General features: G+C 46.1%; 3 protein-coding genes and 1 non-coding gene across 7 annotated transcripts; 2 read left to right on the forward strand and 2 right to left on the reverse strand.

Annotated features, from left to right (window-relative positions):
* Nucleotides 1-15,020: 15,020 nt before the first annotated feature.
* stx16 (syntaxin 16) lies at nt 15,021-37,045 on the forward strand. 4 transcript variants are annotated; one of them, XM_041204792.1, is made up of 9 exons: nt 15,021-15,255; nt 23,936-23,947; nt 26,733-26,840; nt 28,682-28,822; nt 30,511-30,673; nt 33,286-33,377; nt 34,820-34,963; nt 35,557-35,637; nt 36,780-37,045. In XM_041204792.1, exons 1-9 carry the CDS (start codon nt 15,133-15,135, stop codon nt 36,882-36,884), a joined length of 969 nt encoding a protein of 322 aa, XP_041060726.1. In that variant the 5' UTR covers nt 15,021-15,132; the 3' UTR covers nt 36,885-37,045. The 4 variants fall into 4 exon arrangements, with proteins under 4 accessions (XP_041060726.1, XP_041060729.1, XP_041060727.1 ...); XM_041204795.1 differs by having other exon boundaries at nt 15,021-15,213; XM_041204793.1 differs by lacking the exon at nt 23,936-23,947.
* Nucleotides 37,046-51,700: 14,655 nt separating this feature from the next.
* npepl1 (aminopeptidase like 1) lies at nt 51,701-78,548 on the forward strand. The gene is made up of 12 exons (XM_041205289.1): nt 51,701-51,883; nt 54,504-54,689; nt 57,827-57,997; nt 58,955-59,044; nt 60,453-60,534; nt 60,699-60,841; nt 66,926-67,003; nt 71,596-71,696; nt 73,407-73,530; nt 74,620-74,796; nt 76,180-76,290; nt 77,842-78,548. The coding sequence occupies exons 1-12, from the start codon at nt 51,734-51,736 to the stop codon at nt 78,007-78,009; spliced, it is 1,581 nt and encodes a 526-aa protein (XP_041061223.1). The 5' UTR covers nt 51,701-51,733; the 3' UTR covers nt 78,010-78,548.
* A 402-nt stretch (nt 78,549-78,950) lies between these two features.
* On the reverse strand, nt 78,951-406,027 carry si:dkey-11f4.7 (piezo-type mechanosensitive ion channel component 2). The gene is made up of 53 exons (XM_041205475.1): nt 406,010-406,027; nt 405,676-405,886; nt 402,784-402,997; nt 398,158-398,326; nt 396,925-397,023; nt 395,138-395,273; nt 392,784-392,902; nt 387,946-388,209; nt 381,992-382,103; nt 380,227-380,262; nt 373,147-373,328; nt 371,051-371,199; nt 369,210-369,383; nt 365,169-365,231; nt 364,998-365,030; nt 355,822-355,937; nt 345,225-345,385; nt 339,493-339,702; nt 338,004-338,117; nt 335,535-335,735; nt 213,510-213,714; nt 212,312-212,410; nt 209,493-209,658; nt 207,132-207,375; nt 204,393-204,489; nt 201,890-202,058; nt 197,907-197,996; nt 189,486-189,604; nt 182,679-182,744; nt 182,029-182,135; nt 176,842-176,959; nt 169,909-169,983; nt 168,140-168,306; nt 162,341-162,528; nt 156,074-156,244; nt 145,731-146,000; nt 144,227-144,485; nt 128,669-128,857; nt 126,956-127,142; nt 125,875-126,007; nt 118,967-119,114; nt 115,098-115,312; nt 113,638-113,796; nt 107,607-107,754; nt 105,291-105,479; nt 100,119-100,211; nt 92,958-93,127; nt 91,950-92,096; nt 91,184-91,198; nt 90,480-90,509; nt 88,179-88,276; nt 86,684-86,906; nt 78,951-80,389 (listed from the first exon to the last, which is right to left on the reverse strand). The coding sequence occupies exons 1-53, from the start codon at nt 406,025-406,027 to the stop codon at nt 80,137-80,139; spliced, it is 7,788 nt and encodes a 2,595-aa protein (XP_041061409.1). The 3' UTR covers nt 78,951-80,136.
* Nucleotides 406,028-524,675: 118,648 nt separating this feature from the next.
* Nucleotides 524,676-524,815, reverse strand: LOC121287685. Its single transcript, XR_005945219.1, has one exon. It is a non-coding gene; the product is annotated as a U4 spliceosomal RNA (small nuclear RNA).
* Nucleotides 524,816-576,716: the final 51,901 nt, after the last annotated feature.

Raw genomic sequence — 576,716 nt, forward strand, 5'->3', positions numbered from 1 at the left:
GTTACCACTTCATCAGAGAACAGACGGACACACTCCTCTGACTTGCGTGCCACTCTGCTGACGGCTTCCAACAGCTCTGTATGATGTTTCCCCACCTTCTGTTGACTCTCCAGGATGAGTTGGAAGGCTGGATCCAAAGGCTCATCATCTGACTCGGACCTCACAGATGCCTTTTCCCCAGCAGTCCTCTGAGTGCCATGGAGCTCGGCTGAAAATGTCTCTGCTGTGAAGATGTGTCCAAGCGATGACCACCAGATTGTGAACCCGAGCAAGCTCTAGATCTAGGTCCCACTCATGTGTGTGTCTCTCCACTGGTGGAGGGTGTGGTTAAGCACTGTGACGGGTCTTCCAGGCTGCTTATTTCCAGCTCTTCAATGGAGGACGTGTTCTCTTGGATGGAGGTGAGGACATGGATGGAGCTGAGGGACTGACTGGCTGAGGGTGTTGGTCGCTTGGCAGAGCTCCCTGTGAACCAAAGTAGAGACAATTACTGCATGGCAGCAGAGTCAAAAGCAGGAGAGAGAGCAATCACAGTTGTGTTGAGAGAGGGATGATGTGGTGCAGGATCCTCACATGGATGTTCGTTGCCAACCTCACAATCACTGCAGGCACAGCCCATGTCCTCACCAGTCGGTGCGATGGCACACTCCTTAGAGTGTGAGGTGCCTAATGTGGGCCACTCCATCCCTGGTCTGGGACTTCTCCCTGTTGATGTGAGCCAGTTTCTCCTGCATGAAACAGATGGAGAGAGTGTGAGCAGGACACATGGCACTGTGTGGAATGTTTGTGTGGTGAGCAGAGCCATGGACAGGATGAGGACACGAACTCCAGAGGATATGAGCCTGATGGAGATGTAAAGGTGTGTGTGAGAGTTAGTGGTGTTGTCCCTTGAGGTGTGAGATCCCTGTGGATATGTAATGAGTTGTTGAGTGTGTGAGTTGAGAGAGATGAGGTGGTTGACTTACCCTGGTGGAACAGATGGGAGCCTTCATCCTCTTCCTGCACTGGATGGCTGACCTCCTCTGTGCTCCAGTGGCACTGGCCACTGCTGCCACCGCCTCCCAGGCCAGATTGATGACTCTGGTTGACCTCCTGTGGCCAGTGCAGGCTTAGAGGACATCGTGGTGGCCTTCCACTGTGTCCAGCAAGTGCCCCAGAGAGACGTCACTAAATTTGGGCCCATCCGTCACCTGGGGCAGTCCTAATCTGTAGTCATGAAGTAGGCAAGTGCACTATTGCACTTTAAATATGGCACCCAGAGCGAGGAAGCACTGAGATCATGGTGGGGCGGGCAAATCTGAGCCCACCTGCCCGCATTCCAGCTTGTTTCCCATGAATGCATTATTAATGACACAGGACGCGCTGGGAATGGGATAATACAGTGTGAAAACCCGCCATTGCAGGTAAAACGTTCTTTTTGTCATCCGTTACTGCACTTTGTGCAAATCTGGGACAATTCTGCCCTTTGTCTCTTTTTATAAGTGGGGAGGGAGTATATTGTAGTATGTTGCAAAATCTAATCATATTGCAATACTGTCTCCTCTGTTGGGATGGGTGAATAAAGTGTGAGACCATATGGCTGTTTGAAGTAGTCTCCATGTGAGTTATTTCCATCCAAAACACCAGAGCAGTTAATTTGCACACAGCAAGCTCCCAGAAACAGCAATGTGATATGACCTAGATAATCTGTTTTTGTGATGTTGACTGAGGGAAAAATATTGGCTGGGTGATCAGGAGTAACACCCCCGCTCTTCTTCAAAATAGTGTCATCGGATCTTTTATGTCCACCTGAGGGGGCAGATGGGGTCTTGGTTTAACATCTCCTCTGCAAGACAGCACCTCCAATGGTGGCGCATTCCCTCAGTACTGCACTTTAGCGTCAACCTTGATTTTTGTGCTCAAGTCCTGAAGCAGCAAAGAGAGAGACAGCGAGGTTTAGAGAGCGAAGTGGCTGTAAGAAGAAGAGAAGTTTTTCTGTCCCAAACGATTGTCATGTCCATTGCTGGCTCTAGTTCCAAGGTTTCAAAAACATCTAAAGATTTGACACCTTTGACACCATTCTCCCAGGGTTTCCTGTGACTCTTCCACAGAACAAGTGGAGGAAACCTCTTTGGAGATTCACGCTCCACCTCCCTGGGGTAGGTTTCTTTCTTTCACCACCAGGAGGTAAACTGGCAGCAATGGATTGGCTGATCCCTTAATCACCATACAAAAGATGTCAGCCAAGAGGCTCTGGTGCACAAGATGGAGCTGAGAGAGTTTCTGTCGAAGGGTCATGAGGACTCGAAACGTCAACTCTTTTCTTCTCCGCCGATGCTGCCAGACCTGCTGAGTTTTTCCAGGTAATTCTGTTTTTGTTTTAGAGTTTCTCCTTAGTTATATAACCAAATGGAGGAATCTATATTTCATTGTTCATAGGAAATTAGGAACAGGAGTAAGTCATTCAGTCCCCTGTGCCTTTTAATAAGATCATAGCTGATCTCTATTTTACCAACTGCCTTGGTTCTGTTCCTCTCACTATCCCTGCCTAGCAAAGCTCTATCAATCTCAGTTTTGACATTTTCCATTGATCCCCAACCAGAACAGCTTTTTGAGGTAGAAAGTTCCATATTTCCACCGTGCGATCCCTGAGACCAATCCTGAATGTCCCACCTCTAATATTAAGCTTATAGCCTCCCCGTCATCCCAGTTCTGGACACCCCCAACAGAGGAAATACTTTCTCTCTATCTACCCTAACAGCACCTTTAATCATTTCTGGTGGTGTAATGGTAATGTTGCTGGACTAGTAATCCAGAGACCCAGGCTAATGCTCTGGGGATATGGGTTCAAATCCCACCATGGAAGCAGGAATTTGAATTCAGTTAATAAATCTAGAATATAAAGCTAGTCTCAGTAATGATGCCCTTGAAACTATCTCAATTGTTGTAAAAACCCATCAGGTTCACTAATGTCCTTTAGGGAAGGAAATCTGCCATCCTTACCTGATATTGCCTACATGTGACTCTAGACCTGGTTGACTCTTAACTGCCCTCTGAAATGGCCTAGCAAGCCTCTCAATTCATAGGAAATTAGGGATAGGCAACAAATGCTGGCCTTGCCCGTGACACCCACATCCCATGAAGGAATAAAAAACAATCTCAATTAGATCACCCCTTAATCTTCTATATTTAAGGGAATACAAGTCTAGTCTCTGAAATCTGTCCACATAACTTAATCCTTTAGCCCTGGTATAGTTAACTGTTGTGTGAACTGCTTGTCTGTCACACCCCTAACATTATGCTTTGTTAGTGACTAATAAAATATACAATGTAAGGGAAAGTATTCAGTTAATGACCTGGGGCAGAATTTTCAGCCTGTCAGGCGGGCCGTGTGGGAGCGGGCACGGACAGGCACTGGGATCGGCTCCGCGCTGCCATTTTACACGAGCAGGCCAATTAAGGTCTGCCCAGTGTGAAACGTGGTTCCCGAGGACAGTGGGAGTGGGCGGGGGGCGGTGGGACTGCTATGACAGCTGGGTCCAATGGCAGCCCGGCAGCCTGTTTGAAAGTGCTCCTGCAGCCTTGCAAAGGCTGTGAAACATGGCCAGTGGAAGGGTGGTAAGCAGGCCAGGCAGGAGGGTACGTCAGAGGGTGCACTGTGCCCCTCATTTCTCAGATGATTGCCTCGCTGCCCTCCTTGAGGAGGTGGCAGCACGGCGGGAGGTCCTTGTCCCCCAGGATGGGAGGAGGAGGCCCCCCGACATGACCAAACGTGCCTGGGAGGAGGTGGCGGAGGTGGTGAACTCCCAGGATGTGGTGCGGCACACCTGGATCCAGTGCCACAAGCGCTTCAATGACCTGTTGCTCTTGGGAAGGGTGAGTACCATGTTGGCATTGGTCAGTGAACTCAGCAGGTAGGCTTTCCTCCCTGGCCGCACCCCACTGAACTCTGAGTGCAGCTACTGCATAGAATCATTGATGGTATGTGTCCTTCGCTGGGTGGGCCAGCAGATATTGCCCATGCCTAGGTCACCCTGAGAGGGTGGTGAAGAGATGGGTTCTGCACCTACAGCATGTGGTACCCTGAGACCCACATTACTGTTTTGGGGGTAACGTGGAGGTCTACACCTAGGCTCAGTGCTGCAACTGCAAAATGTGTTAAAGTCAGTGTGCTAACATGCTGGGAGGGGAGCTTCCAGGTGGTGTGGCACTGATCGATCTGCTGCCCTCTGTGCTCCACGTGCTCACGCCTCCTTGCTTTGCCGTGTGGTGCCAAATGTGATGTAGGCTGCATTTGGCCAGGGTGGGGGAAGGACAGGCCTTGGCATCTTTGTGTGAATGTGTGGCAGCAGCGGGGTGAGAAGGCTCTGGAGCCCTGCAATGCCCCACTCTGGTTGGGGTGGGACTGCAGCGAAGAGATTCCAGGTACAAGTTGCACCAATCAATGCTCTTCTCTCCTTTTCAGGAGCAGAATGCGCATAATGCTGCTGAGTGGTTGAGGACTGGCAGAGAGCTGGCCCAGTTGGCCATAATTTCCAGGATCGAGCAGTAGGCCCTCGATCTGAAGAGGCGTCATGCACCCAGGTCCACCGGTGTTGGTGAGGCTGGAGTGCCACGGGCAGGTATTTATGCCCAGCGGTGAGGCGACCATTGTTCTCCCAGCAGCCATGGCAGTGCTGAATGTTCAGTGATTGAAGATTGCAACATGGCTTGACCATTGTTTTTGGAAGGATGAGCGCATAATGATCCAGGGGACAGGGATGCACATTGACATTGTCTCCACGTTAACTAATCAAAAGTCCTTGTTCTTCCTTTCAGCATCAGTGGATCAGGGCCGGGAGGAAGAGGCACAGGGGTCCCCTCTCATTCCTGAGGGTCTTGAAATCTCTGATCCACCATCTCTGCCAGGCAGATACTGGCACCTTGGTGGGAATTAGAGCATCGGCTAGTGTCCCATAGCACAGCAGTGAGGGCACTTCACACTCACTGAAGGAGCTGGCAGAGACAGAGTGTGCCCACGGTGCCAGCAGTTAGAGGACTGCAGGGGACCAGGCACATGCTCAGTCAGTGCCTGATGATGTGCCTCTGGGGTCGTCCGTGACGCAGCAAACGCAGGAACTGCGGCTGGGTGTGCGGCAGCATCTGGGAGAGATAAATGAGGCTTTGCTTGGCTTGGTGTCCATGCTGGAGGAGTCCACATGGACCCTCACCAATGCAATGAGCCTCATGGCTAAGCGCCATGTGTCCTCCATGGAGACAGTGGTGATTCTCGTGGAGATGCTCCTCCAGGAGACCAATCAGGGCTTCCTGGGGATGCGCCCGGACCAGCAAGCCCTCACAGCGGCATTGACCTCAGCTGGTCAGTGCCAGTGTGGGAGGTGGTCTGGGCATCAAGTTTCCCAGCTTGGTGCCCATCCATCTACGGTGAACAGGGAGGTCCGAAGCGACCTCATGTCAGCACAGCAGCTGCCTGTCATCTCTGCGGGCTCCTCTCAGGGCGCTCCGGATGAGGGCAGCAGCTCCTCTGCCCCTCTGCCAGTCACTGTTACATCTTATGAGGCTGTGACAACTGGGGAGATGCCAGCTGTGAAACTGGCCGCTCCCACTCAGGCGGGGCCAGCATAGGCTCCACTGGCCAGAGGACATCCACCAAGGTCATCGAGGCCAACAGGACAGCACAGTGAGCAGGCTGTCTCAGATGCCAGTGCCAGCGAGGGGACAGCACCTAGACCTAGACTGGCACCAGAAAGCGTGAACTTAAGGCACCTTAGGCACACCACGGGTTTATCCCTGTTGCTTTAGTGTTGCCCACAATGAGGTCATGATTAGTTGGTGTGGTGTTTAACACCTTTGTCATTTTGTTTCCTTAAGATCATTTTGTTATATCATTAAATTTAGGCATGTGACCATGGCTGAGAGTGACTCTTATCCTCTGCAGGTGGATGGTTACCCAAGATTTTATGAGTGGGTTGTGTCACATTGAGCTTTATTGACTTGGCCCTTAGTTAATGTTCCTATCCAGGCAGATGTAGCACTCAGGCATCACGTATGTAGCCTGCAGCACAGGCTTTTGTTGGAAGTCTGTCTGTGGTGTTCTAGCTGAAGGTTCGTTGGATCAAAGCCTCCCAGGTGTCTCTGCCTCCCTGGAGTATGCCTGGGTCAGCATCTACCTCCACAGCATTTCCCTGTGTGTGCTCATCCTCGGACTCACTGCTGGACTCATTATGTGCAGCCGCTGCAACTGCGTCTACATCTTCTTCATCCACAGCGTCCCCCTTTCCAGCGCCAGATTGTGGAGAGTGCAGCATGCAACTACTATCAATGACACATGATCTGGGGGGTACTGGAGGCACCCTCTGAACAGTCCAGTCATCGGAAGCACATCTTGAGAAGACCGATGGTTCTCTCCACCACAGCCCTTGTGGTGCCATGGCTCCTACTGTACTGCTGCTCGGCCTCTGTTCTTGGATGGTGGAGAGCCATCATGAGCCATTTCCTGAGGGGATAGTCCTTGTCACCCAGCAGCCATTCATCCAACCGGGCTGGAGCACTGAAGAGCCCCGGTACCTGGGAGTGTCTGAGGATGTAAGTGTCCTAGGAGCTGCCTGGGTACCTTGCACAGACTTGTAGAATCAGCATCCTGTGATCACACATTATCTGCACGTTCATGGAGTGGAAGCCCTTCCTGTTGACGAAGGCACCGGGCTCACTTGCTGGCACCTCGATGGCCACATGTGTGCAGTCTATTGCACCCTGGACACGGGGGAAGCCAGCAATTGCTGCAAAGCCTCTGATTCGCTCTGTCTGGCTGGCCTGGTCCCAGCGGTAGTGGATGAAGGTCAATGCACACCTGAACAGCGCGTCTGTCACCTGCTCAACACAACTGTGGACAGCTGATTGGGAGACCCCTCAAAGATCACCCACTGAGCCCTGGAAGGAGCGAGAAGTATAGAAGTTGAGGGCAACTGTGACCTTCAGCGCCACTGGAATGGGGTGTCCTCCCACACAGTTAGGCGAGATCTCAGGGCCTATCATCTGACAGATAGAGTTGACTGTCTCCCTTGACAGTCGGAGCCTCCTTTGGCACTGCACCTCAGTCATATTGAGGTAGCTGCTTCACCGCCTGTAAACCCTGGCAGCATGATTGTGGTGTCTTCTGCGGCCCCTTCCGCCTTGGATTTCCTCTTAGCCCTGCGCCCCTTGTGCCTGCGCCTGTCCTCCCAAAGGTGGCTCCCCTGGAGGCTGAATGTGCACTCCTGGCCTCCTTCCCCTCTAGCCTTCCCTTCCTCCTCAGAAGAGGTGTCTCCAGTGGAGAGTTCAACTCCCATACCCAGGCTAAGGGAAGGCTTCCTGAAACCTGCAGGCCCCAAAAAGGATCTTCACTGCAGAATGCTGACCTGAAGGTTGTGAGTCCTGTCCAAGCAGCTGGTATGAGTTTTGAAGTATTCCTGCTCACAGAGGCAAATATCAGTAACTTTTAAAAATAAATATCTGACTGAGCACATTCGCGACCTCACTCACCCCTCTTATCCTGCCCGTGGATGAGGTTTATACAGATGTGTCCTACCCGCTTGCCCGTTGCGCCCATGCGACGACCTGAAGTTCGCGCGGGCCCCGAAAAATCATCGTCGATTGGTGCCTCGAGGGCCTTAAGTGACAGGTTAATTAATGGTGGGCGCGCATCGGATATCATTGCGCGCCCTCCCACCGAAATATCGCGATGGCGCGCAGTGATGTCGAGATGCTCGTCCGACATCATCGAGCATCATTTTACGCGTCGGTGTGCAGGGCCTGCCCCAGGACGCCAACAGGAAAGTTCTGCCCCTGGAAACTGAAATTTGCAAGCGCCTTTCAATTCAGAAACATTGATCCAATTTAGGTTGGCCTGAGTCCATGTTTACCTAACAGCAATTAAGACACATGCCCTGAAAGAAAGACAGCTCCATCTTAGTAGCAGAATTATACATGGAATCATAACAACACAGGAGGCCTTTCATGTCTGTGCTGGCCCCCCGAAGGAACAATTCACTGAGTGCCACACCCCTGCCTTTTCCCCGTAGCCCTGCAAAGTTTTCCTTTTCAGATAACGATCCAATCGTGAATTTTCCCTCATCTTGCCATTGATTCTTTTGCCAATTACTTTAAATCTGTGCCCTCTTGTTCTCGATCCTTCCACCAGTGGAAGTTTCTCCCTATCTGCTCTGTCCAGACTCTTCATGATTTTGAATACCTCTCTCAAATATCCTTCCAAACTTCTCCTAGGAAAATAGTCCCAAATTCTCCAATCTTTCCATGTAACTAAAGTTCCTCATGCCTGGAACCATTCTCGTGAATCTTTAACTCTCTAATGCCTTCACATCCTTCCTAAAGTGCAGTGCCCAGAACTGAACACAATACTCCAGTTGAGACCAAACCAGTGTTTTATACAGGTTAGCATAACTTGCTTTTGTATTCTATGCCCCTTGTGATACAGCCTAGGATACTGAATGCTTTGTTATCTGCTCTCTCAACCGGTTCTGCCACCTTCAATGACTTTTGCACGTATACACCCAAGTCCCTGTGCTCCTGAATCCCCTTTAGAATTATACCCTTTATTTTATATTGTCTCTCTGCGTTCTTCCTACCAAAATGGATCACTTTGCACTTCTGTGTTTTTATCTGTTATATAACATGATTGTCCTTATCAGATAGCATATCATCCAATTCCTATGTGCAATAAAGAAGAAGGAAAGAATTTGCATTTAAATAATGCCTTCGGACATCTTAAAATGTTTTACAGCTGATTAAGTACTTTTGAAGTGTGATTAGAGTTACAATGTAAGAAATGCAGCAGTAAATTGTATGCATAGCAAGCTCCAAGAAACAGCAATATGATAATAACTAGTTAATCTGTTTTTAGTGATGTTGATTGATTGGGTTGAGAGATAAATGTTGCTCAGGTCACTGAGGAAAACTCCCCTTCTCTTCTTCAAAATAGTGCCATGGAAACTTTTACATTCCACTGAGAGGCCTCGGTTTAACATCTTATCCAAATGATAGCACCAGTAACTGAGTAGTACTTCCTCAGTACTGCACTGGGAATGGCATGCTCGGTGATGAACTTGAAGTCCATGGTATATCTGGTAGCACCTCTATACTTATTTTTGTAATATATCCCAAATGCCTTTTCATTTTCCATATAAGCAACCTCTTGAAGAATGATATCATTCTACAAATTTGCAGGGCACTTCTGAACGAAAGTCTGTAATTTTCTAATGTTTTAGCTAACATTGCATAAATATTTTTGCAGAAATATTTAGTAAAGAATGAAAGATGTGAATAAGGCGAGAAATTATAGTAAAGCGTCTCTCAATAATAGGCAAAAGCTAAATAGATGGAGAGTAAAGAGCTACACTCCCATATCGCATGAAGAGACTTATTTCTTTGCACAACTGTTGTATTTATTTATGTCTATGAATTTTTAAAAATTCTTTCCTGGGATGTGACTGCTGTTGGCAAGGCCAGCATTTGTTGCCTATCCCCAATTGCGCTTGAGAAGATGGGTGGTGAGCTGCCTTCTTGAACTGCTGGTGTATGTTCACCAAGGAAGCAAGTTTCAGGATTTCAGGATTCCAGGACCCAGTGACAGTGAAGGAAATGGCGAGAAAGTTTCAAGTCAGTAATTGATAAAAAAGAAATTACTTTCCAGAAATCAACAAATTCTTTGCTGTTTTTGGGGAGATCTGTCACACACCTGCTTACAAATTCAGTCAGTGTTGAAGGGTGTTTCTCCCACTGCCACATCTCAGTAACTTACAGTATTGTAGCCTCTGACTCACTGAGTAGTGCCATCTGTTGAAGGATCATGAGGACTCGAAACGTCAACTCTTTTCTTCTCCGCCGATGCTGCCAGACCTGCTGAGTTTTTCCAGGTAATTCTGTTTTTGTTTTGGGTTTCCAGCATCCCCAGTTTTTTGTTTTAACCAATAAACACTGGTCTATAGGTAAAAGCCTTGAGTTTATTGCCATGCCCCAGTTGTCACAATGTAGATGCCATACTGAGTTGCAGATCCAAAACAAATAAACTTAACGAAAAGACAAAGAAAGCCCAATCACTGATCTCTCCAATCCTTTCCAAATTAGGCATTTTGATCCTGCCTTTTCACGCAATGCAATAAATCCGCTTGAAATTTAAAGTCATTTTATTTAAATAAGAGCGAGTTAGTCGTCAGCAGTCTTCCTGAGGACATTGTTTTTAAATGGAAAAGGGCAATATTCTCAGCTCAGTTTTGGATTCAATGAGGAAATGGCAGTTTAACATAAGTTGTGGAACCCACAGGTTCTGCTGTCCTCTACTGGACTGCAAGTGCAAACAGTGGACATACTGAAATGTAAACCAGCTTGATTCATTAAGCCAACAAACTTATTTCATGTATCAAGAGGCCTGCATATCACAAGTACCATTTCTGAGAAGAGATTCTATTCCCAGACTCCAAATATATTTGGGCAAAAATCTCCAGGATAACAACCCTACATTCAATTCCACATTATAATTGAAACTCGCTGTCTTGCATGTCACTCTACTTCAATTATTCTCCACTATATTAAATGTATGAAACATTTTAATATGCAGTGGGTTTAATACAAAGGAATATAATGCAATTATATAAGGGATTTCATGATCTTTGAATGCTTTACAACCAATGTAGGGGGTGGTGGTGTGTGTCAGCTTCACCTCTGACTTCTGAGCGGTCTGAATCGCTCCCACTCCCTTGGTTCTAGACCTTGGACTTATTTGGGGGTTGTGACAAAGTGCAGCAGACAACTGGTTTTGGTGCAAGAAAAAAGACTGTGTTTATTGAAGTCACAAATGAATTTATAACATTAGGATTACACTGAGATTATACAGACTTACAAAGTACACTTAGTTAAGAATGGGGAATACATGGCATAACGAGGGAAAATCACGCTACTAATCCCCTTATCCTTGTCCCACCTCCAAAACCTATCTAAATTGAACTAGGAGGTCAGGGATCATGTTCACCAACCAGGGTTCCTTGACAGTTCGAAATCCAGCCAGGTAAGCTGGTTGCAGTTTTGGAGTACGCTCTTTGTGTCCTCTGGGGCCTGCCATCCCCACGTGGTCCTGGTCTGTGGAATCTGCGAAGGTTCTTCAGTTGGGTGAAGGGCTCGGTTGTGGGTGGTCAATCTTCGTGGAGGGCTGCGGTTGCAGCCTGGTTGTCTTCGGTTGAACCTGTCACCCCGTGCCCCTCGCCATGATGTTGCCTGAGGGCCGGCAAACCTCCAGATCTCCTCCCTCCACTTGGTACAGCTAAACTCTGCTTAAACTCTGCTTCAATGGCTCCCAACTACTCACTGCCCAAAAACTGCTCACTTCAGATCTACTGGCCCAGTTATACTGTTTTTTCCGAATTTCTTATCTCAATCCAAATCAAGGTTAGTTCTTTGTTTGATTTTGGTGGGCTTCCCCAGGTGTTTGTTGTCTTGTTGTTTTTAATGGGCTCGCAAGATGTTTATCATTGTCTTCCTGCCCCCGTAACTAGTCTTGAACTGAAAGCCATTGTATATGTGGAGTATTGATGGGTTCGCATAATTGCATTGATTGTTGTCTTCCTGCCTTAGTAGTTAGTAGCGATTATTTATGCAAGATTTTGATGGGCTTTAGTTTCGTGTCTTTCTCTGGGTTGATTGTTTTAAAGAGAAGAATGCGTATTCGGTCTCCTCTCATTATCTGGTTTCAGGTAATAGTCCAAAAGTCATATCCTTGCTGATGATATGAAAAATGTGGGAATTTTGAGAACCCTTCACCAATTAAGTATTTTTGAAGGGTCATCACTGTTTAAATGTCAGAAACACGGCAGCCAATTGACACACTGCATACTTTCGGGTGCAAGACCAAATGATCTATTTTAGTTTAAAAACAAAATGCTGCAGATGCTGGAGATCTGAAATGAAAGCAAAAAGTGCTGGAAAAATTCAGCAGGTCTGGCAACATCTGTGGAGGCAGAAACTGAATTAACGCTTCAAATCCAATCTGACTCATTTTCAGAGCTGAGGAGGGGTAGAAATGTGATGGGTTTTATGCTGTTGATAAAAGGGTCAGGTGGAGCAAAAGGGAAGGTTGGGGTAGGTTAGAATATGAGGGAAATTAAATTACAAAGATGTCATGGAACAAAAGGCAAAAAGCATGGGAATGGTAGTAGTAAAGGAACAAAGCACTGCTCCAGAGTAGGTGTTAATAGTAAAATAAAGGACAGTTCTTTGTATCTAATCTCAAACAGGTCAGAGTTCTTTACAAAAAACTTTTTAAAAGTAATACCTGTTGTGCCTGCATGTGTTAAAGAAGGATTCACCATCCTACCATGCTCATTCTTGGCTGAATTAGCTGCCTCCATGTAGGATGATAGCTAACACATGCATTCCTTCCTAATGCATTGATATATGAAAAATAGATTTACCCGGAGTGAAGTAACAATTATCGTCTCAAAATTTGAGTTATTCAAAATATTGGAGTGGCAGTTATGTTAATTTTTTTTTGTTTATTCATGGGATGTGGGCATCACTGGCTAGACCAGCATTTACTGCCTATCCCTAAACGTTCTTGAGAAGGTGATGGTGAGCTGCCTTCTTGAACCGCTGTAGTCCATGTGGTGTAGGTGCTCCCACAGTGCTGTTAGGGAGGGAGTTCCAGGATTTTGATCCAGCGACAGTGAAGGAACGGCGATATATTTCCAAGTCAGGATGGTGAGTGGCTTGGAGGGGAACTTCCAGGTGGTGGTGTTCTCATTTGTTTGCTGTCCTTGTCCTTCTAGATGGTCGTGGTCATGAGTTTGGAAGATACTGTCGAAGGAGCCTTGGTGAATTCCTGCGGTGCATCTTGTAAATGGTGCACACTGCTGTTACTGCGTCAGTGATGGAGGGAGTGAATGTTTGTGGATGGGGTGCCAATCAAGTATGCTGCTTTGTCCTGGATGGTGTCAAGCTTCTTGAGTGTTGTGGGAGCTGCACTCATCCAGCAGGTGGAGAGTATTCCATCACACTCCTGACCTGTGCCTTGCAGCTGGTGGACAGGCTTTGGGGAGTCAGGAGGTGAGTTACTCACCACAGGTTTCCTAATCTCTGACCTGCTCTTGTAGCCACAGTATTTATATGGCTAGTCCAGTTCAGTTTCTGGTCAATGATAACCTCCAGGATGTTGATACTGGGGGAGTCAGTGATGGTAATGCCATTAAATGTCAAGGAGCTTTGGCTAGATTCTTTTTTTGTTGGAGATGCTCATTGCCTAGCACTTGTGTGCGCGAATGTTACTTGCCACTTGTCAGCCCAATAAAAAGGAGGCTAGGACTGCAGTGGCTAAATGAGGGGCCATCAATAGTGGATTGTCAAGTTAAAACAGTGAGAAGATTGGTGTTAGAGGTGTGGATGGATCTTGCAGGAATTTGAAAGTTAGGCCAAAATATTTCTGTCAGCTCCCTAGGGCACAGCTTAGACAGGATGTAAGCGGTGGGAGTCCAATTGAGGGCATGAGTTGCAGACTTTAAATTAGCTGAAGCTTATGAGCTGGTATAGAAAGGAGACAGAGATCTTTAACCTTGAGGACGTGATGGCATGAGTTAGAGTTTTAAATGGAGGCAGGAACCAGAAAGGATGTTTTCTGTTTTGATAGTGACAGCGATACACAAGAGAGAATTTTGACTCATGGTTTTGATGTCTGGCAGACATGTTGAATATCACCAATGCTATTTGGGTAGATGGTAGTGGTGGAGTCAAGCGTATCCGCATAAACATCTGAAAGCAAGCCCATACCCTGGAGGATAATTCCTACTCCCGGTGCCACCATGAGCTGCACTTGCACCTTTGCACATCACCGAGTGATGACTTCATATTTAAAGACTGGCAGTTTGAACCCCACCATTGCTTCACACGCGATGACTGACATCTCAAAGTATTCCGCTCCTCTCCTATCAGTCAGTGCTTGGACTGCCCACCTCATGGATACCTCGTGGAATCCATAGCCAGCTTTTATCATAGGAAGGTTGGTCAACAAGACTGGACAACTTTGCTACGTGTTTCAGGTGATGTCATCCCGTTCAGAGATTCTGTGTCATTGGAGAGATACTATGGCGGGGTGGGGGAGATGTGAAAAACATATCAAAGCCTGATTCTTGTAGCATCCCCGTTGCATTGAGGCTTTTGCAGATGGGGAAAGGAATGAGCAGAGGCCCCTACGTCTGCTTTAAAATAAGGTAAATGGACTAAAGATCCAATTATCAGATGTGAAGCTGTTCGGTACCAGACAGTGGGCAGACTGGCTAAGAACCTAAACATCAGACTACCTTCAGAGTCACAGAATTCTTACAGCACAGGAGGCCATCCCACCCATCGTGTCTGCACCATCTCACCAAATGAGCAACTTACTTAGTGCCATTCTCCTGCCTTCTCCCCATAACCTTGCACATTGCCCCTTTTCAAATAACAGTCTAATTCCTTTTTGAATGCTTTAATTGAATCTGCCTGCACCACACTTTCAGGCAGTGTATTCCAGACTTTAATCACTCGCTGCATGAAAGCTTTTTCTCATATTGGTTTTGCTTCTCTTGCAAATTATTTAAATCAGTGCCCTCTCATTCTTGATCCTTTCATGAGTGGGAATCACGATCTTGATCACACTAATCATACGTCCATATGGTCTGGGGAAGGAACAGGTCACTGCGGCCTACGAAAGGTGGAGTTCAAACCTGCCTCTGAAAAATGCTGATATTTTAGAGTTTTCTGGCAAATAGAGCTAACTTGACTTAAGAATTGCTTCTCCGGCAATAAGCTGGAGAGAGTTGGGCAAGTCTGCTCAGTTTTACAATAGGGTGTGAGGCTGGATTTTGTTTTAAGTTTGTGGAGTGGGACTAAATCTCTGATTTGAGATGCCACTGAAGCTCTGCTCATGCGCATGCGCACTGGTGACGCTCGGAACCTTTCGCTCGGGCCGGAGTTGCAGTCGGTATCTTGAAGAGGACGGACGCTGCTTTCCGGAAGTGACTCCCCTTTCCTGGGGCCAGTTTCTAGTTGTTGCATTCTTTCTCTTCCCCAGGAAACGGGTGTTGGTGGGAGGGGGACGCTGGCGATTGTGGCTTAGGGGACCGGAGGCTTGTGGCCACCATGGCGACCCGAAGCCTAACGGACGCCTATGTGCTGATGCGGAACCGAGCGGCCCAGAGCCGGCAGCTGCTGGCCGAGCAAGTGAGTAAAAAGCCGGGACAGGCCCTGGGCCGCGGCGCTGCGGTGAGTCCCAGTCCCAGTGTTAGTCTCTCAACGGGGCCGCGGGGAGAGGGAGAGCAAGCCGGGCCGGCACCGGGCCTCGGGAATATCAAATTAAATATATCCTCAGGATCAGGCCACTTAATTATTATATAGAATGCATATATATTGTATATCTCAGAGAGACATTTATTATATAGTATGTTGATTATATAGAATATTTTCTATATATGTATATAGAGAACTTCATATACTATTAGTATATTTAATAGAATATATATTACACATTTGGATTTATTACATAGTATATTTATGCTTATGTAGTGTATTTCTTACAGTATGTATGTTTATGTATTACTATATCGAAGGACATAAATAGGAGCAGGAATAGGTCATTCAGCCCCTCGAATCATTGGTTACAGCACAGAAGAAGGCCATTCAACCCATCATGCCTGTGCCAGATCTCTGCAAGAGCAATTCACTCAATCCCACTCCCCCAACGTTTTCTCTGTAGCCCTGTAATTTCTTTCTCCTCAAATAACGATCCAATTCTCATTTGAATGCCCTGATTGAATCTGCCTTCACTGCACTCTCAGGCAGTCTTTAGTTCTTTCTGAAATTACTGCCCTCTGGTTCTTGACCCTTCCACCAATGGGTAAGTTTCTCCCTATCCACTTTGTCCAGATGCCTCATGATCTTGAATACCTCTATCAAATATCCTCTCAACCTTCCCTTTTCCAAGAAGAATAGTGCCAGCTTCTATAATCTATCCATGTAACTGAGGACCATCATCCCTCAAACCATTCTCCTAAATATTTCCTATAATCCTCCCTGTAATGTCATGCCCAGAATTGAACGCACTGCTCCAGTTGAGGTGGAACCTGTGTTTTTATCAAGGTTTTATTCATGAAGGTGTTTTGCACTCTATGCTTTTACTTACAAAGCCCAAGATCCCATAGTCTTATTTAAGCACTTCCTCAAGCAGCCCTGCCACCTTCAATGATTTGCGCACAAATATCCCCAGATCTGTCTGCTCCTGCACCGCTTTTAGAATTGTATTCTTTTTTATATTGCTTCTTTTGTTCTTCCTGCCAGAATGTATCACCTCACTCTGCAGTAAATATCATCTGCCATGTGTCTTCACATTCCTCCAGCCTGTCAGTCCATCTCTGTTCTGCTCACAGTTCACAATACTTACAAGTTTTGTGTCATCTGCAAATTTTGAAATAGTCTAGGTCATTCATATAGATGAAAAGTAGTACCTAGTCCTACACTTTTGAGCTAGGTCTCTGTTATTGGCACAACTTCATATTACCCTGGTGTCTAACTGCCCCTGCATCTCACCAACTTTATTTATCACACTCTGATGTTCACATACATGTACTGTAAACTTAATTTGGACCTTATAACATTCCCTCTTCCTCTGACTCTATCTAACACCTTACAATTTCTTACTCTAGTGGTATCAGTCTCTCCTAGTCCTTTGTCTACCTTTTTCTTACCTTTGCTCAAGCCTGTCTTAATAGAAATATAAATATCCTTACAGTTAGGGTAGTGGGATTATTCTTTGGTAATATAATTCCTGCAGGGTAAAGGCACTGGAGGTATATAAATATATACATGGTATTATGCTTGGTGTTGGAGCCACTAGCATCCAGAGTGGGGGTAGAGAAACAATATAGGTAATATAGACCCATCAGCACTCAATGCCTTGAAGCTCCAGGGTAACAATCCATTTAGGAATATTTAACTGCCTTTGTACAGATGGATGTTTGCACGGCCTCCTTCAACACACAGGCTTATAGGCCTTATGCTGGCTTTAACAGTGCCAGATATCTTACAAGGTATTTACAGCATACAGGCCATTCTGGCCAACCAGTTCATGCAGGTGTTTATACCCTCCCACCAACACAAGCCTCTGCCCACCCCTCTTCGTCTAACCCCATAAATATATCCTTCTGTTACTTTCTCTTGTATCTTTATGTAGCTTCCCCGAGAATGCACCTATACTATTTATATCCCCACACAGCTCCTCTCTGTGGTAATAAGTTCCACATTCAAACCACTCTCTACATTAAAAAGTTTCTCCTGAATTGACTTCAATTCACAATTGGATTTATTAATGATTCTTATATTTATGGCCCTTAGTTCTGACCTCGTCTGCCAGTGGAAGCAACTTCTCTCTGTTTGTCATGTCAAACCCTTTCATCACTTCCCTGCCTGTTCAACCTTTCATGATAGGTATGATCTCTCAGTTCTGGTATTAGTCTAGTAAATATTTTTTGTAGCTTCTCCAGGGCCCATTTCTGTTTCATAATATATTTTTTGGGATTATTCATAATATTTTTTACTGGGAAATCCCAGCAGCTGGCTTTAAAGAAAGAAAGATTTAGATTAAAAAGCTCCTTTCATGACCTCAGGACATCCCAAAGTGTTTTCCAACCAATGAAGTACTTTTTGGAGTGTAGTCACTGTTGTAATATAGGAAATGCAGCAGCCAATTTGTGCGCAGCAAGCTCCCACAAACAGCACTGTGATACGGACTGGATAATTTGTTTGTGATGTTGGTTGAGGGATAAATATTGGCATGTGGATTGCCATTAGGGTTCCAGAAGGAGTGGCAATCCTGACTGACTTTTTTTTTGTTCTCATCTCTAAGCCTGATCGCTGATAATTGCAACATCTCAACAGAACAGCAGCCCAACTGATTTTAAGGATGTGGGGAAGGATCAAACTGGGACTACTGCAGCCTCATGCTTCAAAACCGTATCAGATTTAGACATTACATCTTTGGGAGAAACCAGGGGACATATCTTTTTATTTCAAAAGAGAGGAGTCAATATTTCCTTTGCAGACTAGGAATTAGTTACTAAGAGAAAAGTTGTAATGTAACTCAAAACATGGGCCAGCAGCAAGGTAATAAAAGGATTCTGACATTGTGTTACTTCTCATCAAAGTTGCAAAGGAGATCTCTCTAAGCTACTTGTTGAGTGAAATATTTACATGTCAATATTGTTCAGTCTTCTCTGAGAACAGGTGTCAGGGCCATATTGAGCTCAGGGTTAGAACCTGGCCCCTGCCCAGAGCATGTGCCCATGACCTGCGCACCTTGCCTAGAACCGATGCCTATGGCCTGTGAATTGTCACTACTGTGTGGACCCTGTCCCATAAACCTATTGTAAAATTAATACCCGATCAGTAAAAATTAGCCAATGCTAACTTGGCAAATAATTGTAAAAGTGAGGATTTGTTGTGTATTGAAGCATAACAGAGCAATAGAACTGGGAAATCTAAATTGGCCAAGATATTTGGGTTAGGAAGAGAAGTTAAGCAAAATTCTTTTCTTCTAGATGATTATTCAATAACCTCTCCTGATCTGATCAGCCGATATAAAGTCATGGTGCCATCCCAGGTTGCTGTTAACCTCTCCAAAAATTATTCAGGAAAGCAGAATGTAATGGAAATGCTCCAAGGAGGCAATATGTTATTGATGCTTTTTTCTTGTTAACGCCTGCAATATTAATATTTTTTAATCCCAGCCTGCATGCCACAGAACCATGTCAGATTTCATGCTCTAAAAGACGTTCTTATGGTTTAAAGTTAGTGGAGAGAGATTTCAAAGGAGTAGTCACTGACACTGGACTTTAATAACTGGACATTGTGGAACCTGCTGCATAGGTTAATTATGGGGTTGAATCACTGTATAATGTAGTGTACCCTGCATATTTGAGAGTGGGTTCTGGGTCTATTCACTACATTGTGGATTACAGAATTAGAAAATGATAAAGCACAGAAGGACACCTACGATGGCTTTCTGAAAGAGCTATTCAATCACTCCCACACCCCTGTTCTTTCCCCATTGCCTTGCTAATTTTTCCATTTCAAGTACTTAACCAATTCCCTTTTGAAAGCTACGATTGAACCTGCTTCCAGCACTCATTCAGGCAGTGCATTCCAGATCAGAACAACTCGCTGTGTAACTGCTTTTTCTTTTGTCATCTCTGGTTCGTTTCCCAGTTAACCTTAAATCTGTGTCCTCTGGTTCCTGACCCTACTGCCACTGGAAACAATTTCTGCTTATTTACTCTATCAAAACTCTGTGATTTTGAATGCCTGTCAATCTCCCCTTGCTTTTCTTTGAGCAGAGAAGATTAAACTGAATGTCTGAGGATATATTTTACAGATGGCCAGTGCTGCCTGCTTCTTACACACCAAAGGTTTAATGCACGGGGATCTTAAGCCTTCAGCATCTTTAATCTTTTCATGTAATGGAAGTCTTTATTCCCTGTTGCTATTCTAGTGAATCTTGACACCTTTCCTAAAGTGTGAAATCTGGAAGTGAACACAACATTTTAGCTGGGGCTTCAACCAATGTCTTATAAAGGGTTAGCATAAAATTGCTTTTGTACTCTCTGTCATTCTTAATAATGTCCATGATCCCATAAACATTTTAACGCCTTCTCAACTTGTCTTTCCACCTTCAGAGGAACGTGTAAGTACACCCTGCTCTGTTCCTGCACCTCTTTCAAATTGCACCATTTAATTAACACCACCCCTTATTCTTCCTACTAAAATGAATCACTCCACTGTTGTATTTAATTTAATCTGTAACATATCTAAGCATTTAACCAGTCTGTTTACCTTTCTGAATTCTGTTACTACCCTCCTCATTTTTTGCCACATTTCTGGATTCTGTGTCATCTACAAACTTTGAAATTATTTCTCCTATATACCCAGGTCCAGGTAATTAAAATATATATCGGAAAGAGTTGTGAACCCTAATGCAAACCTTTGGAGCACTATGTACACTCCCTAACATTCTGAAAAATAGTTGTTCACCACTAGTGTGTTTGGTGTGTGTGTTGTGTGTGTGACTATCTGTGTCTGTAGGCATTTAATCTTTACATTGTGGAATATGTATGTCTTTGCTGGGTTCAGTCATAATATATTCTGGAATATGTGTATGTTGAGGTTTACTCAGTGCATATTGTGGAGTATGTGTGCATGCATGCTTACGTACATGCTGAACAAACCCCAGCATCTTGTAGAATGTCTTTAGGTGCTGCAGTTTAATCTATACATTTTGGAGTATGAAGTGTGTGTGTCGGTGCTGGAGTTATACAGACTTGGAAGTCTCCTCTGGTGAATGGCCAGGCCCAACAAGATAGGGTGTTTGGGACAGTCTCTCCATCTACTTTCTAATGGACATGACTCCATAGCACAAACTGACCCTGAATTTGCCACTTCATTTAGAAAGGCCATAGGTTGGCTAATGTAAATAGAAGGGTTGGTGGGAGCGGGGGGGTGGAATTTGAAAGTGAGGGCTTCTAGAGTTGGGATAGGGCACATTAGGGGCAGTGTAGAGAGAGTTATACTTTGCACTTAACCTTTGCTTTGATTAACTGGTTATTATGAGCTGATGCTGCACACCAGTTTTTATTTCCTTTCCCCAGCATCTAGTTCTGATGGTCACTGAGGTTGGGGGAGGGGGGCATATAAAAGTCTGAGACAATCCTTAAAGGATCTGCTTGTGTTAGCCAATTAAAATGTAATAGCCTATTGATCACAGAATCTCACTCTAATGATTGGAAGACAGGATGTATCCTCCAGTTTGCTTTCAGATTTGACCCTTATTTTGCCCTTTCACTATTTAATTAAGAGGACTGTGACTATGTGTTGTGCATGCTGCTGTTTGCATGGCTACCAAGACTGTTTCATGTGAGTGTGTATTGTACAGAGTTCTGTGCAATTTGATGCCCTCTGTTTCCATTATATGTTTTGCTACTTTATGTTCTCAAGCATCTAAAAAAACCAAAGGAGCTTCAAGGGAAGATTTGTATTCGTATAGCATCTTTCACAACCACAATACAGCCACAGTGCTTCACAAACGGTGAAGTACTTCAAAGTGTCATCACTTGTTGCATATAGGAAATGTGGCAGCCTGTTTGTATGCAGGGAGTTTCTTTACACTCCTATGTGATAATTAACCTGTTTTCAGTGATGCTGGTTGAGGGATAAATGTTGGCCAGGGCACTGGGAAAGCTCTGCAGATCATCTTCATATAGTGCCTTGGGAGCTTTTCCATGTCCACCTGAGAGGGTTAGATGGGGCCTTCGATTAATGTCTCATCAGAAAGACTGCACCTCCGACTGTACAAGGTCTCATTATTGCACTAGACTGTCAGCCTAGAATTTGAGCTCAAATTTTCAGAAGTGGGGGATGTGAACAATTGACACCTATTCAGGGGCAAGAGTTTTACCACTGAGGCAAGGCTGCTATTGTGTGTTGCAGAGCTGGTTCTAATCAGCTGAAATATTCTAGATATGCAACTATAGATCTTGGGTCAATCAGTTTTGTTATGGTGATAGCTTTTTTCTTTTAAAGGCAAAATTATGGGTTTACTTCCAAAATAATGATCCGTTTGAGTTTTGCGGAGGGTTTCTGAACATTGTTGAGCGATGTATCTGGGGAATATGATTATACATTTTAAATATTGAAGCAACAAGATGCACTTGGATAGTGTCTTTAACATTGAAAGATGTCACAATGCACTTCACTGGCATGTAATGAATGTAATGAGCAATATTTCTACTTAGCCAAAGACGGAGATATGTAAGGGCAGGTTTTATGGAGATTTTTGGGAGGAAAGGTGGCGGAGGGACGTGTGTGGAGCAGAAAGTAAGGCTGTCAGTTGTGAGAGTACTTAGTGGGGTGTGGGGGGATTCTTGAACAAGAGATCAAGATTGGAGAAACGTAGAGTTTGCGTCAGGGATTGTAGGGATTCAGGACTTTAGAGCTATTGAAGGTCAAGGCCATGAAGGTATTTAAACACAAGGATTGGAATTTGAGGAGTTGGGACCTGGAGAAGATGTAGGTTCAACAAGGACAGCGGTGATGGGGCTTTGTTTGGTGTAGGTTATGAACAGCATAGAATTACCATTAAATTTACGGCACAGAAAGAGGCCATTCAGCTTTAGCCCATTTGGGCTGTGTCTGTGTTTATGCATCACGTGAGTCTTTGCCCACCATACTTCAAACTCTATCATTATTGCTTTCTATTCCTTTCATATTCCCAATACAATTCTGTATTCTAACCATTCTCTGATGAGAAAAGTTTCCCCTGAATGCCTTATTGGATTTATTAATGACTATCTTATATTTACAATCTCTAGTCTTGAATCCTCACAAGCAGGATCATCAGTAGAGCTTTGTATGTGTTGAGTTTTACAGAGAGTGGAGGTTGAGAGGCCAGATTGGAGAGCATTAGAATGTCAGGTTTGCAGGTACTAGAAGCATTGATGAGGATTTCAATTCCAAATTGGACTGAGATAGAGGTGGAGTTGGGCAGTGTTTGAGGTAGAAGTAGGTGGTCTTTGTGATGGAGCAGATGTGGAGCCAGAAACTCAGTTGGAGGCCAAATAGAATGGGGTGGTTGCCAGCAGCTTGGTTTAGCTTGGCCAATGACTCGGGCAGTAGATGGAATTGGTGACCAGAGATCTTGAGTTTTTGTTGGGGGCAGTTGAAGACGATGGCTTCAGTCATCCTGATAGTTAGCTGGAACAAATTGTTTAGCAAGCAATCTACTATACCGAAGAAGCCGAGTTATCGAGAGAGCTGGTGGAGAGGTCAAGCCTAGTATCATTGGTTCATCTGAGAAAGTTGTCATCCAACTGAAAATGTTCCAGTAACCAAACCTGTGAAATCTAATCTACAGCTGCCAAACCCTCCATCCACAGAGTGGAAAGGAGCAGCTTGCTAAACGTGAACTGTACCAAGTGGTGCAGGTACATTGAGACTGACATCAGTAAACTTCTCCAGATCATTGAGAGTCCCGTTTGAAAATTATAAGTTGACGTTCTGGCAAAGGTGGTCTGGCTCTTTGTGCAATGTTAGACAATCTTAACCAGAAAACCTCTCCATTTGTAAAACAAAACAAAACTCTTGAACATTGTGTCCTCAGCCCGACACATAATCCAGATGGTACTGCAGTGGTGAGGGAGTGCTGCACTGTCAAAGCTGTGCTTTTCAGATAAGCTGCCAGACTCTACAGTGGGAGAGGAATGTGGGATGTTTTGGCCAACATGTCTCCCTGAACCAGCAATATCAAAGAATAGATTCAATTATTCAATTATCTTGTGCTGTATGTGAAATCTTGCTGTTTGGAGGTTGGCTGCTACATTTGCCCATATGATAGCAGCTGCATTTCAGAAGTACATTGGGATGTTTATGAGAGTTGTAATGAGGCACTGTATAAATGGAAGTCTTTTCAAGCACCCGATGTTAAGTTACTGGTGAGTCTCTCTGTGAGGAGCTACTGAGGTTAGTTAATGTGCAGTGATTAATTATTAAGATGTTATCCCAGCTTTCATGCTGCAGATTAATTCAGCTAGTTTACACCAGGTTGTGCTCCTTACACCCTTCTCTGCATTATAAATAAGACTGGAATAATGAAAGTCCCAGGATTAAACTCATTATTGCAGTTTGGTTTTGTTTCCTCCAGTTAACTCAGCTGGCTGCTCTTTGCCAATGAACCTGGTGTGACTACACTGACAGATGGTTACAGTCCTTACTGGGGATGCTGGTTTCTGTTAACTTACTGTCTGTGTTTTTTTACTCGCTGTCTGATCTGACCACCTGTGTCTGTTTCCTCTGTTCTGGTCTCCCTGGTTGGCTGGGGTTTGATGGATGCTGCCAATCGCTGCAGGAGTTGGATGAGGTACTGTCCAATTTATCATTCATGAACTACAAAGAGCAAGGCTTTTGGTGCTAGAGCCCAGTGTAATCTTGTGTTTAAAAATTCACATTTAACAGAAATTCCTAAATGCCTTGCAGGTATTTACACTGCATTTCAAGATCTTAAGGCTTCCACTTCTGACAGTAATGACCTTTGATATGAAACATTGCCCATCCAACATACAAACACCACATCATAGATCTCTGAAGGATTGATGGTCAATAGGAGTTTACCCTGTGCACAGAAGCTGCCCAGTATTGTCTCATACTTTACAACATGGTTTAATACAGTGTACTCAAATGCTTGGTATGCACCCACTGTGTTTTGTTTGCTCCTGAGCTGCCAATATTAGTATTTCACATCTAGTGAGTTACGAACACTTATCCACTTCTGAACATTGCCCACTTTTGCCCTGTTCTGTTGAAACCCAAGCGCAAAGGCTCACCGTTGCACCTCCTAATTCCTTGAGTGCTGCCCCAGAGAGCAGCCCCACTCCATTCACTGCAGAGTTCTGCAGCCTAAGTCCAGCCCTACACGAAGTCCCACACATCCATTACCCTGCTCTTGCTGAATTCCACAGGTACCCCCTTCCCCAGAATGTCAGCTTTCACAACATTGCCTTTGCTTTTAAGTCATTTTGTGATCTTGCTATCTTTTCCTGGTGATCCTCTCCAATGCAATCTGTATCCTCCCTCCTTGACTTTGGAAGCTCCTCTGCTTCAGCTCTCTCCACTCATCAGAGGTCAATCAGTGCCAGTATCCCTGTCTTTCAAACTTTCTCCTCACATCATCATTTTCCTCTCACCCTTCAGAAACATAACGGATCTCCTTCCAGATAATGTCCCTTAATATCACTGACCCAAGTTTGTTGATGTGAGAGATAGTGCTTGAATGCTGCAACCAACAGAGGTTGCAAATCTTTCCCACACATACCTTTATCCTGAAATTCTAGCAGCCTTTTATTGTATGTTTTCTAGGTTTAAATTTGAGTGTTGCAGGGCCTCTGATATGACATGTATGCTGCTGGCTCTTTCGTTAAAGAAACCTCATTGTGTAGTGGCTGTCTTCTGTACTACATTGCGCATTGGACTGAATATTTTAACGTATCTTTACTTTGCCCCTTGTGGACAGAGTGTTGCTTGAGCTGAATAGTCAGCGAATGGGATTAAATTGATAGAGGGAGTCCTTTGAATGAAACCTATGATATGCTGTTGAACCCTTAACTCTGCAGCTAGGAATGCAGAGATATTTCACTGGACTGGTTGACTGGAGACAGAGTCTCCAGAGGTGACACTGTAGCTATATAGTCTATAGTGTGTCCACACTTGGAATATTGGGTTCAGCTCTGCTTACCATGCTCAATAAAAACAAATGCAGACATTGGGAAGGATGCAGGGAAGGATTAAAGTTCAATGTAAAGGGAGTCAAGTAATGAGGAAAGACTAGAGAGTTATCTCTCCAGTCTAGAGAGAAGCTGGTTGTTTAGGGTATGTCTAAATTGTATTAAATGGCAGAAAGGGTAAGTCTAGAATATTGCCTTAACTTAAGTCAGGAAGGTGGCACCAAAAATTAATTAGTAAAAACTAAAATTCATATATTGAGAATTTCTTCCCCCCCAAAAAAATGGTTTGGTATAATCATTAAGGATGTTTGCAGTATAGCTGGATTCTAAAATGGAGGAGATAGCATAGCAGAGGAGTGGGTTTCAAAATTTATTGTTTGACAGACCCCTTTTCAAATGGATTAGTAATCAAGGATTCCCTCATCTAAATGATAATACGATATAATGCTCATAAGATGAAAATGCTGCATATAGTGTTTTAATAATGCTTTTAAGTAAGCAGGTATTTACTGACAGGTGAGATGGGTGTGCCTGCTTCTCACTGCAGAGCCTGCTTATCCTTGGTGTGAAGTGTACTGCACTGCGCTCCTGCCTCTTGGCTCACATCAAGCCTACCTCTGGCTGACTCTCATTTGCTTTCTCTTGACCGCAGTACCCAGGGTGATCAACCACCCTGCTTGGTGAGCACTTCCATAATATTTTGTGGACCCTCTGGAAAGTGTCTATGGACCCCAGTTTGAGAAACTCTCTAGGTGAGGAACAAATTTAATAGACTGAATTGGCATGTGACTGGGATTGTGGCTGTACCAGTGCAACAGATATCACCTTCCATCTCCAGTGGATTGGGGATTGGATGGGTGGAGGATGGTGGGTGCAGTGGCCACAGCCTTGGGGGTTTCTGGAGGTGGGGGCAGGCAACATCATTTTGAGCTATAACCAGGCCATGATCTAACCCTGACAAATTTGACAGGTTTGCAGGACATGGGTTTTGGGAGCTGTAGCAAACCATTTCCTTTGTAATTAAGCTCCGTTGAAATATTGTAGCAGAAAGGGCCTGACCAGTGAAGCCTGAACCATTTCCCTGGCCCCACACACCATGATTTACTTGTCTCCAATATTTTCTGTTTCCCTTTCCTATTCGTTGACCTTGGAAGTAGAGACTGTATCAGCTGGCATAAGCTGGTATTAACAAGAAAAGGTTTGACAGGAGAGATTCTGTACTTAGGAAAACTTCATTGCAAAATGTAGCACCTTCCCTATACAGTTATCAGCAGAAGCATTGACACAGATTATAGGACCTGATTAATAATTCCACATGGGCTGGTACCCCTGAGTATCAAAAGATGTGCAGCCAGAAGGTGGTGTTGGTGTTTACCTGCTGTGTGGGGGGGGAGTACACTGACTGTGTGTTTGTCTTGTTGACAGATTGCTGATGATCGCATGGCGTTGGTGTCCGGGATCAGTCTGGATCCAGAAGCTGCCATTGGTGTCACCAAGAAACTGCCTCCGAAATGGGTGGATGGAGTGGAGCAGGTAAGTGATTAGTATGTCTGGGTGATGCAGATTATGCTGGTTTGGAATTTTACTGGGAAAATGAGTTAAGTGTTCAGGGTATTGTGCATATAATAGGTAGGGAGTGTTCAGGGTCCCTTTAACAAGTGAGTGTTTGTTGGTGAGCTGGGTGGTGGGGGGCAGGGGTTGGTGATAAAAAGAGGAAGCTTCCCTGTAAACACGTTTGGGTCTTGGAGAAGGGCCACTCTGTTGAGTGGGAGGCTCCCTAAAATCAAATTCTTTCGGGAGGGTGAACGAAAGTGAGGCTTCTTAAGCTTCGTCAGTGTGTGGGCCAGGATGGGTGGTGGTTTGCAGGTCTTCTCCAAGGAATGGGGAGACTCCCTCTAACCAGTCCATGCTAGAGTTTGTGTTCCGTGCGGGAGTGTTGAGACTCCCTGCGATCAATAACAACAACTTACATTTATAAACAACCTTTAACGTGTAAAGTTTCCCAAGGTGCAGCACAGGAGTGTTATCAGCAAAAACTGACACCAAGTCACATAATGTGATATTAAGACAGCTGACCAAAAACTTGGTCAAAGAGGTAGGCTTTAAGGAACAACTTAGAGGGCGGCAAAGAAATAGGAAAGTGAAAAATTTAGGGAGGGAACTCCAGAGCTTAGGCCCTAGGCAGATGAAGGCACGGCTGCCAGTGGTGCAGCGATGAAAACCGAGGATGCAGAATTAGAGGCCAGGATTGGAGGACCGCAGAGTTCTTGAAAAATGTAGGGTTTGTGGAAGTTACGGAAACAGGGAGGGGTGAGACCCTGGAGAATCTCGTGCACTAGCATGAGAATTTTAAACAGAAGACCTATTGGAACCGATGTTGGCCAATGAGCACAGGGGTTTTGGGGAAATGGGACATGGTTTGAGTCAGGATACAGGCGGCGGAGTGTTGTACGAGTTGAAGTTTACAGAGAGTGGACGATGGGGAGGCCAGCCAGGAGATCATTCAAATAGTCACTTCTGGAAGTAACAAAAACTCGGATGAGGGTCTCAGCAGCTGATGGGCAGAGAAGGAGATGGGCAACATCATTGTGATTAAAGTAGGTGGTCATGGTGATGGAGAGGATATGGGGTCAAAAGCTGAGCTCAGGATCAAACAGGGCATCAAGGTTGTAATCAGTCTGGTTCAACTTAAAATAGTGGCCAGTGACACGGATGGAATGAGTGGCTAGGAAGCAAAGCTGGTGGTAGGATCCAAAAGTCAATGGCTTTGGCTTTCCCACAATACTTAATTGGCAAACGTTTCTGCTCATTGGATGTCAGACAAGCAGTTTGACAATTCAGAGATAGTGGAGGAATCAAGAGAGGTGATGGTGAGTTGGAGCTAGGTGTTGTCAGGGTACATCTGGAACCTGACATGTCTTCAGATGATGTCGCCGAGGGATAGCATATAGGTGAGAAATAGGACGTGACACCAAAGGTAATGGTGTGGGTGCGGGAAGAGAAGCCAGGTGATTTGTTGGCTGTGAATGGTTATGTAAGAATTGAACCAGGTGAGGACAGTCCCACTCAACTGGACAGCAGAGGAGAGGCATTGGAGGAGGATGGTATGGTCGATGTGTCAAAGGCTGCAGACAGGTCGAGAAAGGTGAGGAAGAATAGGTTACTTTTGTCACGTCCACGTAGGATATCATATGGGACTTTGATAAGGGCCATTTCAGAACTAGGGCACGGATGGAAACGGGTTTGGAGAGTTTCAAATCAGTGCTTGTGTTGAGGCAGCAATCTGTCAGGGAATGTGGAGACATCATGCGTCAATGAGGTGGGTTGCAGATTGAAATGTTGATATGTTTTTTATTCTCTCTTTCTCCTGTAAGATTCAGTTTGACATCACCAGAATCAAACAGAAGATGAAGGAGCTGGCTGGTTTACATGACAAGTATCTGAACCGGCCAACACTGGATGACAGCAGTGAGGAGGAGCATGCGATAGAAATTACCACACAGGAAATAACACAGGTCTGGAATACTTCTGCAGTAGGGCAACATTAATAGAGTGGAGAGACCTGGGAGTCAGAAGCAGGAGTATGATACAGCCTCTGTTTTAAACAGAAACCTACTGTAGAATGTTATAGCCCACACAATCTATAAAATCTGCCCTAATTCTTCTCCACTTGAGCCACCTATTCTAATCACCCCCTTCTGCTCCCTCCCCATACCTTTTAACATGTTTATTTGTCTGGCAGAATGCATTTTAACAGAATGTATGAACACTTATTAGACATTGCTGGCTGGCTTTAGTATTCCAAATGTTTCTCCTGAATTCCCTGTTTTCTTTCTTTGTGACTATCTTATTCTGATGGCCTCCGGTTTTGCTCTTCCCCATAAGTGGAATCACACAATTTTAAAGCCTCTTGTAGATTACTCCGCAGCCTTCTCTTTTCAAGAGAAAAGAGACCAAGCCTGTTCTTCCTTTCCTGATGAGCATGACATTGCATTTGTTATCGTACTTGTAAATCAATTTTTAACATCTTTTCCCGTGTTCACATCCTTTATGTAATCTGGCGACCAGACCCCAGAGAGGGGTGGAGGCAGGGTCAATGAATGTTTTTAAGGCAGCGGTAGATAATCTTTGACTCCCTTGTTAGTTAAGAATCTACCAAGGGTAGATGGAATGTGGAGCTGAGGCTACATTCAGATCAGCCATGATCTTATTGAATGGCGGAGCAGGCTCGACAGGTCAAATGACTTTCTTATGCTTCTGTTTTCTATGTTCCGATGCTTCCGATATTCCAGTACTGTGTGTGGCCTTACCATAGTTCAGTATAAGTTTATCATAACTTCTCTACTTTGCAATTCTATCCCTGTGGAAATAAAAAGAGCAAGCAAAAACTAGATTTTATGGCCTCTCAACTTGCATTGTCACTTTGTGTTTATCTATTTGCACCCCTCTCACTCATTTAGATTCTTATTTTCCAAGTAAATAGGCCTCCTTTTTCTTAAAATGTAATCTTATCTGTGGTGAAATTAATTTGCCAATGATATGCCCATGCTGCAAGCTTAATAATGCTTCTTATAGTTTGTTGAGGTCCTGCTCAGTATCGGCTATCCCCCATGCCACACCACCATAAATTTGCTGATACCCCCAAATTTAGAAATTGTGCTTTTGATTTCAAAGTCTGAGACATTAATATAAACTGTGAACAACAATAGTTCCAGCATTGATCATTGTAGACCCCACTTTCCACCTTTGGTCACTGTGAATAGCTGCCCTTTACCCTGAGTCTTTCTGTCTTGCAGCCAGCTAGCTATTCATTCAAAGGGAGTACTAAAAGTTAACTAAAGAGTTAACGTGGGAGGGATGAATTTCCACTGGGGTTTATCTGCCATAATTTTGGCTGCCGAATCACTGGGAAAAACAGTGTGCCATTTTTCGAAGGATTTTGCAGCTCTCCTGGTGTTAGGGCAGACAACCCCTCTGGTCCTTGATACCAAGAAAGGCACACTAATGTATATCAGACATGCATTGTCAAAATTTTAACCTTTAGCTACTGAGTCATTCTTCAGTAAGGGAACCAAGAATTAGTTAAAGCAGGTCTATTCTACATTTGCACAGGTACATTTCCATACAATTACACATTTAAAGGAGTGCTGAGAGATGGATTGAATGTGCTAACTTTTCTGATCCTGCTTTGCTTTCCCTTCAGATGTTCCACCGGTGTCAGCGATCAGTGCAGAGCCTGCAGGGAAAATGGCGCAGCTGCACAGAGCAGGAAGAACGGGTCCTACGAAATGTCGTCTCCTCTCTAGCACAAGCTCTTCAAGACCTGTCGACTAATTTTCGACATGCCCAGTCCAATTATCTCAAACGTAAGCAACCAAGGACAGGGAAACACTTTAATCCGAGTCATTATTTGAGTTTCACTGGTCTGTATAGGTATGAACAGTGCTTTCTAGGACATGAAAGAGTTTGTATTGATTGGTAATGGCTCATGGACGCAGGGCCAAATGTCTCCACCAAACTAAAAACCGACTTAAGTTAATTACATTAGTTAACAAGCAGGAAAAATGTTACTGTAAGCACTCAGTCTACTTTGGGGTTTCAGTTACTCATGCATTGAATCAGAATCTTACAGTACAAAAGGCCATTCAGCCTGTTGTGCCTGTGTCAGCTCTTCGGAACAGTTATAAGACCGTAAGATATAGGAGCAGAAATTAGGCCATTCGGCCCATCAAGTCTGCCCCGCCATTCAATCATGGCTGATAAGTTCCTCAACCCCATTCTCCCGCCTTCTTCCCGTAACCTTTGATCCCCTTACCAATCAAGAACCTATCTATATAAGTCTTAAATACACTCAATGACCTGGCCTCCACAGCCTTCTGTGGCAATGAATTCCATAGATTCACCACTTTCTAGCTAAAGAAGTTTCTCCTCATCTCTGTTCTAAAAGGTCTTCCCTTTACTCTGAGGCTGTGCTCTCGGGTCCTAGTCTCTCCTACTGATGGAAACATCTTCCCCAAGTCCACTCTATCCAGGCCTTTCAGTATTCTGAAAGTTTCAATCAGATCCCCCCTCATCCTTCTAAACTCCATCGAGTATAGACCCAGAGTCCTCAAACATTCCTCATATGTTAAGCCTTTCATTCCTGGGATCATTCTGGTGAACCTCCTCTGGACCCTCTCCAGAGCCAGAACATCCTTCCTGAGATACGGGGCCCAAAATTGCTCACAATATTCTAAATGTGGTCTGACCAGAGCCTTTTAAAGCCTCAGCAGCACATCGCTGCTTTTATATTCTAATCCTCTCGAAATAAATGTCAACATTGCATTTGCCTTCCTAACTACCGACTCAACCTGCAAGTTAACCTTAAGAGAATCCTGGATTAGGACTCCCAAGTCCCTTTGCATTCCAGATTTCTGAATTCTCTCCCCATTTAGAAAATAGTCTAAGCCTCTATTCTTCCTACCAAAGTGCATGACCTCACACTTCCCCACGTTGTATTCCATCTGCCACTTTTTTGCCCATTCTCCTAACCTGTCCAAATCCTTCTGCAACCTCCCCGCCTCCTCAATACTACCTGTCCCTCCACCTATCTTTGTGTCATCTGCAAACTTAGCCAGGATGCCCTGAGTTCCTTCATCTAGATCATTAGTGTATAAAGTGAAAAGTTGTGGTCCCAACACTGACCCCTGTGGAACTCCACTAGTCACCGGCCACCATCCTGAGAATGACCCCCTTATCCCCACTCTCTGCCTCCTGCCAGACGGTCAATCTTCCATCCATGCTAGTATCTTTCCTCTAACACCATGGGCTCTTATCTTACTGAGCAGCCTCCTGTGTGGCACCTTGTCAAAGGCCTTCTGGAAGTCCAAGTAGATAACATCCATTGGCTCTATGTAATTATTATCTATGCGTTATGCAATTATTCATACCACTGTTGCCCCATGTCCCTGAAAATTTTTCCTTGTCCAGTATACATCCTATTGAAGTTTATTAAATTTGCTTCCATCCCCCTTTCAGGCAATGAATTCCGGATCAAAACTCTGCATTTAAAAAAAAACTCTTATCTCAGCCTCTCTTGCCAATTATCTTAAAAATGGTTACTGACCCTCCTGTAGCGGAATCAGCTTCTCCCTATTTGCCCAAACAAAATCCCTCATGATTTTGAACACCTATTAAATATCCCTTAAAAATTCTATGCCACAAGGAGAAGAATACAAACTTCTTCCTCCTATTTCTTGTGTTCTTGAATCCCTCCACAACAATCTGGTATATCTGCTATTTACCCTCTCTAAAGCCTTGTCATCTTTCCTAAAGTTTGGTGTCCAGAGTTGCGCACAATACTCTAACTGAGGTCTAACCATGATTTATAAATTTATAAAAGCCTAGCTTCCTTGCTTTGGAAGATTTTGAAATAAATTTTTCAGGACAACTTATGTAATGTTTTCTCAGCCTTCTAACAGTTGCTGTATTTGGCAAATGTGCACTTGCAAATCTGATATCCCTGAGAGAAGTCCTCATCACCTGGTGTAAAATGACAGTGTGCCTTTAGATTTCCCTTCATGATCAAATCCCCTAATTGCCCAGCGCCCTGGGACCAAAGAGGTGGGAAAGTCAACCAGGACTTGCTCTCCTCACCACTATCCAGCAACCCTTGTGTAAAGTGTACATGACATGACAGGCTTTGGCTTGACTGTGATTCACTCTTGCCTGCTGACATTTGCTATCCAACCACGCACATGGAGATTTGATGAGGAATTGAGTGCTGCCGGCACCCAATTCCCAGCAAGATTCAGAAGCTGTAAGGGAGAGAGGGGATCTTTTGGAGGGGGCTCTGAAAGTGGAGTGCTTTTTGTTTTATTTTAACCCTTCTAAATATAACCCTGTTCTAAATAAATAAAGGGACTTAAAGAATTCCATGTTTTATTTGTTTTGCAGGTTTACTCCCTTCCATTTACAGGATTTTTATTTTTTCTGATAGGTTTGAAGAATCGAGAGGAAAGATCCAAACACTTTTTTGACACGTCGGTGCCACTAATGGATGATGGTGAAGACAACAATCTTTATGACAAGGTGGGTACACTAATCATTGGCGCCATGCTGCAGAGTTATGATCAAATATAATTGTGTTATCTGGCCCCACTTGGTTTAGTGGCACAGTCTCCACTGCTTGTAGTGAGATGTGTTGGTGTGAGCGCAATTAGCCTGCTATAATTGATGGCCTCTATAACAGGGCAGTGCTATTTCACTAATCAATAAGATTGTTGTAGGTCATCACTAAATGATCTAAACAAGACTGCATGCAATGTGACTTACTGTGTTTGAACTGCAGCCTAACTTGAACATCAGACTACTTGGAGACTAATTGGAACTGTTTAAATACACAAGATAATTCATTAGCAAGATATTATTTACTGATTCACCTCCTTAAGTTTGTTCTTGCATCCAGTGCACCTTAATGAGGTTGAAAGCTTGGCCTAAATAGCCAAGTGGTTATGGTACTGGGTTTGTAACCCCCAGATCAAGAGTTCAAATCTCACAATCAAGAGTTCAAATCTCACAATGGCAAACTATGAAACAATGTAACTTCATCTGAAACAGATGGAAACAGGTTTAATGAGGTTGAACCAATGTGTAAGCACTACTGTTTCTTCCCAACATAAATAGAGCATTTAAGGTGCTATATCTGCCAATTATAAAATTGAGGTTAATACAAATTTTGTTAATGATTATTATTTTGTGACTGAATTAAGTGACTGTCCATCTTAAACATGGACAATTTGAATTGGCGGGGACTGTGGTAATTTTGTACAAGGATGGTATGCATTTTGAGAGTTATGATGAATTTGCCACAGGAACCCAAGTATGAAAATCAGGACAAAAACAAAAACAGAATTACCTGGAAAAACTCAGCAGGTCTGGCAGCATCTGCATGAAAGGGAGAGTTGTGACTGGCAGCCACATAATGAGCGCTCCACAATCTGACTGTTTGTTTATTGCTATGTTGGTGCCCTTTGGGCCTCGTCCCTTCATTTGTATTGTGGTGGTGTAGTGCTAATGTTACTGGGCTAGTAATCCAGAGTTGTTGACTAATGACCCAAAGAACTATTTCACATCCCATTATAAAGAGAGTGCAAATTTGAATTCAGTTTGTGGAAAAATCTGAAAATGTAAAGCTGGTATCCAGAAAAGCTGTTGGTTTCTTGTAAGAGCTGAACTTGATCACTAATAGTTTTGAAGGCCTGCTGTCCTTCCCCACTTTGGCCTATAAGTTACTCCAGAGCCACACCAACATGTTGACTATAACTCCCTCTGAAGTGGCTGAGCAAGTCATTCAATTCAGGGCTACTAGGCAATGCACACCAGTTCTTAGTGACACCTGTCTTACAAGAAAGTAACAAAGGTATTGGTGCACTTTAGTAAAGTGTCCTATTGTACCCTGTGGGTAACTAATTTAATTAACTGGCTTTGTCTGTTGAGGGTATGTGAACAGGTCTTCCCTGTTACTTCCTCAGGGTTTTACAAACGATCAGTTGCTACTGGTGGAAGAGAACACTCTGATGGTGGAAGAACGGGAGAAGGAGATCCGACAAATTGTACAGTCAATCTCGGACTTGAATGAAATCTTCAGGGAGCTGGCCACCATGATAGTGGAACAGGTGGAGTATCTTTGGAGAAGCCTTAACACGTAAATGTGAGATCCTTTTCCAGATTTGCCACCAGAAGGAAGGAGCCATATGCATGTGCACCTGTTCAGCCTCTGTGTTTCATTTTCAGCTCAATCCAGCCCCGCCGATCCCACTGCCTCCATTTCAAAGTATGTTCCTTACTATATGCACCAACGAATCTCATTGCGGGAGAGGCAGTGAGCAGAGATCAGACTTCAACTTTGAAGAAGATGGGTCATAATTGGTCCAACCTGAAGTTGGGAAACCCAGTTAAACAGTCCCTCACAGAGCAAAGCTGCAGTAACAAATACTGCTGCCAAAATCAGCAATTCTGCAGAGAAACATTCTCCCACTCCCAAGGTGCCCATCCTTTTTCTGCCCCATTTCACTTTTTCAACACATTGCAGCTTGAGTGCTGGTATTCAGCTAGCTTGGTGCACAAGCTCCTGCACCATTGAAGCAGTTCAGCCATGCATCCTGCTGGCCAGGATACTGTACTTGGTGCAAGAAGGTCTGAAAGAGCAGGGATCTGATGAACCTTTCATTAACTGTGCAGCTGCCTCATTCTTTATATTCATTTTCAGGGGACTATTTTGGACCGGATTGATTACAACGTTGAACAATCCTGTATTAAAACAGAAGAGGGCTTGCAGCAGTTGCAGAAGGTACGGCTCTCTCGGATGACTGTTTATACAGCATGCGTTTGTCATTACAGAAAATACATCACACCAATCTGCTTGTATAGTTTTTTCAAGTTGATATGGCTGGGTCACTAATTTAAGGTAACTGAATACCACCTGGGATTCCAGGATTCATCAGAACTGACAACAGGTTATCAACCTGAACTGTTAACACTGTTTTCATCTCCAACGTTATTCAGATCCTACTGTTAAATTCACCAGGACCTGAGGAAAACCCATTCTCCTAGATCTCCCGACCTCTTGGCAGCAATGCCCACTCTCGATCCCTTCCCAATTCTGAGATAATATTCAGTTCATAGGCACAGGAGGAGGCAATTCAGCTGCTCGAGTATGCTCAGCCATTCATTTAGATCATAGCTGATCTGTTTTTTAACTCCATTTACGTGCCTTTGAACCATATCTCTGAAATTTGTTGGGTAAGGATCAATTTCTGTCCAGAAATCAATTATTGTCCCAGAATCCACAGCCAAATTTCTTCTATGCTTTCTGAAAAAGTGTTTCCTGATTTCACCCCCCACCCCTAAACTATCTTAGTTCTAATTTTAGGATTTTGTCCTCATTAATTGTCTCACTGGGGGCATTGTTTATCAGCACCTCGCCTATTGAATCATTTTGAATTCCTTCTTCTGATCACCCTTTAATCTCCTAAACTCAAGAAAATATAAAACAAGTTGATGCAGCCTGTCTTCATAATTTAACCCTATAAACCCTGGTATAATTTTAATAAAGTGGTAAATAATGCAAGGGCTTTACAGAGTAAATAATAAAAGATCATTTAAACTGATCAGTTAATCGGGTCTAAAAGGATGGGAGTTATGATGGCCATTAAAGGGAAAGTTAGCACAAATTGTTTCACGCATAACGTTTTTAAAACAAAATCACAGCTGCTAGTGAAACAGCCAATCAACATTTGAAGGACATTTGAAAAATTCTTCAAGAAGAACAACATCAAAAAGCCCAGAGGAAGGGATAGGGAATAGACTAGTTGGCTCCACTGTTGAACTGTCACAGGCCCAATGAACTGAATGATGGATCTTAGGATGTATAAATACGAGTGTTCATATAAGCTGAACATTCTCTAATAGTTTCTATTTTTAATTTTGCAGGCTGAGCAATACCAGAAGAAGAATCGAAAGATGTTGGTCATTCTGATTTTGTTTGTGATAGTAGTGGTTCTCATTATTGTGTTAATAGGAGTCAAATCAAGGTGATCGGCAGGAACTCCCCTACAGTGGGAACGCATGAGGAAAATGCACTAGGGTTGGTGATAAAAATGTCTGAGAGGGGGAACTATGGAACAGGATCAGATCCTCTGAATTACTTCACTCCAGAAAATCAGGAACATATTGTGATTGCTGTGTTGTAAATTGAGTTGGGGGGGGGGGGGGTGGTTGTGGGGATGGGGGGGGGAAGGTGTGCTCTCTCTCTTGTGTTGCTCGTGAGCAGTACTTGGATTTGCTTCTTTCCGCATTCCTCCTTCAGCTGGTGATGTGCTAGTGGTCTGTATCCAACTGATCTCCCATTGAGGAACAGGTTCAACTTTACAAGGAGCATTGTCAGCATCTCAGTGGAGTGGAGTGGGTTCTGGCATTTCTCTAGTTTGCCTTGAGCACACCGGGTTCCTCTGCATTCCTTTCCTTTGTGTACCGATGTATATGTTGCAGCAATTCTGGTTTTGCATATTGAACTTTTTTTCCAAGAAAAAATGACTTATAACCAAGCTTTGTATTTATGGTTATATCCAATAGCAACCATCAAAAGCTAAACTGAGCAAATGTTTCATGGAGGTCCAAGTGTTGTCCAGCTTTATTGTACTTCGTTTTGCTTGACATACTGTGTGCACGTTTGAATACACAGCAGCCTGTGATTTCCTTTTGGGTGGGGAGGGTGTGTTGTTCTGCAAAACATGGCAGTGTAACAGTGCAGTGGGAGTCTGTGCCCATGGTTTGTTATTGTCTGCTGCCAACCCTGCCAGATGGTGCCAAGCTGAGAGGGGAAAGGGAAGGTGGCAGGACGAATTGTAAAGTTGGCACTGTCGTGCTGCTGGAGACTAGCTCAAGAACTGTACCGGGGACTGGGACTACCTGCACGCTTGGTTGCAATTGGTAGTTGAAAGATAAGAATGGGATTGAACGGATAAAAAAAAATCACGACTAGGATGGAAAATATTTTCAACATTATGAACACTGGGACACTATGTTTAAAATAAAGATCAGGTGGTGGTGGAAATCGAGCTAGCTGGGATAAACCCTGGATAGCACAGCAAAATGGGAGATCTTTATTTTAAGAATCTAGACACTTTCGCTCAAGATACCCAGAATCTGTGTAATAGTCAACATCCCTGGGCCTCTTTCAGTGAGAGTGAAGGTTAGTCAGTGTGCTGCTCAGCTGGCTAAAACTAAACACCAAAATTTTATTATGTGATCTGTAGAATGGCTCTGAATGAGCATTAAGCACTTTGTTTATGAGTGCATACGCATGTAACTGATAATCCCGTTATGAATCAAATCAGGTGAATATTAAAACTTGGTGAGTTTTTCTTTAATCTGAAACTTAATACCAATGTGTAGGAGCATAAACTAAACATTAAGAGTTGGTGCAGAACACCTCAGATGTTCTGCATTCTGCAGTAAGAATTCTTTTTGTTGTTGTATCTCTGTGATGTTATTCTTTAACTGTTTAGACACACCAGAATAAGTTATGATTTTCTTTTTAATTTTTATCTATTATAAATGGAATAAGCAGTGTAGAACATTTTAGTTTTTATTCTCTTCATCTTTAGGAGAGCTCTTTGTCGATTGCTTGTGAACGATTGTATGTGACCCCTTCTGTTGTGATTCCTTTACCCAGTTGCTTCATATACAACAGTTTCAACTGTGTTTGTAATAACCTGGAACTCTTCATGCACATGAGTCCTCTTTCCACATAATGGGAGTGAGCTGAATGTATTGCCTAAAGTGTACTTAACAGTATTGTGAAACTGCTTTATAACCAACTGTTTTCTGAAGGGATGTATGTTTACGAGGTGTCAATTAATTCAGGCTGTTCTCCTGGGTACAATAGTATGCATTTATACCCTCATAATGGGAAAGTGAATTAAAAATAAATGGGTTGTGGTAATGCTTTGTAAATGTTGGGTTTATGTTTTACATTGTTGGGTAACAGCATTCAGAAGTAGAATGGGATTGTAGTGAATGCAAAGTAATGGAGAAACTTGGAGATGACGAAGGGATGCAAAGTAGAAACAGACTCTTTACATTGGATTGACGAATCTGGAACTAGAAATGAAGATATGCGGTTAAACGTTGGCGATTTGACAGAGAACAGAGGCCTTTTAGGCTATGGAGTGCTCTGTGTTAATTATTATAGTAGAGACCATGTCAACGCTTAATAATAAATTAGACAAGTTGTTGAAAGGAAGGAGAATAAAGGAATAATGGAAAAGTGTGGACAGAGGGAACAGTATGAGGAAAAGGAAAGTGCTCATGTGTAGGATAAACATTAACATGTACTGGTTGGGCTGAAAGGAAATGACTGAATTTGGATGCAGTAGAAAGGGGTACTGAATTGAGAGAGGCAGAAACTGCAGCAAAAACAAAATACTGTAGATGCTGGAGCTTTGCAATATTTAAAAATAAAGTGCCAGAAACACATAGGCCAGGTAGCATACGTGAAGATTAAAAAAAATTAGTTAACATTTCAGATCAATGTCTGGTTAAATTGATCTGAAACATTAACTGTTTCTCTCTCCACAGACACTGACTGACCTGCTGAGTGTTTCCAGCATTTTCTGTTTTTCTTCCAGAATCTGAAAATCCTGTTTAGAGTAGATGTCAGTAGTTTGAGCAATGACCTAGATTTTAGTAAATCTTCATTGCTGTGATACTCTGCCCCCCTGTCCCGCTGTTAAAGGAATAAAGGATTCCTTATATGGAATAAGCACAGCTGAATGGGAAACTGGTTACCTCAGTACCCTGTGGAAATTGTCGCATCTTATAATAGCTTTAATGCTCTGAAATGCTGTATTGCAATGTGATTTTTCTCTTGTCAATAGTTTAGGACAATAATTGTGCATGTAAAATGCTCCTTTAACAGAGCATCCCATTCTGTGACTGCCCAGATTCACAGAGCAACGTTAAGCACCCACAGGGAGTTTGAGGTGGATTGCCCTGGACCGTTATTGTTGCAGTTGGCCAGAAACTCGACTGGACCAGCCACTAGAGAAGGTCAGAGGCTGTGAATTCTGTGGCGAGCAGTTCACCTGACTCGCCAAACCCCAAGGCACAAGTCAGAAGTGTGATGGAATGCTCTCCTGAAATACTCTTGCCTGGATGGGTGCAGCTCCAGCAACATTCGAGAAGCTCGACAGCATCCAGGACAAAGCAACCCACTTGATTGGCACCCCATCCACCACCTTCAACATTCAGTCCATCATTGGTGTGCAGTGGCAGCAGTGTGTACCATCTACAAGTGCACTGTAGTAACCTACCAAGGCTCTTTAGACAACATCTTTCAAACCCACGATCTCCACCACCTAGAAGGATAAGGGCAGCAGATGCACGGGAACACCTCAACCTGGAAGTTCTCCTCCAAGCCACTCACCATCCTGACCACTGTCATTGGGTCAAAATTCTGGAACTCCCTCCCTAACAGCAGTGTGGGTGTACCTATATCATGGACTGCAGCAGTTCAAGAAAGCAGCTTTCTACTACCTTCTCAAGGGCAATGAGGGATGGGCAATAAATGCTGCCCCAGCCAGCGATGCCCCCAGTGCATGGGCAGTATCTGATGGGACTGTGCACTCAGTCTTCGCACCTTATTTAAATTCTGAAGTTGGACTGCCTGAAGAGTGTGTCCAACAGTATATTGAAAATATTGGATTCAATATAATCTCCCAAATATTCGGGGTGGGAGAAAGTAATTATTTATGGATTTCTACATGGAATGGGCCCAATGCTATCTCTTACTCTGGAATTTAGTGTCTGATGTGGCAAAAAGGAAGAGGGAGCACCCACAAAAGTGAAAAAATTAAAGCTAAGTATATCTGGGTGCCACTCCTTGTAGTTCTCTGACTAGGGATACAGTATTGAACACCTAAATGTGTTTAGACAGTAGATGAATCTGACATTTGTCCCCATAAACTGAACAGCTTGCAAACATTACTTGTGTTTTGACATATGGTGTCCAAGGACTTCATAGAATTACATAGAATAAACAGCACCAAAACAGGCTATTTGGCCCAAACACTCCATCCTGGCTTTAATACTCCAACCTCCTCCCGCCTTTCTTCATCTAATTCTATCAGTGTAGCCCTCTATTCCCTTTTCCTTCGTTTATGTTTATCTAGTCTACCCTTCAAATCATTTATATTAGTTGCCTCAACCACTCTCTGTGGCAGCGAGTTCCACATTCTCATCACCCTCTGGGTAAAGGAGTTTCTTTTGAACTTCCTGTTGGATTTCTTGGTGACTATGTTATATCGATGGCTTCTGGTTGGACTCTTCCCCATGTTATGACTAGTCCCTGGGCGAAGTTCCCCTAATTTGTTATGACCCCAGATGAGGTACCCCAAATTGTTATGCTCCCGAGTGAGGAACGACAAACGAGCTCCCTTTCTTTATTTAACCCTCTCAGTTGGCTGGAACAAGGTTAATTTTAAAAGGATCCCTTTTCTCATGGATACCTTTTCCCCAAATGTCCAAATTTATTAATTTAACCAGACTGTCTTAAGCCAAAGAGTGAGTTTATTAGTTACTAAACGCGAGAAAAAAATGAATAAAAACCCAACACATGCGCACAGATTAGAAATGAGAAATTGAGTCTAAAAATGAAGGTTAAAGATATACGAATCAATCCTTAGGCTTGTCCGTGAGAAGTAGACGGTGAAACATTGCTGCCGTTAAGTTGGGTGATTCTGGAGGTGTTGACTTTGGCAGTTGAGCAGTTGGTTTGGAGATTCTTGGTTCTGCAGGTTAGTTGAAAGGAGCTGTCCTGTTTCCTTTTCGACTGTGGCTTTTCTGACTTGTGGCCTGCTTCCAGCTCATCAAAACATGTGTCAGGATTATTGTTGCTTTAAGCGAACATTGTAAGTTGCTTGAACTAATTTAATACAGGTTGGCTATGGATAAGGAGATGCCTCAATAATGAAGGATGATCAGGAAAGGATGAACAGCCTTGGTTCTCCTTTCTCTTGAATATATGCGAATCAGTCCTTTGGCTTGTCCATGAGAAGTAGACGTGAAACGTTGTGGCCGTTAAGTTGGGTGATTCTGGAGGCGCTGACTTTGGCAGTTGAGCAGTTGGTTTGGAGATTCTTGGTTCTGCAGAAAGAGAGAGCTTCTTACCTTGCAAGCATGGGGATGCCCAGTTGGTGTTCTTCAGCTGTGACCTTCACAGCACACAAACACCAGAACAGAACACCAGACTAGCACACAGAACTAGGGTTGCAGTTGGCTTTTTTAAACCCCTTTCCTTGTATATTCCTGGAAGGGAAAAAACAAACGTCTTTCATCCAGATGTTTTCTTTTCAACTCAACAGGAGGTGGTTTCAGCTGAGATGGTAATCATTTTTCCATTATCTCCACAAACACAGGAGATTATAGTTCAGTTTGCATTGTACCTTTCCCTTTGAAGTAGGCCATGTCATGCCTTTTAGGTGCAATATTCCATTGTCTCTGAACTAGTTGGTCAAGTAACCCACATAGGAATTTTCCAGCAAGTAGTTACCTTACAGAATCAGCCATCTTTTGCTTGTATGTCTTTTTTTAAAAGACACGTGTCTTTCTTAAAAAGTTCAATATGTCCATAAGTAATTCGGGGATAGGATCTGTGGTCATAACACCCATGTGGAAACACTCAAGTGTCAATCAAAACTTTAGATAATTTTAAAAGACTTCTTTGACCATCTTTCAGCTTTTTCAAGAGAAAGGAGAACCCAGGCTGTTCACCCTTTCCTGATCATCCTTCATTAATGAGGCATCTCCTTATCCATAGCCAACCTGTCTTAAATTAGTTTTAGCAACTTACAATGTTCGCTTAAAGCAACAATTATCTTGACACATGTTTTGATGAGCACAGTGTTCAGATGCCCTTTACGACTGTGTGCATCTTGTGGTAGGCATTGTCTCTTGCACATTGCAATCCATGGACACTATATTAACACTGGCCACAGCATTATACCTGCAGCCTAATTTGGGTCCCATGCTCAGAGCTAGAAGGCCGATCTAATTTAATGAGCTGCAAAAATTCCATAAAGAATGAATTACATAATTTCAGTTTGGAATGAATACCCAGCGAAAGTGATTAGTAGTGCCTAACTTAGCTCCTTCAAAAAGTGGTTACCTGATTAGAAATCCGACTGAGGGTTACAGGGATAAATATAGACTCAAATGAAAAGACACCCTTAAAAGAAAGACAGATATTTTCTGCAATGTTGCAGACCATGGAATTGTGCTGGAAAGGAAGTGTCCCATTGCAGATGTATAATAGAACATATGGTTAGATTGATGATCTGGAGTTTTGCTTTATGGCCCATTGAGAGGCAGGGAGATGTTGAAACATTCCTCAAGATTATATGGTAAAACTCATGAAAGAAGGAATTGTGGGTGCGGTGTGGGAGAATTTGACAAGTGAACTGACCATTACATGTTCCATGTTTTTTCTATGTGCTTGTGTTTGTGTGTGATCTCTGCCCTGTAGAGGTAACTCTTATTTCAGTAGATAAATTTCCCAATCCTGGGAGCATGGTTCAGGAACTGGGCTGCATTCCTGAATAGGTGAAGTTACATGATATAAATGACTTGATGCAACTGAGTGGATCTGCACATGTCTATATCTAGACCGTAGAATGTCTCTACTGATCTTCCACAGATGTGTACAGACTATTGTGTACAAGTAAGCAGGAAGGAAATGAAGTAATTTGACTGTTTAGATGGGCATAGCTTTGAGTTATTGTGAAACCACATAAACAATGCAGATTTTCATCTGTCTTCACTACATTGCGTCACAGTTGCTTATGTGAAGCTAAGAATTGCATGCAAACTTAAAGATATCTGATAAAGGGGAAAAAACATGTGACAGGATCTTAGCATGCCATCACTTACTAATAAAGTTGGCTGTCCCTCTAAGATGACCTTTGAACTGTCAGTGCCTAGTGCCAATAGCGCTTTCAGCATACATCACTTCTCCAAGTCTGTTCTCCAGCAGTTAGCTGGTATACACCAGTGAGAACTTTGGCTCTTCCATATTGCACCTGTACAGCACTGCTCACTGGTTGAGTATCTGCAGCTCCTGATCCAGCCTGAAGTAACAAGAAGTGAGTTCAGGTTGGAGATTTTATTGAGAGGTGGGAACTCTGCTCTTTTCTTCTTAAAAATGCGACTTGACTGAACAGGTTGTATTTAAATATATTGTAAAATAATATGAATTTATTCCTGTGTGGGTCAGGATTCTGATTGTCAGCCTGTTTCAGGATAGCATCCGTGTGATTAACCCACTCAGCATTGCTGCTGTTTCAAACAGATTGTAAAAATGTCTTAACCTTCCTTATGCACAACTGTGCAATAGAAAAATGAGTGATTGTGCACTCAGCCTCTGTGCTGTAATTGTTTTTTTTTGTGTGGAAGGTGGGTTAAAATGCTTCTGACGTCTAGGAATCTAAATGGTTTAGATGACACTTGAGTACAGGCAAGATCAGTTACCAGACAGTGTACACTGTGCACCAGCTAACCTTGTATGGCTTGTGCATAGTTCACTGTCTATTCCTGTACACTTGCAGTACACACTGGGTAAGAAGGGAACCTTGCACCTGTAGCTGGTGCTGTACCCTCAGCACAGAGTCCTGGAAAACCAAGTTGTATTTTCCATAATGAGTGAACCTTTATGTAGCCTCTCTATAGAAGGGAGTTGTATTAATGGTTTTATCTCTTAGATAGATGGGGTACACTGCCTGGTGCCTATGTTACACAGTGTAGACTGCACAAAATCTCTATATTTATATTTGTACAGTCTGGGGACCTGGCTTCAAACTACATGTATTTCAGTTTGTGTGTACTTCTCGTTTTTATGTGTAAGCTACAAATAACAATAAAAAAGGAATTTTAAAAGTGTCAGCTACTGTAATTTTTTAAGCAACAAATGCAGCACACTGAGTGTACACCTTGATGATCTGTACTGGTTTCCATCACCTGAGAAGTCAGAGAGGAATTTTCCAGAATTTTCCCTTATGCCCCTGTTTTTTTCCTAATCTTTTCCCCATGAAATTCCAATGTTGCTGAGGATCACAAAGGCTGTAATCATGATGCTGTGGTTATCATGAATGACAGGAGCTGGCCTTTTCCTGGCTGTTATTTTCGTGTGTTTGTATGTACAGCAGACATATAGTTTTGAGGTGAGGAGGAAAGAGAGAGGAAATCTGAATGGGCTGCATTTCGAATCCTGCCACAGCAGATGGTGGACTTTGAATTCAATTTAAAAAAATCTGGAATTAAAAGTCTATTGGTGACCATGAAACCATTGCCGATTTTAGTAAAAACCCATCTGGTTCACTAATGTCCTTTAGGAAAGAAAATTTGCTGTCCTTATCTGGTTTGGCCTACATGTAACTCCAGACCCACAGCAATGTGGATGACTCTTAACTGCTTTCTGAACAAGGGAAATTAGGGATGGGCAATAAATGCTGGCCTAGCCAATGATGTCCACACCCCATGAATGAATAAAAAAAACTGGCCCTTTCAGAAATCTCCAGTTGGATAAATGCACAGATCTTTGTTCCTGTGGTACTTACTTCTTCCAATGTTCAAGGAAGTGGTTGACATGGAAAAAAAAGTATTAGTATGTCTATAGATGTCGAGCTTGAGAGGCAAACCACAGTGTTAAGTCTTCTTGCTGTGGTGCCTTAACAGCTTCTCGACCTTTAAGAAAGAGCCATGGTTGTCAAATGTTTACTTTTAAAATTGGGTTTGGGGGCCTCAAGTTATATTTGTTCCTGTGCCCCAAGTTTGAATCCAGCCAACACAGTATAGGCTCTAAGGGTAGGTGTCAGACTGCCTGTAACTTGACACAGATTGTCAATCTCACTCCTGGGTTTGCCAGGCTCCATGGTGTTAGAGATAGCAGTGCCATCTGTGGCTGAAGTGGATGTGTTCTGGAGGTAATGTAGGAAAGTTTTAAGTAGTGTCCAAAAATGCTGCAGTTTAGGATGTCCAAGTTTTAGTCCTTGTTTTCTGCAGACGATGGAACCTTGGGCACACAAAGAAAGAACTCGCAATTAAAAAACACCTTTCACATCTTCAGGGTGTCCCAAAGTGCTGCACAGCTGATTAAGTACTTCTCCCCTGCAATAATTGCTGTGCTAGGCAATCGGACACTGAAATCGGACACAGCGTGGTTCCATGAACAGCAATGGAAGTGGTTGACGTGGAAACAAAGTATGAATGACCAAATAATCATTTTTTAATGTTAGTTGAGAGATAAATGTTTCCCAGGTCTTCAAATGAAGTCAAGATATCTTACACATCCACCTCAGTGGGCAAATGAGGCTTCAGTTTAACATCGCATCCACCATCTTAAACGTTCACTCCCTCCACGACTGATGCACAATATACAAGATGCATTTGCAGCAACTCACGAAGGCTCCTTTGATAGCACCTTCCATCCTGCAACCTCTATCGCCTAGAAAGACAAGAGCAGTAAATGCATGGGAACACCACCACCTCCAAGTTCCCCTTCAAACCACACACCATCTTGACTTGGAACTATATCGCAGTTCCTTCACTATCGCTGAATCAAAATCCTGGAACTTCTTTCCTAATAGCACTGTGGGTGTACTTACACCACATGGACTGTAGCTGTTCAAGAAGATGGCTCAAATGAAATTAAGGATGAACAAGAACAAATGCCTTACCATTAATGCTCACATCCCACGAAAGGTAAAAAGGTACCTTCTAACAATGCAGAACTCCCTCAGTACTGCACTGATCCATCAGCTGAGTTTAGGGGCTTAAATCTTTGGTGTGGACTCGAAACTAATAACTTCCGACTTGGGTGGGAGTACTAACATGACCAATCCGATCAATTTAATGCATGTTCACAATTATTGCACATCTCAAGTTGCTGATGGTGATATTGATATTCCAATTTAGGATTTAGCCACTAATTAGGCAATATCACGAAGAGCAGCCCTTTCCTCTTTCCAAATGTCCAGCCCATGAAATAGTAATAGGAAAACTTGGTGAGTGAGAAATAAATGGTGGTGTTGCCTGGGCTTTGAAGGCCAGTTTACTGGAGCTCTGAACCACAGATTGAACACTTGCTTTAATAGAGTTGCATGTGCTGTGACAGTGAAGGTTCAGTTTTTAGATCATGGTAAAAATGAGGTTGAGCAGGTCAATGTATAGGCTAAACATCAGCTACTGGCCTGGTCGATTTTCTAACAGGACTCACTTCCTCTAATTTGAATAGGCTACAGACTCAGAAAAAGCTTGGCTTGTAGCATGTTGTCTGGCGATCAAAAAATCCAGTGAGAAAGCAGCTCTTAAAGGGCTGCAGCTAATTTTTTTTAAAAAAAGGAGAGTTATGATGGAGACAAAAGTAGACTAGTTGATTGCAATAGCATGTGAACAATGCTACTCCCCATCCTGCAGGAGAGTTAGAGGTCCTGCTGCAGGATGTGTATCGAAGCAGGTTGGCTTTTTTTATGGCTGTCAGCTAGGGTCCAGTGAAAGCACTAATATTGAAGGAGGTCACTGACCACCTCCATCTTGCCACATAGATTCTCACACTAGCTTTAAATTAAGAAAATATCTGTAAGCATTAGAAGGAATATAAAAGAATCTGTACCAGAATGGAACTGCTGCATTCTGGATAATGGTCATTGTGTGGCCAAATAATTCTCTGGCCAAATATCTGGATTTTATTTTATAAATCCCCTCTGCGTATAGACCACAGAGATGATATAGCTACCAGCTGTGATACTGTGGGCTTGAGTGGAACCTCAATGCCTGTTTTCCCTAGTGAAAGTGATGGCATTGCCCCTTGTAAATACTGTGTCTGCTGTTGCTTGATACAGATTCAGACTGCCTGGGGTGACTTGGAAGAATACAGCATCACTCAAGCCACAGTTTACCTTGTATAACTGGACCATAACTTGTCTTGTGAGACAGGATCGGTAAACACAGGTTTCCTTTGACATTGCCAAGTATATGTGGAAGGGGTCCAAGTTTAGTGCACAATTACAGATAGCAGGCCTGATTAGAGTTGCCAACCCTCCAGGATTTGAAGATTAATTTCCAGGACACTTCTTTGACTACCTTGGGAAATGGTGGTTGGTGGTAATGTCATTAGACTAGTAATCTAGAGGCCCTGGCTGATACTCTGGTGATAAGGGTTTAAATCCTACCACTGCAGCTGGTGGAATTTAATTTCAATTAATAAAACCTGGAATTGAAAGCTAGCATCAGAATTGTAAAAGCCCAACTAATGCCCATTAGGGAAGAAAATCTGCCATCCTCACTTGGTCTGGCCTACACATGACTTCAGACCCATAGCAATGCAGTTGACTTTTAACTGCCCCTCTGAAATGGCCTAACAAGTCACTCTGTGCAAGGGCAATTAGGAATGGGCAACAAATGCTGGATTTGTCAGTGACACCAACATTTCATGGAAGAATAAAATAGTCATAGGAACATTTAATGATTTTTTTTCATTTTCTTCAAACACTTTTGTTTATTAAAAACAAAAAATTGCGGATGTTGGAAATCCAAAACAAAATGTATTACAAAATTTATTTATTTAAAAAAAAATGTATTAATTTTGCTTCCTATCTCCACCCCTCCATCATTTTCACATGGTCCATCTCTGACACTTCCCTTCCCTTCCTTGACCTCTCTGTCTCAATTTCTGGTGATAGACTGTCCACCAATATCCATTACAAGCCTACCAACTCCCACAGCTACCTCGATTACAGCTCCTCACACCCCGCTTCCTGTAAGGACTCCATCCCATTCTCTCAGTTCCTTCGCCTCCATCGCATCTGTTCTGATGATGCTAACTTTAGAAACAGTTCCTCTGACATGTCCTCCTTCTTCCTTAACCGAGGTTTTCCATGCACGGTCGTTGAAAGGGCCCTCAACCATGTCCGGCCCATCTCCCGTGCATCCGCCCTCACGCCTTCTCCGCCCTCCCAGAAACATGATAGGGTCCCCCTTGTCCTCACTTATCACCCCACCAGCCTCCGCATTCAAAGGATCATCCTCTGCCATTTCTGCCAACTCCAGCATGATGCCACCACCAAACACATCTTCCCTTCACCCCCCACCGCGGCATTCCGTAGGGATTGTTCCCTCCAGGACACCCTGGTCCACTCCTCCATCACCCCCTACTCCTCAACCTCTACCTATGGCACCTACCCATGCCCACACAAAAGATGTAACACCTGCCCCTTCATTTCCTCTCTCCTCACCGTCCAAGGGCCCAAACACTCCTTTCAAATGAAGCAGCATTTCACTTGCATTTCCCCCAACTTAGTCTACTGCATTCGTTGCTCCCAATGTGGTCTCCTCTACATTGGAGACACCAAACATAAACTTGACGACCGCTTTGCAGAACACCTGCGGTCTGTCCGCAAGAAAGACCCAAACCTCCCTGTCGCTTGCCATTTTAACACTCCACCCTGCTCTCTTACCCACATGTCTGTCCTTGGCTTGCTGCATTGTTCCAGTGAAGCCCAATGCAAACTGGAGGAACAGCACCTCATCTTCTGACTAGGCACTTTACAGCCTTCCGGATTGAATATTGAATTCAACAACTTTAGATCTTGAACTCCCTCCTCCATCCCCACCCCCTTTCCGTTTCTTCCCCCTTCCTTTTGTTTTTTCCAATAATTTATATAGCTTTTTCTTTTCCCACCTATTTCCATTAATTTTAAATCTTTTATGCCCTGCTAGTCTTTCCACCCCACCCCCACTAGAGCTGTACCTTGAATGCCCTGCCATTCATTCTTAATTAGCACATTCGTTTAGATAATATCACCACCTTCAACACTTCTTTGTTCCTTTGTCTGTGACATCTTTTGATTATATGCTCCTATCACTGCTTGCTTGTCCCTACAACCACACCACCAACCCCCCCAACCTTGAACCAGCTTATATTTCACCCCTCTTCTAATATTCAATCAGTTCTGTTGAAGGGTCATGAGGACTCGAAACGTCAACTCTTTTCTTCTCCGCCGATGCCGCCAGACCTGATGAGTTTTTCCAGGTAATTGTGTTTTTACTTATCTTTATTATTCAGTTAAGTATTGCAGATAGGGATGGGGAGAATGAATGATTCGTGACTGTCAGTCAGTTAAGTAATTAAGACTCCATTCATTATCCAATTAGCATAAAAGATTGGGCACTATGAGAATGGGCATGTTGGGTGATCAATGGTGGGAGCATGGGGACAAAATGGCTGGAGATCATTTGATGAAATCTTCCAGAATATGTTCTTATACCTGAGGTATCATTGCACCTGCATTTGATGGGCCCTTATGAACCCTTCTACTCCAACATTAGGCTTTCTTAGAAACTGCCCAGAAATGGCAAGATTCATTCTTCTACAGTACAATTTTTTTATTCTTTCATGGGATGTGGGCGTCACTGGCTAGGCTAGTATTTTTATTTCACATCCCTAATTACCCTTGAGAAGGTGGTGGTGAGCTGCCTTCTTGAACTGCTGCAGTCCATGTGGTGTAGGTACACCCTGTTAGAGAGGGAGTTCCAGGATTTTGACCCAGTGACAGTGAAGGAACTGCAATATAGTTCCAAGTCAGGATGGTGTGTGGCTTGAAGGGGAACTTGCAGTTGTGTTGTTGCATCTGCTGCCCTTGTCCCTCTAGGTGTTAGAGGTCTTGGGTTTGGAAGGTACTGTCAAAGGAGCATTGGTGAGTTGTTGCAGTGCATCTTATTGATGTCACTGCTGCAACGGCGCGTCAGTGGTATAGGGAGTTGATACTGGAGATGGTGGGTAGGGTGCCAATTTGTCTTGGATGGTATCAAGCTTCTGTGTGTTGTTGGAGCTGCACTGATCCAGACAAATGGCAAGTATTCCATCACACTCGTGACTTGTGCATTGTAGATGGTGGACAGACTTTGGGGAGTCATGAGGTGAGTTACTCGTCACAGGATTCCCAGCCTCTGACCTGCTCTTGTAGCCACAGTACTTATATGTCTGGTCCAGTTCAGTTTCTGGTCAGCCTGCAGGATGTTGGTAGTGGGGGATTCAGTAATGATAATGCCATTGAATGTCGAGGGGAGATGGTCGGATTCTCTCGTCAGAGATTGTCATTGACTGGCACTTGTGTGGTGCAAATGTCGCTTGCCACTTATCAGCCTTAGCCTGGATGTTGTCCAGGTCCTGCTGCTTATGGGCACAGACTGCTTCAGTGTAACTAAGATTACAACCAACAAAAAAAAAAGAAAATTGAGAGAAACAACAACAAAAACAGCTAAATATAGGGGGAATTGCAGCAATGTTTAATAGAAAATGTAAAGTTTTTTTTGTATAACCATGAAAAGGCTGTTTGAACATACACACTTATTCATTCAGTGAATAAGCAACAGGCTGTGCCTAAGGTCAGAAATCCAGCTGAGTGTCTGTATTTAAGTAAGTATATTCATATAGATTTTCTATCCCCGGATGTAAAACATTCCCATGTGCTTCATCCTCCACACGTACATTTCAACTTTGAATAAATCCACCTGCTATGAAATTGGTGGTTTGTGTCTATCTTGCTGAGATATAACCCCAGAAACACAGACAAACTTTAAGATTCATTACAATTCTGTAGTTTTGATAGAAAATCATCGGTGCTAAAACTGTGCATCTTTCTAAATCGAATTAGCTCCAAGGAGTTTGATGTTTCACGTTCTGGTGGTCTGTCTGTCTGTCACCCACAGAGCCTGGCTGCAACAAGGCAGCCGGTGCTTCTGGAAGCGGAACCTTTGTGCGCGGCCGGCAGGAGCCGGGGGGTAGCGGGGGGAAGGTGAAGAGGGGGCGGACTCCCGGCGGGAGGTTGGCGAAGATGGCGGGTGTGGAGCTGCGCTTTGGAGCTGGTTCCGGGCAATCGGAGCCCCCCAGTCGGCCGCTGCTGATCGTGGGGCAGCTGGGCAACCTGCAGAAGCTGCGCTGGGAGGAGATCAGCGGGAAGCTGCTGCCCCAAGTGACGGAGGAGGTGAGAGTCCTCGGGGACAGGGAGAGGGAGCTGGAGCTGGAGCTGCTGCTGCTTTTGGACTTTGTCCCTCAGTGAGGGTACGGTTCAGTCCCTGAGGAATAGTCAGCGTCTTATACCCGAACCCAGCAAACCCTGACCCTCCCAGGGACGCCCTGTCTATACTGGCACTTGCCTGTGGGACAGTTTGTGTTCTAGACTATGAGGGAAATGTTCTCCCAACCACTTGAACACGTAAATAGAAGCAAAATACTGTGGATGGATGTTGGAAATCTGAAATAAAAACAGAAAATGCTGGAAAAACTTAGCAGGTCTGGCAATGTCTGTGCAGAGATGAACAGAGTTAACGTTTCGAGTCCAGTATGACTTCTTTAGAACCCTTTGAGACATTTGAACATCTCTCCGGTGTCTCTGCTTCCTTCAATCCAAAGTTCCTGCCTTCACACTGTTGGCCCATGACCAGGTGCTGTTTCCACATCTGCAGACCAGTGTTGACATGGTCTTTGCTGCTGCCTGTGACTTATTGTTGAACTAGCTGTATAGAAGTTGGTATAGATACATTGGCTGTCTCTAATTTCACCCCCTCCCCTCAAAAATCCTGGCTTCTGAGACTGCTCCATTACCATTTTGATCATACCCCTCTGGTAAAATATCAGCAGTCAAAAGTCTGATCAAAGTGAAGGTTAGAGGCAAGCTGAAAGTTTGCAAAGGGCCTAGGTATGACCTTCCAGGGTGTTGTTCACAGCTGAAGTGGGCAAAATACACTTGACACACCTATTATTAAATTTATTAAATCCTAATGACTTAGGAATTGTTAGACACAAAAAGATCAATTTGTCTTTATCTTCCTGATAGTCACATGATATTATGTTGTAATCTTGTTCATAAAGAAATAAGAACTAATTATTATGGGAATGTATATTTTACTGCTGCACTGGAGTCATGAGCTGAACAGCAAGCCTTATTAGTCCAACATAGACAGCTGTAAGAAATACATTCTGATGATCCAGCATTTGGAGTCTAAGGCATGATTATTTTTAATTTATGGGAATCAAAGACGTAACAAGGTAGCCGTGGGTACCTGTGAGTTAAAAACTCAACATTTAAAATGAATTTAATGCTGCAGTGGATTGAAAATGTTAGCAACGTCAAGGGTGACTCCTACAACACCAGTAGCAACACACACAATGTCATCAGTAAAATGTACTTAACGATGAATGCCAAATCCGCAAGATGGAGGCACAACATCGTACCACCTAAGCAATACCATGAATAATGTTTTTCTGAGAAAAGAAAACAAGCTTTAACTGGCTCTAAAAGTGTTCAGTTTATGTATAAAAAGCTTAGAAAAAGAAAATTAATACTTGGAATAATTTTTTTGATGTAGAGGCCTTTTTTTGAGAAAGGGGGCTGTTATATTGTTTGTAATGGAATAGGAACTAATTGTTATAAAAATGTACATTCAGGGTGTCACATTTTACTGCTGCACTGGAGTCATGTGCTGAGCAACAATGTATCAGCCTACCGGTCCACCAGCCCCATGGAGAACTGAAAGAAATACACTTGATGAAGCTCCAGCATATTGAGTTTAAAGTGTGATTATTTCTAACCTATGAAAACCAGAAGACATAACAACAATCGTAGATTTGGTTTCTATCGCATTCAATCTGTGCCAATTTAATGACAACAGACCCGGACATGTTGTGTGAGAAACCCCAGTGCTGGAGAACTTTGCATAGGTCCAAAGTCACTTGTTCCTCCTAAGCATGCTACACTCACCACACTTACATACTGTATCACAAAATATTACTTTCTGAAGGAATTCTACCTAATAATATTTGGGTGAATCAATGGTATCTGCTCAGATTGTCTTCCAAAAGAGTCACAGATAGATCAATTACTCGTTGAAATAATGATTCTGCAGATTAGATTTCAATTTACCTGCCTTGAAGTCCAGGCTGTGTCTTGTGATTTTACTGCTCTGGACAAGGTGAGACAGCTTATTGTGGTCTGCATTATCTTATCCCTTTAGAATCCTAAAGACAACAATCATATCACCTCTCCACTTCCTCTTTTTTCCTGTGAAAACATGCACAATTTATTCAAATGCTATGCAAAATCCAATCCCCCCTCCCCAAGTCACCCTGGTTGTCCATACAGAGGCTGGAACAAGTGACACTTCAAGCTCTGCACGCTCATAGCCTTGGACTGAACAACTCCCTGTACTTCTGTGATGATGATCTCCTGGAGGTTGAATCCATCAGGTTTGACTCATTCCAACCATTGTGCAACCCAACAACCTGTAATACTGGTTCAGCAGCAGCCCTCTACACTCTCATGTGGACATAAGAGATTCCATGATACTATTTGTGAAAGAGCAGGAGAATTCATCCTGGGGTCCAGGCCAATATTTATCCCTAAACCAATGTCAGTGAAACCGATTACTTGGTCATTATTTTATTGCCGTTTGTGGGATCCTGCTGTGTGCAAATTGACTACCATGTTTCTAACGCAACAATAGTGTCTACACTTCTAAAGTACTTAATTGGCTGTGAATTTCTTTGGTCTTCCTGAGGCCATGATAGGCACTAAATTAATGCAAGTTTTCCTTTCCCTTCCACAGGCTTGGCAGACAGCACTGGGCACTCTGAATCCCAACCCCACAGACAACTGCCCCCTGTACCTGACTTATGCCACAGTTGCTGCCCTCCCCTCTCGAGTCAGTCGCCATAACAGCCCATCAGCAGCGACATTCCTCACCCGCCTGGTGCGAAGCTGTCTGCCTGGAGGAGTCAATCGCTGCATTTTGGTAAGTACGATTCCCTGATCATGCTGCACAGGAATGGTGAAAGGGGACATCTGAACAGGAATACTCAAGGAGAAAAAGTATCCCTTGAGGTATTTATTCATACATGTAAATATTCCTGTATTTTGCTTGTTACAGCTTAAAGTTAGAGAACTATTTTTAAACAAGCCCACTCATTTCCTGTTTTTTTTTTCTGCCCTTTACAACCCGGTCTGCTCTTTTGAGGCCATTGCTTTCAATAGTTAAAGCAGGATAATTGGAGCTGATTGTGAACTGCTGAGATCACTTCCAGGAATTTGTAACTCATTGCAAATTCCATGTCACTGACTGAATTTTCTCTTAAAACAAATCATTTTTCATCAGTGACATAGTATAATGTCTGGAGTATGGTAAATGCATGCTGTACACAAGATATTTCCTGGTTATAAATGAGTGAGCCCTCTGAGACCCTATCTTTTGTGTGCATCTCTTTTTGACTCTGTCTGTCTCTCTCTGCTGTAATATCTGTGTGTTTTACTCCCCTGGGTTTCTCTGTTCCCACCATGACAGCGGATCAATCTTTTGGATTTGTGTGTGCATCCATCTGATTTTTCTCCATCGGGCCTCTTTATTTTGGCTGAATTGAACATTTAGCTTGGAACCACTGGTGCCTGTGTCCTCTACGCTTAATGTTTCTTCACTAATTCCTTCTGTGTCCTGATATTTCCCTCCACATAATTCTTTTATTTGTTGCCAATATCTTTTTCTTGCTCTTACACTCTCCTTTGCTCTTACACAGAGCATGTCCCTTTGTTTCTCACTCTCTTGCTCTTTCTCTCCCACTTTCTCTTTTGCTTTCCGTCTCTTGCTCTTTCTGTATTATGTGACCTCTCTCACTGTCGTGTGCACTCGTTCTCTCTCTCTGAGGCTATCCTGTTCATTATCCCGTTCCTTTTCTTGCCCATTCACTCGCGCTCTCTTACTGGCTCACTTGCTATCTCATGTGCTTCTCTTTTTCTTACCCAACTCTCCAGTACCTTGCCTAGTGTATGAGCCTTGTCAGTGAGTGTTGATGTTGCAGGGGCGGCATCATACCTACACCAGATCCTGTTCTCACTTTAGTTTAATTTAGCTGAACAAATGAGCTATGGTTAGTGCTGCTAATCATTATTGAATAATTCATAGGAAAGGGTTTGTCTGTGATGCTATACCCAATTGAATATACAAGGTTACACATGACAAATGGACAGAGTAAGACACCAGAAGGCGACTAGTGCTGTTGGAACCCCAGCAAGAGTTGGGGTTTTCAGGCACATTAGAAGGTTGGAAAAGGATTGGTTTCAAATCTCAAACTAACCAAACAGCCTTGATGATAAATGACTATCCTGGAGAGGAACACAAGAATTTACCTTCATCCCTGGTTCATTATTGGAAATGAGAAGCTAAGGGTTTGCTTCCCGCTGAAGGTTTGTCTAATAGTCCTTTGATAAAAAGGCTGCTGCTTCAATTTTATGGGCATTATTGGAAGAAAAGTAGTGGGATCTCCTGGTGTCTTCAACATTCCTTCCTCACCCAATACCATTAAAAGCAGATTACTTCAAAACAATTGACTTTGGTGTGTTTGTGATATATGTGACGGGTGAAATTTAGATCTGAGTCTTTGTGAAAATCGTGCAATTGCAGCTCAAAGGTGCCAAGCATGTTTTCTTGCTGAATATTATGCTTGTCAAGATGTGAGTTTCTTTACTGGGTCAGGTTGGCATTGCTTCTTAGCACAAGCACTCTAAGTGGAGGTACCACATGGAGTAAGCGTAGTGTTCCTCTAATTTGTTTCTTATCCTCCCCAGATATAAGAACCTTGTTGCACCAGCACTGCATTTCCACATCCTGCACAAACAATCTGTATATATTTTCCAGGTTAGCCCGGTCATTTGTGTTTTCTTTCTAGGCTGGCTTGCATTGTGTCTCCTTTCCCACAGCACCCTGGCATCACCTCACTGTGGGTTAGATTTTCACCTAGACCCACAGTGTTGAGTAGACAAAAGGGGTGATTCACCCGTATTCCCAACGAGGAGCATGGGTTGGAGAATCAGTTTGGCTGTCTTACAGCCCAATCTCCCCTAGGGTTTCAGAATCAGTGAATCAACCTTTGTGTATTAATCCACTTATACCACCCCATTCCCTCAATAACATTGTTCAAGTTGCTAAGAATTGTAGAACCTTGAAGGAAGCTAACAAATGGTAAGTACCATTACAGGTCAGTGCTGATCCACAGACATCATCCAGAACTCCTTTGTTCAAAAAACCTGTTTTTAGCCTCCTGGAAATATTCACCCTGTGCAGCCTGGTCGAGTGGATACTAGACAGGGACTGCTATCTCCAGGCTCTATTGCAGAGAATTCCTTTGCTACACATATTATCTGGCCATATCCCAGTGCAGAACTGGGGGAGTGCTGCATTGTTGAAGATGCCACCTTTTGGATGAGATATTAAATTGAGACTCAGTCTGCCCTCTTGGTGGAAGTGAAATATCACTTGGTGCTATTTTGAAGAAGAGCAGAGGTGTTTCTCCCTGGTATCCTGGCCAATATTTATCCCTCAACCTTCACTACCAAAAATGGCCATTCAAATTCAAGTCTTTTCTTTCCAGCGGTCGTACGTTTCAGTTCTGCCAGACATTTCCTTTTATTTTTCACTCGTTCCTTTTGTGCTGGATGGGAGCTCTTCAGTTAGGACCCATGAGACCTTGCTAATATTTCCAAAGTTTGTTTGAAGTCTCTAAGGCATAGACAAGTTTTGTATCAATATTTGAGACGGTTCCATTTAGCCAGCAGCTGTTCACTCTTGACCCGCTGTATCTGTATTAACATTGTGCAGGGGAAGAGGAATTAAGCTGAAAATTCTTTATTTCACAGTTTCTGGGTGAATGGCCCTATCATATACCAAGATTTCCCAACAGAGGAAGATGAGGAGTCAGTGAATATTAACTTGAATGATGTTTGTTGCTGTAGTTCGAATCTGCAGCTGAGAATGAAATAGTCTGGGCAGGGTTTGGTTGCTTGCACTTGCAGTTTTGAATGATATTTACTGTGGAGAGAACAACTGTGGCAATAAAATTAAGTGTCAAGACTTTGTGTTGATGCGATTTCCTCCTCTTTTAGATGGTATGTGAGCGCTCTGACGTTTTTGCTTCTGGTTGTGCGATTGCAAGGGCGTTCCCGCTCTTTTCCCGCCGATCCAGTGCCTCGAGGCGCACAGACAAACGCGTGGTCACAGTGGAATTCCTGCTGGTTGGACAGAATAACGGCCCAGTTGAAGAAACAACACTCGAGGTAATTGATCAGAAAGCCTCCCTGCTAAAGTCAATGCTGTGAATGTGAAACTTTTCGGATAGTATTTCCAGTGTGCCAGTTAATTATATAGAAATCATAGCAACAAAATAATCTAAAAGGCAAAATGCTGCAGTTGCTGGAAATCTGAAATACAAACAGAAAATGCTGGAAATATTTAACAGGTCAGGCAGCATCTGTGAAGAAATGAACAAAGAAACCAAAGCAAACCATTTAGCCCAACCAGTCTTCGTTGGTGTTCACCCTCAGCCAGAGCAGCATTCCTAACCCTGCATGCTCATATACCTTTATTTCCCTTTCCTAATCTATACTTAAATATTGATGAGTTAACTGCTTCAGTCACGAATTCTGTATTGACGTGTCTCAGCGATAGCATTCTCGTCTTCTGTTATCACATAACCTAGAAACTGCTGGTTATATTATTCCATGTAGTAGTGTGTCTCATGGTTTAGATCCTAGAGATTTCCTTCTCGCTTCAGTTTTATCAAATGCCACAATATTTATTGACAGTTTTCATTGATGTTACCTGTGAATATTCCTCCTTTTTGTAAGGATATGGATAAGGCAGAAGTAGCTCATACTCCCATTACTGTTTGTAGTAACTTTAGTATTCCCAGCTACATAAAATTTATAACATAGGAAGCAGGCCATTCAGCCCAACCAGTCTGTGCTGGTGTTTATCCTGCACTTGAGCAGTAGTTGTGATCCCGAGGTTTAAGACAAACTCCTGGTAGCCTTGAGGACCATCTCAGGCATACCCACAGACAATGTTAGTATGTACCTTGCTGGGGTAAAAGGAGATCTGAAGTAGTACATCTCCACAGTGCTGAAATAATGTTGGCTCTTTCCCAAGGGCAAGAGTATGTACACTAAGTACACCGGATGCTATTTTGGGAATGTCAGGATTTCTGCTTTACTCACGTTCTGTCTTGTTTACAGTGTCTAGCGAGTGCTGCTGATGGAATCCGCCTGGCAGCTCGAATAGTGGACACGCCCTGCAATGAAATGAACACCGACACTTTTCTTGAGGTGAGTGGCCATGGTTTAATTCTGGTGTACAATTGGTTTTCCAAGTTGCAGTTGAGGAACCACGGCGGACCTCAGACAATAAGGTGCTAAGGGTCGTGGGACCAAGTGGATAGTTCATAAGATGCGGTTCTAAATGAATCTGGAATTAAATGCTGATCTCAGTGATGGTGGCCATGAAACTATCATTGATTGTTGTAAAAACCCATCTCGTTCACTAAGGTCCTTTAGAGAAGGAAGTCTGCCATCCTTCCCTGGTCTGGCCTATATGTGACACCAGATCCATAGCAATGTGGTTGCCTCTTAACTGCCCTCTGAAATGGCCGAGCAAGCCACTCAGTTCAAGGGCAGTTTGGGATGGGCAATAAATGCTGGCCTTGCAATGACATCAATACCCCATGAAAGAATGAAGAAAAGGTTATCTGGATGATGAGCTTTGTTTTCATGAAGTGTTGACCCATTGGTCATTGTTACCTGATATTCCAGCTGTACATGGTGTAGTCTTTGGCATCTACTCGACATTTACAACTGGTGAAATTTTATGTAAAGCCACTGATCTGAGTTTTCATCTGGTGGGAAATGCTCAGATCATGAATCTAAATACAAATGGCTAGGGGAACAGGGTAGTGCTGTGGTGAGCACAGCTGGGACACTGTGCGAGCACAATTAGGAATCTGGGTGGTATAAAAGGCAAGCACTATATCCTCACTATTCCAGCTGTACTCACTCATTACACCACCCAGTATCCCAGCTGTACTTATCCATTGTACCACCCAGTGACCCAGCTGTACTCGTCCATTGTACCACCCAGTCTCCTAGCTATACTCACTCACTGTACTCACCCACTCTTCCTGCTGTACTCACCCATTCTCCCTGCTGTTCTCACCCACTTTACTGACCCACTCTGCCAGCTGTACTCATCCATTGTACCAACCAGCCTCCTAGCTATATTCATCCAATGTACCACACAATCTCTCAGCTATGCTTCCCACTATACTCCTCCTGTTTACACACATCCTCTCCTGTTGGATTGCATTTCCATCGATCAGTTGGCCATTCTTTGTGTGAGCCCAGGCAGTTTGTTTTGGCAAGCTATTTGACAATGAGCGAAATCACAGCAGAGCTCAACTCTGTTTTCACTTGACATCCATGTGCACACAAAACCCCTGCCTTTTGAGAAAGGACTGAATACTGATCAGGAATAGGAACACTGGCTAATTTTTCTCAAGTCAGGGTATCAAGGCTCTAATACTACCCTTTCTGAGATCAGCTAACTCATCATAGACCAGGGGTTGATTCTGGAACTCTGTGATCTGCATGACTTGATGCCATGTCAAGCAATGCATTTACCTACTAAAACATCAATAAAGCCTGAGACTTTATTCACTCCAATGGATATTTCATTTTACAGGAAATAAAGATGGTTGGGAATGCACTGGGAATTGTTCCAACCATTATCCGGGGTGAGGAGCTGAAGGAACAAGGATTTGGAGGTAGGTTTCTATTTCCTCACCTCTGCCTTAAATGAGCTGTGAACAGGATGTAGCGTTTCACAACGTGTGCAGCCGATACTTGACAGGAGCAGTATAGCCCCGAAGATGGGAGTAGTGTTTAATTTTCAGTGAACATTTAATCGCTTCTGTTTGATCATTTCTAGGTATATATGGCGTTGGGAAGGCAGCAGTATATCCGCCTGCACTTGCAGTTCTCAGTTATTCACCGGAGGGTGCTACACAGACCATCGCCTGGGTCGGCAAAGGCATTGTATATGATACAGGAGGCTTGAGCATTAAAGGGAAGGTAGGAATCTCAGTGTGACAGGTACTAGGATAGTTAAACACTAGCAATTACTGTGAGATCCAGTCACATTCCTAACCCCATTTTCTAGTAGCATATCTGCCAAAATAGAGAACAGGGAAACTGGAGCTCACTTGTAAAGTGTTATGATAGAATATTGTTCACATCTGGGGCCAGGTGCAATTGCAGTCCTGTGAAGGGGGATGTTATTGTCTTCTCTTTGTTAGCTGTAAACGGAATTTGGATAGTTTCCACCAGCCTCTACAAACAGAATGTCTCAATTCAGCATTATGTGACAGCCTCAGTCTAGGAGGAATGAGGGAGCCAGTTTTAGAAATTGAAACATTTTAATTATCAGCTTCTGAAAAGTCTTAATTTATTTATTTTCCAAGAACTAATCTAAAATAATTTACTTCAGGGTCTGGGGAGACCTGTTAATGACGTTTCCCCATATTCTTTTCCTCTTATCCCAATATTACCAGACCTTGCATTCTCTCCCTGTTCAATCAATCCCTTAGTTCCCTCTCCACAATGCTACCAAACTGTAGGAACACCCCCCTTCCTGTCCAGACATTGGACTCTACTTCCACAAGCTCTAAATTCCAAGACCATTTCCTCAATGCTAGCCCAAGAATCCTCTGCCCACGCTGCTAAAACTCACTGGTGTGTTCAGAGTCACCATCTGAAAATCTACCTCAGATAGTTTCTTGATTCAATTTCCAGCTTATTTTCAAAACATTCAGAAAAACAAATTGAATTAGTTATTACGATCCCAGCAGAGACCAATAACCCTTCAAAGAAGGATGAATTTCCGAAACAACCAACGGAAATAAGTGAAGCACAAGATTTCACATTTTAAGACCTTTACTGTGACAAACAAACTAAAATCAACACAAATCAAGCAGTACTTAAAAGACAACTAATATATAGAACTAAAGGAAAGGCACCTTCACATTAACTAACTAACGTAATGAGGATACATTTTGTAATTCTTTTTGCTGTGCACCACACTGCTGGCAGATATGTAGCACCAGTCCCAAGTTGCTCTCTGCCATGTGTGGTTGAATCTTCCAGATTCCTTCAGAAATTGTTCCACTCAGTCTGAGTATTCCAGAAACGACCTCTCACCAGCATGCTGCTTGGCTATTAACACAAAGTCAGTTTGTCTCTTGCTCTCTCCCTCTTGGTGTCACTTTGTCCAAAAAGCAACTGCCCCTTTTCTGTGTCAAGGTATGAAAACTGTCACTTGATTTTCAGTAGCTTTTGGTTTGGGTTTCTTTTCCATGACAACCAGATCACATGGGCCTGTTCTCCAGGCAGAGATATGGTATGGCCACCATACACCCTTCCAGAACATTCTTTTTCACCTGAAATCTTAAAGTCTCACATTTATAATATTGTATTGTAGCCCAAGCAAATATTTAATTCAACTTCTGTATTGAGAATGTTTATTGAAAAATCCTTATTTCTGAATTCTCGGTGTAAAGAATATGAAACACAGATGCTGTAATCCCCTCAGCACTGTCACTTGAGTGAAAATCAAACAATTGATAATCTAAATCTTCATCTGAAAACAGCTTATAAAATTAATTCTCTGATTCCTTTTCAAATCATTCATTAATACCTTCCTTTATTAACAAAGCTACTCTACCTCCTTTTCCTTTTTGCCTATTTTTCCGAACGTCGAATACCCCTGGATATTGAGTCCCCAGTCTTGGTTACCCTACAACCACGTCTCTGTAATAGCTATCAAGTCATATTCATTTATTTCTATTTGTGCCGTCAACTCATCTATCTTGTTACAAATGCTGCATGCATTCAAATAAGGAGCCTTAAGCTTTGACTTTTTACCATTATTAATCATTCTGGTTCTGATTTCTGCTGTACTCTTCTGCTTATATTTTCTGCCCTTCCTGACGCACTTTGGTTATTGTTCATCTCTTCACTATCCTTCACCACTGCTCTCTCGTTTATTTTTGATTTTCTAAACTTCCCTTCAATTGAACCCTCCTCCTGCACTAATTAGTTTAAAATCCTATCTACAGCCCTAATTATATGATTCACCAGGACACTGGTCCCAGCATGGTTCAAATGAAACACTTTGAATATCGTTCGCCTCTTCACTACCCTGCACCTATGCTCTCTCGTTTATTTTTGATTTTCTAAACTTCCCTTTAATTGAACTCTCCCCCCCACTAATTAGTTTAAAATCCTATCTACAACCCTAGTTATACAGTTCACCAGGACACTGTTCCTAACATGGTTCAAATGAAGCCCGTCCCAATGGAACAACTTTCTCCTTCCCCAATACAGGTGCCAGTGCCCCATGAATCAGAACCCATTTCTCCCACACCAATCTTTGAGCCACACATTTACCTCTAATCTTACTTACCCTATGCCAATTTGCATGTGGCTCAAGTAGTAATTAGGAGATTATTACCTTGTGGTTCTGCTTTTTAATTTAGCCCCAAGCTGCTCGTAATGCCTCAGTAAAACCTCTTTCCTAGTCCTACCTATGTCATTGGCACCTACGTGGACCACGACAACTAGGTCCTTCCCCTCCTGCTCCAAGTTTCTCTCCAGCCCAGAAGAGATGTCCTTAACCTTGGCACCAGGTAGCCAACACAGCCTTTGGGACTCTCTGACTTTGCTGCAGAGCACAGTATCTATTCCCCTGACTATGCTATCCCCTATTACTACTACATTTCTCTTTTCTCCCCCCACTTGAATGGCGCTGTGTACCACGGTGCTGTGGTCAGTCCGCTCATCCTCCCTGCAGTCTGTGCCCTCGTCCACTGTGGGAGCAAGACCCTCATACCTATTGGATAAGGGCACTGGCTGAGGCTCCTCCAAAGCTAAATGCTGGATCCCCATACCTGCCTTACTCACAGTCACACACTCCTGTCCCTGATCACAGACCAGATTTGCTGTAATTAATCTAAGGGATGTGATTGCCTCCTGAAGCACAGTGTCCAGGTAACTCTCCCCCTCCCTGATGTGTCCGCAGCTTGGACTCCAGCTAATCAACTCTGAGCCGAAGTTCCACGAGCAGCCAACGCTTGTTGCAGCTGTGGTCACCGTGGTGGCACCAGTGCCCACCAGCTCCCACACACTACAGCAGCAACACATTGCCTGCCCAGCCATCTCTATTCCATTTAATTAATTGATTTGGATGTTAAATATTTTAAAAGTTAATTTCTTAACTGTACTGTACAGCTGTAATAACGTCTCCTGATTTAAAACTTGTCCAATAAAAAGAGACAGGGAAGAGATCCCCACCAATCAGCTACCTGTTTTCCTGTGACTTCACACTTTGGCCCTGACAGTTGAAGTAGGTTGAAGGGATTCTCTGCCGCCGGTTTTATCTCCTGCCACTGCTGCCCTTCTCTCACAGGTCCGCTCTCCATGTGCTCCCGGCTCTCCTCTCACTTTTTTAAACCGTAAAAATCCCAGCTCCCCTCTCACTGTTTCAAACTGTAAAAATCCCAGCTCCCCTCTCACTGTTTCAAACTGTAAAAATCCCAGCTCCCCTCTCACTGTTTCAAACTGTAAAAATCCCAGCTCCCCTCTCACTGTTTCAAACTGTAAAAATCCCAGCTCCCCTCTCACTGTTTCAAACTGTAAAAATCCCAGCTCCCCTCTCACTGTTTCAAACTGTAAAAATCCCAGCTCCCCTCTCACTGTTTCAAACTGTAAAAATCCCAGCTCCCCTCTCACTGTTTCAAACTGTAAAAATCCCAGCTCCCCTCTCACTGTTTCAAACTGTAAAAATCCCAGCTCCCCCCTCACTGTTTTAAACCGTAAAAATCCCAGCTCCCCTCTCACTGTTTTAAACCGTAAAAATCCCAGCTCCCCTCTCACTGTTTTAAACCGTAAAAATCCCAGCTCCCCTCTCACTGTTTTAAACCGTAAAAATCCCGGCTCCCCTCTCACTGTTTTAAACCGTAAAAATCCCGGCTCCCCTCTCACTGTTTTAAACTGTGGAAATCCCAGCTCTCCTCTCACTGTTTTAAACTATCTTTACTCCTTATACTCAAATCTTCTTACAATAAAGGCCAGTGTACCAGTTGCCTTCTTCATTGCCTGCTGTACCTGCATATTAACTTTCAGTGACTCATGGACAACTCAGCCTTAAAAATATTCAATGACCCAGCCTCCACTGCTCTCTGGGGGAGAGAATTCAAATAATCCTCTGAGAGAAAAAATTACTTCACATCTCCATCTTAAAGAGGAAACATCCTTTCAGCATCCACCCTGTCAAGTCTCCTCAGGATCTTATCTGTTTCAATAAGGTTAATAAGATTAGATTAAAAAGGAAACGTGCCTAACGAGATCTGGGAATAGGGTAGTTAAATGTAATAGGATCATATTTCCTCATGGTGTGTGAGTGCTGATGTGGACTGATTGGGTTGGATGGTCTGTTTCTGTATTGTAACTTTTTTCTAACTGTTTTCTGCAATCACGCCCATCTGCCAGTGGTGGTACTGCCACACGTTCATTGAGTGGGGAGGGGCCAATTACAGCATGACAAGTTCCCATTTTAAATGTGGACAGGAAAGCAGGAGGTGTGCACAAACAGAAGATTTGTATTTAATGTATTTTGTAATGACTGACAAAAAGACATTTTTTTTTAGCTTTTTGTCTTGCACTCATCAGGACATTTCACAAGGATACAAATCCAAGGGAGACAGCAAATTTATACTGTATCATAAGAGAGTGCTGATTGGTTGGCTCTCTATTAGAGGCATTGCCATTGAGAATGTGCCAGTTGATGGTGACTGACAGTTACCTGGCAAGCATTGTTTGAAATTTAAACCAGGCAGCTTGACTCCAATTGGTTAAGGCATTGCCCTGAAGAGTGAACCAGCAAATGGCTGTCACTTATTTTGTTTAGCTGAAACAGGCACAATGTATGTACATGTTCTTTCTGTCTGCAAAGAACAGAGCCCTGTGTACTAATATATGTAGCTTCCAGTACATGCAAATGAGCTACACTGCCAGCCACACCTGACAATCTTAAATTAGTTGTCAGCGTACTTCTTAGCATAATGAGGATTATTTAGCAAATGTTGTCCAATCACAGAATCACATCTATTGTTGGACTGTGTGCTTTGAGTTTTACAATCACGGGCTGCTTGGGTACAGTCTGTAGTTTGCCCGTTGTGAACAGCAGAAGGGACATACTATTTGATACCATCTGCCAGTCTTTGGGATGTACGGCCTACATACCTAGCCTGACACTCGCTGAAATTCATTTACCACATTACTCATTTGTGTGATAGGCAGAACGCCTTTTTGGCTTGACAGCAGCATCCTGTTAATGGCAAATATCATTTGTGTTGCTACAGCATAGTAACTGCATGAAACAGCTAGCTTCACCTATTGCTCAAATTTTTGGGATATCTTGCCCTTCCAGGGTAATCTGAGGTAGACTGATCTTTTCAGTGTCGAAGGTCACAGCCTTAGGCCCGTTCATGAGTTTGCATGATATACAGCTTGAAATGATCTGATCGGGGGTAGCCATTATCCCACAGGATGCCTTTGATGCGTCCTATCTCAGCATCAAGCTTGCATGGTGAGCAAATGGCTTGGACCCTATTTACGAGGTTGTCGACAAGGCCAATCTTACAACTTGTGGAACTGTAAGAAACCCAATGCGTATGTTGACCAGTGAAGGTAGGCTTGCGGTTGACCGTAGTAGAGAACCACCTGGGGTTCACAGATGGCACCTGTTTCAGCTAAACAAAAATAAGTGACAGCTATTTGCTGGTTCATTCTGCAGGGCAATGCTTTCACCAATCAGACTTAAGCTGCCTGGTTTAAATTCCAAATAATGTTTTGCAGTTAACTGTCAGCCACCATCAACTGATGCATTCTCGATAGCAACACCTCCACCAATCAGACTCCACTTGCCAACCAATCAGCACACTCTTCTCATACAGTGTAAATTTGTTGTCTCCTTTGGATTTGTATTCTTGCGAAATGTCCTAATGAGTGCAGGACAAAAAGCTTTGACAAAAAAAGTCTCTTTCTTTCAGCAACTCTCAAGTTCTGTACTACCAAGCAACTGTTTGTATTCTTTCATAGACCACCATGCCAGGAATGAAGAGAGATTGTGGAGGAGCTGCTGCTATTCTTGGGGCTTTCAAGGCTGCTGTGAAACAAGTGAGTGCTGCAGAGCTCACTATTTTTGCTGTGTCTTGTGTTCTGCTAAAGGAAAGATTGGTTCAGAAGCGGTTTATTTTCCTGATATCTGTTTCTGTTGAAGTTCCTGCTGAATTTTACAGGTGGTTGTCTGCCACACTGTGCTAATGTGAAGGAATCAAAGTCTATCTTCCACAGAAAGGAGAACTGATCTTACGACACAGTTCCCTCATCACAGAACACTGTCTGGCAGTTGGCCTGTATTCTGTAGCAGAGCAACAGAGCCCCATTTACACTACAACTGCAGTGTCAGGGCAAAGCGGTTTTATTTTACAGCCTGAAACCAGAGTCGAGCCTTGCTCTGACACTGAAGGAAAGTAGAATGAGACTCTGAAGGGGGAGCCTCGATTTCCTGCACTCCAGAGTCAGTTTGGGCCTTCACACCCATTTTAGCTTCATACAAACAGCAACGGACATGAAAAGACCCTTTGGGCCATTTAGCCTGGCCCACACAATACCTTGTATATCACAGTAATGTACACTCTCCCCCTGCAATTGAAAACCACATGAGCTTCTGACAAGCCTGATTAAAGAAATTCCAGGCCAATTTGGGGGAAAACATCAGGTAAATTCCTCCTTAACGCCAAGGAAAGATCAGTTATAGCAAGTAACGAACGTGCAAGTTTCAAAAGACATTTGGTACTTAAACTGGTTAACCTGCTTGGTTTCATTTTAGTGATGTGTGCCAGTGGCAAAACACTCTGCTTTGGCTGTTTTTTTTTATTGCAGTTCACTGTTTATCTGACTCGCTGATCTAAGATTATAATAGTCCAAGAGATCACGCTTGCCTGGTTAATGTTACACTCAGAACCTAACTTTTGTATGCTGTTTCACCTTCACCCCATGCTAATGTTTTGCGGAGTATGACTGCATTGAGTACGATTACCTCCTCCCTCCCAACACCCCTAATTGTTGTTCTCCTATTTCCCTTGAGAAACCCTGCAAGTGTTTCCACCATTGCAGCAACTGGTTCACAGGTGGTACTGAACCCGAAATTGGGAAAGATCTAAATGAATTTATGCTGTTGAAATGACAAGCCAACTAACTCCGTTAATCATATCCTTAAGGAGATTTCTGCTCACTCACAATGTCAGGATGTGTTGGTTAAACAAGAGATCCTGATACTCATTCCAACAGCAAGCTGGGACAAGTTCTAGTCTTTTTTTCCACCAATTTGGACCTTTTGCACAAACTGAACAAAACCTGCCTATCTCCCTGTCGAGCCCAATGACTCAAATGGAATCCAGAATCCTCTAGCAAAGGTATTTGTCTAAATTGTACCTGCCCAAGGTGAGAGAAAACATTGCAGTGCAGGTAACAACAAGACCTGCATATACTTACAAAAAATGGCCTTGTGGCCAAGTGCATCGTTCAGTGTGTTACTGAGACACACAGGCCAGGATGGCCTCAGGCTTCATCCCTGATCTGAAACTTCCTGTATGGGGAAAATGGCCAGCCTGTCACTGTACAATCAAAAGGTAGTTACAGATAAGGGCAGCCATTCAGCTTGCCTGAGTTCATCCATCCAGAATGCAGCTGGTTCCTAAATTATTCCAGGGTTTGTTCCTCCTTTACTCTATCCTGTAGTCCATCCCAAACTGAAGACTCTGTGTGAAGAGAAACTTCCTGATATCAGTCGAATTCTCCTTTTACTAGTTTGAACTTGTGGCCCCTAGTTCAATTCTTACAAGCTAATGAAAAGTAATTTTTCTGATTTGTCATCTATTTCATTTGCAATCTTATATATCTCTGTAAGGTCATCTCTTGGTCAAGGTTGGAATCTCCAAGTTTCTCCAATCTTTCTTCCTAAGTCAGACCCATCACTAGACATCAGCCTTGTGGCTCTTCTCTGCACAGTCTGCATCACTTGCATGTCTCAGTGTAAAACTGAATATTTTACTCAGCCTGATCAGGACACTACAGTTTCATTATGACTTTTTTAGACTTTTATTCTGCTGTTTTGATGACTGCATTGGTTGGACAGCTTGAGCATCAGGTTCTCTAAGACTCCTAACCCTTTGTTAACTTTCGTCTTGTCTATTTCTGCAGCATTTGCGGTGAATGTGAGCTGCTTGTTATCCCTCTCTACATGTAATACTTTAGATTTGCCTGTACTGAATTTCATCTGCCATTGTAATGACCACTTAAATATTTCCTCTAACTCAAAATACCTGAACTCCCTCCTCTGATTGCACTACCTGGCACAGTTTAATATTATAGGCAAATTTGGTTGCTTTGTTGGTCTCTGAGTTCTTATCAAATGGCGGAGCAGGCTTGAGGGGCTGAATGGCTTACTTCTCCTAATTTGCATGTACATATGTTCATATGAGTGCAAGTCATTGAGAAACAGTAATAGTCTGAACACCAAGCCCTGGGTCACCCCATTCAATACTATCCTCACACTTAAGTAACTCCTGTAATAAATATGCATTGGTTTACAATCTAAAACTAATTTCTTACCCATACATAATCTTTACTCTGAATCTCCACAGCCTTGAATGTAACTAATAACCTTTCATATGGAACTTTCTCAAATATCCTCTGTTTTCTTGGTATTCTGAGATAAATATTATCTACTTTTAGGATTAATTGCTTTTGAACCTTTTGGCCTGTTGAAGACTTCGAACACATTTATATCAGCTACATATTGTGCTACATCAACTCTGTTCAGGGAGGGCATGTTGCTCATATCTTCCCTTGTGAAAACTTTCAGGAAGTAGTCAGGCAGAGCATTTGTGGTCATCTTCTAATTTGAATGCAAGCACCTTCTCTGCAGATTACCTCTTTGACCAACCTTCTACTATTGTGTTGGATGAGTGTGACCATGCTTTTCCTTATGTTCTTGTTGCTTCTGATTACCCTTTTAACATACTTCTGCACTTTCTTCTACTCATCCCAGTGAACCCCATCTCCTTTCTTTCTGTAGAATTTGCCTCGATTCTTTTAATAATCCATTTTAATGGTTACACCTGCTTGGAGTGAACTTGTTGGTTTTAGGCCTGCATTTATCTTACATAACATTATGTCTTTAAGAGTGTTCCACTTGTTTCTTTAGAAGTGTTGATGAGCAACCTCCCTTAGTCATTCTCTCATTTCTTTGAAATTAACTTTTTATAGCTTATATTCCTGGCTTCTAGTTTTTGGTGTTTCAGAATTTCAGACTTCATTGAACTTAATCATTATGTGTTTCTGTCCCCAATACTTCCACAATTGCCATTTGCTACATGTTACCTGAGTAACATGAAGATTAACTAACACAAAATGGGCACTCACTACTTTTGTGGCTTCCCTAACGCACTGGATCGTGATGCAATTATGCCTTACGTATACCAGCTCTGACTCTAAATCATTTATGTTTCTCAATTGGCATTAGGTTGACTCAAGTTGCCCATTAAAATAACCTTTCCTTTTGTTGAATATGCTTCTCTTCTCCTTGTAGAGTGAACTGTCGTCGTTCTCAAGATGGCTTGGATGTCTCGTATTAGCATATCTATAAGCATATTCCTAGTGATAGCTCAGATAGTCTTATGTATAATCAGAGCAGTTTGTTTGTACAGCTTTTTGCCCACCAATGGAACGACTTGATTACATCCCACTTTCCTCTGACATATATACCTACAACATCTCACTTTTCTGCCTGCTTTCTGGGATGTTTTATGCCCAGAATGTTGAACTCATTTCAAATCCTTTGGTGCTGACTAGAGTTTTGATAGTTCAATGACATCATATTTCCCTGTTGCCACAATAATCTCATTTTGGGCAGGACCTTTGTTTTGAGGTCTGGACCCAGTTGGCAGTTTCTAATCTGGGCCCTAACCCTGCATCATGTACAAAATAGTCACCCAACATGATTTTAAAAGGAATGGCCAACTACTGGCCAGAGGGCATGCTTACCATCCAATTGAGAACTGCAGGCAGGCTCCTGATGCTAAGAGGAGGCTGTCCAACACAGAAAACAGCAGCCTACCAACTCAGTCTCTCAGCACTTTTCAATCTTTAAAAAAAAGCTTCCAGACTGCCAATGCAGAGGGAGAATGCTTCAAAGAGTAGTCTGTGACTGTGGCCATCTTTCGACATTGACACCAGGGTTTTTGTTTTAATTATTCTGGAACACTGAGTTGTTGGTCTGCCATTGGGTGGCCACCTTCTTTCACTGGCACCACAGAGGGCCCTCTGCAGCATGGGAGAAAGGCCCCTTAATTGCCATTATTGGCTATCTGCCATTTGTGGGCAGGTAGCTGTTTTAATCCCTGATCTGTTTGAAAATGGCTTGGAGGCAGGACCACGCTAGCGGTGGGAAATCCTACCCGATTCTGGCCCTGCACCCACTGAAAATTCAACCCATTATTTCTAATGCTTCTAGAGTTCTTATAAACCTTAACCCTGTTACAGGTTTTCTCCTTTTGTGGACCCCAGCGTCAGCTCTTTTGTAATCTCTTGTGGTCATGATGTGTTGCTTTCAGTGGGTTAATGTGCTGTACTGCCAACACAAGTATCAGAAATGCATTTGCAGTGTGCGGTGCAGTTACAGCCATGTCCTGTTTGTCTTTCAGGGGTTTAAGGACAATCTGCATGCTGTATTCTGCCTGGCTGAAAATGCTGTTGGACCCAGAGCAACCAGACCTGACGATATTCATCAAATGTACTCTGGAAAGTAAGGCTATGCAGTGTGAACCCTCAGCAGTGCAGACGGGTTCACTTGCAGCGGTAAAAATGTGCACTTGGTTGATTGCGGGTAAAGTTTTTTTTAATGTGATTTTTTTATTTCAGGCAATTTTCAAGGGAAATATATTTCCTAAAAGGAATATAGGAAGTTACTAGAAAAAGAAACACTCATTTTAGATAGTAACTTATTGCACTTCCCAAACTGCTTATCATATGATAAAACAATTTTTTGCAATGCAATGTCTTATATATAAAGGAACAGTCACAGAATTATTCCAGCACTGAAGGAGGCCATTCAGCCTGTTGTGTTTGTGCCAGCTCTCCAAATGAGCAATTCACCAAGTTCTACTTCCCTGCTTTCTCCCCATGACCGTGCACATTCTTCCTTTTCAGGTAAAAATCTAATTTCCCCTTGATTGAACCTGCCTCCAACAGACAATCAGGCAGTGCATTCCAGATCCTAACCACTCGCTGTGTAAAAAAGTTTCTCCTTGTGTCACCATTGCTTCTTTTGCCAATTATCTTACGTTTGTGACCTCTGGTTCCTGATCCTTTCACGAGTGGGAAGTTTTTCCCTATCTGTTTAGACCCCTCATGATTTTTAGTACCTCTATCAAATCTCTTCTCAGCCTTTTCTTCCCAAGGAAAACAGTCCCAACTTCTCCAGTTCATCCACGTAACTGAAGTTCCTCATCCCTGGAACTGTTGTGAATCTTTTCTGCACTCTTGCTACTGCCTTCACATATTTCCTGAAGTGTGGTGCCCAGACCTGGATGTAATACAAGTTGAGGCCAAACCAGTGTTTTGTACAAGTTTAACATAAGTTCCTTTCTCTTGTACTCCATGTGCCTATTAATAAAGTCTAGCATATAGAGATTGAGGAGACTGAACCTGTATTCTCTAGAGTTTTGAAGAATGAGAGGTGATCTCATTGAAATGTACAAAATTTTTAAGGACCTAACCAGGGTAGATGCAATAAGGATGTTTCCCTTGGCTGGGGTGTCTAGAACCAGGGGACACAGTCTGAGAATAAGGGGCAGACCATTTAGGACTGAGATGAGGAGGAATTTCTTCACTCAGAGGGTAGTGAATCTTTGGAATTCTCTACCCCAGCGGGCTGTGAATGCTCAGTCATTGAGTATGTTCAAGACAGAAATCGATAGATTTCTAGATACAAATGACATAAAGAGATATGGGTTTAGCATGGGAAAATGACGTTGAGGTAGACGATCAGCCATGATCTGGTTGAATGGTGGAGCAAGGTTGAAGGGCTGAATGGCATACTCCTGCTTCTATGTTCCTACTGGATGCTTTATTAACCACATTGTCATCCTGTCCTGCCACCTTTAATGACTTATGCACATATAAACCCAGGTCCCTCTGCTCCTGCACCCTTTTTAGAATTGAACAATTAAAAAAATAGTGTTAATTTGTTATAGAGATATTGGTTGAGGGAAGAATGTTGACCAAGTAGTTAGAAGAGCTCCTTGCTGATCCAGTAGTACCATGGGATCTTTAACATCTTTAAATATCTGAATTTGATTAAACGTGCTTCATAAATTGCTGATTAATGGTAGTTACATACATTTTAGAATTTCTTTTAACTTCGATCCCCTGTCACCTGTACCATTTTAATACAAAGCTTAATGAACCCCTTCCTACTATATTTTGCTAAGTGATTGTGTTTTCTTGTGTTCAGGACGGTTGAGATTAATAATACTGATGCTGAGGGCCGCTTGGTGCTGGCGGATGGAGTAGCTTATGCATCTAAAGATCTGGGGGCAGACATCATCCTTGATATGGCTACACTTACTGGAGCGCAGGTATACACAAACTGGAGGGCTGGCAAGGGGGAAAAGAGGAGGCTAGGGCAGATGTGTGCATGAGGTCTGTTTGCTTCATGACCCTGATTTCTCCATTGAATCCCACAGCCCTTTGTCCATTGTGGTTCCTAGCCATTATCTGCCAGTGACAATAGATGTAAGTTGTAGGGACTGAAAAAGCTTTCATTTTCCTTCCCCACCCCTTCACCTGCCCCATTCCCCATCGTAGTTTATCCTGCATATTCTTTCTGTTCCCATTCCTCATGAAAATTGGAGATCTTTGCTAGAGTGCAGTGTAACAGTTGTTAGCTTCCAGCTCTTGTACAACTGCTACTCATTCTGTATCAACAGTGGAGTGTGATTTGGCTGTTTCAATGTGTGGCTGTCAGTGCTGAACCTGGCCACACCTGGCCATTTTCAGCATAGTATGGGGGAGGGATGAGGAATGGAAAGCTAAGTGATTTTCCACCCCCCACTCTCACCACCCCTGCCCCAAGCCCAAAGGTGCTGTATGCATTGAGGGAGCCTCACCACTGTCACCTGGAATTTATTAACAGTGCAGACCAGGGACCAAATTAAGGACCTTCTGGTCTGCTTGACCCATTAGTGTTCCTCACTGTCTCACTCACATAGGACGAGCCCAGTGTGACCCAGTAATGTTCCTCAATGTCACTCACAGTTGCACATTGAGCCCTATGTGACCCAGTTCTGTACCTCACACACATACTGAGACCCGAATGAATCAATATACCCCACAAAAACACAGGCATGTTAGTATCTAATGGAGAGAAAAACAGATGTAACGTTTCAAGTCTGTATGACTCTTCTTCAGAGTTAAAGAGTAGAAATGTGATGTATTTTTACTGTTTAAGATTTTAAAAAATTTATTTATTCATTAAAAGCTTTTTTATCCTTCCCCCCCACCCCCCCTTTAAACTCAAAGTCATTTTCTTTGTGCTGTCTTTTCAGTTTAATTGAAGTTAATCAAAAAGCTTCTCCCATTGAGATGGTATGTGTACTGTATCAGAATGCTGTGTCCAGGAAACAATGTCTGTTGTGATGTAATTCAAATCCCTTCTTTCTGTGCAGGGTATATGTACAGGGAAATACCATGCTGCAGTCTTGAGCAACACTGAAGAGTGGGAGATGGCCTGTGTTAAGGCTGGTCGGAGTAGCGGGGACCTTGCCCATCCTCTTGTCTACTGTCCTGAACTGCACTTCAGTGAGTTCACCTCTGCTGTGGCTGATATGAAGAATTCTGTTGCTGTAAGTGTGTAATGGGCCGTTTGGAGAGACTGCTCGCTGAGTGGGAGGCAGTGGGATTGTGCTCCCTATTTGTCTCAGTTTTACTTCTGATATCAGATAGCGGAGGGAGGGGGCCAAAGGCATTATTTTGCTTCATGCTGGACCATTTGAAAAAAAACTTGCATTTATGAAGCACTTTTCTCAACCTCAGGATATTCCAAAGCACTTCACAGCCAGTGAAGTAATTTTGAAGTGTAATCACTGTTGTAATGTGCGAAATGCAGAGTCAGTTTGTATTTTAGCAAGCTTCCACAAACAACAATGATATTATGATCCGAAAACCTGATTTAGTGACGTTGATTGAGGGATAAATATTGGCCAGGACACTAGGAAGATCTCTCCTGCAAATAGTGCTGTGGGATCTTTTATGTCCACCTAGGAGGTCAGACGGGCCCTTAATTTAATGACCCATCTGAAATCTGTGACCATGCAGCACTCCCTCAGTACTGACCTCGAGTGTCAGCCTGGATTATGATCTCAAGCCTCTGGAATGAGACTCGAACCAAAGTTTTTCGACACTGTGGCGAGAGTGCTACCACTGAGCCATGGCTGACTTTTAAGAGAAGGACATGTTGATGGGATATTTGTTCACGTGAAAAATACATAATCACCACTGTAAAATTGAACCAACTCACAAGTTGCTGACTAAGAGCTGCTGTTCCAAGTCTATTGCAGTGCAGAACCACCAGTGATGAAGTCAGTAGAGTGGCTGTTTGCTTCCTGTGCAACTCCCTTCATTGGATTGGGCTTAGAGCCTGAGAGCTGATCTAGGACTGCTTTGCCCTTCCACATTCATTTACTGACTGAACTATTCTGAGTATTACAATGCTTCATTCCATGTACATAATTTTAAGTTGAGCTTCTCATGTGGCCCATGTCTTCTACTCTTGAGTTCAATGCTCCCATACCATCAGTAGTGCTCCCTGTAACTGCTTATTAAGGAGTGCTAGGAACAACACAGGAATAACTGTTCTTTGTCTTTTCTGTGTCTTCCCCAATACTGCTCCTCTGCACCACAGCAGAACTTCTTCACCTCTTCACTTAGTGCTCTGGCCAAAACGGGTATGTGGAGTGTAGGTAGGTTTGTCTACAGTCTGGCATGGTCCCACCTCTCTCACCTGCCCCGTTGCTTGGATAAGACCCTCTCTGAGGAGAGGCAGCATCGATGCGAACGCACCATTGACTTAAGTTTATATTGTGTGCTTGTGGAAAAATTTGTAGGAGGTGGATCATGCTGCTGCCCTGTCCTAGCTAGAGGGAGAGCAGTGCTGGCAGCAGTAGAGAAAAGGAGCAGAGATAGACTCTATCCTTGGGTTTCCAGTTCATTTTCTCTCTCTATTTCAGGATCGTGACAATGCTCAAAGTTCCTGTGCAGGTCTCTTTATTGGTGCCCACATTGGATTCGACTGGCCTGGAGTGTGGGTCCATGTTGACATTGCTTCCCCTGTGCACACAGTGAGTACAGGAGACAACTTTGAAAACACTTGGTGGCTGAGAGTGGGGGAGTTTGTATGTGTGTAGAGGAAAGATTTCTGGGTAGGAGAGTTTATACAGGAGTGGGGAGGTGGGGAAACAGACTGAGTTTGGATAGAAGGGAAGAATTTGAGGCTTGGGTGAAGAGCTTGAGAGAAAGTTTAGGAGTGTGCACTGTCAACTGTTCTTTGTAATGAGCAAATAATGTAACATGTGAACTAACAGCATCATCTGATCAGTAAAACTAGCTTGAGGATGGCGATTAAGCAGGTAATGATTTACTGGGATATGAACACACAAAGCAACTTGATGGTGAATGGGTGAGTGCTGTGTTATTCTGCAACCCATCACCTCTCCCAAGTATTAAAGATCTTTGTTTGTAGACAAGTGGGAGAGTAATTGAACTAAAACAACTTGGGGTTTTTAATTTCTTTAACTAATGAACTAATAACTTAGCTGCTGGGATATGTTGGGTTCCTCTGGCCCGTTAATTTCTTGTACATGCTTCTGTTATCAACATCGTTGTCCTCACACTACGATTTGCAAAATTAAGCAGTTCCTCCTATTTTAAATCATGCCTCTGCAGCAATTTTATCTTAATTTATAGAACCGTATTTTTCTTTTCCTTGTCACATTACATTTTCTTGCCCTCTTTATCTCCTAGATGATCTCTCCCTCGTTCACTGCCTTGCTTTCTGTGTGTGTGTATCTCTTTCCCTCTGACTCATGACACACTTGACTTCAGAAATCAAGCTTCTGTGAGAAACGGTGTTTATTCATTCCTGTAAAAAATGTTGTGCCTGCCATAAGAACATAAGAATTAGGAGGTGTGGGCCATTCAGTTCCTCGAGTCTGTTGTGACTTGGAAATAAATTGTAATTCTTTCACGGTCGCTGTGTTAAAATCCTGGAACTCCTTCCCTAACTACACCATATGGACTGCAGCGGTTCAAGAAGGCAGCTCACCACCACCTTCTCAAGGGCAACTAGGGATGGCCAATAAATGCTGGCCCAGCCAGCGAAGCCCACATCCCGTGAATGAATAAAAAATAACCAGATACTCGCAGGAACAGCACTGATTAGATACAGAGTAAAGTTTTCTATGCACTATCCCATCAAACACTCCCAGTTTAATATTGGATGCAGAGTGAAGTTCCTGCTACACTGTCCCAACAAGGTGTCTCAATTTAAAGCTCAGGATTTGCAACCATTTTGCACACTGTCTGAACGCGATTCGTCAGTTTAATGCTGAATTAGAATGCTGTCAGCCCTTGCCCACTAATATCTATATTGGGACTGGCCAAACTCTAAGATAGAAGAAAGGACCAATCTCCAACCACTGTACCACCCATCCCACCTTTGAACCCTTCAACATTTCAGAGTTCATAATTTCCAATACTCAGAAAAGCTTTTAGCTAATTCTGATTAAAGAAAACATGAAGCTAAAAGCATTAAATTCATGAGACTTGTCACTGGCCAATTATTGAACAGTCGATTGTGTAAAGCATTTAATGCCTGTTTGTTTTGCGTGCAGGGCGAGCGAGCAACTGGCTTTGGTGTGGCTTTCCTGCTGGCTCTGTTCGGCCGTGCTTCCAAAGACACCATGCTGAACCTGGTGTCTCCGCTTGGCGCTGGCACAGACCAACAGGATGCGATGAACGAGGGTGATGGCAGCTTGTCCAAGCGTAGAAGGCTGGTGTAAGGAAGGAGGAAGCTGTGCACACTGTCACATCACTGATGTAATGAATCAATCAATCAGCAGTCCAACCATCCAGGTATAATTGGTCTCGTACGTAAGTGGGTGCCCTGCTCTTCTTAAGGACATGGTTGGCTTGTCACTGTGAGAGAGCTCACAAGTGGCAATAGCCAGAGGCTCAAACCTCATGCCAGAGCATCACTGATGTCCACCATTACTTCAGATACCAACTTTAAGACATCCCTTGAGTCCAAGTCTGTTCAAAATGTATCGATTTGCATAAACTCTCACTCTATTTCCCCTCTCTGGCAGCATTGTCAAAAATAGCAAAATTAAATCCAAAGAGGATCATTGCCATCAAACGACCAGGAGAGTGGGCACACACATTGCCCCTGCTGTACTGAGACCACCACACCCTCCCCCCAAAATGAAGCAATGAAAATTGCTATACCAAATGTTTGATTCTTTTATAATACACTCTCTGTTTGATTGAATGTATTGAACGGATTGAAATGACTGATCTTATTAAATCCTTTTGCACAAGTTACTGTTGTCATCCTGTCCTTTTTAATTTGTGTTTGTATCAGTTTTAGTAATAGTGATAGCTTTGATTTTAGACTATCCTCATTATCCCTGACTCTCAGTTTCTGGAATGTGAAATCAGTTTTCAGTAAACGAATTTAACTCAATATTACCCATGCCTAAAGTAGCAAGATCAGTCAAACTTGCATGGCAGGTACAGCATAAAGTAAAGTTCCCTGTGCTTCTGTTACCGTTTTCCCCTCCTCACATCATCAAGACTGGCACAAAATGGGTGTGATAAAAAGTTTAGAATTGGACCTGTATTACACCTGCCATGCACTTTTAAGCTGGCTATAGAAGGTCAAAAATCCTACTGCAAGCACAATACAGAAACTGGCAGAACTCAGTTTAAAAGGAGTCATAACATTTGCCAGATTTATTCAGTTCACAGAAATACAAGATGTGTTGACAGTGCTTCTAATTCGATTTGCTCCTCTTCTGTAAAGCAAAAAAAGCACACCCTCCATTTTCCCTTTGTAGTGAAATCCCAATTTGCACTGTGCAAGGTGAGTGTTTTATAAAAGCTGCACATGATTGAACTTCACCTGCTGTTCTGTCTTGAAAGACTGGGTACCACTCCAGGATAAAGTACTGGTGTTGAGAACACTCTGAAAAGCTGAGTAAAGGTGGGGAATTGTAATGTCTGTTGCTGCCAAGTGTGAGAGGATAGCTATTGCAGTTCTCCATGATCCACTGACTGTTCCTTTAAGCGCACTCAATTGGGGCAGGGAATTTTTGTGTTAATGTTGGGTTTTGTGTTTCCATGAACATATTGAAGTTATGATGAACAATTGGTAGAAGTCGTGCAGTGTTATCTATCAAATATAGTATGAGCAAAACGCAAGTTTCTCCCAAAGTGTTAGTGTTTGAATGAACGACGTGTCAGTGGGGAGAGAATGTTAAGCTCCTTTACCAAAGAACACCCACCTTTCCTTCACTGGCACTTTGTGTTCCTATAATTTTACAATTACATTCAACGCACTATAAATCAATGTCAGTGGTTGGAAGTAATGCAACTCAAGTGATCAATAGCAAGTACCCCAACTGTAATTATTAAGAAAAAGAAAAGATTCTCAGAGGGGGGGAAAATGAAATGCTGGTGGTACCAGGTCTGCCGCTGAACCAGTGATTTCCTTCAGACGCTGATGGGCTTATGCAGTTACTTTTCGTGTACTTATTTCTGAACAGCATTTGGTACTCGAAGTGGAAGTTACTGAGCTGTGAAACTGCACATTTAGCAGGGGTAAGCAGTTGAGTTATTGTCTTTTTAGCAATGCGTCAGTTGACCAATAATTCTGTGGTAGTTCTTGCCCACGCAGTACAAGCTGTTTTCCTGTTGAGATATATACTTGAGTTAAAAAGTTCAAATTCAATGCATTCCAGAATGAATAAACATGCAGATTTTCTCTCTCATTAAGGAAGCTGTAAAAAGAGTTTTTAGGAATCTAAGGCTCCCATGAGGCTTCCTGAGGTTAATGTTGAGTGAATACACCCTTTACAACATGTAAAGAATGTTCAATTTCTCAGTGATAGTGCTCCTGCCTGCATCATTCACTCCTGCTTCTCGCGGGTCCACTTGATTATAGTCTCAGGAGAGCGGTAAAGAAAGATGAGTTTGGCAAAGAGCTGCTCTTCCAGTTCCAACTCCCCCAGCTCACGCACCAGGAAGATATCAGTGCACAGCTTCAAGATTCGATCAGCGTTGGGCAGTTCCTCAAACATGATGGAGCGAGAGATGCCTTTGAAGAATTCGCGAACAAATTTCCCAATTACCAGCACCACCGACAGGTACAGGCCGACGATACTGAGAAGGGAAAAATTACAATATGAAGCTTCAGTAAAAGAGCATGTGTGTGATGATATAAATCTACAGATAAGAGTTAGAGTGGGTAATGTCATTATCAAATGAATCTCTAGATACTAATCCAGCTTTTATCAGCCCCATAAATGTAACACTTGGGAACGTTGTTCACAACTTCTAAACAATCATTGATCAGCTGGAATACAATTAATGATCCAGAGTTCCCACTTGTAGTGCAGTCAGCAAATCAGCTAAAAGTTGTGCGCCAAATTGAGCTAGTTTTGAGAAGTGACCCTTTTCCCTTGTTTCTGCTCAAACTCACTTACATTTTGCTAAATAATCTGCTGTGAGCCACTGCAATTGGGCAGCATTTTAGAAAGTGAAAAAATAGTTTACAAAATATTCCTTGATCCAGTTGTGTGGTAACCTGATGAAGCATTATTAATCCACCTGAAAATGGGTTTAATCACAAAATAAGCACCAGAGTATCCAGTCTACCACCCGTGAATAACCTGATTTTAACTATAACTCAAAAGGATTTTTAAAAATTCTATACAGAACAATTTGCTAGTAACATTGGTGTATGCTAGGCAGTTGCTCAGTAAATTAATAGAAATATTTAAAAGCTTTTAAGATGTGCTTATTCATCACCTTGCACCTAAAAAAGGTTAATTTTATAAACCTGCTTGAAGGCCCTCAGGCAGATGTAATTAGTGGAATCAACAATGGTGATTATTTTGATCTTGGGGTATGGCCAATTTGTGATGGGGCCAGAGTCCAGTGCAATATTTTTAAACCAGCATAATAGTTCACAGAAAATATGAGTGCTGGATGTAATTTGAGCTTTAAAGCTCCTTGATCTTTCACTCTGGTTTGGTTGATTTCAGACAAATTGCTCTGAAAGAAACCAGCACAACCAAGTGGAAACTTCTGCCTCTGTATCAGCCTGGACTTCCTGTTGAGGCTTCCATTCTAAATTCTGACATCCATGTTTAGATGTCACACTATAATCACACGCTCCTGCTGGTGTTGCCCAGGCCTTCCAAGGCTGTACTGGGGCAAGGACAAGGGCTGTAGATACATGAAAACACCACCACCTAGACGTTCCTCTCCAAGCTACTTACCATCCTAACTTGGAAATATATCAGCAGTTCCCTCACTGTCACTGGGTCAAAATCCTGGAACTCCCTCCCTAACAGCACTGTGGGTATACCTACACCACATGGACTGCAGCGGTTCAAGAAGGGAGCTCACCACCACCTTCTCAAGTGCAGTTAGGGATGGACATTAAATGCTGGCCTAGCCAACGATGCCCACATTCCATAAAAATTAAGATCAAAAAGAATTTCCACTGTGGCCTGGGGACACCCCAGCTGCTCCTGCCTTCTTGTAGGGGCTGGGGATGATGCAGAGTGTGTTCCACTACAGGAAAGTGTCTAAGCTGAAGAAATGGGGCAGATTCCCATTGGAACTGGGTTCCCCCTGACTACAGAAGCCCACATTCCACTATTCCACTTCTACCAAATTTTAGGTCTCATCCAAAATGAAGCCAGATCACTAAATTTTCTTCCTCTAATACTGCCAAACCTAATTGAGAAGTGGCAGTCAATTAAACACTAAGATAAAAGCAAAAAACTGCAGATGCTGGAAATCCAAAACAAAAACAAAAATACCTGGAAAAGCTCAGCAAGTCTGGCAGCATCTGCGGAGAGGAACGCAGTTAACATTTCGAGTCCGAATGACCCTTCAACAGAACCAAGTAAAAATAGAAGAGAGGTGAAATATAAGTTGGATTAAGGGGGGGGGGGGGTGGGACAAGTAGAGCCAGGGATAGGTGGAGATAACCAAAAGATGTCACAGACAAAAGGACAAAGAGGTGTTGAAGGTGGTGATATTATCTGAGGAATGTGCTAATTAAGGGTAGAAAGCAGGACAAGCAAGGTACAGATTGCCCTAGTGGGGGTGGGGTGGGGTGAAGGAATCGAAAAAGGCTAAAAGGTAGAGATAAAACAATGGATGGAAATACATTTAAAAATAATGGAAATAGGTGGGAAAGGAAAAATCTATATAAATTATTGGAAAAAAAGAGGGGATTGGAAAGGGGGTGGGGAAGGAGGAGAGAGTTCATGATCTAAAATTGTGGAACTCAATATTCAGTCCGGAAGGCTGTAAAGTGCCTAGTCAGAAGATGAGGTGCTGTTCCCCCAGTTTGCGTTGACCTTCACTGGAATAATGCAGCAGGCCAAGAATGGACGTGTGGGTATGACAGCAGGGTGGAGTGTTGAAATGGCACGCGACAGGGAGGTCTGGGTCATGCTTGCGATCTGCCAAACCTAACGATGCCTAACACTACAAAACCGAAGTTCTGCCAAATCCTATCAAATGCTGGGGGAATAAAATTAAATGGCCCGCACTGGACAATGGGAAATTTGCTGGTAACATCATGCACTTTCTGTGCCACACCTGTATCACATCTTTAGATGCATTTGCACCACGGTATAACAGGAAGTGAGACCTAGGAGATGCATTCAATAATGTCCTTCAGTGTGCATCGCCAGAGGGAATTTACTAGTTTTTTAAAAAAAGGTCTAGCACATACAATGCAGCTGTCACGCACAAAATAGTCTTTAAAAGAAAAAAGCCCATTATTGACCTGGAGGATAAAATTTGCAAGTCATTTTCCGAGCCCTAATTAACCTAGATTCCTGTGAGAGTTTACCTTTCAAGGGACAGGCCAGGTTAGTACCTAAACGTAATAATGTTCCTGACTATCTATGAACAAGACCAAAGGAGATCCACCACTGTTTGAAAAGCACTTGGTCTCCATTCATGATGGTAATGTATATTTTTATTATTAATTCATGGGATGTGGGCGTCGCTGGCTAGGCCAGCATTATTGCCATTCCTAATTCCCCTTGAGAAAGTGGTGGTGAGTTGCCGTCTTGAACCGCTGCTGTCCCTGTGCTGTATGTACACCCACAGTGCTGTTAGGAATGGGGTTCCAGGATTTTGACCCATCGACAGTGAAGGAACGGGGATATATTTCCAAGTCAGGATGGTGAGTGACTTGGAGGAGAATTTGCAGGTGGTCGTGTTCCCATCTATCTGCTGCCTTTGTCCTTCTAGATGGTAGTGGTCATGGGTTTGGATGGTGCTGCCTAAGGAGACTTGGTGAGTTTCTGCCGTGGAGGGAGTGAATGTTTGTGGATGGGGTGCCAGTCAAGTGGGCTGTTTTGTTCTGGGTAGTGTCAAGCTTCTTGAGTATTGTGGAGCTGCAGTCATCCAAGCAAGTGGTGAGTACTCCATCAAACTCCCGACTTGTGCCTGGTGGATGGAGGACAGGCTTTGGGGACTCAGGAGGTGAGTTACTCGCTGCAGGATTCCTAGCCTCTGACCAGCTCTTGTGGCGAGTCCAGTTCAGTTTCTGGTCAATGGTAACTCCCAGGATGTTGATAGTGGGGGATTCAGTGATGGTAATGCCATTGAATGTCAAGGGGCGATGGTTAGATTCTCTCTTGTTGGAGATGGTTGCAAGGCACTTGTGTGGCACAAATGTAACTTGCCACTTGTCAGCCCAAGCCTGGATATTGTCCAGGTCTTGCTGCATTTGGACATGGACTGCTTCAGTATCTGAGGAATTGCAAATGGTGCTGAACATTGTGCAATCATCAGCAAACATCCCCACTTCTGACCTTATGATGGAAGGAAGGTCATTGATGAAGCAGCTGATGGTGGTTGGGCCTAAGACACTACGCTGAAGAACTCATGTAGTGATGTTCTGGGACTGAGATCATTCACCCCCAACAACCACAACCATCTTCCTTTGTGATAAGTATGACTCCAACCAGTGGAGAGTTTTCCCCCTGAATTCCATTGACTCCATTTTGCTAGGGCTCCTTGATGCCATAACTGATCAATTGCTGTTGTTAAGGGCAGTCACTCTCACCTCACCTTTTTGTTCAGCTTTTTTGTCCATGTTTGAACCAAGGCTGTAATGAGGTCAGAAACTGAGTGACCCTGGCGGATCTCAAACTGAGTGTCACTGAGCAGGTTATTGCTAAGCAAGTGCCGCTTGATAACACTGTTGATGACCTCTACCATCACTTTACTGGTGATTGAGAGTAGACTGATAATTGGCCAGGTTGGATTTGTCCTGCTTTTTTTGTACAGGACACACCTGGGCAATTTTCCACATAGCCAGCTAGGTGCCAGTGTTGTAGAAATACTGGAACAGCTTGGTGAGGGGTGCGGCAAGTTCTGGAGCACAAGTCTTCAGTACTATTGCCGGGATATTGTCAGGGCCCATAGCCTTTGCATTATCCAGCGCCTTCAGCCGTTTCTTGATATCATGTGGAGTGAATTGAATTGTCTGGAGACTGGCATCTGTGATGCTGGAGACCTCCGGAGGAGGAGATGGGTCATCCACTCGGCACCTCTGGCTGAAGATTATTGCAAGTGTTTCAGCCTTATCTTTTGCACTGATGTGCTGGGCTCCTCTATCATTGAGGATGGGATATTTGTGGAGCCTCCTCCTCCAGTAAGTTGTTTAATTGTCCACCACCTTTCACGACCTGATGTGAGAGGACTGCAGAGCTTAGATCTGATCCATTGGTTGTGGAGTCACTTAGCTTTGTCCATCACTTGCTACTTCTGCTGTTTAGCATGCAAAAAGTCCCGTGTTGTAGCTTCACCAGGTTGACATCTCATTTTTAGGTATGCCTGTTGCTACTTCTGGCATGCCCTCCTGCACTTTTCATTGAAGCAGGGTTGATCCCCTAGCTTAGTGGTAATGGTAGAGTGGGAGATATGCTGGACCATGAGGTTACAGATTGTGGTTGAGTACAATGCTGCTGATGCTGATGGCCCACAGCGCCTTTTGGTTGCCCAGTCTTGAGCTGCAAGACCTGTTTGAAATCGATCTCATTTCGCACAGTGGGTTATCAGCAGGAAGTTTCTTTGCCTATGTTTGACATGATGCCATGAGACTTCAGGGGTCCAGAGTTGACGTTGAGGACTCCCAGGGCAACTCGCTCCTGATTGTATACCACTTTGCCACCATATATGCTGGGTCTGTCCTGCCCAGGGATGATGATGGTGGTATCTGGGACATGACCTGTAAGGTATGATTCCGTGACTATGATTATGTCAGGCTGTTGCTTGACTAGTCTGTGAGGCACCTCTCCCAATTTTGGCACAAGCCCCCCGATGTTAGTAAGGACGACTTTGCAGGGTCAACAGGGCTGGGTTTGTTGTTTCTGGTGCCTAGGTCGATGCCAGGTGGTCCATCTGGTTTCATTCCTTTTAGGACTGAGTAGCTTGCCAGGCCATTTCAGAGGACATTTAAGAGTCAACCACATTCTGTCACATGCAGGCCAGACCAGATAAGGACCGATTTCCTTCCCTAAAGGACATTAGTGAACCAGATGGGTTTTTACGATAATCGACAATCGTCATTAGACTTTTAATTCTAGCTTTTTATTGAATCCAAATTCCACCATCTGCCATGGTGGGATTCAAACCTGGGTCCCCAGGACCTGGGTCTCCAGAATACTAGTTCAATGATACCACCCCAAAACCTCCCCCTAATATACAATCAGTATTTGGGCTGCAACTGAATGAAATTCTAACAATGCATTGCAGTTAGCTAATCTCTGTAATGCTCCAATAGCCTTGGATAGCATTAGCATAGAGGCAGAGTACAATGTTACTGTCTGATCATCCTAGAAAGACTAGAAATAACAAGTTGTCCTATTGAGACTCAGACTCCTCCCTTTTCCTACCTGTGTTTTTCAGGCCATGAAGTCATTCCTTAGTTTTAAGCAGACTTCCGCACGACTACATTCCCCTGTTGTGTCCAAGGCACAGATATCTTACATCATCTAACTAGGTTCCAGTAGTCCTATGGGGCCAGTGGGTTGCAGCAAAGTGTTTTCTATCAGGTAGATTCCCCAGACAGCCTGACTGAGATAGGGCACTCACTGCTTGTCAAAGAGTGGAAGGGAGGGTGAATTTCCCATCCAGCACCCGCCTGTGCCCCCCCCCCCCCACCCCACCAACCCATCCATGGTGCAATCACTGCCAAGTCTGACCATTCAAATCAAATTGCCCTATTTCAGATTTCAATGCTGGTGTCAGGAGTCAATTGCCTATTTTGTATTGGCTTGTCCATCAATGAGGGGGTGATTCTGTACTTAATTACCTCATTCCCCAACCTATCTCTGAGCTACAGTTCCAGAGGTGAGGGCTCACCTCCCTCGAGTGTAGAATAAGAGGTCTATAAACGGAAGATATCTTTACCCATATCCAGCAAGGAAACCCAGACTTGAAGGGCTGACTTTGTCATTGAAGATGATAAGCTCCATGTCACTGCAATGGTGGCTGGCACACTGGGGGTTCCATTCCTTGATATTCCACCACTTCATCTTTCCATGCGATGTGTTGCCTGGCCCAGGTTCCTCCTCCATCTGCAGCGAGACATTCCTGTAGAAGGCCAGACTGCCTTCATCACCCCTGGGAAAAGCTGTAGCCATTTAGGAAGCAAAATGCAAACAAGATGTCACTCAGTATTTCCTGGGCTTAGACCCTCATGTGGAATGGTTATAGCACAGAAGGAGGCCATTCAGCCCATCTGGCTCTGCAAGAGTAATTCTGCTAGCGCCTCTCCCTTGCTCGTTCCCCATAACCTTGCAAATTTGTTATCTTTAAGTTCCTATCCAATTACTTTTTGAAAGTCACAATCGAACATGCCTCTATCACCCTCTCAGGTAATGCAATCACTCAGTGCTTAAAAAAGGATTTTTCTCATGTCACTTTTGGTTCATTTGCCAATCACCTACCTGTGTCCTCTGGTTCTTTGCCTCTTAGCCAAAGGGAACAGTTTCCTTCATCTCTGGAATCATTCTCGTGAATCTTTTCTGCATGCTCTTTAAAGTATTCCCATCTTTCCTAAAGTGTGGTGCCCAGAGTTGGACACAATACTCCAGTTGAGGCTGACATCAGTGTTTTATACAGGTTTTGCCCATGTTTATAAAGACCATGTGTCTTTTTAACTGCTTTCTCAACTTGCCTTGTCGCCTTTAACAATTTGTGCACATACACCCCAGGACTCTCTATCTCAGTTACTATGCCAAGTCCATGTACCCTGTGAACCTTCTGGGTCCTTGGAGGGGGGGCATGTGGTGTCCACCGATACGCTTGAGGCCTTCTGTGACTGGTGGGAGCTGCAGGGGCTGGAGTGCATCATCACCCCCTTAATTCTTTAATTTTCCTTTAAAGTTTTGTTTTTTGTGACAGCCACCTCTTTAAGGGGCAGTTCATCAGTTTACTTATTTAACTCTTGTACTCAAAAGAGTATAAACCCTGCGAATAGGGAGGTCTTGTGGTGCAGTGGGTAGCATTCCCTACCTCTGAGCCAGAAGCTGCAGGTTCAAGTCCCACTCCAGGACTTGGTGGCCACAGAATGTGCATTTGTTACATGGCCGAGCAGGTTGATTGTCAACCTATAAATACTTCCGATATGCCTATGGCAGGTGGGAGGAGTGGGAGAATTTTCTGGTCAGCCAGAACCATGTGGTAGCTGTGGCGCAACAGCCTCCCCACATTTAAGGAAAACTCTATGCACAAGCTCTTGGGGTCTATGGCAGGCTTCCTCCTCAAAGTGAGGGACTGCTAAAGAGAGAGAGAGAGAAATAAACCCCATTCAGTTGGGACTTCTCAATAACCCCCCTATATACAGGTATCCTCAAGGGGTCACTGGAGAAGATCCTGAGTTAATTATCCCGTCTTCACTCACCTACTCGAAGTCGAAAAGCCGGCTTAGCTTCAGGCTGCGCAGTCGCTCGAATGTATTTTGGTAACAGACCCCCAATCAGCCTAAAATGAGAGAGAATGGTTATCATTCCGAATCATCGATGATCGTGAGAAAGAAAAAGAGATCATGGCAAAACAAATCCATGCAGGCCGCAATAGGGTCGGTGCCTCTGGTGGTCAGCATTCCTGCAGGTTTGAGTCTGACCACATAACATCTGACCCAGTGATGCTCATGGTTTTGTGCCAGCTGCTGTGCCAAGAAGCAGGAGGTCACCCGAGCAGGTGAGGGAGAGCCAAGGGTATGGGAGGAGGGGGAAGTGAAGGTTAGGGGGGTGTCGGAAGAGATGTTAGAGAAGGGGCAGGTGCGTGGGGGGCGTGGGTAAAGCAAGAGTGGGGGAGGGGGAGGCTGCAGGACGGGGGGAGAAGAATACAAGGCCGGGGGATGGGGAAATGGGGGAAGGGATGGACGGAAGGGGTCAAACGAGGGCAGGAGGGGGGATGGGGAAGTGAGGGTGAGGGAAAGCGAGGTCAAGGGAGGAGGGAAGCTAGGTTGGGGAATGGGGAAGTGGAGGGGGAAGCTGGGGATGGGAAGTGGGGAAGGGGAAAGTGAAGGCGGGGAGGGGATGTAAGGGAAGGGGAGGGGAAGCGAGGGGGTGGGGAAAGCGAAGGTGGGAGTGGAAGTGGGGGAGGGGGAAGGATAAATGAGGTTGGGAAGGCTGTTTTCTGACCCCCACCTTACTGAATCATGAGTCCATGGACTCCATGAATGAAGACCCGTGATTGGCGATCCTATCGATTTCCAACTGTTGAGCTCTCCAGACTGCTGCTTACCACTCTGCACATAGTCATGGCTCTCCGTGGCAAATGGCTGGTGACCTTATCAAGCCTGTAGCTTCAACAGCTGCAGTTTCAGAGAGGGGAGGGGAAAACACTGTGGCGGGAAATTTAAATAAGCTGATTGACCAGCTGGAGGCAGAGCTGGGGAGGGGTACATTTGATTCTAGGAAACACCTGATCATATTGGGACTGCTGAAAATCTTAGGCCTTAGGCTCAGACGAGCCTCAGGGACCCAGTTCAAAAGCACTCTTAAAATTAACTGACGACACTAGTTCACTTTTTGAGCTCAGGTCTGCCTGGTGATTTGTACAATGCTTCTTTTGCTCATTTCTGTCTTCACTGACAGAGGGTAAATAGAAATGTTTGTGAATTTTCAACATCAGCAAAACCAAATACTGAACTCGAATCCTGATCCCACCCAATGTTCTGCCCTGTGGGGTTGTCAGTGAGGTGCAGCCCAGCAGAAATCTAAACCAAGCCAGGCTGGTGACTGATGTAATGAGCAAAGATTCTACTCGGTAATTAGCACTTGAAGTTGAGGGAGAAGATCGGCCATGATTGTACTGAACGGCAGAGCACTCCTGAATTACCGAATGACTCCACCTATTTCTCATGTTCTTGAGAGCACTGTAAAGTCCCAAGGAGAGGCCTGCATGCATCAAAACGTCTGGGGGAGAAAGTCCGAATGTCATGGGCAGGGGCTGGGGGTGGTGGTGGGGCACAGCAGTGAGAGCCAGAGAAAGAAAAGGAGGGAAGAAGAATGTGAAAGAAAGAAAAGGGGAGAAAGCGATGGTAGAAATGGGGAAAGACAGAATGGTACATACAGTGGCAGACAGGGAGACAGTCATTTGACAATCTCTTTAAAGAGATACAGAGGGAGGGGAGAATGAGAAACAGAGAACATAATGGGTAGGATTTTCAGCTGAGAGTCCCTGGTGAACCCCAGGGTGTGTAACAAGATGGAAACCCACTGGCATCTGTAGCAGGGTTTGCAGTGCCTCTTTAACTGGGCCATGCAATAAGCAGCCTACCTCCGAGTTCACTGGCCAGTCAGGGGAAGAGTGATTGGATCGTATGCTGGATCTGTCAGATCCACCGGACTGATTCCTGGGATGGCAGGACTGACATATGAGGAGAGATTGAGTCGGTTAGGATTATATTCGCTGGAGTCAGAAGAATGAGGGGGGATCTCATAGAAACCTATAAAATTCTAACAGGACTAGACAGGGTAGATGCAGGAAGGATGTTCCTGATGGTGGGGGAGTCCAGAACCAGGGGTCACAGTCTGAGGATACGGGGTAGACCATTTAGGACTGAGATGAGGAGAAATGTCTTCACCCAGACAGTGGTGAGCCTGTGGAATTCGCTACCACAGAAAGTAGTTGAGGCCAAAACATTGTATGTTTTCAAGGAGGAGTTAGATATAGCTCTTGGGGCAAAAGGGATCAAAGGATATGGGGAGAAAATGGGAGCAGCCTATTGAGTTGGATGATCAGCCATGATCACAATGAATGGCAGAGCAGGCTCGAAGGGCCGAATGGCCTACTCCTGTTCCTATTTTCTATGTTTCTATGTCAAAGGAAGCATTTCTCATTAAAGAGACCATGACATGGATTACAATGACTTACCAGCATTTGGATTTTTGAGGCTGCAGCAACCAGAGGAATGGAGAGGAAACCTGGGAAGGGCTGACGCCCCCACCACACCACACCCACCACCCTGCACCCCAGTTCTCTCACTCTTACCTGGGGGGTCCTGCTGCAGAGTCTGAGGGGCTGCAGTGAGGTGAGCTTTCCCAAGGATGGGGGAAAGAAGACTAACTTTCTAACCAAACAGGCATGGGTGGAAGTGACCGAGGAAGTCAGCAGTAGCTGTGGGGTCCCTCTGATGTGGAGCCAGTTCACTGAGAGTATCCAGGGCCTCAGGAGGGCAGGAGAGATGAGTGGAGTAACACCTTCAGCTGCCAAACCCTACTCTCTGGTTTCCCAGCATTCACCTGCACAGCACTCCTCAGGACAACACATCTTACAGTTCCACTCCTTCCTCTTGCTCAGGGATCACCCTCCGGTGACAGGCATCCTTGTGACCAATGGCAATAATTGCTCACCTCTTCCACTGGGAAGGAGGGTTATTCCAGAGGTTGAAAGTGCCACCTCCCGTGAGAGCTTGAGATTCCTGAGGCATTGGTGCTCATACATGCTGAGAGAGCTGAACTTGTAGGTCCAGCGTCCCATCTCCTTCCAGCTAGATCCTGGTGTCCATCCCCTCAGCTCTGTGGAGGGACATGTGACTGAGGAGAGGGCAGCTGCAGATGTTGCTTTTCCACTCGTTCCTCATCAGAGCTGCAAGGTGGAGTTGCATAAGTTGCTCCCATGTCCTAGTGGAGGCTGAGAGCAGGAAAGTGTATCTGAAGGTGAGTGAAGTGCAAGACAGGTGAAGTGACTTCAAAGAAGTTGGCAATCATGCTCTATGAGAGGGATTGCTGTGAAGCAGCCTCTCAGCTGGCCATGGCTGGAGCTCTTTATTTTCACTGGTCAAAGGCTCCCCAGCCTGCAGGTTTCACTAAAGAAGCACTACCCACTGTGTACCCACCTAAGTGATCTTGGTGAGTTCCACACAGCTTGAGGAATAGGTTTGCTGCCTGTTAAAGCCAAAATGCAGGGTTAAAGAGACACTTCATTGGCTATTTGCATCATATGACCTTACTGACAGCTTCAAGGGTGCTCTCCACTCGCCTTCAAGCCCACCTGGGTAAAAGTCGGAAGAGGGCGGGAATATGTTGGGATCCCGACCCAATGTCACTTCTAGCAGATTTAACACCCCACAACCACCAAAGCCGCCTCCCTTTGCCCAGAAAGACCCCCTCAGTGAATCTGAAGCAAACAGTTTGAGGTGGGATTGCCATGAAAACATTACAGTGACAGAGGCAACAAGTATGTAACATACACTGGCTTCTCGCGGGTTCCTTCCAGCAGCTGAACCAGCTCCCTTTTCACTTCCCTGTCCGTGCAAAGCACTGTGTGTTTACCAAAAGCTTCAGGATTCATCAACAGGGAAACATTCCTGAAGGAACATGAGAAACACCAATCAGGATCCTATGGATTTACAAGGGCAACACCAACTGAGGCAGACTGATCAGAAGTAACTCTGCTACAAGGGGTCACCCAGCTGTGGGGTTCCACATCCCGAGCAAACTATCAATGTCACCCTGTTCCTATGTATTTCAGTTCTCTGTTTAATATCACAACCTTATATATACAAGGAAATGCAGGAAGCAAAATATATATTTAGGATATATACAGCATATATTTAATGTGTATAAATGAGATATCTTTAAACAGGAACAGCATGGTTTAATTGCAAAGTAAAGCTCCATCTACACTGTCCCCATCAAACACTCCCAGGGCAGGCACAGCACGGGGTTAGATACAGAGTAAAGCTCCCGCTACACTGTCTCCATCAAACACTCCCAGGGCAGGTACAGCACGAGGTTAGATACAGAGTAAAGCTCCCGCTACACTGTCTCCATCAAACACTCCCAGGACAGGTTAGACAGAGGGTAAACTATCCCTTACATTGGTCAAAAATTGTACCTCAGCTGCAACCTTAAAATAGCTTCCCCCTACCCAACAGTTTTCAGTTTTGGAAACCAGTTGTTCTGTTCCTCAGGGAGATTTAATGCCAACTTGTGCAGGCTTTTATGACCCTGCTGTCTGCAAAAGTTGCTCTGTAACTGGCCTCTAAGTAGCTATGGCCCAGCGTGATTACCTTCTATAGGAATACACTGAAAACCACAAACAAGGGGCCTGAGGTTTCAGTGTGTTTTCGTCACCTCAAAAATTCATTTTGATGATCGATTCTGTTTTACTGAAGTCACAGGCCGTGACTTCCCGTGTGTTGTTTGTTCCGTGCTACACGCTGTACCTCAGAATGGTCCAGTGGAAATGTATATAAATCCTTGAAGAATTGGCAATTTCTTCTTTCATCGCCTTGAGACTGGCAGGACTGATACTCCACAGCAGATTGGCATCGCTCTTTATATGAGCCACCGTTATGTCTTCTGGCATGTAGTTAACCAAAAATTGCATAGCAGACTGTGGAAATGAAAAAAAAATTGAATGCTTTTATGATAGCTTTAAAAATTAATCTTTACCTCCATTTTGTCCATCTGCCATTAATTCCAACTCTCCCCCCACCCCCTGTCCAACTCTGGCACAGCCTCCCAGCTCCTCTCCCAGACTATGTGTAAAGCTTCCTCTACACAGTCCCATCAAAGGTTCTTGGGCTTTGCTTCTCTCTGTCTCCTTCAGAATCTCTCCCTCATTCATTGCCCCACTTCCTCTGTGTGTGTATGTGTGTGTGTGTGTGTGTGTGTGTGTGTGTGTGTGTATCTTTACCATATGCTTGATTTCTAAAATCAAACTTCGGTTAAAAAGGGTGTATATTTATCTTGTAAATTTTTGCCCCAGTCAGGGTGAGGTGTTTTGTTCAAAGTATCATTTTGGGAACTTAGTGATGCCATTAAAAACTCTCAGTTCAGGTTTCATTTTTTCATTCCCCCTTCAGATGTTCATTTTGATGAGTTAAATGTGGAAATGGGTTAGACACAGAGGAAATCTCCCTCCACACTATCCTATTAAACAGACCAGTAACGTTCAGAGAAACACTCAACATTTTCTCTTTCTGAAATCGGCTTTCCTAAATATGGCCTTTCAGAAACAAATTAGCCAAAGTACACGTTACTACGTGGCAGATGATGTGTGCCTGGTGGACCAAATCCACGAGGGAAATGTGGTCGTACTATCACATGTATAATCTGTAAATTAAATGGATGCAGTAATAAACTCCATCTGAACAGCCTTGCCCTTTGGTCACAAAATTTTTCCATAAATTTTAAAAGATTGTAGTCTATATAAATAATTGTTTCTGACGAATTGTTTGCAACATAAGCCCTGCAGACCTAGAGTCTCCTTTTCGATCTTTGAATATTTTCTCCATTGTACATTCAACTTTGTTGAAAAAAATGCTATTGGTTTCTCACTTCCAGTTTTATTTTCTTGCAACAGTACAGCTGCCTACATCACTTGCATCAACAGCCAACTTAAATTGCTTGGCGTAATTAGATGCTGCCAAAACTGGTGTCGCAGTCAATACCGCTTTTAAACTGTCACATGCCTTCTGACACTCCTGTGTCCATTGAAACTTCTTGTTCCTTTTTAATAGTTCAGTCAATGGAGCAACCACACTGCTAAAATTTGGTAAAAATTTCCGGTAAAACCCACTCAGGCCCAGAAATCTCAAAACTTCCTGTTTTGTTCTAGGCATGGGGAAATCCATGACAGCTTTGACTTTACATCACTTGGAACCACCTTACCATGTTCAATGGTATGGCCGAGATATGTAACTTCTGCTTTTGCAAATTAACTTTTAGCCAAGTTCATTACCAAATTAGTTTCTTGCCCCCAATTTGTTATGATGTGGCAGATGATGTATGCCAGGTGGACCAAATCCATGAGGGAAACTTGGTTGCGCTATCACAATGGTTTTGCAATTTGTATTTATTACAAGATGTGTGCACTGAATTCAGAAGTAATAAGTTCACCAAGACCTTTAGAGATTTAAAAAATTAAATTAAAATATTTATTAACAAAATAAAAGATGTCAAGCACATATATAAGCCTACAATTGCTACTATAATAACTCCTAAAACTCTTAATTAGCCTGACTCCCTCTTTAAGGCAATGGTCCAAAAATAGATTTTAGATATTAAACAGATCCAGCAAGTTAACATAATACCCTGGACAGTGGAATTCTAAATGGCTTTTCTCCAACTTCAGGTTCATTAGATAGCAGACGTATGCATAAATGCTGCAGGATTTATTAAGGCTATTCCACACACTCCTGTTAGGTCTTACATGGCCTTCTGGCACATAACCTTTCATTCTCCTCTATATATGTTTCTCTTTTTAATATGTAAATTCTATTGTTCCAATATCTTCCTCACAATATAAAAACTTTGATGTTGCTTCTATTGCCAGTAACCTTTGTGAAACCTAAACACATTCCTTAGCCTTGCTTATCTGGCTAGTTGTAAACAGACTAAGATCCCTTTGAAATCCAAATATCCCTTCATTTATCTAAAAATGCAAATTTCCTTCACACTTTACATGATAAGCCCACATCCATGTTTACTTATTAGCATGTTAAGCACCTAGCTTCTTTTCATGATTTAAAGCTTGCAGTCTTCTTGACTACAAATGTAATTAAATCACAGACAGACAGACCCAGCTATCCTTAGCCCCATAAACCTACTTCATAATAAACCAGAAAATTATTATACTTTCATGACATACACTAATTTTGTATGGGATTTTTAAGGGGATCATGAAGCTGAAGAAGTTTCAAAGCCATGCCCCGAGTGTTCAATTCCAGAAAGCCAGGTGGTGAAGGGTAGAACTGGAGCCAATCTTTGCACACTTTTATCAGCTTTTATTTACAGAGATGCAACTTCTAACCCAACAGTCACAGTTTTAGGTTTCTCCTTTTTATTGGAGCACAAGTGAATCCCCAGTTAATGCCCACTACCAGCATATGATTAAATACAATTAATATACACTAAACACAGCCATGAATTATCTATTGATACACAGCACTACTCAGACACCTCAGTATTTTTAATCACCACTACTGTTAAACTGGACTCCATTTTAACCTTGCTTTCCATAAGTTACTGTCTAACTGTACAACAATGCCATCATTTACATGTTACTTTCTGCAATTTCACATTGATCAGCAAGCTATATTGTCAGCTTCTGTGTAATCATTGACAAAATTCAATGATACTGTCTTTTCTATCTTTTGACATCTTTCTCGTTTTGGTTGACATTTAATTCCCCCATTGGCAGGGTCACTAAACAGTTTCAGATACATTATATAAGACAGTCAGTGTGATCCTGTGAGAGATGATGGCTGCAATATACTGGAGCTGGGTTCTGGTGAAGTCATCGCCTATAGTTTATTAGCACGAGCTGAACCTCAAAACTGTGTGAACTGTGGCTCAGTAGATAGCACTCCCTAGGAAACAATAACCTTAATATGGTAGAATTTAGCATTCAGTTTGAGAGTGAGAAACTTGGGTCAGAAACAACTGTGCTAAGCTTAAATAAGGGTAATTACAATGGAATGAGGGCAGAGTTGGCTGGGGTGGACTAGGAAAGCAGTTTAGTAGAAAAGACAATTGATGAACAATGGCAGATGTTTAAGAAAATAGTTCATGACTCTCAACAAAGATATATCCCGGTGAGGAAGAAGAATTCAAGGAAGGGGATAAACCAACCATGGTTAACCAAGGAAGTTAAGGATAGTATCAAATTGAAAGAAAAAACATACAATGTGGCAAAGATTAATGGTAAGCCAGAGGATTGGGAAAGTTTTAAAAACCAACAAAAGATGACCAAAAAAATAATAAAGAGGGAGAAAATAAACTTTGACGGTAAACTAGCAATTAATATAAAAACAGACAGTAAGAGCTTCCTTAAATATATAAAAAGGAAGAGAGAGGCCAAAGTGAACATAGGCCCCTTAGACAATGAGGCTGGGGGAATAATAAACGGGAACTAGGAAATGGCAGAGAAGTTGAATAAATACTTTGCTTCAATCTTCGAGGTAGAAGATACTATATTCCAAAAATACTATATTATCAAGGGGCAAAAGGAAGTGAGGAAATAAATGCAATAACTATCACTAAAGAAAAAATACTAGGGAAACTAATGGGGCTAAAGGCTGATAAGTCCCCTGGACCTGACAGGTTGTATCCTAGGATATTAAAGGAAGTAGCTACAGAGATAGTGTATGTACTGGTAGTAATCTTCCAAGAATCCTTAAATTCTGGAAAAGTCCCAGAGGATTGGAGAATGGCCAATGTAACACCCTCATTCAAAAAGGGACGAATGTCGGTCCCCTTAACTAAGGAAAGGTATATTGGTGTTGGAGGCAGTCCAGAGAAGGTTCACAAAAAACAGGTAACTATAGGCCAGTTAGCTTAACATCTCTCACTGGGAAAATGTTGGAGTCTATTATAAAGGATGTACTAGCAGAGCATTCAGAAATACATAATTTAATCAAGCAGAGTCAACATAGCTTCATGAAAGGGCAATCATGCCCAACAAATGTATTAGAATTCTTAAAGGAGGTAACAAGCAGGATAGATAAAGGGGAACTAGTAGATGTAATATATTCAGATTTCCAAAAGGCATTCGATAAGATACCGCACATAAGGCGACTTAATAAATTGAGAGCCCATGGTGTTGGGGTAGTATATTAGAATGGATAGAGGATTGGCTAACTTATAGAAGACAGAGAGTTGGGATAAGGGGGGCATTTTTGGGATGGCAACCTGTAACCAGCAGATTGCCACAGGGATCAGTGGGGCTTCAATTATTTACAATATATATTAATGACTTAGATGAGGGAAATGAATGTATTATTGCCAAGTTTGCGGATGACACAAAATTAGGTAGGAATGCAAGTGGTGAGGATGACACAAGGAGTCTATAGAGTGATATAGACAGATTAAGTGAGTGGGCAAAAACTTGGCAGATGGGATACAATGTGGGAAAATGTGAGGTTATGCACTTTGGCAGGAAGAATAGAGGAGCTGAATATTATTTAAATGGAGAAAGACTGCAGAAAGCTGCAGCACAGAGTGATTTGGGAGTCCTTGTGCATGAATCCCTAAAAGCTAACATACATGTTCAACAGGTAATAGGAAAGGCAAATGAAATGTTGGCCTTTATTTCAAAGGCAATGGGGTATAAAAATAGGGAAGTCTTGCTAAAACTATGCAAGGCACTAGTTAGACCACACCTAGAATACTGTGAACAATTTTGGTCCCCTTATCTAAGGAAAGATATACTGGCATTGGAGGCAGTTCAGAGGTTCACTAGGTTGATCCTGGGTATGGAGGGTGAGGAGAGTTTGAGTAGGTTGGGCCTGCACTCATTGGAGTTTAGAAGAATGAGAGGTGACCTTATTTAAACATATAATATTCTTAGGGGGCTCGACAGGGTAGATGCTGAGAGGTTGTTTCCCTTGGTGGGAGATTCTAGGACCCCAGAGGGCATAATCTCAGAGTAAGGGGGCACCCATTTAAAACAGATGAGGAGGAATTTCTAATCTCAGAGAGTAGTCAATCTGAGGAATTCTTTACCACAGAGGGCTATAGAGGCTGGGTCATTAAGTATATTCAAGGCTGAGATAGACAGATTTTTAATCAGTAAGGGAAGCAAGGGTTATAGGGAAAAGGCAGGAAAGTGGGGTTGAGAATTATCAGATCAGCCATGATCTTACTGAATGGTAGAGCAGACTCGATGGGCTGAATGGCCTACTTCTAATCCTATGTCTTATGGTCTTATGGTCTGACAGCCCCAGTTCAGTACTGAGGGACTGCTGCACTGTCAGAGGTGCCTTCTTTCACATGAGACATTAAACTGAGGCCTTGGTTTGATGTCTCAGCTGGATGGAAAAGATCCCACAGCCTCTATCTGAAGAGGAGCCGAGGAGTTATTCCTGGTGCCCTGTACCACATTTATTCCTCAATCTACATCACAAAAACAGATGACCCAGCCATTTATCATATTGCTGTTTGTGGGAGCTTGCTATGCCCAAATTGTCTGCTGCTTATCCTTACATTAGAATAGTGTCTACACTTCTAAAGTACTTCATTGATTCTGAAGTAGTTTGGACAGTGAATGGTGACATAGTAATGTAAATACTTTCTGTTTTCCTTTAAGTGTATTGGAACTTTGTAACTCTCCCCATCACAAGCAATCAATATTCTACACAGGGTTGATAAAAGAAGTCGACGGTCAGCCAATATAATGGAGAGTCTAAAGGGTAACATTTCTTACTATCACTTGTTGGGACAATAATCTTTCTTGTGCGATGTTAGAAAGCAGCAGGTTATACTTTTTAAATTTAGTCCCATCTCTTATTGTCTTAAAAGTCAACAACATAGACTAGATAGGAGTGGCAAGTTTGTTCCCCTGCACCAGTCAGGTATTTAAAACAGCCTGACAACTTTCATGGTCATTTCCAATATACCGGTATTTATACCTCAACCAATTTCACTGGAAACAGATTGTCCGATCATTTAGCTCATTGCTGCTTGTGGGAGCTTGCTGTGCACTAATTAGCTGCCATGTTTCCTACAATACTACATTCACTATATTTCAGAAGGACTTCACTGGTTGTAGAGCACTTTGGGATAGCCTTTGGGATGGGTTGTAAAAGGCGCTATATAAATTTATTGCCATTTATCTTGAGCACCACTCCCATAATTGATTAAAATTATTGAACTTAATTTCACAACTTTCCAGGTTGGGATTTGAACTCTCAAGCACTGGATTGTTGATCCAGTAACGTTATCAACCTGGCGTCAGATCCATAATCATTAGTCTTGATTATGATAGTGCCCAGCAACTAATGAAGCTGCTTAAAACATCCATTCCATTCCCCAATCTCTGACTCCCTACCCCCACTCCCCGCCTCATACTCATAGACTCAGAGACATTTACAGTACAGAAGAAGGCCATTCAGCCCATTGTGTCCGTGCCAGTCAATGAAGACCTGTCTACACTAATCCTATTTTCCAGCGTATGGTCCATAGCCCTGGAGGCTATGGCAACACAAGTGAATATCTAAATACTTCTTAAATGTTACGAGAGTTTATGACTCAACCACCCTTTCAGGCAGTGAATTCCAGACTCTCACCACCCTCTGGGTGAAAACATTTCTCCTCAACTCCCCTCTTAGCCTTCTACCTCTTACCTTAAATATATGCTGCCTGATTATTGACCCCTCTACTAACAGAAAAAGTGCCTTCCTATCTTATTCACTTCTATCAGATGCCCTCTCAACCTTCGCTGCCCCAAGGAAAACAACCTCAGCCTATCCAATCTTTCTTCTAAGCTCAGACCCTCCAGCCCAGGCAGCATCCTGCCCCTCCACCCCCCTTTCTCTGAGCGGGATTCTTGCTCATTCCATTTTCACATGGAGCCGGTTGCCTGGTGACCCTATGGGACTTACCGGATAGAGGGTGTACTGATTAGTGAGATCGTTATATGCTGCGGTGGAGAGTGGCCTGAGGTTCTGCTGCTGTGCGCTCATCATAAACAGAGGCTGCACAAATAAAGAAAAGATTTTAGAAAGTACACATTATAACAATAATTGCATTTATATAGTGCATTTAGTGTACTAAAAATGTTCTGAGGTGCTTCACAGGAATGATATCAGATAGAACTTGACACTGAGCCATATGAAGATATATGGCTAAGGAGGGGTATCAACCTGGAAGATATTGATTAATCTTTATCCACACATTAGTCAGCTCCTCCGAGCTCAACTTCTCTAACACTGCCTTCACTGCACTGTAAGCTATTAATCAGAACAGCACTGCCTGTCCCTTATCCTGCACCAAGTCCTGCTCATCCTTTTGCTTCTTGTTGTTGCCATCCACTCCCTCTTATCCCTATGTAAATGATTGGAATTCTCATCCTTGCTTACAGATCTTCTGAGGCCTCCACTCCACCCAAGGTCCTTGCTCACACTCACTGTTCTTCTCTTGCCTATCTGCACCTGTATTAAAAGAGTATCTGGCATAGCAAGGGTTAATGTGGGACTGAAAACAGTACCACCCACAGTGTGATGTAGAGAGACACATGACCTGAGACTAGAGTCAGTTGTAGACTGGACAGAGACCTGTGTAGAAGCAAGCATGGAGTTAGCTCATAGCTTGGGCTTATGTATATATGTACACAGTTATGTGTTATCAATAAAAAATGCTAACCATACAAGACTCAGAACCTCTTCTTGAGATTTACTGAATAGAACATACAATATATAACATGGTGGCAGTGCTTGGAAAAGCCCAGAACCTCAGAGAAGCTGGAGCAAAAATTCAAAAGCTGAAGAACTAAAGGAGCAGCATTCTGACCTGACTGAAAGCACCTGAAGTGAAGACGCAGAGGGAGATCACGTGAGAGAAGCTCCATAGCAGAACTGGAAGCAGAAAGGCAGAAGATAAAACTCCACTGTGCAGCTGAGGACTCCACAAGATCTCGTGGAAGTCCACTGCGAATGCCCACAGAGTGCAGTCAAAGGGCCTAACAGGGGTGAGCAAAAAAAGTCAGTTCTGAGCTAGAACTAGTTTTAAAATGTTGTCAGTGCTTTTAAAACATCAGAGCAGCTCATTTCTGAAAGCACTGCAGCCAGCGTGGGTTCAGAGTCTGCGCTATGCCACTTGGCGGCTGGCCTCGTTGTAAGAAAAAATAAATCAGAATGTTTAAAAACCTCAGCCAAAGCTGGGAATCCACTGTAAAACGTCCGAAAATCATCCAATGTCGCAGAAAAGTCCCTAAAGCATTGTTTTAAGTAAATTGCTGCAAAAAAACTAAAGACAAAGAGCTTGGGACTGCCATTGCAGCAGGACCCCACCACAACCCAATAAATGCAGGAAGATTCTTTGAAGAAAACGGTTACTGCAGTGCCATCTTTAAAACCCATGCAGCATTCAAAACTGTACTCACCTGAGCTTTTATACAACCATGAACAAAAAAAATCAACATTACCAAACCAATTTAACTGATCCAAGGGCCAGATCAAACACAAAATTGAAGACTTTGGCAGAAATGATTCCTTAGATATGTGACAGCTTCAGGATAAGATAAAAAGATGGAAGCTGAATGAGTGAATACATAACTTTATTCAGCAGGTCCAATAGCCAATGATATTATTATGAGGTAAGGAATAAATGAATCCTCAGGCAAATTTCATGATGTTCTAAAATCCTTCAATACACATTTCAATGTAAGAAGCAACAACATTTTAGAGAGAGCGAAATTCAACAAACATGTCCAGCAGCAAGGAGAACCAGTTGACTCTTTCATTAATGAACTATGCAGATTTGTTAAAAGCTGTGACTACGATGAACTTAAGTCAAAGTCATAAGGACAGAATTTTTACTGGAGTGGCTGACGGTGCCCTTTCAGACATACTATAGACCAAGGAAGACCTGATCCTATAAAAGGCCATCTAAATAGTCAGGCTGTCCAAAATCCACCAACAGCACTGATCCATCTTACATGGCAAAAGCAAGTCATAGTACAAAGCAAGCTCAACTGTTCAGCTAGTAAAGCAGCAAAGGGGCAAACAGACTCCAGGCCAAGGAAAGCAATACTCAAACCAACCACAAGAGGGTGGACGACCATGTCAGTGCTGTGGAGCGAAGCAACCCCACAGGCAGGGCCAATGTCCGACAGCCTCAGCACAGTGATTTAATTGCAACCGCCCGGGACACTTTGGGAAACCATGCAAAACAATAACACCTAGACGGGTGGAGGAACCCAAGGCAATCCATGAGGTTGAGGTACCAGACCAGGGAGGGACCCAGCCGCACTTCTTGGGTGAGGTCAAGGATCCTGGTTTCTTTTTTTGGACTGCGGACACCACAGTAAATGGTCACCTCACAAACTTTAAATTGGACATAGGAGCCAGTGTTATGGTCCTCTTGGACAAGGAACTATGGCTGTGAGACCTCTGGCTATGAACAACAGACACACCACTCTACAGGCCCAGAGGAATCCGAGTTCCGGTCATAGGCATGATCCTCGAACCATTAAGGTATGGTGACAAGCAGGTGTTTGAAGTCATGTATATCATCAAAAGTCCATCCTTTTCTCTTCTGAGCAGAGATGCCTGTGTTGCCCTTAACATTCTTAAAATGGCAGTAGATGTCAAAACAACCTCCGTCGTGAGCTACACGGAACTATATGTTCCCAAGAGGCCCACCAGCAAAAAGACTCTCGACTAGGACCTCAGCTCTGAATTGCCTTCAATCTTCGCAGAGCCGGTTTGTCCAATTTCTTTGCAAACAGCAGAAGCTCCTCTCTGGTCAGACCAATCAAACCTTCAGATAATTACCACTGTACCTCGATTGGAAGGCACACCAGCAACAGAAGAATGAGCGCCCAATCCCAGGCTCCAACAGCTGCTGTCACACTGCCTGTGAACACCATGGCAAAGACACCACTACCTCCAGACAACACACACAACTGCAAGGCAGTGCTGGAGCAAAGGGACAGCCATCAGCTTGCCAGGGTACACCTCAGTGAGGCACAGAAGCACAAGGAAAAACACAGTGTTGCGAAAACAGCCAAACTGCCAGGCGAATCCATTGATAAGAAACATCTAAATGACAGGGAGAGACACCTTCAACACCCCACAAAGATCACGGTGGATCACATGGAAAAAGCAACACTGGGCTCATTACCATGAAAGAACGGAATGAACATTCTCTCTGGAAAGAACAGGATAAGCTGGTGGTCCCCGAGCAGACCAGATGGGGAGTTGACAAAGAGAAGTCCAACTGCAAGGAGCAGAAAAAGTGAGTTACAAGAAGAGAACCAAGTGCCAGAATGACAGACTATGACCCAGAAATGGCTACAAACCCAGAACCGACAAAGTTTGCCCAAATCAACAGAGCTTACCACTCCTCCGAATGTGGCCAGAATGAGGTCTGGCAGAATGGTCAAGCCTCCAGGCCGCCTGAATCTGTAAAGTCAGAGGCTTGGCAGGGGGAGAAGGGATAGCATGATTGTCATGTAAATATGCTGGGTAAAGACTTGGGGAGAGGAGTAATATAAGGGTATCTGGCATAGCAAGGTTAATGTGGGACTGAGAATAGTCCACAGTGTGATGTAAAGAGACTCATGACCTGAGACTAGAGAGACTTGTGGACTGGACAGAGGCCAGTGTAGAAGCAAGCATGGAGTTAGCTCTTAGCTTGGGTTGTATATTGTTACATGTTACCAATAAATAATGTTCAACCATACAAAACTCAGAACATCTTTGTGAGATCTAGTGAACAGAACATACAACACACAACAGCACCTTTGGTGATATGACCTTAAGCCATCACATACATAACTGTCTTTCTTGGCCACATTCCTCCCACCATTAAAAGTCTTCAGGGAATCTAAAACTTTGGTCAAAACAGGCCTCCCCTTTAAGTCTTCCCCCACTCTGTGCCCAGCTCTCACACTGAGGTCTGAATTTAATGGCCGTGGCAGTTGCTCCGTCCACTGGCCATAAACTGTGGCAACCCTGCTGCAGTCATTTCCAGGAGTCTCGACAGGATTAAATGCCAATCAGGCAGTTAAATACAAGAGCTGCTGGCCAATCAGAGAGCTGGCAGCTCTGCAGTCCCAGCAGTGCTACCAGGTGTGATGGCCATTGCTGGTACTGCAGCAGTCCCCGGACCAACGACAATGGAAGCCCCAGAAGACGGGTGAGTATGGTCGCGTTCACCATGGCCACTAAGGCAGGTCCCAGCAGAGGGACAATGGTGGTGGGGAGTGGGGTCGTGATGGCATGAGAGTCTCTTTCAGCGGGAGTGGCCTTTGCTGCTGTGGGGGGGCCCTCATTGGGACACAGGGTTCCAATCAGGAGGGTCACTCCCTTTGCTCCTAGCCCACAGGGAGGTTGCCAGGGTATACCTAGCTGCGTCCCCACATGGTAGGTTACTAGTAGTGGTGGTATAAGGCCCTTGAATGGTCATTAATTGGCCTCTTAAGGGCCTCATTGGCCTCTGTGCAGTGGGCTGTCTGCCAGCCTCCCTTATCAGAGGGATTCTGGGTAGAACTAGGATCTCCAACCTGTGCCTTCTCACACAATTCTACTGGCTCCCCCCACTGACTCCCAGCCCACTCCTGAGGAAGGCATTAAATTCCATCCATTTTGAGTCATACTGGGCATCCATTCAGACTTAAGAACATAATCCAGGCTGATGCTCCAGTGTAGTATTGAGGGAATTCTGCACTGCTGGAGAAATAATCTTTTGGATGAGACTTTAAGCTAATGCCATATTTGCCCCCTCAAGTGGACATGAAAAATCACATGGTGCTTTTTTGAAAAAGAGCAGTGGCGGGGATGAGATCCTCCCTGGTGTCCTGGCCAATATTGATCCCTATCAACATCACAAAAAAAGGTCATTATCACATTGTTGTTTATGGGAGCTTGCTATGTACAAAATTGGCTGCTGTGTTTCTGACATTGCAATAATGACTACACTTCAATAAGCATTTCATTGGATGGAGATATTTTGGGAATCCTGAGTTTGTGAAAGATGCTAGATAAATGCAAGTCTCTCTTTTATTACTTCAAAGGTTCTAAGCAAGTCCAAATTGTTGAGTAATCTGTTACCTCATATCCACCGATGCTTATCTTGACGGAGACATCCAATGGTTGATTGGTCACTCCGGCGACAGATTTGACCAATGACATGAAGAGCAGTGGGAACCATACGATGAAGATCAAAGAGGTGATGATGAGGCCACCCATCCCATACTTCACCAACATGTTCTTCTTCTGACCGGCTGCCTGAGGGTATCTCTGAAGGGAAGCAACATTGGCACCTTTAGGAGGGAGTTTGTATGCCAACAGCATTGCTCATGGTATGTGTAAGACAGGCAGCTGGGTTGCCCAAATCTAATGCTGGTGGGGGGTGTGAAGGTGTGAGATCTGAAACCTGCTGTTTTATTTAAGGTTGTCTTCAAACTCAGACCACAGAATTAAACAATAATTGCAGAGTTTATTCTCCTCCCACACACAGAACTTTGCACAATGTGAACACAAATCAAGAATTCAGGCTGAAGGTCAGCCTGTTAATTAAGTAACGCTAATTAGTTAATTAAGCATCAACTGTGGCTCAGTTGGCAGCACACACGTCTTAGAATCACAAGCTTCCAGGTTCAAGTAACGCTCCAGGGCTTGAGCACAAAAAGGAATTAAGGCTAACACTCCAGTGCAGCACTGAGGGAGCACTGCACCCTCAGAGATGCCCTCTTTCAGATGAGACGTTAGACTCAGGTCCATCCACCTGCTTAGGTGGTTGTAAAGGATACCATGGCAATAGTTCAGAGAGCAGGGGAGTTACCCTGGTGTCTTGACCAATATTTATCCCTCAATCAACAACACAACACTAATAGCAGATTATCTGTACATTATTGCATTGTTTGCCACATTCATAAATGTTGGTGGAATATGGATCTTAGTCTATGCTACTCCTGCAGAAGAAAACTAAGAGCACTCATCCTCATGCACCCTCTCTCTGTGCCCTATCTGTGTCCTCCATGCCCTCTCTCCATACCCTTTCTCTACACCCTCTCTCTGTGTCCTCTCTCTGTGTCTTCTCTCCATTCCCTGTTGCCATACCCTCTCTCTGTGCCCTGTCTCCATGCCCTCTCTCTGTGCTCCATCTCCATGTGAAGCTTAGCTGGAGGGGGAAGCACTAACTAGTAAGCCTTATCCCAGTACCTCATCGCAGAGCCCCAACCTCTCATTATCAGACTGATGCATGCAAGTCCACATCCACATTCACACTGCTGAAGCCCAGTGAGCAAATCAGGGACCCGAGAGAAATGAAGAGGGCTAGTTTTAAGCTAACCCAGTGATGGAACTGGGTTGACTGTCCATTTTACACCCAGCCTCTGGGCACGGAGCTGAGTGCTCTCAGTTCTCTGCTCTAGGAACTTCATCGCTTAATTAAGAGGAGGTAATTAACCTTGCAGATCTCCATGTCTCCTGAAGCACTCCCATTGCACAATGTTCTGCAAGTAACAAGTCTCATCTGGTGAAATCTACCCCAGAGAATAAAGTCTGAATTATCGATAAATTCCATGGTCCAGGTTTGAAGACAACCTTCAAAAATTGTTGAGATTAGTGGTTAGTAAACTGGGTGCTGTGGAACATGTTTGTCTGGCACTACCCCACCATTAGGTTAAAATCAGGCTTTAGGACTCTGGCATTGGGGTAAAAGATTGGGATTTAGTAGGGTAAACACAGATTACCAGTGCGGACACTGATCTCCCAGGATCTGAATTATAAATGCAGCACTGTTAAACATGTCTGGATGGATTGATCCACCATCACTGTATTCAAAAAGAAATTATCACCTTGAATCTTCATGCTCTGATTGTATTGTTTGTACAACAAAAGGCTTTATCAAAAATGAAACAAATAGGAGACTTAGCTTTAGGGTCAGCAATCCAAGCAGGAGACACAGTGAGGTAGACACTAAGTTTAGACCTGGATACCTAAACACAGGAGAGACAACAATACACAGTACAGTGAACAGAGACGAGGAACTCCCCTTGTCTTACTGTCCACCAATTGTTTCCAGCCTAATACTATTCTAATGAAAAGTCAACGTGACCTGAAACGTTAACTCTGTTTCTCTCTCCACAGATGCTGCCTGACCTGCTGAGCATTTCTAGCATTTTCTGTTTTAATTTCAGATTTGCAGCATCTGCAGTATTTTATTTTTCCATTACTGACGGATTGGTCTGTAAGCCCTCACTGCCTGCAATTATCACTGTCCCGCTATATTTAAGGAGGAATGGATAAGTGTTTGTTTAGTCACTGAGGAGAGGCTGCACTGCATTTTAAACCATTTAAATATGATTTAAGTGGGGGAATCTGAGGCCTAGGTTGGCTTTTACCAACATGAGTGTTGCTCACCTTCTCCGACTCATTCCAGCATTTCAGGATGAAGATGTTAGCGTAGATGTCCTCCACACAAATCCAGCTGGAGATGCTGAGTGTGGTGTCAGTCCAAACCCAGTCCATCACTGCTCTCAACTCCGTCAGAAAGGGCACCAACCGGAAACTGCAAGCATCCAAGAAAGCTAGTTAATGCCTGAACATTGGAGAATGTCCAGATAAGGTTCAGAGATGCCCATATTTAACTGTGCCAGTTGTCTAGATGCTAATATAGCTTGTATATCTGGTGTAACATGTAACAATTAGACTGAAATAATCATTACTAATGCAAAACATTCATTTTAAGCAACGTGTGCATCTCAAAATCTCACATTTAAGCTGAACCTCTTGATTTTAGGCTGCACTCATCTGTAGAACTGTAGTAGCTGTTGCAAACATTGTCTCACTCTTCTACATGAAGTACTACACATTGCAACTAACGACATTTACAAGACACCTATGTATGACAATAGGTATATCATATTAGTTTTGCTATTAATGGTATTTATTAATAATTCAGTATAGTACTGAGACATACAGACCAGGAAAGACCAAACCTTGCTGTGTTAACTGGTGTTGACTAAGGTGATGTTAGGGATTCCACTACAATTGGCCTTGGTGCTTGTGTGTGAGGAAATGACAGCATTAGGCAGGGCTCCTGTCCCCATCGCTATCAGTGACCACACCATCCCCTGCTGTTGGTGGGTTTGAAGCTATGGATTTCCAAGTCTTTGCCCGGCAAATAGTGAGGGTGCTTGCTGAGGGCTGACAAATTAGTAGGCACAACACAGGTGGAAGATGTCAGGTAGGTAATACAAATGAGAACCAGGGTGAATGAACAAAATTCAGAGGGGAAGTGAAAAAGAAAATAGGAGAGTCAAAGGGAGTGTATGAGAAGAGACTGGCGGCAAACATAAAAGGAATCCAAAAATCTCCAATTGGCATATAAATGGTAAAATGTCAGTAAGAAGGGAATTGGGGCCAAAAAAGGGGATTTGCGCATGGAGGAAGAGGGCATGGCTGAGGTATTAAATGAGTACTTTGCATCTGTCTTTACTAAAGAAGATACTGCCAAGGTAATAGTGAAAAAAGAGGTAGTTCAGTCACTGGATGAACTAAAAATTGAAAGAGAGAAGCTGTTAGAAAGGCTGGCTGTATTTAAAGTTGATAAGTAACCAGCGTCATATGGGATGCATTGGAGGATGCTGAGGGAAGTAAAAGTGGAAATTATTGAGGTGCTGACCATAGTCTTCCAATCCTCCTTAGATACAGGAGAATTGCAAATGCTAAAACCTTGTTTAAAAAAGGATGAACCCAGCAACCACAGGACAATCAATTTAATCAATGGTGGCAAAGCTTTTAGAAATGATAAGTCAGCTCAAAATTAGCAATCACTTGGATAAATGTAGATTAATTAAGGCAAGCCAGCTCAAATTTCGTATTTAACTAACTTGATTGAGTTTTGTGATGAGGTAACAGAGATAGTTGATGAGTTAATGCAGTTGATGAGGAGCACATGGACTTCCAAAAGGCGTTTGATAAAATGACAGATGACAGACTTGCCACCAAAGTTAAAGCCCATGGAATAAATGGGGCAGTGGCAGCATGTATACAAAGTTGGCTGAGTGACAATAAACAGAGGGTAGTGGTGAATGGTTCTTTTTCAGACAAGAGGAGGATATACAGTGGGTTCCCCAGGGACCAGTACTAGGATCATGGATTTTCTTAATTTATATTAATGATTTAGACTTGGGTGTGTAGGGCACAATTTCAAAATTTTCAGATGTCACAAAACTTGGAAATATTGTGAACTGTTAGGAGGATAGCGATAGATTTCAAGAGGACATAGATGGGCTGGTGGACTGGGTGGACACTTGGCAGATAAAATTTAATGTGGAGAAATGTGAAGTGCTACACTTTGGTTGGAAGAACGAGGAGAGGCAATATGAAATAAATGGTACCATTCTAAAAAGGGGTTCAAGAGCAGAGGGAGCTGGGGGTATTTGTGCACAAATTTTGAAGGTGACAGGGGAAGTTGAGAAAGTGTAAAAAAGCATATGGGTTCCAGGCTTTATAAATGGAAGCATAGAGTAGAAAAGCAAAGGAAGTTATGATAAATCTGTATAAAACATTGGTTCAGCTTCAACTGGAGTGTTGTATCTGGGCAATGTACTTCAGGAAGGATGTGAAGACCTTAGAGAAGGTACAAAAAAGATTAAAGAGAACTGTCCCAGGAATGAGGTACTTCAGTTACGAGGAAGAGAAGGTTAAAGGGAGATTTAATAGAGGTGTTCAAAATCATGAGGAGACTGGACAGAATAGATAGAGAGAAACTGTTCCTGTTGGCAGAAGGGTCGAGAACTGGTGGACACCAATTTAAGGTGAATGGCAAAAGATGGGGGGAGGCAGTAGCGTAGTGGTATTGTCACTGGACTAGTAATCCAGAGACCCAGGGTCTGGGTTTGAATCCCACCACGGCAGATGGTGGAATTTGAATTCAATAAAAATCTAGAATTAAAAAGTCTAATGATGACCATGAAACCATTGTCGTAAAAACCCATCTGGTTCACTAATGTCCTTTAGAGAAGGAAATCTGCCATCCCTACCTGGTCTGGCCTACATGTGATACCAGACCCACAGCAATGTGGTTGACTTTAAACACCCTCTGAAATGACCTAGCAAGCCATTCAGTTGTATCAAACCGCTAAAAAGCCTCAAAGGAATGAAACTGGACAAACCACCAGTATCAACCTAGGCACTGGAAACGACAACGGCAAACCCAGCCCTGTTGGGAGAGCTGTCTCACAGACTAGTCAAGCAATAGCCTGACATAGTCATTCTCACAGAATCATATCTGATAGACAACATTCCAGACACCACCATTCACCATCCCTGGGTATGTCCTATTCCACCTGTAGGACAGACCCAGCAGAGGTAGTGACACAGTGATATACAGTCGGGAGGAAGTTGCCCTGGGAGTCCTCAACGTCAACTCGGTATCCCATGAAGTCTCATGGCATCAGGTCAAACACGGAAAAGGAAACTTCCTGCTGATTACTATGTATGGCTCCCACCCTGAGCTGATGAATCAGTGCTCCCACATGTTGAACACTATTTGGAGGAAGCACTGAGGGTGGCTTAGAGTACCACTACTGACTGAGCTGGTTGATTCCAAAAGGACATAGCTGCTAGACTGGGTATGCTGCAGGCGGTGAGCAAACCCACACGAGGAAAAAAAAACACTTGACCTCATCCTCACCAAGCTACCTGCCGCGGATGCATCTATCCATGGCAGCATTGGTAGGAATGACCACTGCACAGTCCTTTGGAGACGAAGTCCCGTCTTCACATTGAGGATACCCTCCATTGTGTTGTGTGGCACTACCACCGTGCTAAATGGGATAGATTTTGAACAGATCTAGCAATTCAAGACTGGGAAATCATGAAGCACTGTGGGCCATCAGCAGCAGTAGAATTGTATTGAACCACAATCTGTAATCTCATGGCCCAGCATATCTCCCACGCTACCATTACCAGCAAGCCAGGGGATCAACTCTGGTTCAATGAAGAGTGCAGGAGGGCATGCCAGGAGCAGCACCAGGCATACCTAAAACTGAGGTGCCAACCTGGTGAAGCTATAACACAGGACTACTTGCGTGCCAAGCAGCATAAGCAGCAAGTGATGGACAGAGCTAAGCGATTCCACAACCAATGGATCAGGTCTAAGCTCTGCAGTCCTGCCACATCCAGTCATGAATAATGGTGGCCAATTAAACAACTCACTGGAGAAGGAGCTGGCTCCACAAGCATCAATGATGGGGGGTCCCGGCACATCAGTGCAAAGGTTAAGGCTGAAGTGTTTGCTACAATCTTCAGCCAGAAGTGCCGAGTAGATGATCCACCTCAGCCTCCTCCAGAGGTCCCCAGCATCACAGGTGCCAGTCTCCAGCCAATTTGTTTCACTCCACGTGATATCAAGAAACAGCTGAAGGCACTGGATACTGCAAAGGCTATGGACCCTGACAACATTCCGACAATAGTACTGAAGACTGGTGTTCCAGATCCTGCTGTGCCCCTAGCCAAGCTGTTCCAGTACAGCTACAACACCAGCATCTACCTGGCTATGTGAAAAATTGCCCAGGTATGTTCTGTACACAAAAAGCAGGACAAATCCAACCCAGCCAATTACTGCCCCCTCAGTATACTCTCCATCATCAGTAAAGTGTTGAAAGGGGGCATCAACAGTGCCATCAAGTGGCACTTGCTTAGCATTAGCCTGCTCACTGACGCTCAGTTTGGGTTCCTTCAAGGCCACTCAGCTCCTGACCTCATTACAGTCTTGGTTCAAACATTGACAAAAGAGCTGAACTCCCGAGGTGAGGTGAGAGTGACTGCCCTTGACATCAAGGCAGCATTTGACCGAGTGTGACATCAAGGAGCCCTAGCAAAACTGGAGTCAATGGGAATCGGGGGAAAACTCTCCACTGGTTGGAGTCATACCTAGCACAAAGGAATATGGTTGTGGTTGTTGGAAGTCAGTCATCTCAGCTCCAGGACATCACTGCAGGTGTTCCTCAGGGTAATGGCTTAGGCCCAACCATTTTCAGCTGCTTCATCAATGACCTTCCTTACAGCATAAGGTCAGAAGTGGGGATATTTGCTGATGATTGCACAACGTTCAGCACCATTCGCGCCTCCATGGAGCAATAGAAAAGTTACAGCACAGAAGGAGGCCATTTGGCCCATCTTGTCCATGCCAGCCCAAGGACACCCAGGTGCCCTTTCTAATCCCACCTTCCTGCACCTGGCCCATAGCCCTGCAGCTTACAGCACTTTAGGTGCAGATCCAGATACTTTTTAAGAGTTTAGAGTTTCTGCCTTTACCACCAACTTGGGCAGCAAATTCCACCTACTACCCTCTGCGTAAAAACGTTCTTCCTCATGTTCCCCCTACACCTTCTGCTACTTATCTTGAATCTATGTCCCCTGGTTCTAGAATTCTCCATCAAGGGAAACAATTTTATCCTGTCCACTCAATCTATTCCCCTCATAATTTTGGTCACCTCAATCAAATCACTTTCCAGCCTTCTTTGTTATAAGGAAAATAATCCCAACCTATCCAATCTCTCTTCGTAGCTACACTTTTCTAACCCTGGCAACGTTCTTGTAAACCTCCTTTGCACTCTCTCTTACGTCCTTCCTGTAATGTGGTGACCAGAACTGCACACAATACTCCAGTTGTGGCCTCACCAGTGTTTTATACAATTCCAGCATTATATCCTTACTTTTATATTCTATACCTCTGCCAATGAAGGAGAGCATTCCATTCATTGGATACTGAAGCAGTCCATGTCCAAATACAGCAAGATCTGGATAATATCCAGCTTGGGCTGACAAGTGGCAAGTAACACTCATGCCACACAAGTGCCAGGCAATGACCATCAGAAACAAGAGAGAATCTAATCATCGCTCCTTGACATTCAATGGCATTACTATCTCTGAATCCTCTTTGTGTGCAGTAACCATTCTATGATGCTATGAGTTTCACACTCTTAACTGTCCTCTGAAGTGGCTTAATGAGCCCCAAAGTTGTACCCAACCAGGGATGAACACTAAATGTTGGCTTGCCAGGAATGGCTACATCCTACTGAGAATGGTTTTGTTGTAATTCATTGAGTTGTGCAGGAAGGTATGGTCATATTGAGTATAGCCTAGGTTATACATTGTACAGTTGAAGTGTGAGTCAGGCATCAAGGGAATGTCCCTCTATTTGTAAGTAACGGAGAGTGCGGGTGCCAGCCTATTAACAACCATGCTTACAGAATACAATTCCCCAACATCTCAGATTCACTGGTCCAGGACAATAACTGATACATAACAAACGCATCAATACTTCAATGCTCTCAGGTTTGCTTTGGCTTGTATTAAAATGATCTCACATTAGTTAAAATAAATTCATTCTGGCTCTGTGTCTGCCCCATTGGTACCGCCAGTCTGCTCCTTTACTTACGCTTGGAAGAAGAGGAGGTTGACGTAGTTGTAGCTCTTGGTTAAGAAGTTGCCAAGCACTCTGTTTGGATAGCCACATTTGATCTGATAGGCTGATAAACCGAAGTAAATACATTTAACAAAGTACCAAAGCTGGGCAACTGGATTTTGGTTAAACCTCCTGTGGTTAGAAATTAGAGGTTTTTAGAAAGTGTAAAACAGAAGGAAGTTATTTCATATTCAATACACACACTAAACATTCCTTCACATCTTACATACTCGCCTCAAATGTCCTGGTACAGGGACCACACCGTGATGAACAAATACTTATACAGTATTTATAGTGGATTACCGCTGGACCTCAACTAGAGAGGTGGTTACAGTCAGTCAGAGAGGGGTCACTACTGGACCTCAGCCAGGGATGGATCACTGCCAGACCTTGGCCGGAGAGGAGTCACTGCTGGGCCTCAATCAGGGTTGGGGTCACTCCTGGGCCTTGATCAGGGGAGGAGTCAAAGTCGGGCCTCAGTCAGAGAGGGCTCATCAGTGGACCCCAGTCAGAGAGGAGCCACCACTAGACCTCAAGCAGGGTCGGGTCACTGCCAGACCTCAGCCAGGGAAGGGTTTACCACCGGACCTTGGCCTGGGAGGGGAGTCACCTGTGGATCTTGGTCAGAGATGGGGTCATCACCGACCTCAACCAGGGAGAGGTGATCGCCGGACCTTTGCCAGGGCTGGGATCACCACTGGGCCTTGGTCAGGGAGGATTCACCACTGGACCTCAGCCAGGGAGAGGTCACTGCTGGACCTTGGCCGGGGAGGGGTCGCCACTAGACCTCAGCCAGGATGGGGTCATTACTGTTCCATGCTGGTACCCACTTGTGAATAATCTGGAAACAGACTGCCTGCCCTCTGACCCACAAGAGGAGTGTTCCAGGGTAATGAGAGAGAGAATTAAAAAAAAACTCAATCCGAGGCTAACATAGCGAGGAAAGAAAATAAAGAAAGAAAACTAAACAACACCTCTCAATTACCAAATTAGCATCCACATTTATAATGTGGGGCAGGGAAAAGGTATCTGCTCCTGCTGCTGTTTTCTGAAAAGACTATAAGAGTAAACACCACCACAAGAAGCCCTTCTTTGAGTCCTCCTACATCACAACACTTCTAGGCTATCAGAAACTGGGTGGCCAGCTCCTAGACTTTGGGCCTTCTACAGGAGGACAGCCTCCAGTGACTTTCCCTTCCAGCTCATGATCTCTGCTCAGGCCTCACTTAGGCTCCACATCCTATCACTGCATCTCACACTGCTCTCTGTTGCTTGGGCTGACCATGTAATGACAAACCCTTTTGCTATTCCACGCTTGGTAGGACAGTCTTCCCTAAATCTTTGTGCAAACATATACAAGAGAAAATAACACCTCTCTTTAACCAGATGCAACAGGTCAGGTAATTATGGTGGTTTGTAATGGTCTACGTCACCTTTCAGTCACTCCAGGGAGGACAAAGAACATCCAGAAATGGATCCCAAGTACCATGACAACCTGGAAGACGACCTTCCCCATGACGGTCTTCCTGAGGTAGAGAGCACGGTCAATCACCAAGGTGGCAAACTGAACCAGCATCATCACAAGGAACACTTGGGGCACCTGATCCTCAGAGATGGATTCTGTGATGTCAGCCACAGCTGTGTGTTTCTGTAGAAGCAAAAATTGGCACAGTTAGAGAATTTTTTCATTCTTTTCACAGGATGTGGGCATCACTGGCTATTGCCCATCCCTAATTGCCCTTGAGAAGGTGGTGGTGAGTTGCCTTCTTGAACTTCTGCAGTCCCTTTGGTGTAGGTACAACCACAGTGCTCTTAGAGAGGAAGTTCCAGAATTTTGACCCAACGACGAATGGCGATATATTTCCAAGTCAGGATGGTGAGTGACTTGGAAGGGAACTTGCAGGTAGTGGTGTTCCTATGCATCTACAGCTCTTGCGCTTCTACATGGTAGAGGTCGTGAGTTTGGAAAGTGCTGTCAAAAGACCTTTGGTGAGTTCCTGCAGTGCATCTTGTAGATGGTACACACTGCTGCAACTGAGCATCAATGGTGGAGGGAGTGAATGTTTAAGGTGGTGGATGGGGTGCCAATTAAATGAGCTGCTTTCTCCTGGATGGTGGCATGCTTCTTGAGTGCGGTTGGAGCTGCACTCATCCAGGTTAGTGGAGAGTATTCCATCATACTCCTGACTTGTGCCTTTTAGATGGTGCACAGGCTTTGGGGAATCAGGAGGTGGGTTACCCTTTGCAGGACCAGCCATATAAATACTGATGGCTACAATAGCAGGTAAATGATAACGCCCAAGATGTTGATAGTGGGGGATTCAGTGATAGTAATGCCATTGAATGTCAAGAGGCGATGGTTAGATTCTCTCTTGTTGAAGATCCTCATTCCCTGGCATTTGTGTGGTGCGAATGTTACTTGGCAGTCATCATCCCAGGCCTGAATGTTGTCCAGGTCTTGCTGCATATGGACATGGACTGCTTCAGTATCTGAGACATTGTGAATAGTGCTGAACATGACCGTGATGTTATCACTCACACAGGCAGCATCCACCAGCAAAAGATTAGATGTACAAGATGGAGTAGCCACGAGTTATAATGGTTAATAAGAAGGACACTGGTCTCTGAGTGCTGAGGGTTCAGTATTGGACTGGGGGAGGATATGAGAAAGGGACATTAATGAGCAGGAATGGTGCACAGCCTGAGTACAGAAGGGAATTGTAGAAGATGGATAGTTCTCTCTACAATTAATATCGAAGGGAGCTCGGTGAGTGAAGGTCATGTCTGACTGCTGTAGAGGTGACAATGAATAGAAGATAATGGCTGTACACATATGCACCTGGCGGATAGGAGCAATAACATTACTTGGCAGAGTGATGTATCAAGCAAACATACACATAGATAACACTTATGTAGTGACATCACATTAGGAAGATGTAATTAACCCTCCAAAGATAGTGTCCCGTAGCCCCATAGGGGCATTTATCTAGCCTGCTTTGGCAAAAGCGAGCAGTCAAAATCAAATACTTATGCGACTCTGAGTCCATGGCTGATGAGTAATAATCAACCTCAAGGGCAGTGTATGGTAAGGATTCATCAACACTTTGACCAATAAAGGATGTCAGTCAGACCTTTTGATTTTTCCTGATCTTCAAACTTATATTAGGGAAGGAATAAATTACTATCCTTTAAAGTCAACAACTAGAACAGGGTTATTTTCATCCTACACATGATTGAGTGAGCCTAATTACCTGACAAAAGTGGAAACGGTTTTTATGAATGACATGGTGCCTATATTCAACCAGAACACAGCAGAAAGCACATTGTGGTCACAGTCTGGACCAGTGTTCATTCCATTGCCTGTCAGTGTGATTGTAATGTTTATGTCTTTCTGCATTTTAGATACTCTGTACTTTAAGTTACTTTCTTAAATTATTATTAGTTCCCCACAGTCTCAAGAGTATCTTCAGTGGTCCTGAAGTCTATATAAATTTCTGATAGTGAGTCCAGGACAACAAACAGAAAACTGCTCTGTAAATTAGATTGATTCCAAGTCAGAGTATTGGAGTCCAGATCTAAGTTAAATAATTAGTAAATTTATCCAGCAAATAAACTGTGCTTTTGTTATGTAAGGGTGTCAAGGGATATGAATGAAAGGGGGTAAATGGAGTTGAGGTACAGATCAACCATGATATCGATTGGCAGGACAGACTCGAGTGCCTGCTCCTCATTAATAGATTGGAGTCTGATGGTCAATTAGAGGACGAGATAACTCAGTGATCAGCACTATGGATGGAATCCCTCGGTAATCGGATATTTTAAAAATATATAATTTCCACAAGTCCTCAGTGGAAAATCACTTCATCAGAGAACTGCCAAACCCAGCTATGTTTGGTCTATTTCACATTAGCAAAGAGGTATTGTCATTATGTGACACAAACATATGAAGGAATTTTATGGCCCAACCTCGCCTCCCGCCAGCTTATTTGAAGGTGGCGGGGGGGGGGGAATGTAAAATAAAGTGGTGGCTATCCCACTGTCTTCCTGCCTAGCCCCAAGCTGTTCCCCATATTATAGTGGGGGGAAGCAGGTAAGGCATCAGGCAGCCTTAATGGTTAATAAGGAGGACACTAGTCTCTGAGTGCTGAGGGTTCAGTATTGGACTGGGGGAGGATATGAGAAAGATGAGGTCCTTAAGTGGCTTTTAAGTTGCCAATTAAAGGCCACTTAAGGACTTCATTATGTCTCTGTTGTCATAATACGTTGGGCAGGCGAAGGCAAAAGGAAGGTGGCCAGCTAACTTTAACATCTTGGGCTAAAAGACAGGAAGGAAGGGGGCAGGGGTACCTCCTTTGGTGAGGAATGTCCCCTATGCCCATCATGGGCAACCTGCCCAAGATGGTAACCCCTATTTGTGCCTCCCCTCTGGCCTCTCAAGCCCGACTCCCAACCCCTCTGCCACTGGCTAGGATCCCCAATCCCTCCCTGATCAAAATCCCCGGACTTAACTTGAAGTCTGGTATCCACCTCCCTTCTTCTCGGAACTCCTTGTCATCCCAACAGCCGACACTACTGTGGTCTGGCACTGCTGGGACTACCCAAACTGATTGACCGGCAGTTCTCATATTGGCCGGTGGCTCTCAAGGGCAGGACCTCCTGTGCCTGAGGTGCAGAAGTCCCACTCTTACCTTCACAAGGCTGCCCACAGTGTATAATCACTGTGGGGCAGCTGTTTTAAAGTCAGCAAAGTGCCAACTCACTTTTTCACCTGGAGGTGGAGGTGGGGTAGGCATAGGAGAATATGCCCTCCCAGCCCCCATAAAATTCACCCCATGGTGTTACCTGTCCCTCCTCCCCACCGTCATCCAGTCCACACAGATTATTTGTGAAGGAGATCTCTAAGGGCTTTGCTGGTACTGGTGAAGATTAAATAAATAACAGCAACTAGAGACAAGTTTATACTGGCCATGCTAAATACTTTGCTTTCTTAGAAAAAATGTTTAGGACTGATCCTTTCGAGGTTCAGTTCCTGTCTCTTGTTTCACCATTACCTTCAAAGTGAGCCCAAAGGAGCAGTGTCTATTCGGTGAAGAAACTGAAATTTCTTTGAATTGAAGGTCGCCGTGGGCCAAGGCTGGTTTAGATGTAATGGTCTTTGTAATTCCAGTCCTTGGAACGTGCGCTAATGTGGCCCAAAAACATCAACGCTGCTCCCTTTGAGAGTGCAGTTCACAGCGCATCAGCAAAGAAGCACAAATTTGAGTCAACAAGTTCAGCTGCAAGTGCAAAGTCCTATACTTACTCCAAAAGCCCAATATCCAAAGATGGTGATGATGAAGTTAATGACATCGATCAGAAACATGAGTGCGTAGACGTCACATACTGCATTATACTCAGGATGGATGATGTTGTAGAAGAATTGTCTAACAGGCAAGTAGATTTGAAGAGCTCTGTAGGACACAAGGAAACAAGGCAATGCAAGAAATGGTTCACATAAATATCAATCCTTTTAAAGAGATTGTACCATACCCATTTTATTAATACCACTAAGATGAGCAATCCCCCACTCATTCTAAGCTGCAAGTACAAGTGCAGGTTTCTACCAGTGTCCATTTCCCAAGTCCTGTGGTGATGGAGAATTGCAGACGGGGAGAGGGGCTGTGAACCTGGGAGTCCTTGGTCAAGAATCTGCACACAGGTGACAGATGCATCAAGGTCGTTGGACACCTGTTTTTGGGACAGAGGTGTCTTTGATCAGCATCTGTGAATGAGTACACCTCTTCAGGATACCCTCTGCTCATCCCAAATTGGACAGGGGTTAGAAAAGGTGCCCTAAAAATAGAAAAAACTGAACCTGTTCTGAAGAAGAGTCAAATTGGACTCGAAATTTTATCTGTTTCTCTCTCCACAGATGTTGCCAGACCTGCTGAGCTTTTCCAGCACTTTCTGTTTAGATTTCAGATCTCCAGCATCTGCAATTGCTTTTATTCCAATAGTTCAAGGCTGATGCCCAAAGACAAATTCAGAAGAAAAAAGGAATAGAAAGCTTAGGAGATCCAACAATATGCTGAGCAGCATGACATGCAGACCTTTTTTTGAAACCAGCAGGGCCATCCATAGACCGAGGTCAAATGGACAAAATCCCCATCCCTCATATAATTATATTTCTCTATTTCTCTTCTTAAAGATGATAATGCCATCTGTCAATGGTCAATGCTGGCAAGAACTTATTCAACAACTCCTCAATTGTGAATCCATAATGGCAACTGATACTCTCCAGGCTATCCCCCAGTACCCTGTGGTAGGAACCATAGGTGAACCACCATTGATGGAAGAGCTGCAACAAGCAATCAAATGGATGAAAACAAAACAAAGCCTGTGGCACAGATGGTATTCCTGCTGAGGGCTTCAAAGCTGGTGGGCTTTTGCTGCCATCAAGCCTCCATGCAGTTAGCTTATGGATTTTGGAGGAAAAAGATCTCCCCAAACAACACCCACCCCAACTGCCCCCAACACTGGCTTCAGGAACACGATAATTCTAACTATCTTCAGGAAGGGAGATAAATAATGCCGTGGAAATGATTAAGTTATTTCCCTTTTGTCCCTGGCAGGGAAAATCCTGATACACATTCTCCTGAATCACCTACTTCCTATGGCTGAGGAACTCCTCCCAGAGACACAGTGTGACTTTATACCTTCCACAGAAACCACTGTTTCCTTTGTTGCCAGACAAGTCCAAGAGAAATGTTGTGAACAACACTAGAAACTCTTCAACAAAAACAGAATTACCTGGAAAAACTCAGCAGGTCTGGCAGCATCGGCGGAGAAGAAAAGAGTTGACGTTTCGAGTCCTCATGACCCTGTTTTTATCACTAGAAACTCTTCATTGCATTCATCGACCTGACTGAAGCATTTGACTTGGTAAATTGAGTGATATCTGTGGATGTGCCCCAAAGATTTGGATGTTCAATCCTGCAATTGCAATTGATGATATGACTGCAACTGTTTTGTGGGAGATCTTAAATAGAGATGGCCCCATACTACATACAATCTACCCCTCAGTGGCTATTCACCTCGTCAAAGATCAACTGCCCTCTGGTGTCAGTACTAAATACTGCCTAGATGGGAAACTCTTTAACCTCAGTCACCTCCTTGCCAAAACTAAACTGATTACCATTGACATACATGATCTATAGTTTGTGGGTGACTGCAGTGTCATTGCCCACTCTGCACCAGATTTGGAAGCCACTCTCGATCTCTTCAATTCTGCATACAAGAAATTCAATCAGTACTTGAATGTTGCCAAAACAAAACTCATATCAACCCACGCCTAGACAGCCAAATATTCCACATCTCATATATGGTGAAGGAGAGACTCTGGAACGTGTTGAACACTTCCCATATCTTGGCAGCCACTTCTCTCAAAAGGCCACCATTGACAAGGAGATCCAATACTGGATCAGCTGCGCCAGCTCAGCCTTCTACAAACTATAGCAGAAAGCGTTTAGCAACAAAGACATTCGCAAGTCAATAATGGTCCTAGTGTACAGTGCCACTGTTGTTACCACAATCCTGTGTTGCAGTGAGACGTGGACTGTATCAGTGACACATTAGAGCGCTAGGGAATTTCCATCAGCAATGACTCTGCCGTATCTTCCAGATTCAATGGGAAGACCATCAAACAAATGCTAGTGTCCTTTTTGAAGCCAGATCCACAAAAATTCAGACAAAACTCCTGCAAAATCGACTCTGATGGACTGGACACTGTGTCTGGATGGCCAAAGAGCATCTTCCTACCAGGTCCTGTTGTCTCAACTGGCCAACATCCCCCGGCAGCCAAAGAAAATATTCCAAAGACACTCTGAAGCATTGAAGCACAGCAGCATTGACATTAATGACTGGGAGCTGCTTGCTACCTATTGTTCAAAATGGCAACAACTTGTCCATCAAGCTGCATCAGGCTTTGAGTCACGTCTTAATGATGAGGCAGAACGACAGCGGAGATGGAAGTAAATCCTGCATTCCAGATCCCACGACCTTGTGGGACATCCTGCCCACATATATGTCAGTTGAGAGTCAGTCTCTTCAGTCACATGAAGACCAAGAAACTTGTGACCCTGTGTAAATGTCATCCTCGAATCAACAGACAGCCAAACACACTGTCAGGTACACACCTGCTCCTCTCTGAACCGCACAGCCCAATATCTTGTCTTTCTTTTGTACACAATAATATCAGCTCCTTTTGAACATTTACAGTGAATCTGCAACTTCTTGAAAAATTAAGACTCAACGTTCATCTTCTAACCTTCCTCATTCCTTTCCAGGGCCTCGGAACCGTAGAACTTCTCAACTCTCGCATGCTTCTCCTAATCTTACAAACAATACTGCCTGATTGTCTGGAGGAGGTGGGTTCAACTGAGGGAATTCAAAAGGGAATTAGACTGTTATCTGAAAAGGAAAAATGTACAGGATTACGGGGAGAAGGTTGGGGAATGGAACTAGGTGAATTGCTCATTTGAAGAGCTGCTGCAGATACGATGGGCCGAATGGCCTGCTTCAGTTCTGTAACAATTCTGTGATTCTGTGAACAAGCTTCCAAAACCCAGGCCCACTCATATCTATTAAAACTTCTCCTATTGAGCTCATCTTGTTCTTTTATTCACCAAGGATTCTCAATTTTAATATATTTTTTATTGAGCTATAACATTTTGCGCATCATTCAGAATACAATTTAATTCAGTCATGTCAATGATTGCTTTAGAATCCAGGTTCAAAAACGCCCATTTTTTTAACCTTGTGGCAACTTTCCCACCCTCCTGTCTTCTTAGTATAATAATTCTTCACTACAACAATCACTGCAACTCACTGTTAATATTTTTATATTTTTTCTTTATTCATTTATGGGATGTAGGCGTCACTGGCTGGGCCAGCATTTATTGCCCATCCCGAACTGCCTTTCAGGAGGTGGTATTGAGCTGCTTTCTCGAACCGTTGCAGACCCTGTGGTGTAGGTACATCCACAGTGCTGTTAGGGAGGAAGTTCCAGGATTTTGACCCAGCGACAGTGAAGGAACGGCAATATATTTCCAAGTCAGGGGGGCATGTGACTTGGAGGGGAAATTGCAGGTGGTGATGTTCCCATGCATCTGCTGCCCTTGTCTTTCTCGATGGCAGAGGTCGCAGGTTTGGAAGGTGCTGTTTAAGGAGCTTTGGTGAGTTGCTGCAGTGCATTTTGTAGATGGTACACACTGCTGCCACTATGCATCAGTGATAGAGGGTGTGAATGTTTGTGGATGGGAGCTGCTTCATCCTGGATGGTGTCAAGCTTCTTGAGTGTTGTGGGAGCTGCACTCATCCAGGCAAGTGGAGAGCATTCGATCACACTCCTGACTTGTGCTTTGTAGATTGTGAACAGGATTTGGGGAGTCAGGAGGTGAGTTACTTACTGCAGGATTCCTAGCCTCTGTCCTACTCTTGTAGCCACAGTATTTACATTGCCAGTCCAGTTCAGTTTCTGGTCAATGGTAAATCCCAAGATATTGATAGTGAGGGATGTGGCGATGGTAATGCGATTGAATGTCAAAAGGCAATGGTTCTCTTGTTGGAGGTGGTCATTGCCTGACATTTTTGTGGCGCAAATGTTACTTGCCACTTGTCAGCCCAAGCCTGGATATTATTTTTGCATTTGGACATGGACTGCTTCAGTATCTGAGGAATCATGAATGGTGCTGAACATTGTGCAATCGTCAGCAAACATCCCCAGTTCTGACTTTATGATGGAAGGAAGGTCATTGATGAAGCAGCTGAAGAATGTTGGGCCGAGGACACTACCCTGAGGAACTCATGCAGTGATGGCCTGGAACTGAGGTGATTGACCTCCAACAACCACAACCATCTTCTTTTGTGCTAGGTATGATTTCAACCAGCCGAGAGTTTTCCCCTAATTCCCACTGTTTTGCTAGGGCTCCTTGATGGCACACATGGTCAAATGCTGCCTTGATGTCAAGGGTGGTCACTCTCACCTCACCTCTGGAGTTCAGCTCTTTTGACCATATTTGAACCAAGGCTGTAATGAAGCTGAGTGGCCCTGGCAGAACCCAAACTGAGCGTCAGTGAGTGAGCAGGTTATTGCTAAGCAAGTGCCGCTTGATAGCACTGTTGGTGGCCCCTTTCATCACTATACTAATGATCGAGAGTAGACTGATGAGTCTGCAATTGGCCAGGTTGGAGTTGTCCTGCTTTTTCTGTATAGTACATACCTAGCCAATTTTCCACTTTTCTGGCTAGATGCCAGCGTTGTAGCTGTACTGGAACAGTTTGGCTAGGGATGCAGCAAGCTCTGAAGCACAAGGCTTCAGTTCTATTGCCAGAATGTTGTAAGGACCCAAAGCCTTTGCAATATCCAGTGCCTTCAGCTGTTTCTTGATATCAAGTGGAGTGAATCGAATTGGCTGAAGGCTAGCATCTGTAATGCTGGCGACCTCTGGAGGAGACTGAAATGGATCATCCACTCGGCACTTCTGGCTGAAGATTGTTCCAAACACTTCAGCCTTTTCTTTTGCACTGATGTGCTCGGTTCCCTCATCATTGAGGACTGGGATATTTGTGCAGCCTCCTCTTCTAGTGAGTTGTTTAATTGTCCACCACCATTCACGACTGGAAATGGCAGGATTGCAGAGCTTAGATCTGATCCTTTGATTGTGGAATTGCTTAGCTCTGTCTATCACTTGCTGCTTATACTGTTTGGCATGCAAATAGTACCATTTTGTAGCTTCACAAGGTTGATGTCTCTTTGTTAGGCATGCCGCTCCTGGCATGCCGCTTCTGGCATGCCCTCCTGCACTCTTCATTGAAACAGGGTTGATCCCCTGGCTTGATGGTAATGGTAGAGTGGGGGACATGCCGGGCCATGAGGTTACAGATTGCAGTTGAGTACAATTCTGCTGCTGATGATGGCCCACAGCGCCTCATGGATGTCCAGTCTTGAGTTGCTAGATCTTTTCGAAATCTATCCCATTTAGCATGGTGGTAGTGCCAAACAACATGATTGAGGGAATCCTCAATGTGAAGGTGGGACTTCATCTCCACAAGGACTGTGCAGCGGTCACTCCTACCGACACTGTCATGGACAGATGCATTTGTGGCAAAGAGGTTGGTGAGGATGAGGTCAAACATGTTTTTCCCTCTTGTTGGTTCTCTCATCACTTGCCGCAGGCCCAGTCTAGCAGCTAAGTCCTTTAAGACTCGGCCAGCTCAGGCTGCCGTGGTGCTACTGAGCCACTATTAGTGATGGGCATTGAAGTCCCCCAACCAGAATACATTCTGTGCCTTCCTCCCCTCAGTGCTTCCTCCAAGTGGTGTTCAACATGGAGGATCACTGTTTCATCAGCTGACGAGATGGTACATGGCAATCAGCAGGAGATTTCCTTGCCCATGTTTGACCTGATGCTATGACACTTCTGGGATCTGCATCTGTTCTTGATGTTTTAGAGGTGATCTAAAGCAAGGACTGTAGATACAGGCTGAATAATATCTTTAAACATCGTTATTTGCTTCTTTAGCATTATCCCTGCACCCTTGTCACTGCTGCAATACTCCCCCAGTTGCTGTCACATCACTACTGCCGTCACAGTGTTACTTTGCTGTTATTGCCTTATTACTCCCCTCATCTCCGGCCACCTTCCCCATGTCTCCCATCAAGAATCATACGGACTCAAAACGTTAACTATATTCCCCTCCGCAGATGCTGTCAGACCTGCTGAGTTTTTCCAGGTATTTTTGTTTTTGTTTCAGGTTTCCAGCATCCGCAGTATTTTGCTTTTATCTCCCATCATCATGTTGCTCCATCACCACATTGGCCCCATTTCCTATGTTACTTTTAAAGGGAGGTCAGCTAGTTCATAAATATACCATAAATATGTGGTTGTCCAGAGATTCAAGGATTCAATTTATTCTGCGCACTATTTTTATTTTAAACGGTGCTTAAGCTGGACTTTGTGCAAATGCGTATGCTGAGCAGGGCAGAACACCACGTACCAAATACATTTAAACACCATTAAAACCCAGTTGCACATTTCTCTTTTGTTGACATTAGGTTCTTTCTTGCATTGAAAAGCCCACCCACTCACTAGCCACAGGTGAAAGTAGATTTGAAACGACGAGTAGATCTTTGGTTACACTTCACATTGGAGAAAAGTAGAACCTCCTTACATGACGGTGATGCATCTTTTTGCCGTCCGTGCCTTTTCCCTTATCTGCTCCATGATGGTTTCTCTTAATCGTTTATTGGCCTTTGGTGATTCTCTTTTCTTCTTTTTGGATTTCTTTGAAGCTTTTACTCTGTCTGAAGAGAAAGACAGTCAGAGTGACTCCATAAGGCATGAATTAATACGCTGACAATTCTCTCACTAAGAACATAAGAAATGGAAGCAAGAATAGAGCGCATGGCCCATCTAGCCTGCTCCACCATTCATGGGCTTCAACTCCAATTTCCTGCACACTCCCCATGTCCCTTGATTCCTTGAGACCCCAAAAATCTGTCTATCTCAGCCTTAAATATACTTAACAATGGAGTATCCACAACCCTATGGGATAGAGAATTCCAAGATTCACAACTCTCTGAGTGAAAAAAATTCTTCCCCATCTCAGTCCTTTTCCTGAGATTGTGCCTACATGTTCTAGATTTCCCAGCTAGGGAAATAACCTCTCAGTGTCTAACCTGTTAATCCTCTTCAGAATCTTGTAGGTTTCATGAGATCATCTCTCATTCTTCTAAACTGCAGTAAGTATAGGCACAATTTACTCAGCCTCTCATCACTGGACAACCATTACAACCCTCTCCCATTCCACCTAGGAACACAAGGAGGCTATTCAGCCCCTCATGCCTGCTCTGACATTCTATCAGATCAAAACTGATCTGTACCTCAATTCCATTTGCCCACCTTTGTTCCATATCCCTCAATCCAGTTACCAAACAAAAATCTATCAATCTCAGTCTTAAAGCTCCAATTGTCACAAATCATTCCAAATAAATACACAGCTCATGAATTATTTTTGAAGTCTAGTTATGGTGTCACAAAAACACAACAGCTAATTGCACACAACAAAGGTCCCAGAAACAGCTTTTGAACTAAGTGGTCATTGAATCGGTTTTTATGGTGTTGGTTGAGGGATGAATGTTGGCCGGGACATTGAGCATATGCGTGTGCATGTGTGTTTATCTGGGTGAGTTGTCAGTGTGTGCTGAATATTAAATTAAATTTTCTGAATTTACCCACACTCACTGTCTTACCTTCTTTGACTGGCCTTCTGGAAACATTTTTTCCTCCAGGAGATCTTGCCATGTCCTGTAAGCTGACATTTTGCATGTTCTCATTGTCCTCCTTCACCTCTCCCAGCTTCTGAATGTTGTTTTGTTTCTGCTCTTTCTCAAAATGCTGCCCCTTCACCACATCGTGAGAATCCCACAGACCATGGCACTGTCACAGGTTGGGGGAGATTTGGAAGAAATGTTAATCAAAGATTAAAAAATTTATGTCTTTTCAGATTAAGTCTTCCCCCGTATGATCTGGATTCTCCTGCTGACTGGGAATTTTTCTTGTATACTGTGTTCCCACCCTTGCCACGCCCGTCAGCTGAAGTGCCCTATCGAAATGGCAATTCTTCATGCGCAAGCCTTGATATTGTGTGTTATCCAGCTATTTATCCATAGGGGGGTTTAACATAAACAAATGTCAAGCTAGTGTGCAAACACATGCACTTCCCAGAAAAGCATGGAAAAACAGAAACATCCCAACACAAAACTATGGGAGATTGCAGGACAATGCGGAAATAGCCCTGAGAATTGAATTAATTGGGTAGCTTTTTCAAAGAGCCACCAGAAGCTCAAAGATTCTATGGAGACCAGAAAACCAGTGGTGAACACAAAATAGAGATGAACTAAAATTACTAACAATTTCCACAAATTGTATGTTACATGTTTAGCTGTTTCCCTACAGCTGTGTTATGTAGATTCCTTTCCATTAGCAGATGGAATTCCTTTAATACTGGAACTTACACTGCATTCTGTGATGGGTAGGGATTTTGACAATTACCCTTCCCAAATCATGATAAACCAAAATTGCTGCTTCTGTGATAAATACATTTTCACTTGAGAGCTAGTGGGGTGCTCACCATGTCCTGTAGTGAAGCCAATAAAAGCTAATTCTAATTGGCTAGATTTATTTGGGGATGAAATAATACACTGAAGAAAAAAAGACTTGGCAAGTTAATATTACTGTTCAATAAGAAAATGTTCGAACCTTAATTGAGATGTTTGAAAGGCAGTAAAACAATTCAAGGGGTTGATATCCTAAAGTGGATTTAGCTTATGGTTTGAGCAGTAAGCACCACGTTAGAGCAAAGCAGAGGGGCAGATTGGCCAGAGAGTATCTTCAACCTGTTACAAAAGTCACCTGGACTTTGTTCCTTTAATTGAATTTAAAGGTGTTCAGACAAATTCTGTTATCAGTGTCCATGCTGCATTTTCAGCATTCCACTTACACACACAACGGCCAAACTCTCCAACTGTATTAACAGGCAGAAATCCCACAAAATAATTGCTGCTTGTGGGTGGCATCGTATGACTGGAGCAATAAATGAGGGTCTAATGAGTAAATCACAGCTCCACTGCGACCTGGCCTGCTCTCCAGGTTTGGTGAAGGATGGGTAAATCAGCATTTGGATTTACAGAGAGTTACAAAATCCATGTGCTTGAAAAGCTGTTTCCCATCAACTCCCAAAGCCTCAGTCCATATCACTCAATATCAGGACAAATATCCTCTTTCATCAAAGCACTGTACCTTGCAATCTGGGACCCCATGCTAAATTCAGGGGGATTTGCTTAGTATGTATAGCAGAGTGTGACACTTTGAACATGGCAGATATATGCTAGATACAAGATTTTTAGGTCATAGGTAAATCAATGCTCCAATAAATGAATAGATTTGATGGATTGCACAATTACCTTCAGGACTGACCTATGCAGGAACAGGGCAAGCAACTGGATAAGGTCATAATGCACATAGCCATCCTTTTTCTCAATGCCAATGATGTTGGGAAGATAGAAAGGTTGATTGAAGTAAAGCACTCGATAGGTGGTGCTGGTCCAAGGGAAGAATCCAAATTGAAAGCAGTACTTTACAACAACAGTGATCTGTTGAGAAGAGAACAGAAGTAAGGGATAGTGAAATACTTGATACACAAGAGAGGGTCAGGGATATGTCCCTTAGTAGGGAAATGGCCAGTGACCAACTATGGTAAAAAGTGAAGGACAGTCGCACTGACTACACAGTTCTGAAGAAAATAAATAAATTCTTTACAAGTTTACGAGACAATAACACACTCAACATAATAATAAACAATTGTAATCTACACTCTTTGTAGATATAACAAGCAGCCAGTTAAGAATGGCAGCAGGGGCAAAATAAGCAGTGTCCATGTGAAACAATCTTAATGCTGCATCACACACCTGGCACACACCTTGTTGCTGTACTGGTACTCTCAGCACACTGCTGCAGAGGTTAGTAAGTTGATGTGGATGGATGATTACACAGGCAGGAATACCCCCTGTTGTTTATTTTCATAAAATACATCAATGTGCAATGAATGGCTGGGCTCTTCACAGTAGATGCCATTAATATGTTGACCCATTGGATCAAGTATAGCATGGTTACATATACTGTTCAGCTGGCACTAATTTGTCCCAACTTCAGAAGAGTGCCTCCCACTGCTCTGGCGTCACATCTCTGTTTCCTTAACTAACTGCTCCTATTTCCTGCCTGTGAAATTGTTCATTTGTGCAAATGCTACAAACACTTTGACACAACCATTCTTACAGCATTTAGGGGATGGAGGCCAAGATACAGGATGAACAATCCAAAGGCCCAGGCTAATACTGCAGAAACATGAGTGCAAATCCCACCATGTCATCTGGGGAAATTTAAAAACAATTAATTAATAAATCCGGGACAAGATGTTGACATCATGAATAACGGTCTTAAAGTATCTGATTGCCATAAAAATCCATCTGGTTCACTAATGCCCTTCAGGGTAGGGTAGGAAATCTGCAATCCTTAATTAGTCTGGACGACATGCGACTCCAGACCTACAAGCAGTGTGGTTGACTCTTAACTGCCCTCTGAAATCGTCGAGCAAGAGGCTCGGTTGTTTAAAACTGCTAGAAAAGAACACTGTAGGTGTACCTACACCCCATGGCCTGCAGCAGTTCAAGAAGGCAGCTCACTACTCATCTTCTCAAAGGCAATTAGGGATGGGCAATAAAGCTGGCCTAGCCAGCAACGCCCACACCCCGTTAAAGAATTTTTAAAAAGTCAAGGAGAGCAGGCTGGACTCTTATTGGTTGAGCTGCATTCCAACCCAGATCTAGCCCACCATGTCTGCTTATAGGAACAGGAAGAAATCATTCGGACCTTTGAACTTATTCTCCCATTCAATTAGATCATGGCTAATCTGTACCTTAACTCCATTAACTCACATTTGCTCCAAAATCTTTATGATTAACCTAGGTAAAGAGGTCAGAAATTGGAGCAAGCAAAACCTATTGAGTATTTAGTTTGAAAACGGAGTGCAGTTGGCTAACTAAGTGAAGGCTTGGAGTTTGGTGAGAGGAGAGTTTTAAGTGTTAATTTTGTTCTTAAATTTTTCTGTTAATCTAGTCTGTAATTAGCAGTGACTGGAAAGTATTGTGTAAGCAAGCTAAGTTCTTTCTTTCTTGCAGTTCAGACAGGGTAAACTCACTCTTAGCTGTAGGAGCTGAGTAGTTAATTAGCTAACTGGTTGAATCTGGTTACCGTAGCCCCAGTTCAGTTTACTATAAATTCAGGGTTCTTTAGTGCAGCCTTAGCAAAAAGAGTGCAACTGATTAACTGAGGGAAGATTTGAAGTTTGGTGAGAGGGGGACTTGGGAGAAGGAGTTATTCATTTCCCGTTTCTATCTTTCTCACCCCATAGGAATTGGTTCGTGCTATACTACAGGGAAAGGAGCTAGCTGTTTGGTGCGTATCTGGTAAGTTGGTAAGTTCTATTCTATCCCTAAGGTTTAAAATAGTACACAAATTGGTGGTAAATAAATATATAAATAAATAAAATATATAAGAAAGCAACATAAATAAGTGATCGATATAATTAAGTAATTATTTAGAACACATTAAGGGTGGCAGGACATGTGATGCATCAAGGCTGCAGCATGTGGAAGCTCCTGGATAACACTGTGATCCAGGGCAAACACATCTGCAGTAAGTGTTTGTGGCTTGAGGAACTCCAGCTCAGAATCAAAAACAGAAAATGCTGGAAAAACTCAGCAGGACTAATGGCATCTGTGGAGAGAAAAACAGAGTTAACGTTTCAAGTCCGTATGACTCTTCACAGCTAAAGAGAAGTAAAATGTGATGAAATTTATACTGTTTAAGGGGGATGGGGCAGGTGAAGCTGGATAGAAGGCCAACGACAGGTGGGGGCGAAGGAGAGATTGACAAAGATGTCATGAACAAAAGGACAAAGGGATGTTAATGGTAGTGATACTGACTAAAGAAGGTGCTGATGTTGGCATTAAGGATAGAAAGGTGATAATGGCCAGACAAGGGTATGCACTCCGGAAAGCACAACATGAACAAGTGACAGATGGCCCTTGTTGGGGTGAGATGGGGGATGGGACGCTGATGGGAAAAAAGATCAAAATAGGGTAGAAGGTGGGGATAAAACAATGAATAAAAATGAAAATAAATAAAAATAAGTGGATAAAAAATAAGAATGACTATTGAAAAAAAGGGGTGAGGATGGAGGAGAGAGTTCATGGTCTGAAGCTGTTGAACTCAATATTAAGTCCGGAAGGCTGTAAAATGCCTAATTAGAAGATGAAGTGCTGTTCTCCAGTTTGCGTTGGACTTCACTGGAACACTGCAGCAGGCCATGGATGGACATGTGGGCATGACAGCAGGATGGTGCATTGAAATGGCAAGCAACAGGGAGGTCTGGGTCATGCTTGTGGACGGACCGAAGATGTTCCACAAAGCGGTCATCCAGTCTGCGTTTGGTCTCTCCAATGTAGAAGAGACCGCATTAGGAGCAGCGAATGGAGTAGACCAAATTGAAGGAGATGCAAGTGAAGCACTGCTTCATCTGAAAGGAGTGTTTGGGCCCTTGGACGGTGAGGAGGGAGGAAGTAAAGGGACAGGTGTTGCACCTTCTGTGATTGCACGGAAAAGTGCCTTGGGAGGGGGATGAAGTTTGGGGGTGATGGAGGAGTGGACCAGGTTGTCCCAGCGGGATTGGTCCCTATGGAATTCTGATAGGGGGGGTGAAGGGAAGATGTGTTTGGTGGTAGCATCATGCTGGAGTTGGCAGAAATGGCAGAGGATGATCCTTTGAAAAGTGAGACAAAGGGGACCCTATCCACGGTTTTGGGAAGGAGAGGAAGGTGTGAGAGCAGAGGTGCAGGAGATGGGTCGGACATTTTATTAATTCACACAGGTTAAAATATATATACGCATGGCTTCAAATTACTATCATAACTTTGAACAAATTCCCAAACTAATCTCCATTAAGGAAACAGCAACCCATAAACCATTTCATGAGCCACTGTGGTGGCCTGGGCAACTGCAGGGAGCCCATTTGGTGCTGGAAGGGTTAATGGGAAGTTGATTGTACGCCTCGGCTTAAGAGAAAAATACTGCAGCCTTGAGGTGAATGCAATCTTGCCTGACCACAGTTGCAGGATGAGCCTTGAGACATTCCATTTTGTTTTTTCCCAGGCCGAATGTAACCAGGGTTGTGATAAGCAACTGCGTAACCAAACATCTGTTGTGAGGGAAATGGAAATTTACTGGAACATGGATTGGTCAGTTAACTTATGCAAATAAGCAGATAGGTTTTTGCAAAACATACTGATTGGCTGTAAAAATGCTTTTAACAAGTCTGCGTGTATTCTGCTACAAGACTGTACAGTAATTCTTTTGTGTGCTGTCTCCCTTGTGCACAAGTAATAAGTGGGGTTTCTACGTACGAAATGATGCCTCGGTGTGATTAATCTCCGACAGTTCCTTGGAGGTCCCACTGACATGACTAACCCCTAGGGTTGGATCATGGAGCGCCAGCGTTAGGACCTCACGGTTCAAGGACTCCTCAGTATGCGGCAGCCCGATTTGGGCTTCTGGGTTTGTTGACCTGCGATCTGTCTTCGGCTGCCTGTGGCTGACTCTTAGGGTAAGTCATCCATTTAAGTATTTAGGAGATTAGTTGCGGTCCGGGACCGCTCTGGCCAGGATATACTCGGGGTCGGTAGTCCCTGGAGTTGGTACTGAGTGTGTGTGTGTGCGTGATTGTGGCTCGAGGTCCGGGACCCCTTGAGCGTGTGAGTGGACTGATTAGTGAAAGTACCTTAGTAGTAGATTGGGAGTCGAGTACCCGCCAAGGACTGGCCTTTCTTAGTTATTAGATAGAAAATGGATAATATGGCATCAAAGAAACCCCAGGTTCCCCCTCCAAAGGGAACCCCAAATGCTTATATGTCTGTCCATTATGGACCCGAAAGGTCCGCTACTGAACTTTCTGTAACTTAAAAAAAATGAATTGATCTAAGTTACAAGAGTTGTTTGTGCTGAAGAGAGAGAGAGAGAGAGGGTACCCCTAGGGGGTTAATGAGCAATTGACAAGCAGCAGCAGAGAAAATATGAGCTTTCGTCAATTTGATTGTCCCCATAGGTAGCGCCTTTAAGATCCCTTTATTCCCCCCACTGCTACTTGAAGCTTCATTTAGAGTTAAGTTCAACATTATAGGAATATAAATACATACCTTTATGTATGTGTTTGTTTGTCTGCAAGGAAGCATTTGTATGTGAGCCTTAATGTGCTTTCTTCCTTGAATTGTCTTTTGCGTGTGTAGTTGAGCACTTTAGAGTCAAAAGCCCCATATTAGATTAAAGGAAAAGTATACTCAGACATTTCAAAGTTTTGAGTATAAGGTTTGAGTTGAGATTTCTGGCAAAAATCGTAATTTGAAGATAGTGTAAAACAGGGCTTGCCTTTGTTTAAGATGAACCAACCCTTGTACCACCCCCTTGCAGACTAGTAGGGAATAACCCTCATCACCAGCTTCCAAGCTGATTGGGATTGATACATACGAGTTGGTATTCTAAAATTCTGAAGGGAAAAAAAGATTACATGAAATTCAAAAGGATTCTAGGAAAACCAAAAGACATAAACACACGGTCCAGGTGGTTCCAATGAATAAAAAGGGGTTTCTTATGAAGAGATGAATTAAATATTAAAGGAAATCTGCTTTCCAAAAGCACTGGAATTTGAATTTGGGACAATCTTGAGATGTAAAGTGCAGTGTAATTTAACAGGTTACTTTGAATAACGAAGATGCTATCTAAGATAAAGAATATGTCGATAAACATACGGAAATTATAACTTGGATACAATCAATACACATAAGAAAGTTTTAATTTAATTTTAGTTTTAATTTTGCTCGTGCAAATTACAGTTCTTACAAAGTTTAAAAATTTGAGGTTTGGTTCTTGATAAAGTTCTCAAAAGGGAATTTTCATTTTAAAAGGTTCGATAACAATTGGCACTAATTCAAACGCTGCAAGCTTTTGTATTTTTAAAGTTTGTTCCAAAAATATGAAGCTAAGCTCCAGACCTTGACAAAGTTTGGCAGAAATCCAATTTTTGGCCAAGTTACTGAATCTGGGATAATTCTAAATGAAAAGGGTCAGACACAATTTAGTGGGTTACTTTTGAGACAATAAAATGTTTGAGAAGATAAGCAAGCAAAACATGTCAATACCTGTTTTCAGTTTTTAAAACTGTTATGAGAATATTTTATTTATTTTAAAGTCTCTCCAGGCAACCTGAACAAGATAAGACGGTAGCTGTTGCATGTGTAAAATGGTATGAGGCAAGTAGGAGAATGAGTTAGGGAAAGAGGACATATTGTACAAACTGTTTGAAGGGAAATGAATTTGATAATCTGGCCATCAACTGAGGCATTGGAACTGCACAGGGGGAGATAAGCAAAGATCTAGAGACAGAGATCCCTGTTGAAATGGAATAGTTAATATGGCTTAAATAGTAAGGGAACATTTTAAACAATCAAGACAATAGAGAAACTGACTTCAAGAGAATCAAGATGATCGTGGTCAGAAAAGAAAAACCTTAGAGATAAAATTATTCAGTGCCTGTAGTTGAGGCAATTGAAGGGTAAGGAGAAATAATACTTAACCACAAGATAGATACAGGTAAGGAAAAGCTGGGAAAAGGCTAAATAGATGTATTACTGACTATATTAATGTGCCTGTGAGCTACAAAAAGTAAGACCACAGGATTAACACCTTGATGACAAGCAGAGTTAAGCGGTTCCCAGAGAGAACTATCACTGGAAGTGAAGATACTGAGCCATTGAAAGATAGGATAAGAAGTTGTATTGTACAGTTGTGTTGGCAGTATAAAGAATTGAGGTCTGAAGTGGGACAGCAGCAGGAGACAGTAAACTGGAAGGAGTGGGAGTGCCTACCCAGATGTATTCAGATCAGGGAACTCATTTCACAGTGAGTGTCATTAAAGAAGTGTGTAAGCTTATGGAGATTAAACAGAAATTCCATATTCCTTACCACCCCCAGAGTCCTGGGATGGTGGAAAGGATGAACTGAACTTAAAAAAAAAATCAATCACAAAAGCAATTCAAGAGACAGGGAACAGCCCAATATTCTAATGCGCCTTAGGACTACCCCAAGCAGGACTGCTGGGTTCACTCCATTTGAAATAATGACAAGGAGAGCAATGCAGTTACCCGAGGGAATCATAGTAGGAGTGGGAGATGTAGGACCACTAAAAAGAAGGAAGTCAGAGACCGACAGGTGATAAAGGGTATGGAAATAGGCAAATCCAAAGAGCAACAATGGACCAAGTGGGGAATAAGGTGATGGTCAAGGTGAGCCCAGAGCGAACAGGCATGGACCATACGAGGTAATTATGACAGGTGATACATGTGCACTTGTAGATATGAGAACGGGAAGTAAATGGAGGCATTACACACAGATAAAGATACATGACAATTGACCAAGCGGTAACCCGGAGAACGGGAGCCGATGTTAATGTCTCCACAGATCTACGATCCTGGTCGTGGGGGTATCAGTACAGGCAACAAGGTTGGGGATCATCACTGCTCATCCCGCACACAGGAGGAACTTTGGTACAGCACGGACAGTGCCGAATGCGACACGTAACGGGGAATGATAAATGTAACAGTAGGATAACAAGTGCTTTCGAATTGTAGTAAGGGTTTGCTTCAGATTGGGCGTGGGAGGTCCACCACTATCCAGCCACCTTCCACATCTACTTCCACAGTCTGAGTAGAGATAATTGAAGGCCCTCAAACCATGCTAACAGGCCCACCTTGTCCAGCCATGTATCCAGGGCCAACAAATGGTCTTGTATAGATCAATCAAAATAAAGTTTTATACGATACCATGAGCTGGTACCCGTAGTCTTGAATGTATCCGGTGTTGTCCTGCCCCAGTGGTACACAAACCATACCCAAGCACTCTATATGGCTCTGACGCGCTAATTGATGACTGAAGCAGTTCGGTTCAATGGCGAGATGCAATCAGGCTTGGGAGGGAACCATGTTAAGCACAGCCTGATAAATGATGCCGCTATGATATTCAATATAGGGACATCAGTGGTTAATTCAGAACCTGGCAACTGTTGACCAGAAGGTCTGTACCCTGAGCTTTAAGCTTAAGGAGATTCTAGAGCGGGGACAGGGGATCCAGGATACACAATTAGATATGGACCAGGACGTGACACGGTTAATCCAAAGCCTGGCTACCGTGCTCGAAAGTCATGCGGGGACTATCAATAAATTAATTGAAATAGGGAAAAATATTTCAGAAGAAGCAAGCAGAAATGATGTATGCAGCACCTATGGATCTTGGGCACTGGAACAAGCCCAAGAAAATCTAAGACAGATTAATGAAGGGGTAGTCTCTTTATGGGTAACTAATGAGCATTTATTGCATCTCTCACGGCACAAGAATCATGACTTGACCAGTTGCCAGCTCAGAGGTTTTGACACACGTATATAGAATGAATGTTGAATGAATAGTGAATAGTAATATGCTAATAGGCATTGCATTAGTAATACCTGTCATACCTATGTCAACACCCGGCAGGACATTATATAGAGTAGAAAATATTGGGGCAAAAGGGGGATGAACAGAATGGCACAACAGATGTGGTTGCGCCTTGGTTTTTCGCCATGGCAGCTAAAATAGCTTCACAATGTCTGCTTTGTAAACGACATAAACCAGGCAAGACATCCTCAGTGACTGCTGGTATGGGACCCCAGCCATGGGGCCCGTTTGTACACCTACAAATGGACTTTATACAAATGCCTAAATGTATGGGCTATAATTATGTTTTAGTTATAGCATGTTTGTTCTCGCGATGGGTGGAGGCGTATCCCACCTGACAAAATGATGCTGTTATTGTTGCAAAATTGTTGTTGGGCGAATACAAACCCAGATTAGGATACCAGAGATTTTATCGAGTGATAATGGGCCTCATTTTACTGTTAAAGTGATAAAGGAACTGCTGAAGGCCTTACAACGCAACCATCATCTTTCCTGCCCATACCACCCCCAGTCTACTGAGGTGGTGGAAAGACAAAAAGCTCAGAAAAAGCCCACCATTGAAGACTGCCATCAATACCAGCCCGGAGACCTAGTCCTGGTTAAGACTTTCAGGAGAAAGAACTGTTTGGAACCTCGATGGGAGGGACCTTTCCAAGTCCTGCTCACCACCCATATGGCCATGAAGGTCGAAGGACGACCTTTGTGGATCCACGCCTCACACGTCAAGCGGGACGCTGACCTCGGACGAAAGTGTTTGAGCAGGAACCTTGCCTGAGCCGTCAGAATGTGGACTCTGATCTGGATCCTGTCCCGTGCGGCCCTTGAGGGGGCATGGACTACCAATTCCGCGGTTCAACGGATGCAGGCCGTCACCTCGCAAGGCAATCAAACTAAATGTTGGATTTGTACTCCTTTGCCCAGCCTTTGACTGTTGGGGTGGCTCCCTAACATTGGCGGGTGGTTTTGGGGCCTTTTTAAAACCCTCCTCATATACCTTGTCATAGGTCTTGCCCTACTATTGTTCTGTACGTTGTTATCCAGCTCGTCCTCTGTTGCATCCGCTCTGCCAACTACAGAACATCCAGAGTCCTGGTGGCAAGCTGGCTATCCATTCCCTCCCTCTTCTCAGGAATCAGGACCCCACTGAGGATGAAGCCCGGCGACTAGGATACATAGAACTTGACTAAGGCTGGTGGATTGTCCTTGTAGGACAAAAGGGGGAAGTGTGGTGGCCTGGGCAACTGCAGGGAGCCCATTTGGTGCTGGAAGGGTTAATGAGAAGTTGATTGTACACCTCGGCTTAAGAGAAAAGTACTGCAGCCTTGAGGTGAATACAACCTTGCCTGACCACAGTTGTAGGATGAGCCTTGAGACATTCCATTTTGTTTTTTCCCAGGCCAAATGTAACCAGGGTTGTGATAAGCAACTGCGTAACCAAACTTCTGTTGTGAGGAAAATGGAAATTTACTGGAACATGGATTGGTTAGTTAAATTATGCAAGTAAGCGGATAGGTTTTTGCAAAACTTACTGATTGGCTGTAAAAATGCTTTTAACAAGTCTGCGTGTATTTTGCTATGAGACTGTACAGTAGTTCTTTTGTGTGCTGTCTCCCTTGTGCACAAGTAATAAATGGGGTTTCTACGTACGAAATGATGCCTCGGTGTGATTAATCTCCGACACCACCTAACTAGGGAAGTAAAGAGGGTTTTAAACTGAATAGCGGGGGCAAGGGATCAAATTTGGGAAGATGTGGTAAACCAAAGAATAGAGACAAGGTAAGAGACAGGTATTAATATGGGAAATGATAAACAGTGTGTGACAGGGGGAAGAAATCTACAGTAAATCAGCAGATAAGGCTAGATGCTACAAAAATAGTAAAAGGACAAAACTAAAGGCTCTGTATTTAAATGCACCTAGCATTTGAAACAACACAGATGAACTGATAGTGCAAATAGAAATAAATAAGTAGGATCTGATAGCCATTACAGAGACATGGATACAGGATGACATAGATTGGGACCTGAATATTGAAGGGTATATGGCATGTAGGAAGGACAGGAAGTTAGGAAAACATGGAGTGGTGGTTAATTAATGATTGTATTAGCATAATAGAGAGGGATGGCCTAAGTTCAGGAAACCAGGATGTAGAAGCGGGTTGGGTTGAGATGAGGAATGATAAAGGCAAAAAGTCACTTGTGGGAGTGGTGTACAGGCCCCCTAATTGTAACAACACAGCAGGACAGAGTATAAAAGAAGAGATAATGGCGGCTTGCGAGAAAGGTACATCAATAATCATGGGGGATTTTAATCTACATATAGACTAGAAAAATCAGATGGGCAAAGGTAGCGTAGAGGAGTTCATACATTGTTTTCGGGAGTTTCTTAGAACAGCACGTTCTGGGGCCAACCAGAGAGCAGGCTATACTAGGCCTGGTATTGTGCAACGAGATAGGACTAATTGATGACCCCCTAGTGAAGGCACCCCTAGGTAGCAGTGAGCATAATATGATTGTATTTTACATTCATTTTGAGGGAGAAACGAGTGTGTCCAAGACTAATATTTTAAACTTATATAAGGGCAATTATGAGGGCATGAAAGCAGAGCTGGCTAAAGTGAACTGGCAAATGAGGTCAAGGGATATGTCAATAGAAATTTAGTGGCAAACATTTAAAGGGATATTTCAGAATACACGGAATATAGGCACTTCAATGAGGAAGAATAATTCCAAGGGGAGGGCCCACCATCTGATTAACTAAAAAAGTTAAAGACAGTATTAAACTTAAAGAAAAAGCATATAGTTACGCAAAGACGGGTGGCAGATCAGAAAATTGGAAAGAATATAAAGAATAGCTAAGAATGACAAAAAGACTAAAAAGGATGGAAAAATTAAAGTATGAGAGAAAGCTAGATAGTAACATCAAAACGGATAGTAAAAGTTTCTATAGATATTTAAATAAGAAAAGAGTAAACAAAGTGAGCGTTGGTCCTTTAGAAAGTGCATCGGAGGAATTGATAATGGAAAGTAGGGAGAAGGCACATGAATTATACAGGTATTTTGCTTCAGTCTTCACTATAGAGGACACAAGTAACATCCCAGAAATAGCTGTAAATCAGGAAATGGAAGGGAAGGAGGAACTTGGGAAAATTACAATCACCAGGGAAGTGGTATTGAGCAAATTGTTAACCCCTACACCATGAGCTTTTATTTTCTGCAATAAACTTTGATGTGGCACTTTATCAAATGCCTTCTGGAAATCTATGTACAGTACATTCACCGGTTCCCCTTTATCCACAGCACATGAGACTCCTTCAAAGAACTCAAATAAATTGGTTAAACATGATTTCCCTTTTACAAAACCACAGATTCACTACCCCATAAGAGATGAAATTCCTCCTCATCTCTGTCTTAAGTGGGCGCCCCCTTACTCTGAAATTATGCCCTCTAGACTCTCCCACAAGGGGAAACAACCTCTCAGCATTTAGCCTGTCAAGCCTCCTAAGAATCTAATATACTTTAATAAGGCTGTCTCTCATTCTTCTGTATTCCAATGAGTACAGGCCCAACCTCCTCAACCTCTCCTCATAAGAAAATCCCTCCATATCCAGGATCAACCTAGTGAACCTTCTCTGGACTGCCTCCAATGTCAGTATATCTCTTCTTAGTTAAGGGGACCAAAACTGTTCACAGTATTCTATGCGTGGTCTAACTCGTGCCTTATATAGTTTTAGCAAGACTTCCCTATTTTTATACTCCATTGTCTTTGAAATAAAGGCCAACATCCCTTTTGCCTTCCCTATTACCTGCTGAGCTAGCTTTTTGTGATTCATGCACAAATCACTCTGTGCTGCAGCTTTCTGCAGTCTTTCTCCATTTAAATCATATTCAGCTCCTCTATTCTTCCTGCCAAAGTGCAAAACTTCACATTTTCCCACATTATATTCCCTCTGCCTTGTTTTTGCCCACTCACTTAACCTGTCTATATGCCTCTAGGCTCTGTCTGTCATCCTCACCACTTGCCTTCTCACCTATTTTTGTGTCATCCACAAACTTGGCGATAGTACATTCACTTCCCTCATCCAAGTCATTAATATATATCATAAATAATTGTGGCCCAAGCACTGATCCCTATGGCACTCCACTAGTCACAGGCTGCCATCCTGAAAATGCCCCCTTATCCTAACTCTCGGTCTCCTCTAAGTAAGCCAATTCGCTATCCATGCTAATACACTACCCCCAAAGCCATGGCCTCTTATCTTATTAAGTAGCCTTATGTGTGGTATCTTATCCAACACCTTTTGGAAATTAAGCTAACTGGCCTATAGTTACCTGTTTTTTTGTCTCCCTCCCTTTTTGAATAAGACCACCAAAGTCCTTTTTTGAAAAATGGTTTTTAATGGTGTTACATTGGCCTTTCTCCAATCCTCTGGGACTTTTCCAGAATCTAAGGATTCTTGGAAGGTTACTACCAGTGCATCCACTGTAGCTACTTCCCATAATATCTTAGGAAGCAACCCATCAGATCTAGGGGACTTATCGGCCTTTGTCCACATTAGTTTCCCTAGTACTTTTTCTCTAGTGATAATTATAGTATTTATTTCCTCCCCCTCTTTTGCCCCTTGATTATTTAGTATTTTTGGAATGCTATTAGTATTTTCTACCATGAAGACTGATGCAACTTATTTATTCAACTCCTCTGCCATTTCCTGGTTCCCCATTATTATTTCGCCAGCTTCATTCTCTGAGGGGCCTATGTTCACTTTGGTCTCTCTCTTCCTTTTTATATATTTAAAGAAGCTCTTACTGTCCATTTTTATATTAACTGCTAGTTTACCCTCAAAATTTATTTTTTCTCTCACTATTTTTTGGTCATCTTTTGTTGGTTTTTAAAACTTTCCCAATCCTCTGGCTTACCACTAATTTTTGCCCATTGTATATTTTTTCTTTCAATTTGATACTGTGCTTAACTTACTCCAGTCAACCTTGCCCTCATTGCATCGTAATTACCCTTGTTTAAGTTTGGCACAGACCCAAATTTCTCACTCTCAAACTGAATGCTAAATTCTACCATGTTATGGTTGCTGTTTTCTGCTTACCAGACTAATACCAGCAATGGGTGGGTTGTCCTATGAGGAAAGGCTGGACAGGATAGGCTTGTATCCACTGGAGTTTAGAAGAGTAAGAGGCAACTTAATTGAAACCTTTAAGATTCTGAGAGGTCTTGACAGGGTGGATGTGGAGAGGATGTTTCTTCTTGTGGGAGAATCTAGAACTAGGGATCACAGTTTAAAAATAAGGGATCGCTCATTTAAGACAGAAATAAGGAGAATTTTTTTCTCTCAGAGGGTTGAGAGTCTTTGGAACTCTCTTCTTCAAAAAGTGGTGGAAGCAAAGTCGTTGAATATTTTTAAGGCAGAGCTATATATAGATTCGTGATTAACAAGGGGTGAAAGGTTATCATGTTAGACAGGAATGTTGGGTCGAGGATACATACAGAACAGCTATGATCTTATTGAATGGCAGTAGAGGGACCTAGTGGCCTACTTCTGCTCCTAATTTGTATGTTCGTATGTTTGAACAGTTAACATTAAGCCAGGGAAAGTTAACAATTCAAGAAGAGATTGTTACAGATTGGCAGAATGCAGAGTTACAGAATGGAAAGGGTTGCGGGCATAGTGCCCATGAGTGGGTGATCAAATAGCAGTCATAGCAAATCCTCAATGGGCAAATCCATTATGCTTCCACTGGTAATTTTAAATGCTATGATGTGGAATACTAACCAGATTGTGGAGGACCATGGAACCACGGAATTGGCAGTATAGAATAGAGACTGGGGGACTATGCCATGTCCTGCTTTTGCACAGGATCCAGGGAACAGAATCTTCACACTTCAATAACATTGAACACAAGTCGCCAAATGGAAAATTACTGACAAATTAGGCTCCTCCAAATGACTCATGAAGAGCATCTGAGACAGAATGTCCAAACAGGATGCTAAGGGATTGGGCCAATGCTCTGTGGTGAAAAAAAGTCCCATGGGTGGTGAAGAGATCGCAGTGCTTTGATTCCAGTTAGAGAAGAAGGGATATGTCGCAAAACAGATGCAACCAGCCAATCCACATAGATTAAGAAAAAGCCATTGCAGCCCTCCAGTTCACTTCAGTTGGGCTGTCCCAGAAAAGCTACTCCAATCTACATGCTAGGTTGCCCTGTTTTCTTCAAGAAGCATTAGCTTGATAGTGGATGGGTTATTTTTGCCTGTGAAACCTTGAGAATCCACAAATAGCTGTAGGATACAGTGGAAAGGACCATTGGAAAGGGGGATCTATGTTTTGAGAGTGATCAACACAGGGCACATAGGAATAAGAGGACTCAGCTATTCAGTTCCCCAGGTTGTTGAACCTGTTCTACTGTCATCCAGCTCGATCATCCAATTCAACTTCATTTCCCCACCTTGGCTGGCATACCCTTACCCAACAAAAATATTAATGGTTTAAGTATTACTTCTATTCTCACCCTCATTGTTCTCTGGTTAAAGGCCTTGTGTATTGAAAGAATAGTGTGTGTTAACTGCAGTGCCTGACTGGCCATTAAAACTTGCTATTCTACAATGTAAATGGAGACTGTTGTGGAGCAAATGCTGATTGAAAAAGTTGCAAGAAGGCAGATGCCAGTGTCCCAAGAACCTCACTTGGCACTAGGGGCAGTCCAGTTAGGATATACCTGCATACACGAGTTAGCATAGTGATGAGCACATGGTACAAGGGTAAAGTAATCTGTAGAGCTACTTACATGAAGGGATAGGATCTTCAGTATTAAACTGAATTTACAGTTCCTAAAGGCCATTCATCCCAAACGGCCTATTCTGGTGTTTATGCTTCCACAAGCCTCCTATTTCAACTAACCCTGTCAATGTATCCTTTCTCTCTCATGTGTGTATGTGGCTTTGCTATTTGTTTCAACACTCTATGCGGTAGCCATTTCCACATTTTAACCACCCTGTGTATTGAAATTTCTCCTGAATTCCCGGTTGGATTTATTAGTGGCCAACTTATGTCTGGCCCCCAAGGTTTGGGCTCTCTCACATGTGGAAGCATCTTCTCGCAATCCACCCCATCAAACCTTTCATCATGTCAAAGACCTCAATCAGATCATCTCCAGTCTTCTCTTTTTAAGAGAAAAGAGTGGCTGCCTGCTCAATCTTTCCTGATAATTACATCCTCCCAGTTCTGGTATCTTCATGTACATCAGCAATCAATGTGGCTCTCTCCACTGGTGAATACCTGCACTTCATATGAGTTAAGGAACTGCCCAATGCTTCAAAGATTTTCTTTCCCTTTCCCGTAAGTCAGTTTTTCTGTTCATACCTCTGTGTACAGGATAGCCAACATCCAGAACCGCTTTTTGGGCCTTGGCACTGAAAGCATTGCCCAAAGGAAGACAAGGATGGGTAGAACCATGGTGAGGATTGAGGCGGAGACCATATGGTTGAGGATCATCACAAAGTAGCACAACATGTCTGACTGGGACACCATGGTGTTATACAAGGCAAACAGCAGCTTCAGGACATGAGGCAAACTACTGTAAAATTGGTCTGACTCCTCCAGTTCGATGTCATGAAACACCCTGAAACAATTTAGGAAGTTAATTTAGCAATGAAAATTTGTGGCCTTACCAACTTAGAAATGAGTGAAATACAGAACATCTATTTTTCTGTAATAAATCTTTACTTGGATGTCCATTAATGTAGTTATCTATATTATACTAATGTCGCAGGCTGAGAATAGTCTTCAACTGAAGTAGAGCTGAAGAACTGGATGTACAGCATCCAGAGAAAATAGATATAACTCTGAAACATCCATTTTGTCCTTATTTTTATATTTACATTTTAAATTCCTATGTCAACATTTAAAATGCAAGGTGCCCATGCAAAGTTGTCATATTGTAAATGCACCCTCATGCTCATGATGGCACTGTAGCAGGAGGGTGTAATTATGACAAATTTATAGAAACAGTTTCTGTTAGAAACAAGTATATAGAAATTTATATTGGAAAAGTTGACCAGAAGCAGGAACTGAAGCATGATGTTTAATTATATTAATGTACATTATCTGTTTCTAGATGGGGAGTGAGGACATGGAGTCGAATTAGGCTGGCTGAGAGATGCAGTCATCAAAATGCTTTAGAACATGTGGTACACAGTCCTCTTTACTTAGGAACATTGGAATTAATGATTCATGTCCTAGGCTGATAGAGCCTTTTGTCAACGGGGAAGATGAAGTTAATGATTTAATGGTAGATCAGATATGAGGAGTTGAGTGGTTATGCATATTCATAAGTCCCACCAAAAAAAGCAAATCTGCAAAGCAGGACTTACATTTATAAAGCCCCTTTCACATCCCCAGGAAGTGCCAAAGCATTTTACATCCAACGAATTACTTGCAATGCAATTGCTATTTAAAATACGTCACAAACATACTAAAATGTCAACAAATGGCATTCTAAAACTCCATCACCTTACCCATGCCTTTCACCTACCCCATCTTCTTACTCTTCCCTAACCCCCAACCTCATTCTCTTCATCTTCCCAATTCTCTACCTGTATCTTCCTCCTCTTTACCTACCTCCTCTTCCCAATCCACTGAACACCATTTCCCCCTCTTTCCCATCCTCCACCCTCTTCCTTTTCCCCTCTTTTTCTCCATCCACCTACACCTCCATCTCTTCCCTCACATTTGCCTCCCACCCCCTCTCTATAACCCTTAACATGCATGGGCCCGATTGTCCCTCCTTCCCACTTGCTGAGGCTCCCCATGTGAAATGCCATGCAAAGCTAGCTAGTATTGGTCATAACAAAGAGATGATACTCACTTGCTGAGGAGTAGATCACTTGCTGTTAGGAGATGACTCTCACAGGTGAGAGGAGTTAATTGGTCCATCTTTGACATCCTCTCATCAGATTCTGTGTACATGTTCTCCTCTGAGATGCTTTGACCATCAGAGCTATTTGCTGCTGCATTGTAGGATGGTGGGTGGTAAGATTGTGGAGTTATGCTGCCTTCAGCGATCTCATCTTCCTCTTCCTCTATGGTTTCTGTTGTTCCCTGCCAGGAAGTTGAGCTGGCAGACTGGATTAATGTACTAAAAAAAGGAACAGGTTTAATCAAAGTCAGAGAATATTCCATTAAAGCAACAAATTAGCCCTACAAAGAGGAGAAAGGGACAGTACCTAAAAAGCTAAACAGGATTAGAAGCAGACAGAAAGCCCTGGATTTTAAGAATGGCTCATTGGCAGCCCATCTGCCTTACAATCAGAAAGCTGTGGGTTCAGATCCCACTCCTGAGACTTACGAGAATAACCCAGGCTGACTCGTGCAGTGTAGTACTGGCTGTAGAGTAAAGGGTTAACTCTAATGTTAGGCACTGAGCATGTGCATCACTTACTGAGAGGAGATGAGTGTGCAGCATCTCAGAGAGTAGCTCCAGATATGTCTTGGTCTTTTTTAACCTTTGTAAAATGTTAGCATGTAAATAAATGTTTTTGAACCAAAGAGCATTGCCTCCAGCAACATCCCCTTTGAGAGGAAGAAACCAATGAACTTAGAGATAAACCCAGTATAACAGATGGATAACAAATTTTAAAAAAGGCTAAAAGGCAGCAAAAGATTCACTGTGCAGATGAAAAGCCAGACCTGATTGGATGTAGAGGCGGTCAAAGGATCTAGCCAAATCACAAGAAGACTGAGCAAAATTCAAAGGCTGAGGAAAAGGAATAATCCACTGTGCAGGTGAAAAGCCAGACCTGAGTGAAAGCAGAGTCAACCTACCTAGCCAAATCACAAGAAAGGTAAGCAAAAAGTACAGCAAAAAAGCTGAGCTTTCCTCTTAAAATAGGCAGCCATCAGGATTAGCACATCCAGAGCAGAGCGAGGGTCCCAGCTGGCACCATAACATGAGATGGCCCAGCTGAATTGAAAAAAAGAGTTCAAAAATGGTGCTCGGAGAGTTCAAAAATTGCCTTTAAGTTCAGTCCAGGATTAAAAATACAGTAGCTGGCCCAAATGACATTTTTTTTTTAAGATCTCCTATGCAGTTGATAAGTTAGAAAAAAAGGCCCACGATTGCAACGGGAGCCCGCCGAAACTGACAAAAGGTGGGAAGAACAGAGAGAGAGAGAAAACTAATGGTAGCTGCAGAGCCATGCTCAGGGAAGGGAAATGAAATTTAAAGAGGTACTCACCTGTACAAAAAAATGACCATGGATAGAAAATTAAAACTACCAGACCAGTTTAGGCTAAGACAAGGACCAAACCAAACCCAAAATTGGGAGTCTTGGAGAAGAAAATTCTTAGATTACAGCAGTACATCAGGATTAAGTAAGAAATCAGAAGAAGGGCAAATTGATACATTTTATACTTGTTTAGAGTATTTATGGATTAACTAATCCTAAACCAAGGTAAAGGTGAATCCTCAACTATATTTGATGAGATATTAAAAGCCTTTGACAAATATTTTAAACTTCGAGTTGTGGACAGTGCAGACCTTAAAAGAAGATCTGGAACACCCCCAATAAAGCTGAGAGACAAAAGACCCCCCAGAGTGAGGGAGATGGGAGGCTCCAAAGCAAGGGAGATGGGAGATCCCAGAATGAGGGAGGCGGGAGACTCCAGAGTGAGGGTGACAGGAGACCCCAGAGCAAGGGAGATAGGAGACCCCAGACCAAGGGAGACAGGAGGCCTCAGGCCAAGGGAGACAATACTCAAGCAAATCATGTCTGTGCAATGACATGCAAAAGCCGAAGAGTTTAGTGCAGAAGAAAGAAGGGGCTGAGAAGCAGCCAAAAGGCTTAAAAATAGAGCATTTTGAAAATACTGACGCATTACCCAAATGCAACATCAGGTGGCAGTACAGCTGTAAATGAAGGAAAGCTACCTGAGATAACCCAAAAGAAACAAAACCTGCAAAAGAAAATGAAACTATTCCACATGAAAATGTTTGTATCAAAGTTGAGTTGAAGGAACTCAACCAGATGTACAACCAAGCACAATAGCTGGCAGAAAAGGTACTCAAAGGAGATGCTGCCCTGAAAGACTCTTTGAAGAATCAATGTGTAGGCATGGGTAAATATGTTGAATTCTACTTCAGCAAAAGCAGTGTTGGGGCTATCAGTAGCAACAAAGCAATGCACTGAAGTGCAGCGGGAATTGGCAAGAGGTGAACAAGAAAATAAAAGTTGAAAGAACAGCTGATTATCCTTCAAGATCAAATGTAATAAGAAGCACGTAACTCTTCAGCAGCATGAAGAAATGAAGACTATCTTGAACAGCAGAATGGAAGAACAGTAGAAGAAACTTGAGGAGGCGCTGCTGAACTACAACTAAACTCAAGATGAAGCAGTTAAGCTTCGCCAAAAAAAAACCTGATGAAGGACCTTCACACGTTATTAGGATCCCTCAGGTAAAAGTTTGTTCCTCTGGAAAATTATAAAGAGAAGCAAACTGAACTTAATGTCACTCTGAGCAAACTGAAGAACCAATTGGCAGAGAAAACTCAGCAATGTTTAATATTCCAGGAGGAAGCCAAGAGAGAGAGTGAAGAACTGAAGGAGCAGTTGAATGGAAAAGAGGAGGCATTGAGAGGAAAAGCCGTAGAACTTTCCAAGCTGCAAGAGGATAATGAAGCTACGAATAGCACAATTACAGAATTGAAACAAGTTAAGACTTCATTGTAGACAGACCTGGCCAACCGTAAAACCAAAATGAAGGACAAGGACAAAGCTCTGCTACAGACAGAGAAAGAAATGACAGAAGTAAGATGGGAAAATGTAAATCCAATGGTGAAGTTCAAGGATGTAGAAGAAAAAACACTGAATGCCTCAAACTTATTAAAAACCTTTGAGTCACTGGAAAGTGAAATGGTTGAAATTGCGAAACAAGTGGAAATGAAGGTTCCATTTTTGAAATGTCAGTGTCTAGCAAGAACATGGCGGACTGCACAGAAAAAGAAAATCTGAGTCCACTCTAGGAATGACTGAGTGCACATTCCCTTTGGAAGGACCGGGACAAACTCATGGTGTCCAAAAAAGCAGAGGGGTTGTCAATAAAGAGAAACTTAAACTGAAGGAGTGCAAAAGGTATATCAAATGGAGACAACCAAGTGTCAGGCATACAGAATACTACAATTTCAATGCCAAACCAACAAAGTCAACCCAAAGCAACTGAGATTACCATTCCTCCAAATGTGGCAGAACGAGATCTGGAAGAATTGTCAAGCCTCCAGACCATCTGAATGTATAAAGTCAGACACTTGAAAAGGGGTAGCAAGTAAAGATTGTATTGTGAATATATTTGAGTAAGGATTTGGGGGGAGGTGTGGTATAAGGGTGTTCAGCAGAGCAAGGGTTAATGTGGGACTGGAGAACAGCACCACCCATGGTATGATGTAGAAGTCACATGATAATAGACTGTGTATACAATAGTTATAATTACCCAGATATAGACTGGGACAGTATTAGTGTAGAGGGCAGACAGAGGAAAGAGTTCCTAGGGTGTGTGCAGGAGAATTTTCTACAGCAGTCCATCAAAAAAAGAGGCACTGGTAGACCTGGTTCTTGGAAATGAGATGGGCCAACCAGATCAAGTGTCAGTGGGGGAACATTTAGGAGAGTGATCATTGTATCATTAGGTTTAGGATGACAGTAGAAAAGGACAATGGGCAGTCCAGAGCAGGAATAATTAACTGGGGGAGAGCTGACTTCAGTGGGGTAAGAGCGGAGCTAGACTGGAACCAAAGGTTGGTGGGGAAAACTGTAGCTGGGCTACCTTCAAAGAAGAAATGGTTCGGCCATAGTCAAGGTACATTCCCTTGAAAGGGAAAGGTAGGGCGAACAAACCCAGAGCTCCCTGGATGAAAAAGGAGATAGAAATTAAGACAAAGAAGAAAAAGTGTGCTTATGACAGGTGTCAGGTAGAAAAGACAATTGAGAACCAAGCTGAATACAGAAGTTTCAGAGGAGAGGTGAAGAAGCAAATAAGAGAAGCAAAGAGGGATTATGAGAAAAGACTGGCAGCCAACATAAAGGGGAATCCCAAAGTGTTCTATAGGCACATAAATAGTAAAAAGGTGGTAAAAGGAGGAGTAGGGCTGATTAGGGACCAAAAGGGGGATTTACACATGGAGGCAGGGGGCATGGCTGGGCTGTTAAATGAATACATTGCATCCGTCTTTACCAAGGAAGCAGATGGTCCTGAGGCCATGGTGACAGAAGAGGAAAATTGAGAAGGAGGAGGTATTAGACAAACTGTTGGTACTTAAAGTTGACTAGGCACCAGGACCGGATGAGATGCATCCAAGAATATTGGAGGCAGTGAGAGTGGAAGTTGCAGGGTTACTGGCCATAATCTTTCAGGGAGAGTGCTAGAGGACTGGAGAGTTGCAAACATTACGTCCTTGTTCAAAAAAGGTTGTAAGGATAAGTCCAGCAATTACAGACCAGTCAGTTTAACTTTGGTGGTGGGGAAGCTTCTAGAAACAGTTATTCAGGATAGAATGAATAGTCACATGGAAAAATGTGAGTTAATTAGGAAGAGCCAGCATGGATTTCTTAAGGGAAAATCGTGTTTGCCTAATTTGCTGGAGTTTTTTGAAGAGATAAAAGAGAGGGTTGATGAGGGTAATGCTACTGATGTGGTGTACATGGACATTAAAAAGGCATTCGATACAGTGCCACACAACAGACTTGTGAGAAAAGTTAAAGCTTGTGGAATAAAAGGGACAGTAGCAACGTGGATACAAAATTGGCTGAATAATAGGAAACAGCGAGTAATGGTTAATGGATATTTTCTGGCTGGAGGAATGTTTGTAGTGGAGTTCCCCAGGGGTCAGTATTGGGACCCTTGCTTTTCCTGATAACATTAATGATCTAGATCTTGGTGTGCAGGGGACAATTTCAACATTTGCAGGCGATACAGAACTTGGAAGCATTGTAAACTTTAAGGAGGACAGAATAGAACTTCAAAAGAACATAGACAAATTGGTGGAGTGGGCGGATAAGTGACAGATGAGTTCAATGCAGAGGAGTGTGAGGTGATTCATTTTGCATTTTGATAGAAAGAACATGGAGAGACAGTGTAAAATAAATAGTACAGCTCTAAAAGGGTGCAGGAGCAGAGGGACGTGGGCATATATGTGCATAAGTCATTAAAGGTGGCACGACAGGTGGAGAGAGCAGTTAATAAAGCATACAGTATCCAAGCTTTGTTAATATGGTCATAGAGTACAAGAACAAGGAGGTTATGCTGAATTTGTATAGGACACCAGTTAGACCTCAGCTGCAGTACTGTGAACAGTTCTGGGTGCCACACTTTAGGAAGGATGTGAATGGATTGAAGAGAGTGCAGAAGACGTTTAAAAAAATGGTTCCAGGGGTGAGAAACTTCAGTTATGAAGGTAAATTGGAGGATTTGGGACTGTTCTCCTTGGAGAGGAGAAGACTAATAGGAGATTTGATAGAGGTGTTCAAAATCATGAGGGGGGCAGGATAGAGTAGATAGGGAGAAACTGTTCCTGCTTGTAAATGGATCGAGAACCAGAAGGCACAGATTTAGAGTGATTTTCAAAAGAAGCAAATGCAATGTGAGAAAAAACTTTTTCATACAGTGAGTAGTTTGGGTCTGGAATGCACTGTTTGGAAGTATGGTGGAGACAAGTTCAATGGAGGCATTCAAGAGGAAATTAGACGATTATTTAAATAGAAACAATGTGCAGGGTTACGGGGAAAAGGCAGGCAAATGGCATTGAGTCATAAAGCTCATTCGGAGAGCTGGTGCAGACACTGAATGGTCGCCTTCTGTACTCTAATAACTCTGTGAGATTCTATGTATGTGTAGAGTCTGAAAGGAGCTGATAGAAACAGCACCCGTGCATGGCAATACTTTATATATGTATACAGTTATGGGTTAGCAATAAAAGATTTATGTTTAACCATTCAAACCTCCAGACCTCTCTGTGAAACACCAAACAACCTTAAAAACACCACCCACAGTCAGATGTAGAGAGAGACACCTGACAGTAGACAGGAGACAGAGATGAAAAAAAACAAAAAATTGCGGATGCTGGAAATCCAAAACAAAAACAGAATTACCTGGAAAAACTCAGCAGGTTTGGCAGCATCGGCGGAGAAGAAAAGAGTTGACGTTTCGAGTCCTCATGACCCTTCAACAGAACCAATTTTTGCCTTGTTCACCTTCATTGCTTTCCATTTCTCTCCTGGTGTTTGACAAGGTGTTTACTAAAACCCGCTTTCACAGCCAGATCTCCTTTCTCAGTGACTGTCTCCGTCTCCGACTTACCCCACGTGGATTTCAACTGAAATTCCACCCCTCATGTTTCGAACCCACCCAGGATTACAGGTATCTCCGGGACATAAAACGTTTCTCGGACTGCTGTTCCCGTCACATTCTGAGATCCACACTCAGTGCCATGCGTCGCCATATGAACACACTCGAACTCTCCCTCCAGCAGCACCGCCATACCCTTTTTCAAAGCTGCGTGTGCCCCCAGTTTCATTTTATTCTTCGTCTCATCCGATGCCTCAACAAAAAACTTTTTCTCTTTCTCTCAAGTGCTAAGGAGCGAAAGCTCCAGCAACTCATCGACACCAACACCCATCTAGGACCCTCCACCCCTGCCTGTCCCTCCGTCCCCACCCCATCTTCCAATCCCAGCCCCAGCCGTGTATTCACTATACCCCCTGACCTTCCCCTCTCCGACGCTGAACGTTCAGTGCTTAGCAAAGGACTTAGTTGCATACCCTTACGCCCTCATCTCAATGAAATTCAGGCTCGGCACGATGCTGAACTCTTCTTCCGCAGTCTTCATCTCCAGGCTCACTTCTTTGGGCAGGAGTCCTCTCCCCATTCAACGGATCCTTTTACCCACCTCCAATATTCTCCCTTCACCTGGACCCCTCCCTCTGGATTCTTACCTTCTCTTGATCTTTTCATTGAGAACTGTCGGCGCGACATTAGTGGTCTCAATTTCTCTGCTCCTCTCACCCATTCTAATCTCTCTCTCTCTGAACTTACTGCACTCTGTTCTCTCAGGTCCAACCCTGACATTGTCATCAAACCCGCTGTCAAGGGTGGTGCTGTTGTTGTCTGGCGCACTGACCGCTACCTCGCGGAGGCTGAGCGTCAACTCGCAGACACTTCCTCCTACCTCTCCCTGGACCATGACCCCACCACTGAACATCAAGCCATTGTTTCCAGGACTGTCACTGACCTCATCTCCTCTGGGGATCTTCCTTCCACAGCTTCCAACCTGATAGTCACCCAACCTCGGACGGCCCACTTCTACCTCCTACCCAAAATTGGTTCTGTTGAAGGGTCATGAGGACTCGAAACGTCAACTCTTTTCTTCACCGTCGATGCTGCCAGACCTGCTGAGTTTTTCCAGGTAATTCTGTTTTTGTTTAGGAGACAGAGATGTATGGAGAGACCAAAGTGGAAGTCAGCATGAAGTTAAACCCCAGTTGGGGCTATACTTTGTACATATGTATATAGTTATGTGTTACCATAAAGCACTACTGTTCAACTTTTCAAAACTCTTTGTGAGACATACTGAATAAACTACAACACAAATAACAAGGGCAGCCCAGTGACTGACAAAACAAGCAATGTGGGAAAAAGACAACCTCGAACCAGGGTGAAAAATGGTTACTACGCTACCCCTACCAGAATCCTTTCAAAATATAGAGGACATCAGACAGGCTGAGCAATGACAAAGTTGACAGAGACATTTTACCCCAAACCACAAGGCCTCAGGCCTTGCAACTAAAGAGAACAAAGATCAAGTTAGTACTTTGTTAAATGCTTTTGGGAGCGTAGCAAATGAGTGTGAGCAGACAGGTGATGAACGAAGGGACAGTCTCATACGAGGATGTCATCGAAGCTTTTGACTAATACTCAGTATTCATAAAAATATTATCAATAAGAGGATGAAATTTAATCAGCGCAGTCAAAAACAGAGTGAAGGGATTTAGTAATTCATCAATGAATAATATCACCTAGCTGAAAATTGTGAGTATGGAAGATGAAAAGACATGATCAAAAATAGAATAGTCGTTGATGTTTTACCTGAGAATCTCTCTAGCTTCTTATAAACTCGGGAAGGTTTAAATTTAAGCAAAACTGTACAAATGGCAGACAAGCCAAGGAGTGGAGGCAGTATAATACTTTTGTCTGAGATGAGGGGGAAATTGCCCAAGGACAGCCTGATGAAGTTGTTCAATTTCTTGGTCATAAAACTGAAAGTATACAAGGCAGCAACCAGGGAAACTCCCTGAAAGGGCACCAATTGCCATGGCGGGATTGAGGGTCCACAGGCAGGAAGAATGCCCCACCCAAATTGCGCAGTGCCATGGCTGTGCCAAGTTAGGCCATTTTAAAGCAGTCTACCATTCCAGGAAATCTGTATTTACCAGAGAAGGAGAAATCTGTTAAAGCAAACTCCATCCAAGAAACTCAAGTTGACTCAGAATGTTGTGAATCAATCTTTGTAAACAAAACTCTATTTGTACAGTCACAGGAGGACATCAGAGGTCTTTCATTTCTCTTCCAGGAGAGGCTAGATAAATCAGGAGACAGCAAGGATGCTGCAGCAAGGGTGAAGGTGACCAGCTGTAAGATGACATCCCAGATCTTAATTAGCTTTTGCAGGAAAGAGTGGAAGAGGATGAAAACCAATATGCCATTGAGCTTGATGATTTGTTGCAGGAGGAGATCCTGAACTTTGCTTTACTTTTTGAAGACAACATACATTCTGATGAAGTTCCAGAGATGTTCAGTCCTGTTGAGGAGCAAACTCACAATGAAGAGAGTGTGCAAGCTGAACCACTGTCTACAGAAAAGTACAATATTAGCAGGGCAATCATCACATTTCTTCAGAATATTTTTTGCCCTTCTCTTTATCTGTCTGATTTGTTCATGGATGAGACATTGTATAATACTTTGTTCTTTGCAGTCAAAGTTTGTAGACCCTCTGGAGCTGTACAAATCTTCACAGGAGCTGAATGGGATTCATTTTTTCAGTAACAGCAGCCTGCACTCCAACCTTTCTCCAAGGGAGAAAGAAGGGAAAGAAAAAAAGAGAAAAGGAAAATCTCTGTTCATTGCCTTTATACTGCAGACTGAAAGCAGAAATCTCTGATTGTGGAGGTCGGTGCCTTCCAAAGAGAAGATTCTGGAGAGAATACATCCCATATATACTCAAAGAGAGCCGAGAATACAGTCAGACATTGACGCCACTAGCACAAGAGACTTTGGGAGAGCTGTAGGAGAATGTGTGTATTAATAACATAGGGATATAGACTTGGGGTGGGGCGGGGGGGAGATGTAGAGTAAAGGTTAACCCTAATGATAGCCACTGAGCATGTGTATAAAGAGCTATTCACAGTGATGATAGATGATGCAAAATATTTGTTTAACCTCTCTGTCATTTTCTTATTCTATTATCTTTTCTCTTGCCCAAACCTGAACTAAGATTTTAAAAATAAGGTAAACATCTCCCCTCATGTGACTCTGTCACGTGAGCAGGGACATGTTAGAAATGAGATTTAAACATTTTTATTTTATTTTTTAATTAACATCAGAAACTTCATCCTGCCCGCGGATGAGGTTTCCTCAAAAATCCAAAGGCCGTTTGGCCTTTTTGCCCACCCACCAACTGTAAGATTGGACAGGCAGGAAAAAATTCAATTTTTCACCAGCCAAAATATCATCGCACGTTATTTCACGCTCAGGTGGTGTTGGGTGTGCGCCCGCATGCCGAGGTGAAATTCAGTCCCGTGTTATTCTTAACTTTCCTAGTCAGTCGTGGATGGATCATTTTGCCACTTGAGTAATAATATTTTAATGCCCTATTACTTTTTAAAATGTAGAGATCTAGAATGCGTACCATCTCTCTTACATGTCATCCTTCCTGTAGGATGGCCAACAGTGTATTGATGTACTTCAGTGTTATTTTAGAATAGCACCAATGAATTGGTATGAACAGCAACTTTCCACCAGCTTTATAATATATTGTACTAGAAAGCAACAGGAACACAGAGAATAACAACGGGTGCGCCGGTAACTGGCCAGCTACTATCTCCAGCCCGAACATTGCCAAGCTAAGACAGCCCAGTCAGTTTTGACAAGAGTGCTGTATATTTTAACCTTGAGGGCACACTGCCCAATGATGAGGTCATGTCAATGTTGGGCATCTTCTGCAGCCTCCACCTAATGCGATTGCTAGACTTTGGGATCACAGAGGCCGGCTCCTCAATGTCATCTATATCATCGATGGTTGCCGGTCTGGAGTACACGATGGTGACTTCAGTGTTACAACTGAGGAAACACAAAGTGAAAAGTTAGTGATCAAAATCAAAAAAAAAACAGCAACGTCTTCCTGTAGGTAATTAATAAGAACATCTATTATGCAGGACATGCACACAGGGTGCTCAGTAAAGCTAAAGCCATGGAACAAATTCTGAGATGGTGGCATAGTGGCAATGCCGCTGGACTAATAATCCAGATGCCCAAGCTAATGTTCTGGGGACATGGGTTCAAGTCCCACCACGGCAGCTGGTGGAATTTAAATTCAGTTAATAAATCTGGAATATAAAGTGAGTCTCAGTAATGGTGACCATGAAACCATCATTGATTCTTGTGAAAACCCATATGGTTCACTAACGTCCTTTTAGGGAAGGACTGGCCTATATGTGACTCCAGACCTAGAGCAATGTAGTTGGCTCTTAACTGCCCTCTGGAATGGTGCGGCAAGCCACTCAATTGAAAGAGAATTAGAGATGGGCAGCAACGCCCACATCCTATGAAAGAATAATTTTAAAAAAACAATTGATGTGGGTATTCAGAGTTGCAACAACCTAAGGGTAATTATGAAAGCTTATGCTTTATGAAATCTCATTTGTACCTTTCAGATACAGAGGAGGCCATTTAGCCCCTTGAGCCTGTTCTGCCATCATTCAATGAGATGCTGGCTGATTCCATTACAAAAATCTATCAATCTCAGATTTAAAATGATCAGTTTACATAATATCTATTGCTTTTTGTAGAAGAGAGCACCAATCCTGTACTGATGTGCACAGAGAAATGTTTTCTAATTGTAGCAGAAATTGTTTCTCTCTTTCTGCTCTATTTCCCTTAATATTTTGAAAACCTTGATCAAATCACACCATAACCTTTTACTTCCAGAGAATACATCCCTATTTCGTTTAAACTGTCTTTGCAATTTATCCCTTGGTGTCCAGATATCATTCTGATGAATCTAGGCTGCACTCACTCAAAGGCCAATTTTCCTTCCTAAGATGTGGTGGCCCAGTACTCCAGATGTGGTCTACAAGGCCTTGTGTAGCTTTGGATAAACTTATGTATTCTTGTATTCTAGTCCCCTGTATTCAGGCCAACATTCCACTGCTTTTTTTGATGGTGGAATTTGAATTCGAGAAATAAATTTGATGACCATGAAACCATTGTTGATTGTCGTAAAAACTCATCTGGTTCACTAATGTCCTTTAGGGAAGGAAATCTGCTGTTCCTCACCTGGTCTGGCCTACATGTGACTCCAGATCTGCAGCAGTGTGATTGACTCTTAAATGCCCTCTGAAATGGTCTAGCAAGCCACTGAGTTGTATCAAACCATTACAAAGTCTCAAAAAGGAATGAAACTGGATGGACCACCCAGCATCGACCTAGGCACCGGAAACAACAGTGGCAAACCTAGTCCTGCCGACCCTGCAAAGTCCTCCATGCTAACATGTGGGGGCTTGTACCAAAATTGCGAGAGCTGTCTCACAGGCTACTCAAGCAGCAGCCTGACATAGTCATACTCACTGAATCATACCTTACAGACAATGTCCCAGGCACCGCCATCACCATCCCTGAGTATGTCCTGTCCCACAGGCAGGACAGACCCAGCAGAGGTGGCAGCACAGTGGTATACAGTCGGGAGGGAGTTGCCCTGGCAGTCCTCAACATCGACTCCGGCCCCCATTAAGTATCATGGCATCAAACATGGGCAAGGAAACCTCCTACTGATTACCACATACCGACTCCCCTCAGCTGATGAATCAGTGCTGCTCCATGTTGAACATCACTTGGAGGAAGCAATGAGAGTGGCAAGGGCGCTGAATGTATTCTGGGCAGGGGATTTCAATGTCCATCAGCTAGAATGGCTCGGTAGCACCATTACTGGCCGAGCTGGCTAAGTCCTAAATGACATAGCTGCTAGACTGGGTCTACGGCAGATGGTGAGGGAGCCAACAAGAGGGAAAAACATACTTGACCTCATCCTCACCAACCCGCCTGCTGCAGATGCCTCTGTCCATGACAGTATCAGTAGGAGTGACCACTGCACAGTCCTTGTGGAGACGAAGTTCTGTTTCACATTGAGGATACCCTCCATCATGTTGTGCGGCGCTATCACTGTGCTAAATGGGATAGATTTCGAACAGATCTAGCAAGTCAAGACTGGGCAACCAGGAGGCGCTGTGGGCCATCAGCAGCAGCAGAATTGTACTCAGTTACAATCTGTAATCTCATGACCCGGCATATCCCCCACTACCGTTACCATCAAGCCAGGGAATCAACCCTGGTTCAATGAAGAGTGAAGGGAGGCATGCAAGGAGCAGCACCAGGCATACCTAAAAATAAGGTGTCAACCTGGTGAAGCTATAAAACAGGACTACTAGCATGCCAAACAGCATAAGCAGCAAGTAATAGGCAGAGCTAAGCAATTCCACAACAAACGGATCAGATCTAAGTTCTGAAGACCTGCCACATCCAGTCAAGAATGGTGGTGGACAATTAAACAACTCACTCCACAAATATCCCCATCCTCAATGATGGAGGAGCCCAGCACATCACTGCAAAAAATAAGGCTGAAGCATTCGCAACAATCTTCAGCCAGAAGTGCTGAGTGGATGACCCATCTCGGCATTCTCCAGAGGTCCCTAGCATCACAAATGCCTGTCTTCAGCCAATTTGATTGACTCCATGTGATACTAAGAAACAGTTGAAGACATTGGATACTACAAAGGCTGTGGGCCCTGACAATATTCCGGCAATAGTACTGAAGACTTGTGCTCCAGAACTTGCCGTGCCCCTAGCCAAGCTGTTCCAGTACAGCTACAACACTGGCATCTACCCGGCCATGTGGAAAATTGCCCAGGTATGTCCTATACACAAAAAGCAGGACAAATCCAACCTGGCCAATTACCGCCCAATCAATCTAGTCTCCATCATTAATAAGTAAAGTGATGAAAGGAGTCATCAACAGTGCTGTCAAGTGGCACTTGCTTACCAATAACCTGCTCACTGATGGGTTCTGCCAGGCCCACTGAGCTTCTGACCTCAGTACAGCCTTGGTTCAAACATGGACAAAATTGCTGAACTCTAGAAGTGAGGTGAGAGTGACTGTCCTTGACATCAAGGCAACATCTGACCAAGTGCGGCATCAAGGAGCCTGAGCAAAACTGGAGTCAATGGGAAACAGGGGGAAAACTTTCCACTGGTTGGAGCCATACCTAGCACAAAGGAAGATGGTTGTGGTTGCTGGAGGTCAATCACCTCAGTTCCAGGGCATCACAGCAGGAGTTTCTCAGGGTAGGGTCCTAGGCCCAACCACCTTCAGCTGCTTCATCAATAACCTTCCTTCCGTCGTAAGGTCAGAAGTGGGGATTTTCGCTGATGATGGCACAATGTTCGGCACCATTTGCGACTCCTCAGATACTGAAGGAGTCCATGTCCAAATGCAGCAAGACCTGGACAATATCCAGGCTTGTGCTGAGAAGTGGCAAGCAACATTCACGCCATACAAGTGCCAGGCAATGACCATCTCCAACAAAACTGAGTCTAACCATCTTGCCTTGACATTCAATGGCATTACCATTGCTGAATCCCCCACTATCAACATCCTGGCGGTTGCCCTTGGCCAGAAACTGAGCTGGTCTAGCCACATAAATACTGTGGCTACAATGGCAAGTCAGAGGCTAGGAATCTTGTGCCAAGTAACTCACCTCCCCAAAGCCTGCCCACCATCTACAATGCATAAGTCAGGAATGTGAAGGAATACTCTCCTTTTGCCTCCTCTCAGAGTTAGGGGTTGCCCATTTAAGACAGGGATGAGGAGGAATTATTTCTCTCAGATGGTAGTGAATCTGTGGAATTCTTTACCGCAGGGGGCTGTAGAGGCTGGGTTGTTGCGTATACTCAGGGCTGATTTTTAATCAGTAAAGGGGTCAAGGGTTATGGGGAAAAGGCAGGAAAGTGGAGTTGCGGATTATCATGATCTTGTTGAACAGCGGAGCAGACTCGTTGGGCTGAATGACCTACTTCGGCTCCTACGTCTTATAGTCTTATGGTCTTATGGATAAGTGCAGCCCCAAAAACACTCTAGAAGCTTAACACCATTCAGGACAAAGCAGCCTGTTTGATTGGCACCCCATCCACAAACATTCACTCCCGCCACCGACGCACAGTGGCAGCATAGTGTACTATCTACAAGATGCGCTGCAGAAACTCACCAAGGCTCCTTAGACAGCACCTTCCAAACCCATGACCACTACCATCTAGAAGGACAAGGGCAGCAGATACATGGGAACACCACCACCTGGATGTTCCGCTCCAAGACACTCACCATCCTGACTTAGAAATATATTGCCGTTCCTTCACTGTTGCTGGGTCAAAATCCTGGAACTCCCTCCCTAACAGCACCATGGGTGTACCTACACCACATGGAATGCAGTGGTTTAAGAAGGCAGCTCACCACCACCTTCTCAAGGGCAATTAGGGATGGACAATAAATGCTGGCCTTGCCAGTGATGTCCACATCTCATAATTGAATAAAAAAATTAGAGTATCTGCCCATTATCCCTATTGCCTGTCTCCTGCCCCTGAGCCAATTGCCTAACCAGGTCAATAATTTGCCTTCAGTTCCACAAGCTTCAATTTTAATTAGCAGTCTCACATTAGGGAATTAATCAACTGCCGTCTGCAAATCCTTGTAAGTAACATCCAAAGATACTATCCTGTCCGCACTTTAGTCACCTCTTTATAAAATTCAATCAGCTTCTTGAGGAATGACCTGCCCATTACAACCCCATGCTGGCTCTCTCGATTTTCAAGGTGTTCAGTCACTCTACCCTTAATTATAGACTGTAGAAATATCCCAACAACCGATGCTAATTCCTTAACTAGTGGATTGACATGAGCAGTTTTCCATTTTAAACACTTCCCAAATCAAGAGAATTTTGGAAGAACTTGCACCAACAGCTGAAAGCAAATGCATTCAGGTTAGATATTTACATCAAATGAATTGACGAGGACTAGTTGCAAGTCGCCAGACATATGTATGGCCATTCACAGACTGCCTTTGCCAGGAGAAAATCTCACACAGGCATTTTAGGGATGAAACAAATGCTATTTTCTAACATTGGATTTACCCTCATTATCTAAATCCATATAAGATAGACAGAAATGTACCACATTTAACCACACTCCTATACAAAATGCTATGTACTTATGTTCAAGAGACTGAACAGATCAGATTGCAATCGGGTTCACAGTTGAACAGCTGTCAATACTAACGGCAATAGAGCATGCTCCAATGTTGCACCACTGCTTTGTTCAGTAAATGCTGCAATTATATTTAACATAGCGATCGAGGACGAATCAGCATTTCTACAGCAATACACGGTTGCCTGGAATTCTAACACTGGACTACCTGTATTGTGGCCACATTGGGGAGAACTTTCTCTCCGTCGGGTGGGCTGGTCAGGTGCGGGTGTGGGTGGGCACAGAGCTGATCGTTGCCCACGATTGGCTGTGCACTGCCATTTTGCATAGGCGGGCCAATTAGGGCCCGCCCAGTGTGAAGCGCGCCCGGAAGCACTCAGCACTACCTGTGTGGGTGGGGGTTTGGGGGGGGGGGGGAGGGTGGGGGGGTAGAGCGGGGGGAAGAGGGAGAGTCAGGGCCTGTGCTCTTTCGCACAGAAATCTCCTGAGACACAGAGCTGCCACAGGGAGATTAATTTCATAATATGAACTTTAAATAAGAACCTAAAAAAAAATTTACACATGCCCTCTCATGTGACAGTGTCACATGAGCTGGGACATGTTTTACAAATCTTCCAGAAATATTTATTAATGTTATAAATCCTTCATGAAACCTCATCACGCCAGTGGCTGAGGTTTCCTGAAAATCCTTAAGGTTGGATGGGCAGCTTTCTCAATTGTCTTAATTGTTTGATTAGTGGCCTTAACAGGCCTTTGACAGTTCGGCGGGTGCACAGCCAACTCTGGTGCGTGCCTGCTGAACGGAAGATCAGAATTACACGTGGTGATATCGGAACGCACGCCTGATATCACCGCGCATCATTTTATGTGTCAGCATGTGGAGCCCATTCTGCCCATTAAGTACATTACCTGGACACACTGCTGTCTCTGGACAGCATAGAATCAGTACTGGTCATTTTTTGGTAGCCCGATTCTGTAGTTCGCTTTCCTTCCATTGTCTCATCTCCCACCAAAACTCCATCAGTGCTGCGGGAAGCTTGACTTTTCAGCTTGGCATTGTAAAAATGGTGAATGGTCTCCTGGTTTGAAAGCTTTCCCTAAGTCAAATGGAAAGGTCTGGTTACACTGTGTAATACAATACTTTGTTTTATTGACAGTGCAATGTTTTAGATTTACAGCATCTCCTTCACCTCATCACATCCTCCAAGAGCTTTTTTAAAGCCTACTTCTTTCAAGCTTTTGGCCACCCCTCCTAATATCTCCTACCTGTTGGCTGCTGTACACAGAAATGACAACAATTTGTTTAATCCATTCTTGGGGTGTGAGCATTACTAGCAAAGCCAGTTATTATTGTCCATCTTGATGGGGTGGATACCAGGAGGATGTTTCCTCTTGTGGGGGAGACTAGGGGACACAGTTTAAGAATAAGAGGTCATCCTTTCAAGATGGATATGAGGTACTCAGTGGGACATTAGTCTGTGGAATTTTTCCCCAAAAAAAGTGGAGGCTGTGTCATTAAATTTCTTCATGATGTCCAGATTTTTTTTAAATTGAATTCTCAAACTACCTTGGTGGAGTTTGAAATCTGTGTTTTTTAGATTATTAATCTGGACCTCTGGGTTATTACCCTATAACATAACCATAAAACTACTATGCCCAAATAGCTTTAAAGACATGGAGAAGATTCTTGCTACAGTGCTGTGGCAGATGTTTTATCAATACAGAATGGTATTTGGGTGATGACTCAAAGTGGAGAACATTATTGTATTACAAATATGAAGTTCATAAAATTATTATGTCTTGGGATTGTGTCTTTAATTTAGGGTAAGATGGAGGAATGAAGGGGGTCATGTGACCTGCTCTGAATTCTGCCTGACAACAAGCTTGGTGGCTTGGTTGTTAAGGTTAAAGAGCCCTGGTTGTCTTACTGGGAAGAAAGTGAAAGAGATTCACACCTGTAAACAGTGTTGATCGTGGATAGACTGTTAGGTCCGAATCTGCAACAGCCAAAAGAGTCTCTGGCTTATCCAAATGGCGCCAGAGACTCGATTCCAGAAGTCCCACCCCAAATGCAGCACCTATCATTTCCGCCGGGTCAAGGGGGAGGGAGAAACAGGGACGAGTTGTAGTTTGCACATCTGTGTTCATGGAAGCAGCTGCACATGTAAAGGTGCAGAAGAAAGTCTAAAGTTAGAGAAGTTCTTTGGAGAGGTAGAACACTTTTCAATAGTTCCAGGGACACTCTTGGGAGAAGTAAAGTGCCCTTTGGGAAAGGTCAAGTGCCCTTTGGGATTGTTAAAGATAGACGAGATTGAGGGTAAAAAGTGGATGAACTCATTGAAACTGTCAAGTCCATTGGAAGCGTCAAGCTGTCAAGGGAACTATCAAACTTGGTTGAAACATATAAAATCCGGAGGGGCCTTGTCAGTGTGGATGTGGAAAGGATCGTTCCTCATATGGGAGAATCTGGAACTAGGCATCACTGTTTAAAAATAAGGCGTCGCCCATTTAATACAGAGATGAAGAGATTTTTTTTTCTTCCAGAGAGCCATGAGTCTTTGAACTCTCTCAACAAAAGTTGGTGGAAGCAGAGTCTTTGAACATTTTTAAGGCAGAGGTTGATAAGTTCTTGATAAGCAAGGGGGTGAAAGGTTATCGGGGTAGGCGGGAATGTGAAGTTGAGGTTTCAATCAGATCAGCCAAGATCTTATTGAATGGCAGAGCAGGCTTAAGGGGCCAATTGGCCTCATCCTGCTGTTTGTATGTTAAAGACCATTAGAACTGTCAAGCTGTCAAAGGTGTTAAATCTCCTGGACTTTAAATTTTTAAAAGCAGTCTGAAGGTTAAAAAAAATCAGAGCTTGCTATTTCACTCTGTCGACATAAGTCTGAGGGATATCCTTAAAGGATTCATGCTGCCTGACTGATTTCACAACCTATCATTATCACAGTGGGGTACCTGTAAGTTCACAGTTTCAGTGACAGCTTCAAGTTGTTATAAAGTCTTTGATATGGCTTGTTGATATAAGGGATTAAGTGGTTGAAGGAATTTAAATGTAGTGAATGGGTTGTTATCAAATGAGAGTTTTTTTACATCGTGAATTCATCAATAAACACTTAGAACTTTATTTCCTCTCAGCATGGGTCCTGAAGATGGTTACTGGGTGAGTTGGCATGGAGGGTATAAGGGCAGAGGGTGCTGGGCAGGGGAAGACATGGTTTGGCATGTATTGGCATTAAGTTGGCATCGGGACCTTAAAGGAGAAAGGTCACTGAAAAAGGAAAAAGGAGTTGAGAATAGTTTTGGAGTGGTTCCTGGAGTGTCCACTTAAGGGACAGAGTAAAGTATAACCATGGCAGGGGCTAAATGGGAGATCTGGTCTGTAGTTCAGAGTATAGGTTATGCACTGAAATAGTGGGCAGAAGTTTCCCCCGTTAGGGGGGTTTTGCGGGGGCACAGAGCTGCCTCAGGGGGATTAAGTTTGGAATGAAAGTTTTCATTAAAGACAGAGAAAAATTATTTACACATGTCCCCTCATGTGACAGCATCACATGAGCTGGGACATGTTTATCAAATGTTTGAAATTTTAAAATTTAATTAATAAACCCTTCATGAAACCTTATCTCGCCTGTGGATGAGGTTCCATGAAAAATGTGAAGGCTGCCTGGGCTCTTCGCCTGCCCGCTAACCATAAGGTTGGACAGGCAGCATTCTTAACTACTTTAATTACTTGCTTAATGGCCTTAATAGGCCTTTGACAGTTCGGTGGGCACGCAGCCAAGTTGGCAGTGCCCCCGCCGAACTGAAAATCTAAATGACGCGCAGTGACATCGGGATGGACGCCTGACATCATCGCACGTCATTTTATGCATTGGTGAACGGGCCCCGCCCCCACTTGCCGACCCGAAAATTCTTCCCAGTGTTTGGTCAATGTTGCTTTTAGTTTGTTTTGTTACAGTAAAAGTCTTAAAACTTGAAATCTTGAGTGATCCTTATAGTCATTCAGTGAAAGTTTGAATTCATTTTTAAAAGTTATTGATCTCTACGGGGATCGTAACAATTCTCCCTATATTTTTTAAGTATAACTCACCGGCCGCTAATGATTACCAGTCAGTTACAACTCTTGTTTCTGTTCTTCCAATGCCCTTCCAAATAATTAGCCTCCAGAGGGCACGGCCATTGGCAACTGTCTCTGAGTTGTGAGTGTCAGTGTCTGCCATCTTCCTATCTCTCTTGCAGGTGTCTTGTAATGGATGTTACCAACTCAGAGGTCCTGAGTGTGCTAAACCCATAAGCATACACTCATTGCTAATCCAGCGACACCTCCCCTGGCTCAGACATGTTCATTGGATGGATGAAAGCCTATACCTAAAGGTCTTTTATATGGTGAACTTGCCTGAGCATCCACACATCCATTACAAGAGATATAAAGATGGCAAACATTGACATTCACAACTAGGAGACAGTTGCCAATGGCCGTGCCCTTTGGAGGCTAATTGCCTGGAAGGGCAGTGGAAGAACAGAAAAGGAGTTGTACTTTTAAGTAAATCTGCATCAGAAGAAGGAAATAGGGAGAGTACAGGGCCAACATATTCCAGTAAAGGCAAAGGGTGGGACCAACCCATCCCAGGAACAGGATTGGATAAAGGGAAAAAGGGAGGCTTATGGCAGATACCGAGGGCTCAAAACAATGGAAGTCCTTGAGGAGAATAGAATGTGTAGGGGGAACTTAAAAAGGAAATTAGGAGAGCAAATAGGGGACATGAAAAAACATTGGCAGGTAAAATAAAGGAAAATCCAAAGCTATTTTACAAGTACATTAAGAGTAAGAGGATAACTAGGGAAAGAGTAGGGCCCATTAAGGACCATAGCGGTAATTTGTGTGTGGAGCCGGAAGATGTAGATAGGGTTCTAAATGAATACTTTATGTCAGTGTTCACAAGGGAGAGGGATGGTGTGGGTATGGAAATCAGGCTGAAGGACTGTGATATAATTAAAGAAATTAGCATAGAAAGGGAGGAGGTTCTAAGTGGTCTGGCAGGCTTAAAAGTGGATAAATTTCCAGGCCCGGATGAAAGGTAACCCAGGCTGTTGAGTGAGGCAAGGGAGGAGATAGCAGGGGCACTGGCAATAATTTTCAATACCTCTCTGGCCACAATAGAGGTGCCAGAGGACTGGAGGAGAGCCAATGTGGTACCGTTATTCAAGAAGGGAGGAAGGGATAAACCAGGGAACTATCAGGCCAGCAGTCTCACCTCAGTGGTGGGGAAATTATTGGAAGCAATTCTGAGGGACAGAATTAATCTGCACTCGGAGAGACCGGGATTAATCAAGGACAGTCAGCATGGTTTTGTTAAGGGGAGGCCATGTCTGACCAATTTGACTGAATTTTTCTAAGAGGTGACCAGGTGTGTAGATGATGGCAATGTATTTGACGAAGTCTACTTCGACTTCAGCAAGACTTTTGATAAGGTCCCACATGGGAAACTGATAATGAAGGTAAGAGTCCACGGGATCCAAGGCAATTTGGCAAATTGGATCCAGAATTAGCTGAGTGGCAGGGAGCAGAGGGTGATGGTCAAGGGTGTTTTTGTGACTGGATGCTGGTGTCCCATGGGGTTCCACAGGGATCGGTGTTGGGTCCCTTGCTGTTTGCGGTACATATAAACGGTTTAGGTTTGAATGCAGCAGGGTTGATCAGTAAGTTCGCAGATGACACGAAAATTGGTGGGGTGGCAAATAATGAGGAGGATAGCCTTAGATTACAGGAGGATATAGACGAGCTGGTCAGACGGGCTGATCAGTGGCAAATGGAATTTAATCTGGAAGTGTCGGATGTTGCACTTGGGCAGGACAAACAAGGCACGGGAATACACGATGAATAGTAGGACCCTTGGAAGTACTGAGGATCAGAGGGACCTTGGTGTGCATGTCCACTGGTCCTTTAAGGTAGCAGGACAGGTAGATAAGATGGTTAAGAAGGCATATGGGATACTTGACTTTATTAGCCGAGTCATAGAATATAAGAGCAGGGAGGTTATGCTGGAACTGTATAAAACGCTGGTTAGGCCACAGCTAGTGTATTGCGTGCAGTTCTGGAATCCTCATGATATGAAGGATGTGATTGCACTAGAGAGAGTGCAGAGGAGGTTTACCAGGATGTTGCCTGGGCTGGAGAGTTTTAGTGATGAGGAGAGATTGGATAGACTGGGGTTATTTTCCCTGGAGCAGAGGAGATTGAGGGACGGACATTATTGAGGTGTATAAAATTATGAGGGACAGATAGGAAGGAACTTTTCCCCTTGGTGGAAGGATCACTAATCAGGGGGCATAGATTTAAGGTAAGGGGCAGGAGGTTTAGAGGGGATGTGAGGAAGAATTTTGTCACCCAGAGGATGGTGGGAATCTGGAACTCACTGCCTGAAAGGGTGGTAGAGGCAGAAACCCTCATAACATTTAAGAAGTATTTGGATGTGCACTTGCAATGCCATGGTATACAAGGCTATGGGCCTAGTGCTGGAAAATGGGATTAGAATAATTTTGTACTTGTTTGACTGGCGCAGGCTCGATGGGCTGAAGGGCCTTTTTCTGTGCTGTAGACCTCTATGACTCCATGAGTCTAAAGTTTCCCTCTGGGATTTTAAATAACTCAGCCTTTACTAACTGCTGCGTCATAACAACACGTTAAAAGTGAATGAAACTGAGCACCTGTTTTAATTCTCTTCTCAAAATGGACCTCTCAAACCTCAGCACGGTGGAGATATCAATGTAATCCCTGGAGATGGAGTTCAGCAGCTCAATCAGCCCATCAAGCAATGCTTGGATAAACATCCAGGTGAAGGTCAGGATGTTGACTCCATGCTTGATGAGATTATCTGCACAGAAAGAAAAGACAGAAGAGTGTGTGAGCAATGAGGAATGCTCAATATTGGAGCAGAGGCATTTTTGTTTGCTGGGAGATTCACAGTGATCACCTGGATTTGGGCACAGGGCATATTTTCAAAGTTTGCAGATGACACAACTCAAAAGCGTGGACAGTGAGGAGGATCATAACAGACTTCAGGAGGACATGGGTAGATTGGTAAAATAATCAGACATGGCAGATGAAATTGAATGCAGAGAAGTATGAAATGATGCAGTATGAAAAGAAAACCAGGAGAGATAATATAAAGTAAATTTAAAATGTTAAAGGGGTGCAGTAACAGATACACCTGGTGACTTCACATACATAAATCTTTGAAGGTGGTAGGACAAGTTGACAAGGCTGTCTAAAGGTGTATGATCCCTTGGCTTAGAAATAAAAAGAGAGTACAAAACAAGAAAGTTATGCAAAACATTTTATAACACTGGTTAGCCTCAGCTGAAGTATTGTGTCCAATTCTGGGAACGATACTTTAGGAATGAGATTTTTGAGAATGATATCATGTATGAGGCGCATCAGTTATGCGAAGGAACCAGAGAAGTTGGCATTGTTCACCGCAGAAGCCCAATACTTGATTGATTAAAAGGCTTTGTCTATCCTTTCAGGATTCTGGGACCAATCATTTTTTATATAATGCCATAACTGTATGTTATACTGAAATTGCTACAGTTTCCAAATTGAAAAAGTTATTTTGCAAGGTGACAGAACCCGTTTAAACTCACCCACTTGGCATTTTCTAACATGGCTTCCCTAATTTCCCAGGTAATGAATGCAATGTTGTTAGGTGGGAGCACATCACAGGAAAAGTAAATCTGAGATGTTGGGTTACAATGGCAGCTAACACATATAACAATTCCTATGAAACTTTATGAAAAATGAAAATGGTTAATTAATTCATAACCAATTCAAAAGAAAACCAGTATCAACAAAGCTCTACGAATGGTTTCTGCAGAATGTCTTGAGTATTGAGATACAAATAGAAGAGGGATGTTTTTTATTTCATTTATGAATGGCAACTGGCCTTTGACCCCCAGTGATATTTTGGAGTTTACACACTCTGTTCTACTTGTAAATGACTACACTGACCGCCCACCCTCCAATCATTTTTCAATTGAATTCTGGAATCAATGTCATTTTACACGGTCAAAGACTGTATAATACAGGAAGTGACAATCCAGCACGGAGCTAGAAAACAAGGCTGTACCCCACACCAGCAGTATCACTTTCTACATTCAATAATCCACACTCCCTTTACTCGCTGCAGGTGTTTGATATATAGTGCAGGATGGATTTTCTACTATTGCCTGCCCATCGTAATCCCATTAAACAGGAGCTGATAATGTGAGTTTGCCCATATTCGTCCCAATAAAGCAGCTGTCTTTCGAACTTCACATGTGTACCAGTGTTAGTGTCACTTACAGCATTTACAATGCCCACTGGCTGATTAATGTCTGCTTTATTTGTTTTAGGTTTAAATAAGAACGTTTAACTTTAATAAGAATTTTCATTTGCTAAGTTGTGTGTGATGTGCAATTGACAGGTGGGTGTGACTGACCCGGATCCTCAGAACCACCTTCCTGCGCACTTGAGGCATCCAATTCATCTTCACTGGAGTCAGCTCTGCTTAAGTCTGAAATTCAAACATACATTTAGAGCCTCTGACACTTATCATTCCATTGGGTCTCTTAATTTAAACATTCATGTAAAGTTATTTTTTTTAAAAAGTTATCAATTTACATTAAAACATCACTTCCCTGTTTGTAATCACATTATCTCTTTATATTTATGTTACACCACTGCCTACGTAGTTACATTGCAGCAATACTGCTCATTTTTAGCACCAGATTACAGCACCAAACCAGTCCTCAGTGGCTCTCTGCCTGAACTCCAAGGCCCAGTAACGGCCTCATTATGATTCCAAATCTGATGTTGAGTAGATGATGGATGAGGAATGGATTAGGCTTGAAGGGGGAGCATTCCATGGTCAAATGGTTTACAAATATTCACTGTCCAGGCACGTGCACGACGATTACCGCTTGTGCAAGGTAAGAGAAAGTCAGAGCTTCCAGGATAGGAGAGGAGAGAAAAAAAGAGTTGGATTGAATTGAATGAGTGAGGGACTGTTTTGTGCAGACTGGAAAAGACATGAGTGGACATCTAGAATATAAACAGGGTACTCCTGAGGCACATGTTCTCGTCAGCAGGGGAGAATGCTGAGGGGATTATAACTGAGGAAGCAGTGCTGTAATGTAGACAGGAAACTCTGCACCAGGCTATGCAGTAACAAATTTCAGGAGGTTGTATTGTGATGCAAATGAGGGGAGGTACTGGAATGTAAATGAATAGCCAGTACTGTAATAGAAATGAGAAATCATAGCCAAAATGTAAATGAGGAGGCAGAGTTGTGATGTAAATGAGGGTGCTAACAAGACAGAACTGAAGTCTGCTAATGTCATACTGCTATAGATATCTCCTTATGGTGAAAAAAGACTTGCATTTATTTCGCAACCACCAGATGTCTCAAAGCACTTTACAGCCAATGAAGTTCTTTTTGAAGTGTCATCACTATTGTGATATAGAAAACACAGCAGCCAAATTGCACTTTGCAAACTCCCACAAACAGCAATATGATAATGACCTATGATAATCTGTTTATTATGATGTTGATTGAAGGGTAAATATTGGTCAGGGCACCGGGGAGAACTCCCCTTCTCTCGTTCAAAATAGTGCCATGGGATCTTTAACGTCTGCCTGAGCCTCAGTTTAATGTCTCAACTGTGAGACAGCATCTACAGCAGTATAGTGCTCCCTTGGTGCTGTGCTGGAGTGTCAGCCTTGATTTATTTTGTTTTTTTTTGCAAAAATATACTTTATTCATAAAAAATTTTCAACAACATTTCAAACTATTTCAAAATCACCATTACCAAAATACAATCAGGTTCAACTTTTACAACGTGTATCACAAGGTGCATCAGTACAAACAATGAATATTACAATCATTTGCAGACATTCATTTTGAGCTGTACATCCCGAGGGGCTCTACACAGTTTCCAGTCCCTCGGTGCATTGTGGCAGAAAGGTCTTAGGCAGCGACCCTTCCCCATTGCACCTTTGCGGCGGCTGCCCCAAGCTTTAGTGCGTCCCTCAGCACGTAGTCCTGGATTTTGGAATATGCGAGCCTGCAACACTTGGTCGGGGATAACTCTTTGCGCTGGAAGACCAACAAGGTTCGGGCAGACCAAAGAGCACCTTTCACCGAGTTGATGATCCTCCAGCTGCAGTTGATGTTTGTCTCGGTGTGTGTCCCTGGGAACAGCCTGTAGAGCACAGAGTCCTGTGTCACAGAACTGCTCGGGATGAACCTCGACAGCAACCACTGCATCTCTCTCCAGATCGTCTTTGTAAAGGCACAATCTACAAGGAGGTGTACAACGGTCTCTTCCCCACTACAGCCACCTCGAGGGCAACGTGCCAAGGGGGTGAGACTCCTGGCGTGTAGGAAGGATCTGACGGGGAGGGCCTTTCTCACCACCAGCCAAGCTACGTCTTGGTGCTTGTTGGAAAGCTATGGCGATGAGGCATTCTCTCAAATGACTTTGACAGTCTGCTCGGGGAACCATCCCACCAGATCCACCCTCTCCTTTTCCCTCAGGGCCTCTAAGATGTTACATGCCAACCACTGCCTGATGGACTTGTGGTCAAAGGTGTTTCTCTGCATAAATGTTTCCATGAGGGACAGGTGGTACAGCACGGTCTGACTACTTGGAGCGTTCCGCCGCAGTGTGGCCAGACCCATCCTTCGCAACACCGGGGACAGGTAGAACCTCAGCATGTAGTGACACTTGGTGTTTGCGTACCGAGGGTCTACGCACAGCTTGATGCAGCCACACACAAAGGTGGCCATCAGTATGAGGGCGATGTTGGGCACGATTTTTCCCCCTTTATCTAGAAGCTTGTACATCGCGTCCCTGCGGACATGATCCATTTTTGACCTCCAGATAAAACGGAAGATGGCTCGGGTGATCGCCATCACGCAGGAGTGTGGAATGGGCCAGAAGGAGTGTGGAATGGGCCAGACCTGCGCCACGTACAGCAACAGCGAGAGTGCCTCACACCCGATGACCAGGTTCTTACCCGCAATGGAGAGGGAGCGTCCCTCCCACATGCCCAGTTTCCTTTTCACCATAGCCACTTGCTCCTTTCAGTTTCTAACACATGCCCCCGTCCCTCCGAACCATATCCCCAGCACCTTCAGGCCGTCAGCCCTGACAGTGAAGGGGACAAAGGATCGGTCAGCCCAGTTCCTGAAGAACATGGCCTCGCTCTTCCCACGATTTACCTTGGCTCCTGAGGCCAGTTCAAACTGGTCGCAGATGTGAATCAGTCTGCACATCGACAGTGGATCCGAGCAGAAGACGGCGACATCATCCATGTACAGGGAGGCTTTGATCTGAGTGCCTCCACTGCCTGGGATTGTCACTCCTCTTATGCCCGGATCCTTCCTGATGGACTCAGCAAAGGGTTCTATGCAACACATGAAAAGAACAGGCGAGAGAGGGCAGCCCTGCCTGACTCCAGATTTAATCGGAAAGCTACCTGATTCCCATCCATTGATTGAGACTGTGCTACTGATGTTAGAGCTTTTGGATCCAATTGCGAATTCCCTCCCCAAACCCCATTTTGGAGAGCACATCCACCATGTAGGTGTGTGATATTCTGTCAAAGGCCTTCTCCTGATCCAGGCTGATGAGGCAGGTGTCCACACCCCTGTCCTGTACGTAGGCAATCGTATCCCTGAGCAGCGCAAGGCTATCAGAGATCTTCCTGCCCGGCACAGTGCAGGTCTGGTCAGGGTGGATCACCAATTCCAAGGTGGACTTGACCCAATTGGCGATGACCTTGGACAGAATCTTATAGTCCACATTCAACAGTGAAGTGGGTCGCAATTTCTAATTTCCTCCCTTTCCCCCTTGTGCTTGTAGATGAGGGTGATAATGCCTTTCCTCATGGATTCTGACATGCTGCTGGCTATGAGCATACTCTCGTACACTTCTAGCAGGTCTGGGCCAATCCAGTCCCATAGAGCCGAATAGAAATCCGCCGGCAAACCGTCGCTTCCAGGAGTTTTTTTACTCTTCTCAAAGGACTCAAGGGCCTTAGTCAGTTGGTCAGGAGTTAGCGGTTTGTCCAGGCTCTCCCGTGTACTGTCGTCTAAGACCTCCGTGATAGAGGACAGGAAGGACTGGGAGGCCGTGCTGTCTGTGGGCTTCACATCATACAATCCGGCATAAAAAGGATTTGTTGATCCTCAAAATGTCCGACTGCGATGACTTTACTGAGCCGTCTTCTTCCTTCAGGCTGCTGATCACAGAGCTCTCTCTGCGTATCTTTTGGAAGAAGAAATGTGAGCACATCTCATCCTGCTCCCTGGAGCGGACTCTGGAATGGAAGATGATCTTGGAGGCCTCCGGGGCAAAAAGCGAGGCTTGCTGGCTCTTCACCTCTTGAAGTTCCTCCTTGACATTGACCCCCATCGACTGCAGCTGGAGCAGATTCTGCATGTTTTTCTGGAGTTGGAACATTTCCCTCTGTTCCTTTATAGCTTTCTCGGTGCCTTTGAGCATGAAAAACCTCTTGATGTTTCCCTTGATCGCTTCCCACCAGTGTGTCAGGGACTCAAAGCGGGGTTTCACGGTTCTCCAACCTTTGTAATCCTTCTTGAGCTCCTCAATGTTCTCTGGGGTCAGCAGTTGCACGTTTAGCTTCCATGCCCCCCTGGCCACCCTCTGGTCCTTCTCTAAGTGGCAGTCAGCCAGTAGGAGGCAGTGGTCAGAGAAAAACACCGGCTTGACGTCGGTGGATCTGACTGCAAACGCACAGGACACAAACAGGAAGTCTATCCTGGAACGGATGGACCCGTCTGGCCGTGACCAGGTGTATCTACGCTGCGCTCTGACTGCAGGGTTGTTGAAGACATCGCGCAGCTTGGCATCCCTAACTGTTTCCATCAGGGATCTGGACGTAGCGTCCAATCTGCTGTCGGCCCTGCCGGATCATCCAGCCGCATCAATGATGCAGTTGAAGTCACCGCCCAGACTGACCAGCCTGGAAATCGCCAGCAGCAGTGGGAGCTGCTGAAAAACCTCCAGCCGCTCGACCCCTTGTGCCGGGGCGAACACGTTAATTAACCGGAGTGGAGTGTTCTTGGACATTACGTCTGCTACGAGGAGGCACCCACCACCACCTCCTTAACCTGGGAGACGGTGAAGTTGCCTCCCCGCAGCAGAATACCCAAGCTGGAGGAACGAGAGTCATTTCCGCCCGACCAGATCGATGGCCCATGGGACCACCATCATGACCATTGCCTGTAGGAGCTGAGGTGCAGTATCACACACTCCTGCAGAAACAACAGGTCAGCTTTGACCTTGGCAAGGTAGTCCAAGGTCGCAACACATCGCGTAGTAGGTTTAATGCTATGCACATTTATGGATACAATCTTTAAAGCCATTTTAAAGCATTAATTCTCTTACCAAACCTGTTGTCTCTGAGAGTCCCAGACCTTTAGTCTGCTCTTTCATACCCGTAATGTGCTCAAATTGCCTCACTTTGATGGGCTGAGGAAATCCCCATTGGCGGTGTTCTGCTCGGGTGGTATCCGGGGGTCCATGCAGAGAGTGGGCTTTGAAATGACCTTTGTTGGAGAAGCTTCTCCAATCCTCTCCCCCTCTGGGGCATTGCTGCTCTCGGCTTCCCGGAGCTGGGGTGTGCTGAGCGCCTCACTGCTCCCAGATTCCTGGGGTTGGGGTATGCTGGCCTTTTCAGGTTGTGGGCAAAGTTGGGGTGCGCTAGCCTCCTCATTGTCTCCAATGTTCTGGAGCTCGGATGTCTCATCCTCCAACTCCCTAGAGCTTTGCCGCTTCTTCTGTCGGTGCCGCCCTGGCACTTCTTCGTCGAAGAGCTGCTGCCTTTATCATCCATGCAGGATGGGAGACGCCTCTTGCCACTTGTCTGGGAAATGGCTTGGTCCCTTCTTAGCCCCTTCCTTTTGGCTCTCTTCACCAGCTGCCACTCTCCCTGCTGCTTTTCCACTGCTGCCTCCTCCTCCATTGATTCATTCTCCTGAGGAGTGGGAGGTCCAGGGGGCAGTGCTGTTGATTGAGGCCTCACTCTTTTCCTCCACCTTGTCTCTCTCTGTGTCCCCCTTTGTCCCGTTGTTCTCCTTGGCGCCTTGGTGGTTGGGGTGACGCGAAGCATTTCTTCTGCTTCCCCCTCGTTGGCTTTGGCTGCCTGTGCATAAGTGAGGCAGCGTTTGGGGCAGGTGCTGTAGAGGTGACCTGCCTCACCACACAGGTTGCAGCACTTAGCCTGTTTGCAGTCTTTTGTCTGGTGCCCTTCCTGTTTGCAGTTCTTGCAGAGGACGGCACTGCAGTTGGCCGCCACATGATCAGACTTGCCGCATGAGCAACAAAGTTTGGGCTGCCCAGCGTAGACAAGGTAGCCACGGCTTCCCCCGATAGCGAATCTGGGAGGAGGGCCTTGATTTATTTTGTCCTCAAGCTCTGAACCCAGAAACATTGTGACTCAGAGGTAAGTGTGCTTCAAACTGAGCCACAGCTAACACTACTGTACATTATAGCAATAGTGACCTTTAGCTTTTGTCCATTAATTGAGAATGTATAAGCCAATTTGGGCACAGTGACTGTTAAATTTAAGACTGACCATAAAGCAATGAACAGTTTAGACAATGAAACTAATTAAAATACATTCCAGTGCACACAGTGGAGAAATTTAATTAGTTGGTTGCAAATTTGGCTTAAGGGCACATTTGCGAATACATTATCATTTTCAGAAGCAAGAGATTGATATGGAATGGAAGAGAATTATAATTAGAACTTAGCTGAGCAGGAAAGGGCAGCAAGTGGGAAACTCTCAATAAGAATTGGGGAGTTGTAATGTCTATGGTAAACTAGTTAGCAATAAGGAACAAAGGAAGCAGCTCATTAATACTTACTTCACCTGAAGTTGTATTATTTAATGCAGTAATGTGCGGATTGTCACACAGAATGGGTGATAATGATGTAAAAAGTGTGTGTTGAAAATGCAACTTGAGCTTCAAAGGCCTGCAGCCTTTGTACTGAACTCAGAATTGCAACACATCTGAGTCCTCCAACTAAACCCTTCTTATTCTAAGCACTGCTAAGTGTTTGTTGAATTTCTGTTAACTTAAAATATCTGTGACCTCTGACATTCAATATTTCAAGCCCAATTGATTTCAGGAATAAATTATCAGTGACAATGCAAACGTTTGCCCCCACCACACCATCACCCCGCCCATGGTCTCCTCCAACAGTTGGCACTTCAGCAGCATGCATTCTGAGTGGTGATAGCTGTCAGGATTTTGCTGCATTCTTTGCTCCTAGTAACTGAACATTGCTCACTACTGCTCAGCACCGCACAATTACTGAAGTACATCCACTGGAATAATTACCTTGTTGAGCATGCTTCATTTTTTCTTTCATCCTCTGTGCTTTCTTCGCCTGCTTCAGCTCCTTGTGTCTTTCCTTGACTGCTGCTTTTGAATCTTTAACTAAGGCCAGGTAAGCAAACTGGAAGGAAATGGTTAATCAGACAGGTTACTCTTGGTCTGTTCAGACTGGTGAAGTGAGATTTTAGCTCACTCAAAAGCCATCCACTGGCACAGAGTTAATAACAGACTCCTAGTCTCTTCAGGAATTAAGAACATGAGAAAGCAGAAAACAAGCAGCAGCAATTTGACGCATCGAGTCTGCTCCTTCCACAGACCCTGTGCAATCTCCACAACATACATACCAAACTCTACACAATAACATTGGGTATGGCTTCTGCCAAGTGATTTCACAAGGGACTCATATTGTGTAGATTCTACTGTGAATGGGCTGAGGGCATAGAACAGGACAATGTGATAAACTCTAATTGCAATGCAGGCTGTATTTAGTTTACCTGCGGTTGCCAGCGATATGGATGACAATGGGGCACTTTGGAGCTATCTAAGGATCCGTGTTCAGATAAACTTATACTGAGATTCTATTTTTAAGGCTTCCTGAATTAATCTGAAACTAATTGTACATCAGTGCATAGAAATAGATCTGTAGATTGGATCAGTATAGGGTAACAGATCTGCAGATGAGTAGATCAGTACTATAATGGATCTATAGATTAATGGGTCCGTAGTGTAATAGATCTATAGATGAATGAGTCAGTGTAGTGTAATGGATCTGTAGACGAGTGCATCAGTGTAGTGTAATGGACCTGTAGATGAGTGGGTCATGGTACAGTAATGAATCTGTGGATGAGTGGATCATTGTAGTCTAATGAATCTGCAAATGAGTAGATCAGTGCAGTGTAATGGATCTGTAGATGAGTGGGTCAGTAGTGTAATAGATATGTAGGTGAGTCAGTCAGTGCAGTGTAATTATCTGTAGATGAGTGGATCAGTGTAGTGTAATGAATCTGTAGATGAGTGTGTCAGTGTACTATAATGGATCTGAAGGTAGGTGTGTCATTGTAGTGTAATGGATCTATAGACAAGTGGGTCAATGAACTGTATTAGACTGTAGATGAGTGGGTCAGTAGTCTAATGGAACCGTGGGTGAGTGGTCAGTGTAGCATAATGGATCTATAGATGAGCGAATCAGTGTAGCATAATGGATCTGTAGGTGAGTGAATCAGTGTAGTGTAATGGATGTGTAGATGAATGGGTCAGTATAGTGTAATGGATCTATGGACGAGTGGGTCACTGCAGTGTAATAGATCTTTACCTATGAATGGGGCAGTGTAGTTTAATAGACCTGCATACAATTTTGTTGTATGATGTGCCTATGGATGAGTGGACCAGTGTAGCGTAATGGATCTTTAGGTGAGTAGATCAGTAGTGTAATGGATCTGTAAATGAGTGTGTTGGTAATGTAATGGATCTATAGATGAACAGGTCAGTAGTGTAATGGATCTGTAGGTGAGTAATTCAGTGTAGTGTAATGGATCTTTAGATAAGTTGGTCATTGTAGGGTAATGGATCTATAGATGAGTGGGTCAATGTAGTGTAATGGAGCAGGAGATGAGTGGATCAGTCTCGTGTAATGGAGCTGTAGATGAGTGGATCAGTATACTATAATGGACCTGTAGATAAGTAGGTCATTGTTGTCATGGATCCATAGATGAGTGGGTCAATGAACTGTATTAGATCTGTAGATGAGTGGGTCAGTGGTATAATGGATCTGTAGGTGAGTGGGTCAGTGCAGTGTAATGGATGTGTAGATGAGTGAGTCAGTGCAGTGTAATGGATGTGTAGATGAGTGGGTCAGCATAGTGTAATGGATGTGTAGATGAGTTGGTCAGTGTAGTGTAATGGAGTTGTATATGAGTGCTGTCGTGTAATGGATCTGCAGATGAATGGGTCAGTCACGTAGTGGATCTGTAGGTGAATGGGTCAGTAATGTGATGGATCTGTAGATGAGTAGGTCAGTAGTGAAATGGATCCATAAATGGGTGGATCAGTGTAGTGTAATGGATCAGTAGATGGGGTAGTCAGTAGTGTAATGCACCTGTAGATGAGTGAGTCAGCGTAGTGTAATGGATCTGTGGATAAGTGGGTCAGTGTAGTGCAATGGATCTGTAGATGAGTAGATCAGTGTAGCCTAATGGATCTGTAGATGAGTGGATCAGTATAGTGTAATGGATTTGTAAATGGGTGGATCAGTAGTGTGTACTGGAACTGTAGATGAGTGTGTCAGTGTAGTATAATGGATCGGTGGATGAATAGATAAATAGAGTAATGGATCTGTAGATGAGTGAGTCAATAGTGTAATGGATCTATAGGTGAGTAAGTCAGTGTAGTGTAATGGATCTGTAAATGGATGAATCAGTGTAGTGTAATGGAGCTGTAGATGAGTGGGTCAGTGTAGTGTAATGAGTCTGTAGATGCTTGGTCAGTGTAGTGTAATGGATCTGTAGATGAGTAGACCAGTGTGGTGTAATAGATCTGTAGGTGAGTGCATCAGAGTAGTGTAATAGATCTGTAGATGAGTGGGTCAATAGTCTAATACATCTGTAGATGAGTGGGTCAGTGGTGTGATGGATCTTTAGATGAGTGGGGCAGTGTAGTGTAATGGATCTGTAGATGAGTGGATCAGTGTAGTGTAATAGATCTGTAGGTGAGTGCGTCAGAGTAGTGTAATGGATCTGTAGATGAGTGGGTCACTAATGTAATAGATCTGTAGGTGAGTGGGTCAATAATCTAATGCATCTGTAGTTGAAAGGGTCAGTGGTCTGATGGATCTGTAGATGAGTGGGGCAGTGTAGTGTAACGAATGTGTAGATGAGTGTTTCAGTGCGTGTAATGGATAGGTAGATGAGTGGGTCAGTCTAGTGTGATGGATCTGTAGATGCGTGGGTCACTAATGTAATGGATCTGTAGGTGAGTGGGCCAATAGTCTAATCAGAGTGGTCAGTGTAGTGTAATGGGTCTGTAGATGAGTGGGTCAATGTAGTGTCATGGATGTGTAGATGAGTGTTTCAGTGTGTGTAATGAATCTGTAGATGAGTGGATCAACGTAGTGTAATGGATCGGTAGATGAGTGGATCAATAGTCTGATGCATCTGTAGATGAATGAGTCAGTGTAGTGTAATGGATCTGTAGATGAGTGGATTAGTGTAGTGTAATGGATAGGTAGATGATTGGGCCCATTTAGTGTAATAGGTGTGTAGATGAGTCGGTCAGTATAGTGTAACGGTTGTGTAGATGAGTGGGTAAGTCTAGTGTAACGGATGTGTAGATGAGTGGGTCAGTGTAGTGTTATGGATGTGTAGATGAGCGGGTCAGTGTAGTGTAATGGATATGTAGGTGAGTGTTTCAGTGTAGGGTAATGGATCTATATACAACACAAAAACAAAAACAGAGTTACCTGGAAAAACTCAGCAGGTCTGGCAGCATCGGTGGAGAAGAAAAGAGTTGACGTTTCGAGTCCTCATGACCCTTCGAAAGAACTTGAGTTCGAGTCCAAGAAAGAGTTGAAATATAAGCTGGTTCAAGGAGTGTGTGTGGGGGGCGGAGAGAGAGAGAGAGAGAAGTGGAGTGGGGGTGTGGTTGTAGGGACAAACAAGCAGTGATAGAAGCAGATCATCAAAAGATGTCAACAACAATAGTACAAAAGAACGCATAGGTGTTAAAGTTAAAGTTGGTGATATTATCTAAACGAATGTGCTAATTAAGAATGGATGGTAGGGCACTCAAGGTATAGCTCTAGTGGGGGTGGGGAGAGCATAAAAAATTAAAAAATTTTTTATTTTAAAAATAATGGAAATAGGTGGGAAAAGGAAAATCTTTATAATTTATTGGAAAAAAAAGGAAGGGGGAAACAGAAAGGGTATGGGGATGGGGGAGGGAGCTCACGACCTAAAGTTGTTGAATTCAATATTCAGTCCAGAAGGCTGTAAAGTCCCTAGTCGGAAGATGAGGTGCTGTTCCTCCAGTTTGCGCTGGGCTTCACTGGAACAATGCAGCAAGCCAAGGACAGACATGTGGGCAAGAGAGCAGGGTGGAGTGTTAAAATGGCAAGCGACAGGGAGGTTTGGGTCATTCTTGCGGACAGACCGCAGGTGTTCTGCAAAGCGGTCACCCAGCTTACGTTTGGTCTCTCCAATGTAGAGGAGACCACATTGGGAGCAATGAATGCAGTAGACTAAGTTGGGGGAAATGCAAGTGAAATGCTGCTTCACTTGAAAGGAGTGTTTGGGTCCTTGGACGGTGAGGAGAGAGGAAGTGAAGGGGCAGGTGTTGCATCTTTTGTGTGGGCATGGGGTGGTGCCATCGGAGGGGGTTGAGGAGTAGGGGGTGATGGAGGAGTGGACCAGGGTGTCCCGGAGGGAGCGATCCCTACGGAATGCCGATAGGGGGGGTGAAGGGAAGATGTGTTTGGTGGTGGCATCATGCTGGAGTTGGCGGAAATGGCGGAGGATGATCCTTTGAATGCGGAGGCTGGTGGGGTGATAAGTGAGGACAAGGGGGACCCTATCATGGTTCTGGGAGGGAGGAGAAGGCGTGAGGGCGGATGCGTGGGAGATGGGCCGGATACGGTTGAGGGCCCTGTCAACGACCGTGGGTGGAAAACCTTGGTTAAGGAAGAAGGAGGACATGTCAGAGGAACTGTTTTTGAAGGTAGCATCATCGGAACAGATGCGACGGAGGCGAAGGAACTGAGAGAATGGGATGGAGTCCTTACAGGAAGCGGGGTGTGAGGAGCTGTAGTCGAGATAGCTGTGGGAGTCGGTGGGTTTGTAATGGATATTGGTGGACAGTCTATCACCAGAGATTGAGACAGAGAGGTCAAGGAAGGGAAGGGAAGTGTCAGAGATGGACCACGTGAAAATGATGGATCTATATATGTGGATCAGCGTAGTGTAATAGATCTTCACCTATGAGTGGGGCAGTGTGGTTTAATACATCTGTAGAAGACTAATGTAGTGTAATTGATGTGTTGATGAATGGGTCAGTGTAGTGTAATTGATGTGTTGATGAGTGGGTCACTGTAGTGTAATTGATGTGTTGATGAGTGGGTCAGTGTAGTGTAATGGATCTCTAGCCACCCGCAATACAGAGCAGCATCAGGAAATTGTTTGTGGCCCTTCATTACTTACAAACCTGGAATGCTGAGGTTTTTATTGTTTCATCTTTAACTATTTCAGATTCCTCTTTAGCTTCATCCTCATTGTCAGTGTCGAATAGATAGTAATCCCCGCTGCGAATCACTGTACAGCAAAGGAAACACAGGGTGTGAGTGGTTTGTACAGTGCACAGTGTGTCCTGGAAGGGACTGTTACACAAGTGCATATCACTGAGAATAATAATGAATATTATCTGCCTCTCGCAGATAATACAGTCTCATATGGTTTGTAAATGGTTTAAAAATTAGCATGTGAAGAGGCCATTTAGCCCACAACATCTGTGTTGATTCTGGGTGCACACTGGAGTCCTCCATCGGAACAGGCTGAGTGTTCATCCAGACAGTCATCTATTAATTCCTCAAGTTCAATAGCAGGGTTTATTATTAGTTACAGCCTCTTGCACTGTTCAATAACAAGGGCTTCCAGGTTCTTCACTGTTTCTGGATCAAGGACCGGGCTCATACAAAAAGCAGGCACCATCTATTGCCATGCCTACGGGGGTTATAAATTGTGACAGCCTTGTACATACAATAGGTTGCTGGAGATATATTTGTAAAATTAAAGGTTAGCATCCAGTTGATGGGATTAGAGGATGGGCTTTTTCTCCTTAGTACCAACAGAACCTACTTGTGCAATGAGTTACCCAGGGCTGCCACCATTTCTTCTTGTCACCTGCTTTGTCTTGATCAACATCTGTGGAGGATTAAATTTCAGAAACACATGGATCAACAAGTTAATACAGTCTGTATTGTGGTTAGAGTCCCTACAACAATTTTACAAGTTACACTATCAATGAAATGGATAGGCAGATAATTGGATCTGTGTGGTGTAATGGGTGTGTAGACGAGTGGGTCAGTGCAGTGTAATAGATGTAAGATGAGTGGGTCAGTGTTGTATGATGGATCTGTAGATGAGTGTTTCAGTGTAGTGTAATGGTTCTTTATGTTAGTGGGTCAGTGTAGTGTAATAGATCTTCACCTATGAATGGGGCAGTGTAGTTTAATACATCTGTAGAAGACTAATGTTGTGATCATCTACCTATGAATTATATAGCATTAGTCTGGCGCTTGAGGTTTGCTTGTGATGGTTAACTTTCCAAATCCGCGACCTCTACCATCCAGTAGGACAACGGCAGTAGACACATGGGAACACTCTCACCTGCAAGTGCCCCTCCAACACATACATATCATCCTGACTGGAACTATATTGCTGTTCCTTCACTGTCACTGGGTCATGTGTTATAAATACTGGCCCTGCCAACAACACCCATTCTCCACGAGTGAATTAAAAACTTATAAATAAAACCCAGGCTGGCTGCTAAAGGGGACTCCTCTATGTAAAAGTGATGAAAATAGGGCACATCCTGAGGTCAGAAGCCATTTTTGCTACAGGAGTAGCGAAGTCTTGCTTCAATTGTAAAGGACCTTGTTTAGACTGCACCTTGTGTACTGTGTGCAGTTTTGGTCCCCTTACCTTAGGAAAGATATTATTGCCATACAGGGAGTGCAGCAAAGGTGCACCAGCCTTGCTCCCAGGAGGAAGGGCTGTCCTTTGAAGAGAGATTGGGGAAAATAGGCCTGTATTCTCTAGAGTTTCGAAGAATGAGAGGGGATCTCATTGAAACCTACAAATACTTAAAGGAATAGACAGGCTGGATGAAGATAAAATGTTTCCCCTGGCTGGGGAGTCTAGAGTCACTGCACACAATTTCAAAATAAGGGGGAAGCCACTTAGGACCAAGAAGAGGAATTTTTTTTTTACTCAGAGGGTCATGGATCTTTGGAATTGTTTACCCCAGAGGGCTGTGGAAGCTCAGTCATTGAGAATGTTTAAAGCAGAGATTGACAGATTTCTAAATACCAATGACATTAAGGGATATGGAGATAGAGTGGGGAAAAAGGCATTGAAGTGGATGATCCGCCATGATTGTATTGAGTGGCTGAGCGGGCTCGATGGACTGAATGGCCTCCTCCTGCACCTAGGTTTCTATGTTGTGGTCTAGCACTTGCAAAAAGAGCAGGCCATAAAGGTCAGCAATGAAGAAGGAAATGACAGGTTCTTCCCCAGCCCCATCCTTTCTTCCCAAAGCTTTTCAGACTTTGAAGTGTAATATAAGTGCGCTACAGACAAGATTTCCAATTATATAGATGAAATGTGCTTGAACTGCTCACCAAATGATCAACAAAAACTCAGCTGAGGGGTTTTTAATGTAATAGCTTTCTTTAGTCGATTTCCTCACATATAAATCTGTCCTTTTTTTGAACCTGGTCAACATTTTGGAAGATGCTGAAGAGTACTGCTTCATTCAAATCTCATTGCAACAAAAACAGAATCAGTTGTATGACTATTACTCCAAATATCCCCATTCAAAAAAAACACAACCAATCAAACTGAAATTGTATTAATTTTCCAAATTCCTTTCATCTGTCCTTATTGGTTCTACCTCCATTCCGTTACAAATATAGATTACAAACTTTTTAAAGGTTTAGATTAAATCACTCAAAAAATAAACTCACAAATTAGGCTGTAACAACTTCCTCCTTCATTCCATAAGCACCACAATGTACCCTTACATCACACCACAATGTACCCTAACATCACACCACAATGTACCCTAACATCATACCACAAAGTAACCATTCGCGCCACACAAATGTCAGGTCATGATCATCTCCAACAAGAGAGAATCAACCTTAGCCTCTTGATGTTCAATGGCATTACCATCACTGAGTCCCCCACTATCAACATCCTGGAGTTTCCATGACCAGAAACTGAACTTGACTAGCCATATAAATACTGTGGCTACAACAGCAGGTCAGAGGTGAGTAAACATGCAATGACTAACCCGCCTCCTGACTCCCCAAAGCCAGTGCACCATCTACAAGTCAGGAGTGTGATGGAATACTCTCCACTTGCCTGCATGATTGCAGGTCCCACAAACTCAAGAAGCTTGACACCATCCAGGACAAAGCAGCCTGCTTGATTGGCACCACATCCACAAAAATTCACTCCCTCCATCACCGACGCACAATAGCAGCAGTGTGTACCATCTACAAGATGCACTGCAGGAATTCACCAAGGATCCTAAGACAGCACCTTCCAAACCCATGACCACTACCATCTAGAAAGGCAAGGGCAGCAGACAGATGGGAACCACCACCACCTGGAGATTTCCCTCCAAGTCATTCGTCATCCTGACTTGGAAATATATAGCCCTTCCTTCACTGTTGCTGGGTCAAAATCCTGGAACTCCCTTCTTAATAGCACTGTGGGACTGCAGCAGTTTAAGAAGGCAGCTCAGCACCACTTTCTCAAGGGCAACAAGGGATGGGGAATACAATGCTGGCCAGCCCAGCAAAACCCGCATCCCATGAATAAAAAAAAAGCCCTAACATCACACCAAAATGTACCCTAACATCACACCACAATGTACCCTAACATCACACCACAATGTACCCTAACATCACACCACAATGTACCCTTACATCACACCACAATGTACCCTTACATCACACCACAAAGTACCCATTTGTGCCACACAAGTGTCAGGCCATGATCATCTCCAACAAGAGAGAATTAACCTTGGCCTCTTGATGTTCAATGGCATTACCATCACTGAATCCCCCACTATCAACATCCTGGGGGTTACCATTGACCAAAAACTGAACTGGACTAGCCATTTAAATACTGTGGCTACAAGAGCAGGTCAGAGGCTTGGAACCATGCAACGACTAACCCACCTCCTGTCTCCCCAAAGCCTGTCCACCATCTACAAGACACAAGTCAGGAGTGTAATGGAATACTCCCCGCTTGGCTGGATGAGTACAGCTTCCACAAACTCAAGAAGCTTGACACCATCCAGGACAAAGCAGCCTACTTGATTGACACCACACCAAAAATATTCACTCCCTCTACCACCGACGCACAGTAGAAGCAGTGTGTACCATCTACAAGATGCACTGCAGGAATTCACCAAGGTTCCTAAGACAGCACCTCCCAAACCCCCGACCGCTACCATTTAGAATGATAAGAGCAGCAGAAAGATGGGAACACCACCGCCTGGAGATTTCCCTCCAAGTCATTCACCATCTTGACTTGGAAATATATAGCCCTTCCTTCACTGTTGCTGGGTCAAAATCCTGGAACTCCCTTCCTATCAGCACTGTGGGTGTAGCTACACCACAGGGACTGCAGCAGTTCAAGAAGGCAGCTCACCACCACCTTCTCAAGGGCAACTAGGGATGGGGAATAAAATGCTGGCCCAGCCCAGCAAAGCACACACCCCATGAATAAAGAAAAAAAACCTAACATCACACCACAATGTACCCTTACATCGCACCACAATGTACCCCAACATCACACCACAATGTACCCCAACATCACACCACAATGTAACCCAACATCACACCACAATGCAGCCTAACCTCACACCACAATGCACCCTAACATCACACCACAATGCACCCTAACATCACACCACAATGCACCCTAACATCACACCACAATGTACCCCAACATCACACCACAATGTACCTCAACATCACACCACAATGTACCCCAACATCACACCACAATGTACCCTAACATCACACCACAATGCAGCCTAACCTCACACTAGAATGTATCCTAACATCACACCACAATGTACCCTTACATCGCACCACAATGTACCCCAACATCACACCAAAATGTACCCCAACATCACACCACAATGTACCCCAACATCACACCACAATGTACCCCAACATCACACCACAATGCAGCCTAACCTCACACTAGAATGTATCCTAACATCACACCACAATGCAACCTAACGTCACACCACAATGCAGCCTAACGTCACACCACAATGCAGCCTAATGTCACACCACAATGCAGTCTAACGTCACACCACAATGCAGCCTAACGTCACACCACAATGCAGCCTAACGTCACACCACAATGCAGCCTAACGTCACACCACAATGCAGCCTAACGTCACACCACAATGTACCCCAACATCACACCACAATGCAGCCTAACCTCACACTAGAATGTATCCTAACATCACACCACAATGCAGCCTAACCTCACACTACAATGTATCCTAACATCACACCACCTCATGAATTCCAACCAATTTCTCAGTGGGCCTCAATGGATCCACTTTACAGCAGGAACAGGTCCAGTATCAAAATTTAAATATAGACCACTCCCAACCCACCAGCCTTTAATTTCCTCTCTGTCTATTCATCAAAGTGCCCACAAAGCAGGAGTCCCAATAAGCTGATGGAGGAGTGGATTCCAGGAACTCTCGTGAAGAATGAGTCTCAAAGAAGGTGGGCCCTCCTCTTTCTTCATCAGGATGGTCTTAAAGCAAACTGTGGGCTGCTATCCCAATTGGCTTCGCAGAAACAGCGAATGGGGTCTTGAGAGATAATCACTAGATACAGACTGTTGTAATGTAGAAATGAGAAGGAGCAAATTGTTTATAGGCAAAGAAACCTGGTGGGTAGAAGATAGCTCAATCAAATTTTTGGTTTCCCCAGAATACCATTTGCAACATAGCTGCAGATCTCTCCCTCTCTCTCTCTCAACTAGGCCCTTTAAAATATACACTTAGTCTTAGGTTCTACAGGCAGATCTGAGGGAATCAAATCTCTTCACATTACTGTGAGCTCTCAGACTTAGCTGGGTTGTCTAGGAGTGGTACTGAAGAAAAACACTCCCTGAGCGGTGGGGATTGAAACTAGGAAACTGATTCTACCTGGATTCCTGGCCTTCACCTTCCAGAGACATTAGTAAAGGTCTGTTAGTCTCAGGTACTCCGTGTTGCTAAGTGTCAGTGGGGAAGCGGAAAGGGCAGGGAAGGGTTTTAAATTTAAATTAAAAGTTATGTTTCCTGACCTGGAACCTTGGAGGGAATTTAAATTGTTTTGTTTTTGCTGTGTTGGCATCACTGGGCGTGTTCTGCATTATGGTAGGTTCTCGCAGTGAATCCCTTGCTCCTCAAATTGAACCAGGCACACCATTAGCTCCAAAAATTGCACAAGCTCCCATCCCAAAAATACTTAAGTGGCTCTAACCCTGTGAAACAGCCAGGTTCAGGACACACAAATTCAAGTGGGGCACAAGTCCTTAATGTAGTGGGTGAGGAACAGAGGAAATTCAGGGTCCCCATGTTTCTCTTCAAAGGAATCAACCAAGAAGCAAATGGCACACACCCTAATATAAATTGATAAAATGCCCAGCAGGAACGAAGGATGGGTATAGAAGGAAGGAGGGAAAGGGAAGGAGGGAGGATGTTACGTTGCTCCTTTATTACTGTTTTGTTTTTGTTGGCATCTGGGGTCAAGTTAATTTTCAAGTATTGAAATGGGGTCATGTTCGAAAATAGTTTATGAAGAGTTGCCTTCAAGCCTTTGGGCTTTCTGGAATGCCCTAATCCCTAAGCAGAATGCACTCAGTTCCCCTGTCACCCTGGCACAATGCCCAGCGAGGGGACAGGTCCACGTCAGGAATCAAGGTTGCCTTGGCTGTGATAATGACCTAGGCCAGGAAACGAGATTGCAGCAATTCCCTCAGCAGATGAGGACCTTAGCGGAAAATCAGTTCTGCCCAATTTCCAGCAACCCATTAATCACACTTTCTAGCACTTAAAAGAGTCTTCAGGACTTAATGGTCAAAGCTCCTCACCAGCTTTCTTCTTTCACTTTCTGAATATTCTCAATAAGCCTGATGTCCAACACACTTGGGAAACACCACAGTTAAGAGGTGGCAGGGAAGAGATACCGATAAATCACAACATGGTCAAGCTTCTGTCTACCAATTACGCAATTTGTGCATTCTCCCACTTAAGATCTCAGCCATGTCTCAGTGGCAACAGTCAAACCGCTGAGTTAAAAGGCTGTGGGTTCAAGTCCCACTCTGGAAACCCAAACACAAAAATTGAGACCAATGTTCCAGTATAGTCAGAGGTGCTGTCTTTTGGTTAAGACTTTAAGCCATTATTGTTAGTGGGGTCTTGCTGTGTGTAAATTGGCTGCTGTATTTCCTATATTCCAAAATTTCAAAGGGTCTTTATTGGCTGTGAAGCATTTTGGGGCACCCTGAGATTGTGGTAGGTGTTATCTTTCTTCTACTGAGGCAGAATTTTAGGAAGGGATTATAAGGGCCAAGGCTTAGGGAACCCCCATGTTATGCAGGATTTTGACCAGTGAAAACCAGTCTACCAGAAACAGAAACAGACCTTCCTGGACTTTCTCCAGCAGAATTAGCCAGTCCATTGACAGAAAGAGGAGCCAAGAGGGAAGAATCCCAGCCTCTAGTAATAGTTCTACTCCTCCAAACAGGCCAGAGTAATTTCCATTTCATGGGACGAGCTTGTGCCATCTGTGGCTACTCAGAGAGTCAGCTATTCACCTTGACATACTCTTCCTAAGAAACAAGACATACCTGAACACTCTCCCCGATTCTCCGGCTTTAACCTATTGATTGTGTGTGAAGGAGCACCAGGTTTTGGCATTGGTGTTTCCGATCGTTTGTACTTCTGTTTAGCCCTAATCCTTTCCATCCTAACGTTGAGAGGTGAAGAAGGAAGAGAAAAAGGTAAAGAGAAAGATATCTCAGAAAAAAATAGGGAAAATAATTCCCCCTCCTTTCTAGTGCAATGCAGTACACTGACCTCAGGCTAACTCACCCTCACCACAGGCTGCTTCAATCTGAGCCCCTGATCTCCTAGTTAGAGGCAAAATTAATCTGGCAACACATTGTAGTTATAGCAGTAACATTGAAAATGCCAAGATACTCTAGTCAATAACTCCTCATTGTAGTGAGTTCCATATTCATATCCCTCTTTGGGCAAAAAAGATATCCTGAAATTCCATTTGGATTTAGTAGTGTCTATCTTTGTGGATGCTAGCTTTAGACTCTTCATCAAGTGTCTAATCTATCAAAGCACTAATAATTTTATAGATCAGGCCACCTCCCAGCTTATTCTTTTGTCTTCTCAGTAGAATGCACAAATTCCATACTAGAAATAAATGATAACCAACGGGCTAAAAAGAGTGAGGAAATTAGGGAAATTAGTATCAGCAAAGATAAAGTACTGGAGAAACACAGGGACAGAAGTCTGGCAAATCCTCAGGACTTGATGGCCTACATCCTAGGGTTCTAAAAGAGGAAGCTGCAGAAATAGTGGATGTGCTGACTTTGATTTCCCAAAATTCCTTAGATTTGGGACTGATCCCACAAGATTAGGAGTTGGCAAATGTTATATCATTTTTCAAGAAAGGAGGGAGAGAGAAAGCAGTGAGCTGCAGGCCAGTGGGCCCAACATCAGTTGTTGGGAAAATGCTGGAATCTATTATTAAGGAAGTTTTAAAAATGCAATTAGAAAAGCATGGGGCGAAATTGTACCCCGGGGGGATTTTACAGTCCCACCGAAGTCCCTGGGCTTTTGAACGGCTTGTCGCATCTTACAGCCCCACTCCCACTGAAACAGGGCCATAAAATTCCACCCATAGTATGATTAGAACAAGTCAACATGGTTTTACTAAAGGAAAATCCTGTTTGATGAATTATTTAGAGGTTTTCTGAGCATGTAACTAATAGGGTAAATAAAGGGGGATTCGTAGATGTGGTATATCTGGATTTCAAAAAGGCATTCGATAAGGTGCCATACAAAAGGTGAATAAGCAAGGAGTTGGGGGTAATAAATTAACATGGATAGAGGATTGGTTAACAGATAGAATACAGAGAGTGGGCATAAACAGGGCTTTTTCAAGTTGGCAGACAGTTGGAGTGTCGCAAGGATCAGTGCTGGGGCTACAGCTATTTACAATCTATATTAATGACTATATTAATGAAGAGATAGAGAGTAATGTATTAAAGTTTGGTGATGATACCAAGCTGGGTGGGAGGATAAGCTGTGGGGAGGACATGGAGAGGCTGCAAAGAAATATAGATGAGTTAAATGAGTGGGCAATAAGATGACAGATTGAGTATTATAGGGAAATGTGAAGTTATCCACTTTGGTCGTAAGAATAAAAAAGCAGAATATGTTTTGAAAGGTGAGAAACTTGTAAGTGTTGATGTTCAAAGAAACTTAGGTGTGCTTGTACATGGAATGCAGAAAGTTAGCAAGGGTAGGTGCAGCAAATAATTAGGAAGGCACATGGTATGGTGGCATTTATTACAAGTGGATTGGAGTACAAGAACAAAGAAGTCTTGCTGAAATTGTACAGGGCTTTGGTGAGACCACATCGAGTATACTGTGTGCAGATTTGCTCTCCACATTTAAGAAAGGATATACTTGCATTGGAGGTGGTACTGTGAAGTTTTGCTAAAAAGGTCCTTGGGATGAGAGGGTTATCCTATGATAAGAGGCTGAGTAAATTGGGTCTATATTCTCTGGAGTTTAGAGAAATGAGAGACAATTTCATTGAAATCTACAAGATGATGAAGGGGCTTGATAGAGTAAACACTGAGAGATTGTTTCTGTTGGCCAGGGGGTCTAAAACACAGGGGCACAGTCTCAGGATAAGGGGCAGATCATTTATAAGATGAGGAGAAATTATTTCATGCAAATGGTTGTGAATCTTTGGAATTCTTTACCCCAGCAGGTTGTGGATGCTCCATCATTGATTATATATAAGGCTGGGATAGACAGATTTTTGGTCTCTCAGGGAATTAAGGGATATGGGCAGCGGGGGGGAACATGAAGTTGAAGCCCAAGACCAGCTATGATCGTATTGAATGGCGGAGCAGGCTCGATAGGCCATGTGGTCTACTCCTGCTTCTATTTCTTGTGTTGCTTTCCAAAAGTGTGTGCATTCAAAATGACAGCAGAAGAGGTGGTAGTTCAGTGGGGATGTCACTGGACTAGTAACCCAAAAACCCAAGTGGTTTTGTGAAAGGAAAATCATATTTAACCAACTTACTGTAGTTCTTTGAGGAAGTAACATGTGCTGTGGATAAAGGGGAGCTGGTGGATATACTGTTCCTGGATTTCTAAAAGGCATTTAATGATGAGCCACACCAAAGGTTATTTTGGAAAATAAAAGCTCATGGCATAGGGGGTAACATATTGGTATGGAAAGAAGATTGGCTGGCTAGCAGGAAGAGGAGGCACAAATGGGTCTTTTTTAGGTTGGCAAGATGTAATGAGTGGTGTGCCACAGGGATCAGTGCTGCACCCTCAACTGTTTACAATTTATATCAATGACTTGGATGAAGAGATGATTGTCAAATTTGCTGATGACGCAAAGATAGGTAGGAAAGTAAGATGTGAAGAGGACATAAGGAGGTTACAAAAAGATATAGATGGGTTAAGATATAGAGTGGGCAAAGATCTGGCAGATTAAGTGTAATGAGGTTAACTGTGAAATTGTCCATTTTGGCAGGAAGAATAAAAAAGCTTATTATCTAAATGGTGAGAGATTGCAGAGCTCTGAGATGCAGAGAGATCTGGGTCTCCTAGTGCATGAATCACAAAAGGCTAGTATGCAGGTACAGCAAGTATTTAGGAAAGCTAATAGAATGTTGTCATTTATCGCAAGAGGAATTGAATACAAAAATAGGGAGGTTATGCTTCAATTGTACAGGGCACTAGTAAGACCATACTTGGGAGTATTATGTACAGTATTGGTCACCTTATTTAACGAAGGATGTAAATGCGTTGAAAGCAATTCAGAGAAGGTTTATTAGATTTATACCTGGAATGGGCGGGTTGTCTTATGAGGACAGGTTGGACAGGCTAGACTTATATCCACTGGAGTTTAAAAGAGTAAGAGGTGGCTTGATCGAAACATAAGATTCTGAGGAGTCTTGACAGGGTGGATGTGGAGAAGATGCTTTCTCTTATGGGAGAACCTAGAACTAGGGGTCACCCATTTAAAACGGAGATGAGGCAAAATCTTTTCTCTCAGAAGGTCATGAGCCTTTAGAACTCTCTTCCTGAAAAGGCAGTGGAAGCAGCGTCTTTGAATATTTTTAAGGCAGAGGTGGATAGATTCTTGGTAACTAAGGGAGTGATAGGTCATCAGCGGTAGGCAGGTTTCAGGTTTCTATCAGAACAGGCATGACATTATTAAATGGCGGAGCAGGCTCAAGGGGCCGAATGGCCTACTCCTGCTCCTTATTCATATGTTCGTATACCAAAATGTATCAAACAGTCTTCTTCCCTAACTGTGATACTATAAGAAAGGAATTGGTTTAACACACTCACAGGAATTTAATATTTGCACATGCTCCCAGGTGTCCAGCACTCACTACATGCTCCCAGGAACCCAATAATGTCTAATATATACCAGGTCCCTTTCCCCAGGTCACTCCTTATGTTGCTGGGGAGATGGTGGCATAGTGGTATTGTCACTGGACTGGTAACCCAGAGACCCAGGGTATGTCTCAGCAAGACAGAATCAGCAGAGGTGGCAGCACAGTGGTATACAGTCGGAAGGAAGTTGCCCTGGGAGTCGCCCTGGGAGCCTTCAACATCGACACTGGCCTCCATGAAGTCTCATGGCATCAGGTCAGACATGGGCAAGGAAACCTCCTGCTGATTACCACGTACCGTTCCCCCACCATTCAGCTGATGAATCAGTGCTCCTCCATGTTATACACCACTTGGGGAAAGCACTGAGGGCGGCAAGGATGAAGAATGTACTCTGGGTGGGGGACTTCAATGTCCATTACTAAATGTTGCTCCGAAGCACTACCCTAGACTGAGCTGGCTGAATCCTAAAGGACATAGCAGCTAGACTGGGTCAGTGGCAGGTAATGAGAGAACCAACAAGAGGGGAAAACAAACTTGACCTCATCCTCACCGATCTGCCTGCCGCAGATGCATCTGTTCATGGCAGTATCGGTAGGAATGACCATCACACAGTCCTTGCAGAGACGAAGTCCCGTCTTCACATTGAAGATACCCTCCATCATGTTGTGCAGCACTATCACCCTGCCAAATGGGATAGATTTTGAACAGAACTAGCAAGTCAAGACTGGGCAACCATGAGGTGCAGTGGGTCAGCAGCAGCAGCAGAATTGTACTCAACCACGATCTGTAACTTCATGGCCCAGCATACCCCCCACTCTACCATTACCACCAAACCAGGGGATCAACCCTGGTTCAATGAAGAGTGCTACTTGCATGCCAAACAACATAAACAGCAAGTAAAAGACAGAGCTAAGCGATTCCACAATCAACAGATCAGATCTAAGTTCTGGGTCCTGCCACATCCAGTCATGAATAGTGATGGACAATTGAATAACTAACAGGAAGGGGAGGCTCCACAAATATCCCCATCCTCAATGATGGAGGAGCCCAACACAGCAGTGCAAAAGATAAGGCTGAAGCATTTGCTACAAATTTCAGCAAGAAGTGCCGAGTGGATGATCCACCTCGGCCTTCTCCCGAGGTTCCCAGTATCACAGCTGCCAGTCTTCAACCGATTTGATTCACTCCGCATCATATCCAGAAATGGCTGAAGGCACTGGATAGTGCAAAGGTTATGGGCCCTGACAATATTCTGACAATAGTACTGAAGACTGAAGTTCTGTGCTCCAGAACTTGCTGTGCCCCTAGTTGTTGGGGAAATTGATGGGGTTGAAGGCCGATAAATCCCCGGGGCCTGATAATCTACATCCCAAAGTACTTAAGGAAGTGGCCCTAGAAATAGTGGATGCATTGGTGGTCATCTTCTGAGATTCTATAGACTCTGGAACAATTCCTACAGACTTGAGGATAGCTAATGTAACCCCATGATTTAAAAAGGGAGGCAGAGAAAATACAGGGAATTATAGACCAGTCAGCCTGATGTCAGTAGCGGGGAAAATTCTAGAGTCCATTATAAAAGATTTAATAGCTGAGCACGTGGAAAACAGTGGCAGAATCGGACAGAGTCAGCATGGATTTATGAAAGGCAAGTAATGTTTGACAAATCTACTGGAATTTTTCGAGGATGTAACTGGTAGAGTTGATGAGGGGGAGCCAGTGGATGTGGTTTATTTGGACTTTCAGAAGGATTTTGACAAAGTCCCACATAAGAGATTGGTGTGTAAAATTAAAGCGCATGGGGTTGGGGGTAGTATATTGAGATGGATAGAAAACTGGTTGGCAGACAGGAAACAAAGAGTAGGAATAAACGGGTCTTTTTCCGAATGGCAGGCAGTAAGTAGTGGGGTACCGCAGGGATCGGTGCTGGGACCCCAGTTATTCACAATATATATTAATGATTTAAATCAGGAAATTAAATGTAATATCTCCAGATTTGCAGATGACACAAAGCTGGGTGGGAAGGTGAGCTGTGATCAGGATGCAGAGATGCTTCAATGTGATTTGGACAAGCTGAGTGAGTGGGCATGGCAGATGCAGTATAATGTGGATAAATGTGAGATTATTATCTGAATGGCTATAAATTGAGAGAGGGGAATGTGCAACGAGACCTGGTGCCCTCATACACCAGTCGCTGAAGGTAAGCATGCAGGTGCTGCAGGCAGTAAAGAAGGCAAATGGTATGTTGGTCTTCATAGCGAGAGGATTCAAGTACAGGAACAGGGCTGTCTTGCTGCAATTGTACAGGGCCTTGGTGAGACCACATCTGGAATATCGTGTGCAGTTTTGGTCTCCTTATCTGAGGAAGGATGTACTTGCTATAGAGGGAGTGCAGTGAAGGTTTACCCGACTGATTCCTGGGATGACGGGACTGACATATGAGGAGAGTTTGAGTCGATAAGGATTATATTTGCTGGAGTTCAGAAGAATGAGGGGGGATCTTACAGAAACCTATAAAATTCTAACAGGACTAGACAGGGTAGATGCAGGAAAGATGTTCCCGGTGAGTGGGGAGTCCAGAACCAGGGGTCACAGTCTGAAGATATGGGGTAGACCATTTAGGACAGAGATGAAGAGAAATTTCTTCACCCAGACAGTGGTGAGCCTGTGGAATTCGTTACCACAGAAAGTAGTTGAGACCAAAACATTGTATGCTTTCAAGAAGGAGTTAGCTATAGCTCTTGGGGCGAAGGGAACAAAGGGTATGGGGAGAAAGCGGGAGCAGCCTATTGAGTTGGATGATCAGCCATGATCACAATGAATGGCAGAGCAGGCTCGAAGGGCCGAATGGCCTACTCCTGCTCCTAGTTTCTATGTTTCTATGCTAGCCAAGCTGTTCCAGTACAGCTACAACACAAGCATCTAGCCGGCAATGGAAAATTGGCTAGGTATGTCTTGTGCACAAAAAGCAGGACAAATCCAGCCAGGCCAATTACCGCCCCATCAGTCTACTCTCCATCATTAGTAGAGTGATGAGAGGGGTCATCAACAGTGCTATCAAGCGGCAATTGCTTAGCAATAACCTGCTCACTGGCATTCAGTTTGGGTTCCACCAGGGTCACGGCTTCTGACCTCATTACAGCCTTGGTTCAAACATGGACAAAAGAGCTGAACTCCAGAGGTGAGGTGAGAGTGACTGCCCTTGACCAAGTGTGACATCAAGGAGCCCTAGCAACACTGGAGTCAATGGGAATCAGGACGAAAACTCTCCACTGGTTGATGTCAGACCTAGCACAAAGGAAGATGGTTGTGGTTGTTGGAGGTCAATCGTCTCAGTTCCAGAGCATTACTGCAGGAGTTCCTCAGGGTAGTGTCTGAGGCCCAACCATCTTCAGCTGCTTCATCTTCACCTTCCTTCTATCATAAGGTCAGAAGTGAGGATGTTTGCTGATGATTGCAAAATGTTCAGCACCATTCGTGACTCCTCAGACACTGAAGCAGTCCGTGTGCAAATGCAGCAAGAGCTGGACAACATTTAGGCTTGGGCTGATAAATGGCAAGTAGCATTCATGACACACAAGTGCCAGGCAATGACCATCTCCAACAAGAGAGAATCTAACCATCTTGCCTTAATATTCAAAGGCGTTATCATCACTGAATCCCCCACTATGAACATCCTGGGGGTTTATCATTGACCAGAAACTGAACTTGACTAGCCATATAAATACTGTGGCTACAAGAGCAGGTCAGAGGCTAGTAATCATGTGATGAGTAACCTACCTCCTGACTCCTCAAAGCCTGTCCACCATCAACAAAGCACAAGGCAGAAGGGTGATGGAATACCCTTCACTTACCTGGATGAGTGCAGTTCCACCAACACTCAAGAAGCTTGACACCATCCAGGACAAAGCAGCTTGCTTGATTGGCACCCCTCCCACAAACATTCACTCCCTTCAGTACTGACGAAGAGTAGCAGCAGTGTGTACCATCTACAAGATGCACTGCAGAAACTCACCAAGTCTCCTTATACAGTACCTTCCAAACTCACAGCCATTACCATCTAGAAGGGCAGCAGATACATGGGGACATCACCACCTGGAAAATCCCCTCCAAGCCACTCACCATCCTGACTTGGAAATATATCGCCGTTCCTTCACTGTCACTGTGTCAAAATCCTGGAACTCCCTTCCCAACAGCACTGTGGGTGTACCTACACCAAAGAACTGCAGCGGGTTCAAGAAGGTAGCTCACCACCACCTTCTCAAGGGCAATTATTGATTGGCAATAAATGCTGGCCTAGCCAGCAATGCCCACATCCCGTAAATGAATAAAAAAATATACAGGAAAATGGCCAGAGTGGCTTATCCTCTTTTTGGCTTCATTCCATCAACACAGCTTCCACTGGGTACCTTTCCCAGATAGCAGAGTTATCATTGGGAATCATGAGTAACATCACTATTTTGGTCTTTAGACAATTATAGGTAGCATTGCGAATTTGCTCTGGAGGGAATTCAGGGTTGAATTTTTTAGTTAGGGGGTTTTACTGCATTAACCATTTCCCTTTGGTGTGCATTCAGCATACATCATATATATATTCAACTTACTGTTTCTTCAACATCTCCATGGATATCCTTTCTTTCTCCAGTCTTGCTGTGACTCCTTTTTTAACCTTAGCTTCAAATAGTTCAGCTCCTCTGTGCAAACAAAAGATTGGCATTGATCATTTATATATCGTCTGATAATTTATCTCAGAGCTTTACATTTATATATGACCTCAATACCTCTGTAGTATATTTTAATAGCTGAGCATTTTGTTAAACTGCCCTCTCTTTTGGGAAGTTGTATATAAAGTTGTTCAATAATGGTCTGCTTGCAGTTGAACATGCATTAGTCTTATAAAGTGCAAGACACAACAGGAAGATGATGATGAGGATAGTATCAAATTCTTTTTTACATTTTATTTGAGAATTTAAGGACTGAAGAACACTTTTTGGAATTTCTGAAGTTGATTTTGAGGAAATTTGAGCAATTTGAAAGATTGTTCCTTGTGTACATGTTGTGTTCAGGCACACAATGAGTCAGCATGGTACATAACTGAAAAATGGCACTGTAGACATATTTGGGGACAATGGGGGAATTGAACCCTAACAAAGAGGACAGGTGTAATTACGGACAAAGGTTACACATTTGGCTGAAAGTGAATAAAATAGGAGATGAGAGAAAGTAAACATTTTTCTCATTATGATGTGGCCAGATGCTTTTGAGATGGTGTCTAACTAATGTTGCCCACGAGACGTCAGTACTACGGAGCATTCAGAAATGAATGAGATTCTGGACTCATATTATGGCATGGTTAAGAATGAGGTTGCACTGAGAGTTGTATTCTGTGAAAGGACGCAGTTGCAGGTGAGACTGTTGCAGCATATCTTCAGTTCTCGAATTGAAGAACCATTTTTGTCACTGTAGGTACGGCGTGAGCTTAGAAATCGACCTTAGGACACATTTGTCTAAAGAGCAATAAAATCCAGGCCAAGCTTTTGAGCAAAGGCAATAAGCTGATGTGGAAGGAGGTCTGCGATGAGATCGCAGGCATGGGAATGGCAGAAAGGGGTGGTTATAGATTTAAGGGAGGTCCACCAGATTTTAGCAATAACCAGGCCAAGCAGCCATGTTCACAGTCTCAGAGTCAGAAGATTAGATGTTATCGTTGCAATAGCAGCCACCAAGCATCTAAATGCTCCACTTCCAGTCAATGCCTGTCAGAAAGCCGGGGATGTCCAGATGGCATGCAGGAGGAGAGGAAACAGTAATCTTCCAGATCGTGGTAAAACTCCAGGTTACAGCCATGCACCAGGCTGAGGTCATGGTAGATCTAAAATTAGTTCAAGAGTCTGGAAATCTTTGAATGTGCATACGATAGATATGGAAACAAAAGTTGATATTATTGAGCAGAAAGATCAAGAGTTATACTCAGTCAGAGAGCAAGAAAAGTTGCAGATGGAAGATGAGAGTGCTAGGGCTGAAGATATAATTCCAACACCAACAGTAGAAACGAAAGGCAGAGATTCACAACCTTTTTCCATCATTGATACAGCTGCAGCAGGCCTTTTAATCTCAGAAAGAGAGTGCAAGAAGTCCCTAAGTCATGCTCCCAAATACAAAACTGGCATGAAATGGACTAGTTATTCCAATAACAATATCCCAGTGTTCGGTAAATTTAGTGTTAGGGTGGAATATGATGATTTATTCTATTACTTACCATTAGCAGTAGTTGGAGAAAACAAAGCCTTCCTGCGCAGAAGGAATTGACTTAAGAAAATGCAATTAAACTGGGCTGAGTTATTTACATTAAGGATCAATAAGAAGATCTCTGACATTGAGGAAGTGCTAAGAGAGCACAAAGTGGTCTTTCAGCAAAGATAAAATTAGCCATCTATACAATATTAAATATCATAAGTCAACAGATCATGCAAATGCAGATGTTATTTCAAGATTTCCCATGATGACTGATTCATTTTTTAGCCACTGAGTTACCTGTAAATTATTTTACAAACACACATGACATTTCGGTGTCTGCCAGAGAAATTACTGAAGAAACCCACAAGGATGCGCTGCTCAGTAAAGTGCCCAATTATATCATGAATGCCTGGTCCAAAGCGTGTGCTGATGAGAAATTGCAGGAATATTTCACACTGTTATGACCACAGCTGGTGTTAATTATTGCTCAAAACCAAACCCTAGAAGGAAACTTGGTTTATGGGCCACAATCTTTTTTTTTGTATTCTGATAACTAGAAGACGACGTACCAATCTCAGCAGTAAGTGGTCCAATAACACTTTTGGATTTTTAAAAATTAAAAGTAAAAGTTCTATTAACAAAAATAAAATAAAAATTAAGCACACAATATTACAGTTACACAATTAAGGTTAGTCTTACAAAACATTCCCCCAAAAACTATCTACTTCGTCAAAGCCTTCAGTAAACACCTTCTAGGCAAAACTCTCTTATAGATGTTTAAATATGAAAAATCCAGTAATATTACACAAGACAAACTTCTGTAGTTTCAATAAAGGAGTACCACATGACCTTTCCCCTCTTCCACTCTGCTATGGAATTCACTTCAGAATAAAACTGCTTGCTGCAGCCCAAGATTTCTCAACAGCTCAAACAGCTCCAGCTATCTTAACAGCCATCTCCAGCTCAAAAGCTATACAGCCATATCTACCTACACAGCTATCCACATTAACTCTAATATACCTTTTTTCCCTTTCATCTCATTTCCATTGTTCTCACACACCTCTTCCAAATATAAGATCTTTCATGTTTCCATCTTGCCTTTGCTTGTGGGTCAATAAAAACATAATATCCCCACTACTATTTACGTATAGCTCCTGCAATTTGCAAACATTTTCCTTGGTACCTCTGATTCCACTTCGATATTAAAACAACCTCCCAACTTAGCTAAAAATGCAAATGTCAGATCTATTTATTCATGCCTCAAACTTAACGTCGCTAGCCTTTTCATGTTTCCAAACCCCCAGACAACCTGATTCCTATCAAACTCTTGTCCAGCTTAATTAAAATCACACACACACAGACACCCAGCCTTTTTTTACACAATAACACAATATTCTCCAAAATATTACAAAAAAATCCATTCTCACACACAAAAAAAATGAACCAAGGCTAATGAATCAAGGCTGGGGTTTAAGAGTCATTATTTCACCAAGGTTTAGAGAGAGATTGTTAGAGGAACTTCATCTAAAGCACACAGGGATAGTCAATATGAAGGCAGTAGCAAGAAGCAATTTTTGGTATTCAAAGATAGAGGAGATATTAAAGAGTTGGTGGGAAGTTGTGAAGCATGTCTCCAAATGAGAAATGATCCAACCAAGCTTTCTTTCATTCCATAGACAAACAATTCAAACCAGGTGAGTCGATTCTGATTGGTTTAAATTGGAATTTAAACAAAAGCTTGGAATTAACTGCTCCCTGGTGCGTTCTCCTTGGCAGTGCCCCTACCAATCAGAGTCCACTTGCCAACCAATCGGCACCTTTATTTCATGTAGTATAAGCTGTTGTTCCCTTTGAAATTTGGTATTTTTGTGAATTTGTCCCGGTGAGTGCAAGATGAAAAGCTTCGATAGCATCTCTCCTTTTTCAGCAAAAACAAATTTGTGATCCAACCTGTGAAATATTGAGTTATTGTTGATGTTAGTTTAGTCATATTGTATTCTGGGAAATTATGTATATGCACCATCTTACACTTTAACACATAAGTTTTTTTTAAGCTGTGTTTAAGTGTAGTATATCGTTATAGCTGAGGATTTTGTTAAAACGCCCTCTCTGTTGGGGTGGTGTAAATAAAGTTTTTCAATAATGGCTGCCTGCAGTTAAGCATTACTCATTGATCAGTCTTACTCAGTGCAATACACAACAGAATGACTGTGACAAGGATGGGGTAGAATTCTTTTTTTACACTTCATTTGAGAAATCAAAGACTGAAGAACATTATGACACATGTTTTGGAAGAGGGTCCCCAGAATCCATGCTTTATGAATTTTGAGTTCCAGGGATCCATTCTTACCTTGCTGCCAGCAGTTTGGAAGCCTTCAGATCTGCCACTACATGCAGGAAATAGTAACTCAGAAAGACCCTCCTCTGGGCTAGTAGGAAGAGAAAGCAGATGCTGTCCCAAATAATGCCTGCCTGCTTATTAGGGACCTCGCAGGCTTCATGCAGGTCATCTGTTTTTGCTGAAAAGACATGATGGAAACTTGGTAAAACTTTATTAAAAATCTGAGTGCAACAGTAAAGAGGCAGCCAGCAACATTTTGGTTTAGTTTTGTTCCCACCAATTTTGCCTGCTCCTGGCCTGAAGGGGCTCCCTTTGGTTCAATGAGGGCTCCCAACCCTCCAGGATTGCCCTTGAGTCTCCAGACACAGTAGACAGTCAAGAATCATCCAATCAGGTAAAAAAAAGAGTCTATTGGACTTCCAATAAGTGTAGGAATGTTGGACACCATGAGAATGGACATGTCAAGCAACTAATGGTGGGAGTTTGGAGACAGGTTGGTTGGAGGCAAGAGGTCATTTGAGACACCTCCAGGCCAACATAAACAGAGTTAGTAACCTGAGGTTCAGTAGGCATCGGCCACCTTCCAATGTCCCTCCACCATTTTCTATGAGTGCACCTGGACAGTGAGCATTGACAGGCTATTTAACAAAGTGAGCAACACAAGCTTGCACTTTCCAACAAGAATTACCGAATAATGAGTGGCATCATGGCCCATCATTGATTCCCTCTCTACACTAAGGAGATTGAAGGCAATTTTAAACTACTTACCAACTGAGGAACACAGAACACTTCAGAACAATGAAAAATAACAGTAAATTCACTTTTCTACTGTTCACCTATAACTTCATGCCTTGATCTGCCCAGGGATCAAACAGAACAACAGATACAGGGCAATGCAAAGAAACCAATTCAGTTTTACATCATCTATGTACTTTAAACCTCCATAAGTGTTATCAATATCTTGCTGTCTTCAACAAGAATTGATTAGACATCTGTCCATCACAATGGATATAATCCAATCGCTGTGACCCATGCCTCAATTGACAATGATTCGTGCCTTCATCTGCTAAGCTGTTAACATCAGTGACTTTTCTTTTCTCCCCTCCTCTTCTGAAGGCCTCAACTTTTGTTGGGTTACAGTTCCAGAGATCCCAGATGCTCTTCAGTACCCAAAGGATTTGTTGCTGTGTAAGCCCAGTGAATCTTATCACCCTATTTGTCTGTGATCATTCCAGTCAAATCCAGTTCTGCCCTTTTCATTGTCCATATACTAAACTTATCAAAAGAGATTGCTGGATATTGATCAAGGAAAAGCGACTTGGCTCATTTAGCTGAGGTGCTGAGGCCAATGGTACAAAGCTCTCCAGCTGCCCTGTTGATTAGCTAACTCAGTATAGACTAAGGATCCAATCTGGGACCTCCAGGTTCCATATGGGTCAGTACCACATTAAATCTGCATTTATCTACTAATTCATCAAGGTTAGCCTTAACTACTTTACTTGGTAGCACCCTGGTAACGAACTGGGAACCAAGGTCGGTCAGCCCTACATTGTGGAGTGTGATAACAACATCTGCATTTATATAATGCCTTTAAAGCAATAAAATATCACAGGAGCCCTATCAAGAAAAATCTGACACTTAAGAGAGATATTAGGGCTGGTGACCAAAAGCTTGGTCAAAGGTTCTTCAGGGGTGTCTTAAAGCTGAGGACAGTGGTAAAGAGGTGGAGAGGTTTAGGGGGATAATTCCAGAGTTCAGAGCTGAAGGCATGGCTGCCATTGGTGGAGCAACTGAACGCAATAGGTGCGCAAGAAGCTAGAGCTGGAGGAATGCAAAGATCTTGGATGTTTAACAGGTTAGGGGAGATTACAGAAATAGGAAGGAGTGAGGCCATAAGGGGATTTGAAAATGAGGAGAGTTTTTTAAATGGAGGTGCTACTGGACCAGGAGCTAACATAGTGAACAAAACGGTTATAGGTAAAGAGAAGTTTGTGCAAGGTATGATATATCAGCAAAGGTTGGATGCCCTCAAGTTTATGGAGGATACAAGGCGGGAGGCCAGCCAGGAGAATGTTGGAATAGTCAAGTCTAGAATTAACAAAGTCACGCAAAAGGGTTTCAGCAGCCAATGAACTGAAGCACAGGTAGAGTCAGGTGATGTTATGGAAATAGAAGTAGGTGGTTTTGCTGATGGAGGGAGTGAGGTCAGAAGCTCAACTGAGGTCAATAGGATGCCAAGGTTGTGAACAGTCTGGTTCAGTCTCAAAGAGTGGCCAAGGAAAGGGATAGAGTCAGTGACTAGGGAACGGTATTTGTAGTGGGCCTGAAGACAATGACATTGGTTTTTCCAGTATTTATCTGAAGGAAATTTCTGCTTATCCAATACTGGATGCTGGACAAGCAGTGTGATGAAACAGAGACAGTGGAGGAGTCCTTACAACCTGTATCTCTACACCAAAAATCTCTTTACTCCTAACTTTACAGAGTGGTGGATCAAACAGTGATCACTCACGTAGATCGTACTCCTTGATAGTGCAGGCCATGCCAAATGTCTGGACCACCCAGCAGTTCCTCTCAAATAAGTTCTTCAAGTAGACACAGGAGCCAATCTGCCAGGGAGCAATTACAACACTGATTAATTTGTCATTAAAGTTTCCATAGTAACAGTCATTCCAAGCACTTGATGAGTGTGTCAGGAATGGAGGTGCAATACTTATTTCCTTTGGTAAATCAAAGAATCGCAGAATTGTTACAGTGCAGAGGGAGGCCATTCAGCCCATCAGGTCTAAACCAGTTCTCCGAATGAGCAATTCACCTAGTGTCATTCTCCTGCCTTCTCTCTCTAACCTTCCACATTCTTCCTTTTCAGATAACAGTCTAATTCCCTTTTGAATAGCTCAATTGAACCTGCCTCCACCACCGTCTCAGGCAGCATATTCCAGATCTGAACCACTCTCTGTGTGAACAAGTTTTTCCTCATGTCACCTTTGTTTCTTTTGCCAATTACTTGTAAATCTTTGCCCTCTTATTCTCAATCCTTTCATGAGTGAGATCTATTTATCTGTCCAGACCCCTCATGATTTCGAATACCTTTATCAAATCGCTTAACCTTCTCCAAGGAAAACAATCCCAACTTTTCCAATCTATGTAACTAAAGTTCCTCATCCGTGCAACCATTCTTATAAATCCTTTCTGCACTCTCTCCAATGCCTTCACATCTTTCCCAAATGTCAGCTTGAGGCTCCTTCAATCTTGTACTGGAGGGAACCAACATCAAGGAGCACACACACACACAACTGCTGTTTAAATGTGTACAACTGCTCAAGGACACACTACATGAAGTTTCAGTATATATTACAGCTTAAGTGCACATTCTCAGTTTAGTGCACATTTTTGCCTAAATGAAAATACTTGGTTAAGTGTATGTATATATATATTTGGTTGGTCAGTGTAAATTGGTGATTAAGTCAAGTGAAACTTCTTGGTTGATTTTAGGTTGTTATGTGTGGAAACTTGGTTGTGTTTATATTGTTGGTCAAATGTACATTGTTGTTTGAACTAAGTGTGCATTCTTGGTTCTCTCTCTCTCTCCCTACCATGCTTTAAGATGGCGTTGGTGACCATGGGCCTCCATGTTAATCTTGTTCTGGAGGCGTAGATCATCTTGGCTAATTGTCTAAGTTGTTTGTGAAGTGTATATTCTTAGTTAAAGTGTATATACTTGGTTAAGTGTTTTTCCTGGGTTGTCTAAATTGTTGGTTAAGTGTGTATTCTTGTTTAAGAAGATCTTCCTAGTTTAGCAAATGTTCCTGGTTAATTATACAGCCCATCATGTGAATCTGATTGCTTCACATAAAAAGTTCACAGTGTCTCATGGGTGAAATTAATTCTTATCGCCTTGCCACAACCTTTCCACACCAGTTTTATTTGTATTCTTGTTTAATTCCTCCTGAAATCTCATGCTACAGTCGCTACTTGTGACAGAAGATTCTACATTCACCCTAGGAATAAAAGCTTTCCATTAACCTGCCCCTTTACATTTTAATTACACTGAATATCCAGCACAGAAACAGGCCATTTGGCCCATTTCGTCCGTGCTGATATTTATTCTTCCAACCAGCCTCTTCCAAATTCATCTCTTCAGCATAACCTTGTGTCCTCATGTCCCTCCCCCCACCATTTATCTCCTTCTATACACCATTTCCAATTTACACTGAGAGGCTCTGCAAATCTATTTAAACTTCTTCTACAGCCTATGTACAATCTACCATATCATCAAATCACATCCATTTAATCACCAGAGGTAAAAGTGTCTGAGCTCCAATCTTCTAGAATAGAAAACTATGGTGCAGGCAATCACTAGAATGTAATACGAAACCTTTGGCAGATCAGAAATAAGCTGAGGGGGCTTTGGGAGAATTGCCAGTCTGTGGCCAACTGAGGCCCTTAAGCAGCTAATTAATGGCCTCCTGCTGCCACCGCTGGGATTTTACCCACAGCAGGGGAGACCACTGCCAAGTGTCCAGCCCATCGGGCATGCTAGTGGTCAGACAACGGGCGGATGAGTGTCTCCTTTCTGGCCCTGCTGTGTCGATTGGAGGCCCCTATAAGCTATTTACCCCCTCCCCCACCCCCCCCAACCACCACACTTCCCCTCACCACTGCCTGGTCCACTGCACCGCCCCCCCATCCCCATCCCCTCAGAGGGCCTGCCAGCCTGGTCCCAGCAAGACCCCGGACTTACCTTACAACACAGCTCACTTCCCTCGGGCCACCGCTCTGGTGGCGCTGTTGGAACCAGGGAGCTGCCAGCCATTTGATTGGCTAGCAGCTCTAGGAGGCAGGACTTCCTCTCTGATGAGGCCAGAAGGCCCACCTTAAGCCAATCAACAGCCCGACGCCGATTAAAGGGCTGCGGGCCAAGCTGGTCAAGCAGAGACAGGCTCACCCCAATATTTATGCCAGGGATTGGGGACCCATCCCCAATGTTAAATTCAGCCCCTGGAGAAGTGAATTGCTGCCTTTAATGGAACCTACAGGATCATCATTTTATCAAAATCAATGGAATGAAAATCACATGGGTTCTATAAATGCTGCTCTTGCCGACGACAAGCACCCTCGTGAATAAAAAAATTGGACTAGTGCCTCACAACTGAGCTAAGTTGGGTAGACTCCTGAATATAGTAAGTGTCTCTTGGTCAGGTACGGACTATGCCAGTGTGTAAGATCAGATAGAGTGCACAGTACGTACTGAAAATACATTCTTCATCACAATCACCAGTATGGTGTAGCCAATCAGGTAGTCCCAGTGCCTGAGGATGATCTTGACAGGTTTCAGGAGCAGTTGTCCTCCAAATAGCATGAAGTAGAAACAGGCTACCAGGTAACCCATGCAGAAGATGTTAATTCTGGTGGTCCCGGTGACAAAGATTAGACACAACACAAACCAGAACAAGTAGCTGAAAACAACCACTTTCAGCATGTCTAAGTAAGACCTAGAAAAACAGATCGACAGAAGGTAGTTAAACTCACTGTAAATATGCAGACACCAGTTCACCCATATAAGCCACTCGAATTCCTTACTGATACAAATCCACAACTAGTGTTTTGCATGGTGCTAGCTATCCTGTGAAAATCTTCACTGAGAGGAAAATATTCTCAAGATCTACATTGTTATCAATGACTGTCAGTCAGACTGACACAATCAGGTGAGTCCTGGCCACAGGACAGGAAGAAAAATTTAAATTTGTATCTACGTCTGGCTACGTTATAAAATATTTCTTTTATTTTTCAAAATGGACAATTGCTAGGCTGATAAAAATGGCTGCAGGTGATCACATGCTTGTTTCTGGAAGATTCTAAGCTGTTCCAATGGATAAAGGCTACCTCATCATCCTAGAATGTGACTTGTATAAACGTTCCAGCCAAGCCAACACAAAAGGATTCGTAGAAGCTAAGTCTGCACCAGCCAGCTAGGGACAAAGGTAGAGCTATTTGTGACTCCTAATCTCCAATGTTGTGCTAATGGCCTCACCGTTACTTGATTGAGCCAAAACCACCCTTGTCACATGACCGAGATGCTATCTGTTTGAACTTCTTCAATTATACAGCTCTTGAATTTTATTTTCAGTCCCTGTTTGACCTCAGAAGAGAAGTAGGACTCCAGGCAAGCAGCCTACTTCTGTCTACCATTTTATCAATTAACAGGTAGCAGCAGAAACAGCTCTGTCCAGGTGAAATGCCTGACCCTCCTCTACACTGTGACCTACTGGAACCTTGGAACTTGTGTATCTGTGCCTTCAAGACTAATTCATCTCTACATGCCTTCTCCATTGTGGAAGTCCTTGCTTCTGGAAAGTCGGATCACCCTGCAACAGTTTACCTAACCTTACCTTACCTTCTAACCTCTGACCACTGGACCTTTAATTCTGGACTCTGGACTCATATGAAACCATAACTCTTATTTTCTTATTGTAGTTTTGCCCTGTACCCGTTTTTTTTCCCTTATCCCTATTTTATTGTCTGAGTGCAAAAAAGGGAGGGGGAGGGAAATGTTGCGAAACCTCTTCCCGCGTTTTGAGTGTGTGCAAAATAAACTAACCTGCTTATTTTACTTTATCTTGAGTTTACTGTGGGGTTATTAATAGAGGGTTGGGAAAAACACACCACCACTCAAAGGGGGAAATCAGAAATCACAAACACCTTTCTACTTACGGACGGGTGGCGAGAGGAGAAATCAGGGCTGTTTAAATGAATCCCCTTCCTGTCTGTAACAGGTTTGTCACCCAAATGTGTCCTCCATGAGTCGAAGATTCTTGATAATTGTTCCCAATAAAATGCTGCCCTCTGCACAAAATGTAGAATTCCATTCACGGTCGAGATGTTCTGAGTGACCTTATATCTCAGGGTTTGTTGGATCGTGTGTTATCCCAAAAGAAATGAGAATACTAAACCTGGGAGAGAGATATGTCTGGCCCTGTAATGTTCCCAACCCGAGGTGGGATCTTACCCTGTACTGAGCCCAGTATGGGCTAGTGTCTGCCCTGTACTCTGTCTATCCTATGGATGGAGTGTATTTGGCCCTGTACTGTGTCCAGTCTAGGCGGTGGGGTGTATTTGGCTCTGTACTGTGCCAAGTCGGGATGGTGTCTGCCCTGTACTGTGTCTATCTAGAGGGAGTGGTGTGTTTGGCCCTGTACTGTGTCTATGTAGGGGGGGGGGGGGGGGGGGGGGGGGGGTAGGACAGTCTCTGCCCTGTACTTTGCCCAGTTCTGGGGCTGGAGTGTGTTTGACCCTGTACTGTGCCCAGTCTGGGGTAAGGTCTGCCCTGTACTGTCTATCCAGAGGGTGGGATGTTTTTGGCCCTGTACTGTGCCCAGTCCAGGGTGAAGTCCGGCCTCCTACTAAATTTCTGTGTAGCTCCTTCCATTATGTTTGATGTGTCAGATATATGTTTATAGGTTCAGTTAATTTAATTTCTCCTGATAGTCTGGGTTTTACACAGAAGTACCTATTTTCCTACTGATAATCACAGGCTTTTTGCTCATCCTTATTCTCCAGTTCACCTGAAATAACTAATTGAAGCTTCAAAGGTATTGGTGGAACAGTTTACCTGCAGTGAAGGAAGTTGGCCACAGGAATATACTGACTAACAGTAGCTGTGTCTAGGCAGCGGCTGATTTCAACATTGTCACCTGCAATCATCCGTATTGCTGCTGTGTTCTCATCTTCAAACACTTGCCACTGCATCGATGCATACAGCAGCAGCGCAAAGTCATCTAACAAAGTCAAGCAGAGAGAAAAACCTCAAAGGTATACTTGTCAAGGGAACAATGCTATTAGTCTCAACACAATAATTACACAGGAACTGAATAATAAGTGACTGAGCTTCATCCTTGGAGGTAGCAACTTAGACAATTTGTCAGATATTTAAGGTCAAGAAAACATGCAGTTATATAGCAACTTTTGCGATGTAGCAAAGTGATTTATGGCCAATTAATTACTTTTAAAGTATACATGTATCCCCCATTTAAAGCATGTGCTAATAGTGTGTTCTTATTTTAGTGCAGTTACTGCACATACAAGAACCATGTTGTAACTGCACGCTTTTCTCTCCACCTCTCCTGAACCCCTCGCTGCTTCCCTCTCCCCTCACACCTTCCCCCTCTCCCCTCACACCCTCCCCCTCACTCCCTCCCACTCGCTCCTTCCCTCTCCCTCCCCTCGCTCCCACCCCCTTGCTCCTTCCCTCTCCCTCGATTCCTACCCCTCGCTCCCTCTCCCTTGCTCTCTCTTGCTCACTCCTTTCCTCTCCCTCCCTCTCGTTCCCTCCCGCTCACTCCTTTCCTCTCCCTCCCGCTCGCTCCTTCCCTTTCTCTCGCTCCCTCTTACTCGCAGCTTCCCTCCCCCTCCCCCTAGTTCCCTCCTTTCCTCTCCCTCCCCCTCTCTCCTTTCCTCTCCCCATCGCTCCCTCCCGCTCGCTCCTTTCCTCTCCCTCCCCTTCCCCTCTCTCTAACCCCTCGATCCCTCCCCCTCACTACCTCCTGCTTGCTGCTTCTCTCTCCCGACACCCTCGTTCCCTCCACCTTGCTCCTTCCCTCTCCCTTCCCCTCACTCCCTCCCTCTTGCTTGCTCCCACTCATTCCTTCTCTCTCCCTCCCACTCACTGCCCCCCTCTCCCAACACAGTCGCTCCTTCCTTCTCTCTATCCCCTTGCTACCTCCCGCTCACTCCTTCCCTCTCTCTACCCCCTCGCTCCCTCCATATGATTCCTTCCCTCTCCTGACCCCGTCACTCTCTCCTGCTTGCTGCTTCCCTCTCCCAACACCCTTGCTTGCTCCTTCCCTCTCCCAAGCCCCTTGCTCCCTCCTACCCTCTCTCTACCCCCTTTGCCCCCTGCCCCTTGCTCCTTCCATCTCTCAACCCTCTTGCTCCCTGCCGCTCACTCCTTCCCTCTCCCAACCTCCTCGCTCCATCCAACTCACTCCTTCGCTCTCACAACTCCCTCCCTCCCGCTCGTTCCTTCCCTCTTCCAAACCCCCACACTCCCTCCCACTCGCTGTTTTACTCTCCTCGCTCCCTTCCTCTTGCTGCCCCTCTCGCCGGGAAGTAAGTAGAAAAAGTAGTCATTTTGTAGGAGTTACAATGAGAAAGAGAATTCTTGAGCCAGTTGGGTTTAAGGCAGCCTATATGTTTCTAACAAAAAAATTACACGTCAGGAACATAACACACTCTTGATGGGTGTTTTCTTATGGGAAAATGATTTTTGTTTAGCACATCAATTTTTAGAGACACGTTGGGAATGCTAAACAAGGGGTGGCTGTACTTAGTGTTAATGTAGGAAACCCAGCAGTCAATTTGTGCATAGCAAGTTCCCACAAACAGTAATCTGACAGGGACCAGGTCATCTTTTTTAGTGATGTTGATTGAGGGCTAAATATTAGCCAGGACTCCGGGCATAACCCCTAACTGTTCTTTAAAATAGTGCTGTGGGATCTTTTACATCAACCTGAGAGGGCAGACAGGGTCTTGGCTTAACATCTCATCTGAAAGATGTCATTTCTGAGTGTGCAGCAGTCCCTCAGTACCTCACAACAAAGGTGAGAGTGCTACCACTGAGCCATACTTCAGCGCCATACTGAGTGCTCTGCGTGACAAACGTAGACCCTGACAAGCCAGTGTTGAGTAATAGTGGACTATCTCCCTTCTAAAAAAAACTTTGAGCAGGTCTCTGATTTCCCAATACATTCCTCCCTGTGTCTGACTCCATTTCTGGATCACTACATTTACCCTTAGAATGATCAATATTCTGCATTATTCTCAACAAACAAAAGTTTCATACATCATAGTCAGTGAGAGATAAGTGATTTCTCTAGGTTTCAGGATTCCCACTAGATCATGGTTATTTTAATATTAGTTAATTTGCAAATGGAACTAAATTAATGTTTAACATTGAAGAATGTCCCAATCTACTCATCATAGAAATCCCAACCAAATCTGAACCCAAACCTCAACCTGAATGTGAACCCTAACTCCAAATATTTTAAACCTTAACCAGACAAAACCCAAACTCAAAACCCGATGAAATTGGAGCCCAATTTCCAATTGGAATGCAAGCTAAGCCTGAATCCCAACCAGAATCCAAACAAATCCCAACTGGAAGTTGATCCCAACTAAAATTTAAACCCAAATCTCAAGTACATTGGAACCTATTCCCATATCTGAGTTTGAATCTCTATTTGAGTTTGAATACAAACCCTAATATGATAGATTCGAATCATAATGGAATCTATCAAAGTCATTTCTGAATCTATTTTAGAATATGAATTTCTCATCTTGTCGGAGTTACAAATACCAAACATGCTTGGGCCAAAATGAAAGAATAGCTTGCTAGTTGATTACATTGGACTCTGTGATGAATTGATTACTTACACATCAGGAACATTGGATTGGGTCTTTTTATGAAATCTGGCAGATAAAGCCACTTAATGAGATTGGAGCTCAGTCCGAGGCTGGACCTCCAGGGATAATCTATAAAAGATATCATGAGGGAAAAAATTCACTCCTGGACTGTTTGCCAAAGCAGAACATTGATTATTGTGAGACTGGAGTTGATAACAGACACCTGATGATACAACGCTGGAACTATCACACGTGAATAAGTGAGAGGTCAGCTCAATATAATAGAGTATTAAAGTGTTGTTCCCAGCACATTGCATGAGATGTGCTGACAGGGCACCAAGGAATTTTGGCATCAGTAGCTGATGTCTAAAAAAATGAAAGGCAGAAGGGGTAGAAGCAAACACTTTAGGACCAAGGGGAAAAGAAGGTAGATTGGTAGTGGCCCTATTGTAAGAACAGAGTCCTACTATTACTAGATATCTTGTAACTTGAGGGTTATTCAGGCAGTGCAGCTGCATTATAGGGCCTGGGCCATATCTGAATGCATCTGGAGCCCTAGCACAGTTAGATTGTTGGCACCACCACAGGGCTGCACAGTGGGGGAAGACAGTGCATTTCGGTGCACTATGGGCATCAGACCTCCATAGGGTTGCTACTGTGATTAAAAGTATTCCTGGAGGTTGTATCACATGACTTGCCCCCACAGTCCAGCTAATAGTCAGCCAACACACTCATCTTTGTAATGCACTGCCTTCCTACACCAATTGGAAGGCAAAAAGACTCATTACCCAATTGGATAACGCTTGACGATCAGCCAAACAGCCTTTGTACCCCCATTTTCAATATTTTTACATCTGGTAAAGAGAAATATTCAAAAAAAAATGACAAAGAAATCCAGAGCATGTCCTGATGATATCTCTCTAGGGCTGCATAACAGTGTCCTGGAGATTGATCTTCAATTCCTAGAGACTTCAGGCCAATCCTGGAGGTTGGCAACCCTAGGCCTCCACATCCAATAATGCCAGTGCACCTCAGCATAACAGGTGTGGCCTCTGGCTCCATGGAGTTAAACACAAGTGTAAATGTGAACAGGATACACAACAGTGAGTGTTGGCACTGCATGCTTTTACAGTGTCTTTCTAATCTCACTACACACAGTGATTGGAGGGAAAATGATTGATTAATTTACAGTAGGTTGGAGCATTATTCCAGTGGTTTGAGGATGCACCTTTGCAGAGAGATGGAGGGATCCCGAGACACAGCAAATACTGGAAGGGAATGATGCAGGTGATGAAGCAGCAGTATTTGGGCCATATTTCAGCGATGGCCTTTCTTCGGCACCGGCAGAGAACAGCTGTCAACCACAAGGCGTGAATTGCAGAGTACAAATCCATGCGCTGTCCAATAAGGTTGATGGCTGTCATGAAACAGACCTGAGAAGTAAGGAACAATTGGTTAATGTGCTGATGCCTTTTGCACACCAGTCTTCACGTTGGAATTATGTTTTGCATTGACCTGTAACATCCTGCATTATTACTCTCATAAACATAGATTCCCTAGTGACAATTCAAAAAGCTTCATTCCAAACCAGTGTCTGGGTTCTAATGCAGTGCTCAATAATTTTAACCTGCTCGTATCATCAAGTGGAGGTTCCATTGGACTCCAAGTCTGGAGATGTTCACTAATTCATAGTGTTTTTTAGACCAAACCCACTTCAGTAAGGGCTTCATGCCAAAATTGATTCATATAACAAACTGTAAAAGCTCTTAGATAAAAGCAAAACACTGTGGGTGCTGGAAATCTGAAGCAAAAGCAAAAAATGCTGGAAAAACTCAGCTGGTTTAGCAGCATCTGTGGAGAGAGAAACAAAGTTAATGTTTCAAGTCCGTATGACCCTCCTTCCGAGGGTCTGAAGAAGGGTCATGCGGACTTGAATCGTTAACTCTGTTTCTCTCTCCACAGGTGCTGCCAGACCTGTTGGGTTTTTCCAGCATTTTCTGTTATTGTTGCTGCAAAAGCTCTAACTGGGCTGAATGGCCTCTTTCTGTGCCTTAAATGACTCTATGAACTTTTTTGTCCCCATTGCTGTCAGGCATCATGGCTGGTGTGAGAGGATAATATAGTGGGAAGGCCAAAAATCGGTTTCACAACGTCGTGAAACCAGCTTACGATCATCCGCTCCACTGTCAATGGTGGGCTGCACTTCCCACCGCCGGACGTTGGGAAAGCCATTTTAATATATTTGCACATAATTATATTACTTGCATGCCAGAATCATCCCCCGACGCTGGATCTTCTGGGCACATCGGCGTGATTGCACACCAACGTGTTTCACAACAGTACTTGAGCGACATGCACCTGGCGGGCTGCACATTGCTTGGGGCATCAAGGTTTGTTTGCCTACCTTGTTTCAGGCAGCACCCGCAGTCATCAGTGCCAGGCTTCACAGGCAGCACCACATCATTTTTTAGTGGTGCTCATGGGCAGGTCTCTACCTACCAGACCAGCCATAAAGCGGGAGTGGATTTTCAATGGCTGCAGGGCTAGGGCTTGTTTGGGGAAGGGGAAGAAGTGGCCTCAGGCAAGGGAAGAGGCTGCAGGGCTAGGGTATTACTGGGGAAGGGGGGTACCCCAGGGTGTGTTGGGGGCACATATTGATCTGTGTAAGTGGCTTCAAGAGGGTGAGAGCTGAGGAGGCAGTTTCCAGAAGAGATGAGGCCAGATAGAGATTGAGGGCGTGTGTGAGAGAGTGAGTGGTGATGTCCTATGAGCTGGAAGTGAATGAGATGCCAGTGAATGCGTGATGACCTTGTGAGTGTGAGGGTTGAGAGTGACGAGACAGTTGCCTTACTCTGGCGGCACAGATAAGATCATTCACTCTCTTTCTGCACTGGATGGCCAGCATTGGCACTGACCACCACTGCTACCACCTACCAAACTGGAGGGGTGAGATTGCTGGACCTCCTGAGGTCAGAGCGGGGGGTAGAGGACATCACGATGGGCCTCCAAAAGGCATACCAGTGATGGTCACGGCCTCATCTTGGCTTTCAGGGACATGTCTTCACTGGAGCAGTCCTGAGCTGCAAGCATTGAGAACTGTGTGTGGTTGCAATTTAGACATGGCAACCGGAGTGATGAAACGGTGAGGTAACAGTGTGGCGGGGAATTCAGAGGCTACCTGCCAGCGAGACAGCATGTTTCCTGTGGCTGCATAATTAATGAGGTGGGAAGCAGATGATATGGTGTGAAAAGCCACCGACAAGACCAGCGGCTAAAATGTTCCTTTACCTGCCCACTACCACACTATGGCTCTCTCTATCTGGAAATGGAATGTAACCTCAATCTTCGCGTTAACTGGCTCCACCTCCAGCTTTCAGCCCACCGCCTTCCCCACACTTCCCAACCCATCTAAGTTGAGCTGCTTCGACTGCATTCTACAGCAACAATCAAGCTGAAGAGTGTCCACAGAGCAGCAGCTGCAAGTATCCTGTAATTCCTGGAACGCCTATCCCATAAAACAGTGTTATCCAGGAAGAGCTGATGAATACACATAGATGTTGCTGTGAGAAGGTGACGCTGTGAGAAGAAGACGGTGAGAGAAGGTGACGCTGTGAGAAGGTGACGGTGAGAGAAGTTGACAGTGAGAGAGAAGGTGACGCTGTGAGAAGGAGACGCTGTGAGAACGTGAATGTGTGAGAAGTTGACGCTGTGAGAAGGTGACGGTGAGAGAAGGTGATGCTGTGAGAAGTTGACGCTGTGAGAAGGTGAATGTGTGAGAAGGTGACGCTGTGAGAAGGTGACGTTGTGAGAAGGTGACGCTGTGAGAAGGTGAATGTGTGAGAAGGTGACACTGTGAGAAGGTGACGCTGTGAGAAGGTGACGCTGTGAGAAGGTTACGCTGTGAGAAGGTGACGGTGAGAGAAGGTGACGCTGTGAGAAGGTGACGCTGTGAGAAGGTGACGGTGAGAGAAGGTGACGTTGTGAGAAGGTGACGGTGTGAGAAGGTGACGCTGTGAGAAGGTGACACTGTGAGAAGGTGACGCTGTGAGAAGGTGACACTGTGAGAAGGTGACGTTGTGAGAAGGTGACGCTGTGAGAAGGTGACGTTGTGAGAAGGTGACGCTGTGAGAAGGTGACGCTGTGAGAAGGTGACGGTGAGAGAAGGTGACGCTGTGAGAAGGTGACGCTGTGAGAAGGTGACGGTGAGAGAAGGTGACGCTGTGAGAAGGTGACGGTGAGAGAAGGTGACGCTGTGAGAAGGTGACGCTGTGAGGAGGTGACGCTGTGAGGAGGTGACGCTGTGAGAAGGTGACGCTGTGAGAAGGTGACGGTGAGAGAAGGTGACGCTGTGAGAAGGTGACGCTGTGAGGAGGTGACGCTGTGAGGAGGTGACGGTGTGAGAAGGTGACGCTGTGAGAAGGTGACGCTGTGAGAAGGTGAGGCTGTGAGAACTTGACGCTGTGAGAAGGTGACGCTGAGAGAAGGTGAATGTGTGAGGAGGTGACAGTGAGAGAGAAGGCGACAGTGAGAGAGAAGGTGACGCTGAGAGAAGGTGACGCTGTTAGAGAAGGTGACAGTGAGAGAGAAGGCGACGCTGAGAGAAGGTGACGCTGTGAGAAGGTGACGGTGTGAGAAGGTGACGCTGTGAGAAGGTGACGGTGAGAAGGTGACGCTGTGAGCAGGTGACGCTGTGAGAAGGTGACGCTGTGAGGTGACGCTGTGAGAAGGTGAGGCTGTGAGAACTTGACGCTGTGAGAAGGTGACGCTGTGGGAAGGTGAATGTGTGAGAAGGTGACAGTGAGAGAGAAGGTGACGCTGTGAGAAGGTGACGCTGTTAGAGAAGGTGACAGTGAGAGAGAAGGTGACGCTGTGAGAACGTGACGCTGTGAGAAGGTGACGGTGTGAGAAGGTGAATGTGTGAGAAGGTGACGCTGTGAGAAGGTGACAGTGAGAAGGTGACGCTGTGAGAAGGTGAGGCTGTGAGAAGGTGAGGCTGTGAGAAGGTGACGCTGTGAGAAGGTGACGCTGTGAGAAGGTGACGCTGTGAGAAGGTGACGGTGAGAGAAGGTGACGGTGAGAGAAGGTGACGCTGTGAGAAGGTGACGCTGTGAGAACGTGAATGTGTGAGAAGTTGACGCTGTGAGAAGGTGACGCTGTGAGAAGGAGACGGTGAGAGAAGGTGACGCTGTGAGAAGGTGACGCTGTGAGAACGTGAATGTGTGAGAAGGTGACGCTGTGAGAAGGTGACGGTGAGAGAAGGTGACGCTGTGAGAAGGTGACGGTGTGAGAAGGTGACGGTGTGAGAAGGTGATGCTGTGAGAAGGTGACGGTGTGAGAGGGTGACGCTGTGAGAAGGTGACGCTGTGAGAAGATGACGGTGAGAGAAGGTGACGCTGTGAGAAGATGACGGTGTGAGAAGGTGACGGTGAGAGAGAAGGTGACGCTGTGAGAAGGTGACGGTGAGAAGGTGACGCTGTGAGAAGGTGACGCTGTGAGAGGGTGACGGTGAGAAGGTGACGCTGTGAGAAGGTGACCTGTGAGAAGGTGACGCTGTGAGAAGGTGACGCTGTGAGAAGGTGACGCTGTGAGGAAGGTGACGTGTGAGAAGGTGACGCTGTGAGAAGGTGACGCTGTGAGAAGGTGACAGCTGTGAGAAAGGTGACGCTGTGAGAAGGTGAACGCTGTGAGAAGGTGACAGTGTGAGAGAAGTGACGCTGTGAGAAGGTGACGCTGTGAGAAGGTGACGCTGTGAGAAGGTGACGCTGTGAGAAGGTGACGGTGTGAGAGAAGGTGACGCTGTGAGAAGGTGACGCTGTGAGAAGGTGACGGTGTGAGAAGGTGACGCTGTGAGAAGGTGACGCTGTGAGAAGGTGACGGTGTGAGAAGGTGACGCTGTGAGAAGGTGACGCTGTGAGAAGGTGACGCTGTGAGAAGGTGACGCTGTGAGAAGGTGACGGTGTGAGAAGGTGACGCTGTGAGAAGGTGACGGTGAGAGAAGGTGACGCTGTGAGAAGGTGACGGTGTGAGAAGGTGACGCTGTGAGAAGGCGACGCTGAGAGAAGGTGGCGCTGTGAGAAGGTGACGGTGAGAGAAGGTGACGCTGTGAGAAGGTGACGGTGAGAGAAGGTGACGCTGTGAGAAGGTGACGGTGTGAGAAGGTGACGCTGTGAGAAGGCGACGCTGTGAGAAGGTGAATGTGTGAGAAGGTGACGCTGTGAGAAGGTGACGCTGTGAGAAGGGACGCTGTGAGAACTTGACGCTGTGAGAAGGTGACGCTGTGAGAAGGTGACGGTGTGAGAAGGTGACAGTGAGAGAAGGTGACGCTGTGAGAAGGTGACGGTGTGAGTAGGTGACGCTGTGAGAAGGTGACGCTGTGAGAAGATGACGCTGTGAGAAGGTGAATGTGTGAGGTGACGCTGTGAGAAGGTGAATGTGTGAGAAGGTGACGCTGTGAGAAGGTGACGGTGTGAGAAGGTGACGCTGTGAGAAGGTGACGGTGTGAGAAGGTGACGCTGTGAGCAGGTGACGCTGTGAGGTGACGCTGTGAGAAGGTGAGGCTGTGAGAACTTGACACTGTGAGAAGGTGACGCTGTGAGAAGGTGAATGTGTGAGAAGGTGACAGTGAGAGAGGTGACGCTGTGAGAAGGTGAATGTGAGAGAAGGTGACGCTGTGAGAAGGTGATGCTGTTAGAGAAGGTGACAGTGAGAGAGAAGGTGACGCTGTGAGAAGGTGACGGTGTGAGAAGGTGACGCTGTGAGAAGGTGACGGTGAGAGAAGGTGACGCTGTGAGAAGGTGACGCTGTGAGAAGGTGACGGTGTGAGAAGTTGACGCTGTGAGAAGGTGACGCTGTGAGAAGGTGACGCTGTGGGAAGGTGACGGTGTGAGAAGGTGACGCTGTGAGAAGGTGATGCTGTGAGAAGGTGACGGTGTGAGAGGGTGACGCTGTGAGAAGGTGACGCTGTGAGAAGATGACGGTGAGAGAAGGTGACGCTGTGAGAAGATGACGGTGTGAGAAGGTGACGGTGAGAAGGTGACGGTGAGAGAGAAGGTGACGCTGTGAGAAGGTGACGGTGAGAAGGTGACGCTGTGAGAAGGTGACGCTGTGAGAGGGTGACGGTGAGAAGGTGACGCTGTGAGAAGGTGACGCTGTGAGGAGGTGACGCTGTGAGAAGGTGACGCTGTGAGGAGGTGACGCTGTGAGGAGGTGACGGTGTGAGAAGGTGACGCTGTGGGAAGGTGACGCTGTGGGAAGGTGACGGTGTGAGAAGGTGACGCTGTGAGAAGGTGACGCTGTGAGAAGCTGACGCTGTGAGAAGGGACGCTGTGAGAACTTGACGCTGTGAGAAGGTGACGCTGAGAGAAGGTGAATGTGTGAGAAGGTGACAGTGAGAGAGAAGGCGATAGTGAGAGAGAAGGTGACGCTGAGAGAAGGTGACGCTGTTAGAGAAGGTGACAGTGAGAGAGAAGGCAACGCTGAGAGAAGGTGACGCTGTGAGAAGGTGACGGTGCGAGAAGGTGACGCTGTGAGAAGGCGACGCTGAGAGAAGGTGACGCTGTGAGAAGGTGACGCTGTGAGAAGGTGACGCTGTGAGAAGGTGAATGTGTGAGAAGGTGACGCTGTGAGTAGGTGACACTGTGAGAAGGTGAATGTGTGAGAAGGTGACGCTGTGAGAAGGTGAATGTGTGAGAAGGTGACGCTGTGAGAAGGTGACGGTGTGAGAAGGTGACGCTGTGAGAAGGTGACGGTGTGAGAAGGTGACGCTGTGAGCAGGTGACGCTGTGAGAAGGTGACGCTGTGAGGTGACGCTGTGAGAAGGTGAGGCTGTGAGAACTTGACACTGTGAGAAGGTGACGCTGTGAGAAGGTGAATGTGTGAGAAGGTGACAGTGAGAGAGAAGGTGACGCTGTGAGAAGGTGAATGTGAGAGAAGGTGACGCTGTGAGAAGGTGACGCTGTTAGAGAAGGTGACAGTGAGAGAGAAGGTGACGCTGTGAGAAGGTGACGCTGTGAGAAGGTGACGGTGAGAAGGTGACGGTGTGAGAAGGTGACGATGTGAGAAGGTGACGCTTTGAGAAGGTGACGCTGTGAGAAGGTGACGCTGTGAGAAGGTGACGGTGAGAGAAGGTGACGCTGTGAGAAGGTGACGCTGTAAGAACGTGACGCTGTGAGAACGTGAATGTGTGAGAAGGTGACGCTGTGAGAAGGTGACGCTGTGAGAAGGTGATGCTGTGAGAAGGTGACGGTGAGAGAAGGTGACGCTGTGAGAAGGTGACGCTGTGAGAAGGTGACGCTGTGAGAGGGTGACGCTGTGAGGAGGTGATGCTGTGAGGAGGTGACGCTGTGAGAAGGTGAGGCTGTGAGAACTTGACGCTGTGAGAAGGTGACGCTGAGAGAAGGTGAATGTGTGAGAAGGTGACAGTGAGGGAGAAGGCGACAGTGAGAGAGAAGGTGACGCTGAGAGAAGGTGACGCTGTTAGAGAAGGTGACAGTGAGAGAGAAGGCGACGCTGTGAGAAGGTGACGCTGTGAGAAGATGACGCTGTGAGAAGGTGACGCTGTGAGAAGATGACGCTGTGAGAAGGTGACGGTGTGAGAAGATGACGCTGTGAGAAAGTGACGCTGTGAGAAGGTGACGCTGTGAGAAGATGACGCTGTGAGAAGGTGACGCTGTGAGAAGGTGATGCTGTGAGAAGGTGACGGTGTGAGAAGGTGACGCTGTGAGAAGGTGACGCTGTGGAAAGGTGACGCTGTGAGAAGGTGACGGTGAGAGAAGGTGACGCTGTGAGAAGGTGACGCTGTGAGAAGGTGAATGTGTGAGAAGGTGACGCTGTGAGAAGGTGACGGTGAGAAGGTGACGCTGTGAGCAGGTGACGCTGTGAGAAGGTGACGCTGTGAGGTGACGCTGTGAGAAGGTGAGGCTGTGAGAACTTGACGCTGTGAGAAGGTGACGCTGTGAGAAGGTGAATGTGTGAGAAGGTGACAGTGAGAGAGAAGGTGACGCTGTGAGAAGGTGAATGTGAGAGAAGGTGACGCTGTGAGAAGGTGACGCTGTTAGAGAAGGTGACAGTGAGAGAGAAGGTGACGCTGTGAGAAGGTGACGCTGTGAGAAGGTGACGGTGTGAGAAGGTGACGCTGTGAGAAGGTGACGGTGTGAGAAGGTGACGGTGTGAGAAGGTGACGCTGTGAGAAGGTGATGGTGTGAGAAGGTGACGCTGTGAGAAGGTGACGGTGAGAGAAGGTGAATGTGTGAGAAGGTGACGCTGTGAGAAGGTGACGCTGTGAGAAGGTGAATGTGCGAAAAGGTGACGCTGTGTGAAGGTGAATGTGTGAGAAGGTGACGCTGTGAGAAGGTGAATGTGCGAGAAGGTGACGCTGTGAGAAGGTGAATGTGTGAGAAGGTGACGCTGTGAGAAGGTGACGCTGTGAGAAGGTGACGGTGAGAGAAGGTGACGCTGTGAGAAGGTGACGCTGTGAGAAGATGACGGTGAGAGAAGGTGACGCTGTGAGAAGGTGACGGTGAGAGAAGGTGACGCTGTGAGAAGGTGACGCTGTGAGAAGGTGAATGTGAGAAAAGGTGACGCTGTGAGAAGGTGACGGTGTGAGAAGGTGACGCTGTGAGAAGGTGACAGTGAGAGAAGGTGAAGCTGTGAGAAGGTGACGGTGAGAGAAGGTGACGCTGTGAGAAGGTGAATGTGTGAGAAGGTGAAGCTGTGAGAATGTGACGGTGTGAGAAGGTGAATGTGTGAGAAGGTGACGCTGTGAGAAGGTGAATGTGTGAGAAGGTGACGCTGTGAGAAGGTGACGGTGTGAGAAGGTGACGCTGTGAGAAGGTGACGGTGTGAGAAGGTGACGCTGTGAGCAGGTGACGCTGTGAGAAGGTGACGCTGTGAGGTGACGCTGTGAGAAGGTGAGGCTGTGAGAACTTGACACTGTGAGAAGGTGACGCTGTGAGAAGGTGAATGTGTGAGAAGGTGACAGTGAGAGAGAAGGTGACGCTGTGAGAAGGTGAATGTGAGAGAAGGTGACGCTGTGAGAAGGTGACGCTGTTAGAGAAGGTGACAGTGAGAGAGAAGGTGACGCTGTGAGAAGGTGACGCTGTGAGAAGGTGACGCTGTGAGAAGGTGACGGTGAGAAGGTGACGGTGTGAGAAGGTGACGATGTGAGAAGGTGACGCTTTGTGAAGGTGACGCTGTGAGAAGGTGACGCTGTGAGAAGGTGACGGTGAGAGAAGGTGACGCTGTGAGAAGGTGACGCTGTAAGAACGTGACGCTGTGAGAACGTGAATGTGTGAGAAGGTGACGCTGTGAGAAGGTGACGCTGTGAGAAGGTGATGCTGTGAGAAGGTGACGGTGAGAGAAGGTGACGCTGTGAGAAGGTGACGCTGTGAGAAGGTGACGCTGTGAGAGGGTGACGCTGTGAGGAGGTGATGCTGTGAGGAGGTGACGCTGTGAGAAGGTGAGGCTGTGAGAACTTGACGCTGTGAGAAGGTGACGCTGAGAGAAGGTGAATGTGTGAGAAGGTGACAGTGAGGGAGAAGGCGACAGTGAGAGAGAAGGTGACGCTGAGAGAAGGTGACGCTGTTAGAGAAGGTGACAGTGAGAGAGAAGGCGACGCTGTGAGAAGGTGACGCTGTGAGAAGATGACGCTGTGAGAAGGTGACGCTGTGAGAAGATGACGCTGTGAGAAGGTGTCGGTGTGAGAAGATGACGCTGTGAGAAAGTGACGCTGTGAGAAGGTGACGCTGTGAGAAGATGACGCTGTGAGAAGGTGACGCTGTGAGAAGGTGATGCTGTGAGAAGGTGACGGTGTGAGAAGGTGACGCTGTGAGAAGACGACGCTGTGAGAAGGTGACGCTGTGGAAAGGTGACGCTGTGAGAAGGTGACGGTGAGAGAAGGTGACGCTGTGAGAAGGTGATGCTGTGAGAAGGTGAATGTGTGAGAAGGTGACGCTGTGAGAAGGTGACGGTGAGAAGGTGACGCTGTGAGCAGGTGACGCTGTGAGAAGGTGACGCTGTGAGGTGACGCTGTGAGAAGGTGAGGCTGTGAGAACTTGACGCTGTGAGAAGGTGACACTGTGAGAAGGTGAATGTGTGAGAAGGTGACAGTGAGAGAGAAGGTGACGCTGTGAGAAGGTGAATGTGAGAGAAGGTGACGCTGTGAGAAGGTGACGCTGTTAGAGAAGGTGACAGTGAGAGAGAAGGTGACGCTGTGAGAAGGTGACGCTGCGAGAAGGTGACGGTGTGAGAAGGTGACGCTGTGAGAAGGTGACGGTGTGAGAAGGTGACGGTGTGAGAAGGTGACGCTGTGAGAAGGTGATGGTGTGAGAAGGTGACGCTGTGAGAAGGTGACGGTGAGAGAAGGTGAATGTGTGAGAAGGTGACGCTGTGAGAAGGTGACGCTGTGAGAAGGTGAATGTGCGAAAAGGTGACGCTGTGTGAAGGTGAATGTGTGAGAAGGTGACGCTGTGAGAAGGTGAATGTGCGAGAAGGTGACGCTGTGAGAAGGTGAATGTGTGAGAAGGTGACGCTGTGAGAAGGTGACGCTGTGAGAAGGTGACGGTGAGAGAAGGTGACGCTGTGAGAAGGTGACGCTGTGAGAAGGTGACGGTGAGAGAAGGTGACGCTGTGAGAAGGTGACGCTGTGAGAAGGTGAATGTGAGAAAAGGTGACGCTGTGAGAAGGTGACGGTGTGAGAAGGTGACGCTGTGAGAAGGTGACAGTGAGAGAAGGTGAAGCTGTGAGAAGGTGACGGTGAGAGAAGGTGACGCTGTGAGAAGGTGAATGTGTGAGAAGGTGAAGCTGTGAGAATGTGACGGTGTGAGAAGGTGACGCTGTGAGAAGGTGAATGTGTGAGAAGGTGACGCTGTGAGAAGGTGACGCTGTGAGAAGGTGAATGTGTGAGAAGGTGAAGCTGTGAGAAGGTGACGGTGTGAGAAGGTGACGCTGTGAGAAGGTGAATGTGTGAGAAGGTGACGCTGTGAGAAGGTGACGCTGTGAGAAGGTGACGCTGTGAGAAAGTGACGGTGTGAGAAGGTGATGGTGTGAGATGTTGACGGTGAGAGAAGGTGACGCTGTGAGAAGGTGACGCTGTGAGAAGGTGACGCTGTGAGAAGGTGACGGTGTGAGAAGGTGACGCTGTGAGAAGGTGACGGTGTGAGAAGGTGACGGTGTGAGAAGTTGACGCTGTGAGAAGGTGACGGTGTGAGAAGGTGACGCTGTGAGAAGGTGACGCTGTGAGAAGGTGACGGTGAGAGAAGGTGAAGCTGTGAGAAGGTGACGCTGTGAGAAGGTGATGGTGTGAGAAGGTGAATGTGTGAGAAGGTGACGCTGTGAGAAGGGGACGCTGTGAGAAGGTGACGCTGTGAGAAGGTGACGGTGAGAGAGAAGGTGAGGCTGTGAGAAGGTGACGGTGTGAGAAGGTGACGCTGGGAGAAGGTGAATGTGTGAGAAGGTGACGCTGTGAGAAGGTGACGGTGTGAGAAGGTGACGCTGTGAGAAGGTGACGGTGAGAGAAGGTGACGCTGTGAGAAGGTGACGCTGTGAGAAGGTGACGGTGTGAGAAGGTGACGGTGTGAGAAGTTGACGCTGTGAGAAGGTGACGCTGTGAGAAGGTGACGCTGTGAGAAGGTGAATGTGTGAGAAGGTAACGGTGTGAGAAGGTGACGGTGTGAGAAGGTGACGCTGTGAGAAGATGACGCTGTGAGAAGGTGACGCTGTGGGAAGGTGACGCTGTGAGAAGGTGACGGTGAGAGAAGGTGACGCTGTGAGAAGGTGAATGTGTGAGAAGGTGACGCTGTGAGAAGGTGACGGTGAGAAGGTGACGCTGTGAGAAGGTGACGCTGTGAGAAGGTGACGGTGAGAGAAGGTGACGCTGTGAGAAGGTGACGCTGTGAGAAGGTGACGGTGTGAGAAGTTGACGCTGTGAGAAGGTGACGCTGTGAGAAGGTGACGGTGTGAGAAGGTGACGCTGTGAGAAGGTGATGCTGTGAGAAGGTGACGGTGTGAGAGGGTGACGCTGTGAGAAGGTGACGCTGTGAGAAGATGACGGTGTGAGAAGGTGACGGTGAGAAGGTGACGGTGAGAGAGAAGGTGACGCTGTGAGAAGGTGACGGTGAGAAGGTGACGCTGTGAGAAGGTGACGCTGTGAGAGGGTGACGGTGAGAAGGTGACGCTGTGAGAAGGTGACGCTGTGAGGAGGTGACGCTGTGAGAAGGTGACGCTGTGAGGAGGTGACGCTGTGAGGAGATGACGGTGTGAGAAGGTGACGCTGTGGGAAGGTGACGCTGTGGGAAGGTGACGGTGTGAGTAGGTGACGCTGTGAGAAGTAAACGCTGTGAGAAGCTGACGCTGTGAGAAGGGACGCTGTGAGAACTTGACGCTGTGAGAAGGTGACGCTGAGAGAAGGTGAATGTGTGAGAAGGTGACTGTGAGAGAGAAGGCGATAGTGAGAGAGAAGGTGACGCTGAGAGAAGGTGACGCTGTTAGAGAAGGTGACAGTGAGAGAGAAGGCAACGCTGAGAGAAGGTGACGCTGTGAGAAGGTGACGGTGTGAGAAGGTGACGCTGTGAGAAGGCGACGCTGAGAGAAGGTGACGCTGTGAGAAGGTGACGCTGTGAGAAGGTGACGCTGTGAGAAGGTGAATGTGTGAGAAGGTGACGCTGTGAGTAGGTGACACTGTGAGAAGGTGACGCTGTGAGAAGATGACGCTGTGAGAAGGTGAATGTGTGAGAAGGTGACGCTGTGAGAAGGTGAATGTGTGAGAAGGTGACGCTGTGAGAAGGTGACGGTGTGAGAAGGTGACGCTGTGAGAAGGTGACGGTGTGAGAAGGTGACGCTGTGAGCAGGTGAGGCTGTGAGAAGGTGACGCTGTGAGGTGACGCTGTGAGAAGGTGAGGCTGTGAGAACTTGACACTGTGAGAAGGTGACGCTGTGAGAAGGTGAATGTGTGAGAAGGTGACAGTGAGAGAGAAGGTGACGCTGTGAGAAGGTGAATGTGAGAGAAGGTGACGCTGTGAGAAGGTGACGCTGTTAGAGAAGGTGACAGTGAGAGAGAAGGTGACGCTGTGAGAAGGTGACGCTGTGAGAAGGTGACGGTGAGAAGGTGACGGTGTGAGAAGGTGACGGTGTGAGAAGGTGCCGCTTTGAGAAGGTGACGCTGTGAGAAGGTGACGCTGTGAGAAGGTGACGGTGAGAGAAGGTGACGCTGTGAGAAGGTGACGCTGTAAGAACGTGACGCTGTGAGAACGTGAATGTGTGAGATGGTGACGCTGTGAGAAGGTGACGCTGTGAGAAGGTGGTGCTGTGAGAAGGTGACGGTGAGAGAAGGTGACGCTGTGAGATGGTGACGCTGTGAGAAGGTGGCGCTGTGAGGAGGTGACGCTGTGAGGAGGTGACGCTGTGAGGAGGTGACGCTGTGAGAAGGTGACGCTGTGAGAACTTGACGCTGTGAGAAGGTGACGCTGAGAGAAGGTGAATGTGTGAGAAGGTGACAGTGAGAGAGAAGGCGACAGTGAGAGAGAAGGTGACGCTGAGAGAAGGTGACGCTGTTAGAGAAGGTGACAGTGAGAGAGAAGGCGACGCTGTGAGAAGGTGACGCTGTGAGAAGATGACGCTGTGAGAAGGTGACGCTGTGAGAAGATGACGCTGTGAGAAGGTGACGGTGTGAGAAGATGACGCTGTGAGAAAGTGACGCTGTGAGAAGGTGACGCTGTGAGAAGATGACGCTGTGAGAAGGTGACGCTGTGAGAAGGTGAATGTGTGAGAAGGTGATGCTGTGAGAAGGTGACGGTGTGAGAAGGTGACGCTGTGAGAAGATGACGCTGTGAGAAGGTGACGCTGTGGGAAGGTGACGCTGTGAGAAGGTGACGGTGAGAGAAGGTGACGCTGTGAGAAGGTGACGCTGTGAGAAGGTGAATGTGTGAGAAGGTGACGCTGTGAGAAGGTGACGGTGAGAAGGTGACGCTGTGAGCAGGTGACGCTGTGAGAAGGTGACGCTGTGAGGTGACGCTGTGAGAAGGTGAGGCTGTGAGAACTTGACGCTGTGAGAAGGTGACGCTGTGAGAAGGTGAATGTGTGAGAAGGTGACAGTGAGAGAGAAGGTGACGCTGTGAGAAGGTGAATGTGAGAGAAGGTGACGCTGTGAGAAGGTGACGCTGTTAGAGAAGGTGACAGTGAGAGAGAAGGTGACGCTGTGAGAAGGTGACGCTGTGAGAAGGTGACGGTGTGAGAAGGTGACGCTGTGAGAAGGTGACGGTGTGAGAAGGTGACGGTGTGAGAAGGTGACGCTGTGAGAAGGTGATGGTGTGAGAAGGTGACGCTGTGAGAAGGTGAGGGTGAGAGAAGGTGAATGTGTGAGAAGGTGACGCTGTGAGAAGGTGACGCTGTGAGAAGGTGAATGTGCGAAAAGGTGACGCTGTGTGAAGGTGAATGTGTGAGAAGGTGACGCTGTGAGAAGGTGAATGTGCGAGAAGGTGACGCTGTGAGAAGGTGAATGTGTGAGAAGGTGACGCTGTGAGAAGGTGACGCTGTGAGAAGGTGACGGTGAGAGAAGGTGACGCTGTGAGAAGGTGACGCTGTGAGAAGGTGACGGTGAGAGAAGGTGACGCTGTGAGAAGGTGACGGTGAGAGAAGGTGACGCTGTGAGAAGGTGACGCTGTGAGAAGGTGAATGTGAGAAAAGGTGACGCTGTGAGAAGGTGACGGTGTGAGAAGGTGACGGTGAGAAGGTGACGGTGAGAGAGAAGGTGACGCTGTGAGAAGGTGACGGTGAGAAGGTGACGCTGTGAGAAGGTGACGCTGTGAGAGGGTGACGGTGAGAAGGTGACGCTGTGAGAAGGTGACGCTGTGAGGAGGTGACGCTGTGAGAAGGTGACGCTGTGAGGAGGTGACGCTGTGAGGAGATGACGGTGTGAGAAGGTGACGCTGTGGGAAGGTGACGCTGTGGGAAGGTGACGGTGTGAGTAGGTGACGCTGTGAGAAGGTGACGCTGTGAGAAGCTGACGCTGTGAGAAGGGACGCTGTGAGAAGGGACGCTGTGAGAACTTGACGCTGTGAGAAGGTGACGCTGAGAGAAGGTGAATGTGTGAGAAGGTGACTGTGAGAGAGAAGGCGATAGTGAGAGAGAACGTGACGCTGAGAGAAGGTGACGCTGTTAGAGAAGGTGACAGTGAGAGAGAAGGCAACGCTGAGAGAAGGTGACGCTGTGAGAAGGTGACGGTGCGAGAAGGTGACGCTGTGAGAAGGCGACGCTGAGGGAAGGTGACGCTGTGAGAAGGTGACGCTGTGAGAAGGTGACGCTGTGAGAAGGTGAATGTGTGAGAAGGTGACGCTGTGAGTAGGTGACACTGTGAGAAGATGACGCTGTGAGAAGGTGAATGTGTGAGAAGGTGACGCTGTGAGAAGGTGAATGTGTGAGAAGGTGACGCTGTGAGAAGGTGACGGTGTGAGAAGGTGACGCTGTGAGAAGGTGACGGTGTGAGAAGGTGACGCTGTGAGCAGTTGACGCTGTGAGAAGGTGACGCTGTGAGGTGACGCTGTGAGAAGGTGAGGCTGTGAGAACTTGACACTGTGAGAAGGTGACGCTGTGAGAAGGTGAATGTGTGAGAAGGTGACAGTGAGAGAGAAGGTGACGCTGTGAGAAGGTGAATGTGAGAGAAGGTGACGCTGTGAGAAGGTGACGCTGTTAGAGAAGGTGACAGTGAGAGAGAAGGTGACGCTGTGAGAAGGTGACGCTGTGAGAAGGTGACGCTGTGAGAAGGTGACGGTGAGAAGGTGACGGTGTGAGAAGGTGACGCTGTGAGAAGGTGACGCTTTGAGAAGGTGACGCTGTGAGAAGGTGACGCTGTGAGAAGGTGACGGTGAGAGAAGGTGACGCTGTGAGAAGGTGACGCTGTAAGAACGTGACGCTGTGAGAACGTGAATGTGTGAGAAGGTGACGCTGTGAGAAGGTGACGCTGTGAGAAGGTGATGCTGTGAGAAGGTGACGGTGAGAGAAGGTGACGCTGTGAGAAGGTGACGCTGTGAGAAGGTGACGCTGTGAGAAGGTGACGCTGTGAGAGGGTGACGCTGTGAGGAGGTGATGCTGTGAGGAGGTGACGCTGTGAGAAGGTGAGGCTGTGAGAACTTGACGCTGTGAGAAGGTGACGCTGAGAGAAGGTGAATGTGTGAGAAGGTGACAATGAGAGAGAAGGCGACAGTGAGAGAGAAGGTGACGCTGAGAGAAGGTGACGCTGTTAGAGAAGGTGACAGTGAGAGAGAAGGCGACGCTGTGAGAAGTTGACGCTGTGAGAAGATGACGCTGTGAGAAGGTGACGCTGTGAGAAGATGACGCTGTGAGAAGGGGACGGTGTGAGAAGATGACGCTGTGAGAAAGTGACGCTGTGAGAAGGTGACGCTGTGAGAAGATGACGCTGTGAGAAGGTGACGCTGTGAGAAGGTGAATGTGTGAGAAGGTGATGCTGTGAGAAGGTGACGGTGTGAGAAGGTGACGCTGTGAGAAGATGACGCTGTGAGAAGGTGACGCTGTGGGAAGGTGACGCTGTGAGAAGGTGACGGTGAGAGAAGGTGACGCTGTGAGAAGGTGACGCTGTGAGAAGGTGAATGTGTGAGAAGGTGACGCTGTGAGAAGGTGACGGTGAGAAGGTGACGCTGTGAGCAGGTGACGCTGTGAGAAGGTGAGGCTGTGAGAACTTGACGCTGTGAGAAGGTGACGCTGTGAGAAGGTGAATGTGTGAGAAGGTGACAGTGAGAGAGAAGGTGACGCTGTGAGAAGGTGAATGTGAGAGAAGGTGACGCTGTGAGAAGGTGACGCTGTTAGAGAAGGTGACAGTGAGAGAGAAGGTGACGCTGTGAGAAGGTGACGCTGCGAGAAGGTGACGGTGTGAGAAGGTGACGCTGTGAGAAGGTGACGGTGTGAGAAGGTGACGGTGTGAGAAGGTGACGCTGTGAGAAGGTGATGGTGTGAGAAGGTGACGCTGTGAGAAGGTGACGGTGAGAGAAGGTGAATGTGTGAGAAGGTGACGCTGTGAGAAGGTGACGCTGTGAGAAGGTGACGCTGTGAGAAGGTGACGCTGTGAGAAGGTGACTGTGTGAGAAGGTGACGCTGTGAGAAGGTGACGCTGTGAGAAGGTGACGCTGTGAGAAGGTGAATGTGTGAGAAGGTGACGCTGTGAGAAGGTGACGCTGTGAGAAGGTGACGGTGTGAGAAGGTGACGCTGTGAGAAGGTGACGCTGTGAGAAGGTGACGCTGTGAGAAGGTGACGCTGTGAGAAGGTGACGGTGAGAGAAGGTGACGCTGTGAGAAGGTGACGCTGTGAGAAGGTGACTGTGAGAAGGTGACGCTGTGAGAAGGTGACGGTGTGAGAAGGTGACGCTGTGAGAAGGTGACGCTGTGAGAAGGTGACGCTGTGAGAAGGTGACGGTGTGAGAAGGTGACGCTGTGAGAAGGTGAATGTGTGAGAAGGTGAAGCTGTGAGAAGGTGACGGTGTGAGAAGGTGACGGTGTGAGAAGGTGAATGTGTGAGAAGGTGACGCTGTGAGAAGGTGACGCTGTGAGAAGGTGAATGTGTGAGAAGGTGATTGTGCGAGAAGGTGACGGTGTGAGAAGGTGACGCTGTGAGAAGGTGAATGTGTGAGAAGGTGACGCTGTGAGAAGGTGACGGTGAGAGAAGGTGACGCTGTGAGAAAGTGACGGTGTGAGAAGGTGACGCTGTGAGATGTTGACGGTGAGAGAAGGTGACGCTGTGAGAAGGTGACGCTGTGAGAAGGTGACGCTGTAAGAAGGTGACGGTGTGAGAAGGTGACGCTGTGAGAAGGTGACGGTGTGAGAAGGTGACGGTGTGAGAAGTTGACGCTGTGAGAAGGTGACGGTGTGAGAAGGTGACGCTGTGAGAAGGTGACGCTGTGAGAAGGTGACGGTGAGAGAAGGTGAAGCTGTGAGAAGGTGACGCTGTGAGAAGGTGATGGTGTGAGAAGGTGAATGTGTGAGAAGGTGACGCTGTGAGAAGGGGACGCTGTGAGAAGGTGACGCTGTGAGAAGGTGACGGTGAGAGAGAAGGTGAGGCTGTGAGAAGGTGACGGTGTGAGAAGGTGAATGTGTGAGAAGGTGACGCTGTGAGAAGGTGACGGTGAGAAGGTGACGCTGTGAGCAGGTGACGCTGTGAGAAGGTGAGGCTGTGAGAACTTGACGCTGTGAGAAGGTGACGCTGTGAGAAGGTGAATGTGTGAGAAGGTGACAGTGAGAGAGAAGGTGACGCTGTGAGAAGGTGAATGTGAGAGAAGGTGACGCTGTGAGAAGGTGACGCTGTTAGAGAAGGTGACAGTGAGAGAGAAGGTGACGCTGTGAGAAGGTGACGCTGCGAGAAGGTGACGGTGTGAGAAGGTGACGCTGTGAGAAGGTGACGGTGTGAGAAGGTGACGGTGTGAGAAGGTGACGCTGTGAGAAGGTGACGGTGTGAGAAGGTGACGCTGTGAGAAGGTGACGGTGAGAGAAGGTGAATGTGTGAGAAGGTGACGCTGTGAGAAGGTGACGCTGTGAGAAGGTGAATGTGCGAGAAGGTGACGCTGTGAGAAGGTGAATGTGTGAGAAGGTGACGCTGTGAGAAGGTGAATGTGCGAGAAGGTGACGCTGTGAGAAGGTGAATGTGTGAGAAGGTGACGCTGTGAGAAGGTGACGCTGTGAGAAGGTGACGGTGAGAGAAGGTGACGCTGTGAGAAGGTGACGCTGTGAGAAGGTGACGGTGAGAGAAGGTGACGCTGTGAGAAGGTGACGGTGAGAGAAGGTGACGCTGTGAGAAGGTGACGCTGTGAGAAGGTGAATGTGAGAGAAGGTGACGCTGTGAGAAGGTGACGGTGTGAGAAGGTGACGCTGTGAGAAGGTGACGGTGAGAGAAGGTGACGCTGTGAGAAGGTGACGGTGAGAGAAGGTGACGCTGTGAGAAGGTGAATGTGTGAGAAGGTGAAGCTGTGAGAATGTGACGGTGTGAGAAGGTGACGCTGTGAGAAGGTGAATGTGTGAGAAGGTGACGCTGTGAGAAGGTGACGCTGTGAGAAGGTGAATGTGTGAGAAGGTGATTGTGCGAGAAGGTGACGGTGTGAGAAGGTGACGCTGTGAGAAGGTGAATGTGTGAGAAGGTGACGCTGTGAGAAGGTGACGCTGTGAGAAGGTGACGCTGTGAGAAAGTGACGGTGTGAGAAGGTGATGGTGTGAGATGTTGACGGTGAGAGAAGGTGACGCTGTGAGAAGGTGACGCTGTGAGAAGGTGACGCTGTGAGAAGGTGACGGTGTGAGAAGGTGACGCTGTGAGAAGGTGACGGTGTGAGAAGGTGACGGTGTGAGAAGTTGACGCTGTGAGAAGGTGACGGTGTGAGAAGGTGACGCTGTGAGAAGGTGACGCTGTGAGAAGGTGACGGTGAGAGAAGGTGAAGCTGTGAGAAGGTGACGCTGTGAGAAGGTGACGGTGTGAGAAGGTGAATGTGTGAGAAGGTGACGCTGTGAGAAGGGGACGCTGTGAGAAGGTGACGCTGTGAGAAGGTGACGGTGAGAGAAGGTGAGGCTGTGAGAAGGTGACGGTGTGAGAAGGTGACGCTGTGAGAAGGTGACGGTGTGAGAAGGTGACGCTGTGAGAAGGTGACGGTGTGAGAAGGTGACGCTGTGAGAAGGTGACGGTGAGAGAAGGTGACGCTGTGAGAAGGTGACGCTGTGAGAAGGTGACGGTGTGAGAAGGTGACGGTGTGAGAAGGTGACGCTGTGAGAAGGTGACGCTGTGAGAAGGTGACGCTGTGAGAAGGTGAATGTGTGAGAAGGTGACGCTGTGAGAAGGTGACGGTGTGAGAAGGTGACGCTGTGAGAAGATGACGCTGTGAGAAGGTGACGCTGTGGGAAGGTGACGCTGTGAGAAGGTGACGGTGAGAGAAGGTGACGCTGTGAGAAGGTGAATGTGTGAGAAGGTGACGCTGTGAGAAGGTGACGGTGAGAAGGTGACGCTGTGAGCAGGTGACGCTGTGAGAAGGTGACGGTGAGAGAAGGTGACGCTGTGAGAAGGTGACGCTGTGAGAAGGTGACGGTGTGAGAAGTTGACGCTGTGAGAAGGTGACGCTGTGAGAAGGTGACGCTGTGGGAAGGTGACGGTGTGAGAAGGTGACGCTGTGAGAAGGTGATGCTGTGAGAAGGTGACGGTGTGAGAGGGTGACGCTGTGAGAAGGTGACGCTGTGAGAAGATGACGGTGTGAGAAGGTGACGGTGAGAAGGTGACGGTGAGAGAGAAGGTGACGCTGTGAGAAGGTGACGGTGAGAAGGTGACGCTGTGAGAAGGTGACGCTGTGAGAGGGTGACGGTGAGAAGGTGACGCTGTGAGAAGGTGACGCTGTGAGGAGGTGACGCTGTGAGAAGGTGACGCTGTGAGGAGGTGACGCTGTGAGGAGATGACGGTGTGAGAAGGTGACGCTGTGGGAAGGTGACGCTGTGGGAAGGTGACGGTGTGAGTAGGTGACGCTGTGAGAAGTAAACGCTGTGAGAAGCTGACGCCGTGAGAAGGGACGCTGTGAGAACTTGACGCTGTGAGAAGGTGACGCTGAGAGAAGGTGAATGTGTGAGAAGGTGACTGTGAGAGAGAAGGCGATAGTGAGAGAGAAGGTGATGCTGAGAGAAGGTGACGCTGTTAGAGAAGGTGACAGTGAGAGAGAAGGCAACGCTGAGAGAAGGTGACGCTGTGAGAAGGTGACGGTGCGAGAAGGTGACGCTGTGAGAAGGCGACGCTGAGAGAAGGTGACGCTGTGAGAAGGTGACGCTGTGAGAAGGTGACGCTGTGAGAAGGTGAATGTGTGAGAAGGTGACGCTGTGAGTAGGTGACACTGTGAGAAGGTGACACTGAGAAGATGACGCTGTGAGAAGGTGAATGTGTGAGAAGGTGACGCTGTGAGAAGGTGAATGTGTGAGAAGGTGACGCTCTGAGAAGGTGACGGTGTGAGAAGGTGACGCTGTGAGAAGGTGACGGTGTGAGAAGGTGACGCTGTGAGCAGGTGAGGCTGTGAGAAGGTGACGCTGTGAGGTGACGCTGTGAGAAGGTGAGGCTGTGAGAACTTGACACTGTGAGAAGGTGACGCTGTGAGAAGGTGAATGTGTGAGAAGGTGACAGTGAGAGAGAAGGTGACGCTGTGAGAAGGTGAATGTGAGAGAAGGTGACGCTGTGAGAAGGTGACGCTGTTAGAGAAGGTGACAGTGAGAGAGAAGGTGACGCTGTGAGAAGGTGACGCTGTGAGAAGGTGACGGTGAGAAGGTGACGGTGTGAGAAGGTGACGGTGTGAGAAGGTGCCGCTTTGAGAAGGTGACGCTGTGAGAAGGTGACGCTGTGAGAAGGTGACGGTGAGAGAAGGTGACGCTGTGAGAAGGTGACGCTGTAAGAACGTGACGCTGTGAGAACGTGAATGTGTGAGATGGTGACGCTGTGAGAAGGTGACGCTGTGAGAAGGTGATGCTGTGAGAAGGTGACGGTGAGAGAAGGTGACGCTGTGAGAAGGTGACGCTGTGAGAAGGTGACGCTGTGAGAGGGTGACGCTGTGAGGAGGTGATGCTGTGAGGAGGTGACGCTGTGAGAAGGTGAGGCTGTGAGAACTTGACGCTGTGAGAAGGTGACGCTGAGAGAAGGTGAATGTGTGAGAAGGTGACAGTGAGAGAGAAGGCGACAGTGAGAGAGAAGGTGACGCTGAGAGAAGGTGACGCTGTTAGAGAAGGTGACAGTGAGAGAGAAGGCGACGCTGTGAGAAGGTGACGCTGTGAGAAGATGACGCTGTGAGAAGGTGACGCTGTGAGAAGATGACGCTGTGAGAAGGTGACGGTGTGAGAAGATGACGCTGTGAGAAAGTGACGCTGTGAGAAGGTGACGCTGTGAGAAGATGACGCTGTGAGAAGGTGACGCTGTGAGAAGGGGATGGTGAGAGAAGGTGATGCTGTGAGAAGGTGACGGTGTGAGAAGGTGACGCTGTGAGAAGATGACGCTGTGAGAAGGTGACGCTGTGGGAAGGTGACGCTGTGAGAAGGTGACGGTGTGAGAAGGTGACGCTGTGAGAAGGTGACGCTGTGAGAAGGTGAATGTGTGAGAAGGTGACGCTGTGAGAAGGTGACGGTGAGAAGGTGACGCTGTGAGCAGGTGACGCTGTGAGAAGGTGACGCTGTGAGGTGACGCTGTGAGAAGGTGAGGCTGTGAGAACTTGACGCTGTGAGAAGGTGACGCTGTGAGAAGGTGAATGTGTGAGAAGGTGACAGTGAGAGAGAAGGTGACGCTGTGAGAAGGTGAATGTGAGAGAAGGTGACGCTGTGAGAAGGTGACGCTGTTAGAGAAGGTGACAGTGAGAGAGAAGGTGACACTGTGAGAAGGTGACGCTGTGAGAAGGTGACGGTGAGAGAAGGTGACGCTGTGAGAAGGTGACGGTGTGAGAAGGTGACGCTGTGAGAAGGTGAATGTGTGAGAAGGTGACGCTGTGAGAAGGTGACGCTGTGAGAAGGTGACGGTGAGAGAAGGTGACGCTGTGAGAAGGTGACGCTGTGAGAAGGTGACGGTGAGAGAAGGTGACGCTGTGAGAAGGTGACGGTGAGAGAAGGTGACGCTGTGAGAAGGTGACGCTGTGAGAAGGTGAATGTGAGAAAAGGTGACGCTGTGAGAAGGTGACGGTGTGAGAAGGTGACGCTGTGAGAAGGTGACAGTGAGAGAAGGTGAAGCTGTGAGAAGGTGACGGTGAGAGAAGGTGACGCTGTGAGAAGGTGAATGTGTGAGAAGGTGAAGCTGTGAGAATGTGACGGTGTGAGAAGGTGACGCTGTGAGAAGGTGAATGTGTGAGAAGGTGACGCTGTGAGAAGGTGACGCTGTGAGAAGGTGAATGTGTGAGAAGGTGAAGCTGTGAGAAGGTGACGGTGTGAGAAGGTGACGCTGTGAGAAGGTGAATGTGTGAGAAGGTGACGCTGTGAGAAGGTGACGCTGTGAGAAGGTGACGCTGTGAGAAAGTGACGGTGTGAGAAGGTGATGGTGTGAGATGTTGACGGTGAGAGAAGGTGACGCTGTGAGAAGGTGACGCTGTGAGAAGGTGACGCTGTAAGAAGGTGACGGTGTGAGAAGGTGACGCTGTGAGAAGGTGACGCTGAAAGAAGGTGACGGTGTCAGAAGTTGACGGTGTGAGAAGGTGATGGTGTGAGAAGGTGACGCTGTGAGAAGGTGACGCTGTGAGAAGGTGACGGTGAGAGAAGGTAAGGCTGTGAGAGAAGGTGACGCTGTGAGAAGGTGAAGGTGTGAGAAGGTGAATGTGAGAGAAGGTGACGCTGTGAGAAGGGGACGCTGTGAGAAGGTGACGCTGTGAGAAGGTGACGGTGAGAGAGAAGGTGAGGCTGTGAGAAGGTGACGGTGTGAGAAGGTGACGCTGGGAGAAGGTGAATGTGTGAGAAGGTGACGCTGTGAGAAGGTGACGGTGTGAGAAGGTGACGCTGTGAGAAGGTGACGGTGAGAGAAGGTGACGCTGTGAGAAGGTGACGCTGTGAGAAGGTGACGGTGTGAGAAGGTGACGGTGTGAGAAGTTGACGCTGTGAGAAGGTGACGCTGTGAGAAGGTGACGCTGTGAGAAGGTGAATGTGTGAGAAGGTAACGGTGTGAGAAGGTGACGGTGTGAGAAGGTGACGCTGTGAGAAGATGACGCTGTGAGAAGGTGACGCTGTGGGAAGGTGACGCTGTGAGAAGGTGACGGTGAGAGAAGGTGACGCTGTGAGAAGGTGAATGTGTGAGAAGGTGACGCTGTGAGAAGGTGACGGTGAGAAGGTGACGCTGTGAGCAGGTGACGCTGTGAGAAGGTGACGGTGTGAGAAGGTGACGCTGTGAGAAGGTGACGCTGTGAGAAGGTGACGGTGTGAGAAGTTGACGCTGTGAGAAGGTGACGCTGTGAGAAGGTGACGCTGTGAGAAGGTGACGCTGTGAGAAGGTGACGCTGTGAGAAGGTGACGCTGTGAGAAGGTGACGGTGAGAGAAGGTGACGCTGTGAGAAGGTGACATTGTGAGAAGGTGACGGTGTGAGAAGGTGACGGTGAGAAGGTGACGGTGAGAGAGAAGGTGACGCTGTGAGAAGGTGACGGTGAGAAGGTGACGCTGTGAGAAGGTGACGCTGTGAGAAGGTGACGCTGTGAGAAGGTGACGCTGTGAGAAGGTGACGCTGTGAGAAGGTGACGCTGTGAGAAGGTGACGCTGTGAGAAGGTGACGGCTGTGAGAAGGTGACGGTGTGAGATGGTGACGCTGTGAGAAGGTGACGCTGTGAGAAGTGACGGTGTGAGAAGGTGACGCTGTGAGAAGGTGACGCTGTGAGAAGGTGACGCTGTGAGAAGGTGACGCTGTGAGAAGGTGACGCTGTGAGAAGGTGACGCTGAGAGAAGGTGACGGTGTGAGAAGGTGACTGTGTGAGAAGGTGACGGTGTGAGAAGGTGACGCTGTGAGAAGGTGACGCTGTGAGAAGGTGAAGCTGTGAGAAGGTGACGCTGTGAGAAGGTGACGCTGTGAGAAGGTGACGCTGTGAGAAGGTGAATGTGTGAGAAGGTGACGCTGTGAGAAGGTGACGCTGTGAGAAGGTGACGGTGAGAAGGTGACGGTGTGAGAAGGTGACGGTGTGAGAAGGTGACGCTGTGAGAAGTGACCGCTGTGAGAAGGTGACGGTGTGAGAAGGTGACGGTGTGAGAAGGTGACGGCTGTGAGAAGGTGACGCGTGAGAAGGTGACGCTATTGTGAGAAGGTGAATGTGTGAGAAGGTGACGCTGTGAGAAGGTGACGCTGTGAGAAGGTGACTGTGAGAGAAGGTAAGTGTGAGAAGGTGACGCTGTGAGAAGGTGACGCTGTGAGAAGGTGACGCTGTGAGAAGGTGAGCTCGTGAGAAGGTGACGGTGATAGAAGGTGACTGTGAGAAAGAAGCGCTGTGAGAAGGTGACTGTGAGAGAAGGTGACGCTGTGAGAAGGTGACGCTGTGAGAAGGTGACGGTGTGAGAAGGTGACGCTGTGAGAAGGTGACGCTGTGAGAAGGTGACAGTGAGAGAAGGTGACGCTGTGAGAGAAGGTGTTGGTGAGAGAAGGTGACGCTGTGAGAAGGTGACGGTGTGAGAAGGTGACGCTGTGAGAAGGTGACGCTGTGAGAAGGTGACGCTGTGAGAAGGTGACGCTGTGAGAAGGTGACGGTGTGAGAAGGTGACGCTGTGAGAAGGTGACGCTGTGAGAAGGTGACGGTGAGAGAAGGTGACGCTGTGAGAAGGTGACGCTGTGAGAAGGTGACGCTGTGAGAAGGTGACGCTGTGAGAAGGTGACGCTGTGAGAAGGTGAATGTGTGAGAAGGTGATGGTGTGAGAAGGTGACGCTGTGAGAAGGTGACGGTGTGAGAAGGTGAAGCTGTGAGAAGGTGACGCTGTGAGAAGGTGACGCTGTGAGAAGGTGAATGTGTGAGAAGGTGACAGTGAGAGAAGGTGACGCAATGAGAAGGTGACGCTGTGAGAAGGTGACGCTGTGAGAAGGTGACGGTGTGAGAAGGTGACACTGTGAGAAGGTGAATGTGTGAGAAGGTGACGCTGTGAGAAGGTGACGCTGTGAGAAGGTGACGCTGTGAGAAGGTGACGCTGTGAGAAGGTGACGCTGTGAGAAGGTGACGCTGTGAGAAGGTGACGCTGTGAGAAGGTGACGCTGTGAGAAGGTGACGCTGTGAGAAGGTGACGTGTGAGAAGGTGACGCTGTGAGAAGGTGACGTGTGAGAAGGTGACGCTGTGAGAAGGTGACGCTGTGAGAAGGTGAAGGTGTGAGAAGGTGACGCTGTGAGAAGGTGACGCTGTGAGAAGGTGACGCTGTGAGAAGGTGACGCTGTGAGAAGGTGACGGTGTGAGAAGGTGACGGTGTGAGAAGGTGACGCTGTGAGAAGGTGACGCTGTGAGAAGGTGACGCTGTGAGAAGGTGACGGTGAGAGAAGGTGACGCTGTGAGAAGGTGACGCTGTGAGAAGGTGACGCTGTGAGAAGGTGACGGTGTGAGAAGGTGACGCTGTGAGAAGGTGACGCTGTGAGAAGGTGACGCTGTGAGAAGGTGACGCTGTGAGAAGGTGACGCTGTGAGAAGGTGACGCTGTGAGAAGGTGACGCTGTGAGAAGGTGACGCTGTGAGAAGGTGACGGTGTGAGAAGGTGACGCTGTGAGAAGGTGACGCTGTGAGAAGGTGACGCTGTGAGAAGGTGACGCTGTGAGAAGGTGACGTGTGAGAAGGTGACGCTGTGAGAAGGTGACGCTGTGAGAAGGTGACGCTGTGAGAAGGTGACGCTGTGAGAAGGTGACGCTGTGAGAAGGTGACGCTGTGAGAAGGTGACGCTGTGAGAAGGTGACGCTGTGAGAAGGTGACGCTGTGAGAAGGTGACGCTGTGAGAAGGTGAAGGTGTGAGAAGGTGACGCTGTGAGAAGGTGACGCTGTGAGAAGGTGACGGTGTGAGAAGGTGACGCTGTGAGAAGGTGACGCTGTGAGAAGGTGACGCTGTGAGAAGGTGACGCTGTGAGAAGGTGACGCTGTGAGAAGGTGACGCTGTGAGAAGGTGACGCTGTGAGAAGTTGACGCTGTGAGAAGGTGAATGTGTGAGAAGGTGACGCTGTGAGAAGGTGACGCTGTGAGAAGGTGACGCTGTGAGAAGGTGACGCTGTGAGAAGGTGACGCTGTGAGAAGGTGACGCTGTGAGAAGATGACGCTGTGAGAAGGTGACGCTGTGAGAAGGTGACGCTGTGAGAAGGTGACGCTGTGAGAAGGTGACGCTGTGAGAAGGTGACGCTGTGAGAAGGTGACGCTGTGAGAAGGTGACGGTGAGAGAAGGTGACGCTGTGAGAAGGTGAAGCTGTGAGAAGGTGACGCTGAGAGAAGGTGACGCTGTGAGAAGGTGAATGTGTGAGAAGGTGACGCTGTGAGAAGGTGACGCTGTGAGAAGGTGACGCTGTGAGAAGGTGAATGTGTGAGAAGGTGACGCTGTGAGAAGGTGACTGTGTGAGAAGGTGACGCTGTGAGAAGGTGACGCTGTGAGAAGGTGACGCTGTGAGAAGGTGACGCTGTGAGAAGGTGACGCTGTGAGAAGGTGACGCTGTGAGAAGGTGACGCTGTGAGAAGGTGACGCTGTGAGAAGGTGACGCTGTGAGAAGGTGACGCTGTGAGAAGGTGACGCTGTGAGAAGGTGACGCTGTGAGAAGGTGAATGTGTGAGAAGGTGACGCTGTGAGAAGGTGAAGCTGTGAGAAGGTGACGCTGTGAGAAGGTGACGCTGTGAGAAGGTGACATTGTGAGAAGGTGACGCTGTGAGAAGGTGACGCTGTGAGAAGGTGACGCTGTGAGAAGGTGACGGTGAGAAGGTGACGGTGTGAGAAGGTGACGCTGTGAGAAGGTGACGCTTTGAGAAGGTGACGCTGTGAGAAGGTGACGCTGTGAGAAGGTGACGGTGAGAGAAGGTGACACTGTGAGAAGGTGACGCTGTGAGAAGGTGACGCTGTGAGAAGGTGAATGTGTGAGAAGGTGACGCTGTGAGAAGGTGACGCTGTGAGAAGGTGACGCTGTGAGAAGGTGACGGTGAGAGAAGGTGACGCTGTGAGAAGGTGACGCTGTGAGAAGGTGACGCTGTGAGAAGGTGACGCTGTGAGAGGGTGACGCTGTGAGGAGGTGATGCTGTGAGGAAGGTGACGCTGTGAGAAGGTGAGGCTGTGAGAACGTGACGCTGTGAGAAGGTGACGCTGAGAGAAGGTGAATGTGTGAGAAGGTGACAGTGAGAGAGAAGGCGACAGTGAGAGAGAAGGTGACGCTGAGAGAAGGTGACGCTGTTAGAGAAGGTGACAGTGAGAGAGAAGGCGACGCTGAGAGAAGGTGACGCTGTGAGAAGGTGACGCTGTGAGAAGGTGACGCTGTGAGAAGGTGACGCTGTGAGAAGGTGACGGTGTGAGAAGGTGACGCTGTGAGAAGGTGACGCTGTGAGAAGGTGACGCTGTGAGAAGATGACGCTGTGAGAAGGTGACGCTGTGAGAAGGTGAATGTGTGAGAAGGTGATGCTGTGAGAAGGTGACGGTGTGAGAAGGTGACGCTGTGAGAAGATGACGCTGTGAGAAGGTGACGCTGTGGGAAGGTGACGCTGTGAGAAGGTGACGGTGAGAGAAGGTGACGCTGTGAGAAGGTGACGCTGTGAGAAGGTGAATGTGTGAGAAGGTGACGCTGTGAGAAGGTGACGGTGAGAAGGTGACGCTGTGAGCAGGTGACGCTGTGAGAAGGTGAGGCTGTGAGAACTTGACGCTGTGAGAAGGTGACGCTGTGAGAAGGTGAATGTGTGAGAAGGTGACAGTGAGAGAGAAGGTGACGCTGTGAGAAGGTGAATGTGAGAGAAGGTGACGCTGTGAGAAGGTGACGGTGAGAGAAGGTGACAGTGAGAGAAGGTGACGCTGTGAGAAGGTGACGCTGTGAGAAGGTGACGGTGTGAGAAGGTGACGCTGTGAGAAGGTGACGGTGTGAGAAGGTGACGGTGTGAGAAGGTGACGCTGTGAGAAGGTGACGGTGTGAGAAGGTGACGGTGTGAGAAGGCGAATGTGTGAGAAGGTGAAGCTGTGAGAAGGTGACGGTGTCAGAAGGTGACGGTGTCAGAAGGTGACGCTGTGAGAAGGTGACGCTGTGAGAAGGTGACGCTGTGAGAAGGTGACGCTGTGAGAAGGTGACGGTGTGAGAAGGTGACGCTGTGAGAAGGTGACGCTGTGAGAAGGTGACGCTGTGAGAAGGTGACGCTGTGAGAAGGTGACGGTGTGAGAAGGTGACGCTGTGAGAAGGTGACGCTGTGAGAAGGTGACGGTGTGAGAAGGTGACGCTGTGAGAAGGTGACGCTGTGAGAAGGTGACGCTGTGAGAAGGTGACGCTGTGAGAAGGTGAAGGTGTGAGAAGGTGACGCTGTGAGAAGGTGACGGTGTGAGAAGGTGACGCTGTGAGAAGGTGACGTTGTGAGAAGGTGACGCTGTGAGAAGGTGACGGTGAGAGAAGGTGACGCTGTGAGAAGGTGAATGTGTGAGAAGGTGAAGCTGTGAGAAGGTGACGGTGTGAGAAGGTGACGCTGTGAGAAGGTGACGGTGTGAGAAGGTGACGCTGTGAGAAGGTGACGCTGTGAGAAGGTGACGCTGTGAGAAGGTGAAGCTGTGAGAAGGTGACGGTGTGAGAAGGTGACGCTGTGAGAAGGTGAATGTGTGAGAAGGTGACGCTGTGAGAAGGTGACGCTGTGAGAAGGTGACGCTGTGAGAAGGTGACGGTGTGAGAAGGTGACGCTGTGAGAAGGTGACGCTGAGAGAAGGTGACGCTGTGAGAAGGTGACGCTGTGAGAAGGTGACAGTGAGAGAGAAGGTGACGGTGTGAGAAGGTGACGCTGTGAGAAGGTGACGGTGTGAGAAGGTGACGGTGTGAGAAGGTGACGCTGTGAGAAGGTGACGGTGTGAGAAGGTGACGCTGTGAGAAGGTGACGCTGTGAGAAGGTGACGGTGTGAGAAGGTGACGCTGTGAGAAGGTGACGCTGTGAGAAGGTGATGGTGTGAGAAGGTGAATGTGTGAGAAGGTGACGCTGTGAGAAGGTGACGCTGTGAGAAGGTGACGCTGTGAGAAGGTGACGGTGAGAGAAGGTGACGCTGTGAGAAGGTGACGGTGTGAGAAGGTGAATGTGTGAGAAGGTGACGCTGTGAGAAGGTGACGGTGAGAAGGTGACGCTGTGAGAAGGTGACGCTGTGAGAAGGTGACGCTGTGAGAAGGTGACGCTGGGAGAAGGTGACGCTGTGAGAAGGTGAAGTGTGAGAAGGTGACGGTGAGAGAAGGTGACGCTGTGAGAAGGTGAATGTGTGAGAAGGTGACGCTGTGAGAAGGTGACGCTGTGAGAAGGTGACGCTGAGAGAAGGTGACGCTGTGAGAAGGTGACGCTGCGAGAAGGTGACGGTGTGAGAAGGTGACGCTGTGAGAAGGTGACGGTGTGAGAAGGTGACGGTGTGAGAAGGTGACGCTGTGAGAAGGTGATGGTGTGAGAAGGTGACGCTGTGAGAAGGTGACGGTGAGAGAAGGTGAATGTGTGAGAAGGTGACGCTGTGAGAAGGTGACGCTGTGAGAAGGTGAATGTGCGAGAAGGTGACGCTGTGTGAAGGTGAATGTGTGAGAAGGTGACGCTGTGAGAAGGTGAATGTGCGAGAAGGTGACGCTGTGAGAAGGTGAATGTGTGAGAAGGTGACGCTGTGAGAAGGTGACGCTGTGAGAAGGTGACGGTGAGAGAAGGTGACGCTGTGAGAAGGTGACGCTGTGAGAAGGTGACGGTGAGAGAAGGTGACGCTGTGAGAAGGTGACGGTGAGAGAAGGTGACGCTGTGAGAAGGTGACGCTGTGAGAAGGTGAATGTGAGAAAAGGTGACGCTGTGAGAAGGTGACGGTGTGAGAAGGTGACGCTGTGAGAAGGTGACGCTGTGAGAAGGTGACGCTGTGAGAAGGTGACGCTGTGAGAAGGTGACGCTGTGAGAAGGTGACGCTGTGAGAAGGTGACGCTGTGAGAAGGTGACGGTGTGAGAAGGTGACGCTGTGAGAAGGTGACTGTGTGAGAAGGTGACGCTGTGAGAAGGTGACGCTGTGAGAAGGTGACTGTGTGAGAAGGTGACGCTGTGAGAAGGTGACGCTGTGAGAAGGTGACGCTGTGAGAAGGTGACTGTGTGAGAAGGTGACGCTGTGAGAAGGTGACGCTGTGAGAAGGTGACGCTGTGAGAAGGTGACGCTGTGAGAAGGTGACGGTGTGAGAAGGTGACGTGTGAGAAGGTGACGCTGTGAGAAGGTGACGCTGTGAGAAGGTGACGCTGTGAGAAGGTGACGCTGTGAGAAGGTGACGCTGTGAGAAGGTGACGCTGTGAGAAGGTGACGGTGTGAGAAGGTGACGCTGTGAGAAGGTGACGGTGTGAGAAGGTGACGCTGTGAGAAGGTGACGCTGTGAGAAGGTGACGGTGTGAGAAGGTGACGCTGTGAGAAGGTGACGCTGTGAGAAGGTGAAGGTGTGAGAAGGTGACGCTGTGAGAAGGTGACGCTGTGAGAAGGTGACGCTGTGAGAAGGTGACGCTGTGAGAAGGTGACGCTGTGAGAAGGTGACGCTGTGAGAAGGTGACGCTGTGAGAAGGTGACGCTGTGAGAAGGTGACTGTGTGAGAAGGTGACGCTGTGAGAAGGTGACGCTGTGAGAAGGTGACGCTGTGAGAAGGTGACGGTGTGAGAAGGTGACGCTGTGAGAAGGTGACGCTGTGAGAAGGTGACGGCGTGAGAAGGTGACGCTGTGAGAAGGTGACGCTGTGAGAAGGTGACGCTGTGAGAAGGTGACGCTGTGAGAAGGTGAATGTGTGAGAAGGTGACGGTGTGAGAAGGTGACGCTGTGAGAAGGTGACGCTGTGAGAAGGTGACGCTGTGAGAAGGTGACGCTGTGAGAAGGTGACGCTGTGAGAAGGTGACGGTGTGAGAAGGTGACGCTGTGAGAAGGTGACGCTGTGAGAAGGTGACGCTGTGAGAAGGTGACGCTGTGAGAAGGTGACGCTGTGAGAAGGTGACGCTGTGAGAAGGTGACGTGTGAGTACGTGAAGGTGTGAGAAGGTGACGCTGTGAGAAGGTGACGGTGTGAGAAGGTGACGCTGTGAGAAGGTGACGCTGTGAGAAGGTGACGCTGTGAGAAGGTGACGGTGTGAGAAGGTGACGCTGTGAGAAGGTGACGCTGTGAGAAGGTGACGCTGTGAGAAGGTGACGCTGTGAGAAGGTGACGCTGTGAGAAGGTGACGGTGAGAGAAGGTGACGCTGTGAGAAGGTGACGCTGTGAGAAGGTGACGCTGTGAGAAGGTGACGCTGTGAGAAGGTGACGGTGTGAGAAGGTGACGCTGTGAGAAGGTGAAGCTGTGAGAAGGTGACGCTGTGAGAAGGTGACGCTGTGAGAAGGTGACGCTGTGAGAAGGTGACGCTGTGAGAAGGTGACGCTGTGAGAAGGTGACGCTGTGAGAAGGTGACGCTGTGAGAAGGTGACGTGTGAGAAGTTGACGCTGTGAGAAGGTGACGCTGTGAGAAGGTGACGCTGTGAGAAGGTGACGCTGTGAGAAGGTGACGTGTGAGAAGGTGACGCTGTGAGAAGGTGACGCTGTGAGAAGGTGACTGTGAGAAGGTGACGCTGTGAGAAGGTGACGCTGTGAGAAGGTGACGCTGTGAGAAGGTGACGCTGTGAGAAGGTGACGCTGTGAGAAGGTGACGCTGTGAGAAGGTGACGCTGTGAGAAGGTGACGGCTGTGAGAAGGTGACGGTGTGAGAAGGTGACGCTGTGAGAAGGTGACGTGTGAGAAGGTGACGCTGTGAGAAGGTGACGCTGTGAGAAGGTGACGGTGTGAGAAGGTGACGCTGTGAGAAGGTGACGCTGTGAGAAGGTGACGCTGTGAGAAGGTGACGCTGTGAGAAGGTGACGCTGTGAGAAGGTGACTGTGTGAGAAGGTGACTCTGTGAGAAGGTGACGCTGTGAGAAGGTGACGCTGTGAGAAGGTGACGTGTGAGAAGGTGACGCTGTGAGAAGGTGACGGTGTGAGAAGGTGACGCTGTGAGAAGGTGACGCTGTGAGAAGGTGACGCTGTGAGAAGGTGACGCTGTGAGAAGGTGACGGCTGTGAGAAGGTGACGCTGTGAGAAGGTGACGCTGTGAGAAGGTGAATGTGTGAGAAGGTGACGCTGTGAGAAGGTGACGCTGTGAGAAGGTGAATGTGAGAGAAGGTGACGCTGTGAGAAGGTGACGCTGTTAGAGAAGGTGACAGTGAGAGAGAAGGTGACGCTGTGAGAAGGTGACGCTGTGAGAAGGTGACGGTGAGAAGGTGACGGTGTGAGAAGGTGACGGTGTGAGAAGGTGACGCTGTGAGAAGGTGACGCTGTGAGAAGGTGACGCTGTGAGAAGGTGACGCTGTGAGAAGGTGACGCTGTGAGAAGGTGACGCTGTGAGAAGGTGACGCTGTGAGAAGGTGACGTGTGAGAAGGTGACGCTGTGAGAAGGTGACGCTGTGAGAAGGTGACGCTGTGAGAAGGTGACGGTGTGAGAAGGTGACGCTGTGAGAAGGTGACGCTGTGAGAAGGTGACGCTGTGAGAAGGTGACGCTGTGAGAAGGTGACGCTGTGAGAAGGTGACGGTGTGAGAAGGTGACGCTGTGAGAAGGTGACGCTGTGAGAAGGTGACGCTGTGAGAAGGTGACGCTGTGAGAAGGTGAAAGTTTTGAGAAGGTGACGCTGTGAGAAGGTGACGGTGAGAGAAGCTGACGCTGTGAGAAGGTGACGCTGTGAGAAGGTGACGCTGGGAGAAGGTGACGCTGTGAGAAGGTGACGCTGTGAGAAGGTGACGTGTGAGAAGGTGACGCTGTGAGAAGGTGACGGTGTGAGAAGGTGACGCTGTGAGAAGGTGACGCTGTGAGAAGGTGACGTGTGAGAAGGTGACGCTGTGAGAAGGTGACGCTGTGAGAAGGTGACGCTGTGAGAAGGTGACGCTGTGAGAAGGTGACGCTGTGAGAAGGTGACGCTGTGAGCAGTTGACGCTGTGAGAAGGTGAATGTGTGAGAAGGTGACGCTGTGAGAAGGTGACGCTGTGAGAAGGTGACGGTGTGAGAAGGTGACGCTGTGAGAAGGTGACGCTGTGAGAAGGTGAATGTGTGAGAAGGTGACGCTGTGAGAAGGTGACGGTGTGAGAAGGTGACGCTGTGAGAAGGTGACGCTGTGAGAAGGTGACGGTGTGAGAAGGTGACGCTGTGAGAAGGTGACGCTGTGAGAAGGTGACGCTGTGAGAAGGTGACGCTGTGAGAAGGTGACGCTGTGAGAAGGTGACGCTGTGAGAAGGTGACGCTGTGAGAAGGTGACGCTGTGAGAAGGTGACGCTGTGAGAAGGTGACGCTGTGAGAAGGTGACGTGTGAGAAGGTGACGCTGTGAGAAGGTGACGTGTGAGAAGGTGACGCTGTGAGAAGGTGACGCTGTGAGAAGGTGACGCTGTGAAAAAGTGACGCTGTGATAAGTTGACGCTGTGATAAGTTGACGCTGTGAGAAGGTGACGCTGTGAGAAGGTGACGCTGTGAGAAGGTGACGCTGTGAGAAGGTGACGGTGTGAGAAGGTGACGCTGTGAGAAGGTGACGCTGTGAGAAGGTGACGGTGTGAGAAGGTGACGCTGTGAGAAGGTGACGCTGTGAGAAGGTGACGCTGTGAGAAGGTGACGCTGTGAGAAGGTGACGCTGTGAGAAGGTGACGCTGTGAGAAGGTGACGGTGTGAGAAGGTGACGCTGTGAGAAGGTGACGCTGTGAGAAGGTGACGTGTGAGAAGGTGACGCTGTGAGAAGGTGACGCTGTGAGAAGGTGACGCTGTGAGAAGGTGACGCTGTGAGAAGGTGACGCTGTGAGAAGGTGACGCTGTGAGAAGGTGACGCTGTGAGAAGGTGACGCTGTGAGAAGGTGACGCTGTGAGAAGGTGACGCTGTGAGAAGGTGACGCTGTGAGAAGGTGACGCTGTGAGAAGGTGACGCTGTGAGAAGGTGACGCTGTGAGAAGGTGACGCTGTGAGAAGGTGACGCTGTGAGAAGGTGACGCTGTGAGAAGGTGACGCTGTGAGAAGGTGACGCTGTGAGAAGGTGACGCTGTGAGAAGGTGACGCTGTGAGAAGGTGACGCTGTGAGAAGGTGACGCTGTGAGAAGGTGACGCTGTGAGAAGGTGACGCTGTGAGAAGGTGACGGTGGGAGAAGGTGATGCTATGAGAAGGTGACGCTGTGAGAAGGTGACGTTGTTAGAAGGTGACGCTGTGAGAAGGTGACGCTGTGAGAAGGTGACGCTGTGAGAAGGTGACGCTGTGAGAAGGTGACGCTGTGAGAAGGTGACGCTGTGAGAAGGTGACTGTGTGAGAAGGTGACGCTGTGAGAAGGTGACGTGTGAGAAGGTGACGCTGTGAGAAGGTGACGGTGAGAGAAGGTGACGCTGTGAGAAGGTGACGCTGTGAGAAGGTGACGCTGTGAGAAGGTGACCGTGTGAGAAGGTGACGGTGTGAGAAGGTGACGCTGTGAGAAGGTGACGCTGTGAGAAGGTGACGGTGAGAGAAGGTGACGCTGTGAGAAGGTGACGCTGTGAGAAGGTGACTGTGAGAGAAGGTGACGCTGTGAGAAGGTGAATGTGTGAGAAGGTGACGCTGTGAGAAGGTGACGTTGTTAGAAGGTGACGCTGTGAGAAGGTGACGCTGTGAGAAGGTGACGGTGTGAGAAGGTGACGCTGTGAGAAGGTGACGCTGTGAGAAGGTGACGCTGTGAGAAGGTGACGGTGTGAGAAGGTGACGCTGTGAGAAGGTGACGCTGTGAGAAGGTGACGGTGTGAGAAGGTGACGCTGTGAGAAGGTGACGCTGTGAGAAGGTGACGCTGTGAGAAGGTGACGCTGTGAGAAGGTGACGCTGTGAGAAGGTGACGCTGTGAGAAGGTGACGCTGTGAGAAGGTGACGCTGTGAGAAGGTGACGCTGTGAGAAGGTGACGCTGTGAGAAGGTGACGCTGTGAGAAGGTGACGCTGTGAGAAGGTGACGCTGTGAGAAGGTGACGCTGTGAGAAGGTGACGCTGTGAGAAGGTGACGCTGTGAGAAGGTGACGTGTGAGAAGGTGACGCTGTGAGAAGGTGACGCTGTGAGAAGGTGACGCTGTGAGAAGGTGACGCTGTGAGAAGGTGACGCTGTGAGAAGGTGACGCTGTGAGAAGGTGACGCTGTGAGAAGGTGACGCTGTGAGAAGGTGACGCTGTGAGAAGGTGACGCTGTGAGAAGGTGACGCTGTGAGAAGGTGACGCTGTGAGAAGGTGACGCTGTGAGAAGGTGACGCTGTGAGAAGGTGACGCTGTGAGAAGGTGACTGCTGTGAGAAGGTGACGCTGTGAGAAGGTGACGCTGTGAGAAGGTGACGCTGTGAGAAGGTGACGCTGTGAGAAGGTGACGCTGTGAGAAGGTGACGCTGTGAGAAGGTGACGCTGTGAGAAGGTGACGTGTGAGAAGGTGACGCTGTGAGAAGGTGACGCTGTGAGAAGGTGACGCTGTGAGAAGGTGACGCTGTGAGAAGGTGACGCTGTGAGAAGGTGACGCTTTGAGAAGGTTAATGTGTGAGAAGGTGACGCTGTGAGAAGGTGACGCTGTGAGAAAGTGACGCTGTGAGAAGGTGACGCTGTGAGAAGGTGACGCTGTGAGAAGGTGACGCTGTGAGAAGGTGACGCTGTGAGAAGGTGACGCTGTGAGAAGGTGACGCTGTGAGAAGGTGAATGTGTGAGAAGGTGACGCTGTGAGAAGGTGACGCTGTGAGAAGGTGACGCTGTGAGAAGGTGACGCTGTGAGAAGGTGACGCTGTGAGAAGGTGACGCTGTGAGAGGGTGACTGTGTGAGAAGGCGACGCTGAGAGAAGGTGACGCTGTGAGAAGCTGACGTTGTGAGAAGGCGACGCTGAGAGAAGGTGACGCTGTGAGAAGGTGACGCTGTGAGAAGGTGACGCTGTGAGAAGGTGACGCTGTGAGAAGGTGACGCTGTGAGAAGTTGACTGGTGAGAAGGTGACGCTGTGAGGAAGGTGACGCTGTGAGAAGGTGACGCTGTGAGAAGGTGACGCTGTGAGAAGGTGACGCTGTGAGAAGGTGACGCTGTGAGAAGGTGACGGTGTGAGAAGGTGACGGGGAGAGAAGGTGACGCTGTGAGAAGGTGACGTGTGAGAAGGTGACTGTGTGAGAAGGTGACGTGTGAGAAGGGTGACGCTGTGAGAAGGTGACGCTGTGAGAAGGTGACGCTGTGAGAAGGTGACGCTGTGAGAGGTGACCTGTGGAGAAGGTGACGCTGTGAGAAGGTGACGGCTGTGAGAAGGTGACGGTGTGAGAAGGTGACGCTGTGAGAAGGTGACGCTGTGAGAAGGTGACGCATTGACAAGGTGACGCTGTGAGAAGGTGACAGTGAGAGAGAAGGTGACGCTGTGAGAAGGTGACGCTGTGAGAAGGTGACGCTGTGAGAAGGTGACGCTGTGAGAAGGTGACGCTGTGAGAAGGTGACGCTGTGAGAAGGTGACGCTGTGAGAAGGTGACGCTGTGAGAAGGTGACGCTGTGAGAACGTGACGCTGTGAGAAGGTGACGCTGTGAGAAGGTGACGCTGTGAGAAGGTGACTGTGTGAGAAGGTGACGCTGTGAGAAGGTGACTGCTGTGAGAAGGTGACGCTGTGAGAAGGTGACGTGTGAGAAGGTGACGCTGTGAGAAGGTGACGCTGTGAGAAGGTGACGCTGTGAGAAGGTGACGGCTGTGAGAAGGTGACGCTGTGAGAAGGTGACGCTGTGAGAATGTGACGCTGTGAGAAGGTGACGTTGTTAGAAGGTGACGTTGTGAGAAGGTGACGCTGTGAGAAGGTGACGGTGTGAGAAGGTGACGCTGTGAGAAGGTGACGCTGTGAGAAGGTGACTGTGTGAGGTGACTGTGTGAGAAGGTGACTCTGTGAGAAGGTGAAGTGTGAGAAGGTGACGCTGTGAGAAGGTGACTGTGTGAGAAGGTGACGCTGTGAGAAGGTGACGCTGTGAGAAGGTGACGCTGTGAGAAGGTGACGCTGTGAGAAGGTGACGCTGTGAGAAGGTGACGCTGTGAGAAGGTGACGCTGTGAGAAGGTGACGTGTGAGAAGGTGACGCTGTGAGAAGGTGACGCTGAGAGAAGGTGACGCTGTGAGAAGGTGACGCTGTGAGAAGGTGACGCTGTGAGAAGGTGACGCTGTGAGAAGGTGACGGCTGTGAGAAGGTGACGTGTGAGAAGGTGACGGTGTGAGAAGTGACGCTGTGAGAAGGTGACGCTGTGAGAAGGTGACGGTGAGAGAGGTGACGCTGTGAGAAGGTGACGGTGTGAGAAGGTGACGCTGTGAGAAGGTGACGGTGTGAGAAGGTGACGCTGTGAGAAGGTGACGCTGTGAGAAGGTGACGCTGTGAGAAGGTGACGGTGTGAGAAGGTGACGCTGTGAGAAGGTGACGCTGTGAGAAGGTGACGCTGTGAGAAGGTGACGCTGTGAGAAGGTGACGCTGTGAGAAGGTGACGCTGTGAGAAGGTGACGCTGTGAGAAGGTGAATGTGTGAGAAGGTGACGGTGAGAGAAGGTGACGCTGTGAGAAGGTGACGCTGTGAGAAGGTGACGCTGTGAGAAGGTGACGCTGTGAGAAGGTGACGCTGTGAGAAGGTGACGCTGTGAGAAGGTGACGCTGTGAGAAGGTGACGCTGTGAGAAGGTGACGCTGTGAGAAGGTGACGCTGTGAGAAGGTGACGCTGTGAGAAGGTGACGCTGTGAGAAGGTGACGCTGTGAGAAGGTGACGCTGTGAGAAGGTGACGGTGTGAGAAGGTGACGCTGTGAGAAGGTGACGCTGTGAGAAGGTGACGCTGTGAGAAGGTGACGCTGTGAGAAGGTGACGCTGTGAGAAGGTGACGGTGTGAGAAGGTGACGCTGTGAGAAGGTGACGCTGTGAGAAGGTGACGCTGTGAGAAGGTGACGCTGTGAGAAGGTGACGCTGTGAGAAGGTGACTGTGAGAGAAGGTGACGCTGTGAGAAGGTGACGCTGTGAGAAGGTGACGCTGTGAGAAGGTGACGCTGTGAGAAGGTGACGCTGTGAGAAGGTGACGGTGTGAGAAGGTGACGCTGTGAGAAGGTGACGCTGTGAGAAGGTGACGCTGTGAGAAGGTGACGCTGTGAGAAGGTGACGCTGTGAGAAGGTGACGCTGTGAGAAGGTGACGCTGTGAGAAGGTGACGCTGTGAGAAGGTGACGGTGTGAGAAGGTGACGCTGTGAGAAGGTGACGCTGTGAGAAGGTGACGCTGTGAGAAGGTGACGGTGTGAGAAGGTGACGGTGTGAGAAGGTGACGGTGTCAGAAGGTGACGGTGTCAGAAGGTGACGGTGAGAGAAGGTGACGCTGTGAGAAGGTGACGCTGTGAGAAGGTGACGGTGAGAGAAGGTGACGCTGTGAGAAGGTGACGGTGTGAGAAGGTGACGGTGTGAGAAGGTGACGTGTGAGAAGGTGACGCTGTGAGAAGGTGACGCTGTGAGAAGGTGACGCTGTGAGAAGGTGACGCTGTGAGAAGGTGACGCTGTGAGAAGGTGACGCTGTGAGAAGGTGACGCTGTGAGAAGGTGACGTGTGAGAAGGTGACGCTGTGAGAAGGTGACGCTGTGAGAAGGTGACGGTGTGAGAAGGTGACGGCTGTGAGAAGGTGACGCTGTGAGAAGGTGACGCTGTGAGAAGGTGACGCTGTGAGAAGGTGACGCTGTGAGAAGGTGACGCTGTGAGAAGGTGACGCTGTGAGAAGGTGACGCTGTGAGAAGGTGACGCTGTGAGAAGGTGACGGTGTGAGAAGGTGACGCTGTGAGAGAGAAGGTGACGCTGTGAGAAGGTGACGCTGTGAGAAGGTGACGCTGTGAGAAGGTGACGGTGTGAGAAGGTGACGCTGTGAGAAGGTGACGCTGTGAGAAGGTGAAGCTGTGAGAAGGTGACGCTGTGAGAAGGTGACGCTGTGAGAAGGTGACGCTGTGAGAAGGTGAGGCTGTGAGAAGGTGACGGTGTGAGAAGGTGACGCTGTGAGAAGGTGACGCTGTGAGAAGGTGACGGTGAGAGAAGGTGTCCTTGTGAGAAGGTGAATGTGTGAGAAGGTGAGGCTGTGAGAAGGTGACGGTGTGAGAAGGTGACGCTGTGAGAAGGTGACGCTGTGAGAAGGTGAATGTGTGAGAAGGTGACGTTGTGAGAAGGTGACGCTGTGAGAAGGTGACGCTGTGAGAAGGTGACGCTGTGAGAAGGTGACGGTGTGAGAAGGTGACGCTGTGAGAAGTTGACGCTGTGAGAAGGTGACGCTGTGAGAAGGTGACGCTGTGAGAAGGTGACGCTGTGAGAAGGTGACGGTGAGAGAAGGTGACGCTGTGAGAAGGTGACGCTGTGAGAAGGTGACGGTGTGAGAAGGTGACGTGTGAGAAGGTGACGCTGTGAGAGAGGTGACCTGTGAGAAGGGTGACGCTGTGAGAAGGTGACGCTGTGAGAAGGTGACGCTGTGAGAAGGTGACGCTGTGAGAAGGTGACGTGTGAGAAGGTGACGGTGTGAGAAGGTGACGCTGTTGAGAAGGTGACGTGTGAGAAGGTGACGCTGTGAGAAGGTGACGCTGTGAGAAGGTGACGGTGTGAGAAGGTGACGCTGTGAGAAGGTGACGGTGTGAGAAGGTGACGCTGTGAGAAGGTGACGCTGTGAGAAGGTGACGCTGTGAGAAGGTGACGCTGTGAGAAGTGACGCTGTGAGAAGGTGACGCTGTGAGAAGGTGACGCTGTGAGAAGGTGACGCTGTGAGAAGGTGACGCTGAGAGAAGGTGACGCTGTGAGAAGGTGACGGTGTGAGAAGGTGACGCTGTGAGAAGGTGACGCTGTGAGAAGGTGACGCTGTGAGAAGGTGACGCTGTGAGAAGGTGACGCTGTGAGAAGGTGACGCTGTGAGAAGGTGACGGTGTGAGAAGGTGACGCTGTGAGAAGGTGACTGTGTGAGAAGGTGACGCTGTGAGAAGGTGACGCTGTGAGAAGGTGACGCTGTGAGAAGGTGACGGTGTGAGAAGGTGAATGTGTGAGAAGGTGACGCTGTGAGAAGGTGACGCTGTGAGAAGGTGACGCTGTGAGAAGGTGACGCTGTGAGAAGGTGACGTGTGAGAAGGTGACGCTGTGAGAAGGTGACGCTGTGAGAAGGTGACGCTGTGAGAAGGTGACGCTGTGAGAAGGTGACGCTGTGAGAAGGTGACGCTGTGAGAAGGTGACGCTGTGAGAAGGTGACGTGTGAGAAGGTGACGCTGTGAGAAGGTGACGCTGTGAGAAGGTGACGCTGTGAGAAGGTGACGCTGTGAGAAGGTGACGCTGTGAGAAGGTGACGCTGTGAGAAGGTGACGCTGTGAGAAGGTGACGGTGTGAGAAGGTGACGCTGTGAGAAGGTGAATGTGTGAGAAGGTGACGCTGTGAGAAGGTGACGCTGTGAGAAGGTGACGCTGTGAGAAGGTGACGCTGTGAGAAGGTGACGCTGTGAGAAGGTGACGCTGTGAGAAGGTGACGCTGTGAGAAGGTGACGCTGTGAGAAGGTGACGCTGTGAGAAGGTGACGGTGTGAGAAGGTGACGCTGTGAGAAGGTGACGCTGTGAGAAGGTGACGCTGTGAGAAGGTGACGCTGTGAGAAGGTGACGCTGTGAGAAAGTGACGCTGTGAGAAGATGACGGTGTGAGGTGACGCTGTGAGAAGGTGAATGTGTGAGAAGGTGACGCTGTGAGAAGGTGACGCTGTGAGAAGGTGACGCTGTGAGAAGGTGACGCTGTGAGAAGGTGAATGTGTGAGAAGGTGACGCTGTGAGAAGGTGACGCTGTGAGAAGGTGACGCTGTGAGAAGGTGACGCTGTGAGAAGGTGACGCTGTGAGAAGGTGACGCTGTGAGAAGGTGACGCTGTGAGAAGGTGACGCTGTGAGAAGGTGACGCTGTGAGAAGGTGACGCTGTGAGAAGGTGACGCTGTGAGAAGGTGACGCTGTGAGAAGGTGACGCTGTGAGAAGGTGACGCTGTGAGAAGGTGACGCTGTGAGAAGGTGACGCTGTGAGAAGGTGACGCTGTGAGAAGGTGACGCTGTGAGAAGGTGACGGTGTGAGAAGGTGACGCTGTGAGAAGGTGACGCTGTGAGAAGGTGACGCTGTGAGAAGGTGACGCTGTGAGAAGGTGACGCTGTGAGAAGGTGACGCTGTGAGAAGGTGACGCTGTGAGAAGGTGACGCTGTGAGAAGGTGACGCTGTGAGAAGGTGACGCTGTGAGAAGGTGACTGTGTGAGAAGGTGACGCTGTGAGAAGGTGACGCTGTGAGAAGGTGAATGTGAGAGAAGGTGACGCTGTGAGAAGGTGACGCTGTGAGAAGGTGACGCTGTGAGAAGGTGACGCTGTGAGAAGGTGACGCTGTGAGAAGGTGACGCTGTGAGAAGGTGACGCTGTGAGAAGGTGACGCTGTGAGAAGGTGACGCTGTGAGAAGGTGACGCTGTGAGAAGGTGACGCTGTGAGAAGGTGACGCTGTGAGAAGGTGACGCTGTGAGAAGGTGACGCTGTGAGAAGGTGACGCTGTGAGAAGGTGACGCTGTGAGAAGGTGACGCTGTGAGAAGGTGACGCTGTGAGAAGGTGACGCTGTGAGAAGGTGACGCTGTGAGAAGGTGACGCTGTGAGAAGGTGACGTGTGAGAAGGTGACGCTGTGAGAAGGTGACGCTGTGAGAAGGTGACGCTGTGAGAAGGTGACGCTGTGAGAAGGTGACGCTGTGAGAAGGTGACGCTGTGAGAAGGTGACGCTGTGAGAAGGTGACGCTGTGAGAAGGTGACGCTGTGAGAAGGTGACGCTGTGAGAAGGTGACGTGTGAGAAGGTGACGCTGTGAGAAGGTGACGGCTGTGAGAAGGTGACGGCTGTGAGAAGGTGACGCTGTGAGAAGGTGACGCTGTGAGAAGGTGACGCTGTGAGAAGGTGACGCTGTGAGAAGGTGACGCTGTGAGAAGGTGACGCTGTGAGAAGGTGACGCTGTGAGAAGGTGACGCTGTGAGAAGGTGACGCTGTGAGAAGGTGACGCTGTGAGAAGGTGACGCTGTGAGAAGGTGACGCTGTGAGAAGGTGACGCTGTGAGAAGGTGACGCTGTGAGAAGGTGACTGCTGTGAGAAGGTGACGCTGTGAGAAGGTGACGTGTGAGAAGGTGACGCTGTGAGAAGGTGACGCTGTGAGAAGGTGACGCTGTGAGAAGGTGACGCTGTGAGAAGGTGACGGCTGTGAGAAGGTGACGGCTGTGAGAAGGTGACGCTGTGAGAAGGTGACGCTGTGAGAAGGTGACGGTGAGAGAAGGTGACGCTGTGAGAAGGTGACGCTGTGAGAAGGTGACGCTGTGAGAAGGTGACGCTGTGAGAAGTGACGCTGTGAGAAGGTGACGCTGTGAGAAGGTGACGCTGTGAGAAGGTGACGCTGTGAGAAGGTGACGCTGTGAGAAGGTGACGTGTGAGAAGGTGACGCTGTGAGAAGGTGACGGTGTGAGAAGGTGACGCTGTGAGAAGGTGACGCTGTGAGAAGGTGACGTGTGAGAAGGTGACGCTGTGAGAAGGTGACGGTGTGAGAAGGTGACGTGTGAGAAGGTGACGCTGTGAGAAGGTGACGCTGTGAGAAGGTGACGCTGTGAGAAGGTGACGCTGTGAGAAGGTGACGCTGTGAGAAGGTGACGCTGTGAGAAGGTGACGCTGTGAGAAGGTGACGCTGTGAGAAGGTGACACTGTGAGAAGGTGACGCTGTGAGAAGGTGACGCTGTGAGAAGGTGAATGTCTGAGAGAAGGTGACGCTGTGAGAAGGTGACTGTGTGAGAAGGTGACGCTGTGAGAAGGTGACGGTGTGAGAAGGTGACGCTGTGAGAAGGTGACGCTGTGAGAAGGTGACGCTGTGAGAAGGTGACGGTGTGAGAAGGTGACGCTGTGAGAAGGTGAAGGTGTGAGAAGGTGACGCTGTGAGAAGGTGACGCTGTGAGAAGGTGAATGTGTGAGAAGGTGACGCTGTGAGAAGGTGACGGTGTGAGAAGGTGACGCTGTGAGAAGGTGACGCTGTGAGAAGGTGACGGTGAGAGAAGGTGACGCTGTGAGAAGGTGACGCTGTGAGAAGGTGACGCTGTGAGAAGGTGACGCTGTGAGAAGGTGACGGTGTGAGAAGGTGACGCTGTGAGAAGGTGACGCTGTGAGAAGGTGACGCTGTGAGAAGGTGACGCTGTGAGAAGGTGACGCTGTGAGAAGGTGACGCTGTGAGAAGGTGAAGCTGTGAGAAGGTGACGCTGTGAGAAGGTGACGGTGTGAGAAGGTGACGCTGTGAGAAGGTGACGCTGTGAGAAGGTGACGCTGTGAGAAGGTGACGCTGTGAGAAGATGACGGTGTGAGGTGACGCTGTGAGAAGGTGACGCTGTGAGAAGGTGACGCTGTGAGAAGGTGACGCTGTGAGAAGGTGAAGCTGTGAGAAGGTGACGCTGTGAGAAGGTGACGCTGTGAGAAGGTGACGGTGTGAGAAGGTGACGCTTTGAGAAGGTGACGCTGTGAGAAGGTGACGCTGTGAGAAGGTGACGCTGTGAGAAGGTGAATGTGTGAGAAGGTGACGCTGTGAGAAGGTGACGCTGTGAGAAGGTGAAGCTGTGAGAAGGTGACGGTGAGAGAAGGTGACGCTGTGAGAAGGTGACGCTGTGAGAAGGTGACGCTGTGAGAAGGTGACGGTGTGATAAGTTGACGCTGTGAGAAGGTGACGCTGTGAGAGAAGGTGACGCGTGTGAGAAGGTGAAGCTGTGAGAAGGTGACGGTGTGAGAAGGTGACGCTGTGAGAAGGTGAAGCTGTGAGAAGGTGACGCTGTGAGAAGGTGACGCTGTGAGAAGGTGACGCTGTGAGAAGGTGACGCTGTGAGAAGGTGACTGTGAGAAGGTGACGCTGTGAGAAGGTGACGGTGTGAGAAGGTGACGCTGTGAGAAGGTGACGGTGTGAGAAGGTGACGCTGTGAGAAGGTGACGCTGTGAGAAGGTGACGGTGTGAGAAGGTGACGCTGTGAGAAGGTGACGCTGTGAGAAGGTGACGCTGTGAGAAGGTGACGCTGTGAGAAGGTGACGGTGAGAGAAGGTGATGGTATGAGAAGGTGACGCTGTGAGAAGGTGAATGTGTGAGAAGGTGACGCTGTGAGAAGGTGAAGCTGTGAGAAGGTGATGCAATGAGAAGGTGACGCTGTGAGAAGGTGAATGTGTGAGAAGGTGACGCTGTGAGAAGGTGACGCTGTGAGAAGGTGACGCTGTGAGAAGGTGACGCTGTGAGAAGGTGACGCTGTGAGAAGGTGACGCTGTGAGAAGGTGACGGTGAGAGAGGTGACGCTGTGAGAAGGTGACGCTGTGAGAAGGTGACGCTGTGAGAAGGTGACAGTGAGAGAGAAGGTGACGCTGTGAGAAGGTGACGCTGTGAGAAGGTGACGCTGTGAGAAGGTGACGCTGTGAGAAGGTGACGCTGTGAGAAGGTGACGCTGTGAGAAGGTGACGCTGTGATAAGTTGAGGCTGTGAGAAGGTGACGCTGTGAGAAGGTGACGCTGTGAGAAGGTGACGCTGTGAGAAGGTGACGCTGTGAGAAGGTGACTGTGTGAGAAGGTGACGCTGTGAGAAGGTGACGCTGTGAGAAGGTGACGCTGTGAGAAGGTGACGCTGTGAGAAGGTGACGCTGTGAGAAGGTGACGCTGTGAGAAGGTGACGCTGTGAGAAGGTGACGCTGTGAGAAGGTGAACGTGTGAGAAGGTGACGCTGTGAGAAGGTGACGCTGTGAGAAGGTGACGCTGTGAGAAGGTGACGCTGTGAGAAGGTGACGCGTGTGAGATGGTGACGCTGTAGAAGGTGACGCTGTGAGAAGGTGACGCTGTGAGAAGGTGACGCTGTAGAGAAGGTGAAGCTGTGAGAAGGTGACGCTGTGAGAAGGTGACGTGTGAGAAGGGGACGCTGTGAGAAGGTGACGCTGTGTGATGGTGAGTGAGAAGGTGACTTGTGAGAAGGTGACGTGTGAGAAGGTGACGCTGTGAGAAGGTGACATGTGAGAAGGTGACGGTGTGAGAAGGTGACTGGTGTGAGAAGGTGACGCTGTGAGAAGGTGACGGTGTGAGAAGGTACGCTGTAGAAGGTGACGGTGTGAGAAGGTGACGCTGTGAGAAGGTGACGCTGTGAGAAGGTGACGTGTGAGAAGGTGACGGTGAGAGAAGGTGACGCTGTGAGAAGGTGACGCTGTGAGAAGGTGACGCTGTGAGAAGGTGACGGTGAGAGAAGGTGACGCTGTGAGAAGGTGACGGTGTGAGAAGGTGACGGTGTGAGAAGGTGACGCTGTGAGAAGGTGACGCTGTGAGAAGGTGAATGTGTGAGAAGGTGACGCTGTGAGAAGGTGACGGTGAGAGAAGGTGACGCTGTGAGAAGGTGAATGTGTGAGAAGGTGACGGTGAGAGAAGGTGACGCTGTGAGAAGGTGACGGTGTGAGAAGGTGACGCTGTGAGAAGGTGACGCTGTGAGAAGGTGACGCTGTGAGAAGGTGACGCTGTGAGAAGGTGACGGCTGTGAGAAGGTGACGGTGTGAGAAGGTGACGCTGTGAGAAGGTGACTGTGTGAGAAGGTGACGCTGTGAGAAGGTGACGGTGTGAGAAGGTGACGCTGTGAGAAGGTGACGCTGTGAGAAGGTGACGCTGTGAGAAGGTGACGCTGTGAGAAGGTGACGCTGTGAGAAGGTGACGCTGTGAGAAGGTGACGCTGTGAGAAGGTGACGCTGTGAGAAGGTGAACGCTGTGAGAAGGTGACGTGTGAGAAGGTGACGCTGTGAGAAGGTGACGTGTGAGAAGGTGACGCTGTGAGAAGGTGACGCTGTGAGAAGGTGACGCTGTGAGAAGGTGACGTGTGAGAAGGTGACGCTGTGAGAAGGTGACGCTGTGAGAAGGTGACGCTGTGAGAAGGTGACGCTGTGAGAAGGTGACGCTGTGAGAAGGTGACGGTGTGAGAAGGTGACGGTGTGAGAAGGTGACGCTGTGAGAAGGTGACGCTGTGAGAAGGTGACGCTGTGAGAAGGTGACGCTGTGAGAAGGTGACGCTGTGAGAAGGTGACGCTGTGAGAAGGTGACGCTGTGAGAAGGTGACGCTGTGAGAAGGTGACGCTGTGAGAAGGTGACGCTGTGAGACGGTGACGCTGTGAGAAGGTGACGCTGTGAGAAGGTGAGCTGTGAGAAGGTGACGCTGTGAGAAGGTGACGCTGTGAGAAGGTGACGCTGTGAGAAGGTGACGCTGTGAGAAGGTGACTGTGTGAGAAGGTGACGCTGTGAGAAGGTGACGCTGTGAGAAGGTGACGGTGTGAGAAGGTGACGCTGTGAGAAGGTGACGCTGTGAGAAGGTGACGCTGTGAGAGAAGGTGACGCTGTGAGAAGGTGACGCTGTGAGAAGGTGACGCTGTGAGAAGGTGACGCTGTGAGAAGGTGACGCTGTGAGAAGGTGACGCTGTGAGAAGGTGACGCTGTGAGAAGGTGACGCTGTGAGAAGGTGACGCTGTGAGAAGGTGACGCTGTGAGAAGGTGACGCTGTGAGAAGGTGACGCTGTGAGAAGGTGACGGTGAGAGAAGGTGACGCTGTGAGAAGGTGAAGCTGTGAGAAGGTGACGCTGTGAGAAGGTGACGGTGAGAAGGTGACGCTGTGAGAAGGTGACGCTGTGAGAAGGTGACGCTGTGAGGTGACGCTGTGAGAAGGTGACGCTGTGAGAAGGTGACGCTGTGAGAAGGTGACGGTGAGAAGGTGACGCTGTGAGAAGGTGACGGTGTGAGGTAACGCTGTGAGAAGGTGACGCTGTGAGAAGGTGACTGTGAGAGAAGGTGACGCTGTGAGAAGGTGACGCTGTGAGAAGGTGAAGCTGTGAGAAGGTGACGCTGTGAGAAGGTGACGCTGTGAGAAGGTGAGGCTGTGAGAAGGTGACGCTGATGAGAAGGTGACGCTGTGAGAAGGTGATCGTGTGAGAAGGTGATGCTGTGAGAAGGTGACAGCTGTGAGAAAGGTGACGCTGTGAGAAGGTGACGCTGTGAGAAGGTGACGCCTGTGAGATGGTGACGGTGTGAGAAGGTGACGCTGTGAGAAGTGACGCTGTGAGAAGGTGACGTGTGTGAGGTGGACCTGTGAGAGAAGGTAATGCTGTGAGAAGGTGACGGTGTGAGAAGGTGAATGTGTGAGAAGGTGACGCTGTGAGAAGGTGACTTGTGAGAAGGTGACGCTGTGAGAAGGTGAGGCTGTGAGAAGGTGACGGTGTGAGAAGGTGACGGTGAGAGAGGTGACGCTGTGAGAAGGTGAATGTGTGAGAAGGTGACGCTGTGAGAAGGTGACGCTGTGAGAAGGTGACGGTGAGAGAAGGTGACGCTGTGAGAAGGTGAATGTGTGAGAAGGTGACGCTGTGAGAAGGTGACGCTGTGAGAAGGTGACGCTGTGAGAAGGTGACGCTGTGAGAAGGTGACGCTGTGAGAAGGTGACGCTGTGAGAAGGTGACGCTGTGAGAAGGTGACGGTGTGAGAAGGTGACGCTGTGAGAAGGTGACGCTGTGAGAAGGTGACGCTGTGAGAAGGTGACGCTGTGAGAAGGTGACGCTGTGAGAAGGTGACGCTGTGAGAAGGTGACGCTGTGAGAAGGTGACGCTGTGAGAAGGTGAATGCTGTGAGAAGGTGACCGCTGTGAGAAGGTGACGCTGTGAGAAGGTGACGGTGTGAGAAGGTGACGCTGTGAGAAGGTGACGCTGTGAGAAGGTGACGCTGTGAGAAGGTGACGCTGTGAGAAGGTGACGCTGTGAGAAGGTGACGCTGTGAGAAGGTGACGCTGTGAGAAGGTGACGTGTGAGAAGGTGACGGCTGTGAGAAGGTGACGCTGTGAGAAGGTGACGCTGTGAGAAGGTGACGGTGTGAGAAGGTGACGCTGTGAGAAGGTGACGCTGTGAGAAGGTGACGCTGTGAGAAGGTGACGGTGTGAGAAGGTGACGCTGTGAGAAGGTGACGCTGTGAGAAGGTGACGCTGTGAGAAGGTGACGCTGTGAGAAGGTAATGCTGTGAGAAGGTGACGCTGTGAGAAGGTGACGCTGTGAGAAGGTGACGCTGTGAGAAGGTGACGCTGTGAGAAGGTGACGCTGTGAGAAGGTGACGCTGTGAGAAGGTGACGCTGTGAGAAGGTGACGCTGTGAGAAGGTGACGCTGTGAGAAGGTGACGCTGTGAGAAGGTGACGTGTGAGAAGGTGACGCTGTGAGAAGGTGACGCTGTGAGAAGGTGACGCTGTGAGAAGGTGACGGTGAGAGAAGGTGACGCTGTGAGAAGTGACGTGTGAGAAGGTGACGGTGTGAGAAGGTGACGCTGTGAGAAGGTGACGCTGTGAGAAGGTGACGGTGTGAGAAGGTGACGCTGTGAGAAGGTGACGCTGTGAGAAGGTGACGCTGTGAGAAGGTGACGCTGTGAGAAGGTGACGCTGTGAGAAGGTGACGCTGTGAGAAGGTGAATGTGTGAGAAGGTGACGCTGTGAGAAGGTGACGCTGTGAGAAGGTGACGCTGAGAGAAGGTGACGTGTGAGAAGGTGACGCTGTGAGAAGGTGACGTGTGAGAAGGTGACGCTGAGAGAAGGGTGACGCTGTGAGAAGGTGACGGTGTGAGAAGGTGACGTGTGAGAGGTGACACTGTGGGAAGGTGACGCTGTGAGAAGATGACGCTGTGAGAAGGTGACTGTGTGAGAAGGTGACGCTGTGAGAAGTGACTGCTGTGAGAAGGTGACGGTGTGGAGAAGGTGACTGCTGTGAGAAGGGTGACGCGAGAGAAGGTGACGCTGTGAAAAGGTGACGCTGTGCGAAGGTGACGCTGTGAGAATGTGACGCTGTGAGAAGGTGACGCTGTGAGAAGGTGACGGTGTGAGAAGGTGACGCTGTGAGAAGGTGACGCTGTGAGAAGGTGACGCTGTGAGAAGGTGACGATGTGAGAAGGTGACGCTGTGAGAATGTGACGGTGTGAGAAGGTGACGCTGTGAGAAGGTGACGCTGTGAGAAGGTGAATGTGAGAAGGTGACGCTGTGAGAAGGTGACGCTGTGAGAAGGTGACACTGTGAGAAGGTGACGGTGAGAGAAAGTGACGCTGTGAGAAGGTGACATGTTGAAGGTGACGGCTGTGAGAAGGTGACGGCTGTGAGAAGGTGACGCTGTGAGAAGGTGACGGCTGTGAGAAGGTGACGCTGTGAGAAGGTGACGCTGTGAGAAGGTGACGCTGTGAGAAGGTGACGCTGTGAGAAGGTGGACGCTGTGAGAAGTGACGCTGTGAGAAGGTGACGTGTGTGAGAAGGTGACGGTGTGAGAGAGGTGACGCTGTGAGAAGGTGACGCTGTGAGGTGACGGATGAGAGAAGGTGACGTGTGAGAAGGTGACGGCTGTGAAAAGGTGACGGCTGTGAAAAGGTGACGGTGTGAGAAGGTGACGTGTAGAGAAGGTGACGCTGTGAGACAGGTGACGCTGTGAGAAGGTGACGCGAGAGAGAAGGTGACGCTGTGAGAAGGTGACGGTGTGAGAAGGTGACGGTGTGAGAAGGTGACGCTGTGAGAAGGTGACGCTGTGAGAAGGTGAACGGTGAGAAGGTGACGGTGTGAGAAGGTGCCGGTGAGAAGGTGACGCTGTGAGAAGGTGACGCTGGAGAAGTGACGCTGTGAGAAGGTGACGCTGTGAGAAGGTGACGCGTGAGAAGGTGACGCTGTGAGAAGGTGACGCTGTGAGAAGGTGACGCTGTGAGAAGGTGACGCTGTGAGAAGGTGACGCTGTGAGAAGGTGACGCTGTGAGAAGGTGACGCTGTGAGAAGGTGACGCTGTGAGAAGGTGACGCTGTGAGAAGGTGACGCTGTGAGAAGGTGACGCTGTGAGAAGGTGACGCTGTGAGAAGGTGACGCTGTGAGAAGGTGACGCTGTGAGAAGGTGACGCTGTGAGAAGGTGACGCTGTGAGAAGGTGACGCTGTGAGAAGGTGACGCTGTGAGAAGGTGACGTGTGAGAAGGTGACGCTGTGAGAAGGTGACGGTGTGAGAAGGTGACGCTGTGAGAAGGTGACGCTGTGAGAAGGTGACGCTGTGAGAAGGTGACGCTGTGAGAAGGTGACGCTGTGAGAAGGTGACGCTGTGAGAAGGTGACGCTGTGAGAAGGTGACGCTGTGAGAAGGTGACGCTGTGAGAAGGTGACGCTGTGAGAAGGTGACGCTGTGAGAAGGTGACGCTGTGAGAAGGTGACGCTGTGAGAAGGTGAAGTGTAGAGAAGGTGACGCTGTGAGAAGGTGAAGCTGTGAGAAGGTGACGCTGTGAGAAGGTGACGCTGTGAGAAGGTGACGGTGTGAGAAGGTGACGCTGTGAGAAGGTGACGCTGTGAGAAGGTGACCGGTGAGAAGGTGACGCTGTGAGAAGGTGACGCTGTGAGAAGGTGACGCTGTGAGGAAGGTGACGTGTGAGAAGGTGACGCTGTGAGAAGGGGACGCTGTGAGAAGGTGACGCTGTGAGAAGGTGACGTGAGGAGAAGGTGACGCTGTGAGAAGGTGACGCTGTGAGAAGGTGACGATGTGAGAAGGTGACGCTGAGAGAAGGTGACGCTGTGAGAAGGTGACGCTGTGAGAAGGTGAGCTGTGAGAAGGTGACGCTGAGAGAAGGTGACGCTGTGAGAAGGTGAAGCTGTGAGAGAGGTGACGCTGTGAGAAGGTGACGCTGTGAGAAGGTGACGTGTGAGAATGTGACGCTGTGAGAAGGTGACGCTGTGAGAAGGTGACGCTGTGAGAAGGTGAAGCTGTGAGAAGGTGATGGTGTGAGAAGGTGACGGTGTGAGAAGGTGACGCTGTGATAAGTTGACGCTGTGAGAAGGTGACGCTGTGAGATGGTGACGCTGTGAGAAGGTGACGCTGTGAGAAGGTGACGCTGTGAGAAGGTGACGCTGTGAGAAGGTGACTGTGTGAGAAGGTGACGCTGTGAGAAGGTGACGCTGTGAGAAGGTGACGCTGTGAGAAGGTGACGCTGTGAGAAGGTGACGCTGTGAGAAGGTGACGCTGTGAGAAGGTGACGCTGTGAGAAGGTGACGGTGTGAGAAGGTGACGCTGTGAGAAGGTGACGCTGTGAGAAGGTGAATGTGTGAGAAGGTGACGGTGTGAGAAGGTGACGCTGTGAGAAGGTGACGCTGTGAGAAGGTGACGCTGTGAGAAGGTGACGCTGGGAGAAGGTGACGCTGGGAGAAGGTGACAGTGAGAGAGAAGGTGATGTGAGAAGGTGACGCTGTGAGAACGTGACGCTGTGAGAAGGTGACGGTGTGAGAAGGTGACGCTGTGAGAGAGAAGGTGACGCTGTGAGAAGGTGACGCTGTGAGAAGGTGACGGTGTGAGAAGGTGATGCTGTGAGAAGGTGACGGTGAGAAGGTGACGGTGAGAGAAGGTGACGGCTGTGAGAAGGTGACGCTGTGAGAAGGTGACGCTGTGAGAAGGTGACGCTGAGAGAAGGTGACGTGTGAGAAGGTGACGGTGAGAGAAGGTGGACGCTGTGAGAAGGTGACGGCTGTGAGAAGGTGCCGCTGTGAGAAGGTGACGGTGTGAGAAGGTGACGCTGTGAGAAGTGACGCTGTGAGAAGGTGACGCTGTGAGAAGGTGACGCTGTGAGAAGGTGACGCTGTGAGAAGTGACGCTGTGAGAGGTGACGGCTGTGAGAAGGTGACGCTGTGAGGAAGGTGACGGCTGTGAGAAGGTGACGCTGTGAGAAGGTGACGCTGTGAGAAGGTGACGCTGTGAGAAGGTGACGCTGTGAGAAGGTGACGCTGTGAGAAGTGACATGCTGTGAGAAGGTGACGCTGTGAGAAGGTGACGCTGTGAGAAGAGACCTGTTGGAAGGTGACGCTGTGAGAAGTTGACGCTGTGAGAAGGTGACGCTGAGAGAAGGTGACGCTGTGAGAAGGTGACGCTGTGAGAAGGTGACGGTGAGAGAAGGTGACGCTGTGAGAAGGTGTCGCTGTGAGAAGGTGACGCTGTGAAAAGGTGACGCTGTGAGAGGGTGACGCTGTGAGAAGGTGACGGCTGTGAGAAGGTGACGCTGTGAGAAGGTGACGCTGTGAGAAGGTGACGCTGTGAGAAGGTGACGCTGTGAGAAGGTGACGCTGTGAGAAGGTGACGGCTGTGAGAAGGTGACGCTGTGAGAAGGTGACGCTGTGAGAAGTGACGCTGTGAGAAGGTGACGCTGTGAGAACTTGACGCTGTGAGAAGGTGACGCTGTGAGAAGGTGAAGCTGTGAGAAGGTGACGCTGTGAGAAGGTGACGCTGTGAGAAGGTGACGCTGTGAGAAGGTGACGCTGTGAGAAGGTGACGCTGTGAGAAGGTGACGCTGTGAGAAGGTGACGCTGTGAGAAGGTGACGCTGTGAGAAGGTGACGCTGTGAGAAGGTGACGGTGTGAGAAGGTGACGGTGAGAGAAGGTGACGCTGTGAGAAGGTGACGCTGTGAGAAGGTGACGCTGTGAGAAGGTGACGCTGTGAGAAGGTGACGCTGTGAGAAGGTGACGCTGTGAGAAGGTGAAGCTGTGAGAAGGTGACGCTGTGAGAAGGTGACGCTGTGAGAAGGTGAGCTGTGAGAAGGTGACGCTGTGAGAAGGTGAAGCTGTGAGAAGGTGACGCTGTGAGAAGGTGACGCTGTGAGAAGGTGACGGTGTGAGAAGGTGACGCTGTGAGAAGGTGACGCTGTGAGAAGGTGACGCTGAGAGAAGGTGACGCTGGGAGAAGGTGACGCTGAGAGAAGGTGACGCTGTGAGAAGGTGACGTGTGAGAAGGTGACGCTGTGAGAAGGTGACGTGTGAGAAGGTGACGCTGTGAGAAGTGACGCTGTGAGAAGGTGACGCTGTGAGAAGGTGATGCTGTGAGAAGGTGACGCTGTGAGAAGGTGACAGTGTGAGAAGGTGACAGTGTGAGAAGGTGTCAGTGTGAGAAGGTGACGCTGTGAGAAGGTGACGCTGTGAGAAGGGTGACGTGTGAGAAGGTGACGCTGTGAGAAGGTGACGCTGTGAGAAGGTGACTCTGTGAGAAGGTGACGCTGTGAGAAGGTGATGCTATGAGTAGGTGACGCTGTGAGAAGGTGAAGCTGTGAGAAGGTGACGCTGTGAGAAGGTGACGTGTGAGAAGGTGACGCTGTGAGAAGGTGACGCTGTGAGAAGGTGACGCTGTGAGAAGGTGACGCTGTGAGAAGGTGACGCTGTGAGAAGGTGACGCTGTGAGAAGGTGACGCTGTGAGAAAGTGACGCTGTGAGAAGGTGACGCTGTGAGAAGGTGACGCTGTGAGAAGCTGACGCTGTGAGTAGGTGACGGCTGTGAGAAGGTGGACTGTGAGAAGGTGACGTGTGAGAAGGCTGACGCTGTGAGAAGGTGACGCTGTGAGAAGGTGACTGCTGTGAGAAGGTGACGCTGAGAGAAGGTGACGCTGTGAGAAGGTGACTGTGTGAGAAGGTGACGCTGTGAGAAGGTGACGCTGTGAGAAGGTGACGCTGTGAGAAGGTGACGTGCTGTGAGAAGGTGACGCAGTGAGGAGGTGACGCTGTGAGAAGGTGACGCTGTGAAAAGGTGACGCTGTGAGAAGGTGACGCTGTGAGAAGGTGACGCTGTGAGAAGGTGACGCCTGTGAGAAGGTGACAGCTGTGAGAAGGTGACAGCTGTGAGAAGGTGACGCTTGAGAGAAGGTGAAATGTGTGAGAAGGTGACAGCTGAGAGAAGGTGACGCTGAGAGAAGGTGACACTGTGAGAAGGTGAAGCTGTGAGAAAGTGACGCTGTGAGAAGGTGACGCTGTGAGAAGGTGACGCTGTGAGAAGGTGACGCTGTGAGAAGGTGACGCTGTGAGAAGGTGACGTGTGAGAAGGTGACGCTGTGAGAAGGTGACGCTGTGAGAAGGTGACGCTGTGAGAAGGTGACGCTGTGAGAAGGTGACGCTGTGAGAAGGTGACGCTGTGAGAAGGTGACGGTGTGAGAAGGTGACGCTGTGAGAAGGTGACGGTGTGAGAAGGTGACGCTGTGAGAAGGTGACGCGTGAGAAGGTGACGCTGTGAGAAGGTGACGCTGAGAGAAGGTGACGCTGAGAGAAGGTGACGCTGTGAGAAGGTGACGGTGTGAGAAGGTGACGCTGTGAGAAGGTGAAGCTGTGAGAAGGTGACGCTGTGAGAAGGTGACGCTGTGAGAAGGTGACGGTGTGAGAGAAGGTGACGCTGTGAGAAGGTGACGCTGTGAGAAGGTGACGCTGTGAGAAGGTGACGCTGTGAGAAGGTGACGCTGTGAGAAGGTGACGCTGTGAGAAGGTGACGCTGTGAGAAGGTGAATGTGTGAGAGAAGGTGACGCTGTGAGAAGGTGACGCTGTGAGAAGGTGACTGTGTGAGAATGTGACGCTGTGAGAAGGTGACGCTGTGAGAAGGTGAAGCTGTGAGAAGGTGACGCTGTGAGAAGGTGAATGTGTGAGAAGGTGACGCTGTGAGAAGGTGACGCTGTGAGAAGGTGACGGTGTGAGAAGGTGACGCTGTGAGAAGGTGACGCTGTGAGAAGGTGACGCTGTGAGAAGGTGACGCTGTGAGAAGGTGACGCTGTGAGAAGGTGACGCTGTGAGAAGGTGACGCTGTGAGAAGGTGACGCTGTAGAAGGTGACGCTGTGAGAAGGTGAATGTCTGAGAGAAGGTGACGCTGTGAGCAGTTGACACTGTGAGAAGGTGAAGCTGTCGGAGAAGGTGAAGGTGTGAGAAGGTGACGCTGTGAGAAGGTGACGCTGTGAGAAGGTGACGCTGTGAGAAGGTGACGCTGTGAGAAGGTGACGTGTGAGAAGGTGACGCTGTGAGAAGGTGAATGTGTGAGAAGGTGAAGCTGTGAGAAGTGACGGTGTGAGAAGGTGACGCTGTGAGAAGGTGACGGTGTGAGAAGGTGAATGTGTGAGAAGGTGACGTGTGAGAAGGTGGACGCTGTGAGAAGGTGACGCTGTGAGAAGGTGAACGCTGTGAGAAGGTGACGCTGTGAGAAGGTGACGCGGTGAGAAGGTGAACGGTGTGAGAAGTGACGATGTGAGAAGGTGAACGGTGAGAGGAGGTGACGCTGTGAGAAGGTGAAGCTGTGAGAAGGTGACGCTGTGAGAAGGTGACTGTGAGAAGGTGGACTGCTGTGAGAAGGTGACGCTGTGAGAAGGTGAAGCTGTGAGAAGGTGACGCTGTGAGAAGGTGACGCTGTGAGAAGGTGATGCGTGTGAGATGGTGACGGTGTGAGAAGGTGACGCTGTGAGAAGGTGATGGTGTGAGAAGGTGACGCTGTGAGAAGGTGACGGTGTGAGAAGGTGAATGTGTGAGAAGGTGACGCTGTGAGAAGGTGACGCTGTGAGAAGGTGACAGTGTGAGAAGGTGACGGTGTGAGAAGGTGACGCTGTGAGAAGGTGACGCTGTGAGAAGGTGACGCTGTGAGAAGGTGACGCTGTGAGAAGGTGACGCTGTGAGAAGGTGACGCTGTGAGAAGTGAAGGTGTGAGAAGGTGACGGCTGTGAGAAGGTGACGCGTGAGAAGGTGACGCTGTGAGAAGGTGACGCTGTGAGAAGGTGACGCTGTGAGAAGGTGACGCTGTGAGAAGGTGACGCTGTGAGAAGGTGACGCTGTGAGATGGTGTCTGTGAGAAGGTGACGCTGTGAGAAGGTGACGCTGTGAGAAGGTGACGGTGTGAGAAGGTGACGCTGTGAGAAGGTGACGCTGTGAGAAGGTGACGCTGTGAGAAGTGACGCTGTGAGAAGGTGAAGCCGTGAGAAGGTGACGCTGTGAGAAGGTGACGCTGTGAGAAGGTGAAGCTGTGAGAAGTTGACGCTGAGAGAAGGTGACGGTGTGATAAGTTGACCGCTGTGAGAAGGTGACGCTGTGAGAAGGTGACGCTGTGAGAGAAGGTAAGGCTGTGAGAGAAGGTAACGCTGTGAGAAGGTGAAGGTGTGAGAAGGTGACGGTGAAAGAAGGTGAGGTGTGAGAAGGTGACGGCTGTGAGAATGTGACGGCTGTGAGAAGGTGACGCTGTGAGAAGGCTGACGCTGTGAGAAGGTGAACGCTGTGAGAAGGTGACGCTGTGTGAAGGAAGGTGAGAAAGTGATGTTGAGAAGGTGACGCTGTGAGAAGGTGACGGTGTGAGAAGGTGACGCTGTGAGAAGGTGACGGTGAGAGAAGGTGATGCTGCGAGAAGGTGATGCTGTGAGAAGATGAATGTGTGAGATGGTGACGCTGTGAGAAGGTGACGCTGTGAGAAGTGACGGTGAGAGAAGGTGACGCTGTGAGAAGTGACGGTGAGAGAAGGTGACGCTGTGAGAAGGTGACGGTGTGAGAAGGTGACGCTGTGAGAAGGTGACGGTGTGAGAAGGTGAATGTGTGAGAAGGTGACGCTGTGAGAAGGTGACGCTGTGAGAAGGTGACGCTGTGAGAAGGTGACGCTGTGAGAAGGTGACGCTGTGAGAAGGTGACGCTGTGAGAAGGTGACGCTGTGAGAAGGTGACGGTGGGAGAGAAGGTGACGCTGTGAGAAGGTGACGCTGTGAGAAGGTGACGATGTGAGAAGGTGACAGTGAGAGAAGGTGACGCTGTGAGAAGGTGACGCTGTGAGAAGGTGACGGTGTGAGAAGGTGACGCTGTGAGAAGGTGACGGTGTGAGAAGGTGACGCTGTGAGAAGGTGACGCTGTGAGAAGGTGACGCTGTGAGAAGGTGACGCTGTGAGAAGGTGACGCTGTGAGAAGGTGACGCTGTGAGAAGGTGACGCTGTGAGAAGGTGACGCTGTGAGAAGGTGACGCTGTGAGAAGGTGACGCTGTGAGAAGGTGACGCTGTGAGAAGGTGACGGTGTGAGAAGGTGACGCTGTGAGAAGGTGACGCTGTGAGAAGGTGAGCTGTGAGAAGGTGACGGTGTGAGAAGGTGAACGGTGTGAGAAGGTGAACGCTGTGAGAAGGTGACGCTGTGAGAAGGTGACGCTGTGAGAAGGTGACGCTGTGAGAAGGTGACGCTGTGAGAAGGTGACGCTGTGAGAAGGTGACGCTGTGAGAAGGTGACGCTGTGAGAAGGTGACGCTGTGAGAAGGTGACGCTGTGAGAAGGTGACGCTGTGAGAAGGTGACGCTGTGAGAAGGTGACGCTGTGAGAAGGTGACGCTGTGAGAAGGTGACGCTGTGAGAAGGTGACGCTGTGAGAAGGTGACGTGTGAGAAGGTGACGCTGTGAGAAGGTGACGCTGTGAGAAGGTGACCTGTGAGAGGTGACGCTGTGAGAAGGTGACGCTGTGAGAAGGTGACAGTGTGGAGAAGTGACGGTGTGAGAAAGGTGACTGGTGAGAGAAGGTGACGCTGTGAGAAGGTGACGCTGTGAGAAGGTGACGCTGTGAGAAGGTGACGGTGTGAGAAGGTGACGCTGTGAGAAGGTGACGGTGTGAGAAGGTGACGGTCTGAGAAGGTGACGCTGTGAGAAGGTGACGCTGTGAGAAGGTGACGCTGTGAGAAGGTGACGCTGTGAGAAGGTGACGCTGTGAGAAGGTGACGGTGAGAGAAGGTGACGGTGAGAGAGAAGGTGACGGTGTGAGAAGGTGACGCTGTGAGAAGGTGACGGTGTGAGAAGGTGACGGTGTGAGAAGGTGACGCTGTGAGAAGGTGACGCTGCGAGAGAAGGTTTGCTGTGAGAAGGGTGACGCTGTGGAGAAGGTGACTGTGAGAGAAGGTGACGCTGTAGAAGGTGACGCTGTGAGAAGGTGACGGTGTGAGAAGGTGACGCTGTAGAAGGTGACGCTGTGAGAAGGTGACCTGTGAGAAGGTGACGGTGAGAGAAGGTGACGCTGTGAGAAGGTGACGCTGTGAGAAGGTGATGGTGTGAGAAGGTGACGCTGTGAGAAGGTGACGCTGTGAGAAGGTGACGGTGTGAGAAGGTGACGGTGTGAGAAGGCGAATGTGTGAGAAGGTGAAGCTGTGAGAAGGTGACGGTGTCAGAAGGTGACGGTGAGAGAAGGTGACGCTGTGAGAAGGTGACGCTGTGAGAAGGTGACAGTGTGAGAAGGTGACGCTGTGAGAAGGTGACGGTGTGAGAAGGTGACGCTGTGAGAAGGTGACGCTGTGAGAAGGTGACGCTGTGAGAAGGTGACGCTGTGAGAAGGTGACGGTGTGAGAAGGTGACGGTGAGAGAAGGTGACGCTGTGAGAAGGTGACGCTGTGAGAAGGTGACGGTGTGAGAAGGTGACGCTGTGAGAAGGTGACGCTGTGAGAAGGTGACGGTGTGAGAAGGTGACGCTGTGAGAAGGTGACGCTGTGAGAAGGTGACGGTGAGAGAAGGTGAAGCTGTGAGAAGGTGACGCTGTGAGAAGGTGACGCTGTGAGAAGGTGACGCTGTGAGAAGGTGACTGTGTGAGAAGGTGACGCTGTGAGAAGGTGACGCTGTGAGAAGGTGACGCTGTGAGGATGGTGACGCTGGTGAGAAGTGACGTGTGAGAAGGTGACGCTGTGATGAGGTGACCTGTGAGGAGGTGACAGGTGTGAGAAGGTGACAGCTGTGAGAAGGTGACGCTGTGGAGACGGTGAAGCTGTGGAGAAGGTGACGCTGTGAGAAGGTGACGCTGTGAGAAGGTGACTAGTGTGAGAGAGGCGAATGTGTGAGAGAAAGGGACGCTGAGAGAAGTGTGACAGGTGTGAGAAGGTCGACGCTGTGAGAAGGTGAAAGCTGTGAGAAGGTGACGCGTGAGAGGCGACGCATGGAGAGATTGTGGACGCTGGTGAGAAGGTGACGGCTGTGAGAAGGTGACGCTGTGAGAAGGTGACGTGTGAGAAGGTGACGCTGTGAGAGGTGACGCTGTGAGAAGGTGAAGCTGTGAGAAGGTGACGCTGTGAGAAGGTGACGCTGTGAGAAGGTGACGGTGTGAGAAGGTGACGCTGTGAGAAGGTGACGCTGTGAGAAGGTGACGCTGTGAGAAGGTGACGGTGTGAGAAGGTGACGCTGTGAGAAGGTGACGGTGTGAGAAGGTGACGGTGTGAGAAGGTGACGGTGTGAGAAGGTGACGCTGTGAGAAGGTGACGCTGTGAGAAGGTGACGCTGTGAGAAGGTGACGCTGTGAGAAGGTGACGCTGTGAGAAGGTGACGCTGTGAGAAGGTGACGCTGTGAGGAAGGTGACGCTGTGAGAAGGTGACGCTGTGAGAAGGTGACGCTGTGAGAAGGTGACGCTGGAGAAGGTGACGGTGAGAAGGTGACGCTGTGAGAAGGTGAAGCTGTGAGAAGGTGACGGCTGTGAGAAGGTGACGCGTGGAGAAGGTGACGGTGTGAGAAGGTGACGCTGTGAGAAGGTGACGCTGTGAGAGGTGACGTGTGAGAAGGTGAAGCTGGAGAAGGTGACTCTGTGAGAAGGTGACGCTGTTAGAAGGTGACGGTGAGAGAAGGTGACGCTGTGAGAAGGTGACGCTGTGAGAAGGTGACGCTGTGAGAAGGTGAAGGTGTGAGAAGGTGAAGCTGTGAGAAGGTGACGCTGTGAGAAGGTGACGCTGTGAGAAGGGTGACGCTGAGAGAAGGTGACGCTGTGAGAAGGTGACGCTGTGAGAAGGTGACGCTGTGAGAAGGTGACGCTGTGAGAAGGTGACGCTGTGAGAAGGTGACGGTGTGAGAAGGTGACGCTGTGAGAAGGTGAACGCTGTGAGAAGGTGACTGTGTGAAGAAGGTGACGCTGTGAGAAGGTGAAGCTGTGAGAAGGTGACGCTGTGAGAAGGTGACGGTGTGAGAAGGTGACGCTGTGAGAAGGTGACGGTGTGAGAAGGTGACGCTGTGAGAAGGTGACGGTGTGAGAAGGTGACGCTGTGAGAAGGTGACGGTGTGAGAAGGTGACGCTGTGAGAAGGTGACGCTGTGAGAAGGTGACGCTGTGAGAAGGTGACGCTGTGAGAAGGTGACGCTGTGAGAAGGTGACGCTGTGAGAAGGTGACGCTGTGAGAAGGTGACGCTGTGAGAAGGTGACGCTGTGAGAAGGTGACGCTGTGAGAAGGTGACGCTGTGAGAAGGTGACGGTGTGAGAAGGTGACGCTGTGAGAAGGTGACGCTGTGAGAAGGTGAAGCTGTGAGAAGGTGACGGTGTGAGAAGGTGACGCTGTGAGAAGGTGACGCTGTGAGAAGGTGACGCTGTGAGAAGGTGACGCTGTGAGAAGGTGACGCTGTGAGAAGGTGACGCTGTGAGAAGGTGACGCTGTGAGAAGGTGACGCTGTGAGAAGGTGACGCTGTGAGAAGGTGACCTGTGAGACGAGAGGTGACGCTGTGAGAAGGTGACGCTGTGGAGAAGGTGACTGTGCTGAGAAGTCGCGCTGAGAGGACGGTGCCGGTGAGAGAAGGTGATGCTGTGAGACGGTGACGCTGTGAGAAGGTGACGCTGTGAGAAGGTGACGGTGAGAGAAGGTGACGCTGTGAGAAGGTGACGCTGTGAGAAGGTGACGGTGTGAGAAGGTGATGCTGTGAGAAGGTGACGCTGTGAGAAGGGACTGTGTGGAGAAGGTGACGTGTGAGAAGGTGACGGTGTGAGAAGGTGACTCATGTGAGAAGGTGACGCTGTGAGAAGGTGACGGCTGTGAGAAGGTGACGCTGTGAGAAGGTGACGCTGTGAGATGGTGATGCTGTGAGAAGGTGACGCTGTGAGAAGGTGACGGTGAGAGAAGGTGACGCTGTGAGAAGATGACGGTGTGAGAAGGTGACACATTGAGAAGGTGACGCTGTGAGAAGGTGACGCTGTGAGAGAAGGTGACGCTGTGAGAAGGTGACGCTGTGAGAAGGTGACGCTGTGAGAAGGTGACGCTGTGAGAAGGTGACGGTGAGAGAAGGTGACGCTGTGAGAAGGTGACGCTGTGAGAAGGTGACAGTGTGAGAAGGTGACAGTGTGAGAAGGTGACGCTGTGAGAAGGTGACGCTGTGAGAAGGTGACGCTGTGAGAAGGTGACGCTGTGAGAAGGTGAATGTGTGAGAAGGTGACGCTGAGAGAAGGTGACGCTGTGAGAAGGTGAATGTGTGAGAAGGTGACGCTGTGAGAAGGTGAAGCTGTGAGAAGGTGACGCTGTGAGAAGGTGACGCTGTGAGAAGGTGACGCTGTGAGAAGGTGACGGCTGTGAGAAGGTGACGCTGTGAGAAGGTGAACGTGTGAGAAGGTGACGGTGTGAGAAGGTGAAGCGTGTGAGAAGGTGACGCTGTGAGAAGGTGACGCTGTGAGAAGGTGACGTGTGAGAAGGTGACGCTGTGAGAAGGTGACGCTGAGAGAAGGTGACGCTGTGAGAAGGTGACGGTGTGAGAAGGTGACGCTGTGAGAAGGTGACGCTGTGAGAAGGTGACGCTGTGAGAAGGTGACGCTGTGAGAAGGTGACGGTGAGAGAAGGTGACGTTTTGAGAAGGTGAATGTGTGAGAAGGTGACGCTGTGAGAAGGTGAAGCTGTGAGAAGGTGACGCTGTGAGAAGGTGACGGTGTGAGAAGGTGACAGTGTGAGAAGGTGACGGTGTGAGAAGGTGACGGTGAGAGAGGTGACCTGAGAAGGTGACGCTGTGAGAAGGTGACGCTGTGAGAAGGTGACGCTGTGAGAAGGTGACGCTGTGAGAAAGGTGACGGTGAGGAGAAGGTGACGCTGTGAGAAGGTGACGCTGTGAGAAGGTGACGCTGTGAGAAGGTGACGTGTGAGAGAAGGTGACTCTGTGAGAAGGTGACGCTGTGAGAAGGTGACGCTGTGAGAAGGTGACGTGTGAGAAGGTGACGCTGTGAGAAGGTGACGCTGTGAGAAGGTGACGGATGTGAGAAGGTGACGGCTGTGAGAGAAGGTGACGCTGTGAGAAGGTGACTCTGTGAGAAGGTGACTCTGTGAGAAGGTGAAGCTGTGAGAAGGTGAAGCTGTGAGAAGGTGACGCTGTGAGAAGGTGACGCTGTGAGAAGGTGACGCTGTGAGAAGGTGACGCTGTGAGAAGGTGACGCTGTGAGAAGGTGACGCTGTGAGAGAAGGTGACGCTGTGAGAAGGTGACGCTGTGAGAAGGTGACGGTGTGAGAAGGGACGCTGTGAGAAGGTGACGCTGTGAGAAGGTGACGCTGTGATAAGGTGACTGTGAGAAGGTGACGCTGTGATAAGTTGACGCTGTGAGAAAGTGACGGTGTGAGAAGGTGACGCTGTGAGAAGGTGAAGCTGTGAGAAGGTGACGGCTGTGAGAAGGTGACGCGTGAGAGAAGGTGACGTGAGAGAAGGTGACGCTGTGAGAAGGTGAATGTGTGAGAAGGTGACGCTGTGAGAAGGTGAAGCTGTGAGAAGGTGACGCTGTGAGAAGGTGACGGTGAGAGAAGGTGACGCTGTGAAAAGGTGACGCTGTGAGAAGGTGACGCTGTGAGAAGGTGACGCTGTGAGAAGGTGACGCTGTGAGAAGGTGACAGTGTGAGAAGGTGAAACTGTGAGAAGGTGAATGTGTGAGAAGGTGAATGTGTGAGAAGGTGAATGTGTGAGAAGGTGACGCTGTGAGAAGGTGACGCTGTGAGAAGGTGACTCTGTCGAGATGTGACGTGTGAGAAGGTGACCGCTGTGAGAAGGTGAAGTGTGAGAGAAGGTGGACGCTGTGAGAAGGTGACGCTGTGGAGAAGGTGCCGCTGTGAGAAGGTGAGGCTGTGAGAAGGTGACGCTGTGAGAAGGTGACGCTGTGAGAAGGTGACGCTGTGAGAAGGTGACGCTGTGAGAAGGTGACGCTGTGAGAAGGTGACGCTGTGAGAAGGTGACGCTGTGAGAAGGTGACGCTGTGAGAAGGTGACGCTGTGAGAAGGTGACGCTGTGAGAAGGTGACGCTGTGAGAAGGTGACGCTGTGAGAAGGTGACGCTGTGAGAAGGTGACGCTGTGAGAAGGTGACGCTGTGAGAAGGTGACGCTGTGAGAAGGTGACGCTGTGAGAAGGTGACGCTGTGAGAAGGTGACGCTGTGAGAAGGTGACGCTGTGAGAAGGTGACGCTGTGAGAAGGTGACGCTGTGAGAAGGTGACGCTGTGAGAAGGTGACGCTGTGAGAAGGTGACGCTGTGAGAAGGTGACGCTGTGAGAAGGTGACGCTGTGAGAAGGTGACGCTGTGAGAAGGTGACGCTGTGAGAAGGTGACGCTGTGAGAAGGTGACGCTGTGAGAAGGTGACGCTGTGAGAAGGTGACGCTGTGAGAAGGTGACGGTGTGAGAAGGTGACGCTGTGAGAAGGTGACGGTGTGAGAAGGTGACGCTGTGAGAAGGTGACGCTGTGAGAAGGTGACGCTGTGAGAAGGTGACGCTGTGAGAAGGTGACGCTGTGAGAAGGTGACGCTGTGAGAAGGTGACGCTGTGAGAAGGTGACGCTGTGAGAAGGTGACGGTGTGAGAAGGTGACGCTGTGAGAAGGTGACGATGTGAGAAGGTGACGGTGTGAGAAGGTGACGCTGTGAGAAGGTGACGCTGTGAGAAGGTGACGCTGTGAGAAGGTGACGCTGTGAGAAGGTGACGCTGTGAGAAGGTGACGCTGTGAGAAGGTGACGGTGTGAGAAGGTGACGGTGTGAGAAGGTGACGCTGTGAGAAGGTGACGCTGTGAGAAGGTGACGCTGTGAGAAGGTGACAGTGAGAGAGAAGGTGATGGTGTGAGAAGGTGACGCTGTGAGAAGGTGACGCTGTGAGAAGGTGACGCTGGGAGGAGGTGACGCTGGGAGAAGGTGACGCTGTGAGAAGGTGACGCTGAAAGAAGGTGACGCTGTGAGAAGGTGATGCTGTGAGAAGGTGACGCTGTGAGAAGTTGACGCTGTGAGAAGGTGACGCTGTGAGAAGGTGACGTGTGAGAAGGTGACGTGTGAGAGAAGGTGACCGTCAGTGAGAAGGTGACGCTGTGAGAAGGTGACGGTGAGAGAAGGTGACAGCTGTGAGAAGGTGACGCTGTGAGAAGGTGACGCTGTGAGAAGGTGAGCTGTGAGAAGGTGACGCTGTGAGAAGGTGACGCTGTGAGAAGGTGACGCTGTGAGAAGGTGACGCTGTGAGAAGGTGACGCTGGGAGGAGGTGACGCTGTGAGAAGGTGACGGTGAGAAGGTGACGCTGTGAGAAGGTGACGCTGTGAGAGGGTGACGGTAAGAAGGTGACGCTGTGAGAAGGTGACGCTGTGAGAAGGTGACGCTGGGAGGAGGTGACGCTGTGAGAAGGTGACGGTGAGAAGGTGACGCTGTGAGAAGGTGACGCTGTGAGAGGGTGACGCTGTGAGGAAGGTGACGTGTGAGAAGGTGACGCTGTGAGAAGGTGACGCTGTGAGAAGGTGACGGTGTGAGAAGGTGACGCTGTGAGAAGGTGACGCTGTGAGAAGGTGACGGTGAGAAGGTGACGCTGTGAGAAGGTGACGCTGTGAGAAGGTGACGGTGTGAGAAGGTGACGCTGTGAGAAGGTGACGGTGTGAGAAGGTGACGGTGTGAGAAGGTGACGCTGTGAGAAGGTGACGCTGTGAGAAGGTGACGCTGTGAGAAGGTGACGGTGTGAGAAGGCGAATGTGTGAGAAGGTGAAGCTGTGAGAAGGTGACGTGTGAGAAGGTGACGCTGTGAGAAGGTGACGGCTGTGAGATGGTGACGCTGTAAGAAGTTGACGCTGTGAGAAGGTGACGCTGTGAGAAGGTGACGCTGTGAGAAGGTGACATTGTGAGAAGGTGACGGTGTGAGAAGGTGACGGTGAGAGAAGGTGACGCTGTGAGAAGGTGACGCTGTGTGAAGGTGAAGCCGTGAGAAGGTGACGGTGAGAGAAGGTGACGCTGTGAGAAGGTGAAGCTGTGAGAAGTGACGGCTGTGAGAAGGTGACGCTGTGAGAAGGTGACGTGTGAGAAGGTGACGGTGAGAGAAGGTGACGGCTGTGAGAAGGTGATCGTGTGAGAAGTGACGCTGTGAGAAGGTGACGGTGAGAGAAGGTGACGTGTGAGAAGGTGACGCTGTGGAGAAGGTGACGCGTGAGAGAGGTGACGTGTGAGAGAAGGTGACGCTGTGAGAAGGTGACGAGTGTGAGAAGGTGACGTGTGAGAAGGTGACGGTGTGAGAAGGTGACGCTGTGAGAAGGTGACGCTGTGAGAAGTGAAGCTGTGAGAAGGTGACGGTGTGAGAAGGTGACGGCTGTGAGAAGGTGAAGCTGTGAGAGAAGGTGACGGTGTGAGAAGGTGACGCTGTGAGAAGGTGACGCTGTGAGAAGGTGACGGTGTGAGAAGGTGACGCTGTGAGAAGGTGACGCTGTGAGAAGGTGACGCTGTGAGAAGGTGACGGTGAGAGAAGGTGACGCTGTGAGAAGGTGACGCTGTGAGAAGGTGACGCTGTGAGAAGGTGACGGTGAGAGAAGGTGACGCTGTGAGAAGGTGACGCTGTGAGAAGGTGACGCTGTGAGAAGGTGACAGTGTGAGAAGGTGAAGCTGTGAGAAGGTGACGCTGTGAGAAGGTGACGGTGTGAGAAGGTGACGCTGTGAGAAGGTGACGCTGTGAGAAGGTGACGGTGAGAGAAGGTGAGGCTGTGAGAAGGTGACGCTGGGAGAAGGTGACGCTGGGAGAAGGTGACGCTTGGAGAAGGTGACAGTGAGAGAGAAGGTGATGGTGTGAGAAGGTGACGCTGTGAGAAGGTGACGCTGTGAGAAGGTGACGCTGTGAGAAGGTGACGCTGTGAGAAGGTGACGCTGTGAGAAGGTGACGCTGTGAGAAGGTGACGCTGTGAGAAGGTGACGCTGTGAGAAGGTGACGCTGTGAGAAGGTGACGCTGTGAGAAGGTGACGCTGTGAGAAGGTGACGCTGTGAGAAGGTGACGCTGTGAGAAGGTGACGCTGTGAGAAGGTGACGCTGTGAGAAGGTGACGCTGTGAGAAGGTGACGCTGTGAGAAGGTGACGCTGTGAGAAGGTGACGCTGTGAGAAGGTGACGCTGTGAGAAGGTGACGCTGTGAGAAGGTGTGAGAGAAGGTGACGCTGTGAGAAGGTGACGCTGTGAGAAGGTGACGCTGTGAGAAGGTGACGCTGTGAGATGGTGACGCTGTGAGAAGGTGACGCTGTGAGAAGGTGACGCTGTGAGAAGGTGACGCTGTGAGAAGGTGACGCTGTGAGAAGGTGACGCTGTGAGAAGGTGACGCTGTGAGAAGGTGACGCTGTGAGAAGGTGACGCTGTGAGAAGGTGACGCTGTGAGAAGGTGACGCTGTGAGAAGGTGACGCTGTGAGAAGGTGACGCTGTGAGAAGGTGACGCTGTGAGAAGGTGACGCTGTGAGAAGGTGACGCTGTGAGAAGGTGACGCTGTGAGAAGGTGACGCTGTGAGAAGGTGACGCTGTGAGAAGGTGACGCTGTGAGAAGGTGACGCTGTGAGAAGGTGACGCTGTGAGAAGGTGACGCTGTGAGAAGGTGACGCTGTGAGAAGGTGACGCTGTGAGAAGGTGACGCTGTGAGAAGGTGACGCTGTGAGAAGGTGACGCTGTGAGAAGGTGACGCTGTGAGAAGGTGACGCTGTGAGAAGGTGACGCTGTGAGAAGGTGACGCTGTGAGAAGGTGACGCTGTGAGAAGGTGACGCTGTGAGAAGGTGACGCTGTGAGAAGGTGACGCTGTGAGAAGGTGACGCTGTGAGAAGGTGACGCTGTGAGAAGGTGACGCTGTGAGAAGGTGACGCTGTGAGAAGGTGACGCTGTGAGAAGGGTGACTGTGTGAGAAGGTGACGCTGGTGAGAAGGTGACGCTGTGAGAAGGTGAAGCTGTGAGAAGGGTGACGCTGTGAGAAGGTGACGGTTGAGAAGGTGACGCTGTGAGAGGTGACGCTGTGAGAAGGGTACGCTGTGAGAAGGTGACGCTGTGAGAAGGTGACGCTGTGAGAAGGATGACGTGTGAGAAGGTGACGCTGTGAGAAGTGACGCTGTGAGAAGGTGACGCTGTGAGAAGGTGACGCTGTGAGAAGTTAACGCTGTGAGAAGGTGATGCTGTGGGAAGATGACGGTGAGAGAAGGTGACGCTGTGAGAAGGTGATGGTGTGAGAAGGGTGACGCTGTGAGAAGTGACCGTGGAAAGGTGAAGCTGTGAGAAGGTGACGGTGAGAGAAGGTGACGCTGTGAGAAGGTGAAGCTGTGAGAAGGTGACGGTGAGAGAAGGTGACGCTGTGAGAAGGTGATGGTGTGAGAAGGTGACGGTGAGAGAAGGTGACGCTGTGAGAAGGTGACGCTGTGAGAAGGTGACGCTGTGAGAAGGTGACGCTGTGAGAAGTTGATGCTGTGAGAAGGTGACAGTGAGAGAAGGTGACGCTGTGAGAAGGTGACGCTGTGAGAAGGTGACGCTGTGAGAAGGTGACGCTGTGAGAAGGTGACGCTGTGTGAAGGTGACGCTGTGAGAAGGTGACACTGTGAGAAGGTGACGCTGTGAGAAGGTGACGCTGTGAGAAGGTGACGCTGTGAGAAGGTGACGCTGTGAGAAGGTGACGCTGTGAGAAGGTGACGCTGTGAGAAGGTGACGCTGTGAGAAGGTGACGCTGTGAGAAGGTGACGCTGTGAGAAGGTGACGCTGTGAGAAGGTGACGCTGTGAGAAGGTGACGCTGTGAGAAGGTGACGCTGTGAGAAGGTGACGCTGTGAGAAGGTGACGCTGTGAGAAGGTGACGCTGTGAGAAGGTGACGCTGTGAGAAGGTGACGCTGTGAGAAGGTGAATGTGTGAGAAGGTGAAGCTGTGAGAAGGTGAATGTGTGAGAAGGTACGTGTGAGAGAGGTGACGTGTGAGAAGGTGACGCTGTGAGAAGGTGACGCTGTGAGAAGGTGACGGTGTGAGAAGGTGACGCTGTGAGAAGGTGACGCTGTGAGAAGGTGACGCTGTGAGAAGGTGAATGTGTGAGAGAAGGTGACGCTGTGAGCAGTTGACACTGTGAGAAGGTGAATGTGTGAGAAGGTGACGCTGTGAGAAGGTGACGGTGTGAGAAGGTGACGCTGTGAGAAGTGACAGTGTGAGAAGGTGACGCTGTGAGAAGGTGACGCTGTGAGAGAGGTGACAGTGAGAGAAGGTGACGCTGTGAGAAGGTGACGCTGTGAGAAGGTGACGGTGTGAGAAGGTGACGGTGTGAGAAGGTGACGCTGTGAGAAGGTGACGCTGTGAGAAGGTGACGCTGTGAGAAGGTGACGCTGTGAGAAGGTGACGCTGTGAGAAGGTGACGCTGTGAGAAGGTGACAGTGTGAGAAGGTGACTGTGTGAGAAGGTGACGGTGTGAGAAGGTGACGGTGTGAGAAGGTGACGCTGTGAGTAGGTGACGCTGTGAGAATGTGACGGTGTGAGAAGGTGACGGCTGTGAGAAGGTGAAGGTGTGAGAAGGTGAAGCGTGTGAGAAGGTGACGCTGTGAGAAGGTGACGGTGTGAGAAGGTGACGTGAGGAGAAGGTGACGTGTGAGAAGGTGACGCTGTGAGAAGGTGACGCTGAGAGAAGGTGACGCTGTGAGAAGGTGACGCTGTGAGAAGGTGACGGTGTGAGAAGGCGAATGTGTGAGAAGGTGACGTGTGAGAAGGTGACGCTGTGAGAAGGTGACGGTGTGAGAAGGTGATGGTGTGAGAAGGTGACGGTGTGAGAAGGTGACGCTGTGAGAAGGTGACGCTGAGAAGGTGAACGGTGTGAGGAAGGTGACGGTGAGAGAAGGTGACGCTTGTGAGAAGGTGACGCTGTGAGAAGGTGACGCTGTGAGAAGGTGACGCTGTGAGAAGGTGACGCTGTGAGAAGGTGACGCTGTGAGAAGGTGACGCTGTGAGAAGGTGACGCTGTGAGAAGGTGACGCTGTGAGAAGGTGACGCTGTGAGAAGGTGACGCTGTGAGAAGGTGACGCTGTGAGAAGGTGACGCTGTGAGAAGGTGACGCTGTGAGAAGGTGACGCTGTGAGAAGGTGACGCTGTGAGAAGGTGACGCTGTGAGAAGGTGACGCTGTGAGAAGGTGACGCTGTGAGAAGGTGACGCTGTGAGAAGGTGACGCTGTGAGAAGGTGACGCTGTGAGAAGGTGACGCTGTGAGAAGGTGACGCTGTGAGAAGGTGACGCTGTGAGAAGGTGACGCTGTGAGAAGGTGACGCTGTGAGAAGGTGACGCTGTGAGAAGGTGACGCTGTGAGAAGGTGACGCTGTGAGAAGGTGACGCTGTGAGAAGGTGACGCTGTGAGAAGGTGACGCTGTGAGAAGGTGACGCTGTGAGAAGGTGACGCTGTGAGAAGGTGACGCTGTGAGAAGGTGACGCTGTGAGAAGGTGACGCTGTGAGAAGGTGACGCTGTGAGAAGGTGACGCTGTGAGAAGGTGACGCTGTGAGAAGGTGACGCTGTGAGAAGGTGACGCTGTGAGAAGGTGACGCTGTGAGAAGGTGACGCTGTGAGAAGGTGACGTGTGAGAAGGTGACGCTGTGAGAAGGTGACGCTGTGAGAAGGTGACGCTGTGAGAAGGTGACGCTGTGAGAAGGTGACGCTGTGAGAAGGTGACGCTGTGAGAAGGTGACGCTGTGAGAAGGTGACGCTGTGAGAAGGTGACGCTGTGAGAAGGTGACGCTGTGAGAAGGTGACGCTGTGAGAAGGTGACGCTGTGAGAAGGTGACGCTGTGAGAAGGTGACGCTGTGAGAAGGTGACGCTGTGAGAAGGTGACGCTGTGAGAAGGTGACGCTGTGAGAAGGTGACGCTGTGAGAAGGTGACGCTGTGAGAAGGTGACGCTGTGAGAAGGTGACGCTGTGAGAAGGTGACGCTGTGAGAAGGTGACGCTGTGAGAAGGTGACGCTGTGAGAAGGTGACGCTGTGAGAAGATGACGCTGTGAGAAGGTGACGCTGTGAGAAGGTGACGCTGTGAGAAGGTGACGCTGTGAGAAGATGACGCTGTGAGAAGGTGAATGTGTGAGAAGGTGACGCTGTGAGAAGGTGACGCTGTGAGAAGGTGACGGTGAGAGAAGGTGACGCTGTGAGAAGGTGACGCTGTGAGAAGGTGACGCTGTGAGAAGGTGACGGTGTGAGAAGGTGACGCTGTGAGAAGGTGACGCTGTGAGAAGGTGACGCTGTGAGAAGGTGACGCTGTGAGAAGGTGACGCTGTGAGAAGGTGACGCTGTGAGAAGGTGACGCTGTGAGAAGGTGACGCTGTGAGAAGGTGACGCTGTGAGAAGGTGACGCTGTGAGAAGGTGACGCTGTGAGAAGGTGACGCTGTGAGAAGGTGACGCTGTGAGAAGGTGACGCTGTGAGAAGGTGACGCTGTGAGAAGGTGACGCTGTGAGAAGGTGACGCTGTGAGAAGGTGACGCTGTGAGAAGGTGACGCTGTGAGAAGGTGACGCTGTGAGAAGGTGACGCTGTGAGAAGGTGACGCTGTGAGAAGGTGACGCTGTGAGAAGGTGACGCTGTGAGAAGGTGACGCTGTGAGAAGGTGACGCTGTGAGAAGGTGACGCTGTGAGAAGGTGACGCTGTGAGAAGGTGACGCTGTGAGAAGGTGACGCTGTGAGAAGGTGACGCTGTGAGAAGGTGACGCTGTGAGAAGGTGACGCTGTGAGAAGGTGACGCTGTGAGAAGGTGACGCTGTGAGAAGGTGACGCTGTGAGAAGGTGACGCTGTGAGAAGGTGACGCTGTGAGAAGGTGACGCTGTGAGAAGGTGACGCTGTGAGAAGGTGACGCTGTGAGAAGGTGACGCTGTGAGAAGGTGACGCTGTGAGAAGGTGACGCTGTGAGAAGGTGACGCTGTGAGAAGGTGACGCTGTGAGAAGGTGACGCTGTGAGAAGGTGACGCTGTGAGAAGGTGACGCTGTGAGAAGGTGACGCTGTGAGAAGGTGACGCTGTGAGAAGGTGACGCTGTGAGAAGGTGACGCTGTGAGAAGGTGACGCTGTGAGAAGGTGACGCTGTGAGAAGGTGACGCTGTGAGAAGGTGACGCTGTGAGAAGGTGACGCTGTGAGAAGGTGACGCTGTGAGAAGGTGACGCTGTGAGAAGGTGACGCTGTGAGAAGGTGACGCTGTGAGAAGGTGACGCTGTGAGAAGGTGACGCTGTGAGAAGGTGACGCTGTGAGAAGGTGACGCTGTGAGAAGGTGACGCTGTGAGAAGGTGACGCTGTGAGAAGGTGACGCTGTGAGAAGGTGACGCTGTGAGAAGGTGACGCTGTGAGAAGGTGACGCTGTGAGAAGGTGACGCTGTGAGAAGGTGACGCTGTGAGAAGGTGACGCTGTGAGAAGGTGACGCTGTGAGAAGGTGACGTGTGAGAAGGTGACGCTGTGAGAAGGTGACGCTGTGAGAAGGTGACGCTGTGAGAAGGTGACGCTGTGAGAAGGTGACGCTGTGAGAAGGGTGACGGTGAGAGAAGGTGACGCTGTGAGAAGGTGACGCTGTGAGAAGGTGACGCTGTGAGAGATTGTGACGCTGTGAGAAGGTGAGGCTGTGAGAAGGTGACGCTGTGAAAAGGTGACGTGTGAGAAAGGTGACGCTGTGAGAAGGTGACGCTGTGAGAAGGTGACGCTGTGAGAAGGTGACGCTGTGAGAAGGTGACGCTGTGAGAAGGTGAGGCTGTGAGAAGGTGACGCTGTGAGAAGGTGACGCTGTGAGAAGGTGACGCTGTGAGAAGGTGACGCTGTGAGAAGGTGACGCTGTGAGAAGGTGACGCTGTGAGAAGGTGAAGCTGTGAGAAGGTGAATCTGTGAGAAAGTGACGCTGTGAGAAGGTGACGCTGTGAGAAGGTGACGCTGTGAGAAGCTGAAGCTGTGAGTAGGTGACGCTGTGAGAACGTGACGCTGTGAGAAGGTGACGGTGAGAGAAGGTGACGCTGTGAGAAGGTGACGCTGTGAGAAGGTGACGGTGAGAGAAGGTGACGCTGTGAGAAGGTGACGCTGTGAGAAGGTGACGCTGTGAGAAGGTGACGCTGTGAGAAGGTGACGCTGTGAGAAGGTGACGTGTGAGAAGGTGACGCTGTGAGAAGGTGACGCTGTGAGAAGGTGACGCTGTGAGAAGGTGACGCTGTGAGAAGGTGACGCTGTGAGAAGGTGACGCTGTGAGAAGGTGACGCTGTGAGAAGGTGACGCTGTGAGAAGGTGACGCTGTGAGAAGGTGACGCTGTGAGAAGGTGACGCTGTGAGAAGGTGACGCTGTGAGAAGGTGACGCTGTGAGAAGGTGACGCTGTGAGAAGGTGACGCTGTGAGAAGGTGACGCTGTGAGAAAGTGACGGTGTGAGAAGGTGACGCTGTGAGAAGTGACGGTGAGAGAAGGTGAGCGTGTGAGGAGGTGACGCTTTGAGAAGGTGACAGTGTGAGAAGGTGACGGTGTGAGAAGGTGAATGTGTGAGAAGGTGAATGTGTGAGAAGGTGACGCTGTGAGAAGGTGAATGTGGGAGAAGGTGAATGTGTGAGAAGGTGACGCTGTGAGAAGGTGACGCTGTGAGAAGGTGACGCTGTGAGAAGGTGAAAGCTGTGAGAAGGTGACGCTGTGAGAAGTGACGGTGTGAGAAGGTGACCTGTGAGAAGGTGACTGTGTGAGAAGGTGACGCTGTGAGAAAGGTGACGCTGTGAGAAGGTGACGCTGTGAGAAGGTGACGCTGTGAGAAGGTGACGCTGTGAGGAAGGTGAAGGATGTGAGAAGGGTGACGCTTGTGAGAAGGTGACGCTGTGAGAAGGTGAAGCTGTGAGAAGGTGACGAGTGTGAGAAGGTGACGGTGTGAGAAGGTGACGCTGTGAGAAGGTGACGCTGTGAGAAGGTGACGCTGTGAGAAGGTGACGCTGTGAGAAGGTGACGCTGTGAGAAGGTGACGCTGTGAGAAGGTGACGCTGTGAGAAGGTGACGCTGTGAGAAGGTGACGCTGTGAGAAGGTGACGCTGTGAGAAGGTGACGCTGTGAGAAGGTGACGCTGTGAGAAGGTGACGCTGTGAGAAGGTGACGCTGTGAGAAGGTGACGCTGTGAGAAGGTGACGCTGTGAGAAGGTGACGCTGTGAGAAGGTGACGCTGTGAGAAGGTGACGTGTGAGAAGGTGACGCTGTGAGAAGGTGACGCTGTGAGAAGGTGACGCTGTGAGAAGGTGACGCTGTGAGAAGGTGACGCTGTGAGAAGGTGACGCTGTGAGAAGGTGACGCTGTGAGAAGGTGACGCTGTGAGAAGGTGACGCTGTGAGAAGGTGACGTGTGAGAAGGTGACGCTGTGAGAAGGTGACGCTGTGAGAAGGTGACGCTGTGAGAAGGTGACGCTGTGAGAAGGTGACGCTGTGAGAAGGTGACGCTGTGAGAAGGTGACGCTGTGAGAAGGTGACGCTGTGAGAAGGTGACGCTGTGAGAAGGTGACGCTGTGAGAAGGTGACGCTGTGAGAAGGTGACGCTGTGAGAAGGTGACGCTGTGAGAAGGTGACGCTGTGAGAAGGTGACGCTGTGAGAAGGTGACGCTGTGAGAAGGTGACGCTGTGAGAAGGTGACGCTGTGAGAAGGTGACGTGTGAGAAGGTGACGCTGTGAGAAGGTGACGCTGTGAGAAGGTGACGCTGTGAGAAGGTGACGCTGTGAGAAGGTGACGCTGTGAGAAGGTGACGCTGTGAGAAGGTGACGCTGTGAGAAGGTGACGCTGTGAGAAGGTGACGTTGAGAGAAGGTGACGCTGTGAGAAGGTGACGCTGTGAGAAGGTGACGCTGTGAGAAGGTGACGCTGTGAGAAGGTGACGCTGTGAGAAGGTGACGCTGTGAGGTGAATGTGCGAGAAGGTGACGCTGTGAGAAGGTGACGCTGTGAGAAGGTGAATGTGTGAGAAGGTGACGCTGTGAGAAGGTGACTCTGTGAGAAGGTGAATGTGTGAGAAGGTGACTGTGAGAGAAGGTGACGCTGTGAGAAGGTGACCGGTGAGAAGTTGAACGTGTGTGAGAAGTGAGCCTGTAGAGAAGGTGACGCTGTGAGAAGTGACGCTGTGAGAAGGTGACGGGTGTCAGAGAAGGTGACGGTGACTGAGAAGGTGAAGCTGTGAGAAGGTGACGCTGTGAGAAGGTGACGCTGTGAGGAAGGTGACGCTGTGAGAAGGTGAAGCGTGTGAGAAGGTGACCGGTGAGAAGGTGACGGCTGTGAGAAGGTGAGCTGTGAGAAGGTACGCTGTGAGAAGGTGACGCTGTGAGAAGGTGACGGCTGAGAGAAGGTGACGCTGTGAGAAGGTGACGGTGTGAGAAGGTGACGCTGTGAGAAGGTGACGCTGTGAGAAGGTGACGCTGTGAGAAGGTGACGCTGTGAGAAGGTGACGCTGTGAGAAGGTGACGCTGTGAGAAGGTGACGCTGTGAGAAGGTGACGCTGTGAGAAGGTGACGCTGTGAGAAGGTGACGCTGTGAGAAGGTGACGCTGTGAGAAGGTGACGCTGTGAGAAGGTGACGCTGTGAGAAGGTGACGCTGTGAGAAGGTGACGCTGTGAGAAGGTGACGCTGTGAGAAGGTGACGCTGTGAGAAGGTGACGCTGTGAGAAGGTGACGCTGTGAGAAGGTGACGCTGTGAGAAGGTGACGCTGTGAGAAGGTGACGCTGTGAGAAGGTGACGCTGTGAGAAGGTGACGCTGTGAGAAGGTGACGCTGTGAGAAGGTGACGCTGTGAGAAGGTGACGCTGTGAGAAGGTGACGCTGTGAGAAGGTGACGCTGTGAGAAGGTGACGCTGTGAGAAGGTGACGCTGTGAGAAGGTGACGCTGTGAGAAGGTGACGCTGTGAGAAGGTGACGCTGTGAGAAGGTGACGCTGTGAGAAGGTGACGCTGTGAGAAGGTGACGCTGTGAGAAGGTGACGCTGTGAGAAGGTGACGCTGTGAGAAGGTGACGCTGTGAGAAGGTGACGCTGTGAGAAGGTGACGCTGTGAGAAGGTGACGCTGTGAGAAGGTGACGCTGTGAGAAGGTGACGCTGTGAGAAGGTGACGCTGTGAGAAGGTGACGCTGTGAGAAGGTGACGCTGTGAGAAGGTGACGCTGTGAGAAGGTGAAGCTGTGAGAAGGTGACGCTGTGAGAAGGTGACGCTGTGAGAAGGTGACGCTGTGAGAAGGTGACGCTGTGAGAAGGTGACGCTGTGAGAAGGTGACGCTGTGAGAAGGTGACGCTGTGAGAAGGTGAAGCTGTGAGAAGGTGACGCTGTGAGAAGGTGACGCTGTGAGAAGGTGACGCTGTGAGAAGGTGACGCTGTGAGAAGGTGACGCTGTGAGAAGGTGACGCTGAAAGAAGGTGACAGTGAGAGATAAGTTGACGCTGTGAGAAGGTGACGCTGTGAGAAGGTGACGCTGTGAGAGAAGGTAAGGCTGTGAGAAGGTAACGCTGTGAGAAGGTGAAGGCGTGAGAAGGTGAATGTGTGAGAAGGTGAGGCTGTGAGAAGGTAACGCTGTGAGAAGGTGACGCTGTGAGAAGGTGACGCTGTGAGAAGGTGACGGTGTGAGAAGGTGACGCTGTGAGAAGGTGACGCTGTGAGAAGGTGACGCTGTGAGAAGGTGACGGTGTGAGAAGGTGACGCTGTGAGAAGGTGACGCTGTGAGAAGGTGACGCTGTGAGAAGGTGACGGTGTGAGAAGGTGACGCTGTGAGAAGGTGACGCTGTGAGAAGGTGACGCTGTGAGAAGGTGATGCTGTGGGAAGGTGACGGTGTGAGAAGGTGAATGTTTGAGAAGGTGACGCTGTGAGAAGGTGACGCTGTGAGAAGGTGACTGCTGTGGAAAGGTGACGCTGTGAGAAAGGTGACGCTGTGGAGAAGGTGACGCTTGAGAGGTGACGCTGTGAGAGAGGTGACGCTGTGAGAAGGTGAACGCTGTGAGAAGGTGACGCTGTGAGAAGGTGACGGTGTGAGAAGGTGGATCCTGTGTGAAGTGTGACGCTGTGAGAAGGTGACGTGTGAGAAGGTGACGCTGTGAGAAGAGGTGACGGTGAGAGAAGTGACGCTGTGAGAAGGGTGACTGCTGTGAGAAGGTGACGCTGAGAGAAGGTGGAGCTGTGAGAAGGTGACGCTGTGAGAAGGTGACGGTGTGAGAAGGTGACGCTTTGAGACAGTGATGCTGTGAGAAGGTGACTGTTGAGAGAGGTGACGGTGAGAGAAGGTGACGGTGTGAGAAGGTGAACGCTGTGAGAAGGTGACGATGTGAGAAGGTGACGCTGAGAGAAGGTGACGCTGTGAGAAGGTGACGCTGTGAGAAGGTGAAAGTTTTGAGAAGGTGACGCTGTGAGAAGGTGACGGTGAGAGAAGGTGACGCTGTGAGAAGGTGACGCTGTGAGAAGGTGACGCTGTGAGAGAAGGTGACGCTGGGAGAAGGTAACGCTGTGAGAAGGTGAAGGTGTGAGAAGGTGACCTGGTTGAGAAGGTGATGTGTGAGAAGGTGAGGCTGTGAGAAGGTAACGCTGTGAGAAGGTGACGCTGTGAGAAGGTGACGGTGTGAGAAGGTGAATGTGTGAGAAGGTGACGCTGTGAGAAGGTGAACGCTGTGAGAAGGTGACGCGTGAGAAGGTGACGGCTGTGAGAAGGTGACGCTGTGAGAAGGTGACGCTGTGAGAAGGTGACGCTGTGAGAAGGTGACGCTGTGAGAAGGTGACGCTGTGAGAAGGTGACGCTGTGAGAAGGTGACGCTGTGAGAAGGTGACGCTGTGAGAAGGTGAAGTGTGAGAAGGTGACGGCTGTGAGAAGGTGACGTTGAGAGAAGGTGACGCTGTGAGAAGGTGACGGCTGTGAGAAGGTGACCTGTGAGAAGGTGACGCTGTGAGAAGGTGACGCTGTGAGAAGGTGACGGTGTGAGGTGACGCTGTGAGAAGGTGACGCTGTGAGAAGGTGACGCTGTGAGAAGGTGACGCTGTGAGAAGGTGAAGCTGTGAGAAGGTGACGCTGTGAGAAGGTGACGGTGTGAGAAGGTGACGCTGTGAGAAGGTGACGCTGTGAGAAGGTGACGCTGTGAGAAGGTGACCTGTGAGAAGTTGACGCTGTGAGAAGGTGACGCTGTGAGAAGGTGACGCTGTGGGAAGGTGACGGTGTGAGAAGGTGATGCTGTGAGAAGGTGACGGTGTGAGAGGGTGACGCTGTGAGAAGGTGACGCTGTGAGAAGGTGACGCTGTGAGAAGGTGACGCTGTGAGAAGGTGACGCTGTGAGAAGATGACGGTGTGAGAAGGTGACGCTGTGAGAAGGTGACGCTGTGAGAAGGTGACGCTGTGAGAAGGTGACGCTGTGAGAAGGTGACGCTGTGAGAAGGTGACGCTGTGAGAAGGTGACGCTGTGAGAAGGTGACGCTGTGAGAAGGTGACGCTGTGAGAAGGTGACGCTGTGAGAAGGTGACGCTGTGAGAAGGTGACGCTGTGAGAAGGTGACGCTGTGAGAAGGTGACGCTGTGAGAAGGTGACGCTGTGAGAAGGTGACGCTGTGAGAAGGTGACGCTGTGAGAAGGTGACGCTGTGAGAAGGTGACGCTGTGAGAAGGTGACGCTGTGAGAAGGTGACGCTGTGAGAAGGTGACGCTGTGAGAAGGTGACGCTGTGAGAAGGTGACGCTGTGAGAAGGTGACGCTGTGAGAAGGTGACGCTGTGAGAAGGTGACGCTGTGAGAAGGTGACGCTGTGAGAAGGTGACGCTGTGAGAAGGTGACGCTGTGAGAAGGTGACGCTGTGAGAAGGTGACGCTGTGAGAAGGTGACGCTGTGAGAAGGTGACGCTGTGAGAAGGTGACGCTGTGAGAAGGTGACGCTGTGAGAAGGTGACGCTGTGAGAAGGTGACGCTGTGAGAAGGTGACGCTGTGAGAAGGTGACGCTGTGAGAAGGTGACGCATTGAGAAGGTGACGCTGTGAGAAGGTGACGGTGTGAGAGAAGGTGACGCTGTGAGAAGGTGACGCTGTGAGAAGGTGACGAGAAGGTGACGCTGTGAGAAGGTAACGCTGTGAGAAGGTGACGCTGTGAGAAGGTGACGCTGTGAGAAGGTGAATGTTTGAGAAGGTGACGCTGTGAGAAGTTGACGCTGTGAGAAGGTGACAGTGTGAAAAGGTGACGCTGTGAGAAGGTGACGCTGTGAGAAGGTGACGCTGTGAGAAGGTGACGCTGTGAGAAGGTGACGCTGTGAGAAGGTGACGCTGTGAGAAGGTGACGCTGTGAGAAGGTGACGCTGTGAGAAGGTGACGCTGTGAGAAGGTGACGCTGTGAGAAGGTGACGCTGTGAGAAGGTGACGTGTGAGAAGGTGACGCTGTGAGAAGGTGACGCTGTGAGAAGGTGACGCTGTGAGAAGGTGACGCTGTGAGAAGGTGACGCTGTGAGAAGGTGACGCTGTGAGAAGGTGACGCTGTGAGAAGGTGACGTGTGAGAAGGTGACGCTGTGAGAAGGTGACGCTGTGAGAAGGTGACGCTGTGAGAAGGTGACGCTGTGAGAAGGTGACGTGTGAGAAGGTGACGCTGTGAGAAGGTGACGCTGTGAGAAGGTGACGCTGTGAGAAGGTGACGCTGTGAGAAGGTGACGCTGTGAGAAGGTGACGCTGTGAGAAGGTGACGCTGTGAGAAGGTGACGCTGTGAGAAGGTGACGCTGTGAGAAGGTGACGCTGTGAGAAGGTGACGCTGTGAGAAGGTGACGCTGTGAGAAGGTGACGCTGTGAGAAGGTGACGCTGTGAGAAGGTGACGCTGTGAGAAGGTGACGCTGTGAGAAGGTGACGCTGTGAGAAGGTGACGCTGTGAGAAGGTGACGCTGTGAGAAGGTGACGCTGTGAGAAGGTGACGCTGTGAGAAGGTGACGCTGTGAGAAGGTGACGCTGTGAGAAGGTGACGCTGTGAGAAGGTGACGCTGTGAGAAGGTGACGCTGTGAGAAGGTGACGCTGTGAGAAGGTGACGCTGTGAGAAGGTGACGCTGTGAGAAGGTGACGCTGTGAGAAGGTGACGCTGTGAGAAGGTGACGCTGTGAGAAGGTGACGCTGTGAGAAGGTGACGCTGTGAGAAGGTGACGCTGTGAGAAGGTGACGCTGTGAGAAGGTGACGCTGTGAGAAGGTGACGCTGTGAGAAGGTGACGCTGTGAGAAGGTGACGCTGTGAGAAGGTGACGCTGTGAGAAGGTGACGCTGTGAGAAGGTGACGCTGTGAGAAGGTGACGCTGTGAGAAGGTGACGCTGTGAGAAGGTGACGCTGTGAGAAGGTGACGCTGTGAGAAGGTGACGCTGTGAGAAGGTGACGCTGTGAGAAGGTGACGCTGTGAGAAGGTGACGCTGTGAGAAGGTGACGCTGTGAGAAGGTGACGCTGTGAGAAGGTGACGTGTGAGAAGGTGACGCTGTGAGAAGGTGACGCTGTGAGAAGGTGACGCTGTGAGAAGGTGACGCTGTGAGAAGGTGACGCTGTGAGAAGGTGACGCTGTGAGAAGGTGACGCTGTGAGAAGGTGACGCTGTGAGAAGGTGACGCTGTGAGAAGGTGACGCTGTGAGAAGGTGACGCTGTGAGAAGGTGACGCTGTGAGAAGGTGACGCTGTGAGAAGGTGACGCTGTGAGAAGGTGACGCTGTGAGAAGGTGACGCTGTGAGAAGGTGACGCTGTGAGAAGGTGACGCTGTGAGAAGGTGACGCTGTGAGAAGGTGACGCTGTGAGAAGGTGACGCTGTGAGAAGGTGACGCTGTGAGAAGGTGACGCTGTGAGAAGGTGACGCTGTGAGAAGGTGACGCTGTGAGAAGGTGACGCTGTGAGAAGGTGACGCTGTGAGAAGGTGACGCTGTGAGAAGGTGACGCTGTGAGAAGGTGACGCTGTGAGAAGGTGACGCTGTGAGAAGGTGACGCTGTGAGAAGGTGACGCTGTGAGAAGGTGACGCTGTGAGAAGGTGACGCTGTGAGAAGGTGACGCTGTGAGAAGGTGACGCTGTGAGAAGGTGACGCTGTGAGAAGGTGACGCTGTGAGAAGGTGACGCTGTGAGAAGGTGACGCTGTGAGAAGGTGACGCTGTGAGAAGGTGACGCTGTGAGAAGGTGACGCTGTGAGAAGGTGACGCTGTGAGAAGGTGACGCTGTGAGAAGGTGACGCTGTGAGAAGGTGACGCTGTGAGAAGGTGACGCTGTGAGAAGGTGACGCTGTGAGAAGGTGACGCTGTGAGAAGGTGACGCTGTGAGAAGGTGACGCTGTGAGAAGGTGACGCTGTGAGAAGGTGACGCTGTGAGAAGGTGACGCTGTGAGAAGGTGACGCTGTGAGAAGGTGACGCTGTGAGAAGGTGACGCTGTGAGAAGGTGACGCTGTGAGAAGGTGACGCTGTGAGAAGGTGACGCTGTGAGAAGGTGACGCTGTGAGAAGGTGACGCTGTGAGAAGGTGACGCTGTGAGAAGGTGACGCTGTGAGAAGGTGACGCTGTGAGAAGGTGACGCTGTGAGAAGGTGACGCTGTGAGAAGGTGACGCTGTGAGAAGGTGACGCTGTGAGAAGGTGACGCTGTGAGAAGGTGACGCTGTGAGAAGGTGACGCTGTGAGAAGGTGACGCTGTGAGAAGGTGACGCTGTGAGAAGGTGACGCTGTGAGAAGGTGACGCTGTGAGAAGGTGACGCTGTGAGAAGGTGACGCTGTGAGAAGGTGACGCTGTGAGAAGGTGACGCTGTGAGAAGGTGACGCTGTGAGAAGGTGACGCTGTGAGAAGGTGACGCTGTGAGAAGGTGACGCTGTGAGAAGGTGACGCTGTGAGAAGGTGACGCTGTGAGAAGGTGACGCTGTGAGAAGGTGACGCTGTGAGAAGGTGACGCTGTGAGAAGGTGACGCTGTGAGAAGGTGACGCTGTGAGAAGTGACGGCTGTGAGAAGGTGACGCTGTGAGAAGGTGGACGCGTGAGAGAGGTGACTGTGTGAGAAGGTGACCTGTGTGGAGAAGGTGACGCTGTGAGACAGGTGAGCGCTGTGGAGAAGGTGACGCTGGTGAGAAGGTGACGCTGTGAGAAGGTGACGCTGTGAGAAGGTGACGCTGTGAGAAGGTGACGCTGTGAGAAAGGTGACGCTGTGAGAAGGTACGCTGTGAGAAGGTGACGCTGAGAGAAGGTGACGGTGAGAGAAGGGTGACGCTGTGAGAAGGTGACGCTGTGAGAAGGTGACGGTGAGAGAAGGTGAAGGTGAGAGAAGGTGACGCTGTGAGAAGGTGACGCTGGTGAGAAGGGTGAAGCTGTGAGAAGGTGACGGCGGTGTGTGAAGGTGACGCTGTGAAATGGTGATGCTGTGAGAAGGGGACGCTGTGCGAAGGTGACAGCTTTGAGAAGGTGACGGTGGTGAGAAGGGTGACGGGTGTGCGAAGGTGACGCTGTGAGAGTGTGACGCTGTGAGAAGGTGACACTGTGAGAAGGTGATGGTGTGATAAGTTGACGCTTTGAGAAGGTGACGCTGTGAGAATGTGACGCTGTGAAAAAGTGACGCTGTGATAAGTTGACGCTGATAGAAGGTGACGCTGTGAGAAGGTGACGCTGTGAGAAGGTGACGCTGTGAGAAGGTGACGCTGTGAGAAGGTGACGGTGTGAGAAGGTGACGCTGAGAGACGGTGACGCTGTGAGAAGGTGACGCTGTGAGAAGGTGACGCTGTGAGAAGGTGACGCTGTGAGAAGGTGACGCTGTGAGAAGGTGACGCTGTGAGAAGGTGACGCTGTGAGAAGGTGACGCTGTGAGAAGGTGACGCTGTGAGAAGGTGACGCTGTGAGAAGGTGACGCTGTGAGAAGGTGACGCTGTGAGAAGGTGACGCTGTGAGAAGGTGACGCTGTGAGAAGGTGACGCTGTGAGAAGGTGACGCTGTGAGAAGGTGACGCTGTGAGAAGGTGACGCTGTGAGAAGGTGACGCTGTGAGAAGGTGACGCTGTGAGAAGGTGACGCTGTGAGAAGGTGACGCTGTGAGAAGGTGACGCTGTGAGAAGGTGACGCTGTGAGAAGGTGACGCTGTGAGAAGGTGACGCTGTGAGAAGGTGACGCTGTGAGAAGGTGACGCTGTGAGAAGGTGACGCTGTGAGAAGGTGACGCTGTGAGAAGGTGACGCTGTGAGAAGGTGACGCTGTGAGAAGGTGACGCTGTGAGAAGGTGACGCTGTGAGAAGGTGACGCTGTGAGAAGGTGACGCTGTGAGAAGGTGACGCTGTGAGAAGGTGACGCTGTGAGAAGGTGACGCTGTGAGAAGGTGACGCTGTGAGAAGGTGACGCTGTGAGAAGGTGACGCTGTGAGAAGGTGACGCTGTGAGAAGGTGACGCTGTGAGAAGGTGACGCTGTGAGAAGGTGACGCTGTGAGAAGGTGACGCTGTGAGAAGGTGACGCTGTGAGAAGGTGACGCTGTGAGAAGGTGACGCTGTGAGAAGGTGACGCTGTGAGAAGGTGACGCTGTGAGAAGGTGACGCTGTGAGAAGGTGACGCTGTGAGAAGGTGACGCTGTGAGAAGGTGACGCTGTGAGAAGGTGACGCTGTGAGAAGGTGACGCTGTGAGAAGGTGACGCTGTGAGAAGGTGACGCTGTGAGAAGGTGACGCTGTGAGAAGGTGACGCTGTGAGAAGGTGACGCTGTGAGAAGGTGACGCTGTGAGAAGGTGACGCTGTGAGAAGGTGACGCTGTGAGAAGGTGACGCTGTGAGAAGGTGACGCTGTGAGAAGGTGACGCTGTGAGAAGGTGACGCTGTGAGAAGGTGACGCTGTGAGAAGGTGACGCTGTGAGAAGGTGACGCTGTGAGAAGGTGACGCTGTGAGAAGGTGACGCTGTGAGAAGGTGACGCTGTGAGAAGGTGACGCTGTGAGAAGGTGACGCTGTGAGAAGGTGACGCTGTGAGAAGGTGACGCTGTGAGAAGGTGACGCTGTGAGAAGGTGACGCTGTGAGAAGGTGACGCTGTGAGAAGGTGACGCTGTGAGAAGGTGACGCTGTGAGAAGGTGACGCTGTGAGAAGGTGACGCTGTGAGAAGGTGACGCTGTGAGAAGGTGACGCTGTGAGAAGGTGACGCTGTGAGAAGGTGACGCTGTGAGAAGGTGACGCTGTGAGAAGGTGACGCTGTGAGAAGGTGACGCTGTGAGAAGGTGACGCTGTGAGAAGGTGACGCTGTGAGAAGGTGACGCTGTGAGAAGGTGACGCTGTGAGAAGGTGACGCTGTGAGAAGGTGACGCTGTGAGAAGGTGACGCTGTGAGAAGGTGACGCTGTGAGAAGGTGACGCTGTGAGAAGGTGACGCTGTGAGAAGGTGACGCTGTGAGAAGGTGACGCTGTGAGAAGGTGACGCTGTGAGAAGGTGACGCTGTGAGAAGGTGACGCTGTGAGAAGGTGACGCTGTGAGAAGGTGACGCTGTGAGAAGGTGACGCTGTGAGAAGGTGACGCTGTGAGAAGGTGACGCTGTGAGAAGGTGACGCTGTGAGAAGGTGACGCTGTGAGAAGGTGACGCTGTGAGAAGGTGACGCTGTGAGAAGGTGACGCTGTGAGAAGGTGACGCTGTGAGAAGGTGACGCTGTGAGAAGGTGACGCTGTGAGAAGGTGACGCTGTGAGAAGGTGACGCTGTGAGAAGGTGACGCTGTGAGAAGGTGACGCTGTGAGAAGGTGACGCTGTGAGAAGGTGACGCTGTGAGAAGGTGACGCTGTGAGAAGGTGACGCTGTGAGAAGGTGACGCTGTGAGAAGGTGACGCTGTGAGAAGGTGACGCTGTGAGAAGGTGACGCTGTGAGAAGGTGACGCTGTGAGAAGGTGACGCTGTGAGAAGGTGACGCTGTGAGAAGGTGACGCTGTGAGAAGGTGACGCTGTGAGAAGGTGACGCTGTGAGAAGGTGACGCTGTGAGAAGGTGACGCTGTGAGAAGGTGACGCTGTGAGAAGGTGACGCTGTGAGAAGGTGACGCTGTGAGAAGGTGACGCTGTGAGAAGGTGACGCTGTGAGAAGGTGACGCTGTGAGAAGGTGACGCTGTGAGAAGGTGACGCTGTGAGAAGGTGACGCTGTGAGAAGGTGACGCTGTGAGAAGGTGACGCTGTGAGAAGGTGACGCTGTGAGAAGGTGACGCTGTGAGAAGGTGACGCTGTGAGAAGGTGACGCTGTGAGAAGGTGACGCTGTGAGAAGGTGACGCTGTGAGAAGGTGACGCTGTGAGAAGGTGACGCTGTGAGAAGGTGACGCTGTGAGAAGGTGAATGTGTGAGAAGGTGACGCTGTGAGAAGGTGACGCTGTGAGAAGGTGACGCTGTGAGAAGGTGACAGTGTGAGAAGGTGACAGTGTGAGAAGGTGACGCTGTGAGAAGTGACGGTGTGAGAAGGTGACGCTGTGAGAAGGTGACGCTGTGAGAAGGTGACGGTGTGAGAAGGTGACGCTGTGAGAAGGTGACGCTGTGAGAAGGTGACGCTGTGAGAAGGTGACGCTGTGAGAAGGTGACGCTGTGAGAAGGTGACGCTGTGAGAAGGTGACGCTGTGAGAAGGTGACGCTGTGAGAAGGTGACGCTGTGAGAAGGTGACGCTGTGAGAAGGTGACGCTGTGAGAAGGTGACGCTGTGAGAAGGTGACGCTGTGAGAAGGTGACGTGTGAGAAGGTGACGCTGTGAGAAGGTGACGCTGTGAGAAGGTGACGCTGTGAGAAGGTGACGCTGTGAGAAGGTGACGCTGTGAGAAGGTGACGCTGTGAGAAGGTGACGCTGTGAGAAGGTGACGCTGTGAGAAGGTGACGCTGTGAGAAGGTGACGCTGTGAGAAGGTGACGCTGTGAGAAGGTGACGCTGTGAGAAGGTGACGCTGTGAGAAGGTGACGCTGTGAGAAGGTGACGCTGTGAGAAGGTGACGTGTGAGAAGGTGACGCTGTGAGAAGGTGACGCTGTGAGAAGGTGAAGCTGTGAGAAGGTGACGCTGTGAGAAGGTGAATGTGTGAGAAGGTGACGCTGTGAGAAGGTGACGCTGTGAGAAGGTGACTGTGTGAGAAGGTGACGGTGTGAGAAGGTGAATGTGTGAGAAGGTGACGCTGTGAGAAGGTGACGCTGTGAGAAGGTGAGCGCTGGGGAGAAGGTGACGCTGTGAGAAGGTGAAGCTGTGAGAAGGTGACTGTGGAGAAGGGACGCTGTGAGAAGGGTGACGTGTGAGAGAAGGTTGACGCTGTGAGAAGGTGACGCTGTGAGAAGGTGACGCTGTGAGAAGGTGACGCTGTGAGAAGGTGACGGCTGAGAGAAGGTGTACGCTGTGAGAAGTGACGGTGTGAGAAGGTGAATGTGTGAGAAGGTGACGTGTGAGAAGGTGACGGTGAGAGGAAGGTGACGCTGTGAGAAGGTGACGCGTGTGAGAAGGTGACGCTGTGAGAAGTGACGCCTGTGAGAAGGTGACTCTGATAGAAGGTGACGCTGTGAGAAGGTGACGCTGTGAGAAGGTGACGCTGTGAGAAGGTGACGCTGTGAGAAGGTGACGCTGTGAGAAGGTGACGCTGTGAGAAGGTGACGCTGTGAGAAGGTGACGCTGTGAGAAGGTGACGCTGTGAGAAGGTGACGCTGTGAGAAGGTGACGCTGTGAGAAGGTGACGCTGTGAGAAGGTGACGCTGTGAGAAGGTGACGCTGTGAGAAGGTGACGCTGTGAGAAGGTGACGCTGTGAGAAGGTGACGCTGTGAGAAGGTGACGCTGTGAGAAGGTGACGCTGTGAGAAGGTGACGCTGTGAGAAGGTGACGCTGTGAGAAGGTGACGCTGTGAGAAGGTGACGCTGTGAGAAGGTGACGCTGTGAGAAGGTGACGCTGTGAGAAGGTGACGCTGTGAGAAGGTGACGCTGTGAGAAGGTGACGCAGTGAGAAGGTGACGCTGTGCGAAGGTGACGCTGTGAGAATGTGACGCTGTGAGAAGGTGACGCTGTGAGAAGGTGACGCTGTGAGAAGGTGACGCTGTGAGAATGTGACGCTGTGAGAAGGTGACCTGTGTGAGAAGGTGACGCTGTGAGAAGGTGACGCTGTGAGATGGTGACGTTGTGAGAAGGTGACGCTGTGAGATGGTGACGCTGAGAGAGAGGAGACGGCTGTTGAAGGTGACGCTGTGAGAAGGTGACGCTGTGAGAAGGTGACATTGTGAGAAGGTGACGTGTGAGAGAAGGTGACGCTGTGAGAAGGTGACGCGTGTGAGAAGGTTGACAGTGTGAGAAGGTGACGCTGTGAGAAGGTGACGGTGTGAGAAGGTGACGGTGGTGAGAAGGTGACGCTGTGAGAAGGTGACGCAGTGAGATAGGTGAAGCTGTGAGAAGGTGACGGCTGTGAGAAGGTGAGTTGCTGTGAGAAGGGTGACGCTGTGAGAAGGTGAGCTGTGAGAAGGTGACCGGTGTGAGAAGGTGACGCTGTGTGAGAAGGTGAATGTGTGAGAAGGTGACGCTGTGAGAAGGTGACAGTGTGAGAAGGTGACAGTGTGAGAAGGTGACGCTATGAGAAGGTGACATGTGTGAGAAGGTGACCTGGTGAGAAGGTGAATCTGTGAGAAGGTGACGCTGTGAGAGAGGTGACCGCTGTGAGAAGGTCACAGCTGTGAGAGAGGTGAATGTGTGAGAAGGTGAAGCTGTGTGAGGTGAAGCTGTGAGAAGGTGACTCGTGTGAGAAGGTGACGCTGTAGAGAAGGTGACGCTGTGAGAAGGTGACGGTGAGAGAAGGTGACGGTGAGAGAAGGTGAATTTGTGAGAAGGTGACGCTGTGAGAAGGTGACGCTGTGAGAAGGTGACGCTGTGAGAACGTGACGCTGTGAGAAGGTGACGCTGTGAGAAGGTGACGCTGTGAGAGAGAAGGTGACGCTGTGAGAAGGTGACGCTGTGAGAAGGTGACGTGTGAGAAGGTGACGCTGTGAGAAGGTGACGGTGTGAGAAGGTGACGCTGTGAGAAGGTGACGGTGTGAGAAGGTGACGCTGTGAGAAGGTGACGCTGTGAGAAGGTGACGCTGTGAGAAGGTGACGCTGTGAGAAGGTGACGCTGTGAGAAGGTGACGCTGTGAGAAGGTGACGCTGTGAGAAGGTGACGCTGTGAGAAGGTGACGCTGTGAGAAGGTGACGCTGTGAGAAGGTGACGCTGTGAGAAGGTGACGCTGTGAGAAGGTGACGCTGTGAGAAGGTGACGCTGTGAGAAGGTGACGCTGTGAGAAGGTGACGCTGTGAGAAGGTGACGCTGTGAGAAGGTGACGCTGTGAGAAGGTGACGCTGTGAGAAGGTGACGCTGTGAGAAGGTGACGCTGTGAGAAGGTGACGCTGTGAGAAGGTGACGCTGTGAGAAGGTGACGCTGTGAGAAGGTGACGCTGTGAGAAGGTGACGCTGTGAGAAGGTGACGCTGTGAGAAGGTGACGCTGTGAGAAGGTGACGCTGTGAGAAGGTGACGCTGTGAGAAGGTGACGCTGTGAGAAGGTGACGCTGTGAGAAGGTGACGCTGTGAGAAGTGAACGCTGTGGAAGGTGACGCTGTGAGAGAGTGACGCTGTGAGAAAGGTACGCTGTGAGAAGGGGAAGCTGTGAGAAGGTGAACGCTGTGAGAGGTGATGCTGTGAGAAGGTGACGCTGTGAGAAGGTGAAGCTGTGAGAAGGTGACGATGTGAGAAGGTGAATGTGTGAGAAGGTGACGCTGTGAGAAGGTGACGCTGTGAGAAGGTGACGCTGTGAGAAGGTGAAGCTGTGAGAAGGTGAAGCTGTGAGAAGTGAATGTGTGAGAAGTGACGCTGTGAGAAGGTGACGCTGTGAGAAGGTGACGGTGTGAGAAGGTGACGGCTGTGAGAAGGTGACGCTGTGAGAAGGTGACATGTGTGAAAGGTGACGGCTGCGAGAAGGTGACGGTGTGAGAAGGTGACGCAGTGAGAAGGTGAATGTGTGAGAAAGTGACGCTGTGAGAAGGTGACGCTGTGAGAAGGTGATGGTGTGAGAAGGTGACCTGTGAGGAAGGTGACGCTGTGAGAAGGTGACGCTGTGAGAAGGTGACGGCTGAGAGAAGGTGACGGTGTGAGAAGGTGACGCTGTGAGAAGGTGATGCTGTGAGAAGGTGACGCTGTGAGAAGGTGACGCTGTGAGAAGGTGACGCTGTGAGAAGGTGACGCTGTGAGAAGGTGACGCTGTGAGAAGGTGACGCTGTGAGAAGGTGACGGTGTGAGAAGGTGACGCTGTGAGAAGGTGACGCTGTGAGAAGGTGACGGTGTGAGAAGGTGACGCTGTGAGAAGGTGACGCTGTGAGAAGGTGACGGTGTGAGAAGGTGACGCTGTGAGAAGGTGACGCTGTGAGAAGGTGACGCTGTGAGAAGGTGATGCTGTGAGAAGGTGACGCTGTGAGAAGGTGACGCTGTGAGAAGGTGACGCTGTGAGAAGGTGACGCTGTGAGAAGTGACGGTGAGAGAAGGTGACGCTGTGAGAAGGTGATGGTGTGAGAAGGTGACGGTGTGAGAAGGTGACGGTGAGAGAAGGTGACGCTGTGAGAAGGTGACGATGTGAGAAGGTGACGCTGTGAGAAGGTGACGGTGTGAGAAGGTGACGGTGTGAGAAGGTGACGCTGTGAGAAGGTGACGCTGTGAGAAGGTGACGCTGTGAGAAGGTGACGCTGTGAGGAGGTGACGGTGTGAGAAGGTGATGCTGTGAGAAGGTGACGCTGTGAGAAGGTGACGCTGTGAGAAGGTGACGCTGTGAGAAGGTGACGCTGTGAGAAGGTGATGGTGTGAGAAGGTAATGCTGTGGGAAGATGACGGTGTGAGAAGGTGAATGTGTGAGAAAGGTGACGGTGTGAGAAGGTGAATGTGTGAGAAGGTGACGCTGTGAGAAGGTGACACTGTGAGAAGGTGAATGTGTGAGAAGGTGACGCTGTGAGAAGGTGACGCTGTGAGAAGGTGACGGTGAGCGAGAAGGTGACGCTGTGAGAAGTAACGCTGTGAGAAGGTGACGCTGTGAGAAGGTGAATGTGTGAGAATGTGACGCTGTGAGAATGTGACGCTGTGAGAAGGTGACGCTGTGAGAAGGTGAAGCTGTGAGAAGGTGAAGCTGTGAGAAGGTGAATGTGTGAGAAGGTGACGCTGTGAGAAGGTGACTGTGTGGAGGAAGGTGACGCTGTTGAGAAGGTGAAAGCTGTGAGAAGGTGACAGTGTGAGAAGTTGACCTGTGAGAAGGTGACGCTGTGAGAAGGTTGACGCTGTGAGAAGGTGACGTGTGATAAGGTGACAGCTGTGAGAAGTGACGCTGTGAGAAGGCGACGCTGTGAGAAGGTGACGCTGTGAGAAGGTGACGGCTGTGAGAAGGTGACAGTGTGAGAAGGTGACGCTGTGAGAAGTGACGCTGTGAGAAGGTGACGCTGTGAGAGAGGTGACATGAGAGAAGGTGACGCTGTGAGAAGGTGAAGGCTGTGAGAAGGTGACCGTTGAGAGAAGGTGACGCTGTGAGAAGGTGAATGCTGTGAGAAGGTGACGCTGTGAGAAGGTGACAGTGTGAGAAGGTGACGCTGTGAGAAGGTGACGCTGTGAGAAGGTGACAGCTGTGAGAAGGTGACGGTGAGGAGAAGGTGACGCTGTGAGAGGTGAATGTGAGAGACAGGTGACGGTGTGAGAAGGTGACGCTGTGAGAAGGTGACGCTGTGAGATGGTGACGCTGTGAGAAGGTGACAGTGAGAGAGAAGGTGATGGTGTGAGAAGGTGACGCTGGGAGAAGGTGACGCTGGGAGAAGGTGACGCTGGGAGAAGGTGACGCTGAGAGAAGGTGACGCTGTGAGAAGGTGACCGCTGTGAGAAGGTGCCGCTGTGAGAAGGTGACGGTGTGAGAAGGTGACGGTGTGAGGAGGTGACGGTGAGAGAACGTGACGCTGTGAGAAGGTGACGCTGTGAGATGGTGCGGCTGCTGAGAAGGTGACGGTGTGAGAAGGTGACGGTGTGAGAAGGTGACGCTGTGAGATGGTGACGGGTGAGAAGGTGACCCTGTGTGAGAAGTGACGCTGTGAGAAGGTGACGGCTGTGAGAAGGTGACGCTGTGAGAAGGTGACGTGTGAGAAGGTGACGCTGTGAAAAGGTGACGCTGTGCGAAGGTGACGCTGTGAGAATGTGACCGTGTGAGAAGGTGACGCTGTGAGAAGGTGACGCTGTGAGAGGTGATGCGTGAAGAAGGTGACGCTGTGAGAAGGTGAAGTGTGAGAAGGTGAAAGCTGTGAGAAGTGACGCTGTGAGAAGGTGAATGTGTGAGAAGGTGACACTGTGAGAAGGTGACATGTGTGAAGGTGACGCTGTGAGAAGTGACGGTGAGAGAAGGTGACGTGAGAGAAGGTGACGCTGTGAGAAGGTGACTGTGTGAGAAGGTGACGCTGTGAGAAGGTGACGAGCTGTGAGAAGGTGACGCTGTGAGAAGTTGACGCTGTGAGAAGGTGACGCTGTGAGAAGGTGACGCTGTGAGAAGGTGACGGCTGTGAGAAGGTGACGCTGTGAGAAGGTGACGCTGTGCGAAGTGAATGTGTGAGAAGGTGAACGCTGTGAGAAGGTTGACGCTTGTGAGAAGGTGACAGCTGTGAGAAGGTGACAGTGTGAGAAGGTGACGCTGTGAGAAGGTGAATGTGTGAGAAGGTGAATGTGTGAGAAGGTGACGCTGTGAGAAGGTGACGCTGTGAGAAGGTGACGCTGTGAGAAGTGAGCTGTGAGAAGTGACGGTTGTGAGAAGGTGACGCTGTGAGAAGGTGACGTGTGAGAAGGGACGCTTGTGAGAAGGTGACGCTGTGAGAAGGTGACGCTGTGAGAAGGTGACGCTGTGAGAAGGTGACGTGTGAGAAGGTGACGTGTGCGGAAGGTGACGCTGTGAGAAGGTGAAGCTGTGAGAAGGTGACGGTGTGAGAAGGTGACGCTGTGAGAAGGTGACGCTGTGAGAAGGTGACGCTGTGAGAGAAGGTAAGGCTGCGAGAGAAGGTAACGCTGTGAGAAGGTGAAGGTGTCAGAAGGTGAATGTGTGAGAAGGTGAGGCTGTGAGAAGGTGACGCTGTGAGAAGGTGACGCTGTGAGAAGGTGACGGTGTGAGAAGGTGAATGTGTGAGAAGGTGACGCTGTGAGAAGGTGAAGCTGTGAGAAGGTGACGCTGTGAGAAGGTGACGCTGTGAGAAGGTGACGGCTGTGAGAAGGTGACGCTGTGAGAAGGTGACGCTGTGAGAAGGTGACGCTGTGAGAAGGTGACGCTGTGAGAAGGTGACGCTGTGAGAAGGTGACGCTGTGAGAAGGGTGACGCTGTGAGAAGGTGACGCTGTGAGAAGGTGACGCTGTGAGAAGGTGACGCTGTGAGAAGGTGACGCTGTGAGAAGGTGACGCTGTGAGAAGGTGACGCTGTGAGAAGGTGACGCTGTGAGAAGGTGACGCTGTGAGAAGGTGACGCTGTGAGAAGGTGACGCTGTGAGAAGGTGACGCTGTGAGAAGGTGACGCTGTGAGAAGGTGACGCTGTGAGAAGGTGACGCTGTGAGAAGGTGACGCTGTGAGAAGGTGACGTGTGAGAAGGTGACGCGTGAGAGAAGGTGACGCTGTGAGAAGGTGACGCTGTGAGAAGGTGACGGCTGTGAGAAGGTGACGGCTGTGAGAAGGTGACGCTGTGAGAAGGTGACAGGTGTGAGAAGGTGAAAGGTGAGAGAAGGTGACGTGTGAGAAGGTGACGCTGTGAGAAGGTGACGCTGTGAGAAGGTGACGCTGTGAGAAGGTGACGTGTGAGAAGGTGACGCTGTGAGAAGGTGACTGCTGTGAGAAGGTAGGACGCTGTGAGAAGGTGACGTGTGAGAAGGTGACTGCTGTGAGAAGGTGACGCTGTTGAGAAGGTGAAGGCGTGAGAAGGTGACGCTGTGAGAAGGTGACGCTGTGAGAAGGTGACGCTGTGAGAAGGTGACGCTGTGAGAAGGTGACGCTGTGAGAAGGTGACGCTGTGAGAAGGTGACGCTGTGAGAAGGTGACGCTGTGAGAAGGTGACGTGTGAGAAGGTGACGCTGTGAGAAGGTGAATGTGTGAGAAGGTGACGCTGTGAGAAGGTGATGCTGTGAGAAGGTGACGCTGTGAGAAGGTGACGCTGTGAGAAGGTGAAGCTGTGAGAAGGTGACGCTGTGAGAAGGTGACGCTGTGAGAAGGTGACGCTGTGAGAAGGTGACGCTGTGAGAAGGTGAAGCTGTGAGAAGGTGACGCTGTGAGAAGGTGACGCTGTGAGAAGGTGACGGTGAGAGAAGGTGACGGTGTGAGAAGGTGACGCTGTGAGAAGGTGACGGTGTGAGAAGGTGACGCTGTGAGAAGGTGAACGCTGTGAGAAGGTGACGCTGTGAGAAGGTGACGTGTGAGAAGGTGACCGCTGTGAGAAGGTGACGCTGTGAGAAGGTGACGCTGTGAGAAGGTGACGGCTGTGAGAAGGTGACGCTGTGAGAAGGTGACGCTGTGAGAAGGTGACGCTGTGAGAAGGTGACGCTGTGAGAAGGTGACGCTGTGAGAAGGTGACGCTGTGAGAAGGTGACGCTGTGAGAAGGTGACGCTGTGAGAAGGTGACGCTGTGAGAAGGTGACGCTGTGAGAAGGTGACGCTGTGAGAAGGTGACGCTGTGAGAAGGTGACGCTGTGAGAAGGTGACGCTGTGAGAAGGTGACGCTGTGAGAAGGTGACGCTGTGAGAAGGTGACGCTGTGAGAAGGTGACGCTGTGAGAAGGTGACGCTGTGAGAAGGTGACGCTGTGAGAAGGTGACGCTGTGAGAAGGTGACGCTGTGAGAAGGTGACGCTGTGAGAAGGTGACGCTGTGAGAAGGTGACGCTGTGAGAAGGTGACGCTGTGAGAAGGTGACGCTGTGAGAAGGTGACGCTGTGAGAAGGTGACGCTGTGAGAAGGTGACGCTGTGAGAAGGTGACGCTGTGAGAAGGTGACGCTGTGAGAAGGTGACGCTGTGAGAAGGTGACGCTGTCAGAAGGTGACGGTGAGAAGGTGACGTTGTGAGAAGGTGACGCTGTGAGAAGGTGACGCTGTGAGAAGGTGAATGTGTGAGAAGGTGACGCTGTGAGAAGGTGACGGTGTGAGAAGGTGACGGTGTGAGAAGGTGACGGTGTGAGAAGGTGACAGTGAGAGAGAAGGTGACGCTGTGAGAAGGTGGCGCTGTGAGAAGGTGACGGTGTGAGAGGGTGACGCTGTGAGAAGGTGACGCTGTGAGAAGGTGACGTGTGAGAAGGTGACGTGTGAGAAGGTGACAGCTGTGAGAAGGTGACAGCTGTGAGAAGGTGACGCTGTGAGAAGGTGACGGTGAGAGAGAAGTTGCGCTGTGAGAAGGTGACGCTGTGAGAAGGTGACGGCTGTGAGAAGGTGACGCTGTGCGAGGTGACGCTGTGAGAAGGTGACGGCTGTGAGAAGGTGACGTGTGAGAAGGTGACGCTGTGAGAAGGTGACGCTTGTGAGAAGGTGACGGTGAGAGAAGGTGAGGCTGTGAGAAGGTGAATGTGTGAGAAGGTGACGCTGTGAGAAGGTGAATGTGTGAGAAGGTGACGGTGTGAGAAGGTGACACTGTGAGAAGGTGAATGTGTGAGAAGGTGACGCTGTGAGAAGGTGACAGTGAGAGAAGGTGACGGTGAGAGAAGGTGACGCTGTGAGAAGGTGACATTGTGAGATGGTGACGCTGTGAGAAGGTGACACTGTGAGAAGGTGACGCTGTGAGAAGGTGACGCTGTGAGAAGATGAATGTGTGAGAAGGTGACGCTGTGAGAAGGTGACGCTGTGTGAAGGTGAATGTGTGAGAAGGTGACGCTTTGAGAAGGTGAATGTGTGCGAAGGTGACACTGTGAGAAGGTGACATTGTGAGAAGGTGACGCTGTGAGAAGGTGACGATGAGAGAAGGTGAGACTGTGAGAAGGTGACGCTGTGAGAAGGTGATGCTGTGAGAAGGTGACGCTGTGAGAAGGTGACGCTGTGAGAAGGTGACGGTGTGAGAAGGTGACGCTGTGAGAAGGTGACGCTGTGAGAAGGTGACGCTGTGAGAAGGTGACGCTGTGAGAAGGTGACGTGTGAGAAGGTGACGCTGTGAGAAGGTGACGCTGTGAGAAGGTGACGCTGTGAGAAGGTGACGCTGTGAGAAGGTGACGCTGTGAGAAGGTGACGCTGTGAGAAGGTGACGCTGTGAGAAGGTGACGCTGTGAGAAGGTGACGCTGTGAGAAGGTGACGCTGTGAGAAGGTGACGCTGTGAGAAGGTGACGCTGTGAGAAGGTGACGCTGTGAGAAGGTGACGCTGTGAGAAGGTGACGCTGTGAGAAGGTGACGCTGTGAGAAGGTGACGCTGTGAGAAGGTGACGCTGTGAGAAGGTGACGCTGTGAGAAGGTGACGCTGTGAGAAGGTGACGCTGTGAGAAGGTGAATGTGTGAGAAGGTGACGCTGTGAGAAGGTGACGCTGTGAGAAGGTGACGCTGTGAGAAGGTGACGCTGTGAGAAGGTGACGCTGTGAGAAGGTGACGGTGTGAGAAGGTGACGCTGTGAGAAGGTGACGCTGTGAGAAGGTGACGCTGTGAGAAGGTGACGCTGTGAGAAGGTGACGCTGTGAGAAGGTGACGCTGTGAGAAGGTGACGCTGTGAGAAGGTGACGCTGTGAGAAGGTGACAGTGTGAGAAGGTGACGCTGTGAGAAGGTGACGCTGTGAGAAGGTGACGCTGTGAGAAGGTGACGCTGTGAGAAGGTGACGCTGTGAGAAGGTGACGCTGTGAGAAGGTGACGCTGTGAGAAGGTGACGCTGTGAGAAGGTGACGGTGTGAGAAGGTGACGCTGTGAGAAGGTGACGCTGTGAGAAGGTGACGCTGTGAGAAGGTGACGCTGTGAGAAGGTGACGCTGTGAGAAGGTGACGCTGTGAGAAGGTGACGCTGTGAGAAGGTGACGCTGTGAGAAGGTGACGCTGTGAGAAGGTGACGCTGTGAGAAGGTGACGCTGTGAGAAGGTGACGGTGTGAGAAGGTGACGCTGTGAGAAGGTGACGCTGTGAGAAGTGACGGTGTGAGAAGGTGACGGTGTGAGAAGGTGACGCGTGAGAAGGTGACGCTGTGAGAAGGTGAAGCTGTGAGAAGGTGACGTGTGAGAAAGTGACGCTGTGAGAAGGTGACGGTGAGAAGGTGACGCTGTGAGAAGGTGACGCTGTGAGAAGGTGACGCTGGGAGGAGGTGACGCTGTGAGAAGGTGACGGTGAGAAGGTGACGGCTGAGAGAAGGTGACGCTGTGAGAAGGTGACGCTGTGAGAAGGTGACGGTGAGAGAAGGTGACGCTGTGAGAAGGTGACGCTGTGAGAAGGTGACGCTGGGAGAAGGTGACGCTGGGAGAAGGTGACGCTGAAAGAAGGTGACGCTGTGAGAAGGTGAGCTGAGAGAATGTGACGCTGTGAGAAGGTGAACTGCTGTAGAAGGTGACGCTGTGAGAAGGTGACGCTGTGAGAAGGTGACGCTGTGAGAAGGTGACGCTGTGAGAAGGTGACGCTGTGAGAAGGTGACGCTGTGAGAAGGTGACGTGTGAGAAGGTGACGCTGTGAGAAGGTGAACGCTGTGAGAAGGTGACGCTGTGAGAAGGTGACGCTGTGAGAAGGTGACGCTGTGAGAAGGTGACGTGTGAGAAGGTGACGCTGTGAGAAGGTGACGCTGTGAGAAGGTGACTGTGTGAGAAGGTGACGCTGTGAGAAGGTGACGGCTGTGAGAAGGTGACGCTGTGAGAAGGTGACGGTGTGAGAAGGTGACGGTGAGAGAAGGTGACGCTGTGAGAAGGTGACGCTGTGAGAAGGTGAGCTGTGTGAGAAGGTGACGGTGTGAGAAGGTGACGGTGTGAGAAGGTGACGCTGTGAGAAGGTGACGTGTGAGAAGGTGACGCTGTGAGAAGGTGACGCTGTGAGAAGGTGACTGTGTGAGAAGGTGACGGTGTGAGAAGGTGACGCTGTGAGAAGGTGACGCTGTGAGAAGGTGACGCTGTGAGAAGGTGACGCTGTGAGAAGGTGACGCTGTGAGAAGGTGACGCTGTGAGAAGGTGACGCTGTGAGAAGGTGACGGTGTGAGAAGGTGACGCTGTGAGAAGGTGAAAGTGTGAGAAGGTGACGCTGTGAGAAGGTGACGCTGTGAGAAGGTGACGCTGTGAGAAGGTGACGCTGTGAGAAGGTGACGCTGTGAGAAGGTGACGCTGTGAGAAGGTGACGCTGTGAGAAGGTGACGCTGTGAGAAGGTGACGCTGTGAGAAGGTGACGCTGTGAGAAGGTGACGCTGTGAGAAGGTGACGCTGTGAGAAGGTGACGCTGTGAGAAGGTGACGGCTGTGAGAAGGTGACGGTGTGAGAAGGTGACGCTGTGAGAAGGTGACGCTGTGAGAAGGTGACGCTGTGAGAAGGTGACGCTGTGAGAAGGTGACGCTGTGAGAAGGTGACGCTGTGAGAAGGTGACGCTGTGAGAAGGTGACGCTGTGAGAAGGTGACGTGTGAGAAGGTGACGGTGTGAGAAGGTGACGCTGTGAGAAGGTGACGTGTGAGAAGGTGACGCTGTGAGAAGGTGACGCTGTGAGAAGGTGACGCTGTGAGAAGGTGACGCTGTGAGAAGGTGACGCTGTGAGAAGGTGAATGTGTGAGAAGGTGACGCTGTGAGAAGGTGACGCTGTGAGAAGGTGACGCTGTGAGAAGGTGACGCTGTGAGAAGGTGACGCTGTGAGAAGGTGACGCTGTGAGAAGGTGACGCTGTGAGAAGGTGACGGTGTGAGAAGGTGACGGTGTGAGAAGGTGACGCTGTGAGAAGGTGACGCTGTGAGAAGGTGACGCTGTGAGAAGGTGACGCTGTGAGAAGGTGACGCTGTGAGAAGGTGACGCTGTGAGAAGGTGACGCTGTGAGAAGGTGACGCTGTGAGAAGGTGACGCTGTGAGAAGGTGACGGTGTGAGAAGGTGACGCTGTGAGAAGGTGACGCTGTGAGAAGGTGACGCTGTGAGAAGGTGACGGTGAGAGAAGGTGACGCTGTGAGAAGGTGACGCTGTGAGAAGGTGACGCTGTGAGAAGGTGACGCTGTGAGAAGGTGACGCTGTGAGAAGGTGACGCTGTGAGAAGGTGACGCTGTGAGAAGGTGACGCTGTGAGAAGGTGACGCTGTGAGAAGGTGACGCTGTGAGAAGGTGACGCTGTGAGAAGGTGACGCTGTGAGAAGGTGACGCTGTGAGAAGGTGACGTGTGAGAAGGTGACGCTGTGAGAAGGTGACGTGTGAGAAGGTGACGGTGTGAGAAGGTGACGCTGTGAGAAGGTGACGCTGTGAGAAGGTGACGCTGTGAGAAGGTGACGCTGTGAGAAGGTGACGCTGTGAGAAGGTGACGCTGTGAGAAGGTGACGCTGTGAGAAGGTGACGCTGTGAGAAGGTGACGCTGTGAGAAGGTGACGCTGTGAGAAGGTGACGTGTGAGAAGGTGACGCTGTGAGAAGGTGACGGTGTGAGAAGGTGACGCTGTGAGAAGGTGACGCTGTGAGAAGGTGACGCTGTGAGAAGGTGACGCTGTGAGAAGGTGACGCTGTGAGAAGGTGACGCTGTGAGAAGGTGACGCTGTGAGAAGGTGACGTGTGAGAAGGTGACGCTGTGAGAAGGTGACGCTGTGAGAAGGTGACGCTGTGAGAAGGTGACGCTGTGAGAAGGTGACGCTGTGAGAAGGTGACGCTGTGAGAAGGTGACGCTGTGAGAAGGTGACGCTGTGAGAAGGTGACGCTGTGAGAAGGTGACTGCTGTGAGAAGGTGACGCTGTGAGAAGGTGACGCTGTGAGAAGGTGACGCTGTGAGAAGGTGACGCTGTGAGAAGGTGACGGCTGTGAGAAGGTGACGGTGTGAGAAGGTGACGCTGTGAGAAGGTGACGCTGTGAGAAGGTGACGTGTGAGAAGGTGACGCTGTGAGAAGGTGAAGCTGTGAGAAGGTGACGGCTGTGAGAAGGTGACGCTGTGAGAAGGTGACGCTGTGAGAAGGTGACGCTGTGTAGAAGGTGACTGCTGTGAGAAGGTGACGCTGTGAGAAGGTGACGCTGTGAGAAGGTACGGTGTGAGAAGGTGACGCTGTGAGAAGGTGACGCTGTGAGAAGGTGACGCTGTGAGAAGGTGACGCTGTGAGAAGGGTGAATGCTGTGAGAAGGTGAAGGTGTGAGAAGGTGACGGTGTGAGAAGGTGACGCTGTGAGAAGTGACGCTGTGAGAAGGTGACGGCTGTGAGAAGGTGATGCTGTGAGAAGGTGACGCTGGAGAAGGTGACGCTGTGAGAAGGTGACGGTGAGAGAAGGTGACGCTGTGAGAATGTGACGCTGTGAGAAGGTGACGCTGTGAGAAGGTGACGCTGTGAGAAGGTGACGCTGTGAGAATGTGACGGTGTGAGAAGGTGACGTGTGAGAAGGTGACGGCGTGAGAAGGTGAATGTGTAGTGAGAGGTGACGCTGAGAGAAGGTGACGCTGAAAGAAGGTGACAGTGAGAGAGAAGGTGATGGTGTGAGAAGGTGACGCTGTGAGAAGGTGACGCTGTGAGAAGGTGACGCTGTGAGAAGGTGAGGCTGTGAGAAGGTGACGCTGTGAGAAGGTGACGTGTGAGAAGGTGACGCTGTGAGAAGGTGACGCTGTGAGAAGGTGACGCTGTGAGAAGGTGACGCTGTGAGAAGGTGACGCTGTGAGAAGGTGACGCTGTGAGAAGGTGACGCTGTGAGAAGGTGACGGTGTGAGAAGGTGACGCTGTGAGAAGGTGACGCTGTGAGAAGGTGACGCTGTGAGAAGGTGACGCTGTGAGAAGGTGACGCTGTGAGAAGGTGACGGTGAGAGAAGGTGACGCTGTGAGAAGGTGACGCTGTGAGAAGGTGACGCTGTGAGAAGGTGACGCTGTGAGAAGGTGACGCTGTGAGAAGGTGACGCTGTGAGAAGGTGACGCTGTGAGAAGGTGACGCTGTGAGAAGGTGACGCTGTGAGAAGGTGACGCTGTGAGAAGGTGACGCTGTGAGAAGGTGACGCTGTGAGAAGGTGACGCTGTGAGAAGGTGACGCTGTGAGAAGGTGAATGTGTGAGAAGGTGACGCTGTGAGAAGGTGACGCTGTGAGAAGGTGACGCTGTGAGAAGGTGACGTGTGAGAAGGTGACGCTGTGAGAAGGTGACGCTGTGAGAAGGTGAAGCTGTGAGAAGGTGACGTGTGAGAAGGTGACGCTGTGAGAAGGTGACGCTGTGAGAAGGTGACGCTGTGAGAAGGTGACGCTGTGAGAAGGTGACGCTGTGAGAAGGTGACGCTGTGAGAAGGTGACGCTGTGAGAAGGTGACGCTGTGAGAAGGTGACGTGTGAGAAGGTGACGCTGTGAGTAGGTGACGCTGTGAGAAGGTGACGCTGTGAGAAGGTGACGCTGTGAGAAGGTGACGCTGTGAGAAGGTGACGGTGTGAGAAGGTGACGCTGTGAGAAGGTGACGCTGTGAGAAGGTGACGCTGTGAGAAGGTGACGCTGTGAGAAGCTGACGCTGTGAGAAGGTGACGGCTGTGAGAAGGTGACGCTGTGAGAAGGTGACGCTGTGAGAAGGTGACGGTGTGAGAAGGTGACGCTGTGAGAAGGTGACGCTGTGAGAAGGTGACGCTGTGAGAAGGTGACGCTGTGAGAAGGTGACGCTGTGAGAAGGTGACGCTGTGAGAAGGTGACGCTGTGAGAAGGTGACGCTGTGAGAAGGTGACGCTGTGAGAAGGTGACGCTGTGAGAAGGTGACGCTGTGAGAAGGTGACGCTGTGAGAAGGTGACGCTGTGAGAAGGTGACGCTGTGAGAAGGTGACGCTGTGAGAAGGTGACGCTGTGAGAAGGTGACGCTGTGAGAAGGTGACGCTGTGAGAAGGTGACGCTGTGAGAAGGTGACGCTGTGAGAAGGTGACGCTGTGAGAAGGTGACGCTGTGAGAAGGTGACGCTGTGAGAAGGTGACGCTGTGAGAAGGTGACGCTGTGAGAAGGTGACGGTGTGAGAAGGTGACGCTGTGAGAAGGTGACGCTGTGAGAAGGTGACGCTGTGAGAAGGTGACGCTGTGAGAAGGTGACGCTGTGAGAAGGTGAAGCTGTGAGAAGGTGACGCTGTGAGAAGGTGACGCTGTGAGAAGGTGACAGTGTGAGAAGGTGACGCTGTGAGAAGGTGACGCTGTGAGAAGGTGACGCTGTGAGAAGGTGACGCTGTGAGAAGGTGACGCTGTGAGAAGGTGAATGTGTGAGAAGGTGACGCTGTGAGAAGGTGACGCTGTGAGAAGGTGACGCTGTGAGAAGGTGACGCTGTGAGAAGGTGACGCTGTGAGAAGGTGAATGTGTGAGAAGGTGATGCTGTGAGAAGGTGACGCTGTGAGAAGGTGACGGTGTGAGAAGGTGACGCTGTGAGAAGGTGACGCTGTGAGAAGGTGACGCTGTGAGAAGGTGACGCTGTGAGAAGGTGACGCTGTGAGAAGGTGACGCTGTGAGAAGGTGACGCTGTGAGAAGGTGACGCTGTGAGAAGGTGACGCTGTGAGAAGGTGACGCTGTGAGAAGGTGAATGTGTGAGAAGGTGACGCTGTGAGAAGGTGACGCTGTGAGAAGGTGAATGTGTGAGAAGGTGACGCTGTGAGAAGGTGACGCTGTGAGAAGGTGACGCTGTGAGAAGATGAAGCTGTGAGAAGGTGATGCTATGAGTAGGTGACGCTGTGAGAAGGTGAAGCTATGAGAAGGTGACGCTGTGAGAAGGTGACGCTGTGAGAAGGTGACGCTGTGAGAAGGTGACAGTGTGAGAAGGTGACAGTGTGAGAAGGTGACGCTGTGAGAAGGTGACGGTGTGAGAAGGTGACGCTGTGAGAAGGTGACGCTGTGAGAAGGTGACGCTGTGAGAAGGTGACGCTGTGAGAAGGTGACGCTGTGAGAAGGTGACGCTGTGAGAAGGTGACGCTGTGAGAAGGTGACGCTGTGAGAAGGTGAATGTGTGAGAAGGTGACGCTGTGAGAAGGTGACGCTGTGAGAAGTGACGCTGTGAGAAGGTGAATGTGTGAGAAGGTGACGCTGTGAGAAGGTGACGGTGTGAGAAGGTGACGCTGTGAGAAGGTGACGGTGTGAGAAGGTGACGCTGTGAGAAGGTGACTGTGTGAGAAGGTGACGCTGTGAGAAGTGACTGTGTGAGAAGGTGACGCTGTGAGAAGGTGACGGTGTGAGAAGGTGACGCTGTGAGAAGGTGACGGTGTGAGAAGGTGACGCTGTGAGAAGCTGACGGTGTGAGAATGTGACGGTGTGAGAAGGTGACGGTGTGAGAAGGTGACGCTGTGAGAAGGTGACGGTGTGAGAAGGTGACGGTGTGAGAAGGTGACGCTGTGAGAAGGTGACGCTGTGAGAAGGTGACTGTGAGAGAAGGTGACGCTGTGAGAAGGTGACGCTGTGAGAAGGTGACGCTGTGAGAAGGTGACGCTGTGAGAAGGTGACGCTGTGAGAAGGTGACGCTGTGAGAAGGTGACGCTGTGAGAAGGTGACGCTGTGAGAAGGTGACGCTGTGAGAAGGTGACGTGTGAGAAGGTGACGCTGTGAGAAGGTGACGCTGTGAGAAGGTGACGTGTGAGAAGGTGACGCTGTGAGAAGGTGACGCTGTGAGAAGGTGACGCTGTGAGAAGGTGACGCTGTGAGAAGGTGACGCTGTGAGAAGGTGACGCTGTGAGAAGGTGAAGTGTGAGAAGGTTGAAGTGTGAGAAGGTGACGCTGTGAGAAGGTGACGCTGTGAGAAGGTGGACGCTGTGAGAAGGTGACGCTGTGAGAAGGTGACTGTGAGAAGGTGAAGCTGTGAGAAGGTGACGGTGTGAGAAGGTGACGCTGTGAGAAGGTGACGGTGTGAGAAGGTGACGCTGTGAGAAGGTGACGCTGTGAGAAGGTGACGCTGTGAGAAGGTGACGGTGTGAGAAGGTGAGGCTGCGAGAAGGTGACGCTGCGAGAAGGTGACGCTGTGAGAAAGTGACGCTGTGAGAAGGTGACGCTGTGAGAAGGTGACACTGTGAGAAGGTGACGCTGTGAGAAGGTGACGGTGTGAGAAGCTGACGGTGTGAGAAGGTGATGCTGTGAGAAGGTGACGCTGTGAGAAGGTGACGCTGTGAGAAGGTGACGCTGTGAGAAGGTGACGCTGTGAGAAGGTGACGCTGTGAGAAGGTGACGCTGTGAGAAGGTGACGGTGTGAGAAGGTGACGCTGTGAGAAGGTGACGCTGTGAGAAGGTGACGCTGTGAGAAGGTGACGCTGTGAGAAGGTGACGGTGTGAGAAGGTGACGCTGTGAGAAGGTGACGCTGTGAGAAGGTGACGCTGTGAGAAGGTGACGCTGTGAGAAGGTGACGGCTGTGAGAAGGTGACGCTGTGAGAAGGTGACGCTGTGAGAAGGTGACGCTGTGAGAAGGTGACGCTGTGAGAAGGTGACGCTGTGAGAAGGTGACGCTGTGAGAAGGTGACGCTGTGAGAAGGTGACGCTGTGAGAAGGTGACGCTGTGAGAAGGTGACGCTGTGAGAAGGTGACGCTGTGAGAAGGTGAAGGTGTGAGAAGGTGACGCTGTGAGAAGGTGACGCTGTGAGAAGGTGACGCTGTGAGAAGGTGACGTGTGAGAAGGTGACGCTGTGAGAAGGTGACGCTGTGAGAAGGTGACGCTGTGAGAAGGTGACGCTGTGAGAAGGTGACGCTGTGAGAAGGTGAAGCTGTGAGAAGGTGACGCTGTGAGAAGGTGACTGTGTGAGAAGGTGACGCTGTGAGAAGGTGACGCTGTGAGAAGGTGACGCTGTGAGAAGGTGACGCTGTGAGAAGGTGACGGTGTGAGAAGGTGACGCTGTGAGAAGGTGAATGTGTGAGAAGGTGACGCTGTGAGAAGGTGACGCTGTGAGAAGGTGACGCTGTGAGAAGGTAAATGTGTGAGAAGGTGACGCTGTGAGAAGGTGACGGTGTGAGAAGGTGACGCTGTGAGAAGGTGACGGTGTGAGAAGGTGACGCTGTGAGAAGGTAACGCTGTGAGAAGGTGACGCTGTGAGAAGGTGACGCTGTGAGAAGGTGACTCTTTGAGAAGGTGACGCTGTGAGAAGGTGACGCTGTGAGAAGGTGACGGTGAGAGAAGGTGACGCTGTGAGAAGGTGACGCTGTGAGAAGGTGAGGCTGTGAGAAGGTGACGCTGTGAGAAGGTGACGCTGTGAGAAGGTGACGCTGTGAGAAGGTGAATGTGTGAGAAGGTGACGCTGTGAGAAGGTGACGCTGTGAGAAGGTGACGCTGTGAGAAGGTGACGGTGTGAGAAGGTGACGATGAGAGAAGGTGAGACTGTGAGAAGGTGACGGTGTGAGAAGGTGACGCTGTGAGAAGGTGACGCTGTGAGAAGGTGACGGTGAGCGAGAAGGTGACGCTGTGAGAAGGTGACGCTGTGAGAAGGTGACGCTGTGAGAAGATGACGGTGAGAGAAGGTGACGCTGTGAGAAGATGACGGTGAGAGGAAGGTGAGGCTGCGGAGAGGTGGTGTGAGCGGTGATGTGAGAGATGGTGACGCTGTGAGAAGGTGACGCTGTGAGAAGGAGACGCTGTGAGAAGGTGACGGTGTGAGAAGTGACGCTGTGAGAAGTGACTGTGAGAAGGTGAATGCGTGAGAGGTGGACGGCTGTGAGAATGTGACGGTTAGAGAAGGTGACTGCTGTGAGCAGGTGACGGCTGTGAGAAGGAGAATGTGTAGAAGGTGACGCTGTGAGAAGGTGACGGCTGTGAGAAGGTGACGGCTGTGAGAAGGTGTACGGCTGAGAGAAGGTGACGCTGTGAGAAGGTGTAGTGTGAGAGGTGACGTGTGAGGAGTGACGCTGCGAGAATGTGACGCCTGTGAGAAGGGGACCGCCTGTGAGATGTGACGGTGAGAGAAAGTTGACGCTGTGAGAAGGTGACGCTGTGAGAAGGTGACGCTGTGAGAGGTGACTGTGAGAGAAGGTGACGGTGAGAAGGTGACGCTGGTGAGAAGGTGAATGTGTGAGAAGGTGACGCTGTGAGAAGGTGACGCTGTGAGAAGGTGACGCAGTGAGAAGGTGACGCTGTGAGAAGGTGACGCTGTGAGTAGGTGACGCGTGTGAGAAGGTGACGCTGTGAGAAGGTGACGCTGTGAGAAGGTGACGGTGAGAGAAGGGTGAAGCTGTGAGAAGGTGACGGTGTGAGAAGGTGACGTGTGAGAAGGTGACGGTGTGAGAAGGTGACGCTGTGAGAAGGTGACGCTGTGAGAAGGTGACGTGTGAGAAGGTGACGCTGTGAGAAGGTGACGCTGTGAGAAGGTGACGATGTGAGAAGGTGAAGCTGTGAGAAGGTGACGCTGTGAGAAGGTGACGGTGTGAGAAGGTGACGCTGTGAGAAGGAAGATGCGTGTGAGAAGGTGACGCTGTGAGAAGGTGACGCTGTGAGAAGGTGACGCTGTGAGAAGGTGACGCTGTGAGAAGGTGACGTGTGAGAAGGTGACGCTGTGAGAAGGTGACTGTGTGAGAAGGTGACGCTGTGAGAAGGTGACGCTGTGAGAAGGTGACGCTGTGAGAAGGTGACGCTGTGAGAAGGTGACGCTGTGAGAAGGTGACGCTGTGAGAAGGTGACGCTGTGAGAAGGTGACGCTGTGAGAAGGTGACGGTGTGAGAAGGTGACGCTGTGAGAAGGTGACGCTGTGAGAAGGTGACGCTGTGAGAAGGTGACGCTGTGAGAAGGTGACGCTGTGAGAAGGTGACGCTGTGAGAAGGTGACGCTGTGAGAAGGTGACGCTGTGAGAAGGTGACGCTGTGAGAAGGTGACGCTGTGAGAAGTTGACACTGTGAGAAGGTGAATGTGTGAGAAGGTGACGCTGTGAGAAGGTGACGGTGTGAGAAGGTGACGCTGTGAGAAGGTGACGTTGTGAGAAGGTGACGCTGTGAGAAGGTGACTGTGTGAGAAGGTGAATGTGTGAGAAGGTGACGGTGTGAGAAGGTGACGCTGTGAGAAGGTGACGGTGTGAGAAGGTGACAGTGAGAGAAGGTGAACGTGTGAGAAGGTGACGCTGTGAGAAGGTGACGGCTGAGAGAAGGGTGACGCTGTGAGAGTGTGACGATGAGAAAGGTGAGCTGTGAGAAGGTGAATGTGTGAGAAGGTGACGCGTGAGAGAAGGTGACTGCTGTGAGAAGGTGACGCTGTGAGAAGGTGACGTGAGAGAAGGTGACGGCTGTGAGAAGGTGACGCTGTGAGAAGGTGACGCTGTGAGATGTGAAAGTGTGAGAAGGTGACGAGTGTGAGAGGTGACGCAGTGAGAAGGTGACGCTGTGAGAAGGGACGCTGTGGAGGAAGGTGACGCTGTGAGAAGGTGACGCTGTGAGAAGGTGAAGTGTGAGAAGGTGACGCTGTGAGAAGGTGACGCTTGTGAGAAGGTGACGGCTGTGAGAAGGTGACGTGTGAGAAGGTGACGCTGTGAGAAGGTGACGCTGTGAGAAGGTGACGCTGTGAGAAGGTGACGCTGTGAGAAGGTGACGCTGAGAGAAGGTGACGCTGTGAGAAGGTGACGCTGTGAGAAGGTGACGCTGTGAGAAGGTGACGCTGTGAGAAGGTGACGCTGTGAGAAGGTGACGCTGTGAGAAGGTGACGGTGTGAGAAGGTGACGCTGTGAGAAGGTGACGGTGTGAGAAGGTGACGCTGTGAGAAGGTGACGCTGTGAGAAGGTGACGTGTGAGAAGGTGACGCTGTGAGAAGGTGACGCTGTGAGAAGGTGACGCTGTGAGAAGGTGACGCTGTGAGAAGGTGACGCTGTGAGAAGGTGACGCTGTGAGAAGGTGACGCTGTGAGAAGGTGACGCTGTGAGAAGGTGACGCTGTGAGAAGGTGACGCTGTGAGAAGGTGACGCTGTGAGAAGGTGACGGTGTGAGAAGGTGACGCTGTGAGAAGGTGACGCTGTGAGAAGGTGACGCTGTGAGAAGGTGACGCTGTGAGAAGGTGACGCTGTGAGAAGGTGACGCTGTGAGAAGGTGACGCTGTGAGAAGGTGACGCTGTGAGAAGGTTAATGTGTGAGAAGGTGACGCTGTGAGAAGGTGACGGTGAGAGAAGGTGACGCTGTGAGAAGGTGACGCTGTGAGAAGGTGACGCTGTGAGAAGGTGACGCTGTGAGAAGGTGACGCTGAAAGAAGGTGACGCTGTGAGAAGGTGACGCTGTGAGAAGGTGACGGTGTGAGAAGGTGACGCTGTGAGAAGGTGACGGTGTGAGAAGGTGACGCTGTGAGAAGGTGACGCTGTGAGAAGGTGACGGTGTGAGAAGGTGACGCTGTGAGAAGGTGACGCTGTGAGAAGGTGACGCTGTGAGAAGGTGACGCTGTGAGAAGGTGACGCTGTGAGAAGGTGACGCTGTGAGAAGGTGACGCTGTGAGAAGGTGACGCTGTGAGAAGGTGAATGTGTGAGAAGGTGACGGTGTGAGAAGGTGACGCTGTGAGAAGGTGACGCTGTGAGAAGGTGACGCTGTGAGAAGGTGACGGTGAGAGAAGGTGACGCTGTGAGAAGGTGACGCTGTGAGAAGGTGACGCTGTGAGAAGGTGACGGTGAGAGAAGGTGACGCTGTGAGAAGGTGACGCTGTGAGAAGGTGAAGGTGTGAGAAGGTGACGCTGTGAGAAGGTGACGCTGTGAGAAGGTGACGCTGTGAGAAGGTGAAGCTGTGAGAAGGTGACGGTGAGAGAAGGTGACGCTGTGAGAAGGTGAAGCTGTGAGAAGGTGACGGTGAGAGAAGGTGACGCTGTGAGAAGGTGAATGTGTGAGAAGGTGACGGTGTGAGAAGGTGACGCTGTGAGAAGGTGACGGTGTGAGAAGGTGACGCTGTGAGAAGGTGAATGTGTGAGAAGGTGACGCTGTGAGAAGGTGACGCTGTGAGAAGGTGACGGTGAGAGAAGGTGACGCTGTGAGAATGTGACGCTGTGAGAAGGTGACGATGTGAGAAGGTGACGCTGTGAGAAGTTGACGCTGTGAGAAGGTGACGTGAGAGAAGGTGACGCTGTGAGATGGTGACGGTGAGAGAGGTGACGCTGTGAGAAGGTGACGCTGTGAGAAGGTGACGCTGTGAGAAGGAGACGGTGAGAGAAGGTGACGCTGTGAGAAGGTGACGCTGTGAGAAGGTGACGCTGTGAGAGGGTGAATGTGTGAGAAGGTGACGCTGTGAGAAGGTGACGCTGTGAGAAGGTGACGCTGTGAGAAGGTGACGCTGTGAGAAGGTGAATGTGTGAGAAGGTGACGCTGTGAGAAGGTGACGCTGTGAGAAGGTGACGCTGTGAGAAGGTGACGCTGTGAGAAGGTGACGCTGTGAGAAGGTGACGCTGTGAGAAGGTGAGGCTGTGAGAAGGTGACAGTGAGAGAAGGTGACGCTGTGAGAAGGTGACGCTGTGAGAAGGTGACGCTGTGAGAAGGTGACGCTGTGAGAAGGTGACGCTGTGAGAAGGTGACGCTGTGAGAAGGTGACGCTGTGAGAAGGTGAATGTGTGAGAAGGTGAATGTGTGAGAAGGTGACGCTGTGAGAAGGTGACGCTGTCAGAAGGTGACAGTGTGAGAAGGTGACGCTGTGAGAAGGTGAATGTGTGAGAAGGTGACGCTGTGAGAAGGTGACGCTGTGAGAAGGTGACGCTGTGAGAAGGTGAATGTGTGAGAAGGTGACGCTGTGAGAAGGTGATGGTGTGAGAAGGTGACGGTGTGAGAAGGTGACGTGTGAGAAGGTGACGTGTGAGAAGGTGACGCTGTGAGAAGGTGAATGTGCGTGAAAGTGACGGTGAGAGAAGGTGACGCTGTGAGAAGGTGACGGTGTGAGAAGGTGACGGTGTGAGAAGGTGACGCTGTGAGAAGGTGACGCTGTGAGAAGGTGACGCTGTGAGAAGGTGACGCTGTGAGAAGGTGACGCTGTGAGAAGGTGACAGTGTGAGAAGGTGACAGTGTGAGAAGGTGACGCTGTGAGAAGGTGACGGTGAGAGAGAAGGTGACGCTGTGAGAAGGTGACGGTGAGAGAAGGTGACGCTGTGAGAAGGTGACTCTGTGAGAAGGTGACGGTGTGAGAAGGTGACGGTGAGAGAGAAGGTGACGCTGTGAGAAGGTGACGCTGTGAGATGGTGACGGTGAGAGAAGGTGAGGCTGTGAGAAGGTGAATGTGTGAGAAGGTGACGCTGTGAGAAGGTGACGGTGTGAGAAGGTGGCGGTGTGAGAAGGTGACACTGTGAGAAGGTGAATGTGTGAGAAGGTGACGCTGTGAGAAGGTGACAGTGAGAGAAGGTGACGGTGAGAGAAGGTGACGCTGTGAGAAGGTGACATTGTGAGAAGGTGACGCTGTGAGAAGGTGACACTGTGAGAAGGTGACGCTGTGAGAAGGTGACGCTGTGAGAAGGTGACGCTGTGAGAAGATGAATGTGTGAGAAGGTGACGCTGTGAGAAGGTGACGCTGTGAGAAGGTGACGCTGTGCGAAGGTGAATGTGTGAGAAGGTGACGCTTTGAGAAGGTGAATGTGTGAGAAGGTGACACTGTGAGAAGGTGACATTGTGAGAAGGTGACGCTGTGAGAAGGTGACGGTGAGAGAAGTTGACGGTGAGAGAAGGTGACGCTGTGAGAAGGTGACATTGTGAGAAGGTGACGCTGTGAGAAGGCGACACTGTGAGAAGGTGACGCTGTGAGAAGGTGACGGTGAGAGAAGGTGACGGTGTGAGAAGGTGACGCTGTGAGAAGGTGACGGTGTGAGAAGGTGACGCTGTGAGGAGGTGACGGTGAGAGAAGGTGACGCTGTGAGAAGGTGAATGTGTGAGAAGGTGACGGTGAGAGAAGGTGACGCTGTGAGAAGGTGACGCTGTGAGATGGTGACGGTGAGAGAAGGTGACGGTGAGAGAAGGTGAATGTGTGAGAAGGTGACGCTGTGAGAAGGTGACGCTGTGAGAAGGTGACGCTGTGAGAAGGTGACGCTGTGAGAAGGTGACGCTGTGAGAAGGTGACGCTGTGAGAAGGTGAAAGGGTGAGAAGTTGAAAGTGTGAGAAGTGACGCCGTGAGAAGGTGACGCATTGAGAAGGTGACGCTGTGAGAAGGTGACGGTGTGAGAGAAGGTGACGCTGTGAGAAGGTGATGCTGTGAGAAGGTGACGCTGTGAGAAGGTGACTGTGTGAGGTGACTGTGTGAGAAGGTGAATGTGTGAGAACGTGAAGGTGTGAGAAGGTGACGCTGTGAGAAGGTGACGCTGTGAGAAGGTGACGCTGTGAGAAGGTGACGCTGTGAGAAGGTGACATTGTGAGAAGGTGACGCTGTGAGAAGTTGACACTGTGAGAAGGTGACGCTGTGAGAAGGTGACGGTGTGAGAAGGTGACGCTGTGAGAAGGTGACGGTGTGAGAAGGTGACACTTTGAGAAGGTGAATGTGTGAGAAGGTGACGCTGTGAGAAGGTGACGATGTGAGAAGGTGACGCTTTGAGAAGGTGACGGTGAGAGAAGGTGACGCTGTGAGAAGGTGACGCTGTGAGAAGGTGACGCTGTGAGAAGGTGACGGTGAGAGAAGGTGAGGCTGTGAGAAGGTGACGCTGTGAGAAGGTGACGCTGGGAGAAGGTGACGCTGTGAGAAGGTGACGCTGTGAGAAGGTGAATGTGTGAGAAGGTGACGCTGTGAGAAGGTGACGGTGTGAGAAGGTGACGCTGTGAGAAGGTGACGGTGAGAGAAGGTGACGCTGTGAGAAGGTGACGGTGAGAGAAGGTGACGCTGTGAGAAGGTGACGCTGTGAGAAGGTGACGCTGTGAGAAGGTGACGCTGTGAGAAGGTGACGCTGTGAGAAGGTGAGGCTGTGAGAAGGTGACGGTGAGAGAAGGTGACGCTGTGAGAAGGTGACGCTGTGAGAAGGTGACGCTGTGAGAAGGTGACGCTGTGAGAAGGTGACGCTGTGATAAGTTGACGCTGTGAGAAGGTGACGCTGTGAGAAGGTGACGCTGTGAGAAGGTGAAAGTGTGAGAAGTTGAAAGTGTGAGAAGTGACGCCGTGAGAAGGTGAATGTGAGAGAAGGTGACGCTGTGAGAGAAGGTGACGCTGTGAGAAGGTGAATGTGAGAGAAGGTGACGCTGTGAGAAGGTGACGCTGTGAGAAGGTGACGCTGTGAGAAGGTGAATGTGTGAGAAGGTGATGCTGTGAGAAGGTGACGCTGTGAGAAGGTGACGCTGTGAGAAGGTGACGCTGTGAGAAGGTGACCGTGTGAGAAGGTGACAGTGTGAGAAGGTGACGCTGTGAGAAGGTGAATGTGTGAGAAGGTGACGCTGTGAGAAGGTGACGCTGTGAGAAGGTGAATGTGTGAGAAGGTGAATGTGCGAGAAGGTGACGGTGTGAGAAGGTGACGCTGTGAGAACTTGAAAGTGTGAGAAGTGACGCCGTGAGAAGGTGACGGTGTGAAAAGGTGACTCTGTGAGAAGGTGAATGTGTGAGAAGGTGACGCTGTGAGAAGGTGACGCTGTGAGAAGGTTACGGTGTGAGAAGGTGACGCTGTGAGAAGGTGACGCTGTGAGAAGGTGAGGCTGCGAGAAGATGACGCTGTGAGAAGGTGACGCTGTGAGAAGGTGAATGTGTGAGAAGGTGACGCTTTGAGAAGGTGACGGTGAGAGAAGGTGACGCTGTGAGAAGGTGACGCTGTGAGAAGGTGACGCTGTGAGAAGGTGACGGTGAGAGAAGGTGAGGCTGCGAGTAGGTGACGGTGTGAAAAGTTGACGGTGTGAGAAGGTGACGCTGTGAGAAGGTGACGCTGTGAGAAGGTGAATGTGTGAGAAGGTGACGCTTTGAGAAGGTGACGGTGAGAGAAGGTGACGCTGTGAGAAAGTGACGGTGAGAGAAGGTGAGGCTGCGAGAAGGTGACGGTGTGAAAAGTTGACGGTGTGAGAAGGTGACGCTGTGAGAAGGTGACGCTGTGAGAAGGTGACGGTGAGAGAAGGTGACGCTGTGAGAAGGTGAGGGTGAGAGAAGGTGAATGTGTGAGAAGGTGACGCTGTGAGAATGTGACGGTGAGAGAAGGTGACGCTGTGAGAAGGTGACGCTGTGAGAAGGTGAATGTGTGAGAAGGTGACGCTGTGAGAAGGTGACGCTGTGAGAAGGTGACGCTGTGAGAAGGTGACGCTGAGAGAAGGTGACGCTGTGAGAAGGTGAATGTGTGAGAAGGTGACGGTGTGAGAAGGTGACGCTGTGAGAAGGTGACGCTGTGAGAAGGTGACGCTGTGAGAAGGTGACGGTGAGAGAAGGTGACGCTGTGAGAAGGTGACGCTGTGAGAAGGTGACGCTGTGAGAAGGTGACGGTGAGAGAAGGTGACGGTGAGAGAAGGTGACGCTGTGAGAAGGTGAATGTGTGAGAAGGTGACGGTGTGAGAAGGTGACGCTGTGAGAAGGTGACGCTGTGAGAAGGTGACGCTGTGAGAAGGTGACGGTGTGAGAAGGTGACGCTGTGAGAAGGTGACACTGTGAGAAGGTGACGGTGAGAGAAGGTGACGCTTTGAGAAGGTGAATGTGTGAGAAGGTGACGGTGTGAGAAGGTGACGCTGTGAGAAGGTGACGGTGTGAGAAGGTGACGGTGTGAGAAGGTGATGGTGTGAGAAGGTGACGCTGTGAGAAGGTGACGCTGTGAGAAGGTGACGGTGAGAGAAGGTGACGCTGTGAGAATGTGACGCTGTGAGAAGGTGACGATGTGAGAAGGTGACGCTGTGAGAAGTTGACGCTGTGAGAAGGTGACGGTGAGAGAAGGTGACGCTGTGAGAAGGTGACGGTGAGAGAGGTGACGGTGTGAGAAGGTGACGCTGTGAGAAGGTGACGCTGTGAGAAGGAGACGGTGAGAGAAGGTGACGCTGTGAGATGGTGACGCTGTGAGAAGGTGACGCTGTGAGAAGGTGAATGTGTGAGAAGGTGACGCTGTGAGAAGGTGACGGTGTGAGAAGGTGACGGTGTGAGAAGGTGACGCTGTGAGAAGGTGACGCTGTGAGAAGGTGACGCTGTGAGAAGGTGACGCTGTGAGAAGGTGACACTGTGAGAAGGTGACGCTGTGAGAAGGTGACGCTGTGAGAAGGTGACGCTGTGAGAAGGTGAGGCTGTGAGAAGGTGACAGTGAGAGAAGGTAACGCTGTAAGAAGGTGACGCTGTGAGAAGGTGACCCTGTGAGAGATGGTGACGCTGTGAGAAGGTGAGGCTGTGAGAAGGTGACGGTGAGAGAAGGTGACGCTGTGAAAAGGTGATGCTGTGAGAAGGTGACGCTGTGAGAAGGTGAAAGTGTGAGAAGTTGAAAGTGTGAGAAGTGACGCCGTGAGAAGGTGAATGTGTGAGAAGGTGACGCTGTGAGAAGGTGACGCTGTGAGAAGGTGATGCTATGAGAAGGTGAATGTGTGAGAAGGTGATGCTGTGAGAAGGTGACGCTGTGAGAAGGTGACGCTGTGAGAAGGTGACAGTGTGAGAAGGTGACAGTGTGAGAAGGTGATGCTGTGAGAAGGTGAATGTGTGAGAAGGTGACGGTGAGAGAGAAGGTGACGCTGTGAGAAGGTGACGGTGAGAGAGAGGGTGACGGTGTGAGAAGGTGACGCTGTGAGAAGGTGACGCTGTGAGATGGTGACATTGTGAGAAGGTGACGCTGTGAGAAGGTGACGCTGTGAGAAGGTGACAGTGTGAGAAGGTGACAGTGTGAGAAGGTGACGCTGTGAGAAGGTGACGGTGAGAGAGAAGGTGACGCTGTGAGAAGGTGACGGTGAGAGAAGGTGACGCTGTGAGAAGGTGACGCTGTGAGAAGGTGACGGTGTGAGAAGGTGACGGTGAGAGAGAAGGTGACGCTGTGAGAAGGTGACGCTGTGAGATGGTGACGGTGAGAGAAGGTGAGGCTGTGAGAAGGTGAATGTGTGAGAAGGTGACGCTGTGAGAAGGTGACGGTGTGAGAAGGTGGCGGTGTGAGAAGGTGACACTGTGAGAAGGTGAATGTGTGAGAAGGTGACGCTGTGAGAAGGTGACAGTGAGAGAAGGTGACGGTGAGAGAAGGTGACGCTGTGAGAAGGTGACATTGTGAGAAGGTGACGCTGTGAGAAGGTGACACTGTGAGAAGGTGACGCTGTGAGAAGGTGACGCTGTGAGAAGGTGACGCTGTGAGAAGATGAATGTGTGAGAAGGTGACGCTGTGAGAAGGTGACGCTGTGAGAAGCTGACGCTGTTCGAAGGTGAATGTGTGAGAAGGTGACGCTGTGAGAAGGTGAATGTGAGAGAAGGTGACGCTGTGAGAAGGTGACATTGTGAGAAGGTGACGCTGTGAGAAGGTGACGGTGAGAGAAGTTGACGGTGAGAGAAGGTGACGCTGTGAGAAGGTGACAGTGTGAGAAGGTGACGCTGTGAGAAGGCGACACTGTGAGAAGGTGACGCTGTGAGAAGGTGACGGTGAGAGAAGGTGACGGTGTGAGAAGGTGACGCTGTGAGAAGGTGACGGTGTGAGAAGGTGACGCTGTGAGGAGGTGACGATGTGAGAAGGTGACGCTGTGAGAAGGTGAATGTGTGAGAAGGTGACGGTGAGAGAAGGTGACGCTGTGAGAAGGTGACGCTGTGAGATGGTGACGGTGAGAGAAGGTGAGGCTGTGAGAAGGTGAATGTGTGAGAAGGTGACGCTGTGAGAAGGTGACGGTGAGAGAAGGTGACGCTGTGAGAAGGTGACGCTGTGAGAAGGTGACGCTGTGAGAAGGTGACGCTGTGAGAAGGTGAAAGGGTGAGAAGTTGAAAGTGTGAGAAGTGACGCCGTGAGAAGGTGACGCATTGAGAAGGTGACGCTGTGAGAAGGTGACGCTGTGAGAAGGTGACGCTGTGAGAAGGTGACGCTGTGAGAAGGTGACGCTGTGAGAAGGTGACTGTGTGAGGTGACTGTGTGAGAAGGTGAATGTGTGAGAACGTGAAGGTGTGAGAAGGTGACGCTGTGAGAAGGTGACGCTGTGAGAAGGTGACGCTGTGAGAAGGTGACGCTGTGAGAAGGTGACACTGTGAGAAGGTGACGCTGTGAGAAGGTGACACTGTGAGAAGGTGACGCTGTGAGAAGGTGACGGTGTGAGAAGGTGACGCTGTGAGAAGGTGACGGTGTGAGAAGGTGAAGCTGTGAGAAGGTGAATGTGTGAGAAGGTGACGCTGTGAGAGATTGTGACGCTGTGAGAAGGTGACGCTGTGAGAAGGTGACGGTGAGAGAAGGTGACGCTGTGAGAAGGTGACGCTGTGAGAAGGTGACGCTGTGAGAAGGTGACGCTGTGAGAAGGTGACGCTGTGAGAAGGTGACGGTGTGAGAAGTTGACGGTGTGAGAAGGTGACGCTGTGAGAAGGTGACGTTGTGAGAAGGTGACGCTGTGAGAAGGTGACGCTGTGAGAAGGTGACGCTGTGAGAAGGTGACGCTGTGAGAAGGTGACGGTGTGAGAAGGTGACGCTGTGAGAAGGTGACGGTGTGAGAAGGTGACGCTGTGAGAAGGTGACGCTGTGAGAAGGTGACGCTGTGAGAAGGTGACGGTGAGAGAAGGTGACGCTGTGAGAAGGTGACGCTGTGAGAAGGTGACGCTGTGAGAAGGTGACGCTGTGAGAAGGTGACGGTGAGAGAAGGTGACGCTGTGAGAAGGTGACGCTGTGAGAAGGTGAATGTGTGAGAAGGTGACGCTGTGAGAAGGTGACGCTGTGAGAAGGTGACGCTGTGAGAAGGTGACGCTGAGAGAAGGTGACGCTGTGAGAAGGTGAATGTGTGAGAAGGTGACGGTGTGAGAAGGTGACGCTGTGAGAAGGTGACGCTGTGAGAAGGTGACGCTGTGAGAAGGTGACGGTGAGAGAAGGTGACGCTGTGAGAAGGTGACGCTGTGAGAAGGTGACGCTGTGAGAAGGTGACGGTGTGAGAAGGTGACGGTGTGAGAAGGTGACGCTGTGAGAAGGTGACGCTGTGAGAAGGTGAAGGTGTGAGAAGGTGACGCTGTGAGAAGGTGACGCTGTGAGAAGGTGACGCTGTGAGAAGGTGACGGTGTGAGAAGGTGACGCTGTGAGAAGGTGACGCTGTGAGAAGGTGACGGTGAGAGAAGGTGACGCTGTGAGAAGGTGAATGTGTGAGAAGGTGACGGTGTGAGAAGGTGACGCTGTGAGAAGGTGACGGTGTGAGAAGGTGACGGTGTGAGAAGGTGACGGTGTGAGAAGGTGACGCTGTGAGAAGGTGACGCTGTGAGAAGGTGACGGTGAGAGAAGGTGACGCTGTGAGAAGGTGACGCTGTGAGAAGGTGACGATGTGAGAAGGTGACGCTGTGAGAAGGTGACGCTGTGAGAAGGTGACGGTGAGAGAAGGTGACGCTGTGAGATGGTGACGGTGAGAGAGGTGACGGTGTGAGAAGGTGACGCTGTGAGAAGGTGACGCTGTGAGAAGGTGACGCTGTGAGAAGGTGACGCTGTGAGAAGGAGACGGTGAGAGAAGGTGACGCTGTGAGATGGTGACGCTGTGAGAAGGTGACGCTGTGAGAGGGTGAATGTGTGAGAAGGTGACGCTGTGAGAAGTGACGGTGTGAGAAGTTGACGGTGTGAGAAGGTGACGCTGTGAGAAGGTGAATGTGTGAGAAGTTGACGCTGTGAGAAAGTGACGCTGTGATAAGATGACGCTGTGAGAAGGTGACGGTGTGAGAAGGTGACGCTGTGATAAGTTGACGCTGTGAGAAGGTGAGGCTGTGAGAAGGTGACAGTGAGAGAAGGTAACGCTGTAAGAAGGTGACGCTGTGAGAAGGTGACCCTGTGAGAGATGGTGACGCTGTGAGAAGGTGAGGCTGTGAGAAGGTGAGGCTGTGAGAAGGTGACGGTGAGAGAAGGTGACGCTGTGAGAAGGTGATGCTGTGAGAAGGTGACGCTGTGAGAAGGTGAAAGTATGAGAAGTTGAAAGTGTGAGAAGTGACGCCGTGAGAAGGTGAATGTGTGAGAAGGTGACGCTGTGAGAAGGTGACGCTGTGAGAAGGTGATGCTATGAGAAGGTGAATGTGTGAGAAGGTGATGCTGTGAGAAGGTGACGCTGTGAGAAGGTGACGCTGTGAGACGGTGACAGTGTGAGAAGGTGACAGTGTGAGAAGGTGACGCTGTGAGAAGGTGAATGTGTGAGAAGGTGACGGTGAGAGAGAAGGTGACGCTGTGAGAAGGTGACGGTGAGAGAGAGGGTGACGGTGTGAGAAGGTGACGCTGTGAGAAGGTGACGCTGTGAGATGGTGACATTGTGAGAAGGTGACGCTGTGAGAAGGTGACGCTGTGAGAAGGTGACAGTGTGAGAAGGTGACAGTGTGAGAAGGTGACGCTGTGAGAAGGTGACGGTGAGAGAGAAGGTGACGCTGTGAGAAGGTGACGGTGAGAGAAGGTGACGCTGTGAGAAGGTGACGCTGTGAGAAGGTGACGGTGTGAGAAGGTGACGGTGAGAGAGAAGGTGACGCTGTGAGAAGGTGACGCTGTGAGATGGTGACGGTGTGAGAAGGTGAGGCTGTGAGAAGGTGAATGTGTGAGAAGGTGACGCTGTGAGAAGGTGACGGTGTGAGAAGGTGGCGGTGTGAGAAGGTGACACTGTGAGAAGGTGAATGTGTGAGAAGGTGACGCTGTGAGAAGGTGACAGTGAGAGAAGGTGACGGTGAGAGAAGGTGACGCTGTGAGAAGGTGACATTGTGAGAAGGTGACGCTGTGAGAAGGTGACACTGTGAGAAGGTGACGCTGTGAGAAGGTGACGCTGTGAGAAGGTGACGCTGTGAGAAGATGAATGTGTGAGAAGGTGACGCTGTGAGAAGGTGACGCTGTGAGAAGGTGACGCTGTGCGAAGGTGAATGTGTGAGAAGGTGACGCTTTGAGAAGGTGAATGTGTGAGAAGGTGACACTGTGAGAAGGTGACATTGTGAGAAGGTGACGCTGTGAGAAGGTGACGGTGAGAGAAGTTGACGGTGAGAGAAGGTGACGCTGTGAGAAGGTGACATTGTGAGAAGGTGACGCTGTGAGAAGGCGACACTGTGAGAAGGTGACGCTGTGAGAAGGTGACGGTGAGAGAAGGTGACGGTGTGAGAAGGTGACGCTGTGAGAAGGTGACGGTGTGAGAAGGTGACGCTGTGAGGAGGTGACGATGTGAGAAGGTGACGCTGTGAGAAGGTGAATGTGTGAGAAGGTGACGGTGAGAGAAGGTGACGCTGTGAGAAGGTGACGCTGTGAGATGGTGACGGTGAGAGAAGGTGAGGCTGTGAGAAGGTGAATGTGTGAGAAGGTGACGCTGTGAGAAGGTGAATGTGTGAGAAGGTGACGCTGTGAGAAGGTGACGCTGTGAGAAGGTGACGCTGTGAGAAGGTGACGCTGTGAGAAGGTGAAAGGGTGAGAAGTTGAAAGTGTGAGAAGTGACGCCGTGAGAAGGTGACGCATTGAGAAGGTGACGCTGTGAGAAGGTGACGGTGTGAGAGAAGGTGACGCTGTGAGAAGGTGATGCTGTGAGAAGGTGACGCTGTGAGAAGGTGACTGTGTGAGGTGACTGTGTGAGAAGGTGAATGTGTGAGAACGTGAAGGTGTGAGAAGGTGACGCTGTGAGAAGGTGACGCTGTGAGAAGGTGACGCTGTGAGAAGGTGACGCTGTGAGAAGGTGACATTGTGAGAAGGTGACGCTGTGAGAAGGTGACACTGTGAGAAGGTGACGCTGTGAGAAGGTGACGGTGTGAGAAGGTGACGCTGTGAGAAGGTGACGGTGTGAGAAGGTGACACTTTGAGAAGGTGAATGTGTGAGAAGGTGACGCTGTGAGAAGGTGACGGTGAGAGAAGGTGACGGTATGAGAAGGTGACGCTGTGAGAAGGTGACGCTGTGAGAAGGTGACGCTGTGAGAAGGTGACGGTGAGAGAGAAGGTGAAGCTGTGAGAAGGTGACGCTGTGAGAAGGTGACGCTGTGAGAAGGTGACGGTGAGAGAAGGTGACGCTGTGAGAAGGTGACGCTGTGAGAAGGTGAATGTGTGAGAAGGTGACGGTGAGAGAAGGTAACGCTGTGAGAAGGTGACGCTGTGAGAAGGTGACGGTGAGAGAAGGTGACGCTGTGAGAAGGTGACGCTGTGAGAAGGTGAAGCTGTGAGAAGGTGACGGTGTGAGAAGGTGACGCTGTGAGAAGGTGAGGCTGTGAGAAGGTGATGCTGTGAGAAGGTGACGCTGTGCGAAGGTGACGCTGTGAAAAAGTGACGCTGTGATAAGTTGACGCTGTGAGAAGGTGACGCTGTGAGAAGGTGACGCTGTGAGAAGGTGAAAGTGTGAGAAGTTGAAAGTGTGAGAAGTGACGCCGTGAGAAGGTGAATGTGAGAGAAGGTGACGCTGTGAGAGAAGGTGATGCTGTGAGAAGGTGAATGTGAGAGAAGGTGACGCTGTGAGAAGATGACGGTGTGAGAAGGTGACGCTGTGAGAAGGTGACGGTGTGAGAAGGTGACGTTGTGAGAAGGTGACGCTGTGAGAAGGTGACGCTGTGAGAAGGTGATGGTGAGAGAAGGTGACGCTGTGAGAAGGTGATGCTATGAGAAGGTGAATGTGTGAGAAGGTGACGCTGTGAGAAGGTGACGGTGAGAGAAGGTGACGCTGTGAGAAGGTGACGCTGTGAGAAGGTGACGGTGAGAGAGAGGGTGACGGTGTGAGAAGGTGACGCTGTGAGAAGGTGACGCTGTGAGATGGTGACGTTGTGAGAAGGTGACAGTGTGAGAAGGTGACAGTGTGAGAAGGTGACGCTGTGAGAAGGTGACGGTGAGAGAGAAGGTGACGCTGTGAGAAGGTGACGCTGTGAGAAGGTGACGGTGAGAGAAGGTGACGCTGTGAGAAGGTGACGCTGTGAGAAGGTGACGGTGTGAGAAGGTGACGGTGAGAGAGAAGGTGACGCTGTGAGAAGGTGACGCTGTGAGATGGTGACGGTGAGAGAAGGTGAGGCTGTGAGAAGGTGAATGTGTGAGAAGGTGACGCTGTGAGAAGGTGAATGTGTGAGAAGGTGACGGTGTGAGAAGGTGACACTGTGAGAAGGTGAATGTGTGAGAAGGTGACGCTGTGAGAAGGTGACAGTGAGAGAAGGTGACGGTGAGAGAAGGTGACGCTGTGAGAAGGTGACATTGTGAGATGGTGACGCTGTGAGAAGGTGACACTGTGAGAAGGTGACGCTGTGAGAAGGTGACGCTGTGAGAAGATGAATGTGTGAGAAGGTGACGCTGTGAGAAGATGACGCTGTGCGAAGGTGAATGTGTGAGAAGGTGACGCTTTGAGAAGGTGAATGTGTGCGAAGGTGACACTGTGAGAAGGTGACATTGTGAGAAGGTGACGCTGTGAGAAGGTGACGGTGAGAGAAGGTGACGCTGTGAGAAGGTGACATTGTGAGAAGGTGATGCTGTGAGAAGGCGACACTGTGAGAAGGTGACGCTGTGAGAAGGTGACGGTGAGAGAAGGTGACGGTGTGGGAAGGTGACGCTGTGAGAAGGTGACGGTGTGAGAAGGTGACGCTGTGAGGAGGTGACGATGTGAGAAGGTGACGCTGTGAGAAGGTGAATGTGTGAGAAGGTGACGTTGAGAGAAGGTGACGCTGTGAGAAGGTGACGCTGTGAGATGGTGACGGTGAGAGAAGGTGAGGCTGTGAGAAGGTGAATGTGTGAGAAGGTGAATGTGTGAGAAGGTGACGCTGTGAGAAGGTGACGCTGTGAGAAGGTGAATGTGTGAGAAGGTGACGCTGTGAGAAGGTGACTCTGTGAGAAGGTGAATGTGTGAGAAGGTGAATGTGCGAGAAAGTGACGCTGTGAGAAGGTGAAAGGGTGAGAAGTTGAAAGTGTGAGAAGTGACGCCGTGAGAAGGTGACGCATTGAGAAGGTGACGCTGTGAGAAGGTGACGGTGTGAGAGAAGGTGACGCTGTGAGAAGGTGATGCTGTGAGAAGGTGACGCTGTGAGAAGGTGACTGTGTGAGGTGACTGTGTGAGAAGGTGAATGTGTGAGAACGTGAAGGTGTGAGAAGGTGACGCTGTGAGAAGGTGACGGTGTGAGAAGTTGACGCTGTGAGAAGGTGACGGTGTGAGAAGGTGACGCTGTGAGAAGGTGACATTGTGAGAAGGTGACGCTGTGAGAAGGTGACGCTGTGAGAAGGTGACACTGTGAGAAGGTGACGCTGTGAGAAGGTGACGGTGTGAGAAGGTGACGCTGTGAGAAGGTGACGGTGTGAGAAGGTGACGCTTTGAGAAGGTGAATGTGTGAGAAGGTGACGCTGTGAGAAGGTGACGGTGAGAGAAGGTGACGGTATGAGAAGGTGACGCTGTGAGAAGGTGACGCTGTGAGAAGGTGACGGTGAGAGAGAAGGTGAAGCTGTGAGAAGGTGACGCTGTGAGAAGGTGACGCTGTGAGAAGGTGACGGTGAGAGAAGGTGACGCTGTGAGAAGGTGACGCTGTGAGAAGGTGAATGTGTGAGAAGGTGACGGTGAGAGAAGGTAACGCTGTGAGAAGGTGAAGCTGTGAGAAGGTGAAGCTGTGAGAAGGTGACGCTGTGAGAAGGTGAGGCTGTGAGAAGGTGAGGCTGTGAGAAGGTGACGGTGAGAGAAGGTGACGCTGTGAAAAGGTGATGCTGTGAGATGGTGACGCTGTGCGAAGGTGACGCTGTGAAAAAGTGACGCTGTGATAAGTTGACGCTGTGAGAAGGTGACGCTGTGAGAAGGTGACGCTGTGAGAAGGTGAAAGTGTGAGAAGGTGAAAGTGTGAGAAGTTGAAAGTGTGAGAAGTGACGCCGTGAGAAGGTGAATGTGAGAGAAGGTGACGCTGTGAGAGAAGGTGACGCTGTGAGAAGGTGAATGTGAGAGAAGGTGACGCTGTGAGAAGTTGACGGTGTGAGAAGGTGACGCTGTGAGAAGGTGACGCTGTGAGAAGGTGACGGTGTGAGAAGGTGACGTTGTGAGAAGGTGACGCTGTGAGAAGGTGACGCTGTGAGAAGGTGACGGTGAGAGAAGGTGACGCTGTGAGAAGGTGATGCTATGAGAAGGTGAATGTGTGAGAAGGTGACGCTGTAAGAAGGTGACGGTGAGAGAAGGTGACGCTGTGAGAAGGTGACGCTGTGAGAAGGTGACGCTGTGAGAAGGTGACGGTGTGAGAGAAGGTGACGCTGTGAGAAGGTGACGCTGTGAGAAGGTGACGCTTTGAGAAGGTGAATGTGTGAGAAGGTGACGATGTGAGAAGGTGACGGTGTGAGAAGGTGAGGCTGTGAGAAGGTGACGGTGAGAGAAGGTGACACTGTGAGAAGGTGACGGTGAGAGAAGGTGACGGTGAGAGAAGGTGACCCTGTGAGAAGGTGATGCTGTGAGAAGGTGACGCTGTGAGAAGGTGACGCTGTGATAATGTGACGGTGTGAGACGGTGACGCTGTGAGAAGGTGACAGTGAGAGAAGGTGACGGTGAGAGAAGGTGACGCTGTGCCTTTTTTTTTGAGCTGCCAGTAGTGATTTGTTACAACTGACCGGTCATCTAGACCACTTCAGAGGACAGTTAAGAATCAACCACATTGGTGTAGGACTGGATTCATATATATATCTGACTATGTAAGGATATCAGCTTTCCTTCCTTAAAAAACTAATTGGTTCGCTATCTTCTTTATGACAATTTGGCAGCTTCATGATCACTATTACTGCAACCTGTTTTTTTTATTTAAGTAGTTTTTACAAACTGAATTGAAATTCTCAAAATGCCTTGGTGGAATTTGGAATCACATTTTCTGGAATACTCGTCCAATGATAAAATTATTACACAACGTTATATTTTTTCTTTACTTTGTGTCAAAGTAATCGACAATCTTATGCTAACAAGGAATACAATACTGTTGAGTTCTCTAACTTGCCAAATAAAAAGAAATGAAACATTGAGAAACTAAAAACCTTGCACAGGGCAACTGTACCTCCAACCCGAACTTGTAGAAGAAATAGTTTGTGAAGTATTTGATGCAGTTCAGCAGTCCATTGTCCAAATGCAGCCGTGTGATATTGTCAAGTAAGGTTCCCGATAAAGGTGTCTTGAGCCCATTGTGGAGCCTATAATACTGTTGGTGGCGATAAATAGTCACTTCGAATGCCAGCAAACCCAGGATAATCAAGTGGTTCTAAAGAGAACAAGATGCAATGTGGTTAATGGAGGGCTTATGAAGGGTTGGTTACTTTCCAGCCGTACTTCTCCAAAACAGTCTATAGATTTAATTAAGAACCTATTTCCATTGAGCTAATCCATCTAATTAATTCTCACAATGGAGATAAATTGGTTAAGAAGAATATTGTAAGTATCCAGGATTTAAAAATCAGGAATGATATGATAAGTGCATGACCTAGAGAAGGAATAATTCTCAAAGAGGATGTCCAAGAAAGAAGATTGCGATGGTTTGGGCACATCTGGAGAATAGAAACAGCTAGAATAGCTTTCTCCACACACAGAGGTAATGGAGTAGGAAGTTGAGGGAAACCAAGGAAGTGCTGGATAGACAATGTCAAGGGAGCTTGTCTCAGGAAGGGATACAGGTGACTGAAACAGCCCAGTTAGTTCAGAACAGGCAACGGTGGAGTTCATTTTTTTTACAAATTCATTCACGGGATGTGGGCTTCACTGACTAGCCAGCGAAGGTGACAGACAGGGATTTAGTAGCAAGTTGTAGTAATCCAGTTTGTCCATCTGTAAACACCACCAGGTTGTCCATTGCAATGTGCATCGTGGTTTGGGGTCTGGAGTTTATTCTGATGTTTAGTTGCTAACCAGGACTCTCCTTTTACAGCCACTTGTTTAATTAGTCCTTGTGGGAATCCTGAGAATTGTAGCTGCTCATAAATTATTCGGGTCAATAAACTGCTTATAAATATCAGGCTCCAGATCAAATCCCACTTTCTGCAGCTGTAACACAAATTGATGTCGATAGTAGAGAGCTGAGGCAGTTGATGGCACTATTTGAAGAATAGGAGGGTTGTCTGTCCTGATGTCCTGGACAACATTAATCCCTCAATCAATATCACAAAATCAAGATTTTCTGGTCATCATCACAACACTGTTTTTAGGATCTTTCTGTGTGCTGTGTTTCCTACATTATAAAAGTGACTTCACTTCAAAAGTCTTCAATGGCTGCAAAGAGCTTTGAGATGTCTGCTGGTTGCGAATAGTGCTATATAAATGCAAGTATTCTCTTTTATCTTTTCTGGGATCTTGCTGTGCAGACAGCATCGGCTGCCATTTCTTACATTACAAAAGTGATTACACTTCAAAAGTACTTACTTGGTTGAAAAAATTTTGCAGCATCTTTAGGGTTTTTGTAAACAGTGCATGGAGAGTCTGCTTGTTCTAATGATACAATCAATGCAGCAAACCTGAAAAAATAAACTAATCCTTTGCCTCTATTAATTATTTTTTTAAAAACTTATTTTTACAGTTACATCATGCACTGATTTTCAACCCTGCGGGGTTACACACAATTGTTTCTATAAAAGTGAGGATTTGGCTATTATCACTCTGTAGACAGAATATGGCATTAAGTTTAGGTTTGAGCCAGTGACACCCCTATTACAGCTTCACATTCTTGGAAAGAGAAACAGAGAGGCCTCCCAAACTGCTGCCAGATTTCCCCTGGTGGCCAATGGAGGTAGAGGCTTGAGCAGATTCCAGATACACAACGGCAAATTCTGGACATACTTCACCCTCCACTGTCTACTGGGGCCAAGAAGCAGCTCATTCACAATTCACTCTAAAGTCTGGGCCATATTTGGGAGTCACCCTGAGGAGTCTTATCAGTGACTCCACAGAGCAATCTAAAAGGTGAGGAGACTGAATATTTTCCATGGGATGTGTTGATTCCACATATAAAATTGTAGCAAAAATAAAAATAGCTGGAAAAACTCAGCAGGTCTGATAGCATCTGCGGAAAGGAATACAGTTAATGTTTTGAGTCCGTATGACTCTTCATCAGAACTGAGGAAATATAGAAATGAGGTGAAATATAAGCTGGTTAAGGAGGGTAGGACAGGTAGAGCTGGATAGAGGGCCAGTGATAGGTGGAGGCAAAGAAGAGATTGACAAAGATGTCATAGACAAAAGGACAAAGGGGTGTTGACGGTGGTGATGTTAGCTAAGGAATGTACTAATGGTGACATCAAGGGTAAAAAGCAGGATGAGCAAGTAACAGCTCTAGTGGGGGCGGGGTGGGGGGAAAGGATCGAAATAAGCTAAAAGGTGGAGATGAAACAATGGATGGAAATGCATGTAAAAATAGAAATAGGTGGGAAAAGAAAAATATATTAAAAAATATAAATTACTGGAAAAATAAAACTGTAGAGTACTCCTCCCCCCCCCCCCTCAGATATATGCTGTGCCTTTTGAAATTAATGAGGTTTTGTACCATGAGACAGGGCAAGACATTATCTTCACACTTCTTCAGTGCTCCATACCAATATGTAGGGTCAATAGGCCCAGCGTACAAGGTGGATGTGGAAAGCAATTCCTGGCTTCCATTCTGAAAACAGAATGAAATAAAACACAAATATTAAATTAAGATCAGAAATATAAAAGTCGTTCAGAGTGAGGGATGGCAGAATTAGAAATTTCAATTTATTACATGTGAGATGGGAGGAAGCAACGGAAATGTGAGATACGAGGGAGGAATGGAGAGAAGGAGGATGAAATGAGATGTGAGGGAGGGAAGGTGGGTGGAGTGGAGTGAGATGTGAAGGGAGACATGCGAGCAAAATGCCAACAACTTGGATACACTGCTGCCTACCTCAACGTAGCCACATCGCCAGCAATAAGTTCTCTTCCCACCCTTACATGCTTTATTCAGATCCTGCCCCCATCCCCACTACCTCACTCACCGCCACCCCCACCCCCACCCCCACCCCCCCTCCCGCCCCACCCTGTTATCAGACACGGGTCTATAACAATGAAATCCTCATTGTGTGTACTGAATGCTGTAACTTTTCATCATCTAGAGGCCAACTGTAAAATAATGAGCTGGTTTATTTTGCATGGAATATATAAAGGAACAGAACATAATTTTTAATTCAATCTAATTTGATTATGATTGCTTCTCATGACATCAAAAATAACAAACTATAAAAATTCAGCTCCTGAAACAATTCTAGCTTCAAATATTCACTGAGCTGACTGGGTCAAACCTTGCTTCCATGAATTTTCAAATCCAAACATCCTTTTCCAACTAAATGGAAAACAACTTAACCTCTGACCTTCCCCAGCTCTCCCTGTCAGTCATTGGTTAATTGAGCTGCTAGTCACCAACTACCACCCTCATGAGAATGCATTCCATGGCTGTTCAGCAAAACTACCCATTATTGAGATTTAATGAATGAGGCTATTCCAGCATTCTTACCACAGATTGAATTTTTCCAACGTTTCCTTCTTAGCCTCACTTTGCACAAATTCCAGTGTGGCCAATACCCTGTACACATCCTGTCCATCATTAAGTTCTATCTTCCCATTCTTGCCAACCTCCTTTTGCTCCTTGTCCCTACCCCAAACCCTAACCCTAACACCAAGGCACCAAATCATTCTATATTCTATATCCTTCTTAGCTCTAACCTTCTGCAGTCCCGTATCTCAGGCTCCACTCTTCAGACCTCTAACACAAGTCTCCTGTTTGTCTCATTATTGGTACAAAGCTTTTAGTTACCTGAGTCCTACTCTCTCTAATACAACTCTAAATCCCTCCACCTCATTATTCCATCCTGTCTTTAAGTGACCCACTCAAAACCTATTCTTTTCACCATCTTGAAGGTCACTTCTCTCACGTTTTTGTACTGCTCTTCCCACTTATATGGATATTTATTTTAACATTAAAAGTGCTTTAAAATGCAAATTCATGCTGAAGACAGCACAAGAGAGAAACACAGAACTGTGCCATTGCTCACCAGAGTACAGTTTGCAGAATATTTGGATAACTTCACAACCTTGAGCTGGTACATCATTTTACAGACAATCATGACGCAGGCCCACATGGTAGAAATGCTGGAGGCCAGTGGACGGAATGAGGAATAGGGCATTGCTATTACCCACAGGATAAGGAAAATGTAATTCATCAGTGAGACCTGCAAAAGATTCAAACACACTCAATGACAAGTCTTCAGATAGTCCACAATGAACTAAATGTTATGCTCCCTACTGGAAAACAATCAGACAGCTGAGGTCCTGATATCTAATTGTAATATGCTTTCCTTATCTGCCTCCAGGTGCAGGCTGATTGTGGGAGATTGTGTGATTGGTAGACTGGGCCACAAGAAGGGGCTCCATACTGGCTGCTGCTTCCCCAGCGCCCGGCAGCTTTCATTTGACGTGATGTGTTTCAGCTGCAATCATCCCAAATGTGCTTTGAGTCAATATTTGCAGTGAGGAAGTGCTGAACCTGGAGAAGTGCTGTACTGGAGAAGTGCTATACCTGGAGAACAACAAAACCTGGGTGAAGAGCTGTACTGCGGAGGTGCTGTAACTGGAGAAGTGCTGTAACTGGGTAAGTGCTGTACCTGGGTAAGTGCTGTAGCGGGTAAGTGCTGTACCGGGGGAGTACTGTACCTGGAGAAGTGCTGTACCAGGAGAAGTGTTGTCCTGGGCAAGTGCTATACCTGGAGACAGGCAGTACCTGAGGAAGTGCTGTACTGGTGACGTGCTGTACTGGTGACATGCTGTACTGGGGAAGTGCTGTAACCGGGGAAGTGCTGTAACCGGGGAAGTGCTGTATCAGGGGAAGTGCTGTAACCGGGGAAGTGCTGTATCAGGGGAAGTGCTGTCCTGGGTAAGTTCTATACCTGGAGACAATCACTACCTGAGGAAGTGCTGTACTGGTGACGTGCTGTACTGGGGAAGTGCTGTACATGAGTAAGTGCCGCACCGGGGGAAGTGCCACACCAGGGGAAGTGCCACACCAGGGGAAGTGCCACACAAGGGGAAGTGCTGTCCTGGGCAAGTTCTATACCTGGAGACATGCACTACCTGAGGAAGCGCAGTACTGGGGGCGTGCTGTACGTTGGAAGCGCTGTTTTGGGGAAGTACTGTACTGGGAAGTGCTGTAGGTGGGGAAATGATGTGCCTGGGGACGAACAAAACCTGGGTGAAGTTCTGTACTGGGGAAGTGCTGTATCTGAGGAAGAACAAAACCTGGGGAAGTGATGTTGTGGGGAAGTGCTGTACTGGCAAAATGCTGTACCTGGGGATGTGCTATATTGGTGAAGTGCTGTACCTGGAGAATTGCTGTACAGGTGATGTGCTGTACCTGTGAAATGGTGTGCCTGTTGAAATGCTGTACAGAGGATGTGCTGTACTTGGGGAAGTGGTGTCCTTGGGGAGGAGCTGTACCTGGAGAACAACTAAACCTGGGTGAAGTGCTATATTGGTGAAGTGTTGTACCTGGGCAAGTGTGCTGTACCTGGGCAAGTGTGCTGTACCTGGGCAAGTGTGCTGTACCTGGAGAAGAGCTGTACCTCAGAATGAACTGTACCTCAGGAATCCCTGTACCTTGGGAAGAGCTGCACCTGGGGAAGAGCTGCACCTGGGCAAGTGCCGTACCTGGAAAAGTGCCGTACCTGGAAAAGTGCTGTATTTCGGGAAGTGCTGTCCCTGGGGAAGCATTGTACCTGGGGAAGACCTGTATGTGGGGAAGTGCTATACCTGGGGAAGTGCTGTACCTGGGGAGAAGCTGTACCTGAGGAAGTGCTGTACCTGAGGAAGTGATGTACCTGTGTTCTGAAGCGGGAAAGCAACTTCTTGATTCTAGGGTTAATGTGTGCAGCTCCGCGAGTGGAAGCAATCCAGGTTTATATCAACAGATCTAGGGTTGGGCATTGGAGGGATATGTTGGCCTGTCAGGGACAGCAACCAGATGGCCAAAATATGCAAAGTAGATGTCCTTGTAATATTGCTTGCTCCGTCACCAGGCTTCCCACTTCAATCTTTAACTCTGTATCATGATATATGGGGAAGTGGGAGGTGGGAGCTATGCAGAAGGGTGTAATTCCATTGTGAACGTGGATGTACAAATTTATAATGCTTAAAGTTGACAGGAAATATGTGCAATATGAAGTTGTTAATAAGTGGAGATGGATGGAGATTGCTGTTGAGCAGCCTAAGCAAAAGAGGCCAGCAGATATTTACAATGTGCTCTTTCTGAATTGGTTTTGATTCAGCAGCCGCCAATCGCTGCCTGGTTAGAAGTGAAATTTCAGATCCTGGATCCCCCTTGGTCATGGCCAGTTGTTGGAGTGCAGACATTTGCAAATTCCCACATGGGCTTCCCAATCTCCCATCAACCTCAGCAGAACTACAACATTTTTTCTCCACGTGAGGTTCTGGCAGAAGATTGGAGAACCCATGTGTGAATTCTACCCCAGACTGATTTTATCCTGCTGCCTGTTCTAGATATACAGGCTGGACACACATGTTTAAATGCTGATACTCCAATAAACAGGTTCCTCACCGATGATTTAACCTGAAACCCTTCTGCAGTGCAGCTCTTTCTCAGCCAGCTCTTTATCACTGGTCTCCTCACAAGGTCATTCTGGGTGAGGAATGTGATTTACCTCATCCTGATATATCTGCACAAGGAGATCTCCCCTTTAATGATTCCAGGGCTTATTCCACATGTTGACCATGAACTTTGTGTGAAGAAGAATCTCCTTGATATCAGCCCTAAAATTACCATTTACTAGTTTGAACCTGCATCTCTTCATCCTTTCGACATTTAATTTAAAGTAATATTTCAGATTAACTTTTCTCTACCTTCAACGATCTCGGTGAGATTGCCTCAGGCTCCCTACAATCCTGAAAGGCCCAGGCTTCTCCAGTCTTTCCTCATAATGCAGACTCCTAAATGGTGGTAAGCCTTAGAGTCATAGAGTCAAAGAATTTTACAGCACGAAAAGAGGCCCTTCAGCCCATCATGTCCGTGCCGGTCATCAAGCCCCTATCTAATTTAACCTTATTTTCCAGCACTTGGCCCATAGCCTTTGTGTGCTATGGTGTTTTAAGTATTCATCTAAATACTTCTTAAAATGTTGTGAGGGCTCCCACTTCTGCCACCCTTTCAGGCAATGAGTTCTAGATATCCCCCACCCTCTGGGTGAAAACATTTTTCCTCAAAGCCCCTCTAAACCTCCTGCCCCTTACCTTAAATCTATGCCCTCTGGTTATTGATTCCTCCATTAAAGGGAAAAGTTTCTTCCTATCTACTCTATCTATGCCCCTCATAATTTTGTACACCTCAATCAGGTCCCCCCTCAGCCTTCTCCCCTCTAAGGAAAACAACCCCAGCCTTCATAGCTGAAACGCTCCAGCCCAGGCAACATCCTAGTGAACCTCCTCTGCACCTTCTCTAGTGCAATCACATCCTTGCTATAGTGTGACAACCAGAACTGCATACAGTACTCCAGATGTGGCCTAACTAATGTTTTATACAGCTCCATCGTAGCGTCCCTGCTCTTGTATTCTAGGCTTCGACTAATAAAGGTAAGTATTCCATATGGCTTCTTAACCACCTTACCTACCGGTCCTGCTGCTTCAAGGATCAATAGACATGCACACCAAGGTCCTTCTGATCCTCTGTACTTCCCAGGGTCCTACCATTCATCGTACCACTAACCCTTGTTAGTCCTCCCAAAATGCATTATCTCACTTTTCAAGGTTAAATTCTATTTGCCACTGTTCTGCCCATTTGACCAGCCCGCTTATATCATCCTGTAGTCAAAGGCTTTCCTCCTTGCTATTTACCACACCAATTTTCATGTCATCTGCGAACTCACTGATCATACCTCCTACATTCATTTCTAGATCATTAATGTACACTTCAAACAGCAAGGGACCCAGCACCGAACCCTGGACACTGGACACAGGCTTCCAATCACAAAAACAATCTTTGACCATCACCCTCTGCCTCATGCCAGTAAGCCAACTTTGGATCCAATTTCCCAAATTGGATCCCATGGGCTCTTACCTTCTTGACCAGTCCCCCATGCAAGACCTTGTCAAAAGTCTTACTGAAGTCCATGAAGACTACATCAGCTGCACTACCCTGATCTACACACCTAGTCACCTCCTCAAAAAATTAAATCAAATGATCTCCCCCTGACAAACCCATGCTGACTATCAGATAAAAGCAAAACACTGTGATGCTGGAAATCTGAAACAAAAACAGAAAATACTGGAGAAACTCAATAGGTCTAACAGCATCTGTGGAGAGAAAGACAGAGTTAATGTTTCGAGTCCATATGATTCTTTTTCAGAGCTAAAGAGAAGTAAAAATGTGATGAAATTTATACTGTTTAAGGGGGTGGAGCAGGTGAAGCTGGATAGAAGGCCAGCGATAGGTGGAGGCAAAGGAGAGATGTCATGAACAAAAGGACAAAGGAATGTTAATGGTAGTGGTACTGGCTAAAGGAGGTGCTGATGGTGGCATTAAGGAAAGAAAGCACAATATGATAATAATCAGACAAGGGTAAGCGCTCTGGAAAGAATAACATGAACAAGCGACAGGTGGCCCTAATGGGGTTGGGGTGGGGGGAGGGGACGGTTGTGGGATAAAAGGTGGGGATAAAACAATAAATAAAAATGAAAATAAATAAAAATAAAAATTAAGTGGATAAAAAATAAAAGTTAAAAAATTAAAATGAATATTGAAAAAAGGGGATAAAAAAAAAGGGGTAAGGATGGAGGAGAGAGGTCATGATCTGAAGTTGTTGAACTCAATGTTAAATCCGGAAGGCTGTAAAGTGCCTAATCAGAAGATGAGGTGCTGTTCCTCCAGTTTGTGTTGGGCTTCACTGGAAACAGCCTCGAAACATTAACTCTGTCTTTCTCTCCACAGATGCTGTTAGACCTGCTGAGTTTCTCCAGCATTTTCTGTTTTTGGTCCATGCTGACTATCCTTGATTAATCCCTGCCTCTCCAAGTGGACGTTAATCTTGTCCCGCAGATTTTTTTTAAATAGTTTCCCTACCACTGATGTTAGACTCACTGGCTTGTACTTACCTGGTTTATCCCTACTATCCTTCTTGAATAATGGTAACATATTCGCTGTCCTCCTGTCCTCTGGCACCTCTCCTGTGGCCAGAGAGGATTTGAAAATTTGTGTCAAAGTCCCTGTAATCTCCTCCCTTGCCACCTACAGCAGTCTGGGATACATCTCATCTGGGCCTGGGGATTTATCCACTTTTAAGCCTGCTAAAACCACTCATACCTCCTCCCTCTCAAGCTAATTTATTCAAGTATATCACAGCCACCCCCCCCTTGATTTCTATACCTACATCATCCTTCTCTATTGTGAATACAAATGCAAAGTACTCATTGTGGATCGTTGCACAGCCACCAGTATTTAAATGTCTCGTTTTTTTATTAACTAGATGGTTTTTAAAAAACTCTTTCATCGGATATGGGCATCACTGGCTAGACCAGCATTCTGCAGCCCTATTGGCTCTGTTGATAGCTGCTTTGCATTGGTTGAACATGTTTTGCATTGAATATGTGAAGACTCTTGTTCTTTTTTAGTTTCATCTGAACTCCATTCTTGGAGTACATGTGTCATCTATTTCTCCTTAGAACCAGCACTTGTCTGTGTTAATGTTCTTACCTCTTTTAATGTAATCCAGATAATAACGGATGAGATGATCTTAATGATGTGCAGTTCCAGTAATCTCCACACCAAGACTTGGGCTTGATGTACCATTTCCAGGAACCGCAGGAAAAGGGTAGTCAACCTGTCAATCACAATGCTCCAAGGACTTGGATATCCTGAATGGTGAAAGGGATCAAGCATAAGATTCTCATATTTTTTGAGGTAAACACCACTGCATTCCTCCTTCCCTTCTCCTCTCCTGAAGGCACCAACCCAATGCTTGGTCCAGTTCTACATGGACCTGGTAGTTACCTCAGCCAATCAGCCATTCTTCCTGTATGAGCTTAGACCGTGATTATTGTTCGGTTGTTTGATTGTTTCGCAGCTGAGTCTCAACTCCACACACTAACCACTGGATTGTGATCAGAGACAGGGAACACTGGAACAGGAGAAGGCATTCTACCTCAAGCCTGTTCTACCATTCAATGAAATCATGGCTGATTTGTGACCTAACTCCATTTTCCCAGATTGCTTTAATACTTTTGGTTAACAAAAGCCTATTTATCTCAAAATTAATAATTGATCCAACAATAATTTCTTTTTGTGGATGAGAGATCCAAACTTCTACCACTTTTTGTGTAAAGAAGTGTCTCCTCATTTTACTCCTTTCACTCTGGCTCTAAATTTTAGACAGTGTCACCTAGTCCTAACCAGTAGAAATAGTTTCTTTCTATCTACCCTATCTGTTTCCCTTGAAAACTTCAATCAAATCAAATCTTCTCAATTCCAGGAAATACGACCCTGGATTGTGTAATCTCTCCTCATAATTTTGGTAAATCTCCACTGTAATCCCTCCAAGGTCAGCAGATAAGGTTAGAGGTTACAAACATAATAAAAAGACAAAAATAAAGACTCTGTATCTGAATGCACGTAGCATTTGAAACAAAACAGATGAACTGATAGCACAAATAGAAATAAATAAATACGATCTGATCGCCATTACAGAGACATGGTTGCAGGATGACATAGATTGGGACCTGAATATTGAAGGGTACATGACATTTAGGGGGGACAGGGAACTAGGAAAAGGTGGAGGGTAGCTCTGTTAATTAATGATGTTATTAGCACAATAGAGAAGGATGACCTAAGTTTAGGAAACTAGGATGTAGAACAGTTTGGGTAGAGTTGAGAAATGACAAAGGCAAGAAGTCACTTGTAGGAGTAGTATACAAGCCCCCTAACAGTAATCTTACAGTAGGATGGGGTATAAAGGAAGAAATAATGGGAGATTGTTAGAAAGGTACAATGATAATCATGGGGGATTTTAATTTACATGTTGACTAGAAAAATCAGATGGGCAAAAGTAACCTAAATGAGGAATTCATAGAATGTTTTCAGGATAGTTTCTTAGAACAGCACGTTCTGGTGCCAACCAAGAACAAGCTATACTAACCTGGTATTCTGCAAAGAGAATTATTGATGACCTCATAGTGAAGGGGCCCACAAGTAGCAGCGATCATAATATGATTGAATTTAGTTTAGTTTGAGGGAGAGAAGAGTGGGCCTAGGACTAATATTTCAAACTTAAATAAATATGTCATCCTGCAACCATGTCTCTGTAATGGCTATCAGATAAATAAGGGCAATTATGAAGGCATGAAAGCAGAGATAGCTAAAGTGAAATGGCAAATTAGGTTAAGAGATAGGTCAATAGAGATGCAATGACAGACATTTAAGGGTTATTTCAGAATACACAGCATAGATATATTCCGTCTAGAAAGAAAAATTCCAAGAGAAGGAGCCCCTTGGGGACAGGGATTGGTTAACTAACAGGAATAAATGGATCTATTTCTGGTTGGCAAGATATAACAAGTAGTGTGCCAAAGGGATCAGTACTGGGGCCTCAACTTTTTACAATTTATATAAATGACTTATATGAACAGACCAAAGGTATAGTTGCTAAATTTGCTGATGACACAAAGGTAGTGAGAAAGTAAAATGTGAAAAGGATATAAGGAGACTACAAAGGGGCATAGATGGGTTAAGTGAATGGGCAAAGATCTGCCAATGGAGAATAATGTGAGAAAATGTGAAATTGCCAAAAGAAGCATATTATCTAAATGATGTGAGATTGTAGAGCTCTGAGATGCAAAGGGATATAGGTATCCTAATGCATGAATTGCAGAAAGCTAGTATGCAGGTACAGCAAGTAATTAGGAAAGCTACTAGAATGTTTTTGTTTATTGTGAGGGGAACTGAATGCAAAAATAGGGAGGTTATGCTACAGGGCGCTAGTGAGACCACATCCGGAGTATTGTGTACAGTACTGGTCTCTTTATTTAAAGAAAGATGTAAATGCATTTGAAGCAGCTCAGAGAAGGTTTACTAGACTAATATCTGGAACGGGTGGATTGTCTTATGAGGAAACGTTGGACAGGCTAGGCTTGTATCCGCTGGAGTTTAGAAGAGTAAGAGGCATCTAGATTGAAACTTATAAGATCCTGAGGGGTCTTGACAGGGTGGATACGGAGAGGATGTTTTTTCTTGTGGGCAAATCTAGAACCAGAGGTCACTGTTTAAAAATAAGGGGTCACCCACTTAAGACAAGAGGTGAGGAGAAATTTTTTCTCTGAGTCTTTGGAACCCTCTTCCTGAAAAGGTGGTGAAAGTAGAGTCTTTGAATATTTTTAAGGCAGAGATTCTTGATTCTTGATAAGCAAGGGGGTGAAAGGTTAATGGTGGTAGGTGGGAATGTGGAGTTGAGGCCACAGTCAGATCAGCCATGATCTTATTGAATGGCGGAGCAGGCTCAAAGGGCTGAATGGCCTACTCCTGCTCCTAATTTGTATGTTTGTACGTAGGTCGCTCTATCCTTTCTAAGGTGCGGTGCCTGGAACTGTTTACTGAATTTGCAGGTAAGGTCTGACCAGGGCTTTGTTTAATTGAACCATGACTTCTAACCCTTTGTATTCTAGTCATCTAGATATAAAAGACACCATTCTATTAGTCTTTTTGATTCCTTTCTGTATCTGGTCATGACGTTTTAATGATCTATGCATTTGGACCTCTACGGTTTTTGTTATTTTATTATTTACAAAGTCACAGTTTTGCCCATTCACTTAACCTATCAATGTCTATTTGTAATTCTATGCTCCCATTCATGCTGCTTACAATTCCAGAAATCTTTGTATCAGCAGCAAATTTGATTATGGCTTTCCATTCAATCATATGTCATTAATCAATAAGGTGAATGGTTTAGGCCCGACTAGTCACATCCTACCAGTTAGAGCACCTGCCCATTATTCCTACTCTCTGTTAGTCAGCCAATTTTCCAACCAGGTAAATACTTTGCCCTCAATTACATGAGCTTCATTTTTAACTAATGGCCTCTTATAAGGGAACTTCATCAAATGCCTTCTGGAAGTCCATAGAAATAACATCCATAGACATCCTCCTGTCCAGTAATTCAGTCACCTCTATAAAAAAATTCAATCAGGTTGTCAGGCAAGACCTGCCCTTCACAGATCCATGCTGGCTCTCTCAGATCAGCTGAAAATTTTCAAGGTGTTCTGTCACTCTATCTTTAATTGTAGACACTACCAATATTCCAATAAACTGATGTTGGGTTCAGTGATCTGTAATTCCCTGGTTTCCCTCACTTGCCTTTCTTAAATAGCAGCATGATATGCATAATTTTCCAATGTAAAGGAAAGGTTTTTCCTTTAGAACCCTGGACGAAACCATCTGGTTTCTGCAGGCATTGTCACTCGAATGCCATTATTTCTTCATTACTGTTGTTTTGCATGCATTAATATTGTTGAGACCCTGTCCCTGATTTAATTTTAGTTTCTTTGGGATGTTTGGCATTCTCACCTCTTCCTGTATTGTAAATACTGAAGCAAAGTAATTATTCAACATAAACAAAAACAGAATTACCTGGAAAAACTCAGCAGGTCTGGCAGCATCGGCGGAGAAGAAAAGAGTTGACGTTTCGAGTCCTCATGACCCTTCGACAGAACTTGAGTTCGAGTCCAAGAAAGAGTTGAAATATAAGCTGGTTTAAGGTGTGTGTGTGGGGGGCGGAGAGAGAGAGAGAGAGGTGGAGTGGGGGTGTGGTTGTAGGGACAAACAAGCAGTGATAGAAGCAGATCATCAAAAGATGTCAACAACAATAGTACAAAAGAACACATAGGTGTTAAAGTTAAAGTTGGTGATATTATCTAAACGAATGTGCTAATTAAGAATGGATGGTAGGGCACTCAAGGTATAGCTCTAGTGGGGTTGGGGAGAGCATAAAAGATGTAAAAAAAGAAAATATTTTTTTTTATATATAATGGAAGTAGGTGGGAAAAGGAAAATCTATATAATTTATTGGAAAAAAAAGAAAAGGAAGGGGGAAACAGGTATCTCCGGGACATAAAACGTTTCTCGGACTGCTGTTCCCGTCACATTCTGAGATCCACCCTCAGTGCCATGCGCCGCCATATGAACACACTCGACCTCTCCCTCCAGCAGCACCGCCGTACCCTTTTTCAAAGCTGCGCGTGCCCCCAGTTTCATTTTATCCTTCGGCTCATCCGACGCCTCAACAAGAAACTTTTTCTCTTTCTCTCAAGTGCTAAGGAACGCAAGCTCCAACAACTCATCGACACCAACACCCATCTAGGGCCCTCCACCCCGGCCTGTCCCTCCGTCCCCACCCCATCTTCCAATCCCAACCCCAGCCGTGTATTCACTATACCCCCTGACCTTCCCCTCTCCGATGCTGAACGTTCAGTGCTCAGCAAAGGACTTAGTTTCATACCCTTACGCCCTCACCTCAATGAATTTCGGGCTCGGCATGATGCTGAACTCTTCTTCCGCCGTCTTCGTCTCTGGGCTCACTTCTTTGGGCAGGAGTCGTCTCCCAGTTCAACGGATCCTTTTACCCATCTCCAATATTCTCCCTCCACCTGGACCCCTCCCTCTGGATTCTTACCTTCCCTTGATCTTTTCATTGAGAACTGTCGGCGCGACATTAGTCGTCTCAATTTCTCTGCTCCTCTCACCCATTCTAACCTGTCTCTCTCTGAACTTACTGCACTCCATTCTCTCAGGTCCAACCCTGACATTGTCATCAAACCCGCTGACAAGGGTGGTGCTGTTGTTGTCTGGCGCACTGACCTCTACCTCGCGGAGGCTGAGCGTCAACTCGCAGACACTTCCTCCTACCTCTCCCTGGACCATGACCCCACCACTGAACATCAAGCCATTGTTTCCAGGACTGTCAGTGACCTCATCTCCTCTGGGGATCTCCCTCCCACAGCTTCCAACCTGATAGTCGCCCAACCTCGGACGGCCCACTTCTATCTCCTACCCAAAATCCACAAACAGAACTGCCCTGTAGACCGATCATCTCAACTTGCTCCTGCCCCACAGAACTCATTTCTCGTTATCTTGACTCCCTTCTCTCTCCCCTTGTCCAGTCCCTTCCCACCTACATCCGTGATTCCTCTGACACCTTACATCACATCAACAATTTCCAGTTCCCTGGCCCCAACTGCTTCCTCTTCACCATGGACGTCCAATCCCTCTACACCTCCATCCCCCACCAGGATGGTCTGAGGGCCCTTAGCTTCTTCCTCGAACAGAGGCCCGAACAATCCCCATCCACCACTACTCTCCTCCGTCTGGCTGAACTTGTTCTCACGCTGAACAATTTCTCCTTCAACTCCTCTCACTTCCTCCAAATAAAAGGTGTGGCTATGGGTACCCGCATGGGCCCCAGCTATGCCTGTCTCTTTATGGGGTATGTGGAACATTCCTTGTTCCAGTCCTACTCCGGCCCCCTTCCACAACTCTTTCTCCGGTACATCGATGATTACTTCGGTGCCGCTTCATGCTCTCGTTGGGACTTGGAAAAATTTATGAATTTTGCTTCCAATCTCCACCCCTCCATCATTTTCACGTGGTCCATCTCTGACACTTCCCTTCCCTTCCTTGACCTCTCTGTCTCAATCTCTGGTGATAGACTGTCCACCAATATCCATTACAAACCCACCGACTCCCACAGCTATCTCGACTACAGCTCCTCACACCCCACTTCCTGTAAGGACTCCATCCCATTCTCTCAGTTCCTTCGCCTCCGTCGCATCTGTTCCGATGAGGCTACCTTCAAAAACAGTTCCTCTGACATGTCCTCCTTCTTCCTTAACCGAGGTTTTCCACCCACGGTCGTTGACAGGGCCCTCAACCGTATCCGGCCCATCTCCCGCGCATCCGCCCTCACGCCTTCTCCTCCCTCCCAGAAACATGATAGGGTCCCCCTTGTCCTCACTTATCACCCCACCTGCCTCCGCATTCAAAGGATCATCCTCCGCCATTTCCGCCAACTCCAGCATGATGCCACCACCAAACACATCTTCCCTTCACCCCCCCTATCGGCATTCTGTAGGGATCGCTCCCTCCGGGACACCCTGGTCCACTCCTCCATCACCCCCTGCTCCTCAACCCCCTCCTATGGCACCACCCCATGCCCACGCAAAAGATGCAACACCTGCCCCTTCACTTCCTCTCTCCTCGCCGTCCAAGGACCCAAACACTCCTTTCAAGTGAAGCAGCATTTCACTTGCATTTCCCCCAACTTAGTCTACTGCATTCGTTGCTCCCAATGTGGTCTCCTCTACATTGGAGAGACCAAATGTAAACTGGGCGACCGCTTTGCAGAACACATGCGGTCTGTCCGCAAGAATGACCCAAACCTCCCTGTCGCTTGCCATTTTAACACTCCACCCTGCTCTCTTGCCCACATGTCTGTCCTTGGCTTGCTGCATTGTTCCAGTGAAGCCCAACGCAAACTGGAGGAACAACACCTCATCTTCCGACTAGGCACTTTACAGCCATCCGGACTGAATATTGAATTCAACAACTTTAGGTCATGAGCTCCCTCCCCCATCCCCACCCCCTTTCTGTTTCCCCCTTCCTTTTCTTTTTTTTCCAATAAATTATATAGATTTTCCTTTTCCCACCTATTTCCATTATATAAAAAAAATTTTTTTTTTTTTTTACATCTTTTATGCTCTCCCCACCCCCACTAGAGCTATACCTTGAGTGCCCTACCATCCATTCTTAATTAGCACATTCGTTTAGATAATATCACCAACTTTAACACCTATGTGTTCTTTTGTACTATTGTTGTTGATATCTTTTGATGATCTGCTTCTATCACTGCTTGTTTGTCCCTACAACCACACCCCCACTCCACCTCTCTCTCTCTCTCCGCCCCCCCCACACACACATCTTAAACCAGCTTATATTTCAACTCTTTCTTGGACTCGAACTCAAGTTCTGTCGAAGGGTCATGAGGACTCGAAACGTCAACTCTTTTCTTCTCCGCCGATGCTGCCAGACCTGCTGAGTTTTTCCAGGTAATTCTGTTTTTGTTTTTGTTTTGGATTTCCAGCATCCGCAGTTTTTTTGTTTTTAATTATTCAACATGCCCACCATTTCCTTTTTTCATTGGCTGTTATCAGCTTTATCAGTTATTAGTTGCTGACCACCCTGTTTTTTCTAATTGAAAAATGTTTGTCTTGATTTTGACATTCCCTTGCAAGTTTCTTTTCCTGTTCACTTTTTGTAGCTCTTACTAGCTGTTTTTCACCCAGTGCATCTTTCTCATTTGCCAGAATCTATCCTGTTTCTTGCATTTTTGTGTGCTTTTTCTTTCGGCTTTATGTTGTCACTTATCCCTTTAGTTGTTCATGGCTGTTTTTGTGGCAAGTAGATCTTTTGTCTCTTAGGTTATAAATTAGTTCTGTAACACATTACATTCTTTTCTGAACTCTTCCCACTGATCTCCTGTCAGGGACTCTGACTGGTATTGCCTCCTCTTTGTATAGAGCATTGAGATTGATTGTCGTGCCTCCACCAACATCAGCTCACTCAATACAGACCAGGGACTGGACCCTAGCATGTTCTGATCCATATGACCCAATAGCACATCAGGAAGTGCTTTATCCAGTAGGCCACCAACTAAAGAAAAGGTGGCGACCAAATAACATTCCCCAACACTGCTACCCTGTTGATTAGGCCCCTGTTTCCCCTTTTTGCTCTAGCTGTCCCCTGGCCACAGCTTCTATCCACTGACAGCCCCATTCAAAATGGCTCAATTTTCTTGCAAGCACAAAAGGTGTATCAACTGGACAAGGTAGGTTTTCCAGTGAAGCAGCTTCCAAGTTTGCAATGGAGAAGAAACTGCACATGATGCCACAAGTCAAGTCTGCTCTTCAGTGTCTGTCTGCACCTTTTTGTTGTTACTCTAAACCTGACCTCCTAGTCTTACTTGGAATCCCCTTTTATTTTTCTCCTCTTGGTGTCTATCATGCACATAACCTTATCCCAGCCTCCTGTCTTACTGCATCACACCCACTCTAATCCCTACCATGCTGTCACACCTTCCTGCTAAGCTTCAAGCCCCTCTTGTACCAAAAGTATGACATATAATACACAATAAATGGTAGGATACTGAGAAGTGTAGAAGATGAGAGGGACATTGGAGTGCATATCACAGATCCCTAAAGGTAGCAAGACATATTGATAAGATGGTCAAGGAGGCATACAGGACACTTTATTAGCTGAGGCACGGACATAAGAGCTGAGAGGTTATGCTAGAATGGTGTAAAACAAAAAATTAATGGCACAGATAAAAGCCATTCAGCCCATCATAAATATGTCATCTGAAAAAGATCTAAACAGTCTAATCCCACCTTCCAGTTTTTCATCTTGTGTGAAACACTAGTTAGGTCACAGCTAGAGTACTGTATGCATTTCTGGTCACCGCATTACAGGAAGGATGTGATCGCATTAGAGAGAGTACAGAGGAGATGTACAGGGATGTTGCCAGGAATGGAGAACTTTTAGCCACAAGAAAAGATTGCATAAGCTGAAGTTGTTTTCTTTGAGGAGAAATTTAATTGAGGTGTATAAAATTACAAGGGGCTTGGAACAGAATAGATAGGAAAGACATATTTCCCTTAGCAGAGATGACAATAATCTGGGGCCTCAGATTTAAAGTAATTGGTAGAAGAATTAGAGGGGAATTAAAGAGAAATGTTTTCACCCAGAAAATGTTGGGGGTCTGGAACTCACTGCATGAAAGAGGCAAAAGCCTTCATCACATTTGAAAAATATTTGGATATGTATTTGAAGTGCCGTAAACTATAGGGCTACAGATGAAAAACTGGAAGGTGGGATTAGACTGTTTAGATCTTCTTCAGATGACACATTTATGATGGGCTGAATGCCTTCCATCTGTGCCATCAATTTTCTGTTTCTATGGTTTCCCTTTGCTCCATTGCTATGGCATGTTTTTCACATTGACTGCCATCTTCAGAGAGCAGCAAGTGAACTAATCATCTCTCCAGCCACAAATATCCATCCATTGCACCAGCTCAGCTTCATTTTAACCTCCTCCCTGTGCCATTGCAGCTCCTTTTTAAAAGTGCTTCCTAAAACATGCATTCAGCAGATCAACTGAGATAGAAAAGAAGACAGAAATATAGTCAGAGATAAAAAGAGAGAGCAAGGCAGAGTCCTGTGGGTATATGTAAAAAAAAAAGGAATTTTTAAAAAGACCATTTGATTCAACAAACCGATCTTTGATTAATCTGAAAAACCATTAAGGCCTCACACTATCCCTGACTCACATTTCACTATATCGCTCCGTCCACTCTCATCAGTCAGATTGTATCTCATCTCTGTAGCAACATGTATAATTGTCTCTCAGACTCATTTATGCAGTTCACTTCATTGTCATTCTTTGGTGCCTTTTTTGCAGGCAGTATATTAAGGTGCTTTCTATTCTTTTTCTCTCCCTGGTTCAGATATGTTTGATTCATTGGGAGATCAGTAAGTCAGCCCAGACCAAGAATTAGCCCAGAGATCCTCCTGGTCCAATTAACTCAGGAGGACACCAGGTCACAGGAGCTGAACTCATGTTCGGTGAATGTTACAAAAGTCAAAATGGCTCACAGAGACAAAGTAATTGTAAATCAGGGATTTAACCAGGCAAAAACAGAATTACCTGGAAAAACTCAGCAGGTCTGGCAGCATCGGCGGAGAAGAAAAGAGTTGACGTTTCGAGTCCTCATGACCCTTCGAGGACTCGAAACGTCAACTCTTTTCTTCTCCGCCGATGCTGCCAGACCTGCTGAGTTTTTCCAGGTAATTCTGTTTTTGTTTTGGATTTCCAGCATCCGCAGTTTTTTTGTTTTTATTTAACCAGGCAAGCTTTTCTCTTACATTTTAACATGACAACAAAGCATTTGACATGCTTTTATACAGTCATCCATTATCTTATATAGATAAAAGGAGTTGAGTAGAAATAGACATTTTAACGTCTATGAATACGTGCACACAAAAAGAGTTATGTAGATTATAGTTTAAGGTCAGCCTAATTCAAATGTCAGAGTTGAGTGCTCTTCGGTCAGTCTTACTGCAGATCAGAATCCCTTGGTATGTTTGAGCAATCCCAGTTACCCGTTTTCCTCTAACAGGAGCAGTGAAGATAAAAGCTTGTGGAGATTTGACTTCAAAGTCCAGGTCACGTTTGTCAACCACAGGGAGCAAACATTACCTTCCATATCTGCTTCCTTCTCCTGCTCTGATCTTGGCTCCTTAGGCTTAAAGTTGAGCTTCTCTAAGGTGTTAATGCTGCAGCTTCTAATGTTATCACGGTGTTTATCAACCAATCTATCAAAACAAAACAGTTTGTAAGTGTACTGTGTTTGGCTTCCAATACAATTGAAGAAAAACCATTCATTTATCAGAACAGGGGGCCTACCTTTATTCCTCTTCTCATCACTGTTTAAGTAGCACATATTCAGACTGGGTGAAATCAGACTGAAGCTTACTAAATAAGTAATAGGTTTATCTTCAGGACCAGCTCCTTCTGGTAGATACGCATGTAAATTCTATGTATCTAGTAATATTTTAAAATTGATATGTCTGCATTCAATTTATCAATGCCAAACTTCAGGCATCAAAAACAGCAGCAAGTCAGACACTATCAAAAGCAAAGTGGCAAGAAGTCTACCAATGAGCAACTATTAAGGAGTAATGAAGAGGACCAACCCTGAATGGCCATTTGGGAGAAAGTGAATCAAATCATTCAAAATAGTTTGTTGAAAAAGTTTCACCCACCATTTTTCCTGACATTTATTGGCTGATGATAAGGTTTCTAATGTTTAAAAAAATGCACATTACATAATAAAACAAGTGAGTAGGGCACTCACTAGAATGCATACCTCTGCCACTCTGTGTTAACATTATTATAATTACATAGCTCTTCCTTGAGGTTTTTCCCTACTTGATTGATGCCCTGTAACTACAAAGCAGAAGAAAATAAATCTTTTTATTAAGAGTTTCCACCTCACTGAGGAGGCTTCAGTCCAGTCCACATCAACAACCTGCTCTGAAAAATCCGCTCTCATTTTGGCAGCTGTGATAAATTCCACCACAGAGGCTGAGACAATCCACAACATTCTAAAATAATGAACAACATTCTAAATAAAACAACCCACAACATTCTAATAAAAAGTCAGTTCGCCCTATCTCCCAATGTTAAAGGATTCTTCAAAAAATTTCAGAACTTGAATCCAGATCTGCACATTCACCAGAAACTAATCAGTTTTTCCTTGAGCCATACCCTACCTGTGTCCAAAGTTTCACTGAAATTCGTACATTAGTTTTCCAGGTGCATTGTTTACAGACAAGCAGACTAATGGGTGAAAACATTGGACAGAATCGTCTCACGTTTACACTAAGTACAGTATCAGGTGGGAAAAAGAATGTTTTACCTGGCAGACTCAATGGTGGCTTTTCACGCCATATCATCCCAATTCCGCCTCATTAACCGTGCATTCCTGGGAAACACATCATTTTGCTGGCGGGCGGCCTCCAATTCATCTGCCACACCATCATCTCACTGCCTCCTCAGGTCGGGCACTATGTTTAAAGTGAAGCTAGGCGCACACCTCTCAGTGCTTCCAGCCCAGGGCTGCTGCACAGAAGACATGGTCATGAAAGGCAAGAAGACTGAAGTCCCCTGGTTTAATGACGCATCCTTTGAGTGCCTTTTGGCCACTTTGGCCACAGGAGGGGCAGCAACATTACCAATCTGGTTTGGAAAGCAGTGGCAGTTGTGGTCAGTGCCAATGTCCTGCAAAAGAGGACAGTCAGCCAGTGCTGCAAGAGAATGAACGATCTCTCCGTTCCGCCAGGGTAAGTCACTCTTCTTATCACTCTCAACTCACACACTCACAAACCTATCACACATCTACAGGGATCTCGCTCACTGCCTGTTCAAGAGACATCACCATTCACTCATATACATCTTCATTGTTCTCATCCTGTCCATGGCGCCACTCACCACCCACACATGTCAGGCATACTTATTATCTGGCCTGGCAGGTGTCCTGCTTACACTCTCTCCACCTGTAATAATGCAGGACAAGCTGGCACACAAGAGGGAGAGGTCACAGACTGATGGAGGAATGCCCGAAATCAAGGTCCTAACAGACTTTGAAAATTGAGTCATCCAGCTGGCCAACGAAGATCTGGGACCATTCCTGTTCTGACAGTGAGGTCGGTAGTGCTCTACCAAGTGAGGATCAGCAGTGCAACATCCATCAGACAACCATGCTGTGAGTGATGTGTCCTCTTTCACAGGACACTGCCATGCACTAATTATCTCCCCTTGCTTCCACAGGCACATCTGGGAAACAGCCGAGGGAGTCCACAACACAGGGCCTCCAATCAAGCCCCAGAGATACCTCAAAAGAAGAATCTTAAGGCACCTTCATTGAAGATCAGTCACAGCACTCACCCACACTCTCCACCAGCGCAGAGTCACACACCTCGGTGGGACCTAGTTGTAGAGTAGCATCGAGACCACAATCTGGTGAGCACATCGCACTTTCTGATCCACAGCAGATGGCGGCAGGGACTTCCCAGGTTTCCGGCACTCAGAGGACTGCTGGAGGCCAGAAATCTGCTGAGTCTGAGTCAGAAGACAAGTCTCTGGATTCGGTCATACTTCAGGTGCTGGAGCTGCAAAGGCAAGCTCGGGAACATCAGGTAGGGATGTCTGCTGTGCTTCTCAGATTGCAAGGCATGATGGAGGATTCCGTCTGCCTTCAGTCTGAGGTGATAGTGCCAGCATTCTAATGCGCTGAGGTCAACACTCGTAGGATGGTGGCTGCCATGGAGACCTTGATCCGGGAGATAGGTCCTGCACTGCTGTGTGGGCTGAACTCCATCACAGATGCCATAGTTGGCGTCCAGCAGTGTTAACGCAAAAGCGATCTCACTCCAGTTTCCCCTTCTCCTTAAGGAGTTAACTAGGGGTCCTCAGGCACCCATGGGGAGGAGAATCTGCAGATGCAAACCCTGGAGCCATCGACCCAGGTGACTCCAGCAGCGTCTGGCCCATCTGAGTCCCCTCTTTCTGTGACCCTAGCAGCCCCAACTCTGTAGGCCGAGGAGGGTGCCACTCCCATATAGCAGGACCCCGAAAGCAGGCTGGGGCCCTCCCGGTCTTGCCCTCCAGAGGATGCCCACCATGGTCATCACAGGGCATTGCAGTCAGCAGGCTGCCTTCACCTCTGCTGTGGATATCGGAGGAGCACCAAGATGTAGCAGCAGGGTTAGGAAAGTTAAGAAGATGTAGTTGCAAAGCGTGGACACAGGTATTAATCACTTGTACATAATGTTCACTGTTGTCAATTAACTCCCAAGAATGGCTCCTTGCCTAAGGCTCCTTGTTCTGATGAGCAGTGTTTATGTCACTCAGATGTGAAAGCTTGGTTCCTCCACAAGATAAAGGCAGGTGTCTCAGTCCAGGGCCTCTTCCCTGTTCAGTGTGTAACCTTCAGACTGAAGTGATGGTCCAGCTTCACACTCCCTGGAAACATTACTGATGTTCACCTTGATGGTGCTGGTCATTGCTGCCAGAACGTAGTGGGCAGGTGTCACAGAGTTCTCCCTTTCTCTGTGTGTTCTCAGCACCTTTAAGGTGGGGCTGGCCCCCATCTCTTCAGCATCCTTGACCAGTGACGTTGTGCACCTGAAGGGCCCAGGTGCTGAAGGCGGTCAAAGGATCGGGTGCATTTAAAGCTTCATGGCTGGGTCTCCATGATATGACCCTGATCACAGTGCAAGCAAGCTGCCCTCAACTGCTGTGAATGTCTGACTCCTGTCTGGCTATGCGAAGATCTATGGAGTGTCCTCACTGCATGTCGTCATCATCCTCCTAGAATCGAGCGTTTGTTAGGGTCTCTGCTGCATCTCCATGACAGGAGCCTTATCAGAGGATATGTGTGCTGCCATCAGCCAGATTGGAGTCAAACCTTCACAGGTGCAATGTGAGGATCCATGGTGTCTCCTCACTGCATATCGTCATCATCCTCCACAAATCTAGCACCTATGAGAGCGTCCCAAGTGCGCCTGCCTCATCTGGCCAGTACAATGGCCTAATTGCCATAATCCTCGCCTTTGACAGCCTCCTAACCCTCATCCCTGTCAATGTCCACCCCATTGGAGGAGTCATGTAGCTCCTCCTTAGCCAGCTCCTCTCTCCATTGCTGTGCCAGGTTGTACAGGGAGCAGCAGGCGACGACATGTGACACCCTCTGTGGACTGTATTGCAGGATCCACCAGACCGGTCCAGGCACCGGAACCTCACATTCAGCATCCCGATGGTTTGCTCCACTAAGGTGTGAGTTGCAGCATGAGCCTCTTACCTTCGCTCTTCTGCAGCCTGAGGCACATGCATCATCAGCCACATCCTCTGCAAGTAGCCCTTGTCCCCAATGAGCCATCCCTGCAGCTTCTGTGGACCCTGGAAGACTTAAGAGATCTGAGACTTGCTAAGAATGTTGGAGCTGTGGACACTCCCTGGGAACCATGCGCAGACCTGTAGGATGCATTTATGGTGGTCACATACCAGCTGAACATTCAGCGAATGGAAGCCCTTGCGGTTGACTATCTGACTGCTTGTTGCCATGGAGATCTGAGCACCATGTGAGCGTAGTCGATGGCACCCTGCACCTATGGAAAACCTGAGATCTGCACAAATCCCAGCGCTCCTGCATCCTGGCTTTCCTGATCCCAGGCAAAATGCACAAAGTTCTGTGACTTCACGAAGATGGCGTCCATGGCCTCATGGATGTATTTGTGGTTGGAGGCTTGCGATATCCTACAAAGGTCACCTGTGGAACCCTGGAAGCAGACACTAGCATAAAAATTGAGCGTTGTGTTCACTTTCATGGCCACGAGCAGTGGATGCCCTCCATGTCCCCACAGTGCAAAATCCTGCAGCAGGTGGCAGATGTGACCGACCAGTTCCCTGCAGTCTTCGCCGTCACTGGTTTTTAGTCATTTGCAGGAATGTATGGCGGCGTCTATAGATGCTGGTTCTAGCTAGGTGCCGACTAGCAAAGGCTCACTGTGGCTCTTCAGTGGCGTGTGTGGGAGCCCCAGCTGCCCCTTCTTCCTGAGGGTGCTGCTCCTCCCTCTGTCCAGCCAGGCACCTCTGTCACTCTCTCCTCCATTGTCTCTGCTCTCTGTAAGCCATGAGGCATACAGCTAGGTCACCAGGCTCCATGTTCCTGATGTATTCCTCCTGATTCAATAATGTCCTTTAGGGAAGGAATTCTGCCGTCCTTACCTGGTCTGGCCTACATGTGACTCCAGATCCACAGCAATGTGGTTGACTCTTAAATGCCCTCTGATAAAGGGTAATTAGGGATGGGCAATGAATGCTAGCCTAGCCAGCAATTCCCACATCCCATGAACGAATTAAAAAAAGAGACACGTGGGTTAGTATGGGTGTTCTAAGAACCTCTCTTGGTTAAGTCTGAAGGCCCCTTAACACATCCTGGAGAGTGCTGGCAACCACTTGGATGGCCAGAGTTTAGGGCACTGCTTGACTGCCCGAGACCTGACCCAACTCTGCCCCACTCCAGCTGACCGATTGGCAGCAGCTTTACCCATTGGACTGTATGCTGTGCTATCAGCTCGGGCGCAGGCATTCTCCTAATCTGCACTGCAAGGCTGCACTGTTAGCTTGATCCATGGGGGAGACTGGTCCAAACCAGGATGATAACACTGCAAGGGACTGTGAGCACCTCCACCAGTGACTGCTCCATGGCCAGCTTTAGCAAGGAGATTGTACAATGTGCGCAGGTATCCAATTGTTCTGCAGTCCACTAAAATGTTCATTAGTTTGCAGTCTGTGCCCAAGGGGTGAAAAGCTCTGGAACTTCCATGCCTCTGCATTGCTTAATGAGCAGATAAGCTAGACACCCTACTCCAAGTACGTCAATGTGGCTGCACCTGAACTGTCTCAGTTGCAGAGGAATGTCACTTTATACAAAGTTTCCCTAATGCCTGGCCGCTTCCCTCCCCCAACCCCAGCATATGCTTGTGCTCTACCATCAACAGCAGGGCAGCCCTTGCACCACACTCCCCCACAACGTGCCTCAAATGCAGGGCAACTCTTGCCCCGGCACTGCACTGTCAGCCAGCCGAGAAATAGGAACTTGCCTATGCCGTCACCTGAATGTGCGGCGCCTCAACCTTGAAATCCAACAGGCGACCCTCACAAGCTTTGCGCAACGTCACTGTGCACTCACTTCTGAGTTCCCCTCGAAGCTCAGCTCACCAGGTGCACATTGTATAAATGCTGTTGTGAAACACGTTGTTGTGACTGCATCCCGATGTGCTCCATGATCCAGCATGGGCGGAATAATCCCTGCGAACTGGGCTTATAATGACATGTAGATGCATTACAGTGAAGTTCCCGATGTCTGACAACGGGAAACGCGACTCGCTGTTGACGAGCAGACCGAATGATTGCAAACTGGTTTCCCCACGTTGTGCAACCGATTTTTGGTCTTCCCACCACATTGTCCGCTCACGCCTGCCATGACGACCGTGCCAAGTGGCACGGAAAATTCCGCACATCACCTCCACCCACTTTCAGTGAAATTCAGATCGAATTTCATACAGTTGTCTAAAGAGTCTTTGAGTACCACCAATAATGTTCGAAAAGTGCACTGCGGTGTCTATTGAGGGGGGTGATGGGGGTCATTGTTTTAAGTTTATCTGGAAAGTGGCACCTCCATCAGTACTGCTCACAGTGTTAGCTGTGATCCTGTGCTCAAATCTCTGCAGTGAGACCTTGGAGCTCACCATGTTCTGACCCAGATACTTTTACTGAACCACAGCGAACTCTTTTTATTCTTTCATGGGATGTGGGTGTCACTGGCAAGGCCAGAATTTATTGCCTATCCCTAATTGCCCTTGAGAAGGTGCTGGTGAGCCACCTTCTTGAACACCGCAGTCCATCTGGTGTCAGAACACCCACAGTGTTGCTGGGAAGAGATTTCCAGGATTTTGATCCAGTGACAGTGAAGGAACGGTGATATATTTCCAAGTCAGGATGGTGTGTGACTTGGAGGGGAACTTGCAGGTGGTGGTGTTTCCATGCATCGGCTGCCCTTACCCATCTAGATTGGTAGAGGTCATGGATTTGGAGGGTGTAGTTGAAGGGTCTTTGGAAAGTTGCTACAGTACATCTTGTAGATGGTACATACTGCTGCCACTTTATGTTGGTGGTGGAGGGAATAAATCTTTATAGTTTGGATGTGGTGTTGATCAAGCGAGCTGTTTTGTCCTGGATGATGTCGAGCTTCTTGACTGTTGTTGGAGCTGGACTCATCCAGTCAAGTGGAGGTTATTCAATCACACTCCTGACTTGTGGATGGTGAACAGGCTTTGGGGAGCCAGGAGGTCAGTTACTCGCCACAGAATTCCCAGTCTCTGACTTGCTCTTATAGCCACAGTATTTATATGGCTGGTCCAGTTTCTGGTCAACGGTAACCCCCAGGATGTTGATAGTGAGGGAAACAGTGATGGTAATACCATTGAATGCAATGGGGAGATGGTTAGATTCTCTCTTGTTGGAGATGGTCATTGCCTGGCACTTGTGTGGTGCAAATGTTACTTGCCACTTGTCAGCCTAAACCTGAGTATTGTCCAGGTCTTGCTGCATTTTAACATGTGCTGAGTCATCAAGAATGTGCAATCATCAGCGAACATCCCCACTTCTGACCTTATGATGGAAGGAAGGTCATTGATGAAGCAACTAAAGATGGTTGGAACTAGGACACTCCCCCAGGCACTCCTGCAGTGATGTCCTTGGACTGAGACGATTGATCTCCAACAAGCACAATCATCTTCCTTTGTGATAGGTATGACTTCAACCAGCAGAGAGTTTTCCTCCTGATTCCCATTGACTCCAGTTTTGCTAGGGCTCCTTGATATTGCACTCGATATCATGAAGAGATTAATGTCTATAATGTTATTGGAAATTATTTTTTAAATAGAGTTTAGTGGTGTCTGTGTTTGTGTGTGCGTCTTAATTGGATTAAAGGCAGCTAGTCTGGGTACGTAGTTGTATCGAAAGAAGTAGGTTTGAAATGTTAATTAGGTAAACAGTAAGGAAGTTAAAAAGGTTAAGTTTACATTTGCATTTGTTGAATGAACCATTCAAGAGCGGGAGTAAAGTCTTGCACCTAGCTGGGAGATGCCAAGCAATGTGTTTATATTCCTAATAAAATGAGTGGGACGAAAATGGTATTATTTGAAGATGTGACGTTAAAAACCTAGTAACACAATGGGAAATTTACATTCAAAGGAAAAGCTAGGTATAAACAGAAAGGAGTTTGTGTGTGTAAGGCAGAGTCACTTAAGATCTAACCAGCCTGTACACCTGCAACTCTGTCTGCAAGGAACCTCATTTTAAATTTGTAAGGTCAAATGTGCTTTGCCTGGGGTCTTTTTAAATCTATGAGTTTTACCGTTGCCTTAAGGGGGGGTGTAACTGAAAGTCAGATTAATTAGTGGATTTTTGTAGTTATTATACTAATAATTTTGAAGGCATGTGTACGTGGTTACAATTTTTATTGCATTAATAAAATGTTTTATTTCATTTTATTAAAAAACTTCGAGACTCAGTGGTCTTATTACTACTGAATTCAAAGCCTGCATCTCGAAACATGCAAATTGCAAAAATGGATTGACAGTTGCTTCAAATTTCCCTCTGGGCTTTGAACAACTCAACTCTTAGCATCGGGTGTGTCGTAACACTCAGTCAAATGTGCCTTGATGTCAAGGGCAATCACTCTCACTTCACCTTGGGAGTTCAGCTCTTTTGTCCATGTTTGAACCAATGCTGGAATGAGGTCAGGAGCTGAGTGGCCCTTGCAGAACCCAAACTGAGCATCAGTGAGCAGGTTATTTCTGAGTAAGTGCTGCTTGATAGCACTGTCAGCAACACTTTCCATCACTTTGCTGATGATCAAGATAGATTGATGGGGCAATAATTGGCCAGTTGCATTTGTCCTGCTTTTTGTGTACAGGACATACCTGGGCAGTTTTCCACATTGCTGGATAGATGCCAGTGTTGTAGCTATCCTGGAACAGCTTGGCTAGGGGCACGGCAAGTTCTGGAGCACAAGTCTTTAGTACTACTGCTGGAATGTTGTCAGGGCCCATAGCCTTTATAGTTTCCAGTGCCTTCAGCCAATTCTTGACATCACATCTTAAAGGGTCAATATCTCCCGAATTGGAGCTATTGAATTTCATCAATAATACTGATAAAATTAAAAGGCTTTATTGATGCTGATGATGAATAAACTAATTGTTTCAGTTAAACATTGATTGCAGATGTCTGTTAAGAAAACTCACCTCTTGCTCAACTTCTCAGCACCAGCTTTAATACTGTAAAATAAATATGATAGATTAACATTTCAACTCAAGTTACAGAGTTTCTACTGGTATCAGTTTGGTTGATGGTGTCACTCTTGACCGTGAGGCCGCAATTGTGGTTATAAATCCTCCTCTGGGACTTGAGGTGACCTAGATTTAGAGATGTTCTCAGGGAGTGCAGCATTGTTGAAGATGCTGCCCTCTGGATGCAATCTTAAATGAGGACTATGCTGTCGTGGGTGTGGAAGATCTTTGAGTACTACTTGAAGAGGAGTTACGACTTATAGCAGCAAAAGGACAATATTTAATCTTCTCAGTATTACTTTTGGGATCCTCCTGTGCACAAAATGGTTGCTCTTCACACTGTAATGGAACTATTTCCGTTTTAAACTAAGTCTTATTTATTTACTTAGGTTTTTTTATTGAGAGGGATAAAATTGCTTTCCCAACAATACTGTACAAAATTCCATTCTGTAGAAATCTTGAATACCTCAGCCCTGATTTTGCAACCGAATCACCCCCCCACAGCCAATCTAGCCCCCCTCCCCACCCCACTACAGCCAAAGTGAATGAGGCAGTCAGTGGATTAAAATCAGGGCAGTGTAGTACTCACCATGTCTACATGGCATTCTCACTCTTGGCCATTTTATCAATTGTGCTTTTATCAACAGGCAATTTTAATGTAAAAGACATAGTCCAATGATGTCATTCAGATCACAACTCAATTTTAACCCCATGTGGCATGAATCATGCTCCTGCCCAAAGATGTCTTCCTGCCCCAGGCATCTCCCCCTTCCCCTTGCTCCACCCTGAGCCTTACTCCTGCTCCCTCCAATCCCAAGCCTTCCCAGCTCACTTAGCTGACTGCCGGAAATTATTTTCATAAGTCCCCGTTGGTGGCCTCCGACTGTGCTCACTCTGCCCCTTGATTGGCCAGCCTTGTCTCATTCCCACTGGGTTCAGGCAGGATTTGGGTCTGGACTATGTGATTGAGGCTGGGGACGTGGAAGGGCCTTGGACCTCAAATGGCCAAGTAAGGGTGAGTGGCAGGCTCCACATTTGACTCTCGACCCAGGTTAAAATTGGGGTTCTACTTCTGACATGAACAGGTTCTCTGTATACAGAGAGTGGTGTGAAGGGAGAACTCATTCTCACATGGGGTAGCTGAAGCACTGACACATTTAAGGAGAAGCTTGATTCATGCACAAGGAAGAAGAGGTCCGAGAGCAGGATGGAAAGAGGCTCATGTGGGATATAATCATCGGCATAGACCAGTTAGGCCAAATGTCCTGTTGCTATGGGGTAAATACTATACATATGAATTTTTTGCTGGGAATCACTCATGGTGACAGAGTGCACAGGAGGACAAAAAGCTACTTGGGATGAAGTAATGACATGTCTGAGTGCAATTATGCAGAGCTGGACAAAGGAAAATGATGGGGCAAGTTGCAGAGAGCCTGAAGAGGATGAGGAGTTGCAAAGAACCATGTCTCTGTTGCACGAGATGTCACCTGCTGCTTTGATCAGAGCTGTCTCAGTGCTGTGTGTGAAGGGAATCAGATAAGAGTGACTTAAAAAGAGTATTGAGAGAGGCTGGAGTGCTGCAGCAGTGAGACAATGTATTCCAAGCCTTTGTAAAGAAAAGGAAATTTGGAGATAGGGTGGTAGTTGGAGAGAATAGAGGAATTATTAGTGGGTGTTGGGAAAATGCCTGAGCAAAAACACAGGTTGATGCCGAGTCAGTAAGATTGTCGATGTGAGGGATTGAATAAGTGATATTGGGTGGCTGGGAAAGGATGGAATCAAAGGTGCAAAATGGTGGCTTTTGAGGTTAAGATGAGATTGCTCAGGAATGAAAGGAAGATTAGGAGAAATTACTGGATGGGTGAGGACTTGGTGTAGTGGACTGCAGGAGGAAGAGGTGGGAAATAAAGGAAGAGGAAGTTGAGGAGCAGTCAGAAGAGACAGAATAAGCTTTGTAGATAGCCTTCATTTTGGACACATCAATTCCATAAGCTCCTTGTATTGCGAGTTGAAGAGTCTGGAGGACAGATTAGGACAGGGTAGCTTGTTGTATGGACACTTCTAGTGTCTGTCACAACCTTGATGTAGGATGCAGTTTTGACTGAGGAGTTGGAGCAATGTTACAGTTAAATATGGTATAGTCAGATCTAATAGCTATGCACAGCCAGGCCGGGTGAGTGGCAAGCACATTTGAGCTTACTGTAGTCTGGCTGGAGCATACAGCCGTGTTATCATAGGGAAGAAGCTGGAGTGGGAGACCACCAAGACTGAGGGGGATGAATTTATATGAGACTTACTGCAATAGTTTTTAAATGCTAATGCAACAGCTCCTGATATCTTCCCATCAGTGAAAGGTAAGTTTATAGTGAAGGGCATGCAGGCTCCAGGTTACTTTTCCCAGCCATAGGCTGAGACTGAACATCACTCACTCTGACCTAGATGGTGTTTGATGAGGTTTCACCATAGTGCAGAGGAGGGAGTGAATGCTCACACCAACACCAACTGATCCAGAATGACGACTCAGTGCACAAGCACAGCAAGACAAGGCAGATTGTACAACAACATGAAAAGCATCGTAGAACTTTAAGAAAATTATAAAAACTGATTGGCACACTCACCTGTGAACAAGCACAGTAACACGGCTTTCTACTTTGATACCACTGCAATAGAACAGTAGCAGCACCATATTAGCAGTTGGTAAGGAGAAGTATGGAAAAAGTACACAGATAAACGTACAAATCACATGCACACACGTACACCTCCAAATCATAGACTAGCACATATTGCAGCTCCAAGAAATGGAGGTGACAGGACAACCATATCGGCTGTGAAGTGAAGCAATTGTGTTTAAAATTCATGTCCCAGCAGCTTAACATCCCCTGTCACAGTTCTTCACTTTTGTTCTCTTCCCCCCTTCCCCCCTCACCTCCTTAAAACTTGTCACATTTCCAACTTTTCCCCGTCTGATGAAAGGTCACAACCTGAAATACTGGGTGGGATTACTGGCCCCCACCCATTGGTGGGACCTTCCTTTCCCGAAGTCAATGGACTTTTGGCTGCCTTGCTGCATCCGCTGCGGCGGGACCAAGCGCACCAAGCCAGAGCCAGGAAATCCCAGCCATTAACTCTATTTCTCTCCACAGATGCTGCCAGACCTGCTGAGTATTTCCAGCACTTTCTGTTTTTTAATACAAATTCGTTAAAGCAGGTCACATTTGACAAACTTGCTTGTGTTTTTTAATGAGTTAACAGAAAGGGTTGATGAAGGCTATGCGGCTGATATATTGTACATGAACTTCCAAAAGGCATTTGGTAAAATGTCACAAAATAGGCTTGTCAGCAAATCTAAGAGCCATTGGAAACAAGCAGTATGGATACAAAGTTGGGTGACTGACAGGAAACAGAGTGAGATATATGGTGAATGGTTGCTTTTCAGACTGGAGGAAGGAGTTCAGTGAGTTTCCAAGTGGTTGTTAATAGGACTACTGCTTTTCTTGATACATATTAATGACCTAGACTTGGATGTATAGGGCACAATTCCAAAGTTTGCAGATGACATGAAAGTTGGAACTGTGAGGTGGTAGAGGTCACGAATTTGGAAGGTGCTGTCAAAGGAGCCTAGGTGAGTTGCTGCAGTGCATCTTGTAAACGGTACACACTGCTGCCACTGTGTGTCGGTGGTGGAGGGAGTGAATGTTTAAGGTGGTGGACAGGAATGCCAATCAAGTGGATTCCTTTGTCCTGGATGGTTTTGAGCTTCTTGACTGTTGTTGAAGTTGCACTCATCCAGGCAAGCAGAGAGTATTCCAACACGCTCCTGACCTGTTCCTTGTAGGTGGTGGACAGACAGTGGGGAATCAGAAACAGAGTTACTTGCTGCAGAATTCTCAGCCTCTAACTTGCTCTAGCATTTATATGTCTGGTCCAGTTAAGGTTCTGGCCCCACCTCTCCCATCACAGCAGCTCACCACCATTTTCTGAAAGGCAATTAGGAATGGGCAATAAATACTGGACTAGTCAGTGACACTCACATCCCAAGGATCAATACATATAAAAAATAACTGCTTAGGTTATTATGTCAAAATCAAAATGCCAGGATTCTAAAGGGAACCCTTCTAAGCATTGTGAAAACAGCATGTAAAGAATATAAGTTCTGAAGAGGCATACCTATAGATGAGGTTATCTTGCCTGGGAGTGACCTGCCTACAGTCAGTAAGCTTGAGGAAATGATCATGGAAGTAATGCAGCTGGAGGATGCAGGCCAGGAGGAAGGTTGCAGGAAGTGAGATATTAGCAAACAGCTCAGCAATGTCATACTGCTCCAAACCCAGGTCTTTCAAACTAGGAAAAAAAGAAGAGGACAGTAAGTTTCACTTCACCTACCTCATTGGTTCTAAGAAGCTTTGTGATGTGCTGAGATTGTGAAAGGCCTGGTTAAAAAAAAAGCAAGTTCTTTCAAAGTAAGCATCTAGACCTTCCCAATCAGGAAACAGATTGGGTTAAATCTTGGCTCTACCAAGGGGGGATAATTGAGCAAGTAGATCACCAGTCTATAAGAAAACCCAATTGATTAAATCAAGGGGATAAAACTGAGTGGTTCTACAATGGACGATTGACTGGCCCATTGGATTATCACCCAGGTGATATCCCGATGGTGTAACCATGGCACAAATGCTGATGAGGCTGCAACTCGAGTGATATATTCAGTACTGGCTACCAAGACATCTCCCAGGCCTGGAATCTGTACATCATGCATTTATATAGCACCTATAAATAGCTAAATGTCCCAAAGCACTTCACAGGAACAATGAAGGGATGAAAAAATCAATGTGATTTTAAACTTGAGCTGTTGCCGGGCTGGCAGCTGATGAAAGCATTGGGGTGCAAGACTAGGCTTGGTGGGAATTTAGATATGGACAACAGAGTTTTGGGCAAGCTTAAGCACAGGATGGTTTGTTTGTTTCATCACACTCCTTTTTGCCCCTTAGAGAGTGGCTTAGGAGTCTTTAGAAAGATTTTGCAGGCTGATTTATGCTTTAAACCATTTGAATACTTCTTCCATTGCCAACAAGTTCTGGAGAGGGATTTGAACCCAGGACCATCCAGCTCAGGGGCAGAAGTGCTACCAACTGCACCACGTGGGCTCCTGCAGAATGGGTAATAAGTTATGGGGCAGAATTTTAGGTTGGTGTGCGGGCACATGCCTGATCCGATTGGACATGAAATCACGCTTCATGACGTTGGGATGAGCGTCCTGACATCATCCCGCAGTCGCACGAAATTTTGGTTGGTGGACGTGCGCAAGTGTTGGAAGTGCACCCACTGACAGTGAAGAAGACAATTAAAATTGTTAAGGTTCCAATTGTTCCTGATTTTTCATGGTCTGTCCAACCTTATGGAAGACAGATGGGCGAATCTGCCAGGTGGACTTTGCATTTTTGATGAAACCTCATCCAAGGGCAGAATGAGGTTTCTGTTATTAAATTTAAAAAAATAAAAATGTATGGGCAGAATTTTCATTATGTATATGTTCCGGTGACTGAGTCTGATGCATGGACATTTTTTTTCCATATTTTAAAATCTTTATTTAATTGTTTTGAACTCCGTGCCTTCAGAGAGCTTTCATTCAGCGCTCACCCTCGCCCACGCCCATGCCTAGGTCAGCGCCTGCGCTCCCACCCCGGCAGGGCTGGGCAATTCAGCGCATGCTTCACGCTGGCTGGCCAAGTGTGAAGTTGCAGTTGGGGGCTGATCACAGGCAGCGGTCTGTTCCCCGGCCGGTCCCAGGCTCGCTGATCGTGCCCACAGGCCAATCTAAAAATCTTGCCTGTTAAGAAAGGTTAGAAAAAAATCGGACTCTTCAAGTGTGAGAGGTGGGATCTCATAGGGGTTTGCAAGATACTAAGTTGAATAGGAAAGGTCATTGATAAGCACTAGTTTAAGGTGAACCACAATTGTATGAAAAGGGAACTAAACACAAAGTGGAAAAAGATGAGTTAGCACTGTACCTGTCCTCAGACATTCCCATTTTCTGCTGAAAAAGCCAGGAGACTGTTTTAAACTGATAGGTGTAGATAATGATGAGCACCAACATTGAATAAGACACAACAGTGATCCAGAAATACCTCAAGATTTGACGCCACCAGTCATAATGTACCTGTAAACACATGAGGGAATAAATGGAAGAAGGTGTTGGATAGAGATTTCAGAGTCACATCCAATACTGGTTCAGTAACTCCTCCAGCCAGAGCCCTGTGTTATTGACTGTAACTCTACTGATGCTAATCCAGCTCCTTCACATTGGTTAAGTAATTCCCCACCCTCGCCAGCCACTCTGTGACTCTGTCACTCCTCCGCCTGTGCCCTGTATTACTGAGTGTACATCCACTGATGCTAATTCTTTCCCTCATTGTCACTTAGTTACTCCTTCCCAGTGCTGTTACTAATGGTATCGCCACTAGCGATACCACCATATACAGTAACTGGGCTGGGATGATTCCCAGTGTCTGATCTCACCATGTACAATGTTACGAGACCATGGGACATGGAGGAGATCTGGTTAGGAACCAATAACATTTTGTTTAAAGTAGATAAAGTTTGAGATTCAAGACACTTAATAAGTGAAAAAAGCCACAAGATTCCACAGGTTTTGAACAAACAAAATTAAACATAGACAGTCCGAAAGATAAAACAATTTACAATGTCTATATTATACTCAAACGTTCAGGGTAAGTATGAGGTACATGTGAATTAACAGGCAAACTATGGTCAGATACGTCACACTATACGACAGATGACAAATGTGGCCAAACCAGATTCCATGGATTTCTCCACAAATCACTCCTACTCAGACAGCCTCAACAACAATCCACTTCACAGTGTTTCAATCTCACCTTCTGCGATTTCTTTCCTCTGGATCTCCAAGTACACTCAAGCTTCACCTTCCAGGCAAAAGTTCATATCTTCGGCCATGCAAAGCAGAACACCACTGGTCCAAAGGGGCACCTTTGCTCCAATGGCCCGCAGCATGGAGTCACCAACTTTGGCTGCTTTCTTGGATCTTCAGCGTTTTTCTCAATCCCATTTTGCTCAAGGTCTGCTCCCTGCAGCTCTTTAGTTCAGAGCCTACATCTCTGCTCCTTTCTTTGGACTTGACTTAATGGGACTTATGTCTGCCCCCTGGCTTTAACCCCTTACCTGGGACTTCCTTTTGTGACCTCTCCCTGCTTTGGGATCTCTCCCTGTCCCCTCTCATGTTCTGTTGCCTGGGACACCTACCAGATAATGGTGCTCTGTATCAGGTCACCTGACCTGCCTTTTCACTCCAATCTTCCTCTTTCTTCCGCGCAGTCTGGCAGGGCCTGTCCCCAGCCTGAAGAATGTAACAAGGTAGTACTGCGCATGTGTGACCAGTTCCCAGACAGTGCATGCACAAAAGGCCCGAGGATCATCGGGAATCGGAGTCCTCGACCTCTGAACTTCAAACCAAGGTAAGTATAGGTTTCTTAACAACAGTAACAGTGCTAGGATTGATCCTTGTGTCTGAACCCATCATATGCAGTAACTGGGTTGGGATTATTCCCTGTGTCTGATCCCATCATGTACAGTAACTGGGCTGGGATTGTTCCCTGTGTCCATTACAGTTAGTTATATCAGCTTGGAAGGAACCATTCCATGTGTGTGGTCTCACCAGGTATTGTGACTATTCTAGGAATAGTCCATGTGTTTGATTCTATTAGGTACAATAACTGAGCTGGGAATAATCCCCATACCAGATCTCAACAAACATGTATCGGGGTGTGTTGGTACCTTGGTTTGTTGTCATACACTTTTAAAGGATAACAGACTGACATCACTAGAAGAGGTGTGTCATGTGATCCAGTCTTAGTTTCACTTTTGCCTGTGAGCAGAACACAGCACAGACAGCTCCGCTGCTGTTTTCATGCTTTCTTACGATGTATATCTGTTCCCCAATGCCCAGTCTAAATAAATGAACCCACAGCATATTTGCACAATCCCTTATGAGTGATTGGTGCCTTTATATCATTATAGCAATAGAACAGGGCCTGTGTCTGCTAGGTAGAAGTTGTGAATGTGTACCTACCTGATACAGTGCTGCACAGAAGAGAAACAACATGATGTAGAGAATTTTATAGACCACAACTCTGCCATTGAAACTAATTATGGTAAACATGGCTGTGCAGAAATAGATCCAGTATTTTATCAATAATCCCTTAATCACAGAGATGATCACTGTCATCAGAGTTTCGTCCTTTTGTGCAGTCTCTGTGGACACAAGCAGAAAGACAAACAGAAAGATAGCATGTTAACTGTGAGCAGTTTTGCCTTGTTCCAATGCTGAACTTTTCAGTCAAGGCAGGGTTGAAGTTTGGAACTCACTTCCAAAAGGATTCAGGGACACATGGGACTTTCAAGACTGAGTTTGATAGATTGCTGTTCGCTAAAACTTTCCAGGGTTTTATTTATTCATTTACGGGATGTGGGTGTCACTGGCTAGGCCAGCATTTATTGCACATCCCTAATTGTCCTGAGAAGGTGGTGGTGAGCTGCCTTCTTGAACCGTTGCAGTCCATGTGGTATAGGTACACCCACTTTGCTGTTAGGGAGGAAGTTTTAGGATTTTGACCCAGCAACAGTGAAGGAACGGGGATATATTTCCAAGTCAGGATGGTGAGTGGCTTGGAGGGGAACTTCCAGGTGGTGGTGTTCCCATGTGTCTGCTGCCCTTCTCCTTCTAGGTTGTGGGTTTGGAAGGTGCTGCCTAAGGAGCCTTGGTGAGTTCCTGTAGTGCATCTTGTAGAAGGTAAACACTGCTGCCACTGTGTGTCGGTGGTGGAGGGAATGAATGTTTGTGGACGGGTGCCAATCAAATGGGCTGCTTTGTCCTGGATGGTGTCAAATTTCTTGAGTGTCATGGGAGTTGCACGCATCCACGCAAGTGGAGAATATTCCATCACGTTCCTGACTTGTGCCTTGAGATGGTGGACAGGCTTTGGGGAGTCAGGAGGTGAGTTACTTGCCACAGAATTCCTAGCCTCTGACCTGCTTTTGTAGCCACAGTATTTATATGGCTAGTCCAGTTCAGTTTCTGGTCAATGGTAACCCCACAATTTTGATAGTGAGGGCTTCAGTGATGGTAATGTCATTGAATGTCGAGGGGCAATCCTTAGGTTCTCTCTTGTTGGAGATGGTCATTGCTTGGCGCTTGTATGGAACGAATGTTACTTGCCACTTGTCAGCCCAAGCCTGGATATTGTCCAGGTCTTAAACAAAAACAGAATTACCTGGAAAAACTCAGCAGGTCTGGCAGCATCGGCAGAGAAGAAAAGAGTTGACGTTTCGAGTCCTCATGACCCTTCGATGGTTCTGTCGAAGGGTCATGAGGACTCGAAACGTCAACTCTTTTCTTCTCCGCCGATGCTGCCAGACCTGCTGAGTTTTTCCAGGTAATTCTGTTTTTGTTTTGGATTTCCAGCATCCGCAGTTTTTTGTTTTTATTATTGTCCAGGTCTTGTTGCATTTGGACACGGACTGCTTCAGTATCTGAAAAGTTGTGAATGGTGCTGAACATTGTGCAACCATCAGCGAACATCCCCACTTCTGACCTTATGATGGAAAGAAGGCCATTGACAAAGCAGCTGAAGATGGTTGGGCCTATGACACTGCCCTGAGGAACTCCTGCAGTGATATCCTAGAACTGGGATGACTGACCTCCAACAATCACAACTATCTTCCTTTGTGCTAGGCGTGACTCCAACCAGCGGAGAGTTTTCCCCCGATTCCTATTGACTCCAGTTTTACTTGGGCTCCTTGATGCCACACTTAGTCAATTGCTGCCTTGATGTCAAGGGCAGTTACTCTAATCTCACCTTGGGAGTTCAGCTCTTTAGTCCATGTTTGAACCAAGGCTGTAATGAGTTCATGGGCTAAGTGGCCCTGGCGGAACCCAAACTGAGCATCTGTGAGCAGGTTATTGCTCACAATTGCTGCTTGACAGCAATTATTGATGACTCCTTCTGTCATTTCACTGATGATGGAGAGTAGATTGATGGGGCAGTAACTAGCCGGGTTGGATCTGTCCTGCTTTTTTTGTACAAGACATACCTGGGCAATTTTCCACATTACCGGGTAGATGCCAGTGTTGTAGCTGTACTGAAACAGTTTGGCTTGGGGTGCAGCAAGTTCTGGAGCACAAGTTTTCAGTACCATTGCTGGAATATTGTCAGGGCCCATAGCCTTTGCAGTATCCAGTGCCTTCAACCATTTCTTGATATCACATGGAGTGAATTGAGTTGGCTGAAGACTGGCATCTGTGATGCTGCGGACCTCCAGAGATTATGGAGCTAAGGAGGGTAAATAGAGTTTAGATCAGGCATGATTTAAAACAAGGACAGAGCAGTGCCGAGGGGCTGAATAGCCTACTCTTGTTCCTATGTGCGTGGCATCCCAAGCCAAAGAGTTAACATAGAACCCATTGATACCAGTGAGACTCCACATCAGTTTTTGGGCTTGCTAACAGCCCTCTTCTTGAGGACAGAAGTTACACTTGCACCGTGGAACACCAAGGGGAAATGTAGCCTCAAACAGGAAACCCAATTCACGAGCTTCAGAAACGGCAACTGGGAAGGGCATAGTGATCCTCACAGTGGCTGCACAATTGTAGTCATGCCCCCTTCTCATCCCAAGTACCATACAAAATCTAATCATTGGCATTAATCTGCTCTCTGGCAGGACATTCAACACCACTGTCTCGCGTGTTAACCTTGGATCAGTGGTAGAATTTTCAGAAGGATATAGATCAAAGGCAAGTAAATGACATTGAGATGCAGATCAGCCACGATCTGGCTGAATGGCGGAGCAGACCTGGAGGGTTTAAATGGCATTCTCCTTCCCTACATCAAGCCCCATCTTCCTATTGTGTGCCTTTCTTATCTATGGGTGGAATTCTCTTGAAGAACTGAGTGTCCTGACAGCAAAACTGGAAGTGAGCAGGACTTCTGCTCTGAGGCGGGACTGCATGCAGTCACACAATGACCAGCCAATTAGCTCTTCATGGCCAAGGGGCCTGGCCAATTGTGCATCAGTGGTTGGAAGGAAATTACTGACCCCACCATCACCTGATGGGCTCGAAGGTCTGGGCACCATATTTAAACAACACCTGGTAAAGGATCCACTCCTTGCAAGTCAGCAGCATCAGTATGGCTGTTATAGACACGATTTTGATCTTGAACTACTGCCACTCCCTCTCCACCTGCCAGCTGTGGACCCCTGTAGCTGCTGCCACTCCCGCTCCAACTGCCAGCTGTGGACCCCTGGAGCTGCTGCCACCCCTCTCCACCTGCCAGCCGTAGACCCCTCGAGCTGCTGCCACCCCTCTCCACCTGCCAGCTGTGGACCCCTGGAGCTGTTGCCACCCCTCTCCACCTGCCAGCTGTCGACCCCTGGAGCTGCTGCCACCCCTCTCTACCTGCCAGCTGTGGACCCCTGGAGCTGCTGCCACCCCTCTCCACCTTCCAGCTGTCGACCCCTGGAGCTGCTGCCACCCCTCTCCACCTGCCAGCTGTGGACCCCTGGAGCTGCTGCCACCCCTCTCCACCTGCCAGCTGTCGACCCCTGGAGCTGCTGCCACCCCTCTCTACCTGCCAGCTGTGGACCCCTGGAGCTGCTGCCACCCCTCTCCACCTGCCAGCTGTGGATCCCTGGAGCTGCTGCCACCCCTCTCCACCTGCCAGCTGTGGATCCCTGGAGCTGCTGCCACCCCTCTCCACCTGTTGATGCCAATTGTCTGCTGTCACCCCATACCAAAGTGGACAAATGTATCAGTTCAGGGAATGAGCAGCCATATGGGCTCATTATGCCTCGCTGCAGGTTATCCTCCAGGCCATCTGGGAATGTCAGGAGATCCTGGTTCCTAGCGATGGCAGCAGGAAACCCTTCTGCCTGACCAAGGCAGCCTGGATGGAGATCACAGGGGAGGTGAGCTGCCATGGGGTCCACAAGCAAAACTGGGTGCAATGCTGTAAAAGTGTCAGTGACCTTCTGTGCACCACAAGGGTAAGTAACATGTTATAGGCATTGCAAAGTGGCTCTCATGAGGGCATTAACCAATGTAAGTATGTGAGTGGAGGAGAACGCCAGGCAGGAATTTGGATTTTATACCTCAGCACCAAATTGAACATGAGAATTGAATGTTTGGGAACCAGTTCACTTCAGTGGGAAAACACTTGCGATCAGGCTCAAGGTCACAATTGGTGAGCATATCTCAGACACATTGTAGTAGCATTGGAGGATGTGCCAGCTGAAGTCCCTGGCAGTCAGAGGACTGCTGGAGACCAGGCCCATGCTGAGCCCCATGCTGATGACAGGGCTCTGGGAACAGCTGCAAGAAACCTGCTAGAGACTCAGAGACAGGCAGGGTAACATCTGGCGGTAATGCCAGGGGCTATACGTAGCCTTGAGTGAACGGTGGAGGAGTCTGTCCAAGCCATGGGTTCTGCCATGTTTCCGACATGTGAGCACATGGCATCCTCCATGGAGAGGTTGGTGACTGCCATGGAGAGTCAGGTCCAGCAGGACATTCAGTGGCTGCCAGATATTAGCTCAGACCTGCATTCATCACTCTGGCCATGGACTCAATACAGCAGTGACCAGGGGAGAGGGGTGCCTCTTCTCTTTGGGAGTCAGGGAGGTAATCATCACACACTGAGAGGGAGGAGGAAAACCAGCCAGCTGACTCGGGTGGTGGCAGGGGGCTTCACAGGGTGCACCAAACTGGCACTCCTCATCCACTCTGCCAATGAGCGCAGTGCTTCCAGTAGGTGAGGCCACTGAGGGTGCTCCTGCACCTGAGGAGACCATCAGCAGACCAGAGCCCTCTCAGTCATGGGCCTCTCTCACACATTGGTCCATCAACCTGGCATCTGCAGCTGGAGTTACACCATCTGATCCTTCTCCTTCATCCTCGTCTGAGGATGAGTCTGGCTCCTCCATCTCTCCGGCTGGCAATTCCCCACCTCTTTGCTGTGAGATATTGTGTTGGATGCAGCAGACCCCAAGATCTGGGAGGCTCTCTGTGCCGCGTACCGCAGCACTGCGCCTGAGCGGTCCAGGCAGCGGAACATCATCTTCAGCAAGCCAACAGTCTGTATATTGTTGCCCTTGTTGTGGGAGACATTATACCCTCCTATGCTGGGTTCTGCATGAGTGTCATGAGCCCGGTCTTCTGAGGATAGCACCTGTCACCCAGGAGCCAACCCTGCAGCTGCTGAGGGGCTACAAATGGCTGTGGCACCTGAGAATGTCCGAGTCCTGACAGCTCCCTGGGGAGGCAGCGCATGCCCGAAGGGTTCGTTTTCAGTGATCACAAATCAGCTGCACATTGACCTTTCAGTTTGTGAATGCTATAGGCTATTCCCAGGGAGCTCTCAGAGCCACGTGTACAATTAGTTACCCCTTGTACTTGGCGGAACCCAGTTATGCAGCTAAATTCAACAGCTCTGGCTGCCTGGTTCCCAGGGTCTGTGGTGAATCTCAGAAAATCATCTGTACTTTTGAACGTGGCATTGGTGAACAACCTCATGCATCTGTGTGTGGTTGACTGGGAATTGCCCCAGGTATCCCCTGTGGAGCTCTAGAACGATGTGGTGCTGTAGAAATTCAAGGTGATGCTGACTTTTAAGGCTACTGGCATAGGATTGCTTCCCATTCCGACGTAGGTCTTTCTACAGAAGCTGACATGGGTCTGTCACTCCTCAGCAGTCTTTGACATTGCCTCTCTGACATTTGCAGGTAGTTACACCCTGGTTGCCAGCATTCAGAGCTGCCTGACCCTCTGCCGCCACCGCCACCATCCCCCCTGCCCCTCCCACCTGCCCCTTCTGCACCCCCGCCCCCCCCCCCAATTGTCTTTCTGGCAATTGCTGTACCTGACCCTGGGCCATCCTCTGCCGGGTCCTCTCCTCACCCACCACAGCATCAAGAAACACTGAATGTACGAGACCCATCTTGTTAGCCTGAAGTGAACTGCAAACAGAAGATCAGCAAAGATCTGGTCAGCACAGTTTATTTAGACATCCTTCCTGACTTCATGACTGTGGATCAATGGGGAGTCCACTGACCACACCCTGGTCTCCACCCACCTTAGCCTGTCCTCCAGCCATTCCTTCCTGCTGTTACAGCCATGTCCCTGGGCACTCGTGCTTTGACACTGGAGCTGTAAACCATTACCCTGCATCTTTGACGCTACCTCCATCACCCTCGACTCTCCCTCTCTCACTCTTGCCTGTCTTCAGTGATCCTTGAACCACTCACCATCACCATTGATCAATTGCCTGTCACCCTAGAGCTGCCTCCCGTCACCATCAAGCTACCCCAATGCACTCCCAACCTGCCAACCATCATCCTCGGTCCTCCCTCTAATACCTTTGACCTGCCCTTGTTCACCCTCACCTCTCAACCTCACCACTGAGCTGCCCAAAATCACCCTTGATCACTCCTCTGTCATGCTTCTCCTACCTTAGTAACATAGGAACACAGGAGCAGGAGCCTGCTCCGTCATTTAACTAGATCTGGCTGACCTTCTACTTCAATGCCATCTTCTCATCTTCGGTAGAGATTGAACTCCCCTCTGATGTCCAGCTCCCTCCTAATGTACCCCACGACCCTTCTTAGGATCACCATGTCCTTACTTTCCTGGACCATTAACACCATCCCTCCCTTGGACAGCCATGCCCCACCCTGCCTGGACAGCCAACACCAGAGTTCAACAACCTCCTCTCCCCTGGTCCAACTAAGTTCCCCATACAAGAAAAGCTGCTCCTAATCACGCAAAATCCACCAGGAAGATGACCTCCTTTGCTGCATGCCCCCTTTAACCAGTTGTGAATCTGCAGGTATGAGTTTCTCATTTTTTGCTAACTTAATCATAAAGGTATCATTTAATCTGGCGGGCATGTGTTTTAACGAGGATTCATGATATGTCGTAATTCATTACAAATAGGTTACCACCACATACTCCCAGGAAACTCGCTCCACCTCCAGTCCACCACTGACATAATGCTCACTTTTATTCCTGCCATCAGGAAGCTGACTTTTTGCCTCCCACGCATTTAAGATCTCCCCACTCACCTTGTTCCCTGCTCCCAAGAGCAACATGAGATTTTACCAAATATTTCTCTCTCCTTCAATTTTCTTTCCTTCTCTGAGAATGCCAATTCTCAGAATTAGAAGACAGCCAACGGCATTTTGGTGCTTCAGTTTTCAGCAGCTCTTAGCTTCGGTTCAGCTCATTCTTACCAATCGATGCAGGGGAGTGGGTGATTATACCTACTACTAATTGATTTAACTAATTGCTTTAAGATATTTTGTTGCTGAATGCAACCTAATAATCCAGTGTGTTGCATTTCTCCATGAGGCTTATCCTAGATTAGTTTCCGCTGATATAACAGTTGAAAGGGATAGGTGAAGTGTGACTGACTGCCCTTGAGCCTGTCCACCACCTACAAGGCACAAGTCAGGAGTGTGATGGAAAACTCCCCACTTGCCTGGATGAGTGCAGCTCTCACAACACTCAAGAAGCTTGACACCATCCAGGACAAAGCAGCCCACTTGATTGGCACCCCATCCACAAACATTCACTCCCTCCACCACTGACACACAGTTGCAGCAGTGTGTACCATCTACAAGATGCACTGCAGGAACTCACCCAAGCCTCCGTAGACAGCACCTTCCAAACCCACGACTGCTACCACCTAGAAGGACAAGGGAAACAGACGCATGGGAACACCACCACCTAGCAGTTGCCCTCCAAGTAACTCAGCATCCTGACTTGGAAATATATTGCCGTTCCTTTACTGTCGCCGGGTCAAAATCCTGGAACTCCTTCCCTAACAGCACTATGGGTGTACCTACACCACATGGACTGCTGCGGTTCAAGAAGACAGCTCACCACCACCTTTTCAAGGGCAGTTAGGGATGGGCAACAAATGCTGGCTTAGCCAGTGATGCTCACATCCCATGAATGAATCAAAAAAAGGGAACAATGAACTATAAGGTTACATGGCTGGAGGAATGCCACCTTTTGAAGAACGAGAAAGAAAACAAGGCAGATTAATTGGAAATTATAAAAATTGATAAGTAAGGCCATGCATAAGCAATGGGAAATGCTCAAGGAGACCATTAGGGTACAGCAAACCAGACATATTCCACAGGAAGCTAAAAGCAAGACCGAGAGTTACTTGGCTGGGCAGAGTATGTAAAATTAAAATGAAACTTATAATAAAAAGGTCTATCACACACGTGCAGAGATTTACTAGAATTATAGCAGGAACGAGGGACTCCAGTAATGTGGAGAGAACAGAGAAGCTATGATGTCTTTTCTTAGAGGGAGATTTAATTGAAGTGTGAAAAATTACAAGGGGTAGAATAAAAAGGGAGAAACTGTTTTAAGATTCAAAGATTTAAGATAATTGGCTAAAGAATCAGAGGGGAGATGCAGAGAATGTTTTCACACAAATTATGATGACTGGAAAGCAATGATATCTGAAAAGATAATGGAAGCAGATTCAACTCTCAAAGCAAATTGGATCTATACTTGAAAAGGAGAAGCTTGCAGGGCTTTGGGGACAGAGCAGAAGAGTGGGACTAATTGGATAGTACTTTCAAAGAGCCAGGTGGGCTGAATGGCCTCTTTCTGCGCTGCGAAAATTCTATGATTCTAATTAGATTAAGTTGATATGGCCAACTTTGCTAAAGTGATAATTACAATGGAATCTCATCCTCCCATTCTTCTAGATACCCCGGCGCTATCTATAGTATTTTGAAACACTATCTATTTAATACAAGAAAGAGGGAAGAAGCAACACAAGGAATTCATGAGCTAACACTGACCATGTATCTGGCCACACTGGTGAAGGAAAAAGCTTTCCTACCTGTCTCCTGAACGTTGATCTCATCGAGTGATATTTGCATCCGTTTCCTCATTTTCTCTTTATCGGTCAAGTGCTGACGCAGTAAGAGCCAGAAGGTGAATGTGTAGGTGATCTGCAATGCAGACATGTACTAATAATGTACTCCAAGTGCCAGCAACTAATCACCACACTCAAGTCCAACACAATCCCAGTCCCAATCCAGTCACCACTTCGTCATACTATTCTGTTTGTTTTTAATGTTTTGGATCCATTTTGGATCTTAAAAGTGAAATACTCAGCCTGTGTTCCCGAGAAACTAAGAAGGGATTGGTTTGGAATCAAAAGAGAATGACCGACAAACCAACCAATTGACGATAACAATAGACGGTTCCCTACTCCAACTGTCATAAGGGAGATGATGATGTAATGGTAATGTCACTGAGTTAGTAATCCAGAGGCTCAGCCTAACGCTCTGGGATAGGGGTTCAAATCCTGGTGGAATTTAAATACAATTAATAAATCTGGAACATAAAACTAGTCACAGTAATGGTGACCAACTTTCATCAACTGTTGTAAAAACCCACCTGGTTCACAAATGCCCTTTAGAGAAGGAAACATGCCATCCTTACCTGGTCTGGTCTACTTGTGACTCCAGATCCACAGCAATGTGATTGACTCTTACCTGCTCTCTGAAATGGCCCAGCAAACCACTCAGTTCAAGTGCAATTAGGGATGGACAATAAATGCTGGCCTTGCCAGTGATGCCCACGATAGAATATGTTACTAAGCAAAGGCAATAGTTATTGATCAGTGGTGAGGTTGAATGGGAAACAGGTGATGAGGGTATGTTTAACAAGTACTCCCCCCACCAACAACCAATGCGCTTTAATCCTTTTTCCAGGCAGTGATTGGATGAGTCTGATCAGCTGATCTGTCACAGGGTATTGGATTCAAATTCACTTCTACCAGATGTTGTCAAACACTTTTCTGCTGAGTTTTATCTCCCATTGCGTGCTTTCCTCTTTATTAGAAACAATGGGATTTTCCAGCCCTGCCCACTGCTGGGATCATCCAGTCCCGCCGAAAGTCAATGGACGTTTGGCTGGGCCACCGAATCTCCCCACCATGATGGCGCTGGAAAATCCCGGCCAGTGTTTTTGCCTAATTAATATTGGTGTAGATATAACCTGTCATCCTCAATACTTTTGTCAATTTAGCTGTTTTAAAGCTGCTCCCATGGAAATTGGAATGGAAATATTCCATTTCCTGGGAAATCCCTCAGATTGGCTTTTTTTTCTGCCATGTGGCGGAAAACGCATTCCTCTTGCAAAGAGATGCCGGCAAAGTGGTAATAAGATCTCAGGAATTTTCCGGACAAGGTCTCTTGTTTCTCTCAAATATGCAACACTTACCATATGACCATGTGACAAATTACTCACACTGTGTCCCACAAGTGGACTTTTAGTCAGGTCATCAGGTGGACGCAGCGGGTGGGCACTGGAAAAGGTCCACCGCCCACGATCGGCCCCTGACCACGATTCCATACTGGCTGGCCAATGAATGGCCAGTCAGAGTGAAAGGCACGCTGAGAAGCTCAGTGCTGCCGGGGTGAGGGTGGGAGGAGGGCGAGCGCTAAAGTCTGCGCAGGCACGCGGGAGTGCGCACTGAAAGCTCCGTGAGGCAGCTCCCTGAACAATTTTAAAATCAAAAATGAAGATTTTAAAATCTGAAAAAAATGTCCTGACAGTATCACTCACAATAGCGTAAACAAAATAAAAATTCTGCCCAAATGTTTATATTTATTTAATTGTGGAAACTTCATCCTGCCCATGGATAAGATTTGCTAATCTTAAAAGGCTGCCTGGCTGATTCGCCCACCCGCCAAATGTAAGGTTGGACAGGCAGCGAAAATAGGCTTAAATTAATTGATTAAGGACCTTCATAGGCCTCTTAATTGTCAATGGGGATGCTGCCAACTCTTGCATGTGCCCGCTGACCAAAATATTATGTGAACGCACGATGACATCATTGTGCACTATTTTACACCCAATCAGGTCAGGTGTGCGCGGGACAGAAAATCCTGCCCATGTTGTCAGTACACCATACGCAGCTTTTCTGTGCACGTGGGCGTCAGACATGTTCGGTTGCGTGAGTGGACAATATGGTGAGAAGGCCAAAAGTCGCGTTCATGACATTGCGAAACCAGTTTGCGATCGTCTGCTCTGCCCACCGGTGGCGGGCTGCGTTCCCCACCATCGGGTGTCAGGAACCTCATGGTAATACGTCGGTATATCATTATAAGGCCAGCCCGCCAGACTCATTCACCTACCCCGCCACAACTGCCTGCTGTATCATCCGCACACGTCAGCGGCAAAGCACACCTGTGCAAAACAGTCTTGACAACTGTGACGTTCAAAAGTCGGGACTTACCACCAGAGCCTTGCTCACATCGCGGACATCCAAGGTACAAGATGCTGCAGCCCGACAGCAATGAGATCCTGGAGGAATGTCCATGGCATGCTGGGTGAATTGTCATGGACATGAAGCAGCTCACGGATGTTGGAAAGTCACCGTTGATGCTCACAATGGATGATGGTCGAGGGGGTGGGAGAGGAAGGTCTAGGGTCTGCTGGGATAGGAAGAGGTGTCGGGGGGGTGAGGTTGAGGGGGATGATGATGTCAGGAGGTGAGGTTGGGGGGAATGAAGATGTCAGGGGTGAGGTTAGAAGGGGTTAGTGAGTATGGGGGGAGGAGATGACAACTGGGGAGGTAGGTGTAAGGGGGTTGGAAGGTGTAAGGGAAGGAGTTTGGAAGGAAGGATTGGGAGTGGGAAAGGAGGAAGGAGCACGGAGAGGGTAGGGAGTAAGGGTGGAGGAATGAGTTGGAAAGGGGGAAGGAGTAAAGCTGGAGGAAGAGAAAAGGCTGGAGGAAGGATTCGGGAGAGGGGAAGAATTAAGGGTGGTGGAAGAAATTAGGGTGTCTGAGGGAGCCAGGAAGCGGGAGGTACTAAGCAGGGGAGGAGTCCAGGGGGTGGGGGGAGAGCTTCCAGGGGGAAAGGGGGTCCCAGGGGGAAGGTGTTCCGGGGGGGAAGGGGTCTGGAGGGGGGGTATGTCCAGGTGAACGTACGAGGGACGGGCCTGATGGGTCCATGACTGTCTCCTGGGGAGTGAACTGAGGGCGTGTGTGGTATGAGGGAATGGTGAGAATGACCGAGGGCAGATTGGGGCAGTAGCATGGGAGGGTGAGGGTTCGACAGTAGTGGTAGAAGGGACGGTGAGGGTGGTTGGTGGGGACTCAGAGGCAGACATAGACCCTGGAGATGGGAAGGTGCTGGTTGAGGAGATGAATGTGAATGACGGTGGGATTTTCGGGAAGAAAGGGGACGTGCACATTAACCTGGACATCCCCAAAGGAAAAGGGTTGAGGCTGGTAAGTCACAGAGCAGAGGTGGAAGGTGATGCCAAGGGTGTTCAACAGTGATGGGGGAAAGGAAATGGGTGCCTGGGGGAGGGTAAAAGATGAGGAGGCACAAGAAAAAGCGAATCCAGACCTTGCTGTCTAAATCAAAGGTGAGATGACAGTCGCAGTGAGCAAGATCAGGTGCTGCATGGGAGTGTGATCAGTGTGTGGGCGGAGATGCAGGTCAGCTCAGATGGGCAACTGAAAGTGAACCCCAGCAGGCAGCATTCAAAATGCTCAGGACATTGAGGTGAGTGTGATACGTGATGGACCCGCGTGTGTGGGAGAGTGTTTGCACGAGGCTCTGAAAGGCCCTGCTGCACACACACTTCTCCTTCCAGAATCACCCGTTGGCCGGCTGCTCCCTCTGCAGTGACAGAAGACAAGGTTGAGGGGCTCACAGGGAAAGGGCACTCGGAGGGAGAGGACAGCCTCTGTGTATCCTGTGTGGATGACCCAGGGGTGTCCAGCTGCTGCTCCTTGTCTCTTCAGGTGCCCAGGGGGCCCAGCCTGATTTGTTGAGGGGAAGGAGCACCTGGAACTCACCCATGGCTTCTGTGATGGAGTGCAGGTCTGCACACATCTCTGCGTTCTGCTGGTCCGTGTTCTGCTCCATGGCGTCCGCTATCGTCCCCATGGAGACTTCCATACACACACACACATGGGCACCACTTCATCTGAGAGCAGGCAGACACAATCCTCCAACTCGCATGCCGCTCTGTTGAGGGCATCCAACAGCTCTGTGTGATGTTCCCACACCTTCTACTGATTCTCCAGGATGAGTTGGAAGGCCAAATCTAGAGGCTTGTCATCTGACTCGGACCTCACAGAAGCCTTTTCCCCAGCAGTCCCCTGAGTGCCACAGAGCTCGAACAAACCTCCTGCTGCTGCGGACATGTGCCCGTGTGGTGGCCACCAGATTATGAACCCGAGCCTGCTCTAGATCTAGATTCCACTGAGGTGTGTGTCCTTGCGCTGGTGGAGGGTGTGGGTAAGCGCTGTGACGGGTCTTGCAGGCTGCTTATTTCCAGCTCTTCACTGGAGCAGGTGTCCTGTTGGCTGGAGGTGAGAACGTGGATGGAGCTGAGGGACTGGCTGGCTGAGGGTGTCGGTCACTTGGCAGAGCTCCCTGTGAACCAAAGTAGAAATAAGTAGTGCTTGGCTGCAGAGTCAAAAGCAGGAGAGAGAGCACTCACAGTTGTGTTGAGAGAGGGATGATGTAGTGTAGGATCCTCATGTGGGTGTTCTCCGCCGACCTCAGTCACCGCAGGCACAGTCCACATCCTCATCGGTCAGTGCGATGGCACACTCCTCAAAGTGAGTGAGCGGCCTAATGTGGGCCATTCCACCCCTGGTCTGGGACCTCTCCCTGCTGATGTGAGCCAGCTTCTCCTGCATGAAACAAATGGAGAGAGTGTGAGCAGGACACATGGCCTGCCTGGAATATTTGTGTGGTGAGCAGAGCCATTGACAGGTTGAGGACACAAGCTCAAGAGTGTATGAAGCTGATGGAGATATGAGGGTGTGTGAGAGTTAATAGTGTTGTCCTTTGAAGTGTGAGTTTCCTGTGAATGGGTGATGGGTTTGTGAGTGTGTTAGTTGAGAGTGATGAGAAGAGTGAAGAGTGAGGAACGGATGAGACCATTCATCCTTTTTCGGCACTGGGTGGCTGTCCTCTTTTGCAGGACATTGGTGCTGACCAACTCTGCCACCGCCTCTCAAGTTGGATTAGTGAGGTTGCTGCCCATCCTGCGGCCAGAGCGGGGTTAGAGGACATCACAGCGGGCCTCCACTGCGTCCAAAAAGCGCTCAAGGAGCATGTCATTGAACCTGGGGGCTGCAGTCTTCTTGCCTTTCAGGGCCATCCTGTCTTTGCATCAGTTGTGGGCTGGAAGCACTAAGAGGTGTGCGCATGACTGCACTTCAAATAAGGCTCCCAACATGATGAAGTGACGAGATGATGGTGTGGCGGGTGAATAGGGGTCCCACCTGCCATGGAAACAGCATGTTTCCCAGGAATGCATAATTAACGTGGCAGGTTTGGGACAATACGGCATGAAAAGCTGCCATTGCGGCCATCAGGTAAAACATCGCTTTACCTGCCCGCTCCCGCACTCAGTGCAAATCTGGGACGATTCTGCCCAATATCATAATTACCACATTGACCAGTTGGGATGAAGGGCCTATTTCAGTGCTGTAAACTTTATGGAATCCAACACTCATATCCAATCATTTATAAACACTAAAAACAGTTAAGAGTCATGACGGTAACCTTTGTTTACATCACACCCATTCAAAAAATGCATTAATCACATATTCTCTGTTTTCTGTCCATTGTGCCTCCACGTTCCACACTCGCCCCACAGCAAACCTCTACCTATAACAAACCCATAACATTGTTATGCCCCCCCTAGTTTGAGAACTCTGAAATGTCTGATTCAACTCTCATCACATCCTGCTGTTACCAATGGGATCTATGTTTAACATAATGATGATACGCCATGCTCCAAACAAACCTTGGCACCCAGGTGCAAGCATGGGGTGTTGGAATGCTTCAGGTCAAAGTCGATCAGGACAGCATTGGAGACCCGAGGGAAGAGCTCGGTCTCGCTCAGCTGCAAGCCCGTAAAGAACTGCTGGGTTATCAGCAAGTTCCCATAAACCACCAGAAAGGGAGAGCTCAACTTCGCCCAGCGCTGACGGTCACGCAGCATCCAAATCACGCAGGACCAGATCAAAAGAACAAAGGTCAGCCAGCTGGTGTAAGTAATGCTCCAGATCTGAGGAGAAGAAGAAGAATTATTGATGAGTGGCAAAGCCCTCTCTGCATCAAAGGTCCTCTAGCAGAATCGAATTGTGGATGAGATTATCAGGAATCAGAAATTTAAGTTGTAAAGAATGGTGACCTGATTGAAACATGGAAAATTATGAGGGGGCTTGCCAGGATTGTTACTGAGAGGATGTCTCCCCTCATGAGGAAGTCTAGAATTTGGTATTCTGAGTGGCCCTTCTTACTGTGGACTCTAGGTGTGGTACTTGGTTACTTGAAAAACTATAGTCGTACCCTGGTATCTACTTAACACCTGTTTATTCATAGTACTTTTAAACAGATTACAGAGTAGGCATTGTTGCTCCTGGGCATGGTGTTCCAACCTCTCTCTGACATCAGTGGTACATCATCATCAACGTCGTGCATTAGCATATTCCATCTGTTAACCCTTTATACTACACTCAGAGCCATAGTTTTAGAATAAGGGGTTGCCCATTCAAGATGGAGATGAGGAGGAATTTCTTCCTTCGGGGGGGTCATGAATCTTTGGAATTCTCTTCCCCAGACTGCAGCGGAGGTTCAATCATTGAGTGCATTCTAGGATGAGTTAGATCGACTTTTCAACTATAGAGAAGTCAAGATTTATAGGGAACAGGCAGGAAAGGTCGAGTTGAGGTCAAGATCAGATCAACCGTGGTACTATTGAATGATGGAGCAAGGTCAAGGGGCTGAGAGGCCTAGTCCGGTCCTCATTTAGGATTGTCAACTGTGATTAAATGTATTCCTGGAGGTTTTATCACATGACTTGCCCTAATGCTCTAGCCATTAATCAGCCAGCACATCCATCCTTAGGACGCATGATCTTCCTACACCAATTGGAAACCAAAAAAACTCATTACCAAATTGAATGATGCTTGACTGTCAGCCAAAAAGCCTTTCTCCCCACCACCCTCAACACTAAACCCCTCCCCCACCCCCACCACCACCACCATTTTCAATATTTATATATCTGGTAAAGAGAAATGTTCAAAGTAAATGACAATAAAACAAATTTTTGTTAATGTCCTGATGATTTTTCTCCAGAGTTGCACACAGCAGTGTTCTGGAGATTGATCTTCAATTCCTGGAGATTCCAGGCCAATCCTGGAGGGTTGGCAACCCTATTCCAATTTCTTATGTTCAGGAAGCTGGAACAGTTGCCTTTGGAAAAGAGGCACTTCAAAGGTGACCTACCTGATTCTGAAAGCAATGAGCGAATTGATTCAACCAAATTGTTCACAGTGACAAAGTGTTCAAACATGAGGAGTAAGTTACACAGTGAAGAAATATGAAGGGAAAAACAAGCAGGACTATTTTTATTCTAAGGAAAATAAGGAGATAGGATTGATATATAAGATGGACAGATGAAAATTGAGGGACATATTGAGAAGGTGGGTAGGTGGGTTTGAGGGGTATGGTGAGAATGTGACTGAGTGGGATTGAGGGACCTAATGAGAAATTGGGTAGATGGGATTGAGTTGTTGGGATTGAGGGAGTTTGTGAGAAGGGGATTAAATGGAAGTGAAGGGTATATTGCGAAGGTGGTTTGGGGGGATTGATCTATGACAAACGATTTACAGCGATTTACTTGTACCCAGTATGGAATAGATCTATTCCATGGCACAAAGGCCATTGAGATCATGCCTTCTTTGATTTGACTCTTAATTTTGAAACACCAAAAGAATCCAGCGTTGTCATGCCTAATTAAGGAATGTTCTTTTCATAGACTTTACAAGTGGACTGAACTCAGTATATAATTTTCTGGAACTGTCTTTTATTTTAAAAAAAAGACACTAACAAGAAGATTAAGATGGTTGCCAAAGGTCAGGTGAATTTTGCAATTTCTTCACAAACAAAGAATTAACTCTTCTCTGAAATAAAAACCCACCAAATACACCTTCCCCTCCCCTCCCCTGTCAGCATTCTGAAGGGACTGTTCCCTCCGTGATACCCTGGTCACTCCTCTATCACTCCAACACCTCATCCCCTTCCCACAGCATCTTCCCATGGAATTACAGGAAGTGTAACACCTCTCCATTTATTTCCTCTCTCCTCATTATAGGAAGGATATGATTGCACTAGAGAGAGTGCAGAGGAGATTTACTAGGATGTTGCCTGGGCTGGAGAATTTTAATTATGAGGGGAGATTGGATAGACTGGGGTTATTTTCCCTGGAGCAGAGGAGATTGAGGGGGGGACATGATTGAGGTGTATAAAATTGAAGGGCATAGATAGGGTAGACAGGAAGGAACTTTTCCCCTTGGTGGAGGGATCAATAATCAGGGGGCATAGATTTAAGGTAAGAGGCAGGAAGTTTAGAGGGGATGTGAGGAAGAATTTTTTCACCCAGAGGGTGGTGGGAATCTGGAACTCACTGCCTGAAAGGGTGGTAGAGGCAGATACCCTCATAACATTTAAGAAGCATTTGGATGTGCACTTGCGACGCCATGGCATACAAGCCTATGGTCCTAGTGCTGGAAAATGGGATTAGAATTGTTAGGTACTTGTTTGACTGGTGCATACTCGATGGGCCAAAGGGTCTTTTTCTGTGCTCTAGACCTTTATGACACTGTCCGATGTCCCAAACACTCCTTCCAGGTGAAGCATCAATTTGCTTGTGCTTCTGTCCATTTAGTGTACTGTATTTGCTGCTCACAATGTGGTCCCCTCTGCACTGGGGAGACCAAACACAGACTGGGTGACCACTTTGCGGAACACCTTCACTCAGTCTGCAAGCATGACCTCGACCTTTTGGTCGCTTGCCATTTTAATTCACTGTCTTGCTCTCATGCTCATATTTCTGTCCTTGGCCTGCTTTAATGTTCCAACTAAGCACAATGCAAGCTGGAGGAACAGCACCTCAACTTCCAGTTAGGCACCTCACAGCCTTTTGGACTCAACGCTGAGTTCAACTACTTTAGGTCATGAATTTTGTCCTCCATTTTGTTTTTTGCAGAGAGTCATTTTGTACCATTTTTTCATGCTTTTTTTCCTTTATTCTGCCATTAACACTTACTCTGGACCAATGCTTTGTTTCTTTACCATGACCATTAACACTTTCTTTGTCTTTTGTTCCATAACATCTTTGTTATATAATCTTTCCTGCCTCTAACCTATCCCTGACCTTCCTTTTTGTTCTTCCTGACCCCCTCCCCACTTTTTCAATAGCATAAAACCCATCACATTTCTGTCTCTCTTCAGTTCCTAAGAAAAGTCAGGTTGGACTTGACACAACTTTATTTCTCTCCATAGATGCTGCAAGACCTGCTGAATTTTTCTAGCACTTTTTATTTTTATATCAGATTTCCAACATCCACAATATTTTACTTTCATAACTCACATCTGAAAATGCCTCTGGAAAGTTCTCAAATGAAAATGGGTTTCTCAGGTGCAAATCTTTACCAGCTCAATGGGAGAGATCTAACAAACAATGACTGCCAGACGTATCAGAGCCTCGAGAATGGAATATCAAATAAGGTCTTCCAGTGAGCTAATCATAGCTGGTATATTGATAGGTTATCAATCATTCCCCCATTGTGTATCAATCACCCTGGCTCCAACCCATCATGTGGACAATGGCAGTTGGTCATATTACTGAAACTGTCTACAGAAAACACATCTTTTATTCTAAAAATCAAAGAGAAACCTGGACAGTCTACACAAGAATGCTGTCTACAGAGAACATCAGCAGAAGCCAAGACAGTATTATCCATGCCTTTTTAAAACCCTGGAGGCTATTACATCTAAAAGGTCTCCCAGCCTGATTCCTATTCCAAGCCCACCTGTAAAGAAACTTGATCTCCTAGTAAGAAGAAACTATAAGTAACTAACTTCATGACCTGCTGAACATCCATATCTTCGAGGGAATCCTACAGCAATCCCTGATTTTTGGCTACAGGTATTGAAACTGCCTAAACTACCCTTTCAGAGTGAAAATGCTGCCTTTGCCAGGCCCATTACAACTGTTATTCCTACAACAAACCAACACATGAACTATGAATTATTCTTTTGCTTACTGCTTGTATAAGAGCACTGTTCTCTAGCCCTGTATCTCTCTTGTGTGTGTGTGTGTGTGTTTGCGCGCACGCGCTTGATATAGCATTTAGACTTTCAGGTTGAATGTGTGAATAAATAATTGCCTTTATTTAAACCCATGAAAGTTTGCTTTTACTTAAATTGACCGCGGACACTCTGGGGGCTAAGAAACGCACATATCTTCTTTACAAAACTACGCTGATTATGGGCAGAAAGGTAAGGGGTACAAGTGTTTCAGTCTTCTCCTGACCCTGTCCATAACAAGTGTATTCACAGCATTACATGACACTGATACCTCACACAACTATTTTAATAAAGGCGCCCTTGCTATTGCCGAGACATTACATGATGTGTGTCGAATGTGTTTCCTGAAAAATTGTAACCAAATTGAGGGCTTCCTTCTGATGTAATGAACAATTGCCTCATTGGAGATTTATTCTATGGTTTCTAATGAGCTAGTACAATTAACACCAGAAAAGGATGAATCGGAAGTCCCGCTTTAAGCCATACCATCATGAATATGAGTGCAAAGATGTAGCTCTGCTGCATTATGAAGTGGCCAATGATCAATGGACTGCTGGATGAGTTCCCAGAATCATCTTCCATTATTTCCGTCTCTGTGTATGTGTCTGTAAGAGGAAGCAAAGGAACAGAGAGATAAATACTGTCCTGAAATATTACAGGGAGCAATGAGAGGATGCAGAGATAGGACTGACCCCAATTGTCAAGGAGCTAAGCCTAGCCACCAAATAAACTTAAGCTGTACACTGCAGAAAAAGGGAGTAAAAGGAAGGACCTCATCAAAGTAATTAAATAACCTCACTTGAATGAGGTATGGATCAAGGAAACTGAGAGCATCAGTTCAAAGTAAACCAAAGGACGTGAATTTAAGTTAGGGGAAATAAACTGCAAACGGCGCTATCAAGGCAGTGTCATGTGTTTGGAATGAGAAATATTTGCAATAATACATGAGGCAGGTAAAAGGGCAGATATTTTACAGATGTTTAATATGCCATGATGGGAGGGTTAATGTATCTAGGGGAGGGTTCATGTACCAGAGAGAGGGTTAACATGCAGAGAGATAGACTTTGATGAGAAAGTTAGTGTACCAGAAGGAAGGGCCTTGTTGGGACATAAGATCTTTTTTTCTATCACTAAAGTTGCTTCAATGGAAATAAAAAACAAAATGCTGGCAATATACAGAGGACTGTCAGCATCTAACTGGGGAGGCCAGGTGAAATGTTTCAGTTGGATTGGTAATAGATCTGATAGACTCTCCTGAAATGTTAAATGGTCACTTCACTCAGATAGTGAGGGCCCTGCTATTTACTTCCAACTTGTACTTGTTCTTATTTCAGACTTTGGGCAGTCAGCTGGCCTTCATGTTGGTATATACTACATAACCGTTGTCAGTGAATGCCAAAGTTATTCATTGTATTGGAAGCAATTTGAGATATTTTTAAGAGACACAATATTAACCCCAAGTGACATTGGTTGGAAGGTATGAGGTACAATTGGCCTACCTGCCCGTGGCTCTCGGTGTGAGGTCTGAGACACTTTGAGGACCAGGTTTCATTCCATGTTCCTGGCAAATGGAGAGCATTGTTCCAGTACTCACAGGTTAGAGGAGGGGGCTCAGAGTATCAGCAGTCCCATGGAGAGGCAAGACTGAAGTGGTATCCTTGAGGGGAGCAGTAATGGTCACTACTGCTCTCTCAAGGAGAACAAATAGGCTCTACTAGGAGCTGGCTGCAGCAGCCCTTTAAGAACCTGCTCAACACGAGGTACTGATAGGCTACGCCGTTCTGGTGCATGCTCTGCCCAACTTTATGGGGCTCATAGGTGCATCAGAGAGTTCTGCCTGAAACAGGCAGGTGCCTGCGCACCTCATGTAGAGGCCCCAGCACAAATGGCAGTGGTAGGGAACAGAATATCCAGGATATCCAGAATGCCATCATCTCATTCCTACTGATTGGATTAGCTCAATGTTAAGCTGCTCTATAAAGTGCAAGTTGTTTTTCATTTAACCCAAATACAAGTCAGTGTCATGAGGTTTCCACTGGTCACTGTTACTACCGATCAACAATTGTTTTAAAGATTACCAGCTGTATTGAAGAGCTGAGGTAATACTCGCACAGGGGCTCTGGCATCCACACTGCCAGTTGCAGCCATTGCCATCTTCCACTCCCTAGAATGGTGACCAGTGACCATAAGGGAGGAGTTTTAACATGTTCACATACATCAACTGGCATTGTGAAGGGATGCCGTCCATCAGTAGCATATGTGGAGTATCAAAGGAGCAGTGAGTTGCCAGCCAGTCCTGTGCCATCAAAGACCTGTACATAAGTGCTAATAGACACTATCTCTGGGAGGTATAAGAATGCAGTGACTCAAGCGAAGGACATCAGCATCATTATGTCAGCCCAGAGGCTGCCATCGTGTGGGTTCAAAGGGCATTGACCCTTACTGTTAACAGGAGAGACACAAATGCAGGAGTGTGTTTGCATTGCAGCTTCTTCCTGATGTTAAAAGGTTTGGTATTTAAATGTTTAAAAAAGAATGAGCTAAACATGAATAATTTATGAGGCAACAGGCCAATCAGTGCAGCAGCTATTTTCCACTACTTTCTGAACTCTTTGGCCGTCTTAGAGTTAACTTGGGGCCATAACTTTAGTCCGCGTCTCCTGCCATCTGACTCTGTTTTAAAGTCTGTGACTGTGAGCTGTCCGAGTGAAATCTGAATGGTTATCCACACTGATTGTTTATCACCCTCAGTGAAACTTTGTGCTGCCCTTGATAACACAGCAATCACCATTACCACTACATTTCCTGCCAGTTATTTTATCTTGTGTTAGGAATCTTACCAGAGTCAGAGGATTGCTGAGTGTAGTCTGGGGAGCAATACATCTGTACTGGCAGACAGTTATTGTTCCCCCGTGGCAAATAGAAAGGAACAGTCAACTCCACTGCATGGCCACTAATTGGATTAATCGATGACTGCTGTAATCAGACAGAATATTATAGGAAAGTCACAATGAAATGAGACACAATTTCTCTGCGTTACAAGGTATAACATACAGGCGCCGTGATTGAACAATATGTAATGGGGGCATGTACTGTCTCCCTGGCTTCTGCGCGGCTGAGATGTCAGAGGTCAGCCAGGACACCAGGCCCTGCAGTTGCTGTGGTAACCGTCAGCCAGGACCGGTGTGGCCCTGCTAACTGATGGCGATAGTGGTGAAGGCAGTGAACATTTCTGTGCCCAGAGTTCTCTCAGGATTTTGGGAGCAGCTTCGGCAGGCTTGCAGGGGCGGGGTCAGGGCTGGGAGCGTGAAGGAGATAGTGGGCCAGCTTTCAACTGCCCAGATTGAGGACCGGGGTGGTTTGGTTGGGGGGGGAGGCGGGGTGGTGAGCTCACAACACATTTGATCTTTTTGTATCCTTAAAATAACTTTATTTTCTTTATATGTTTGGTGCCAGTGGATCAAAGATTAACTGAACTGGAATCTTCATGCATTCAGTATATTTTATCTTGCGTTACAATATTACAGGGTACAATATACATAGACCCTAGCACTGGTATCAAGATGCAATATATAGAGATCCTAATCTGTTCAAATCCATGGTACCAGTCAATTTAAGCACTGTGATATTACTCAGAAGAAGCTGTGGAAAGCTGTGTCAACCCTGGGGATTGTATTGTGGGGTGTGGGGGGTGGGGGGTGGGGGGTGGGGGGAAGGTGTTGGCACTTGGCTGGGGAATAGGGGATGCTATTTTCTTGCTACTCCCGTATAACTCTGAGAAACTTCAGACTGATAGAGAGACGAGCTGAGGTCCATTTCCCTTTGGTCACTATCAAACATGGGAGCAGGAATAGGCCATTCAACCCCTTGAGCCTGCTCCGCCATTCAAATAGATTATGGCTGATCACCTGCCTCAACACCATTTTTCCTGCGTTATCTCCATATCCCTTCATGTCATTAGTCTCCAGAAACTTATCGATTTCTGTCTTGAACATCCTCAATGATTGACCTTCCACAGCCCTCTCAGGTAGAGAATTCCAAAGACTCGCCACCCCCTGAATGAAGAAATTCCTCCTCATCTCAGTCTTAAATGGCCTGGCCCTTATTCTGAAACTGTGTCCCCTAGTTCTGGACTCACCAGCCAGGGAAACATCTTATTTACATCCACCCTGTCATGCCCTGTAAGAATTTTTTAAGTTTCACTGAGATCACCTCTCATTCTTCAAAACTAGAGAATACAGGCCCAGTTTCCTCAATCTCTCCTCATAAAACAATGCTGCCATCCTAGGGGTTAGTCTGGTGAACCTCAGTTGCACTCCCTCCATGTCAAGTATATTGCTCCTTAGATAAGGAGACCAAAACTGTACACAATGCTCCATGTGCGGTCTCACCAAGGCTCTATACAACTGTAGCAAGACATCTTTACTCCTGTACTCAAATCCCCTCGCAATGAAGGCCAACATATCATTTGATTTCCTTATTGCTTGCTGCACCTGCAGGCTAACTTTTACTGACTCATGAACAAGGACACCCAGGTCCCTTTGGACATCAACACATCGTGAAACACTTTGTAAAATTCCAGATTAACTGATTGAGATAGATTTGGACATTGTGATTTGGCTCTGACCTTTTTGCTATCATTTTCGACAATCTGTAAAGTGGCTTCAGCATTGATTTGTTCTGACATATTTTCTGCAGAATAAGCTACCATCTCCGGAAGGCCAGCCTGTCAGACAATAGGACAGTTACAGAAAACCTCTGTATTAAAATTAAACATTCAGTTACCATGTTCAACCAATTCAGCACTGTTAACATAAAGGCAACAATACAGCTCTGCTGTGAATATTACTTGGGAAGACTTAAAGAAACTTTCCTTATGAAATTACAATCTGCAGAGGCATGAAAATCACAGTATTTCCTTGATCCAATTGGTAACTGACCAGCCAAAAGTGATGTGCCATTGTTTTGTTTTGTGCATTCATTTTAGCAAGGATAAAGCACAATTGGTCAGGCAGCTGTCGAAGGTCATGAGGACTCGAAACGTCAACTCTTTTCTTCTCCGCCGATGCTGCCAGACCTGCTGAGTTTTTCCAGGTAATTCTGTTTTTGTTTTGGATTTCCAGCATCCGCAGTTTTTTTGTTTTTATTATTATTATTTTGGTCAGGCAGCCCCTGGCCTAAGTGGAGTGGGTGTCAGGGGGGTGGGGATGTGCAGGGGTGGGGAAGGTGGTGCTGCCTGGATCTCAATCAGCCCTCCAGTCACCAGTCGCCCCTTTTGCACAGCGTGTACTATGTAGTTATGGTTAAAAAAAATACCCTTCTGGCACTCATCATTTGAGATATTGAGGGACGGGGCAGCTTAAGGAAGTATAGATAATTATCCCAATATAGCTTTTTGGTGCATGACTTTCACGGAGTGAAAACTGAGTCAGATGAGGAGCTGTCTGAACACTGAATCCCTGCCCTGCAAGCGTCTGTCATGAGAATGCACCGCAGTAAAATTCCTCCTCAGAACCTCAGGAAGACTCAACTCTTTCAGGAAAGAAAGAGAGCACAGAAAATTGGTGAGTGACACCAGTATATTGCTATTAGAGATTTCAAAGCAAAGTTCCTTCATAGGTCAGCATAGTCACTGTAACAGTAGCAACTATGAGGAGACAAAATTCACCGTGCTCTGATTATATCAACAGCAGAGCTATTCTGAGCACAATAATAGACACAGCTCAACACCATGGTTCAATAAGTGACTGGAAAGCACCATCTGGTGATATCAATGAACTCAAACTTGGGTGAGGGTGAGGGCTGTAGTGTAACATTAGCAGCCTGGCCAAAAATCTCAAACTGCTACAGCTGCCCTTACCCCTGACTCATCATTGAGGAGCTGCTGCCGAATTAGTGTTGAAACGGTGTAGTACAGAACGAGGAGTACAATGGGGTTCAGAATGACAGGCCAGTGCAGCCCATGGTGGGTCATCAATTGCCATGGTTCTGACATATTGGTTTTGATCACTGCCGTCATACCAAACAACCTGGGTCAAGAAAAAGGAGAAATTAATTGTAAGGTATAATGCACTTACTAGACCCCTATCAACATAGCAGGAGGCTATTCAGCACCTTGTGTCTGTTCTCCCATTCAGTAAGATCATGGTTAAATGATATCTTAACTCTATTTACCCACCTTTGATCCAGATCCCTTTATACCCTTAATTAACAAAAATGCACCAATCTTGGATCTTAATAATTTTAATTGACTCCCCAGCACACACAGCCTCTTGGCTGGAGAGTGCCAGATCTGCACTAACTTTCGTGTGAGGACGTCCTTCCAAATTTCACTCCAGAATGGCAATGCAATCTAATGTGCCTTTTTGTTCTGGATTCCCTCACCTGAATAAATCATTTCCCCCATCTTTCAAATCATATTATCATTTTAAAGATTTCAATTAATTCATCCCTCAGCCTTCAGAATACTGCCTCCTCCCCATCCCATGATCGAATGTGCCTTGAAAGAATCAAAGGCTTTTAACTCCCACTGCTAGTCAGTCTTTCACAACAAATTTTTCCTGACATTTCTCAACATTCTTTATCTGTACTCCTTGCTCTAGTGCTTTGAATTAACCTCTCATTTAACCTCTTTTTGAAATCTTGTAGATTTCAATAAAGGTAAATCTTTTGAAGGTTAAAAGGCCCAGGTTTGCCCACCCTTTCCTCTTAAACTCAATCTTGGCTGCCAAGGATCAGCTTCCTCACGGCATGGATTCCTGGCCTGCCCGCTTCCCTGTGTCTTGTTGACTCTACACTGAACTCCAGGCACTGTACACTTGAATATGAATGTCAGGCTGGATTTTATGGGATGCTGTGTTCCCATAATGACTAAATAAGTCAGTTTGGAGCCCGACAACAAAATATGCAGCTACCGTGCAGCCATTTCACACTCAGTGGGGCCGAGGGCTAGACTGGTGCCCCCATCCGGGGCAGAAGACCTGCCTCAGTGAGCTGTCCGCCAATCCAATTGGCTGGCAGCTCTGGAGTTCCAGCATTGGCTGCTTCGAGCGGTGGCCTTGTAGGGAATGCAGCCATTGGCCAAAGAAAGATGGATGCTGGGCTGTAAGTAAGTCCAGAGTATCAGCAGTAGGGCCCAGCGGGGGAGTGTGGAACTGGGTTAGAGAGCCTGGGGGCCAGTGGGCAGTTACAGGGAGGTGTATGATTTGTGAGGGTGGGCCTCCGATAGGCACAAGGGCCCCCTGAAGGATGTTCCCCCACCACCTTGCTTGACACTAGCCACTCAGTAAAAGCTGCCAGGCTACAAGCAAGGCATAGCCTTCCCCCTACCGCAGGTAACACAGCAATGGGGGTGGGCTGAGGCAGTTAAGTGGCCATCAATTGAGTGGCTGGTAAGGCAGTGAACAGGCCATGCCATGCATTTTATGAGCCACCCTTCTCCACCCCCTCCCCGCCTTCAAACATGTTTGCAGGGAGCTGTAAAATTCTCTTTCAATTTATACTCAATGGACATGGCAACTTAATTCAACAATTCACTCAGTGTTCATAGCTGCATTTGACATGTGGATTACATTTAATCTCCACAGTCGGGCAGTGATTTAACAGAGTGGATCACCAGCCTGGGCAGTGAATTAACAGAATGGATCATCAACCCAATTATCATCCTGTGATGTCCATGAAATGTAAATAGGGCTGGCTCAATAAGATGCACACAATCCAAAGAAGTGAAGCTAAAATTCTACCAGTATCCCCGTTCCATTTCAGCTTCACTTTAACTGCCTGAACACCATTGAAAGAACAGCCATGACTTTGAGTTTCCCTTGTACAACTGTCTATTCTCAATTTAATTTGTTCCATTGCAGATTTTATCAAACACGTTTTCTAGCCTCCTGGCTTCTTGACTTGACTGTTCTCCAGTTTAATATCTGACTACCTGGTATTGGGCTTGTTATTCAAAGTTACTAAAAGTAGATTAGGAATAATGGGGGTTGGTGGAGCGGGTTCCCAACACCCATGCCGTTGGTGAGGAGGAGGAGTGGGGGCCGTGAATAGTGCCAATACTCACTTCAGTGCTGGTGGTGGGGATCGGGACACTCAAGCTGGAGTCAGTGAGGATGGAACAGGGAAATTTCCTGGTGACAGTGGGGAGAGGGAGGGGGAGGGGGTCCTCCCCTCATCCCAATGATGATGCCAATATCGACATAATTCACCTAAAAAGCATCAACTGGTTTCTTTCCATAAACTGACCCTTTTTTCAAGTTTTGAGTCAAATTCCTCCCATTATCAGTGACAGTACCAGCCTTCCATAAGGAATTTCATCCTTATAGAAATCTAGGGCCAACACATCACATGGTTTATCAATCTCCAGTGTGAATATCATTTGCTCAAAATAGCATTTCTTTTATTCATTCACAGGATGTGTGCATTGCTGGCTAGGCCAGCATTTATTGCCCATCCCTAATTGCCCTTGAGAAGGTGGTGGTGAGCTGCCTTCTTGAACCACTGCAGTCCCTGTGGTATAGGTAGGGAGTTCCAGGATTTTGACCCAATGACAGTGAAGGAACGGTGATATATTTCCACTTCTGAATGACCTATGGCTTAGAGGGGAACTTGCAGGCGGTGACATCCCTTTGTGCCTGCTGCCCTGATTCTTCTAGGTTGCAGGTTTGGAAGGTGCTATGGAAGGAGCCTTGGTGATTTCCTGCAGTGCATCTTGTAGATGGTGCACACTGCTGCCACTGTGCATCGGTAGAGGGAGTGAATATTTAAGGTGCTGGATGTGGTCAAGCTGCTTTGCCATTAAGTTAAGAAGATCCTTCAGACAGGATATCGGACTTCTACAACGACGACGGTTTTTATTGACTATTATTTTTATATAAGTGTCTCTCAAGATGCCATTATTTCACCATTGTGAGAAAAATGGGTCTGCCATTCCCAAGTTAGGTTTATCTCTTCTCAGGAATATGGACACTATCTTGATTCAAATTCTCGTTAGCACCCATTACCCTCTCATCATGAGCTCTGACAATTATCTATCAGATGTAGTTCAGTAGGCAGCCCTCACACCTGAGTCAGGTCAGGGGTTCAAGTCCAGCTGCGGACAATTAAGCACTACATTTAGTCTGACATTCCGAGCTTATTTTGTCCATGTGACTCACCCCTTGCTCCCTCAAGCCTATTCTTGCTAAACTGATGACCACCCAACTACCCTTCCTGGCTGCCATGTTAGTCGATGTTATTCATGGTTCCGTCTCCTCAGGTATTGATCCCATCCCCGTCAAATCTGCTTTCATCACCCTCCCCTAAATAACTCACCCTTGTTCTCACTGTCTCCAACCGCCCTTTACTCTTCATATTTCTTCAGCGTGTTATTGCCTCTCAAATCCATGCCCATCTTAACTGCAACTCTCTGTTTGAACCACTCCAACTTCTGCCTGTGACACAGTACTCAAACAGTCCTTACCAAATGACACCTGTTGTGATTGTGACCATGATAAACTATCTCTCCTTCACTCCTCAACCTTTGCTATGGTTGGCCATACCATCCTCCTCCAATATCTTTCCTCCATTGTCCCATTGGGTGGTACAGCACTTGCCTTGTTCTATTCATATTTATCCAATTGTAGCCACAGAATCTCCTGCAATGGCTTCTCTTCCCACTCCCACACCATTTCCTCTGCTGTCCCCCAAAGATCTATCTTTGGATTCCTCCTATTTCTCACCTACATGCTGCCCCCAGTGAGTTCTTCTGAAAACACAATCTTGGGATCCACATATACACTGAGGACACCCAGCTCTACCTCAAAACCACTTCTCTCACGCTTCCGTCTACCTCTGTCCTAATATCTCCTAACGTGGCTCAGTGCTGAACTTTGTTTGAGGACTCTCCTGTGAAGCATCATGGTATATTTTACTGTGATGAAGGTGCTATATAAATGCAGGTTGTTGTTAACCTAGCAGTGCAGCACTGACAGAGTGCTGTACAGTTGGAGGTGTGGTGTCCCAGATGAACTGTTAAACTGAGACCCCAAATGCCCTCAGATGGACCTTTATGCCTCAACCAACATCACTAAAACAAATTATCTGGTCATATACCTGATTTCTGTTTGTGGGGCCTTGCTTCTGTAATCAGCTGCTGCATTCCCCCACATTACATTAGTGACAGTGGCATCGCTAGATCCAAACTAACAGAAGGGGAAAAAAACTGCCTTATACCAAGCACAGCCCAAAAAGTGTAGTATGACGAGTTCAGTACATAGCCTATCACCCAGACTGTGCCTCAGAAATGTTCCACAGTTATACTTCACATTGTATGTACTTAAAATGGAGAAAAATCTCTTGAACATTCCATGCAGCTTAGGATGTTCATTTTAAATCAATATATAGGCCACTTTCTCTTGACACTTTACCTGGTAAGTTTTATTATTATATGGTTATTATAAAACAGTTATGGCAATGAGTTTCTCTCCAAACATTACAACCATACCTCATATGAATATCATCACGTGGAAGTTGTCCCTGAACAAGAGGTAACTGATAGATGTAGATCGCAGCCAGGTGTCCTCCACTGACAAAGACCATCAAAAGACACAAGCGTTTGAAAAAGAACAAGCTGAAAATACGACTGCAGGCCCACCAGGAGCATAACCCCAGGAACATGAAGAAATAGACTGTGGAGGTGAGAGATGGGTGCACAATACCTGGAGAACAGAGTCCATCACTCAGCTGGTACAAACCACAAGGCTTGCATGCAAACAGTTATCATAATTTCAAAGGAACTGCGAAACAGCATCGTCAACCAACATCATGAAAACAGAATAGCTGGTCATTTGCATAATGCCATTGGAGGGATCTTGCTGTGTACAAATTAGTTGCTGTGCTTTACATTATAACAGTGAATACAATTCGTAAGTGCTTCATTGACTATGAAGTCATCCCAAGAGGGTGAAGGGCACTATTATTATGCAAATTATTTCTGCCATTTCTGATCGATTTTCGTCCTCGTGTTCCGTTCCTTTCTATTTTCTTCCTGTTGGCACTTAGGGCTGCGTTTTATTCAGAAGAGTGGCACTGTCTCCTGCCATAAAAGTCAGTGACAAGCCTGTCTTCACTTGGCCAGAAAGTACCGAGCTGACTTTACAGCTACCGAGCTGCTAATTGGCTCAGGCTGGACCTTTGCCCATATCAGTGAGCAAGTCCTGCCTCTTAGAGCTGCCGACCAATCAAATGGCCAGGGCTGTCCAATCCCAGCAGCTGGGAGTTGTGGCTGCTGCTGGGATTGCAGGCAGTCCATTGCGCCGAGGAGCTATGGAGTTGGATTAGAAATTTAGTGGGGTCTTTTCCTGGGGCCATTCTGTCAGGCACCATTTGGGGTGGGGGCGGTGTTGGGGGGTGGGGGTGTGGGGGAGGGGGGTGAAGGACCAGGTTTGGGAGGGCAGGGAGTTCAGGAGCATACATGCTGGGGGAGAAGTGATGCGGGCGGTGGCATCCAGGGCGCCTGAACAAGAGGATCTCCCACCTCCCAGCCCACAACAAGGCCACCAGGATTTACCTGGATGCCTCACCATGTGGTCTGTGTGCGTGCTGCCACTGGTAAAATACCAGCAGAAGTGGGTAGGCGACAGACACAGCGTTGCTGCCATGGCACCCAATTTTATGCCTCTCAACCTAATCCAAGTGTGGGATGTTGTAAAATTCCACCCATAGATTGGCCTGAGCCATTCTGCCAGTTGTTCCAAATTCATTTTGGCTCCACCTTTCTTGGCACCAATTGGTGGACCAGTGAAAATGGCTGATGTGTCTGGAAAATGAGGGCTAAACAAAGATGGATGAGGGTGAGTCAGTCTGTCCAAGGGCTGCCCTGTGCCCTCATGCAGATACCTATATCTAAAGGCAGGGGGGATAAAATAACCTCACTTTGCCTGGCAAAGCCATCTCGTGCCAAAGGAAACTGTACCAGCAAACTCCCAAAGGCATCATTATGGTATGCGAATACTCAAGCAAGTAGAACCTGAATGGCTGTTCAGAAGGACCCCAATAATTATGCCCAACTTTACCTGGCACTGAATGAGAGTGAGCATGCCGGGGGAGCAAGATCCATTGTTACCTAACTGCCCATATATAATACCAGCCACTTCTGCTGGACCTGGCTATCCATCTCTATTAAGTGTACTTACAATGTTATGTGGGGGAGCTTTGTGGCGCAGTGAGTAGTGTCCCTATTTCTGAACCAAAATTTCTGGGTTCAAGTTCCACTCCAGGACTTGAGGGCCAAGGACAGTGTGTTCATAATGTGATCAAATAAGTTGATTATCAACCTGTAAATCTTTCCAATACATCAATGGCAGCTGGGAGAGATTCCTGGTCAGCCATGATTAATGTGGAGTGGTTCCCCTTAAGCTACTGTCTCTGGTGACCAGTTCCAGGAAAATCTAGCCATGGAAACAGACAAAAGCATCTGCTTTGTCTGCCTCATGTGCCACTAGGCACAGGAAAGCTCTAAATCTAAGACTATCTTATAACATGACCTTTGGTAAATCAGCAGGGAGGAATTTTCCTCTCAAATTATACAGGTTTAGATTGATTATATGGAAATCTACCTTTTACAGACACATATTAAACAAGTGGTTCTGTGGGTACAGCACTCTCACATCAGAATCTGTAGATTTTTTTGGTTCAAACCCCGCCTCAGAGACTTGAGCACACAAACTAGGCTGACACACCAGTGTAGTACTGAGAGAGTGCTGCACTCTCTTAGATGAGATGTTAAACCAAGGCCCACCTTTGTCCTCTGGGTGAGTGTTAACAATCACATGGCATTATCTTGAAGAAGAGCAGGGGGGGTTATTCCCGGCTCCAGTCAATATTTATCTTCACCAGCACCACTAAAAAACAGTTTATCTGGTCATTTATCTGTTTGCTGTTGGTGGGATCGTGGTGTGAATGAATTTACAATATTGAATGCACTTCCACAATGTTTTGGTGTAACATTCATCAACTGTAAAGCACTTTGGGACATCTTGAGGTTGTGAAAGGTGTTATAATATGCATTTAAGGGATAGCAGCATGCCCTAAGGGAACTGCATCATGTGATCAAGCTTCATTTTGGCCTAGAACAGAGTGCGCACACACACGCAGCTTTGCAGCTCTGATATCCTCAAGCTTTCTGTCCGTGTATATCTGTTCACATGTGCTTAGAATGAATAAATGAACCCACAGCATGTTTACACAATCCCTTTTGAGCGTTGGTGCCTTTTATCATCATATCACACTTGACAAAAGGTGTTATATAAATACAAGCCTTTCTTTGTGGTAAGCATTTAAATATATATATATATTTTGGAAGCATGTGCATATTGAATAACTGAAAGGTACAGACCTGCGAAACATAGCAAAAGGGTCACGATGGCTTTCCCTGCCGTCATTATCAGATGTCCAATCATCTCTTTGATCCCTGCCATGAAGAAAGCCAGTTTCCGAGTGAAGCTTGGTTTATTTTCTGCTTTATCTTTTCCCAATACCTCTTCCTCCTCTTCCTCAGAGTCCACCTCAGAATCTGTCTCTTCGGATTCTGTTCCTTCCACCTCCTCCTGAGAAGGTCAAAGTTCAACATGTTGGGTAAGGGGAAGAAAGGAGCTAACACATGGATTAGCATGTTCCAGCTAGACATTTCCAAACTAACTGCACAGATACAAAAAGTAATTCAGAAAGACCAATGAAATGTTGGTCATTATCTCAAAAAAGTTGGAATACAAAGGGTGAGGAAGTGATCTTTCATTTGTACAGAGATTCACAGACCCTATCTCCTGTATCACGCTCAGTTTTAAACAACAAACCTCAGGGAGGATTTATTTAAAAATTATTCTTTCATGGGATGTGGGCATCACTGGCAAGGCCATCATTTATTACCCATCCCTGATTGCTGTTGAACCAAGTGGCTTGCTAGGCCATCTCAGATGGCAGTTCAGAGTCAACCACGTTGTTGTGGATCTTGAGTCACATGAAGGCCAAACCAGGTAAAGACAGCAAGTTTCCTTCCCTACAGGAAACCAGGTGGGTTTTTACAGCAATCAATGATAGTTGTCATGCTTACCATTATGAAACCAGCTTTATAATTCCAGATTCTATTGATTGAATTTAAATTCTATCATCTGCCATGGTGGGATTTGAACCAACATCCCCAGAACATTAGCCTGGACCTCTGGATTACTAGTCCAGTGACATTACCACTACACTACCATCTCCCACAAAGGCTTTGGAGAGGGTTGAGTACAGATTTATCAGACTGAAACCAAGGCGTAAAGGGTTAGACAATGAGGATGAGTGCATAAACATATTATGTATTGTCTTGACTTTAGAAGGTTGAGGAGCCGATTTAATTGAGCTTTTTTTTTAAATGATGAAGGGAATAGAGATGTTATTTCTACAGGTGGGGAATCCAGAACAAGAGGGCAAAGGTGTTAAATTAGAGATAGGCCTTTCAGGAATGAAATCAGGAAGCACTTCTTCACACAAGGGCTAGTGGAAAGCCAGAATTCACTTCAACAAAAAGCTACTGTCTCTGGGAGTCAATTGAGGCTTTGAAGACTGAGAGTTTTTATTATTAGGTTAGGGTATCAAGAGATATGGGACAAAGGTGGGAAAATGGAGCTGAGGTACAGCCATGATTTAACTGAATGGGGGAACAGTTTTTAGGGGCTGAATGGCCTTGTTCAGTTCACACATCCCTACTGAAAATAGAAACAAGCTGAAATAACTCAGAATATAAAAGTTTTAATTGAAGGCAGAAATAAATGAAACGGTAAAAATGTATAATTTTGACTTCTAACTGAAAGTTTAGTTAACGCCCACTGGGCAATCTAATGACTAATTCTTCATATAATAGGGGTTAGATTTACAAGTAGCCCATGTAATAATTCTGTTTAATGAACACTAGTTATTCAGGGCTAGAGGAGTGAACAGATTTCAATTCTTAAAAAAACACCTGGGTCAATTTGTATTAAAAAGGCTTAAATTTAGCTTTTGCACCCAACCCTCTCTCTCCACCCGCACTGATCCTCTGAACACTGTCACTCCCTGGCAATAATGACTGTGAATTGAAATTAACAGTAAGAATGAAGGTTGAGTTCCTCAGTCTCTGAAGAAGGAAGCTTCCTTACCTCTCCCTCGGAATGAGACAAATTCCGGGCTACATTCTGTGAGCCTGCACCAATCAACAGTTTCCTGCATATGAGGAAAGCAGAGAGGCTTCCGATGAACATTCCGATGTCTGGGAAAACCAGGCGAATGGCATTTCCAACATCAGCATCATTCAACCTGAAGGAAATCATTAATCCAAAAATTACTTTTAAAAATTGCACATGGGAATTAATAAATTCCTGTTCTAGACTGGCAGTGGGTGTTAGGGTGTACCTGTTACTGCTCTAGACTGCAGTGGGTGTTAATGTGTTCTTGTTACTGCTGTAGACTGGCAGTGGGTATTAGAGCGTACCTGTTACTGTTCTGGACTGGCAGTGGGTGTTGGGTATTCCTGTTATTCACTGCATTTTGCTAACATTGAGTTTTACGTTTGTAATCACAAATAGCATATTCACCAGTGGTCATATTGAAGTATAATCCAGTTTCTGACTAATCAAGAGAAAGAAATCATGGCAGGAATGATGGGTGCTGGGCGAGGGGAAGGGAGGTTTTGGATGGGTAATAGTTTTAATATCCCACATGGTCATGTTTGCTTACCTCAACTGTGTTGCAATACGTATAATGGTAAATCGTCTTCACAAGGATATTGACCTTGGTATTTGCTTGGATCTGTGAGGAGAGCGAGGAATGGGGAGAATTTCCAACAGGAAAATGAAGGGAATGTTTCCCCGGACACGCTACAGGATTTAACTACAGGACCTGGAACATTTTTTGGCAGGTTTCCTGCTTGATTGACAGGGTGTTTGGTGGGAAAGGAAACCAAGGGTTGAGTACCAGGCAGTACAGGGGTGGAAGGGGGTGGGAACTGTACCAAGATGTATAAGCGCCTGCTCTTCCTGGTCCACAAGCAATGCTCTAAATACAGTTACCTCATGGCCCTTCTTACCTACATATATCTGCTGGGATTCCTCAGTCTCAGTAAACCTGGCTAACATGAATGAAAAGGAGAAAATTTGTTAAAATGGAGGCATGCAGCCTCCTTAAAAGTGACCAACTGACTTAAAGAGAGTGGATTGGTCATTGGCCCCACATTTTTTAAAAGTGTTTATGAGATTTGAGCATCACTGGCAATGTCAGCATTTATTGTCCATCCAAAACTGCCCTTGAGAAGGTGGTGGTGCTTCATTGAACCGCTGCAGTCCATGTGGTATAGGTACACCCAGAGTGCTGTTAGGAAGGGAGTTCCAGGATTTTGACCCAGCAACAATGAAGGAATGGCAATATATTTCCAAGTCAGGATGGTGAGTGACTTGGAGGAGAACCTGCAGGTGGTGGTGTTCCCATATGTCTGCTGCCCTTGTCCTTCCAGGTGGTAGAGGTTGCAGGTATGGAAGGTGCTGTCTAAGGAACCTTGGCGAGTTGGCACAGTGCATTTCATAGATGGTACACATTGCTGCTACTGTGCGGTGGTGGTTGAGAGTGTGAAATTTGAGGTGGTGGATGGAGTGCCAATTAAGCGGGCTGCTTTGTCCTGGACTGTGTTGAACTTCCTAAATGTTGTTATAAACAGGATGTTTATAGTGAGGGATTCAGCAATGGTAATGCCATTGAATGTCAAGGGGCGATGGTTAGATTCTTTCTTGTTGGAGATGGTCATTGCCTGGCACTTGTGTGTCATAATGTTACTTGCCATCTGTCAGCGTAAGCCTGGATATTGTGCAGGTCTTGCTGCATTTGGACATGGACTGCTTCAGTATCTGAGGAGTCGTGAATGGTGCTGAACATTGTGCAATCATCAACGAACATCCCTACTTCTGACCTTATGATTAAACAGCTGAAGATGGTTGAGCCTAGCACACTACCGTGAGGAATTTCTGCAGCGATTTCCTGGGGCTGAGATGGTTGGTCTCCAACAACCAAAACCATCTCCCTTTGAGCTAAGTATGGCAGATTCAACTAGCGAAGAGTTATCCCTGTGATCCCTGTTGACATCAGTTCTGCTAGGGTTCCTTGATGCCACACTCAGTGAATGCTGCCTTGATGTCAAAGGCAGCCTCTCTCATCTCACCTTTTGAGCTCAGCTCTTTTGTCCATGTTGGACCAAGGTTATAATAAGGCCTGGAGCCAAGAGACACTGGTGGAACCCAAATTGAGGTTGTCAGTGAGCAGGTTATTGCTGAGTAATTGCTGCTTGATAGCCCTGTTGAAACACTTTACTGATGATGGAGAGTGGACTGATGGGGTGGTAATTGGCCGGGTTGGATTTGTCCTGCTTTTTGTGTGAGGACATACCTGGGCAGTTTTCCACATTGCTAGGTAAATGACAGTTTTGTAGCTGTGCTGGAACAGCTTTGCTAATGGTGAGACAAGTTCTGGAGCACAAGTCCTCAGTACTACTGCCAGAATATTGTCAGGGCCCATAGCCTTTGCAGTATCCAGTGCCTTCAGCCATTTCTTGATATCACATGGAATAAGTGGAATTGGCTGATGACTGGCCTCTGTGATGCTGGGGACCTCTGGAGGAGGCCAGGATGGATCATCCACTTGGCACTTTTGGCTGAAGATTGTTGCAAATGTTTCAGCTTTTTCTTTTGCACTAGTCTGCTGGACTCCCCCGTCATTGCAGATGGGGGATATTTGTGGAGCTTCATCTTCCTCCAGTGAGCTGTTTAATTGTCCACCACATTCACGACCTGATGTGACAGGACTGCAGAGCTTAGATCCGGTCCGTTAGGGGTCACCTTGCTTGGGTCTTTCCCTGTTTTTCTCTGACAAAACTGGAACTGGGTGGTTGAGGGATGAGAGTGTGAGCGTGGGATGGCGGTGGGGGTGGGGGGTGGGGGGGGCGGGGGGTGTTGTGGGGTGAATGAGTGGTTTGAAATTAAGGGCAGAATTTTTAGCTCGGCATGCGGACCAGTGCCCAACCCCCTCAAGCAAAGATAACACGTGATGACATCGGTGGAGTGTTCCAACATGATCTTGCGCAATATTTTGGTCAGCAGGTATGCTTCCAACTTTTGTGCTTGTCCACTGACTGCAATATCTCAGGCCATTAAAGTTGTAATTAACTTCGATTTTTTGTAGTCCGTCCAACCTTACGGTTGGCAGACAGGCGAATCAGCCAGGCAGACTTTGCAATTTTCTTGAAACCTCATCTAAGGGCGGGATGAGGTTTCCGATATTGATTAAAAAAAAATGTTTGGATAGAATTTTCATCATTTCTATGTTAAGGTGACTGATTCTGATGCGTGGACATTTTTTCAGCATTTAAAAAACTTTATTCATTGCTTTTAAATTTTTCAGCTCCCTGTGGCAGCTCTCTACCTTCATTCCGCACTCCCCCTGCCCGCGCTTACGTAAGTGCCTGCCCACCTGTTCCACCCCAGCAGTGCTGAGCATTGCCAGTGTGAACTTGAGCTTGGGGCCTGACCGCTGTCAGCGGTCCTTTCTCCAGCCGCTCCCAGGCCCACAAATAGCCGAACTAAAAATCCTGCCCTAAATTTGTTTTTACATTCCATCCAATCCAAAGCCAGTGATTCTGGGGGGTTAAAACTGCCTTTGTTGTGTGATATCTGATTGTTTAATGGAGAATAGCATAATCCCATGAGGCACATTTAAAACTGTGCATTAAAACAATCATTTACTCAGTGTCAGATGCTTTCTGCACTTGCTGCTGGAACTTACCTTACGAATCCTATGTGCAGGAGTACATTCTCCCAAACTGTGCCTGTTGAAAGAAGACAAATTGTCACTGATCAGTAGTTATTTCCCATTGAAACCTGACAATGAAGCATAACAGCTTTCCATCAAATCACTTAATGTGAAGCCTGATTACATTGACATTTCATAAACGTGTCCTTCACCTTTATTCAGTCCTGATCCCTAACTAGTTTTGGGGACAGTGATTCAGGCTTAAATCGAGGGAAGCAGAAGGACAACTACATAGCCCAGCTTGGGCAGTCACTGCAACACTGTAACTGCCTTATCCAAAGTCACTGCGACACTGTAACTGCCTTCCCCAGAGTCACTGCAACCCTGTAACTGCCTTACCCAGAGTCACTGCAACACTGTGACGGCCTTAACCAGAGTCACTGCAACACTGTGACGGCCTTATCCAGTGTCACTGCAACACTGTAACTGCCTTATCCAGCGTCACTGTAGCTGCTTTGCCCAGCATCAAGCAACAATGTAACTGCCTTACCCAGAGACACTACAACACTGTAACTGCATTACCCAGTGTCAATGCAACACTGTAACTGCCTTATCCAGTATCATTAAAACATTCTGACTGCCTTACACAGACCCACTGCAGTGCTGTAACTGCCTTACTCAGAATCACTGCAACACTGTAACTGCCTTACCTAGAGTCACTGCAACACTGTAACTGCCTTACCCAGAGTCACGGCAACACTGTAACAGCCTTACCCAGTGTCACTGCAACACTGTAACTTACTTACCCAGAGTTAGTGCAATACTGTAACTGCCTTACCCAGGGTCACAGCAACACTGTAACTGGCTTACCCAGTCACTACAACTGCCACGCCCAGAGTCACTACAACAATGTACCTACCTTATCCAGAGCCACTGTAACTGCCTTACCTACAGTCACTGCAACACTGCAACTGCCTTAACCAGAGTCACTGCAACAATGTAACTGCCTTATCCAGAGTCATGGCAACACTGTAACTGCCGTACCTACAGTCACTGCAACATTGTAACTTCCTTACCCAGAGACACAGCAACTCCATAATTGCCTTACCTAGCGTCACTGTAACACTGGTAGTACCTTATCCAGTGTTGCAGCAACACTGTGACTGCCTTACCCAGAGTCACTGCAACTGCCTTACCCAGAGTCACTGCAACATTGTGACAGTCTTAACCAGAGTCACTGCATCACTGTGACAGCTTTAGCCAGTGTCACTGCAACACTTTAACTGCCTTATCCAGCGTCACTGTAGTTGCCCTGCCCAGCATCAAGCAACACTGTAACTGCCTTACCCAGAGTCACTACAACACTGTAACTGCCTTACCCAGTGTCAATGCAACACTGTAACTGCCTTATCCAGTATCACTGAAACATTGTGACTGCCTTATCCAGCATCACTGAAACACTGTGACTGCCTTACCCAGAACCTCTGCAGTGCTGTAACAGCATTACTCAGAATCACGGCAACACTGTACCTGCCTTACCCAGAGTCACGGCAACACTGTAACTGCCTTATCCAGAGTCACTGCAACACTGTAACTGCCATACCAGAGTCACAGCAACACTATAACTGCTTACCAGAGCCACTGCAACACTGTGACTGCCTTACCCAGAGTCACTGCAACATTGTGACTGCCTTACCCAGAGTCACTGCAACACTGTAACTGACTTACCCAGAGTTAGTGCAACACCATAACTGCCTTACGCAGAGTCACTGCAACACTGTGACTGCCTTACCCATGATCACAGCAACACTGTGACTGCCTTAGCCAGAGTCACACTAACACTGTAACTGTCTTACCCAGTGTCACTGCAACACTGTAACTGCCTTATCCAGAGCCGCAGTAACTGCCTTATCTACAGTCACTGTAACAATGTAACCACCTTACCCTGAGTCACTGCAACACTGGAACTGACTTACCCAGAGTCACTACAACACTGTAACTGCCTTACCCAGAGTCACAGCAAAACTATAACTGCCTTACCCAGAGTCACAGCAAAACTATAACTGCCTTACCCATGACATTGCAACCATGTAAGTGCCTTAGCTAGAGTCACAACAACACTGTAACTGTCTTACCCAGTGTCACTGCAACACTGTAACTATCATATCCAAAGCCACAGTAACTGCCTTATCTACAGTCACTGCAACACTGTAACCGCCTTACCCATGTCATTGCAATCATGTAAGTGCCTTAGCTAGAGTCACAGAAACACAGTGACAGCCTTCCCAGAATCACTGCAACTTTGTAACTGCCTTATCCTGAGTCACTTCAACACCGTAACTGCCTTACCTGAGTCACTAAAACGCTGTAACTGCTTTATCCAGTGTCACTGCAACACTGTAACTGACTTAGCCTGAGTTACTGCAGCTGCCTTACCCAGAGTCACAGCAACACTGTAACTGCCTTACCCAGAGTCACAGCAACACTGCAACTGCCTTACCCAAAATCACTGCAACACTGTAATTGCCTTACCCGAGTCACTAATACACTGTAACTGGCTTACCAGAGTCACTGCAACATTGTAACTGCCTTAACCAGAGGCACTGCATCACAGTGACTGCCTTGCCCAGAGTCACAGCAACACTCTGACTGCCTTATGCAGAGTCACTGCAACACTGTAACTGCCTTACCCAGAGTCACTGCAACACTGTGAATGCCTTACCCAGAGTCACAGTACCACTGTGACTGCCTTACCCAGACTCACAGCAACACTGTAACTGCCTTACCCAGTGTCACTGCAACCATGTAAGTGCCTTAGCCAGAGTCACAGCAACACTGTGACTGCCATACCCAGAGTTGCGGCAACATTGTAACTGCCTTACCCAGATTTACAGGAACACTGTGACTGCCTTACCCAGAGCCTCTGCAACACATTGACTGCCTTATCCAGAGTCAGTGCAACACTGTAACTGCCGTAGACAGAGCCACTGTGACTAACTTACCTACAGTCACTCCAACACTGTAACTGCCTTACCCTGAGTCACTGCAATTGCCTAACCAAGAGTCACTGCAACACTATAACTGCTTTTCCCAAAGTCACTGCAACTGACTTACCAGAGTCACTGCAACACTGTAACTGCCTTACCCAGAGTCCGTGCAACACTTTAACAGCCTTGCCCAGAGTCACTGCAACACTATAACTTCCTTACCCAGAGTCACTGCAAGACTCTAACTGTCTTACCCAGAGTCCATGCAACACTGTAACTGCCTTGCCCAGAGTCACTGCAACACTGTAACTGCCTTACCCAGAGTCACTGCAACACTATAACTGCTTTACCCAAAGTCACTGCAATACTGCAACTGACTTTCCAGAGTCACTGCAACATTGTAACTGCCTTACCCAGAGTCACTGCAACTGACTTACCCAGAGTCACTGCAACATTTTAACTGCCTTACCCAAAGTCACTGCAACACTGTAAAAGCCTTACGCAGAGTCACTACAGCACTGAGACTGCCTTACCCAGACTCACAGCAACAATGTGACTGCCTTACCCAGAGTCACAGCAAAACTGTAACTGCCTTACCCAGTGTAACTGCAACCATGTAAGTGCCTTAGCCAGAGTCACAGCGACACTGTAATTGTCTTACCCAGTGTCACTGCAACACTGTAACCGCCTTACCCAGAGTCACAGCAACACTTTAACTACCTTACCCAGAGTAACAGCAACACTGTAACTACCTGACCTAGGGGCACTGTGACAGCCTTACCCAGTGTCGCTGCAATACTGTGACAGCCTTCCCAGAATCACTGCAACTTTGTAACTGCCTTATCCTGAGTCACCTCAACACCGTAACTGCCTTACCCGAGTCACTAAAACACTGTGACTGCCTTATCCAGGGTCACTGCAACACTGTAACAGACTTAGCCTGAATCACTGAAGCTGTCTTACCCAGAGTTACAGCAACACTGTGACTGTCTTATCCAGAGCCACTGCAACACACTGACTACCTTATCCAGAGCCACTACAACACATTGACTGCCTTATCCAGAGCCACTGCAACACACCAACTGCCTTACCCAGAGTCATGGCAACACTGTAACTGCCGTACACAGAGCCACTGTAACTACCGTACCTATCGTCACTGCAACACTGAAAATGCCTTACCCTGAGTCACTTCAACAATGTAACTGCCTTACCTGCAGTCACTGCAACAGACTTACCCAGAGTCACTGCAACATTTTAACTGCCTTACCCAAGGTCACTGCAACACTGTAAAAGCCTTCCCAGAATCCCTGCAACTTTGTAACTGCCTTATCCTGAGTCACCTCAACACCGTAACTGCCTTACCCGAGCCACTAAAACACTGTGACTGCCTTATCCAGGGTCACTGCAACACTGTAACAGACTTACCCAGAGCCACTGTAACTGCACTACCTACAGTCACTGCAACACTGTGACTGCCTTACCCAGAGTCCCAGCAACACTGTAACTGCCTTACCCAGAATCACAGCAACACTGTAACTACATTACCCAGAGTCACGGCAACACTGTAACTACCTTACATAGAGCCACTGTGACAGCCTTACCCAGTGTCACTGCAACACTGTGACAGCCTTACTCAGTGTCACTGCAACACTGTGACTACAATACCAAGAGTCGCTGCAACACTGTGACTGCCTTACCCAGAGTCATGGCAACAGTGTCACTGCCTTACACAGATCTACTGTAGCTGCCTTACCTACAGTCACTGCAACATTGTAACTTCCTTACCCAGAAATACAGCAACTCCGTAACTGCCTTACCTAGAGTCACTGTAACACTGGTAGTGCATTATCCAGTGTCACAGCAACACTGTGACTGCCTTACCCAGAGTCACAGCAACACTATCACTGCCTTATACAGAGTCACTGCAGCACTCTGACTTCCTTCCCCGGGTCACTGCAACTTTGTAACTGTCTTACCCTGAGTCACTTCAACACCATAACTGAGTCACTGAAGCGCTGTAACTGCCTTACCAAAGTCACTGAAGCACTGTAACTGCCCTATCCAGATTCATTGCAACACTGTAACTGCCTTACCCAGAGCCATTGTAACTGCCCTACTTAGGGTTATGGCAAAAATGTAACTGCCTTACCGAGTGTCACTGAAACAATGTAACTGCCTTACCCAGAGCCACTGTAACATTGTAACTGCCTTACCCAGAGCCACTGTAACATTGTAACTGCCTTACCCAGAGCCACTGTAACATTGTAACTGCCTTACCCAGAGCCACTGTAACATTGTAACTGCCTTACCCAGAGCCACTGTAACTGCCTTAGCTATAGCCACCACAACACTGTAACTGCCTTATCCAGAGTCACGGCAACACTGTAACTGCCTTACCCCGAGTCACTGCAACATTGTTACTGTCTTGCCTACAGTCATTTTAACTACCTTATCCAGTGTCACTGCAACACAGTGACAGCCTTCCCAGAGTCACTGCAACTGCCTTATCCTGAGTCACTTCAACACCGTAACTACCTTACCCGAGTCACTAAAACACTGTAACTGCCTTATCCATTGTCACTGCAACACTGTAACTGAATTAACCCTGAGTCACTGCAGCTGCATTACCCAGAATCACAGCAACACTGTAACTGCCTTACCCAGAGTCATTGCAAAACTGTGACAGCCTTACCCAGTGTCACTGCAACACTGTGACTGCCATACCAAGAGTTGCTGCAACACTGTAACTGCCTTACCCAGAGTTACAGCAATACTGTGACTGACTTATCCAGAGCCACTGCAACACACCAACTGCCTTACCCAGAGTCATGGCAACACTGTAACTGCCGTACACAGAGCCACTGTAATTACCTTACCTATCGTCACTGCAACACTGAAACTGCCTTACCCTGAGTCACTTCAACATCGTAACTGCTTTACCTGAGTCACTGAAACACTATAACTGCCTTATCCAGTGTCACTGCAAAACTGTAACTGCCTTACTCAGAGCCACTGTAACTGCCCTACCTGCAGTCACTGCAACACTGTAATCGACTTACCCAGAGTCACGGCAACACTGTAACTGCCTTACCCAGTGTCATGGCAACACAGTGACAGCCTTCCCAGAATCACTGCAACTTTGTAACTGCCTTATCCTGAGTCACCTCAACACCGTAACTTTCTTACCCGAGTCACTAAAACACCGTAACTGCCTTATCCAGTGTCACTGCAACATTGTAACTGACTTACCCAGAGCCACTGTAACTGCCCTACCTACAGTCACTGCAACACTGTGACTGTCTTAACTCAGAGTCCCAGCAACACTGTAACTGCCTTAGCCAGAATCACAGCAACACTGTGACTGCCATACCAAGAGTCGCTGCAATACTGTAACTGCCTTACCCAGAGTTACAGCAACACTGTGACTGCATTATCAAGAGCCACTGCAACACATTGACTGTCTTATCCAAAGCCACTGCAACACGCCAACAGCCTTACACAGAGTCCCAGCAACATTGTAACTGCCTTATGCAGAATCACAGCAACACTATAGCTACCTTACCCAGAGTCACGGCAACACTGTAACTACCTTACATAGAGCCACTGTGACAGCCTTACACCGTGTCACTGCAACACTGTGACAGCCTTACACAGTGTCACTGCAACACTGTGACTGCCATACCAAGAGTCGCTGCAACACTGTGACTGCCTTACCCAGAGTTACAGCAACACTGTGACTGCATTATCAAGAGCCACTGCAACACATTAACTGCCTTATCCAGAGCCACTGCAACATGCCAACGGCCTTACCCAGAGTCAAGGCAACACTGTAACTGCCTTACACATATCTACTGTAGCTGCCTTACCTACAGTCACTGCAACATTGTAACTTCCTTACCCGGAAATACAGCAACTCCGTAACTGCCTTACCTAGAGTCACTATAACACTGGTAGTGCATTATCCAGTGTCACAGCAACACTGTAATTGCCATACCCAGAATCACAGCAACACTGTAACTACCTTACCCAGAGTCACGGCAACACTGTAACTACCTTACATAGAGCCACTGCGACAGCATTACCCAGTGTCACGGCAACACAGTGATAGTCTTCCCAGAATCCCTGCAACTTTGTAACTGCCTTATCCTGAGTCACCTCAACACCGTAACTGCCTTTCCCAAGTCACTAAAACACTGTAACTGCCTTATCCAGTGTCACTGCAACACTGTAACTGACCTACCCAGAGCCACTGTAACTGCCCTACCTACAGTCACTGCAACGCTGTGACTGCCTTAACCCGAAGTCCCAGCAACACTGTAACTGCCTTACCCAGAATCACAGCAACACTGTAACTACCTTACCCAGAGTCACGGCAACACTGTAACTACCTTACATAGAGCCACTGTGATAGCCTTACCCAGTGGCACTGCAACACTGTAACTGACCTACCCAGAGCCACTGTGACTGCCCTACCTACAGTCACTGCAACACTGTGACTGCCTTAACCCGAAGTCCCAGCAACACTGTAACTGCCTTACCCAGAATCACAGCAACACTGTAACTACCTTACCCAGAGTCACGGCAACACTGTAACTACCTTACATAGAGCCACTGTGACAGCCTTACCCAGAGTTACAGCAACACTGTGACTTCGTTATCAAGAGCCACTGCAACACAGTTACTGCCTTATTCTGAGCAACTGCAACATGCCAACTGCCTTACCCAGAGTCATGGCAACACTGTAACTGCCTTACACAAATCTACTGTAGCTGCCTTACCTACAGTCACTGCAACATTGTAACTTCCTTACCCAGAAATACAGAAACTCCGTAACTGCCTTACCTAGAGTCACTGTAACACTGGTAGTGCATTATCCAGAGTCACAGCAACACTATAACTGCCTTACCCAGAATCACAGCAACACTATTACTGTTTTATGCAGAGTCACTGCAGCACTCTGACTTCCTTCCCCGGGTCACTGCAACTTTGTAACTGCCTTACCCTGAGTCACTTCAACACCATAACTGCCTTACCCGAGTCACTGAAGAGCTGTAACTGCCTTATCCAGCTTCATTGTAACACTGTAACTGCCTTACTCAGAGCCACTGTAACTTCCCTACCTACAGTCACTGCAACACTGTAATCGACTTACCCAGAGTCACGGCAACACTGTAATTGCCTTACCCAGTGTCACGGCAACACAGTGATAGTCTTCCCAGAATCCCTGCAACTTTGTAACTGCCTTATCCTGAGTCACCTCAACACCGTAACTGCCTTTCCCAAGTCACTAAAACACTGTAACTGCCTTATCCAGTGTCACTGCAACACTGTAACTGACCTACCCAGAGCCACTGTAACTGCCCTACCTACAGTCACTGCAACGCTGTGACTGCCTTAACCCGAAGTCCCAGCAACACTGTAACTGCCTTACCCAGAATCACAGCAACACTGTAACTACCTTACCCAGAGTCACGGCAACACTATAACTACCTTACATAGAGCCACTGTGATAGCCTTACCCAGTGGCACTGCAACACTGTAACTGACCTACCCAGAGCCACTGTGACTGCCCTACCTACAGTCACTGCAACGCTGTGACTGCCTTAACCCGAAGTCCCAGCAACACTGTAACTGCCTTACCCAGAATCACAGCAACACTGTAACTACCTTACCCAGAGTCACGGCAACACTGTAACTACCTTACATAGAGCCACTGTGACAGCATTACCCAGTGTCACTGCAACACTGTGACAGCCTTACATAGTGTCACTGCAACACTGTGACTGCCATACCAAGAGTCGCTGCAACACTGTGACTGCCTTACTCAGAGTTACAGCAACACTGTGACTGTGTTATCAAGAGCCACTGCAACACAGTGACTGCCTTGTCCAGAGCAACTGCAACATGCCAACTGCCTTACCCAGAGTCATGGCAACACTGTAACTGCCTTACACATATGTACTGTAGCTGCCTTACCTACAGTCACTGCAACATTGTAACTTCCTTACCCAGAAATACAGCAACTCTGTAACTGGTAGTGCATTATCCAGTGTCACAGCAACACTGTGACTGCCTTACCCAGAGTCACAGCAACACTATAACTGCCTTATGCAGAGTCACTGCAGCACACTGAATTCCTTCCCTGGGTCACTGCAACTTTGTAACTGCCTAACCCTGAGTCACTTTAACACCATAACTGCCTTACCCGAGTCACTGAAGTGCTGTAACTGCCTTACCCAAGTCACTGAAGCACTGTAACTGCCTTATCCAGCTTCATTGCAAGTGCCCTACTTAGGGTTATGGCAACAATGTAACTGACTTATCTAGTGTCCCTGAAACAATGTAACTGCCTTACCCAAGTTACTGCAACACTGTGACTGCCTTAGCCGGAGGCACTGGAATGCTATAACTGTCTTATCCAATGTCACTGCAACAATTTAACTGCCTTACCCAGAGCCACTGTAACTGCCTTACCCAGAGTCACTGCAACACTGTGACTTCCTTACCCGGAGGCACTGCAAAGCTGTAACTTTCTTATCCAATGTCACTGCAACACGGTAACTGCCTTTTCCAGTGTCACTGCAGCACTGTAACTGCCTTATCCAATGTGACTGCAACACTGTAAATGCCTTACCTAGAGCCACAGTAATTGCCTTAGCTATAGTCACCGCAACACTGTAACTGCCTTACCCAGATTCATGGCAACGTTGTAACTGCTTTACCCAGAGTCACTGCAACACCGTAACTGCCTTATCCAGTGTCATTGCAGCACTGTAACTGCCTTATCCAGTGTCACTGAACACTGTAAATGCCTTACCGAGAGCCACTGTAACTGCCTTAGCTATAGTCACCACAACACTGTAACTGCCTTATCCAATGTCACTACAACACAGTGACAACCTTCCCAGAGTTACTGCAACTTTGAAACTGCCTTATCCTGAGTCACTTCAACACCGTAACTACCTTACCCGAGTCACTAAAACACTGTAACTACCTTATCCAGTGTCACAGCAACACTATAACTGAATTAACCCAGAGTCACTGCAGCTGCCTTACCCAGAATCACAGCAACACTGTAACTGCCTTACCCAGAGTCACAGCAACACTGTAACTACCTTACCCAGTGTCACTTCAACACTGTGACAGCCTTACCCAGTGACACTGCAACACTGTGACTGCCATACCAAGAGTTGCTGCAACACTGTAACTGCCTTACCCAGAGTTACAGCAACACTGTGACTGACTTATCCAGAGCCAGTGCAACACACTGACTACCTTATCCAGAGCCACTGAAACACATTGACTGCCTTATCCAGAGCCACTGCAACACACCAACTGCCTTACCCAGAGTCATGGCAACACTGTAACTGCCGTACACAGAGCCACTGTAACTACCTTACCTATCGTCACTGCAACACTGAAAATGCCTTACCCTGAGTCACTTCAACAACGTAACTGCTTTACCTGAGTCACTGAAACACTATAACTGCCTTATCCAGTGTCACTGCAAAACTGTAACTGCCTTACTCAGAGCCACTGTAACTGCCCTACCTACAGTCACTGCAAAACTGTAATCGACTTACCCAGAGTCATGACAACACTGTAACTGCCTTACCCAAGTCACTAAACCACTGTAACTGCTTTATCCAGTGTCACGGCAACACTGTAACTGCCTTACCCAGTTTCACGGCAAAACAGTGACAGCCTTCCCAGAATCACTGCAACTTTGTAACTGCCTTATCCTGAGTCACCTCAACACCGTAACTTCCTTACCCGAGTCACTAAAACACCGTAACTGCCTTATCCAGTGTCACTGCAAAATTGTAACTGACTTACCCAGAGCCACTGCAACTGCCCTACCTACAGTCACAGCAACACTGTGACTGCCTTAACCGATAGTCCCAGCAACACTGTAACTGCCTAACCCAGAGTTACAGCAACACTGTGACTGCATTATCGAGAGCCACTGCAACACATTGACTGCCTTATCCAGAGCAACTGCAACACGCCATCTGCCAGACACAGAGTCATGGCAACACTGTAACTGCCTTACACAGATCTACTGTGGCTGCCTTACCTACAGTCACTGCAACATTGTAACTTCCTTATCCAGAAATACAGCAACTCCCTAACTGCCTTACCTAGAGTCACTGTAACACTGGTAGAGCATTATCCAGTGTCACAGCAACACTATGACTGCCTTACCCAGAATCACAGCAGCACTATTACTGTTTTATGCAGAGTCACTGCAGCACTCTGACTTCCTTCCCCGGGTCACTGCAACTTTGTAACTGCCTTACCCGAGTCACTTCAAAACCGTAACTGCCTTACCCGAGTCACTGAAGCACTGTAACTGCCTTATCCAGCTTCATTGCAACACTGTAACTGCCTTACCCAGAGCCAGTGTAACTGCCTGACTTAGGGTTATGGCAACAATGTAACTGCCTTACCTAGTGTCACTGAAACAATGTAACTGCCACATGCAGAGTCACTGTAACTGCCTTACCCGAGACAGTGTAACACTGTAACTGCTTTGCCCAGAGTCACTGTAACTGTTTTATGCAGTGTCACTGCAACACTGTATCTGCCTTTTCCAGTGTCACTGCAGCACTGTAACGGTCTTATCCAGTGTGACTGCAACAGTGTAAATGCCTAACCCAGAGCCACAGTAATTGCCTTAGCTATAGTCACCACAACACTGTGACTGCCTTATCCAGAGTCACGGCAAAACTGTAACTGCTTTACCCCGAGTCACTCCAAAATTGTTACTGTCTTGCCTACAGTCATTTTAACGGCCTTATCCAGTTTCACCACAACACAGTGACAGCCTTCCCAGAGTCACTGCAACTTTGTAACTCCCTTATCCTGAGTCACCTCAACACCGTAACTACCTTACACGAGTCACTAAAACACTGTAACTGCCTTATCCAGTGTCACAGCAACACTGTAACTGAATTAACCCTGAGTCACTGCAGCTGCCTTACCCAGAATCACAGCAACACTGTAACTGCCTTAACCAGAGTCACAGCAACATTGTAACTACCTTACCCAGAGTAACGGCAACACTGTAACTACCTTACCTAGAGCTACTGTGACAGCCTTACCCAGTGTCACTGCAACACTGTGACAGCCTTACCCAGTGTCACTGCAACAATGTGACTGCCATACCAAGAGTTGCTGCAACACTGTAACTGCCTTACCTAGAGTTACAGCAACACTGTGACTGACTTATCCAGAGCCACTGCAACACATTGACTGCCTTATCCAGAGCCACTGCAACACACCAACTGCCTTACTCAGAGTCATGGCAACACTGTAACTGCCGTAAACAGAGCATTTGTAACTACCTTACTTATCATCACTGCAACACTGAAACTGCCTTACCCTGAGTCATTTCAACATCGTAACTGCTTTACCTGAGTCACTGAAACAGTATAACTGCCTTATCCAGTGTCACTGCAAAACTGTAACTGCATTACTCAGAGCCACTGTAACTGCCCTACCTACAGTCACTGCAACACTGTAATCAACTTACTCAGAGTCACGGCAACACTGTAATTGCCTTACCCAGTGTCATGGCAACACGGTGATAGCCTTCCCAGAATCACTTCAACTTTGTAACTGCCTTCTCCTGAGTCACCTCAACACCGTAACTGCCTTACCCAAGTCACTAAAACACTGTATCTGCCTTTTCCAGTGTCACGGCAGCACTGTAACCATCTTATCCAGTGTGACTGCAACACTGTAAATGCCTTACCCAGAGCCACAGTAATTGCCTTAGCTATAGTCATCGCAACACTGTAAACTGCCTTACCCAGATTCATGGCAACGCTGTAACTGCTTTACCTAGAGTCACTGCAACACCGTAACTGCCTTATCCAGTGTCATTGCAGCACTGTAACTGCCTTATCCAGTGTCATTGCAGCACTGTAACTGCCTTATACAGTGTCATTGCAATACTGTAAATGCTTTACCCAGAGCCACTGTAACTGCCTTAGCTATAGTCACCACAACACTGTAACTGCCTTATCCAGAGTCACGGCAAAACTGTAACTGCCTTACCCCGAGTCACTGCAACATTGTTACTGTCTTGCCTACCGTCATTTTAACTGCCTTATCCAGTGTCACTACAACACAGTGACAGCCTTCCCAGAGTCACTGCAACTTTGAAACTGCGTTATCCTGAGTCACTTCAACACCGTAACTACCTTACCCGAGTCACCAAAACACTGTAACTGCCTTATCCAGCTTCATTGCAACCCTGTAACTGCCTTACCCAGAGTTACAGCAACACTGTGACTGCATTACCGAGAGCCACTGCAACACATTGATTGCATTATCCAGAGCCACTGCAACATTGTAACTGACTTACCCAGAGCCACTGTAACTGCCCTACCTACAGTCACTGCAACACTGTGACTGCCTTAACCCAGAGTCCCAGCAACACTGTAACTGCCTTACCCAGAATCACAGCAACACTGTAACTACCTTACCCAGATTCATGGCAACACTGTAACTACCTTACATAGAGCCACTGTGATAGCCTTACCCACTGTCACTGCAACATTGTGACTGCCATATCAAGAGTTGCTGCAACACTGTAACTACCTTAACCAGAGTTACAGCAACACTGTGACTGCATTATCGAGAGCCACTGCAACATGCCAACTGCCTTACACAGAGTCATGGCAACACTGTAACTGCCTTACACAGATCTACTGTAGCTGCCTTACCTACAGTCACTGCAACATTGTAACTTCCTTACCCAGAAATACAGCAACTCCGTAACTGCCTTACCTAGAGTCACTGTAACACTGGTAGTGCATTATCCAGTGTCACAGCAACACTATGACTGCCTTACCCAGAATCACAGCAATACTATTACTGTTTTATGCAGAGTCACTGCAGCACTCTGACTTCCTTCCCCGGGTCACTGCAACTTTGTAACTGCCTTACCCTGAGTCACTTCAACACCGTAACTGCCTTACCCGAGTCACTGAAGCACTGTAACTGCCTTATCCAGCTTCATTGCAACACTGTACCTGCCTTAGCCAGAGCCATTGTAACTGCCCTACTTAGGGTAATGGCAACAATGTAACTGCCTTACCTAGTGTCACTGCAACAATGTAACTGCCTTACCAAAGTTACTGCAACACTGTGACTGCCTTAGCCGGAGGCACTGGAATGCTAGAACTGTCTTATCCAATGTCACTGCATAATTTAACTGCCTTACCCTGAGTCACTGTAACTGCTTTACCCAGAGCCACTGTAACATTGTAACTGCCTTACCCAGAGTCACTGCAATACTGTAACTGCCACACACAGAGTCACTAAAAAAGCCTTACCCGAGACACTGCAACACTGTAGCTGCTTTGCCCAGAGTCACTGTAACTGTTTTATGCAGTGTCACTGCAACACTGTATCTGCCTTTTCCAGTGTCACTGCAACACTGTAACTGTCTTATCCAGTGTGACTTCAACACTGTAAATGCCTTACCCAGAGCCACAGTAATTGCCTTAGCTAAAGTCACCGCAACACTGTACCTGCCTTGCCCAGAGCCACTGTAACATTGTAACTGCCTTGCCCAGAGTCACTGCAGCACTGTAACCGCCTTACCCAGGGTCACTGCAACACTGTAACTGCCACACGCAGGGTCACTTTAACTGCCTTACCCGAGACACTGCAACACTGTAACTGCTTTTCCCAGAGTCACTATAACTGTTTTATGCAGTGTCACCGCAACACTGTACCTGCCTTTTCCAGTGCCACTGCAGCACTGTAACTGTCTTCTCCAGTGTGACTACAACACTGTAAATGCCTTACCCAGAGCCACAGTAATTGCCTTAGCCATGGTCACCACAACACTGTAACTGCCTTACCCAGATTCATGGCAACGCTGTAACTGCTTTACCCAGAGTCCCTGCAACACCGTAACTGCCATATCCAGTGTCAAAGCAGCACTGAAACTGCCTTATCCAGTGTCATTGCAGCACTGTAACTGCCTTATACAGTGTCATTGCAATACTGTAAATGCCTTACCCAGAGCCACTGTAACTGCCTTAGCTATAGTCACCACAACACTGTGACTGCCTTATCCAGAGTCACGACAAAATTGTAACTGCCTTACGCCGAGTCACTGCAACATTGTTACTGTCTTGCCTACAGTCATTTTAACTGCCTTATCCAGTGTCACTACAACACAGTGACAGCCTTCCCAGAGCCACTGCAACTTTGAAACTGCCTTATCCTGAGTCACTTCAACACTGTAACTACCTTACCCGAGTCACTAAAACACTGTAACTGCCTTATCCAGTGTCACTGCAACACTGTAACTGCCTTACCCTGAGTCATTTCAACATCGTAACTGCTTTATCTGAGTCACTGAAACAGTATAACTGCCTTATCCAGTGTCACTGCAAAACTGTAACTGCATTACTCAGAGCCACTGTAACTGCCCTACCTACAGTCACTGCAACACTGTAATCAACTTACTCAGAGTCACGGCAACACTGTAATTGCCTTACCCAGTGTCACGGCAACACGGTGATAGCCTTCCCAGAATCACTTCAACTTTGTAACTGCCTTCTCCTGAGTCACCTCAACACTGTAACTGCCTTACCCAAGTCACTAAAACACTGTAACTGCCTTATCCAGTGTCACGGCAACACTGTAACTGCCTTACCCAGTGACACGGCAACACAGTGACAGCCTTCCCAGAATCACTGCAACTTTGTAACTGCCTTACCTAGAGTCACTGTAACACTGGTCGTGCAATATCCAGTGTCACAGCAACACTGTGACTGCCTTACCCGAGTCACTAAAACACTGTAACTGCCTTATCCCGTGTCACTGCAATATTGTAACTTACTTACCCAGAGCCAATGTAACGGCCCTACCTACAGTCCCAGCAACATTGTAACTGCCTTACCCAGAGTCACAGCAAGACTGTAACTACCTTAAATAGAGCCACTGTGATAGCCTTACCCAGTGTCACTGCAACACTGTGACTGACATACCAAGAGTCGCTGCAACACTTTAACTGCCTTAACCAGAGTTACAGCAACATTGTGACTGCATTATCGAGAGCCACTACATCACATTGATTGCCTTATCCAGAGCCACTGCAACACGCCACCAGCCTTACACAGAGTCATGGCAACACTGTAATTGCCTTACACAGATCTACTGTAGCTGCCTTACCTACAGTCACTGCAACATTGAAACTTCCTTACCCAGAAATACAGCAACTTCCTAACTGCCTTACCTAGAGTCACTGTAACACTGGTAGTGCATTATCCAGTGTCACAGCAACACTGTGACTGCCTTACACACAGTCACAGCAACACTATAACTGCTTTATGCAGAGTCACTGCAGCACACTGACTTCCTTCCCCGGGTCACTGCAACTTTGTAACTGCCTTACCCTGAGTCACTTCAACACCATAACTGCATTACCCAAGTCACTGAAGCACTGTAACTGCCTTATTCAGCTTCATTGCAACACTGTAACTGCCTTACCCAGAGCCATTGTAACTGCCCTACTTAGGGTTATGGCAACAATGTAACTGACTTACCTAGTGTCCCTGAAACAATGTAACTGCCTTACCCAAGTTACTGCAACACTGTGACTGCCTTAGCCGGAGGCACTGGAATGCTATAACTGTCTTATCCAATATCACTGCAACAATTTAACTGCCTTACCCCAAGTCACTGTAACTGCCTTACCCAGAGTCATGGCAACACTACAACTGCCTTACCTGGAGGCACTGCAAAGCTATAACTGTCTTATCCAATGTCAGAGAATCACAGCAACACTGTAACTGCCTTAACCAGAGTCACAGCAACACTGTAACTACCTTACCCAGAGTAACAGCAACATTGTAAATACCTTACCTAGAGCTACTGTGACAGCCTTACCCAGTGTCACTTCAACACTGTGACAGCCTTACCCAGTGTCACTGCAACACTGACTGCCAGATCAAGAGTTGCTGCAACACTGTAACTGCCTTACCCAGAGTTACAGCAACACTGTGACTGACTTATCCAGAGCCAGTGCAACACACTGACTACCTTATCCAGAGCCACTGCAACACATTGACTGAATTATCCAGAGCCACTGCAACACACCAACTGCCTTACCCAGCGTCATGGCAACACTGTAACTGCTGTACACAGAGCCACTATAACTACCTTACCTATCGTCACTGCAACACTGAAACTGCCTTATCCTGAGTCACCTCAACACCGTAACTGCCTTACCTGAGTCACTAAAACACCGTAACTGCCTTATCCAGTGTCACTGAAACACTGTAACTGCCTTACCCAGAGTCACTGCAACACTGTAACTGCCACACGCTGAGTCACTGTAACTGCCTTACATGAGACACTAAAACACTGTAACTGCTTTATACAGTGTCACGGTAACACTGTAACTGCCTTACCCAGTGTCACAGCAACAGAGTGACAGCCTTCCCAGAATCACTGCAGCTTTGTAACTGCCTTATCCTGAGACACATCAACACTGTAACTGCCTTATCCGAGTCACTAAAACGCTGTAACTGCCTAATCCATTGTCACTGCAACATTGTAACTGACTTACCCAGAGCCACTGTAACTGCCCTACCTACAGTCACTGCAACACTGTGACTGCCTTAACCCAGAGTCCCAGCAACACTGTAAATACCTTAACCAGAGTCACGGCAACACTGTAACTACCTTACATAGAGCCACTGTGATAGCCTTACCCAGTGTCACTGCAACACTGTGACTGCCGTAACAAGAGTCGCTGCAACACTGTAACTGCCTCACCCAGAGTTACAGCAACACTGTGACTGCATTATCGAGAGCCACTGCAACACATTGACTGCCTTATCCAGAGCCACTGCAACATTGTAACTGACTTACCCAGAGCCACTGTAACTGTCCTACCTACAGTCACTACAACACTGTGACTGCCTTAACCCAGAGTCCCAGCAACTCTGTAACTGCCTTACCCAGAATCACAGCAACACTGTAACTACCTTACCCAGAGTCACGGCAACACTGTAACTACCTTACATAGAGCCACTGTGATAGCCTTACCCAGTGTCACTGAAACATTGTGACTGCCATATCAAGAGTCGCTGCAACACTCCATAACTGCCTTACCGAGAGTCACTGTAACACTGGTAGTGCGTTATCCAGTGTCACAGCAACACTGTGACTGCCTTACCCAGAGTCACAGCAACACTATAACTGTCTTATGCAGAATCACTGCAGCACTCTGACTTCCTTCCCCGGGTCACTGCAACTTTGTAACTGCCTTACCCTGAGTCACTTCAACACCGTAACTGCCTTACCCGAATCACTGAAGCACTGTAACTGCCTTATCCAGCTTCATTGTAACACTGTAACTGCCTTACCCAGAGCCATTGTAACTGCCCTACTTAGGGTTATGGCAACAATGTAACTTCCTTACCTAGTGTCACTGAAACAATGTAACTGCCTTACCCAAGTTACTGCAACACCGTGAATGCCTTAGCCGGAGGCACTGGAATGCTATAATTGTCTTATCCAATGTCACTGCAACAATTTAACTGCCTTACCCAGAGCCAGTGTAACTGCCTTACCCAGAGTCACTGTAACTGCCTTACCCAGAGCCACTGTAATTGCCTTACCCAGCGTCACGGCAACACTACAACTGCCTCACCAGGAGGCACTGCAAAGCTATAACTGTCTTATCCAATGTCACCGCAACACTGTAACTGCCTTACCCAGAGCCACTGTAACATTGTAACTGCCTTACCCAAAGTCACTGCAACATTGTAACTGCCTTACCCAGAGTCACCTCAACACATTAACTGCCACACGCAGAGTCACTGTAACTGCCTTACCCGAGACACTGTAACACTGTAACTGCTTTGCCCAGAGTCACTGTAACTGTTTTGTGCAGTGTCACTGCAACACTGTATCTGCCTTTTCCAGTGTCACTGCAGCACTGTAACCATCTTATCCAGTGTGACTGCAACACTGTAAATGCCTTACCCAGAGCCACAGTAATTGCCTTAGCTATAGTCATCGCAACACTGTAAACTGCCTTACCCAGATTCATGGCAACGCTGTAACTGCTTTACCCAGAGTCACTGCAACACCGTAACTGCCTTATCCAGTGTCATTGCAGCACTGTAACTGCCTTATCCAGTGTCATTGCAGCACTGTAACTGCCTTATACAGTGTCATTGCAATACTGTAAATGCTTTACCCAGAGCCACTGTAACTGCCTTAGCTATAGTCACCACAACACTGTAACTGCCTTATCCAGAGTCACGGCAAAACTGTAACTGCCTTACCCCGAGTCACTGCAACATTGTTACTGTCTTGCCTACCGTCATTTTAACTGCCTTATCCAGTGTCACTACAACACAGTGACAGCCTTCCCAGAGTCACTGCAACTTTGAAACTGCGTTATCCTGAGTCACTTCAACACCGTAACTACCTTACCCGAGTCACCAAAACACTGTAACTGCCTTATCCAGCTTCATTGCAACCCTGTAACTGCCTTACCCAGAGTTACAGCAACACTGTGACTGCATTACCGAGAGCCACTGCAACACATTGATTGCATTATCCAGAGCCACTGCAACATTGTAACTGACTTACCCAGAGCCACTGTAACTGCCCTACCTACAGTCACTGCAACACTGTGACTGCCTTAACCCAGAGTCCCAGCAACACTGTAACTGCCTTACCCAGAATCACAGCAACACTGTAACTACCTTACCCAGATTCATGGCAACACTGTAACTACCTTACATAGAGCCACTGTGATAGCCTTACCCACTGTCACTGCAACATTGTGACTGCCATATCAAGAGTTGCTGCAACACTGTAACTACCTTAACCAGAGTTACAGCAACACTGTGACTGCATTATCGAGAGCCACTGCAACACTGTAACTACCTTACCCAGACTAACGGCAACACTGTAACTACCTTACCTAGAGCTACTGTGACAGCCTTACCCAGTGTCACTGCAACACTGTGACAGCCTTACGCAGTGTCACTGCAACACTGTGACTGCCAGATCAAGAGTTGCTGCAACACTGTAACTGCCTTACCCAGAGTTACAGCAACACTGTGACTGACTTATCCAGAGCCACTGCAACACACTGACTACCTTATCCAGAGCCACTGCAACACATTGACTGTCTTATCCAGAGCCACTGCAACACACCAACTGCCTTACCCAAAGTCATGGCAACACTGTAACTGCTGTACACAGAGCCACTGTAACTACCTTACCTATCGTCACTGCAACACTGAAACTGCCTTACCCTGAGTCACTTCAACATCGTAACTGCTTTACCTGAGTCATTGAAACACTATAACTGCCGTATCCAGTGTCACTGCAAAACTGTAACTGCATTACTCAGGGCCACTGTAACTGCCCTACCTACAGTCACTGCAACACTGTAATCAACTTACCCAGAGTCACGGCAACACTGTAACTGCCTTACCCAGTGTCACGGCAACACAGTGACAGCCTTCCGAGAATCTCTGCAACTTTGTTACTGCCTTATCCTGAGTCACCTCAACACCGTAACTGCCTTACCCGAGTCACTAAAACACCGTAACTGCCTTATCCAGTGTCACTGCAACACTGTAACTGACTTACCCAGAGCCACTGTAACTGCCCTACCTACAGTCACTGCAACACTGTGACTGCCTTACCCAGATTCCCAGCAACACTGTAACTGCCTTACCCAGAATCACAGCAACACAGTAGCTACCTTACCCAGAGTCACGGCAACACTGTAACTACCTTACATAGAGCAGCTGTGACAGCCTTACCCAGTGTCACTGCAACACTGTGACAGCCTTCCCAGAGTCACTGCAACTTTGAAACTGCGTTATCCTGAGTCACTTCAACACCGTAACTACCTTACCCGAGTCACCAAAACACTGTAACTGCCTTATCCAGAATCACAGCAACACAGTAGCTACCTTACCCAGAGTCACGGCAACACTGTAACTACCTTACATAGAGCAGCTGTGACAGCCTTACCCAGTGTCACTGCAACACAGTGACAGCCTTCCCAGAGTCACTGCAACTTTGAAACTGCGTTATCCTGAGTCACTTCAACACCGTAACTACCTTACCCGAGTCACCAAAACACTGTAACTGCCTTATCCAGCTTCATTGCAACCCTGTGACAGCCTTACTCAGTGTCACTGCAACACTGTGACTGCCATACCAAGAGTTGCTGCAACACTGTCATTGCCTTACCCAGAGTTACAGCAACACTGTGACTGAGTTATCAAGAGCCACTGCAACACATTGACTGCCTTATCCAGAGCCACTGCAACATGCCAACGGCCTTACCCAGAGTCATGGCAATACTGTAACTGCCTTACACAGATCTACTGTAGCTGCCTTACCTACAGTCACTGCAACATTGTAACTTCCTTACCCAGAAATACAGCAACTCCGTAACTGCCTTACCTAGAGTCACTGTAACACTGGTAGTGCATTATCCAGTGTCACAGCAACACTGTGACTGCCTTACCTAGAGTCACAGCAACACTATCACTGCCTTATACAGAGTCACTGCAGCACTCTGACTTCCTTCCCCGGGTCACTGCAACTTTGTAACTGCCTTACCCTGAGTCACTTCAACACCATAACTGCCTTACCCGAGTCACTGAAGTGCTGTAACTGCCTTATCCAGCTTCATTGCAACACTGTAACTGCCTTACCCAGAGCCATTGTAACTGCCCTACTTAGGGTTATGGCAACAATGTAACTGCCTTACCGAGTGTCACTGAAACAATGTAACTGCCTTACCCAAGTCACTGCAACACTGTGACTGCCTTACCCGGAGGCACTGGAATGCTATAACTGTCTTATCCAATGTCACTGCAACAGTGTAACTGCCTTACCCAGAGGCACTGTAACACTGTAACATCCTTACCCATAGTCACTGCAACACTGTAACTGCCTTACCCGAGACACTGTAACTGCTTTGCCCAGAGTCACTGTAACTGTTTTATGCAGTGTCACTGCAACACTGTATCTGCCTTTTCCAGTGTCACTGCAGCACTGTAACTGTCTTATCTAGTGTGACTGCAACACTGTAAATGCCTTATCCAGAGCCACAGTAATTGCCTTAGCTATAGTCACCACAACACTGTAACTGCCTTACCCAGATTCATGGCAATGCTGTAACTGCTTTGCCCAGAGTAACTGCAACATCGTAACTGCCTTACCCAGTGTCATTGCAGCACTGTAACTGCCTTATCCAGTATCACTGCAACACTGTAAATGCCTTACCCAGAGCCACTGTAACTGCTTTTGCTATAGTCACTGCAACACTGTAACTGCCTTACCCAGAGCCACTGTAACTGCCTTTGCTATAGTCACTGCAACACTGTAACAGCCTTACCCAGAGTCACAACAACACTGTAACTGCTTTACCCAGAGTCATTGCAACATCATAACTGCCTTATCCAGTGTCACTGCAACACTGTAAATGCCTTACCCAGAGCCACTGTAACTGCCTTAGCTATAGTCACCGCAACACTGTAACTGCCTTAAGCTGAGTCACGGCAACACTGTAACTGCCTTACCCCGAGTCACTGCAACACTGTAACTGTCTTGCCTAGAGTGATTTTAACTGCCTTATCCAGTGTCACTACAACACTGCGTCTGCATTTTCCTGTGTAACCGCAACACTGTGACTGCCTTATCCAATGTAACTGCAGCACTGTAACTGTCTTATCCAATATCACTGCAACACTGTAACTGCCTTTTCCAGAGTCACTGTAACTGCCTTATCCAATGTAACTGCAGCACTGTAACTATCTTATCCAGTGTCACTGCAACACTGTAAATGCCTTACCCAGAGCCACTGTAACTGCCTTAGCTATAGTCACAGCAACACTACAACCGCCTTACCCAGAGTCACAGCAACACTGTAACTGCCTCATCCAGAGTCACTGCAACACTATAACTGCCTTATCCAGTGTCACTGCAACTCTGTAAATGCCTTACCCAGCACACTGTAATTGTGTTACCTACAGTCACTGCAACACTGTAACTGCCTTACCCAGAGTCACTGTAACTGCCTTACCCAGAGTCAGGGCAACACTACAACTGCCTTACGCAGAGCCACTGCAATTGCCTTACCCGGTGTCACAACAACACTGTAATTGCTTTGCCCAGAGTCACTGCAACACTGTAACTGCCTTATCAGTGTCACAGCAACATTAATTTCCTTGCCCAGTATCAAAGCAACTCTGTAGCTGCTTTGTACAGTGTCACAGCAACACTGTGACTGCCTTACCCAGAGCCACTGCAACACTGTAACAGCCTTACCCATTGTCACTGCAACACTGTGACAACCGTAACCAGAGTCACTGCAACACTGTAATTGCCATGTCCAGTTTCACTGTAACAGTGTGACTGTCTTTCCCAGTGTCACAGGAACACTGTGATGTGATACTGTTTATAGAAACAGATTAGTTCCAATCATTCCAGGTGTCTAGAGGATGGATCATAGTTACAAGAATAAAAGTAAGAATTTATAAATGGATGGCAGGAGAAATGTATTCATGCAGAAAGTTGTGAGGCTCATCAGTTTGTGGTTGAAGCAGAAATATCATTGAAGGTGAGGTCCGATAGATGGATGAGAGAAAAGTGCACATGGTAATGGAGCTAAATGTGATCGAACGATTTGTTCAGAAGGAGGGTAAACATTGATGCATCTAAAGAGTCTTTCTTTCTGCTGTAACCCCTATGTGTCTTAGCCTGCAGCACTGTAACAGTATATGGCTCACGATATGTCTCACCGTTATTTGGTATGTAATAGAACATCATTTGAGATCCCAGCTGCAGCAGGAGGAAGATGAAGCTGATAAAAGACAAGGCTTTCAGTAGATTCCCAGTGTGCCCTGAAATGAAACAAACAGGAGTGAGGAGTCTCTGCCTGGTGAAGCAAAGCAGAGAGATACTGACTAACATTTATCAAACACCTTTCACAACCAGAGGATGCTCAGAGTGACAATGCAAAGTGAATTGCAGTCGCTGTTTGTAACATAGGAACTGTGGCAACCAATTGCTGCACAGCAAGGCCTCACAAATATCCAGATAAATCACCAGATGTTTTGCTTTGAGGGATGTTGGTTGAGAGATAAATATTAGCCAGAACACCAGTGAGAACTGAAACAAAAAAACATAAGATGCTGGAAAAACTCAGCAAGTCTGCAGCATTTGTGGAGAGAGAAACAGAATTAGTTTTTCCAGTCCATATGACTCTTCCTCCAGACTCGAGACATTAACTCTGTTGTTATGGTAAATGCTGAGCTGCTCCAATCCCAGAGGGAAACTTGAAACAACTGCCACAACTTATTTTGCAATTTATATAAATTTCGAGATGCATGCCTTGAATTCAGTAGTAATAAGACTATCGAGTCTTAAAGGTTTTACAAAACTAAATTAAATCTTTATTAATAGAACAAATGATTTTAAGTACGTACATAGATCTACAAATTACTACTATGATAACTTCCAAATCCGGTAGTTAATCTGACTCCCAGTTACATTTTCATTGAGGCAACAGTAAGACACATAGATTTTAAAAGACCCAGGCAAAGAAACACGATACCCTGAACACTCCAATCCAAAGTGAGTTTCCTTAACTTCAGTTCTTTGTAGACAGAATCTTGGGCCAAAGATGCTGAAGGCTTCTCACACTTGTTGGGCGGAATTTCCCCAAATTTGCACTAAATGCAGAAGCAGCTGGATAAAACAACATTTTACCCATCAGCCACAGTGGTGGGTTTTCAAGCAGTATCATCCCAAACCCACCTCATTATTTATGCATTCCCGGGAAACACACTTGTTTCCATGGCGGGCGGGCTTTCATTCACCCACTCACCATCACCCCGCCGCTGCATCATGCCAGACACCATGTTTAAAGTCCATCCGCAAGCACACATCTCAGTGGTTCTGGACTACCACTGCTGCCCAGAAGACATAGCCCTGACACTGAAAAGATGGCAACAACTCCCCCCTACCCCCCCCACCCACCCCCACCCTCTCGGCTTAGTGACGGGTTGCTCGAGCAACTTTTGGAGGCCCACCGGGATGTCCTGTACCTGCTTTGGCCGCAGGATGGGCGGCAATATGACCAATCCAGCTTGGGAGGCGGTGGTCAGCGCCAACGCCCTTCAGAATAGGACAGCCACCGAGTGCCATGAGGGGATGAATGATCTCTGTTCCACCAGACTAAGTCACTATTTTCATCATTCCCAACTATCATACTCATAAACCCATCATACAGCCACAGGGCCCTCACTCACTGCCAGTTCAAGGGACATCACCATTCAATCTCTCACACACACCGTCATTGTTCTCATCCTGTCCATGGGATCACTCACCACCTACACAGGCCAGGTATACTTATCATCTGGCCTGGCAGGCGTCCTGCTTACATTCTCCCCATTTCTATCCATGCGGGACAAGCTGGCACACAGCAAGAGAGAGAGGTCACAGACCAGTGGCAAAATGCCCGAAAACAAGGTCCTCACAGACTTTGAAAACAGAGCATCCAGCTGGCCGGCCACAATCGGGACCGGTCCTGTGCTGATGGTGAGGTCGGCGCTGCTCTACCAAGTGAGGATCCAGCAGTGCAGCATCCATCAGACAATCATGAGCTGTGAGTGATGTGTCCCCTTTCACAGGTTCTGCCACGCACTAACTATCTCCCCTTGCTTTCGCAGGTACATCTGCCAAACAGCCGACAGAGTCCATGACCCAGGGCCTCCAATCAAATCCCAAAGAAACCTCTGAAGAGGAATCTGAAGGTACCCTCCCTGAAGTCCCGTCACAGCGTTAATCCACACCCTCCACCAGCACAGAGACACACACCTCAGTGTGACCTAGCTTTAGAGTAGCCCCAGATCACAATCTGGTGAGCACCTCACACTTTCTGATCCACAGCAGGTGGCAGCAGGGACTTCCCAGGTTCCCGGCACTCGGAGTATTGCTGGAGGCCAGAAATTTGCTGAGTCCAAGTCAGATGATGAGCCTCTGGACTCGGTCACGTCACAGTTGCTGGAGCTGCAGAGGCAAGCTTGGGAACATCAGGAAGGGATATCAGCTGCACTCCTCAGATTGCAAGGCACAATGGAGGAGTCCGTCTGCCTTCAGTCTGAGGTGATAGTGCCAGCATTGTAAAGCACCGAGGTCAACACTGTCAGGATGGCGGCCTCCATGAAGACCTTGGTCCAGGACTTTGCTCCTGCACTGCTGCGTGGGCTCAACTCCATCGCTGATGCCATAAGTTGGCTTCCAACACTGTGTACATGAGAGAGGGGCCGGCAGCTCGATCTCACTCCAGCTACCCCTGCTCCTCAAGGAGTCAGCCTGGGGCCCTCAGGCACCCAGAGGGAGGAGGATCAGCAGGTGCATGCTCTGGGGCCATCCACCCAGGTGACTCTGAGAGTGTCCAGCCCATCCGAATCCCCTCTTCCTGTGACCTCAGCAGCTCCAGCTCCACAGGCCGAGGAGGCTGCCACTGCCGCACAGCAGGACCATAAAAACAGGTCGGGGCCCTCCAGGTCTCAGCTCTCCAGAGGACATCTGCCAAAGTCATCATAGACAGTCAGCAGGCTGCCTCCACCTCCACCGTGGATGTCCAGGGAGCACCAAGACGTAGCGGCAGGGTTAGAACAGTTAAGGAGAATTAGTTACACAGCCTGGGCATGGGTGTTAATCACTTGTACATACTGTTCACTATTGTCAATAAACTCCCAAGAATATCTCCCTTACAATGGCTTGTTCTGATGAGCAGTGTTTGTGTCACTCAGATGTGAAACCTTTCTGCACAAGATAAAGGCAGGTGTCCCAGTCCAGGGCCCCTTCCCTGTGCTTTGTGCAGCCTTCAGACCAAAGTGATGGTCCAGCCTCACTCTCCCTGGACACGTTACTCGGCGGTGTTGGTCATTGTTGCCAGAATGTAGTGGGCTGCAGAGTTCTCATTCTCTCTGTGTGCTCTCAGCACCTTTAAGGTGGGGCTGCCCCCATCTCCTCAGCATCTGTGACCAGTGATGCTGTACTCCAGTTCCTGAAGGGCTGAGGTGCTGAAGGCAGACACAGCATCAGATGCTTCTAAAGATTCATGGCTGCGTCTCTATGATATGACCCTGATCACAGAGCGCAAATAAGCTACCCTCAGCCAGACAGGAGACAGACATCTCAGAGGCTATGTGAAGATCTATGGAGTGTCCTCACTGCATATCATCATCATCCTCCTGTGATCGAGCGACTGTTAGGGCCTCCACTGCATCTCCATGAAAAGTGCATTCTCATAGATGGTATTCGCGCTGCCATAAGCCGCACTGGAGTCAAACATTCACAAATGTGATATGAGGAACTATGTGGTCACCTCTCTGCATGTCATCAACACCCTCCACAAATCTAGTAGCTATGAGGGCCTCCCGAGCCTGCCTGCTTCATCTAGCCAGTGTGAGGGCCCCATCTCCGTCGGCGTCCTCTTCATTGGAGGAGACGTGCAGCTCTTCCATCTCCCCCTCAGCCAGCTCCTCACCCCATTATAGCGCCAGGTTGTAAAGGCCACAGCAGACGATGACAATGTGTGACACCCTCTGTGGCCAGTATTGCAGTGTCCACCAGACCTGTCCAGACACCGGAACTGCATTTTCAGCTTCCCGATGGTCTGCTCCACCAAGTACTGAGCTGCAGCATGAGTCTCATTATAGCGTTGCTGTGCTGCAGTCTGAGTCCGCCTCACAGATGTCTTCAGCCACGGCCTCTGGGAGGTCCCCGAGGAGCCACCCCTGCAGCTTTTGTGGACTCCAGAGATCTGTGACCAACTGAGGATGTAGGAGTCATGCACACTCCCTGGAAACTTTGTGCATACCTGCAGGATGTGATTCTCCGTGGTCACACAGCAGCTGCACATTCAGCAAATGGAACTCCTTGCAGTTGATAAAGTCCATCATGTGTTGTGTCGGAGATCTGAGCGCCACATGAGTGCAGTCAATCACACCCTACACCTGTGGGAATCCTCAGATCAGGGTGAATCCAATGGCCCTTGCATCCTGGCTGTCCCAGTCCTGGGCGAAATGCACAATGTTGTGTGCCATGGAGAAGATGGCATCTGTGACCTCATGGATGCGTTTGTGGGTAAACACTTGTGAAATCCCACAGAGGTCACCCGTGGGGCCCTAAAAGCAGCCACTGACATAAAAATTGAGCACCACGGTCACTTACACAGCCACTGGCAGTGGATGCCCTCCATGTCCCTGTGTGCAGGAGCCCCAGCCTCCCCTTCATCCTGAGGTTGCTACTGCTGTCTTTGCACAGCCAGGACCTCAGTCGCTCTCTCTGAGCTCTGTAGGTCCTCAGACATACAGCTACTTCATCAGGCTCCATGATCCTCCTCCTGCAGGGTGAAAGGGAGAGACACGTGGTTAGCATGGGTGTACTAAGAACCTGCCCTGGTTAAGTATGATGGCCCCTTAACGCTTCCCGGAGAGTGCTGGCCACCACTTGGATGGCCAGAGTTTAATACGCTGTATTAACAGGGCGATGCCCTGTTGGCTTGAACCATGGGGGAGACTGGTCCAAACTGAGATGCTGACATTGCAAGGGGCTGTGAATGCCTCCAGCAGTGACTGCTACATGGCCAACTTTAGCAAAGAGATTGTACAACATTTGCAGTCTAACTGCTCTGCAGTCCACTAAGCGCTCATGAATTTGCAGTCTGTGCCAGGTGGGGGGAGCTCTAGAGAGCTTGGCATTTTGATGTCTCTGCGTTGCATGGGTGGGCAGATAAGTTAGGAGCTCAACCCCAATCATATCAATGTGGCTGCGCCTGAACTGTCTCAGTTGTAGAGGAATGGTCACTTTCTACAGGTTTCCTGAATGCCATGGTCACTTCCCTTGCCCACCCTACACTCCCCCACCCTGAAAGCTTGTGCGCTATATTCAATGGCAGGGCTGCCCTTGCCCCCTCCCCCACCACAAGATGCCTCAGAGGCAGGGCTGCCCTTAACCACCAACCACCCAGCCCCACCCCCCCCCACCACAGTCACCAATCACAATGGCAAGGCTGCACTTGTACCTCCTCGAGTCGCCTCAATGGCAAGGCAGCACTTGCCCCCGCTCCGTCTCACCCTCAAAAGTCACCTCCAAGGCAGGGTGGCACTTAGCCCTGATCCCGCGGTGCCCTTGAAGCCTGTAAAGCAACAGGAGACCCTGGCGAGCTCTGCAGAATGATACTGTTCACTCACCTCCGTTCACCCAAAGTGAAGGCCGGCAAGTGCATGTCACTTCTATGCTGTTGTAAAACATGTCGGCATGCTTTCCCACCAACATGGATGGACGATCCAGCAGGGGTGCAAGCACCTGGCAGGATGACTTGATAATGATATGCTGATATATTATAATGAGGTTCCCGATGACCAATGGTGGGAAACGCGGCCCACCATTGGCAGGCTGAGCGGATGATCCCACCATCGTGAAATTGATCATGCCATATTGTCCGCTCATGCCTTCCATCATGCCCACTGCCAGCGGGCACAGAAATTTTCACCCGTTAGATCTTATAATACCTCTCCTTACACACAACCTTTGCTCCTTTATCCATATTTTCCCCTTTGAATGCAAATTCTCATTGATTCACTTTGACTTTGGACTTTCTGATAAATAAAAATCTCTCATAATACTAATTTTACCAGTAATCTTTGGGAAAAATAAACACACTTTCTTACTTCTCCTGGCTAGGGGACACATTTCCCCCCTCCTTTGAAAACAATCTAGTCTGGTTTATTTTAAAACGTAAATGTCCCCTTTATAACTATGTCTACCTACTTAATATTTCAAACCTATCTTATCTTCTAATACATCAAAGCTTTTAGACCAGCTACCTTTAATTCAATTAAATCACGCACACATACACAGACACAGACACAGATGTAGACACAGGCCCCACTATTACCCTACTTAACATTATGAGAATTATTATATCTCCCTCACACCCCCCTCCTTATTAAAAAACGAACCATCTTAATTTAAAAAGACAACTTCACTTTCTGAACTCATCTTATATTACCTCCTATACTTATTACATTATTACACTACCAGATGCATGCAAAAACATAACAATATATACAAAACCTTAGTACCAACAGAAATCACTCTAGTCCAGGTTTTTAAATGTCCAATTTTCCCTTTAAGCTTCAACCTCTTGACAATCTGCAATCAAATTTTCTCATCCCACTACATGTTATCAAACTCTTTGCCAGTTAATTGGACTTCCACATCTTCTCCTTGCCTTTAAACTTACTGTTCTTCTTGTTTCTATGAGCCTGTGATCTTGTTATCACACAATCTAGAAATAACCCAGGATGCTCTCTCTGCAACATTTCTGTTGAAAACATTTCTACAGGCTGCTCAACTACCACAGGCATCACCCACATCTGTGATCTAGCTATATCATTACCCAAAATAAATTGTACCCCTACAAAGGGCAATTTTTCCACAACTCCAACAATCACCTCACTTATTTTCCACTTACTCTTTAAATTTACCTTCCACAATGGAATGGGTGTAGCATCTCCAAGAATACCACTTATTATCACCTGTTTCTGCAATGTTCTCTTTGAACAACAAATGTCACTATCCCACAACATTAAGGATTGACTAGCCCATGTGTCTCTTAAAATTTTAACATGTTTGCCTACTTCACCCCGTACACATGGACTTTCTCTTCACATACAAAATCTTTAAACATTTCTGCAACCTGCTCCTCTGAATTCTATTGGGTAATTTGTGAACACGTTCCCACTTCTTTACCTATCACTGATTCTTTCTGTTTTAACTGTACATGAACCACTGGTTTTTCCTGTGCCTGAACCTCAGAACTCACTGTACTTTTACTTCCAGAAATTTTCTGCACCCTTATAATTCCAACAAATTTTCCCTGCAGTTTCCAGCACATTGACTTTGTGTGCCCAACTTTATTACAATGAAAACACCTCAGTTTTTAAATGTCAGTTTTACCCTCAGCACCTTCCTTTTTATTCAGAGAAAAAACTTGCTGAGAATTTCCACCTACTCCTCTTTCCTGACTACCCATCTTCCTTTCACCTTCCCACTTTCTATCTTTTTTTGATTTAGAAGTGATGAGAAAAAGGTTTAGCTCTATGAATTAACTCATAAACATCAGTTATCTATGCTGCTTGTCCTACCATTTGATTCCTCTGTTCCTTCACACGAATTCTCACTACCGAAATTATTCCAAAAGAATTACCTCTCTATGCGCTGCATATGTTGTTTCTATCTTTAATGCCCGTATCCACCAGTCAAAATTACTTTGTTTTACTCTCTGAAACGCAATATAAGTTTGCTCAGGCTGTTTTCTCATATTCCTAAATTTCTGCCTGTATGCCTTAGCAACCAACTCATATGCACTCCAAAGAGCCTTTTTTTTAACCACATCATAGTCCACCAACATTTCTACTGACAGTGAAGCATGAACCTCATGTGCTGTACCCACCGACCTGGATTGTAACAACAACGTCCAATTTTCCTGTGGCCATTTCATCTGATTAGCTATCTTCTCAGGTGAAATGAACAATGCTTCCACATCTTTTTCCTCAAACTTTGGAAGAGCTTGTACAAATTTAAACATCTCCCCATTGGATTTTAGGTTAAAGGATTTTTCATCATCAGAAGTTTCTTCAGAATCTATGATCACCTTTTTAACTTCCAACTTTTTAAGCTGGTATACCCTTTCTGTTTCCTTCTTTCTTTCCCTTGACCCTCTTTCTTTGTCCTTCTTTCTTTCCTGGAATTCCAGTTCCAGCTTCCTTCCTTTCTCCTGCCTTTCCACTTGTTCCCTTTGAAATGCCCTTTCTTTTTCTTTTTCTGCCCTTTCCTTTTCTTTTGCCTCTAGCTCAAGTTTTTTCATTTCCTTTGCTTGTTCAAGTTTAAGTTTCTTCATTTCTAACTGAAGTCTCATTACCTCCAGCTGTGACTCACTAGTGTCAGGTATCACTTCCAGCTTTAAATGCTGTGCTATACCTTTAATATTTTCTTAGTCCCTGCAGGTAATCTCAATTGTAACGTGTCCGCCAATTCCATTAACTTAACTTTAGTTACCTTTTGTAAACCAGCCAAAGTTATAACTTCAACTCCTAGACAAGTATAAGCAACTGCCAAAGCCATACTGCAGTCTCACCATTTCAAAAAACCTCACACCAACTCCTGAATTCAAAGTGCTTCTTGTACTCATGACCTTAGGATTCACCAACTCCAATCCAATCAAGAAATTTCAAATATATTCCGCACGAGCCCCCAACTTTGTTGTGGCACAGCGATGGTGAATGCTGAACTGCTCAAATCCCAAATGGAAACCCGAATCAACTACCACAACTTGATTTGAAATTTGTATAAATTTCTAGATGGGTGTCTTGAATTCAGTAGTAATAAGACCACTAAGTCTTATAGATTTTTACAAAATTGAATTAAACCTTTATTAATTGAAGAAATGATTTTAAATATGCACATACATCTACAAATTACTACTATGGTAACTTCTAAATCCCCTAGTTAATCTAACTCCCAATTACACTTTCAATAAGGCAGTAGGAAGACACACAGATTTTAAAAGACCCAGGCAAAGAAACGTGATACCCTGAACGATCCAATTCAAAGTGAGTTTTCTTAACTTCAATTCATTGTAGACAGCAGCATGAGGCGTAGATGCTGAAGGCTTTTCACACTTGTTAGAGCTTAAAACCCTTGCACACAACATCTGCTCCTTTATCCATATTTTCCCCTTTGAATGCAAATTCCTATTGTTTCACTATGTCTTTGGACTTTACCTCTCTGATAATAAAAATCTCTTACAATACTAATTTTACCAGTAATATTTGGGAAAAATAAACACATTGTTTCTTACATCTCCTGGCTAGGGGACACATTCCATACCTCCTTTGAGATCAGTCTAGTCTGGTTTATTTAAAAATGCAAATGTTCCCTTTACACCTATGTTTACCTACTTAACATTCAAACCTAGCTTATCTTCTAATGCATCAAAGCCTTCAGACCAGCTGCCTCTAATTCAATTAAATCATATACACAAAGACATAGACACAGACCCCACTATTACTCTACTTAACAATAAATTCCAATAACTTTACAACACTTATTATATCTTCCTGACATCTGTTTCTCTCTGCACAGATGCTGCCAGACCAGCTGAGTTTTTTCCAGCATTTTCTGTTTTTATTTCAGATTTCCTGCAGCCGCAGTATTTTTAAAAAAATTATTAAAAATGCTAGGCCAGCATTTATTGTCCATCCTTAATTGCCTTTGAGAAGGTGAGGTGAGCTGACTTCTTGAACTGCTGTAGTACCTGTGGTGTAGGTACATCCACAGTGCTGTTAGGGAGGCAGTTGCAGGATTTTGATCCAGCGACAGTGAAGGAGCAGCGATATATTTCCAAATCAGGATGTTGAGTGACTTGGAGGGGAACTTACAGGTGGTGGTGTTTCCATCTATCTGCTGCCCTTGCTCTTCTAGATGGTAGTGGTTGTAAGTTTGGAAGGCGCTGTTGAAGGAACCTTGGTGAGTTTCAGCAGTACATCTTGTAGATGGTACACATTGCTGCCACTGTACGTCGGTTGTGAAGGGAATGAATGTTTGTGGAAGGGATGCCAATCAAATGGGCTGCTTTGCCCTGGATGATGTCAAGCTTCTTGAGTGTTGTTGGAGCTGAACTCATCCAGGCAAGCGTAGAATATTCCATCAGACTCCTGACTTTTGCCTTGGGAATGGTGGACAGGCTTTGGAGAGTCAGGGTGTGAGTTACTCGCCACAGGATTCCTAGCCTCTGACCTGCTCGTGTCACCACAGTATTTATGTAGCTAGTCCAGTTCAGTTTCAGGTCAATAGTAATCTGCAGGATGTTGATAGTGGGACATTCGGTGATGGTAATGCCATGGAATGTAAGGGGGTGATGCTTAAATTCTGTCTTGTTGGAGATGGTCATTGCCTGGCACTTGTGTGGCATGAATGTTACTTGCCACTTGTCAGCCCAAGCCTGGATATTCTCCAGGTCTCGCTGTATTTGGACATGGACTGCTTCAGTATCTGAGAAGTCGTGAATGGTGCTGAACATTGTGCAATCATCAGGGAGCATCCCTACTTCTGACCTTATGATTGAAGGAAAGTCATTAATGAAGCAGCTGAAGATGGTTTGGCCAATGACACTACCCTGAGGAACTCCTGCAGGGATTGACTTTCAACAACCACAATAACCTTCCTTTGTGCTAGTTATGACTCCAACTAGCAGAGAGTTTTTCCCCTGATTCCCATTGATTCCAGTTTTGCATGGGTTCCTTGATGTCACACTCGTTCAAGTGCTGCATTGATGTCAAGGGGAGTCTCTCTCACCTCAGCTCTAGGATCCGGCTCTTTTGTCCATGTTTGAATCAAGGCTGTAATGAGGTCAGGAGCTGAGTGACCCTAGTGGAACACAAACTGAGCATCAGTAAGCAGGTTATTGCTAAGCAAGTACCGTCTGATAGCTCAGTTGACGACCCCTTCCATTACTTTACTGATGATTGAGAGTAGACAGATGGGGCCGTAATTGGCCTAGTTGGATTTGCCCTGCTTTTTGTGTACAGGACATACCTGGGCAATTTTCCAAATAGCCAAATAGATGCCAGGGTTGTAGCTGTACCGGAACACCTTGGCTAGGTGTGCGGCAAATTCTGGAGCACAAGTACTGTTGCCAGAATATTGTCAGGGCCCATAGCCTTTTCAGTATCCAGTGCCTTCAGCTGTTTTTTGATATCATGTGGAGTGAGTTGAATTGGCTGAAGATTGGCACCTGTGATGCTGGAGGAGGACGCTGAGATAGATCTCCAATCAGCACTTCTGGCTGAAGGTTGTTGCAAATGCTTCAACCTTACCTTTTGCACTGCTGTGCTGGGCTCCCCCATCACTGAGGATGGGGATATTTGTGGAGCCTGCTCCTCCAGTGAGTTGTTTAATTGTCCACCACCATTCATGACTTAGCTCTGATCTGTTGGTTGTGGTACTGTTTAGCTCTGTCTTTCGCTTGCTGCTTATGCTGTTTGGCAGGCAAGAAGTTCTGTGTTGTAGCTTCACCAGGTTGACACCTCATTTTTAGGTATGCCTGGTGCTGCTCCTGACATGCCCTCCTGCACTCTTCATTGAACCAGAGTTGATCCCCTGGTTTGGTGGTAATGGTAGAGTGGGGGATATGCCGGGCCATGAGTTTACAGATTGTGGTTGAGTACAATTCTGCTGCTGCTGATGACCCATAGCACCTCTGTTGCCCTGTCTTGAGTTACTAGATTGGTTTGAAACCTATCCCATTTAGCATGATGGTAGTGCCACACAGCGTGATGGAGGGTATCGTCAATGTGAAGATGGGACTTCGTGTCCACAAGGACTGTGCAGTGGTCACTCCTACCGATACTGTCATGGACAGCTGTATCAGTGGCAGGCAGGTTAGGGAGGATGAGGTCAAGTACGTTTTTCCTTCTTGTTGGTTCCCTCACCACCTACTACAGACCCAATCTAGCAGTTATGTCCTTTAGGACTCGGCCAGCTTGGTCAGTAGTGGTGCTACCGAGCCACTCTTGGTGATGGACATTGACATCCCCCATCCAGGGGACTTTCTGCGTTCTTGCCACCCTCAGTGCTTCCTCCAAGTGGTGTTCAACATGGAAGAGCACTGATTCATCGGCTGAGGGAGTTGGGGATTTGGGGGTACGTGGTATTCAGTTGGAGGTTTCCTTGCCCATGTTTGACCTGATGCCATAAGAATTCACGTGGTCCGGAGTCAATGTTGAGGACTCCCAGGACAACTCTCTCCCGCCTGTATACCACTGTGCTGCCACCTCTGCTGGGTCTGTCCTGCCAGTGAGACAGGACATACCCAGGAATGGTGATAGTAGTGTCTGGGACATTGTCTGTAAGGTATGATTACATGAGTATGACTATGTCAGGCTGTTGCTTGTCTAGTCTGTGAGACAGCTCTCCCAATTTTGGCACAAGCCCCGAGGACTTTGCAGGGTCACAACAGGGCTGAGTTTGCCATTGTTCGTTTCCGGGGCCTAAGTTGATGCCGGGCAGCCCATCCAGTTTCATTCCTTTTTGACTTTCTAGCAGTTTGATACAACTGAGTGGCTTGCTAGGCCATTTCAGAGGGCACTTAAGAGTCAGCCACATTGCTGTGGGCCTGGAGTCACATGTAGGCCAGATCAGGTAAGGACAGCAGATTTCCTTCCCTAAAGAACATTAGTGAGCCAGATGGGTTTTTACAACAATGTTTCATGGCCACCATTAGACTTTTAATTTCAGAATTTTTATTGAATTCATTCTGTCATAGTCGGATTTGAACCCAAGTCTCCAGAGTATTACACTGGGTCTCTGGATTATTAGTCCAGTGACAATACACTATGCCACCACCTCCCCATTTTTAATACACCAGTGCATCTCTGTGAAATAGTGCCATGGAATCTTTTATGTCTACCAGAGGGAAGACAGGTCTTAGTTTAATGCCTTATCCAAAAGATGGTGCCTCAGACAGTGCAGCTTTCCCTTAGTAGTGTTCTGAAATGTCAGCCAGGATTATGTGCTCAAATCTAGGGGGACTCAGAAACAGGCAGAAAGGTGGGTTCCGAGGAACTCTTGAAGAACAGCACTTGGAATTGACTTAGGAAAGAGAACGCTTAAAATATTCCAAACTCAAGAGTGAAATTGAGCACAGTGGGGCAATGGGGTGGGACTTTAAAATGAACCTAATTTGCCCTTTATGTGATCAGATTGGCTGCCTGTTTTCTATTGTTTTTGATTCACAAGTGCAGCTAGTGGAGAATAAAATGGGGCATGGTGTAAAATGGGTGGGTTAGTTAAAATTATACCCCCCTTCCCCAGAGACTTGGAAAAACAAGGATTGATTGCGAACACCTGATAAAGCACCGAGGCAGAACAACAGCAGAGCTGCAAAAATTGGAAGAAAAGGCAAGATAAATAGAGAAGTGGTGGTTTGGTGATGCAAAGCTCCAGGAGGAGAGAAACCCAGCTGGGCTCATGAGCAATGGGATCTCAAAAAGCTGGTCAAAGTGAGAGATGCAGAGTGAGGAGAGAATGTTAACAATGTCTTTCAAATTATAGCAGGAAAATTCCTTACCAATGAGTAGGAAAAGGGCACTTTATTGTACGACTTGTGCATTTAGAAATGAATAAAGACTGGGGGAAAAAGATCCAAAACACCAACCATAGAGAGAGAAACTATATGTCAGAAGTGTTAAAGGTGTTTAAAACATCAAACACATTAACAATGTACAAAATTCCAAGGAGCTTAGGTCGACATCACACGTACTTTGGCCATTCAGTAGCCTCGGACCAGCATTCTGAAATCTGGAAGCATGAAATGAGCAATCATTCAATAGATTTGCAGAATCCTCAGCTGCACCACAGCTACACAGGTCAGGATTTCCCAGCCCTTCACGCCGGTGGGATCGTCCAGTCCCACCGATGCAAACGGAGGTTTCAGTGGTTCGCTGGCCCCGCCGTGGAGGAACCTGCCATGGTGGGGGCTGGAAAAGTCCGGCCACAGACAGCCATTCCCAGGAGAGGCCCTTTGCCGCACATCCTTACTGATGTTTTGTTTTGGGTTTTTCAAGCCCGGGCTGTAATCTGCCTATTATGAATAGCTGGAGGGACATGGGCAGAATACAGACCATACTCAACCAGCCTGCGCTTGCAAAACCCAAAACAAAATGTCTACTGTTAGATGTGATTCCATGACTGGGCAGCATTTTCTGAACAATCCTGAGTGCGCTAATAGCTACAATGACAACCAATTTAAGGCAATCAGCCGAGCTCACAACATGGCTCATTTATGCTTGCTGGGAGTGACATGCATTCATACATTGGGACCCATTCTCTCCAAAAAGAATATATTCAAGCTTTGTATCTTTTTCAAATTACCCAGAAGCATGGAAAAGCTATAGTTCCCTGTTGGCAATGCCTCAGCCAATCAGAATCGACTTGTTGACCAATCAGCATCCCTTTTCTTCTGTGGTGTGAATTGTTGTGACCATTTGAAATTTGGCATTCTTGCATTTCTCCTGATGCATTCAAGACAAAAAGTTTCAGCAACATGTCTCTCTTCAGCGAGATTCAAGTTCTGTACCACCAAGTGACTGTTTCCATGTATGACTGCTTTCCAAGTCTTAAAATGCTACTCAATGCTGCAGTAATCCCTATACACCTCAAACCAGTTTTGGTCCTTTGATTAATGTGGTTTAAAGATCAATTAATTTGATTCAGCACACAGTAAGTCCTTTAAAGCTCAGTGTCTGGAAACAAGCTATATTTGAACAATTAACAATATTTGTACAGCAAATGAAAGCTTTTATCGAGCAACATAACAGAAAAACAACCTGACTGGGTGAAGCCCCAGAAAATCCTGTTTCCAGCAAGCTCTTAAATGATAATTAATAGATGAACTTTTGAATAAATGTTAATAATGTTCAAAATGCCCTAGAAGCAATTCTTAAGTTATGTTAAACTTGTATTGAATCTCGGTTAGACCACGGTTGGAGCCCTGTGCACAGTTCTAGTCTCAGCATTTTAAGAAGGATATAGAAACACTGGAGAAGGTGCAAAACAGATTTACAAGGATGATATTGTAACTGAAAGGTTTTATCTATCAGGAAAGATTGAACAAGGTAGGGTTCTTTTCTCTAGAAACTAGGAGACTGAAGGAGACCTGATAGCGATCTTTAAGATTCTGAAAGAGTTTGATAAGTCCAGTCTTCTCTGGGTGGTAGCACCCTTACCTCTAAGTCAGAGGAATATTGGATCAAGCCTCCACTACGTAGACTTTAGCACAAACTCTAAGCTGTCAGAGGTACTGTCTTTCAGATAAGACATTAAACTAAGGTCATCCAATAGGCGAGTTTTCGGCAGGACGGCACATAAGTATGATGGGTGGCTAGCCCATCCCTTTCCCATCCATCCCCCTGCCCCCCACGTGGCCCTCATAAAACTTGTCTGCTATTTTAAAAAAAAATGATTAACAGGCAATTGAGCTTGTTAACAAACCATTTCACCCTAATATTACACTGCCTACAAAGTTGCCGTGGGCAGGTGCACAGGAGTGGGCAGGTCATTTTTTTTTAACCCAATTGGTTCAAAAGGCGAAAGAAGGGGGCGATATGTCCTTTGGGGGGGCCAACACCCCAAGATGATACCCCCCATTTGTACATCTCCTTCTGGCCTCCAAAACTAATCCCCTTACCCCTCCCCAGTCCCATCTCTAAGATGTCCAATGCCTCCCACCCTAAAAGCATAGGACTTACCTTAGTCCAGGATCATAAGACCATAAGACATATGAGCAGAAGTAGGCTATTCGGCCTATTGAGTCTGCTCCGCCATTCAATGAGATTATGTCTGATCTGATAATCCTCAACTCCAGTTTCCTGCCTTGTCCCCATAACCCTTGATACCCTTACTGATTAAAAATCTAGTTCAGCCTTGAATATACTTAATGACCCAGCCTCTACAGCCATCTGCAGTAAAGAATTCCTCAGATTGACTAACCTCTGAGTGAAGAAATTCCTCCTCATCTCTGTTTTAAATGGGTGCCCCCTTACTCTGAGATTATGCCCTCTGGTCCTAGAGTCTCCCAGTGGGGAAACAACCTCTCAGCATCTACCCTGTCAAGCCCCCTAAGAACCTTATATGTTTCAATAAGGTCGCCTCTCATTCTTCTAAACTCCATGAGTACAGGCCCAACCTACTCAACCTCTCCTCATAAGAAAATCACTCCATACCCGGGACCTAGTGAACCTTCTCTGGACTGCTTCCAATGCCAATATATCTTTCCTTAGATAAGGGGACCAAAATTGTTCACAGTATTCTAGGTGTGGTCTAACTAGTGCCTTGTATAATTTTAGCAAGACTTTGCTATTTTTATACTCCATTCCCTTTGAAATAAAGGCCAACATTCCATTTGCCTTCCCTATTACCTGCTGAACTTGTATGTTAGCTTTTTGTGATTCATACATGAGGACCCCCAAATCTCTCTGTGCTGCAGCTTTCTGCATTTTTCTCCATTTAAATAACATTCAGCTCCTCTATTCTTCCTGCCAAAGTGCATAACCTCACCGTTACCCACATTATATCCCATCTGCCAAGTTTTTGCCCACTCACTTAACCTGTCTACATCCCTCTGTAGACTCCTTGTGTCATCCTCACCACTTGCCTTCCCACCTATTTTTGTGTCATCCACAAACTTGGTGATAGTACATTCACTTCCCTCATCTAAGTCATTAATATATATTGTAAATAACTGAGGCCCCAGCATTGATCCCTGTGGCACTCTACTAGTTACAGGCTGCCATCCTGAAAATGACCCCCTTTTCCCAACTCTCTGTCTTCTATTAGCCAATATTAGTTAGCCAATCCTCTATCCATGCTAATATAGTATCCCCAACACCATGGGCTCTTATCTTTTGAGTAGCCTTATGTAGCCATTACTCTTCTTGTCAGGTATGTGTACAGTCTCAGCAGCGCCTACCATTGAAAGCTGCTGGGACTGCTAGAGCTGCCAGCCAATCAACTTGGCCATCAGCTCCTGAGGGTGGGATTTCCTTCCACTGAGGGTCTTCCTCCCACAGTTATCTGAAGTGTAAGAACATGCAGGGTTACAGGGAGAAGGCAGGGGATGGCACTAGGTGAATTGCTCATTCGGAAAGCCGGTGCTGGGCTGAATGGCCTCTTTTTGCACCGTGACAATTCTGTGAAGTCCCCCTCTCTGCTCGTTTAGGCTGCCCCCAGAATGTTATCGCTGTGGTGTGGAGGGGCCTTTTTTTTACATCAGTCAGTTTGAAACCGACTTTTGTAACATCCCATAAAATTCAGCCCCTTGTTTCTACTCATGCAGAGACCAAAACAAGAGGCTATAAATACAAGATAGTCACTAATAAACCCTGTAGGGCATTCAAGAGAAACTAATTTACCCAGAGAGTGGTTAGAATGTGGAACCGGCAGCCATAAGAAGTCGAGGCGAATACCTTGGATACGTTTAGGGGAATGTAGATAAACACACAAGGGGGAAAGGAACATAAGTTATGTGAAAGGGTTAGAGTTGAGGGATGGGAGGGACCTTGTGTGGAGCATAAACACTGGCATGAGCTTATTTCAGTACTGTACATTCTCTGTAATTTTATATAAAATGTTTATTTTAGTTATATAAGCATTAGAGGAGATATAATGACTAGATGGAATTTTTTCCTAACACCTACGGTTTTTGCTATGACACTCATTAGGAACAGCAATGAAACCATCATAATAAAAGATTCATTAATGTGTAAATATGACTACGTTTTCCAATGGTCTCCTCATTTTTAGATTATAATTATAACCTCGAGAACAACAATGCTCTTCAGGATCATTTGGAGGATGAATTAGGTTCAATACATTTGGAAGCAATAAACAGAGTAATTATTTAAATATTGAATTGTCATTTATGTATTGTTATGGACTTGTGTGCAATCAGACAGAAAATAAAGAGAAGGAAAAGAAAGAATAGAAATACTTGCAGTTATAATGTGGCTTTCACAAGCCCAGAGTGCTTTACAATCAGGGAAGTACTTTTGAAGTGTAGTCATTTTTGGAGTGTAGGAGACCCAAGAGCCAATTTGGGCACAGCAAGCTCCCACAAACTGCAATTACCAGATAATCTGTTTCAGGTTATGTTGGTTGAGGGATAAATATTAGCCAGGATGCTGCCTCTGCTTTGCTCTGACACAATGCTCTGCGATCTTTCCATCCATCTGAGAGAGCAGACAGGATCTTATCTGGACATCTTATCTGAAAGCTGATGCCTCCAACAGCCTAGAATTTGTGCTCAAGTTTTGTAGCAGGGACTTGATCCAATATTCCTCCAATTCAGAGATAAGAGTGCTACCATTGAGGCACCGCTGGCCTTAAACACATCAAGCAGGTGTGAAATAATATGTAGGTATTGAACATACTCCTCTAGCCCATCAGTTATTACACCTTCCAAGCTAGCAGTATGAACAGATCTGTAATAGCTCCTTAATTTGTAAGGAATGGACAGTTTCACAGCTTGTGATTCAACCCCTAGTTTACGTGATGACCTCCAAATATGTGCAAGTTTACTATTTAAACATGAGTCATCAGGGTAAGACAGGGTAATTTGGATCTTGAAAATTGCTTCCTGCAGTAGATGTCTCTCCCACCATGACAAGTATCATATAATTTCTATTTATCTGCCATTTTCCACTTCAAATACATCCTTGCTTTTTTTGTGTACCTATATATTTCTGCACATTTTTGTATCCATATACATATGTAGAGTGCTGCTACATTACAGAAATATCTGCACACTAATTTTGTACTTCGTAAAATGGAAAGAATTTACAACACAGAGACAGGCCATTCAGCCCAACCGCTCTGTGCCACGGTATATGCTTCTTATCAAGACTTTGCCCACCCTATCAGCATAGTCTTCTATTCCCACCTTCCTCATAAATTATTCTATTCTAGCCATCCATAAAAGGTATCTATACAATTTTCCTCAACTGCTGCTTGTGGTAGCAAGTTCCCCATTCTCACCACTCCCTTAATTCTTCCTTAATTGTGAAAATGCTTTCGGACAAGCCAGCAGACCCTCTCATGAGTAAATTGGGCTTTCACGGAATCATTCTCACAGAGCTGGATTTGTGAACTTTCATACTCAGTGAGTAATTAACTAGTTGTTTAAAGAGTGAAAGACCCATTTGGTCTGCCCGAAGCCTGTTGGTCTTTCAGTGCAAAGGGCTGTCAACAGCCAAGTATGCAGACTGGCACATTCTAAGGTCCAGGACTACCTGCTGAGGGATGCTTGCAGAAGCTGTGGTACTGTGCTGAAGTGCCTGTCCAGATTATATGCTGAAGGCTTGAACTCATGACTTCTTGATTTGAAGATGAAACTGCTACCAACTGAGTTGCAGTTGGCATTAATGAAGAAAGGCAGGCTAAAATTATGAAGAGATGTTAAGAAGTGGATGAAAACAGACTTTTCATAATGATTAAGGTCAAGAACAAAGGAGCACAGATATAAGATTTAAAGTAAAAGATTCCATGTTGTAAATTTCTATATTACTCAGTGTAATGGGCTGATTGAGATTTCTTTTTCTAATACTGCTTTATAATTTTATAATGTTTTATTTTAAATTTTAAAGTAGTGTATAAAAACTTCATGACTTAAATGGTTTCTTTAATGCAATGTGCACAATGTTTTTAAAAATACAATTTTATATGAAGCTTATAAATTTCTTTGTTGCTTCTTTTAAAATAATGTATGATAAAGAGAGAAGGAGCAAACCACATCTAATCTACAGAAAATCTTTTTCCAAACACAATCTAAATTGACTCCAAGAGTGACACCTACAATCGAAAGAAGGTCAGACTGGCCTCACCTTAACCTGATATTATGTGAAACAGCAAATATCCTCGTAATAATTGTAGCTTTAAAGAATGTAGTGACTGGAGCTTTAAGACTTATTGTGTTGTATAGAATCACATGACAAGGTGAACACATCAGCTCTAAGCACGTGAAACCTTAGAATGGGAGTTCTACTTCTAGTTGTAGAGCTTGATGGAAGCATGTAACTGCTGTTGAAGCCTGTAAATGAAGTTTGATATTTCTAATGAGAAACCTGACTGGAAAATCAAGTCCATAGCAATCACGTAACTGTTCCAAGGAAGGCACCACAATTATACATTGTTGCCCTGGAGGCAGCAAGTTACACACTGCTGCACTTTAGCAGCAGGATGATATATTTTGTATTACATGGTACAATACTGTTCTTATAGACAAATATATACCACAAGCAGCTCCACAAGTGATTCACTGAATGTAAGAAGTTTCTAATCTGTGTTCCACATATGCTTAGTTCGTTTGGGATTTGAGCCCCTTTTTGGTTATTTGAAGGGGCAGCTCCTCAAATTTTGTTTGCACTTCAGCCCCACGCTCCTAATCTTTGGCCACCCAGCACGCAGAGGGATGGACAGGGCAGATGACTTCCTTATAAGTCTGCTCCTGGACCTGGCCAAGGTGGCCATTAACAGGCCCAGGCAGCAGGTGATGACAGAGTCCGTGGCTACATTCATGCCCAGCTATCCCTGCCATGGGGTCCGCGGTGTCCATCAGTACACTTGAGGCCTTCTGCAACCAGTGGGCACTGCAGGGGCTGGAGAGCATCATCAGTCCTGGACACAACATTTTAATTTAATTTATTAACTTTCTTTTTAAAGTTTTGTTTTTTGTTATAGTGCTCCGTTAAGGAGTTAATTAGTTCATTTGTTAACTAGTTTTATAGGTTATCAAAAGAGAATAAAAAGTCTCTAATGGTAGATAGAGAGGAGAAAACCACACTGAAAGAACACAGAATAAAGAGAAGCATAGAAGGAAAACAAACCAGTATTGAAAAAGAGGCATAGAGGAGACAATAGTTTGTGCAGAAAGGAGGCAGATGTGGAAAAATAAGAAACTCAATAGAAGGAAGAGTAGGGATATAATCCAAGGAGAATATTACCTCCACACCCTAGGATTAATGAAACCCTTCTAAATACTTTTAAGTTTTGCTGGACCTAGTATGGACAGTTAGCCTTCTGCATAGAAAGTGGACACAATGGGCAAGACGGAATGTATCAGTTAGCAGTGTCACCTTAACTGTAATTTGCTTTCACACACAAACTCTGACAGTGTGGTCCTGGGATAACTGACACATTTTGGAATGCTTCATTTATTTGCATTTCTGCATAAACCAGTTATCAGCATTCCTCAACTCAGACTGTTCTGAATGAACCAAGACAACTATCCGAAGCATTAGTTTCCAAGTAAAACTGCACTGAAGTGTGACAATAGCACCTGAATCCACTCCTGAGCCACTAAAGTCATTGAGGCAACGGCGGGCCTGTGCGGAGAGGCAGAGCAGCAAGTCTCTATGGGAGGGGAAAGGCATCTGAAGCAAAGAAAAGCTGTCAAATTTTACATCAAAAGGAGTCCATTATTCAGAGGTTGCACATTCAAAGGATTGTCATCAATAATTTAAACAGTCAGAAACTGGCAAAATCAATGAGTAACTGAGAAACTCTGCCAAACTGGTCCCGTGGCAGACGGTGAGAGAACTAACAATAGGGAAAAGCCTACTTGACCTCACCATCACCAATCTACCTCTGTCATGACTCAGTGGGGATAGTGCACTGTAATATCAAGTCCCATTGTTCCCCGAGCTGCGACAAATGTGAAAAATTTTGACCAAACCATCAGATTGCCCCAATTCTACCTGACTGTTTAATTTAGGCTAACAGAATACGAGCACCAGGTTTGTAAACCTAATAAGTAAATAACTGTTTATTGAACAAATTGTCTTTAACTAGTGGCAAAAGAAAGAAACATGAACTGCTAATTTCTAACAATATAACTTAAACTGTACCCCTTCTTATATCCTAATGCGCACACACACACACACACATACAGACACATAAGACACACAAAACATGGATTTTAAGGGTGAGGTAAAACAGTTCAATAGCACCAATCCGGAATACAGGATTCGATGGGTTGATTTTGATTGATGTCTTCCAAATTCCTTGCAGTTTGTTGTTGATGTCATGAGGTGGTCTTCCAGCACTTTCAGTATTTAGTTCGTTATTTGAGAACTTGCCTTTCAATGTCTCTAACAGTGATTTTCCCCTTTTGCCTCTTGACAGGGGTTTTCAGAGAAAGAGAGCAAGTTATAGAGATATGAGAAGAAAAAAAACCAGCTAGCTATTATAAACAAAAACAGAATAACCTGGAAAAACTCAGCAGGTCTGGCAGCATCGGCGGAGAAGAAAAGAGTTGACGTTTCGAGTCCTCATGACCCTTCGACAGAACTTGAGTTGGACTCGAAACGTCAACTCTTTTCTTCTCCGCCGATGCTGCCAGACCTGCTGAGTTTTTCCAGGTAATTCTGTTTTTGTTTTGGATTTCCAGCATCTGCAGTTTTTTTGTTTTTATCAGCTAGCTATTATTGTGGAATTACTGGAATCTTCCACACACAGGAGAAAGAAGTTTTAGGTCTTGTTCCTTTCAGGCTAGGAGCTATTCAGCTGCACTGCTACCACACAAAACCCTGGTCACCTGTTCAGGAGCCAATTAAAATGCTGTTGTCAAGCTGCTCCCTTGGTCCAGGAGTCCTTTCTGGCACCATCCTGTCTTTCATAGCATACTCTGTTCCAGGACTGCAACATTGTATATATCTCTCATCCTGTCCAAGTGGACATGTCTTTTAAACTGCAGCCATTGTAATTCTAATCCACAGTCCAACAGAAAATAAAAAGATATGTTCTTTACAACAGTCCAACAGAAATAAAAAGGTATCTTCCTTACACCTGTCGCAGCTGTATCCATCCATGGCAGTTTAAACAGGAGTGACCACTGCACAGTGCTTCTGAAGACAAAATCCCATCTTCACTCTGAGCATACCCTCCATTTGCCTGGAAGAAAGCAGCTCCAACAATATTCAAGAAGCTCGACATCTTCCAGGCCAAAGCAGCCTGCTTGATTGGCACTCCATCCATCAACTCAAACATTCATTCCCTCTATCATTGGTGCACATTGTTAGCAGAGTGTGCCATCTACAAGATGCACTGCAGAAACTTAACAAGGTTCCTTCGACAGCACTTCATAGATCCGCAGCCTATACCACCTAGAAGGACGAGGACAGCAAACACATAGGGACACCACCACCACCAAGTTCCCCTCCAAGCCACTCACCATCCTGACTTGGAATTACATCACCATTCCACTGGGTCAAAATCCCCAACAGCCACGAGGTGGTCTTCCAGCACTTTCAGTATTTAGTTCACTATTTGATAACTCGTATTTCAATGTCTTTAACAGTGGTTTTCCCCTATTGCCTCTTGACAGGGGTTTTCAGAGAGAGAGAGCAGGTTATGGAGATATAAGAAGAAGAAAAATCCAGCCAGCTATTATTGCGGAATTACTGGAATCTTCCACACACAGGAGAAAGAGGTTTTAGGTCTTGTTCCTTTCAGGCTATTCAGCTGCACTGCTACCACACAAAACCCTGGTCACCTGGTCAGGAGCCAATTAAAATGCTGTTGTCAAGCTGCTCCCTTGGTCCAGGAAACCTTTCTGGCACCATCTGTCTACACCACATGGACCGTTACAGTTCAAGAAGGCAGTTCACTACCACCGTCTCAAGGGCAATTGGGGATGGGCAACAAATGCTGGCCTTGCCAGTGATGCTTGCATCCCTTGAAAGGATAAAGAAAACGTATATGTCACTGTAAAATTTATGATACTGTTTAATAAGCCAGTAACAGTCCAATCCTAATAACATGGACAATGGACTGCTATAAATAAATAATATGTTTTTAATAAAAAGGTTGTTGGAATAATAAGAAGCATTTTATTCAATATATCAGTAACCAGTTCTTTCCCAATACACACAACCATTAATTTTACACATGGGGTTAGGAAACATCACGATCAAGCAATCATTTTGGGCTCCAGTAAATCACTGCACAGTACTGATACAAAATTAGTGCTCTTTATGGGTGTGAACCTCTCTGGGAGAGTTTATGTTGATTTTCTAGGGTTCGTGTGGTAGCCACAGCAGAGAAACAGGACAACCCTCTGTAGCTTGTGGGTATGCTGATTTTGGGTGACTAAATTCATCAAATACTTTTCCTATGTAACGTATTTTTTTGAAGACCAAATTCTCAATCAATCTCTAATTAGGGCTGTTACTGGACAGTAGCAGAATGGTGGGGAGATTAGAACAAGGGAGCATAACCTTAAAATTGGAGCTAGGACTTTTATGGGTGATGTCAGCAAAACTTCTTCATATAAATGGGTAGTGGAAATCTGGAACTATCTCTTTCCTGAAAAGTTGTTGAGGCTGGGTCCAATTGAAAATTTCACAACTGAGATTCAGAGTAACCTTACCAAACAAAAATCTAAAGGTTACAGAACCAAGGTGGAAGGATGATGTGAAGGTAAGGGCCCGGATTTTTGTGTAGGTCTGGGAACACCCAAGCTGTGCACTTTTGCATCTTCTAAAATGCACAACCAACATGTGTGACTTTGCCTGTGATTTTTGTCTTTTCACACAGGGGTTGGGTGCGCAGTGCATTTTGCGAGCCACAATGGAGTGCATGAGGAGTGAGTGTACGAAACCCGCCTTAGCTCTAAAACAAAGCAGCCCAGCTCCCAACCTTGTTTAAAGGCCTCTTAAACCTCATCCCTCACCATCCCATCCCCAATGCCACCCCATGCCTCTTCAGAAAGTCCATGCCCCTCATGCCACCGCAGGTTGCCCAGGCCACCTCCAATGCTCTCTCACAACCTCATTCACTCCCCATACCACCTCTGTGCTCCTTCGCATCCCCACCCCCTATGCCATTCCATACCCCCTGACTCCTTTTTCTACCTCCATGAGCTCTCATATCTTCCATGCCATGTCATGTCCCCTCAGATCACGCATGCCACCTCATACCAACTGCATGCCCTCCAAGTATCCTCCCTAGCCACTTACCTAGTTTGCACTATGTACAGTCCTCAGGAGCCATGCAATAGCAATGGGAATTATTTTAAAAGCATTGGAAAAATTAAACCTCCAACAATCTAATAAAACCTTGAATTCAAACACAATACCATTGATTCTAGCGGGGAAAGAAAACTACACCAGTGTAAAAAAATTGCAATCCTTTAAGTGCCTATTGGGTTTGTAAGCAAACAAACAATCACATCAAAGGCATGTTCTGTTATTATAGCCTCTTAAAAGTTCATTAGACCACCTGCTGAGCTGAAGCCATTAGTAGCTTTTGAAACCCAATCAAGCATTCATAATGGCTACAGCTATCATAACAAAATCTTCTAGTTTCAGTACCTGAAGCTGAAAGAACAGAATGGTTTCACATATCCTTTTCAAAACAGAGTGCCTGTCAATCAGTGGAGGAGAGCAGGTGCAGAGATTTTTTTCAACTTTGAAAAGCAGGGATTTTTTGAACAACCATGGCTGTCAGTCAGTTTAAATCACAGCACAAAGCATGACAGCAGAGGCTGACAGGACTCTTTAGTTTACATTTTTAATGCATTACAGCACTTTGGACAATTGGAAATGTGACGTAATGTGTGATAACAATTACACAATGCTGGTCAATGTAAGGGTTAACTTACCTTTGCAAAACAGATCCTTATGATGAATCACTGAGCTAAAAACATTTCTAAATTACAAAGACACATCTAATAGTAACATTTGAAGGTGTTAAAGCATTTTACACTTATCTTTCAGAATGTTTCCGACTGCTCAGCAGGTTTCCCCCATGGTCACAAACTCTCCAAGGAAGTGCATTTTTTAGGGCTTCCATAATACACACCACGCAAAAGTAGTGTGTGAGACGAAATACAATTCCTATGGTCCTCACAACCTTGGAAGAGGTGTGTGTGCATTTTGCACATGGCCTCCTGAACTGCCAAAAGACCAAGTGAAAATGGTGTTGGGTTGGGAAGGCACAGGTAAGTTATTTACCAAGCAAAAAAAGAAATGTTTCACGACCCAATTCTTAGCTCCAGTGGGAGATGAAAATCCAGCCCAAGAAGTAAAAGTTGAAGTCATGATCTAATTGAATGGCAGAATAGGTTAGAGGTGCAGAATGGCTTCCTCCTGTTTCTATGTTCCTATAAATGCAACATAGACTTGATGGGCTGAGTGGCCCTTGTGTGCTGTATTGATTATTTAAATTAGCACAATTTTATAAGTTCACATTGCAGGTGGCAAGATTCACATGCTGAGGTGGTTGTGGGGTTTGGAGAGATGGAGGGATACTGTTGGTGAGAAGCTACTTCCTACAATTTTCAGACTGAATGTGCCTTAATTCCCATCAAGTGCCCCTAGCAGGGTAAGGCTCCCTGTCTGAAGTACTGACTGCTAAAGTTGCCCCTAATGTGTGACACTGTATTTTTTTACAGAAGATGTTGCCATCTTTTCTGGTGCTTTAGGGATTTTTATCTCCCAAATCTTCCCATTTTTCTGTGAAGACCATAAATCTGTGGCCCAGCATGTTATCATGGAGGCTTCTGTTTCAGACTAAAATAGAAAATCACAACAAGACCAATTCTGTGATTCTGGGCCAGTGATTGAGAGTATCAGCTTTGTCCCGAGTACAATTCTGCTGTCAAATATTTACTAAGAATAAGGAGAGAGATCATCACTATATAGATATAAAAACACCTCTTACCCATCCAGCCTGTCCAGTACAGCCGCAAAGCCTTTTGTAATGCAATATGTACATGCCCCAACTGAAAATCATGCAATCTCCTGGGACAGGCATTAATGAACAGATAAAAGTCCAAGTCAGTTAGGGGAATTAAATGCAGGAAATTCCTCTTTGACACACATAGTTGATGGAAAGTAGTCCAGGAGATCACTCTGGTCCTGGTTAATGTTATCCAGTGCCTATACTTTTGTACCAGGTATTTTCTGCTCCAGCCAGAATCTGGTCCAGGTCTCCAGATGGATAGGGAGATGGTGGCATTGTGGTAATATAACTGAACTATTAATCCTAAGGTTCCCAGGCTAATGTGTAAGGACTCCATCCCATTCTCTCAGTTCCTTCGCCTCTGTCGCATCTGTTCCGATGATGCTACCTTCAAAAACAGTTCCTCTGACATGTCCTCCTTCTTCCTTAACCGAGGTTTTCCACCCACGGTCGTTGACAGGGCCCTCAACCGTGTCCGGCCCATCTCCCGCGCATCCGCCATCACGCCTTCTCCTCCCCCCCTTGTCCTCACTTATCACCCCACCAGCCTCCGCATTCAAAGGATCATCCTCTGCCATTTCCACCAACTCCAGCATGATGCCACCACCAAACACATCTTCCCTTCACCCCCCCTGTCGGCATTCTGTAGGGATCGTTCCCTCCGGGACACCCTGGTCCACTCCTCCATCACCCCCCACTCCTCAACCCCTTCCTATGGCACCACCCCATGCCCAGGCAAAAGATGCAACACCAGCCCTTCACTTCCTCTCTCCTCACCATCCAAGGGCCCAAACACTCCTTTCAAGTGAAGCAGCATTTCACTTGCATTTCCCCCAACTTAGTCTACTGCATTCGTTGCTCCCAATGTGGTCTCCTCTACATTGGAGAGACCAAACATAAACTGGGCGACCGCTTTGCAGAACACCTGCGGTCTGTCCGCAAGAATGACCCAAACCTCCCTGTCGCTTGCCATTTTAACACTCCACCCTGCTCTCTTGCCCACATGTCTGTCCTTGGCTTGCTGCATTGTTCCAGTGAAGCCCAACACAAACTGGAGGAACAACACCTCATCTTCCGACTAGGCACTTTACAGCCTTCCGGACTGAATATTGAATTCAACAACTTTAGGTCTTGAGCTCCCTCCTCCATCCCCTTTCTGTTTCTCCCTTCCTTTTGTTTTTTTTTCCAATAAATTATATAGATTTTTCTTTTCCCACCTATTTCCATTATTTTTAAATATTTTTAAATCTTTTATGCTCCCCCCACCCCTACTAGAGCTATACCTTGAGTGCCCTACCATCCATTCTTAATTAGCACATTCGTTTAGATAATATCACCAACTTTAACACCTATGTGTTCTTTTGTTCTGTTGTTTGTGACATCTTTTGGTGATCTGCTTTTATCACTGCTTGTTTGTCCCTACAACCACACCAACCCCCTCCACTTCTCTCTCTCTCTCTCGCTCTCCGCCCCCCACCCCTCCCCCCCCCCACCCCACACACCTTAAACCAGCTTATATTTCAACTCTTTCTTGGACTCACTCAAGTTCTGTCGAAGGGTCATGAGGACTCGAAACGTCAACTCTTTTCTTCTCCGCCGATGCTGCCAGACCTGCTGAGTTTTTCCAGGTATTTTTGTTTTTGTTGTAAAAACCCATCTGGTTCACTAAAGCCTTTTAGGGAAGGGAATCTGCCATCCTTACCTGGTTCGCATGTGAAAGCAATGCAGTTGACCCTTAACTGGCCTCTGAAATAGCCTAATCAGGCACTCAGTTCAAGGGCAACAAATGCTGCACCTGCCAGTGATGTCGCATGAAAGAATAAATTTTCTAGATCAATAATAGCATCATGTGGGACACCTACCTTGCATTGTGATGGTCGTAGGCTCAGAGAACAACGGCAGCAGGAGAAGGAAGACGAGGTAGGCAACCGAGAGCCCATTGTACCGTAAAGAAATGGCTGAAAATATAGCAGGGAAGAGAACAACTATTGGTGGGAAAGATAGGCAGGGCGAGTACACTGGGTAAACTTTTAATTTAAATTAAAGTACATCTGGATTAAATAATTAGTATAAAACTAAACACAGTTTGATAATTTATTATACAATTACAATCAGTGTTCAATTAATTAATCAAATCTCAGGAACAGAGTTTAAATTACATAACATTACTGGATTCCAAATGTTCCAATAAATTAAAATTTGAGATATATAGATAACAGGAGTTAAGTAAAAACATTTATGTTAACTTCTGTACAAAATAAAGTGGTGTAAGCAAAAAGGAAACAGCTGATTGGTGACCAGCTGGTGAATCTTTGTTTACTATACTAGTAAATGAGTTGACAGAAATAAACTTTAATAAATAGAAGCTAGGCATGATAACTCAGTCTCATGAAGTGCACATCCTGTGCCATGTAGGAACTCCAAGAAAAAAGAGAAGGGGTGGAGATATTGATTAGGGAGAATATTACCATGCTGAAGAGAGAGGACATCCTAAAGGACAGAATCTATTTGGTTAGAGCTAAGAGCAATGGAGGCACCATTGGAATACTGGGCGTATTCTATAGGCCACCAAATAGCAGGAAAGATATAGAGGGGCAAATTTGCAGGAAATTACAGGGAGGTGTAAAAGCTATAGAATAGTTACAATGAGGAATTTTAATTATCCTAATATAGACCGGAATAGTAATAGTTGTTGCAAATCTGAAGTTTACCAGATAGTTATGTTTTGGAACTGTCTCCTTACTTTCGAGTGAAATGAAAGAATGAAGGGGGCCACATGTTCTGAATTCTGCCCAACAGCAAGTTTGGTTGGCTTACTTGTTAAAGGTTAAAGGGAGGGCCTAGGTTATCTTATTGGGAAGAAGGTATGAGATAGTCACACCTGTACACAATGACCAGAACAGCAGTGCTGACAGTTGATAGAGTTTTAAGGTCCGGGTTTTACTACCGAAGCCAGTTGCTTGAGTCGGGCAAGTTCCCAACTTTGCAGATACATCTTGCTTTAAAGAGCTCAGTTAGACCCAATTTTCACTCCAGGAAGGTGGGTGGGGGTGGGGGGGGGAGGCGGTGGTGGTTGTGGTGAGCGGTATACCATCAGGCCCGGGACCTCAGAAACAGAAGTAGATTCTAGGTGGCCACGTAGGTGGATGAGTGCTGAAGCAGGCTGGTTAGAAGGTCTGCCTCAGTTCCCTGGGACTCTAGCCCTTACTTCCTCACCCCTCCCACCTATACCCCCTTATACTCCCACACCAACTCACGCCCCCACCTATGCCTATGTCCCCTCTTACCCTCATGCCACCTCCATAGCCACTCACCCAATATCCACCATTGGCAAATATCTGGAGCTGTGTGGAGAAAAAAATCTTCCAGTAATCTAAAACAGCTTTCACTCATATAGACTTGATAGTGAAAGAAATCTCCCATTTATGAAGCCCATTCAAAAGTTTTAAATATCCTCAAGTGGTTAATCTGCTTTATAAACAAATACACTTCTATTTAGTCACCATATCAAAAACAGATAATCCTTTAATAGCCTCATTAAACAATCAATCAAACTGTGAATTCAAACCTCCCTGCTGAGATAATTGTAGATTTTGAAACTCAGCCAAGTATTCATAAAGGCATAATAATAGTCCTTGGGAAATGTGGACAAAGGTTTCTGTTTAAAATGTGGAACAAGTGGTCGTGTTATTTTTCTAACCTACACCAGATGGCCTGTCAATTAAAGCAATCCAGCAGATCTTCACTGTTGAAATGGGAAATTAATACACACTTAAGGGCCTCATTCTGTTGCTCGTTAGATTTAATGGTGGTGGGAGAGGCGTACACCCAATGTGCAGGACAGCAGGTTTGACCCTGCGAGCTGCAAGCCAATGAAGAGGGGTGTGCCCCCTTTCCAGGTCCCTGGTGCCAAATAAAGCCCCCCCCCACCCCCCACCACCACCATCACCCCCCCAAACCCCTTCTCAGTTATTCCTCCCCTTGTCCACCATACCCTCGTATGCCTGGACTTGATCCCAGACTTTCCAGGGTTCTGGGACGTCCATGGTTGCTCTTCCTCCTGGGCCCCTGCAATTTCGGCTGTGGCAACTGCTCCTGGTGGTACTGTTGGTACTGCTGAGCTGCTGGTCTCCGAATGGCCGGCAGCTCTATGAGGTAGAACTTCCTCTTGAATATGGGCGAAAGTCTCACCTCATAATAATCAATGACCTGTCAGCCAAAAACATTAAAGCAGGGCAAGGTGGTTCAGTGGAGGTGGGCTCACCCCGGACATTTCAACTGGGGTGCGGGGGCCATCCTCAACATATAATCCCAAAGGTACACAACAAATCCAGCTGATTTACTGCAGTTTCTTTGTGTTAAGGTAGCTAGCTTGTTACAAGCCTAATCAACAGCAGTTCATTCCCTTTACTACAGAAATAGTTATAAAGCTATTCAGTATTTTAGTGGGAAGCATAAATATAATTTGCCAATTCTTATTAATGGGATTAATATTCAGCAAACCAGTCATATTTGTTACCTGTAAACACACACTGTGGGTCAGTCATACTTGTTCCAAATCATGCCTGATGTACCTTGAATGTACATTACTCCGTCTCATTCAACTGAATCATTAATAAGTCCAACTCAGTCATCCCTCTCCACTGTATAGCATCAAATTGACTCCTTCAACAGCACCTTCCAAACCCAGGACCACCACCAACTAGAAGAACAAGGCAGCAGATAGATGGGAACACCACCAACTTGAAATTCCCCTCTCAGCCACTCATCCTGACTTAGAAATATATCACTGTTCCTTCACTGTCACTGGGTCAAGGTACTGGATCTCCCTTCCTAACAGCACTCTGGGTGTACCTACACCATATGGACTGCAGCAGTTCAAGAAGGCAGCTCACCACCACCTTCTCAAGGCAACTAGGGATGGGCAATAAATGTTGGCCCAGCCAGTGAAGCCCACGTTCCATGAATGAATTAAAAAAATCGTTCAACACTCTTCAAGCTACAGAGAACTTAGAAAATATGTAGTCAATGGGTTTTCAACTTGCTGCCCATTATTGATTAGCCACAATAGACATCTCCTACATTTAGCGACAGTTAGGTAGAAATACAGGAGATGAGTCGACACTCCTCAATCCATCTATACCCATTGATGGCTTCATTTCAAATTCCTCAGCTAGTGCATACAGGCAAGAGGCTTTGATAGGTAAGTGGACAATGGCACCATCTACCAAGGAGAGTAAATGCTGAGAACTTTATTAGAGATAAGCAATAACAAACATTGTGACAGAAATAGGGGATGCAAACAGCTAGAAAGAAATGTAACACTTGGAGAAAATGCACAAAACATTTTGCACACACAGATGAGCCCAAAAGATGTATTACTCTGGATAATCACAATAACTTGAATTTATATAGTGTGTTACAGGGGTCTTCCCAGAAAGATGCAACAAGGACAGAAGAGTGTCCAAGGAAGGAGAGATTAGATGGGGTGGCTGATAACTTGGCTGTAGAGGTGGGGTTTGAGAAAAATTTTCAAGGAGAGGCAGAGAGACTTGAGGAAGGAGTTCCACAGAGCAGGGCAGGAGCAGTTGAATCCTTTGGTAGGATGAAGGTGAGTGGGAGACAAAAGGCACAAGTCAAAGGAACAAAGTGTTTGGGGTGGAGGATTGGGGGGAACATACAGCTGCACAAAATTGCAGAGATGTGGTGGGTGCAGGGAAATAAAGATGTGTTTGAAGGTTTTAAGTTTAATGTTTTGCAGGACAGGAAGTTAAAGGTGTGAAGCAATATTTTTTTAAGCAAAGTACTGACCTGGAGCCTTAGATTTATAAGAGATTTACTGATCAGTAATTCATCTCAGCATGTAGCTAACTACAGTCACCTGTGTTCAAACATATATTAATTGAGCAGCGGGCTTAAAGGGGAAGGACTAGTTAGGAGTTTTCTATCACACGCACACTCCAGGCTGCCTGTGAGCAACTTCACAGGAGATCTGCTGTGATACTCCAAACAAAAACAATCAATATTACAGTGATAAGCAAAATCAATAGTTAAAGGAACAGAATTAAGAATCCCGTGAGCCACCCTTGTCTAAAGATATCTGAATCCTCCTCTGTGCTCTTCGGACCTAATAGCTTTGTCTGTTAAAGATTAACCTAAGATTGATTTTAGTTGGTTTACCAGAACAAGAATGAGGTGCTTTTAAACAAATAGGCTGCATCAGACCTCCTTCATAAAACATTAAATAGTACATGAACAGGAAATATTGGAAATGCACAGTAGCTCAAGCCAGCTTTTATTAAGAGAAAATTCTTCAGTTGCCTGAAAACTGAAAAAAGGGCAAAAAATTTACTAAGCAATTTTTTAAAATTCCTTCATGAGTTGTGGGCATCACTGGCAAGGCCAGCATTTGTTTCCCATCCCTAATTGCCCTTGAGAAGGTGGTGGTGAGCTGTCTTCTTGAACCATTGCAGCCCATGTGGTATAGATACACCAACAGTGCTGTTAGGGAGGAAGTTCCAGGATTTTGACCCAGTTACAGTGAAGGAACGGCGATATATTTCCAAATCAGGATGGTGAGTGGCTTGGAGGGGAACTTTCAGGTGGTGGGGACCCTGTGCATCTGCTGCCCTTGCTCCTGTAACTGATAGAGATCTTGTATTTGGAAGGTGCTGTCAAAGGAGGCTTGGCGAGTTGATGCAGTGAATCTTTCGATGGTAACACTGCTGCCACTGCACATCAGTGGTGGAGGGAGGGAATGTTTAAGGTAGTACATGAAGTGTCTATCAAGTGGGCTGCTGTCCTGGCTGACAGCAAACTTCTTGAGTGTTGTGGGAGCTGCACTCATCCAGGCAGGTGGAGAGTATTCCATCACACTCCTGACTTGTGCCTTGTAGATGGTGGACAGGCTTTGGAGAGTCAGGAGGTGAGATACCTGAACTTGTAGCCACAGTATTTATCTGGTTGGTCCAGTTATGTTTATGGTCAATTGTAATACCCAAAATGTTGACAGTAGGGGATTTAACAATGGTAATGCTATTAAAGGTCAAGTGAAGGTGTTTAGACTCTCTCTTGTTGGTTATAGTCATTGCCTGGGACCTTGCAAATGTTACTTGTCACTTATCAGTCTCAACCTGAATCTTGCCCAAGCCTTAGAAAAAATTGGGGAGAGAGGGAGGTCAAGAAGAGGGAAGGATGGAGAGAAACAATAAGTTATCGAATCACAGAGAATCTTAATATAAAACATGCTACAGGCACAGTGTGCCAGTAATTGAATTCAGTGTCAGCCATCAAGTGCATTGCTCTGTCCTGAATGGTATGCAGCTTTGAATGTTGTCGGAGCTGCTCCCATCCAGGAGTGTGGTGAGTATTCCATCATGCTGTTGACTTGAGCTTTCCAGATAATGAAGAGGACAAGCCAGATGGGAGAATTCCTGGCTCTGCGAACCCAACCTTTAAAAGTGGCCCCCCGCAGGTTGGGTTTTTGTTCCAGGGGAGGGGCTAGATTGGAAGTCATGCCTCACTCCTGGAATGAGTCCAGAGGTTGCCGGGTGCAAAGGTGGTCTGGGCGGAGGGCCTGCACCTTTGCTCTGGCACTGTGTTGAATTAAATTTTTAAAAAAACAACTGCCCTCCAGCCCTCACACTTCACCCCCCTCACCCACCCACATGCACTCCCCATACCCCATCCATGCCAACCTATGTCACCTCATGCCCCCCACCCATCACCTGCATAGCTCCTATGATCCCACAAACCCTTGGCCCTTTATAATCCTATGCCAACTCATGTCAACCCATGCCCCCACAACTATGAGCCTTTTCCCTTACCCACTCCAAGCCAACTCACCTAATATCTTTTGACAGTTCTTTGACAGCTTTGACAGTTCCGTGACAGCTTGATAGTTCTTTGACAGCTTGACAGCTCATTGACAGTTCTTTGACATCTTAACAATTCCTGGATGGTTATTTGACAGCTTGGCAGTTCCAATGAGTTCATTCACTTTTTACTCATAATCATGTTCACTTTTAACAATCCCAAAGGGTATCTTACCTCCTCCAAAGGGCGCCTTGCCTCTCCAAAGGGTATCCAAATGAATCTATTGAGCTCAGACCTCCTCTTACCTTGTCTAATCTGCCAATATTCAGTTTCACACTCCTGGCCTAGCAAAATACCACTTCAGTGGAGGTAACTAGCTATATAAACTATGCATGCACAGCCCCCAGCCCGACTCTACTCCTACTGCTGCTAAAATGTGTCATGCTGCATTTGGAGTTTCTCCATTGTGGTGAAAATCTGGGCCTTAACCACAAATTCTTGGCTAGCACTCCGGTGTAGTATTGAGGGAGTGCTGTACTATTGGAAGTGCTATCTTCTGGATGATAAGGTCCCCTCAGGTGGATGTAAGAAATCCCATAGCCTATTTGAAAAAGAATAGGGGACTTCTCCATGGTGTCTTGGTCAATATTTATTCTTCAACTAACACCATTTATCACCAACAGAGGCTGAACAATCTGGGCCTGATTTTTCTAGGAAAGACAAAGGCGGGGGACTCCTGATAGAGATATTTAAAATGATGAGGTGGTTGAATAGATTAGAGGTGGAGAAGATGCTTCCACTTGTAGGGAAGTCCAAAAAATTGAAGATAATCACCAATAAATCCAATAAGGAATTCATGGGAAACTTCTTCACTCAGAGAGTGGTTAAAATGCGGAATCTTCTGCCACATGAATAGTTGAGGCCAAGTTAAGGAGAAGCTGGATAAATACGAGAGGAAAAAGTTGAAAGACATCTTGAAAATGAAGTATGATGTAATGAGTCTCATACGGAGCCTAAAAGCAACATAAACGTGTTGGGTTAAATGGTCTATTAAGTGCTGTAAATAGCATAACATTAAAAAAGACAAATTATCTGGCCATTATCACATTGATTTGTTTTTTTGGAGCTTGCTATGCACAATTCAGCTAATGTATTTTCCACTTCACAACAGCGGCTACACTTCAAAAGCACTGCCCTGCCTATGAAGTACTTTCAGATATCAGGAAAGGTGCCATACCAATTTAAGTTCTTTCTTTTAGGAAAGCATAAGACTTTCTAGTTGAAGGCTTTAATGAAGGAATTAAAAGATGCAAAAGATAATTAAATGGATAACTCTGATTATTTGATTTGAATCTTCTTTGAACACGAGAAATTTCAGTTATTGAGAAAGAATGGTTGTTTAAAAGTTTACGCAAAGAATTTTGAGTGATTTCTGAGGAAAAGATAATGGCCCAAATCTCCCTGGAAAATAATGTTGAGTTCATGAGGCACACTATTATTAGTATCCATATCGGGTCAATAATGTGGTGACATGACAGGGAACCATGATCGGCCACTGTTCAGTTTGGTATTACTAATCTATTAAAGTGCCCCGAATGGAATACCATCCACACAAAGTATTGACCCTGAGATAAATCCTGAAGATCATCTCCCAAAAAAACTTTCTCACCAGATAGCATTGAAAACAAATTACATTAGATTGCACACAAGCTGCTCAAGACCACATTACGTAACAAACACCCAGAGACTGAAGTGATCAAACTAGATGCCAATCTGTCCAGAAATAGTGATTGCATTTGCATCATATTCAAAAGGATATAAAGATACTTAGAAGGTACAAAATATTCAAACGGGTGACACTGGAGCTCTTTTTTTAATAGAAAAGATAAAAGTTACCTAATAAAGGCAGGATAGGTGGAGGAGATACTTCCACTTGTGGAGAAATCTAAAACTAGGAGCTATAAATATAAGGCAGACATTAATAAATCCACTAAGGAATGTGAAAGAAACTTCTTTACCCAGAGAACGTGGGACTCGCTACCACAGGCAGTAATTGAGGTGAAGCTCGATAAGGGATTGAGGGAAAGGATTGAAGGACCTATTGATCAGTTGAGATGTAGTAGGTGTGAGAAGAATAAATGGCTGCATAGACGAGTTGAGCTATATGGCCTCTTTCTATGTTATTTTCCTTGATCAGCCAAGCAGTAGCAGTGGAGAGGTCACAACATTCAATATTCTTCATAAATTCTGCAGGCCAGCTAAACCTTGATGAAAGAATCTACAACATTAAAGAATCCCATCACACTAGAAGTGTGGAACAACATTATATCACACAGAACTCTGCTCATTGGGAAGTTTGTCTCATTGGTCCAGTCAAAAACTAACCTCGTACGCAGGACATTCTAATTAGTTCAAAGGTGCCTACTGAGAGATCAGGCAGCAAATGGACAACAAATGATCAATGTCATTAACCCTCAAAAAACTGAAGAGGAGGTACAAAAGTACCTCATGAACAGTACTGACTTGCAAGGCAAACTCTCCACATTGATCCAACTGCGAATTGATAAGTGGGCAGCCACTTATTTTGAATAAAAATTCAACTTCATATCCAAAAAGAAAGCGAACAGGCTTTCTAAAACCTGGAGAAAGGAAGCATCATTGAAAAAATTGATGGACGAACTTCCGATCACCATTTGTAGAGACCCCAAGATTCGAAGTCTAGAAATGCACCTTCAGAATAGACAGCTGTTAGCATTGTCCACAATTTCATTGAAGTGCCAATATTCTCAACATTTTGTCCCAACACTGAGTAGAACCAATTATAGTTTTCCCCTGAGTGAAGGTACATCACCATTTTTCTACCCATGTGGACTTCAGTCCTACAAAGGGCTAAATTCTGACATCCTGTGTGCCAGTTTTCCAAATGCCTTCGACCAAATGTTTCAAGGCATAAAAATATCAAAGCATTCCACAATGATATTTTACTGGTTGCGACTATGTTGAACAAAGCACTCTAGACAGTGCAAGAAACATTTAGCAAGGACACCAAGTACCTGTGATTTGCCAGGACGTGCTAATCCTAACAACACACACCTGCAATGTCATAGATACACAGCTAAGTGAGAAAAGGGGTTACACAGATAAGCAAACAAGGAAGGGAATTTTAAAAATCGAACTAGTGCCATGGGAGAAGCCGATGTAGCTCAACACACACAAGGTATTGGGTGCACAGGATTTGGTGCAAGTTAGGATGCGGGCAAAATTTTGGATGAGCTCAAGATTACAGAAAGAGCAAGATGGCCACTACAGCATTGAAATGAATTGGAAGTAACAAAGGCATGGATGAGGATTCCAGCCCCAGATGAGCTGAGGTGAGTCAGAGATCTGGTGTTATGGAGGTGGAAGTAAGTGGTGGTGATGGAGCAGATATGGAAACTCAGCAAACAGTGGCTGTTATATCCTGACTTCTTCTAATGTGAACACATGTCATTGGCAATACACTGAAAAAGCCAACGCTGTATCAGTACCAAATGGCCTTTAAAAATAGTCGATACTGTGCTCCATCTACTTCTGACACCAAGAATATTCAGGTACTCATTACTGAAAACTGTTTTATTACTCACTTCTACTTTTTCCATAAACTTGGATTCATTCCTTGTTTCTGTGTGAAGACCACTCACAATTTCTAACACTTTCTCTCCCTCTGCACTAATTCACTTCCAGCCTTTGATGAGTTTTGAATATTCTATTGCTAAACCATGGAATTCCTTCCTGTCCAATAGATATTTTTCAAATATTAGTTCAACAATTTGACTCATCTATTGTAACTTTCCAATTGCCAACCTTCCTTAAGCCTTTGGACAAGTTTTTCTCATGTTATTCTATGGTTATGTAATACACTGGAGCCTGGTAACTATGCATGGTAGAACTGAATTATACTCCTCAATTCTCATCACTGTTTAGTCAAGCAAGAGGGCTCCCCTACTGAGATAGACACAGACACACACACACAAGGAGCTTTCCATACTGAGATAGACACAAACACACACACAGACACACATATAGTCACACACACACAGATGGAAAGCCCTCTATACTGAGATAACACATATATACACAAGAGGAGCTCTCCATACTGCAATAAACATACACACGCGCACATGAGGAGCACTCTATACTGAGATAAACAATGACACGCACATAAGGAGCTCTCTATACTGATATAGACACACACATACGAGGTTCTGTCATACTAAGATACACACAGACACACACAAGAGGAGCTCTCCATACTGAGATAGACACAGAGACATGCACAGCAGGGGCTCCCTGAGATATACACAGACGCATACAAAAGAAGATCTCTATAAGATAGACACAGGCACAGAAGAGAAGTTCTGCTACTGAGATAGACAGAGATATACACAAGAGGAGATGCCCAACTGAGATGGACACACAGCTCAGCTGATGTCCAATTGCCTTTTAAATCTTTCACCTCAATGAAAAGCTGACTATACACTTGATTCTTTGTTTATGGGAGATGGCACATAAACAGTTCTCTTCTCTCTGGTTGCAGCTGGTGTGAGATCTCCCCGAGCTACTTTCATGCTGTTTATTAAAGTGAAACATGCAGGCTGTTGGGCTGCCTTCACTGCTTAATTAACCACAGGTTTTGCTTTGTTACAGCATGAAAACTGTCACTCAGTCCAGAAACTCCGGTACTACTCCCTAGTTAGTGTTTTGGTCTAGGTTTCAATATTAATAATTCTACTGTAATTTTGTGCAAGTCACCAGCACATCCTTAAAATTATTGCTTATTCATGGTTCCCCCTCTAATAATATTTCTCAACTTCAATTTGTACCCTCATGGCCTTCTGATCAGTACTGATCTGGAACATTCCAATGTTTCATCCCTTTCTCAGTTATATCAGCTCTAGTGACACTACACTCACTCCAGTATCCCATTGGGTCTATAGCCAGGTTAGACCTACTGATAAGACAAGAGCCAAAATAAGGCAACTTCTTTGGTCACTCTTGGGTAATAACTCCAGAAATGCAATGGCACCTTTTGAAAGAAGATCACCGTCTCAACACTTGATGGTTAAACTTATGCTCAAATTGATTTCCTCCCTTTTCATCAGTTCTAATAACTCCATTTCAATTCTGGGTGTGTCAATGTCACCAGTAAAAGCATTGCCTTCATGCAACACTTCCAACATTACAAACAGCTTAGAGGAAATGAAAATGGATAGAGGCTGATCATGAGAGTAAAGTTAGGAGATATCACAAAAGGCACAAACAGAGAGATAGATTTTGACCTCAATTGAGGTCAGCTGCACAATGGCGTTCACAATTTAGGCTTAGACAGAGGAAATGACCACTTATGACAAGGACACCTGGCTTCCCAGAATGGTATTTTTTCATTCATTCATGCGATGTGGGCTTCACAGGCTAGGTCAGCATTTATTGCCCATCCCTAATTGCCATTGAGAAAATGGTGGTGAGCTGCCTTCTTGAACCTCTGCAGTTCATGTGGTATAGGTACACCCAAAGTGTTGTTAGGGAGGGAGTTCCAGGATTTTGATCAGTGACAGTGAAGGAACGCCGATATATTTCCAAGTCAGGATGGTGACTGGCTTGGAGGGGAACTTCTGCGTGGTGGTGTTCCCATGTATCTGCTGCCCTTGTCCTTCTAGATGGTAGTGGTCGTACATTTGGAAGGTACTGTCTAAGGAGCCTTGGTGAATTCCTGCAGTGCATCTTGTAGATGGTACACACTGCTGCTTCTGTATGTCATTGGTGGAGGGAGTGAATGTTTGTGGACGGGGTGCCAATCAAATGGGCTGCTTTGTCCTAGATGGTGTCAAGCTTCTTGAGTGTGTTGGAGCTGCACCCATCCAGGCAGGTGGAGAGTATTCCTTCACACTCCTGACTTGTGCCTTGTAGATGGTGGACAGGCTTTTGGGAGTTAGGAGGTGAGTTATTCACTGCAGGTTTCCTAGCCTCTGACCAGCTCCTGTAGCCACAGTATTTATATGGCTAGTCCAGTTCAGTTTCTGGTCAATGGTAACCCCCAGGATGTTTGATAGGGGGGGCTTCAGCGGTGGTAATGCCATTGAATGTCAAGGTCAATGGTTAGATTCTCTCTTGTTGGCGATGGTCATTGCCTGACACTTCTGCGGCGGAAATGTTACTTGCTACTTGTCAGCCCAAGTCTGGATATTGTCCAGGTCTTGCTGCATTTGGACATGGGCTGCTTCAGTATCTGAGGAGTCACGAATGGTGCTGAACATTGTTCAAACATCAGTGATCATCCCCACTTCTGACCTTATAATGGAGGGTAGGTCATTGATGAAGCAGCTGAAGATGGTTGGACCAAGGACACTAGCCTGAGGAACTCCTTTCCGCCTCTATTCTTTTCTTCTAATGACATTGATTCTGTGCTGAGATACAGTTTCAACAGGGCCACAGACCCTCTGCTATCTCACCCAAACATCCAACATTTATGTGGGAACATATAGCATGTCGTCAGGTAGTTTGATCATAGGCATCAGAAATGAGTTCACTCCGGCCTCAGCCAAAATCAAACACCTGCTCATTCCAGCTGAGATCACAAATAGAGATCAGGAATAGGACCGCAAGTGGAATTCTTTCCCCCATGATGGAGTAAAGGTGCTGAGGCCAACTGTACAGTATCAACTGCCACCTCAGCTCAGATTAGCTAACACCTTGAACCTTCTAATCCCAGCTAATTACAGCCTTTGATAGTTTCTAATCCTCTTTAATGCTTTTCCTCTCCTAATTTCCTTCTGGTTTCAATATTTCTCATAGTTTTGACCAGATTTTCCTGATAGCAATGTAGTACCTTCCTTTCCATCCAGTCTTAATTTAAAGAGGCGTATTTTACTACATTGTCACTTACACCTAAGGGAGGCATTTGTGTCACTCACTTATCCATATTTATATAGAGGAAGGGAAGGAAAGTAAAGTTCAATCATGATCTAATTGAACTGTGGAACAGACTTGAGGGACTGAATGGCCTCCTCCAGTTCCTAATGTTCCTATATTACTAATGATCATGGCTTATGATATTCCTTTGCTTGCAATTTTAAACACAGGCTTCAATCCATTTATATTGCAGGGTTACTGCAATTAAAATAACAGACGAAGGAATCTTGTCTGAACACATCCAGAACTGGTAAGCCAACATTCACATCGCATCATGTTAGAGTCAGTGTGCCAACAGACCTCAGTTTTCAACCTTTTGGTCTGTTAACCATTTGGTGACATTTCCCTGTCAGATAGCTAGCTTTGTATATCATTCCCACCTTAATCAGAGACTTCTACAGGCACTACATCACTTCTGCCCTCTCCATTATTGCATTTGGCTTCTTTTTTTGTTCAACATCAGAATGTTTCCACCCAGCATGTTACTGTGCCCACCCACACTGTAAGGCAGCCTCTCATTGCCAAGTCTCACTAGCTGCTTGAACAAAAAAAGGTCTTGCTGGCACCCCTCACTGAACTCACTGGACCTTCCACAAAGGTTCACTTCAGGCCCGGGCCACCAGCATTGGGTCTTCAGCCCTGGGCTACTGCCAGCTCCAGACTCCTAGCCACACAATTGAAGGAATACACATCAACCAGTATCCAGCATTTCATTTGTTGTTCTTGGATTTGCGCGGTCCAAACATGGAAAGGGCAGAGTTTAAGCTTGGGGCTAATTCACCCTTTTATTTTACAAACTTTTCTCCTCCTATCTGCATTATCCTTTCTTCCTCAGTTTTCAATGACACATTAAAGTTCCCATGTTCTACCTTTAGCAATGATTATAGTTGGAACTTTCCTCTTCTGCATCTTGGGTCAGGAGTGGGTGGGTGGGGGGGTGGGGGGGTTGGTGCTGGCGTACATACACACGTACACATCAGGAACTTCTACACTCCCGACCTTCACTTTACTAATTTTAACAAAAGAAAGAAATGCTGCTCTCGACTTGACGGTAACATTCTTATCTCTGAGTCGGAAAGTTGGGGGTTCAAGCCCCACTCCAGAGACCTATGCACACAGTCCAGGCTGACATTCACAGCAAGGGAGTTTGTGCACTGCAGGAGGTGCTGCCTTTTGGATGCAAACATGCAAATTAGTAGCAGGAGCAGGCCACTCGGCCCCTCAAGCTTATTCCACCATTCAATAAAATCATGGTGGATCTAATTTAAATCTCAACCTACCCCCAATAGCCTTTCATTCCCTTGCTGATCAAGAATCTATCTACTTCTGCCTCAAAGAAATTCAAAGGCAATGCATCAAACACCTTTTGAGGAAGAGAATTCCAAAGACTCGCTAACTTCTGAGAGAAAAAAATCCTCATCCCTGCCTTAAATGGGCAACCCCTTATTTTTAAGCAGTGGCCCCTAGTTCTAGATTCGCCCACAAGAGAAAACATCCTCTCCATATCCATCCTATCAATGAGACATTAAATGAATCCCCCATCTGCCATCTAGGTAGATGTCCAAGGCCTCATGGCACTATGCAAAAAAGAGCTCTCCCCATTTGTCCTGGTCAATGTTTATCCCTCAATCAATGCTCTGCACCAGATTAACAGAAGAAAAAGCAAAAGGGAAAGTCTGTGAGATGGTGGAAGGCAGGAGAGATTAAATGATGAATGGGATGATGGTGCAAGGCAAGAAGAGGTGGTACTGGGACAAGTAAAGAAACAAAATATGTGTCTAGAGGAGATGTGTACTGCAATGACAGAATCATTACCAACAGCTGTTGTCTGAAATAATGGGAGTATTGATTATGAGCTGAAATTCTTGAACTCAATGTTGAACCTGGAGGGCTGCAAAAAACTTCACTTTGAACTTAAATTTGAGCTTCATTGGAACATTGACTGGGTCAGAGAGGGAGTAGGGCAGAATTAAAATGGCAGGCGACTGGAAGCTTTGGACTGAAAGGTGGTGTTCTGCAAAAAGATCACCCAGTCTACATTTTGTCTCCACAATGTAGAAGAGACCGTATGGTGAGCAGCGATTACACTATTACAGACCACATTGTACAAGATTGACAGAAACACAAGTAAATCGCTGTTTCACCTGGGGAAGTGTTTGGGACCCTGGACAGTGGGAAGCAGGGGCAGGTGAAAGAGTATATATCCAAACAGGAAGATTTGAAACTTGGCGCTTGGATGTGAAACTGACATTATGGATTAGTTGTCCATTTTAATTAAAGGCCAGTTTCTCTTTGATACACACAGCGAATAATTAGAGGTTAATTGTTCAATATATCTCATAGTTAATTAGAGGTTATTTGCATTTCAATATACTCAGTGGTTAATGAATTGATCATCAATATTTCAAGGTTAACTAGAGGTTATCATCAGTTGCTAGGAAAGTTATTAAAGGCCAGAATGTCCAGGCTTTCGGTGTTTATGATCTTCATGGGTATTTACCAGGGAACCTCTGGGCTGGTGACTTGGACGATGATAAAATCCATCTATTCCCACAGATGTTAAGTTTGCAGGTGCTGACAGCTCTGATTTAGGATTTATCCGCTAAAGAGGAAAGAGCAGCAAGAGCAGCCCCTTTCCAAATCCCTAGGTCATGAAATACAAACAGGACAAACCAGTGAAGAAGGACAAGTGTCAATTGGACTGAACTACCTGGGATCAAAGGGCAGGACTGCCATGGTTCAGGGATGGGGTTAAGGGACTGTATGTGGCCACAGAGCACCCCTGCCCTACCCGATTGAGCCAACTCACTGAGAACATGGACCTTACCCCAGCTGCTGCCCCTGGATAGATCCAGTAATGAGTGAAGGAAGCCAGCAGTAGGCAACTCAAAGTATTAACAGGACTAACTTTGGGCTTAGTGATTTAACTGCTCGGTTAAATGTATAACTCAGTTGGAATGTATAAATTCCACTCCATAACTGGCTGCTTTCTTGCTGTTGAATTCAAAAAAGAATGAACACTTACCTGTCAGCAGACAGAGAGGTAGCAGCAACCTGAAGATTAAACCACACAGAATAACAGGAGCCATCACCAAGAAAAAGTCATTTTCAGGGGTGGGGGATTCTGTTTCAAGGCTCTAGGTGAGTGGATGCGGCGGGGGGGGGGGGGGGGGGGGGGGGTTCTGGGAGGGTCTGTTTTCAAGGCTCTGGGTGAAGGGGTGCGGGGGGCGGGGTGGGGGGGGGTTCTGGACTCGGGCGAGGGGGTCTGGGGGGTCTGTTTTCAAGGCTCTGGGTGAGGGGGTGGAGAGTCTGGACTCCGGATGAGTGGTTGGGGGTGGGAGGGGGGCTCTGTTTCAAGGCTTTGGGGGTGGGGGGTCTGTTTCAAGGATCTGGGTGAGGGGGTGCGGGGTGTTCTGGACTCTGGGTGAGGGGGTGCGGTGGCGGGGTGGGGGGGGTCTGGACTCCGGGTGAGGGGGTGGAAGGGAATTTCGCCGGTGTCCCAAAGTTGGCCAATTTCACGAGGCTGTCTGGTCAATTTCAGCTCCTGTTAATTTCTCTCCCTCGGCAGCTCTGGGCTGATGTGTCCGATGAAAGAGTCAGATCTCCGTGCAGAGTATCAGCTACAAGCGGGATGTTGCGGCTTCTTGTTCGGGTTGCTTGAAGGGTACAGAGGTTTACGGGACAGTCTCTGCAACACGCCCAGCCTCAGCACTGTAAACAGAATGAAGAAAACTGACGTTTCAAATATCGGGTAACCCGACACATCTATCCCCAGTGCTAAGGTTGTATGATACATTGCCAAGAATACATTGTACCAAGCTTCCAATAAGCATAAAGTATTTGAAGGAGTTCTGCATGGAACTTAACTCTTGAGGGACAGCGATGCCAATTCAAGGTTAGTAAATGTTGACCTCATCATTGCCTGGCCTGTCTGGCATCTTGCTGGCTCCCCTGGCGCTGTTCGTGGTAAATGGCAAGACAAAGAGTGATGTGTACAGGAACCCTGCCGGGTTAATGTCGACTGCCAAGAAGGTAACCTCGCCTGCCCAACCAAGGCTTCAATTTCCAATTGCTTAACCAGGCGCCCCTTCAAGGAGACCAACATGAAATTATTGGTTCTCTTCATACCTTTAGTATTTTGAAGCGTAATATCTTCACGTGACATGGCTAAGATCACTGAATTAAAAGATTTATGTTAAAAAATACTTGCACCTATGCCGGACCTTTCGTAGCCTCGGGATGTCCCTAAGAGGTTTACAGCCAGTGTAGTCATTGTTTTAATGTGGGAATTACATTAGCCAGGTTTGCCCTCAGCAAAGTCCAACAAACTGCAATGTGATAAATGTTCAGACAACCTGCTTGTTAGTGATGTTGGCTGAGAGATAAATATTGGCCAGGACACTGGGGAAATCTCCCCTGCCCCTCCTTGAATTGTGCCATAATATGCCCACGAGGGATCAGAAAATGTCTCGGTTTAATTTCTCGTGTGGAAGATGGCACCTCTGACAGTGCGGCACCCCTTCTGTACTACACTGGAGTGCAACTGCATGGTGTCCTGAGATTTTTACTGGTAAAAAAAAGACTTGCAGTTATAAGAAATAGAGGCAGGAGTAGACCATTCAGCCCATCTAGCCTGCTCAGCCATTCAGATCATGGCTAATCCTTTACCTCTACCCCATTTTTTCCCACTATCTCCAAATCCCTTGATGTCATTAGTATCCAGAAATCTATTGATTTCTGTCTTGAACATACTCAATGATTGAGCTTCCACAGCCATCTGGGGCAGAGAATTCTAAAGATTCACCTCTGAGTGAAGGAATTACTCCTCACAGGATCACAGAATCGCACAGTGCAGAAGAGGCCCTTCGGCCCATCGAGTCTGCACCGACACATGAGAAACACCTGACCTACATATCTCATCCCATTTACCAGCACTTGACCCAGAGCCTTGAATGTTATGACATGCTAAGTGCTCATCCAGGTACTTTTTAAAGGATGTGAAGCAACCACCCTTTCACCACCCTCCCAGGCAGCGCATTCCAGACCATCACCACCCTCTGGATAAAAAAGTTTTTCCTCACATCCCCCCTAAAATTTTTGCCCAGCACCTTGAACTTATGTCCCCTCATGACTGACCCTTCAACTAAGGGAAACAGTTGCTCCCTATCCACCCTGTCTATGCCGCTCATAATCTTGTACACCTCAATCAGGTCGCCCCTCAGTCTTCTCTGCTCCAATGAAAACAGCCCAAGTGCATCCAAACTCTCTTCATAACTTAAATGTTTTATCCCAGGCAACATCCTGGTGAATCTCCTTTGCACCCCCTCCAGTGCAATCTCATCCTTCCTAAAATGTGGCAACCAGAACTTCACACAGTACTCCAGCTGTGGCCTCACCAAGGTTCTATACAACTCCAACACAATCTCCCTACTTTTGTCATCCATGCCTCGATTGATAAAGATAAGTGTCCCATATGCCTTCACTAACATGCCCCTCTGCCTTCAGAAATCTATGGACACACATGCCAAAGTCCCTTTGTTCCTCAGAGCTTCCTAGTGTCATGCCGTAGATTGAATACCTCCTTGTCAAATTACTCCTTCCAAAGTGTGTCACCTCACACTTTTCAGGGTTAAATTCCATCTGCCACTTTCTGCTCATTTGACCATCCCGTCTATATTTTCCTGTAGCCCAAGACACTCAACCTCACTGTTAACCACCCAGGCAATCTTTGTGTCATCCGCAAACTTACTAATCCTAGCCCCCACATAGTCATCTATGTCGTTCATATAAATGACAAATAATAGGGGACCCAGTACAGATCCCTGTGGTACACCATTGGACATTGGCTTCCAGTCACTAAAGCCTCCTTCTGTCATCACCCTCTGCTTCCTACAACTAAGCCAATTTTGAATCCACCTTATCAAATTCCCCTGTATCCCATGTGCATTTGCCTTCTTTATAAATGTCCCATGTGGGACCTTGTCAAAGGCTTTGCTGAAATCCATATGAACTACATCAACTGTACTACCCTCATCTACACACCTGGTCACCTCCTCAAAAAATTCAATCAAACTTGTTAGGTATGACCTCTCTCTGACAAAGCCATGCTGACTATTCTTGATCAAACCTTGCCTCTCCAAGTGGAGATAGATTCTCTCCTTCAGAATTTTCTCCAATAGTTTCCCTACCACTGATGTGAGTCTCACTGGACTGTAACTCCCTGGCTTATCTCTACAATCCTTCTTAAATAGCAGAACCACATTAGCTATTCTCCAGTCCTCTGGCACCTCCCCCATGGCCAGAGAGGAATTAAAAATTTGGGTCAGAGCCCCTGCGATCTCCTCCCTCGCCTCCCTCAGCAGTTTGGGATGCAAATTATCCGGACCTGGAGGTTTGTCCACTTTTAAGCCTACCAACACATCCAATACCTTGTCACTCCCTATAACAATTTGCTCAAGAATCTCACAGCCTCTCTCCCTGAGTTCAATGCCTTCACCTTTATTCTCTTGGGTGAAGACGGAAGTGAAGTATTCATTCGACACGCTACCAATGTCCTCTGGCTCCACCCATAGATTGCCCCCTTGGTCCCTAATGGGCCCTACTCTTTCCCTGGTTATCCTCTTCCCATTGATATACTTATAGAATATCTTGGGATTTTCCCTACTTTTACCAGCCAGAGCTCATCTAAGCCTTAAATGGCCTGCCTCCTATTAGTGTAGTGTTATACAGCACGGTACATCTCAAAGATCTGTACACTGAATGAAATACTTTCGATCCAATGAAATGCTTTTGAAGTGTAGTCACTGTTATAATGTAGGAAACACAGCAATCAAATATTGCACAGCAAGCTCTCTAAAATAGCAAAGCGATAATAACTAGAGAGTTTGTTTTTATGGTGTTGATTGGTGGATAAATATTGGCCAGGACACCAGAGATATCCCTACTGCTGTAAAAACAGAAAATGCTGGATATCCTCAGCAGGTCTGGCAGCGCCAGTGGAGAGAGAAAGAGAATTAACATTTCAGGTTGATGACCTTTCAGCATAACCTTTTCTTTTTTAAAAACTCTGCTGTTTTTTTTTGAAATTGTGTCACTAAGTCCATCTGAGAGGGCAGCAGGAACCTTGGTTTAACAACTCATCCAAAAGACAGCACCTTGACAGTTCAGCCCTCCGTCAGTACTGTACTGTCAACCTTGAGTTTTGTGTAAATATCTCTTGAGTGGGGCTTGAACCCAGAACCTTCTGATTCAGAGTGGGGAGAGGACTGCCAACTGAGCAATGGCTGCAATACAGTTCTTTTCCAATCTGACAAAATGACAGTGGGAGACCAGCAGAGACCCCTGAGGTTTTTCAGGGCCAGAGTCTCCAAATGTGATGAGCATGTGGCCTTTCCTTTTTAACCCTCAGGAATTCACTTTATTTTAAAACACACTAAATATAACTCCACATAATTTGTATTATGTAACTATCCTGCATCCATTCCATTTTGCTGGAGAAACCATCCTGCTCTATATCAGGAGACTTTGTTTCTGTCACGAGATCTCTTTGATGTAAGATAGTTGTTTTGCTGTGAGCCTTGACTCATTGCCTGACACGTTGTAATGCACAGTCAATACTCACTCCATTACTTGGCGTCTTCAGCACAGTGAAAAGACCCAAGACATTTTAGAGTTTGGCTTCGGACCTGAGTAGTAATAACAGGGTGACAGTTGCCTGTACAACAAGTGGAGCTGAAAAGATATATTTAGGTGAGGCTTTTGAAGGATGAGGAACTGTTTAAACAATACTGTTTCATTGAATGAGGGCTCAGTAATATTGTGATAGTGAATGCAGATTCTATTTCTGTGTGATGATGAATGAGGGATCTAATACTGTCCATTAGTGAATGAGGACTGCAATTCTGTGTAATAGTAATTGAGACTTCAATAATACTGTGAGCTATAGTATTGTAAAGTATTTACAGCACAGAAACAGACTATTCAGCCCAACAGGGCCATGCTGCTGTTTATGCTTCACACAAGCTACTTCCCAACCTTCATCAATTAACCCATCAACATATCCTTCCATTCTCTTTTCTCACACATACTTATCTAGCTTCCTGTGCTATTTATCTCCATTACTCTCTGTGTTACCAATTTCCACTATTCAGGCTACTCTAACGAAATTTCTCCTAAATTCCCAATTGGATTTATTAGTAAATCTTTGATTTATGATCCATTGTTCTGGTTCCATCTGCAAATGGAAACAACTTCTCTTTGTCTACCCTATCAAACCTTTTCATTATCTTAAAGACCCTCTGCCAGGTCACCACCTCAATCTTCTCTTTTTCTTGAGAAAATGTTCACATTTGTTCAATCTTTTCTGATAGACTGAATTCTGATACCATTCAAATATTTTTTGACCCCTTCTTCAGTACCCCTAGGTCCTGTTTATAATATGCGGAGCAGAAATATTCACGGTATCCAAGTGTGGTGTAACCAAGGTTTGATGCAAGATTAACATAACTTCGCTGCTTTTTAATTCTACCTCTCGAGAAATGAACACCAGTGCCTTTTACTTTGCTAATAGCCTCATTAATCTGCATCACCACTTTTAGTGATCTGTGTACCTGAACCCTCAGATTCATCAGTTTCCCTACTCCATTTAGATACTTCGGTGTCATCTGCAAGTTTTAAAATTGCACTTTTGATTCCCAAGTCCAAATCACTTATGTAAACTGTCATGGTATGTGGGAGTCATAGGCAAAGCCAGCATTTATTCCCCATCCCTAATTGCTCTTGAACCAAGTGGCCTAATCAGAGGGCAGTTAGGAGTCAACTATATTGCTGTAGGCCTGGAGTCACATGTAGGCCAGGCCGGGTATAGATGGCAAATTTCCTTCCCTAAAGGGGCATTAGTGAATTACGTGGGCAGAAATTTCCCCCCGTCAGGGGGGGTTGTGCGGGGGTGGGCGGGAATGAGCGCAAACCCGATCAGCACCCCTGATCGGATGCGCACCACCATTTTACGTGGGCGGGCCAATTAAGGCTTGCCCAGCATGACACACACCCAGAAGCACTGAGCGCTCCCTGTGCAGGTGGGGGAGGGTGATTCCCTGAGTCGGGGCCTGCGCTCTTCCGTGCATGCGCGTGAAAGAGCGCAGAAACCTCCCCGAGACGAGGAGGTGCCTCAGGGAGATTAGTTTAAGTTTTGAAAAATGGAATAAAGTTAAGAAAATATTTTAAGGACTTGTCCCCTCATGTGAAACTGTCACATGAACTGGGACAGGTCCATTAATTTTTTCAAAAAATTTTATGTAATTAATAAACCCTTCATGAAACCTCATTTCCAAACCCACCCCCCCCCCCACCCCACCACCACCACCCTGGATGTGGTTTCATGAAAAATGCGGAGGCCGCCTGGGTTCTCCGCCTGCCCCCTGCCAGCACCTGAAGGTTGGATGGGCAGCATTCTTAACAACTTTAATTACTTTGTTATTGGCCTTAATAGGCCTTTGACAGTTGGGCGGGTGCACAGCTGACATGGCTGCGGGCCCACCAAACTGACAATCTAAATGACACGCCGTCACATCGGGACTGACTTCCGCCTGACATCATCGCGTGTCATTTTATGCATCGGCCAGCAGGCCCTGCCATGCTCGCCAACGGGAAAATTCCTCCCCATGCGAGTTTATGACAATCAATTATAATTTCATGATCACCATTACTGAGACTAATTTTATATTCTAGATTTATAAGTATATTTATAAGTTTTTATTTTATAAGTTCTTCTTCAAAGAACTGAGTAAAGTTAGTCAAGCATAGCCTTCCCTTTTGGAATCTGGGCTGATTACTTTAGATGATTTCTATTGCATCTTTGAGTAAGGATTCCATTATCTTTCTTACCACTGACACTAGGCTGAGTGCTCTCTAGGTCCCTGGGTTATTCTTTCATCTCTTTCATATAGATACCTCACAAATTACCCTCCAGTCCTCTGGCTCTAATGATTTTTTAATATATTTGTAATAATGTCTCTATCGATTTCCTAACATATTTTAATATGCACAGATGCAATCCATCTGGAACAGGAGCCTTATCCTCTCTAGATTTGATTAGTTTATCAACTGCCATGCACCCCCATCCCCCACCACCTCTTTTTATCTTAAATGTCTTCATATCCTTTCTCAATCTCTTTTAGTGTCATGTCCACCATGTTAATTTCATTGGTAAAATGAGGTAAAACAATTATTTGTTGTTTCTGCTATTTTGCCATCACTATAGTGAATTTATTGCTTGTATCCTTTAGTGACTCTATCTTGATTTGTATTTTGTTATTTACATGTATATAGATACTTTAGTCTTTTAATTTCTCTTTGCCTGAACTCCTAATTGTCTTTTTCACTTCTTTCCTAACCTCTTTGTATTCCATTTTGCCATCCTCTCTTTTGCCTATGTACCTCACAATTGCTTTTTAGTTTCATTCCTACCCTTATTCTTTTATTTCATTCATGGTGTGTCATTAGGTTGTTTTGTTCTGGCTTCTTCATGGTACTTTGCTGATCACCATTTAAAATGCTTCTATTTCTTAGTTTACCAGGAGATTTTTCTGGTTTTGTTCCCAAGTTCCAGTCAAATCACCTTAAAATCTGTTTTTTCCAATTTATTACTTTGGTCTTGGCCTTTACTAAATCTTCATCAGTTTTGTTTTGTTGTGGTTGTTACGACCTAGATGTTTCCCATATGCTTTACTTCCCTTAGTCGTTCTGGTTTCCTCCCCATTAATAGACACAGCAATTTTTCTTATATTTGTTCATGGGATGTGGGCATCACTGGCTAAGCCAGCATTTATGGCCCATCCCTAATTGCCCTTGTTTAGTAGGAATTTAAGAGTGGGTTTGGAGTCACATGTCAGCCAGACCAGCAGATTTTCTTCCCTGAAATTAGTAAACCAGAATTAACAATGGGGTCGTAAATTCCAAATCTTCATTGAATTCAAATTTCACCATGTGCTATGGTAGGATTTGAACTTAGGTCCCCAGAGCATTCCAGGATTGCTAGAATACCAGTCCAACAATAATATCATTATGCCACCCTCTTTTGCTGGACTTTTTAAAAGGAGTTTTGCAGACTTTGTAAAAACCCTATTCCTTGTACTATCTTCCTGCTTCATCATGCCAGTTTGTTCTAATCATTCATGGGATATGGGTTTCCCTAGCAAGGTCAAAGTTTATTGCCCATTCCTAATTACCCTTGAGAAGGCGATAACCTTTTTGAACCACCTACAGTCCATGTGGTGTATCCTGGAATTCTGTTAGAGAGGAAGTTCCAAGAGTTTGACCCATTCACAGTAAAAGTGATGTATTTCCAAGTCAGGATGATGTGTGGCTTGGTGGGAACTTACAGGAGGTAGTGTTCACATGTATCCACTGCCTTTATTCTTCTAAGGGTTAGAAGTTGTGGATTGGGAGGTGCTGTTGAAAAAGCCTTGGTGAGTTCCTGTAGTGCATCTTGTAAATGGTATACACTGCTGCCAACATGCACCAGTGGTGGAAGGAGTAAAGGTTAAAGGTGATGAATAGCTCAACAAGCAGGTTGCTTTGTCCTGGATGGTGTCAAGCTTCTTGAGTATTGTTGGAGCTGCACTCATCCAGACAACTGGGGGGTGTTCCATTGCATTCGCAACTTGTGCTTTGTAGATGGCGGAAAGGCATAGTCAGGAATTTCAGAATTACCAGCCTTTGACTGGCTCCTGTCACCACAGTATTTATGTGGCTGATTCAGTTCGGTTTCTGTCAATGGCTATTGATGGTGGAGTATTCAGTGATGGTAATGCCATTGAACAGCAAAGAGAGATGATTAGACTTTCTCTTGTTGGAGGTGGTCATTGCCTGGCCGTGTGTGGCACGAATGTTACTTGCCACTTACCAGCCAAGCCTGAATATTGTCCACGTCTTGCTGCATTTGGACTGCTTCACTATCTGAGGAGTCACGAATGGTGAACATTGTCCAATCATCAGCAAACATCCCCACTTCTGACCTTATGATGAAGGGAAGGGAAGCAGCTGAAGATGGTGTTATGACCAGTGAGGACATATATCAGGACTCGACCTTTCTTTCCTACTCCTCGATTGATTGTAACAGGGTTTTTTGTAATTTATAAGGATGAAGGTATCAATTCAATGTCAGTTTTTAACCATTTATGTGCAGGTTGCAAAGAACTCAGTCAGCCAGGCTTTCTTGAATTTAAATGCAATGGGGTTAGTTTTTCTTATGCTTAAAGCCCACCCAGATAAAGATATAAAGAAACATAAACAGAGGCAAAACCACATCCTGAACTTTGCAATGCACACACACATGCAAAATAAGAAGTTATACAGTAGGAAGTTACTCTTTGGCCAAATTAAGATTTGATAATAAGAGGCAAAAAAAATAGAGATTTCACTGTTTATGAGCCCTTCACTGCTATCTATGGCTGAGGCAGGGTTTTTTCCATGATGGTCTTGAAATTCCAGTGGGTTGTAGCTGAATGTGAACTGCAATTTCTGGACAGTCTCTTTTATAAATATAATCCATCTTTTCCAAAAGTTGCTGATATTGCACCTTGATATTGTTCCTTTCAATGGAAATTTTCTATCTCTGTGATGGATTTCAAACTGTAACAGAGATAGGGTCTTGAACTTGACAGCTGGGAGATGGTGTTACTGCACCATTGGCAGATTTCTTCCAGACTGTGTTTTTAGCAGTTGGGTATTATAATAAAGGACATTTCAAAATGGTTATTCTGGTCACATGATCTCTCTCCACATAATGATTTCAGAAAGAGTTTGAGTAGCTCGTGTCTGGACAGACCATCGCTATTGTTTTATGGCCTAAATGATTAGTTTCTTTATCACTTCTGAATTGACCATTCTTCCCTGTGATGAGGTAGGAAAAACACTTATACAGCCGTTGTCCTGGTAGAATTTCTGTCTGTGCCTGATAGGGTAGTTTTATAGAAATGCAAATGGTGAGAGCCATATAGTTTCAGTACATCTTTGAAGTAATTCTTGACATCATCAGGTTTGAAATTCAAAAGGAGGTTGCCTTAGCATGTCTTAATCATAATCCATATTAGAACCTTCCATGAACTTGTTAAATTGTAATGCCAGACACCAGGTGACCTGTGGCAGCTATCTTAAGTCAGTGTCTTTGCTTGCATTTTAAAAGTCCTTTTAAAGATGTTCAACATATATTTTACCAGCAGATGAAATTAAAGATTAATATCACACATGCACATGTCAATCATCATGACAATGGTTAGTCCTAGGACACTACCCTGAGGCACTCCCGCAGCAATGTCCTGGGGCTGAGATGATTGACTTTCAACAACCACAATCTTTGTGCTAGGCATAATTCCAGCCAGTGAACTATTTTCCCCCTCCAATGTCCATTGACTTCAATTTAACTAAAGCTCTTTGATGTTACCCTCAATAAAATACTGCTTTGATGTCAAAGGCAGTCACACTCACCTCACCACTGAATTCAGCTCTTTCGCCCATGTATGTATAAGATCTGGAGCTGAGTGGCCTTGACAGAACCCAAACTGTATATTAGTAAGCAGGTTAAGGGTGAGTAAGTGCCACTTGGAAAATGGTGTCAACAGTGCTAGCATCACTTTGCTGACAATTGAGAGTAGCCTGATGGGTCAATAATTAACTAGATTGAATTTGTCCTATTTTTGGACAGATCATACCTGACCCATGCCAGACTAGATTGGCCTGGGGGTGTGGCTCGATCTGGAGCACTACAGCCAGGATGTTATCAGGGCCCATAGCCTTTGCTGCACCAGTGAACTCAGCAGATTCTTGACATCATGTGGAGTGAATCACATTGCCTGAAGATTGACACCTGTGATGGTGAGAACCTCAGGAAGAGACTGGGATGGTTCATTCACTCAACATTTCTGGCAAAGGTGCCCTCAGAACATGCTGCACAATGAACTTTGGATTAACTGCGGCCCCTTCTATATGTACAAATCTATAAAGGGCAGAGTGCCACAAGTCCATTAGTAATCCATTTAACTGCCTTCTTATCCTGGTTTTATTTATATACATGACCATTCTCTCATGAGAAGATTTTGGAGAATTTGCCTGAAATGTCAACCCTCTGTTTCTGTTTTTTCCTCCTCCCTATGCTATAACCTTGCAGTAGTGCCTTTGTCCAGCTTCATATGCAAAGCTTTCCACTTGTCCTGAGGATAGACGTTTAGGCTCCCTCACGATTATGGATGAGTTGATCTTGATTCTAGAGGTTTACATGGCTTCTAACTTGGGGAAACCTGAAAAAACTGCCTCTCCCACCGAGTATGTTTTTGATAACACTATATTCTGAAAGGGATTCACACTGTCTGATAGTCAAACTCTAAAGTCTTCTTAAGGGTTGTCTTCATCTTTCTTCCTTATTCATCTCTTCTGTGAGTAAGTCACAAAAAGTTAGTATGCAGGTACAGCAAGTAATTAAGAAGGTTAATGGAATGCTATCCTTTATTACGAGAGGTATTGGACATAAAAGGAAGGATGTTATGCTTCAGTTTTACAGGGCATTGGTAAGACTGCACCTCGGAAACCGTGTGCAGTTTTGGTCTCCTTATTTAAGGGAGGATGTAAATGCGTTGGAGGCGGCTCAGAGGAGGTTCACCAGATTGATACCTGGGATGAGTGGCTATCTTATGAGGAAAGGTTGGACAGACTGGGCTTGTTGCCACAAGAGTTTAGAAGAGTGAGGGGTGATTTAATTAAAGTACACAAGATTCTGAATGGTCTTGACAAGGTGGACGTTGAAAGGATGTTCCCTCTTCTGGGTGAGCCCAGAACTAGAGGGCACTGTTTTAAAATTAGGGGTCACCCTTTTAGGACAGAGATGAGGAAAATTTTTTTCTCTCAGAGGGTTGTGCGACTTTGGAATTCTTTGCCTCAGAAGGTGCTGGAAGCAGGGTCACGGAGATAGATAAATTCTTGTTAGGCAAGGGAATCAAAGGTCATCGGAGGTAGATGGCAACATGGAATTGTGGAATTCGAAATACAAGAAGATGATCAGCCATGATCTTATTGAATGGCAGAGCAGGCTCGAGGTGCCAAATGGTCTACTCCTGCTCCTATTTCTTGTGCTCTTATGTTCTTATGTACCCATCAACACATGAGGTAACCCCAATTTTTTCACTGCTTTACCTCCAATGAATCACACTCTGGAATGTTCCTGTAAAATGTTTCCTTGCATGTAGGTCACTAGCATGATGTACAACACCCTACTAGGAGGACTAGGTTAGATGGGGAATGCTGTGGGGTGAGTGGTGCTGATCTGTCGGAGTTGAGTGCTCTGGTGTCAATCTGGTATTCAGAGAGTGGAGTTCTGGTCTCCTTTTTGTAAGGATTATCAAAGTTAATAGAAAGAAAGACTTACATTTATATAACACCTTTCATGACCACTGGATATCTAAAGCAATTTACAGCCAAAAGAAGTACTGTTATTAAACTGTAGTCACTGTTGTAATGTAGGAAACATGGCAGTCAATTTACACACAACAAGCTCCCACAGATATCAGTGTGATAATGACCAGAGAATTTGTTTTGTGTTGAGGGATAAACATTGGCCAGGACACCAGGGAGAACTCCCCTGCTCTTCTTCAAAATAATACCTTTTGCATCTACCCAAGAAGTCAAATGGAGACACTCAGTCTAATCTGAAAGACAGCGCAGCACTCCCACAGAACTGTGCAGGGATGTTCTTGAACCTAGAACCTTGTGATTCAGAGGTAAGAGTGCTACCAACTGAGCCACACGTGACACTCCAAAACTGCACACCTTACTTTGAAAATCATGACTGTGAATCACAGGAAGAAACTATTTTACCAAATGGGTTTGACATGATGTCATAAATAAAGTTTGTGTGGATTCTGCAATTGTCAGGTTTGAGACAATTCAGTCCAAACTGACCTTCTGAAATTAGGATTGCTGCTTTCGTCCATTTCTGGTCAATCACAGTTTTAATACTAAATTGTTGTGTTCATCATGTACTCAGATGCCTTTTGTTAGTTCACTGTTGTATTACAATGCTTTCAAGTCTTTGCCTGATAGCAATGAGAACATGTTTAAATATGAGATTAAGTGAAGCCCTCCGGAAATGTTATTTGACTGTAGAACTGCTGAGTGCAGCTTCTGTAACCAGATCAGTTATTACTTATCCTAATTTATCTCTAGTTTCACTGTATAGTACTGAAAAGTCAATGCCTGTGGGATTTGTGGGATCTCATTCCAACATTAATAAATATGTATAGTCCAATACTTATTTCAGTTGCACCTTTTTCTCTCAGCTTTTCCCTTTACTTTTGCCCATGTAGGTAATATACAATGTTATCCAATTGTCAAGGCACAACAGGGTGGTTTGGAATTAGTGCATGTGCACTACTGTTAATCCTACTACATGATTAATAACCATAATGAGAGATTGACTGGTGGAAAATGGATGAAGTTAGTTTACTTTTCCAGTTGCAGAAGAACTATTCATTTTTCACAAGGTGCTATCCATAGAGGTTCAGCAACATAAGTCCTTCTGACGCAATCTCACGAACCTTCCAATTCAGTGTGACAGTGCTTTACTGCATTCATCTTGGACTACAGCTACTTTCTCGTTGTTGACGAGGTTTATTGATTCTCCTAAGGGATACCCTCACGCCAATATATTAGTCTCCTGTGTGACATCCTTTAACACAACCATCATGCAGTGGCATGCTGTGGCTAGTATATTAATAAGTCTTCTGCATGATGGCCTTGGTCAGACCATTATGAGTAGTGCTGAGTGACAACCTTTTTCTGCACTCTGAAGAGAGAGTCCTTGCGCATTATTATATATTTACAGTTGACTTTCCATTTGATGACTGAATTTCTATCAGACCAACATTTAGTTTACCCCCATTCTGTACTCTATGGGGCGTGTAAGGGATTATTTTGCCTTTTGACTCCGTTTGTGACTGAATTCCACATTAAGTTTGAAAGTGACATACTCAATCACAAAAAAACAAACTTAACAAAGCCAATTACATAGGTATGAAGGGAAAGCTGGCTAAGATTGATGGGGTAAATAGCATAAAACGTTTGGCAGTACATAAAACAGTGGAGAACTTTCAAAGAGACAATTCAAAATGTTCAACATTCATAGATTCCATTGAAGAACAAAAACTCAGTGAGAAAGATCCATCTGTAGCTTATTAATGAAGTTAAGGATAGTATTAGATTAAAAGAGGAGGCTTACAATGTTGCAAAGAATAGTAGCAAGTCTGAGGATTGGGAGTATTTTAGAAACCACCAAAAAGTTGGTAGTGAAAAAATGTAGAACAAGAGAGTAAACCAACTAGGAATATAAAAATACATTGGAAAATCTTTTGCAAGTATATAAAAAGGGAATAGCTAAAGTAAACATTGGTCCCTGAGAAGCAAAGACAGGAAAAATGATCATGGGGAATGACAAAATGGCAGAGACATTGAACAAATATTTTGGGCCGGATTTTAGCTTCTGAGGCGGAGAGCTCAAGTTGGGTAATATCCCAGCTTGGTGCACCCGCCTCTGGAAAAAGTGCCCCAAATGAGATGATTTTCACTACGGTTGGGCGGGAAGGGGAATTCCCTCCATGCCAAATTAATGCCAACTCATTCCCACTGCCCAAATCCCTTTGCCTTTACACCCTCTATTCCAATCACTCGGTATCCACCCTGGGCAGACCTCAGGAGCCATGTTGAGAAAAAAATAAGGATCTAAATATCTATGACAGCTTTCACTATAGTTAGCAAACACTCCCATTCATGAAAGCCTATTTATTACATTTAAATCCCCTCAAGTACTTAATCCGTTATTAAAACAAACATTATCCCATATCAAAGACAGCTAGTCCTTTAATAAACTCTTTGACCTGTCAATCAAACTGTGAACTTATAACCTGCTACTGTGATATTAATAGGTTGGCGAAAGCTGCTAAGCAATAATAATGATATAATGATAGCACTATGTGTTACATCAACAAGCAGCTACTGAAACTGATAGAAGAGGTGTTTTGAACTCTCAGAGACACAGGCAGACTTTTTTCATTTTTTAAAGGGCTGGCCATTTTAATAACTTGACAGCTTAACAGTTATGCAGAGTTTATCCATCCTTCAGGAGTATTTATGATCTCCCTAAAGATTTGGAACTCCCACACTGTGGGAAGTCCCTTGCTGCAGCGAAAATGGGGTCTGTTTGAAATCAGCACTGAGTTCAAATGGCCCTGTTGTGTTTGGATTTCCCATATGTGGGAGTCTCCTCCATACCCCGATCGAAAATAGGATCTGTTGGAAATGGCAGAAGCATTTCTGGATATGACTGCCACCCACCATTTTCAAATGTTCCTGGAATCTCCACAACTCTGAGAAAATCCTGCCCTTTAAGTCTATTTTCACAGTAGAAGAAACAAATTTCATAGCAGAAATAGAAGGTAACTGAGGGGCTAATAAGAGTGAGGAAATTATGCTAATTAATATCAGCAGAGAAAGAGTACTGGAGAAATTCAAGGGACAAAATTCAACAAATCTTCAGGACAAAGGGTTCAAGGAGACATAGCTGCAGAGATATTGGATCTGCTTTCTATGATTTTCCCAAATTCCATAAATTTTGGAATGGTCCCAGCAGATTGGAAATTGCAAATGTAACACTCCTATTCAAGAAAGGAGGGAGAGAGAAAACAAAGAACTATAGGCCAGTTAGCATGAGATCAGTTAACAGGAAAGTGCTGGAATCTATTATTAAGGAAGTCTTAATAATGAACTTAGAAAATCATAGTATGATTAGAACAAGTCAACATCGTTTTACAAAATGGAAACTCTATTTGAAAATTTATTAGAGTCAATAATAAACTAGTAGGGTAGATAAAGGGGAACCAGTAGATGTAGTATACATGGATTTCCAAAAGGCATTTGAGGAAAGGTTCAGTACAAGATTAAGAGTTCTTAGAGTCGGTGGTTATATATTAGTATGGATCAGTGTTGGGGCCTCAGACTTAGTGAAGAGACTGAGTGTAATGTATTTAAGTTTACTGACATTACAAAGGTAGGTGGGAATGCAAACTTTAAAGAGGATACAGAAGGCCATAAAGAGATATAAACAGGTTAAGTATGTGGGCAACAAGATGGCAGATGGAGTATAATGTCGGGAAGTGTGAGGTTATTCACTTTGGTTGTGAGAAAAGGAAGGCAGAATATTTTTTAAAAGGCATGAAACTTATAAATGTTGATATTCAGAGAGATTTGGGTGTACTTGTACTGGAAACACAGAAAGTTAGCATGGAGGTATGGCAAGCAATTAAGGAGGCATGTTGGCTTTTTTGCAAAGGGACTGAAGTACAAGAATAAAGAAATCTTGCTACAATTGTACAAGGCTTTGGTGAGACCACACCTGGAATACTGTGTGCAGTTTTGGTCTCCATATTTAAGGAAGGATAAACTTGCACTGGAGGTGGTACAGCCCCAGTTCACTCCATTGGTCCCTGGGCTGAAGGGGTTGCCCTATGATGATTTGCTAAATAAATTGTGCCCCTGTTCTCTGGAGTTTAGGAAAATGACAGATGAGCTCACTGAAATATTCAAGGTTATGAAGGGGCTTGACAGGATAGATAGCAAAAGGTTGTTTCCCCTGCTGGGCAGTTTCTGGATAAGGGGTTGATCATTTAGGACAGAATTGTGTATCACAGCAACCAGTAACCTCATGGGTCACACCCCTCATTTTTGGATCACCATCAAGCAGTGTAGAAGTACATTTCAGGTATAGCACAAGAGTGAGCTATACCAACCTATTGAAGTTACAGCATAAGATATTAATTTCAAAATACAGAAAGCAACAGCCTATAGACAGAGCTAAGTCCCACAAACATGGACCTCCCTGTCCATAGGCCATCAAATGCACTCAACTGGACTTTGGTATCTACCATTGCTCGGGGGTAGCGCACTTGCCTTACAGTCAGTAGGCTAGGGCTTTAGGTCGCACTCCGGGGCTTGAGTGCAAAATCTTACTGACATTGCAGATCACTACTGAGGGAGTGCTATACTGTTAGAGATAATGTCTTTCAGATGAACCATTAAACACTGCACGCAGGTATAAAAAATCCCTCGGCCATATTCCAAAGAGGAACAGAAGAGTTATCCCCAGTGTCCTGGCCAATATTTTAATCCCTCAACTAACATCGCTAAAACTGATGATCTCGTCAATGGTGTTAGAGGGGGCTTACTGTGCACAAATTGGCTTCTGCAGTCCCAGCATTTTTGGAATGATTTCATCTCAAAAATATTTCATTCACCACAAAGCACTTTGTGATGTCCTGAAGTCAAGTACATGTTATAGAAAGCGAAGTCTCCCTTTCTTTGCATCTTACCAGAGTTCTTTTTTTACATTTCTAGATCGGAATGGCATTGTCAGTAAATGGATTTTGTTGTCCTGCATCAATTTGTGCTCCATTTTGACTTGCATTAACTATGCTGGGTTATATATATGCCAGCAAAGTGAAACAAGACTTGGGCACACCTGAGGGACCTAGGTAACTCTATAAACTATATCATGAACAGGAAATTTTAGGTAATTGGGCAGATCTTGCTGAAGTGTGGCACTTTGCATTGTTAGACTTTATCATGAAATTTGCAATCGCAACTTGCTGGAAGCATTAGCTGATAAAGGCACAACAGAGCTTCTGGAACCTTAGTGAATGATGACATCGGCAGTCTACCATCTTAACCAATGATATTTAAGGATAGAGAAAGATGCAGAAAAACGATGGAGACTGAAAAGGGGGAGGGTGAATGAGAAGCATAGAAACAAAGAAAATAGGAGCAGGAGTAGGTCATTCGGCCCCTCGAGCCTGCTTCATCTTTCAATATGATCATCGCTGATCCTCTATCTCAACGCTATACTCCTGCTTTCTCCCCATAACCCTTGGTGCCTTTAGTGTCTAGAAATCTTAAATATATTCAGTGACTTGGCTTCCACAGCCTTCCATGGAAGAGAATTCCATAGGGTTCACCACCCTCTGAGTGAAGAAATTTCTCCTCATCTCAATCCTAAATGGCCTACCCTGTATCCTGAGACTGTGATCCCTTGTCTTAGAACCCCCCAGCCAGGGGAAACATCATCCCTGCATCCAGTCTGTCCAGCTCTGTCAGAATTTTATATATTTCAATGAGATCCCCTCTCATTCTTCTCAACTCCAGTGTCAGCCCAATATCTCCTCATACAATCCTGCCATCCCAGGAATCAGCCTGGTGAAACTTCACTGCACTCCCTCTATGGCAAGTATATCCTTTCTTAGGTAAGGAGACCTAAACTTCCCACAATACTCCAGGTGTGGTCTCACCAAGGCCCTGTACAGCTGCAGTAAGACATCCTTTTTCTTGTTCTCAAATTCTCTTGCAATGAAGGCCGACATACCATTTGCCTTCTTAACTGCTTGCTGCACCTGTATGCTTGCTTTCAGTGATTGGTGTACAAGGACACCCAGGTCCCTTTGTGTATCAACATTTCCCAATCTATCACCATTTAAATAATATTCTGCCATGCTGTTTTTCCTACCAAAGTGGATAACTTAACACTTATCCACATTATACTGCATCCGCCATGTATTTGCCCACTCACTGAATTTGTCTAAATTGCTTTGAAGCCTCTTAACATCCTCCTCACCCATTTACTTTTGTGTCATCAGCAAACTTGGAAATATTACATTTGGTTCCTGCATCCAAATCATTGATATATATTTTGAATAGCTGGGGCCCAAGCACTGATCCCTGAAGTACCCCACTAGCCATCCCTGCCACTCCAAAAAAGACCTATTTATTCCTGCCCTCTGTCTCCTGTCTGTTAACCAATTCTCAATCCATGCCAGTATATTATTCCCAATCCCATGTGCTTTAATTTTACACACTAACTTCTTATGTGGGACTTTATCAAAAGCTTTCTGAAAATCCAAATACACCACATCCACTGGTTCTCCCTTATCTATTCTGCTAGTTATGTCCTCAAAAAACTCCAGTAGGTTTGTCAAACATGATTTTCTTTTCATAAATCCATGTTAACTTTGTCTAATCCCGTTGATATTTTCTGAGAGTGGAATTTTCCGAGCCCACTGGCAGCGGGTGTGATAGGTGGCGGTGCGGAAAATATGGCGGGGCCCACTTCACAACAGCGTGAAGGCAGGTCGTGATCTTCCACCCTGCCTGCCAATGGTGGGCTGCATTTCCCACCATCGATCAGCGGGAGGCTAATTGTCATACATTAGCATATAGTTAAAAGGCCATCCTGCCAGGCTCTTGGAACCCAGTGGTATAGTCTGTCTATGTCGGCGGGAAAGCACATCGATGTGGTTCACAACAGCACACAGGTGATGTGCACTTGGTTGCCTTCACTTTGGGGGAACTGAGGTGAGTGAGCAGCAGCGTTCTCCACAGCTTACCCGTTGTTTACAGGCCTCAGTGGCGCCAGGCCTGAGGGGTGGGGGGGGGGGGTGTGTGTGGGGGCACTGACTGGCACCACAGGCAACTGCTGAGGGGTGGGGGTTGTCCTGGGACAAGTGCTGGCCTGACACTGCATCCCGTGCACAGGCAATCGAGGTGGGGCAGGGTAGGTGAGGGAAATGGCCACACATTAGGGACATAAACTGACCAGGCCTTTGCACCTGAGACAGGTCAGGCACAGCCACTGAGATATGAGTGGGGTCAGGCTCCTAGCCTGCCCAGCCATTGAAGCAATGTGGAGACACTAAAGGGCCACCAAGTCCTCTATACCTTAACCACCCCGCACCCCCGGCACAGACTTCAAGTCCGCCACCACTTTATTGGACCACGGAGCAGTTGGGCTGCACACATTGTACAATCTCCTCGCCAATGCTGGCCATGTAGCAGCCACTGCTGGAGGTGTTCACAGCCCCTTGCAATCTCAGCATCCTGGTTTGGACCAGTGTCCCCCATGTTGCAGGCTAACAGGGCAGCCATGCAGCACACTCATCTCTGGCCATCCGAGGGGTGACCAGCCCTCTCTGGGAAGCATTAAGGGTTGGCCACACAGAGCCAGGAAAGGTGCTAAGTACAGCCATGATAACCACATGTCTCTCTCTTTCGTGCTGCAGGAGGACCAGATTAGGATCATGAATCCTGGTAACCTAGCTGTGTGCCTGTTTGCCTACAGAGAAGGTAGGAGATGGAGGAGAGAATGGCTGAGGCATCTGGCTGCACAAAGGCAAGAGCAGCAACCTCATGAAGAAGGGGCAGAAGAGCTTCCCATAGACACTGCCCAGAAACAACAGTGAGCCATGACTGATCGACGCCTAGTGACACCCAGGGTCTATAGGCACCGCCTGCCATTCCTGCAGATGACTGAGAACCAGTGTCACCGAAGACTGTGCATGTCCAGGGACTTGGTGGCTCACACCTGCCACTTACTGCAGGACTTGGCACCAAGGGGACATGGAGGGCATCCACTGCCAATGGCTGAGAAAGTGACTGCGGTATTCAGGGCTCCACAGGTGACCTCTTGTGGGATTTCACAATCCACCACCCACAAATGTATCATGAGGTCACAGATGCCATCTTCTCCATGGCACACACCTTTGTGATTTCGCCGGGACCGGCAGGATGTAAGGGCCATTGGATTCGCCCTGATCTCAGGATTCCCACAGATGCAGGGTGCAATTGACTGCACGCATGAGGTGCTTAGGTCTCCATTGCTACGCTCGTTGGACTTCATCAACCACAAGGGCTTCCACTCACTGAATGTGCAGCTAATATGTGACCACCAGAAACGTATTCTGCAAGTGTGTGCACGATTTCCAGGGAGTGTGCACAATGCCTATATCCTGAGTCACTCACAGATCCCTGAAGTCTTTCAGGGTCCACAGAGGCTGCAGGGTTGGGTCCTTGGGGACAAGGGCTACCCGCAGAGGCCGTGGCTGATGACACCCGTGTGGCAGCCTCAGACTGCTGCAGAACAACACTTTACTGAGGCTCATGCTGCAACTCACAACTTGGTGGAGCAAACCATCGGGATGCTGAAGATGAGGTTCCGGTGCCTGGACTGGTCTGGTGGAGCCCTGCAATACAGTCCACAGAAGGCGTCACACATCGTCGTCGCCTGCTGCGCACTTTACAATCTGGTGCTGCAACGGGGCGAGGAGATGGAGGAGCTGCATCTCTCCACCGATGAGGAGGATGCTGATGGGGATGAGGGTGAGGGTGAAGGGGTCCTCGGTGGTGACAAGGATGGGGATGAGGCCCTCGCACTGGCCAGTCGAGGCAGGCACAATCGGGAGGCCCTCATAGCTGCCAGATTTGTGGAGGATGATGATGACATGCAGTGAGGTGTCCCTATAGATCCTCACATCACAGTTGTGAACATTTGGCTCCAGTCTGGCTTATCTCAGCGCCAATACCCTCTGTGAGAATGCTCCTGTCATGGAGATACAGTGGAGTCCCTAATAGTCACTCGATCGCAGGAGGATGATGACAACATGCAGTGAGGACACTCTATAGATCTTCACACAGCCTCTGAGAATGTCTGACTCCTGTCTGGCCGAGGGCAACTCGCCTTCATTCTGTGATCAGGGCCATCTCAGAGACACAGCCATGAAACTTTAGACGCATCTGATGCTGTGTCTGCCTTCAGCACCTCAACCCTTCAGGAGCTGGTGCACAGCATCACTGGTCACAGATGCTGGTGTGATGGGGGTCAGTCTCACCTTAAAGGTTCTGAGAGCACACAGAGAGTATGAGAGAACTCTGTGGCACCTGTCCTCTACATTCTGGCAGTAATGACAAGCACTGCGAAGTGCAGGCATCAGTAATGTTTCCAGGGAGTGTGAGGCTGGACCATCACTGTGGTCTGAAGACTGCACAAAGCACAGGGAAGGGGCCCTGGACTGAGATACCTGCCTTTATCTTGTGCAGAAAGGTTTCACATCTGAGTGACAGGAACACTGCTCAGCAGAACAAGGAGCCAAAGGCAGGGAGACATTCTTGAGAGTTTATTGAAAATAGTGAACATTGTGTACAAGTGATTAAGACCCGTGCCCAGGCTGTGCAACTAATTCTCCTTAACTATCCTAATCCTGCCGCTACATCTTGGTTCTCCCTGGACATCCACAGCAGAAGTGGAGGCAGCCTGCTGACTGTGACGCCCTGTCTAAGATGACTTTGGTGGGCCTCCTCTGGAGAGCTGAGACTTGGAGGGGCCTGGCCTGCTTCCGGGGTCCTACTGTGTGGCAGTGGCACCCTCCTCAGCCTGTGGAGCTGGATCTGCAGAAGTCACAGGAAGAGGGGAGTCAGATGGGCCGGTCACTCCCAGAGTCACCAGGGTGGATGGCCCTGGACCGTGCACCTGCTAATCTTCCTCCCTATGGGTGCCCGAGGGCCCCTGGCTGACTCCATGAGCATAGCTGGAGTGGGATCGAGCTGCTGGCACCCTTCTCACATACACACTGTTGGAGACCAACTATGGCATCAACAATGGAGTTCAGCCCACACAGCAGTGCAGGAGTGATGTCCTAGACTAAGGTCTCCACGGTGGCCACCATCCTGCTAGTGTTGACCTCAGTGCATTGCAATGCCGGTGCTATCACCTCAGCCTGAAAACAGGCAGGCTCCTCCATCGTGCCTTGCAATCTGAGGAGTGCAGCGGGCATCCCTTCCTGATGTTCCTGAGCTTGCCTTTGCAGCTCCAGCAACTGTGACATGATCGAGTCCAGAGTCTCGTCATCTGACTCGGACTCAGCTACGTTCTGCCCTCCAGCAGTCCTCTGAGTGCCGGGGACCTGGGAAATCCCTGCCTCCGCCTGATGTGGATTAGAAAGTGCAATGTGCTCATCAAATTGTGATCCCGAGGCTACACTAAAGCTAGGTCCCACCGAGGTGTGTGTCTCTGCACTGGTGGAGGGTGTGGGTGATCACTGTGATGGGACTTCAGATAGGGTGCCTTCAGATTCCTCTGCAGAGGTTTCTTCGGAGCTTGTTTGGAGGCTCTAGGTCATGGACTCCATCTGCTGCTTCCCAGATGTGCCTGCGAAAGCAAGAGGAGACAATTTGTGCATGGCAGTACCTGTGAAAGAGGACACATCACTCACAGCATGGTTGTCTGATGGATGTTGCACTGCTGGATCCTCACTTGGTAGAGCAGCGTCGACCTCACTGTCAGAACAGGTCCCAGTCATTGCCGGCCAGCTGGATGAATCAGTTTTCAAATTCTGTCAGAACTTTGAATTCCAGCATCCCTCCACCTTTCCCTCCTGTTGTGAGCCAGTTTGTCCTGCATGGATAGAGATGGGGAGAGTGTATCAGGACGCCTGCCGGGCCAGATGATAAGTATGCCTGGTCTGAGTGGGTGGTGAGTGGTCCCATGGACAGGATGAGGACAATGACGGTGTGTGTGAAAGAGTGAATAGTAAGGTCCCTTGCACTGGCAGTGAATGAGGGCCCTGTGGATGTGTGATGGGTTTGTGAGTGTGTGAGTTGGGAGTGATGAAAAGAGTGACTTACCCTGGAGGAACAGAGGAGATCATTCATCCATTTGCAGCACTGGGTGGCTGTCCACTTCTGAAGGGTGTTAGCGCTGACCACAACTGCCACTGCTTTCCAAGCCGGGTTGGTGACTTTGCTGCCCATCCTGCAGCCAGGGCCAGGGTAGGGCACATCTCAGTGGTCTCCACAGTATCCAGCAGTCGCTTGAGGGACCCGTCGTTGAAGTGGGGGCTATAGTCTTTTTACCTTTGCTGGCCATGTCTCCCAGGCAGCAGTGGTGAGCTGGTGGCAATGAGCACTTTGCTGGCAGCTGCCTTTTAAAGATGGCGGCTGGCGTGATGCAAGAGCGGGGTGATGGCGGGTGGGCGAATGAGAACCCGCCTGCCATGGAAATAATGTGTTTCACGAGAGTGAATATATTATGAGGCGGGCTCGGGAAGATATGGTGCGAAAACCTGCCATTTTCATCGGTGCGTAGGACTCCATTTTACCCGCCCGCTACCACACTTAGTGCAATTCTGGGAAAATTCAGCCCTAAGTGTCCTGTTATCACATCCTTTATAGCTTTTTCCCTACCACTGATGTTAGGCTAACCGGTCTGTAATTCCCTGTTTTCTCCCTCCCTCCTTTTGAAATAGTGGGGTTACATTTGCCACCCTCCAATCTGCCAGAACTGTTTCAGAATGTACAGGATTTTGGAAGGTGACTGTCACTTTAAGATCAGTTCAACTGCGTAGGGGTCACGTAATTTATTCCCCTGCACTAGCCACACATTGGTTGAACATAACGCGTGACCCTTCCTCAATTGAACTGATCTTAAAGTGACAATCGTCACAATGACAACCAACGCATCCATTATTTCCATGGCCACCTCCTTCTGTTCCCTGGGATGTAGATTATCGGGCCTTGGGGATTTATCGGCTTTCAGTCCCATTTATTTCTCCAGCACTATTTTTTTTACTAATAATAATTTCCTTCAATTCCTCCTTCTCACTAGACCCTTGGTTTCCTAGCATTTCTGAGAAGTTATTTGTGTCTTCTTCCATTAAGACAGAACTGAAGTAGTTGTTTAATTGCTCTGTCATTTCCTTGTTCTCCATTATAAATTCTCCCGTTGTGGATTCTAAGGGACCTTTATTTGTCTTCACTAATCTTTTTCTTTTCACATACTTATAGAAGTTTGTGCAGACTGTTTTTATGTTCCTTGCAAGTTTACTCTCATTCCCTATTTTTTTCTTCTTAATCAATCTCTTGATCCTCCTTTGCTGAATTCTAAACTGCTCCCAATCTTCAGGCTTGCTACTTTTTCTAGCAACTTTATATGACTCTTCTTTGGATCTAATACTGACCTTAATTTCTTTTGTTAGCCATGGTTGAGCCACTTTTCCTGTTGTGTTTTTGCACCAGAAAGGAATGTATAACAGTTGCAATGCATACATTCATTCCTCAAATATTAGCCATTGGCCTATCCACTTTCATGCTTTTTAATGAAGATCCCCAATCTATCATAGCCAACTCACCCCTCATACCTTCATAGTTTCCTTTGTTTAGATTTAGGAATTAGAGTCAAATCAGGTAATGAAAGAAAAGTAAAGATGGGGAAATAAAGAATGGATTGAGAGAGAAAAAGACAGAAAGGAAAAACTATTGAAGTTGTTAAAGGACTTGCCCATCCAACCTTAGGGTAGGCGAGCAGATCGAGAGCCCTGGCAGGCTTCAGAAAAACTGTGAAACCTCATCCATTGACTTTTCTTTCTTCTTGGGCTTTAGAGGAAGAAACTGTCACCACAGTTTCAATATCAAGTTCCCTAATCAGTCCAATGCCCTACTTGAGAGCAAGCATAACTCTACGGGAAGAATTTTTCCCCCGTTGTAGGGGAAGTTCAGGAGCGGGCACGCCTCTGGCCGTCATTTTACCTGGGCAGGACAATTAAGGTCTGCCAGCATGATGTTCACCAGGAAGCGCTATCTTGTGCGGGTGGGGGGGGTGGGGGTGGAATTCCCTACGCCGAGAGTGCACTCTTTTGCACATGCACGCGAAAGAATGCACTCATTTCTCTGAGGCTAAGTGCTGCCTCAGGGAGATCAGTGCCAAATTCAAAAATGTGAAATATAGAAAAATAAAATTTTCCTGACATGTCCCCTCATGTGCCACAGTCACATGAGTTGGGACGTGTCCATCACTTTTAATTAAACTTTTATTAAATTTTAAAAACCTACATGAAACCTCATCCTGCCCATGGATGAGGTTTCACAGTTTCTCTGAAGCCTGCCAGGGCTCCCGACCTGCTTGCCCACCCTAAGGTTGGACGGGCAAGTCCTTTAACTACTTAAATTAGTTTTTCAATGGCCTCAGTTGGCCGTTGACAGTTTGGTGGATGCACAGCTGATTCGGCTGCACCCCTGCCAACCTGAAAATTGAAATGACGCAGGGTGACATCGGGAGTTCCGTCCGACTTCATCTCGCGTCATTTTATGCATTGGCGAGCAGGCCTCGCCACCCTGCTCGCTGACCTAAAGATCCTGACCTATGAGATCACCCTCAAACTTGTATTGAGGACAAGATGTTATTATGTGGTTTGGTCAGGATTTCCGCAGCTGCAGCCAGGCGAGGTTCTGAGGTGCCACTTGTACATCAGATGGCTACATCAGCCATGTCCAGTTTGTATTCTATTGAGGATTGTCCACATGCTCCAGGGGAGATTGAAGCCTGATTGTTGAGATGTTTGATTGGAGCCAATGTGTTCACTGGGGACAGTGTTTTCAGCCAAAGCTTTCCTCCAGGTTTCATCAGCGTTATGGAGTTGAAGATGTTCAATTTGTTTGTCCAAAGGGGATTTGTAGAGCCAAGTGGCAAGTTGGGGTATCTTGAGTGTCTCTACGGATGTGGGGGGTGGGGGCCAAGTTGCTGCTGACACGAGTTATTTCTCTGCATGTTGCTGTGTTCTGTCGAATGGCAAGAGGGGCAATATTTGAGGGGACCGGTAACCACTGAACTGGAGTTGATCTCAGAGTTCCAGAGATTATTCTCATTACTGACTGAAGTTGTGTTGTCAATGAGTTTGTTGTGATGATTTGTGGCCCATACGGTACTCAGTACTCAGCTATGGAGAGGATCAGTGCTACGGTAGAAGTATGAAGGATGGTGATTTTTGCACCCCAGTTTGTGCCAGCAAGCTTGCAGATGATGTTCACTCATGTCTTAGTTTTTTCAGCAGTCTTTCAGAGATGGTGATGATAAGCTAGGGAGTAGTCAAGGGTCACTCCAAGATAGGTGGGAGTTGGGTGCACCGCAATTTTTCTCCACATAAGGTGACATTTAGGTGTTGTGTTTGGATGGATTTGGGGTGGATGATGACAGCCTGCTCATGGTCCACCCTGTCTAGTGGATTCTTGAACTTTCGAATCCATAGGTAATGTCATCAAAACTGCAACCAAACATCCTTTATGGGCCTCCCAGCCAATGCAGCAAAACTAAAAATTAATTGACTATTTTTATATCTCCAACAATAATTTACCATCTGCAGGGATGAGAGTCCCCAGTTTTAATTGTTCCCTTTCTGAGCCAGAGAGATTGATTGTCATTGCATGAGCAATAATTGCATGGTTTAAAGGGTATTTATATTGTTAATTACCAGACCTAACTTTCTGTGGTGATGTTAGTGGGCAACTATTATACCAATCCAGCAAGTTCTTCAAAGTAACATGGAGGTTGAGAGAAAGAAACCATTAAAGTAAATAGTGGAAATCGAGCATCAAGCTCTGAAGGTTTGTAACTTATGGTGTATCTCTTAAGCCCCCCAATAACACATTCATAATGATGCATGTCATTAATACATTGATATTTTTCCAATAAGTTCCAGCCCAGTATCAATCAAATGCTTAAATAAAAGCAAAATACTGTGGATGCTGAAGATCTGAAATAAAAACAGAAAGTGCTGGAAAAACTCAGCAGGTCTCAGGCAGCATCTGTGGAGAGAGAAAGAGTGTTAATGTTTTGAGTCCAATATGACTTCTTCAGAACAGAGCAGACAGGGGAAGTGATGGTAATGGCACCAAGCATTGATATGCTGCAAATCAGAGAAGGGAATATCACACAAGAGCATCAAATGCCCATCCACCCCTGCTTCCAGGCTCCAATGTCTATAGTTCACAGTTTAAGATCAGTTTTAACTCCATTTGGACTCCTGCTATCCAGCCATTCACATTCCATTTAAACACATCTTTTGTTCCTTTACTATAACCATTACCACTCATTTTGGCTTTTATAGCATGAAACCTCTTGTCATTTAGTCTCTCCAGCGCCACCACCACCCCCCCTCTCCCCCCACCACCTTTTCTCCCCCTCCCCCCTTTAATTTGCTCAAAATCTATTATGTTTCTATCTTTCCTCAGTTCTGAAGAAGGGTCACTGATCTAAAACATTGACTCTGTTTCTCTTCACAGATTCTGCCTGACTTGCTGAGTATTTCCAGCATTTTCTGCTCTTATGTTGGTTTTAACTGTGTCAGTAGAAAAACAATTCTGTTTTTGCAGGTATTTTGGGACTATAAGGAGAGTGCAGCTGCGGATATGGGGTGGCAGCAGCACCACAGTGCAAATCTCTTGTTTAAAATAGGAAATTGATTTCCATCACTTCCTCATTTGGCCTACAGTGACAGAAGCAGAGATTTATACTGCAAAAAACAATATGCTGACTCTGCATTCAACTACCTCTGGAATTGATCATAATGTATTTTGTTGCTTGCCTGCAGGCCAGGGCTCAGAAAAAATATTTGGAATAAAATTACTTAAAATTAAATGGGATGCAAGCATGACTTTATAATCTCACCTTTTGTTAAACCCCTTAAGCATACACTTTCTCTCCCACACAGTCAGTGATTTATAGATATAGTTTGTCGCTGTATTTCATTTTATCCATGATATTCTGACTTTACACCTTATTCTGCAACTCGAGTAAGCAAGTGAGCAGAATGGTGTAATCCTGAAATTGAATGTCATGCAAAGAAAGACTTGCATTTATATATTTTTTAATTTACGGGATGTGGGCATCGATGGCTAGGGCAGCATTTATTGCCCATCCCTAATTACCCTCGAGAAAGTGATGGTGAGCTGCCTTCTTGAACTGTTGCAGTCCCTGTGGTGTGTTTACATCCACAGTGCTGTTAGGGAGGGAGTTCCAGGATTTTGCCCCAGTGACAGTGAAAGAATGGTGATATATTTCCAAGTCAGGATGGTGAGTGGCTTGAGGGGAACTTACAACTGGTGGTGTTCCCATGCATCTGCTGCCTTTGTGCTTCTAGGTGGTCAAAGTCGAAAGTTTGGGAAGGTGCTGTTGAGGGAACCTTGGTGAGGAGTTTCTGCAGTGCATCTTGTAGATGGTACACACTGCTGCCACTGTGCATCAGTGGTGGAGGCAGTGAATGTTTAAAGTGCTGCATGGAGTGCCAATCAATCAGGCTGTTTTGTCCTGGATGGTGTCAAGCTTCTCGAGTGCTGTTGGAGCTGCATTCATCCAGGCAAGTGGAAAGTATACCATCACAGTCCTGACTTATGTCATGTAGACTCCAATGCCACATGGACTGTAGCGATGAAGAGAGAAAGCTCACCATCATCTTCTCAAAGGCAATTAGGGATGAGCAATAAATACTGGCTTTGCCAGCAATGCTCACATCCAGAGAACGACTAAGATGTAAATTAGCCAGAGTTACACTCCTAACAATAGTGCAGTGACTTGCACTGGGAAGGTTGAGGGCAGGATTAGACTCAACAAGGATGCTCCTCCATGATCATCGACTGTCACTCACTGTCTAACCTCACACATGAACAGTGCCTACTTGGAGAAGGTACCAGAGAGTAGCTGCCTTCTGTGAAAAAATATCCAAATAAAGTTCTGCACCTTTAGGCGAGAATGGGAGAGAACTAGGGGGACAGAAACACTGACCTACATATAGACAGAAAAGAGACAATGGAAGGATTTGTGTCACTCAGAATGGCTGACAGACAGGAAAGTGACTTTCAAAAAAGTAAGGTTTTTGTTTTGAGAAAAAATCTCAAAATCATAGAATCATAAAATGTTTACAACACAGGAGGATATTCAACCTGTCAAGTCCGTGCTGGCTTCTCTACAAGATCAACTCAGCTAGTTCCACTCCTTTGCCCCTCCCCTTTAATCTTACATTTTTCACTCCGTAAGTGCTTATTAAATTTCCTTTGAAATGGCTTCTCGCTATGTACTCCGTCTAGACTACTCATGATTTTGAACAATTCTGTCAGATCTCCTCTAAATATTCTCTTCTTTAAGAAGAATAACACCAGCTTCTCCAATTAATCACGTCTCATCCCTGGGACCATTCTCAAAAGCCTTTCCTGTACCTCGTCTAAGGCCTTTACATTCTTCCTAAAGCGCAGTACCCAGAATTGACACAATACATCAGCTGAGGCCGGACTAGTTAATGATTATTGATAATATTAATGATATGATAAAGGTTCGTATAACTTCCTTGATTTCACACTCTATACTCAGGATCCTGTATGCCTTTTAACCACTTCCTCAATCTGCCCTGGCATCTTCACCAATTTGTACACATATATATCCAATTATGCTCCTGTGCCCATTTAAGAGTTGTACCCTTTAGTTTATATTGTCTTTCCTGATTTTTACCTCTCCACACTGCTCTGAATTAAATTTCATCTGTCAGCTCATTTCACCAGATTGTCAATGTCCACTTGAAGTCTATCACTATCCTCCTCACAGTTCACAATACTGCCAGTTTTTGTGTCATCTGCTAACTTTGAAATTATGCCTGCACACCCAAGTCCAGGTCATTAATATATAACAAGAAAAGAAGTAGTCTTAGTACAAACCCCTGGGGAACCCCACTGTAGACCTTACTCCAGTCTGATCGGTATTACTTCCCAATCTTCCTCCTGCCTCCCTGTACAGCTGAGCCAGCAGTGGTGTCATGGAACAAAAACAAAAATACCTGGAAAAACTCAGCAGGTCTGACAGCATCTACGGAGAGGGATACAGTTGACGTTTCGAGTCCGTATGACTCTTCATCAGAACTAAGATTTATAGAAATAAGATGAAATATAAGCTGGTAGAGGGGGGTGGGACAGGAGTAGCACAATTAGGGGCCAGTGATAGCTGGAGGCCAAGAAGAGACTGCCAAAGATGTCATAGACAAAAGGACAAAGGAGTGTTGATGGTGGTGATATTATCTAAAGGATGTGCTAATAGGGACATTAAGGGTAGCAAGCTAGTGGCAGATGGCTCTGGTGGTAGTGAGGTGGGGGGAATGGATTGAAATGGGCTAAAAGGTGGAGATTAAACAATAGATCGAAATAAATTTAAAAATAGGTGGGAAAAGAAAAATATATCTGTTAAAAAATTATAATTTACTGGAAAAAGGATCGGAAAAGGGATGGGGATGGAGGAGAGAGTTCATGATCTGAAATTGGTGAACTCAATATTAAGTCCGGAAGACTGTAAAGTGCTTAGTTGGAAGATGAGGTGCTGTTCCTCCAGCTTGCATTGAGCTTCACTGGAACATTGTAGCAGGCCAAGGATGGACATGTGGGCATGAGAGCAGGGTGGTGTGTTGAAATGGCAAGCAACAGGGAGGCCTGGTTCATGCTTGTGGACAGACCAAAGATGTTCTGCAAAGTGGTCACCCAGTCTGCGTTTGGTCTCTCCAATGTAGAGGAGACCACATTGGGAGCAGCGAATGCAGTAGACTAAATTGAGGGAAGTGCAAGTGAAATACTGCTTCACTTGAAAGGAGTGTTTGGGCCCTTGGACAGTGAGGAGGGGTAAGTAAAGGGGCAGGTGTTACACCTTCTGCAGTTGCATGGGAAGGTGCCGTGGGAGGGGGTTGAGGTGTAGGGGGTGATGGAGGAGTGGACCAGGGTGTCCCAGAGGGAACGATCCCTGTGGAAAGCCACCAAGGTGGGTGAAGGGAAGATGTGCTTGGTGGTGACATCATGGTGGAGTTGGCGGAAATGGCTGAGGATGATCCTTTGAACACGGAGGCTGGTGGGGTGATAACTGAGGGCAAGGTTCTGGGAGGAAAGGAAGGTGTGAGGGCAGATGCGCGGGAGATGGGCCGGACACGGTTGAGGGCCCTGTCAACCAACGTGGGTGGAAAACCTCATTTAAGGAAGAAGGAAGACATGTCAGAGGAACTGTTTTGGAAAGTGGCATCATCAGAACAGAGGCGACGGAGGCAAAGGAACTGAGAGAATGGGATGGAGTCCTTACAGGAAGCGGGGTGTGAGGAGCTGTAGTCAAGGTAGCTGTGGGAGTCGGTAGGCTTGTAATGAATATTGGTGGATAGCCTATCACCAGAAATTGAGACAGAGATGTCAAGGAAGGGAAGGGAAGTGTCAGAGCTGGACCATGTGAAAATGATGAGGGGTGGAAATTGGAAGAAAAATTAATAAATTTTTACAGATCCAGACGAGAGCATGAAGTGGCACCGAAGCAGAAATCGATGTACTGGAGAAAGAGTTGTGGGAGGGGGCCTGAGTAGGACTGGAACAAGGAATGTTCCACATACCCTACAAAGAAACAGGCATAACTGGGGCTCATGTGGGACATTTTGCTTCCAATTTCTACCCCTCCATCATTTTCACGTGGTCCATCACTGGCACTTCCCTTCCCTTCCTTGACATCTCTGTCTCAATTTCTAGTGATGGACTATCCACCAAGATTCATTATAAGCCTACCGACTCCCACAGCTACCTCGACTACAGCTCCTCACACCCCGCTTCCTGTAAGGACTCCATCCCATTCTCTCAGTTCCTTTGCCTCCATTGCATCTGTTCTGATGATGCCACTTTCCAAAACAGTTCCTCTGACATGTCTTCCTTCTTCCTTAAACGAGGTTTTCCACCCACGGTGGTAGACAGGGCCCTCAACTGTGTTTGGCCCATCTCCCGCTCATCCGCCCTCACACCTTCCTCTCCCCCCCCCACCAGAACCATGATAGGGTCCCCCTTGTCCTCACTTATCGCCCCACAAGCCTCCACGTTCAAAGGATCATCCTCCACCATTTCCACCAACTCCGGCATGATGCCACCACCAAACACATCTTCCCTTCGGCAACCCCCCACCCTCCCGGCGGCTTTCCACAGGGATCATTCCCTCCGGGACAACCTGGTCCACTCCTCCATCACCCCCTACACCTCAATCCTCTCCCACGGCATATTCCCATGCAACCGCAGAAGGTGCAACACCTGCTCCTTTACTTCCCCCCTCCTCACCATCCAAGGGCCCAAACTCCTGTCAAGTGAAGCAGCGAGTGCTTCATTTGCACTTCCTTCAATTTAGTCACTGCTCCCAATGCGGTTTCCTCTACATTGGAGAGACCAAACGCAGACTGGGTGACCGCTTTGCAGAACATCTTTGGTCTGTCTGCAACATTACTCAGACCTCCCTGTCGCTTGCCATTTCAACACTCCACCCTGCTCTCATGCTCACATGTCCATCCTTGGCTTGCTGCAATGTTTTAGTGAAGCTCAACACTAACTGGAGGAACAGCACCTCATCTTCCGACTAAGCACTTTACAGTCTTCCGGACTTAATATTGAGTTCACCAATTTCAGATCGTGAATTCTCTCCTCCATCCCCATCCCCTTTCCGATCCCCCTTTTTCTAATAATTTATAACTTTTTTTACAAATATATTTTTCTTTTCCCACTTATTTTTAAATTTATTACGATTTATTATTTTATCTCTACCTTTTAGCCCATTTCAATCCATTCCCCCCACCCCACCCCCACTAGGGCCATCTGCCACTAGCTTGTCCTGCTTACTACTCTTAATGTCCCTATTAGCACATCCTTTAGATAATATCACCACCATCAACACCCCTTTGTCCTTTTGTCTATGATATCTTGGCAGTCTCTTCTTGGCCTCTACCTGTCACTGGTCCCCTACTGAGCTCCTCCTATCCCACCCCCCTCTACCAGCTTATATTTCATCTTATTTCTATAAATCTTAGTTCTGATGAAGAGTCACATGGACTCGAAACGTCAACTGTATCCATCTCCACAGATGCTTCAGACCTGCTGAGTTTTTCCAGGTATTTTTGTTTTTGTTCTAGATTTCTAGCATCCACAGTATTTTGCTTTTATCATAGTGGTGTCATGGACTTGGCTCGGACTGCACTCCCAAGACAAACCATCACTTTCACCTGTATTCAGAATGGAATTCTGGTCAGAGAGGGAGATGCACTAAGGGGACTCCTGCATTATCTGCTTGTCCGCCTGGCAGATAGCCATTCCTTGGCTGCCTGGATGCCCCTACGTTGCCACATGACCATAACCAGAAATGTACTTTCCATGCAGCTTTCAGCTTGGCTGCTGCTCAAGCTCTGAAATAAGGAACCTGGGCTGCTCCAGCTGATGACACATCCTGCACATATGATTGTCATGGACACAGGAAGTGAGGCCAGTGTGCCATGATATACCTCTATTAGAATAACTAAACATAACAAGAATAAACTAAAGACTTATTGGCTCCATTCTTCCAGCCTCTGGATCGTCGGAGACCAGATGTACAACCGAAAATGCATGTCTGGACCTCGTGGAAGTCCCAAGGTGTGGACCTCCTTGGGATTTGCCCATAAGTTTGAACGTCGGATGGGCAATTCCCCTGCTCCCTGGGATCCTCCATGTATGTCTCGGACTCTGAGTCAGAGTCGGGGACTTCCAACAGCTCCACAGTTCAGATCAAAACCTAGGTTAACACTTCGGTAACTACGCATCTGGCCCTGCCAATTACCCACTCGCCCCCAACACCCTGACTACCCCTTGAAACCTGGCTGACCCCCGGACCACACCTGACCAGCCCCCAACCTGGCTATCCCTCCTCACCTGACCAGAGTACCCTGATCTACCTACCCATTCCAACACTTACCCACTTCACCAACCGCATCAACTACCCAACCCACCCACCTGCTACTTTACACACATACCACATCACCCATCTACCACGCTACCCACCTGCCACCACACCCTGCAAAGAAAATATCATTTTTTCTAATGTTACTGTGGGATACTATAAAGCAAGATTTGGGGGTTGTGTATATGGTGTGTGTGTGAGAGATTAATTTAATTGAAGACAGTTAGACTACAAGATTTAAATCATCAAAGGACTGGTGTAAAGCAGGCATTTTTGAATTGGAGATGAACAAGTTAAAATGGGATACCAATAGATATAGCATGAATAGGAATTTGCCTTAGGAGATAAATAAGGAGTGAATTTTTAGCTATTGAGTTTCAAAGAGAGAAAAAAAGAAGCTTTACAACTGGCAAAGATCATAAGTAAATAAAGCAGAGTTATTAAGTTTATTCTTACGGAAAGTGGTGGCCATAAAGGCAACATGAAATATGTTTAGATTCTGAGCAAAGTAAATTTCAAAAAAAAGTTAAGAACAATGGTTTAAAGATGAAAGAGGAATATGTTTATATATATATTTAAGGAAAGATTGAAAGCAGTATGAGGTGTGTGGCCATGTAATCTTGAAGAACATGCTGTGGGAGCACAGTTCTGTGAAGGAATCAGCTTCTAGTCACCCCAGAGAAGTGTCTGGTTGTTCTACAAAGCAGGATTTTGTTACAAGCCTTGGGTTGAGTGAGAGAGAGAGGGAAGCTTGTGAAATTCTTCCCTTATAGCAACAGTGGGTACCTTGTGGTAATATTACTGGATGTTTTATAGATTAAGAATCTATAGGGACGGTTGCCTGGGTGGAAAAGGGTGTTTATTTGTGAATAGAACCATAGAACCATAGAAAAGGTACAGCACAGAAGGAGGCCATTCAGCCCATCTTGTCCATGCCAGCCCGAGGACACCCAGGTGCCTTTTCTAATCCCACCTTCCTGCACCGGCCCATAGCCCTGCAGCTTACAGCACGTTAGGTGCAGATCCAGGTACTTTTTAAAAGAGTTTAGAGTTTCTGCTTCTACCACTAATTTGAGCAGTGAATTCCAGACACCCACTACCCTCTGCATAAAAAAGTTCTTCCTCATGTTCCCCCTATACCTTCTGCCACTAATCTTGAATCTATGTACCTGGTTCTAGAATTCTCCACCAAGGGAAACAATTTTATTCTGTCCACTCTATCTATTCACCTCATATTTTTGTACACCTCAATCAAGTCACCTCTCAGCCTTCTTTGTTCTAAAGAAAATAACACCAACCTATCCAATCTCTCCTCGTAGCTACTCATTTCTATCCCTGGCAACATTCTTGTAAACTTTCTCTGCACTCTCTCCAGAGTCATTACATCCTTCCTGTAATGTGGTGACCAGAACTGCACACAATACTCCAGTTGTGGCCTCACCAGTGTTTTATACAATTCCAACATTATATCCTTACTTTTATATTCTATATCGCATTTTATATGCCTTCTTTACAACCTTGTCTACTTGAACTGTTGCCTTCAGGGACCTGTGTACTTGTACGCCAAGATCTCTCACTTCATCTACCCCTCTTAATATATTCCCATTTATTGTGTAATCCCTGTAACTGTTTGACCTCCCTAAATGTATGACCTCATACTTCTTTATGTTAAAATGCATCTGCCACTTTGCCGCCCACTCCATCAACCCATTTATATCATTTTGGAGATTACGGCTATCCTCTACACTATCCACTACTCGTACAATCTTTGTCATTTGCAAATTTCCCAATTGTGCCCCCCATGTTCATGTCCAAATCATTAATATATAACACAAACAGCAAGGGTCCCAACACTAAGCATGTGGAACACCATTTGAGACAACCTTCCACTCACAAGGGCATCCATTGACCATTACCCTTTGTTTCTTATTACAAAGCCAACCTTTTATCCAGTTTGCCACATTACCCTGAATCCCATGGGCTTTTACTTTCCTGACCAATCTGCCATGTGGGACCTTGTCAAATGCCTCGCTAAAATCCATGTACACAACATCCACTGCACTACCTTCATCAACTCTTCTTGTTACTTCCTCAAAGAATTCAATCAAATTTGTGAGGCAAGACCTTCCTTTAACAAATCCGTGCTGACTTTCCCTGACTAGCCCATGGCTTTCCACATGACAGTTAATCCTATCTCTCAGGATTGATTCTACCGATGTAAGACTAATTGGCCTATAATTGTTTGGCATTTCTTTTGATCCCTTTTTAAACAATGGAACTACCTTTGCATTTCTCCAGTCCTCCGGTACCTCCCCTGAATGTAGTGAAGGTTGGAAAATCGTCCTCAGAGCATCTGCTATCTCCTCCCTGACTTCTTTCAGCAGCCTCGGAAACAATCCATCTGGCCCTGGTGACTTATCAATTTTCAAAGATTTCAACCCTTTGAGTACTTCCTCTCTCTTTATGACTATCCCGTCCAATATCTCACAGTGTTCTTCCTGAACTACTATATCTACATCCTCCATTTCCTTTGTAAACATGGAAACAAAATATTCATTTAAAACCCTTCCCACAGCCTCTGCATCTACACACAAGTTTCCATCTTCACCTCTGATAGGTCCCACTTTTTCCTTAACTAACCTTTTAGCATTAGTGTATTGGTAAAACATTTTTGGGTTATCTTTAACTTTACTTGCTAATCTTTTTTCATGCCCTCTCTTTGATTTCCTTATTTCCTTTTTTACTTCATTCCTACACTTCCTATACTCGTCTAGGCTCTCTGCAGTGCTTAGTTCTTTGTGCCTATTGTACACTTTCTTTTTCTGTTTGATCTTCCCCTGTATTCCTCTAGACAACCAGGGAGGTCTAGATTTCTCAGTACCACTCTTATTTTTGTAGGGGACATGTCTACTTTGTACAATTAGGATCTCGCTTTTTCATACTTCCCAATGGTTTTTCATTGTTTTATCCTCCAGCAGTGCTGTCCAGTCTGCCTCAGCCAAGTCCCTTCTCATTTCTGCAAAATTTGCCTTCCCCCAGTTCACACTTTATTCCTGCCTTATCTCTGTCCTTTTGAATGGTAATACTAAATCTAACCGAATTGTGATCACTGTCCCTGATATGGTCGCCAACTGTCACTTCACCCACTTGCCCTTCTTCAGTCCCCAAGACTAGGTCTAGAATTGCATCTCCTCTCGTTGGGTTTGTCACTAATTGGTTGAAAAAATTTTCCTGGACACACTGCATGAATTTTTCTCCCTCAGTGCCCATTATATTGTTTGAATCCCAGTTGATATTAGGATAGTTGAAGTCTCCTACTATTATTGCCCTCTTGTTCTTACAAGCAGAAATTTGCCTACATATTTGTTCTTCTATCTCCCTTTCACTATTTGGGGGTCTGTAGTATACTCCCAGTAGTGTGACCGCCCCTTTTTATTTCTAAGCTCAATCCATAAAGCCTCATTTGTTGACCCATTTAGTATATCATCCCTTCTCACAACTAGAATTGATTCTTTAACCATTAGTGCTACCCCTCCCCCCCTCAATTTTTATCGCCTACTCTATTGTATCTGAAGACTCTATAATCAGGAATATTTAGCTGCCAGTTTTGTCCCTCCTTTATCCAGGTCTCCGTTATAGTAATGACACCTTGCTGCCATGTGTTACCTATGCCCTTAACTCATCTACCTTGTTTGTAATACACCTTGCATTGAAGTATAAACAGTTAACCCCATCAAGTTCCCTTGCTGGACCCTTTTTAAACGTTGTTTCTCCTGTAATTCCATGTCTATCACAACGTTCCAAGCTAATGTTCTCCCTCCATTTTTCTGATCTGAATCTGACCAATCTGATCCTACTCCTGGGATCCCATCCCCCACCACATTAGTTTAAATACTCCCTACCAGAACTAGCAAAAGTCCCCGCAAGGACACACGTCCCACCTTCCCCAGAACTGGTCCCAGTGCCTCAAGAATCTGAATCCCTCCCAGCTACACCATCTCTCCAATCATGTGTTCATTTGGTTTATCCTCTTATTCCTGCTCTCGTTAGCACATGGAACTGGGAGTAATCCTGAGCTTACTACATTTGAGGTCCTGCATTTTAATTTATCTCCTAACTTCCTGTACTGAGCTTGCAGGTCCTCATCACTTAGTTTGCCTATGTCGTTGGTACCAATATGTACCACAACCACTGGCTGTTTACCTTCCCTCCCCAGAATGTCCTGCAGCCGCTCTGTGACATCCTGGTCCCTGGCACCAGGGAGGCAACATACCATCCTTGATTCACGTTCGTGGCCACAGAAGCGTCTATCTGTGCCCCTAACTATTGAATCCCCTATTACTATAGCCCTAAGTAATTAACCTAGCTAAGTAAAAATCTAAGTATTAATCTAGCTAAGTAAAAATCTTTTGGGAAATGTTATAAGACTAAATTTAACTGTGTAACTGTAATCTTTTGTGTTTAACTTTCCTTTTCTTTTGTTAATAAATGTTTTAATTTAATTTTTAAAATTTACAATAGTAGTGGTGGAATCTTTACTTCTGACTTCAGTCCTTCTCGTAATAAATAAAAATTGCAAAATCATTGTGATAGCCTGGCCAAGTTTCCCCTTTGGGATTTGGTCAGCCCAGCAAACACCACCTGCCATATGCCACCCAGCACCTTACCTGCCTACCACCCTAACCACCTTCCATTCACCCAACTACCCACCCTACCATGCTACCCATTCACTAACACTCACACAAGATATTTAAACTTACGGCAGCTGGTATCATAAAAATGAGATGTGTCCTGTCTCCCCCATGCTACAGTGCTGCAATGGAGTTCTTTGAGGGATGCTGCGCTCCCCATTTCTGGAGAAGCCAGGCTCGGGAGACCCGGCAAGAAATGCGAAGCAGCATCAGGGCAAGGGAAAGTTTGAGCAGGACGGTAATCTGACAATGATTGCTGCTCCGCAGGGAAGCTATTAAATACTTAAATTTAAAAAAACTCACCAGCTATTCACCAATCAGCACCTTCCCTTTTATTGATGACACTTAGTCTTTTTAACCTTGCTCCCTGAAGCTGGCACTCACTCCACTCTGCTGCTTCACGCCTGAACTCCCTCATCTACATGCTCCTTCTTTATCGAGTGAGACAGGTACTGTTTGGATATAAGAATTCAGAGAAATAACAGTCAGCTGCTCAGCAATTAGAATAGAGATTTGAACCTGTTACAGCAATCAGCCAGCAACACAACCTTTTTCAGCTCCATTTTCATTTAAGTTTAATTTTCATTGCTTGTGTGACAGTTGTTGCACATTGATCCTGCAATCTTGAGAGATGATGAGGAAATTTTGACAATAAAATTGATGCCGGGCATTGGTAATTCATTAACACTTGGATGTACCCCTTTACCATTTTATATGTTCTTGCCCAGGAATGAGAAATGTTTCACCATCTCAGCCTTGCCTCTCTTGTGCGAACTCCAATATCTATAGGTTAGAACTACTTAAGGTTTATAACCTTTTAGGTTTCAGCCATGGATAGTGTTGTTGCCTCTAAGTCAAACAGCTGTAGGTTCAAGTCCCACTCCAGAAACTTAAGCACAAAATCTAGACTGACTGGGGAGTACTACACTGTCAGAGTTTCTGCTTTCAGGTGAGATATTAAACTAAGGTCCTGCCTGCTCTCTCTAGGTGGAGGTTAAAAAAAGACACTTGGCAGTCATGCAAGAAAAATACAAGAGAAAGTTCACCCCGAGTCCCAGCCAACATTTATCCCTCAACCAATAACTAAAAGAGATGATCTGGTCATTATCATAATGTTGTTGTGAATGCTTGCTGTGAACAAATTGACTCCCCTGTTTCCTACATTACAACAGCGACCACACTTGAAAATTACTTCATTGGCTCAAAGTGCTTTGGGTTGTCCTGAGCTGAATATAAATGTAAGTTCTTCCTTACAGCACCTGAGGGAGGCTGTTTGGCCCATTAATTCTTAGCCAGCTCTTTGCTTCATCCATAAATCTCAATCCCTCTGCTGCATACCCTCCTCATTGCCATGTATCTTTCTCTGTTTCAAATATTTATCCAACTTCCTCAGATTTTGACATCAACAGGGCCTGATCTACATATATAAAGCAGAATTCTGCTGTCATTCCTTGGTGCCCCATTTGCATGCATAAACATATATAAAAGGCAGTGGGATCAAGAACATAATAAATAGAAGCAGGAGTAGACCATACGACCTGTTGTGCCTGCTTTGCCATTCAATACGATCATGGCTGATCCTGGGCTTCAACTCCACTTTCCTGCCCGCTCCCCATTTCCCTTAATTCCGAGACCCCAAAAATCTGTCTATCTCAGCCTTAAATATATTCAACGATGGAACATTCACAACCCTCTGGGGCAGAGAATTCCAAAGATTTGCAACCCCTGTGAGTGAAGTAATTTCTCCTCATCTCAGTCTTAAATAATTGGTCTTTTATCCTGAGACTGTGCCCCCATGTTTTAGGTTCCCCAACCTGCAGAAACAATCTCAGTGTCCACCCTATCAAACCCCTTCAGAATTTTGTAGGCTTCAATGAGATCACCTCTCATCCAACTAAACTCCAGAGAATATAAACCCATTTTACACAGCATCTCATCACAGGACAACCCTCACATCAATGAAGATTGGGAGCAATTCAGTGAATCTGTGCTGTACTACCTCCCATGCAAGTATATTTCTTCTTAAATGAGAAGGCCAAAACTGCACATGGTATTCCAGATGGTCTCACCAAAACTCTGTCCAGTTGTAGCAAGACTTCTTTATTCTTGCACTCCAAATCCATTGTATTAAAATAGCCAACATGCTATTTACCTTCCTAATTGCTTGCTGCACCTGCATGCTAACTTTCCTGGTACGATCACACCCAAGTCTCTGAATATCAATGTTTACAAGTTTCACACCTTTAAAAAAGTATTCTGCTTTTCTATTCTTACAAAAGTTCCCTATATTATACTCCATCTGACATCTTGTTGCCCAACCCTTCAACCTGTCTATATCTCTTTGCAGCTTCTCTGTGTCATCCCCACAGCTTACCTTCCCACTCAGCTTTGTACAAGCAGCAAACTTAGATATTATTCTCTGTCTCTTTACCTAAGTCAAACCTAATGTAATATCCTGGCTTGACCACCTTGATGTAAAATTATAATTGTTGCTCTATACCCAGCCATATGAAAGAAGAATGTAGATTGTAAATAGCTGAGGTCCCAGCACTGATCCTTGTGGTACACCACTATTCACTGCCTGCCAACTTGACAAAGCCCTGTTTATGCCCACTCTCTGTTTTCTATCCGTTAACCAATCCGCTATCCATGTTAATATATTATTCCCAACTCCATGGGTCGTTGACAGGGCCCTCAACCGTGTCCGGCCCATCTCCCGCGCATCCGCCCTCACGCCTTCTCCTCCCTCCCAGAAACATGATAGGGTCCCCCTTGTCCTCACTTATCACCCCACCAGCCTCCGCATTCAAAGGATCATCCTCCGCCATTTCCGCCAACTCCATGATGCCACCACCAAACACATCTTCCCTTCACCCCCCTTATCGGCATTCCGTAGGGATCGCTCCCTCCGGGACACCCTGGTCCACTCCTCCATCACCCCCAACTCCTCAACCCCCTCCTATGGCACAACCCCATGCCCACGCAAAAGATGCAGCACCTGCCCCTTCACTTCCTCTCTCCTCACCGTCCAAGGACCCAAACACTCCTTTCATGTGAAGCAGCATTTCACTTGCATTTCCCCCAACTTAGTCTACTGCATTCGTTGCTCCCAATGTGGTCTCCTCTACATTGGAGAGACCAAACGTAAACTGGGTGACCGCTTTGCAGAACACCTGCGGTCTGTCCGCAAGAATGACCCAAACCTCCCTGTCGCTTGCCATTTTAACACTCCACCCTGCTCTCTTGCCCACATGTCTGTCCTTGGCTTGCTGCATTGTTCCAGTGAAGCCCAACGTAAACTGGAGGAACAACACCTCATCTTCCGACTAGGGACTTTACAGCCTTCCGGACTGAATATTGAATTCAACAACTTTAGGTCGTGAGCTCCTTCCCCCATCCCCACCCCCTTTCTGTTTCCCCCTTCCTTTTTTTTTCCAATAAATTATAAAGATTTTCCTTTTCCCACCTATTTCCATTATAAAAAAACCCCACTAGAGCTATACCTTGAGTGCCCTACCATCCATTCTTAATTAGCACATTCGTTTAGATAATATCACCAACTTTAACTTTAACACCTATGTGTTCTATTGTACTATTGTCGTTGACATTTTTTGATGATCTGCTTCTATCACTGCTTGTTTGTCCCTACAACCACACCCCCCCTCCACCTCTCTGTCTCTCTATCTCTCCGCCCCCCACACACACACCTTAAACCAGCTTATATTTCAGCTCTTTCTTGGACTCGAACTCAAGTTCTGTCGAAGGGTCATGAGGACTCGAAACGTCAACTCTTTTCTTCTCCGCCGATGCTGCCAGACCTGCTGAGTTTTTCCAGGTAATTCTGTTTTTGTCCATGAGTCCTTATCTTGCCTGTTAAGCTTTGTGTGGCACCTTATTGAATACCTTTTGCAAATCCAGGTATACTACATCTACGGGTCCTCCTTTCTCTGCCCTATTAGTTACATCCTCAAAAAACTCTAATAAATTTGCCAAATAGGATTTCCCTTTAGTAAAATCATGTTGTTCTAATCATACAATGCTTTCCTAAGTGCATTGTAAAGATTTTGGCCCAGATTTTCACAACGACAGAGAGCCTCTCCATCATTACAAAAATCCTGGATATGGCCAAAAATTCTAAGTCTTGGCCCTGAACACGACATTTCCTATCTTCTTGGGGGTGGGACTGGAATCTGCCTGGGGTTCATGCATACGCAATTCGCGGAGACAGCTTGTCAGTTAAATGACCATCTGCCTCCACTGCAGTGGGGTTTTGGAAGATTAGGAGTGTGGAATCTAGATTGTGCAGATTGGAACAGGTAAGAAGAGGCCTGAATTTGGTGGTTTCTTATGGATAGCCAGGGTATCGGTTTGGATAGGTAAGGTACCCCTTTGGATAGAATCCCAGGTCACCTTTGGGAGAGGTAAGGCAGCTTTTGAGAGAGGTGGTCAACCTTTGAAATTGTTAAAAGTGAGCACGCTTTATCACTTTTCATGCACAAACTAATTGAAACTGTCGGCATGGAGGGTGTAAGGGTAAAGGGTAGTGATGGGCATAGGTTGGCATCAGTTAGCATTAAGGTGGCATAGGGAGTATAGGATCCATTGGATATGGGTAGAAGGGCACTAAGTTGGCATAAGGGTGTAGGGGCCATGGGGAGCTGGGTGGGGGGTATGGGTTGGCATGGATGGGGCATAGGAAATGTGTGGGGGTGAGGGCTGGAAGGATATTTTTAGTTTTATTATTTTCTATTTTTTTAAACAGTGCTAGAGCACAGAGGCAGGCCTTGCGCCTTGCTGTCCTCCACATCCTGCAGCCTGCGCATTCGTCCGCCCGACTTCCATTTCAACCCCCCCCCCCACCAACCACCCCCCCCCTCCAACCTACTACTGAAAATCCCATTGGATAGGGTTCGTCAAGCCAGGAAATCACTCAACTCAACAAATTCAACCCACGGACGAAAATCTGGGCATTTCTCTCTCCCTCCTTTCTTGAAAAGTGGTGTAACATTTGCCAATTTCCAATCTGCTGGGACCGTTCCTGAATCCAAGTTATCTTGGAAAGTCATAGCTAGAGTATCCACTATCTCTGCAGCTCTCTCTTTTAGAGCCTCAGAGTATAACCGTCAGGTCCTGGGGATTCGTTGGATTTTAATCTTTTTTTATTTATCATAAAAGCTCTTACAATCTACTTTTGTATTTCTGGCTAGTTTATTCTCATTCTATTTTTTCCCTTTATATCAACTTTTTGGTGGCCCTTTGTTGGTTTCTAAAACACCCCCAATCCTCAGACTTGCTACTGTTTTTTTGCAAGATTGTAAGCCTCTTCCTTCAATCTAGTACCATCCTAAGCTTACTGAGTGAGTCACAATGGGTCTTTCTTGCTGAGCTTTTGTTTTTCAAATAGAATGTATTTTCATTGAACATTTTGAATTGTTTCTTTAAATGTCTCCCGCTCTTCATTTGCTGCCCATACCTTTTAGTCTATTTACCTAACTAACCTTAACCAGTTCTCCTCTCATATCTACATAATTGGCTTTGTTAAGTTTAAGATTCTTGTTTGCATTAGAGTATGTCACTTTCAAACTGAACATGGAAATTAGTGGTATTATGATCACTATTTCCCAGTGGATCTTTAACTATGACATTACTAATTAACCCTGCTTCATTACGCAATACTAGATCTAAGATAGCTTTATCCCAAGTTGATTTTGCAATGTATTGCTCCAAGAAACTATGAGAAGCATTCCACAAACTCATCTGCTAGATCACTCTTACTGATTTGATTGTTCCAGCCAATATTAAGATTAAAGTGCCCCACAAGTATCCCATTGCCTTTGTTACAACCTCCAATAATGTCTTGTTTAATGCTCTGTCTAATGATACAACAACTGTTAAGGACCTATAACTACTTACACCAGTGTTTTCTGACTCTTGCTATTCCTAATTTTTACTCATACTGATTCTACTTCATATCCTTCTGAGGCCAGACCCTTTCTCACTAATGTCCTGATTTCATCCTTTACTATCAGGGCTACCCCTCCCTCTTTACCAAAGTCTGTCTTTCCAAAATATCATGTATTCTGGATTTTATTTTATTCATTCATAGAATGTGGTAGTGCTGGCTAAGCCAATATTTATTGCCCATCCCTAATTGCCCTTAAGAAGGTGATGGTGAGCTGCCTTCTTGAACTGCTGCAGTCCATGTAGTGTAGGTACACCCACAGTGCTGTTAGGAAGTCCCAGCGACAGTGAAGGAAATGGCGATATATTTCCAAGTCAGGATGGTGAGTGGCTTGGAAAATTGTTTTATCAGTCTCCAAAGAGACTGTCAAAAATTGCCATTGCCCACTATATTTAAATCATCAAAGCAGGTTATTGGGAAAAGTTTTCAATAAGCAATAATGGGACCTCGATTAAACCTCATCAGCTATGATACTGCCACTGTGCAGAGAGTGACTTGGAGGGGAATATGCAGGTGGTGGTGTTCCCATCTGTCTTCTGCCCTTGTCCTTCTAAATGGTAGCAGTCTTGGCTTTGGAAGGTGCTGTCTAAGGGGTCTTGGTGAACTCCAGCAGTACATCTTGTAGTGCACCCTGTAGATGATACACACTGCTGCTACTGTGCGTCATTGGTGGAGGGATTGAATGTTTGTGGATGGGGTGCCAATCAAGCAGGCTTCTTTGTCCTGGATGGTGTCGAGCTTCTTGAATGTTGTTTGAGCTGCACCCATCCAGGCAAGTGGAGAGTATTCCATCACACTCCTGACTTGTGCCTTGCAGATGATGGACAGGCTTTGGGGGATCAGGAGGTGAGTTACTCGCCGCAGAATTCCTCGGCTCTGAACTGCTCTTGTAGCCACAGTATTTATATGGCTAGAACAGTTCAGTTACTTGTCAATGGTAACCACCCCCCCCCCAGACCTGACCCCCCCCATCCCCCACCGACCCGACCTCCCCCACCCCCCCCACCTCAACTTGTGTGGTGCGAATGTTACTTGCCACTTGTCAGCCCAAGCCTGAATGTTGTCCAGGTCTTGCTGCATTTGGACATGGACTGCTTCAGTATCTGAGGAGTCATTAATGGTGCTGAACATTGTGCAATCATTAGCGAACACCGCCCGTTCTGACCTTATGATGGAAGGAAGGTCATTGATGAAACAGCTGAAGACGTTTGGGTCTAGGACACTACTCTGAGGAACTCCTGCAGTGATGTCCTGGAGCTGAGATGCTTGACCTCCAATAACCACAACCATCTTTCTTTATGCTAGGTATGACTCCAACCAGCGGAGAGTTTTCCCCCAATTCCCATTGACTCCAGTCCAGGGCTCTTTGATGCCACACTCGAGCAATTGCTGTCTTGATGTCAAGGGCAGTCACTCTCACCTCACCTCTGGAGTTCAGCTCTTTTGCCCATGTTTGAATCAAAGCTGTAATGAGGTCAGGAGCTGAATGATCCCAAACTGAGCATCAGTGAGCAGGTTATTGCTAAGTAAGTTGATGATCCCTTCTATCACTTTACTGATGATCGAGAGTAGACTGATGGAGCGGTAATTGGCTGGGTTGGATTTGTGCTGCTTTGTGTGTACAGGACATACCTGGGCAATTTTCCCCATTGCTGGGTAGATGCCAATGTTGTAGCTGTACTGGAACACCTGGGCTAGGGGTGCTGCAAGTTGTGCAGTACAATTCTTCAGTACTGTTGATGGAATATTGTCAAGGCCCATAGCCTTACCAGTACCTTCAGTTGTTTCTTGATATCACATGCAGTGAATCGAACTGGCTGAAGACTGGCATCTGTGATGCTGGGGACCTCTGGAGGAGGCCAAGATGGGTCATCCACTTGGCACTTCTGGCTGAAGGCTGTTGCAAATGCACCAGCCTTGTCTTTTGCACTAATGATCATCGAGATAAGGATATTTGTAGAGCCTCCTCCTCCAGTGAGTTGTTTAATTGTCCACAACCATTTACAACTGGATGTGGCAGAACTGCAGAGCTTAGATCTGATCAGTTGGTTGTGGGATCACTTAGCTTCATCTATCACTTGCTGCTTGCGCTGTTTGGCACGCAAGTGTTATAGCTTCACCAGGTTGACACCTCATTTTTAGGTATGCCTGGTGCTGCTCTTGGCTTACCCTCCTGCACTCTTCATTGAACCAGGGTTGAACCCCTGGCTTGGTGGTAATGGTAGAGTAGGGGATATGCTTGGCCATGCGGTTACAGATTGTGGTTGAGTACAATCCTGCTGCTACTGACAGCCCACAGCGCCTCGTGGATGCCCAGTCTTGAGTTGCTAGATCTATTTGGAATCTATCCCAATCAGCACGGTGGTAGTGCCACACAACACGATGGAGGGTATCCTCAATGTGAAGGTGGGGCTTCGTCTTCACAAGGACTGTGCGGTGGTCACTTCTACTAATACTGTCATGGACAGATGCATCTGCAGCAGGCAGGTTGGTGAGGATGAGGTCAACTACGTTTTTCACTGACCACCTGCCACAGATCCAGTCCAGCAGCTATGTTGTTTCAAACTCAGCCAGATTGATCTGTAGTGGTGCTATTGAGACACTCTTAGTGATGGACATTGAAGTCCCCCACCAACAGTACATTCTGTACCTTTGCCACCTTCAATGCTGAGCACTGACTCATCAGCTGAGGGGTGTGGTACTTGGTAATCAGAAGGAGGTTTCCCTGCCCACATTTGACCTGATGCCCTGAGAGTTCATTGGGGTACGGAGTCGATGCTGAGGACACCCAGGGAAGCTCCCTCCCAGCTGTATACCATTCTGATGCCACCTCGGCTGGATCTGTCCTGTCGGTGGGATGGTAATGGCAGAACATTATCTGTAAGGTATGATTCCCTGAGTATGACTGTCAGGCTGTGCTTGACTATCACAGAATCACAGTATCTTTACAGTGCAGGAGGCCATTCGGACCGTCGAAGCTGCACTGGCTCACAGAGAGCATTCTACCTAGTCCCACTCCCCTGCCTTATCCCTGTAACCTTGCACATTCTTCCTTTTCAGATAGCAATCCCATTCCTTTTTGATTACCTTGATCAAACCTGCCTCCACCACCCTCTCAGGAAGTTTGTGCCAGACTCCAACCACCCTCACGGTGAAAGCCTTTTTCCTCACATCACTTCAACTCCTTTTGCCAATTATTTTGAATTTGTGCCCTCCAGTTCTTGATGTATTCTTCAGTGGGAACAGTTTCTCACTATTTACCCTGTCCATACCCCTCAGGATCTTAAATACCTCTAAGCAAGTCTCCTCTCAGCCTTCTTTTCTCCAAAGAAAACAGCCCTAACCTCTTCAATCTATCCATATAGCTACAGTTTTTATCCCTTGAATCATTCTTGTAAATCTCCTCCATAATCTCTCCAAAGCCTTCACATCCTTCCTTAAGTATAGCACCCAGACCTGGATGCAGTACTCCAGATGAGGCCTTAGTGGTAAATTATGCATGTTTAACATGACCTCCTTACTCTTGTACTCAATGCCCCTATTAATAAAACCTAGGATACTATTTGCTTTATTAACTGCTCTCTCATTATGCCCTGCCACCTTCAATGATTTATGTACAAATACACCAAAGTCCCTCTGTTCGTGCACCTCCTTTAGAGTTTCTCCCTTTATTTTGTACTGTCTCTCCACATTTTTCCTGCCAAAATGAATCACCTCACACTTCTCTGTGCTGAACTTCATCTGCTATTTCTCTACTCAATCCACCAACATGTCTATGTCCTTTTGAAATTCAAGACCATCGTCATCACAGCTGACCATGTTTCCAATCTTTGTATCAGCTGCAAATTTTGAAACATGCCCTGCACACCATAGTCTAGATCATTAATATATATCAGGAATAGCAAGGGTCCTAACACTGACGCCTGGGGAACTCCACTACAGACCTTCCTCCAATCTGAAAAACAACCATTTATCACTACTCTGCTTCCTGTCACTCAGCCAATTTCTTATTCAAGTGCCTCTCCCAACTTTGGCACAAGCACCCGGATGTTAGTAAGGAAGGTTGACAGGGTTGAGTTAGCTGTGTCATTTCCAGTGCCTAAGTCAATGCCGGGTGGTGTGTCCAGTTTCATTTCTTTTAGGCTTCTTAGTGGTTTGATTCAACTGAGGGCATTAGATGATTATTTGAATACAAACAATGTGCAGGGGAAAAGTTAGGGCAATGGCACTACATCATAATGCTCATTTGGAGAGGCGGTGCAGACACAAAGGCTTCCTTCTGTGCCACTAAAATCAGTGATTCTGAGTGGCTTGCTAGGCCATTTAAACCACACATAGGCCTGACTGGGTAAGGGCATTATTGAACCAGATGGGCTTTTATGACAAATCAACAGTGGTTTTATAACTTTTAATTCCAGATTTTTATTGAATTCAAATTCTACCATCTGCCATGGTGGGATTTGAACCCTGGTCCTCAGAGCATTACCCTAGTTCTCAAGATTACTAGTCCAGGGACAATACCACTATGCCACACCCATTTACTTCCCAAACCTGGATCACCTTGTACCCATGTCTCTGTTAGGGCAATTTGATCTAGATCATTTACTTCTATCTGTACCACTAGTTCATTTATCTTATTGCAGATGCTTTGTGCATTCAGATAAAGAACCTTCTATTTCAGTTTTTTTACTTCCATTGTCTGTAATTACCTTTTTCTTTGATGTACAATTTTTGTTAAACTCTCTCTTCCTGACCCATTCAGCTCACCATACTGTTCTGATGCCTCAGCCTTTCTCTTTGGATTCCTAAACCTTCCTTCACTCAAACCCCCTTTGTTAGTTTGAAAAAAACAGGCAAGTCATCAAGGCCATTTCAACTGTCCACCAGTCTTATTTATGTCAGGCAGGCCAACTTTAAATCAGCCCCTTAATGATAATTTTAATAACCTAGTCACTGCCGGCAAGCTCAGCATTTATTTTCCATCCTGAGTTATCATCTGAATGTGGTTGGAGACAGCCGAGTGTCAGAAGACCTGAAGGACGTAAGTGAACCAATTGAATTTTTACAACAATCCGACAGATTCACAGTCAATTTTACTGGCACCATCTTTTCATTTCCAGATGTTTTTAATTCTTTTTTAAACTGAATTTAATACATTTTATTGGTTTATATCCAAACTCTAATTTTCCCGATTATTAATACGAGCCTCTGGATAATTTACTCAGTAACATAACCACAACTCTGCCCTACTATAATGGTTGTGGATCTGATGAGTGGAAGCAGTGAACAGCTCAGTGGTGTCAGTCATATCTACCAGAGTTCTGTTCTACACTGAGCCCCACGCCCTGAACCCTCAACCGTCACTGAGCCCACTTTCAGCCTTCCATGCTCACTGAACCCACCCTGAGCCTACGACCCTCACTTAATCCTCCCTGGACCCTCGATCGTGACGGAACCCTTGACCCTCACTGAGCCCTCACTGAAGCCTTGCTGCACTGGGGCTTCTCTCCCTAGCTTTTCCATAACTCCCATCCCCTGCCTCTCCAAGTTGCAGTGAGATCAGAGGGGCACAGAGGAACATTCTCCACTGGCAGCTTTCCACAAACCCATGGACAATGTCTTTTGTATCTCAAGGCAAAGTTACAACAAACTCAGAGAATGAACAGACAGCTATCATGTCCAGCACAGGAAAATCATATTATGAACTTTCAGTCAATGCTTTTAAAAATTGGATTCAAATATGCTGTTAAGATGGCTGCCAAAAATCATGTAACTTTTGGCATTTGGAGTACAGACAGTATCAAATCTGCAGCAAATACCTAATTAAATACAGACATAGATTCCAGCTGTGGAATTCACACATCTCATTGTTTTAAGGATGGGTCAGCACCTAATGACTATGGAGTTTCCAGACTGCCTGTCTCAATGTTTCATGCTGAACAAAAGAGAATATCAAAATTCAATGGTCACTATCAACTTACCATTATATCACGATGGCTCCCCCATCCAAATTAGACTGGATGAGCCTCAGAAGCGTTAATGTAATGGTCATATGATCAAAACTAGTTTCAGGGACTGCACCATTACCACCCCAGGGTCCAGCAGATCCATCAGAATCATCAGTCATCAGCCAGTCTGAGAACCACACTCTGAAACCAACTGCAAGTCATCAACGAGCCAAAGTGCTTAACCTGTTCCAGTTTCAAAGTTCACCTGAGAACCAACTTCCTAGATATTTGACTACAAGAAATGGCAATAATCTGCAGCGAACCCTTCACTTTACAAGACCCTCTCTTCAACTTTAAATCATCAAATCCATTCAAGAAACCATAGGCCTGCCATGTGGGAAAGCGAAAATCATAAGTCAGAGACTGAGTTAACAGTGCATTTTTATAGATAATCCTTATCTGTATCCAATCTTTGTGTGCATGTATCTGAATGTGTGACATTACATTAACGCGGATGTGAGTGAGAATAAATAAACTTATTTATTTTAAAACTCACAAAAGCTTGCTGCTGAATTATTTAATGGAACACACACTCCAAGTATAAGAAAATACACACCTCTTTCCATATAAAACACACTCAGAATGGGCAATAAGAGGACATACATTCTGAACATGACACAGCAAATAGACTGTGACTTGAACTTTGACTGCCTAACAAATTTATTAAATAATAAAAGAGCAATTGAGTATAGGCAGCAAACAACTATAAATATATTGAAAATAGATTGTAAACTTTGAAGTGTAGTACAAAATAATAAATGGCTCACTACTGTGCAAACTATGAAATGTAAGTTTGCCAGTTTTCCAGTAATATCCAGGAGTCTGCAGGAATTGAAGCTCCTGGATGTTGCAGTGAGCAACCCAGAAAAAGAAAGAATAGGGACATTGAAAAGAATCATACATTTTTCAATTTTATTTGAACACTTCTGTTTATTAGTCCCACAAAAATGGGAGAAAAGGCTATTTAACTAGATGGGGAGGTTGAAGGCAGGATATCATACGGCAACACTTCCAGGAGCACATTTGATCAGAGTTAGCTACACTAGATGCAAGTCATATACTTGTTCTTTCCTTGCCATCTGCAGAAGTTATGCAAGCTGAAAATCTCTCTTTGAGGAAACAGACTCAGTGATTTAAAGAGGACCTGCAGAAATTATTTTGCAAATATTGCTTAGATGTTTTCACTGGCAGCTGGGTCAGGAACCAGAGATCACAGATTGCAGCTAATAGGCAAAAGAGCCAGAGAGGAGATGGAGAGTTTTTTCTTATGCAGCTAATTGTTATGATCTGAGTTGCTGTTGGCAGTGGAGAATACTCCATTACATTCCTGACTTGTGCCTTGTAGATAGTAGACAGGCTTTGGGGAATCAGGAGATGAGTTATTCACTGCAGGATTCCTAGCCTCTGACCTGCTCTTGTTGCCACAGTATTTATATGGCTGGTCCAGTTCAGTTTCTGGTCAATGATAACCCCCAGGATGTTGATAGTGGGGGACTCAGTGATGGTAATGTCATTGAATATCTGAAAGTTACTGTTGAATCTGCTTCCACCACCCTTTCAAAGGGGAATTGGATAAATACTTGAACTGAAAAGGATCACAGGGCTATGGGGATAGAAGAACAGGGAAGTGGATCTAATTGGATGGCTCATCCAAAGAGCCAACACAGGCATGATGGGACAAATGGCGTCCTTCTATATCATATGATTGTAATATTCAATGATTTCTTTACTTCAAAAAACATTATGGATTGTGATTTCAGCATCTTATTCGCCCTTCACCTCCTAACAACCTTGTGTAATAACTGCCTGCTGCCCTGGTTCTTCTAGGTATTAGATAATTGGAAGGTGCTGTGGAAGGAGGCTTGGCAAGTTGCTGCAATTGCTGCCACAGTTCACTGGTGGTGGCGGAAGTGAGTATTTAAGGTGGTGGATGGAGTACGAATCAAGTTAGCTACTTTGTTCTTGGCACTGTTGAGTATCTTGAGTGTTGTTGGAGCTGCACTCTTCCAGGCAAGTGGAGAGTATTCCATCATACTCTGACTTGTGCCTTGCAGGTGGTGGATAGACTTTGGGGAGTCAGGAAGCGAGTTACTCACTGCAGAATTCCTAGCCACTGACTTGCTCTTGTAGCCACAGTATTTTTATGGCTAGTTTAGTTCAGTTCTGGTCAATGGTAACCCCCAGGAAGTTGATTTTGGAGGGTTTCGGTGATAGTATTGCCATTGAATGTCAAGGGGAGATGGTTAGATTCTCTTTTGTTGGAGATGGTCATTGCCTGACACTTGTGTGGCACAAATGTTACTTGTCACTTATTAGCCCCAACCTGGATGTTGTCCAGGACTTGCTGCCTAAGGGGTCAGATTGCTTCAGTATCTGTGGAGTTGCAAAACGTACTGAACATTGTGCAATCATCAGTGAAAATTCCCACTTCTGCCCTTATGATGGAAGGAAGGTCATTGGTGAAGCAGCTGAAGATGGTTGGGCCTAGGACACTACCCTGAGGAACTCCTGCAGTGTACTGGGGTTGAGATGATTGAACTCCAACAACCACAACCATCTTCCTTTGCTCCAGGTCTTTCCCCAATCAGCAGAGAATTTGCCCCTGACTCGCATTGCCTTCAATGTTGCCAGGGCACCTTGATGCCACACAAATTTAAATTCACAGTCAGTCATTCTCACCTCACCTCTGGAGTTCATGTTTTTGTCCATGTTTGGACCAAGACTATAATGAGGTCAGGAGCTGAGTGGCTCTAGCAGAACATCAGTGAGCAGGTTATTGCTGTGGAACTGCCATTGATAACACTGTCGACAATCGCTGATGGCCAGGTTGGATTTGTCCAGTACTTACCGAGACAATTTTCCATATTGATGGGTAGATGCCAGTGTTGTAGTTATACTGGAACAGCTTGGCTAGGGGACCAGTTAGTTCTGGAGCACAAGTCTTCAGTACTGTTGGCAGAATGTTGTCAGGGTCCATAATCTTTGCAGTATTCAGTACCTTCAGCCATTTCTTGATATACAAGAACAGCTTACAAACAGAGTCTAAACAACTGGGAGTTTAACAAAAGTTAAAAATATTAACAATTAAGAACGAATGAAAAACTGGTGAGTCTTTTTTTGATTCTTAATGTATATTGCCACTAGTAAGATGCATTAAATATTAATATGATTTATCAGTATTAGTAAGCTTTATTAATAGCAGTAAGATTCCATTGTATTGGCAAAGCTTTATTAATGTTGGTAAGGTTCACTACCAGCAGTAACAATGTTATTATTTAATAAATAGAGGAATGACAGCATTGCTCCAACTTCTAGAGTGCACATCCTGTGCTATGTGTGAACTCCAGGATGCTTCCTGTGTCCTGAAAAACCATTTGTGCAAGAAGAGTTGTCAGTTGCAGCAGTTACGTTCTGAACCCCAGAGCTCGAGCAGCAGCTGACATCACTGTGGGGCATTCATGAGGTTGAGGGCTTCATGGATAGCACGATTATAGATGTGTTCACCTCAGAGCTTAAGAGTGTGTGAGAGGGAGAGGAAATGGGTGACCACCGGACAATCAAAAAGGAACAGGCAGGTATTGCAGGAGTCCCCTGAGTGCATTCCACTCTCCACAAGTATTCAGTTCTGAATGCTCTTGAAAGTGATGGTTCATCTAGGGGGTGCAGCCAGAGTCAAGCCCATTGCACCACAAGAAGCTCAGCTGCAAGGAAAAGCAACCTTGATTGGTGATTCCGATAGTCGGGGGAATGGATAGGCATTTCTGTGGTTGCAGACGTGAAACCAGGCTGGTGTGTTGCCTCCCTGGTGCGAGGGTCCAGGATATTACTGAGCGGCTGTAGAGCACCTTGAGGTGGGGAGGGGGAACAGCCAGCAGTCATGGCCCACATTGGTACCAATGACATAGGCAGAAAGAGGGATATGGTCTTGCAGACAAAATTTAGGGAGCTATGTGGGAAATTGGTGAGCAGGTCCTCAAAATTATTAGGCTCCTGATTACTCCCGGTACCACATGCGAGTATAGAAATAAAGGGGATAAAGCAGATGAACGCGTGGCTGAAAAGATGGTGCAGGAGAGAGTGCTTTAGATTCTGGGGACATTGGGGCTGGCTGCCGGACAGGTTGCACCTGAACGGATCCGAGACCAATTTCCTTGTGGGATGATTTTTTGGGGAGAGTTTAAATCAACTTGACAGGGCTGCAGGAATCAGGAAAAAATATGCGAGGAATACCAAGATGCACAGAATATAGGGAGAGATAGAAAGCACTAGAGAAGGGAATAGTAAGTTATTAGTTAGGATAAGAGTAAGGGATAAATAAATAAATAAAAGTCTAAATCAGGATTACTGTGCACACGTGAATGCACGAAGTGTGGTAAACAAGACTGGCGAGTTGGAGTTCCACTCCGTGTCCAATGAACTGTGTGGAATTTCTTCCATGCCTGTCTCACCTCACCTTCCAATTCAGTCTGGGTGAGACCCAGGCAGCACAGCTGTCCAAGGCCCAGCATCACAGCCCAGATCCATTGAAGTGAAGGAAGGCCCCACTCTTTTTTTTTTTTAAAAACGGCACCAACTCACCTGGTTTACAGCAGCTAAAGTTCCCATTCAAACTGACAAGAGGTTGAGAGGGAGGAGAAATCGGAGGTCAGCAGGGTTCAGACCTCAGGTGTGGAGGTGGTTGGACCTCAGGAGTGAGGTAGGGGGGTGGTATGGGGAGGGTTTGGAACTTGGGGGTGGGTTGGAGTGTGGTCAGACCTCGGGTGGGTTTTGGACCAGTTAAGGGGAGGTTGGGTTGGGTCGGGGGGGTTGATTCGGGTCTGGTCGGGATGGGCCTGCAGGAGTTTGAGGGAGGGGGGGTTTGGGTCCAGTTGGTTCATTGCGGACAGTTGGGGGGGCGGTGGTTAATCAGGGTGTGGGTGGAGTATCCTGCGGGTTCGGTAGTGTTGGGGGGTGGGATGTCCTATTTCGGGGGTGGGGGTTGGAAATCAGTCTGGGTCGTTATAGTAGTTACCCAGAAATTTAGAGTTTTATTCTAACTTTTTTTCTCAAGTAATCATTGATGTAATTCTGTCAGAACTATCCGAAGTTTGTGATTTAAAATCACATTTTCAGATGGTTCCCAGCACAGGAAAATTGCCCAGAGTAAGTTTGTGCTTCTGGGCAATTGCCATGCAAACCCTTACCTGGGAACTTCAGAGAGGGATCCCCCAGCACATCTTTGGGCTATCCCCACAATCCGACACTGGGGAGCTCAGAAGTTGCAGCCCTTGATGTTTGGCAATAATGAAACCTAGTTCAAAGAAGGAATGACTGGATGTTAAATATTCCTGGATATAAGGTGCTCAGTAAAGATGGGAAAAGAAGATAAAGGTGGAGTGGTGGTGGTATTACGGAGAATACTGCAGTCCTGGAGAAAGAGGTTGTCCCAGAGGAGTCAAGGACACAATCTATTTGCCTAGAGCTAAGGAACAACAAAGGTTCAATTACATTGCTCGGTGTGGCCTATTGGCCCCAAGAACACACTAGCAAGGAAATTCAGAGAGGTGCAATTTTTTTTTTTTTTTTTTTTACAGTAGTTATAATGGGGGACTTTAATTGCCCAAATAAGGGCTGGGATTTTCCGGCCCTGTCACGGGCAGGACCTGCCATGGGCGAGGCAGTGCCCCAGCCAGAAGTCCATCGACTTGTGGCAGGACCAGAAGATCACAGCAGCGGGCAAGTGTGGAAAACCCCGTCCATAGATAGTATTAGTGGAAAAGGCAGAGAGAGGAAAGAGTTTCTAGAGTGTTCAGGAAAATTTTCTTCAGTGCTATATTTCCAGTCCAATCAGAAAGGAGGCCCTGCTAGGTCTTGATCTTGGAATTGAGGTGGGCCAAGTATATTTAAGTGTCACTAGAAGAACTTTTGGGAACAGTGATCATTCTATAAGTGTCAGGTCCTTATGACATTAAAATAAAATCTAGACTTTATTCTTTGGCCATTTTCTTTTTAAATGTGCTTTCTGCTGACCTAAAATAGATAGCTGCTACAAGACACATGACCAGAGGGTTGGCCCTTTGTTATGGGAGCTACCACCAGGAGTTAGAAGAAAAGAATTCCTCTCAGCCTGTAGAATCTCACCTCGTAATCAACAAAAGCAGAGGAAGTGCAGACGAATTGGCTCCCCCATCTGGAATGATCACAAAAGAGGGATCGAAACTGGTTATATCAGAAGAGATGCTAATAACTACCTCATCTCTTCCAGGCCGAAGAATAATGGAATTCTGGCCAGAAGCACAGAAACTGATGGTAAGGCTGCAATTAACCATTAATTGGCCCTGTCACATGACTCAAGCCTCTGGCCTTTTGGACAGTTCTACTATTAAATCTTTGACCTCACAGGCAGTCTGCTGTTTAACATCCAACTGGAAAACCAACAAGCAACAGAATTCCAGGCAGAACAGCCTGCTCCTTGAAGTCTGTCTGTGCTGGAAGATTTCCTAACATCCCCTGCAGAACTGACCCAGTCTCTGAGTACCTACTTCATCTTGCACTATCAGCACCAACTGTAAAGCAAATTCCACAATTCCAGCCTTCAGCCAGCTGAACTCTAGCTGCTACATGAAAGAATTCCTCCTTGGACTCTGACTCTGGATATCATGTGAACTAATATCCATCTCTGTGGTCCTTGTACTGTTACCATCCATAGTTGTAAAATTCTTTTTTTTTCCCTATTGCCCACTTTACTCTGCGCCTGTGTATGTGCATACACCCACACTGCTGGTTTTGAATGTGAAATAAACTAACCTTCCAAGTTAATCATAATGCAAAATTTTTGCAGATTATTAATAAATTCAATCATACAAACCAAAGGTTTGGGAAAACACACCACTGCATACTTTAAAAATAATTCAAAAACACCTTCTGCTTATGGACAGGTGGTGAGAGGATATAAGTGCAATCCTTCCTTTCTCTCCTGTCCAAAACATAAGGTTGAAGCTATGGAAGAGGGCAAAGAACAATCAAGGGTGAGGATAATTAATTGGGGGCAATGCCAACCTCTATTGAGCAATAGATATTACTGGAAAAACAGTAGCTGATCAATGTCCTACCTTCAAAGAAGAGATAGTTCAGTAACACATTATAACCTTGAAAGGGAAAGGTAGGGCAAACAATTCAGAGATATCTGAATGACAAAAGTGATAAAAAAAACAATTAAGATAAAGAACAAGTGTACTTATGACAAATGTCAGACAGAGAGAACCAGGCTGAATACAAATGGTTCAGAGGGAGGTGAAAAAGCATATAAGAGAAGTAAAGAGAGAGTATGAAAAGAGACTGGCAACCAACATAAAAAGAGATCCTGAAGTCTTCTCTAGGCATAAATAGTAAAAGAGTGGTAAGAGGTCCTCCTCTTACCACTCTTTTACTATTTATGCCTAGAGAAGACTTCAGGATTTCTTTTTATGTTGGTTGCCAGTCTCTTTTCATACTCTCTCTTTACAGCAGGCTCAGGACCAAAAAGGGAACTTATGCAGGAAGGCAGGGGTCATAGCTGAAGTATTAAATGAATACTTTGCATCTGTCTTTACCCAGCTATGGTGAAAGGGGAGATAATTCAGACACTAGCAAGGTTCAAAATTGATACGGACGTGGTATTGGATAAGCTTACTGTACTTAAAAGTTAATAAGGCACAAGGACTGGATGAGCTACATCCAAGGGTACTGAGGGAAGTGAGCTTGGAAATTGCAGAGGCATTGGCCATAATTTTTCAGTCTTCCTTACTCAAATGGTGCCAGAGGACTGGATAATTGAAAATGTTACACCTTTGTTTTTAAAAATAGTTTAAATATAAGTCCAGCCATTACAGGCTAGTCAGTTTAACTTCAATAATGGTGAAACTTCTAGAAACAATAATTTAAGATAAAGTTAATAGTCACATGGACATATGCCAGTCAATTAAGGAAAGGCAGCATGGATTTCTTAAGGGAAAATAATGGTTAGCTAACTTGGAGTTTTTTTGAAGAGGTAACAGAGGGTAGATGAGGATAATGCTGTTTATGTGGTATACATGGGCTTTCAAAAGGCATTTGATACAGTATCACACAACAGACTTGAGTGTTCATGGAATAAAAGGGACAGTAGCAACATGTATACAAAGTTGGCTGAGTAACAGGAAACAGTAAAGGTTAATGAATGTTTATTGTGCTGGAGGAAGGTTTGTAGTGGAGTACCCCAGGGGTCAGTGTTGGTGCCCTTGCTTTTCCGGATATATATTAATGGCCTAGGCCTTGGTGTACAGGGCATAATTTCAAAATTTGCAGATTATACAAAACTTGAAAGCATTGTGAACGGTGAGGAGAATAGTGTAGAACTTCAAAGGACATAAGCGGGTTGGTAGAATGGGTAGTAAGATGGCAGGTAAATTTCAATGCATAGAAATGTGAACTGATTCATTTTGGTAGGAAGAATATGGAGAGACAATAAAAACTAAAGGATACAAATCTAAAGGGGGTGGAGGATCTGAGGGATCTGGGTATATAAGTTATTGAAGGTGGCAGGTCGAGAGAGTAGTTAATAAATCTTCAAAGGTTTAAGACCTGGAACATATTACGAGAAAGGGTAGTGGAAGCAGATTCCACAGAAGTTTCAGAAGGCAATTGGACATGTACTTGGGAGAACTAATTTTCAGTATTAAGGGGAATGAAAACAAGGATGCAAGATTAAATTATACAGTTCTTTCAAGGAGCAGCAGGGGAACCATAGACCAAATAGCCTCTATGATGCATATCAATTACTCAGCCTCTGTACAAAAAAAGTTAAATATTTTATTCTGTACATTAACATGTTTCCTTCCACATTAAACATACAGGAGTACAGGCAATACAGATTGATCAATAAATAGAATAAAACATCCTCCTGTTGTGAAACAGTACTGGGGTCCCTTCAAGCAATGGGCAATTCTTCATGACAGTGTATTGCACAGGTAGTGAACTTCTAGGGAAACAACAGTGTCCTTGCACACAAGTGAACAAATACCCATTACTAGGATTGTAACCAAAGTGTACAGCAAATATGAAAATTGTGCACAATAAATAAAGTGTTTTACATCTATACAATAAAATTTAAGTGCTAAGATTGATAAAGGGACCTGAGCAATTCATATGTAAATCACACTAATTCACATTAGACATTAAAAAGACTTTGAAAGAGAGCTACTTCCAATTATGTCAATCCATGCCTATAAATAAACCGACATACAAACAAGCTAGATACAGAAATGACATGGTCCGGGTAGAAGAGCAAGGTTTTAGAAGGTACTGAGTGTCACATTTCTCCAAGCCCAAGATCAAGTCCCCTTTGCCTCCCACAAAGACAGAAATCAGGAGAACATTGAACTCTGAAGGACCAAGATATTGGATCAGAGCTGACCAATAAACATGGGTTCTGAAGATTCTCGAAAACTTTGACTGGTTTACAGTCAAGCCCATTCCTATCCAGAATTTTCCAAGTGTTGATCCAGAATATGGCATCAATTATTTAAAAATTGAATAAACCAAATACATATTCACACATTCCCTCTTTCCTGATTGAAAAAAGTTGCATCTCTGTAGGAAAGTGACCAAGGAGACATACAAAAACCCAAATTCAATTCAAAATTGAAACAATGGAACTGATTCACCATTTCTTTCAGCTTTAGTCCATACAGATTAGGAGATGTCTTTCCCTTGGGACATGCTCTCTAGTGTATCATTTCATATCAGAATTAGATCTTAATGCAGCATGGAGGTAGGAATGGAACTGTAAACATCTTCCTATTCAAAATTGTTCTTTAGTTTATATTTCTTAAATCAACTTCAGCATCATCTAGGGACTGAAAAGGACTAGTATTTTCTGAATTAAAGTCCCATATCCTTCCATAGTGGAACACAAGTGCCCAAGTAAAAATAGAAACCCTTCCTGTGAAAGTGCTTCACAATGGTTCAATTATAAAATGTTAATTTTGTGTCAAGAAGGCATTTATTTTGTATTCCTATTAATTTTGGAGGGACTACTGGCTTGCTAAAGTCATGAATTCTATGACAAATTCCTCTCATTGATCAGATCATAGTCCCAGTCAGTCTTCATTTATGGAGACACACCAGCTGCACAATGCAAAGTTTCCAGCATCAATAGCACTGTGGGAGAATGCAACCATGGGTTATTACATATCTGCAATAACAATACACACAAAAACAGAATACAAGCCTTGCTAGATACAAGTGGATAGTATCTAGTATCTGTGGGGCAGTAAAGTTGGCAGTCATACCATTCATTAAAGATCTGGATCCAATTCAAGCAAGTCTCCTAATGGATGCAGACTCAGAATAATAAAAGGTGATGTTGTCCACTATACCAAGTTACCAATATATCTATACCAAGCTAAGGATAGGCAAAAGCATGGGGGAGAATTTTCAACATTGACTGTGATGTGAAAGTTGAGCTATTTTGGTTGAGTAGAATGGAATACAGACTGTTCCTACCAATGAAGGAGTTATCAGTGCAAAAATGGGCTCCCAAAATGAGATCAAAAAGATTCCATTTGCTTTTATTGGTTGTTATTCAATAACATTCCATGGGTGGTTTTCACTTCAAGATTCAGTCAACTAGAGATCAGTGCCATCCAATATTGGTCACAATGGTCTCAAGACTAAAAAACACTGGCGCAGGTTTTAAGGACCAAAATTATCTGCGAGTGTTCTACCGTATAATTCAATTAACCCAAAGGTTATCAAAGACAAACACTCAGCTTTTTATCACTTGTACCTCAATTAACCTCAGGAGTTAACAGTTTTCATAGGGCAGCGCACTTAGAAGTGTCTTTACACAAAGGAAGAACAGCTACAACATTGGACCCAGCAACACCATGTAAAGAACAGATCTTTTTATTTCTGTTGGACTGTGGATTAAAATTAAAATGAAGGACATGTCTACTGGAACAGTGTGAGGGATATATACAATGTTGCTGTCCTGGAACAGAGTGTGCCATGAAAGACAGGATGGTGCCAAGGAGGATTCTGGTCTAATGGGGAACTGTCTGACAACAATGTTTCAACCAGCTCCTGACCAGGAGACCAGGGTTTGATTGAGAGCAGTGCAGCAGAATAGCTCCTAGCCTAAAAGGAAAAATACCTAAAGCCTCTCTCTCCTGTGAGTAAGATTCCAGTAATTCTTCTCCTCATATCTCTATAACCTGCTCTCCTTCTGAAAACTCCTGTCAAGAGCCAAAAGGGGAAAATCACTGTTGGAGACATTGAAAGGCAAGTGCTCAACCAGTGAACTAAAGAATGAAAGTGCTGGAAGACCACCTTATGTCATCAAAGAACTGAAAGGAATTTGGAAGACATTGCTCAAAATCAACCCATCAAATCCTGTACTCCAGAATTGGTGCTATTGAACTGTTTTATCCCACTCTTAAAATGTGTCTTGTATGTGTGTATAAGGATTTAAGAAGGGCTTGGGTTAGAGAATTAGAAATTAAGATTCATGTTTCTTTCTTTTGCCACTGGTTAAAATTTGTTCAATAAAGTTATTTACTTCCTAAATTTACAAACCTGGTGTTCGTATTCTGTTAACCTAAATTAAACAGTTAGGTGGGTTGATCAAACTTTTTACAGGAGCAGCAGGGCTTGATATTGCGGCGCACTATCCCCAGTGAGTCGTGACAAGTGGTGTTAACAATTTACATCATTTCACAATGCTTGGAGAAAGAATTTAACATGCTACTACCCATTTTGGACACCTATGTTAAAAGCATTACATTAATGCCGGCTGTAGTTATGGTTGTATCTCATTTTAGCCTTAAGTTTGGTATAGTATTCATGGTATCTTGATCATCTATAACTCTATGGTCACATCAATTTCACCTTATTTCTAAATTAATTACATAGCCCTGATCAGTTTCCAATCGTTTCATGTTCGTCAATGCAGACCTGAAGGTTTTATATGGAATTTTGCTCCATTGTTTATATGCCAATTGTTTTAACTCCACATTCCCCAAACCTGTCAAGTTATTCATCTTGCATTTTTTTTAAGATTTATCCAGCTCTCAGTTGACCTTCCTAACCCAATTATTCAGACAGATCCCTTTCCTATAATCATTGCCAAATGTCCTACACGTACTCATTTTTTTCCCTCAAGATTCCTTAGTATGAGGGACTAAAATTTCACACTTTATATTTTTATAAAATATCTATATTTATGCTCATTGCTATTTCTAGAATTTTAAAACTGAACAAAATGTCTGAACTTATGTCTGTTATCTCTTGAGGAATGACTAATGACCACTTGTGGGCTGCATAGCCCAAGTTCAAAGAGATGTACAAAGGCCACCTGTATTTAACAACTTAGGCTGGCCAAAAAGAGATGGATCGTATGCTAAGACAAAGCCCCCTTCCTTTCAATTCCTGATGGCTGTAACATTTAACAGTCTTAGGAATCTAGACAATGGATACACATCCTTTGTCAAAGACCTGATGCCGAGGTGGCAGTCATGTGCCATGGGCCTCTGGCTCGTGGAACAAGTAATATTGCCTTGCTGAACTACATAATAAACAGCAGACTAAGCTATATAATTAGCAGCCTCAGTTAAGGAACTCTGCCCATGTGGAACACCTGGCCCCATGTACACTGGAAATTCTGTACCATTGCCTATAAGACCGATTCATCTCTGCGTGCCTCTCTCATTGTATGAAGTCAACACCACTGGAAAAATGAATTGTACAGCATCGGTTTTCAACCTACCGACCTTCATGAAGGAATATCTCATTGGACTTTGATTTTGGACTCTGGAACTCATGTGCACCAATGTTTATTTTCTGTGGTCCCTGTACTGTAAACCTTCATTTCCCTATCCCTCTCTTCACTGCCCGAGTGCAGAGGTGATGTTACCACCCTCCTTTCACATTTTGGGAATGTGCAAATAAACTAACCTTTGCATTCATCCCATCAAGTTTGCAGTGAGGTTATTAAGAGAAATTGGAACTTACCAAAACAGAGGGATTGGAAAATACGCCACCACTTATGAAGAGGGAAATAAATCAGAACACCTTTGTTTACAGGCAGGTGGTGAAAGAAGAAATTAGTGCTGTTTAAATTAATCCCCCCTCCTGTCCATAACAATAGATTTGAATGAATCCTGCAATGCCCATTTGTTAATTTAACTTCCATCCAGCTTCATTCTATATACATATTCAACAAACTTGATTTTCTGTTCTCAACTATTCAGACTTTTTCATTCACTTCCCACAAACATTGGTCACTGTCCTTTATACTTCTCTCCCAATCATTCTGATCCAAAATTAATTTTATCTTTAATACTTGCCTCACATTCTGTTGGTACCAGTTTTCTCCATTAGCTCAACAACTGTTAACACACAGGCGTTGTCCAACCAAGCTTTCTGGTTCTTGGCTCTCAAACTCAGCTTTCCATCTAAGCATAAGTAAACTGTTAGCCTACTTATCAATTAAAGACAATTGTTAAAAAAAAATTAATCTTCAAGATTTACGCACACATTGTAAGTCCTCTGATAAAGCTTAAAGTATATGGAAGTGTGTGAATGGAATGTTGAACTGCAGGTCAGGTGGAATTTAAGCCAGGGAAGAAACGCAAAAATAAAAAAAACGAACATTTTTTTAAAAAATTATTTCATAGGATGTGGGCATCGCTGGTATGGCAGCATTTGCTGCCCAACCCTAATTGTCCTTGAACAGAGTGATGCTTTGGGCAATTTCAGAGGGCAGTTAAGAGTCAGCCACATTTCTGTGCCTGGAGTCACATGTAGGTCAGACCAGGTAAAGATGGCAGATTTTCTTCCCTAAAAAGGGCATTAGTAAACCAGATGGGTTATGATGACAATCAATGATGGTTATCATGGTCACCATCACTGAGTGTAACTTTTAATTCCAAATTTATTTATTGAATTTAAATTCAACCAGCTGTCATGGTGGGTTTTGAACCTGTGCCCCCAGAGCACTAGCCTGGGCTTCTGGGTTACTAGTCCAATGACATTACCACTATACCACCATCTCCCCTTTTCAGGATTAACAACTGACCTGTGTATTACAATAAGTTTTCTTTTGTATTTGTACTCTGTCTAGTTTGTGGTGCCTTTATAATTCAATTATAATTTTCAGACCATTCTAGTCAAAGCTTCAGGGACCAGTATATCACTCTGGACTACAAGCAATGCCGCAAGTTATGATTTCATAGACCTTCTAGGTTCAACCATATTAGTGGTACTTTTTTCCAAATCAGAAGTCAACATTGCATTAATTGACTGCTCAGAAGGGAATTACAACAGCTAGTGTGGCACACCTGGTCTCATTCATCAAGTGCCTACAGAGCAAGGATGACCATTCTTGGTGCAGAATAAGGATCAACCTACTTTCCATCAATGGAGGAAACTGCCAAGCAAGTGTTCCCAATGGTTACACAGTAGCATTTAGATCATGACCATGTAAACCACCAATGCATGCTACATAAACAGCCCCTGCCATCTTGGGACAGTCTATATTTGGTAGTGAAAGAAACAAATGCAAAGTTTGCTTATTCCAATGGAGTTAGGGACACCAAGATGGATGACTAACTACAACTAGAATAGAGACTACACTAAAAATGGCTGGCCATATCTTCATCCTGTACATACATTCACAAATTTACCAGTGGTTCCAAAATAGTTTCCCAGTTAATGATCGTGTTAAGGTCTTCCTTAAATGGCTAATATACTGAGTTTTTAAAAAATTCTCTCAAAAGGAGTTACACCAAAGCATCAGGATCCTTCTTGGTAGGCTTACACAAGTAACCAAGGCTAAACCATTGATCCATGTGGCAGCCAGATTACATTTTAAAATCAAAGGTAGTTGGCAGCTTTATATGCACAAATTCCATGGGCAGAATTTTCTCTTTGGTGTGCGGGGGCGGGCCCTGCACACCAACAGGTAAAATGACACGCGTCCTGACATCACAGCGCATCATTCTGATCTTTCGTTCGACGGGCGTGCACCAGAGTCAGCTGCGTGCCCGCCAAACTGTCAAAGGCCTGTTAAGGCTATTAATGAACCAATTTAGCCAATTGACAGTGCTGCACATCCAACCTTAAGGCTGGTGAAGAGCCCAAGCGGCCTTTGCATTTTGCATGAAACCTCATCCATGGGCGGGATGAGGTTTCGTGAAGATTTCATTAAATGAATAAAAATTTATTTGACAATAGATAAACATGCCCCAGCTCATGTGACACTATCACATGAGGGGACATGTCTGAATAATTTTTTTTTTCAAACTTTAATTTTGATCTTAATCTCAGAGGCAGCTCCATGCTTCAGCGATTTCTGCATTCTTTCACACATTTGCACATGTAAAATGGTGGCGCACAGCCAATCACGGGCAGCGATCAGCTCCACACCCACCCCCGACCTGCCCATTCTCCCCCATAACTTTTCAAGCATTGAGGGAGATGATCAAGGTTATTTGGGACCCAAGAGTCCTGTTATCTTCTCATTGTTCAATTATGTTATCACCAAACTATCAACTGAAAATAGTGGAGATTTTTGGAAATCTCAACTTCAATTTGATCCCTGCGTTTTGTCAGTCAGCTTCCTGTGATGAGTTAATCACAGATGTCATGGGAATAATTTTTTTTTTTTTTAATTGAAAAGTCTTAAATAGTCAAATCACCTAAATTAATGCACCATTGGTTGTAGTCAAGGTGCCTACAACAGAGCTGCTAACAAGTACCCTGAATCCACAAGTGCTGGTTGAGGCAACTGTGGTGCAAGGTTATATTTATAATATACCTAAACCTTGACAGATGTAAAAGGATGATGACCCCAAAACTCTGTTAGAAATGGTCAATTTGAGCACAAATAATTCTGCCTTCTTGCCAAGAAATTTTGCTGATAAAATCTCACTGCACCATATGCAGTCTCATTAATCAATGCCTGACTCCCAAAAGGGATATGTTGAGTTTCATCCCCTCCTCCCCCACTCCCCCATTCCAAGCAAAATCCAACATATTTCTTTGGCCTACCTTTGAGGCTGGCTGGGTTCTGGAACATATATTAGGTGGATACATGCACAGACAGTGGGAGAACTGGGCAACTGCTAATCTGTGCACAGTGCAGGTTTAGTAGCATCACTATTTGATTACAATCACAATCCAGTAGGTCTATATATTCCACAACATTTTGGCAGTACAAGGAGACTCTGCTATCCAAAGGAACACAGCCTTTTCTGGTCTTTGAACAAAGCCTTAGTCCTAATTGAGCAAGGTCCATGCAAATTCTCACCAGTATCCTGAGAAAAGCAATTCATGGAACATTCACATGGACCACAATTAAAACACTGAAAAAAGCTGACAAAGCACTAATGCTGGAACACCCTTTGATGACATCCATTTACGGTAAGTACATAATTAACAATGCAACCCTTAAAAGGTGAAGATGTTTCCCTTTCTACACTAGAACTCTGATTAACCAAATTAGTCTGCTCATTGTGATGCATGAACAGCCCAACCAAGTACATTCATTGATGCTGCAGTTCAATTCATTGCACCCTTGTCTTGAGAGTAATACTCACACGGACTCCCATTGCTGTACCTTTTTCCATCTACATCTGCACCTTTCTGCCTGGACACCAGCCTCTGCCGTGCTTACAACTAATGGTTTGTAGTTAATAGGAAGATGCATACATGGAAGAGGATTTACACCTACAAAACAGAAACACAATGAGTTGTGGCACATGCTTATTTTCCAAAAAATCATTATACTTGCACTAGCTCTTTGTCAGACGGTTGGCACAGGGCTAACAGTGAAAAAGTAATCGGGCGTTTTGTGATAACTGCAAGAACTAAGTAACATCTCACCAGTCCTTCCGGCAGAATACAACCACAAATGGACCCTCAGTCCTCAGAGAAGGAAGCAGCCTCCAGGTTAGGGAAATCATTTCTCAACCTAAATCAGAAGGGATTTGTACTTCACAGGAACAGGTTGGACCATTTAAAAAGTTACTTTTTTTAAAACTCAACCAGATTCAAGACCTGAACTTAAAGGTTCCAATGTGCGAAGCACCATTATATTGTTATTTACACACAAGGCCCAAACAGCAGGCATGGTTTTAGCCTCTATAGCCACCTTGATGACGGAAGGGATGACATATGGTAGAAAAATAGGAACTCATGACAGTTGTTTCTTCACCCACCAAATATTAGGTGCAATGATCCATTCTACAGTACTTTGCCAAAAAATTGTTTTGCTGGCAATGACTTTGTTTTAAAAATGCTTTCAAGTGAAGAAGCAACATTAGCAAGGTCATTTTGGTTTGCTGACCATATATAGAAGAGGACCTTCTCTGGACAGCTGTAGCCCTCGTGATACCATTCCTAACATCTTTGTGGGAGTAACAACGTATTATATCCAAGTCAAGACATTTCTGCTCTTGTCCTGGATTTTGGTGTTTAAACCCGAATCACCAGATACCATGCAACAATTCAGTTATCCTCTGGGAATGAGATGCTAATCTTCCCCCTCCCCCCCCACAATTTGTGAGCATCACCATTTGACTAACAGTGCAGAGTTAGATTAGTAGCAACCTGCTACCAAATCTCACTTCGCCCACTTGTTTGCTTAATGGCTTGGGATGGGATTCAGATATGACAGAAACGCAGAAAAGGAATTTGAACCTCAACCAGCCTGGGGAGATCACAATTAGAGTCACTACTTAAAGAAATGGAAATGGGATACCTTTCATCTGCTGCTTTGTGCCAAGGCATCTGTCATACAGACAGAAAATGCAATCCCTGGAAAAATTTGCCCTCCCTCAAAGCAGCAGGTACTTCCCCACAGGAAGTAGAGAGCTCAACTCTAAAGGGGTTAAAGTCCACATCTTAATACAAAATGGAGCAAAGGGGAAAGCAGGTACAAAATGTTTGGGAAGGGGATAATAAAAAAAATCTTTGAATAAGTTGACGATGTTTTTAAGAGAGAAAAATAGAGGCGCAAAGATGTTTTGCAAGTAGGACCCCAATGGAAGGTTGGGCATCAAGGATTGTTGGAGGTGGAGAAAGGGGAAGGAAATGTCTAGACAGAAGGGGTTGTAGAAAGGTTACAGTGACATCAAGGGGCCTAAATGTAGATCAGCAAGAGTGAGAGGTGTATTTTGTAGCATTACTGAGTGGTTAAGTTATTACAAGATGGGAGTTATGGGGAGATGAGTACACAGCCGAGTACGAACAATGACCTTCTAGAGTAAAGGGAGTTTGGAGAAGTAACTGGCAAGGCCAGAATAGTCAGGGTTATTATCAAATATAATTGAAGTGGGATTGATAAGTCATTTTGAATGGCACAGAGATGGTACCAGAGGTAAAGTGAAGCATAGACAATGCAAGGAGGAAAATTTATGTATCAATACATGGGTATCTAAGCTAGAAAAGCATCTCTCACCACTAGGCATCCAGTTTGTACAGTCACCATCTAAATGCTTCTGCAACTATGAAACTTTATAAACTGAAGCATTCAATTCACTGATCCACCTTAGTATCAGTGGATTATATAGTGTTCCAGATGAAGTCACTTCTGTAACTAAGTGTTTGCCTTTCTTACAAACATTTTAAATTTAGGAGAGTTCCTGGGTTTAAAATCAGCTCTAAGGAGGCTCCAGAGTCTTGTTCCTACTACTACAAGCACACATCAGTATGGTGGTGGGACAAAACAAACCTGCACTGAATCATGCTTTGAAAAGTGAGACTAGATGGAAAGGAGTTTTTTGCCTTCAGAATAGATTTCTATAAATCCCAATAACAATAATTGAAGTGAAATATTTGCATTCTTACCTTCATAAAGCACTCTGAACAGATTTATCTGTAAAAATCAAGAAAGTAGCTACTGGATTTGACACAAGATTAATTCAAGCCTATATCTCAGATCTGGTAGCAGAAAATGTTCATTACCCACTGGTAATTTAGCACAGAGCCTCTCATCCAGGAAAGTCAAAACCTCTAGTTAAGAATATCTTTGATCAAACACATATGTACATTAAGCAGTGAAGCACCCAACAGTGTGGGTGTGATTGCATTATGAGCTTTTAACATCCAACAGTTCCCCTTCTGGTGAGAAACCAGGAAAGAAAGAAGAATAATCTGCATGTTAGAGCTATGCCAGTTAGAGATGTTATGAGGAAGCACTTATGTACACAAAGGGTAGAGGAAACCTGGAATCTTCTCTTTCCCCTCCCAAAGTTTTCTCCCACTAACCCCACCTCTCCCCTGGTGGGAAAAGCCATTAAGACTGAGGGTCAGTTGGAGTTTAAGACTGAGATTGATAGATTTTTGTTAAATTAGGGTTTTAATAGAACAGTTGGATGAACAGGGTTGAGGAGCAGGACAGCCATGTTCTTTGAAGGAGCTGAATGGCTTCCTCCTGATCCATTTCTGGTGGGATTTCTCAATTTACTAGCTATACACTTGCTAGATACAGACTCAGAAAAAAAAGCTTTCACTAGCCTTACCTTTTTACAGAAGTGACAAGTGAGAGCCCAGGTGAAGAAAAGCTCCCTTTGGCAAAAGAAACAGAACTGAAAAGCAGACATTTTCATTGTGTTAGTTTCCTGTAAGCATAGAAATATTGTTCAAAAAAGGCTGTAATTAATCTTAGACCCCAACCATGTATACCCAATAACCTACACTTCATCTGAAAGTTGCCTAGTGACCAGTGCTGGTCAAAAATGGAGACCAGGGTGAACAGAAAGAAAAGTGAACACTTGAATTGCTGGCCAACACAAAACAAAACTGCATTGTCCCAACTTCCTGAGGCTTGTCAACATGCATGAAATGCACTTGTTACCCCTCGATTTGATTAAACACCAGTAACTCTTAAACTATCCCACTTCCTGAACAGCGTAGTTCCCAGAATATGCAGCCTATGAAACTGTGCAGTCAAGTCAAAAATATTGAATGCACCTAAGGAAATTGAACACAGTAAAATAAATGTGGGGGAGTCATCAGAGTGCAGCTCCAGGATCATAGACTAAAAGGAACAGTTCATTTGTCTTCATTCTCCCACAGTTGCACAGGCTTCATCCCTTGCCTCCTGAAGACAGGAAGCCTTGCTGGGCTAAGGTTCCGTGGATTAGAACTAGATCCACAGCACTTCATACAAAGGCTAGAAGCTCTGTCCAACTTTGGGTCTACACAAAGGAGCACAATCTCATTCTCACTCAATATGCAGCAGTGAAAACCTTGACTGAAATTCCCCTCTTGAACAGCTGCAAATTCCACAAAGTACACAAGATGCAGAGAACAACACTGAAGGGCTGCTTCAACCCCACAATGCATGCAGGTGACTCAAGAATGGCTTATTTCATTCCTGGCTACACGGTTGGAAACACTCCCTCAGGGGCCCAACTCATTTTAACCAGGTACAAAGTAAAAATTTTGGTTTAGTTTTGTTGCCTAGTAATTTAATTTCCAATTGGACAGACAAATTCTCCTCTTACAATTCATTTTGGAAGGAGGGGAACGAAAGAAAATAAATGAGGAGGAGGAGAAAATAAATTAACAAAGTTTATTTTCATCCATGTTTTCAATAATGTACTGAGATATGCATGCTTACAAATATATAGTCAAATTGGAGCTTCATTTCAGCATGGTCATGTACTCAGCCTTCACCCATCCCCAAACTACTTGCTATTCTAGCAGCTATCGTGGAGTCTGCATTAAAGATTTTTACATTCTCAAAGCAATTCAAAACAAGCAGCTTCAATGATAAATAATAAAAGCAAAATACTGCAAATGCTGGAAATCTGAAATAAAGTATTGTAAATACTCAGCAAGTCTGGCAGCATCTGTGGAGAGAGAAACAGAGTTAACATTTCAAATCTAATATGACTTGTCTTCGGAACTAAAGAGAGGTAGAAATGTGATGGATTTTATGCTGTTTGGCTGGTGGGGGCAGTGGAGGGGTGATGGGTGAGGGGAGGTACAACAGAAGAGAAGGTCAGGGATAGGTTAGAGGGCAGGAAAGATTAAATAACAAAGATGTTATGGAACAAAGAGCAAAAGAATAGGTAATGGTTGTAGTAAAGAAACTATGCATGGGTCCAGATTAAGTGTTAATGGCTGAATAAAGGACAGCTCTGTCTGAAAGCAAAAACATGAAAACACGATACAGGCTGGCTCCGGGCAAAAAAAAATCAAAACAGAGGTCAGAAGTCATTGAACTCAGTGTTGAGTCCAGAAGGCTGTAAAGTGCTGAATTGGAAGATGAGGTATTTGTTCCTCCAGCTTGTATTGGGCTTCAATGGAAGATTGCAGGAATCTGAGGACAGAAATTTGAGTGTGAGAACAAGATGGTGAATTAAAATGGCAAGCAAGATCAGGGTCATGCTTGCAGACTGAGTCAAGGTGTTCCACAAAGCGGTTGCCCATTTTGATTCCAGTTTGGTCTCTCCAATGTAGAGGAGACCACATTGTGTGCAGTGAATACAGTATACTAAATTGAAAGTAGTAAAGTAAATCACTGTTTCATCTGAAAGGAGTGTTTGGGGCCTTAGTAAGGAGTGAGGAGGTAAAAAGGAGGTTACACCTCTTACGATCAATTAGGAAGGGGCTGTAGAAAGGGGACAAGGTGTTGGGGATGATAGAGTGGACCAGGGTGTCAGGGTAGAAAGCAGTCCCTTTGGAATTCTTGACAGGGGAAGCAAAGATTGGTTCAGTGGTGGCATCATGCTGGGACGTGGCAGAAATGGAAGAGGACAATGCTTTGAATGGGGAAGCTGATGGGGTGGAACGTGAGGACAATGGGAATCTGATCGTGGTTCTGGGGAGGGAGGGAGGGACAGGGGTGAGAGCAGAAGAGTGGGAAACAGACTCGGTTGAGGGCCCTGTTACCAACAGTGGGGTGGAATCCTTGTTTGAGGAAAAAGGAAGGTGTGTCAGAAGTGTCATTGTGGAAGGTAGCATCATCAAAAACAGATAAGGCAGGGATGAAGAAACTGGGAGAATGGAATGGAATCCTTACAGGAAGCAGGGCGTGAGGAACTTGAGATAAATCAATACCATCATGGCTACTCTAGAAATGGTCAAAGTTCTGAGCACCCAACCCCCTTTCTAACAGTAGGAACTGTAGGAGTCCAGTAATTAACTGTATGGGACAACAGAAACTCCATTACAGGACTTTTCCAGATATTTGAGAACAGGAAGGAATGCTTCACCATCACCAGGAATGTTTATACCAGGACTAACCTTGTCTTTCACCATTCTGCGATTTCCCACTTCTCTTTCTGCCATGTTCTGACAACTGCACACAAGTTCTTTGATGAAGAGTGATGAAGAATGGTGAAATTCCTCCTGAACAGAAAGAGAAGAGCCCACTACTCAACTCAGGAACAAGTCAGCAAGCATTCCAGACATTGACCGTTAAGCATAGGAAGATGCCTCATTTAGAATGGTGCAAAGGACTAAAAAGGCAGTCAGTGCTGATGGTTCATGGTTTTATGATAGGAACACTATCTCAGTATCACATCAAAATATTAGTCTATTTTTAATCGAAGTATTTGAATCTCAGTTCTGGAGCTCTGGAGAGTTGAAATTTGAAGGAGTGACAGGTTGCAAGTTACTACAAATGTGTGGATGATCAATTATCTTTTCAGACTTTCAATTCCACCATCTCCTTCCAGCATGCCAGAAGGTCAGCATGTAAACTGTCTGTGGCTTATAGATGGAGCTGCTCTTGGAACTACGCTCCACAAACATCAATATGTCAACTACTTGATCGGAGATAAATTCACAATAAGTTTGTTCCTTCTATGTCCAACTTAGCTTTTCTTATGAAGGAAAAGATCACAGCTTAATTTCAGCACAAGCTAAACTTACCCCTGTGGCCCTTCACTAGGAATCACAAGTATGTGGTTTGCATGGAACAGAGAGACACTGGTCAGCAGGAGCAACATTTCATGCAGATACGGCAAGGCAGGTCCATTTACAACAAGACTGGTTCTCAAGTTTTGAATTTGACATTCAGTGACAGGTTAGGTACACTAACATGGCATGTACCATCAACTGGACACCAAACTGGACTTGTTCAATACAATTCATTCCACCCAACATACTTTCTTCACTGTTTTAAAACAATCACAGAACTAGGTAAAATAATTGAGCCTCATACAAGAACAAAGATTAGAGTTTTCACCATAATGCAAAGTGCATCGGTGTTTAAGAGGCAGATAAAACTGGAAAACTGTTAAGAAAAGATATAGACAAGTATAATTGGGTTTGTTGAAAGCTAAACTGAAATTTCTCAATGCAATAGAGTAGGGTTGAACAACTTCAATTATAAATCTAGATTAATTAGACCAGCTTGATGCTAAAGATTCAGAAAATGACGATGGAGATTTTAATGAGTGATCAAAGTCCACAATGCAAATTTTACTGGAATGTTTTGGGGGTGCCTGATAGGTTCTTCATATTCCATGTTTAGTTCCTTAACTAGGGAAGAAATAATAGATTCAAGCACACAATTCAAGTCAGGAAAGCTGAGGAAAGGTAGATCTCTCCTTATTCTCCCTCTTCCCCTCCACTCCCCAAAGTAGACATTTATCTTGTGATCTGGACTACAGTTGGTAGAATTATAATAATTGCGACTTTTGCTGTACTTTCCACTCCAGACTGATTGAATGATTAAATGTTTCAACATCAATTGAAAGAATTACAAGAGAAGGTAACAGCACAAAAACAAACATTCAGCTCATCAAATTTGTACCAGTGTCCCCATCCCCAGCCCACCACAAGTACCCAGCTTAAATCCCACTCTTCTGATCATTACACATACCCTTTAATATTCTTCTTTCGACTGAATTGCTGTTCCAGTGACATTACCACTATGCCACTACCCACCACCCCCACCCCTTCTATTACTACAGGGAGCTCTCTGCTTTCTTTCAACCAAATTGACATAAAACCTTGTACAATGTTGTCAGAGCCATAGAAAGATACAAAACCCAGAGAGAAATTCAATAACCCAATAAATCAGTTTGTTTTGTGAAAAAATATAGACTAATGTTGGCTGCAGCTTACAATTTCCACATATTCATAACCCATGCATAAAGGGTTGCTCATTCGTAAAGGAAATTGGAATTTATGTCTGTCGATCGAATGCCACACGGGCTTAGGTGTATACATCCAAGATGGAGGCTTTGATGATACCCGTCCTGTAGACATATCTGGAAAATAAGCAAGAGCACCTTTTAAACATCTGAAGTCTTGGGTTTCTATATGACTTACATCACAACTACATGCAATTTCCTCAGAACTAAATCAGTTCAGAAGCATATTAATGAGAAAAATCCAAATCAACACGCAAGTGCAAAAATTCCTACCAATAGCAGCAGCAGGAAGGGAACCAATGAAATCAGGCTAGATCTTCACAAAACTGAGCATTTGCTGTTGGTAACATGCTTCCCAAGACAAAAAACCAGAGTGAGAAAGTGGCTTTCCAACGTTTTGCATATTTTTGGACTTCCAAGGGCAACCACTTGCCAGATGAAAGAAAGTGAAGACTAACTAGATCTAAGGGATGTCTTTCCATTGGGATAGAGCACAAATTGTAAGGGGGTGGGAGAGTGGCGGGAAGTAATAAACCTGTACAAGGTATAGCCAAACCTTAATCACTGGTACAATTCTGGCCCTATTCCACAGCAGGCATTGGAGATAGTGCAGGAAAGGCAACTGAACCAACTTGGAGCTTAAAATCAAAAAGAAAATCCCAGATTTTTCAAGAACAGGCCATGCTTTTTAGCAATGCATTAAACATTACAGCAAGAAAAATTTGTTAAGTGCTCGAGATGATCACAAACTCTAGAAAACACAAGGAAGGGTTCCAGCAAGTACATAGCGTAAAGTAATTAAACTGACTAAGATAGAGGATGTGTGAAACATACTGTCCATAGGAGCAGAGTGAAAGTAATTGAGAATTGGATTGCTATTGGAGAGATTAAATCAGGAGGAATTAGATTTTAGACCCAACCAGATCTAACTGCAGAGCACCCTGACTATCTTATAATTTCATGGGTCCATATAATGTCGCAGCAGCTTCCTAAACCTTTAGCAACAAGGGTGATGCATATTCCTTCCCCCCTCCCCTATACAATACTGAAGCCGGCTCCTACTTGCACTGCTATAGGCTGCATCCGATGATTGCTCTTTCCTTCCACTTTTCTCACATTTACGCTCCAAGTTCAAGAGATCTGCCTGGAAATAGGTAAAACCAATAAGCATGGAGAAAACTAAACAGTAATTAATAGTTGTTCCCATAAAGAGAAAAATAAAACTACATAATTAAAAACGGCCAAATCTGATTCTGGTAATGAAAATCTAGTTCTGGTAATGAAACCCAAAGGGAAAGAAAATCAGTTTGTGCTTAGTATGGACACATCACCTAAAATTAACAGCCAGCCTGCCAAATTCACTGAGGTGTCATGATCAGATTGTGGAAAACTACCTCCTGATATCAATAACAGTCAAATAATGCAGGTAACAGATTAACTTTAATCTACTTGCACTGTCCATGTTCACCTTAAAATGGGCACAGGGAACTCTAGCCAAGAAGCAACCAATTGCCGACAAGTCTAAATGACCCACCAGTTGGCTTTAAAAATAGATACATTAGCAACACCACTGGGCCAGAGTTCACGTACCATCTTTCTCCTTTTTGAGGCAAGCATAACACTGCCCTTCCATTTGTGTATAATTATAAATGTATTATAGTAAATGCTCCTTTTCAGAAAAACAGCTGTCTCCTCCAGGATACAGATGTGTTCTTCCTCCTCCAGGTAGCGAAGACAATCAAAACTCTGGAGATGAAATTGTGGAACTCCTTTTCCAACCCTTCAAACTCAAACATTAATTTGGTCACAATTTTAATTTCAGTGGTGCCAAGCCCAGCTGGGATAGGGAGAAACATGGATACCAGATGGGCGCTTAATGCCAACCTAAAGCCCCAGACTTCCTAAACAATGTTAGGTTTTATTGAATAATATTCCTACCAGTTTAAAACAGTAACCATAAATCTAGACAACACCTTGTACATGCCAGGAACACATGCTTTTGGATCCAACATTCAGTTAATATTGATTCTCAGTTCTGGATTCAGACAATCACTGTTTCACTGCATTTCAATTTGTGCCAAGTGTTTGAGGCTCTCTGTATAAAACAGCAAAATTCACTCACTTCTAAAAATAGTTGCAACATAGACTCAGGCCATGTCTTCTGTGTAACTGTGCAAGTAAGCTTTATTCCTGAGGGAAGCACCAAAATACTACACTTTCTAGGTGGTGAGGATTTACATGGCCTTCCCCAGTTATGGCTGAACCTCTTGATCCCACCAATTAGTCACAGTGGGAAATTGTTAACTTCTGTTTGAGAGGTCAGCTTATTTGCAATGCTACACACTATGGTCTGAATGCTGAACTGCAAAACTCCTACCCACAGGTGAAGTTAGAACCACAAGGGTAGCATCAGTTCCTAGCATTGTAAGAGTCACTAGTTTTATATAACAACATCTGCTCTATTAATTCCAGAGGCAACCAAGTTCAGCAATCAATCTGTCAATTGAAGTGGTTTCACTGGATGTGCACTTGTATGCCTCAATCACAAATCAAAGTTTCAACATTTTGGATTTAGGATTGACTAGTTCATACCTCAGACTCCAGATCCATGAATTCTGGTGCCCTCCATTGGTTCTCGAGTTGGTGCTGCAAATCTGGCTTATGATTGGCAGGTGTCCATAACCCAGTCTGCACTAAACTACCTATACTTTGTGCTAGGGAAAGGAGATAGCAATAGGAGAGGAAAACAAATGTTGCATTACAAATGGAATCTTCTGCTGTTTCATTCAATTGTCAGCCAAAAAGCCATTTGTACAGGCACTTTGGGAAATCTGGTGTTGCATCAATTGGTGTACAGTCAGCTTTTGTCAAGGATTAACAATAAAGTAGTATTAATACATCAAAACAGGAGAATTTCCAAAAGTTCATACCAAACTGCTGCAGTAAACTATTCCATGACTGTTAGCCATCTCAATAAAAATTACCAATGTCTCAGGTGTTGCCTCAGCTATTTGCATCAGTATACATCCCCAATCATGATGCTTGGATGGGTCCAAATGTGGAATGCACCATTTTGTTTTTATTATTCATTCATGGAATGTGAACATCACTGGCAAGGTCAACATGTGTTACTCATCCCTAATTGCTCGAGAAGGTGGAGCTGCCTTCTTAAACCGCTATAGCCCATTTGGTATAGGTACACTTACAGTGTTGTTAGGAAGGGAATTCCAGGATTTTGATGTAGCAAAGTGAAGGAACAGTGATATAGTTCCAAGTCAGGATGGGGTGTGGTTTGGAGGGGAACTTGCAGGTGGTGGTATTCCCATGCATCCGTGGCCCTTGTCCTTCTAGGTGGTACAGGTTAGAGGTCATGAATTTGGAATGTGTTGTCAAGGAGTTTTGGTGAGTTGCTGCAGGGCAACAACAGTGATGCCACAGTGATGGAGGAAGTGAATGTTTATGGTGGTGGATGGGGTGCCAATCAGCAGGCTGCTTTGTCAGGGATGGTGTTCAGTGTTGTTGAAGCCTCACTCGACCTAGCATGTGGAGAGTATTCCATGACACTCCTGACTTGTGCCTTATATATGGTGGGCAGGCTTTGAGTCAGGTGGTAGGTTACTTGCTGCAGAAATCCCAGCCTCTGACCTGCTCTTTTAGAGATAGTATTTATGCAGCTAGTCAAGTTAATTTTCTGGTCAATGGTAAGGCCCCAAAATGTTTATAGTGGAGGATTCAGCAATGGTGATGCCATTGAATGTCAAGGGTAGATGGCTGGATTCTCTCTATTTGGAGATGGTCATTGCCTGGCACTTAAGTGGCATGTAACATCCATGCCACACATCAGCCCAAGCCTTGCTGCATAAGGAAAGGGCTTCATTATCTAAGAAGTTATGAATGGTATTTTACAATTGAATTTACCAAGTCATTGGTCTTCAATCTGCAGCACTCAACACAAGCTGCAGATGTGACCATAATAATGCAAGACATTGCTCATTTAGGCCCAGGTAGAAAACAGGCTCCAATTAACCAGGATCTACTGACCCTACATTCTCTGCTGACAGGTACAGAGGCAAGGCACATTATTAATGAGATCAGTTTCCAAAGCTTTGAAGCCAGTGCCCTTAATCAAAGACGTTAGCAGACATCTACAACATCAGGAGGTGACAACAACTACTGTTAAAGAAACTTCTCAGATAAGCCTGATCACAAGCTGATAAAACATTAGTATTGACAAAGCTGCAGTTCACCGAAACACATTCAACGTTGATATGATGATTAATCATTGTTGAAACCATATCCTGAAGCAAAAGTAATCATCGCTAATATAGGTCTTTCCTTTCACTTCCAGGCTTCATTTGAAGCTTCAAATCAGTTAGACTAGCATATCCCTCAAAAATCTTCATATTCAGAAATAAAAATAAGTCACTAACCAGCAAAAATCTTAAGATCCTTTACGTGAAATTTTGAAACTGCTAAGGAACTTTAAAGCCAGACACCAATCTTTTATACAACTTACTTGGTTCCAAGGACACTGGTTGTAGCTTTTTAATACCTGACTGTATCTCCCGCATCAGCATCTCGTGCAGACAAGGGGTAGAAATGGGAGGATCTCTTAGTTTCCTTGCAGCCGCCTGAATTTAGAGGGAGCAATGAAAATAAAATGAAAAAAAGGACATACTGAATAATAAGCAATCCGACAAAGGTTAGATATAACTAGGTGGACTTGGTCATCTCATTAGGTTCCCCAGTAGTTTCTACAGATTCTGAATCAACGCAGCTGTCTAGAATATATCTTGTTCCGTTTAGACAAGGCTTTTCTCCCATGTCCCAAAACACTTCACTAAAAGTCAGATTATGTGCAAGCAAAGCCATAGATAAGTCAATATTTGTAACATTATAACTAACACACCCAGTGAAGGGACTCAAACAGTTGTATTTTCAGGTTGTTGGCCAATAGCTATAAGTTGAATCACAAGACCACGAGAAAAGAAATTGTCCATGTTGGTGATGATAGCACTTACCCAGCCAGCATCTACATATGGTCCCAACATGGGGACATCACTTCCTGTATTTTTCCCAATCACCAATTCAGAGCATGCAGCCTACTACACCAGCAAAAGATCAATATCCTCATCCTTCTTGAATCCTAGAGGCTGACAATTGAACTCTGGACCAGCTTTGTGGTTATATTGGAGTGCAGCTGAACCATTCTTACTTACAGGTTTCAACAAGGGCCTCAAGAGGCCAAAATCCACTGAGACATCACATGGAATTCTGGGTTGATTGTTATTGATCTGAAAAGGAGCACAAGAGTAAAGCTGACTTTGAAAGAGACTTGATCACTATAGCCAAACATTTTAAAAACACTTCACCTCAAAAAAAATTTAGACTGGCCAGGGGACTCTGTAGTTTTAGTAAAAGCACAATTAGTATCTAACCATCACCAAATTTGAGGGTATACTCGGCAAGGTCCCAAAATATTGCATCAAGCTCAAATTTCGTGAAGTTGTATATGGCAGGCAAGTTTGAAGCATTTTTGGGCTCCATTATACACATCATATTTCTCTCAAATGGTTTACAAACCTGAAATATATTTGTCAGAGTGAAATTGCCCAATTAGAGCAGCACTGGCAGTGGGTGTTGAGTGAAGTGAACACCACCACAATTATAGCTGGAGGATTAGCATGCAAAGCAATGAAACAACAGCAGCGCAAGCCCACTGATTGCCTGAGCATAATCGTTCAAACTTTGATTTGCTCATAATAGGAATCTGCTGTCTTAAATTCCATTGGTAGAGGACAATTGCCAAACATAAATGAGCTAAATACCAATAAGGAGATAATTATTGAATTTGATGTAGAAAATGCAGTGTATGTTGAGAACACATGGTGACTGTTTAAACATAGATATTAATTGCTGAAGCTCAATGGAAAGATTAGGCCACTGAATATCTGGCCTCTATAAGAACCTCCCATTTTAAGTTTCTTAAATTACCATTTACAGTCGTTTCTCTTCTTCCAAAACAAAAACAGAATTACCTGGAAAAGCTCAGCAGGTCTGGCAGCATCGGCGGAGAAGAAGAGTTGACGTTTCGAGTCCTCATGACCCTTCGACAGAACTTGAGTTCGAGTCCAAGAAAGAGTTGAAATATAAGTTGGTTTAAGGTGGGGGGGACGGGGGGGGGGGGGTGTCTTGGCAAGGGCTACTTGCTACTTCAACCTGGGCTAAATCACCCTTCATTCCTTCGGTTCCCAATTAGTAAAAACTCAGTGTCTGAATTCCCATCCCAGATTAGTGCGGAGTTGAAAAATCAGATAACCCTGAACATTACGAGGCCATTGGCAACTATTTCCATGAGCTTCAAGCTAACAAAGGTTAATTGTTGACCTGGTTAAGAAATTAGCTGAGTGGAAGATGACAGAATAGGGTTAATTGGCAGATATGCTAATTGGCAGGACATGACTAATGGCGTTTTAGTCCACAAGATAGTAGCTGCATTGGTTTTAAGTTTGAAAAATTTCCTAGATTCTGGAATGGTCCCATCAGATTTTAAAATAGTGAATGCGACTCCCCTATTCAAGAAAGCAGGCAACTACAGGCCAGTTAGCTTAACATCTGTCATTGCTGGAATCCATTATTAAAAGGTTATGGTAGGGCACTTAGAAAACCTTAATGCCATCAAGCAGAGTCAATATGGTTTTGTGAAAGGGAAATCATGTCTGACTAATTTATTTTTGAGTTCTTCAGGGAAGTAACAAGCAACATGGATAAAAGGGGAACCCGTGGATGTGCTCTACTTAAATTTCCAGAAAGCATTTGACAAGGTGCTACATCAAAAGGTTACTATGTGAAATAAGAACTCAATGGTGCAGGGGGTATGATGTGGTGGGCATCACGGAGACATGGCTGCAAGGGGATCAGGACTGAGAGCTAAATATCCAAGGATATACATCCTATCAAAAAGATAGGCAGGTTGGCAGAGGGGGTAGGGTTGCTTTGTTAGTAAGAAATGAAATTAAATCGATAGCAAGAAATGACGTTGGGTCAGATGATGTAGAATCTGTGTGGGTAGAGCTGAGGAACCGCAAAGGTAAAAAAAAATCATAATGGGAGTTATGTACAGGCCTCCAAACAGAAGTCAGGATGTGGGGCACAAGATACACCAGGAGATAGAAAAGGCATGTAAAAAAGGCAAGGTTACAATGATCATGGGGGATTTCAATATGCAGGTAGACTGGGAAAATCAGGTTAGTAGTGGATCCCAAGAAAAGCAATTTATGGAATGTCTACAAGATGGCTTTTTGGAGCAGCTTGTGGTGGAGCCCACTAGGGAACAGGCAATTCTAGATTTAGTGATGTGTAATGAGGCAGATTTGATAAGGGAGCTTAAGGTGAATGAACCCTTAGGAGTAAGTGACCATAATATGATAGAATTTACCCTGCAATTTGAGGGGAAAAACCTGGAATCAGATGAAACGGTATTACAGTTGAATAAAGGCAACTACAGAGGCATGAGGGAGGAGCTGGACAGAATTGACTGGGAGATGAGCCTAGCAAGAAAGACAGTGGAACAGCAATGGCAGGACTTTCTGGGAGTAATTTGGGAGAAACAGCAAAAATTCATCCCTAGGAAGGAGAAGCATACTAAAGGGAGGACGAGGCAACCATGGCTGACAAGGGAAGTCAGGGACAGCATAAAAGCTAAAGAGAAAGCATACAATGCGGCAAAGAGCAGTGGGAAACCAGGGGATTGGGAAGCCTACAAGGACCAACAGAGGACAACTAAAAAAGAAATAAGGAGGGAGAAGATTAAATATGAGGGTAAACTAGCCAGTAATATAAAAGAAGATTGCAAGAGTTCTTTTTAGATATATAAAGGGTAAGAGAGAGGCAAAAGTGGACATTGGGCCACTGGAAAATAACACTGGAGAAGTAGTAGTGGGGAACAAAGAAATGGCGGAGGAACTGAATAGGTACTTTGCGTCAGTCTTCATGGTGGAACACACAAGTAACATCCCCAAAATTCAAGAGAGTCGGACGGTCATTACCAAGGAGAAGGTGCTAGGAAAACTGAAAGGTCTGGAGATGGATAAATCACCTGGACCAGATGGATTACACCCCAGTGTTCTGAAGGAGATAGCTGAAGAGATAATGGAGATGTTAGTGGTGATCTTTCAGGAATCACTGGAGTCAGGGAGGGTCCCAGAGGAGTGGAAAATTGCTAATGTAACCCCCCTGTTTAAGAAGGGAGTGAGGCAAAAGACAGGAAATTACAGGCTGATAAGCCTGACCTTGGTCGTTTGTAAGATTTTAGAGTCCATTATTAAGGATGAGATTTCAGAATACTTGGAAGTGCATGGTAAAATAGGGCAAAGTCAGCATGGTTTCGTCAAGGGGAGGTTATGCCTGACAAATCTGTTAGAATTCTTTGAGGAGGCAATGAGTAGGTTAGACAAAGGAGAGCCAATATCTACCTGGACTTCCAGAAGGCCTTTGACAAGGTGCCGCACAGGAGGCTGCTCAGTAAGATAAGAGCCCATGGTGTTAGAGGCAAGTTACTAGCATGGATAGAAGATTGGCTGTCTGGCAGGAGGCAGAGAGTGGGGATTAGGGGATCCTTCTCAGGATGGCAGCCAGTGACTAGTGGAGTTCCTCAGGGGTCAGTGTTGGGACCACAACTTTTCACTTTATTCATTAATGATCTAGATGAAGGAACTGGCTAAGTTTGCAGATGATACAAAGATAGGTGGAGGGACAGGTAATATTGAGGAGGCAGTGAGGCTGCAGAAGGATTTGGACAGGTTAGGAGAATGGGCAAAGAAGTGACAGATGGAATGCAATGTGGGGAAGTGTGAGGTCATGCACTTTGGTAGGAAGAATAGAGGCATAGACTATTTTCTAAATGGGGAGAGAATTCAGAAATCTGGAGTGCAAAGGGACTTGGGAGTCCTGGTCCAGGATTCTCTTAAGGTTAACTTGCAGGTTGAGTCTGTGGTTAGGAAGGCAAATACAATGTTGGCATTTATTTCGAGAGGACTAGAATATAAAAGCAGGGATGTGCTGCTGAGGTTTTATAAGGCTCTGGTCAGACCACATTTAGAATATTGTGAGCAATTTTGGGGCCCATATCTCAGGAAGGATGTGCTGGCCCTGGAGAGGGTCCAGAGGAGGTTCACGAGAAGGATCCCAGGAAAGAAAGGCTTAACATATGGAACATTTGAGGACTCTGGGTCTATACTCGATGGAGTTTAGAAGGATGAGGGGGGATCTGATTGAAACTTACAGAATACTGAAAGGCCTGGATAGAGTGGACGTGGGGAAGACGTTTCCATAAGTAGGAGAGACTAGGACCCGAAGGCACAGCCTCAGAGTAAAGGGAAGACCTTTTAGAACAGAGATGAGGAAAAACTTCTTTAACCAGAGAGTGGTGAATCTATTTAATTCATTGCCACAGAAGGCTGTGGAGGCCAGGACATTGAGGTAGATTCTTGATTGGTAAGGCGACCAAAGGTTACGGGGAGAAGGCAGGAGAATGGGGTTGAGAAATTTATCAGCCATGATTGTATGGCGGAGCAGACTCGATGAGCTGAATGGTCATATTTCTGCTCCTATGTGTTATGGTCTTATGGTAACCTATTAACTGACCAATCCTTTGTGCATGTTAACGGAAGCATGGGATAAATGGGTCATTTTTCAGGTTGACAGGATGTGATGAGCGGAATGCCATAGGGATCACTGCTGGGGCCTCAGTTATTTACTTCATCAATGATTTTGATGAAGGGACCGAATGCATGTTTGCTAATTTTGCTGATGGCAAAGATAGGTAGGAAAGTAAGTAGTAAAGATGACATAAGCACTCTCAAAAAGGGCATAGATAGGTTAAGTGAGTGAGCAAAAATTTGGCACATTGAGGATAACATGGGAAAAACTTGGCCACTGGCAGGAAGAATAGAGGAGCAGAATAATATTAAATGGAGAGAGATTGCAGAACTGAGGTAGAGGGGGATCTGGGTGTCCTGGTAAATCAGGAAAAGTTAGTATGCAGGTACAGCAAGTGATTAGGAAGGCAAATAGCATGTTGTCATTTATTGCAAGGGTAATGGAATATAAAAGTAGAGATACTTTGTTGTTTAGGTGTTGGTGAGACCACATCTGGAGTACTGTGTACAGTTTTGGTCTCCTTATTTAAGGAAGGACATAAATGCATTAGAAGCAGTTCAGAGCATGTTCGACTGATAGCTGGGATGGAGGTGGAGGCTGTTATCTTATGAGGAAAGGTTGGACAGGCTGGGCCTAATCCACTGGAGTTTAGAAGAAAGAGAGGCTATCTTATTGAAACATACAACGTCCTGAGGGAACTGGACAGGGTGGATGCTGAAAGGATGTTTCCCCTTTGGGAGAGAGACAGTTTTAAAAATAAGGGCCTCCCATCTAAGAGGGAGATGAGAAGAATTTTTTTTCTCTGAGTCACAAATCCCCAGAGAGCAGTCAGGAAGAGTCAATGAATATTTTTAAAGCAGAGGTAGATAGATTCTTGACTAACAAGGGAGTCAAAGTAACAGGAGTAGACGGAATGTGGAGCTGAGTCCACAATGAGATCAGCCATGATTTTATTGAATGGCGGAGCAGTCTCAAGGAATCGAATGCCCCACTCCTGCTCCTAATTTGTATATGTTTGTTTTGCAAGGGTGTGTGTTCAGGCCTCAACTATGTACCATATTTGTAAGTTTGCCAGTGACATAAGACAAAAAGCATTGCAAGCAGTGTAAATAGAAGCATCATATTACAGAGATATCAATATAGCGATAGATGAAGTGAATGCGCAAGACTATAGCGAATGGATTTCACCTGGACGTCCCCTTTGTTAGAATCATATCTCTCCAGACTGAAGTTTTTCTTTCACCAAGATGGAGGACCTGGTAGGATCTGGACACGTGGATGCTAGCCTGGGGTTGTTTTTTTTTTTAAAAAAGGTCATAAGTTCACCTTGGAACTGTAAAGAAGCAGACCGCTTCCAAAAAATCACCTGATCTAACTGGTACTTGTGTTGAACTGCAAAGCATTATGAAAATCTGGGAGACAAAAGGCAATCACAGGGGAGAGAGGGAAAAAAGAACTTGGGTTGTGAACCTGCTTGATTTGAAGGCTGTCTTCTGAAAAGAAGCTGAGGAAAGAAGGCTACCTAGACTGGCTGAACCCTCATCTGAGTGTAACCAGTCTGCATTTGGACCTGCAAAGCTGGAACAGTTGGTAAGAACTTGCACATGAGAGAACTCTAGGTCACCAGTGTCGAGACCCTGTGGGCTTTATCCTTCATTTTAAAACGCCCATTCTCCAAAGCCCATCTCTGCAGAGAGACTCTGCTTGGCCTGTCTCTCTCTCTGTGTGTGTGCTGGGGGATTCCTTCAAGAAGAGATAGATAGTTATACTTCCCAATTACAACTGTGTGTTAACCAGTACTTGCAACTCATTTTAAAACAAAACTTCTTTTAACTTAAATTAATTACTGAGTTTTTGAAAGAAACCTGGTCAGAGTCTCTTTTCTTCTGGATACTAGAGATATAGGTACACAATTGGCCATTTCAGTGAGAAAATTAAACATTTAGATTAATGGTGCAATGGTGCAGCCTGTGGAGTAGTGGAGTTTGATAATTCATGCAGTCCTCCCATCCCAGTACTAACACCTTCCAAGCCACTCACCATCCTGACTTGGAAATATATCACCATTGCTTCACCTTTGTTGGGTCAAAATTCTGGAACTCCCACACTAATAGTACTGTGGGTGCACCTACATCACATGGACTGCAGCGGTTCAAGGCAGCTCACCACCACCTTCTCGAGGGCAATTAGGGATGGGCTATAAAATGCTGGCCCAGCTAGTGACACCCACACCCCATGAATGAATAATAAGTTATCCACTTTGGACCTAAAGAGGATAGAACCAGGGCCTTTCTAAATGATGAAAAGCTAGAACAGTTGATGTCAAAATATATTAGGGGGTTCAAGAGCAAAAAAAATCAAAAGATTAGTGAAATGCTGGCCTTTATCTAGAGAACTAGAATATAAGTGGGTAGAAATCATATTTAAGCTTTACAAAGCCCTAGGCAGACACCACACAGAGTACTGAGAGTAGTTCTGGGCACCACACCTTAGGAAGGATTTATATTAGCCTTAGAGGAAATGCAGTGTATGCTTACTAGAATGATAACTGAACTCCAAGGATTAAATTATGAGGGAAAATTACACTAACTAGGGTTGTATTCCCTTTAATTTAGAAGGTTAAGGAGAGATTTGATTGAAGTATTGAGGACATTAAGGGAAACAGATGATCTACACTATCTCTGCTGGTTGGGGGAGTCTAGGAGTGGGGTCATATAGTGCCAGAAATTTTTGGAGTGAAATTAAGAAACACTTCTCCTCCTCCCCCAATCACCCTGCCAAAAAAGGGTGACAGAAGTTTGGAGCCCTTCTACAAACAGCAATTGTTTCTAAATTGATTGCTAATTTTAATTCCAAAATTGATTCTTGTTAACCAATGGTATAAAGGGATATGGGGCAAAGGCAGGCATATGGAGTTAAGTCGCAGATCAGCCATAAATCTTATTCAATGGTAGAACAGGCTCGATGGGCTAAATGGCCAAATCCTGTTCCTATTTTGTTGCATTGCATTCCAACGGCTGGAGTTTCAATAATTTGCAATGCTTAACATCCTATCAACGTCCAAGCCATTTGGTCTTCTTAAACAATCAGAAAATTTATAAATCAAGGGCAAATAATGAAGTCTTATTCATGCATTGTGCTTCCCATAGGCCATTTTTTTCAGTTGTCTGATGCATCTAGAGAATTAGGAGAAAAGCTTCAAGCTCAACTCTGTGGTTTCTGGAAGCAGATAAAATCCTGAAGCATTGTTAACTGAATTGGAAGGGGGCTTACGTGGAACATAAATGCCAGGATAAACCAATTGGGTCAAGTGGCTGTACATTCTATGTAATGGCCGACAGACTGCATAGGAAAAACAAAATTCTGGAGAAAGAAAGTAGTAAAGAAAATTTGACAACTGATGATCCCAATTTGTCCCAATCTTAGATGAATTGTGTAGGGTCAGATTGTATTTTACACCCAGAAGATAGCAGAGTATGTAGACAAGGAAAGAAAGTGAGCCATCTTCAGAAACAGTAACAGAATAAGATGGTATTTCCCACTAAATACACTGCAAAACCTGTATTGCAATTTTCAGCAATACCTCCCTTGCACCCCCAGAAAAAACTCACCATGGCCTTGCGTAGGATAAATCGCTTGTATTTAATGTCATCCAGAATTTCGTTAAATGGGGACAACTGGGGCTTCATTGGAAGAGGCTTGTAACTTCCCTCACGGATATTCTTTAACCTCACACCACTTCGCACTTCCTTCATCAACTGGAACCAAGCTTGAGTCTAAGGGGAAAAAGCAAGCGCAGACTGAAGATGCTCAGATTGTATGTACCTCTAGTGATCGCTGCAAATATTTGGACATTAAATGCTCTCATTAATGTTCAGTGTGATATAAGTTCAAAAATTAGAACATACAGGATATTGACATGAACCTATATTTTAGTTAAAGTAAATATTTTGGTATTAAAAAAACTCCATTTAACTTATCTAAAAAAGGCACAGCCACTGTTATTGGTTTCTATTTTAAATACTATTTGGATCTTTCTCCAGGTAACTTGTGGCCTGTTCTGGATTGGGAAGGCTTCCCACTACTTAGGAGTGATTTGGTCATTGGTAGGTTACTTCAAAAACTCCTTTAAATTATACTATAATACATTCTAAGCTTCCAGTTAAGTACACTCTCTTGTACAGACATTTCCGTCTTTTCTTCTCAGTCTCTTGCGCATGACTGATGTCACTGTTACATCATGGTACTCATCATTATCTCATTACCACAACCATTAACCCATTATTCTACACCTCTCCCTAAATATAGTCAACTTTAATAACAATTTTAAACTATTTTCTTAAACCATTTATGTTACATTTGAGCTTCTGTCTGCCTCTTGTACTGTAATAGATTCTATCAAACTCCTAGCCTTCCCCCCCACTGCCCCAACCAGTCACTGTTATAAAGGGCTTCAATCTCCCAGTGTTCTTGGCTCTCTGGGAGGACGCTATGGATATTTGCGGTTGCTCATCTTTTCCCTGGAAGATGAACACATTGGTGGAGTGTGATAGCAGCTTTCCATGACTGCTGGTAACTGGGGTCGATCTCTACGAACGGTAAGGGTCATGTAAACTTTTCAATGAAAGGCAGATTCAAGAGAAACAACTTCACAATATGGATAATTGCACTCTCAAACAGAACAACGACAACTAGGACTAGAGATCTACAATCTCCTCCTGGGGTCCAATGGATGACATGTCTGTAGTAAAGAATGATCCACTACTCAAGTGAATAAGCCTCAGCAGCTACTGCTGAAGCCAAATCTGTCGGTTCATCACCCAATCTTGGAAATTTCTCCCCTACTGGTACCTGGCTGTCCTGCTGTAGGACTTCAGTCTTTTCCAGAAGGCCCAATTCTATACGTGCTTTTCTGCTCAGTAAACATGTGCTTTGATTGTGCAAGATAGAGGGTCTCAGTAATCTCTCGTGCCATGTGCTGTTATCTGACCTTTAAGTTGAAGATCTGGGTTTTGAAATTTAATTCTGATGGCTGGATGTCTACCTCTTTAAACAAGCCAGTACACTAACACTAGCTCCAATATGAAGTTTAACTTAGTTTTAAGGCCTTCTAAAGTGACTGACCAAAATGTTTGTTCTTGATCCTTCACTCCTGCAAGGAAATCTGTATTTTCATTTCTTTCCTAATTCCTAATTTTCTGGATTGTCTGCTTTTCAGAGGCATTGTCTTCCTTTAATTGTGTATTTAGATTTACAGAACTGCCTGAAGTGTCCAGTCTTTCTGTGTTGGAAACATTCTGCACCCCCTACTGGGCAATCTTGCCGTCGTGTTGCCTTTTAGCTCCACAGAGTGGGCACTTTACAGTGGCTGTTGCAGGGTTTCCCACTCTTCACCCCGTTTTGGTGGGCTTTTTAGCTGGTGGGACTGTCGTCTTTGGGCTTAGCCGACTAATCGACTCATCTGAAGCCTCGGTATTTCCATGGATTGTGGCCTGATTTTGATCCAAGTTCAGCCTGTCTAGCATATTGAACTGTTTTGAGTGTTAGGTTTTTTTTTGTCGGCAAAAAAATCTGACAGCTTTTCGTTGCAGACTCCAACAACAACGCAGTCGCAAATAAGCTCATCGTTCAAGTCACCATGCCTACAACAACTGGCTAGCCTATACAGTGCTGTAAGGAACAATTCAATGGATTCCTCTGGCCTTTGGGATCTCCAATTAAATTGCAGTCGCTTGATTACAAGGTTCTGTTTTGGGCTGAAGCAAGCACCAAATGCTTTCAGGACGATTTCAAAACCTGAGAAAGTCTCTTCTACCCTGTCTCAGGAGGATGTCTTCAGCATTGGGCCCCACTCTGTAGAGAAGCATCTGTACTTGGTGCTTTTGCTCTTTGGCATGCAAACCCAATGCTGCTCCAAACCTCTGGAATTGCTTATACCACAACTCCCAACACTAGCCTCTGTGGACCTTTGAGGTTTTCAGATGGCCATGGAAGGGGCAGTGAATGCTCAACTGGTGCTGACATCACTACAGATTCTCAGTATCTCTCTCACCAAGTCTTCAGATTCTTCATTTGAAGAAGTCATCTTCCAATTTCTTCCATGGGTGTTTTGTCCATGGCACCAAATTGTTTAGATTGGTGTCACCACAGCTGGTACTGGTTTCCACTTAGAATACTACTGCGATCTTTCTCCAGGTAACTTATGCCCTGTTCTGGTTTGGGAAGGTTTCCCACTAGTTATGAATGACTTAGGTCTAACTCTAATAGGTTTCTTCAAAAGCTCTTCTCTTTAAACTGTAGTACATTCTAAGCTTCTATGTAGGTACATCTCTCATGTACAGACTATTCAATCTTCTGTCTCCTGCGTATGGCTGTTGATGAAACTGTTACATCATGGTACACATCACTCTCTCATTACCATAACTATTAACCCATTATTCTACATTTTAATTTATTTAAAAATGCACAGCTACCATCATTGCAACAGTAAAGCTATCATTACATGAAGTTAATGAAAATTCATACTTTGTGTAGTCTTCAGCATTGAACAAGCCGAATATGAAAGTTATATTTTATCAGACTCTCAATATTCATATATATGTTATGAAGCTATTGTACATTTGAATTGGAGCATTTGCAAAACCAGAGGGCCAGACCCGCCCAGGGGCCGCCGTGGCCAGACCCGCCCAGGGGCCGCCGTGGCCAGACCCGCCCAGGGGCCGCCGTGGCCAGACCCGCCCAGGGGCCGCCAAAAGATTACGGATTCTTAGCCTGAGGTTCAGTTGGGCCAAGAATCAAGGGGCGATGTGGGTGGGAGGAGCGGTGATGTGGGATTGCTATCTCAGTTAAAATTTATTCAGTTAGATCTAGAATGAGCACCAGTGAGCTGCTATAATAGGTCAAAGGGATGAGCCAAATAATTTTCTTCAACTTGTTCTTTACATGGACAAGAAAGGCAACTTATGCTTATACCCTACCTTATGATTCAAATGTCTTAAGTACTCCTGTGATTTACTTTGAACTTCAGGGACAAACTCAATAGATGTTTAGTGCTTTGTGAAAATGTCCAGCTAATGTTTTTTTTGATTCAGATAGAAATAATTTTTAGGGTTCCCAGGGAATTTCTTCGAATATAGTAGAAGCAATGTTTAAACATTCACCAGAACACAGAAAGAATCTTGCATTGCATTCTCTCATCAGAATGGAGCACTCCCTCAAATACTGCACCAAAATTATAGCTAGTTCTGGAGCTGCTGTGAGATTTAAATCCAAAATCTGACTGAGCCATCAGTGCTACCAATGGTGATAAACTGACAAGCGAAAGGCAAACAATCTCTGATATTTTATTTTCCCAAGTGGAGCATTGTAATCTCACTGTCATTATTTCCCAGATTCAATGTTGGTATAAATAGAATTTCTTACCCAGGGCACAATCTCCGAGTTTGTTCCATTAACTGGTTCACCCTCCAGTAGCATTTTCAGAGTCTGCAAGAATGAATGCACAAAATGATAGAATGTTGAACCCTCAATAGAGTTCAGTGAACATGATTTGCCAACACTGGATTGAACCCTGGCTAGTCCACAATTCCACTAAAATAGTTCCATTGAATAAGCAGTCTTGTATGACAAACACACAAAATCAAAATTGGGAAGGTGGAGGGCAAGATCATTAAAGTTAAAGAAGAAATTCAGAGTGGTACACGATTCTGGCAGTCACATGATGGGAATGGAGTAAGACGAGGCTAAAGACAGCTCCAATGATTTCTCCGGTTTATCCCTGTGGAAGTTGCTGCTGTTGGGTTGAAAGGTTCAGCTTTTTGACTGTCAGTGGGTTGGGGTTTGCTCTGACACAACATACTTTTGAAATTTCTAAACCTAGAGGCAAACAATCAGAATGAAACCGGGCCTGGTGCTTTATCAACTGCAGTGTCCGATATTACAGCTGGTAACAACATGGCGTTTCCCCATGCTGAATTTGCTGACTTAGAGCACTATTCTCGCTGAATTTGTTGGACTCCGTTCAGAATTGCGTTCCTCTGTTGCTACTCTACAAGCCTCTGTTACCTCCTTGAATCAAAGGCTGTGGGATGTTGAACAATCAGCTACTGACTCGAGTGACAGAATTGTGGCTCTGGAGACCTGCCACACCCAGCTGGAAGCCCAAAATACTAAACTGTTGACCAAGGTGGATGACCTGGAGAATCACAGCTAAAGACAAAATTTAAGGATTCTCTCGGTGCCCAAGGGTGTGGAACAGGGAAACCCTACAACTTTTACTGAGGCACTTCGAGGTTTTTGGCAAGGAGAGTTTTGATTCACCAACGGTAGTGGATCGAGCCCATCGCTCTTTGTCGTCGTGGCCACAGCATAGCGAGCCCCCAAGGCCATTAATACTAAGACTGCATCACTATAGAGTGAAGGAGCAAATTATGTGTCTGCCTAAAGAGTCAACTATGCTTTTGTGGAAGCAAGATATTCATCTACCCTGACCTCAGCGTGGATCCAGCCTGGCATCGTGGAGAATATAAACTTGTTAAAGCCCAACTTCGTGAAGCTGTACGTAAATATGGCTTTCTCCAACCTGCTCGCCTGCATGTAACTTTCAACAGAGTGAATAAGATTTTCAACACAGTGCAAAAAACTACAGCCTTTTTCCAAGGACACAATTGTACCTTCTCTTAAGTTATATCGTGATTTCATCCAGGACAAAACAGTACTCAATGCTTAATTAGGTAACTAGGTGTGATAGTTCTGTTACACAATAAAAGTTGTGTTGGTCATACCAATCTCTTTGTATCTGATGTCCAAATTGTGCTAATTGCAGGAAGTTTTACATAAATCCTATGGGTGTTTTTTTTAATCTTTTACCAAATGTGCAATTGAATTCTTTGAGAGTTGAATCTCTCTTTATATTCTCCTCTCTCTGTTGCTAAGGACTGTATTACAGAACTGTTGCTTCGGACAGATTCTGCACCTTGTTTAGCATATGCGGAGCTTTACGATACTTTTGTTTGAGATATTTGATTATATATTGCTTTAATGTGGGCTCTCTTTTTAAGACACTGGTAAGATAGGTATGAATAGTACACCAGCTGCGAGAGGTAGCATTCACCTCGTTTGGGGAGGTAATGGAAGCTTTTCTTTCCTTCTTCCATTTCTATATTTTCTCCCTTTTTTTCTCTCTTCTTTTTATCTCTTTTTCTTGTTCTCTTCCAAATATACATTCATACTTTCCTTTTGGTCAGTTTTCAAACATTCTTTAAGGTTGATAAGTTCCGGTTCAAAATATTTAATCCTTTATTTGCAATGGTTAACCTATGGGGACCATATGCTTTAATAGACTTTTATCATCATAATATCCACTAATATTAAGGCCTCAGGGTGGTTGTCCAATCCATTTTATCATCTGGAATGTGAAAGGTCTAAATCACCCAGTTAAAAGAAATAAAGTTCTCTCACTTACATCATTTGAAGGTGGGCATTGCCTTCCTGCAGGAAACTCACTTACGTACATCTGACCGTTTTCAAATGTGGAAGGATTGGGTTGGGCAGGTGTTTCATTCAAATTTTTGTAGTAAAGAAAGGGGTGTGGCAATTTTAATCCATTAAGGCATTCCCTTTGTTCGCTCTCAGGTTATAGCTGACCCTAATAGCCGCTATGTTAGAGTTCAAGGCAGATTTTCTGACTGTCCATTAATCTTAGCTAATGTATATGCACCCAGCTGAGTGGATCACCATTTCATTTCAAATTTCTTATTTTCTATACCTGATTTAGAATCATCACCTACTTCTTGGAGGAGACTTCAACTGCGTTCTTAACCCAAATTTAGATCGCTCATCCACAAAATCTGTTCCAATATCAAAATCAGCCTCAGCCATCAGTTCTTTTCTGGATACACACAAATTGGTAGACTCATGGCGTTTTCTATACCCATCAGCAAGACAATGCTTCCTTTTTCTCTCCTGTTCACCACACCTATTCACATACTGACTATTTTTTCCTCAACAAAAGGCTACTCACGTTAATTCAATCTTGCGCATACAATAGTTTTGTGATCGCTGATCATGCCCGCTTAGTTTTAGCAATACAATTCCATGACCAACCTATATCTCATCCACTGTAGCATCTTGATTCTCTTCTCCTGGTGGACCCGGAATTTACTAAATTCATTTCCTCACAAATTGATACTTTTATAGAACTTAATACTACTCCAGATATTTCCTTTGCTACCATCTGGGAGAGTAAGAAGGCTTACCTATGTGGACAAATAATTTTATATGTTGCTCAATTTAAACAATACCGCAAAATTGTCCCAATTGATTCACCAAGTTCTTTTAGTGGATCAGCACTATGCTATTGCCCCTATCCCAGTATTATACAAACAGCATCATGCTCTACAGACTGAATTTGATATTCTTTCCACTAAAACGGAAAAGCTTATACTTACATCACGTGGTACATTTTATGAGCATGGTGAAAGAGCCGGTAGGCTCCTGGCTCACCAGATTCGCCAGTCTGCTTCCTCTCAACTTATTACTGAAATCACCACTCTAACAGGGTCAACCACTACTGATCACCAGGAGATTAATGATCAATTCAATTTTTTTTATTGCAGTCTTTATAAATCCTTTCAAGGTTTATTTCACAAGTTTTTTTGATATGGATATCCCATCTCTAGTGTCTAACTCTATGAATGCGTTAGAAGTACCCCTTTCCTAAGATGAAATACTGAAGGCAATTAAATCCATGCAAAGTAATAAGGCACCAGGGCCTGATGGAATTCCAACTGAATTTTATTAAAAAATTCTCTATTATTATTGTCCGTTTTCAGAACGCTTTCTCTCTAAAACACTCCCTCCTATGCTGCATGAGGTATCTTTGTCTCTTCTTTTAAAGAGGGATAAGGATCCTCTGCATTGCAGTTTATACCAGTCTATTTCCCTTTTAAATGCGGATGTCAAGATGCTAGCTACCTTAGCCCACCGTCTTGAACCTGTCCTTCCATCTATTATCTCTCCTGACCAAAAAGGTTTTATACAGTACAGGCAATCCTTTGCTAATTTAAGGCATTTTTTAATGTTATTGATATACCTTCAACTACTCCTCTCCCTGAGATTCTTATAACTATGGATGCAGAAAAGGCTTTTGATCGAGTGGAAAGGGACTACCTTTTCTTCACTCTTCAAAAATTTGGATTTGGACCCATTTTCATAAAATGGATAAAGCTATTGTATTCCTCATTGGTTACTTCAGTACGTACAAATAAAATTCACTCAACTCTTTGACCTCCATCGAGGTACCAGACAGGGCTGTCTCCTTTCCCCACCACCTTACGCTATTGCAATTGAGCCGCTGGCAATTTTACTGCGGGTCTGTGGGGATATATAGTGTGTCATACAGGGTGGAGTCGAACAGAAGCTCTCCCTTTATGCTGATGACCTGCTTCTTTACATCTGATTTGGCCTCATCTCTCCCACATATTTTCTCTATTCATGAGTGGTTTGGTTTCATATTTCAGGTTTTAAAATTAATTTGCAAAAGTGTGAAACTTTTTCTATTAACTCTACTGCAAAGAGTTACCTTCATTCTTCCCTCGCCTTCAAGGTCTCAGTAAACAGTTTTAAATATTTAGGAATTTTAGCTACTCGATCCCTTGGATACCTTTTTAAGCTCAACTTTGACCCTTTGTTGGGACATACAAAGCAGGACTTAGCACGTTGGTCTAGCTTATCCCTTTCTTTAGTTGGTCATGTAAATTCTGTAAAGATGAATATTTTGCCAAAATTTCTATACTTATTTCAGTGCATAGCATTGCTTATTCCCAGGTGTTATTTCGTTGCAATAAACCAATTAATTTCTTCCTTTATTTGTAATAAGAAAACACCCAGAATTCGTAAAGTTTTTCTAAAAAGACCCAAGCAATTTTCAATTTTATTATTGGTCTGCTAACACCTGTGGGGGCAATTTCTTTTTGGCTTCATTCAGACTCAGCTAGTTTAGCATGGGTGCAATTGGAGGCAGCCTCCTGTCAATCCAATCCCTGCCTGCTCAGTCATGCTCCTCCATCCCTTTCTCAACCTGTCACCTTTCTTTAAACCCTATCGTTAAACAGTCACTTAAGATTTGGACCCAGTTCAGAACGCACTTTGGGTTGCAATCTCCCTTGATACAGCCCTATTAATGCAAACCACATATTTCTGCCTTCATCAGGAGATTCTGCCTTTCAAGTCTGGTACACGAGAGGTGTCAAAACCCTTGCTAACTTATACATTGATAATATTACTTCTTGTGAATCTTTCCCTTGAAAATACGATCTGCCCCACACACACTTCTTTCACTGTTTACAAATCAGATTTTGCGCAAAAAAGAGAATCTCCCAGTTTCCTCTATTGCCCCCTAAATCACCAAAAATAATATATAGATACTATGTTAGAACTAAATCCCTTTGTTAGAGGGTTCATTTCCAAATTGTACTCTCTAATCTTTTCACTACACTGCCTTTTGCTTTCGACTTTAAAAACTCTATGGGAGCAAGACTTTGACTCAGACTTATCAGCAGATAACTGGAAGTCCATTCCTTATCTGTATATGCAAGACATGAGTTGCTACA

Source organism: Carcharodon carcharias, chromosome 14 (assembly GCF_017639515.1).
Source record: "Carcharodon carcharias isolate sCarCar2 chromosome 14, sCarCar2.pri, whole genome shotgun sequence".
NCBI lineage: Eukaryota > Metazoa > Chordata > Chondrichthyes > Lamniformes > Lamnidae > Carcharodon > Carcharodon carcharias.

What these genes read in the sequence shown, in the direction of transcription:
- npepl1 (XM_041205289.1), top strand. Translation starts at nt 51,734, where the DNA reads ATGGCGGGTGTGGAGCTGCGCTTTGGAGCTGGTTCCGGGCAATCGGAG. An exon ending in TCAAGGCTGCTGTGAAACAA is followed by an intron (nt 67,004 to 71,595) that starts GTGAGTGCTGCA and finishes TTTGTCTTTCAG; the next exon opens with GGGTTTAAGGACAATCTGCA. An exon ending in CATCAAATGTACTCTGGAAA is followed by an intron (nt 71,697 to 73,406) that starts GTAAGGCTATGC and finishes TCTTGTGTTCAG; the next exon opens with GACGGTTGAGATTAATAATA.
- stx16 (XM_041204792.1), top strand. Translation starts at nt 15,133, where the DNA reads ATGGCGACCCGAAGCCTAACGGACGCCTATGTGCTGATGCGGAACCGA. An exon ending in GGGTGGATGGAGTGGAGCAG is followed by an intron (nt 26,841 to 28,681) that starts GTAAGTGATTAG and finishes TTCTCCTGTAAG; the next exon opens with ATTCAGTTTGACATCACCAG. An exon ending in ACAACAATCTTTATGACAAG is followed by an intron (nt 33,378 to 34,819) that starts GTGGGTACACTA and finishes TTACTTCCTCAG; the next exon opens with GGTTTTACAAACGATCAGTT.
- si:dkey-11f4.7 (XM_041205475.1), bottom strand. An exon ending in GAATCGGGGAGAGTGTTCAG is followed by an intron (nt 182,745 to 189,485) that starts GTATGTCTTGTT and finishes AATCCTCCACAG; the next exon opens with ATGTTGATCAAGACAAAGCA. An exon ending in CAGAAGGCCAGTCAAAGAAG is followed by an intron (nt 126,008 to 126,955) that starts GTAAGACAGTGA and finishes CTTTCTCTTCAG; the next exon opens with ACAGAGTAAAAGCTTCAAAG.